At 49.2% G+C, this 449,126-nt stretch overlaps 2 protein-coding genes and 1 pseudogene across 5 annotated transcripts in view; 2 read left to right on the top strand and 1 right to left on the bottom strand.

Moving 5' to 3' along the window:
• Positions 1-27,127: 27,127 nt before the first annotated feature.
• On the top strand, positions 27,128-282,286 carry LOC142467264 (carbonic anhydrase 9-like). Of its 2 annotated transcripts, XM_075572765.1 has the most exons (9): positions 27,129-27,304; positions 29,053-29,145; positions 43,340-43,406; positions 130,272-130,429; positions 137,533-137,674; positions 204,205-204,267; positions 232,330-232,365; positions 268,800-268,893; positions 279,222-282,286. In XM_075572765.1, exons 1-9 carry the CDS (start codon positions 27,185-27,187, stop codon positions 279,283-279,285), a joined length of 837 nt encoding a protein of 278 aa, XP_075428880.1. In that variant the 5' UTR covers positions 27,129-27,184; the 3' UTR covers positions 279,286-282,286. The 2 variants fall into 2 exon arrangements, with proteins under 2 accessions (XP_075428962.1, XP_075428880.1); XM_075572847.1 differs by lacking the exon at positions 204,205-204,267 and having other exon boundaries at positions 27,128-27,304.
• Positions 44,263-115,955, top strand: LOC142467986 (cytochrome P450 2D10 pseudogene; annotated as a pseudogene).
• A 127,190-nt stretch (positions 282,287-409,476) lies between the features above and the next one.
• LOC142466984 (tropomyosin-like) overlaps positions 409,477-449,126 on the bottom strand; it is a 40,730-nt gene continuing 1,080 nt past the window's right edge. The window contains exons 3-6 of one of the 3 annotated variants that reach the window (XM_075572645.1): positions 447,962-448,037; positions 447,096-447,158; positions 445,134-445,203; positions 409,477-411,348 (exon numbers count right to left, since the gene is read on the bottom strand). In XM_075572645.1, the coding sequence (XP_075428760.1) occupies positions 411,266-411,348; positions 445,134-445,203; positions 447,096-447,158; positions 447,962-448,037 (292 nt within the window). In that variant the 3' untranslated portion in view covers positions 409,477-411,265. Of the gene's footprint in view, positions 411,349-443,048; positions 444,209-445,133; positions 445,204-447,095; positions 447,159-447,961; positions 448,038-449,124 lie in introns of those variants that run through there. The other 2 variants (XM_075572658.1, XM_075572637.1) reach the window with 2 other exon arrangements.

The raw sequence follows: 449,126 nt of genomic DNA, 5'->3' as shown, positions 1-449,126 counted from the left end.
CAAGGGACAGGGGGTGGGTTGGATTATAGAGGACACACAGGTGACAGGGGTCACACAGGTGGCAGGGGACACAGGGCACACAGGGGACAGGGGGCACACAGGGGACACACAGGGGACACACAGGGACAGGGGAAAAAAAAGGTGGCAGGTGACACAGAAGTGGCAGGTGACACACAGGTGGCAGGGGGGCGCACAGGTGACAGGGGGTGCACAGGTGGCAGTGGGTGCACAGGTGGCAGGGACACAGGTGACACGGGGACACAGGTGACAGGGGACACAGGTGACAGGGACTTACAGGTGGCAGGGGCACACAAGTGGCAGGGGCACACAGGTGGCAGGGGGCACACAGGTGGCAGGGGACACAGGTGACAGGGGACACAGGTGACAGGGGACTTACAGGTGATAGAGGGTGCACAGGTGGCAGGGGGCGCACAGGTGACAGGGGGTGCACAGGTGGCAGGGGCGCACACAGGTGACAGGGGACACAGGTGACAGGGACACAGGTGACAGGGGACACAGGTGACAGGGGACACAGGTGACAGGGGACTCTACAGGTGGCAGGGGGCACACAGGTGGCAGGGGGCACACAGGTGGCAGGGGACACAGGTGACAGGGGACACAGGTGACAGGGGACTTACAGGTGACAGAGGGTGCACAGGTGGCAGGGGGCGCACAGGTGACAGGGGTGCACAGGTGGCAGGGGGCGCACAGGTGGCAGGGGACACACAGGTGAAATGGGACACAGGTGACAGGGGACACAGGTGACAGGGGACATACAGGTGACAGGGGACATACAGGTGACAGGGGACTTACAGGTGGCTGGGGGCACATAGGTGGCTGGGGGCACACAGGTGACAGGGGACACAGGTGACAGGGACACAGGTGACAGGGGACTTACAGGTGGCTGGGGCACACAGGTGGCAGGAGACACACAAGGGGCACACAGGTGGCAGGGGACACACAGGGTGCACACAGGTGACACAGGTGGCAGGGGACACACATGGGGCCACACAGGTGGCAGGGGACACACAGGTGACACAGGTGGCAGGGGACACACAGGTGACACACAGGTGGCAGGGGGCACACAGGTGGCAGGGGGAACACAGATGGCAGGGGACACACAGGTGGCAGGGGACACACAGGTGACAGGGGCACACAGGTGGCAGGGGGAACACAGGTGGCAAGGGACACACAGGTGACAGGGGGCACACAGGTGGCAGGGGGCACACACAGGTGTCAGGGGCACACAGGTGACAGGGGGCACACATGTGGCAGGGGACATACAGGTGGCAGGGGACATACAGGTGGCAGGGGGCACACAGGTGGCAGGGGGCACACAGGTGGCAGGGGGCACACAGGTGGCACACAGGTGACATGGGGCACACAGGTGACAGTCAGGTGGCAGGGGGGACACAGGAGACAGGAGTTGGGTTGGAGTATAGGGGACACACATGTGACAAGGGGTGGGTTGGAGTATAGGGGACACACAGATGACAGGGTGTTGGTTAGAGTATAGGGGACACACATGTGACAGGACTTGGGTTGGAGTATAGGGGACACATGTAACAGGGGGTGGGTTGGAGTATAGGGGACACATGTGACAGGGGTGGGTTGGAGTATAGGGGACACGCAGGTGACAGGAGTTGGGTTCGAGTATAGGAGGGACATGTGACAGGGGGTGGGTTGGAGTATAGGGGACACACATGTGACAGGGGGTGGGTTGGAGTATAGGGGACACGCAGGTGACAGGGGGTGGGTTGGAGTATAGGGGACACAGGTGACAGGAGTTGGGTTGGAGTATAGGTGACACACAGGTGAGAGGAGTTGGGTTGGAGTATAGGGGGCAAATGTGACAGGGGGTGGGTTGGAGTATAGGGGACACATGTGACGGGGTGGGTTGGAGTATAGGGGACACGCAGGTGACAGGAGTTGGGTTGGAGTATAGGGGACACAGATGTGACTGGAGTTGGGTTGGAGTATAGGGGACACACAGGTGACTGAGGATAGGTTGGAGTATAGGGGACACGGAGGTGACAGGGGGTGGGTTGGAGTATAGGGGACACACATGTGACAGGAGTTGGGTTGGAGTATAGGGGACACGCAGGTGACAGGGGGTGGGTTGGAGTATAGGGGACACACAGGTGACAGGAGTTGGGTTGGAGTATAGGGTACACATAGGTGACAGGAGTTGGGTTGGAGTATAGGGGACACATGTGACAGGGTGGGTTGGAGTATAGGAGACACATGTGACAGAGGGTGGGTTGGAGTATAGGGGACACACATGTGACAGGAGGTAGGTTGGAGTATAGGGGACACACATGTGACGGGGTGGGTTGGAAAATAAGGGACACACAGGTGACAGGAGTTGGGTTGGGGTATAGGGGACACAGAGGTGACAGGAGTTTGGTTGGAGTATAGGGGACACACATGACAGGGGGTGGGTTGGAATATAGGGGACACGCAGGTGACAAGGGGTGGGTTGGCGTATAGGGGACACACAGGTGACAGGGGGTGGGTTGGAGTATAGGGGACACACAGGTGACAGGAGTTGGGTTGGAGTATAGGGGACACGCAGGTGACAGGACTTGGGTTGGAGTATAGGGGACATGCAGGTGACAGGAGTTGGGTTGGAGTATTGGGGACACAGGTGACAGGAGTTGGGTTGGAGTATAGGGACACACATGTGACAGTGGGTGGGTTGGAGTACAGGGGACACACAGGTGACAGGCGTTGGGTTGGAGTATAGGGGACACGCAGGTGACAGGAGTTGGGTTGGAGTATAGGGGACACACAGGTGACAGGGGGTGGGTTGGAGTATAGGGGACACACATGTGACAGGAGTTGGGTTGGAGTATAGGGGACACACATGTGACAGGAGTTGGGTTGGAGTATAGGGGACACACATGTGACAGGAGTTGGGTTGGAGTATAGGGGGGGACACATGTGACAGGAGTTGGGTTGGAGTATAGGGGACACACGTGACAGGGGGTGGGTTGGAGTATAGGGGACTGTAAGAGAACATGTGCAGAGGTATGCAATGGAGACTGTTTTAAGGTGAAATTAAAATAAGGCTTTATTGCACCTGTTGCTTTAAACACAGCAAACATGTAAATCAGCAAACAAAATCTGTTCCACGTTGGAATATATTTACACTTGTAGTCCAGCGATTCACCAGCCCAAATCATAGAGACATTTGTATATATATAGATAGACATAGATAATCAATCTTATTAGAAAAGTCTTATCTGTCTCGTAGTTGTAGGGGGGAAGGCTTCTCTCTTTCCTGGGTTTCTGCCTTTTCCTCAGGTTATTTCAGCATTCAGGTGTAGAAGGCTTGTGAGCTCCAGACATCTGTGATCCCTCTGTCAGTCTCATCTGTGAGACTCAGGAACCTCTGCTCTGTCTGCTTCCTTGGTCAGCCCAGTTGTGGACTAAGGAATCTCTCCTTCCTGTCTCGGGAGGAGCTTTATCTCTCACAAACCTCCAATCAGCCAGGTGCTGGTTAATTAACCAGCACACTGCTGGATTAGAGGCAAGTTTTCTGAACAGGGATAAGTCCCCTGTTACATACCTCCCCTGGCAAGGGATTGCCACGGCCAAAGCCCATCCTTCCACTCTCATTTGAGAGAACTAAAACAAAGCAGCCAATGCAGACCAGACTTACTACAATCTAGGTTCCTACGACTTGGTGCCCCAGCCTGTGCCAAACCAATTGCTTCCATAGTCAACTCTATCCTGTCTGCAGGCCATATCCCTAAGACCTGGAAAACTGCCAGGGTTGTCCCAATCTTCAAAAGTGGGGACAAAAACACTGTCTCAAAGTACAGGCCAATCTCCCTTCTCCCAATTCTATCCAAAGTCATGGAAAAATGTGTCCACTCCCAATTAAGCAATTACTATACCAAGACAAATTTCCCTAGCCAATTCCAATCTGGCTTTCGTCCCAAACTCTCCACCGTAACTAACCTGCTAAAAGTTTTCAATGAGACCCAGTGTGGGATGGAACGGGGACAACTCACTGGTGCAGTATTCCTAGATTTTGCAAAGGCTTTTGACACAGTTGATCATGCTATCCTGCGTAACAAACTCCAGAGCTCTGGAATAGGGAAGCATGCTTTAAACTGGTTTCAGTCCTACCTATCAGGAAGATCCCAACATGTGTCCATCTCAGGCTCTAACTCCAACCCCCTGGATATCACCTGTGGTGTCCCGCAAGGCTCTGTTCTGGGGCCCCTACTCTTCTCAGTGTTCATTAATGATCTTCCCACAGCTTGTCAGGAAGCCTCAATACACATGTATGCAGATGACACAATCCTGTATGCACACAGCCATAGCCTCTCTGACCTTCAACACATACTTCAGTCTGACTTTTTGAGACTTGAAAACTGGATTTCCCAAAACAAACTGTTTTTAAACACTGACAAGACTGTAACAATGGTATTTGGGACCAAGACTAAATTTGTAAAGCTTCCAGTGACTGAGCTCCTGATTAGAACCAACGCTAACACCACCCTAACTCCTGTTACTAGTTTTAAATACTTGGGCTTATGGTTTGACTCCCACTTAACATTCGGAATGCACATTGATACCCTGACAACCAAGACCTATGCCAAACTAGGGGTACTTTACAGGAACAAATCCTCCCTAAGTCTCCTTGTCAGAAAGCGTATTGCACAACAGATGCTAATGCCAATTATTGACTATGGAGACATAGTATATGGCTCGGCACCTCAAACCCACCTTAGCAAACTTGACACCCTCTACAATTCAATTTGTCATTTTGTTCTCCAATGCAACTACAACACACATCACTGCGAAATGCTCAAAGAACTAGATTGGTCATCACTAGAGTCTAGGCGCAAAGTTCATCTTTCCTGTCTTGCCTTTAAATTCTTCATGGGCAAGCTACCCAGCTACCTGAACAAGCTCCTCACCCCTACCACATGCAGCACCTATCACCTGAGATCAGACTCCAAAAGACTGTTCATGGTCCCAAGGCTCAACAAAGTATCCGGCCGCTCCTCCTTCTCCTACCGTGCACCCCAAAACTGGAACAACCTACCAGAGACTCTCACATCCACCACCAGTTTAAGTTCTTTCAAATCTAAGGCTGTCTCACACTTTAATCTGGTCTGTAACTGTTTCATACGCTCATAATATATATTATCTCTAACTGTGTGTAACGGGTATTCCCTGTGAATACAGACGCTACTACCCGTGCTGTGTAACGTGTGTGTGTGTGTGTGTGTGTGTGTGTGACGGGTATTCCCTGTGAATACAGACGCTACTACCCTTGCTGTGTAACGTGTGTGTGTGTGTGTGTGACGGGTATTCCCTGTGAATACAGACGCTACTACCCGTGCTGTGTAACGTGTGTGTGTGTGTGTGTGTGTGTGTGTGTGTGTGACGGGTATTCCCTGTGAATACAGACGCTACTACCCGTGCTGTGTAACGTGTGTGTGTGTGTGACGGGTATTCCCTGTGAATACAGACGCTACTACCCGTGCTGTGTTACCTGTGTGGCTCTCAACACACACAGTGTCCCGGTCCTGTCTCAGTAACACACACACAGTGTCCCGGTCCTGTCTCAGTAACACACACAGTGTCCCGGTCCTGTCTCAGTAACACACACACAGTGTCCCAGTCCTGTCTCAGTAACACACACAGTGTCCCGGTCCTGTCTCAGTAACACACACACAGTGTCCCGGTCCTGTCTCAGTAACACACACACAGTGTCCCGGTCCTGTCTCAGTAACACACACACAGTGTCCCGGTCCTGTCTCAGTAACACACACAGTGTCCCGGTCCTGTCTCAGTAACACACACACAGTGTCCCAGTCCTGTCTCAGTAACACACACAGTGTCCCGGTCCTGTCTCAGTAACACACACAGTGTCCCAGTCCTGTCTCAGTAACACACACACAGTGTCCCGGTCCTGTCTCAGTAACACACACACAGTGTCCCGGTCCTGTCTCAGTAACACACACACAGTGTCCCGGTCCTGTCTCAGTAACACACACACAGTGTCCCGGTCCTGTCTCAGTAACACACACACAGTGTCCCGGTCCTGTCTCAGTAACACACACAGTGTCCCGGTCCTGTCTCAGTAACACACACAGTGTCCCAGTCCTGTCTCAGTAACACACACAGTGTCCCGGTCCTGTCTCAGTAACACACACACAGTGTCCCGGTCCTGTCTCAGTAACACACACAGTGTCCCAGTCCTGTCTCAGTAACACACACAGTGTCCCGGTCCTGTCTCAGTAACACACACAGTGTCCCAGTCCTGTCTCAGTAACACACACAGTGTCCCGGTCCTGTCTCAGTAACACACACACAGTGTCCCAGTCCTGTCTCAGTAACACACACACAGTGTCCCAGTCCTGTCTCAGTAACACACACAGTGTCCCGGTCCTGTCTCAGTAACACACACAGTGTCCCGGTCCTGTCTCAGTAACACACACACAGTGTCCCGGTCCTGTCTCAGTAACACACACACAGTGTCCCGGTCCTGTCTCAGTAACACACACAGTGTCCCAGTTCTGTCTCAGTAACACACACACAGTGTCCCGGTCCTGTCTCAGTAACACACACACAGTGTCCCGGTCCTGTCTCAGTAACACACACACAGTGTCCCGGTCCTGTCTCAGTAACACACAAACAGTGTCCCGGTCCTGTCTCAGTAACAAACACAGTGTCCCGGTCCTGTCTCAGTAATACACACACAGTGTCCCGGTCCTGTCTCAGTAACACACACAGTGTCCCGGTCCTGTCTCAGTAACACACACAGTGTCCCGGTCCTGTCTCAGTAACACACACAGTGTCCCAGTCCTGTCTCAGTAACACACACTGTGTCCCGGTCCTGTCTCAGTAACACACACAGTGTCCCAGTCCTGTCTCAGTAACACACACAGTGTCCCGGTCCTGTCTCAGTAACACACACAGTGTCCCAGTCCTGTCTCAGTAACACACACAGTGTCCCGGTCCTGTCTCAGTAACACACACACAGTGTCCCAGTCCTGTCTCAGTAACACACACACAGTGTCCCAGTCCTGTCTCAGTAACACACACAGTGTCCCGGTCCTGTCTCAGTAACACACACAGTGTCCCGGTCCTGTCTCAGTAACACACACAGTGTCCCAGTCCTGTCTCAGTAACACACACAGTGTCCCGGTCCTGTCTCAGTAACACACACAGTGTCCCAGTCCTGTCTCAGTAACACACACAGTGTCCCGGTCCTGTCTCAGTAACACACACACAGTGTCCCAGTCCTGTCTCAGTAACACACACACAGTGTCCCAGTCCTGTCTCAGTAACACACACAGTGTCCCGGTCCTGTCTCAGTAACACACACAGTGTCCCGGTCCTGTCTCAGTAACACACAGTGTCCCAGTCCTGTCTCAGTAACACACACAGTGTCCCGGTCCTGTCTCAGTAACACACACACAGTGTCCCGGTCCTGTCTCAGTAACACACACACAGTGTCCCGGTCCTGTCTCAGTAACACACACAGTGTCCCAGTTCTGTCTCAGTAACACACACACAGTGTCCCGGTCCTGTCTCAGTAACACACACACAGTGTCCCGGTCCTGTCTCAGTAACACACACACAGTGTCCCGGTCCTGTCTCAGTAACACACACACAGTGTCCCGGTCCTGTCTCAGTAACAAACACAGTGTCCCGGTCCTGTCTCAGTAACACACAAACAGTGTCCCGGTCCTGTCTCAGTAACACACACAGTGTCCCGGTCCTGTCTCAGTAACACACACAGTGTCCCGGTCCTGTCTCAGTAACACACACAGTGTCCCAGTCCTGTCTCAGTAACACACACTGTGTCCCGGTCCTGTCTCAGTAACACACACAGTGTCCCGGTCCTGTCTCAGTAACACATACACAGTGTCCCGGTCCTGTCTCAGTAACACACACACAGTGTCCCAGTCCTGTCTCAGTAACACACACAGTGTCCCAGTCCTGTCACAGTAACATACACACAGTGTCCCGGTCCTGTCTCAGTAACACACACAGTGTCCCAGTCCTGTCTCAGTAACACACACAGTGTCCCGGTCCTGTCTCAGTAACACACACACAGTGTCCCAGTCCTGTCTCAGTAACACACACACAGTGTCCCGGTCCTGTCTCAGTAACACACACAGTGTCCCGGTCCTGTCTCAGTAACACACACACAGTGTCCCGGTCCTGTCTCAGTAACACACACACAATGTCCCGGTCCTGTCTCAGTAACACACACAGTGTCCCAGTCCTGTCTCAGTAACACACACAGTGTCCCGGTCCTGTCTCAGTAACACACACAGTGTCCCAGTCCTGTCTCATTAACACACACACAGTGTCCCGGTCCTGTCTCAGTAACACACACACAGTGTCCCGGTCCTGTCTCAGTAACACACACACAGTGTCCCGGTCCTGTCTCAGTAACACACACAGTGTCCCGGTCCTGTCTCAGTAACACACACAGTGTCCCGGTCCTGTCTCAGTAACACACACAGTGTCCCGGTCCTGTCTCAGTAACACACACAGTGTCCCGGTCCTGTCTCAGTAACACACACACAGTGTCCCAGTCCTGTCTCAGTAACACACACACAGTGTCCCAGTCCTGTCTCAGTAACACACACAGTGTCCCGGTCCTGTCTCAGTAACACACACACAGTGTCCCAGTCCTGTCTCAGTAACACACACACAGTGTCCCAGTCCTGTCTCAGTAACACACACAGTGTCCCGGTCCTGTCTCAGTAACACACACAGTGTCCCTGTCCTGTCTCAGTAACACACACAGTGTCCCAGTCCTGTCTCAGTAACACACACAGTGTCCCGGTCCTGTCTCAGTAACACACACACAGTGTCCCAGTCCTGTCTCAGTAACACACACACAGTGTCCCAGTCCTGTCTCAGTAACACACACAGTGTCCCGGTCCTGTCTCAGTAACACACACACAGTGTCCCAGTCCTGTCTCAGTAACACACACACAGTGTCCCAGTCCTGTCTCAGTAACACACACAGTGTCCCGGTCCTGTCTCAGTAACACACACAGTGTCCCTGTCCTGTCTCAGTAACACACACAGTGTCCCAGTCCTGTCTCAGTAACACACACAGTGTCCCGGTCCTGTCTCAGTAACACACACACAGTGTCCCGGTCCTGTCTCAGTAACACACACACAGTGTCCCGGTCCTGTCTCAGTAACACACACAGTGTCCCAGTTCTGTCTCAGTAACACACACACAGTGTCCCGGTCCTGTCTCAGTAACACACACACAGTGTCCCGGTCCTGTCTCAGTAACACACACACAGTGTCCCGGTCCTGTCTCAGTAACACACACACAGTGTCCCGGTCCTGTCTCAGTAACAAACACAGTGTCCCGGTCCTGTCTCAGTAACACACACACAGTGTCCCGGTCCTGTCTCAGTAACACACACAGTGTCCCGGTCCTGTCTCAGTAACACACACAGTGTCCCGGTCCTGTCTCAGTAACACACACAGTGTCCCAGTCCTGTCTCAGTAACACACACTGTGTCCCGGTCCTGTCTCAGTAACACACACAGTGTCCCGGTCCTGTCTCAGTAACACATACACAGTGTCCCGGTCCTGTCTCAGTAACACACACACAGTGTCCCAGTCCTGTCTCAGTAACACACACAGTGTCCCAGTCCTGTCACAGTAACATACACACAGTGTCCCGGTCCTGTCTCAGTAACACACACAGTATCCCGGTCCTGTCTCAGTAACACACACACAATGTCCCGGTCCTGTCTCAGTAACACACACAGTGTCCCAGTCCTGTCTCAGTAACACACACAGTGTCCCGGTCCTGTCTCAGTAACACACACAGTGTCCCAGTCCAGTCTCATTAACACACACACAGTGTCCCGGTCCTGTCTCAGTAACACACACACAGTGTCCCGGTCCTGTCTCAGTAACACACACACAGTGTCCCGGTCCTGTCTCAGTAACACACACACAGTGTCCCGGTCCTGTCTCAGTAACACACACAGTGTCCCGGTCCTGTCTCTGTAACACACACAGTGTCCCGGTCCTGTCTCAGTAACACACACAGTGTCCCGGTCCTGTCTCAGTAACACACACAGTGTCCCAGTCCTGACTCAGTAACACACACACAGTGTCCCGGTCCTGTCTCAGTAACACACACAGTGTCCCAGTCCTGTCTCAGTAACACACACACAGTGTCCCGGTCCTGTCTCACTAACACACACACAGTGTCCCGGTCCTGTCTCAGTAACACACACACAGTGTCCCGGTCCTGTCTCAGTAACACACACACAGTGTCCCGGTCCTGTCTCAGTAACACACACACAGTGTCCCGGTCCTGTCTCAGTAACACACACACAGTGTCCCGGTCCTGTCTCAGTAACACACACACAGTGTCCCAGTCCTGTCTCAGTAACACACACACAGTGTCCCAGTCCTGTCTCAGTAACACACACAGTGTCCCGGTCCTGTCTCAGTAACACACACAGTGTCCCAGTCCTGTCTCAGTAACACACACAGTGTCCCAGTCCTGTCTCAGTAACACACACAGTGTCCCGGTCCTGTCTCAGTAACACACACAGTGTCCCAGTCCTGTCTCAGTAACACACACAGTGTCCCGGTCCTGTCTCAGTAACACACACAGTGTCCCGGTCCTGTCTCAGTAACACACACAGTGTCCCGGTCCTGTCTCAGTAACACACACACAGTGTCCCGGTCCTGTCTCAGTAACACACACACAGTGTCCCGGTCCTGTCTCAGTAACACACACACAGTGTCCCAGTCCTGTCTCAGTAACACACACACAGTGTCCCGGTCCTGTCTCAGTAACACACACACAGTGTCCCGGTCCTGTCTCAGTAACACACACACAGTGTCCCGGTCCTGTCTCAGTAACACACACAGTGTCCCGGTCCTGTCTCTGTAACACACACAGTGTCCCGGTCCTGTCTCAGTAACACACACAGTGTCCCGGTCCTGTCTCAGTAACACACACAGTGTCCCAGTCCTGACTCAGTAACACACACACAGTGTCCCGGTCCTGTCTCAGTAACACACACAGTGTCCCAGTCCTGTCTCAGTAACACACACACAGTGTCCCGGTCCTGTCTCAGTAACACACACACAGTGTCCCGGTCCTGTCTCAGTAACACACACACAGTGTCCCGGTCCTGTCTCAGTAACACACACACAGTGTCCCGGTCCTGTCTCAGTAACACACACACAGTGTCCCGGTCCTGTCTCAGTAACACACACACAGTGTCCCGGTCCTGTCTCAGTAACACACACACAGTGTCCCAGTCCTGTCTCAGTAACACACACACAGTGTCCCAGTCCTGTCTCAGTAACACACACAGTGTCCCGGTCCTGTCTCAGTAACACACACAGTGTCCCAGTCCTGTCTCAGTAACACACACAGTGTCCCAGTCCTGTCTCAGTAACACACACAGTGTCCCGGTCCTGTCTCAGTAACACACACAGTGTCCCGGTCCTGTCTCAGTAACACACACAGTGTCCCGGTCCTGTCTCAGTAACACACACAGTGTCCCGGTCCTGTCTCAGTAACACACACAGTGTCCCGGTCCTGTCTCAGTAACACACACACAGTGTCCCGGTCCTGTCTCAGTAACACACACACAGTGTCCCGGTCCTGTCTCAGTAACACACACACAGTGTCCCAGTCCTGTCTCAGTAACACACACACAGTGTCCCGGTCCTGTCTCAGTAACACACACACAGTGTCCCGGTCCTGTCTCAGTAACACACACACAGTGTCCCAGTCCTGTCTCAGTAACACACACACAGTGTCCCAGTCCTGTCTCAGTAACACACACAGTGTCCCGGTCCTGTCTCAGTAACACACACAGTGTCCCAGTCCTGTCTCAGTAACACACACAGTGTCCCAGTCCTGTCTCAGTAACACACACAGTGTCCCGGTCCTGTCTCAGTAACACACACAGTGTCCCGGTCCTGTCTCAGTAACACACACAGTGTCCCGGTCCTGTCTCAGTAACACACACACAGTGTCCCGGTCCTGTCTCAGTAACACACACACAGTGTCCCGGTCCTGTCTCAGTAACACACACACAGTGTCCCGGTCCTGTCTCAGTAACACACACAGTGTCCCAGTCCTGTCTCAGTAACACACACAGTGTCCCGGTCCTGTCTCAGTAACACACACACAGTGTCCCGGTCCTGTCTCAGTAACACACACAGTGTCCCAGTCCTGTCTCAGTAACACACACAGTGTCCCGGTCCTGTCTCAGTAACACACACAGTGTCCCGGTCCTGTCTCAGTAACACACACAGTGTCCCGGTCCTGTCTCAGTAACACACACAGTGTCCCGGTCCTGTCTCAGTAACACACACACAGTGTCCCGGTCCTGTCTCAGTAACACACACAGTGTCCCGGTCCTGTCTCAGTAACACACACACAGTGTCCCGGTCCTGTCTCAGTAACACACACAGTGTCCCAGTCCTGTCTCAGTAACACACACAGTGTCCCGGTCCTGTCTCAGTAACACACACACAGTGTCCCGGTCCTGTCTCAGTAACACACACAGTGTCCCGGTCCTGTCTCAGTAACACACACACAGTGTCCCGGTCCTGTCTCAGTAACACACACAGTGTCCCAGTCCTGTCTCAGTAACACACACAGTGTCCCGGTCCTGTCTCAGTAACACACACAGTGTCCCAGTCCTGTCTCAGTAACACACACAGTGTCCCAGTCCTGTCTCAGTAACACACACAGTGTCCCGGTCCTGTCTCAGTAACACACACAGTGTCCGGTCCTGTCTCAGTAACACACACAGTGTCCCGGTCCTGTCTCAGTAACACACACACAGTGTCCCGGTCCTGTCTCAGTAACACACACACAGTGTCCCGGTCCTGTCTCAGTAACACACACACAGTGTCCCGGTCCTGTCTCAGTAACACACACAGTGTCCCAGTCCTGTCTCAGTAACACACACAGTGTCCCTGTCCTGTCTCAGTAACACACACAGTGTCCCAGTCCTGTCTCAGTAACACACACAGTGTCCCGGTCCTGTCTCAGTAACACACACACAGTGTCCCGGTCCTGTCTCAGTAACACACACACAGTGTCCCGGTCCTGTCTCAGTAACACACACAGTGTCCCAGTTCTGTCTCAGTAACACACACACAGTGTCCCGGTCCTGTCTCAGTAACACACACACAGTGTCCCGGTCCTGTCTCAGTAACACACACACAGTGTCCCGGTCCTGTCTCAGTAACACACACACAGTGTCCCGGTCCTGTCTCAGTAACAAACACAGTGTCCCGGTCCTGTCTCAGTAACACACACAGTGTCCCGGTCCTGTCTCAGTAACACACACAGTGTCCCGGTCCTGTCTCAGTAACACACACAGTGTCCCGGTCCTGTCTCAGTAACACACACAGTGTCCCGGTCCTGTCTCAGTAACACACACTGTGTCCCGGTCCTGTCTCAGTAACACACACAGTGTCCCGGTCCTGTCTCAGTAACACATACACAGTGTCCCGGTCCTGTCTCAGTAACACACACACAGTGTCCCAGTCCTGTCTCAGTAACACACACAGTGTCCCAGTCCTGTCACAGTAACATACACACAGTGTCCCGGTCCTGTCTCAGTAACACACACAGTATCCCGGTCCTGTCTCAGTAACACACACACAATGTCCCGGTCCTGTCTCAGTAACACACACAGTGTCCCAGTCCTGTCTCAGTAACACACACAGTGTCCCGGTCCTGTCTCAGTAACACACACAGTGTCCCAGTCCTGTCTCATTAACACACACACAGTGTCCCGGTCCTGTCTCAGTAACACACACACAGTGTCCCGGTCCTGTCTCAGTAACACACACACAGTGTCCCGGTCCTGTCTCAGTAACACACACAGTGTCCCGGTCCTGTCTCAGTAACACACACAGTGTCCCGGTCCTGTCTCTGTAACACACACAGTGTCCCGGTCCTGTCTCAGTAACACACACAGTGTCCCGGTCCTGTCTCAGTAACACACACAGTGTCCAGGTCCTGTCTCAGTAACACACACAGTGTCCCGGTCCTGTCTCAGTAACACACACAGTGTCCCGGTCCTGTCTCAGTAACACACACAGTGTCCCAGTCCTGACTCAGTAACACACACACAGTGTCCCGGTCCTGTCTCAGTAACACACACAGTGTCCCAGTCCTGTCTCAGTAACACACACACAGTGTCCCAGTCCTGTCTCAGTAACACACACACAGTGTCCCGGTCCTGTCTCAGTAACACACACACAGTGTCCCGGTCCTGTCTCAGTAACACACACACAGTGTCCCGGTCCTGTCTCAGTAACACACACACAGTGTCCCGGTCCTGTCTCAGTAACACACACACAGTGTCCCGGTCCTGTCTCAGTAACACACACACAGTGTCCCGGTCCTGTCTCAGTAACACACACACAGTGTCCCAGTCCTGTCTCAGTAACACACACACAGTGTCCCAGTCCTGTCTCAGTAACACACAGTGTCCCGGTCCTGTCTCAGTAACACACACAGTGTCCCAGTCCTGTCTCAGTAACACACACAGTGTCCCAGTCCTGTCTCAGTAACACACACAGTGTCCCGGTCCTGTCTCAGTAACACACACAGTGTCCCAGTCCTGTCTCAGTAACACACACAGTGTCCCGGTCCTGTCTCAGTAACACACACAGTGTCCCGGTCCTGTCTCAGTAACACACACAGTGTCCCGGTCCTGTCTCAGTAACACACACTCAGTGTCCCGGTCCTGTCTCAGTAACACACACACAGTGTCCCGGTCCTGTCTCAGTAACACACACACAGTGTCCCAGTCCTGTCTCAGTAACACACACACAGTGTCCCGGTCCTGTCTCAGTAACACACACACAGTGTCCCGGTCCTGTCTCAGTAACACACACACAGTGTCCCAGTCCTGTCTCAGTAACACACACACAGTGTCCCAGTCCTGTCTCAGTAACACACACAGTGTCCCGGTCCTGTCTCAGTAACACACACAGTGTCCCAGTCCTGTCTCAGTAACACACACAGTGTCCCAGTCCTGTCTCAGTAACACACACAGTGTCCCGGTCCTGTCTCAGTAACACACACAGTGTCCCAGTCCTGTCTCAGTAACACACACAGTGTCCCGGTCCTGTCTCAGTAACACACACAGTGTCCCGGTCCTGTCTCAGTAACACACACAGTGTCCCGGTCCTGTCTCAGTAACACACACAAAGTGTCCCGGTCCTGTCTCAGTAACACACACACAGTGTCCCGGTCCTGTCTCAGTAACACACACAGTGTCCCAGTCCTGTCTCAGTAACACACACAGTGTCCCGGTCCTGTCTCAGTAACACACACAGTGTCCCAGTCCTGTCTCAGTAACACACACAGTGTCCCGGTCCTGTCTCAGTAACACACACAGTGTCCCGGTCCTGTCTCAGTAACACACACACAGTGTCCCGGTCCTGTCTCAGTAACACACACACAGTGTCCCGGTCCTGTCTCAGTAACACACACACAGTGTCCCGGTCCTGTCTCAGTAACACACACACAGTGTCCCGGTCCTGTCTCAGTAACACACACAGTGTCCCAGTCCTGTCTCAGTAACACACACAGTGTCCCGGTCCTGTCTCAGTAACACACACAGTGTCCCGGTCCTGTCTCAGTAACACACACAGTGTCCCGGTCCTGTCTCAGTAACACACACAGTGTCCCGGTCCTGTCTCAGTAACACACACACAGTGTCCCGGTCCTGTCTCAGTAACACACACACAGTGTCCCAGTCCTGTCTCAGTAACACACACACAGTGTCCCGGTCCTGTCTCAGTAACACACACACAGTGTCCCGGTCCTGTCTCAGTAACACACACACAGTGTCCCAGTCCTGTCTCAGTAACACACACACAGTGTCCCAGTCCTGTCTCAGTAACACACACAGTGTCCCGGTCCTGTCTCAGTAACACACACAGTGTCCCAGTCCTGTCTCAGTAACACACACAGTGTCCCAGTCCTGTCTCAGTAACACACACAGTGTCCCGGTCCTGTCTCAGTAACACACACAGTGTCCCAGTCCTGTCTCAGTAACACACACAGTGTCCCGGTCCTGTCTCAGTAACACACACAGTGTCCCGGTCCTGTCTCAGTAACACACACAGTGTCCCGGTCCTGTCTCAGTAACACACACACAGTGTCCCGGTCCTGTCTCAGTAACACACACACAGTGTCCCGGTCCTGTCTCAGTAACACACACAGTGTCCCAGTCCTGTCTCAGTAACACACACAGTGTCCCGGTCCTGTCTCAGTAACACACACAGTGTCCCAGTCCTGTCTCAGTAACACACACAGTGTCCCGGTCCTGTCTCAGTAACACACACAGTGTCCCGGTCCTGTCTCAGTAACACACACACAGTGTCCCGGTCCTGTCTCAGTAACACACACACAGTGTCCCGGTCCTGTCTCAGTAACACACACACAGTGTCCCGGTCCTGTCTCAGTAACACACACACAGTGTCCCGGTCCTGTCTCAGTAACACACACAGTGTCCCAGTCCTGTCTCAGTAACACACACAGTGTCCCGGTCCTGTCTCAGTAACACACACAGTGTCCCGGTCCTGTCTCAGTAACACACACAGTGTCCCGGTCCTGTCTCAGTAACACACACAGTGTCCCGGTCCTGTCTCAGTAACACACACACAGTGTCCCGGTCCTGTCTCAGTAACACACACAGTGTCCCGGTCCTGTCTCAGTAACACACACACAGTGTCCCGGTCCTGTCTCAGTAACACACACAGTGTCCCAGTCCTGTCTCAGTAACACACACAGTGTCCCGGTCCTGTCTCAGTAACACACACACAGTGTCCCGGTCCTGTCTCAGTAACACACACAGTGTCCCGGTCCTGTCTCAGTAACACACACACAGTGTCCCGGTCCTGTCTCAGTAACACACACAGTGTCCCAGTCCTGTCTCAGTAACACACACAGTTTCCCGGTCCTGTCTCAGTAACACACACAGTGTCCCAGTCCTGTCTCAGTAACACACACAGTGTCCCAGTCCTGTCTCAGTAACACACACAGTGTCCCGGTCCTGTCTCAGTAACACACACAGTGTCCCGGTCCTGTCTCAGTAACACACACAGTGTCCCGGTCCTGTCTCAGTAACACACACACAGTGTCCCGGTCCTGTCTCAGTAACACACACAGTGTCCCGGTCCTGTCTCAGTAACACACACACAGTGTCCCGGTCCTGTCTCAGTAACACACACAGTGTCCCAGTCCTGTCTCAGTAACACACACAGTGTCCCGGTCCTGTCTCAGTAACACACACAGTGTTCCGGTCCTGTCTCAGTAACACACACAGTGTCCCGGTCCTGTCTCAGTAACACACACACAGTGTCCCGGTCCTGTCTCAGTAACACACACACAGTGTCCCGGTCCTGTCTCAGTAACACACACAGTGTCCCAGTCCTGTCTCAGTAACACACACAGTGTCCCGGTCCTGTCTCAGTAACACACACAGTGTCCCAGTCCTGTCTCAGTAACACACACAGTGTCCCGGTCCTGTCTCAGTAACACACACAGTGTCCCGGTCCTGTCTCAGTAACACACACACAGTGTCCCGGTCCTGTCTCAGTAACACACACACAGTGTCCCGGTCCTGTCTCAGTAACACATACACAGTGTCCCGGTCCTGTCTCAGTAACACACACAGTGTCCCAGTCCTGTCTCAGTAACACACACAGTGTCCCGGTCCTGTCTCAGTAACACACACAGTGTCCCGGTCCTGTCTCAGTAACACACACAGTGTCCCGGTCCTGTCTCAGTAACACACACACAGTGTCCCAGTCCTGTCTCAGTAACACACACAGTGTCCCAGTCCTGTCACAGTAACATACACACAGTGTCCCGGTCCTGTCTCAGTAACACACACAGTATCCCGGTCCTGTCTCAGTAACACACACACAATGTCCCGGTCCTGTCTCAGTAACACACACAGTGTCCCAGTCCTGTCTCAGTAACACACACAGTGTCCCGGTCCTGTCTCAGTAACACACACAGTGTCTCAGTCCTGTCTCATTAACACACACACAGTGTCCCGGTCCTGTCTCAGTAACACACACACAGTGTCCCGGTCCTGTCTCAGTAACACACACACAGTGTCCCGGTCCTGTCTCAGTAACACACACAGTGTCCCGGTCCTGTCTCAGTAACACACACAGTGTCCCGGTCCTGTCTCAGTAACACACACACAGTGTCCCGGTCCTGTCTCAGTAACACACACACAGTGTCCCGGTCCTGTCTCAGTAACACATACACAGTGTCCCGGTCCTGTCTCAGTAACACACACAGTGTCCCAGTCCTGTCTCAGTAACACACACAGTGTCCCGGTCCTGTCTCAGTAACACACACAGTGTCCCGGTCCTGTCTCAGTAACACACACAGTGTCCCGGTCCTGTCTCAGTAACACACACACAGTGTCCCAGTCCTGTCTCAGTAACACACACAGTGTCCCAGTCCTGTCACAGTAACATACACACAGTGTCCCGGTCCTGTCTCAGTAACACACACAGTATCCCGGTCCTGTCTCAGTAACACACACACAATGTCCCGGTCCTGTCTCAGTAACACACACAGTGTCCCGGTCCTGTCTCAGTAACACACACAGTGTCCCGGTCCTGTCTCAGTAACACACACAGTGTCCCAGTCCTGTCTCAGTAACACACACAGTGTCCCGGTCCTGTCTCAGTAACACACACAGTGTCCCGGTCCTGTCTCAGTAACACACACAGTGTCCCGGTCCTGTCTCAGTAACACACACACAGTGTCCCGGTCCTGTCTCAGTAACACACACAGTGTCCCGGTCCTGTCTCAGTAACACACACAGTGTCCCGGTCCTGTCTCAGTAACACACACAGTGTCCCAGTCCTCTCTCAGTAACACACACACAGTGTCCCAGTCCTGTCTCAGTAACACACACAGTGTCCCGGTCCTGTCTCAGTAACACACACAGTGTCCCGGTCCTGTCTCAGTAACACATACACAGTGTCCCGGTCCTGTCTCAGTAACACACACACAGTGTCCCAGTCCTGTCTCAGTAACACACACAGTGTCCCAGTCCTGTCACAGTAACATACACACAGTGTCCCGGTCCTGTCTCAGTAACACACACAGTATCCCGGTCCTGTCTCAGTAACACACACACAATGTCCCGGTCCTGTCTCAGTAACACACACAGTGTCCCAGTCCTGTCTCAGTAACACACACAGTGTCCCGGTCCTGTCTCAGTAACACACACAGTGTCCCAGTCCTGTCTCATTAACACACACACAGTGTCCCGGTCCTGTCTCAGTAACACACACACAGTGTCCCGGTCCTGTCTCAGTAACACACACACAGTGTCCCGGTCCTGTCTCAGTAACACACACAGTGTCCCGGTCCTGTCTCAGTAACACACACAGTGTCCCGGTCCTGTCTCTGTAACACACACAGTGTCCCGGTCCTGTCTCAGTAACACACACAGTGTCCCGGTCCTGTCTCAGTAACACACACAGTGTCCAGGTCCTGTCTCAGTAACACACACAGTGTCCCGGTCCTGTCTCAGTAACACACACAGTGTCCCGGTCCTGTCTCAGTAACACACACAGTGTCCCAGTCCTGACTCAGTAACACACACACAGTGTCCCGGTCCTGTCTCAGTAACACACACAGTGTCCCAGTCCTGTCTCAGTAACACACACACAGTGTCCCGGTCCTGTCTCAGTAACACACACACAGTGTCCCGGTCCTGTCTCAGTAACACACACACAGTGTCCCGGTCCTGTCTCAGTAACACACACACAGTGTCCCGGTCCTGTCTCAGTAACACACACACAGTGTCCCGGTCCTGTCTCAGTAACACACACACAGTGTCCCGGTCCTGTCTCAGTAACACACACACAGTGTCCCAGTCCTGTCTCAGTAACACACACACAGTGTCCCAGTCCTGTCTCAGTAACACACACAGTGTCCCGGTCCTGTCTCAGTAACACACACAGTGTCCCAGTCCTGTCTCAGTAACACACACAGTGTCCCAGTCCTGTCTCAGTAACACACACAGTGTCCCGGTCCTGTCTCAGTAACACACACAGTGTCCCAGTCCTGTCTCAGTAACACACACCCAGTGTCCCAGTCCTGTCTCAGTAACACACACAGTGTCCCGGTCCTGTCTCAGTAACACACACAGTGTCCCAGTCCTGTCTCAGTAACACACACAGTGTCCCAGTCCTGTCTCAGTAACACACACAGTGTCCCGGTCCTGTCTCAGTAACACACACAGTGTCCCAGTCCTGTCTCAGTAACACACACAGTGTCCCGGTCCTGTCTCAGTAACACACACAGTGTCCCAGTCCTGTCTCAGTAACACATACAGTGTCCCGGTCCTGTCTCAGTAACACACACAGTGTCCCGGTCCTGTCTCAGTAACACACACACAGTGTCCCGGTCCTGTCTCAGTAACACACACACAGTGTCCCGGTCCTGTCTCAGTAACACACACACAGTGTCCCGGTCCTGTCTCAGTAACACACACACAGTGTCCCGGTCCTGTCTCAGTAACACACACAGTGTCCCAGTCCTGTCTCAGTAACACACACAGTGTCCCGGTCCTGTCTCAGTAACACACACAGTGTCCCGGTCCTGTCTCAGTAACACACACAGTGTCCCGGTCCTGTCTCAGTAACACACACACAGTGTCCCGGTCCTGTCTCAGTAACACACACACAGTGTCCCGGTCCTGTCTCAGTAACACACACAGTGTCCCAGTCCTGTCTCAGTAACACACACAGTGTCCCGGTCCTGTCTCAGTAACACACACAGTGTCCCGGTCCTGTCTCAGTAACACACACAGTGTCCCGGTCCTGTCTCAGTAACACACACAGTGTCCCGGTCCTGTCTCAGTAACACACACACAGTGTCCCGGTCCTGTCTCAGTAACACACACAGTGTCCCGGTCCTGTCTCAGTAACACACACACAGTGTCCCGGTCCTGTCTCAGTAACACACACAGTGTCCCAGTCCTGTCTCAGTAACACACACAGTGTCCCGGTCCTGTCTCAGTAACACACACACAGTGTCCCGGTCCTGTCTCAGTAACACACACACAGTGTCCCGGTCCTGTCTCAGTAACACACACAGTGTCCCAGTCCTGTCTCAGTAACACACACAGTGTCCCGGTCCTGTCTCAGTAACACACACAGTGTCCCAGTCCTGTCTCAGTAACACACACAGTGTCCCAGTCCTGTCTCAGTAACACACACAGTGTCCCGGTCCTGTCTCAGTAACACACACAGTGTCCCGGTCCTGTCTCAGTAACACACACAGTGTCCCGGTCCTGTCTCAGTAACACACACACAGTGTCCCGGTCCTGTCTCAGTAACACACACACAGTGTCCCGGTCCTGTCTCAGTAACACACACACAGTGTCCCGGTCCTGTCTCAGTAACACACACAGTGTCCCAGTCCTGTCTCAGTAACACACACAGTGTCCCGGTCCTGTCTCAGTAACACACACAGTGTTCCGGTCCTGTCTCAGTAACACACACAGTGTCCCGGTCCTGTCTCAGTAACACACACACAGTGTCCCGGTCCTGTCTCAGTAAAACACACACAGTGTCCCGGTCCTGTCTCAGTAACACACACAGTGTCCCAGTCCTGTCTCAGTAACACACACAGTGTCCCGGTCCTGTCTCAGTAACACACACAGTGTCCCAGTCCTGTCTCAGTAACACACACAGTGTCCCGGTCCTGTCTCAGTAACACACACAGTGTCCCGGTCCTGTCTCAGTAACACACACACAGTGTCCCGGTCCTGTCTCAGTAACACACACACAGTGTCCCGGTCCTGTCTCAGTAACACATACACAGTGTCCCGGTCCTGTCTCAGTAACACACACAGTGTCCCAGTCCTGTCTCAGTAACACACACAGTGTCCCGGTCCTGTCTCAGTAACACACACAGTGTCCCGGTCCTGTCTCAGTAACACACACACAGTGTCCCAGTCCTGTCTCAGTAACACACACAGTGTCCCAGTCCTGTCACAGTAACATACACACAGTGTCCCGGTCCTGTCTCAGTAACACACACAGTATCCCGGTCCTGTCTCAGTAACACACACACAATGTCCCGGTCCTGTCTCAGTAACACACACAGTGTCCCAGTCCTGTCTCAGTAACACACACAGTGTCCCGGTCCTGTCTCAGTAACACACACAGTGTCTCAGTCCTGTCTCATTAACACACACACAGTGTCCCGGTCCTGTCTCAGTAACACACACACAGTGTCCCGGTCCTGTCTCAGTAACACACACACAGTGTCCCGGTCCTGTCTCAGTAACACACACAGTGTCCCGGTCCTGTCTCAGTAACACACACAGTGTCCCGGTCCTGTCTCAGTAACACACACAGTGTCCCGGTCCTGTCTCAGTAACACACACAGTGTCCCAGTCCTGTCTCAGTAACACACACAGTGTCCCGGTCCTGTCTCAGTAACACACACAGTGTCCCGGTCCTGTCTCAGTAACACACACACAGTGTCCCGGTCCTGTCTCAGTAACACACACACAGTGTCCCGGTCCTGTCTCAGTAACACACACAGTGTCCCGGTCCTGTCTCAGTAACACACACAGTGTCCCGGTCCTGTCTCAGTAACACACACAGTGTCCCGGTCCTGTCTCAGTAACACACACACAGTGTCCCGGTCCTGTCTCAGTAACACACACAGTGTCCCAGTCCTGTCTCAGTAACACACACAGTGTCCCGGTCCTGTCTCAGTAACACACACAGTGTCCCAGTCCTGTCTCAGTAACACACACAGTGTCCCGGTCCTGTCTCAGTAACACACACAGTGTCCCGGTCCTGTCTCAGTAACACACACACAGTGTCCCGGTCCTGTCTCAGTAACACACACACAGTGTCCCGGTCCTGTCTCAGTAACACACACACAGTGTCCCGGTCCTGTCTCAGTAACACACACAGTGTCCCAGTTCTGTCTCAGTAACACACACACAGTGTCCCGGTCCTGTCTCAGTAACACACACACAGTATCCCGGTCCTGTCTCAGTAACACACACACAGTGTCCCGGTCCTGTCTCAGTAACACACACACAGTGTACCGGTCCTGTCTCAGTAACACACACACAGTGTCCCGGTCCTGTCTCAGTAACACACACACAGTGTCCCGGTCCTGTCTCAGTAACACACACACAGTGTCCCAGTCCTGTCTCAGTAACACACACACAGTGTCCCAGTCCTGTCTCAGTAACACACACAGTGTCCCGGTCCTGTCTCAGTAACACACACAGTGTCCCAGTCCTGTCTCAGTAACACACACAGTGTCCCAGTCCTGTCTCAGTAACACACACAGTGTCCCGGTCCTGTCTCAGTAACACACACAGTGTCCCAGTCCTGTCTCAGTAACACACACAGTGTCCCGGTCCTGTCTCAGTAACACACACAGTGTCCCGGTCCTGTCTCAGTAACACACACAGTGTCCCGGTCCTGTCTCAGTAACACACACACAGTGTCCCGGTCCTGTCTCAGTAACACACACACAGTGTCCCGGTCCTGTCTCAGTAACACACACACAGTGTCCCGGTCCTGTCTCAGTAACACACACACAGTGTCCCGGTCCTGTCTCAGTAACACACACACAGTGTCCCGGTCCTGTCTCAGTAACACACACACAGTGTCCCAGTCCTGTCTCAGTAACACAGACACAGTGTCCCAGTCCTGTCTCAGTAACACACACAGTGTCCCGGTCCTGTCTCAGTAACACACACAGTGTCCCAGTCCTGTCTCAGTAACACACACAGTGTCCCAGTCCTGTCTCAGTAACACACACAGTGTCCCGGTCCTGTCTCAGTAACACACACAGTGTCCCGGTCCTGTCTCAGTAACACACACAGTGTCCCGGTCCTGTCTCAGTAACACACACAGTGTCCCGGTCCTGTCTCAGTAACACACACAGTGTCCCGGTCCTGTCTCAGTAACACACACACAGTGTCCCGGTCCTGTCTCAGTAACACACACACAGTGTCCCGGTCCTTTCTCAGTAACACACACAGTGTCCCAGTCCTGTCTCAGTAACACACACAGTGTCCCGGTCCTGTCTCAGTAACACACACAGTGTCCCAGTCCTGTCTCAGTAACACACACAGTGTCCCGGTTCTGTCTCAGTAACACACACAGTGTCCCGGTCCTGTCTCAGTAACACACACACAGTGTCCCGGTCCTGTCTCAGTAACACACACACAGTGTCCCGGTCCTGTCTCAGTAACACACACACAGTGTCCCGGTCCTGTCTCAGTAACACACACACAGTGTCCCGGTCCTGTCTCAGTAACACACACAGTGTCCCAGTCCTGTCTCAGTAACACACACAGTGTCCCGGTCCTGTCTCAGTAACACACACAGTGTCCCGGTCCTGTCTCAGTAACACACACAGTGTCCCGGTCCTGTCTCAGTAACACACACAGTGTCCCGGTCCTGTCTCAGTAACACACACACAGTGTCCCGGTCCTGTCTCAGTAACACACACAGTGTCCCGGTCCTGTCTCAGTAACACACACAGTGTCCCGGTCCTGTCTCAGTAACACACACAGTGTCCCAGTCCTGTCTCAGTAACACACACAGTGTCCCGGTCCTGTCTCAGTAACACACACAGTGTCCCGGTCCTGTCTCAGTAACACACACACAGTGTCCCGGTCCTGTCTCAGTAACACACACAGTGTCCCGGTCCTGTCTCAGTAACACACACAGTGTCCCGGTCCTGTCTCAGTAACACACACAGTGTCCCGGTCCTGTCTCAGTAACACACACACAGTGTCCCGGTCCTGTCTCAGTAACACACACACAGTGTCCCGGTCCTGTCTCAGTAACACACACACAGTGTCCCGGTCCTGTCTCAGTAACACACACAGTGTCCCAGTCCTGTCTCAGTAACACACACAGTGTCCCGGTCCTGTCTCAGTAACACACACAGTGTCCCAGTCCTGTCTCAGTAACACACACAGTGTCCCAGTCCTGTCTCAGTAACACACACAGTGTCCCGGTCCTGTCTCAGTAACACACACAGTGTCCCGGTCCTGTCTCAGTAACACACACAGTGTCCCGGTCCTGTCTCAGTAACACACACAGTGTCCCGGTCCTGTCTCAGTAACACACACACAGTGTCCCGGTCCTGTCTCAGTAACACACACACAGTGTCCCGGTCCTGTCTCAGTAACACACACAGTGTCCCAGTCCTGTCTCAGTAACACACACAGTGTCCCGGTCCTGTCTCAGTAACACACACAGTGTCCCGGTCCTGTCTCAGTAACACACACAGTGTCCCGGTCCTGTCTCAGTAACACACACACAGTGTCCCGGTCCTGTCTCAGTAACACACACACAGTGTCCCGGTCCTGTCTCAGTAACACACACACAGTGTCCCGGTCCTGTCTCAGTAACACACACAGTGTCCCGGTCCTGTCTCAGTAACACACATAGTGTCCCGGTCCTGTCTCAGGTGACCCAGTGTCCCGGTCCTGTCTCAGTAACACACACAGTGTCCCGGTTCTGTCTCAGGTGACCCATTGTCCCGGTCCTGTCTCAGTAACACACACACAGTGTCCCAGTCCTGTCTCAGTAACACACACAGTGTCCCGGTCCTGTCTCAGTAACACACACAGTGTCCCGGTCCTGTCTCAGTAACACACACACAGTGTCCCGGTCCTGTCTCAGTAACACACACACAGTGTCCCGGTCCTGTCTCAGTAACACACACACAGTGTCCCGGTCCTGTCTCAGTAACACACACAGTGTCCCAGTCCTGTCTCAGTAACACACACAGTGTCCCGGTCCTGTCTCAGTAACACACACAGTGTCCCAGTCCTGTCTCAGTAACACACACAGTGTCCCAGTCCTGTCTCAGTAACACACACAGTGTCCCGGTCCTGTCTCAGTAACACACACAGTGTCCCGGTCCTGTCTCAGTAACACACACAGTGTCCCGGTCCTGTCTCAGTAACACACACAGTGTCCCGGTCCTGTCTCAGTAACACACACACAGTGTCCCGGTCCTGTCTCAGTAACACACACACAGTGTCCCGGTCCTGTCTCAGTAACACACACAGTGTCCCAGTCCTGTCTCAGTAACACACACAGTGTCCCGGTCCTGTCTCAGTAACACACACAGTGTCCCGGTCCTGTCTCAGTAACACACACAGTGTCCCGGTCCTGTCTCAGTAACACACACACAGTGTCCCGGTCCTGTCTCAGTAACACACACACAGTGTCCCGGTCCTGTCTCAGTAACACACACAGTGTCCCGGTCCTGTCTCAGTAACACACACAGTGTCCCGGTCCTGTCTCAGTAACACACACAGTGTCCCGGTCCTGTCTCAGTAACACACACAGTGTCCCGGTCCTGTCTCAGTAACACACACAGTGTCCCGGTCCTGTCTCAGTAACACACACACAGTGTCCCAGTCCTGTCTCAGTAACACACACAGTGTCCCAGTCCTGTCTCAGTAACACACACAGTGTCCCGGTCCTGTCTCAGTAACACACACAGTGTCCCGGTTCTGTCTCAGGTGACCCATTGTCCCGGTCCTGTCTCAGTAACACACACAGTGTCCCGGTTCTGTCTCAGGTGACCCAGTGTCCCAGTCCTGTCTCAGTAACACACACAGTGTCCCAGTCCTGTCTCAGTAACACACACAGTGTCCCGGTCCTGTCTCAGTAACACACACACAGTGTCCCGGTCCTGTCTCAGTAACACACACAGTGTCCCGGTCCTGTCTCAGTAACACATACACAGTGTCCCGGTCTTGTCTCAGGTGATCCAGTGTCCCGGTCCTGTCTCAGTAACACACACACAGTGTCCCGGTCCTGTCTCAGTAACACACACAGTGTCCCGGTTCTGTCTCAGGTGACCCATTGTCCCGGTCCTGTCTCAGTAACACACACAGTGTCCTGGTCCTGTCTCAGTAACACACACAGTGTCCCGGTCCTGTCTCAGTAACACACACACAGTGTCCCGGTCCTGTCTCAGTAACACACACACAGTGTCCCAGTCCTGTCTCAGTAACACACACAGTGTCCCGGTTCTGTCTCAGGTGACCCAGTGTCCCGGTCCTGTCTCCCTGCAGTGGTCCTGGATCTCCCAGGCAGTATGATGATAGTGGGGGGTCTCTCTCAGGATTACAGAGCCGCACAACTGCACTTTCACTGGGGATCCTCGTCCAGCCCCGGCTCAGAGCACACGGTGAATGCACAGAGATTTCCAGGCGAGGTGAGTGTGCGGAAGCTGTGTGTGAGCAGTGACAGTGTGACTGTTTTCCTGTGTGTCACAGTGTGACTGTTTCCCTGTGTGTCACTGTGTCACAGTGTGACTGTTTCCCTGTGTGTCACAGTGTGATTGTATCCCTGTGTGTCACTGTGTCACAGTGTGACTGTATCCTTGTGTGACTGTTTCCCTGTGTATCACAGTGTGATTGTGTCACTGTGTCACAGTGTGACTGTATCCTTGTGTGTCACAGTGTGACTGTTTCCCTGTGTGTCACAGTGAGATTGTATCCCTGTGTGTCACTGTGTCACAGTGTGATTGTATCCTTGTGTGTCACAGTGTGATTGTATCCCTGTGTGTCACTGTGTCACAGTGTGACTGTATCCTTGTGTGTCACTGTGTCACAGTGTGACTGTATCCCTGTGTGTCAGTGTGATTGTATCCCTATGTGTCACTGTGTCACAGTGTGATTGTATCCCTGTGTGTCATTGTGTCACAGTGTGACTGTATCCCTGTGTGTCACTGTGTCACAGTGTGACTCTTTCCCTGTGTGTCACTGTGTCAGTGTGACTGTATCCATGTGTGTCACTGTGTCACAGTGTGACTGTGTCCCTGTGTGTCACTGTATCACAGTGTGACTGTATCCCTGTGTGTCACAGTGTGACTGTATCCCTGTGTGTCACAGTGTGACTGTGTCACTGTGTCACAGTGTGACTGTTTCCCTGTGTGTCACTGTGTCACAGTGTGACTGTATCCGTGTGTCACTGTGTCACAGTGTGACTGTATCCCTGTGTGTCACTGTGTCACAGTGTGACTGTATCCCTGTGTGTCACTGTGTCACAGTGTGACTATATCCCTGTGTGTCACTGTGTCAGTGTGACTGTATCCCTGTGTGTCACTGTGTCAGTGTGATTGTATCCCTGTGTCACTGTGTGCCTATTTCTCTGCGTGTCACTGTGTCAGTGTGACTGTATCCCTGTGTGTCACTATGTAACAGTGTGACTGTTTCCCTGTGTCACAGTTTGACAGTTTCCCTGTGTGTCACAGTGTGACTGTATCCCTGTGTGTCACTGTGTCACAGGTCTCTTCTTAACTTATACAGAGCTTCCCAAGCCTTACAAGTCTTGTCTTCACATGTACAGAGTTTCCCAACCCTCACATGTCTCGTCTTCATGTGTACAGTGCTTTCCTAACCTCACAGGTCTCTTCTTCACACGTACAGAGCTTTCCAAACCTCACAGGTCTCTTCTTCACATGTACAGAGCTTCCCAAACCTCACATGTCTCTTCTTCACATGTACAGAGCTTTCCTAACCTCACAGGTCTCTTCTTCACATGTACAGAGCTTCCCGAACCTCACAGGTCTCTTCATCACATGTACAGAGCTTTCCTAACCTCACAGGTCTCTTCTTCACATGTACAGAGCTTTCTGAACCTCACAGGTCTCTTCTTCACATGTACAGAGCTTTCCTAACCTCACAGGTCTCTTCTTCACATGTACAGAGCTTTCCTAACCTCACAGGTCTCTTCTTCACATGTACAGAGCTTTCCGAACCTCACAGGTCTCTTCTTCACATGTACAGAGCTTTCCTAACCTCACAGGTCTCTTCTTCACATGTACAGAGCTTTCCTAACCTCACAGGTCTCTCCTATATGGTACACAGGCTAGTGATATGTCTACCTGACATGTCCCTGTAACTGTATGGTACTATGTGTTTATGACAGTAATACTGTTTATTCCCCTTCCCCCCTCAGATTCATGTGGTGCATTACTCCATGGAGTATGAAAGTATTAATGATGCCAAAAATCAACCCGGTGGCCTGGCTGTACTGGCTGCATTTATCCAGGTTGGTTTACTCATGGTCTAGTGGGTTTCTTGGACAGTGCCAGGGTTGGTTCTCCATCCTGTCAGCATACATAGTGTCTGGGTTGGTTCTCCCTCCTGTCAGCATACATAGTGTCTGGGTTGGTTCTCCCTCCTGTCAGCATACGTAGTGTATGGGTTGGTTCTCCATCCTATCAGCATACGTAGTGTCTGGGTTGGTTCTCCCTCCTGTCAGCATACGTAGTGTCTGGGTTGGTTCTCCATCCTGTCAGCATAAGTAGTGTCAGGGTTGGTTCTCCATCCTGTCAGCATACGTAGTGTCTGGGTTGGTTCTCCCTCCTGTCAGCATACGTAGTGTCTGGGTTGGTTCTCCATCCTGTCAGCATACGTAGTGTCAGGGTTGGTTCTCCCTCCTGTCAGCATACGTAGTGTCTGGGTTGGTTCTCCATCCTGTCAGCATACGTAGTGTCTGGGTTGGTTCTCCATCCTGTCAGCATACATAGTGTCTGGGTTGGTTCTCCATCCTGTCAGCATACGTAGTGTCTGGGTTGGTTCTCCCTCCTGTCAGCATACGTAGTGTCTGGGTTGGTTCTTCCTCCTGTCAGCATACGTAGTGTCTGGGCTGGTTCTCCCTCCTGTCAGCATACGTAGTGTCTGGGCTGGTTCTCCCTCCTGTCAGCATACGTAGTGTCTGGGTTGGTTCTCCATCCTGTCAGCATACGTAGTGTCTGGATTGGTTCTCCCTCCTGTCAGCATCCGTAGTGTCTGGGTTGGTACTTCCTCCTGTCAGCATACGTAGTGTCTGGGCTGGTTCTCCGTCCTGTCAGCATACGTAGTATCTGGGCTGGTTCTCCCTCCTGTCAGCATACGTAGTGTCTGGGTTGGTTCTCCATCCTGTCAGCATATGTAGTGCCTGGGTTGGTTCTCCATCCTGTCAGCATATGTAGTGTCTGGGTTGGTTCTTCCTCCTGTCAGCATACGTAGTGTCTGGGCTGGTTCTCCCTCCTGTCAGCATACGTAGTGTCTGGGTTGGTTCTCCCTCCTGTCAGCATACGTAGTGTCTGGGTTGGTTCTCCATCCTGTCAGCATACGTAGTGTCTGGGTTGGTTCTCCATCCTGTCAGCATACGTAGTGTCTGGGTTGGTTCTTCCTCCTGTCAGCATACGTAGTGTCTGAGCTGGTTCTCCCTCCTGTCAGCATACGTAGTGTCTGGGTTGGTTCTCCCTCCTGTCAGCATACGTAGTGTCTGGGTTGGTTCTCCATCCTGTCAGCATACGTAGTGTCTGGGTTGGTTCTCCATCCTGTTAGCATACGTAGTGTCTGGGTTGGTACTCTATCCTGTCAGCATACGTAGTGTATGGGTTGGTTCTCCATCCTGTCAGCATACGTAGTGTCTGGGTTGGTTCTCCATCCTGTCAGCATATGTAGTGTCTGGGTTGGTTCTCCATCCTGTCAGCATATGTAGTGTCTGGGTTGGTTCTCTATCCTGTCAGCATACGTAGTGTCTGGGTTGGTTCTCCCTCCTGTCAGCATACGTAGTGTATGGGTTGGTTCTCCCTCCTGTCAGCATACGTAGTGTCTGGGTTGGTTCTCCATCCTGTCAGCATACGTAGTGTCTCCATCCTGTCAGCATATGTAGTGTCTGGGCTGGTTCTCCATCCTGTCAGCATACGTAGTGTCTGGGTTGGTTCTCCATCCTGTCAGCATATGTAGTGTCTGGGCTGGTTCTCCCTCCTGTCAGCATACGTAGTGTCTGGGTTGGTTCTCCATCCTGTCAGCATACGTAGTGTCTGGGTTGGTTCTCTATCCTGTCAACATACGTAGTGTCTGGGTTGGTTCTCCCTCCTGTCAGCATACGTAGTGTCTGGGTTGGTTCTCCATCCTGTCAGCATACGTAGTGTCTGGGTTGGTTCTCCATCCTGTCAAAATACGTAGTGTATGGGTTGGTTCTCCATCCTGTCAGCATACGTAGTGTCTGAGTTGGTTCTCCATCCTGTCAGCATACGTAGTGTCTGGGTTGGTTCTCCATCCTGTCAGCATACGTAGTGTCTGGGTTGGTTCTCCATCCTGTCAGCATACGTCCAGTAGTGGCTGGGTCGGTTCTCCATCCTGTCAGCATACGTAGTGTCTGGGTTGGTTCTCCATCCTGTCAACATACGTAGTGTCTTGGTTGGTTCTTCCTCCTGTCAGCATACGTAGTGTCTGGGCTGGTTCTCCCTCCTGTCAGCATACGTAGTGTCTGGGTTGGTTCTCCATCCTGTCAGCATACGTAGTGTCTGGGTTGGTTCTCCATCCTGTCAGCATACGTAGTGTTTGGGTTGGTTCTCCATCCTGTCAGCATACGTAGTGTCTGGGTTGGTTCTCTATCCTGTCAGCATACGTAGTGTCTGGGTTGGTTCTCCATCCTGTCAGCATACGTAGTGTCTGGGTTGGTTCTCCATCCTGTCAGCATACGTAGTGTCTGGGTTGGTTCTCCATCCTGTCAGCATACGTAGTGTCTGGGTTGGTTCTCCATCCTGTCAGCATACGTAGTGTCTGGGTTGGTTCTCCATCCTGTCAGCATACGTAGTGTCTGGGTTGGTTCTCCCTCCTGTCAGCATACATAGTGTCTGGGTTGGTTCTCCCTCCTGTCAGCATACATAGTGTCTGGGTTGGTTCTCCCTCCTGTCAGCATACGTAGTGTATGGGTTGGTTCTCCATCCTATCAGCATACGTAGTGTCTGGGTTGGTTCTCCCTCCTGTCAGCATACATAGTGTCTGGGTTGGTTCTCCATCCTGTCAGCATACGTAGTGTCTGGGTTGGTTCTCCATCCTGTCAGCATAAGTAGTGTCAGGGTTGGTTCTCCATCCTGTCAGCATACGTAGTGTCTGGGTTGGTTCTCCCTCCTGTCAGCATACGTAGTGTCTGGGTTGGTTCTCCATCCTGTCAGCATACGTAGTGTCAGGGTTGGTTCTCCCTCCTGTCAGCATACGTAGTGTCTGGGTTGGTTCTCCATCCTGTCAGCATACGTAGTGTCTGGGTTGGTTCTCCATCCTGTCAGCATACGTAGTGTCTGGGTTGGTTTTCCATCCTGTCAGCATACGTAGTGTCTGGGTTGGTTCTCCCTCCTGTCAGCATACGTAGTGTCTGGGTTGGTTCTTCCTCCTGTCAGCATACGTAGTGTCTGGGCTGGTTCTCCCTCCTGTCAGCATACGTAGTGTCTGGGCTGGTTCTCCCTCCTGTCAGCATACGTAGTGTCTGGGTTGGTTCTCCATCCTGTCAGCATACGTAGTGTCTGGATTGGTTCTCCCTCCTGTCAGCATCCGTAGTGTCTGGGTTGGTTCTTCCTCCTGTCAGCATACGTAGTGTCTGGGCTGGTTCTCCGTCCTGTGAGCATACGTAGTATCTGGGCTGGTTCTCCCTCCTGTCAGCATACGTAGTGTCTGGGTTGGTTCTCCATCCTGTCAGCATACGTAGTGCCTGGGTTGGTTCTCCATCCTGTCAGCATATGTAGTGTCTGGGTTGGTTCTTCCTCCTGTCAGCATACGTAGTGTCTGGGTTGGTTCTCCATCCTGTCAGCATACGTAGTGTCTGGGTTGGTTCTCCATCCTGTCAGCATACGTAGTGTCTGGGTTGGTTCTTCCTCCTGTCAGCATACGTAGTGTCTGGGCTGGTTCTCCCTCCTGTCAGCATACGTAGTGTCTGGGTTGGTTCTCCCTCCTGTCAGCATACGTAGTGTCTGGGTTGGTTCTCCATCCTGTCAGCATACGTAGTGTCTGGGTTGGTTCTCCATCCTGTTAGCCTACGTAGTGTCTGGGTTGGTTCTCTATCCTGTCAGCATACGTAGTGTATGGGTTGGTTCTCCATCCTGTCAGCATACGTAGTGTCTGGGTTGGTTCTCCATCCTGTCAGCATATGTAGTGTCTGGGTTGGTTCTCCATCCTGTCAGCATATGTAGTGTCTGGGTTGGTTCTCTATCCTGTCAGCATACGTAGTGTCTGGGTTGGTTCTCCCTCCTGTCAGCATACGTAGTGTATGGGTTGGTTCTCCATCCTGTCAGCATACGTAGTGTCTGGGTTGGTTCTCCATCCTGTCAGAATACGTAGTGTATGGGTTGGTTCTCCATCCTGTCAGCATACGTAGTGTCTGGGTTGGTTCTCCATCCTGTCAGCATACGTAGTGTCTGGGTTGGTTCTCCCTCCTGTCAGCATACGTAGTGTCTGGGTTGGTTCTCCATCCTGTCAGCATACGTAGTGTCTCCATCCTGTCAGCATATGTAGTGTCTGGGCTGGTTCTCCATCCTGTCAGCATACGTAGTGTCTGGGTTGGTTCTCCATCCTGTCAGCATATGTAGTGTCTGGGCTGGTTCTCCATCCTATCAGCATACGTAGTGTCTGGGTCGGTTCTCCATCCTGTCAGCATACGTAGTGTCTGGGTTGGTTCTCCATCCTGTCAGCATACGTAGTGTCTGGGTTGGTTCTCCCTCCTGTCAGCATACGTAGTGTCTGGGTTGGTTCTCCATCCTGTCAGCATACGTAGTGTCTGGGCTGGTTCTCCCTCCTGTCAGCATACGTAGTGTCTGGGTCGGTTCTCCCTCCTGTCAGCATACGTAGTGTCTGGGTTGGTTCTCCATCCTGTCAGCATACGTAGTGTCTGGGTTGGTTCTCCATCCTGTCAGCATACGTCCAGTAGTGGCTGGGTCGGTTCTCCATCCTGTCAGCATACGTAGTGTCTGGGTTGGTTCTCCATCCTGTCAACATACGTAGTGTCTGGGTTGGTTCTTCCTCCTGTCAGCATACGTAGTGTCTGGGCTGGTTCTCCCTCCTGTCAGCATACGTAGTGTCTGGGTTGGTTCTCCCTCCTGTCAGCATACGTAGTGTCTGGGTTGGTTCTCCATCCTGTCAGCATACGTAGTGTCTGGGTTGGTTCGCCATCCTGTTAGCATACGTAGTATCTGGGTTGGTTCTCCCTCCTGTCAGCATACGTTGTGTCTGGGTTGGTTCTCCATCCTGTCAGCATACGTAGTGTCTGGGTTGGTTCTCCATCCTGTCAGCATACGTAGTGTCTGGGTTGGTTCTCCATCCTGTCAGCATACGTAGTGTCTGGGTTGGTTCTCTATCCTGTCAGCATACGTAGTGTCTGGGTTGGTTCTCCATCCTGTCAGCATACGTAGTGTCTGGGTTGGTTCTCCATCCTGTCAGCATACGTAGTGTCTGGGTTGGTTCTCCATCCTGTCAGCATACGTAGTGTCTGGGTTGGTTCTCCATCCTGTCAGCATACGTAGTGTCTGGGTTGGTTCTCCATCCTGTCAGCATACGTAGTGTCTGGGTTGGTTCTCCATCCTGTCAGCATACGTAGTGTCTGGGCTGGTTCTCCCTCCTGTCAGCATACGTAGTGTCTGGGTTGGTTCTCCATCCTGTCAGCATACGTAGTGTCTGGATTGGTTCTCCCTCCTGTCAGCATCCGTAGTGTCTGGGTTGGTTCTTCCTCCTGTCAGCATACGTAGTGTCTGGGCTGGTTCTCCGTCCTGTGAGCATACGTAGTATCTGGGCTGGTTCTCCCTCCTGTCAGCATACGTAGTGTCTGGGTTGGTTCTCCATCCTGTCAGCATACGTAGTGCCTGGGTTGGTTCTCCATCCTGTCAGCATATGTAGTGTCTGGGTTGGTTCTTCCTCCTGTCAGCATACGTAGTGTCTGGGTTGGTTCTCCATCCTGTCAGCATACGTAGTGTCTGGGTTGGTTCTCCATCCTGTCAGCATACGTAGTGTCTGGGTTGGTTCTTCCTCCTGTCAGCATACGTAGTGTCTGGGCTGGTTCTCCCTCCTGTCAGCATACGTAGTGTCTGGGTTGGTTCTCCCTCCTGTCAGCATACGTAGTGTCTGGGTTGGTTCTCCATCCTGTCAGCATACGTAGTGTCTGGGTTGGTTCTCCATCCTGTCAGCATACGTAGTGTCTGGGTTGGTTCTCCCTCCTGTCAGCATACGTAGTGTCTGGGTTGGTTCTCCATCCTGTCAGCATACGTAGTGTCTGGGCTGGTTCTCCATCCTGTCAGCATACGTAGTGTTTGGGTTGGTTCTCCATCCTGTCAGCATACGTAGTGTCTGGGTTGGTTCTCTATCCTGTCAGCATACGTAGTGTCTGGGTTGGTTCTCCATCCTGTCAGCATACGTAGTGTCTGGGTTGGTTCTCCATCCTGTCAGCATACGTAGTGTCTGGGTTGGTTCTCCATCCTGTCAGCATACGTAGTGTCTGGGTTGGTTCTCCATCCTGTCAGCATACGTAGTGTCTGGGTTGGTTCTCCATCCTGTCAGCATACGTAGTGTCTGGGTTGGTTCTCCCTCCTGTCAGCATACATAGTGTCTGGGTTGGTTCTCCCTCCTGTCAGCATACATAGTGTCTGGGTTGGTTCTCCCTCCTGTCAGCATACGTAGTGTATGGGTTGGTTCTCCATCCTATCAGCATACGTAGTGTCTGGGTTGGTTCTCCCTCCTGTCAGCATACATAGTGTCTGGGTTGGTTCTCCATCCTGTCAGCATACGTAGTGTCTGGGTTGGTTCTCCATCCTGTCAGCATAAGTAGTGTCAGGGTTGGTTCTCCATCCTGTCAGCATACGTAGTGTCTGGGTTGGTTCTCCCTCCTGTCAGCATACGTAGTGTCTGGGTTGGTTCTCCATCCTGTCAGCATACGTAGTGTCAGGGTTGGTTCTCCCTCCTGTCAGCATACGTAGTGTCTGGGTTGGTTCTCCATCCTGTCAGCATACGTAGTGTCTGGGTTGGTTCTCCATCCTGTCAGCATACATAGTGTCTGGGTTGGTTCTCCATCCTGTCAGCATACGTAGTGTCTGGGTTGGTTCTTCCTCCTGTCAGCATACGTAGTGTCTGGGCTGGTTCTCCCTCCTGTCAGCATACGTAGTGTCTGGGCTGGTTCTCCCTCCTGTCAGCATACGTAGTGTCTGGGTTGGTTCTCCATCCTGTCAGCATACGTAGTGTCTGGATTGGTTCTCCCTCCTGTCAGCATCCGTAGTGTCTGGGTTGGTTCTTCCTCCTGTCAGCATACGTAGTGTCTGGGCTAGTTCTCCGTCCTGTGAGCATACGTAGTATCTGGGCTGGTTCTCCCTCCTGTCAGCATTCGTAGTGTCTGGGTTGGTTCTCCATCCTGTCAGCATACGTAGTGCCTGGGTTGGTTCTCCATCCTGTCAGCATATGTAGTGTCTGGGTTGGTTCTTCCTCCTGTCAGCATACGTAGTGTCTGGGTTGGTTCTCCATCCTGTCAGCATACGTAGTGTCTGGGTTGGTTCTCCATCCTGTCAGCATACGTAGTGTCTGGGTTGGTTCTTCCTCCTGTCAGCATACGTAGTGTCTGGGCTGGTTCTCCCTCCTGTCAGCATACGTAGTGTCTGGGTTGGTTCTCCCTCCTGTCAGCATACGTAGTGTCTGGGTTGGTTCTCCATCCTGTCAGCATACGTAGTGTCTGGGTTGGTTCTCCATCCTGTTAGCCTACGTAGTGTCTGGGTTGGTTCTCTATCCTGTCAGCATACGTAGTGTATGGGTTGGTTCTCCATCCTGTCAGCATACGTAGTGTCTGGGTTGGTTCTCCATCCTGTCAGCATATGTAATGTCTGGGTTGGTTCTCCATCCTGTCAGCATATGTAGTGTCTGGGTTGGTTCTCTATCCTGTCAGCATACGTAGTGTCTGGGTTGGTTCTCCCTCCTGTCAGCATACGTAGTGTATGGGTTGGTTCTCCATCCTGTCAGCATACGTAGTGTCTGGGTTGGTTCTCCATCCTGTCAGAATACGTAGTGTATGGGTTGGTTCTCCATCCTGTCAGCATACGTAGTGTCTGGGTTGGTTCTCCATCCTGTCAGCATACGTAGTGTCTGGGTTGGTTCTCCCTCCTGTCAGCATACGTAGTGTCTGGGTTGGTTCTCCATCCTGTCAGCATACGTAGTGTCTCCATCCTGTCAGCATATGTAGTGTCTGGGCTGGTTCTCCATCCTGTCAGCATACATAGTGTCTGGGTTGGTTCTCCATCCTGTCAGCATATGTAGTGTCTGGGCTGGTTCTCCATCCTATCAGCATACGTAGTGTCTGGGTCGGTTCTCCATCCTGTCAGCATACGTAGTGTCTGGGTTGGTTCTCCATCCTGTCAGCATACGTAGTGTCTGGGTTGGTTCTCCCTCCTGTCAGCATACGTAGTGTCTGGGTTGGTTCTCCATCCTGTCAGCATACGTAGTGTCTGGGCTGGTTCTCCCTCCTGTCAGCATACGTAGTGTCTGGGTCGGTTCTCCCTCCTGTCAGCATACGTAGTGTCTGGGTTGGTTCTCCATCCTGTCAGCATACGTAGTGTCTGGGTTGGTTCTCCATCCTGTCAGCATACGTCCAGTAGTGGCTGGGTCGGTTCTCCATCCTGTCAGCATACGTAGTGTCTGGGTTGGTTCTCCATCCTGTCAACATACGTAGTGTCTGGGTTGGTTCTCCCTCCTGTCAGCATACGTAGTGTCTGGGTTGGTTCTCCATCCTGTCAGCATACGTAGTGTCTGGGTTGGTTCGCCATCCTGTTAGCATACGTAGTATCTGGGTTGGTTCTCCCTCCTGTCAGCATACGTTGTGTCTGGGTTGGTTCTCCATCCTGTCAGCATACGTAGTGTCTGGGTTGGTTCTCCATCCTGTCAGCATACGTAGTGTCTGGGTTGGTTCTCCATCCTGTCAGCATACGTAGTGTCTGGGTTGGTTCTCTATCCTATCAGCATACGTAGTGTCTGGGTTGGTTCTCCATCCTGTCAGCATACGTAGTGTCTGGGTTGGTTCTCCATCCTGTCAGCATACGTAGTGTCTGGGTTGGTTCTCCATCCTGTCAGCATACGTAGTGTCTGGGTTGGTTCTCCATCCTGTCAGCATACGTAGTGTCTGGGTTGGTTCTCCATCCTGTCAGCATACGTAGTGTCTGGGTTGGTTCTCCATCCTGTCAGCATATGTAGTGTCTCAATCCTGTCAGCATACGTAGTGGCTGGGTCGGTTCTCCATCCTTTCAGCCTACGTAGTGTCTGGGTCGGTTCTCCATCCTGTCAGCATACGTAGAGTCTGGGTCGGTTCTCCATCCTGTCAGCATACGTAGAGTCTGGGTCGGTTCTCCATCCTGTCAGCATCCGTAGTGTCTGGGTTGGTTCTTCCTCCTTTCAGCATACGTAGTGTCTGGGCTGGTTCTCCGTCCTGTCAGCATACGTAGTGTCTGGGCTGGTTCTCCCTCCTGTCAGCATACGTAGTGTCTGGGTTGGTTCTCCATCCTGTCAGCATACGTAGTGTCTGGGTTGGTTCTCCATCCTGTCAGCATACGTAGTGTCTGGGTTGGTTCTCCATCCTGTCAGCATACGTAGTGTCTGGGTTGGTTCTCCATCCTGTCAACTTACGTAGTGTCTGGGTTGGTTCTCCATCCTGTCAGCATACGTAGTGTCTGGGTTGGTTCTCCCTCCTGTCAGCATACATAGTGTCTGGGTTGGTTCTCCCTCCTGTCAGCATACATAGTGTCTGGGTTGGTTCTCCCTCCTGTCAGCATACGTAGTGTATGGGTTGGTTCTCCATCCTATCAGCATACGTAGTGTCTGGGTTGGTTCTCCCTCCTGTCAGCATACATAGTGTCTGGGTTGGTTCTCCATCCTGTCAGCATACGTAGTGTCTGGGTTGGTTCTCCATCCTGTCAGCATAAGTAGTGTCAGGGTTGGTTCTCCATCCTGTCAGCATACGTAGTGTCTGGGTTGGTTCTCCCTCCTGTCAGCATACGTAGTGTCTGGGTTGGTTCTCCATCCTGTCAGCATACGTAGTGTCAGGGTTGGTTCTCCCTCCTGTCAGCATACGTAGTGTCTGGGTTGGTTCTCCATCCTGTCAGCATACGTAGTGTCTGGGTTGGTTCTCCATCCTGTCAGCATACATAGTGTCTGGGTTGGTTCTCCATCCTGTCAGCATACGTAGTGTCTGGGTTGGTTCTTCCTCCTGTCAGCATACGTAGTGTCTGGGCTGGTTCTCCCTCCTGTCAGCATACGTAGTGTCTGGGCTGGTTCTCCCTCCTGTCAGCATACGTAGTGTCTGGGTTGGTTCTCCATCCTGTCAGCATACGTAGTGTCTGGATTGGTTCTCCCTCCTGTCAGCATCCGTAGTGTCTGGGTTGGTTCTTCCTCCTGTCAGCATACGTAGTGTCTGGGCTGGTTCTCCGTCCTGTGAGCATACGTAGTATCTGGGCTGGTTCTCCCTCCTGTCAGCATACGTAGTGTCTGGGTTGGTTCTCCATCCTGTCAGCATACGTAGTGCCTGGGTTGGTTCTCCATCCTGTCAGCATATGTAGTGTCTGGGTTGGTTCTTCCTCCTGTCAGCATACGTAGTGTCTGGGTTGGTTCTCCATCCTGTCAGCATACGTAGTGTCTGGGTTGGTTCTCCATCCTGTCAGCATACGTAGTGTCTGGGTTGGTTCTTCCTCCTGTCAGCATACGTAGTGCCTGGGCTGGTTCTCCCTCCTGTCAGCATACGTAGTGTCTGGGTTGGTTCTCCCTCCTGTCAGCATACGTAGTGTCTGGGTTGGTTCTCCATCCTGTCAGCATACGTAGTGTCTGGGTTGGTTCTCCATCCTGTTAGCCTACGTAGTGTCTGGGTTGGTTCTCTATCCTGTCAGCATACGTAGTGTATGGGTTGGTTCTCCATCCTGTCAGCATACGTAGTGTCTGGGTTGGTTCTCCATCCTGTCAGCATATGTAGTGTCTGGGTTGGTTCTCCATCCTGTCAGCATATGTAGTGACTGGGTTGGTTCTCTATCCTGTCAGCATACGTAGTGTCTGGGTTGGTTCTCCCTCCTGTCAGCATACGTAGTGTATGGGTTGGTTCTCCATCCTGTCAGCATACGTAGTGTCTGGGTTGGTTCTCCATCCTGTCAGAATACGTAGTGTATGGGTTGGTTCTCCATCCTGTCAGCATACGTAGTGTCTGGGTTGGTTCTCCATCCTGTCAGCATACGTAGTGTCTGGGTTGGTTCTCCCTCCTGTCAGCATACGTAGTGTCTGGGTTGGTTCTCCATCCTGTCAGCATACGTAGTGTCTCCATCCTGTCAGCATATGTAGTGTCTGGGCTGGTTCTCCATCCTGTCAGCATACGTAGTGTCTGGGTTGGTTCTCCATCCTGTCAGCATATGTAGTGTCTGGGCTGGTTCTCCATCCTATCAGCATACGTAGTGTCTGGGTCGGTTCTCCATCCTGTCAGCATACGTAGTGTCTGGGTTGGTTCTCCATCCTGTCAGCATACGTAGTGTCTGGGTTGGTTCTCCCTCCTGTCAGCATACGTAGTGTCTGGGTTGGTTCTCCATCCTGTCAGCATACGTAGTGTCTGGGCTGGTTCTCCCTCCTGTCAGCATACGTAGTGTCTGGGTCGGTTCTCCCTCCTGTCAGCATACGTAGTGTCTGGGTTGGTTCTCCATCCTGTCAGCATACGTAGTGTCTGGGTTGGTTCTCCATCCTGTCAGCATACGTCCAGTAGTGGCTGGGTCGGTTCTCCATCCTGTCAGCATACGTAGTGTCTGGGTTGGTTCTCCATCCTGTCAACATACGTAGTGTCTGGGTTGGTTCTTCCTCCTGTCAGCATACGTAGTGTCTGGGCTGGTTCTCCCTCCTGTCAGCATACGTAGTGTCTGGGTTGGTTCTCCCTCCTGTCAGCATACGTAGTGTCTGGGTTGGTTCTCCATCCTGTCAGCATACGTAGTGTCTGGGTTGGTTCGCCATCCTGTTAGCATACGTAGTATCTGGGTTGGTTCTCCCTCCTGTCAGCATACGTTGTGTCTGGGTTGGTTCTCCATCCTGTCAGCATACGTAGTGTCTGGGTTGGTTCTCCATCCTGTCAGCATACGTAGTGTCTGGGTTGGTTCTCCATCCTGTCAGCATACGTAGTGTCTGGGTTGGTTCTCTATCCTGTCAGCATACGTAGTGTCTGGGTTGGTTCTCCATCCTGTCAGCATACGTAGTGTCTGGGTTGGTTCTCCATCCTGTCAGCATACGTAGTGTCTGGGTTGGTTCTCCATCCTGTCAGCATACGTAGTGTCTGGGTTGGTTCTCCATCCTGTCAGCATACGTAGTGTCTGGGTTGGTTCTCCATCCTGTCAGCATACGTAGTGTCTGGGTTGGTTCTCCATCCTGTCAGCATATGTAGTGTCTCAATCCTGTCAGCATACGTAGTGGCTGGGTCGGTTCTCCATCCTTTCAGCCTACGTAGTGTCTGGGTCGGTTCTCCATCCTGTCAGCATACGTAGAGTCTGGGTCGGTTCTCCATCCTGTCAGCATACGTAGAGTCTGGGTCGGTTCTCCATCCTGTCAGCATCCGTAGTGTCTGGGTTGGTTCTTCCTCCTTTCAGCATACGTAGTGTCTGGGCTGGTTCTCCGTCCTGTCAGCATACGTAGTGTCTGGGCTGGTTCTCCCTCCTGTCAGCATACGTAGTGTCTGGGTTGGTTCTCCATCCTGTCAGCATACGTAGAGCCTGGGTTGGTTCTCCATCCTGTCAGCATATGTAGTGTCTGGGTTGGTTCTTCCTCCTGTCAGCATACGTAGTGTCTGGGCTGGTTCTCCCTCCTGTCAGCATACGTAGTGTCTGGGTTGGTTCTCCATCCTGTCAGCATACGTAGTGTCTGGGTTGGTTCTCCATCCTGTCAGCATACGTAGTGTCTGGGTTGGTTCTTCCTCCTGTCAGCATACGTAGTGTCTGGGCTGGTTCTCCCTCCTGTCAGCATACGTAGTGTCTGGGTTGGTTCTCCCTCCTGTCAGCATACGTAGTGTCTGGGTTGGTTCTCCATCCTGTCAGCATACGTAGTGTCTGGGTTGGTTCTCCATCCTGTTAGCATACGTAGTGTCTGGGTTGGTTCTCCCTCCTGTCAGCATACGTAGTGTATGGGTTGGTTCTCCATCCTGTCAGCATACGTAGTGTCTGGGTTGGTTCTCCATCCTGTCAGCATATGTAGTGTCTGGGTTGGTTCTCCATCCTGTCAGCATATGTAGTGTCTGGGTTGGTTCTCTATCCTGTCAGCATACGTAGTGTCTGGGTTGGTTCTCCCTCCTGTCAGCATACGTAGTGTCTGGGTTGGTTCTCCATCCTGTCAGCATACGTAGTGTCTGGGTTGGTTCTCCATCCTGTCAGCATACGTAGTGTCTCCATCCTGTCAGCATACGTAGTGGCTGGGTCGGTTCTCCATCCTGTCAGCCTACGTAGTGTCTGGGTCGGTTCTCCATCCTGTCAGCATACGTAGAGTCTGGGTCGGTTCTCCATCCTGTCAGCATACGTAGAGTCTGGGTCGGTTCTCCATCCTGTCAGCCTACGTAGTGTCTGGGTCGGTTCTCCATCCTGTCAGCATACGTAGTGTCTGGGTTGGTTCTCCATCCTGTCAGCATACGTAGTGTCTGGGTTGGTTCTCCATCCTGTCAGCATACGTAGTGTCTGGGTTGGTTCTCCATCCTGTCAGCATACGTAGTGTCTGGGTTGGTTCTCCATCCTGTCAGCATACGTAGTGTCTGGGTTTGTTCTCCATCCTGTCAGCATACGTAGTGTCTGGGTTGGTTCTCCATCCTGTCAGCATACGTAGTGTCTCCATCCTGTCAGCATACGTAGTGGCTGGGTCGGTTCTCCATCCTGTCAGCCTACGTAGTGTCTGGGTCGGTTCTCCATCCTGTCAGCATACGTAGTGGCTGGGTCGGTTCTCCATCCTGTCAGCATACGTAGTGTCTGGGTTGGTTCTCCATCCTGTCAGCATACGTAGTGTCTGGGTTGGTTCTCCATCCTGTCAGCATACGTAGTGTCTGGGTTGGTTCTCCATCCTGTCAGCATACGTAGTGTCTGGGTCGGTTCTCCATCCTGTCAGCCTACGTAGTGTCTGGGTCGGTTCTCCATCCTGTCAGCATACGTAGAGTCTGGGTCGGTTCTCCATCCTGTCAGCATACGTACAGTAGTGTCTGGGTTGGTTCTGTGTGATGTGTCATTAGTGTCTAGGTTAAGTATGTGTGAGAGACCTCTCCTCTTTGCATGGTGTTGATGAGAAGTATATCTCTATATACATAGAAGTATACATTACCGCATAGCAGCAAAAAGGGAGACAGCACTCAGGTGAATGAAAATAAATGTATTAAATACAGCACATAACGTTGGAGTTTCGATCCCACAGGGGGATCTTCCTCAGGGTGGTGCTATACATAGTATATACATGTAAGTCTCTTGTTACAGGAGGGTCCAGAGCTTAACCCCACGTATGAACAGCTTCTGTCCCACCTGAGAGAGGTGGAGGAGGAAGGTGAGTGTCGGGTCTGACATGACGATGGCTCACCTATCCAAGGCCTTGCAATGGCTGACTCCTCACCGGTCCCCGCTAGTGACCCTAACCCTCACCTATCCAAGGCCTTGCAATGGCTGACTCCTCACCGGTCCCCGCTAGTGACCCTAACCCACACCTATACAAGGCCTTGCAATGGCTGGCTCCTCACCGGTCCCCGCTAGTGACCCTAACCCTCACCTATCCAAGGCCTTGCAATGACTGACTCCTCACCGGTCCCCGCTAGTGACCCTAACCCTCACCTATCCAAGGCCTTGCAATGGCTGACTCCTCACCGGTCCCCGCTAGTGACCCTAACCCTCACCTATCCAAGGCCTTGCAATGGCTGGCTCCTCACCGGTCCCCGCTAGTGACCCTAACCCTCACCTATCCAAGGCCTTGCAATGGCTGACTCCTCACCGGTCCCCGCTAGTGACCCTAACCCTCACCTATCCAAGGCCTTGCAATGGCTGGCTCCTCACCGGTCCCCGCTAGTGACCCTAATCCTTACCTATCCAAGGCCTTGCAATGGCTGGCTCCTCACCGGTCCCCGCTAGTGACCCTAACCCTCACCTATCCAAGGCCTTGCAATGGCTGGCTCCTCACCGGTCCCCGCTAGTGACCCTAACCCTCACCTATCCAAGGCCTTGCAATGGCTGACTCCTCACCGGTCCCAGCTAGTGACCCTAACCCTCACCTTTCCAAGGCCTTGCAATGGCTGACTCCTCACCGGTCCCCGCTAGTGACCCTAACCCTCACCTATCCAAGGCCTTGCAATGGCTGACTCCTCACCGGTCCCCGCTAGTGACCCTAACCCTCACCTATCCAAGGCCTTGCAATGGCTGACTCCTCGATGGTCCCCGCTAGTGACCCTAACCCTCACCTATCCAAGGCCTTGCAATGGCTGACTCCTCACCGGTCCCCGCTAGTGACCCTAACCCTCACCTATCCAAGGCCTTGCAATGGCTGACTCCTCACCGGTCCCCGCTAGTGACCCTAACCCTCACCTTTCCAAGGCCTTGCAATGGCTGACTCTTCACCGGTCCCCGCTAGTGACCCTAACCCTCACCTATCCAAGGCCTTGCAATGGCTGACTCTTCACCGGTCCCCGCTAGTGACCCTAACCCTCACCTATCCAAGGCCTTTCAATGGCTGGCTCTTCACCGGTCCCCGCTAGTGACCCTAACCCTCACCTATCCAAGGCCTTGCAATGGCTGACTCCTCACCGGTCCCCGCTAGTGACCCTAACCCTCACCTATCCAAGGCCTTGCAATGGCTGGCTCCTCACCGTTCCCCGCTAGTGACCCTAACCCTCACCTATCCAAGGCCTTGCAATGGCTGACTCCTCACCGGTCCCCGCTAGTGACCCTAACCCTCACCTATCCAAGGCCTTGCAATGGCTGACTCCTCACCGGTCCCAGCTAGTTTATGCCTAACTGCTGGCCTAATTCCGACAACACATGATTGACAACCGCCTGACCCAGGTCAAGATGGGACTTACCCCTCACCTGATCCAAGATAAACCATGACTGGCCTAACAATGACCTTAATGATCCATATTAACATAACCACAGGCCGAGACCAACTATTAACCCAAATTCCAATTACGACAGACCTGAGATTATATATAGACGTCAGTATACAGGCTGGGTTGGGTAGTGATCGATGGACATGTGCAACATTTTCGCCGACGTTTAAGTTCCCCGTGAAATCAGCGTATGTTTGCAAGTGCGAATCTTCGCAGGCGCCTCTGCTGTTTTTGTATTTTTTTTTAAATTTGTGCAAACTTTAGTTATTGAGAGAACTTTTGAAACAAAATAAAGTTTGCAGAAACAAACAAACAAATGTTTCCTCTTTGCCCTTCATGGCAGTTCGGAGCCCTCCCCAGGCTGGCTGGTATCCCATGTTATCCCCTCCTGTACATGCGGCCCACCCTCCTCCTCCTTGCTGAGTGGACTGACCTGTAGGGTGTGAGCTTAATCCCGCGCGCTCGGCTCCATATCCGTACAGTACGAGGCGAGCAGTGATCTCTTCTGTAATTAGCTTGGCAGCCGGGGGAGCGGCAACATTAGAAAGTGCGGAATTCCCCAATACCTCAACCAATCGTCCGGTCCCGTTTCATGCGGGAAAATATCATGGCCGCTGGGGAAGCAGATGCCACACAGTGGGCGTACATACACCGCACTGTACCTGGCACATGAGCGCTGTAAGTGAGGCGCATACTATACCGACACCAGCACTGTAAGTGAGGCGCATACTATACCGACACCAGCACTGTAAGTGAGGTGCATACTATACCGACACCAGCGCTGTAAGTGAGGCGCATACTATACCGACACCAGCACTGTAAGTGAGGTGCATACTATACCGACACCAGCGCTGTAAGTGAGGCGCATACTATACTGACACCAGAACTGTAAGTGAGGCGCATACTATACCGACACCAGCGCTGTAAGTGAGGCGCATACTATACTGACACCAGCACTGTAAGTGAGGCGCATACTATACCGACACCAGCGCTGTAAGTGAGGCGCATACTATACCGACACCAGCACTGTAAGTAAGGCGCATACTATACTGACACCAGCACTGTAAGTGAGGCGCATACTATACCGTCACCAGCACTGTAAGTGAGGCACATACTATACCGACACCAGCGCTGTAAGTGAGGCACGTACTATACTGACACCAGCACTGTAAGTGAGGCGCATACTATACTGACACCAGCACTGTAAGTGAGGCGCATACTATACCGACACCAGCACTGTAAGTGAGGCACATACTATACCGACACCAGCGCTGTAAGTGAGGCGCATACTATACTGACACCAGCACTGTAAGTGAGGCACATACTATACTGACACCAGCACTGTAAGTGAGGCACATACTATACTGACACCAGCACTGTAAGTGAGGCACATACTATACCGACACCAGCGCTGTAAGTGAGGCGCATACTATACCGACACCAGCGCTGTAAGTGAGGCGCATACTATACTGACACCAGCACTGTAAGTGAGGCACATACTATACTGACACCAGCGCTGTAAGTGAGGCACATACTATACCGACACCAGCGCTGTAAGTGAGGCGCATACTATACTGACACCAGCACTGTAAGTGAGGCACATACTATACCGACACCAGCGCTGTAAGTGAGGCACATACTATACTGACACCAGCACTGTAAGTGAGGCACATACTATACTGACACCAGCGCTGTAAGTGAGGCGCATACTATACTGACACCAGCACTGTAAGTGAGGCGCATACTATACCGACACCAGCGCTGTAAGTGAGGCGCATACTATACCGACACCAGCGCTGTAAGTGAGGCGCATACTATACTGACACCAGCACTGTAAGTGAGGCACATACTATACTGACACCAGCACTGTAAGTGAGGCACATACTATACTGACACCAGCACTGTAAGTGAGGCACATACTATACTGACACCAGCACTGTAAGTGAGGCACATACTATACCGACACCAGCACTGTAAGTGAGGCACATACTATACCGACACCAGCGCTGTAAGTGAGGCGCATACTATACTGACACCAGCACTGTAAGTGAGGCGCATACTATACCGACACCAGCGCTGTAAGTGAGGCACATACTATACCGACACCAGCGCTGTAAGTGAGGCACATACTATACCGACACCAGCGCTGTAAGTGAGGCGCATACTATACCGACACCAGCGCTGTAAGTGAGGCGCATACTATACCGACACCAGCGCTGTAAGTGAGGCACATACTATACTGACACCAGCGCTGTAAGTGAGGCGCATACTATACCGAAACCAGCGCTGTAAGTGAGGCACATACTATACCGAGACCAGCGCTGTAAGTGAGGCACATACTATACTGACACCAGCGCTGTAAGTGAGGCGCATACTATACTGACACCAGCGCTGTAAGTGAGACACATACTATACCGACACCAGCGCTGTAAGTGAGGCGCATACTATACCGACACCAGCGCTGTAAGTGAGGCGCATACTATACCGAGACCAGCGCTGTAAGTGAGGCGCATACTATACCGACACCAGCGCTGTAAGTGAGGCGCATACTATACCGAGACCAGCGCCGTAAGTGAGGCGCATACTATACTGACACCAGCACCGTAAGTGAGGCGCATACTATACCGACACCAGCGCTGTAAGTGAGGCACATACTATACCGACACCAGCGCTGTAAGTGAGGCACATACAATACTGACACCAGCACTGTAAGTGAGGCACATACTATACTGACACCAGCGCCGTAAGTGAGGCACATACTATACTGACACCAGCGCCGTAAGTGAGGCACATACTATACTGACACCAGCACTGTAAGTGAGGCACATACTATACCGACACCAGCGCCGTAAGTGAGGCACATACTATACCGACACCAGCGCCGTAAGTGAGGCACATACTATACCGACACCAGCACTGTAAGTGAGGCACATACTATACCGACACCAGCGCCGTAAGTGAGGCACATACTATACTGACACCAGCACTGTAAGTGAGGTGCATACTATACTGACACCAGCGCTGTAAGTGAGGCACATACTATACTGACACCAGCGCTGTAAGTGAGGCACATACTATACTGACACCAGCGCTGTAAGTGAGGCGCATACTATACTGACACCAGCGCTGTAAGTGAGGCACATACTATACTGACACCAGCGCTGTAAGTGAGGCGCATACTATACTGACACCAGCGCTGTAAGTGAGGCGCATACTATACTGACACCAGCACTGTAAGTGAGGCACATACTATACTGACACCAGCACTGTAAGTGAGGCACATACTATACTGACACCAGCGCTGTAAGTGAGGCACATACTATACTGACACCAGCGCTGTAAGTGAGGCGCATACTATACCGACACCAGCGCTGTAAGTGAGGCACATACTATACTGACACCAGCACTGTAAGTGAGGCGCATACTATACTGACACCAGCACTGTAAGTGAGGCACATACTATACTGACACCAGCGCCGTAAGTGAGGCACATACTATACTGACACTAGCGCTGTAAGTGAGGCGCATACTATACTGACACCAGCGCTGTAAGTGAGGCACATACTATACCGACACCAGCGCTGTAAGTGAGGCGCATACTATACTGTCACCAGCGCTGTAAGTGAGGCACATACTATACCGACACCAGCACTGTAAGTGAGGCACATACTATACCGACACCAGCACTGTAAGTGAGGCACATACTATACCGACACCAGCGCTGTAAGTGAGGCGCATACTATACCGACACCAGCGCCGTAAGTGAGGCACATACTATACCGACACCAGCGCTGTAAGTGAGGCACATACTATACTGACACCAGCGCTGTAAGTGAGGCGCATACTATACTGACACCAGCGCTGTAAGTGAGGCGCATACTATACTGACACCAGCGCTGTAAGTGAGGCACATACTATACTGACACCAGCACTGTAAGTGAGGCGCATACTATACTGACACCAGCGCTGTAAGTGAGGCACATACTATACTGACACCAGCACTGTAAGTGAGGCACATACTATACTGACACCAGCGCCGTAAGTGAGGCGCATACTATACTGACACCAGCGCTGTAAGTGAGGCACATACTATACTGACACCAGCACTGTAAGTGAGGCACATACTATACTGACACCAGCACTGTAAGTGAGGCACATACTATACTGACACCAGCGCCGTAAGTGAGGCGCATACTATACCGACACCAGCACCGTAAGTGAGGCGCATACTATACTGACACCAGCACTGTAAGTGAGGCACATACTATACCGACACCAGCGCCGTAAGTGAGGCGCATACTATACTGACACCAGCACTGTAAGTGAGGCGCATACTATTCTGACACCAGCGCCGTAAGTGAGGCACATACTATACCGACACCAGCGCCGTAAGTGAGGCACATACTATACCGACACCAGCGCTGTAAGTGAGGCACATACTATACTGACACCAGCACTGTAAGTGAGGCACATACTATACTGACACCAGCGCCGTAAGTGAGGCGCATACTATACTGACACCAGCGCTGTAAGTGAGGCGCATACTATACCGACACCAGCGCTGTAAGTGAGGCACATACTATACTGACACCAGCACTGTAAGTGAGGCACATACTATACTGACACCAGCGACGTAAGTGAGGCGCATACTATACTGACACCAGCGCTGTAAGTGAGGCGCATACTATACTGACACCAGCGCTGTAAGTGAGGCACATACTATACCGACACCAGCACTGTAAGTGAGGCACATACTATACTGACACCAGCACTGTAAGTGAGGCGCATACTATACTGACACCAGCGCTGTAAGTGAGGCGCATACTATACTGACACCAGCGCTGTAAGTGAGGCACATACTATACTGACACCAGCACTGTAAGTGAGGCACATACTATACTGACACCAGCACTGTAAGTGAGGCGCATACTATACTGACACCAGCGCTGTAAGTGAGGCACATACTATACTGACACCAGCGCTGTAAGTGAGGCGCATACTATACTGACACCAGCACTGTAAGTGAGGCACATACTATACTGACACCAGCGCCGTAAGTGAGGCGCATACTATACCGACACCAGCACCGTAAGTGAGGCGCATACTATACCGACACCAGCACTGTAAGTGAGGCGCATACTATACTGACACCAGCACTGTAAGTGAGGCGCATACTATACTGACACCAGCACTGTAAGTGAGGCACATACTATACTGACACCAGCACTGTAAGTGAGGCACATACTATACTGACACCAGCACTGTAAGTGAGGCGCATACTATACTGACACCAGCGCCGTAAGTGAGGCACATACTATACTGACACCAGCGCCGTAAGTGAGGCACATACTATACTGACACCAGCACTGTAAGTGAGGCACATACTATACTGACACCAGCGCTGTAAGTGAGGCGCATACTATACTGACACAAGCGCCGTAAGTGAGGCGCATACTATACTGACACCAGCGCTGTAAGTGAGGCACATACTATACTGACACCAGCGCTGTAAGTGAGGCACATACTATACCGACACCAGCGCTGTAAGTGAGGCGCATACTATACTGACACCAGCACTGTAAGTGAGGCACATACTATACTGACACCAGCGCTGTAAGTGAGGCACATACTATACCGACACCAGCGCCGTAAGTGAGGCACATACTATACTGACACCAGCGCTGTAAGTGAGGCACATACTATACTGACACCAGCGCTGTAAGTGAGGCGCATACTATACCGACACCAGCGCTGTAAGTGAGGCACATACTATACTGACACCAGCGCCGTAAGTGAGGCGCATACTATACTGACACCAGCGCTGTAAGTGAGGCACATACTATACTGACACCAGCGCTGTAAGTGAGGCGCATACTATACCGACACCAGCGCTGTAAGTGAGGCGCATACTATACTGACACCAGCGCTGTAAGTGAGGCACATACTATACTGACACCAGCACTGTAAGTGAGGCACATACTATACTGACACCAGCGCTGTAAGTGAGGCGCATACTATACTGACACCAGCACTGTAAGTGAGGCACATACTATACTGACACCAGCGCCGTAAGTGAGGCACATACTATACTGACACCAGCGCCGTAAGTGAGGCACATACTATACTGACACCAGCACTGTAAGTGAGGCACATACTATACTGACACCAGCGCCGTAAGTGAGGCACATACTATACTGACACCAGCGCTGTAAGTGAGGCACATACTATACTGACACCAGCGCTGTAAGTGAGGCACATACTATACTGACACCAGCGCCGTAAGTGAGGCGCATACTATACTGACACCAGCACTGTAAGTGAGGCGCATACTATACCGACACCAGCGCTGTAAGTGAGGCACATACTATACCGACACCAGCGCTGTAAGTGAGGCGCATACTATACTGACACCAGCACTGTAAGTGAGGCGCATACTATACTGACACCAGCACTGTAAGTGAGGCACATACTATACTGACACCAGCGCCGTAAGTGAGGCACATACTATACTGACACCAGCGCTGTAAGTGAGGCACATACTATACTGACACCAGCACTGTAAGTGAGGCGCATACTATACTGACACCAGCGCTGTAAGTGAGGCGCATACTATACTGACACAAGCGCCGTAAGTGAGGCGCATACTATACTGACACCAGCGCTGTAAGTGAGGCACATACTATACTGACACCAGCGCTGTAAGTGAGGCACATACTATACCGACACCAGCGCTGTAAGTGAGGCGCATACTATACTGACACCAGCACTGTAAGTGAGGCACATACTATACTGACACCAGCGCTGTAAGTGAGGCACATACTATACCGACACCAGCGCCGTAAGTGAGGCACATACTATACTGACACCAGCGCTGTAAGTGAGGCACATACTATACTGACACCAGCGCTGTAAGTGAGGCACATACTATACTGACACCAGCGCTGTAAGTGAGGCACATACTATACTGACACCAGCGCCGTAAGTGAGGCGCATACTATACTGACACCAGCGCTGTAAGTGAGGCGCATACTATACTGACACCAGCACTGTAAGTGAGGCGCATACTATACCGACACCAGCGCCGTAAGTGAGGCACATACTATACTGACACCAGCGCTGTAAGTGAGGCGCATACTATACCGACACCAGCGCTGTAAGTGAGGCACATACTATACTGACACCAGCGCTGTATGTGAGGCGCATACTATACTGACACCAGCGCTGTAAGTGAGGCGCATACTATACTGACACCAGCGCTGTAAGTGAGGCGCATACTATACTGACACCAGCACTGTAAGTGAGGCACATACTATACTGACACCAGCACTGTAAGTGAGGCGCATACTATACTGACACCAGCGCTGTAAGTGAGGCGCATACTATACTGACACCAGCACTGTAAGTGAGGCGCATACTATACTGACACCAGCGCTGTAAGTGAGGCGCATACTATACTGACACCAGCGCTGTAAGTGAGGCGCATACTATACTGACACCAGCGCTGTAAGTGAGGCACATACTATACTGACACCAGCACCGTAAGTGAGGCACATACTATACTGACACCAGCACCGTAAGTGAGGCGCATACTATACTGACACCAGCGCTGTAAGTGAGGCACATACTATACTGACACCAGCACCGTAAGTGAGGCACATACTATACTGACACCAGCGCTGTAAGTGAGGCACATACTATACTGACGCCAGCGCTGTAAGTGAGGCGCATACTATACTGACACCAGCGCTGTAAGTGAGGCGCATACTATACTGACACCAGCGCTGTAAGTGAGGCGCATACTATACTGACACCAGCAATGTAAGTGAGGCACATACTATACTGACACCAGTGCTGTAAGTGAGGCACATACTATACTGACACCAGCGCTGTAAGTGAGGCACATATTATACTGACACCAGCACCGTAAGTGAGGCACATACTATATTGACACCAGCACCGTAAGTGAGGCACATACTATACTGACACCAGCGCTGTAAGTGAGGCGCATACTATACTGACACCAGCGCTGTAAGTGAGGCGCATACTATACTGACACCAGCACCGTAAGTGAGGCACATACTATACCGACACCAGCGCTGTAAGTGAGGCGCATACTATACTGACACCAGCGCTGTAAGTGAGGCACATACTATACTGACACCAGCACCGTAAGTGAGGCACATACTATACTGACACCAGCGCTGTAAGTGAGGCGCATACTATACTGACACCAGCGCTGTAAGTGAGGCGCATACTATACTGACACCAGCAATGTAAGTGAGGCGCATACTATACCGACACCAGCGCTGTAAGTGAGGCGCATACTATACTGACACCAGCACCGTAAGTGAGGCACATACTATACCGACACCAGCGCTGTAAGTGAGGCACATACTATACTGACACCAGCGCTGTAAGTGAGGCGCATACTATACCGACACCAGCGCTGTAAGTGAGGCGCATACTATACTGACACCAGCACTGTAAGTGAGGCGCATACTATACTGACACCAGCACCGTAAGTGAGGCACATACTATACCGACACCAGCACTGTAAGTGAGGCACATACAATACCGACACCAGCGCTGTAAGTGAGGCGCATACTATACTGACACCAGCGCTGTAAGTGAGGCGCATACTATACTGACACCAGCACTGTAAGTGAGGCACATACTATACCGACACCAGCGCCGTAAGTGAGGCACATACTATACCGACACCAGCGCTGTAAGTGAGGTGCATACTATACCGACACCAGCACTGTAAGTGAGGCACATACTATACCGACACCAGCGCCGTAAGTGAGGCACATACTATACCGACACCAGCGCTGTAAGTGAGGTGCATACTATACTGACACCAGCGCTGTAAGTGAGGCGCATACTATACCGACACCAGCGCTGTAAGTGAGGCTCATACTATACCGACACCAGCGCTGTAAGTGAGGTGCATACTATACCGACACCAGCACCGTAAGTGAGGCACATACTATACCGACACCAGCGCTGTAAGTGAGGCACATACTATACCGACACCAGCACCGTAAGTGAGGCACATACTATACCGACACCAGCACTGTAAGTGAGGCGCATACTATACTGACACCAGCACTGTAAGTGAGGCACATACTATACTGACACCAGCACCGTATGTGAGGCGCATACTATACCGACACCAGCGCCGTAAGTGAGGCGCATACTATACTGACACCAGCGCTGTAAGTGAGGCACATACTTTACTGACACCAGCGCTATAAGTGAGGCGCATACTATACTGACACCAGCGCTGTAAGTGAGGCGCATACTATACTGACACCAGCACTGTAAGTGAGGCGCATACTATACTGACACCAGCGCTGTAAGTGAGGCGCATACTATACTGACACCAGCGCTGTAAGTGAGGCGCATACTATACCGACACCAGCGCTGTAAGTGAGGCACATACTATACTGACACCAGCACTGTAAGTGAGGCACATACTATACTGACACCAGCACTGTAAGTGAGGTGCATACTATACTGACACCAGCACTGTAAGTGAGGCACATACTATACCGACACCAGCGCTGTAAGTGAGGCGCATACTATACTGACACCAGCACTGTAAGTGAGGCACATACTATACTGACACCAGCGCTGTAAGTGAGGCGCATACTATACTGACACCAGCGCTGTAAGTGAGGCACATACTATACCGACACCAGCACTGTAAGTGAGGCGCATACTATACCGACACCAGCGCTGTAAGTGAGGCGCATACTATACCGACACCAGCGCTGTAAGTGAGGCGCATACTATACTGACACCAGCGCTGTAAGTGAGGCGCATACTATACCGACACCAGCACTGTAAGTGAGGCACATACTATACCGACACCAGCACTGTAAGTGAGGCGCATACTATACTGACACCAGCACTGTAAGTGAGGCACATACTATACCGACACCAGCACTGTAAGTGAGGCACATACTATACCGACACCAGCACTGTAAGTGAGGCGCATACTATACCGACACCAGCACTGTAAGTGAGGCACATACTATACCGACACCAGCACTGTAAGTGAGGCACATACTATACCGACACCAGCATTGTAAGTGAGGCGCATACTATACCGACACCAGCGCTGTAAGTGAGGCGCATACTATACCGACACCAGCGCTGTAAGTGAGGCGCATACTATACCGACACCAGCGCTGTAAGTGAGGGACATACTATACTGACACCAGCGCTGTAAGTGAGGCGCATACTATACTGACACCAGTGCTGTAAGTGAGGCGCATACTATACTGACACCAGCGCTGTAAGTGAGGCGCATAATATACCGACACCAGCGCTGTAAGTGAGGCGCATACTATACTGACACCAGCACCGTAAGTGAGATGCATACTATACCGACACCAGTGCTGTAAGTGAGGCACATACTATACCGACACCAGCGCCGTAAGTGAGGCGCATACTATACTGACACCAGCACTGTAAGTGAGGCGCATACTATACTGACACCAGCACTCTAAGTGAGGCACATACTATACTGACACCAGCACTGTAAGTGAGGCGCATACTATACCGACACCAGCACCGTAAGTGAGGCACATACTATACTGACACCAGCGCTGTAAGTGAGGCGCATACTATACTGACACCAGCGCAGTAAGTGAGGCGCATACTATACTGACACCAGCTCTGTAAGTGAGGCGCATACTATACTGACACCAGCGCTGTAAGTGAGGCACATACTATACTGACACCAGCACTGTAAGTGAGGCGCATACTATACTGACACCAGCGCTGTAAGTGAGGCGCATACTATACTGACACCAGCGCTGTAAGTGAGGCGCATACTATACTGACACCAGCGCTGTAAGTGAGGCGCATACTATACTGACACCAGCGCTGTAAGTGAGGCACATACTATACTGACACCAGCACTGTAAGTGAGGTGCATACTATACTGACACCAGCACTGTAAGTGAGGCGCATACTATACTGACACCAGCGCTGTAAGTGAGGCGCATACTATATTGACACCAGCACCGTAAGTGAGGCGCATACAATACTGACACCAGCGCTGTAAGTGAGGCACATACTATACCGACACCAGCGCTGTAAGTGAGGTGCATACTATACTGACACCAGCGCTGTAAGTGAGGCGCATACTATACTGACACCAGCGCTGTAAGTGAGGTGCATACTATACCGACACCAGCGCCGTAAGTGAGGCGCATACTATACTGACACCAGCACTGTAAGTGAGGCGCATACTATACTGACACCAGCGCTGTAAGTGAGGCACATACTATACCGACACCAGCACTGTAAGTGAGGCACATACTATACTGACACCAGCACTGTAAGTGAGGCACATACTATACCGACACCAGCACTGTAAGTGAGGCACATACTATACCGACACCAGCGCTGTAAGTGAGGCGCATACTATACTGACACCAGCGCTGTAAGTGAGGCACATACTATACCGACACCAACGCCTTAAGTGAGGCACATACTATACCGACACCAGCACTGTAAGTGAGGCGCATACTATACTGACACCAGCGCTGTAAGTGAGGCGCATACTATACTGACACCAGCACTGTAAGTGAGGCGCATACTATACTGACACCAGCGCTGTAAGTGAGGCACATACTATACTGACACCAGCACTGTAAGTGAGGTGCATACTATACTGACACCAGCGCTGTAAGTGAGGTGCATACTATACTGACACCAGCACTGTAAGTGAGGCACATACTATACCGACACCAGCACTGTAAGTGAGGCACATACTATACCGACACCAGCGCTGTAAGTGAGGCGCATACTATACTGACACCAGCGCTGTAAGTGAGGCACATACTATACCGACACCAGCGCCTTAAGTGAGGCACATACTATACCGACACCAGCGCTGTAAGTGAGGCACATACTATACTGACACCAGCACTGTAAGTGAGGCGCATACTATACTGACACCAGCGCTGTAAGTGAGGCGCATACTATACTGACACCAGCGCTGTAAGTGAGGCGCATACTATACTGACACCAGCGCTGTAAGTGAGGCACATACTATACTGACACCAGCACTGTAAGTGAGGTGCATACTATACTGACACCAGCGCTGTTAGTGAGGTGCATACTATACTGACACCAGCACTGTAAGTGAGGCACATACTATACCGACACCAGCACTCTAAGTGAGGCACATACTATACCGACACCAGCGCTGTAAGTGAGGCGCATACTATACTGACACCAGCGCTGTAAGTGAGGCACATACTATACCGACACCAGCGCCTTAAGTGAGGCACATACTATACCGACACCAGCGCTGTAAGTGAGGCACATACTATACTGACACCAGCACTGTAAGTGAGGCGCATACTATACTGACACCAGCGCTGTAAGTGAGGCGCATACAATACTGACACCAGCGCTGTAAGTGAGGCACATACTATACTGACACCAGCGCTGTAAGTGAGGCGCATACTATACCGACACCAGCACTGTAAGTGAGGCACATACTATACTGACACCAGCGCTGTAAGTGAGGCGCATACTATACTGACACCAGCGCTGTAAGTGAGGCGCATACTATACTGACACCAGCGCTGTAAGTGAGGCGCATACTATACTGACACCAGCGCTGTAAGTGAGGCGCATACTATACTGACACCAGCGCTGTAAGTGAGGCGCATACTATACTGACACCAGCACTGTAAGTGAGGTGCATACTATACTGACACCAGCGCTGTAAGTGAGGCGCATACTATACTGACACCAGCGCTGTAAGTGAGGCGCATACTATACTGACACCAGCACTGTAAGTGAGGTGCATACTATACTGACACCAGCGCTGTAAGTGAGGCGCATACTATACTGACACCAGCGCTGTAAGTGAGGCGCATACTATACTGACACCAGCACTGTAAGTAAGGCGCATACTATACTGACACCAGCGCTGTAAGTGAGGCGCATACTATACTGACACCAGCACTGTAAGTGAGGCGCATACTATACTGACACCAGCGCTGTAAGTGAGGCGCATACTATACTGACACCAGCACTGTAAGTGAGGCGCATACTATACTGACACCAGCGCTGTAAGTGAGGCGCATACTATATTGACACCAGCACCGTAAGTGAGGCGCATACAATACTGACACCAGCGCTGTAAGTGAGGCACATACTATACCGACACCAGCGCTGTAAGTGAGGTGCATACTATACTGACACCAGCGCTGTAAGTGAGGCGCATACTATACTGACACCAGCGCTGTAAGTGAGGTGCATACTATACCGACACCAGCGCCGTAAGTGAGGCGCATACTATACTGACACCAGCACTGTAAGTGAGGCGCATACTATACTGACACCAGCGCTGTACTGTAAGTGAGGCACATACTATACCGACACCAGCACTGTAAGTGAGGCACATACTATACTGACACCAGCACTGTAAGTGAGGCACATACTATACCGACACCAGCACTGTAAGTGAGGCACATACTATACCGACACCAGCGCTGTAAGTGAGGCGCATACTATACTGACACCAGCGCTGTAAGTGAGGCACATACTATACCGACACCAACGCCTTAAGTGAGGCACATACTATACCGACACCAGCACTGTAAGTGAGGCGCATACTATACTGACACCAGCGCTGTAAGTGAGGCGCATACTATACTGACACCAGCACTGTAAGTGAGGCGCATACTATACTGACACCAGCGCTGTAAGTGAGGCACATACTATACTGACACCAGCACTGTAAGTGAGGTGCATACTATACTGACACCAGCGCTGTAAGTGAGGTGCATACTATACTGACACCAGCACTGTAAGTGAGGCACATACTATACCGACACCAGCACTGTAAGTGAGGCACATACTATACCGACACCAGCGCTGTAAGTGAGGCGCATACTATACTGACACCAGCGCTGTAAGTGAGGCACATACTATACCGACACCAGCGCCTTAAGTGAGGCACATACTATACCGACACCAGCGCTGTAAGTGAGGCACATACTATACTGACACCAGCACTGTAAGTGAGGCGCATACTATACTGACACCAGCGCTGTAAGTGAGGCGCATACTATACTGACACCAGCGCTGTAAGTGAGGCGCATACTATACTGACACCAGCGCTGTAAGTGAGGCACATACTATACTGACACCAGCACTGTAAGTGAGGTGCATACTATACTGACACCAGCGCTGTTAGTGAGGTGCATACTATACTGACACCAGCACTGTAAGTGAGGCACATACTATACCGACACCAGCACTCTAAGTGAGGCACATACTATACCGACACCAGCGCTGTAAGTGAGGCGCATACTATACTGACACCAGCGCTGTAAGTGAGGCACATACTATACCGACACCAGCGCCTTAAGTGAGGCACATACTATACCGACACCAGCGCTGTAAGTGAGGCACATACTATACTGACACCAGCACTGTAAGTGAGGCGCATACTATACTGACACCAGCGCTGTAAGTGAGGCGCATACAATACTGACACCAGCGCTGTAAGTGAGGCACATACTATACTGACACCAGCGCTGTAAGTGAGGCGCATACTATACCGACACCAGCACTGTAAGTGAGGCACATACTATACTGACACCAGCGCTGTAAGTGAGGCGCATACTATACTGACACCAGCGCTGTAAGTGAGGCGCATACTATACTGACACCAGCGCTGTAAGTGAGGCGCATACTATACTGACACCAGCGCTGTAAGTGAGGCGCATACTATACTGACACCAGCGCTGTAAGTGAGGCGCATACTATACTGACACCAGCACTGTAAGTGAGGTGCATACTATACTGACACCAGCACTGTAAGTGAGGCGCATACTATACTGACACCAGCGCTGTAAGTGAGGCGCATACTATACTGACACCAGCACTGTAAGTGAGGTGCATACTATACTGACACCAGCGCTGTAAGTGAGGCGCATACTATACTGACACCAGCGCTGTAAGTGAGGCACATACTAAACTGACACCAGCACTGTAAGTGAGGCGCATACTATACTGACACCAGCACTGTAAGTGAGGCGCATACTATACTGACACCAGCACTGTAAGTGAGGTGCATACTATACTGACACCAGCGCTGTAAGTGAGGCGCATACTATACTGACACCAGCGCTGTAAGTGAGGCGCATACTATACTGACACCAGCACTGTAAGTAAGGCGCATACTATACTGACACCAGCGCTGTAAGTGAGGCGCATACTATACTGACACCAGCACTGTAAGTGAGGCGCATACTATACTGACACCAGCGCTGTAAGTGAGGCGCATACTATACTGACACCAGCGCTGTAAGTGAGGCGCATACTATACTGACACCAGCACTGTAAGTGAGGCACATACTATACTGACACCAGCACCGTAAGTGAGGCGCATACTATACCGACACCAGCGCTGTAAGTGAGGCGCATACTATACCGACACCAGCGCCGTAAGTGAGGCGCATACTATACTGACACCAGCGCTGTAAGTGAGGCGCATACTATACTGACACCAGCACTGTAAGTGAGGTGCATACTATACCGACACCAGCGCTGTAAGTGAGGCGCTTACTATACTGACACCAGCGCTGTAAGTGAGGCGCATACTATACTGACACCAGCACTGTAAGTGAGGCACATACTATACCGACACCAGCGCCTTAAGTGAGGCACATACTATACCGACACCAGCGCTGTAAGTGAGGCACATACTATACTGACACCAGCACTGTAAGTGAGGCGCATACTATACTGACACCAGCGCTGTAAGTGAGGCGCATACTATACTGACACCAGCGCTGTAAGTGAGGCACATACTATACTGACACCAGCGCTGTAAGTGAGGCGCATACTATACCGACACCAGCACTGTAAGTGAGGCACATACTATACTGACACAAGCGCTGTAAGTGAGGCGCATACTATACTGACACCAGCGCTGTAAGTGAGGCGCATACTATACTGACACCAGCGCTGTAAGTGAGGCGCATACTATACTGACACCAGCACTGTAAGTGAGGCGCATACTATACTGACACCAGCACTGTAAGTGAGGCGCATACTATACTGACACCAGCGCTGTAAGTGAGGCGCATACTATACTGACACCAGCACTGTAAGTAAGGCGCATACTATACTGACACCAGCGCTGTAAGTGAGGCGCATACTATACTGACACCAGCACTGTAAGTGAGGCGCATACTATACTGACACCAGCGCTGTAAGTGAGGCGCATACTATACTGACACCAGCGCTGTAAGTGAGGCGCATACTATACTGACACCAGCACTGTAAGTGAGGCGCATACTATACTGACACCAGCGCTGAAAGTGAGGCACATACTATACTGACACCAGCACTGTAAGTGAGGTGCATACTATACTGACACCAGCGCTGTAAGTGAGGTGCATACTATACTGACACCAGCACTGTAAGTGAGGCACATACTATACCGACACCAGCACTGTAAGTGAGGCACATACTATACCGACACCAGCGCTGTAAGTGAGGCGCATACTATACTGACACCAGCGCTGTAAGTGAGGCACATACTATACCGACACCAGCGCCTTAAGTGAGGCACATACTATACCGACACCAGCGCTGTAAGTGAGGCACACACTATACTGACACCAGCACTGTAAGTGAGGCGCATACTATACTGACACCAGCGCTGTAAGTGAGGCGCATACTATACTGACACCAGCGCTGTAAGTGAGGCGCATACTATACTGACACCAGCGCTGTAAGTGAGGCACATACTATACTGACACCAGCACTGTAAGTGAGGTGCATACTATACTGACACCAGCACTGTAAGTGAGGCGCATACTATACTGACACCAGCGCTGTAAGTGAGGCGCATACTATATTGACACCAGCACCGTAAGTGAGGCGCATACTATACTGACACCAGCGCTGTAAGTGAGGCACATACTATACCGACACCAGCGCTGTAAGTGAGGTGCATACTATACTGACACCAGCGCTGTAAGTGAGGCGCATACTATACTGACACCAGCACTGTAAGTGAGGCGCATACTATACTGACATCAGCACTGTAAGTGAGGCGCATACTATACTGACACCAGCACTGTAAGTGAGGCGCATACTATACTGACACCAGCGCTGTAAGTGAGGCGCATACTATACTGACACCAGCACTGTAAGTAAGGCGCATACTATACTGACACCAGCGCTGTAAGTGAGGCGCATACTATACTGACACCAGCACTGTAAGTGAGGCGCATACTATACTGACACCAGCACTGTAAGTGAGGCACATACTATACCGACACCAGCGCTGTAAGTGAGGCGCATACTATACTGACACCAGCGCTGTAAGTGAGGCACATACTATACCGACACCAGCGCCTTAAGTGAGGCACATACTATACCGACACCAGCGCTGTAAGTGAGGCACATACTATACCGACACCAGCACTGTAAGTGAGGCACATACTATACTGACACCAGCACTGTAAGTGAGGCACATACTATACTGACACCAGCGCTGTAAGTGAGGCGCATACTATACTGACACCAGCACTGTAAGTGAGGCGCATACTATACTGACACCAGCACTGTAAGTGAGGCGCATACTATACTGACACCAGCACTGTAAGTGAGGCGCATACTATACTGACACCAGCACTGTAAGTGAGGCGCATACTATACTGACACCAGCACTGTAAGTGAGGCGCATACTATACTGACACCAGCGCTGTAAGTGAGGCACATACTATACCGACACCAGCACTGTAAGTGAGGCGCATACTATACTGACACCAGCACTGTAAGTGAGGCGCATACTATACTGACACCAGCGCTGTAAGTGAGGCGCATACTATACTGACACCAGCACTGTAAGTGAGGCGCATACTATACTGACAACAGCACTGTAAGTGAGGCGCATACTATACTGACACCAGCGCTGTAAGTGAGGCGCATACTATACTGACACCAGCACCGTAAGTGAGGCGCATACTATACTGACACCAGCGCCGTAAGTGAGGCGCATACTATACTGACACCAGCGCTGTAAGTAAGGTGCATACTATACTGACACCAGCACTGTAAGTGAGGCACATACTATACTGACACCAGCACTGTAAGTGAGGCACATACTATACTGACACCAGCGCTGTAAGTGAGGTGCATACTATACTGACACCAGCGCTGTAAGTGAGGCGCATACTATACTGACACCAGCGCTGTAAGTGAGGCACATACTATACTGACACCAGCACTGTAAGTGAGGCACATACTATACTGACACCAGCGCTGTAAGTGAGGCGCATACTATACTGACACCAGCACTGTAAGTGAGGCACATACTATACTGACACCAGCGCTGTAAGTGAGGCGCATACTATACTGACACCAGCGCTGTAAGTGAGGCACATACTATACCGACACCAGCGCCTTAAGTGAGGCACATACTATACTGACACCAGCGCTGTAAGTGAGGCGCATACTATACCGACACCAGCGCTGTAAGTGAGGCGCATACTATACTGACACCAGCGCTGTAAGTGAGGCGCATACTATACTGACACCAGCGCTGTAAGTGAGGCACATACTATACCGACACCAGCGCTGTAAGTGAGGCGCATACTATACTGACACCAGCACTGTAAGTGAGGCGCATACTATACTGACACCAGCGCCGTAAGTGAGGCGCATACTATACTGACCCCAGCACTGTAAGTGAGGCACATACTATACTGACACCAGCGCTGTAAGTGAGGCGCATACTATACTGACACCAGCGCTGTAAGTGAGGCGCATACTATACTGACACCAGCACTGTAAAGGAGGCGCATACTATACTGACACCAGCGCTGTAAGTGAGGCACATACTATACTGACACCAGCACTGTAAGTGAGGCGCATACTATACTGACACCAGCGCTGTAAGTGAGGCGCATACTATACTGACACCAGCGCTGTAAGTGAGGCGCATACTATACTGACACCAGCGCTGTAAGTGAGGTGCATACTATACCGACACCAGCGCTGTAAGTGAGGCACATACTATACCGACACCAGCGCTGTAAGTGAGGCGCATACTATACTGACACCAGCGCTGTAAGTGAGGCGCATACTATACTGACACCAGCGCTGTAAGTGAGGCACATACTATACTGACACCAGCACTGTAAGTGAGGCGCATACTATACCGACACCAGCGCTGTAAGTGAGGCGCATACTATACTGACACCAGCACTGTAAGTGAGGCACATACTATACTGACACGAGCACTGTAAGTGAGGCGCATACTATACTGACACCAGCACAGTAAGTGAGGCACATACTATACCGACACCAGCACTGTAAGTGAGGCACATACTATACTGACACGAGCACTGTAAGTGAGGCGCATACTATACCGACACCAGCACTGTAAGTGAGGCACATACTATACTGACACCAGCGCTGTAAGTGAGGCGCATACTATACTGACACCAGCGCTGTAAGTGAGGTGCATACTATACTGACACCAGCGCCGTAAGTGAGGCGCATACTATACTGACACGAGCACTGTAAGTGAGGCGCATACTATACTGACACCAGCACAGTAAGTGAGGCACATACTATACTGACACCAGCGCTGTAAGTGAGGCACATACTATACTGACACGAGCACTGTAAGTGAGGCGCATACTATACCGACACCAGCACTGTAAGTGAGGCACATACTATACTGACACCAGCGCTGTAAGTGAGGCGCATACTATACTGACACCAGCGCTGTAAGTGAGGTGCATACTATACTGACACCAGCGCCGTAAGTGAGGCGCATACTATACTGACATCAGCGCTGTAAGTGAGGCGCATACTATACTGACACCAGCGCTGTAAGTGAGGCGCATACTATACTGACACCAGCACTGTAAGTGAAGCGCATACTATACTGACACCAGCACTGTAAGTGAGGCGCATTCTATACTGACACCAGCGCCGTAAGTGAGGCGCATACTATACTGACATCAGCGCTGTAAGTGAGGCGCATACTATACTGACACCAGCGCTGTAAGTGAGGCGCATACTATACTGACACCAGCACTGTAAGTGAAGCGCATACTATACTGACACCAGCGCTGTAAGTGAGGCACATACTATACTGACACCAGCACTGTAAGTGAGGCGCATACTATACTGACACCAGCGCCGTAAGTGAGGCGCATACTATACTGACACCAGCGCTGTAAGTGAGGCGCATACTATACTGACACCAGCACTGTAAGGGAGGCGCATACTATACCGACACCAGCACTGTAAGTGAGGCACATACTATACTGACACCAGCACTGTAAGTGAGGCACATACTATACTGACACCAGCACTGTAAGTGAGGCGCATTCTATACCGACACCAGCACTGTAAGTGAGGCACATACTATTCTGACACCAGCGCTGTAAGTGAGGCGCATACTATACTGACACCAGCGCTGTAAGTGAGGTGCATACTATACTGACACCAGCACTGTAAGTGAGGCACATACTATACCGACACCAGCGCTGTAAGTGAGGCGCATACTATACTGACACCAGCGCTGTAAGTGAGGCGCATACTATACTGACACCAGCGCTGTAAGTGAGGCACATACTATACTGACACCAGCACTGTAAGTGAGGCGCATACTATACCGACACCAGCGCTGTAAGTGAGGCGCATACTATACTGACACCAGCACTGTAAGTGAGGCACAAACTATACTGACACGAGCACTGTAAGTGAGGCGCATACTATACTGACACCAGCACAGTAAGTGAGGCACATACTATACTGACACCAGCACTGTAAGTGAGGCACATACTATACCGACACCAGCACTGTAAGTGAGGCGCATTCTATACTGACACCAGCGCTGTAAGTGAGGCGCATACTATACTGACACCAGCGCTGTAAGTGAGGCACATACTATACTGACACCAGCGCCGTAAGTGAGGCGCATACTATACTGACACCAGCACTGTAAGTGAGGCGCATACTATACCGACACCAGCGCTGTAAGTGAGGTGCATACTATACCGACACCAGCACTGTAAGTGAGGCACATACTATACTGACACCAGCGCTGTAAGTGAGGCACATACTATACCGACACCAGCGCTGTAAGTGAGGCACATACTATACTGACACCAGCACTGTAAGTGAGGCGCATACTATACTGACACCAGCACTGTAAGTGAGACACATACTATACTGACACCAGCACTGTAAGTGAGGCACATACTATACTGACACCAGCGCTGTAAGTGAGGCACATACTATACCGACACCAGCGCTGTAAGTGAGGCACATACTATACTGACACCAGCACTGTAAGTGAGGCGCATACTATACTGACACCAGCACTGTAAGTGAGACACATACTATACTGACACCAGCACTGTAAGTGAGGCACATACTATACCGACACCAGCGCCTTAAGTGAGGTTCATACTATACTGACACCAGCGCTGTAAGTGAGGCGCATACTATACCGACACCAGTGCTGTAAGTGAGGCGCATACTATACCGACACCAGCACTGTAAGTGAGGCGCATACTATACCGACACCAGCGCCTTAAGTGAGGTTCATACTATACTGACACCAGCACTGTAAGTGAGGCACATACTATACCGACACCAGCGCCTTAAGTGAGGTTCATACTATACTGACACCAGCGCTGTAAGTGAGGCGCATACTATACCGACACCAGTGCTGTAAGTGAGGTTCATACTATACTGACACCAGCGCTGTAAGTGAGGCGCATACTATACCGACACCAGTGCTGTAAGTGAGGCGCATACTATACCGACACCAGCACTGTAAGTGAGGCACATACTATACCGACACCAGCGCCTTAAGTGAGGCACATACTATACCGACACCAGTGCTGTAAGTGAGGCACATACTATACCGACACCAGCACTGTAAGTGAGGCACATACTATACCGACACCAGCGCCTTAAGTGAGGCACATACTATACCGACACCAGCGCTGTAAGTGAGGCACATACTATACCGACACCAGTGCTGTAAGTGAGGCACATACTATACTGACACCAGCGCTGTAAGTGAGGCGCATACTATACCGACACCAGTGCTGTAAGTGAGGCACATACTATACTGACACCAGCGCTGTAAGTGAGGCACATACTATACCGACACCAGCACTGTAAGTGAGGTGCATACTATACTGACACCAGCGCCGTAAGTGAGGCACATACTATACCGACACCAGCACTGTAAGTGAGGCGCATACTATACTGACACCAGCACTGTAAGTGAGGCGCATACTATACTGACACCAGCACTGTAAGTGAGGCACATACTATACCGACACCAGCGCTGTAAGTGAGGCGCATACTATACTGACACCAGCACTGTAAGTGAGGCACATACTATACCGACACCAGCACTGTAAGTGAGGTGCATACTATACTGACACCAGCGCCGTAAGTGAGGCACATACTATACTGACACCAGCACTGTAAGTGAGGCACATACTATACTGACACCAGCACTGTAAGTGAGGCGCATACTATACTGACACCAGCACTGTAAGTGAGGCACATACTATACTGACACCAGCACTGTAAGTGAGGTGCATACTATACTGACACCAGCGCAGTAAGTGAGGCACATACTATACCGACACCAGCGCCTTAAGTGAGGCACATACTATACCGACACCAGCGCTGTAAGTGAGGCGCATACTATACTGACACCAGCACTGTAAGTGAGGCACATACTATACCGACACCAGCACTGTAAGTGAGGCACATACTATACCGACACCAGCACTGTAAGTGAGGCGCATACTATACCGACACCAGCGCCTTAAGTGAGGCGCATACTATACCGACACCAGCGCTGTAAGTGAGGCGCATACTATACTGACACCAGCGCCGTAAGTGAGGTGCATACTATACCGACACCAGTGCTGTAAGTGAGGTTCATACTATACTGACACCAGCGCTGTAAGTGAGGCGCATACTATACCGACACCAGTGCTGTAAGTGAGGCGCATACTATACCGACACCAGCACTGTAAGTGAGGCACATACTATACCGACACCAGCGCCTTAAGTGAGGCACATACTATACCGACACCAGTGCTGTAAGTGAGGCACATACTATACCGACACCAGCACTGTAAGTGAGGCACATACTATACCGACACCAGCGCCTTAAGTGAGGCACATACTATACCGACACCAGCGCTGTAAGTGAGGCACATACTATACCGACACCAGTGCTGTAAGTGAGGCACATACTATACTGACACCAGCGCTGTAAGTGAGGCGCATACTATACCGACACCAGTGCTGTAAGTGAGGCACATACTATACTGACACCAGCGCTGTAAGTGAGGCACATACTATACCGACACCAGCACTGTAAGTGAGGTGCATACTATACTGACACCAGCGCCGTAAGTGAGGCACATACTATACCGACACCAGCACTGTAAGTGAGGCGCATACTATACTGACACCAGCACTGTAAGTGAGGCGCATACTATACTGACACCAGCACTGTAAGTGAGGCACATACTATACCGACACCAGCGCTGTAAGTGAGGCGCATACTATACTGACACCAGCACTGTAAGTGAGGCACATACTATACCGACACCAGCACTGTAAGTGAGGTGCATACTATACTGACACCAGCGCCGTAAGTGAGGCACATACTATACTGACACCAGCACTGTAAGTGAGGCACATACTATACTGACACCAGCACTGTAAGTGAGGCGCATACTATACTGACACCAGCACTGTAAGTGAGGCACATACTATACTGACACCAGCACTGTAAGTGAGGTGCATACTATACTGACACCAGCGCAGTAAGTGAGGCACATACTATACCGACACCAGCGCCTTAAGTGAGGCACATACTATACCGACACCAGCGCTGTAAGTGAGGCGCATACTATACTGACACCAGCACTGTAAGTGAGGCACATACTATACCGACACCAGCACTGTAAGTGAGGCACATACTATACCGACACCAGCACTGTAAGTGAGGCGCATACTATACCGACACCAGCGCCTTAAGTGAGGCGCATACTATACCGACACCAGCGCTGTAAGTGAGGCGCATACTATACTGACACCAGCGCCGTAAGTGAGGTGCATACTATACTGACACCAGCGCTGTAAGTGAGGCGCATACTATACCGACACCAGCACTGTAAGTGAGGCGCATACTATACTGACACCAGCACTATAAGTGAGGCACATACTATACTGACACCAGCGCTGTAAGTGAGGCGCATACTATACTGACACCAGCGCCGTAAGTGAGGCGCATACTATACTGACACCAGCGCTGTAAGTGAGGCGCATACTATACTGACACCAGCACTGTAAGTGAGGCACATACTATACTGACACCAGCACTGTAAGTGAGGCACATACTATACCGACACCAGCACTGTAAGTGAGGCACATACTATACTGACACCAGCGCTGTAAGTGAGGCACATACTATACTGACACCAGCGCTGTAAGTGAGGCACATACTATACTGACACCAGCGCTGTAAGTGAGGCACATACTATACTGACACCAGCACCGTAAGTGAGGCACATACTATACTGACACCAGCACTGTAAGTGAGGCACATACTATACCGACACCAGCGCCGTAAGTGAGGTGCATACTATACTGACACAAGCGCTGTAAGTGAGGCGCATACTATACTGACACCAGCGCTGTAAGTGAGGCGCATACTATACTGACACCAGCACTGTAAGTGAGGCGCATACTATACCGACACCAGCGCTGTAAGTGAGGCACATACTATACTGACACCAGCGCTGTAAGTGAGGCGCATACTATACTGACACCAGCACTGTAAGTGAGGCACATACTATACTGACACCAGCACTGTAAGTGAGGCACATACTATACCGACACCAGCGCTGTAAGTGAGGCGCATACTATACTGACACCAGCGCCGTAAGTGAGGCACATACTATACCGACACCAGCACTGTAAGTGAGGCGCATACTATACTGACACCAGCGCTGTAAGTGAGGCACATACTATACTGACACAAGCGCTGTAAGTGAGGCGCATACTATACTGACACCAGCGCCGTAAGTGAGGTGCATACTATACTGACACAAGCGCTGTAAGTGAGGCGCATACTATACTGACACCAGCGCTGTAAGTGAGGCGCATACTATACTGACACCAGCACAGTAAGTGAGGCACATACTATACCGACACCAGCACTGTAAGTGAGGCACATACTATACCGACACCAGCGCCGTAAGTGAGGTGCATACTATACTGACACAAGCGCTGTAAGTGAGGCGCATACTATACTGACACCAGCGCTGTAAGTGAGGCGCATACTATACTGACACCAGCACAGTAAGTGAGGCACATACTATACTGACACCAGCACTGTAAGTGAGGCGCATACTATACCGACACCAGCGCTGTAAGTGAGGCGCATACTATACTGACACCAGCACTGTAAGTGAGTCACATACTATACTGACACGAGCACTGTAAGTGAGGCGCATACTATACTGACACCAGCACAGTAAGTGAGGCACATACTATACTGACACCAGCACTGTAAGTGAGGCACATACTATACCGACACCAGCACTGTAAGTGAGGCGCATTCTATACTGACACCAGCGCTGTAAGTGAGGCACATACTATACTGACACCAGCACTGTAAGTGAGGCGCATACTATACTGACACCAGCGCCGTAAGTGAGGCGCATACTATACTGACACCAGCACTGTAAGTGAGGCGCATACTATACCGACACCAGCGCTGTAAGTGAGGTGCATACTATACCGACACCAGCACTGTAAGTGAGGCACATACTATACTGACACCAGCGCTGTAAGTGAGGCACATACTATACTGACACCAGCACTGTAAGTGAGGCACATACTATACCGACACCAGCACTGTAAGTGAGGCACATACTATACCGACACCAGCGCTGTAAGTGAGGCACATACTATACTGACACCAGCACTGTAAGTGAGGCGCATACTATACTGACACCAGCGCCGTAAGTGAGGCGCATACTATACTGACACCAGCACTGTAAGTGAGGCGCATACTATACCGACACCAGCGCTGTAAGTGAGGTGCATACTATACCGACACCAGCACTGTAAGTGAGGCACATACTATACTGACACCAGCGCTGTAAGTGAGGCACATACTATACTGACACCAGCACTGTAAGTGAGGCGCATACTATACCGACACCAGCGCTGTAAGTGAGGTGCATACTATACCGACACCAGCACTGTAAGTGAGGCGCATACTATACTGACACCAGCACTGTAAGTGAGACACATACTATACTGACACCAGCACTGTAAGTGAGGCACATACTATACCGACACCAGCGCCTTAAGTGAGGCACATACTATACTGACACCAGCGCTGTAAGTGAGGCACATACTATACCGACACCAGCGCTGTAAGTGAGGCACATACTATACTGACACCAGCACTGTAAGTGAGGCGCATACTATACTGACACCAGCACTGTAAGTGAGACACATACTATACTGACACCAGCACTGTAAGTGAGGCACATACTATACCGACACCAGCGCCTTAAGTGAGGTTCATACTATACTGACACCAGCGCTGTAAGTGAGGCGCATACTATACCGACACCAGTGCTGTAAGTGAGGCGCATACTATACCGACACCAGCACTGTAAGTGAGGCGCATACTATACTGACACCAGCGCTGTAAGTGAGGCGCATACTATACTGACACCAGCACTGTAAGTGAGGCGCATACTATACCGACACCAGCGCCTTAAGTGAGGTTCATACTATACTGACACCAGCACTGTAAGTGAGGCACATACTATACCGACACCAGCGCCTTAAGTGAGGTTCATACTATACTGACACCAGCGCTGTAAGTGAGGCGCATACTATACCGACACCAGTGCTGTAAGTGAGGTTCATACTATACTGACACCAGCGCTGTAAGTGAGGCGCATACTATACCGACACCAGTGCTGTAAGTGAGGCGCATACTATACCGACACCAGCACTGTAAGTGAGGCACATACTATACCGACACCAGCGCCTTAAGTGAGGCACATACTATACCGACACCAGTGCTGTAAGTGAGGCACATACTATACCGACACCAGCACTGTAAGTGAGGCGCATACTATACTGACACCAGCACTGTAAGTGAGGCACATACTATACCGACACCAGCGCCTTAAGTGAGGCACATACTATACCGACACCAGCGCTGTAAGTGAGGCACATACTATACCGACACCAGTGCTGTAAGTGAGGCGCATACTATACTGACACCAGCACTGTAAGTGAGGCACATACTATACCGACACCAGCGCCTTAAGTGAGGCACATACTATACCGACACCAGCGCTGTAAGTGAGGCACATACTATACCGACACCAGTGCTGTAAGTGAGGCGCATACTATACTGACACCAGCGCCGTAAGTGAGGTGCATACTATACTGACACCAGCGCCGTAAGTGAGGCACATACTATACCGACACCAGCACTGTAAGTGAGGCACATACTATACTGACACCAGCACTGTAAGTGAGGCGCATACTATACTGACACCAGCGCTGTAAGTGAGGCGCATACTATACTGACACCAGCGCTGTAAGTGAGGCGCATACTATACTGACACCAGCACTGTAAGTGAGGCACATACTATACTGACACCAGCACTGTAAGTGAGGTGCATACTATACTGACACCAGCACTGTAAGTGAGGCACATACTATACCGACACCAGCACTGTAAGTGAGGTGCATACTATACTGACACCAGCGCCGTAAGTGAGGCACATACTATACTGACACAAGCGCTGTAAGTGAGGCACATACTATACTGACACCAGCACTGTAAGTGAGGCGCATACTATACTGACACCAGCACTGTAAGTGAGGCACATACTATACTGACACCAGCACTGTAAGTGAGGTGCATACTATACTGACACCAGCGCAGTAAGTGAGGCACATACTATACCGACACGAGCGCTGTAAGTGAGGCGCATACAATTCTGACACCAGCGCCGTAAGTGAGGCACATACTATACTGACACCAGCGCTGTAAGTGAGGTGCATACTATACTGACACCAGCGCCTTAAGTGAGGCACATACTATACCGACACCAGCGCTGTAAGTGAGGCGCATACAATTCTGACACCAGCGCCGTAAGTGAGGCACATACTATACTGACACCAGCGCTGTAAGTGAGGTGCATACTATACTGACACCAGCGCAGTAAGTGAGGCACATACTATACCGACACCAGCGCTGTAAGTGAGGCGCATACTATACTGACACCAGCACTGTAAGTGAGGCGCATACTATACTGACACCAGCGCCTTAAGTGAGGCACATACTATACCGACACCAGCGCTGTAAGTGAGGCACATACTATACCGACACCAGCGCCGTAAGTGAGGCGCATACTATACTGACACCAGCACTGTAAGTGAGGCACATACTATACTGACACCAGCGCCGTAAGTGAGGTGCATACTATACTGACACCAGCGCTGTAAGTGAGGCGCATACTATACTGACACCAGCACTGTAAGGGAGGCACATACTATACCGACACCAGCGCTGTAAGTGAGGCGCATACTATACTGACACCAGCGCCGTAAGTGAGGTGCATACTATACTGACACCAGCGCTGTAAGTGAGGCGCATACTATACCGACACCAGCACTGTAAGTGAGGCGCATACTATACCGACACCAGCGCTGTAAGTGAGGCGCATACTATACCGACACCAGCACTGTAAGTGAGGCGCATACTATACTGACACCAGCGCTGTAAGTGAGGCGCATACTATACTGACACCAGCGCCGTAAGTGAGGTGCATACTATACTGACACCAGCGCTGTAAGTGAGGCGCATACTATACTGACACCAGCGCCGTAAGTGAGGTGCATACTATACTGACACCAGCACTGTAAGTGAGGCACATACTATACCGACACCAGCGCTGTAAGTGAGGCGCATACTATACTGACACCAGCACTGTAAGTGAGGCGCATACTATACTGACACCAGCACTGTAAGTGAGGCGCATACTATACCGACACCAGCGCTGTAAGTGAGGCGCATACTATACTGACACCAGCACTGTAAGTGAGGCGCATACTATACTGACACCAGCACTGTAAGTGAGGCACATACTATACTGACACCAGCACTGTAAGTGAGGCACATACTATACTGACACCAGCGCTGTAAGTGAGGCGCATACTATACTGACACCAGCACTGTAAGTGAGGCACATACTATACTGACACCAGCACTGTAAGTGAGGCACATACTATACCGACACCAGCACTGTAAGTGAGGCGCATACTATACTGACACCAGCACTGTAAGTGAGGCGCATACTATACTGACACCAGCGCTGTAAGTGAGGCGCATACTATACCGACACCAGCACTGTAAGTGAGGCGCATACTATACCGACACCAGCGCCGTAAGTGAGGTGCATACTATACTGACACAAGCGCTGTAAGTGAGGCGCATACTATACTGACACCAGCGCTGTAAGTGAGGCGCATACTATACTGACACCAGCGCTGTAAGTGAGGCGCATACTATACTGACACCAGCACTGTAAGTAAGGCGCATACTATACTGAAACCAGCGCTGTAAGTGAGGCGCATACTATACTGACACCAGCACTGTAAGTGAGGCGCATACTATACTGACACCAGCGCTGTAAGTGAGGCGCATACTATACTGACACCAGCACTGTAAGTGAGGCGCATACTATACTGACACCAGCGCTGTAAGTGAGGCGCATACTATATTGACACCAGCACCGTAAGTGAGGCGCATACAATACTGACACCAGCGCTGTAAGTGAGGCACATACTATACCGACACCAGCGCTGTAAGTGAGGTGCATACTATACTGACACCAGCGCTGTAAGTGAGGCGCATACTATACTGACACCAGCGCTGTAAGTGAGGTGCATACTATACCGACACCAGCGCCGTAAGTGAGGCGCATACTATACTGACACCAGCACTGTAAGTGAGGCGCATACTATACTGACACCAGCGCTGTAAGTGAGGCACATACTATACCGACACCAGCACTGTAAGTGAGGCACATACTATACTGACACCAGCACTGTAAGTGAGGCACATACTATACCGACACCAGCACTGTAAGTGAGGCACATACTATACCGACACCAGCGCTGTAAGTGAGGCGCATACTATACTGACACCAGCGCTGTAAGTGAGGCACATACTATACCGACACCAACGCCTTAAGTGAGGCACATACTATACCGACACCAGCACTGTAAGTGAGGCGCATACTATACTGACACCAGCACTGTAAGTGAGGCGCATACTATACTGACACCAGCACTGTAAGTGAGGCGCATACTATACTGACACCAGCGCTGTAAGTGAGGCACATACTATACTGACACCAGCACTGTAAGTGAGGTGCATACTATACTGACACCAGCGCTGTAAGTGAGGTGCATACTATACTGACACCAGCACTGTAAGTGAGGCACATACTATACCGACACCAGCACTGTAAGTGAGGCACATACTATACCGACACCAGCGCTGTAAGTGAGGCGCATACTATACTGACACCAGCGCTGTAAGTGAGGCACATACTATACCGACACCAGCGCCTTAAGTGAGGCACATACTATACCGACACCAGCGCTGTAAGTGAGGCACATACTATACTGACACCAGCACTGTAAGTGAGGCGCATACTATACTGACACCAGCGCTGTAAGTGAGGCGCATACTATACTGACACCAGCGCTGTAAGTGAGGCGCATACTATACTGACACCAGCGCTGTAAGTGAGACACATACTATACTGACACCAGCACTGTAAGTGAGGTGCATACTATACTGACACCAGCGCTGTTAGTGAGGTGCATACTATACTGACACCAGCACTGTAAGTGAGGCACATACTATACCGACACCAGCACTCTAAGTGAGGCACATACTATACCGACACCAGCGCTGTAAGTGAGGCGCATACTATACTGACACCAGCGCTGTAAGTGAGGCACATACTATACCGACACCAGCGCCTTAAGTGAGGCACATACTATACCGACACCAGCGCTGTAAGTGAGGCACATACTATACTGACACCAGCACTGTAAGTGAGGCGCATACTATACTGACACCAGCGCTGTAAGTGAGGCGCATACAATACTGACACCAGCGCTGTAAGTGAGGCACATACTATACTGACACCAGCGCTGTAAGTGAGGCGCATACTATACCGACACCAGCACTGTAAGTGAGGCACATACTATACTGACACCAGCGCTGTAAGTGAGGCGCATACTATACTGACACCAGCGCTGTAAGTGAGGCGCATACTATACTGACACCAGCGCTGTAAGTGAGGCGCATACTATACTGACACCAGCGCTGTAAGTGAGGCGCATACTATACTGACACCAGCGCTGTAAGTGAGGCGCATACTATACTGACACCAGCACTGTAAGTGAGGCACATACTATACCGACACCAGCACTGTAAGTGAGGTGCATACTATACTGACACCAGCGCTGTAAGTGAGGCGCATACTATACTGACACCAGCACTGTAAGTGAGGCGCATACTATACTGACACCAGCACTGTAAGTGAGGTGCATACTATACTGACACCAGCGCTGTAAGTGAGGCGCATACTATACTGACACCAGCACTGTAAGTGAGGTGCATACTATACTGACACCAGCGCTGTAAGTGAGGCGCATACTATACTGACACCAGCGCTGTAAGTGAGGCACATACTAAACTGACACCAGCACTGTAAGTGAGGCGCATACTATACTGACACCAGCGCTGTAAGTGAGGCGCATACTATACTGACACCAGCACTGTAAGTGAGGTGCATACTATACTGACACCAGCGCTGTAAGTGAGGCGCATACTATACTGACACCAGCGCTGTAAGTGAGGCGCATACTATACTGACACCAGCACTGTAAGTAAGGCGCATACTATACTGACACCAGCGCTGTAAGTGAGGCGCATACTATACTGACACCAGCACTGTAAGTGAGGCGCATACTATACTGACACCAGCGCTGTAAGTGAGGCGCATACTATACTGACACCAGCGCTGTAAGTGAGGCGCATACTATACTGACACCAGCACTGTAAGTGAGGCACATACTATACTGACACCAGCACCGTAAGTGAGGCGCATACTATACCGACACCAGCGCTGTAAGTGAGGCGCATACTATACCGACACCAGCGCCGTAAGTGAGGCGCATACTATACTGACACCAGCGCTGTAAGTGAGGCGCATACTATACTGACACCAGCACTGTAAGTGAGGTGCATACTATACCGACACCAGCGCTGTAAGTGAGGCGCTTACTATACTGACACCAGCGCTGTAAGTGAGGCGCATACTATACTGACACCAGCACTGTAAGTGAGGCACATACTATACCGACACCAGCGCCTTAAGTGAGGCACATACTATACCGACACCAGCGCTGTAAGTGAGGCACATACTATACTGACACCAGCACTGTAAGTGAGGCGCATACTATACTGACACCAGCGCTGTAAGTGAGGCGCATACTATACTGACACCAGCGCTGTAAGTGAGGCACATACTATACTGACACCAGCGCTGTAAGTGAGGCGCATACTATACCGACACCAGCACTGTAAGTGAGGCACATACTATACTGACACAAGCGCTGTAAGTGAGGCGCATACTATACTGACACCAGCGCTGTAAGTGAGGCGCATACTATACTGACACCAGCGCTGTAAGTGAGGCGCATACTATACTGACACCAGCACTGTAAGTGAGGCGCATACTATACTGACACCAGCACTGTAAGTGAGGCGCATACTATACTGACACCAGCGCTGTAAGTGAGGCGCATACTATACTGACACCAGCACTGTAATTAAGGCGCATACTATACTGACACCAGCGCTGTAAGTGAGGCGCATACTATACTGACACCAGCACTGTAAGTGAGGCGCATACTATACTGACACCAGCGCTGTAAGTGAGGCGCATACTATACTGACACCAGCGCTGTAAGTGAGGCGCATACTATACTGACACCAGCACTGTAAGTGAGGTGCATACTATACCGACACCAGCGCTGTAAGTGAGGCGCATACTATACTGACACCAGCGCTGTAAGTGAGGCGCATACTATACTGACACCAGCACTGTAAGTGAGGCGCATACTATACTGACACCAGCGCTGAAAGTGAGGCACATACTATACTGACACCAGCACTGTAAGTGAGGTGCATACTATACTGACACCAGCGCTGTAAGTGAGGTGCATACTATACTGACACCAGCACTGTAAGTGAGGCACATACTATACCGACACCAGCACTGTAAGTGAGGCGCATACTATACCGACACCAGCGCTGTAAGTGAGGCGCATACTATACCGACACCAGCGCTGTAAGTGAGGCGCATACTATACCGACACCAGCGCCGTAAGTGAGGCGCATACTATACTGACACCAGCGCTGTAAGTGAGGCGCATACTATACTGACACCAGCACTGTAAGTGAGGTGCATACTATACCGACACCAGCGCTGTAAGTGAGGCGCTTACTATACTGACACCAGCGCTGTAAGTGAGGCGCATACTATACTGACACCAGCACTGTAAGTGAGGCACATACTATACCGACACCAGCGCCTTAAGTGAGGCACATAATATACCGACACCAGCGTTGTAAGTGAGGCACATACTATACTGACACCAGCACTGTAAGTGAGGCGCATACTATACTGACACCAGCGCTGTAAGTGAGGCGCATACTATACTGACACCAGCGCTGTAAGTGAGGCACATACTATACTGACACCAGCGCTGTAAGTGAGGCGCATACTATACCGACACCAGCACTGTAAGTGAGGCACATACTATACTGACACAAGCGCTGTAAGTGAGGCGCATACTATACTGACACCAGCGCTGTAAGTGAGGCGCATACTATACTGACACCAGCGCTGTAAGTGAGGCGCATACTATACTGACACCAGCACTGTAAGTGAGGCGCATACTATACTGACACCAGCACTGTAAGTGAGGCGCATACTATACTGACACCAGCGCTGTAAGTGAGGCGCATACTATACTGACACCAGCACTGTAAGTAAGGCGCATACTATACTGACACCAGCGCTGTAAGTGAGGCGCATACTATACTGACACCAGCACTGTAAGTGAGGCGCATACTATACTGACACCAGCGCTGTAAGTGAGGCGCATACTATACTGACACCAGCGCTGTAAGTGAGGCGCATACTATACTGACACCAGCACTGTAAGTGAGGTGCATACTATACCGACACCAGCGCTGTAAGTGAGGCGCATACTATACTGACACCAGCGCTGTAAGTGAGGCGCATACTATACTGACACCAGCACTGTAAGTGAGGCGCATACTATACTGACACCAGCGCTGAAAGTGAGGCACATACTATACTGACACCAGCACTGTAAGTGAGGTGCATACTATACTGACACCAGCGCTGTAAGTGAGGTGCATACTATACTGACACCAGCACTGTAAGTGAGGCACATACTATACCGACACCAGCACTGTAAGTGAGGCACATACTATACCGACACCAGCGCTGTAAGTGAGGCGCATACTATACTGACACCAGCGCTGTAAGTGAGGCACATACTATACCGACACCAGCGCCTTAAGTGAGGCACATACTATACCGACACCAGCGCTGTAAGTGAGGCACATACTATACTGACACCAGCACTGTAAGTGAGGCGCATACTATACTGACACCAGCGCTGTAAGTGAGGCGCATACTATACTGACACCAGCGCTGTAAGTGAGGCGCATACTATACTGACACCAGCGCTGTAAGTGAGGCACATACTATACTGACACCAGCACTGTAAGTCAGGAGCATACTATACTGACACCAGCACTGTAAGTGAGGCGCATACTATACTGACACCAGCGCTGTAAGTGAGGCGCATACTATATTGACACCAGCACCGTAAGTGAGGCGCATACTATACTGACACCAGCGCTGTAAGTGAGGCACATACTATACCGACACCAGCGCTGTAAGTGAGGTGCATACTATACTGACACCAGCGCTGTAAGTGAGGCGCATACTATACTGACACCAGCACTGTAAGTGAGGCGCATACTATACTGACACCAGCACTGTAAGTGAGGCGCATACTATACTGACACCAGCACTGTAAGTGAGGCGCATACTATACTGACACCAGCGCTGTAAGTGAGGCGCATACTATACTGACACCAGCACTGTAAGTGAGGCGCATACTATACTGACACCAGCACTGTAAGTGAGGCGCATACTATACTGACACCAGCACTGTAAGTGAGGCGCATACTATACTGACACCAGCACTGTAAGTGAGGCGCATACTATACTGACACCAGCACTGTAAGTGAGGCGCATACTATACTGACACCAGCGCTGTAAGTGAGGCACATACTATACCGACACCAGCACTGTAAGTGAGGCGCATACTATACTGACACCAGCACTGTAAGTGAGGCGCATACTATACTGACACCAGCGCTGTAAGTGAGGCGCATACTATACTGACACCAGCACTGTAAGTGAGGCGCATACTATACTGACACCAGCACTGTAAGTGAGGCGCATACTATACTGACACCAGCGCTGTAAGTGAGGCGCATACTATACTGACACCAGCACCGTAAGTGAGGCGCATACTATACTGACACCAGCGCCGTAAGTGAGGCGCATACTATACTGACACCAGCGCTGTAAGTAAGGTGCATACTATACTGACACCAGCACTGTAAGTGAGGCACATACTATACTGACACCAGCGCTGTAAGTGAGGCGCATACTATACTGACACCAGCGCTGTAAGTGAGGCACATACTATACTGACACCAGCACTGTAAGTGAGGCACATACTATACTGACACCAGCGCTGTAAGTGAGGCGCATACTATACTGACACCAGCACTGTAAGTGAGGCACATACTATACTGACACCAGCGCTGTAAGTGAGGCGCATACTATACTGACACCAGCGCTGTAAGTGAGGCACATACTATACCGACACCAGCGCCTTAAGTGAGGCACATACTATACTGACACCAGCGCTGTAAGTGAGGCGCATACTATACCGACACCAGCGCTGTAAGTGAGGCACATACTATACTGACACCAGCGCTGTAAGTGAGGCGCATACTATACTGACACCAGCGCTGTAAGTGAGGCACATACTATACCGACACCAGCGCTGTAAGTGAGGCGCATACTATACTGACACCAGCGCCGTAAGTGAGGCGCATACTATACTGACCCCAGCACTGTAAGTGAGGCACATACTATACTGACACCAGCGCTGTAAGTGAGGCGCATACTATACTGACACCAGCGCTGTAAGTGAGGCGCATACTATACTGACACCAGCACTGTAAAGGAGGCGCATACTATACTGACACCAGCGCTGTAAGTGAGGCACATACTATACTGACACCAGCACTGTAAGTGAGGCGCATACTATACTGACACCAGCGCTGTAAGTGAGGCGCATACTATACTGACACCAGCGCTGTAAGTGAGGCGCATACTATACTGACACCAGCGCTGTAAGTGAGGTGCATACTATACCGACACCAGCGCTGTAAGTGAGGCACATACTATACCGACACCAGCGCTGTAAGTGAGGCGCATACTATACTGACACCAGCGCTGTAAGTGAGGCGCATACTATACTGACACCAGCGCTGTAAGTGAGGCACATACTATACTGACACCAGCACTGTAAGTGAGGCGCATACTATACCGACACCAGCGCTTTAAGTGAGGCGCATACTATACTGACACCAGCACTGTAAGTGAGGCACATACTATACTGACACGAGCACTGTAAGTGAGGCGCATACTATACTGACACCAGCACAGTAAGTGAGGCACATACTATACTGACACGAGCACTGTAAGTGAGGCGCATACTATACCGACACCAGCACTGTAAGTGAGGCACATACTATACTGACACCAGCGCTGTAAGTGAGGCGCATACTATACTGACACCAGCGCTGTAAGTGAGGTGCATACTATACTGACACCAGCGCCGTAAGTGAGGCGCATACTATACTGACACCAGCGCTGTAAGTGAGGCACATACTATACTGACACCAGCACTGTCAGTGAGGCGCATACTATACTGACACCAGCACTGTAAGTGAGGCACATACTATACTGACACCAGCACTGTAAGTGAGGCACATACTATACCGACACCAGCACTGTAAGTGAGGCACATACTATACCGACACCAGCGCTGTAAGTGAGGCACATACTATACCGACACCAGCGCTGTAAGTGAGGCGCATACTATACCGACACCAGCGCTGTAAGTGAGGCGCATACTATACTGACACCAGCGCTGTAAGTTAGGCGCATACTATACCGACACCAGCACTGTAAGTGAAGCGCATACTATACCGACACCAGCGCTTTAAGTGAGGCGCATACTATACTGACACCAGCACTGTAAGTGAGGCACATACTATACTGACACGAGCACTGTAAGTGAGGCGCATACTATACTGACACCAGCACAGTAAGTGAGGCACATACTATACTGACACGAGCACTGTAAGTGAGGCGCATACTATACCGACACCAGCACTGTAAGTGAGGCACATACTATACTGACACCAGCGCTGTAAGTGAGGCGCATACTATACTGACACCAGCGCTGTAAGTGAGGTGCATACTATACTGACACCAGCGCCGTAAGTGAGGCGCATACTATACTGACACCAGCGCTGTAAGTGAGGCACATACTATACTGACACCAGCACTGTCAGTGAGGCGCATACTATACTGACACCAGCACTGTAAGTGAGGCACATACTATACTGACACCAGCACTGTAAGTGAGGCACATACTATACCGACACCAGCACTGTAAGTGAGGCACATACTATACCGACACCAGCGCTGTAAGTGAGGCACATACTATACCGACACCAGCGCTGTAAGTGAGGCGCATACTATACCGACACCAGCGCTGTAAGTGAGGCGCATACTATACTGACACCAGCGCTGTAAGTTAGGCGCATACTATACCGACACCAGCACTGTAAGTGAAGCGCATACTATACCGACACCAGCGCTGTAAGTGAGGCGCATTCTATACTGACACCAGCGCTGTAAGTGAGGCACATACTATACTGACACCAGCACTGTAAGTGAGGCGCATACTATACCGACACCAGCGCTGTAAGTGAGGCGCATACTATACTGACACCAGCACTGTAAGTGAGGCGCATACTATACCGACACCAGCGCTGTAAGTGAGGTGCATACTATACTGACCCCAGCACTGTAAGTGAGGCACATACTATACTGACACCAGCGCTGTAAGTGAGGCGCATACTATACTGACACCAGCGCTGTAAGTGAGGCGCATACTATACTGACACCAGCACTGTAAGGGAGGCGCATACTATACCGACACCAGCACTGTAAGTGAGGCACATACTATACTGACACCAGCACTGTAAGTGAGGCACATACTATACTGACACCAGCACTGTAAGTGAGGCGCATACTATACTGACACCAGCGCTGTAAGTGAGGCGCATACTATACTGACACCAGCGCTGTAAGTGAGGTGCATACTATACTGACACCAGCACTGTAAGTGAGGCACATACTATACCGACACCAGCGCTGTAAGTGAGGCGCATACTATACTGACACCAGCGCTGTAAGTGAGGCGCATACTATACTGACACCAGCGCTGTAAGTGAGGCACATACTATACTGACACCAGCACTGTAAGTGAGGCGCATACTATACCGACACCAGCGCTGTAAGTGAGGCGCATACTATACCGACACCAGCACTGTAAGTGAGGCACAAACTATACTGACACGAGCACTGTAAGTGAGGCGCATACTATACTGACACCAGCACAGTAAGTGAGGCACATACTATACCGACACCAGCACTGTAAGTGAGGCGCATTCTATACCGACACCAGCGCTGTAAGTGAGGCACATACTATACTGACACCAGCACTGTAAGTGAGGCGCATACTATACTGACACCAGCGCCGTAAGTGAGGCGCATACTATACTGACACCAGCACTGTAAGTGAGGCGCATACTATACCGACACCAGCGCTGTAAGTGAGGTGCATACTATACCGACACCAGCACTGTAAGTGAGGCACATACTATACTGACACCAGCGCTGTAAGTGAGGCACATACTATACTGACACCAGCACTGTAAGTGAGGCGCATACTATACCGACACCAGCGCTGTAAGTGAGGTGCATTCTATACCGACACCAGCACTGTAAGTGAGGCACATACTATACTGACACCAGCAGTGTAAGTGAGGCACATACTATACTGACACCAGCACTGTAAGTGAGGCGCATACTATACCGACACCAGCACTGTAAGTGAGGCACATACTATACTGACACCAGCACTGTAAGTGAGGCGCATACTATACTGACACCAGCACTGTAAGTGAGACACATACTATACTGACACCAGCACTGTAAGTGAGGCACATACTATACCGACACCAGCGCCTTAAGTGAGGCACATACTATACCGACACCAGCGCTGTAAGTGAGGCACATACTATACTGACACCAGCACTGTAAGTGAGGCGCATACTATACTGACACCAGCACTGTAAGTGAGACACATACTATACTGACACCAGCACTGTAAGTGAGGCACATACTATACTGACACCAGCACTGTAAGTGAGGCGCATACTATACCGACACCAGCACTGTAAGTGAGGCACATACTATACTGACACCAGCACTGTAAGTGAGGCGCATACTATACTGACACCAGCACTGTAAGTGAGACACATACTATACTGACACCAGCACTGTAAGTGAGGCACATACTATACCGACACCAGCGCCTTAAGTGAGGCACATACTATACCGACACCAGCGCTGTAAGTGAGGCACATACTATACTGACACCAGCACTGTAAGTGAGGCACATACTATACCGACACCAGCGCCTTAAGTGAGGTTCATACTATACTGACACCAGCGCTGTAAGTGAGGCACATACTATACTGACACCAGCACTGTAAGTGAGGCGCATACTATACCGACACCAGCGCTGTAAGTGAGGTGCATACTATACCGACACCAGCACTGTAAGTGAGGCACATACTATACTGACACCAGCACTGTAAGTGAGGCACATACTATACTGACACCAGCACTGTAAGTGAGGCGCATACTATACCGACACCAGCACTGTAAGTGAGGCACATACTATACTGACACCAGCACTGTAAGTGAGGCGCATACTATACTGACACCAGCACTGTAAGTGAGACACATACTATACTGACACCAGCACTGTAAGTGAGGCACATACTATACCGACACCAGCGCCTTAAGTGAGGCACATACTATACCGACACCAGCGCTGTAAGTGAGGCACATACTATACTGACACCAGCACTGTAAGTGAGGCGCATACTATACTGACACCAGCACTGTAAGTGAGACACATACTATACTGACACCAGCACTGTAAGTGAGGCACATACTATACTGACACCAGCACTGTAAGTGAGGCGCATACTATACCGACACCAGCGCTGTAAGTGAGGCGCATACTATACTGACACCAGCACTGTAAGTGAGGCGCATACTATACTGACACCAGCACTGTAAGTGAGACACATACTATACTGACACCAGCACTGTAAGTGAGGCACATACTATACCGACACCAGCACTGTAAGTGAGACACATACTATACTGACACCAGCACTGTAAGTGAGGCGCATACTATACTGACACCAGCACTGTAAGTGAGACACATACTATACTGACACCAGCACTGTAAGTGAGACACATACTATACTGACACCAGCACTGTAAGTGAGGCACATACTATACCGACACCAGCGCCTTAAGTGAGGCACATACTATACCGACACCAGCGCTGTAAGTGAGGCACATACTATACTGACACCAGCACTGTAAGTGAGGCACATACTATACCGACACCAGCGCCTTAAGTGAGGTTCATACTATACTGACACCAGCGCTGTAAGTGAGGCGCATACTATACCGACACCAGTGCTGTAAGTGAGGCGCATACTATACCGACACCAGCACTGTAAGTGAGGCGCATACTATACCGACACCAGCGCCTTAAGTGAGGTTCATACTATACTGACACCAGCACTGTAAGTGAGGCACATACTATACCGACACCAGCGCCTTAAGTGAGGTTCATACTATACTGACACCAGCGCTGTAAGTGAGGCGCATACTATACCGACACCAGTGCTGTAAGTGAGGTTCATACTATACTGACACCAGCGCTGTAAGTGAGGCGCATACTATACCGACACCAGTGCTGTAAGTGAGGCGCATACTATACCGACACCAGCACTGTAAGTGAGGCACATACTATACCGACACCAGCGCCTTAAGTGAGGCACATACTATACCGACACCAGTGCTGTAAGTGAGGCACATACTATACTGACACCAGCGCTGTAAGTGAGGCACATACTATACTGACACCAGCGCCGTAAGTGAGGCACATACTATACCGACACCAGCACTGTAAGTGAGGCGCATACTATACTGACACCAGCACTGTAAGTGAGGCACATACTATACCGACACCAGCGCTGTAAGTGAGGCGCATACTATACTGACACCAGCACTGTAAGTGAGGCACATACTATACCGACACCAGCACTGTAAGTGAGGTGCATACTATACTGACACCAGCGCCGTAAGTGAGGCACATACTATACTGACACCAGCACTGTAAGTGAGGCACATACTATACTGACACCAGCACTGTAAGTGAGGCACATACTATACCGACACCAGCACTGTAAGTGAGGTGCATACTATACTGACACCAGCGCCGTAAGTGAGGCACATACTATACTGACACCAGCACTGTAAGTGAGGCACATACTATACTGACACCAGCACTGTAAGTGAGGCACATACTATACTGACACCAGCACTGTAAGTGAGGTGCATACTATACTGACACCAGCGCAGTAAGTGAGGCACATACTATACCGACACCAGCGCCTTAAGTGAGGCACATACTATACCGACACCAGCGCTGTAAGTGAGGCGCATACTATACTGACACCAGCGCCGTAAGTGAGGCACATACTATACTGACACCAGCACCGTAAGTGAGGCACATACTATACCGACACCAGCACTGTAAGGGAGGCACATACTATACCGACACCAGCGCCTTAAGTGAGGCACATACTATACCGACACCAGCGCTGTAAGTGAGGCGCATACAATACTGACACCAGCACTGTAAGTGAGGCACATACTATACCGACACCAGCGCCGTAAGTGAGGCGCATACTATACCGACACCAGCACTGTAAGTGAGGCACATACTATACTGACACCAGCACTGTAAGTGAGGCACATACTATACCGACACCAGCACTGTAAGTGAGGCGCATACTATACCGACACCAGCGCTGTAAGTGAGGTTCATACTATACTGACACCAGCGCTGTAAGTGAGGCACATACTATACCGACACCAGCACTGTAAGTGAGGCGCATACTATACCGACACCAGCGCTGTAAGTGAGGCGCATACTATACTGACACCAGCGCCGTAAGTGAGGTGCATACTATACTGACACCAGCGCTGTAAGTGAGGCGCATACTATACCGACACCAGCACTGTAAGTGAGGCGCATACTATACTGACACCAGCACTGTAAGTGAGGCACATACTATACCGACACCAGCGCTGTAAGTGAGGCGCATACTATACTGACACCAGCGCTGTAAGTGAGGCGCATACTATACTGACACCAGCGCCGTAAGTGAGGCGCATACTATACTGACACCAGCGCTGTAAGTGAGGCGCATACTATACTGACACCAGCGCTGTAAGTGAGGCACATACTATACTGACACCAGCACTGTAAGTGAGGCACATACTATACCGACACCAGCGCCGTAAGTGAGGTGCATACTATACTGACACCAGCGCTGTAAGTGAGGCGCATACTATACTGACACCAGCGCTGTAAGTGAGGCACATACTATACTGACACCAGCACTGTAAGTGAGGCACATACTATCCTGACACCAGCGCTGTAAGTGAGGTGCATACTATACTGACACAAGCGCTGTAAGTGAGGCGCATACTATACTGACACCAGCACTGTAAGTGAGGCACATACTATACTGACACCAGCGCTGTAAGTGAGGCACATACTATACTGACACCAGCACTGTAAGTGAGGCGCATACTATACCGACACCAGCGCCGTAAGTGAGGCGCATACTATACTGACACAAGCGCTGTAAGTGAGGCGCATACTATACTGACACCAGCGCTGTAAGTGAGGCGCATACTATACTGACACCAGCACTGTAAGTGAGGCGCATACTATACCGACACCAGCGCTGTAAGTGAGGCACATACTATACTGACACCAGCGCTGTAAGTGAGGCGCATACTATACTGACACCAGCACTGTAAGTGAGGCACATACTATACTGACACCAGCACTGTAAGTGAGGCACATACTATACCGACACCAGCACTGTAAGTGAGGCGCATACTATACTGACACCAGCACTGTAAGTGAGGCGCATACTATACTGACACCAGCGCTGTAAGTGAGGCGCATACTATACCGACACCAGCACTGTAAGTGAGGCGCATACTATACCGACACCAGCGCCGTAAGTGAGGTGCATACTATACTGACACAAGCGCTGTAAGTGAGGCGCATACTATACTGACACCAGCGCTGTAAGTGAGGCGCATACTATACTGACACCAGCGCTGTAAGTGAGGCGCATACTATACCGACACCAGCGCTGTAAGTGAGGCACATACTATACTGACACCAGCGCTGTAAGTGAGGCGCATACTATACTGACACCAGCACAGTAAGTGAGGCACATACTATACTGACACCAGCACTGTAAGTGAGGCGCATACTATACCGACACCAGCGCTGTAAGTGAGGCGCATACTATACTGACACCAGCACTGTAAGTGAGGCACATACTATACTGACACGAGCACTGTAAGTGAGGCGCATACTATACTGACACCAGCACAGTAAGTGAGGCACATACTATACTGACACCAGCACTGTAAGTGAGGCACATACTATACCGACACCAGCACTGTAAGTGAGGCGCATTCTATACTGACACCAGCGCTGTAAGTGAGGCACATACTATACTGACACCAGCACTGTAAGTGAGGCGCATACTATACTGACACCAGCGCCGTAAGTGAGGCGCATACTATACTGACACCAGCACTGTAAGTGAGGCGCATACTATACCGACACCAGCGCTGTAAGTGAGGTGCATACTATACCGACACCAGCACTGTAAGTGAGGCACATACTATACTGACACCAGCGCTGTAAGTGAGGCACATACTATACTGACACCAGCACTGTAAGTGAGGCGCATACTATACCGACACCAGCGCTGTAAGTGAGGTGCATACTATACCGACACCAGCACTGTAAGTGAGGCACATACTATACTGACACCAGCACTGTAAGTGAGGCACATACTATACTGACACCAGCACTGTAAGTGAGGCGCATACTATACCGACACCAGCACTGTAAGTGAGGCACATACTATACTGACACCAGCACTGTAAGTGAGGCGCATACTATACTGACACCAGCACTGTAAGTGAGACACATACTATACTGACACCAGCACTGTAAGTGAGGCACATACTATACCGACACCAGCGCCTTAAGTGAGGCACATACTATACCGACACCAGCGCTGTAAGTGAGGCACATACTATACTGACACCAGCACTGTAAGTGAGGCGCATACTATACTGACACCAGCACTGTAAGTGAGACACATACTATACTGACACCAGCACTGTAAGTGAGGCACATACTATACCGACACCAGCGCCTTAAGTGAGGCACATACTATACCGACACCAGCGCCTTAAGTGAGGCACATACTATACCGACACCAGTGCTGTAAGTGAGGCACATACTATACCGACACCAGCACTGTAAGTGAGGCGCATACTATACCGACACCAGCGCCGTAAGTGAGGTGCATACTATACTGACACAAGCGCTGTAAGTGAGGCGCATACTATACTGACACCAGCGCTGTAAGTGAGGCGCATACTATACTGACACCAGCACAGTAAGTGAGGCACATACTATACTGACACCAGCACTGTAAGTGAGGCGCATACTATACCGACACCAGCGCTGTAAGTGAGGCGCATACTATACTGACACCAGCACTGTAAGTGAGGCACATACTATACTGACACGAGCACTGTAAGTGAGGCGCATACTATACTGACACCAGCACAGTAAGTGAGGCACATACTATACTGACACCAGCACTGTAAGTGAGGCACATACTATACCGACACCAGCACTGTAAGTGAGGCGCATTCTATACTGACACCAGCGCTGTAAGTGAGGCACATACTATACTGACACCAGCACTGTTAGTGAGGCGCATACTATACTGACACCAGCGCCGTAAGTGAGGCGCATACTATACTGACACCAGCACTGTAAGTGAGGCGCATACTATACCGACACCAGCACTGTAAGTGAGGCGCATACTATACCGACACCAGCGCTGTAAGTGAGGTGCATACTATACCGACACCAGCACTGTAAGTGAGGCACATACTATACCGACACCAGCACTGTAAGTGAGGCACATACTATACTGACACCAGCACTGTAAGTGAGGCGCATACTATACCGACACCAGCACTGTAAGTGAGGCACATACTATACTGACACCAGCACTGTAAGTGAGGTGCATACTATACCGACACCAGCGCTGTAAGTGAGGTGCATACTATACCGACACCAGCACTGTAAGTGAGGCACATACTATACTGACACCAGCACTGTAAGTGAGGCACATACTATACTGACACCAGCACTGTAAGTGAGGCGCATACTATACCGACACCAGCACTGTAAGTGAGGCACATACTATACTGACACCAGCACTGTAAGTGAGGCGCATACTATACTGACACCAGCACTGTAAGTGAGACACATACTATACTGACACCAGCACTGTAAGTGAGGCACATACTATACCGACACCAGCGCCTTAAGTGAGGCACATACTATACCGACACCAGCGCTGTAAGTGAGGCACATACTATACTGACACCAGCACTGTAAGTGAGGCGCATACTATACTGACACCAGCACTGTAAGTGAGACACATACTATACTGACACCAGCACTGTAAGTGAGGCACATACTATACCGACACCAGCGCCTTAAGTGAGGCACATACTATACCGACACCAGTGCTGTAAGTGAGGCACATACTATACCGACACCAGCACTGTAAGTGAGGCGCATACTATACTGACACCAGCACTGTAAGTGAGGCACATACTATACCGACACCAGCGCCTTAAGTGAGGCACATACTATACCGACACCAGCGCTGTAAGTGAGGCACATACTATACCGACACCAGTGCTGTAAGTGAGGCGCATACTATACTGACACCAGCACTGTAAGTGAGGCACATACTATACCGACACCAGCGCCTTAAGTGAGGCACATACTATACCGACACCAGCGCTGTAAGTGAGGCACATACTATACCGACACCAGTGCTGTAAGTGAGGCGCATACTATACTGACACCAGCGCCGTAAGTGAGGTGCATACTATACTGACACCAGCGCCGTAAGTGAGGCACATACTATACCGACACCAGCACTGTAAGTGAGGCACATACTATACTGACACCAGCACTGTAAGTGAGGCGCATACTATACTGACACCAGCGCTGTAAGTGAGGCGCATACTATACTGACACCAGCGCTGTAAGTGAGGCGCATACTATACTGACACCAGCACTGTAAGTGAGGCACATACTATACTGACACCAGCACTGTAAGTGAGGTGCATACTATACCGACACCAGCACTGTAAGTGAGGTGCATACTATACTGACACCAGCGCCGTAAGTGAGGCACATACTATACTGACACAAGCGCTGTAAGTGAGGCACATACTATACTGACACCAGCACTGTAAGTGAGGCGCATACTATACTGACACCAGCACTGTAAGTGAGGCACATACTATACTGACACCAGCACCGTAAGTGAGGCACATACTATACCGACACCAGCGCCTTAAGTGAGGCACATACTATACCGACACCAGCGCTGTAAGTGAGGCGCATACTATACTGACACCAGCGCCGTAAGTGAGGCACATACTATACTGACACCAGCACCGTAAGTGAGGCACATACTATACCGACACCAGCACTGTAAGGGAGGCACATACTATACCGACACCAGCGCCTTAAGTGAGGCACATACTATACCGACACCAGCGCTGTAAGTGAGGCGCATACTATACTGACACCAGCACTGTAAGTGAGGCACATACTATACCGACACCAGCACTGTAAGTGAGGCACATACTATACCGACACCAGCACTGTAAGTGAGGCGCATACTATACTGACACCAGCGCTGTAAGTGAGGCGCATACTATACTGACACCAGCGCCGTAAGTGAGGTGCATACTATACTGACACCAGCGCTGTAAGTGAGGCGCATACTATACCGACACCAGCACTGTAAGTGAGGCGCATACTATACTGACACCAGCACTGTAAGTGAGGTGCATACTATACTGACACCAGCGCTGTAAGTGAGGCACATACTATACTGACACCAGCACTGTAAGTGAGGCACATACTATACCGACACCAGCGCTGTAAGTGAGGCGCATACTATACCGACACCAGCACTGTAAGTGAGGCGCATACTATACTGACACCAGCGCTGTAAGTGAGGCGCATACTATACTGACACCAGCGCCGTAAGTGAGGTGCATACTATACTGACACCAGCGCTGTAAGTGAGGCGCATACTATACTGACACCAGCGCCGTAAGTGAGGTGCATACTATACTGACACCAGCACTGTAAGTGAGGCACATACTATACCGACACCAGCACTGTAAGTGAGGCGCATACTATACTGACACCAGCACTGTAAGTGAGGCGCATACTATACTGACACCAGCGCTGTAAGTGAGGCGCATACTATACTGACACTAGCACCGTAAGTGAGGTGCATACTATACTGACACCAGCGCTGTAAGTGAGGCGCATACTATACTGACACCAGCACTGTAAGTGAGGCACATACTATACTGACACCAGCACTGTAAGTGAGGCACATACTATACTGACACCAGCGCTGTAAGTGAGGCACATACTATACTGACACCAGCACTGTAAGTGAGGCACATACTATACTGACACCAGCACTGTAAGTGAGGCACATACTATACTGACACCAGCACTGTAAGTGAGGCACATACTATACTGACACCAGCGCTGTAAGTGAGGCGCATACTATACTGACACCAGCACTGTAAGTGAGGCACATACTATACTGACACCAGCACTGTAAGTGAGGCACATACTATACCGACACCAGCACTGTAAGTGAGGCGCATACTATACTGACACCAGCACTGTAAGTGAGGCGCATACTATACTGACACCAGCGCTGTAAGTGAGGCGCATACTATACCGACACCAGCACTGTAAGTGAGGCGCATACTATACCGACACCAGTGCCGTAAGTGAGGTGCATACTATACTGACACAAGCGCTGTAAGTGAGGCGCATACTATACTGACACCAGCGCTGTAAGTGAGGCGCATACTATACTGACACCAGCACTGTAAGTGAGGCACATACTATACCGACACCAGCACCGTAAGTGAGGCGCATACTATACTGACACCAGCGCTGTAAGTGATGCGCATACTATACTGACACCAGCACTGTAAGTGAGGCGCATACTATACTGACACCAGCGCTGTAAGTGAGGCGCATACTATACTGACACCAGCACTGTAAGTGAGGCGCATACTATACTGACACCAGCGCTGTAAGTGAGGCGCATACTATACTGACACCAGCACTGTAAGTGAGGCACATACTATACCGACACCAGCACCGTAAGTGAGGCGCATACTATACTGACACCAGCGCTGTAAGTGAGGCGCATACTATACTGACACCAGCGCTGTAAGTGAGGCGCATACTATACTGACACCAGCACTGTAAGTGAGGCGCATACTATACTGACACCAGCGCTGTAAGTGAGGCGCATACTATACTGACACCAGCACTGTAAGTGAGGCGCATACTATACTGACACCAGCACCGTAAGTGAGGCGCATACTATACTGACACCAGCGCTGTAAGTGAGGCGCATACTATACTGACACCAGCGCTGTAAGTGAGGCGCATACTATACTGACACCAGCGCTGTAAGTGAGGCACATACTATACTGACACCAGCACTGTAAGTGAGGCGCATACTATACTGACACCAGCGCTGTAAGTGAGGCGCATACTATACTGACACCAGCGCTGTAAGTGAGGCGCATACTATACTGACACCAGCACCGTAAGTGAGGCGCATACTATACTGACACCAGCGCTGTAAGTGAGGTGCATACTATACCGACACCAGCACTGTAAGTGAGGTGCATACTATACTGACACCAGCACTGTAAGTGAGGCGCATACTATACTGACACCAGCACCGTAAGTGAGGCGCATACTATACCGACACCAGCGCCGTAAGTGAGGTGCATACTATACTGACACCAGCGCTGTAAGTGAGGCGCATACTATACTGACACCAGCGCTGTAAGTGAGGCGCATACTATACTGACACAAGCGCCGTAAGTGAGGCGCATACTATACTGACACCAGCGCTGTAAGTGAAGCGCATACTATACCGACACCTGCGCCGTAAGTGAGGCACATACTATACTGACACCAGCGCTGTAAGTGAGGCACATACTATACTGACACCAGCACTGTAAGTGAGGCGCATACTATACTGACACCAGCACTGTAAGTGAGGCGCATACTATACTGACACCAGCACTGTAAGTGAGGCACATACTATACTGACACCAGCACTGTAAGTGAGGCACATACTATACTGACACCAGCGCTGTAAGTGAGGCGCATACTATACCGACACCAGCACTGTAAGTGAGGCGCATACTATACCGACACCAGCGCTGTAAGTGAGGCGCATACTATACTGACACCAGCGCTGTAAGTGAGGCGCATACTATACCGACACCAGCGCTGTAAGTGAGGCGCATACTATACCGACACCAGCACTGTAAGTGAGGCGCATACTATACCGACACCAGCACTGTAAGTGAGGCGCATACTATACTGACACCAGCACTGTAAGTGAGGCGCATACTATACTGACACCAGCACTGTAAGTGAGGCGCATACTATACTGACACCAGCGCTGTAAGTGAGGCACATACTATACTGACATCAGCACTGTAAGTGAGGCGCATACTATACTGACACCAGCGCTGTAAGTGAGGCACATACTATACTGACACCAGCACTGTAAGTGAGGCGCATACTATACTGACACCAGCGCTGTAAGTGAGGCGCATACTATACTGACACTAGCGCTGTAAGTGAGGCGCATACTATACTGACACCAGCGCTGTAAGTGAGGCGCATACTATACTGACACCAGCGCTGTAAGTGAGGCACATACTATACTGACACCAGCACTGTAAGTGAGGCGCATACTATACCGACACCAGCACTGTAAGTGAGGCGCATACTATACTGACACCAGCACTGTAAGTGAGGCGCATACTATACTGACACGAGCACTGTAAGTGAGGCACATACTATACTGACACCAGCGCTGTAAGTGAGGTGCATACTATACTGACACCAGCACTGTAAGTGAGGCGCATACTATACTGACACCAGCGCTGTAAGTGAGGCACATACTATACTGACACCAGCACTGTAAGTGAGGCGCATACTATACTGACACCAGCGCTGTAAGTGAGGCACATACTATACTGACACCAGCACTGTAAGTGAGGCGCATACTATACTGACACCAGCGCTGTAAGTGAGGCGCATACTATACTGACACTAGCGCTGTAAGTGAGGCGCATACTATACTGACACCAGCGCTGTAAGTGAGGCGCATACTATACTGACACCAGCGCTGTAAGTGAGGCGCATACTATACTGACACCAGCGCTGTAAGTGAGGCGCGTACTATACTGACACCAGCGCCGTAAGTGAGGCGCATACTATACTGACACCAGCACTGTAAGTGAGGCGCATACTATACTGACACCAGCACTGTAAGTGAGGCGCATACTATACTGACACCAGCGCTGTAAGTGAGGCACATACTATACCGACACCAGCTCCGTAAGTTAGGCGCATACTATACTGACACCAGCGCTGTAAGTGAGGCGCATACTATACTGACACCAGCACTGTAAGTGAGGCACATACTATACTGACACCAGCACTGTAAGTGAGGCGCATACTATACTGACACCAGCGCTGTAAGTGAGGCGCATACTATACCGACACCAGCGCTGTAAGTGAGGCGCATACTATACCGACACCAGCACTGTAAGTGAGGTGCATACTATACTGACACCAGCACTGTAAGTGAGGCACATACTATACTGACACCAGCACTGTAAGTGAGGCACATACTATACTGACACCAGCGCTGTAAGTGAGGCGCATACTATACTGACACCAGCACTGTAAGTGAGGCGCATACTATACCGACACCAGCACTGTAAGTGAGGCGCATACTATACTGACACCAGCGCTGTAAGTGAGGCGCATACTATACTGACACCAGCACTGTAAGTGAGGCGCATACTATACCGACACCAGCGCTGTAAGTGAGGCACATACTATACCGACACCAGCGCTGTAAGTGAGGCACATACTATACCGACACCAGCGCCGTAAGTGAGGCGCATACTATACTGACACCAGCGCTGTAAGTGAGGCGCATACTATACTGACACCAGCTCCGTAAGTTAGGCGCATACTATACCGACACCAGCACTGTAAGTGAGGCGCATACTATACTGACACCAGCGCTGTAAGTGAGGCACATACTATACTGACACCAGCACTGTAAGTGAGGCGCATACTATACTGACACCAGCACTGTAAGTGAGGCGCATACTATACCGACACCAGCACCGTAAGTTAGGCGCATATTATACTGACACCAGCGCCGTAAGTTAGGCGCATACTATACTGACACCAGCGCTGTAAGTGAGGCACATACTATACTGACACCAGCGCTGTAAGTGAGGCGCATACTATACTGACACCAGCGCCGTAAGTGAGGCGCATACTATACCGACACCAGCGCTGTAAGTGAGGCACATACTATACTGACACCAGCACTGTAAGTGAGGCACATACTATACTGACACCAGCACTGTAAGTGAGGCGCATACTATACTGACACCAGCACTGTAAGTGAGGCGCATACTATACTGACACCAGCACTGTAAGTGAGGCGCATACTATACTGACACCAGCGCTGTAAGTGAGGTGCATACTATACTGACACCAGCACTGAAAGTGAGGCGCATACTATACTGACACCAGCACTGTAAGTGAGGCACATACTATACTGACACCAGCACTGTAAGTGAGGCGCATACTATACTGACACCAGCACTGTAAGTGAGGTGCATACTATACTGACACCAGCACTGAAAGTGAGGTGCATACTATACTGACACCAGCACTGAAAGTGAGGCACATACTATACTGACACCAGCACTGTAAGTGAGGCGCATACTATACTGACACCAGCACTGTAAGTGAGGCGCATACTATACTGACACCAGCGCTGTAAGTGAGGCACATACTATACCGACACCAGCGCTGTAAGTGAGGCGCATACTATACTGACACCAGCGCCGTAAGTGAGGCGCATACTATACTGACACCAGCGCTGTAAGTGAGGTGCATACTATACCGACACCAGCGCTGTAAGTGAGGCACATACTATACTGACACCAGCACTGTAAGTGAGGCGCATACTATACTGACACCAGCACAGTAAGTGAGGCGCATACTATACCGACACCAGCGCTGTAAGTGAGGCGCATACTATACTGACACCAGCGCTGTAAGTGAGGTGCATACTATACTGACACCAGCACTGTAAGTGAGGCGCATACTATACCGACACCAGCGCTGTAAGTGAGGCACATACTATACCGACACCAGCGCTGTAAGTGAGGTGCATACTATACTGACACCAGCGCTGTAAGTGAGGCACATACTATACTGACACCAGCACTGTAAGTGAGGCGCATACTATACTGACACCAGCGCTGTAAGTGAGGCACATACTATACCGACACCAGCGCTGTAAGTGAGGCGCATACTATACCGACACCAGCGCCGTAAGTGAGGCGCATACTATACTGACACCAGCGCTGTAAGTGAGGTGCATACTATACTGACACCAGCGCTGTAAGTGAGGCACATACTATACTGACACCAGCACTGTAAGTGAGGTGCATACTATACTGACACCAGCACTGTAAGTGAGGCGCATACTATACCGACACCAGCGCTGTAAGTGAGGCACATACTATACCGACACCAGCGCTGTAAGTGAGGCGCATACTATACTGACACCAGCACTGTAAGTGAGGCGCATACTATACTGACACCAGCACAGTAAGTGAGGCGCATACTATACCGACACCAGCGCTGTAAGTGAGGCGCATACTATACTGACACCAGCGCTGTAAGTGAGGTGCATACTATACTGACACCAGCACTGTAAGTGAGGCGCATACTATACCGACACCAGCGCTGTAAGTGAGGCACATACTATACCGACACCAGCGCTGTAAGTGAGGCACATACTATACTGACACCAGCGCTGTAAGTGAGGCGCATACTATACTGACACCAGCGCTGTAAGTGAGGCGCTTACTATACTGACCACAGCACTGTAAGTGAGGCACATACTATACTGACACCAGCACTGTAAGTGAGGCGCATACTATACCGACACCAGCACTGTAAGTGAGGCGCATACTATACTGACACCAGCGCTGTAAGTGAGGCACATACTATATTGACACCAGCACTGTAAGTGAGGCACATACTATACTGACACCAGCACTGTAAGTGAGGCACATACTATACTGACACCAGCACTGTAAGTGAGGCGCATACTATACTGACACCAGCGCCGTAAGTGAGGCACATACTATACTGACACCAGCGCTGTAAGTGAGGCGCATACTATACTGACACCAGCGCTGTAAGTGAGGCACATACTATACTGACACCAGCGCTGTAAGTGAGGCGCATACTATACTGACACCAGCACTGTAAGTGAGGCGCATACTATACTGACACCAGCGCTGTAAGTGAGGCGCATACTATACTGACACCAGCGCTGTAAGTGAGGCACATACTATACCGACACCAGCGCTGTAAGTGAGGTGCATACTATACTGACACCAGCACTGTAAGTGAGGCGCATACTATACCGACACCAGCACCGTAAGTGAGGCACATACTATACTGACACCAGCGCTGTAAGTGAGGCGCATACTATACTGACACCAGCGCTGTAAGTGAGGCACATACTATACCGACACCAGCGCTGTAAGTGAGGTGCATACTATACTGACACCAGCACTGTAAGTGAGGCGCATACTATACCGACACCAGCACCGTAAGTGAGGCACATACTATACTGACACCAGCGCTGTAAGTGAGGCGCATACTATACTGACACCAGCGCTGTAAGTGAGGCGCATATTATACTGACACCAGCGCCGTAAGTTAGGCGCATACTATACTGACACCAGCGCTGTAAGTGAGGCGCATACTATACTGACACCAGCGCTGTAAGTTAGGCGCATATTATACTGACACCAGCACCGTAAGTTAGGCGCATATTATACTGACACCAGCGCTGTAAGTGAGGCGCATACTATACTGACACCAGCGCTGTAAGTGAGGCGCATACTATACTGACACCAGCGCCGTAAGTTAGGCGCATATTATACTGACACCAGCGCCGTAAGTTAGGCGCATACTATACTGACACCAGCTCCGTAAGTTAGGCGCATACTATACTGACACCAGCGCTGTAAGTGAGGCGCATACTATACTGACACCAGCGCTGTAAGTGAGGCACATACTATACTGACACCAGCACTGTAAGTGAGGCGCATACTATACCGACACCAGCTCCGTAAGTTAGGCGCATACTATACTGACACCAGCGCCGTAAGTGAGGCGCATACTATACTGACACCAGCACTGTAAGTGAGGCGCATACTATACCGACACCAGCACTGTAAGTGAGGCACATACTATACTGACACCAGCACTGTAAGTGAGGTGCATACTATACTGACACCAGCGCTGTAAGTGAGGCGCATACTATACTGACACCAGCGCTGTAAGTGAGGCGCATACTATACTGACACCAGCGCTGTAAGTGAGGCACATACTATACTGACACCAGCACTGTAAGTGAGGCGCATACTATACCGACACCAGCACTGTAAGTGAGGCGCATACTATACTGACACCAGCGCTGTAAGTGAGGCACATACTATACTGACACCAGCACTGTAAGTGAGGCACATACTATACCGACACCAGCACTGTAAGTGAGGCACATACTATACTGACACCAGCGCCGTAAGTGAGGCACATACTATACTGACACCAGCACCGTAAGTGAGGCACATACTATACCGACACCAGCGCTGTAAGTGAGGCACATACTATACCGACACCAGCGCTGTAAGTGAGGCACATACTATACCGACACCAGCGCTGTAAGTGAGGCACATACTATACTGTCACCAGCGCTGTAAGTGAGGCACATACTATACTGACACCAGCGCTGTAAGTGAGGCGCATACTATACCGACACCAGCGCTGTAAGTGAGGCGCATACTATACTGACACCAGCGCTGTAAGTGAGGCGCATACTATACTGACACCAGCAATGTAAGTGAGGCGCATACTATACTGACACCAGCACTGTAAGTGAGGTGCATACTATACTGACACCAGCGCTGTAAGTGAGGCACATACTATACTGACACCAGCACTGTAAGTGAGGCACATACTATACCGACACCAGCACTGTAAGTGAGGCACATACTATACTGACACCAGCGCCGTAAGTGAGGCACATACTATACTGACACCAGCACCGTAAGTGAGGCACATACTATACCGACACCAGCACTGTAAGTGAGGCACATACTATACCGACACCAGCGCTGTAAGTGAGGCACATACTATACTGTCACCAGCGCTGTAAGTGAGGCACATACTATACTGACACCAGCGCTGTAAGTGAGGCGCATACTATACCGACACCAGCGCTGTAAGTGAGGCGCATACTATACTGACACCAGCGCTGTAAGTGAGGCGCATACTATACTGACACCAGCAATGTAAGTGAGGCGCATACTATACTGACACCAGCACTGTAAGTGAGGCGCATACTATACTGACACCAGCGCTGTAAGTGAGGCACATACTATACCGACACCAGCGCTGTAAGTGAGGCACATACTATACCGACACCAGCGCTGTAAGTGAGGCGCATACTATACTGACACCAGCGCTGTAAGTGAGGCGCATACTATACTGACACCAGCGCTGTAAGTGAGGCGCATACTATACCGACACCAGCACTGTAAGTGAGGCACATACTATACCGACACCAGCACTGTAAGTGAGGCGCATACTATACCGACACCAGCGCCTTAAGTGAGGCACATACTATACTGACACCAGCACTGTAAGTGAGGCACATACTATACCGACACCAGCGCTGTAAGTGAGGCGCATACTATACTGACACCAGCGCCGTAAGTGAGGTGCATACTATACTGACACCAGCGCTGTAAGTGAGGCGCATACTATACTGACACCAGCACTGTAAGTGAGGCACATACTATACTGACACCAGCACTGTAAGTGAGGCACATACTATACTGACACCAGCGCTGTAAGTGAGGCGCATACTATACTGACACCAGCGCTGTAAGTGAGGCGCATACTATACTGACACCAGCACTGTAAGTGAGGCGCATACTATACTGACACCAGCACTGTAAGTGAGGCACATACTATACTGACACCAGCACTGTAAGTGAGGCACATACTATACTGACACCAGCACTGTAAGTGAGGCACATACTATACCGACACCAGCACTGTAAGTGAGGCGCATAGTATACTGACACCAGCACTGTAAGTGAGGCGCATACTATACTGACACCAGCGCTGTAAGTGAGGCGCATACTATACCGACACCAGCACTGTAAGTGAGGCGCATACTATACCGACACCAGCGCCGTAAGTGAGGTGCATACTATACTGACACAAGCGCTGTAAGTGAGGCGCATACTATACTGACACCAGCGCTGTAAGTGAGGCGCATACTATACTGACACCAGCACTGTAAGTGAGGCACATACTATACCGACACCAGCACCGTAAGTGAGGCGCATACTATACTGACACCAGCGCTGTAAGTGAGGCGCATACTATACTGACACCAGCACTGTAAGTGAGGCGCATACTATACTGACACCAGCGCTGTAAGTGAGGCGCATACTATACTGACACCAGCACTGTAAGTGAGGCGCATACTATACTGACACCAGCGCTGTAAGTGAGGCGCATACTATACTGACACCAGCACTGTAAGTGAGGCACATACTATACCAACACCAGCACCGTAAGTGAGGCGCATACTATACTGACACCAGCGCTGTAAGTGAGGCGCATACTATACTGACACCAGCACTGTAAGTGAGGCGCATACTATACTGACACCAGCGCTGTAAGTGAGGCGCATACTATACTGACACCAGCACTGTAAGTGAGGCGCATACTATACTGACACCAGCGCTGTAAGTGAGGCGCATACTATACCGACACCAGCGCTGTAAGTGAGGCGCATACTATACTGACACCAGCGCTGTAAGTGAGGCGCATACTATACTGACACCAGCGCTGTAAGTGAGGCGCATACTATACCGACACCAGCGCTGTAAGTGAGGCGCATACTATACTGACACCAGCGCTGTAAGTGAGGCGCATACTATACTGACACCAGCGCTGTAAGTGAGGCGCATACTATACTGACACCAGCACCGTAAGTGAGGCGCATACTATACTGACACCAGCACCGTAAGTGAGGCGCATACTATACCGACACCAGCGCCGTAAGTGAGGTGCATACTATACTGACACCAGCGCTGTAAGTGAGGCGCATACTATACTGACACCAGCACCGTAAGTGAGGCGCATACTATACCGACACCAGCGCCGTAAGTGAGGTGCATACTATACTGACACCAGCGCTGTAAGTGAGGCGCATACTATACTGACACCAGCGCTGTAAGTGAGGCGCATACTATACTGACACAAGCGCCGTAAGTGAGGCGCATACTATACTGACACCAGCGCTGTAAGTGAAGCGCATACTATACCGACACCTGCGCCGTAAGTGAGGCACATACTATACTGACACCAGCGCTGTAAGTGAGGCACCTACTATACTGACACCAGCACTGTAAGTGAGGCGCATACTATACTGACACCAGCACTGTAAGTGAGGCACATACTATACTGACACCAGCACTGTAAGTGAGGCACATACTATACTGACACCAGCACTGTAAGTGAGGCACATACTATACTGACACCAGCGCTGTAAGTGAGGCGCATACTATACCGACACCAGCACTGTAAGTGAGGCGCATACTATACCGACACCAGCGCTGTAAGTGAGGCGCATACTATACTGACACCAGCGCTGTAAGTGAGGCGCATACTATACCGACACCAGCGCTGTAAGTGAGGCGCATACTATACCGACACCAGCACTGTAAGTGAGGCGCATACTATACTGACACCAGCGCTGTAAGTGAGGCGCATACTATACCTACACCAGCGCTGTAAGTGAGGCGCATACTATACCGACACCAGCACTGTAAGTGAGGCACATACTATACTGACACCAGCACTGTAAGTGAGGCACATACTATACCGACACCAGCACTGTAAGTGAGGCACATACTATACTGACACCAGCACTGTAAGTGAGGCGCATACTATACCGACACCAGCACTGTAAGTGAGGCGCATACTATACTGACACCAGCACTGTAAGTGAGGCGCATACTATACTGACACCAGCACTGTAAGTGAGGCGCATACTATACTGACACCAGCGCCGTAAGTTAGGCGCATACTATACTGACACCAGCTCCGTAAGTTAGGCGCATACTATACTGACACCAGCGCTGTAAGTGAGGCGCATACTATACTGACACCAGCGCTGTAAGTGAGGCACATACTATACTGACACCAGCACTGTAAGTGAGGCGCATACTATACCGACACCAGCTCCGTAAGTTAGGCGCATACTATACTGACACCAGCGCCGTAAGTGAGGCGCATACTATACTGACACCAGCACTGTAAGTGAGGCGCATACTATACCGACACCAGCACTGTAAGTGAGGCACATACTATACTGACACCAGCACTGTAAGTGAGGTGCATACTATACTGACACCAGCGCTGTAAGTGAGGCGCATACTATACTGACACCAGCGCTGTAAGTGAGGCGCATACTATACTGACACCAGCGCTGTAAGTGAGGCACATACTATACTGACACCAGCACTGTAAGTGAGGCGCATACTATACCGACACCAGCACTGTAAGTGAGGCGCATACTATACTGACACCAGCGCTGTAAGTGAGGCACATACTATACTGACACCAGCAATGTAAGTGAGGCACATACTATACCGACACCAGCACTGTAAGTGAGGCACATACTATACTGACACCAGCGCCGTAAGTGAGGCACATACTATACTGACACCAGCACCGTAAGTGAGGCACATACTATACCGACACCAGCGCTGTAAGTGAGGCACATACTATACCGACACCAGCGCTGTAAGTGAGGCACATACTATACCGACACCAGCGCTGTAAGTGAGGCACATACTATACTGTCACCAGCGCTGTAAGTGAGGCACATACTATACTGACACCAGCGCTGTAAGTGAGGCGCATACTATACCGACACCAGCGCTGTAAGTGAGGCGCATACTATACTGACACCAGCGCTGTAAGTGAGGCGCATACTATACTGACACCAGCAATGTAAGTGAGGCGCATACTATACTGACACCAGCACTGTAAGTGAGGCGCATACTATACTGACACCAGCGCTGTAAGTGAGGCACATACTATACTGACACCAGCACTGTAAGTGAGGCACATACTATACCGACACCAGCACTGTAAGTGAGGCACATACTATACTGACACCAGCGCCGTAAGTGAGGCACATACTATACTGACACCAGCACCGTAAGTGAGGCACATACTATACCGACACCAGCACTGTAAGTGAGGCACATACTATACCGACACCAGCGCTGTAAGTGAGGCACATACTATACTGTCACCAGCGCTGTAAGTGAGGCACATACTATACTGACACCAGCGCTGTAAGTGAGGCGCATACTATACCGACACCAGCGCTGTAAGTGAGGCGCATACTATACTGACACCAGCGCTGTAAGTGAGGCGCATACTATACTGACACCAGCAATGTAAGTGAGGCGCATACTATACTGACACCAGCACTGTAAGTGAGGCGCATACTATACTGACACCAGCGCTGTAAGTGAGGCACATACTATACCGACACCAGCGCTGTAAGTGAGGCACATACTATACCGACACCAGCGCTGTAAGTGAGGCGCATACTATACTGACACCAGCGCTGTAAGTGAGGCGCATACTATACTGACACCAGCGCTGTAAGTGAGGCGCATACTATACCGACACCAGCACTGTAAGTGAGGCACATACTATACCGACACCAGCACTGTAAGTGAGGCGCATACTATACCGACACCAGCGCCTTAAGTGAGGCACATACTATACTGACACCAGCACTGTAAGTGAGGCACATACTATACCGACACCAGCGCTGTAAGTGAGGCGCATACTATACTGACACCAGCGCCGTAAGTGAGGTGCATACTATACTGACACCAGCGCTGTAAGTGAGGCGCATACTATACTGACACCAGCACTGTAAGTGAGGCACATACTATACTGACACCAGCACTGTAAGTGAGGCACATACTATACTGACACCAGCGCTGTAAGTGAGGCGCATACTATACTGACACCAGCGCTGTAAGTGAGGCGCATACTATACTGACACCAGCACTGTAAGTGAGGCGCATACTATACTGACACCAGCACTGTAAGTGAGGCACATACTATACTGACACCAGCACTGTAAGTGAGGCACATACTATACTGACACCAGCACTGTAAGTGAGGCACATACTATACCGACACCAGCACTGTAAGTGAGGCGCATAGTATACTGACACCAGCACTGTAAGTGAGGCGCATACTATACTGACACCAGCGCTGTAAGTGAGGCGCATACTATACCGACACCAGCACTGTAAGTGAGGCGCATACTATACCGACACCAGCGCCGTAAGTGAGGTGCATACTATACTGACACAAGCGCTGTAAGTGAGGCGCATACTATACTGACACCAGCGCTGTAAGTGAGGCGCATACTATACTGACACCAGCACTGTAAGTGAGGCACATACTATACCGACACCAGCACCGTAAGTGAGGCGCATACTATACTGACACCAGCGCTGTAAGTGAGGCGCATACTATACTGACACCAGCACTGTAAGTGAGGCGCATACTATACTGACACCAGCGCTGTAAGTGAGGCGCATACTATACTGACACCAGCACTGTAAGTGAGGCGCATACTATACTGACACCAGCGCTGTAAGTGAGGCGCATACTATACTGACACCAGCACTGTAAGTGAGGCACATACTATACCAACACCAGCACCGTAAGTGAGGCGCATACTATACTGACACCAGCGCTGTAAGTGAGGCGCATACTATACTGACACCAGCACTGTAAGTGAGGCGCATACTATACTGACACCAGCGCTGTAAGTGAGGCGCATACTATACTGACACCAGCACTGTAAGTGAGGCGCATACTATACTGACACCAGCGCTGTAAGTGAGGCGCATACTATACCGACACCAGCGCTGTAAGTGAGGCGCATACTATACTGACACCAGCGCTGTAAGTGAGGCGCATACTATACTGACACCAGCGCTGTAAGTGAGGCGCATACTATACCGACACCAGCGCTGTAAGTGAGGCGCATACTATACTGACACCAGCGCTGTAAGTGAGGCGCATACTATACTGACACCAGCGCTGTAAGTGAGGCGCATACTATACTGACACCAGCACCGTAAGTGAGGCGCATACTATACTGACACCAGCACTGTAAGTGAGGCGCATACTATACTGACACCAGCGCTGTAAGTGAGGCGCATACTATACTGACACCAGCACCGTAAGTGAGGCGCATACTATACCGACACCAGCGCCGTAAGTGAGGTGCATACTATACTGACACCAGCGCTGTAAGTGAGGCGCATACTATACTGACACCAGCGCTGTAAGTGAGGCGCATACTATACTGACACAAGCGCCGTAAGTGAGGCGCATACTATACTGACACCAGCGCTGTAAGTGAAGCGCATACTATACCGACACCTGCGCCGTAAGTGAGGCACATACTATACTGACACCAGCGCTGTAAGTGAGGCACCTACTATACTGACACCAGCACTGTAAGTGAGGCGCATACTATACTGACACCAGCACTGTAAGTGAGGCACATACTATACTGACACCAGCACTGTAAGTGAGGCACATACTATACTGACACCAGCACTGTAAGTGAGGCACATACTATACTGACACCAGCGCTGTAAGTGAGGCGCATATTATACCGACACCAGCACTGTAAGTGAGGCGCATACTATACCGACACCAGCGCTGTAAGTGAGGCGCATACTATACTGACACCAGCGCTGTAAGTGAGGCGCATACTATACCGACACCAGCGCTGTAAGTGAGGCGCATACTATACCGACACCAGCACTGTAAGTGAGGCGCATACTATACTGACACCAGCGCTGTAAGTGAGGCGCATACTATACCTACACCAGCGCTGTAAGTGAGGCGCATACTATACCGACACCAGCACTGTAAGTGAGGCACATACTATACTGACACCAGCACTGTAAGTGAGGCACATACTATACCGACACCAGCACTGTAAGTGAGGCACATACTATACTGACACCAGCACTGTAAGTGAGGCGCATACTATACCGACACCAGCACTGTAAGTGAGGCGCATACTATACTGACACCAGCACTGTAAGTGAGGCGCATACTATACTGACACCAGCACTGTAAGTGAGGCGCATACTATACTGACACCAGCGCTGTAAGTGAGGCACATACTATACTGACACCAGCACTGTAAGTGAGGCGCATACTATACTGACACCAGCGCTGTAAGTGAGGCACATACTATACTGACACCAGCACTGTAAGTGAGGCGCATACTATACTGACACCAGCGCTGTAAGTGAGGCGCATACTATACTGACACTAGCGCTGTAAGTGAGGCGCATACTATACTGACACCAGCGCTGTAAGTGAGGCGCATACTATACTGACACCAGCGCTGTAAGTGAGGCGCATACTATACTGACACCAGCGCTGTAAGTGAGGCGCGATCTATACTGACACCAGCGCCGTAAGTGAGGCGCATACTATACTGACACCAGCACTGTAAGTGAGGCGCATACTATACTGACACCAGCACTGTAAGTGAGGCGCATACTATACTGACACCAGCGATGTAAGTGAGGCACATACTATACCGACACCAGCTCCGTAAGTATAGCGCATACTATACTGACACCAGCACTGTAAGTGAGGCGCATACTATACTGACACCAGCACTGTAAGTGAGGCGCATACTATACTGACACCAGCACTGTAAGTGAGGCGCATACTATACTGACACCAGCACTGTAAGTGAGGCGCATACTATACTGACACCAGCACTGTAAGTGAGGCACATACTATACTGACACCAGCACTGTAAGTGAGGCGCATACTATACTGACACCAGCACTGTAAGTGAGGCACATACTATACTGACACCAGCACTGTAAGTGAGGCACATACTATACCGACACCAGCGCCGTAAGTGAGGCGCATACTATACTGACACCAGCACTGTAAGTGAGGCGCATACTATACTGACACCAGCGCTGTAAGTGAGGCGCATACTATACTGACACCAGCACTGTAAGTGAGGCGCATACTATACCGACACCAGCTCCGTAAGTTAGGCGCATACTATACTGACACCAGCGCCGTAAGTGAGGCGCATACTATACCGACACCAGCGCTGTAAGTGAGGCACATACTATACCGACACCAGCGCTGTAAGTGAGGCACATACTATACCGACACCAGCGCTGTAAGTGAGGCACATACTATACTGACACCAGCACTGTAAGTGAGGCACATACTATACTGACACCAGCGCTGTAAGTGAGGCACATACTATACCGACACCAGCACTGTAAGTGAGGCGCATACTATACTGACACCAGCACCGTAAGTGAGGCACATACTATACTGTCACCAGCGCTGTAAGTGAGGCACATACTATACTGACACCAGCGCTGTAAGTGAGGCGCATACTATACTGACACCAGCGCTGTAAGTGAGGCACATACTATACTGTCACCAGCGCTGTAAGTGAGGCACATACTATACTGACACCAGCGCTGTAAGTGAGGCGCATACTATACCGACAGCAGCTCCGTAAGTGAGGCGCATACTATACTGACACCAGCGCTGTAAGTGAGGCGCATACTATACTGACACCAGCACCGTAAGTGAGGCGCATACTATACCGACACCAGCGCCGTAAGTAAGGCGCATACTATACTGACACCAGCGCTGTAAGTGAGGCGCATACTATACTGACACCAGCGCCGTAAGTAAGGCGCATACTATACCGACACCAGCGCCGTAAGTGAGGCACATACTATACCGACACCAGCACTGTAAGTGAGGCACATACTATACTGACACCAGCACTGTAAGTGAGGCGCATACTATACTGACACCAGCGCTGTAAGTGAGGCGCATACTATACCGACACCAGCACTGTAAGTGAGGCGCATACTATACTGACACCAGCACTGTAAGTGAGGCGCATACTATACTGACACCAGCACTGTAAGTGAGGCGCATACTATACTGACACCAGCGCTGTAAGTGAGGCACATACTATACTGACACCAGCACTGTAAGTGAGGCGCATACTATACTGACACCAGCGCTGTAAGTGAGGCACATACTATACTGACACCAGCACTGTAAGTGAGGCGCATACTATACTGACACCAGCGCTGTAAGTGAGGCACATACTATACCGACACCAGCGCTGTAAGTGAGGCGCATACTATACTGACACTAGCGCTGTAAGTGAGGCGCATACTATACTGACACCAGCGCCGTAAGTGAGGCGCATACTATACTGACACCAGCGCCGTAAGTGAGGCACATACTATACCGACACCAGCACTGTAAGTGAGGCACATACTATACTGACACCAGCACTGTAAGTGAGGCGCATACTATACCGACACCAGCACTGTAAGTGAGGCGCATACTATACTGACACCAGCACTGTAAGTGAGGCGCATACTATACTGACACCAGCACTGTAAGTGAGGCGCATACTATACTGACACCAGCGCTGTAAGTGAGGCACATACTATACTGACACCAGCACTGTAAGTGAGGCGCATACTATACTGACACCAGCGCTGTAAGTGAGGCACATACTATACTGACACCAGCACTGTAAGTGAGGCGCATACTATACTGACACCAGCGCTGTAAGTGAGGCGCATACTATACTGACACTAGCGCTGTAAGTGAGGCGCATACTATACTGACACCAGCGCCGTAAGTAAGGCGCATACTATACCGACACCAGCACTGTAAGTGAGGCACATACTATACCGACACCAGCACTGTAAGTGAGGCACATACTATACTGACACCAGCACTGTAAGTGAGGCGCATACTATACCGACACCAGCACTGTAAGTGAGGCGCATACTATACTGACACCAGCACTGTAAGTGAGGCGCATACTATACTGACACCAGCACTGTAAGTGAGGCGCATACTATACTGACACCAGCGCTGTAAGTGAGGCACATACTATACTGACACCAGCACTGTAAGTGAGGCGCATACTATACTGACACCAGCGCTGTAAGTGAGGCACATACTATACTGACACCAGCACTGTAAGTGAGGCGCATACTATACTGACACCAGCGCTGTAAGTGAGGCGCATACTATACTGACACCAGCGCTGTAAGTGAGGCGCATACTATACTGACACCAGCGCTGTAAGTGAGGCGCATACTATACTGACACCAGCGCTGTAAGTGAGGCGCGTACTATACTGACACCAGCGCCGTAAGTGAGGCGCATACTATACTGACACCAGCACTGTAAGTGAGGCGCATACTATACTGACACCAGCACTGTAAGTGAGGCGCATACTATACTGACACCAGCGCTGTAAGTGAGGCACATACTATACCGACACCAGCTCCGTAAGTTAGGCGCATACTATACTGACACCAGCACTGTAAGTGAGGCGCATACTATACTGACACCAGCACTGTAAGTGAGGCGCATACTATACTGACACCAGCACTGTAAGTGAGGCACATACTATACTGACACCAGCACTGTAAGTGAGGCGCATACTATACTGACACCAGCACTGTAAGTGAGGCACATACTATACTGACACCAGCACTGTAAGTGAGGCACATACTATACCGACACCAGCGCCGTAAGTGAGGCGCATACTATACTGACACCAGCACTGTAAGTGAGGCGCATACTATACCGACACCAGCTCCGTAAGTTAGGCGCATACTATACTGACACCAGCGCCGTAAGTGAGGCGCATACTATACCGACACCAGCGCTGTAAGTGAGGCACATACTATACCGACACCAGCGCTGTAAGTGAGGCACATACTATACCGACACCAGCGCTGTAAGTGAGGCACATACTATACTGACACCAGCACTGTAAGTGAGGCACATACTATACTGACACCAGCGCTGTAAGTGAGGCACATACTATACCGACACCAGCGCTGTAAGTAAGGCGCATACTATACCGACACCAGCGCCGTAAGTGAGGCACATACTATACCGACACCAGCACTGTAAGTGAGGCACATACTATACTGACACCAGCACTGTAAGTGAGGCGCATACTATACTGACACCAGCGCTGTAAGTGAGGCACATACTATACTGACACCAGCACTGTAAGTGAGGCGCATACTATACTGACACCAGCGCTGTAAGTGAGGCACATACTATACTGACACCAGCACTGTAAGTGAGGCGCATACTATACTGACACCAGCGCTGTAAGTGAGGCGCATACTATACTGACACTAGCGCTGTAAGTGAGGCGCATACTATACTGACACCAGCGCCGTAAGTGAGGCGCATACTATACTGACACCAGCGCCGTAAGTGAGGCACATACTATACCGACACCAGCACTGTAAGTGAGGCACATACTATACTGACACCAGCACTGTAAGTGAGGCGCATACTATACCGACACCAGCACTGTAAGTGAGGCGCATACTATACTGACACCAGCACTGTAAGTGAGGCGCATACTATACTGACACCAGCACTGTAAGTGAGGCGCATACTATACTGACACCAGCGCTGTAAGTGAGGCACATACTATACTGACACCAGCACTGTAAGTGAGGCGCATACTATACTGACACCAGCGCTGTAAGTGAGGCACATACTATACTGACACCAGCACTGTAAGTGAGGCGCATACTATACTGACACCAGCGCTGTAAGTGAGGCGCATACTATACTGACACTAGCGCTGTAAGTGAGGCGCATACTATACTGACACCAGCGCCGTAAGTAAGGCGCATACTATACCGACACCAGCACTGTAAGTGAGGCACATACTATACCGACACCAGCACTGTAAGTGAGGCACATACTATACTGACACCAGCACTGTAAGTGAGGCGCATACTATACCGACACCAGCACTGTAAGTGAGGCGCATACTATACTGACACCAGCACTGTAAGTGAGGCGCATACTATACTGACACCAGCACTGTAAGTGAGGCGCATACTATACTGACACCAGCGCTGTAAGTGAGGCACATACTATACTGACACCAGCACTGTAAGTGAGGCGCATACTATACTGACACCAGCGCTGTAAGTGAGGCACATACTATACTGACACCAGCACTGTAAGTGAGGCGCATACTATACTGACACCAGCGCTGTAAGTGAGGCGCATACTATACTGACACCAGCGCTGTAAGTGAGGCGCATACTATACTGACACCAGCGCTGTAAGTGAGGCGCATACTATACTGACACCAGCGCTGTAAGTGAGGCGCGTACTATACTGACACCAGCGCCGTAAGTGAGGCGCATACTATACTGACACCAGCACTGTAAGTGAGGCGCATACTATACTGACACCAGCACTGTAAGTGAGGCGCATACTATACTGACACCAGCGCTGTAAGTGAGGCACATACTATACCGACACCAGCTCCGTAAGTTAGGCGCATACTATACTGACACCAGCACTGTAAGTGAGGCGCATACTATACTGACACCAGCACTGTAAGTGAGGCGCATACTATACTGACACCAGCACTGTAAGTGAGGCACATACTATACTGACACCAGCACTGTAAGTGAGGCGCATACTATACTGACACCAGCACTGTAAGTGAGGCACATACTATACTGACACCAGCACTGTAAGTGAGGCACATACTATACCGACACCAGCGCCGTAAGTGAGGCGCATACTATACTGACACCAGCACTGTAAGTGAGGCGCATACTATACTGACACCAGCACTGTAAGTGAGGCGCATACTATACCGACACCAGCTCCGTAAGTTAGGCGCATACTATACTGACACCAGCGCCGTAAGTGAGGCGCATACTATACCGACACCAGCGCTGTAAGTGAGGCACATACTATACCGACACCAGCGCTGTAAGTGAGGCACATACTATACCGACACCAGCGCTGTAAGTGAGGCACATACTATACTGACACCAGCACTGTAAGTGAGGCACATACTATACTGACACCAGCGCTGTAAGTGAGGCACATACTATACCGACACCAGCACTGTAAGTGAGGCGCATACTATACTGACACCAGCACCGTAAGTGAGGCACATACTATACTGTCACCAGCGCTGTAAGTGAGGCACATACTATACTGACACCAGCGCTGTAAGTGAGGCGCATACTATACTGACACCAGCGCTGTAAGTGAGGCACATACTATACTGTCACCAGCGCTGTAAGTGAGGCACATACTATACCGATACCAGCGCTGTAAGTGAGGCGCATACTATACCGACAGCAGCTCCGTAAGTGAGGCGCATACTATACTGACACCAGCGCTGTAAGTGAGGCGCATACTATACCGACACCAGCGCTGTAAGTGAGGCGCATACTATACCGACAGCAGCTCCGTAAGTGAGGCGCATACTATACTGACACCAGCGCTGTAAGTGAGGCGCATACTATACTGACACCAGCACCGTAAGTGAGGCGCATACTATACCGACACCAGCGCCGTAAGTAAGGCGCATACTATACTGACACCAGCGCTGTAAGTGAGGCGCATACTATACTGACACCAGCGCCGTAAGTAAGGCGCATACTATACCGACACCAGCGCCGTAAGTGAGGTGCATACTATACCGACACCAGCTCCGTAGGTGAGGCACATACTATACCGACACCAGCGCCGTAAGTGGTGCCCTAAATGTGGTGCCCTTTGTGGAGCTCATGCTGCAGGCCGACCTCCAAAGTCTCCATGCCTCCTTTAAATAGACAACCAAACAGTACGGGATGTGTTCAGCCTTCAGTTCTTCTGGCAAAATATGGTGGCGTTGAACGGCTTTGAGGTCATCAAGGAAATTCTGATGACCCAGTCTGAGGATATAGTGGACTGGCCCAGTGTCCCTCTCTTTGATGCTATTGGGCTCACTGGGAATTCAGAAGGTGTCGTGATGGTACATTATGGCAGAGCCTGGAAGGAGCAGAGAAGATTCTCCCCGTCTACACTGGGAATGGGAAAGAAATAGCTGGAGGAGAAAGTGGTCAAGGAAGCCGGGAATCTGTGCTCTGCTCTCCAGTCTGAGCAAGGTCATCCCCTTGACCCGCATTTGATTGCAAATAACGCTGTCTGGCAACCGGTTTGAATATGACGAAGACAAGTTCCACAGACTGCTGCCTCGTTTTGAAGAGGCCTTGAAATCGGAGTCTGGGTTTTTCACACAGGTCGTCAATGCCGTCCCTTTGTTATGTCGGGCGGCCTCAGGTGCTTTTTAAGCCTCAGATGGGTATGCTGGAGTAACTACAAGAGATTATCTCGGAGCATCAGAGAACCCGGGATCTGAACGGCATGAGGAATTCATAGACGCCTTCTGCAGGAGAGGGAGAAGGTCCGAGAAGACAAAGACAGCGGCTTTAATAAGAAGAATCTTCTCTACGCTCCAGTTGATTTGTTTACAGCTGGCACAGAAATTACAACCACAACACTAATATGGGCTCTGCGGTTTATGCTGCTGTATCCAGATGTCCAGAGTAAAGTCCAAGAGGAAATTGACCGAGTGATTGAAAGAGACAGGAAACCTACACTGTGAGACATGCTGAAACGCCCTATTCCAATGAGGTGACCAATGAAACTCAGTGCTACGGGATATTGTACCACTGGCCTTCCCACTTATGTTAACGCATTGTGTAAGCTCCTCTATTTCAATGTGAAACTCGCCAACCCTTTCTCCCCAACTCTGTCTGTGCATGAAATGTCTGTGAATTCACTGTATAACCTGCTCACTTAATGTGACCTTGTATTGTTATAACTCTGACTGTATAACCTGCTCACTTAATGTGACCTTGTATTGTTATAACTCTGACTGTATAACCTGCTCACTTAATGTGACCTTGTAATGTTATAACTCTGACTGTATAACCCTGCTCACTTAATGTAACCTTGTAATGTTATAACTCTGACTGTATAACCTGCTCACTTAATGTAACCTTGTATTGTTATAACTCTGACTGTATAACCCTGCTCACTTAATGTGACCTTGTAATGTTATAACTCTGACTGTATAACCCTGCTCACTTAATGTAACCTTGTAATGTTATAACTCTGACTGTATAACCTGCTCACTTAATGTAACCTTGTATTGTTATAACTCTGACTGTATAACCCTGCTCACTTAATGTGACCTTGTAATGTTATAACTCTGACTGTATAACCTGCTCACTTAATGTAACCTTGTATTGTTATAACTCTGACTGTATAACCTGCTCACTTAATGTAACCTTGTATGGTTATAACTCTGACTGTATAACCTGCTCACTTAATGTGACCTTGTATTGTTATAACTCTGACTGTATAACCTGCTCACTTAATGTAACCGTGTATTGTTATAACTCTGACTGTATAACCCTGCTCACTTAATGTGACCTTGTAATGTTATAACTCTGACTGTATAACCTGCTCACTTAATGTAACCTTGTATTGTTATAACTCTAACTGTATAACCTGCTCACTTAATGTGACCTTGTATTGTTATAACTCTGACTGTATAACCTGCTCACTTAATGTGACCTTGTATTGTTATAACTCTGACTGTATAACCTGCTCACTTAATGTAACCGTGTATTGTTATAACTCTGACTGTATAACCCTGCTCACTTAATGTAACCTTGTAGTGTTATAACTCTCACTGTATAACCTGCTCACTTAATGTAACCTTGTATTGTTATAACTCTGACTGTATAACCCTGCTCACTTAATGTAACCTTGTATTGTTATAACTCTGACTGCATAATCCTGCTCACTTAATGTAACCTTGTATTGTTATAACTCTGACTGTATAACCCTGCTCACTTAATGTGACCTTGTATTGTTATAACTCTGACTGTATAACCCTGCTCACTTAATGTAACCTTGTATTGTTATAACTCTGACTGTATAACCCTGCTCACTTAATGTGACCTTGTATTGTTATAACTCTCACTGTATAACCTGCTCACTTAATGTAGCCTTGTATTGTTATAACGCTGACTGTATAACCCTGCTCACTTAATGTAACCTTGTATTGTTATAACTCTCACTGTATAACCTGCTCACTTAATGTAACCGTGTATTGTTATAACTCTCACTGTATAACCTGCTCACTTAATGTGACCTTGTATTGTTATAACTCTCACTGTATAACCTGCTCACTTAATGTAACCTTGTATTGTTATAACTCTGACTGTATAACCTGCTCACTTAATGTAACCTTGTATTGTTATAACTCTGACTGTATAACCTGCTCACTTAATGTAACCGTGTATTGTTATAACTCTGACTGTATAACCCTGCTCACTTAATGTGACCTTGTATTGTTATAACTCTGACTGTATAACCTGCTCACTTAATGTAACCTTGTATTGTTATAACTCTCACTGTATAACCTGCTCACTTAATGTAACCGTGTATTGTTATAACTCTGACTGTATAACCTGCTCACTTAATGTAACCTTGTATTGTTATAACTCTGACTGTATAACCTGCTCACTTAATGTAACCTTGTATTGTTATAACTCTGACTGTATAACCTGCTCACTTAATGTAACCGTGTATTGTTATAACTCTGACTGTATAACCTGCTCACTTAATGTAACCTTGTATTGTTATAACTCTGACTGCATAACCTGCTCACTTAATGTGACCTTGTATTGTTATAACTCTGACTGTATAACCTGCTCACTTAATGTAACCTTGTATTGTTATAACTCTCACTGTATAACCTGCTCACTTAATGTAACCGTGTATTGTTATAACTCTGACTGCATAACCCTGCTCACTTAATGTAACCTTGTATTGTTATAACTCTGACTGTATAACCCTGCTCACTTAATGTAACCTTGTATTGTTATAACTCTGACTGTATAACCTGCTCACTTAATGTAACCTTGTATTGTTATAACTCTGACTGTATAACCCTGCTCACTTAATGTGACCTTGTAGTGTTATAACTCTGACTGTATAACCTGCTCACTTAATGTAACCTTGTATTGTTATAACTCTCACTGTATAACCCTGCTCACTTAATGTGACCTTGTATTGTTATAACTCTGACTGCATAACCCTGCTCACTTAATATAACCTTGTATTGTTATAACTCTGACTGTATAACCTGCTCACTTAATGTAACCTTGTATTGTTATAACTCTGACTGTATAACCCTGCTCACTTAATGTAACCGTGTATTGTTATAACTCTGACTGCATAACCCTGCTCACTTAATGTGACCTTGTATTGTTATAACTCTGACTGTATAACCCTGCTCACTTAATGTGACCGTGTATTGTTATAACTCTGACTGTATAACCCTGCTCACTTAATGTGACCTTGTATTGTTATAACTCTGACTGCATAACCCTGCTCACTTAATGTAACCTTGTATTGTTATAACTCTGACTGTATAACCCTGCTCACTTAATGTGACCTTGTATTGTTATAACTCTGACTGCATAACCCTGCTCACTTAATGTAACCTTGTATTGTTATAACTCTCACTGTATAACCTGCTCACTTAATGTAACCTTGTATTGTTATAACTCTGACTGTATAACCCTGCTCACTTAATGTAACCTTGTATTGTTATAACTCTGACTGTATAACCTGCTCACTTAATGTAACCGTGTATTGTTATAACTCTGACTGCATAACCCTGCTCACTTAATGTGACCTTGTATTGTTATAACTCTGACTGTATAACCTGCTCACTTAATGTGACCTTGTATTGTTATAACTCTGACTGTATAACCTGCTCACTTAATGTAACCTTGTATTGTTATAACTCTGACTGTATAACCTGCTCACTTAATGTGACCTTGTATTGTTATAACTCTGACTGTATAACCTGCTCACTTAATGTAACCTTGTATTGTTATAACTCTGACTGTATAACCTGCTCACTTAATGTAACCGTGTATTGTTATAACTCTGACTGTATAACCTGCTCACTTAATGTGACCGTGTATTGTTATAACTCTGACTGTATAACCCTGCTCACTTAATGTGACCTTGTATTGTTATAACTCTGACTGCATAACCCTGCTCACTTAATGTAACCTTGTATTGTTATAACTCTGACTGTATAACCCTGCTCACTTAATGTAACCGTGTATTGTTATAACTCTGACTGTATAACCTGCTCACTTAATGTAACCTTGTATTGTTATAACTCTGACTGTATAACCCTGCTCACTTAATGTAACCTTGTATTGTTATAACTCTGACTGTATAACCTGCTCACTTAATGTAACCGTGTATTGTTATAACTCTGACTGCATAACCCTGCTCACTTAATGTGACCTTGTATTGTTATAACTCTGACTGCATAACCCTGCTCACTTAATGTAACCTTGTAGTGTTATAACTCTCACTGTATAACCTGCTCACTTAATGTAACCTTGTATTGTTATAACTCTGACTGTATAACCCTGCTCACTTAATGTAACCATGTATTGTTATAACTCTGACTGCATAACCCTGCTCACTTAATGTAACCTTGTATTGTTATAACTCTGACTGTATAACCTGCTCACTTAATGTAACCTTGTATTGTTATAACTCTGACTGTATAACCTGCTCACTTAATGTAACCTTGTATTGTTATAACTCTCACTGTATAACCTGCTCACTTAATGTAACCTTGTATTGTTATAACTCTGACTGTATAACCCTGCTCACTTAATGTAACCGTGTATTGTTATAACTCTGACTGTATAACCTGCTCACTTAATGTAACCTTGTATTGTTATAACTCTGACTGTATAACCTGCTCACTTAATGTAACCTTGTATTGTTATAACTCTGACTGTATAACCTGCTCACTTAATGTAACCGTGTATTGTTATAACTCTGACTGTATAACCCTGCTCACTTAATGTAACCTTGTATTGTTATAACTCTCACTGTATAACCCTGCTCACTTAATGTAACCTTGTATTGTTATAACTCTGACTGTATAACCCTGCTCACTTAATGTAACCTTGTATTGTTATAACTCTGACTGTATAACCTGCTCACTTAATGTAACCGTGTATTGTTATAACTCTGACTGTATAACCTGCTCACTTAATGTGACCTTGTATTGTTATAACTCTGACTGTATAACCTGCTCACTTAATGTAACCGTGTATTGTTATAACTCTGACTGTATAACCCTGCTCACTTAATGTGACCTTGTAATGTTATAACTCTGACTGTATAACCTGCTCACTTAATGTGACCTTGTATTGTTATAACTCTGACTGCATAACCTGCTCACTTAATGTAACCTTGTATTGTTATAACTCTGACTGTATAACCCTGCTCACTTAATGTAACCTTGTATTGTTATGACTCTGACTGTATAACCCTGCTCACTTAATGTAACCTTGTATTGTTATAACTCTGACTGTATAACCTGCTCACTTAATGTAACCTTGTATTGTTATAACTCTGACTGTATAACCCTGCTCACTTAATGTAACCTTGTATTGTTATAACTCTGACTGCATAACCCTGCTCACTTAATGTAACCGTGTATTGTTATAACTCTGACTGCATAACCCTGCTCACTTAATGTAACCGTGTATTGTTATAACTCTGACTGCATAACCCTGCTCACTTAATGTAACCGTGTATTGTTATAACTCTGACTGTATAACCTGCTCACTTAATGTAACCTTGTATTGTTATAACTCTCACTGTATAACCTGCTCACTTAATGTAACCGTGTATTGTTATAACTCTGACTGTATAACCCTGCTCACTTAATGTAACCGTGTATTGTTATAACTCTGACTGTATAACCTGCTCACTTAATGTGACCGTGTATTGTTATAACTCTGACTGTATAACCTGCTCACTTAATGTGACCTTGTATTGTTATAACTCTGACTGTATAACCTGCTCAGTTAATGTAACCTTGTATTGTTATAACTCTGACTGTATAACCTGCTCACTTAATGTAACCTTGTATTGTTATAACTCTGACTGTATAACCCTGCTCACTTAATGTAACCTTGTATTGTTATAACTCTGACTGTATAACCCTGCTCACTTAATGTAACCTTGTATTGTTATAACTCTGACTGTATAACCTGCTCACTTAATGTAACCGTGTATTGTTATAACTCTGACTGTATAACCCTGCTCACTTAATGTAACCTTGTATTGTTATAACTCTGACTGTATAACCCTGCTCACTTAATGTAACCGTGTATTGTTCTAACTCTGACTGTATAACCTGCTCACTTAATGTAACCTTGTATTGTTATAACTCTGACTGTATAACCTGCTCACTTAATGTAACCATGTATTGTTATAACTATCACTGTATAACCCTGCTCACTTAATGTGACCTTGTAGTTTTATAACTCTCACTGTATAACCCTGCTCACTTAATGTAACCTTGTATTGTTATAACTCTGACTGTATAACCTGCTCACTTAATGTAGCCTTGTATTGTTATAACTCTGACTGTATAACCTGCTCACTTAATGTAACCTTGTATTGTTATAACTCTGACTGCATAACCCTGCTCACTTAATGTAACCTTGTATTGTTATAACTCTGACTGTATAACCTGCTCACTTAATGTAACCGTGTATTGTTCTAACTCTGACTGTATAACCCTGCTCACTTAATGTAACCTTGTATTGTTATAACTCTGACTGTATAACCTGCTCACTTAATGTAACCGTGTATTTTATAACTCTGACTGTATAACCTGCTCACTTAATGTAACCTTGTATTGTTATAACTCTGACTGTATAACCTGCTCACTTAATGTAGCCTTGTATTGTTATAACTCTGACTGTATAACCTGCTCACTTAATGTAACCTTGTATTGTTATAACTCTGACTGTATAACCTGCTCACTTAATGTAACCTTGTATTGTTATAACTCTGACTGTATAACCTGCTCACTTAATGTAACCTTGTATTGTTATAACTCTGACTGTATAACCTGCTCACTTAATGTAACCTTGTATTGTTATAACTCTGACTGTATAACCTGCTCACTTAATGTAACCTTGTATTGTTATAACTCTGACTGTATAACCTGCTCACTTAATGTAACCGTGTATTGTTATAACTATCACTGTATAACCCTGCTCACTTAATGTAACCGTGTATTGTTATAACTCTGACTGTATAACCCTGCTCACTTAATGTAACCTTGTAGTGTTATAACTCTCACTGTATAACCCTGCTCACTTAATGTAACCGTGTATTGTTATAACTCTGACTGTATAACCTGCTCACTTAATGTAACCGTGTATTGTTATAACTATCACTGTATAACCCTGCTCACTTAATGTAACCGTGTATTGTTATAACTCTGACTGTATAACCCTGCTCACTTAATGTAACCTTGTAGTGTTATAACTCTCACTGTATAACCCTGCTCACTTAATGTAACCTTGTATTGTTATAACTCTCACTGTATAACCCTGCTCACTTAATGTGACCTTGTATTGTTATAACTCTGACTGTATAACCCTGCTCACTTAATGTAACCGTGTATTGTTATAACTCTGACTGTATAACCTGCTCACTTAATGTAACCTTGTATTGTTATAACTCTGACTGTATAACCTGCTCACTTAATGTAACCTTGTAGTGTTATAACTCTCACTGTATAACCCTGCTCACTTAATATAACCGTGTATTGTTATAACTCTGACTGTATAACCTGCTCACTTAATGTGACCTTGTATTGTTATAACTCTGACTGCATAACCCTGCTCACTTAATGTAACCTTGTATTGTTATAACTCTGACTGCATAACCCTGCTCACTTAATGTAACCGTGTATTGTTATAACTCTGACTGCATAACCCTGCTCACTTAATGTAACCTTGTATTGTTATAACTCTCACTGTATAACCCTGCTCACTTAATATAACCGTGTATTGTTATAACTATCACTGTATAACCTGCTCACTTAATGTGACCTTGTATTGTTATAACTCTGACTGTATAACCTGCTCACTTAATGTGACCTTGTATTGTTATAACTCTGACTGTATAACCTGCTCACTTAATGTAACCGTGTATTGTTATAACTCTGACTGTATAACCCTGCTCACTTAATGTAACCTTGTATTGTTATAACTCTCACTGTATAACCTGCTCACTTAATGTGACCTTGTATTGTTATAACTCTGACTGTATAACCTGCTCACTTAATGTAACCGTGTATTGTTATAACTCTGACTGTATAACCCTGCTCACTTAATGTAACCTTGTATTGTTATAACTCTCACTGTATAACCTGCTCACTTAATGTAACCGTGTATTGTTATAACTCTCACTGTATAACCTGCTCACTTAATGTAAATGTGTATTGTTATAACTCTGACTGTATAACCTGCTCACTTAATGTAACCTTGTATTGTTATAACTCTGACTGTATAACCTGCTCACTTAATGTAACCTTGTATTGTTATAACTCTGACTGTATAACCCTGCTCACTTAATGTAACCTTGTATTGTTATAACTCTGACTGCATAACCCTGCTCACTTAATGTAACCTTGTATTGTTATAACTCTGACTGCATAACCCTGCTCACTTAATGTAACCTTGTATTGTTATAACTCTGACTGTATAACCCTGCTCACTTAATGTAACTGTGTATTGTTATAACTCTGACTGTATAACCTGCTCACTTAATGTAGCCTTGTATTGTTCTAACTCTGACTGTATAACCTGCTCAGTTAATGTAACCTTGTATTGTTATAACTCTGACTGTATAACCTGCTCACTTAATGTAACCTTGTATTGTTATAACTCTGACTGTATAACCCTGCTCACTTAATGTAACCTTGTATTGTTATAACTCTGACTGTATAACCCTGCTCACTTAATGTAACCTTGTATTGTTATAACTCTGACTGTATAACCTGCTCACTTAATGTAACCGTGTATTGTTATAACTCTGACTGTATAACCCTGCTCACTTAATGTAACCTTGTATTGTTATAACTCTGACTGTATAACCCTGCTCACTTAATGTAACCGTGTATTGTTCTAACTCTGACTGTATAACCTGCTCACTTAATGTAACCTTGTATTGTTATAACTCTGACTGTATAACCTGCTCACTTAATGTAACCATGTATTGTTATAACTATCACTGTATAACCCTGCTCACTTAATGTGACCTTGTAGTTTTATAACTCTCACTGTATAACCCTGCTCACTTAATGTAACCTTGTATTGTTATAACTCTGACTGTATAACCTGCTCACTTAATGTAGCCTTGTATTGTTATAACTCTGACTGTATAACCTGCTCACTTAATGTAACCTTGTATTGTTATAACTCTGACTGCATAACCCTGCTCACTTAATGTAACCTTGTATTGTTATAACTCTGACTGTATAACCTGCTCACTTAATGTAACCGTGTATTGTTCTAACTCTGACTGTATAACCCTGCTCACTTAATGTAACCTTGTATTGTTATAACTCTGACTGTATAACCTGCTCACTTAATGTAACCGTGTATTTTATAACTCTGACTGTATAACCTGCTCACTTAATGTAACCTTGTATTGTTATAACTCTGACTGTATAACCTGCTCACTTAATGTAGCCTTGTATTGTTATAACTCTGACTGTATAACCTGCTCACTTAATGTAACCTTGTATTGTTATAACTCTGACTGTATAACCTGCTCACTTAATGTAACCTTGTATTGTTATAACTCTGACTGTATAACCTGCTCACTTAATGTAACCTTGTATTGTTATAACTCTGACTGTATAACCTGCTCACTTAATGTAACCTTGTATTGTTATAACTCTGACTGTATAACCTGCTCACTTAATGTAACCTTGTATTGTTATAACTCTGACTGTATAACCTGCTCACTTAATGTAACCGTGTATTGTTATAACTATCACTGTATAACCCTGCTCACTTAATGTAACCGTGTATTGTTATAACTCTGACTGTATAACCCTGCTCACTTAATGTAACCTTGTAGTGTTATAACTCTCACTGTATAACCCTGCTCACTTAATGTAACCGTGTATTGTTATAACTCTGACTGTATAACCTGCTCACTTAATGTAACCGTGTATTGTTATAACTATCACTGTATAACCCTGCTCACTTAATGTAACCGTGTATTGTTATAACTCTGACTGTATAACCCTGCTCACTTAATGTAACCTTGTAGTGTTATAACTCTCACTGTATAACCCTGCTCACTTAATGTAACCTTGTATTGTTATAACTCTCACTGTATAACCCTGCTCACTTAATGTGACCTTGTATTGTTATAACTCTGACTGTATAACCCTGCTCACTTAATGTAACCGTGTATTGTTATAACTCTGACTGTATAACCTGCTCACTTAATGTAACCTTGTATTGTTATAACTCTGACTGTATAACCTGCTCACTTAATGTAACCTTGTAGTGTTATAACTCTCACTGTATAACCCTGCTCACTTAATATAACCGTGTATTGTTATAACTCTGACTGTATAACCTGCTCACTTAATGTGACCTTGTATTGTTATAACTCTGACTGCATAACCCTGCTCACTTAATGTAACCTTGTATTGTTATAACTCTGACTGCATAACCCTGCTCACTTAATGTAACCGTGTATTGTTATAACTCTGACTGCATAACCCTGCTCACTTAATGTAACCTTGTATTGTTATAACTCTCACTGTATAACCCTGCTCACTTAATATAACCGTGTATTGTTATAACTATCACTGTATAACCTGCTCACTTAATGTGACCTTGTATTGTTATAACTCTGACTGTATAACCTGCTCACTTAATGTGACCTTGTATTGTTATAACTCTGACTGTATAACCTGCTCACTTAATGTAACCGTGTATTGTTATAACTCTGACTGTATAACCCTGCTCACTTAATGTAACCTTGTATTGTTATAACTCTCACTGTATAACCTGCTCACTTAATGTGACCTTGTATTGTTATAACTCTGACTGTATAACCTGCTCACTTAATGTAACCGTGTATTGTTATAACTCTGACTGTATAACCCTGCTCACTTAATGTAACCTTGTATTGTTATAACTCTCACTGTATAACCTGCTCACTTAATGTAACCGTGTATTGTTATAACTCTCACTGTATAACCTGCTCACTTAATGTAAATGTGTATTGTTATAACTCTGACTGTATAACCTGCTCACTTAATGTAACCTTGTATTGTTATAACTCTGACTGTATAACCTGCTCACTTAATGTAACCTTGTATTGTTATAACTCTGACTGTATAACCCTGCTCACTTAATGTAACCTTGTATTGTTATAACTCTGACTGCATAACCCTGCTCACTTAATGTAACCTTGTATTGTTATAACTCTGACTGCATAACCCTGCTCACTTAATGTAACCTTGTATTGTTATAACTCTGACTGTATAACCCTGCTCACTTAATGTAACCGTGTATTGTTATAACTCTGACTGTATAACCTGCTCACTTAATGTAGCCTTGTATTGTTCTAACTCTGACTGTATAACCTGCTCACTTAATGTAACCTTGTATTGTTATAACTCTCACTGTATAACCCTGCTCACTTAATGTGACCTTGTATTGTTATAACTCTCACTGTATAACCTGCTCACTTAATGTAACCGTGTATTGTTATAACTCTGACTGTATAACCTGCTCACTTAATGTGACCTTGTATTGTTATAACTCTGACTGTATAACCCTGCTCACTTAATGTAACCGTGTATTGTTATAACTCTGACTGTATAACCTGCTCACTTAATGTAACCTTGTATTGTTATAACTCTGACTGTTTTTTAGCTCTCTCATGGGCATGATTTATTGAATAAACCTTTTTTTTTTTTCAAACCTTCACCTGCCTCCAGTTCTCTTTGCTGCAGTGCTCCTTGTTTTTGTCTTCACATCTACCTTGGACATCTACGACGGGATGCACGCCAGGATGAACACAGTAACAGCTGTCCGTGGGTACCTATGATTCTCTCCGGCTGTTGGTTTAATGCCTATGGAAGATCACGGAGCTGACCTAGAGTAGCTGGCTGTTTATTTGACTCCAAGAGTTTCCCCTTCATTGTGAGACACTTCTTGGCTTCTATTCCAGCGCTTCAATTATTTGGTCATTTATACAGCCTATGTTTATATTACATCCTATGAACTATTATTACAAAAGGATTTAGAAGATGTACATTTGTTATTTTGTTATTTTGATCAGTTCCTGTTGCACCGCAGGGGGATTCATTTCTCCGTTATATACATGCTGAAACACACGCTGTATTTTTGTTGTTTAAGCCGGCTGATAAAAGCCGTTTTTTCATTTCCCCTTCAAAACAGCTCCTGTGCTAAACCCCCTGCACACAACTCCTACAGTTCCCTGCAATCCCTAGAAGAGAGAGGGGATATATGAAGTGGAGAAAAGCAACGAATCGCCCTGACTGCTTCTATAATACAATAGCCAGGCGACCATATGGTTTTCTAATGGCGCCCTCCATTCCCTGTATCTCACTTGGATTGGGCCTCGTAGAGAGTTAATACATAAACATTATATACAAGAACGTGCATCTGCAGCGGATAAAGAGCTCTGTGGCTCCGTTCATGGTCCGTAGATCCTTTCCCAGAAGATGGATTGATTGTATGGGTTACCCTTGTGAAGGCTAAAGTTTCTCTGGAGATAGATTAGATACATTTATCAGCAACATTTCAGGTGGGAAGAGTCACTCCCTTCCAAAAGATGGAAGATAAAGAAAATGGATTTCTACATTTCCAGCTGCCCAATCGTTTAGAGAGGCTAAGGCATACATGCCTGGTAAACCTTACGGGAGGCAGTCGAGCAGTAGACTCACCTCTCCATTTTTGTTCATTGCCCAAGGAAATTCTAGAGGCCATCTAGATTCCAGACCCAATGAAGAATTGAGGACCCTATACTCAAACCAAATAGTAGTTAAAGGGAGCGTATACAACTCTATCGAGGATTGGGCCCACACTACTTTAGATGCATGGGTGTTGGAAGTAATCATGAAGGGGTATGCCATATAATTTTCCATCATTACCTAAGTACCTAAAAGCACAGAAGGGATGAAGAAAATTGCCCCAAGGTCCCTGATTACTGCACTCTGCACCAACCATTGTTACCAATCTCACGTAAGGGGGGTGGGGGGGGGTACAAGGGCTACATAAGGAACAGACATTTGGAGAATGTGTCACGATTAATAAGAATATCAGAAAGAATAAAGAGTTCCCTATAATAGTGGGAAAAAACAGGCAATTTAAACAAAGGATGTTTAGTAGAAGACCATGAATGGATAATCTTGACAACAGAGCGCATGTCAACCAAGAATAGTGTCAGGATGTCTGGGATCAAAGGAGGCAGGGAAACAACGAGAAACGTTTTAGAATTAAAGCTGTAAATCTAGCGGAAGTTCCAGTCACAGATCTGAAGAAGGGCAATAAGAATCCATCATTCAAAGAGTGGGACTGCCGTTACCTACAGAAATAACCCAGGTGGGACCAGGGGTTCCCAATCAATGAGAGAAGCTCCAAGGTTAAGCAAACCGGGCAGAGAAATACGTGCTCCAAATATCAGCCCTTCATATCCCAGGGGAGATACATGTGAAGGCTTCCTCAGCAGAAACAACGTCCACCCAGGGGAATGGGCATTAAACAGCTTCTAACAGTTGGCAACAGTTCGGGGTGCATGGAGATTGAGAGGAATGTAGCAGTCGATAAGGGTACCCCAGAGAAGTAGTAGCCACTTGTTAAGCGCCAAGAAATACTCTACATCACAAATCTACTACAGAATCTGGAATAAGTCTATTGCAATAAGAAAATCTGTCCTGCGCTCTGGCAGTTAGTTCCAGCACCCTGGGGTGTCAGTGAGTGTAACGTAGAGTGGAGCTGGAGAGTGCACACGGACCAGAAAAAGGTCAGAGGCGGGAAGGAAAGCCTTACCCATGTACAGTAGGCTCACAGACCTTGGTCCTGCTCTCCTCTGAGCTCCGGTTCTAGGCGTGCAACCTTCTGAGAATAGTACTTAGGAGGGAAAGGATCCGGCGTCACCGCCTGTCACAGCCTGTCACAGCCTGTCACAAACTTCAGGGCACTTCCGGGTTGTAGCAAAAACTTTATTGGCACCTAACGAACACACGGCTACACCACAATCTCCCCCTCAACGCGTTTCACGCTAGGATCAGCGCTTCGTCTATTGCAAGCCTGAATAAATAAAATAAGGTCAAGTATCGATTGCGAATATCCTTGCATTCCTCCAACCAGGCGTAGGCGTGAGTACCCTGAAAATACAGGCATTGTAAAAACCTCTAACTAATAATGATTCGGTTCACACCTTCCCAACATGTAACAACATGGATGTACAAGCTTCAACCGAAGCACAATTTGGTTGCAAGGTTTTGAAGTCTGTATTTAAATAAAAATATTAAAAATGTATATATGTATAATTTCCTTCTGTATATATCGCATAAGCTCATCGTTTGTTGGGTGAGCTTTACCCTTCGCTGGGAATTACTGTGGTATTTCCCATTCGTGTCTGACTGCCGTGGTGGCAAAGAGGAAAATGGAAGAATAATCCTTCCCAATAATTTCTTTCCACAATCCTTCCATGGAAGTCCGATTCCAGCCCCTCCCCACGTGGGGCTTGTCTATTGGTGCTGGGAATTTGGTGTGTCATGTCAGCTTGGGGAAACCCAGGGAAAAGGAGGAGAGACCTTATATACAGGAGGATCTAGAATGTTTTACCTGTCCAGCTCAGCCGGGAGAGGGCATTAACCCATTCATCTCACCACCATGGAGGGCTCGAGGAAGAATGATTCTTCTGTTGTGTCTGCTAGAGTAAGCGACGTGGAGGATTACCATGTTGTGCGTAGATTTGTTAGTAGAAACTGGATAGAGGAACGTTTGCAGAAGGTTGACAGGTTCAGAATATTCGCAGGCCAAACGTCAACAGTTTCCCATCTCTAGTGATATATAAATATGCACCTCTGTATGTTTCTGTTTCAGGAAAGAGCATAGAGATTCCTGGATTTGATATCCACGGGTTATTACCGCAGCGGCTGGACAGATATTATCGTTATAACGGATCCCTAACCACCCCGCCCTGCTACCAGAGCGTCAACTGGACTCTGTTCAACCAGACTGTCAGCTTGTCACAGGAACAGGTGGGTGACACTGTCAGCTTGTCACAGGAACAGGTGGGTGACACTGTCAGCTTGTCACAGGAACAGGTGGGTGACACTGTCAGCTTGTCACAGGAACAGGTGGGTGACACTGTCAGCTTGTCACAGGAACAGGTGGGTGACACTGTCAGCTTGTCACAGGAACAGGTGGGTGACACTGTCAGCTTGTCACAGGAACAGGTGGGTGACACTGTCAGCCAGGTGGGTGACACTGTCAGCTTGTCACAGGAGCAGGTGAGTGACACTGTCAGCTTGTCACAGGAACAGGTGGGTGACACTGTCAGCTTGTCACAGGAACAGGTGGGTGACACTGTCAGCTTGTCACAGGAACATGTGAGTGACACTTCAGCTTGTCACAGGAACAGGTGGGTGACACTGTCAGCTTGTCACAGGAGCAGGTGAGTGACACTGTCAGCTTGTCACAGGAACAGGTGGGTGACACTGTCAGCTTGTCACAGGAACAGGTGGGTGACACTGTCAGCTTGTCACAGGAACAGGTGGGTGACACTGTCAGCTTGTCACAGGAACAGGTGGGTGACCCTGTCAGCTTGTCACAGGAACAAGAGAGTGACACTGTCAGCTTGTCACAGGAACAGGTGAGTGACACTGTCAATTTGTCACAGGAACAGGTGAGTGACACTGTCAGCTTGTCACAGGAACAGGTGAGTGACACTGTCAGCTTGTCACAGGAACAGGAGAGAGAGAGAGGGGACAGCAAAAGAGAGAGAGGGATGGGGACAGAAAAAGAGGAAGGGGGATTATGTCTCTGTCTCTCTCCTGCCCTGGAGTACACTGTCCTGTCTCTCTCTCTCTCTCTCTCTTTCCCCCTCTCCCCCCTGTGCTGGATTGCACCGTCCTGTCTCTCTCTAGCTCACTCCTGTCTCTCTTCTCTCTCTTCTCTCTCTCTCTCTTCTCCTCTCTCTCTCTCTTCTCCTCTCTCTCTCTCTCTCTCTCTCTCTCTCTCTCTCTCTCTCTCTCTCTCTCACTCTCTCCTCAGTTGGCTGTGCTGGAGTACACTGTCCTGTCTCTCTAGCTCACTCCTGTCTCTCTCTCCTTAGTTGGCTGTGCTGGAGAACACTGTCCTGTCTCTCTCTCTCTCAGTTGGCCGTGCTGGAGAATACTGTCCTGTCTCTCTAGCTCACTCCTGTGTCTCTCTCTTCTTAGTTGGCTGTGCTGGAGAACACTGTCCTGTCTCTAGCTCACTCCTGTCTCTCTCTCCTTAGTTGGCTGTGCTGGAGAACACTGTCCTGTCTCTCTAGCTCACTCCTGTGTCTCTCTCTCCTTAGTGGGCTGTGCTGGAGAACACTTTCCTGTCTCTCTAGCTCACTCCTGTGTCTCTCTCTCCTTAGTTGGCTGTGCTGGAGAACACTGTCCTGTCTCTCTAGCTCACTCCTGTCTCTCGCTCCTTAGTTGGCTGTGCTGGAGAACACTGTCCTGTATCTCTAGCTCACTCCTGTCTCTCTCTCCTTAGTTGGCTGTGCTGGAGAACACTGTCCTGTCTCTAGCTCACTCCTCTGTCTCTCCTTAGTTGGCTGTGCTGGAGAACACTGTCCTGTCTCTCTAGCTCACTCCTGTGTCTCTCTCTCCTCAGTTGGCTGTGCTGGAGAACACTGTCCTGTCTCTCTAGCTCACTCCTGTCTCTCTCTCTCCTTAGTTGGCTGTGCTGGAGAACACTGTCCTGTCTCTCTAGCTCACTCCTGTCTCTCTCTCCTTAGTTGGCTGTGCTGGAGAACACTGTCCTGTCTCTAGCTCACTCCTCTGTCTCTCCTTAGTTGGCTGTGCTGGAGAACACTGTCCTGTATCTCTAGCTCACTCCTGTCTCTCTCTCCTTAGTTGGCTGTGCTGGAGAACACTGTCCTGTCTCTAGCTCACTCCTCTGTCTCTCCTTAGTTGGCTGTGCTGGAGAACACTGTCCTGTCTCTCTAGCTCACTCCTGTGTCTCTCTCTCCTCAGTTGGCTGTGCTGGAGAACACTGTCCTGTCTCTCTAGCTCACTCCTGTCTCTCTCTCTCCTTAGTTGGCTGTGCTGGAGAACACTGTCCTGTCTCTCTAGCTCACTCCTGTGTCTCTCTCTCCTTAGTTGGCTGTGCTGGAGAACACTGTCCTGTCTCCCTAGATCACTCCTGTCTCTCTCTCCTTAGTTGGCTGTGCTGGAGAACACTGTCCTGTCTCTCTAGCTCACTCCTGTGTCTCTCTCTCCTTAGTTGGCTGTGCTGGAGAACACTGTCCTGTCTCTCTAGCTCACTCCTGTGTCTCTCTCTCCTTAGTTGGCTGTGCTGGAGAACACTGTCCTGTCTCTCTAGCTCACTCCTGTGTCTCTCCCTCTCTCTCAGTTGGCTGTGCTGGAGAACACTGTCTTGTCTCCCTAGCTCACTCCTGTCTCTCTCTCCTTAGTTGGCTGTGCTGGAGAACACTGTCATGTCTCTCTCTCCCTCTCTCTCTCCTTAGTTGGCTGTGCTGGAGAACACTGTCCTGTCTCTCTAGCTCACTCCTGTGTCTCTCACTCCTTAGTTGGCTGTGCTGGAGAACACTGTCCTGTATCTCTAGCTCACTCCTGTGTCTCTCTCCTTAGTTGGCTGTGCTGGAGAACACTGTCCTGTCTCTCTCTCCCGCTCTCTCTCCTTAGTTGGCTGTGCTGGAGAACACTGTCCTGTCTCTCTAGCTCAATCCTGTGTCTCTCTCTCCTTGGTTGGCTGTGCTGGAGAACACTGTCCTGTCTCTCTCTCTCTCCTTAGTTGGCTGTGCTGGAGAACACTGTCCTGTCTCTCTAGCTCACTCCTGTGTCTCTCTCCTTAGTTGGCTGTGCTGAAGAACACTGTCCTGTATCTCTAGCTCACTCCTGTGTCTCTCACTCCTTAGTTGGCTGTGCTGGAGAACACTGTCCTGTCTCTCTAGCTCACTCCTATGTCTCTCTCTCCTTAGTTGGCTGTGCTGGAGAACACTGTCCTGTCTCTCTCTCTCAGTTGGCTGTGCTGGAGAACACTGTCCTGTCTCTCTAGCTCACTCATGTGTCTCTCTCTCCTTGGTTGGCTGTGCTGGAGAACACTGTCCTGTATCTCTAGCTCACTCCTGTGTCTCTCTCTCCTTAGTTGGCTGTGCTGGAGAACACTGTCCTGTCTCTAGCTCACTCCTGTCTCTCTCTCCTTAGTTGGCTGTGCTGGAGAACACTGTCCTGTATCTCTAGCTCACTCCTGTGTCTCTCTCTCCTTAGTTGGCTGTGCTGGAGAACACTGTCCTGTATCTCTAGCTCACTCCTGTCTCTCTCTCCTTAGTTGGCTGTGCTGGAGAACACTGTCCTGTCTCTCTAGCTCACTCATGTCTCTCTCTCTCTCTCTCTCAGTTAGCTGTGCTGGAGAACACTGTCCTGTCTCTCTAGCTCACTCCTGTCTCTCTATCCTTAGTTGGCTGTGCTGGAGAACACTGTCCTGTATCTCTAGCTCACTCCTGTGTCTCTCTCTCCTTAGTTGGCTGTGCTGGAGAACATTGTCCTGTCTCTCTAGCTCACTCCTGTCTCTCTCTCCTTAGTTGGCTGTGCTGGAGAACACTGTCCTGTCTCTCTAGCTCACTCCTGTCTCTCTCTCCTTAGTTGGCTGTGCTGGAGAACACTGTCCTGTCTCTAGCTCACTCCTGTCTCTCTCTCCTTAGTTGGCTGTGCTGGAGAACACTGTCCTGTCTCTAGCTCACTCCTGTCTCTCTCTCCTTAGTTGGCTGTGCTGGAGAACACTGTCCTGTCTCTCTAGCTCACTCCTGTGTCTCTCTCTCCTTAGTTGGCTGTGTTGGAGAACACTGTCCTGTCTCTCTAGCTCACTCCTGTCTCTCTCTCCTTAGTTGGCTGTGCTGGAGAACACTGTCCTGTCTCTCTCTCTCTCTCAGTTGGCTGTGCTGGAGAACACTGTCCTGTCTCTCTAGCTCACTCCTGTCTCTCTCTCCTTAGTTGGCTGTGCTGGAGAACACTGTCCTGTCTCTCTAGCTCACTCCTGTCTCTCTCTCCTTAGTTGGCTGTGCTGGAGAACACTGTCCTGTCTCTAGCTCACTCCTGTCTCTCTCTCTCCTTAGTTGGCTGTGCTGGAGAACACTGTCCTGTCTCTCTAGCTCACTCCTGTGTCTCTCTCTCCTTAGTTGGCTGTGCTGGAGAACACTGTCCTGTCTCTCTAGCTCACTCCTGTGTCTCTCCCTCTCTCTCAGTTGGCTGTGCTGGAGAACACTGTCTTGTCTCCCTAGCTCACTCCTGTCTCTCTCTCCTTAGTTGGCTGTGCTGGAGAACACTGTCATGTCTCTCTCTCCCTCTCTCTCTCCTTAGTTGGCTGTGCTGGAGAACACTGTCCTGTCTCTCTAGCTCACTCCTGTGTCTCTCACTCCTTAGTTGGCTGTGCTGGAGAACACTGTCCTGTATCTCTAGCTCACTCCTGTGTCTCTCTCCTTAGTTGGCTGTGCTGGAGAACACTGTCCTGTCTCTCTCTCCCGCTCTCTCTCCTTAGTTGGCTGTGCTGGAGAACACTGTCCTGTCTCTCTAGCTCAATCCTGTGTCTCTCTCTCCTTGGTTGGCTGTGCTGGAGAACACTGTCCTGTCTCTCTCTCTCTCCTTAGTTGGCTGTGCTGGAGAACACTGTCCTGTCTCTCTAGCTCACTCCTGTGTCTCTCTCCTTAGTTGGCTGTGCTGAAGAACACTGTCCTGTATCTCTAGCTCACTCCTGTGTCTCTCACTCCTTAGTTGGCTGTGCTGGAGAACACTGTCCTGTCTCTCTAGCTCACTCCTATGTCTCTCTCTCCTTAGTTGGCTGTGCTGGAGAACACTGTCCTGTCTCTCTCTCTCAGTTGGCTGTGCTGGAGAACACTGTCCTGTCTCTCTAGCTCACTCATGTGTCTCTCTCTCCTTGGTTGGCTGTGCTGGAGAACACTGTCCTGTATCTCTAGCTCACTCCTGTGTCTCTCTCTCCTTAGTTGGCTGTGCTGGAGAACACTGTCCTGTCTCTAGCTCACTCCTGTCTCTCTCTCCTTAGTTGGCTGTGCTGGAGAACACTGTCCTGTATCTCTAGCTCACTCCTGTGTCTCTCTCTCCTTAGTTGGCTGTGCTGGAGAACACTGTCCTGTATCTCTAGCTCACTCCTGTCTCTCTCTCCTTAGTTGGCTGTGCTGGAGAACACTGTCCTGTCTCTCTAGCTCACTCATGTCTCTCTCTCTCTCTCTCTCAGTTAGCTGTGCTGGAGAACACTGTCCTGTCTCTCTAGCTCACTCCTGTCTCTCTATCCTTAGTTGGCTGTGCTGGAGAACACTGTCCTGTATCTCTAGCTCACTCCTGTGTCTCTCTCTCCTTAGTTGGCTGTGCTGGAGAACATTGTCCTGTCTCTCTAGCTCACTCCTGTCTCTCTCTCCTTAGTTGGCTGTGCTGGAGAACACTGTCCTGTCTCTCTAGCTCACTCCTGTCTCTCTCTCCTTAGTTGGCTGTGCTGGAGAACACTGTCCTGTCTCTAGCTCACTCCTGTCTCTCTCTCCTTAGTTGGCTGTGCTGGAGAACACTGTCCTGTCTCTAGCTCACTCCTGTCTCTCTCTCCTTAGTTGGCTGTGCTGGAGAACACTGTCCTGTCTCTCTAGCTCACTCCTGTGTCTCTCTCTCCTTAGTTGGCTGTGTTGGAGAACACTGTCCTGTCTCTCTAGCTCACTCCTGTCTCTCTCTCCTTAGTTGGCTGTGCTGGAGAACACTGTCCTGTCTCTCTCTCTCTCTCAGTTGGCTGTGCTGGAGAACACTGTCCTGTCTCTCTAGCTCACTCCTGTCTCTCTCTCCTTAGTTGGCTGTGCTGGAGAACACTGTCCTGTCTCTCTAGCTCACTCCTGTCTCTCTCTCCTTAGTTGGCTGTGCTGGAGAACACTGTCCTGTCTCTAGCTCACTCCTGTCTCTCTCTCTCCTTAGTTGGCTGTGCTGGAGAACACTGTCCTGTCTCTAGCTCACTCCTGTCTCTCTCTCCTTAGTTGGCTGTGTTGGAGAACACTGTCCTGTCTCTCTAGCTCACTCCTGTCTCTCTCTCCTTAGTTGGCTGTGCTGGAGAACACTGTCCTGTATCTCTAGCTCACTCCTGTGTCTCTCTCTCCTTAGTTGGCTGTGCTAGAGAACACTGTCCTGTATCTCTAGCTCACTCCTGTGTCTCTCTCTCTCTCAGTTAGCTGTGCTGGAGAACACTGTCCTGTCTCTCTAGCTCACTCCTGTCTCTCTCTCCTTAGTTGGCTGTGCTGGAGAACACTGTCCTGTATCTCTAGCTCACTCCTGTGTCTCTCTCTCCTTAGTTGGCTGTGCTGGAGAACATTGTCCTGTCTCTCTAGCTCACTCCTGTCTCTCTCTCCTTAGTTGGCTGTGCTGGAGAACACTGTCCTGTCTCTCTAGCTCACTCCTGTCTCTCTCTCCTTAGTTGGCTGTGCTGGAGAACACTGTCCTGTCTCTAGCTCACTCCTGTCTCTCTCTCCTTAGTTGGCTGTGCTGGAGAACACTGTCCTGTCTCTAGCTCACTCCTGTCTCTCTCTCCTTAGTTGGCTGTGCTGGAGAACACTGTCCTGTCTCTCTAGCTCACTCCTGTGTCTCTCTCTCCTTAGTTGGCTGTGCTGGAGAACACTGTCATGTCTCTCTAGCTCACTCCTGTGTCTCTCTCTCCTTAGTTGGCTGTGCTGGAGAACACTGTCCTTTCTCTCTAGCTCACTCCTGTGTCTCTCTCTCCTTAGTTGGCTGTGCTGGAGAACACTGTCCTGTCTCTCTAGCTCACTCCTGTGTCTCTCTCTCCTCAGTTGGCTGTGCTGGAGAACACTGTCCTGTCTCTCTAGCTCACTCCTGTGTGTCTCTCTCCTTAGTTGGCTGTGCTGGAGAACACTGTCCTGTATCTCTAGCTCACTCCTGTGTCTCTCTCTCCTTAGTTGGCTGTGCTGGAGAACACTGTCCTGTCTCTCTAGCTCACTCCTGTCTCTCTCTCCTTAGTTGGCTGTGCTGGAGAACACTGTCCTGTCTCTCTAGCTCACTCCTGTTTCTCTCTCTCTCCTTAGTTGGCTGTGCTGGAGAACACTGTCCTGTATCTCTAGCTCACTCCTGTGTCTCTCTCTCCTTAGCTGGCTGTGCTGGAGAACACTGTCCATTCTGAACATGATCACATTCTGCAACTGAACTTCCGGGAGCCGCAGAGACTGAATGGGCGTCATGTCCTTACCAGCTTCAAATCCCCCATTGGGGGCAGGAGAGGCCCAGGGGCAGGTATTGTGACCCACCCAGTGATGCCTGAGACCCTCAGACACTCAGATCTCTAAACTGACCTGGAGGCAGAGTGCTTGGCTTCTTAACCCCTTCTCTGTTAGAGCGACCATTGACCTCTGTCAGAGTGACCCGTGAACTTCTCTGTCAGAATGACCAGTGACCTTCTCTGTCAGAGTGACCAGTGACCTTCTCTGTCTGTGTGACCTGTGACCTTCTCTGTCAGAGTGACCAGTGACCTTCTCTGTGAGAGTGACCAGTGACCTTCTCTGTCAGAGTGACCAGTGACCTTCTCTGTCAGAGTGACCAGTGACCTTCTCTGTCAGAGTGACCAGTGACCTTCTCTGTCAGAGTGACCAGTGACCTTCTCTGTCAGAGTGACCAGTGACCTTCCCTGTCAGTGACCAGTGGCCTTCCCTGTTAGAGTGACTAGTGACCTGCTTTGTCAGAGTGACCAGTAACCTTCTTTGTCAGAGTGACCAGTGACCCTGATTCACATATAATATAGATATGACGGTTTGGGGCAAAACACTTTGGCCCAGATGTACAAAGTGGTTGTAATGTATAAGAAACCTTCCACATATGGAAGATGCCTTACAGCCTATTCAGCTGGACCAGAAGGTGTCCTATGGAATAGCAGCAATTAGTGAATATCGCTCTTTATCTGCACTGCCTCCTGGTACCTGAGCTTTTATCTGATTGGTATTCAAGTCTGTGCGGTTTGAAATCAAAACCCTTAATAGAAATCAAACTATGAAACAATACATTTTTGCAAATTGATTCAAGTAAAAAAATGGAAATGGCACCCAATGTCAGTGACATAGGGAAGGGACAGGAAATGGCGCCCAATGTCAGTAACATGGGGAAGGGATGGGAAATGGCGCCCAATGTCAGTAACATGGGGAAGGGACGGAAAATGGCGCCCAATGTCAGTAACATGGGGAAGGGACGGGAAATGGCGCCCAATGTCAGTAACATGGGGAAGGGACGGGAAATGGCGCCCAATGTCAGTAACATGGGGAAGGGATGGGAAATGGTGCCCAATGTCAGTAACATGGGGAAGGGACGGGAAATGGCGCCCAATGTCAGTAACATGGGGAAGGGACGGGAAATGGTGCCCAATGTCAGTAACATGGGGAAGGGACGGAAAATGGCGCCCAATGTCAGTAACATGGGGAAGGGACGGGAAATGGCGCCCAATGTCAGTAACATGGGGAAGGGACGGGAAATGGCGCCCAATGTCAGTAACATGGGGAAGGGACGGGAAATGGTGCCCAATGTCAGTAACATGGGGAAGTGACGGGAAATGGCACCCAATGTCAGTAACATGGGGAAGGGACAGCAAATGGTGCCCAATGTCAGTAACATGGGGAAGGGACAGAAAATGGTGCCCAATGTCAGTAACATGGGGAAGGGACGGGAAATGGCACCCAATGTCAGTAACATTGGGAAGGGATGGGAAATGGCGCCCAATGTCAGTAACATGGGGAAGGGACGGGAAATGGCGCCCAATGTCACTAACATGGGGAAGGGATGGGAAATGGTGCCCAATGTCAGTAACATGGGGAAGGGACGGGAAATGGCGCCCAATGTCAGTAACATGGGGAAGGGACGGGAAATGGTGCCCAATGTCAGTAACATGGGGAAGGGACGGGAAATGGTGCCCAATGTCAGTAACATGGGGAAGTGACGGGAAATGGCACCCAATGTCAGTAACATGGGGAAGGGACAGCAAATGGTGCCCAATGTCAGTAACATGGGGAAGGGACAGAAAATGGTGCCCAATGTCAGTAACATGGGGAAGGGACGGGAAATGGCACCCAATGTCAGTAACATTGGGAAGGGATGGGAAATGGCGCCCAATGTCAGTAACATGGGGAAGGGACGGGAAATGGCGCCCAATGTCACTAACATGGGGAAGGGATGGGAAATGGTGCCCAATGTCAGTAACATGGGGAAGGGACGGGAAATGGCGCCCAATGTCAGTAACATGGGGAAGGGACGGGAAATGGTGCCCAATGTCAGTAACATGGGGAAGGGACGGGAAATGGTGCCCAATGTCAGTAACATGGGGAAGTGACGGGAAATGGCACCCAATGTCAGTAACATGGGGAAGGGACAGCAAATGGTGCCCAATGTCAGTAACATGGGGAAGGGACAGAAAATGGTGCCCAATGTCAGTAACATGGGGAAGGGACGGGAAATGGCACCCAATGTCAGTAACATTGGGAAGGGATGGGAAATGGTGCCCAATGTCAGTAACATGGGGAAGGGATGGGAAATGGTGCCCAATGTCAGTAACATGGGGAAGAGACAGGAAATGGCACCCAATGTCAGTAACATGGGGAAGGGACGGGAAATGGCGCCCAATGTCAGTAACATGGGGAAGAGACAGGAAATGGCGCCCAATGTCAGTAACATGGGGAAGGGACGGGAAATGGCACCCAATGTCAGTAACATGGGGAAGGGATGGGAAATGGTGCCCAATGTCAGTAACATGGGGAAGGGACGGGAAATGGCACCCAATGTCAGTAACATGGGGAAGGGACGGGAAATGGCGCCCAATGTCAGTAACATGGGGAAGGGACAGGAAATGGTGCCCAATGTCAGTAACATGGGGAAGGGATGGGAAATGGCGCCCAATGTCAGTAACATGGGGCAGGGACGGGAAATGGTGCCCAATGTCAGTAACATGGGGAAGGGATGGGAAATGGTGCCCAATGTCAGTAACATGGGGAAGGGATGGGAAATGGTGCCCAATGTCAGTAACATGGGGAAGGGACGGGAAATGGCACCCAATGTCAGTAACATGGGGAAGGGACGGGAAATGGCGCCCAATGTCAGTAACATGGGGAAGGGACAGGAAATGGCGCCCAATGTCAGTAACATGGGGAAGGGACGGGAAATGGCGCCCAATGTCAGTAACATGGGGAAGGGATGGGAAATGGTGCCCAATGTCAGTAACATGGGGAAGGGACGGGAAATGGCACCCAATGTCAGTAACATGGGGAAGGGACGGGAAATGGCGCCCAATGTCAGTAACATGGGGAAGGGACAGGAAATGGCGCCCAATGTCAGTAACATGGGGAAGGGACAGCAAATGGTGCCCAATGTCAGTAACATTGGGAAGGGACAGGAAATGGCGCCCAATGTCAGTAACATGGGGAAGGGACAGGAAATGGCGCCCAATGTCAGTAACATGGGGAAGGGAAAGGAAATGGAGCCCAATGTCAGTAACATGGGGAAGGGACAGGAAATGGTGCCCAATGTCAGTAACATTGGGAAGGGACAGGAAATGGCGCCAAATGTCAGTAACATGGGGAAGGGACGGGAAATGGCACCCAATGTCAGTAACATGGGGAAGGGACAGGAAATGGTGCCCAATGTCAGTAACATGGGGAAGGGACAGGAAATGGTGCCCAATGTCAGTAACATTGGGAAGGGACAGGAAATGGCGCCAAATGTCAGTAACATGGGGAAGGGACGGGAAATGGCACCCAATGTCAGTAACATGGGGAAGGGACGGGAAATGGCGCCCAATGTCAGTAACATGGGGAAGGTATGGGAAATGGCGCCCAATGTCAGTAACATGGGGAAGGGACGGGAAATGGTGCCCAATGTCAGTAAGATGGGGAAGGGATGGGAAATGGCGCCCAATGTCAGTAACATGGGGAAGGGACGGGAAATGGCGCCCAATGTCAGTAACATGGGGAAGGGATGGGATATGGCGCCCAATGTCAGTAACATGGGGAAGGGACGGGAAATGGCACCCAATGTCAGTAACATGGGGAAGGGACGGGAAATGGCGCCCAATGTCAGTAACATGGGGAAGGGACAGGAAATGGCGCCCAATGTCAGTAACATGGGGAAGGTATGGGAAATGGCGCCCAATGTCAGTAACATGGGGAAGGGACGGGAAATGGTGCCCAATGTCAGTAAGATGGGGAAGGGATGGGAAATGGCACCCAATGTCAGTAACATGGGGAAGGGACGGGAAATGGCGCCCAATGTCAGTAACATGGGGAAGGGACAGGAAATGGCGCCCAATGTCAGTAACATGGGGAAGGGACAGCAAATGGTGCCCAATGTCAGTAACATTGGGAAGGGACAGGAAATGGCGCCCAATGTCAGTAACATGGGGAAGGGACAGGAAATGGCACCCAATGTCAGTAACATGGGGAAGGGAAAGGAAATGGAGCCCAATGTCAGTAACATGGGGAAGGGACAGGAAATGGTGCCCAATGTCAGTAACATTGGGAAGGGACAGGAAATGGCGCCAAATGTCAGTAACATGGGGAAGGGACGGGAAATGGCACCCAATGTCAGTAACATGGGGAAGGGACGGGAAATGGCGCCCAATGTCAGTAACATGGGGAAGGTATGGGAAATGGCGCCCAATGTCAGTAACATGGGGAAGGGACGGGAAATGGCGCCCAATGTCAGTAACATGGGGAAGGGATGGGATATGGCGCCCAATGTCAGTAACATTACTAAGTGTTTCAGTAATGCCTATGATATCATACTGCTCCCTTTCAGCTATTAATTCAAGCTCCCCCATTTTATCTGTCAGGCTTCTTGCATTAGCAAGCATGCATTTAAGTTTTTTTTCAGCCTGTACTATTATCTTATCTGCTCCTTCCTTTCTGCTCCCACTTGGTTTAGTCTTTAGAAGTTTTCTAGTATTATCTCTATTTACTATGGGTGTCTCACTGCTTGTCAAACTTGCACTTGCCCCCATTCTACCTCCATACCACCTTGTATCCTCATCTATTCCATTTAGTTCATTATCTGTTTCATTCCCCTCCCCCCTCCATCCTAGTTTAAAATCTCCTCCAACCTTTTTAGCATTCTCCCCCCTAGCACAGAAGATCCCTCATCATTGAGGTGAAATCCGTCCCTAGAATATAGATGGCACCTCTCAGAAAAGGAGTCCCAGGGCTCTAAAAACCCAAACCCCTCCTTCCTGCACCACTTTCATGGGGAAGGGATGGGAAATGGTGCCCAATGTCAGTAACATGGGGAAGGATGGGAAATGGTGCCCAATGTCAGTAACATGGGGAAGGATGGGAAATGGCGCCCAATGTCAGTAACATTGAGAAGAGACGGGAAATGGCGCCCAATGTCAGTAACATTGAGAAGAGACGGGAAATGGCATCCAATATCAGAAACATGAGGAAGGGAAAGAAAATGGCAATTGACACCTTTTTATCAGGATAATTCATTGAGCAAAACAAGGTATTGAAGTTTATTCATATAAATTCGCTTACACACAGTGAATCACAAAATACAGAGAGAAAGACACACTTACTGGGAGTCTGGGGTTGAAAAGTAGACTTTCCTAGGTACAGGGAATTCTAAATAAGAGTTTTACTCTGACCGGGACTTAGCCTGGAATCTCTTGGTTCCCAAATTAGCGTGAAGTTCCACACGCCCCCGCTCCCTTCTCTTCTGAGAACTTGGACTTTCTGGACCTCGAATTACTCCAAATCTCATGGAACTCAAATCGGCCTCAAATCCCGGCGTCTGCTATGTTTGATATTGAGAACTTGGCCGCAGAAATCGGGACTTTGTCGCTGGCGGGCAGGCTTTCCTGGCTGGAAATGGAAGCCGGTTGCTCTGCTATTCGCGCAAGAGAAACTTTGAAAAGCCCGCGCTCTTACTACTTTGAACTCCGATGTCCAGCAGACTTACAGGCGCCTATACGTTGGCTCAGGAAGCCTGTTTGGACATCGGTTCCAAATGTAAAATCCCATTACATTACATTTAATAAAGTATATTTTAATACACTAAGGTACATGTTTAATATACTTCTGAGTCTCTGGGTACAGGACACAGAACAAGAAAGATAAAGGGGGTGGGTGCGCCAAATGATTAAATCCTGAAACACTTGACTAACTCTTGTAAAAATAATTAAAAAACCTTGCAGTGAATAAATGTCAAATAAAATATACAAATGATTATAAAGTGACATGAACCATTCTGGAGCATATAGGGTCTTGCTAAAAGTGTAAAAACAAATAAAGTATGTAAAAAAAACAAAAAACAAAATAATTGCAGCTTCCAATACAAGGGACCCCAGTCCCTATGAGACAGCTATGATAGCTGCTTACTAGTGAATCAGATCATATGGACATTAATTACTATTGACATTATTCTAACGTTTGTTGTTCATTTTTTATCATTATTTTGTGTTATAAATTCATTATAAAGTTGTCATTCTACCACTACACCTTTCACTGCGCTTCCCTATTTTTTTTTCATTTTTTTGAACAAGAAAGATGTTTGTACTTTTATTCCTAGCTGGCTTATTCCCCATACACTATCTTTTGGTCTCAGTCTGGACTCTGATCCCACCTCAACCTTATATATCGCTTTGGCACCCACAAACCCTACACTGGTTCTGGGTCACCTGTGCACTAGCTGAGGGAACCCCCCTTAACCTAGGGATTCCCTCAGCTACAGGGATACTTGTCCATCTCTGTACTGAGATTCCTTACTGAGATTCCATACTGAGATTCCTTACTGAGATTCCTTACTGAGATTCCATACTGAGATTCCTTACTGAGATTCCTTACTGAGATTCCATACTGAGATTCCTTACTGAGATTCCTTACTGAGATTCCATACTGAGATTCCATACTGAGATTCCATACTGAGATTCCTTACTGAGATTCCTTACTGAGATTCCTTACTGAGATTCCTTACTGAGATTCCATACTGAGATTCCTTACTGAGATTCCTTACTGAGATTCCATACTGAGATTCCTTACTGAGATTCCATACTGAGATTCCATACTGAGATTCCTTACTGAGATTCCTTACTGAGATTCCTTACTGAGATTCCTTACTGAGATTCCATACTGAGATTCCATACTGAGATTCCATAATGAGATTCCATACTGAGATTCCATACTGAGATTCCATACTGAGATTCCTTACTTAGATTCCATACTGAGATTCCATACTGAGATTCCATACTGAGATTCCATACTGAGATTCCATACTGAGATTCCTTACTGAGATTCCTTACTGAGATTCCATACTGAGATTCCTTACTGAGATTCCTTACTGAGATTCCATACTGAGATTCCTTACTGAGATTCCTTACTGAGATTCCATACTGAGATTCCTTACTGAGATTCCTTACTGAGATTCCATACTGAGATTCCATACTGAGATTCCATACTGAGATTCCTTACTGAGATTCCTTACTGAGATTCCATACTGAGATTCCTTACTGAGATTCCTTACTGAGATTCCATACTGAGATTCCATACTGAGATTCCATACTGAGATTCCATACTGAGATTCCTTACTGAGATTCCTTACTGAGATTCCTTACTGAGATTCCTTACTGAGATTCCATACTGAGATTCCTTACTGAGATTCCATACTGAGATTCCATACTGAGATTCCTTACTGAGATTCCTTACTGAGATTCCATACTGAGATTCCTTACTGAGATTCCTTACTGAGATTCCTTACTGAGATTCCATACTGAGATTCCTTACTGAGATTCCATACTGAGATTCCATACTGAGATTCCATACTGAGATTCCATACTGAGATTCCATACTGAGATTCCTTACTGAGATTCCTTACTGAGATTCCTTACTGAGATTCCATACTGAGATTCCTTACTGAGATTCCTTACTGAGATTCCTTACTGAGATTCCATACGGAGATTCCATACTGAGATTCCTTACTGAGATTCCTTACTGAGATTCCATACTGAGATTCCATACTGAGATTCCATACTGAGATTCCTTACTGAGATTCCATACTGAGATTCCATACTGAGATTCCATACTGAGATTCCATACTGAGATTCCATACTGAGATTCCTTACTGAGATTCCTTACTGAGATTCCATACTGAGATTCCATACTGAGATTCCATACTGAGATTCCTTACTGAGATTCCTTACTGAGATTCCTTACTGAGATTCCATACTGAGATTCCATACTGAGATTCCATACTGAGATTCCATACTGAGATTCCATACTGAGATTCCATACTGAGATTCCATACTGAGATTCCATACTGAGATTCCTTACTGAGATTCCTTACTTAGATTCCATACTGAGATTCCATACTGAGATTCCATACTGAGATTCCATACTGAGATTCCATACTGAGATTCCTTACTGAGATTCCTTACTGAGATTCCATACTGAGATTCCTTACTGAGATTCCTTACTGAGATTCCTTACTGAGATTCCATACTGAGATTCCTTACTGAGATTCCGTACTGAGATTCCATACTGAGATTCCATACTGAGATTCCATACTGAGATTCCATACTGAGATTCCATACTGAGATTCCTTACTGAGATTCCATACTGAGATTCCTTACTGAGATTCCTTACTGAGATTCCATACTGAGATTCCATACTGAGATTCCTTACTGAGATTCCTTACTGAGATTCCATACTGAGATTCCATACTGAGATTCCTTACTGAGATTCCATACTGAGATTCCATACTGAGATTCCTTACTGAGATTCCTTACTGAGATTCCATACTGAGATTCCATACTGAGATTCCTTAATGATATTCCATACTGAGATTCCATACGGAGATTCCATACCTAGATTCCATACGGAGATTCCTTACGGAGATTCCTTACGGAGATTCCATACGGAGATCCCTTACGGAGATTCCTTACTGAGATTCCATACTGAGATTCCATACTGAGATTCCATACTGAGATTCCTTACTGAGATTCCATACTGAGATTCCATACTGAGATTCCTTACTGAGATTCCTTACTGAGATTCCTTACTGAGATTCCATACTGAAATTCCATACTGAGATTCCATACTGAGATTCCTTACTGAGATTCCATACTGAGATTCCTTACGGAGATTCCATACTGAGATTCCATACTGAGATTCCATACTGAGATTCCATACTGAGATTCCATACTGAGATTCCATACTGAGATTCCTTACTGAGATTCCATACTGAGATTCCATACTGAGATTCCTTACTGAGATTCCTTACTGAGATTCCTTACTGAGATTCCTTACTGAGATTCCATACTGAGATTCCTTACTGAGATTCCATACTGAGATTCCATACTGAGATTCCTTACTGAGATTCCTTACTGAGATTCCATACTGAGATTCCTTACTGAGATTCCTTACTGAGATTCCTTACTGAGATTCCATACTGAGATTCCTTACTGAGATTCCTTACTGAGATTCCATACTGAGATTCCATACTGAGATTCCATACTGAGATTCCATACTGAGATTCCATACTGAGATTCCATACTGAGATTCCTTACTGAGATTCCTTACTGAGATTCCTTACTGAGATTCCATACTGAGATTCCTTACTGAGATTCCTTACTGAGATTCCTTACTGAGATTCCATACGGAGATTCCATACTGAGATTCCTTACTGAGATTCCTTACTGAGATTCCATACTGAGATTCCATACTGAGATTCCTTACTGAGATTCCATACTGAGATTCCATACTGAGATTCCATACTGAGATTCCATACTGAGATTCCATACTGAGATTCCTTACTGAGATTCCTTACTGAGATTCCATACTGAGATTCCATACTGAGATTCCATACTGAGATTCCTTACTGAGATTCCTTACTGAGATTCCTTACTGAGATTCCATACTGAGATTCCATACTGAGATTCCATACTGAGATTCCATACTGAGATTCCATACTGAGATTCCATACTGAGATTCCATACTGAGATTCCTTACTGAGATTCCTTACTTAGATTCCATACTGAGATTCCATACTGAAATTCCATACTGATATTCCATACTGAGATTCCATACTGAGATTCCATACTGAGATTCCTTACTGAGATTCCATACTGAGATTCCTTACTGAGATTCCTTACTGAGATTCCTTACTGAGATTCCATACTGAGATTCCTTACTGAGATTCCGTACTGAGATTCCATACTGAGATTCCATACTGAGATTCCATACTGAGATTCCATACTGAGATTCCTTACTGAGATTCCATACTGAGATTCCTTACTGAGATTCCTTACTGAGATTCCTTACTGAGATTCCATACTGAGATTCCATACTGAGATTCCTTACTGAGATTCCTTACTGAGATTCCATACTGAGATTCCATACTGAGATTCCTTACTGAGATTCCATACTGAGATTCCATACTGAGATTCCTTACTGAGATTCCTTACTGAGATTCCATACTGAGATTCCATACTGAGATTCCTTAATGATATTCCATACTGAGATTCCATACGGAGATTCCATACCTAGATTCCATACGGAGATTCCTTACGGAGATTCCTTACGGAGATTCCATACGGAGATCCCTTACGGAGATTCCTTACTGAGATTCCATACTGAGATTCCATACTGAGATTCCATACTGAGATTCCTTACTGAGATTCCATACTGAGATTCCATACTGAGATTCCTTACTGAGATTCCTTACTGAGATTCCTTACTGAGATTCCATACTGAAATTCAATACTGAGATTCCATACTGAGATTCCTTACTGAGATTCCATACTGAGATTCCTTACGGAGATTCCATACTGAGATTCCATACTGAGATTCCATACTGAGATTCCATACTGAGATTCCATACTGAGATTCCATACTGAGATTCCTTACTGAGATTCCATACTGAGATTCCATACTGAGATTCCTTACTGAGATTCCATACTGAGATTCCTTACTGAGATTCCATACTGAGATTCCATACTGAGATTCCATACTGAGATTCCTTACTGAGATTCCATAATGAGATTCCATACTGAGATTCCTTACTGAGATTCCATACTGAGATTCCATACTGAGATTCCATACTGAGATTCCTTACAGGGATTCCATACTGAGATTCCATACTGAGATTCCTTACTGAGATTCCATACTGAGATTCCATACTGAGATTCCTTACTGAGATTCCTTACTGAGATTCCTTACTGAGACTCCTTACTGAGATTCCATACTGAGATTCCATACTGAGATTCCTTACTGAGATTCATTACTGAGATTCCATACTGAGATTCCATACTGAGATTCCTTACTGAGATTCCATACTGAGATTCCTTACTGAGATTCCATACTGAGATTCCATACTGAGATTCCTTACTGAGATTCCATACTGAGATTCCATACTGATATTCCATACTGAGATTCCATACGGAGATTCCATACCTAGATTCCATACGGAGATTCCTTACGGAGATTCCTTACGGAGATTCCATACGGAGATCCCTTACGGAGATTCCTTACTGAGATTCCATACTGAGATTCCATACTGAGATTCCATACTGAGATTCCTTACTGAGATTCCATACTGAGATTCCATACTGAGATTCCTTACTGAGATTCCTTACTGAGATTCCTTACTGAGATTCCTTACTGAGATTCCATACTGAAATTCAATACTGAGATTCCATACTGAGATTCCTTACTGAGATTCCATACTGAGATTCCTTACGGAGATTCCATACTGAGATTCCATACTGAGATTCCATACTGAGATTCCATACTGAGATTCCATACTGAGATTCCATACTGAGATTCCTTACTGAGATTCCATACTGAGATTCCATACTGAGATTCCATACTGAGATTCCTTACTGAGATTCCATACTGATATTCCTTACTGAGATTCCATACTGAGATTCCATACTGAGATTCCATACTGAGATTCCTTACTGAGATTCCATAATGAGATTCCATACTGAGATTCCTTACTGAGATTCCATACTGAGATTCCATACTGAGATTCCATACTGAGATTCCATACTGAGATTCCTTACTGAGATTCCATACTGAGATTCCATACTGAGATTCCATACTGAGATTCCTTACTGAGATTCCTTACTGAGATTCCTTACTGAGATTCCATACTGAGATTCCATACTGAGATTCCATACTGAGATTCCATACTGAGATTCCATACTGAGATTCCATACTGAGATTCCATACTGAGATTCCTTACTGAGATTCCTTACTTAGATTCCATACTGAGATTCCATACTGAGATTCCATACTGAGATTCCATACTGAGATTCCATACTGAGATTCCTTACTGAGATTCCTTACTGAGATTCCATACTGAGATTCCTTACTGAGATTCCTTACTGAGATTCCTTACTGAGATTCCATACTGAGATTCCTTACTGAGATTCCGTACTGAGATTCCATACTGAGATTCCATACTGAGATTCCATACTGAGATTCCATACTGAGATTCCATACTGAGATTCCTTACTGAGATTCCATACTGAGATTCCTTACTGAGATTCCTTACTGAGATTCCATACTGAGATTCCATACTGAGATTCCTTACTGAGATTCCTTACTGAGATTCCATACTGAGATTCCATACTGAGATTCCTTACTGAGATTCCATACTGAGATTCCATACTGAGATTCCTTACTGAGATTCCTTACTGAGATTCCATACTGAGATTCCATACTGAGATTCCTTAATGATATTCCATACTGAGATTCCATACGGAGATTCCATACCTAGATTCCATACGGAGATTCCTTACGGAGATTCCTTACGGAGATTCCATACGGAGATCCCTTACGGAGATTCCTTACTGAGATTCCATACTGAGATTCCATACTGAGATTCCATACTGAGATTCCTTACTGAGATTCCATACTGAGATTCCATACTGAGATTCCTTACTGAGATTCCTTACTGAGATTCCTTACTGAGATTCCATACTGAAATTCCATACTGAGATTCCATACTGAGATTCCTTACTGAGATTCCATACTGAGATTCCTTACGGAGATTCCATACTGAGATTCCATACTGAGATTCCATACTGAGATTCCATACTGAGATTCCATACTGAGATTCCATACTGAGATTCCTTACTGAGATTCCATACTGAGATTCCATACTGAGATTCCTTACTGAGATTCCTTACTGAGATTCCTTACTGAGATTCCTTACTGAGATTCCATACTGAGATTCCTTACTGAGATTCCATACTGAGATTCCATACTGAGATTCCTTACTGAGATTCCTTACTGAGATTCCATACTGAGATTCCTTACTGAGATTCCTTACTGAGATTCCTTACTGAGATTCCATACTGAGATTCCTTACTGAGATTCCTTACTGAGATTCCATACTGAGATTCCATACTGAGATTCCATACTGAGATTCCATACTGAGATTCCATACTGAGATTCCTTACTGAGATTCCTTACTGAGATTCCTTACTGAGATTCCATACTGAGATTCCTTACTGAGATTCCTTACTGAGATTCCTTACTGAGATTCCATACGGAGATTCCATACTGAGATTCCTTACTGAGATTCCTTACTGAGATTCCATACTGAGATTCCATACTGAGATTCCTTACTGAGATTCCATACTGAGATTCCATACTGAGATTCCATACTGAGATTCCATACTGAGATTCCATACTGAGATTCCTTACTGAGATTCCTTACTGAGATTCCATACTGAGATTCCATACTGAGATTCCATACTGAGATTCCTTACTGAGATTCCTTACTGAGATTCCTTACTGAGATTCCATACTGAGATTCCATACTGAGATTCCATACTGAGATTCCATACTGAGATTCCATACTGAGATTCCATACTGAGATTCCATACTGAGATTCCTTACTGAGATTCCTTACTTAGATTCCATACTGAGATTCCATACTGAAATTCCATACTGATATTCCATACTGAGATTCCATACTGAGATTCCATACTGAGATTCCTTACTGAGATTCCATACTGAGATTCCTTACTGAGATTCCTTACTGAGATTCCTTACTGAGATTCCATACTGAGATTCCTTACTGAGATTCCGTACTGAGATTCCATACTGAGATTCCATACTGAGATTCCATACTGAGATTCCATACTGAGATTCCTTACTGAGATTCCATACTGAGATTCCTTACTGAGATTCCTTACTGAGATTCCTTACTGAGATTCCATACTGAGATTCCATACTGAGATTCCTTACTGAGATTCCTTACTGAGATTCCATACTGAGATTCCATACTGAGATTCCTTACTGAGATTCCATACTGAGATTCCATACTGAGATTCCTTACTGAGATTCCTTACTGAGATTCCATACTGAGATTCCATACTGAGATTCCTTACTGAGATTCCTTACTGAGATTCCATACTGAGATTCCATACTGAGATTCCTTAATGATATTCCATACTGAGATTCCATACGGAGATTCCATACCTAGATTCCATACGGAGATTCCTTACGGAGATTCCTTACGGAGATTCCATACGGAGATTCCTTACGGAGATTCCTTACGGAGATTCCATACTGAGATTCCTTACTGAGATTCCTTACTGAGATTCCATACTGAGATTCCATACTGAGATTCCTTAATGATATTCCATACTGAGATTCCATACGGAGATTCCATACCTAGATTCCATACGGAGATTCCTTACGGAGATTCCTTACGGAGATTCCATACGGAGATCCCTTACGGAGATTCCTTACTGAGATTCCATACTGAGATTCCTTACTGAGATTCCATACTGAGATTCCTTACTGAGATTCCTTACTGAGATTCCATACTGAGATTCCTTACTGAGATTCCTTACTGAGATTCCATACTGAGATTCCATACTGAGATTCCATACTGAGATTCCTTACTGAGATTCCTTACTGAGATTCCATACTGAGATTCCTTACTGAGATTCCTTACTGAGATTCCATACTGAGATTCCATACTGAGATTCCATACTGAGATTCCATACTGAGATTCCTTACTGAGATTCCTTACTGAGATTCCTTACTGAGATTCCTTACTGAGATTCCATACTGAGATTCCTTACTGAGATTCCATACTGAGATTCCATACTGAGATTCCTTACTGAGATTCCTTACTGAGATTCCATACTGAGATTCCTTACTGAGATTCCTTACTGAGATTCCTTACTGAGATTCCATACTGAGATTCCTTACTGAGATTCCATACTGAGATTCCATACTGAGATTCCATACTGAGATTCCATACTGAGATTCCATACTGAGATTCCTTACTGAGATTCCTTACTGAGATTCCTTACTGAGATTCCATACTGAGATTCCTTACTGAGATTCCTTACTGAGATTCCTTACTGAGATTCCATACGGAGATTCCATACTGAGATTCCTTACTGAGATTCCTTACTGAGATTCCATACTGAGATTCCATACTGAGATTCCATACTGAGATTCCTTACTGAGATTCCATACTGAGATTCCATACTGAGATTCCATACTGAGATTCCATACTGAGATTCCATACTGAGATTCCTTACTGAGATTCCTTACTGAGATTCCATACTGAGATTCCATACTGAGATTCCATACTGAGATTCCTTACTGAGATTCCTTACTGAGATTCCTTACTGAGATTCCATACTGAGATTCCATACTGAGATTCCATACTGAGATTCCATACTGAGATTCCATACTGAGATTCCATACTGAGATTCCATACTGAGATTCCATACTGAGATTCCATACTGAGATTCCTTACTGAGATTCCTTACTTAGATTACATACTGAGATTCCATACTGAGATTCCATACTGAGATTCCATACTGAGATTCCATACTGAGATTCCTTTCTGAGATTCCTTACTGAGATTCCATACTGAGATTCCTTACTGAGATTCCTTACTGAGATTCCTTACTGAGATTCCATACTGAGATTCCTTACTGAGATTCCGTACTGAGATTCCATACTGAGATTCCATACTGAGATTCCATACTGAGATTCCATACTGAGATTCCATACTGAGATTCCTTACTGAGATTCCATACTGAGATTCCTTACTGAGATTCCTTACTGAGATTCCATACTGAGATTCCATACTGAGATTCCTTACTGAGATTCCTTACTGAGATTCCATACTGAGATTCCATACTGAGATTCCTTACTGAGATTCCATACTGAGATTCCATACTGAGATTCCTTACTGAGATTCCTTACTGAGATTCCATACTGAGATTCCATACTGAGATTCCTTAATGATATTCCATACTGAGATTCCATACGGAGATTCCATACCTAGATTCCATACGGAGATTCCTTACGGAGATTCCTTACGGAGATTCCATACGGAGATCCCTTACGGAGATTCCTTACTGAGATTCCATACTGAGATTCCATACTGAGATTCCATACTGAGATTCCTTACTGAGATTCCATACTGAGATTCCATACTGAGATTCCTTACTGAGATTCCTTACTGAGATTCCTTACTGAGATTCCATACTGAAATTCCATACTGAGATTCCATACTGAGATTCCTTACTGAGATTCCATACTGAGATTCCTTACGGAGATTCCATACTGAGATTCCATACTGAGATTCCATACTGAGATTCCATACTGAGATTCCATACTGAGATTCCATACTGAGATTCCTTACTGAGATTCCATACTGAGATTCCATACTGAGATTCCTTACTGAGATTCCTTACTGAGATTCCTTACTGAGATTCCTTACTGAGATTCCATACTGAGATTCCTTACTGAGATTCCATACTGAGATTCCATACTGAGATTCCTTACTGAGATTCCTTACTGAGATTCCATACTGAGATTCCTTACTGAGATTCCTTACTGAGATTCCTTACTGAGATTCCATACTGAGATTCCTTACTGAGATTCCTTACTGAGATTCCATACTGAGATTCCATACTGAGATTCCATACTGAGATTCCATACTGAGATTCCATACTGAGATTCCTTACTGAGATTCCTTACTGAGATTCCTTACTGAGATTCCATACTGAGATTCCTTACTGAGATTCCTTACTGAGATTCCTTACTGAGATTCCATACGGAGATTCCATACTGAGATTCCTTACTGAGATTCCTTACTGAGATTCCATACTGAGATTCCATACTGAGATTCCTTACTGAGATTCCATACTGAGATTCCATACTGAGATTCCATACTGAGATTCCATACTGAGATTCCATACTGAGATTCCATACAGAGATTCCTTACTGAGATTCCTTACTGAGATTCCTTACTGAGATTCCATACTGAGATTCCTTACTGAGATTCCTTACTGAGATTCCTTACTGAGATTCCTTACTGAGATTCCATACTGAGATTCCTTACTGAGATTCCGTACTGAGATTCCATACTGAGATTCCATACTGAGATTCCATACTGAGATTCCATACTGAGATTCCTTACTGAGATTCCATACTGAGATTCCTTACTGAGATTCCTTACTGAGATTCCTTACTGAGATTCCATACTGAGATTCCATACTGAGATTCCTTACTGAGATTCCTTACTGAGATTCCATACTGAGATTCCATACTGAGATTCCTTACTGAGATTCCATACTGAGATTCCATACTGAGATTCCTTACTGAGATTCCTTACTGAGATTCCATACTGAGATTCCATACTGAGATTCCATACTGAGATTCCTTAATGATATTCCATACTGAGATTCCATACGGAGATTCCATACCTAGATTCCATACGGAGATTCCTTACGGAGATTCCTTACGGAGATTCCATACGGAGATCCCTTACGGAGATTCCTTACTGAGATTCCATACTGAGATTCCATACTGAGATTCCATACTGAGATTCCTTACTGAGATTCCATACTGAGATTCCATACTGAGATTCCTTACTGAGATTCCTTACTGAGATTCCTTACTGAGATTCCATACTGAAATTCAATACTGAGATTCCATACTGAGATTCCTTACTGAGATTCCATACTGAGATTCCTTACGGAGATTCCATACTGAGATTCCATACTGAGATTCCATACTGAGATTCCATACTGAGATTCCATACTGAGATTCCATACTGAGATTCCTTACTGAGATTCCATACTGAGATTCCATACTGAGATTCCTTACTGAGATTCCATACTGAGATTCCTTACTGAGATTCCATACTGAGATTCCATACTGAGATTCCATACTGAGATTCCTTACTGAGATTCCATAATGAGATTCCATACTGAGATTCCTTACTGAGATTCCATACTGAGATTCCATACTGAGATTCCATACTGAGATTCCTTACAGGGATTCCATACTGAGATTCCATACTGAGATTCCTTACTGAGATTCCATACTGAGATTCCATACTGAGATTCCTTACTGAGATTCCTTACTGAGATTCCTTACTGAGACTCCTTACTGAGATTCCATACTGAGATTCCATACTGAGATTCCTTACTGAGATTCATTACTGAGATTCCATACTGAGATTCCATACTGAGATTCCTTACTGAGATTCCATACTGAGATTCCTTACTGAGATTCCATACTGAGATTCCATACTGAGATTCCTTACTGAGATTCCATACTGAGATTCCATACTGATATTCCATACTGAGATTCCATACGGAGATTCCATACCTAGATTCCATACGGAGATTCCTTACGGAGATTCCTTACTGAGATTCCATACTGAGATTCCATACTGAGATTCCTTACTGAGATTCCTTACTGAGATTCCTTACTGAGATTCCTTACTGAGATTCCATACTGAAATTCAATACTGAGATTCCATACTGAGATTCCTTACTGAGATTCCATACTGAGATTCCTTACGGAGATTCCATACTGAGATTCCATACTGAGATTCCATACTGAGATTCCATACTGAGATTCCATACTGAGATTCCATACTGAGATTCCTTACTGAGATTCCTTACTGAGATTCCTTACTGAGATTCCATACTGAGATTCCTTACTGAGATTCCTTACTGAGATTCCTTACTGAGATTCCATACGGAGATTCCATACTGAGATTCCTTACTGAGATTCCTTACTGAGATTCCATACTGAGATTCCATACTGAGATTCCTTACTGAGATTCCATACTGAGATTCCATACTGAGATTCCATACTGAGATTCCATACTGAGATTCCATACTGAGATTCCTTACTGAGATTCCTTACTGAGATTCCATACTGAGATTCCATACTGAGATTCCATACTGAGATTCCTTACTGAGATTCCTTACTGAGATTCCATACTGAGATTCCATACTGAGATTCCATACTGAGATTCCATACTGAGATTCCATACTGAGATTCCATACTGAGATTCCATACTGAGATTCCTTACTGAGATTCCTTACTTAGATTCCATACTGAGATTCCATACTGAAATTCCATACTGATATTCCATACTGAGATTCCATACTGAGATTCCATACTGAGATTCCTTACTGAGATTCCATACTGAGATTCCTTACTGAGATTCCTTACTGAGATTCCTTACTGAGATTCCATACTGAGATTCCTTACTGAGATTCCGTACTGAGATTCCATACTGAGATTCCATACTGAGATTCCATACTGAGATTCCATACTGAGATTCCTTACTGAGATTCCATACTGAGATTCCTTACTGAGATTCCTTACTGAGATTCCTTACTGAGATTCCATACTGAGATTCCATACTGAGATTCCTTACTGAGATTCCTTACTGAGATTCCATACTGAGATTCCATACTGAGATTCCTTACTGAGATTCCATACTGAGATTCCATACTGAGATTCCATACTGAGATTCCTTACTGAGATTCCTTACTGAGATTCCTTACTGAGATTCCATACTGAGATTCCTTACTGAGATTCCTTACTGAGATTCCTTACTGAGATTCCATACGGAGATTCCATACTGAGATTCCTTACTGAGATTCCTTACTGAGATTCCATACTGAGATTCCATACTGAGATTCCTTACTGAGATTCCATACTGAGATTCCATACTGAGATTCCATACTGAGATTCCATACTGAGATTCCATACTGAGATTCCTTACTGAGATTCCTTACTGAGATTCCATACTGAGATTCCATACTGAGATTCCATACTGAGATTCCTTACTGAGATTCCTTACTGAGATTCCTTACTGAGATTCCATACTGAGATTCCATACTGAGATTCCATACTGAGATTCCATACTGAGATTCCATACTGAGATTCCATACTGAGATTCCTTACTGAGATTCCTTACTTAGATTCCATACTGAGATTCCATACTGAAATTCCATACTGATATTCCATACTGAGATTCCATACTGAGATTCCATACTGAGATTCCTTACTGAGATTCCATACTGAGATTCCTTACTGAGATTCCTTACTGAGATTCCTTACTGAGATTCCATACTGAGATTCCTTACTGAGATTCCGTACTGAGATTCCATACTGAGATTCCATACTGAGATTCCATACTGAGATTCCATACTGAGATTCCTTACTGAGATTCCATACTGAGATTCCTTACTGAGATTCCTTACTGAGATTCCTTACTGAGATTCCATACTGAGATTCCATACTGAGATTCCTTACTGAGATTCCTTACTGAGATTCCATACTGAGATTCCATACTGAGATTCCTTACTGAGATTCCATACTGAGATTCCATACTGAGATTCCTTACTGAGATTCCTTACTGAGATTCCATACTGAGATTCCATACTGAGATTCCTTAATGATATTCCATACTGAGATTCCATACGGAGATTCCATACCTAGATTCCATACGGAGATTCCTTACGGAGATTCCTTACGGAGATTCCATACGGAGATCCCTTACGGAGATTCCTTACTGAGATTCCATACTGAGATTCCATACTGAGATTCCATACTGAGATTCCTTACTGAGATTCCATACTGAGATTCCATACTGAGATTCCTTACTGAGATTCCTTACTGAGATTCCTTACTGAGATTCCATACTGAAATTCAATACTGAGATTCCATACTGAGATTCCTTACTGAGATTCCATACTGAGATTCCTTACGGAGATTCCATACTGAGATTCCATACTGAGATTCCATACTGAGATTCCATACTGAGATTCCATACTGAGATTCCATACTGAGATTCCTTACTGAGATTCCATACTGAGATTCCATACTGAGATTCCTTACTGAGATTCCATACTGAGATTCCTTACTGAGATTCCATACTGAGATTCCATACTGAGATTCCATACTGAGATTCCTTACTGAGATTCCATAATGAGATTCCATACTGAGATTCCTTACTGAGATTCCATACTGAGATTCCATACTGAGATTCCATACTGAGATTCCTTACAGGGATTCCATACTGAGATTCCATACTGAGATTCCTTACTGAGATTCCATACTGAGATTCCATACTGAGATTCCTTACTGAGATTCCTTACTGAGATTCCTTACTGAGACTCCTTACTGAGATTCCATACTGAGATTCCATACTGAGATTCCTTACTGAGATTCATTACTGAGATTCCATACTGAGATTCCATACTGAGATTCCTTACTGAGATTCCATACTGAGATTCCTTACTGAGATTCCATACTGAGATTCCATACTGAGATTCCTTACTGAGATTCCATACTGAGATTCCATACTGATATTCCATACTGAGATTCCATACGGAGATTCCATACCTAGATTCCATACGGTGATTCCTTACGGAGATTCCTTACGGAGATTCCATACGGAGATCCCTTACGGAGATTCCTTACTGAGATTCCATACTGAGATTCCATACTGAGATTCCATACTGAGATTCCATACTGAGATTCCTTACTGAGATTCCATACTGAGATTCCATACTGAGATTCCTTACTGAGATTCCATACTGAGATTCCTTACTGAGATTCCATACTGAGATTCCATACTGAGATTCCATACTGAGATTCCTTACTGAGATTCCATAATGAGATTCCATACTGAGATTCCTTACTGAGATTCCATACTGAGATTCCATACTGAGATTCCTTACTGAGATTCCATACTGAAATTCAATACTGAGATTCCATACTGAGATTCCTTACTGAGATTCCATACTGAGATTCCTTACGGAGATTCCATACTGAGATTCCATACTGAGATTCCATACTGAGATTCCATACTGAGATTCCATACTGAGATTCCTTACTGAGATTCCATACTGAGATTCCATACTGAGATTCCATACTGAGATTCCTTACTGAGATTCCATACTGATATTCCTTACTGAGATTCCATACTGAGATTCCATACTGAGATTCCATACTGAGATTCCTTACTGAGATTCCATAATGAGATTCCATACTGAGATTCCTTACTGAGATTCCATACTGAGATTCCATACTGAGATTCCATACTGAGATTCCATACTGAGATTCCTTACTGAGATTCCATACTGAGATTCCATACTGAGATTCCATACTGAGATTCCTTACTGAGATTCCTTACTGAGATTCCTTACTGAGATTCCATACTGAGATTCCATACTGAGATTCCATACTGAGATTCCATACTGAGATTCCATACTGAGATTCCATACTGAGATTCCATACTGAGATTCCATACTGAGATTCCTTACTGAGATTCCTTACTTAGATTCCATACTGAGATTCCATACTGAGATTCCATACTGAGATTCCATACTGAGATTCCATACTGAGATTCCTTACTGAGATTCCTTACTGAGATTCCATACTGAGATTCCTTACTGAGATTCCTTACTGAGATTCCTTACTGAGATTCCATACTGAGATTCCTTACTGAGATTCCGTACTGAGATTCCATACTGAGATTCCATACTGAGATTCCATACTGAGATTCCATACTGAGATTCCATACTGAGATTCCATACTGAGATTCCATACTGAGATTCCATACTGAGATTCCATACTGAGATTCCTTACTGAGATTCCATACTGAGATTCCTTACTGAGATTCCTTACTGAGATTCCATACTGAGATTCCATACTGAGATTCCTTACTGAGATTCCTTACGGAGATTCCTTACTGAGATTCCATACTGAGATTCCATACTGAGATTCCATACTGAGATTCCTTACTGAGATTCCATACTGAGATTCCATACTGAGATTCCTTACTGAGATTCCTTACTGAGATTCCTTACTGAGATTCCATACTGAAATTCAATACTGAGATTCCATACTGAGATTCCTTACTGAGATTCCATACTGAGATTCCTTACGGAGATTCCATACTGAGATTCCATACTGAGATTCCATACTGAGATTCCATACTGAGATTCCATACTGAGATTCCATACTGAGATTCCTTACTGAGATTCCATACTGAGATTCCATACTGAGATTCCTTACTGAGATTCCATACTGAGATTCCTTACTGAGATTCCATACTGAGATTCCATACTGAGATTCCATACTGAGATTCCTTACTGAGATTCCATAATGAGATTCCATACTGAGATTCCTTACTGAGATTCCATACTGAGATTCCATACTGAGATTCCATACTGAGATTCCTTACAGGGATTCCATACTGAGATTCCATACTGAGATTCCTTACTGAGATTCCATACTGAGATTCCATACTGAGATTCCTTACTGAGATTCCTTACTGAGATTCCTTACTGAGACTCCTTACTGAGATTCCATACTGAGATTCCATACTGAGATTCCTTACTGAGATTCATTACTGAGATTCCATACTGAGATTCCATACTGAGATTCCTTACTGAGATTCCATACTGAGATTCCTTACTGAGATTCCATACTGAGATTCCATACTGAGATTCCTTACTGAGATTCCATACTGAGATTCCATACTGATATTCCATACTGAGATTCCATACGGAGATTCCATACCTAGATTCCATACGGAGATTCCTTACGGAGATTCCTTACGGAGATTCCATACGGAGATCCCTTACGGAGATTCCTTACTGAGATTCCATACTGAGATTCCATACTGAGATTCCATACTGAGATTCCTTACTGAGATTCCATACTGAGATTCCATACTGAGATTCCTTACTGAGATTCCATACTGAGATTCCTTACTGAGATTCCTTACTGAGATTCCTTACTGAGATTCCATACGGAGATTCCATACTGAGATTCCTTACTGAGATTCCTTACTGAGATTCCATACTGAGATTCCATACTGAGATTCCTTACTGAGATTCCATACTGAGATTCCATACTGAGATTCCATACTGAGATTCCATACTGAGATTCCATACTGAGATTCCTTACTGAGATTCCTTACTGAGATTCCATACTGAGATTCCATACTGAGATTCCATACTGAGATTCCTTACTGAGATTCCTTACTGAGATTCCTTACTGAGATTCCATACTGAGATTCCATACTGAGATTCCATACTGAGATTCCATACTGAGATTCCATACTGAGATTCCATACTGAGATTCCATACTGAGATTCCTTACTGAGATTCCTTACTTAGATTCCATACTGAGATTCCATACTGAAATTCCATACTGATATTCCATACTGAGATTCCATACTGAGATTCCATACTGAGATTCCTTACTGAGATTCCATACTGAGATTCCTTACTGAGATTCCTTACTGAGATTCCTTACTGAGATTCCATACTGAGATTCCTTACTGAGATTCCGTACTGAGATTCCATACTGAGATTCCATACTGAGATTCCATACTGAGATTCCATACTGAGATTCCTTACTGAGATTCCATACTGAGATTCCTTACTGAGATTCCTTACTGAGATTCCTTACTGAGATTCCATACTGAGATTCCATACTGAGATTCCTTACTGAGATTCCTTACTGAGATTCCATACTGAGATTCCATACTGAGATTCCTTACTGAGATTCCATACTGAGATTCCATACTGAGATTCCTTACTGAGATTCCTTACTGAGATTCCATACTGAGATTCCATACTGAGATTCCTTACTGAGATTCCTTACTGAGATTCCATACTGAGATTCCATACTGAGATTCCTTAATGATATTCCATACTGAGATTCCATACGGAGATTCCATACCTAGATTCCATACGGAGATTCCTTACGGAGATTCCTTACGGAGATTCCATACGGAGATTCCTTACGGAGATTCCTTACGGAGATTCCATACTGAGATTCCATACTGAGATTCCTTACTGAGATTCCTTACTGAGATTCCATACTGAGATTCCATACTGAGATTCCTTAATGATATTCCATACTGAGATTCCATACGGAGATTCCATACCTAGATTCCATACGGAGATTCCTTACGGAGATTCCTTACGGAGATTCCATACGGAGATCCCTTACGGAGATTCCTTACTGAGATTCCATACTGAGATTCCTTACTGAGATTCCATACTGAGATTCCTTACTGAGATTCCTTACTGAGATTCCATACTGAGATTCCTTACTGAGATTCCTTACTGAGATTCCATACTGAGATTCCATACTGAGATTCCATACTGAGATTCCTTACTGAGATTCCTTACTGAGATTCCATACTGAGATTCCTTACTGAGATTCCTTACTGAGATTCCATACTGAGATTCCATACTGAGATTCCATACTGAGATTCCATACTGAGATTCCTTACTGAGATTCCTTACTGAGATTCCTTACTGAGATTCCTTACTGAGATTCCATACTGAGATTCCTTACTGAGATTCCATACTGAGATTCCATACTGAGATTCCTTACTGAGATTCCTTACTGAGATTCCATACTGAGATTCCTTACTGAGATTCCTTACTGAGATTCCTTACTGAGATTCCATACTGAGATTCCTTACTGAGATTCCATACTGAGATTCCATACTGAGATTCCATACTGAGATTCCATACTGAGATTCCATACTGAGATTCCTTACTGAGATTCCTTACTGAGATTCCTTACTGAGATTCCATACTGAGATTCCTTACTGAGATTCCTTACTGAGATTCCTTACTGAGATTCCATACGGAGATTCCATACTGAGATTCCTTACTGAGATTCCTTACTGAGATTCCATACTGAGATTCCATACTGAGATTCCATACTGAGATTCCTTACTGAGATTCCATACTGAGATTCCATACTGAGATTCCATACTGAGATTCCATACTGAGATTCCATACTGAGATTCCTTACTGAGATTCCTTACTGAGATTCCATACTGAGATTCCATACTGAGATTCCATACTGAGATTCCTTACTGAGATTCCTTACTGAGATTCCTTACTGAGATTCCATACTGAGATTCCATACTGAGATTCCATACTGAGATTCCATACTGAGATTCCATACTGAGATTCCATACTGAGATTCCATACTGAGATTCCATACTGAGATTCCTTACTGAGATTCCTTACTTAGATTACATACTGAGATTCCATACTGAGATTCCATACTGAGATTCCATACTGAGATTCCATACTGAGATTCCTTTCTGAGATTCCTTACTGAGATTCCATACTGAGATTCCTTACTGAGATTCCTTACTGAGATTCCTTACTGAGATTCCATACTGAGATTCCTTACTGAGATTCCGTACTGAGATTCCATACTGAGATTCCATACTGAGATTCCATACTGAGATTCCATACTGAGATTCCATACTGAGATTCCTTACTGAGATTCCATACTGAGATTCCTTACTGAGATTCCTTACTGAGATTCCATACTGAGATTCCATACTGAGATTCCTTACTGAGATTCCTTACTGAGATTCCATACTGAGATTCCATACTGAGATTCCTTACTGAGATTCCATACTGAGATTCCATACTGAGATTCCTTACTGAGATTCCTTACTGAGATTCCATACTGAGATTCCATACTGAGATTCCTTAATGATATTCCATACTGAGATTCCATACGGAGATTCCATACCTAGATTCCATACGGAGATTCCTTACGGAGATTCCTTACGGAGATTCCATACGGAGATCCCTTACGGAGATTCCTTACTGAGATTCCATACTGAGATTCCATACTGAGATTCCATACTGAGATTCCTTACTGAGATTCCATACTGAGATTCCATACTGAGATTCCTTACTGAGATTCCTTACTGAGATTCCTTACTGAGATTCCATACTGAAATTCCATACTGAGATTCCATACTGAGATTCCTTACTGAGATTCCATACTGAGATTCCTTACGGAGATTCCATACTGAGATTCCATACTGAGATTCCATACTGAGATTCCATACTGAGATTCCATACTGAGATTCCATACTGAGATTCCTTACTGAGATTCCATACTGAGATTCCATACTGAGATTCCTTACTGAGATTCCTTACTGAGATTCCTTACTGAGATTCCTTACTGAGATTCCATACTGAGATTCCTTACTGAGATTCCATACTGAGATTCCATACTGAGATTCCTTACTGAGATTCCTTACTGAGATTCCATACTGAGATTCCTTACTGAGATTCCTTACTGAGATTCCTTACTGAGATTCCATACTGAGATTCCTTACTGAGATTCCTTACTGAGATTCCATACTGAGATTCCATACTGAGATTCCATACTGAGATTCCATACTGAGATTCCATACTGAGATTCCTTACTGAGATTCCTTACTGAGATTCCTTACTGAGATTCCATACTGAGATTCCTTACTGAGATTCCTTACTGAGATTCCTTACTGAGATTCCATACGGAGATTCCATACTGAGATTCCTTACTGAGATTCCTTACTGAGATTCCATACTGAGATTCCATACTGAGATTCCTTACTGAGATTCCATACTGAGATTCCATACTGAGATTCCATACTGAGATTCCATACTGAGATTCCATACTGAGATTCCTTACTGAGATTCCTTACTGAGATTCCATACTGAGATTCCATACTGAGATTCCATACTGAGATTCCTTACTGAGATTCCTTACTGAGATTCCTTACTGAGATTCCATACTGAGATTCCATACTGAGATTCCATACTGAGATTCCATACTGAGATTCCATACTGAGATTCCATACTGAGATTCCATACTGAGATTCCTTACTGAGATTCCTTACTTAGATTCCATACTGAGATTCCATACTGAAATTCCATACTGATATTCCATACTGAGATTCCATACTGAGATTCCATACTGAGATTCCTTACTGAGATTCCATACTGAGATTCCTTACTGAGATTCCTTACTGAGATTCCTTACTGAGATTCCATACTGAGATTCCTTACTGAGATTCCGTACTGAGATTCCATACTGAGATTCCATACTGAGATTCCATACTGAGATTCCATACTGAGATTCCTTACTGAGATTCCATACTGAGATTCCTTACTGAGATTCCTTACTGAGATTCCTTACTGAGATTCCATACTGAGATTCCATACTGAGATTCCTTACTGAGATTCCTTACTGAGATTCCATACTGAGATTCCATACTGAGATTCCTTACTGAGATTCCATACTGAGATTCCATACTGAGATTCCTTACTGAGATTCCTTACTGAGATTCCATACTGAGATTCCATACTGAGATTCCTTAATGATATTCCATACTGAGATTCCATACGGAGATTCCATACCTAGATTCCATACGGAGATTCCTTACGGAGATTCCTTACGGAGATTCCATACGGAGATCCCTTACGGAGATTCCTTACTGAGATTCCATACTGAGATTCCATACTGAGATTCCATACTGAGATTCCTTACTGAGATTCCATACTGAGATTCCATACTGAGATTCCTTACTGAGATTCCTTACTGAGATTCCTTACTGAGATTCCATACTGAAATTCAATACTGAGATTCCATACTGAGATTCCTTACTGAGATTCCATACTGAGATTCCTTACGGAGATTCCATACTGAGATTCCATACTGAGATTCCATACTGAGATTCCATACTGAGATTCCATACTGAGATTCCATACTGAGATTCCTTACTGAGATTCCATACTGAGATTCCATACTGAGATTCCTTACTGAGATTCCATACTGAGATTCCTTACTGAGATTCCATACTGAGATTCCATACTGAGATTCCATACTGAGATTCCTTACTGAGATTCCATAATGAGATTCCATACTGAGATTCCTTACTGAGATTCCATACTGAGATTCCATACTGAGATTCCATACTGAGATTCCTTACAGGGATTCCATACTGAGATTCCATACTGAGATTCCTTACTGAGATTCCATACTGAGATTCCATACTGAGATTCCTTACTGAGATTCCTTACTGAGATTCCTTACTGAGACTCCTTACTGAGATTCCATCCTGAGATTCCATACTGAGATTCCTTACTGAGATTCATTACTGAGATTCCATACTGAGATTCCATACTGAGATTCCTTACTGAGATTCCATACTGAGATTCCTTACTGAGATTCCATACTGAGATTCCATACTGAGATTCCTTACTGAGATTCCATACTGAGATTCCATACTGATATTCCATACTGAGATTCCATACGGAGATTCCATACCTAGATTCCATACGGAGATTCCTTACGGAGATTCCTTACTGAGATTCCATACTGAGATTCCATACTGAGATTCCTTACTGAGATTCCTTACTGAGATTCCTTACTGAGATTCCTTACTGAGATTCCATACTGAAATTCAATACTGAGATTCCATACTGAGATTCCTTACTGAGATTCCATACTGAGATTCCTTACGGAGATTCCATACTGAGATTCCATACTGAGATTCCATACTGAGATTCCATACTGAGATTCCATACTGAGATTCCATACTGAGATTCCTTACTGAGATTCCTTACTGAGATTCCTTACTGAGATTCCATACTGAGATTCCTTACTGAGATTCCTTACTGAGATTCCTTACTGAGATTCCATACGGAGATTCCATACTGAGATTCCTTACTGAGATTCCTTACTGAGATTCCATACTGAGATTCCATACTGAGATTCCTTACTGAGATTCCATACTGAGATTCCATACTGAGATTCCATACTGAGATTCCATACTGAGATTCCATACTGAGATTCCTTACTGAGATTCCTTACTGAGATTCCATACTGAGATTCCATACTGAGATTCCATACTGAGATTCCTTACTGAGATTCCTTACTGAGATTCCTTACTGAGATTCCATACTGAGATTCCATACTGAGATTCCATACTGAGATTCCATACTGAGATTCCATACTGAGATTCCATACTGAGATTCCATACTGAGATTCCTTACTGAGATTCCTTACTTAGATTCCATACTGAGATTCCATACTGAAATTCCATACTGATATTCCATACTGAGATTCCATACTGAGATTCCATACTGAGATTCCTTACTGAGATTCCATACTGAGATTCCTTACTGAGATTCCTTACTGAGATTCCTTACTGAGATTCCATACTGAGATTCCTTACTGAGATTCCGTACTGAGATTCCATACTGAGATTCCATACTGAGATTCCATACTGAGATTCCATACTGAGATTCCTTACTGAGATTCCATACTGAGATTCCTTACTGAGATTCCTTACTGAGATTCCTTACTGAGATTCCATACTGAGATTCCATACTGAGATTCCTTACTGAGATTCCTTACTGAGATTCCATACTGAGATTCCATACTGAGATTCCTTACTGAGATTCCATACTGAGATTCCATACTGAGATTCCATACTGAGATTCCTTACTGAGATTCCTTACTGAGATTCCTTACTGAGATTCCATACTGAGATTCCTTACTGAGATTCCTTACTGAGATTCCTTACTGAGATTCCATACGGAGATTCCATACTGAGATTCCTTACTGAGATTCCTTACTGAGATTCCATACTGAGATTCCATACTGAGATTCCTTACTGAGATTCCATACTGAGATTCCATACTGAGATTCCATACTGAGATTCCATACTGAGATTCCATACTGAGATTCCTTACTGAGATTCCTTACTGAGATTCCATACTGAGATTCCATACTGAGATTCCATACTGAGATTCCTTACTGAGATTCCTTACTGAGATTCCTTACTGAGATTCCATACTGAGATTCCATACTGAGATTCCATACTGAGATTCCATACTGAGATTCCATACTGAGATTCCATACTGAGATTCCATACTGAGATTCCTTACTGAGATTCCTTACTTAGATTCCATACTGAGATTCCATACTGAAATTCCATACTGATATTCCATACTGAGATTCCATACTGAGATTCCATACTGAGATTCCTTACTGAGATTCCATACTGAGATTCCTTACTGAGATTCCTTACTGAGATTCCTTACTGAGATTCCATACTGAGATTCCTTACTGAGATTCCGTACTGAGATTCCATACTGAGATTCCATACTGAGATTCCATACTGAGATTCCATACTGAGATTCCTTACTGAGATTCCATACTGAGATTCCTTACTGAGATTCCTTACTGAGATTCCTTACTGAGATTCCATACTGAGATTCCATACTGAGATTCCTTACTGAGATTCCTTACTGAGATTCCATACTGAGATTCCATACTGAGATTCCTTACTGAGATTCCATACTGAGATTCCATACTGAGATTCCTTACTGAGATTCCTTACTGAGATTCCATACTGAGATTCCATACTGAGATTCCTTAATGATATTCCATACTGAGATTCCATACGGAGATTCCATACCTAGATTCCATACGGAGATTCCTTACGGAGATTCCTTACGGAGATTCCATACGGAGATCCCTTACGGAGATTCCTTACTGAGATTCCATACTGAGATTCCATACTGAGATTCCATACTGAGATTCCTTACTGAGATTCCATACTGAGATTCCATACTGAGATTCCTTACTGAGATTCCTTACTGAGATTCCTTACTGAGATTCCATACTGAAATTCAATACTGAGATTCCATACTGAGATTCCTTACTGAGATTCCATACTGAGATTCCTTACGGAGATTCCATACTGAGATTCCATACTGAGATTCCATACTGAGATTCCATACTGAGATTCCATACTGAGATTCCATACTGAGATTCCTTACTGAGATTCCATACTGAGATTCCATACTGAGATTCCTTACTGAGATTCCATACTGAGATTCCTTACTGAGATTCCATACTGAGATTCCATACTGAGATTCCATACTGAGATTCCTTACTGAGATTCCATAATGAGATTCCATACTGAGATTCCTTACTGAGATTCCATACTGAGATTCCATACTGAGATTCCATACTGAGATTCCTTACAGGGATTCCATACTGAGATTCCATACTGAGATTCCTTACTGAGATTCCATACTGAGATTCCATACTGAGATTCCTTACTGAGATTCCTTACTGAGATTCCTTACTGAGACTCCTTACTGAGATTCCATACTGAGATTCCATACTGAGATTCCTTACTGAGATTCATTACTGAGATTCCATACTGAGATTCCATACTGAGATTCCTTACTGAGATTCCATACTGAGATTCCTTACTGAGATTCCATACTGAGATTCCATACTGAGATTCCTTACTGAGATTCCATACTGAGATTCCATACTGATATTCCATACTGAGATTCCATACGGAGATTCCATACCTAGATTCCATACGGAGATTCCTTACGGAGATTCCTTACGGAGATTCCATACGGAGATCCCTTACGGAGATTCCTTACTGAGATTCCATACTGAGATTCCATACTGAGATTCCATACTGAGATTCCTTACTGAGATTCCATACTGAGATTCCATACTGAGATTCCTTACTGAGATTCCTTACTGAGATTCCTTACTGAGATTCCTTACTGAGATTCCATACTGAAATTCAATACTGAGATTCCATACTGAGATTCCTTACTGAGATTCCATACTGAGATTCCTTACGGAGATTCCATACTGAGATTCCATACTGAGATTCCATACTGAGATTCCATACTGAGATTCCATACTGAGATTCCATACTGAGATTCCTTACTGAGATTCCATACTGAGATTCCATACTGAGATTCCATACTGAGATTCCTTACTGAGATTCCATACTGATATTCCTTACTGAGATTCCATACTGAGATTCCATACTGAGATTCCATACTGAGATTCCTTACTGAGATTCCATAATGAGATTCCATACTGAGATTCCTTACTGAGATTCCATACTGAGATTCCATACTGAGATTCCATACTGAGATTCCATACTGAGATTCCTTACTGAGATTCCATACTGAGATTCCATACTGAGATTCCATACTGAGATTCCTTACTGAGATTCCTTACTGAGATTCCTTACTGAGATTCCATACTGAGATTCCATACTGAGATTCCATACTGAGATTCCATACTGAGATTCCATACTGAGATTCCATACTGAGATTCCATACTGAGATTCCATACTGAGATTCCTTACTGAGATTCCTTACTTAGATTCCATACTGAGATTCCATACTGAGATTCCATACTGAGATTCCATACTGAGATTCCATACTGAGATTCCTTACTGAGATTCCTTACTGAGATTCCATACTGAGATTCCTTACTGAGATTCCTTACTGAGATTCCTTACTGAGATTCCATACTGAGATTCCTTACTGAGATTCCGTACTGAGATTCCATACTGAGATTCCATACTGAGATTCCATACTGAGATTCCATACTGAGATTCCATACTGAGATTCCTTACTGAGATTCCATACTGAGATTCCTTACTGAGATTCCTTACTGAGATTCCATACTGAGATTCCATACTGAGATTCCTTACTGAGATTCCTTACTGAGATTCCATACTGAGATTCCATACTGAGATTCCTTACTGAGATTCCATACTGAGATTCCATACTGAGATTCCTTACTGAGATTCCTTACTGAGATTCCATACTGAGATTCCATACTGAGATTCCTTAATGATATTCCATACTGAGATTCCATACGGAGATTCCATACCTAGATTCCATACGGAGATTCCTTACGGAGATTCCTTACGGAGATTCCATACGGAGATCCCTTACGGAGATTCCTTACTGAGATTCCATACTGAGATTCCATACTGAGATTCCATACTGAGATTCCTTACTGAGATTCCATACTGAGATTCCATACTGAGATTCCTTAATGATATTCCATACTGAGATTCCATACGGAGATTCCATACCTAGATTCCATACGGAGATTCCTTACGGAGATTCCTTACGGAGATTCCATACGGAGATCCCTTACGGAGATTCCTTACTGAGATTCCATACTGAGATTCCATACTGAGATTCCTTACTGAGATTCCATACTGAGATTCCATACTGAGATTCCATACTGAGATTCCATACTGAGATTCCTTACTGAGATTCCATACTGAGATTCCATACTGAGATTCCATACTGAGATTCCTTACTGAGATTCCTTACTGAGATTCCTTACTGAGATTCCATACTGAGATTCCATACTGAGATTCCATACTGAGATTCCATACTGAGATTCCATACTGAGATTCCATACTGAGATTCCATACTGAGATTCCATACTGAGATTCCTTACTGAGATTCCTTACTTAGATTCCATACTGAGATTCCATACTGAGATTCCATACTGAGATTCCATACTGAGATTCCATACTGAGATTCCTTACTGAGATTCCTTACTGAGATTCCATACTGAGATTCCTTACTGAGATTCCTTACTGAGATTCCTTACTGAGATTCCATACTGAGATTCCTTACTGAGATTCCGTACTGAGATTCCATACTGAGATTCCATACTGAGATTCCATACTGAGATTCCATACTGAGATTCCATACTGAGATTCCTTACTGAGATTCCATACTGAGATTCCTTACTGAGATTCCTTACTGAGATTCCATACTGAGATTCCATACTGAGATTCCTTACTGAGATTCCTTACTGAGATTCCATACTGAGATTCCATACTGAGATTCCTTACTGAGATTCCATACTGAGATTCCATACTGAGATTCCTTACTGAGATTCCTTACTGAGATTCCATACTGAGATTCCATACTGAGATTCCTTAATGATATTCCATACTGAGATTCCATACGGAGATTCCATACCTAGATTCCATACGGAGATTCCTTACGGAGATTCCTTACGGAGATTCCATACGGAGATCCCTTACGGAGATTCCTTACTGAGATTCCATACTGAGATTCCATACTGAGATTCCATACTGAGATTCCTTACTGAGATTCCATACTGAGATTCCATACTGAGATTCCTTACTGAGATTCCTTACTGAGATTCCTTACTGAGATTCCATACTGAAATTCCATACTGAGATTCCATACTGAGATTCCTTACTGAGATTCCATACTGAGATTCCATACTGAGATTCCATACTGAGATTCCATACTGAGATTCCATACTGAGATTCCTTACTGAGATTCCATACTGAGATTCCATACTGAGATTCCTTACTGAGATTCCATACTGAGATTCCTTACTGAGATTCCATACTGAGATTCCATACTGAGATTCCATACTGAGATTCCTTACTGAGATTCCATAATGAGATTCCATACTGAGATTCCTTACTGAGATTCCATACTGAGATTCCATACTGAGATTCCATACTGAGATTCCTTACAGGGATTCCATACTGAGATTCCATACTGAGATTCCTTACTGAGATTCCATACTGAGATTCCATACTGAGATTCCTTACTGAGATTCCTTACTGAGATTCCTTACTGAGACTCCTTACTGAGATTCCATACTGAGATTCCATACTGAGATTCCTTACTGAGATTCATTACTGAGATTCCATACTGAGATTCCATACTGAGATTCCTTACTGAGATTCCATACTGAGATTCCTTACTGAGATTCCATACTGAGATTCCATACTGAGATTCCTTACTGAGATTCCATACTGAGATTCCATACTGATATTCCATACTGAGATTCCATACGGAGATTCCATACCTAGATTCCATACGGAGATTCCTTACGGAGATTCCTTACTGAGATTCCATACTGAGATTCCATACTGAGATTCCTTACTGAGATTCCTTACTGAGATTCCTTACTGAGATTCCTTACTGAGATTCCATACTGAAATTCAATACTGAGATTCCATACTGAGATTCCTTACTGAGATTCCATACTGAGATTCCTTACGGAGATTCCATACTGAGATTCCATACTGAGATTCCATACTGAGATTCCATACTGAGATTCCATACTGAGATTCCATACTGAGATTCCTTACTGAGATTCCTTACTGAGATTCCTTACTGAGATTCCATACTGAGATTCCTTACTGAGATTCCTTACTGAGATTCCTTACTGAGATTCCATACGGAGATTCCATACTGAGATTCCTTACTGAGATTCCTTACTGAGATTCCATACTGAGATTCCATACTGAGATTCCTTACTGAGATTCCATACTGAGATTCCATACTGAGATTCCATACTGAGATTCCATACTGAGATTCCATACTGAGATTCCTTACTGAGATTCCTTACTGAGATTCCATACTGAGATTCCATACTGAGATTCCATACTGAGATTCCTTACTGAGATTCCTTACTGAGATTCCATACTGAGATTCCATACTGAGATTCCATACTGAGATTCCATACTGAGATTCCATACTGAGATTCCATACTGAGATTCCATACTGAGATTCCTTACTGAGATTCCTTACTTAGATTCCATACTGAGATTCCATACTGAAATTCCATACTGATATTCCATACTGAGATTCCATACTGAGATTCCATACTGAGATTCCTTACTGAGATTCCATACTGAGATTCCTTACTGAGATTCCTTACTGAGATTCCTTACTGAGATTCCATACTGAGATTCCTTACTGAGATTCCGTACTGAGATTCCATACTGAGATTCCATACTGAGATTCCATACTGAGATTCCATACTGAGATTCCTTACTGAGATTCCATACTGAGATTCCTTACTGAGATTCCTTACTGAGATTCCTTACTGAGATTCCATACTGAGATTCCATACTGAGATTCCTTACTGAGATTCCTTACTGAGATTCCATACTGAGATTCCATACTGAGATTCCTTACTGAGATTCCATACTGAGATTCCATACTGAGATTCCATACTGAGATTCCTTACTGAGATTCCTTACTGAGATTCCTTACTGAGATTCCATACTGAGATTCCTTACTGAGATTCCTTACTGAGATTCCTTACTGAGATTCCATACGGAGATTCCATACTGAGATTCCTTACTGAGATTCCTTACTGAGATTCCATACTGAGATTCCATACTGAGATTCCTTACTGAGATTCCATACTGAGATTCCATACTGAGATTCCATACTGAGATTCCATACTGAGATTCCATACTGAGATTCCTTACTGAGATTCCTTACTGAGATTCCATACTGAGATTCCATACTGAGATTCCATACTGAGATTCCTTACTGAGATTCCTTACTGAGATTCCTTACTGAGATTCCATACTGAGATTCCATACTGAGATTCCATACTGAGATTCCATACTGAGATTCCATACTGAGATTCCATACTGAGATTCCATACTGAGATTCCTTACTGAGATTCCTTACTTAGATTCCATACTGAGATTCCATACTGAAATTCCATACTGATATTCCATACTGAGATTCCATACTGAGATTCCATACTGAGATTCCTTACTGAGATTCCATACTGAGATTCCTTACTGAGATTCCTTACTGAGATTCCTTACTGAGATTCCATACTGAGATTCCTTACTGAGATTCCGTACTGAGATTCCATACTGAGATTCCATACTGAGATTCCATACTGAGATTCCATACTGAGATTCCATACTGAGATTCCATACTGAGATTCCTTACTGAGATTCCTTACTGAGATTCCTTACTGAGATTCCATACTGAGATTCCATACTGAGATTCCTTACTGAGATTCCTTACTGAGATTCCATACTGAGATTCCATACTGAGATTCCTTACTGAGATTCCATACTGAGATTCCATACTGAGATTCCTTACTGAGATTCCTTACTGAGATTCCATACTGAGATTCCATACTGAGATTCCTTAATGATATTCCATACTGAGATTCCATACGGAGATTCCATACCTAGATTCCATACGGAGATTCCTTACGGAGATTCCTTACGGAGATTCCATACGGAGATCCCTTACGGAGATTCCTTACTGAGATTCCATACTGAGATTCCATACTGAGATTCCATACTGAGATTCCTTACTGAGATTCCATACTGAGATTCCATACTGAGATTCCTTACTGAGATTCCTTACTGAGATTCCTTACTGAGATTCCTTACTGAGATTCAATACTGAGATTCCATACTGAGATTCCTTACTGAGATTCCATACTGAGATTCCTTACGGAGATTCCATACTGAGATTCCATACTGAGATTCCATACTGAGATTCCATACTGAGATTCCATACTGAGATTCCATACTGAGATTCCTTACTGAGATTCCATACTGAGATTCCATACTGAGATTCCTTACTGAGATTCCATACTGAGATTCCTTACTGAGATTCCATACTGAGATTCCATACTGAGATTCCATACTGAGATTCCTTACTGAGATTCCATAATGAGATTCCATACTGAGATTCCTTACTGAGATTCCATACTGAGATTCCATACTGAGATTCCATACTGAGATTCCTTACAGGGATTCCATACTGAGATTCCATACTGAGATTCCTTACTGAGATTCCATACTGAGATTCCATACTGAGATTCCTTACTGAGATTCCTTACTGAGATTCCTTACTGAGACTCCTTACTGAGATTCCATACTGAGATTCCATACTGAGATTCCTTACTGAGATTCATTACTGAGATTCCATACTGAGATTCCATACTGAGATTCCTTACTGAGATTCCATACTGAGATTCCTTACTGAGATTCCATACTGAGATTCCATACTGAGATTCCTTACTGAGATTCCATACTGAGATTCCATACTGATATTCCATACTGAGATTCCATACGGAGATTCCATACCTAGATTCCATACGGAGATTCCTTACGGAGATTCCTTACGGAGATTCCATACGGAGATCCCTTACGGAGATTCCTTACTGAGATTCCATACTGAGATTCCATACTGAGATTCCATACTGAGATTCCTTACTGAGATTCCATACTGAGATTCCATACTGAGATTCCTTACTGAGATTCCTTACTGAGATTCCTTACTGAGATTCCTTACTGAGATTCCATACTGAAATTCAATACTGAGATTCCATACTGAGATTCCTTACTGAGATTCCATACTGAGATTCCTTACGGAGATTCCATACTGAGATTCCATACTGAGATTCCATACTGAGATTCCATACTGAGATTCCATACTGAGATTCCATACTGAGATTCCTTACTGAGATTCCATACTGAGATTCCATACTGAGATTCCATACTGAGATTCCTTACTGAGATTCCATACTGATATTCCTTACTGAGATTCCATACTGAGATTCCATACTGAGATTCCATACTGAGATTCCTTACTGAGATTCCATAATGAGATTCCATACTGAGATTCCTTACTGAGATTCCATACTGAGATTCCATACTGAGATTCCATACTGAGATTCCATACTGAGATTCCTTACTGAGATTCCATACTGAGATTCCATACTGAGATTCCATACTGAGATTCCTTACTGAGATTCCTTACTGAGATTCCTTACTGAGATTCCATACTGAGATTCCATACTGAGATTCCATACTGAGATTCCATACTGAGATTCCATACTGAGATTCCATACTGAGATTCCATACTGAGATTCCATACTGAGATTCCTTACTGAGATTCCTTACTTAGATTCCATACTGAGATTCCATACTGAGATTCCATACTGAGATTCCATACTGAGATTCCATACTGAGATTCCTTACTGAGATTCCTTACTGAGATTCCATACTGAGATTCCTTACTGAGATTCCTTACTGAGATTCCTTACTGAGATTCCATACTGAGATTCCTTACTGAGATTCCGTACTGAGATTCCATACTGAGATTCCATACTGAGATTCCATACTGAGATTCCATACTGAGATTCCATACTGAGATTCCTTACTGAGATTCCATACTGAGATTCCTTACTGAGATTCCTTACTGAGATTCCATACTGAGATTCCATACTGAGATTCCTTACTGAGATTCCTTACTGAGATTCCATACTGAGATTCCATACTGAGATTCCTTACTGAGATTCCATACTGAGATTCCATACTGAGATTCCTTACTGAGATTCCTTACTGAGATTCCATACTGAGATTCCATACTGAGATTCCTTAATGATATTCCATACTGAGATTCCATACGGAGATTCCATACCTAGATTCCATACGGAGATTCCTTACGGAGATTCCTTACGGAGATTCCATACGGAGATCCCTTACGGAGATTCCTTACTGAGATTCCATACTGAGATTCCATACTGAGATTCCATACTGAGATTCCTTACTGAGATTCCATACTGAGATTCCATACTGAGATTCCTTACTGAGATTCCTTACTGAGATTCCTTACTGAGATTCCATACTGAAATTCCATACTGAGATTCCATACTGAGATTCCTTACTGAGATTCCATACTGAGATTCCTTACGGAGATTCCATACTGAGATTCCATACTGAGATTCCATACTGAGATTCCATACTGAGATTCCATACTGAGATTCCATACTGAGATTCCTTACTGAGATTCCATACTGAGATTCCATACTGAGATTCCTTACTGAGATTCCTTACTGAGATTCCTTACTGAGATTCCTTACTGAGATTCCATACTGAGATTCCTTACTGAGATTCCATACTGAGATTCCATACTGAGATTCCTTACTGAGATTCCTTACTGAGATTCCATACTGAGATTCCTTACTGAGATTCCTTACTGAGATTCCTTACTGAGATTCCATACTGAGATTCCTTACTGAGATTCCTTACTGAGATTCCATACTGAGATTCCATACTGAGATTCCATACTGAGATTCCATACTGAGATTCCATACTGAGATTCCTTACTGAGATTCCTTACTGAGATTCCTTACTGAGATTCCATACTGAGATTCCTTACTGAGATTCCTTACTGAGATTCCTTACTGAGATTCCATACGGAGATTCCATACTGAGATTCCTTACTGAGATTCCTTACTGAGATTCCATACTGAGATTCCATACTGAGATTCCTTACTGAGATTCCATACTGAGATTCCATACTGAGATTCCATACTGAGATTCCATACTGAGATTCCATACTGAGATTCCTTACTGAGATTCCTTACTGAGATTCCATACTGAGATTCCATACTGAGATTCCATACTGAGATTCCTTACTGAGATTCCTTACTGAGATTCCTTACTGAGATTCCATACTGAGATTCCATACTGAGATTCCATACTGAGATTCCATACTGAGATTCCATACTGAGATGCCATACTGAGATTCCATACTGAGATTCCTTACTGAGATTCCTTACTTAGATTCCATACTGAGATTCCATACTGAAATTCCATACTGATATTCCATACTGAGATTCCATACTGAGATTCCATACTGAGATTCCTTACTGAGATTCCATACTGAGATTCCTTACTGAGATTCCTTACTGAGATTCCATACTGAGATTCCTTACTGAGATTCCGTACTGAGATTCCATACTGAGATTCCATACTGAGATTCCATACTGAGATTCCATACTGAGATTCCTTACTGAGATTCCATACTGAGATTCCTTACTGAGATTCCTTACTGAGATTCCTTACTGAGATTCCATACTGAGATTCCATACTGAGATTCCTTACTGAGATTCCTTACTGAGATTCCATACTGAGATTCCATACTGAGATTCCTTACTGAGATTCCATACTGAGATTCCATACTGAGATTCCTTACTGAGATTCCTTACTGAGATTCCATACTGAGATTCCATACTGAGATTCCTTAATGATATTCCATACTGAGATTCCATACGGAGATTCCATACCTAGATTCCATACGGAGATTCCTTACGGAGATTCCTTACGGAGATTCCATACGGAGATCCCTTACGGAGATTCCTTACTGAGATTCCATACTGAGATTCCATACTGAGATTCCATACTGAGATTCCTTACTGAGATTCCATACTGAGATTCCATACTGAGATTCCTTACTGAGATTCCTTACTGAGATTCCTTACTGAGATTCCATACTGAAATTCCATACTGAGATTCCATACTGAGATTCCTTACTGAGATTCCATACTGAGATTCCTTACGGAGATTCCATACTGAGATTCCATACTGAGATTCCATACTGAGATTCCATACTGAGATTCCATACTGAGATTCCATACTGAGATTCCTTACTGAGATTCCATACTGAGATTCCATACTGAGATTCCTTACTGAGATTCCTTACTGAGATTCCTTACTGAGATTCCTTACTGAGATTCCATACTGAGATTCCTTACTGAGATTCCATACTGAGATTCCATACTGAGATTCCTTACTGAGATTCCTTACTGAGATTCCATACTGAGATTCCTTACTGAGATTCCTTACTGAGATTCCTTACTGAGATTCCATACTGAGATTCCTTACTGAGATTCCTTACTGAGATTCCATACTGAGATTCCATACTGAGATTCCATACTGAGATTCCATACTGAGATTCCATACTGAGATTCCTTACTGAGATTCCTTACTGAGATTCCTTACTGAGATTCCATACTGAGATTCCTTACTGAGATTCCTTACTGAGATTCCTTACTGAGATTCCATACGGAGATTCCATACTGAGATTCCTTACTGAGATTCCTTACTGAGATTCCATACTGAGATTCCATACTGAGATTCCTTACTGAGATTCCATACTGAGATTCCATACTGAGATTCCATACTGAGATTCCATACTGAGATTCCATACTGAGATTCCTTACTGAGATTCCTTACTGAGATTCCATACTGAGATTCCATACTGAGATTCCATACTGAGATTCCTTACTGAGATTCCTTACTGAGATTCCTTACTGAGATTCCATACTGAGATTCCATACTGAGATTCCATACTGAGATTCCATACTGAGATTCCATACTGAGATGCCATACTGAGATTCCATACTGAGATTCCTTACTGAGATTCCTTACTTAGATTCCATACTGAGATTCCATACTGAAATTCCATACTGATATTCCATACTGAGATTCCATACTGAGATTCCATACTGAGATTCCTTACTGAGATTCCATACTGAGATTCCTTACTGAGATTCCTTACTGAGATTCCATACTGAGATTCCTTACTGAGATTCCGTACTGAGATTCCATACTGAGATTCCATACTGAGATTCCATACTGAGATTCCATACTGAGATTCCTTACTGAGATTCCATACTGAGATTCCTTACTGAGATTCCTTACTGAGATTCCTTACTGAGATTCCATACTGAGATTCCATACTGAGATTCCTTACTGAGATTCCTTACTGAGATTCCATACTGAGATTCCATACTGAGATTCCTTACTGAGATTCCATACTGAGATTCCATACTGAGATTCCTTACTGAGATTCCTTACTGAGATTCCATACTGAGATTCCATACTGAGATTCCTTAATGATATTCCATACTGAGATTCCATACGGAGATTCCATACCTAGATTCCATACGGAGATTCCTTACGGAGATTCCTTACGGAGATTCCATACGGAGATCCCTTACGGAGATTCCTTACTGAGATTCCATACTGAGATTCCATACTGAGATTCCATACTGAGATTCCTTACTGAGATTCCATACTGAGATTCCATACTGAGATTCCTTACTGAGATTCCTTACTGAGATTCCTTACTGAGATTCCATACTGAAATTCAATACTGAGATTCCATACTGAGATTCCTTACTGAGATTCCATACTGAGATTCCTTACGGAGATTCCATACTGAGATTCCATACTGAGATTCCATACTGAGATTCCATACTGAGATTCCATACTGAGATTCCATACTGAGATTCCTTACTGAGATTCCATACTGAGATTCCATACTGAGATTCCTTACTGAGATTCCATACTGAGATTCCTTACTGAGATTCCATACTGAGATTCCATACTGAGATTCCATACTGAGATTCCTTACTGAGATTCCATAATGAGATTCCATACTGAGATTCCTTACTGAGATTCCATACTGAGATTCCATACTGAGATTCCATACTGAGATTCCTTACAGGGATTCCATACTGAGATTCCATACTGAGATTCCTTACTGAGATTCCATACTGAGATTCCATACTGAGATTCCTTACTGAGATTCCTTACTGAGATTCCTTACTGAGACTCCTTACTGAGATTCCATACTGAGATTCCATACTGAGATTCCTTACTGAGATTCATTACTGAGATTCCATACTGAGATTCCATACTGAGATTCCTTACTGAGATTCCATACTGAGATTCCTTACTGAGATTCCATACTGAGATTCCATACTGAGATTCCTTACTGAGATTCCATACTGAGATTCCATACTGATATTCCATACTGAGATTCCATACGGAGATTCCATACCTAGATTCCATACGGAGATTCCTTACGGAGATTCCTTACGGAGATTCCATACGGAGATCCCTTACGGAGATTCCTTACTGAGATTCCATACTGAGATTCCATACTGAGATTCCATACTGAGATTCCTTACTGAGATTCCATACTGAGATTCCATACTGAGATTCCTTACTGAGATTCCTTACTGAGATTCCTTACTGAGATTCCTTACTGAGATTCCATACTGAAATTCAATACTGAGATTCCATACTGAGATTCCTTACTGAGATTCCATACTGAGATTCCTTACGGAGATTCCATACTGAGATTCCATACTGAGATTCCATACTGAGATTCCATACTGAGATTCCATACTGAGATTCCATACTGAGATTCCTTACTGAGATTCCATACTGATATTCCTTACTGAGATTCCATACTGAGATTCCATACTGAGATTCCATACTGAGATTCCTTACTGAGATTCCATAATGAGATTCCATACTGAGATTCCTTACTGAGATTCCATACTGAGATTCCATACTGAGATTCCATACTGAGATTCCATACTGAGATTCCTTACTGAGATTCCATACTGAGATTCCATACTGAGATTCCTTACTGAGATTCCATACTGAGATTCCATACTGAGATTCCTTACTGAGATACCAAACTGAGATTCCTTACTGAGATTCCTTACTGAGATTCCTTACTGAGACTCCTTACTGAGATTCCATACTGAGATTCCTTACTGAGATTCCTTACTGAGATTCATTACTGAGATTCCATACTGAGATTCCATACTGAGATTCCTTACTGAGATTCCATACTGAGATTCCTTACTGAGATTCCATACTGAGATTCCATACTGAGATTCCATACTGAGATTCCATACTGAGATTCCATACTGAGATTCCATACTGAGATTCCATACTGAGATTCCTTACTGAGATTCCTTACTGAGATTCCTTACTGAGATTCCATACTGAGATTCCTTACTGAGATTCCTTACTGAGATTCCTTACTGAGATTCCATACTGAGATTCCTTACTGGGATTCCATACTGGGATTCCATACTGAGATTCCATACTGAGATTCCTTACTGAGATTCCATACTGAGATTCCATACTGAGATTCCATACTGAGATTCCATACTGAGATTCCATACTGAGATTCCTTACTGAGATTCCTTACTGAGATTCCTTACTGAGATTCCATACTGAGATTCCTTACTGAGATTCCATACTGAGATTCCATACTGAGATTCCATACTGAGATTCCATACTGAGATTCCATACTGAGATTCCTTACTGAGATTCCTTACTTAGATTCCATACTGAGATTCCATACTGAGATTCCTTACTGAGATTCCTTACTGAGATTCCTTACTGAGATTCCTTACTGAGATTCCATACTGAGATTCCTTACTGAGATTCCGTTCTGAGATTCCATACTGAGATTCCTTACTGAGATTCCATACTGAGATTCCATACTGAGATTCCATACTGAGATTCCTTACTGAGATTCCTTACTGAGATTCCATACTGAGATTCCATACTGAGATTCCTTACTGAGATTCCATACTGAGATTCCATACTGAGATTCCTTACTGAGATTCCATACTGAGATTACATACTGAGATTCCATACTGAGATTCCATACTGAGATTCCTTAATGATATTCCATACTGAGATTCCATACGGAGATTCCATACCTAGATTCCATACGGAGATTCCATACGGAGATCCCTTACGGAGATTCCTTACTGAGATTCCATACTGAGATTCCATACTGAGATTCCATACTGAGATTCCTTACTGAGATTCCATACTGAGATTCCATACTGAGATTCCTTACTGAGATTCCTTACTGAGATTCCATACTGAGATTCCATACTGAAATTCAATACTGAGATTCCATACTGAGATTCCTTACTGAGATTCCATACTGAGATTCCTTACGGAGATTCCATACTGAGATTCCATACTGAGATTCCATACTGAGATTCCATACTGAGATTCCATACTGAGATTCCATACTGAGATTCCATACTGAGATTCCATACTGGGATTCCTTACTGAGATTCCATACTGAGATTCCTTACTGAGATTCCATACTGAGATTCCATACTGAGATTCCATACTGAGATTCCTTACTGAGATTCCATAATGAGATTCCATACTGAGATTCCTTACTGAGATTCCATACTGAGATTCCATACTGAGATTCCATACTGAGATTCCATACTGAGATTCCTTACTGAGATTCCATACTGAGATTCCATACTGAGATTCCTTACTGAGATTCCATACTGAGATTCCATACTGAGATTCCTTACTGAGATTCCATACTGAGATTCCTTACTGAGATTCCTTACTGAGATTCCTTACTGAGACTCCTTACTGAGATTCCTTACTGAGATTCCTTACTGAGATTCCATACTGAGATTCCATACTGAGATTCCTTACTGAGATTCCATACTGAGATTCCTTACTGAGATTCCATACTGAGATTCCATACTGAGATTCCTTACTGAGATTCCATACTGAGATTCCATACTGAGATTCCATACTGAGATTCCATACTGAGATTCCATACTGAGATTCCATACTGAGATTCCATACTGAGATTCCTTACTGAGATTCCTTACTGAGATTCCTTACTGAGATTCCATACTGAGATTCCTTACTGAGATTCCTTACTGAGATTCCTTACTGAGATTCCATACTGAGATTCCTTACTGGGATTCCATACTGGGATTCCATACTGAGATTCCATACTGAGATTCCTTACTGAGATTCCATACTGAGATTCCATACTGAGATTCCATACTGAGATTCCATACTGAGATTCCATACTGAGATTCCTTACTGAGATTCCTTACTGAGATTCCTTACTGAGATTCCATACTGAGATTCCTTACTGAGATTCCTTACTGAGATTCCTTACTGAGATTCCATACTGAGATTCCTTACTGAGATTCCGTACTGAGATTCCATACTGAGATTCCATACTGAGATTCCATACTGAGATTCCTTACTGAGATTCCATACTGAGATTCCTTACTGAGATTCCTTACTGAGATTCCATACTGAGATTCCATACTGAGATTCCTTACTGAGATTCCTTACTGAGATTCCATACTGAGATTCCATACTGAGATTCCTTACTGAGATTCCATACTGAGATTCCATACTGAGATTCCTTACTGAGATTCCTTACTGAGATTCCATACTGAGATTCCATACTGAGATTCCTTAATGATATTCCATACTGAGATTCCATACGGAGATTCCATACCTAGATTCCATACGGAGATTCCTTACGGAGATTCCTTACGGAGATTCCTTACGAAGATTCCATACGGAGATTCCTTACGGAGATCCCTTACGGAGATTCCTTACTGAGATTCCATACTGAGATTCCATACTGAGATTCCATACTGAGATTCCATACTGAGATTCCATACTGAGATTCCTTACTGAGATTCCTTACTGAGATTCCTTACTGAGATTCCTTACTGAGATTCCATACTGAAATTCAATACTGAGATTCCATACTGAGATTCCTTACTGAGATTCCATACTGAGATTCCTTACGGAGATTCCATACTGAGATTCCATACTGAGATTCCATACTGAGATTCCATACTGAGATTCCATACTGAGATTCCATACTGGGATTCCTTACTGAGATTCCATACTGAGATTCCTTACTGAGATTCCATACTGAGATTCCATACTGAGATTCCTTACTGAGATTCCATACTGAGATTCCTTACTGAGATTCCTTACTGAGATTCCATACTGAGATTCCATACTGAGATTCCTTACTGAGATTCCATACTGAGATTCCATACTGAGATTCCTTACTGAGATTCCATACTGAGATTCCATACTGAGATTCCATACTGAGATTCCATACTGAGATTCCATACTGAGATTCCATACTGAGATTCCATACTGAGATTCCATACTGAGATTCCATACTGAGATTCCTTAATGAGATTCCATACTGATATTCCATACTGAGATTCCATACTGAGATTCCATACTGAGATTCCATACTGAGATTCCATACTGAGATTCCATACTGAGATTCCTTACTGAGATTCCTTACTGAGATTCCTTACTGAGATTCCATACTGAGATTCCTTACTGAGACTCCTTACTGAGATTCCTTACTGAGATTCCATACTGAGATTCCATACTGAGATTCCATACTGAGATTCCATACTGAGATTCCATACTGAGATTCCTTACTGAGATTCCTTACTGAGATTCCTTACTGAGATTCCATACTGAGAATCCATACTGAGATTCCATACTGAGATTCCATACTGAGATTCCTTACTGAGATTCCTTACTGAGATTCCATACTGAGATTCCATACTGAGATTCCATACTGAGATTCCATACTGAGATTCCATACTGAGATTCCATACTGAGATTCCATACTGAGATTCCATACTGAGATTCCATACTGAGATTCCATACTGAGATTCCTTACTGAGATTCCTTACTTAGATTCCATACTGAGATTCCATACTGAGATTCCATACTGAGATTCCATACTGAGATTCCATACTGAGATTCCATACTGAGATTCCTTACTGAGATTCCTTACTGAGATTCCTTACTGAGATTCCTTACTGAGATTCCTTACTGAGATTCCATACTGAGATTCCGTACTGAGATTCCGTACTGAGATTCCGTACTGAGATTCCGTACTGAGATTCCGTACTGAGATTCCATACTGAGATTCCATACTGAGATTCCATACTGAGATTCCATACTGAGATTCCTTACTGAGATTCCATACTGAGATTCCTTACTGAGATTCCTTACTGAGATTCCTTACTGAGATTCCATACTGAGATTCCATACTGAGATTCCTTACTGAGATTCCTTACTGAGATTCCATACTGAGATTCCATACTGAGATTCCATACTGAGATTCCATACTGAGATTCCTTACTGAGATTCCTTACTGAGATTCCATACTGAGATTCCATACTGAGATTCCTTAATGATATTCCATACTGAGATTCCATACGGAGATTCCATACCTAGATTCCATACGGAGATTCCTTACGGAGATTCCTTACGGAGATTCCTTACGGAGATTCCATACGGAGATTCCTTACGGAGATCCCTTACGGAGATTCCTTACTGAGATTCCATACTGAGATTCCATACTGAGATTCCATACTGAGATTCCATACTGAGATTCCTTACTGAGATTCCATACTGAGATTCCATACTGAGATTCCTTACTGAGATTCCTTACTGAGATTCCTTACTGAGATTCCATACTGAAATTCAATACTGAGATTCCATACTGAGATTCCATACTGAGATTCCATACTGAGATTCCTTACGGAGATTCCATACTGAGATTCCATACTGAGATTCCATACTGAGATTCCATACTGAGATTCCATACTGAGATTCCATACTGGGATTCCTTACTGAGATTCCATACTGAGATTCCTTACTGAGATTCCATACTGAGATTCCATACTGAGATTCCTTACTGAGATTCCATACTGAGATTCCTTACTGAGATTCCTTACTGAGATTCCATACTAAGATTCCATACTGAGATTCCTTACTGAGATTCCATACTGAGATTCCATACTGAGATTCCTTACTGAGATTCCATACTGAGATTCCATACTGAGATTCCATACTGAGATTCCATACTGAGATTCCATACTGAGATTCCATACTGAGATTCCTTAATGAGATTCCATACTGATATTCCATACTGAGATTCCATACTGAGATTCCATACTGAGATTCCATACTGAGATTCCATACTGAGATTCCATACTGAGATTCCATACTGAGATTCCTTACTGAGATTCCTTACTGAGATTCCATACTGAGATTCCTTACTGAGACTCCTTACTGAGATTCCTTACTGAGACTCCTTACTGAGATTCCTTACTGAGATTCCATACTGAGATTCCTTACTGAGATTCCATACTGAGATTCCATACTGAGATTCCATACTGAGATTCCATACTGAGATTCCATACTGAGATTCCTTACTGAGATTCCTTACTGAGATTCCATACTGAGATTCCTTACTGAGATTCCTTACTGAGATTCCTTACTGAGATTCCTTACTGAGATTCCATACTGAGATTCCTTACTGAGATTCCATACTGAGATTCCATACTGAGATTCCATACTGAGATTCCTTACTGAGATTCCTTACTGAGATTCCATACTGAGATTCCATACTGAGATTCCTTACTGAGATTCCATACTGAGATTCCTTACTGAGATTCCATACTGAGATTCCATACTGAGATTCCATACTGAGATTCCTTACTGAAATTCCATACTGAGATTCCTTACTGAGATTCCATACTGAGATTCCATACTGAGATTCCATACTGAGATTCCATACTGAGATTCCATACTGAGATTCCTTACTCAGATTCCTTACTGAGATTCCTTACTGAGATTCCATACTGAGATTCCTTACTGAGATTCCTTACTGAGATTCCTTACTGAGATTCCATACTGAGATTCCTTACTGGGATTCCATACTGAGATTCCATACTGAGATTCCTTACTGAGATTCCTTACTGAGATTCCATACTGAGATTCCTTACTGAGATTCCTTACTGAGATTCCTTACTGAGATTCCTTACTGAGATTCCTTACTGAGATTCCATACTGAGATTCCATACTGAGATTCCTTACTGAGATTCCATACTGAGATTCCTTACTGAGATTCCTTACTGAGATTCCTTACTGAGATTCCATACTGAGATTCCTTACTGAGATTCCATACTGAGATTCCATACTGAGATTCCATACTGAGATTCCATACTGAGATTCCTTACTGAGATTCCATACTGAGATTCCTTACTGAGATTCCTTACTGAGATTCCATACTAAGATTCCATACTGAGATTCCTTACTGAGATTCCATACTGAGATTCCATACTGAGATTCCTTACTGAGACTCCATACTGAGATTCCATACTGAGATTCCATACTGAGATTCCATACTGAGATTCCATACTGAGATTCCATACTGAGATTCCTTAATGAGATTCCATACTGATATTCCATACTGAGATTCCATACTGAGATTCCATACTGAGATTCCATACTGAGATTCCATACTGAGATTCCATACTGAGATTCCATACTGAGATTCCTTACTGAGATTCCTTACTGAGATTCCATACTGAGATTCCTTACTGAGACTCCTTACTGAGATTCCTTACTGAGACTCCTTACTGAGATTCCTTACTGAGATTCCATACTGAGATTCCTTACTGAGATTCCATACTGAGATTCCATACTGAGATTCCATACTGAGATTCCATACTGAGATTCCATACTGAGATTCCTTACTGAGATTCCTTACTGAGATTCCATACTGAGATTCCATACTGAGATTCCTTACTGAGATTCCTTACTGAGATTCCTTACTGAGATTCCTTACTGAGATTCCATACTGAGATTCCTTACTGAGATTCCATACTGAGATTCCATACTGAGATTCCATACTGAGATTCCTTACTGAGATTCCTTACTGAGATTCCATACTGAGATTCCATACTGAGATTCCTTACTGAGATTCCATACTGAGATTCCTTACTGAGATTCCATACTGAGATTCCATACTGAGATTCCATACTGAGATTCCTTACTGAAATTCCATACTGAGATTCCTTACTGAGATTCCATACTGAGATTCCTTACTGAGATTCCATACTGAGATTCCATACTGAGATTCCATACTGAGATTCCATACTGAGATTCCTTACTCAGATTCCTTACTGAGATTCCTTACTGAGATTCCATACTGAGATTCCTTACTGAGATTCCTTACTGAGATTCCTTACTGAGATTCCATACTGAGATTCCTTACTGGGATTCCATACTGAGATTCCATACTGAGATTCCTTACTGAGATTCCTTACTGAGATTCCATACTGAGATTCCTTACTGAGATTCCTTACTGAGATTCCTTACTGAGATTCCTTACTGAGATTCCTTACTGAGATTCCATACTGAGATTCCATACTGAGATTCCTTACTGAGATTCCATACTGAGATTCCTTACTGAGATTCCTTACTGAGATTCCATACTGAGATTCCTTACTGAGATTCCATACTGAGATTCCATACTGAGATTCCATACTGAGATTCCATACTGAGATTCCATACTGAGATTCCTTACTGAGATTCCATACTGAGATTCCTTACTGAGATTCCTTACTGAGATTCCATACTGAGATTCCATACTGAGATTCCTTACTGAGATTCCTTACTGAGATTCCATACTGAGATTCCATACTGAGATTCCATACTGAGATTCCATACTGAGATTCCTTACTGAGATTCCTTACTGAGATTCCATACTGAGATTCCATACTGAGATTCCATACTGAGATTCCTTACTGAGATTCCATACTGAGATTCCATACTGAGATTCCATACTGAGATTCCATACTGAGATTCCATACTGAGATTCCTTACTGAGATTCCTTACTTAGATTCCATACTGAGATTCCATACTGAGATTCCATACTGAGATTCCATACTGAGATTCCATACTGAGATTCCTTACTGAGATTCCTTACTGAGATTCCTTACTGAGATTCCATACTGAGATTCCTTACTGAGATTCCTTACTGAGATTCCATACTGAGATTCCTTACTGAGATTCCGTACTGAGATTCCGTACTGAGATTCCTTACTGAGATTCCTTACTGAGATTCCTTACTGAGATTCCATACTGAGATTCCATACTGAGATTCCATACTGAGATTCCTTACTGAGATTCCATACTGAGATTCCATACTGAGATTCCTTACTGAGATTCCATACTGAGATTCCATACTGAGATTCCTTACTGAGATTCCTTACTGAGATTCCATACTGAGATTCCTTAATGATATTCCATACTGAGATTCCATACTGAGATTCCATACTGAGATTCCTTACTGAGATTCCATACTGAGATTCCATACTGAGATTCCTTACTGAGATTCCTTACTGAGATTCCATACTGAGATTCCTTAATGATATTCCATACTGAGATTCCATACTGAGATTCCATACGGAGATTCCATACCTAGATTCCATACTGAGATTCCTTACGGAGATTCCTTACGGAGATTCCATACGGAGATTCCTTACGGAGATTCCATACGGAGATTCCTTACGGAGATCCCTTACGGAGATTCCTTACTGAGATTCCATACTGAGATTCCATACTGAGATTCCATACTGAGATTCCATACTGAGATTCCTTACGGAGATTCCATACTGAGATTCCATACTGAGATTCCATACTGAGATTCCATACTGAGATTCCTTACTGAGATTCCATACTGAGATTCCTTACTGAGATTCCTTACTGAGATTCCATACTGAGATTCCATACTGAGATTCCTTACTGAGATTCCATACTGAGATTCCATACTGAGATTCCTTACTGAGATTCCATACTGAGATTCCTTACTGAGATTCCTTACTGAGATTCCATACTGAGATTCCATACTGAGATTCCTTACTGAGATTCCTTACTGAGATTCCATACTGAGATTCCATACTGAGATTCCTTACTGAGATTCCTTACTGAGATTCCATACTGAGATTCCATACTGAGATTCCTTACTGAGATTCCATACTGAGATTCCATACTGAGATTCCTTACTGAGATTCCATACTGAGATTCCATACTGAGATTCCTTACTGAGATTCCTTACTGAGATTCCATACTGAGATTCCATACTGAGATTCCTTACTGAGATTCCATACTGAGATTCCTTACTGAGATTCCATACTGAGATTCCATACTGAGATTCCTTACTGAGATTCCATACTGAGATTCCTTACTGAGATTCCATACTGAGATTCCATACTGAGATTCCTTACTGAGATTCCATACTGAGATTCCTTACTGAGATTCCTTACTGAGATTCCATACTGAGATTCCATACTGAGATTCCATACTGAGATTCCTTACTGAGATTCCATACTGAGATTCCATACTGAGATTCCATACTGAGATTCCATACTGAGATTCCATACTGAGATTCCTTACTGAGATTCCTTACTGAGATTCCATACTGAGATGCCATACTGAGATTCCATACTGAGATTCCTTACTGAGATTCCTTACTGAGATTCCTTACTGAGATTCCATACTGAGATTCCATACTGAGATTCCATACTGAGATTCCATACTGAGATTCCATACTGAGATTCCATACTGAGATTCCATACTGAGATTCCTTACTGAGATTCCTTACTGAGATTCCTTACTGAGATTCCATACTGAGATTCCATACTGAGATTCCATACTGAGATTCCATACTGAGATTCCTTACTGAGATTCCTTACTGAGATTCCATACTGAGATTCCTTACTGAGATTCCTTACTGAGATTCCTTATTGAGATTCCGTACTGAGATTCCTTACTGAGATTCCGTACTGAGATTCCGTACTGAGATTCCGTACTGAGATTCCATACTGAGATTCCATACTGAGATTCCATACTGAGATTCCATACTGAGATTCCTTACTGAGATTCCATACTGAGATTCCTTACTGAGATTCCTTACTGAGATTCCTTACTGAGATTCCATACTGAGATTCCATACTGAGATTCCTTACTGAGATTCCATACTGAGATTCCATACTGAGATTCCTTACTGAGATTCCATACTGAGATTCCATACTGAGATTCCTTACTGAGATTCCATACTGAGATTCCATACTGAGATTCCTTAATGATATTCCATACTGAGATTCCATACGGAGATTCCATACTGAGATTCCATACTGAGATTCCATACTGAGATTCCTTACTGAGATTCCTTACTGAGATTCCTTACTGAGATTCCATACTGAGATTCCATACTGAGATTCCATACTGAGATTCCATACTGAGATTCCATACTGAGATTCCTTACTGAGATTCCATAATGAGATTCCATACTGAGATTCCTTACTGAGATTCCATACTGAGATTCCATACTGAGATTCCATACTGAGATTCCTTACTGAGATTCCATACTGAGATTCCATACTGAGATTCCTTACTGAGATTCCATACTGAGATTCCATACTGAGATTCCTTACTGAGATTCCATACTGAGATTCCATACTGAGATTCCTTACTGAGATTCCATACTGAGATTCCTTACTGAGATTCCATACTGAGATTCCATACTGAGATTCCTTACTGAGATTCCATACTGAGATTCCATACTGAGATTCCATACTGAGATTCCTTACTGAGATTCCATACTGAGATTCCTTACTGAGATTCCTTACTGAGACTCCTTACTGAGATTCCATACTGAGATTCCTTACTGAGATTCCTTACTGAGATTCCATACTGAGATTCCATACTGAGATTCCTTACTGAGATTCCATACTGAGATTCCTTACTGAGATTCCATACTGAGATTCCATACTGAGATTCCTTACTGAGATTCCATACTGAGATTCCATACTGAGATTCCATACTGAGATTCCATACTGAGATTCCATACTGAGATTCCATACTGAGATTCCATACTGAGATTCCTTACTGAGATTCCTTACTGAGATTCCTTACTGAGATTCCATACTGAGATTCCTTACTGAGATTCCTTACTGAGATTCCTTACTGAGATTCCATACTGAGATTCCTTACTGGGATTCCATACTGGGATTCCATACTGAGATTCCATACTGAGATTCCTTACTGAGATTCCATACTGAGATTCCATACTGAGATTCCATACTGAGATTCCATACTGAGATTCCTTACTGAGATTCCTTACTGAGATTCCTTACTGAGATTCCATACTGAGATTCCTTACTGAGATTCCATACTGAGATTCCATACTGAGATTCCATACTGAGATTCCATACTGAGATTCCATACTGAGATTCCTTACTGAGATTCCTTACTTAGATTCCATACTGAGATTCCATACTGAGATTCCTTACTGAGATTCCTTACTGAGATTCCATACTGAGATTCCTTACTGAGATTCCTTACTGAGATTCCATACTGAGATTCCTTACTGAGATTCCGTACTGAGATTCCATACTGAGATTCCATACTGAGATTCCATACTGAGATTCCATACTGAGATTCCTTACTGAGATTCCATACTGAGATTCCTTACTGAGATTCCTTACTGAGATTCCTTACTGAGATTCCATACTGAGATTCCATACTGAGATTCCTTACTGAGATTCCTTACTGAGATTCCTTACTGAGATTCCATACTGAGATTCCATACTGAGATTCCTTACTGAGATTCCATACTGAGATTCCATACTGAGATTCCTTACTGAGATTCCTTACTGAGATTCCATACTGAGATTCCATACTGAGATTCCATACTGAGATTCCTTAATGATATTCCATACTGAGATTCCATACGGAGATTCCATACCTAGATTCCATACGGAGATTCCTTACGGAGATTCCTTACGGAGATTCCATACGGAGATCCCTTACGGAGATTCCTTACTGAGATTCCATACTGAGATTCCATACTGAGATTCCATACTGAGATTCCTTACTGAGATTCCATACTGAGATTCCATACTGAGATTCCTTACTGAGATTCCTTACTGAGATTCCATACTGAGATTCCATACTGAAATTCAATACTGAGATTCCATACTGAGATTCCTTACTGAGATTCCATACTGAGATTCCTTACGGAGATTCCATACTGAGATTCCATACTGAGATTCCATACTGAGATTCCATACTGAGATTCCATACTGAGATTCCATACTGAGATTCCATACTGAGATTCAATACTGGGATTCCTTACTGAGATTCCATACTGAGATTCCTTACTGAGATTCCATACTGAGATTCCATACTGAGATTCCTTACTGAGATTCCATACTGAGATTCCTTACTGAGATTCCATACTGAGATTCCATACTGAGATTCCATACTGAGATTCCTTACTGAGATTCCATAATGAGATTCCATACTGAGATTCCATACTGAGATTCCATACTGAGATTCCATACTGAGATTCCATACTGAGATTCCTTACTGAGATTCCATACTGAGATTCCATACTGAGATTCCTTACTGAGATTCCATACTGAGATTCCATACTGAGATTCCTTACTGAGATTCCATACTGAGATTCCTTACTGAGATTCCTTACTGAGATTCCTTACTGAGACTCCTTACTGAGATTCCATACTGAGATTCCTTACTGAGATTCCTTACTGAGATTCCATACTGAGATTCCATACTGAGATTCCTTACTGAGATTCCATACTGAGATTCCTTACTGAGATACCATACTGAGATTCCATACTGAGATTCCTTACTGAGATTCCATACTGAGATTCCATACTGAGATTCCATACTGAGATTCCATACTGAGATTCCATACTGAGATTCCATACTGAGATTCCATACTGAGATTCCTTACTGAGATTCCTTACTGAGATTCCTTACTGAGATTCCATACTGAGATTCCTTACTGAGATTCCTTACTGAGATTCCTTACTGAGATTCCATACTGAGATTCCTTACTGGGATTCCATACTGGGATTCCATACTGAGATTCCATACTGAGATTCCTTACTGAGATTCCATACTGAGATTCCATACTGAGATTCCATACTGAGATTCCATACTGAGATTCCATACTGAGATTCCTTACTGAGATTCCTTACTGAGATTCCTTACTGAGATTCCATACTGAGATTCCTTACTGAGATTCCTTACTGAGATTCCGTACTGAGATTCCATACTGAGATTCCTTACTGAGATTCCGTACTGAGATTCCTTACGGAGATTCCATACTGAGATTCCATACTGAGATTCCATACTGAGATTCCATACTGAGATTCCATACTGAGATTCCATACTGAGATTCCATACTGAGATTCAATACTGGGATTCCTTACTGAGATTCCATACTGAGATTCCTTACTGAGATTCCATACTGAGATTCCATACTGAGATTCCTTACTGAGATTCCATACTGAGATTCCTTACTGAGATTCCATACTGAGATTCCATACTGAGATTCCATACTGAGATTCCTTACTGAGATTCCATAATGAGATTCCATACTGAGATTCCATACTGAGATTCCATACTGAGATTCCATACTGAGATTCCATACTGAGATTCCTTACTGAGATTCCATACTGAGATTCCATACTGAGATTCCTTACTGAGATTCCATACTGAGATTCCATACTGAGATTCCTTACTGAGATTCCATACTGAGATTCCTTACTGAGATTCCTTACTGAGATTCCTTACTGAGACTCCTTACTGAGATTCCATACTGAGATTCCTTACTGAGATTCCTTACTGAGATTCCATACTGAGATTCCATACTGAGATTCCTTACTGAGATTCCATACTGAGATTCCTTACTGAGATTCCATACTGAGATTCCATACTGAGATTCCTTACTGAGATTCCATACTGAGATTCCATACTGAGATTCCATACTGAGATTCCATACTGAGATTCCATACTGAGATTCCATACTGAGATTCCATACTGAGATTCCTTACTGAGATTCCTTACTGAGATTCCTTACTGAGATTCCATACTGAGATTCCTTACTGAGATTCCTTACTGAGATTCCTTACTGAGATTCCATACTGAGATTCCTTACTGGGATTCCATACTGGGATTCCATACTGAGATTCCATACTGAGATTCCTTACTGAGATTCCATACTGAGATTCCATACTGAGATTCCATACTGAGATTCCATACTGAGATTCCATACTGAGATTCCTTACTGAGATTCCTTACTGAGATTCCTTACTGAGATTCCATACTGAGATTCCTTACTGAGATTCCTTACTGAGATTCCTTACTGAGATTCCATACTGAGATTCCTTACTGAGATTCCGTACTGAGATTCCATACTGAGATTCCATACTGAGATTCCATACTGAGATTCCATACTGAGATTCCTTACTGAGATTCCATACTGAGATTCCTTACTGAGATTCCTTACTGAGATTCCATACTGAGATTCCATACTGAGATTCCTTACTGAGATTCCTTACTGAGATTCCATACTGAGATTCCATACTGAGATTCCTTACTGAGATTCCATACTGAGATTCCATACTGAGATTCCTTACTGAGATTCCTTACTGAGATTCCTTACTGAGATTCCATACTGAGATTCCATACTGAGATTCCTTAATGATATTCCATACTGAGATTCCATACGGAGATTCCATACCTAGATTCCATACGGAGATTCCTTACGGAGATTCCTTACGGAGATTCCTTACGGAGATTCCATACGGAGATTCCTTACGGAGATCCCTTACGGAGATTCCTTACTGAGATTCCATACTGAGATTCCATACTGAGATTCCATACTGAGATTCCATACTGAGATTCCATACTGAGATTCCTTACTGAGATTCCTTACTGAGATTCCTTACTGAGATTCCTTACTGAGATTCCATACTGAAATTCAATACTGAGATTCCATACTGAGATTCCTTACTGAGATTCCATACTGAGATTCCTTACGGAGATTCCATACTGAGATTCCATACTGAGATTCCATACTGAGATTCCATACTGAGATTCCATACTGAGATTCCATACTGGGATTCCTTACTGAGATTCCATACTGAGATTCCTTACTGAGATTCCATACTGAGATTCCATACTGAGATTCCTTACTGAGATTCCATACTGAGATTCCTTACTGAGATTCCTTACTGAGATTCCATACTGAGATTCCATACTGAGATTCCTTACTGAGATTCCATACTGAGATTCCATACTGAGATTCCTTACTGAGATTCCATACTGAGATTCCATACTGAGATTCCATACTGAGATTCCATACTGAGATTCCATACTGAGATTCCATACTGAGATTCCATACTGAGATTCCATACTGAGATTCCTTAATGAGATTCCATACTGATATTCCATACTGAGATTCCATACTGAGATTCCATACTGAGATTCCATACTGAGATTCCATACTGAGATTCCATACTGAGATTCCTTACTGAGATTCCTTACTGAGATTCCTTACTGAGATTCCATACTGAGATTCCTTACTGAGACTCCTTACTGAGATTCCTTACTGAGACTCCTTACTGAGATTCCTTACTGAGATTCCATACTGAGATTCCATACTGAGATTCCATACTGAGATTCCATACTGAGATTCCATACTGAGATTCCATACTGAGATTCCTTACTGAGATTCCTTACTGAGATTACTTACTGAGATTCCATACTGAGAATCCATACTGAGATTCCATACTGAGATTCCATACTGAGATTCCTTACTGAGATTCCTTACTGAGATTCCATACTGAGATTCCATACTGAGATTCCATACTGAGATTCCTTACTGAGATTCCATACTGAGATTCCATACTGAGATTCCATACTGAGATTCCATACTGAGATTCCATACTGAGATTCCATACTGAGATTCCTTACTGAGATTCCTTACTTAGATTCCATACTGAGATTCCATACTGAGATTCCATACTGAGATTCCATACTGAGATTCCATACTGAGATTCCATACTGAGATTCCTTACTGAGATTCCTTACTGAGATTCCTTACTGAGATTCCTTACTGAGATTCCTTACTGAGATTCCTTACTGAGATTCCATACTGAGATTCCTTACTGAGATTCCGTACTGAGATTCCGTACTGAGATTCCGTACTGAGATTCCATACTGAGATTCCATACTGAGATTCCATACTGAGATTCCATACTGAGATTCCTTACTGAGATTCCATACTGAGATTCCTTACTGAGATTCCTTACTGAGATTCCATACTGAGATTCCATACTGAGATTCCTTACTGAGATTCCTTACTGAGATTCCATACTGAGATTCCATACTGAGATTCCATACTGAGATTCCATACTGAGATTCCATACTGAGATTCCATACTGAGATTCCTTACTGAGATTCCTTACTGAGATTCCATACTGAGATTCCATACTGAGATTCCTTAATGATATTCCATACTGAGATTCCATACGGAGATTCCATACCTAGATTCCATACGGAGATTCCTTACGGAGATTCCTTACGGAGATTCCTTACGGAGATTCCATACGGAGATTCCTTACGGAGATCCCTTACGGAGATTCCTTACTGAGATTCCATACTGAGATTCCATACTGAGATTCCATACTGAGATTCCATACTGAGATTCCTTACTGAGATTCCATACTGAGATTCCATACTGAGATTCCTTACTGAGATTCCTTACTGAGATTCCTTACTGAGATTCCATACTGAAATTCAATACTGAGATTCCATACTGAGATTCCATACTGAGATTCCATACTGAGATTCCTTACGGAGATTCCATACTGAGATTCCATACTGAGATTCCATACTGAGATTCCATACTGAGATTCCATACTGAGATTCCATACTGGGATTCCTTACTGAGATTAAATACTGAGATTCCTTACTGAGATTCCATACTGAGATTCCATACTGAGATTCCTTACTGAGATTCCATACTGAGATTCCTTACTGAGATTCCTTACTGAGATTCCATACTGAGAATCCATACTGAGATTCCATACTGAGATTCCATACTGAGATTCCTTACTGAGATTCCATACTGAGATTCCATACTGAGATTCCATACTGAGATTCCATACTGAGATTCCATACTGAGATTCCATACTGAGATTCCTTAATGAGATTCCATACTGATATTCCATACTGAGATTCCATACTGAGATTCCATACTGAGATTCCATACTGAGATTCCATACTGAGATTCCATACTGAGATTCCATACTGAGATTCCTTACTGAGATTCCTTACTGAGATTCCATACTGAGATTCCTTACTGAGACTCCTTACTGAGATTCCTTACTGAGACTCCTTACTGAGATTCCTTACTGAGATTCCATACTGAGATTCCTTACTGAGATTCCATACTGAGATTCCATACTGAGATTCCATACTGAGATTCCATACTGAGATTCCTTACTGAGATTCCTTACTGAGATTCCATACTGAGATTCCATACTGAGATTCCTTACTGAGATTCCTTACTGAGATTCCTTACTGAGATTCCTTACTGAGATTCCATACTGAGATTCCTTACTGAGATTCCATACTGAGATTCCATACTGAGATTCCATACTGAGATTCCTTACTGAGATTCCTTACTGAGATTCCATACTGAGATTCCATACTGAGATTCCATACTGAGATTCCATACTGAGATTCCATACTGAGATTCCATACTGAGATTCCATACTGAGATTCCTTACTGAGATTCCTTACTTAGATTCCATACTGAGATTCCATACTGAGATTCCATACTGAGATTCCATACTGAGATTCCATACTGAGATTCCATACTGAGATTCCTTACTGAGATTCCTTACTGAGATTCCTTACTGAGATTCCTTACTGAGATTCCATACTGAGATTCCTTACTGAGATTCCATACTGAGATTCCTTACTGAGATTCCGTACTGAGATTCCGTACTGAGATTCCATACTGAGATTCCTTACTGAGATTCCATACTGAGATTCCTTACTGAGATTCCTTACTGAGATTCCTTACTGAGATTCCATACTGAGATTCCATACTGAGATTCCATACTGAGATTCCTTACTGAGATTCCATACTGAGATTCCATACTGAGATTCCATACTGAGATTCCTTACTGAGATTCCATACTGAGATTCCATACTGAGATTCCTTACTGAGATTCCTTACTGAGATTCCATACTGAGATTCCTTAATGATATTCCATACTGAGATTCCATACTGAGATTCCATACTGAGATTCCATACTGAGATTCCATACTGAGATTCCATACTGAGATTCCATACTGAGATTCCATACTGAGATTCCTTACTGAGATTCCTTACTTAGATTCCATACTGAGATTCCATACTGAGATTCCATACTGAGATTCCATACTGAGATTCCATACTGAGATTCCTTACTGAGATTCCTTACTGAGATTCCTTACTGAGATTCCTTACTGAGATTCCATACTGAGATTCCTTACTGAGATTCCATACTGAGATTCCTTACTGAGATTCCGTACTGAGATTCCGTACTGAGATTCCATACTGAGATTCCTTACTGAGATTCCATACTGAGATTCCTTACTGAGATTCCTTACTGAGATTCCTTACTGAGATTCCATACTGAGATTCCATACTGAGATTCCATACTGAGATTCCTTACTGAGATTCCATACTGAGATTCCATACTGAGATTCCATACTGAGATTCCTTACTGAGATTCCATACTGAGATTCCATACTGAGATTCCTTACTGAGATTCCTTACTGAGATTCCATACTGAGATTCCTTAATGATATTCCATACTGAGATTCCATACTGAGATTCCATACTGAGATTCCTTACTGAGATTCCATACTGAGATTCCATACTGAGATTCCTTACTGAGATTCCTTACTGAGATTCCATACTGAGATTCCTTAATGATATTCCATACTGAGATTCCATACTGAGATTCCATACGGAGATTCCATACCTAGATTCCATACTGAGATTCCTTACGGAGATTCCTTACGGAGATTCCATACGGAGATTCCTTACGGAGATTCCATACGGAGATTCCTTACGGAGATCCCTTACGGAGATTCCTTACTGAGATTCCATACTGAGATTCCATACTGAGATTCCATACTGAGATTCCATACTGAGATTCCTTACTGAGATTCCATACTGAGATTCCATACTGAGATTCCTTACTGAGATTCCTTACTGAGATTCCTTTCTGAGATTCCATACTGAAATTCAATACTGAGATTCCTTACTGAGATTCCATACTGAGATTCCTTACGGAGATTCCATACTGAGATTCCATACTGAGATTCCATACTGAGATTCCATACTGAGATTCCATACTGAGATTCCATACTGGGATTCCTTACTGAGATTCCATACTGAGATTCCTTACTGAGATTCCATACTGAGATTCCATACTGAGATTCCTTACTGAGATTCCATACTGAGATTCCTTACTGAGATTCCTTACTGAGATTCCATACTGAGATTCCATACTGAGATTCCTTACTGAGATTCCATACTGAGATTCCATACTGAGATTCCATACTGAGATTCCATACTGAGATTCCATACTGAGATTCCATACTGAGATTCCATACTGAGATTCCATACTGAGATTCCATACTGAGATTCCATACTGAGATTCCATACTGAGATTCCATACTGAGATTCCATACTGAGATTCCTTACTGAGATTCCATACTGAGATTCCTTACTGAGATTCCATACTGAGATTCCATACTGAGATTCCTTACTGAGATTCCATACTGAGATTCCTTACTGAGATTCCATACTGAGATTCCTTACTGAGATTCCATACTGAGATTCCATACTGAGATTCCATACTGAGATTCCATACTGAGATTCCTTACTGAGATTCCTTACTGAGATTCCTTACTGAGATTCCATACTGAGATTCCTTACTGAGATTCCTTACTGAGATTCCTTACTGAGATTCCATACTGAGATTCCATACTGAGATTCCTTACTGAGATTCCTTACTGAGATTCCATACTGAGATTCCTTAATGATATTCCATACTGAGATTCCTTACTGAGATTCCTTACTGAGATTCCTTACTGAGATTCCATACTGAGATTCCATACTGAGATTCCTTACTGAGATTCCTTACTGAGATTCCATACTGAGATTCCTTAATGATATTCCATACTGAGATTCCATACGGAGATTCCATACCTAGATTCCATACGGAGATTCCTTACGGAGATTCCTTACGGAGATTCCATACGGAGATTCCTTACGGAGATTCCATACTGAGATTCCATACTGAGATTCCATACTGAGATTCCATACTGAGATTCCTTACTGAGATTCCATACTGAGATTCCTTACTGAGATTCCTTACTGAGATTCCATACTGAGATTCCATACTGAGATTCCTTACTGAGATTCCTTACTGAGATTCCATACTGAGATTCCATACTGAGATTCCTTACTGAGATTCCATACTGAGATTCCTTACTGAGATTCCTTACTGAGATTCCATACTGAGATTCCATACTGAGATTCCTTACTGAGATTCCTTACTGAGATTCCATACTGAGATTCCATACTGAGATTCCTTACTGAGATTCCTTACTGAGATTCCATACTGAGATTCCATACTGAGATTCCATACTGAGATTCCATACTGAGATTCCATACTGAGATTCCTTACTGAGATTCCATACTGAGATTCCATACTGAGATTCCTTACTGAGATTCCTTACTGAGATTCCATACTGAGATTCCATACTGAGATTCCTTACTGAGATTCCATACTGAGATTCCTTACTGAGATTCCTTACTGAGATTCCTTACTGAGACTCCTTACTGAGATTCCTTACTGAGATTCCTTACTGAGATTCCATACTGAGATTCCATACTGAGATTCCTTACTGAGATTCCATACTGAGATTCCTTACTGAGATTCCATACTGAGATTCCATACTGAGATTCCTTACTGAGATTCCTTACTGAGATTCCTTACTGAGATTCCATACTGAGATTCCATACTGAGATTCCATACTGAGATTCCTTACTGAGATTCCTTACTGAGATTCCTTACTGAGATTCCATACTGAGATTCCATACTGAGATTCCTTTGGTGTTTGCATCCCCTGAAGCAGCACAGACTTTCCTGAATGATGAATGATTTAGATAGAGAAGGGTTTTTGTGCTTGTATATAAATGTCACAAATGAAAGATGTCTGCCCCCTGACTCCTGTCACAGGTGTGTCATGTCTTCACATACAAATATCAAATGCCTATTTCCTGCGACCATATAAACAGCTCAATTCTCTCCCCCTTGGGACTGAGAGTGAGCTTCTCTCCCCCTCAGGACTGACCGTGAGATCCTTGTCTGCGCTGTGAGGCCTCTCGTTAGTTGGGAGTGTGTACTTTCTCTGCCCCACATCTCCGCACTCTCTGTGCTTCACTCCACTCATGGGGACTGTCTCTGCCTTGCTATGAGTATTTGCATCCTCTCCCACATCTCCCCAGCACTCCACTCTTGGGCGCTATGTCTCTCTCTTGATGTCTCTTACTTACCCCTCTCCCACATCTCCCCACCACTCCACTCTTGGGCGCTATGTCTCTCTCTTGATGTCTCTTACTTACCCCTCTCCCACATCTCCCCACCACTACACTCTTGGGCGCTATGTCTCTCTCTTGATGTCTCTCGCTTACCCCTCTCCCACACATCTCCCCACCACTCCACTCTTGGTTGCTATGTCTCTTTTGAGATCTCTCACATGCCCCTCTCCCACACAGCTCCAGACCCTGCTGTAGTGTCTCCTGCTCCTGGTGACTCCACCTCTCATCGTTCAGGTCAAGGTAAGGATGGTCCTGAGCCGATCACTTTATGACACTGTAACAGGAGACCAGGTCTCTTAACACATTTATTACCGGGATCATACGATTGAGCAAAGCAAAGAGGTAAATTAAACTGTAATTTATTCCACGAAAAGACATACAACAGGGCCCCGCTTCTCGACGCCCCACTTTTCGGCGATCCGCTTATACGGCGGCACCAAGAAGGGGGCCGCCATCTTTGATTCTGGGTCGCGCATGCGCAGAACGGGCAGTTGCGCCTGTCACGCATGCGCACACCGTTGTCTGCGCACGCATACTGTAGTCTGCGCGCGCAGACCATAGGCCGCACAGGCGCAGAACGGCTAAAACGCCGTTCTGTGCATGCAAAATCACTGAAAATCGCCGGATCCGCTTTCCGACGATTTTCATTTTACGGAGGGCCCCTGCAACGGAACGCGCCGTATACCCGGGGCCCTGCTGTACACACAATTTTCCACAATTACAGTCAAAATACACTTACTGGGACGGGGTCAAACAAAATAATTTGTTTCCAGAACGAAAGTACTCGCGAAAGCCCTGGTCCGTTCTCAAATCTGCCGCTGCTGTAATCGCACTTGGAATCTTGATGAAACTTATGCATCTTATGTGAATCTGATTCCCGATGGGCTGCAGGAATTCTTATAAGGTTAAAAACCCTATATCTAACCAGTGCAGCCAATCTCTCCGTGGGAATAACTTCTCCCACCTATCCCGGAGTTGCCAATACTTCAAACACCTGGCAGAGGGGGCTTCTCATTCTGCTAAGGACATACACGAACCTAGCACCTTTGCTTCTTAGCATATGAGACCCAGCCCCTCTACCTGGCGACAGTAAGTCTGGGCTGGCCCCCATTTGCCAAATTGCCCGGACTTTACACTAAGATGGGGTTACTCGAGGGACCCCTCCCAACCTATAACACCTTAGGAGCTTTGAGGTTTCAACTCCGGACCCCAACAGACATTATGGCAGCAAGCCAGCGGGATGCCTTAGAAGTCCGGAGCTGCGCATCCTCAGCTCATTCACAGTGAGTCACTACACACATTTCTAAGGTGTCTAAATGAAAGACACATTCAGGCTATCATGTATAATACGCCAATATAGGGGGACTTTCATTCATCAATTTTTATGAAACATCATAAAAATGGAGTTATGGTCGTTTGATATGTTTCTCCCTGAACTATGCGCACGGCCAGTTTCAGAGCGCTAGGAGCTTCCTAGCAGAAGTTCGCAAACAGCCGCTTTTATTCTTTAAGCGCTGGACTTAGAAACATTTCCTCACTTTATCTTTTTTTTTTTTTTTGTAACTTAAATTTTATTAGTTTATAATTTTATAATATTATACAATACAATACATTACAAAGTACATTATATAGGAAGAAAAAACCAGGGGAGCGTAGATACCTTTAAAAAGAAAAAAAGACAAACATAGTGCAACCTGTAGCAAAATATGTTATAAGGAGCTCCCAGCTGGGCACCACATACTAAGGCCAATGCCTAATGGGATATATCAGCAGGAACAATTCGGAGGAGATAATCTTTAGAAAAGAGAAGCACACATGCAGTATCCAATAAAATACAGTTTGTCCAAAAATGATAAAAGTGGAGGCTTACAGAATCCCAATGGGAAAACAGCATTGACGGTGGTGATCTCAAGACCACATCACAGCGTCTCTGTGTCAGCAAACCGCCACGGTACACTTCAGCCTGGAGCCGTCTCGTCACTTCCGGTCTTGGGGCCGTCACGTCACTTCCGGTTGCGCCGCCGGTAGGAAAACAGCTACGGATACCCAGGCACTCTCTCCTTCTTGATTAATAGGTGACCTATTAATCAAGAAGGAGAGAGTGCCTGGGTATCCGTAGCTGTTTTCCTACCGGCGGCGCAACCGGAAGTGACGTGACGGCCCCAAGACCGGAAGTGACGAGACGGCTCCAGGCTGAAGTGTACCGTGGCGGTTTGCTGACACAGAGACGCTGTGATGTGGTCTTGAGATCACCACCGTCAATGCTGTTTTCCCATTGGGATTCTGTAAGCCTCCACTTTTATCATTTTTGGACAAACTGTATTTTATTGGATACTGCATGTGTGCTTCTCTTTTCTAAAGATTATCTCCTCCGAATTGTTCCTGCTGATATATCCCATTAGGCATTGGCCTTAGTATGTGGTGCCCAGCTGGGAGCTCCTTATAACATATTTTGCTACAGGTTGCACTATGTTTGTCTTTTTTTCTTTTTAAAGGTATCTACGCTCCCCTGGTTTTTTCTTCCTATGTTTCGTGTGGACCTTGAAACAGTCCGTCTAAGGGTTTGAGTGTTTTTACTTTTATTTTTACTTTGTATTTTGTGTTTACCTTCACATTTATATACATAGTTTTTCCATTAAGTGTTTATATATTATTCACTGTGTTTAGGTATTGAGCGCCATCTTGTGTGTTCTAAAGTACATTATATCATGGTGATTCTCAGTGTATCTGGAAGTATAATGTTACTAATATCAATGGAATAGAACTTTAATCTGTGGTCAGACTGGTGGGCCTAAAGGGGTATCGAGACACGGCTCGCTTTCCGGGGTCCATATTATGGTGTCAAACCCCCCTTCTAATCGGGGGGGACCAGGTGTAAAAGCTCAGTCACCGAATAATTAACCGCCCTGCCGAATAGTCGGCTGACACACGACTCATCCAGACGACGTATACATAAACAGGTAGACAACTACATGGGTAGACAAACAAACGTGAAGACCGACAAACAATCAACCATACGGACGGACAAACATTGATCCAAGAGGAAGAGGGGGGGAGGGGGGGAAGAGGGGGTTGGGATGGATGCTAGTGATCGTGAGTGTGTCTCAGAGTTGTTACGCTGCCTCTCTAGGTATGTTACCTGTTTGAGATGTAATCATCTTATGCCGAGCATGGGTGTAGCACACCTCTCCCAAGGAGAACGGACTTGGAAACTATCATAGCCAGATTGATGCCCTTTCTAACCCCGGGATGTCTGTCTGTGCCAACCAAGGCGTCCAGACTTTTAGATAATTGTCGCCAGTGTCGTTAACCAGACTCGTTAACTTTTCCATCTGGCAGATAAACCAAATACGATTCCGAATTTTTGGGATGGTTGGTATGTCTGAGCTTTTCCATAGTGCTGCGATCTCACACCGCGTTGCGAGTGCAAAGTGAGCAATAAGTTTATTATGAGCTTTAGAGAGACCCGCTAGTGGTCTGTTCAAGAGAAACAGCCACGGATCTGGGGGAATAGTGAGATCAAACAGTCTCTGTATCCAAAGTCTAATTGTCTCCCAGAATGAGGAGATCCGCGGGCAAGACCACAGCATATGTAGCAGGTCTGCTGATCCTCCACATTGGCGCGGGCACAGCGGGGAGGATCCCGGCACGAACCTTGATAATTTTAGTGGGGTAAGGTACCATCGCATCAGGACCTTATATGCGTTTTCCTTGAGGGAGGTACATATGGAGCACTTTGCTGTGGCTAGAAAAATAGCACTCCAGTCCTCATCTTCCAGACATTCTCCGATGTCTGTTTCCCAACGCGATCTAAATGAGGGTATCTCATGGGCTTGTTTGCTAGAACTGATCACTTCGCTGTATAGCTGCGAGGTAAGTCCCTTTGTGTCGGTCTCTGCCAGACAGAGCTTTTCGAAGGATGTCAATTGTGGGTACGGGACAATTTTGTTATAAAACGCCCTGATCTGGAGGTATCTAAAGAATTCTGAGTGGGGGATCTCTTTTTCTAATCTGATGTGGTCAAACGTCTTAACTTTTCTGTCATGGCCTTCCAGATCTTTAATCCGATTATAACCTTTCTTTTTCCAAATTGAGATATTACCGACCGATAGGCCCGGCACGAACTCGGAATTGTTCCACAGGGGTGACATCATAGAGCGTGTCGTTGTGAGGGAATGTTTAAATTTTGTGGCCTCCTAGATTGACAGTGAGTTGGTCATTGAGGATAGCGGCATATTGGCGCCTTTTCGCACCATTTTGGGGAGCCAGATTAGATTACGTAATTCTATAGGTTCACAGGCTGCGCTCTCTAATTCGACCCATCTCTTAGATCCCGGGTCAGACTGCCATTGCACAATTTGGCTCAACTGTGCCGCTTTGTAATATGATAACAGGCAGGGTACCGCTAGACCCCCAGCCAAGACCGGCCTTTTCATATTAATTTTGCTGACTCTTGGTTTTTTACCTCCCCATATAAACTTGGAGATGTCGGATTGAAGTGAGTGCAGATCCTTCAATCTGAGTGGCACTGAGAGAGTTTGGAAGAGATATAAAATACGGGGGAGTAAGTTCATTTTAACACTATGGATTCTTCCTATCCAGGAGATCCTTTTAGATGTCCACTTTTGTAGGTCTGATTTTAGGGTCCGGATTAGGTTGGGGTAATTTGCGTCGTATATTTCTTTGACGTTTCTGGTGATGTGGACACCCAGATATTTTATAGATTTGTGTTGCCAGTGAAATTTAAAGTTTAGTTTTAATAGTTTTTCTATATGGCTGGGGAGATTGACATTGAGAGCTTCAGATTTGGATTGATTGATTTTGAAGCCGGAAATTTTAGAAAACCTGTTTAGCAGGTCAAATAAGTTCGGTAGTGAGGTGAGGGGTTTCGAGATCATCAAGAGGATGTCATCTGCGTACAGGGCCGCTTTATGGGTTTGGGAGTATGCATTTAACCCTGAGATGTCAGGGTTTCCTCTGATTTGCGCCGCCAGGGGTTCGATACAGAGGGCGAATAGGAGGGGAGATAATGGGCAACCCTGTCTCGTACCACTCTTAATTTGGAAGTGCCGAGAGGGGTAGCCTTGGTGTACAACTCTGGCGGTGGGGTTAGAGTACAGCGATAGAATCGCATCACTCACCCGATCTCCAAAGCCAAATGCCGCAAGCGTCTCCTTTAGATAGGGCCAGTCTATCCTATCGAAAGCCTTTTCAGCGTCCAGACTTAACAACATACTTTGAGCAGTGTCAATAGTGGCCAAATCTATCAGATCTATAAATCGACGGGTATTATCTGCGGCTTGTCGGCCCTTGATAAATCCGACCTGATCTGGATGTATGAGTCTGGGTAGGATAAGACATATTCTATTGGCCAATAATTTTGCATATAGCTTGATATCCGTATTGATTAGTGATATGGGCCTGTAACTTTTGCAGTCTAGTGGGTCTTTCCCTGGTTTCGGGATGATTGATATAGACGCCTGTAACATCTCCTTGGGGATGGGGGCTCCCGCTAAAATAGCGTTGAATACTTGGAGCAACCTTGGGGCAAGTAATTTGATAAATTTCTTGTAGTATAACCCTGAGAAGCCGTCCGGCCCCGGTGCCTTTGAAGGTTTAAGTTCCGTAATGGCCTGTGTCAACTCCTCGTGTGTGAAGTCGGCATTTAGGGAGGCTCTGTCTGATTCTGTCAATCTCACCAGGTTGGAGCTAGCCAGGAAATCTCTTAGCTTACTGCTCGTGCTAGGATTATGTGCCACTTTCTCACCATTATAGAGTGTCTCATAGAAGGAGCCGAATTCATCTACTATTTTCTGTGGGTTTGAAGTAGGGGTACCAGATTTTAAGCGTAAAGCTTGGATGTTGTATTTAATTTGCCTGTCTTTCAGCATGCGGGCCAGCATCGTATCCGGCCTGTTTGCTTTTTCGTAAAATTTCCTCTTTGACCAACTCAATGAATTATCAGCCCTGGAGGTCAGTATCATGTTTAATTCAATTTTAGTGTCTTTTACCTCTTGTAGGGTTTGCGGGTCTAGTTTCTTTTTATGTTTGGCGGAGAGAGTTTGTAATTTAGTTTGGAGTGTGACAATTTTTGCTTCTCTCTCTTTTTTTCGTCTAGCTGTGATGTTTATGAGGGTACCTCGGAGAGTCGCTTTATGCGCCTCCCAGAGGACCAGATGTGAGGAGACAGAGCCGGCATTTACCTTGAAAAACTGGTCTATCTCATTACCCACAGTATCACAGATCTCTGGAATTTTTAGAATGGATTCATTTAGCTTCCAGTTCGTTCCTGGTCTACCCGTTTGAATATTGTTGCACCGGAGCTCTATGGGTGCGTGGTCAGACCATGAAATATCATGGATCTCCGCTTGGGTGACCTTGGGGACCAGGTGACAGGACACTGCGAAGTAATCAATCCTACTGTATGAGCAATGTGGGTGCGAGAAGAATGTGTAATTCCTATCTGCTGGGTGTAGCTCTCTCCAAATGTCTATTAGTTGGTTACATTTGAGACCTCTTCGTAGGGATATACCTGCTCCTTTATTGTGTAGGGTAGCTCCACCTGATCTGTCCATGTGAGGTTGTAGGACCATATTAAAATCTCCTGCTAAGACCACGCTTCCCTGCGCAACCGAGTTTAGGATTCTAAAGAATTTCTCGAAGAAGATTGCACTCTTTTCGCAGGGGGCATATATACAGGCGATTGTGATCTTCTGTCCCCTAATAGTTCCTACTATTATAATAAATCTGCCATCGTTATCCCGTTTGGTTATCAGGCCTTCGTAAGGGATATTATTATGGAATAGGATGGCAACTCCACGCTTTTTGACTTCAGCAGAGGCCGAAAAAACCTGGGTGAAGTCTTTATCAAGATATTTGGGGGTATTGGTTTTGCTGAAATGTGTCTCCTGTAGGAGCAGCACATCTGCATGTTTTCTTTTATAATCTGTGAAGGCTAGTTTGCGTTTAGTGGGGTTGTTAAAGCCCTGCACATTGTGAGATATAAAAGTCAACGCCATTTATTGCTGTGTGTGACTACGCGCATCATTATGTTGCTTGACTTACCCGTGGCTTCCATGTGTAGGGCCGGACGATCACTGTCTTCAGGACGCTTACTCGTAGATAGGTATTTGAGGGAAGGGTAGGGAGGGAGTGGGGGGCAACGGGGAGGGAGGGGGAGGGGAGGGGGGGACTGGGAGTAGCACATGAGGGTCAACAACAAGGGGGTTGGGTTCACGACACATAACAACAGATACTGTAATGTACAAAAAACAAATAGGAACATGAAGACAAGAGCCCACTCCGGGAGCCCCCGGGAGTGGCCCTTGCGCCCAAGGGATGGATCCTTTGGCCCAGACTGACGACGGGATCTTCCCTGCCTGCTGGGTCCTGGCTTCCCTGGGACTTGTTTGCGACCCCTATTCTGTAGGGATCGTAGCGGAGGACACATACACGCCGATCAGGGAACTGTCCTGCCGGCGCATCTCCTTTAAACAGACAACAGTTAAATAACAGTATAACTTATAACTTTAGCAATAAAAAACTCTCATTTACATAACATCTACCTAATGAGTGTCTCCCTAAACTCCACCTCTCCCTGCTCCTCCTGTTTTTGCCCTCTGTGTGGGTATAGGTTGTAAGGAGCACCGTGCCCCCCCAAAGGGTTCCTATTGTGCGGTCCTCGTAGCACCAATCCCGACCACTCTTGTTGGTGAGGAGTTCAGAGGACCAGTTACCTAATTTTCATTATCCTCTTGTATGTGAATGTCTACTCTCTGTATGGTAGGGTGCCGGACTCCCCTCCTTTAAGTGCCTCTGTGTTTTAATGTGTGGGTGGTGAACGTTTAATGTACTGGTGATCTGCATGTGTTGTAACCAAAAAGCGGCATCCAAGAAGGCGGAGGGGCCACTGGCGCACATGACGCTGACGTTAGTCGACTACATGCAGACCTATCTCCCAATGGTGTTCCATGTTCCCATGTGGGGTCAAGCAGGAGGCAGCCACCGATTCCCCAACCCTCGGGTGACCCCGGCATGCATTTGCATCCCCCCTCCCCCGCCCATCAGCCCACTCCGTCAGCCCTCTAAGGTCAAGGCCCCGTTCCCTCCCTCAGCGCTCCTGCATTGCTGACAGGCGAGGCGCCGACATATACCGACCGCGATATGCGGTCTGCAGGGAACGGGAGACGGAGCGGGGGGTGGTCGGGATCGGGAGGTCTGAACGGCAGGGAGGCGCGGCCTGAGCGGAGGGACCCGCTACTTTCCCCCTCCTCCACCTTTCACGGGCTTGGGCTGGGGTTGCTGATCACAAGCAACACACATATTCAGTCACACACGCAGGCATTCTCACACACACACACAGGTTCTCTCACACACCCACAGGCACTCTCACACACATACACACAGGTTCTCTCATACACACACATATGCTCTCTCACACACACACACACACACACACACACATACAGGCTCTCTCACATACCCACAGGCACTCTCATACATACACAGACACAGGCACTCTCACACATATACACACAGGCTCCCTCACATACCCACAGGCACTCTTGCATATATACAGGTACTCTCATACACACACATAACCACACACACATAGGTAGGCAGGCACTTATATACATACACATGCACACACACAGACAGAGGCAGGCATTCACACAGGCATCTAGACATCCAGACACATATACAGATGGGCATCTCTGTTACTCACCCCCCCCACCCCCCACACACTCCTCCCCGCTTCCCCCCCTCCCCCCACACACTCCTCCCCGCTTCCCCCCCTCCCCATGGCCCCCAGCCACATCGCGCGACGTGCTGGAGCCAGGGTACACAATTCTCCTGCGTCCCCCAGTGGCCGACGCGTCACCGCATGCAATCAGCTGCGCAGTCGAAGGGGATCGGGACCGGCCTGGAAGGGTTCCCCTGCTGCGGGTCCCATCTCATTCTGCTCCCATCGTCGGGTGCGCCGCCTGGTGTGTCCGGCTGCTAGATCTCGCCGGTTCAGGGACATATTTGGGTCTCGGGGGGGAGGAGGGGGGAGTCCAGGTGCTGGTGAGACTCCGTTGGTTCCGTCTAGGGCTTCGGCCACGTCATCGCCCGGTGCCGTCGCCGCTGTGTCCCTCTGCGCATGCGTCCCGCCTCAAGTCTCGCGGGAGCCAGTGACGTCATCGAGGCATCCCGCGAAGAGCAGGGCTGCTCCCGCTCGCTTCGGGGAAGGAGCAGGAGAAGATGGCTGCCCCTCAAAAAATGTGAGTAGACCTGCGGGGGCTGAAAGTTTTCTTTATCTCCATGGGGGGGTCGATGGGGGTTCCCGGACAAGCACCCCTTGGCTAGGGCCTTCCAGAGGATCCTGCTGGGGAGTTTGGGGGAGAATTTAGATGTTTATTGGGGTTGATTAGCAGAATCTATGTGGAGCTCGGCGGTTCCTCCACAACTCTAGCTGCGGATCGTAGGCTCCCAGCTGCGCGCCATGAGGTTGAGGGGGCGCCATCTTCAGCAGCTACCAGGTGAGGGGGGCTTTGCGGGGGGCCAAGGACCTTACGGAGGAATCCCTCTCCATCCTCCACATGTTTCAGTGTGTGTGCAACACCGTTTTTCACAACCAGAACTGCACATGGGAACAGCCATCTGTAGCGCACTTCTTTGTCCCGGAGCACTCTAGTTATGGGGGTCAATGCCTTTCTTTTTGCCAGGGTAGCTGGGGACAAATCTTGATATACTTGGAATTTGATGTGTTCAAACTCCACTGTTTTCATCTCTCTGGCGATTCTGCATGTTTGTTCTTTTATCCGATAGCAGTGGAACCGCATAACGATGTCTCTGGGGGGGTCCCCCTGCTGGGATCTTCCTCTGAGTGCCCTATGGCATCTGTCTAGCATTAAGTCCCTTTCTGTCAGGTCTGGGAACAGATGCTCCAACCACTTAGCGGCGAAGTCTTCCGGATCTGTGACCGATTCTGGCACCCCGCGCAGGCGGATATTGCAGCGACGGTCGCGATTCTCCCCGTCTTCGATCTTTTCCTCCAGGGATCTGATTTGATCTTTAAGGGTGGACATTTGTGTTTGTGTCTGGGATATGGCGCTGGTGTTCTCTTCTGCCCTAGACTCCAGGGTATCAGTACGCTCCCCCAGGGCATCCACATCTTTCCTTAGTGCCCAGAGCTCTGTCTTGAAGAACTTTTTCATGTTGGAGCAAAACTCCTTCATGTCTTTCTTCCGCACCACTGCCATATCATCCTGCTCCTCTGCAGAACTGTCCATATCAGGGTCTGCTGCTGGATGCTGCTCAGGGGAATCATGAGTCCCGGCCTTAGCTGTACCTTTACTTTTAAAAAATGTAGATACTGGCTGTGTTTTTCTACGCACCGTTTTGGTAGAAGCCATCTCTGTAGGTTGATGTATGTTGCGCTTAGCTTTTATTAAGGAGACGATAGCGTTTTAACTGTTATTTTATGCTATTATGCCCCGGGGGGAATGGAGCTCTCACTCTAAGCTGCCATTCACCATCGGGGGGGTGTGTCCTCCTCCTCACTTTATCTTACAGGTAAAACATGCTACACTATCACTTAGAAAATAATTCCCTCTCGCCACCTTATACCTGGTGGGAGACACTCCAAACCCCTACACTGGGTTCTGGGGGTTTGGGCACATACCGGGGGACCCTGAAATGTGATTTCCCCCTGCCCGATCTTACTGTTCTGGTCTGTGCTGAAGCAGAGAGATTTGGCGGTGAGCCGCTAACTGCTTCCTAGGTGTGACGACTCTGGAGATTCCTTCCCCTCCTTGTCCCTCTCTCCCATCTCCTGTCACCCCCTCTACTCCTTCCCACTCCTCTACCTTGCCTTATACCTCTCTCCCATTGCCTCAGCGCGTACCCCGCAGGTCTCGCTTACCCACGTGGTCCCTGAGCCCCTGCTATGATGCTCCCCTCTCCCTCTCTCCCGCGGTGCCCGCATTACCCTCTCCTGCTGTACCCTCTACTTCCTTACCCTCTTCCAGTGTGGCATCTGCCGCGTGGCGCTCCGCGCGCCTGGTTGTGCGTCCGGTGCGTGCCCCCTCTCAGTCCAGGGAGGGCGCGCGCATGCGCTCCTCCTCTGGGCGCGTGGTGCGGCTGCGTCCTCCTCTCACTCCCTGCTGGCCGTTTCCCTGGTGCAGCCGGTGCGTGCGTCTCCTCCGCCCACGGAGGACGCACGCGCACCCCTCTCCTCTGGGCTCGGTTTCCCTGCTGCTTACTCCCCTCACTCCTTGCGGGCCGTCTCTGTGCTGCAGCCTGTGCGCGCGCATTCTCTCCTTACAGAGGGCGAGCGCACACGCTCCTCTTATCCTGGCTGTCATGTCTCCGCCTCCCAAACCCTGCAGGCCATTCCCCTGTCTGTCCCTTCTGTCTCCTCCTCTTCTCTTCCGGACCTATCCCTATTGTCTCCCACTTCTCTCTCTACTCCTCCCCTCTTTCCTATTGGTGTTCCCTCCTTTATTACCCCTGTCTGTCCACTGGTCTGTCCACTCCCTCTGCTTGGTTTAAAGGGCCCGATCACGTGATCGCGGCCTGTAAACCAAGCAGAGCAGAGGGATACCGGCACCCCCTAAAGGGGCCTGTATCTCGGGGAGCAGGGGGTCCCCAGACCTGAAACCAACGCGGTTCTGCTCCGGAGACCCTCTGCACATGTACAGTATAAATAAAACACATATATAAATAAACACTCGTTCTTTACCTTAGCGGCTATGCGCTATGGTAAAGAAGCAGCATTTCTGTATTTTAATAATATTGTACAGTGAGCAGGGGGTTCCCTGAGCCAGAAATTAATGCTCAGGGACCCCCCCCTGCTCCTGCTCAATATTATTAAAAATACAGAAATGCTGCTTCATTACCATAGTGGATAGCTGCTAAGGCAATGAAGGGGTTAACCCACCGTGCCCGCTTTATTGTGGGTAGTGGGGATGGGTGAGGGGGATATTTGACCTTTGGTGTGAGTTTAGGACTTGCGGGGGGGTTGCGGGTGCACTTAACCCCTTCACGACCGTAGCAGTTAATACCGCTACGGTCATGAAGGGGTTAAGCCCTCCCGCTACCCCCCGCAAGCCCTAAACAAGCACCGTTGGGGCTAATACCCCATTCACCCACCCCCGCTACCCACAATAAAAAAAAACTCACACACAGCAGCCGCCAAAAAATAAATAAATAAATCTAAATAAATAAATAAATGACAATAAATACATTTGAAATACATTTTTATTGATAGTGTAGATGTGCAGGGGGTCTCCGGAGCTGAACCGCGTTGGTTTCAGGTCTGGGGACCCCCTGCTCCCCGAGATACAGCCCCCTTTATGAGGTGCCGGTATCCCTCTGCTTGGTTTAAAGGGCCCAATCACGTGATCGCGGCCTGTAAACCAAGCAGAGCAGAGGGATACCGGCACCCCTTAAAGGGGCCTGTATCTCGGGGAGCAGGGGGTCCCCAGACCTGAAACCAACACGGTTCTGCTCTGGAGACCCTCTGCACATGTACAGTATAAATAAAACACATATATAAATAAACACTCGTTCTTTACCTTAGCGGCTATGCGCTATGGTAAAGAAGCAGCATTTCTGTATTTTAATAATATTGTACAGTGAGCAGGGGGTTCCCTGAGCCAGAAATTAATGCTCAGGGACCCCCCTGCTCCTGCTCAATATTATTAAAAATACAGAAATGCTGCTTCATTACCATAGCGGATAGCCGCTAAGGCAATGAAGGGGTTAACCCACCGTGCCCGCTTTATTGTGGGTAGCGGGGATGGGTGAGGGGGGTATTTGGCCCTTGGTGTGAGTTTAGGACTTGCGGGGGGGTTGCGGGTGCACTTAACCCCTTCACGACCGTAGCAGTTAATACCGCTATGGTCATGAAGGGGTTAAGCCCTCCCGCTACCCCCCCGCAAGCCCTAAACAAGCACCATTGGGGCTAATACCCCATTCACCCACCCCCACTACCCACATTAAAAAAAAACTCACATACAGCAGCCGCCAAAAAATAAATAAATAAATCTAAATAAATAAATGACAATAAATACATTTGAAATACATTTTTATTGATAGTGTAGATGTGCAGAGGGTCTCCGGAGCTGAACCGCGTTGGTTTCAGGTTTGGGGACACCCTGCTCCCCGAGATACAGCCCCCTTTATGAGGTGCCGGTATCCCTCTGCTTGGTTTAAAGGGCCCGATCACGTGATCGCGGCCTGTAAACCAAGCAGAGCAGAGGGATACCGGCACCTCATAAAGGGGGCTGTATCTCGGGGAGAAGGGGGTCCCCAGACCTGAAACCAACGCGGTTCAGCTCCGGAGACCCCCTGCACATCTACACTATCAATAAAAATGTATTTAAAATAATTTTTAATGTGCTGATGTTTGCGCAGAGAGAGAGCAGCGGATCTCTCTCTGCTGCAAACACATCTCGCCCCCACCGCCCATACAGTAGTATCATTTATGTATGTGCATATACAGTACTGTATGTGTACAGTACTGTATTTTAGGGGTTATAGGGTAGTTGTTATACAGTATATATATATACAGTATATATACTGCATTACAATTCATTATAGGGAACGGCTTCAAAGAGAACAGCTCGCAAGCGCCACCATGTGTTTTTACACGGCATTGCATTATTGCAGCCAGCCGGAATAAAATGCTTAAATCCCTGCCGGGAAAATAACGCAATGCACTCTGGCAGAAAACGATCAGAAACCTGAATACACCCGGGTATACCCGAATTCGCTGGACTAGCCGAGCGAGAATAAAGTGTGTCGCCACTGTATTAGGAACTTTCATCATAGTCTACTTAGAGGATATCCTCATTTTTTCTAAAAATCTGGAGGAACACATTCAACATACCAAACATGTGCTTTCCAGGCTTCTTTCTAATCGCCAAGATGGAGAAATGCCTGTTCCACCAGACTTCTACTGCCTTCCTGGGCTATATCATATCCAGCCAAGGTTTTTCCATGGACCCAGAGAAGCTGAAGGCGGTCCTCGACTGGCCGCTCCCTAATTCACGCAAGACTGTGCAGCGTTTTCTTGGCTTTGCCAATTGTTACAGGAAGTTCATCAAAAAAAATTCTTCTATTGCTCTTGCCATCACCGACTTGACCAAGAAGGGCGCCGACGTCTCATCCTGGTCACCCGAGGCCATCTCCGCCTTTGAGATTCTCAAGAAGGCGTTTGTCTCTGCCCCCATCCTTCGTCATCCGGATACCTCACTCCCATTTATCTTGGAGGTCGATGCCTCGGACGTAGGAGCTGGCGCAGTTCTTTCCCAGAGGACCTCTCCTCAAGAGAAACTTCATCCTTGTGGTTTTTTTTCACGGAAGTTCTCAGCGGCCGAGAAGAATTATGATGTCGGTAACCGTGAACTTTTGGCCATAAAACTGGCTCTCCAGGAATTTTTTTGGAAGGTTCCAAAGAACCTATTGCTATTCTCACCGACCACAAAAATTTGTTATATATTGAGGGGGCTCGTCGCCTGGGTTCCCGCCAAGCCCGTTGGTCACACTTCTTTTCCCGCATCAACTACACCATCTCCTATATTCCGGGTACCAAGAATGTTAAAGCAGATGCTCTCTCTCGTCAGTTCGCCACTGAGGCCAGAGCCAAGGAAGTTTCGGAGCCTATTCTCCCTGTCAAATGCATAATTTCTTCTAACAACTTCGATGTGTTGGATGAGATCACCAAGGCTCAAGCCCATACTCCCAGCAGGTTCAGGGTACCAGAAGGACGTCTATACGCAGCTCCACGCTTTCGCCATAAAGTGTTACTTTGGGGTCATTCCTCTAGAGCTGTTGGGCATCCAGGCTTTAAAATGACGCCAGATCTCATTAAACGGACTTTTTGGTGGCCTAAAATGAATCAAGACATTCTCAAATTTACCACCGCCTGTCCTGTATGGACATTCTGGATCATGGATCATTCTGTGGCCTCGGTGTGCATTCTGTATAGATAAACATGTGGATCATTCTGTGGCCTCGGTGTGCATTCTGTATAGATAAACATGTGGATCATTCTGTGGCCTCGGTGTGCATTCTGTATAGATAAACATGTGGATCATTCTGTGGCCTCGGTATGCATTCTATATAGATAAACATGTGGATCATTCTGTGGCCTCGGTATGCATTCTGTATAGATAAACATGTGGATCATTCTGTGGCCTTGGTATGCATTCTGTATAGATAAACATGTGGATCATTCTGTGGCCTCGGTATGCATTCTGTATAGATAAACATGTGGATCATTCTGTGGCCTCGGTATGCATTCTGTATAGATAAGCACGTGGATCATTCTGTGGCCTCGGTGTGCATTCTGTATAGATAAACATGTGGAGTCTTTCTGTGGCCTCGGTGTGCATTCTGTATAAATAAGCACGTGGAGTCTTTCTGTGGCCTCGGTGTGCATTCTGTATAGATAAACATGTGGATCATTCTGTGGCCTCGGTGTGCATTCTGTATAGATAAACACGTGGAGTCTTTCTGTGGCCTCGGTATGCATTCTGTATAGATAAGCATGTGGATCATTCTGTGGTCTCGGTGTGCATTCTGTATAAATAAGCACGTGGAGTCTTTCTGTGGCCTCGGTATGCATTCTGTATAGATAAACATGTGGATCATTCTGTGGCCTCGGTATGCATTCTGTATAGATAAGCACGTGGAGTCTTTCTGTGGCCTCGGTATCTATTCTGTATAGATAAACATGTGGATCATTCTGTGGCCTCGGTATGCATTCTGTATAGATAAACATGTGGATCATTCTGTGGCCTCGGTATCTATTCTGTATAGATAAGCATGTGGATCATTCTGTGGCCTCGGTGTGCATTCTGTATAGATAAACATGTGGATCATTCTGTGGCCTCGGTGTGCATTCTGTATAGATAAGCACGTGTATCATTCTGTGGCCTCGGTGTGCATTCTGTATAGATAAACATGTGGATCATTCTGTGGCCTCGGTATCTAATCTGTATAGATAAGCATGTGGATCATTCTGTGGCCTCGGTGTGCATTCTGTATAGATAAACATGTGGATCATTCTGTGGCCTCGGTATGCATTCTGTTTAGATAAGAACGTGGATCATTCTGTGGCCTCGGTGTGCATTCTGTATAGATAAACATGTGGATCATTCTGTGGCCTCGGTGTGCATTCTGTATAGATAAACATGTGGCTCATTCTGTGGCCTCGGTATGCATTCTGTATAGATAAACATGTGGATCATTCTGTGGCCTCGGTATGCATTCTGTATAGATAAGCACGTGGATCATTCTGTGGCCTCGGTGTGCATTCTGTATAGATAAACATGTGGATCATTCTGTGGCCTCGGTATCTATTCTGTATAGATAAACATGTGGATCATTCTGTGGCCTCGGTATCTATTCTGTATAGATAAACATGTGGAGTCTTTCTGTGGCCTCGGTATCTATTCTGTATAGATAAACATGTGGATCATTCTGTGGCCTCGGTATCTATTCTGTATAGATAAGCACGTGGATCATTCTGTGGCCTCAGTATCTATTCTGTATAGATAAACATGTGGAACATTCTGTGGCCTCGGTGTGCATTCTGTATAGATAAACATGTGGATCATTCTGTGGCCTCGGTGTGCATTCTGTATAGATAAACATGTGGATCATTCTGTGGCCTCGGTGTGCATTCTGTATAGATAAGCACGTGGATCATTCTGTGGCCTCGGTATGCATTCTGTATAGATAAGCACGTGGAGTCTTTCTGTGGCCTCGGTGTGCATTCTGTATAGATAAACATGTGGAGTCATTCTGTGGCCTCGGTGTGCATTCTGTATAGATAAGCACGTGGATCATTCTGTGGCCTCGGTGTGCATTCTGTATAGATAAACATGTGGATCATTCTGTGGCCTCGGTATGCATTCTGTATAGATAAACATGTGGATCATTCTGTGGCCTCGGTATGCATTCTGTATAGATAAGCACGTGGATCATTCTGTGGCCTCGGTGTGCATTCTGTATAGATAAACATGTGGATCATTCTGTGGCCTCGGTACCTATTCTGTATAGATAAGCACGTGGATCATTCTGTGGCCTCGGTATCTATTCTGTATAGATAAACATGTGGATCATTCTGTGGCCTCGGTATTTATTCTGTATAGATAAACATGTGGATTATTCTGTGGCCTCGGTATCTATTCTGTATAGATAAACATGTGGATCATTCTGTGGCCTCGGTGTGCATTCTGTATAGATAAGCACGTGGATCATTCTGTGGCCTCGGTGTGCATTCTGTATAGATAAGCACGTGGACCATTCTGTGGCCTCGGTATGAATTCTGTATAGATAAACATGTGGATCATTCTGTGGCCTCGGTATCTATTCTGTATAGATAAACATGTGGATCATTCTGTGGCCTCGGTATGCATTCTGTATAGATAAGCACGTGGATCATTCTGTGGCCTCGGTATCTATTCTGTATAGATAAACATGTGGAGTCATTCTGTGGCCTCGGTATGCATTCTGTATAGATAAACATGTGGATCATTCTGTGGCCTCGGTATCTATTCTGTATAGATAAACATGTGGATCATTCTGTGGCCTCGGTGTGCATTCTGTATAAATAAACATGTGGATCATTCTGTGGCCTCGGTGTGCATTCTGTATAGATAAACACGTGGATCATTCTGTGGCCTCGGTGTGCATTCTGTATAGATAAACACGTGGATCATTCTGTGGCCTCGGTATGCATTCTGTATAGATACACATGTGGATCATTCTGTGGCCTCGGTATCTATTCTGTATAGATAAACATGTGGATCATTCTGTTGCCTCGGTGTGCATTCTGTATAGATAAACATGTGGATCATTCTGTGGCCTCGGTATGCATTCTGTATAGATAAACATGTGGATCATTCTGTGGCCTCGGTGTGCATTCTGTATAGATAAACATGTGGATCATTCTGTGGCCTCGGTGTGCATTCTGTATAGATAAACATGTGGATCATTCTGTGACCTCGGTGTGCATTCTGTATAGATAAACACGTGGATCATTCTGTGGCCTCGGTGTGCATTCTGTATAGATAAACACGTGGATCATTCTGTGGCCTCGGTATCTATTCTGTATAGATAAACACGTGGAGTCTTTCTGTGGCCTCGGTGTGCATTCTGTATAGATAAACATGTGGATCATTCTGTGGCCTCGGTGTGCATTCTGTATAGATAAACACGTGGATCATTCTGTGGCCTCGGTATCTATTCTGTATAGATAAACATGTGGATCATTCTGTGGCCTCGGTATGCATTCTGTATAGATAAACTTGTGGATCATTCTGTGGCTTCGGTATGCATTCTGTATAGATACACATGTGGATCATTCTGTGGCCTCGGTGTGCATTCTGTATAGATAAGCACGTGGAGTCTTTCTGTGGCCTCGGTATGCATTCTGTATAGATAAACATGTGGATCATTCTGTGGCCTCGGTGTGCATTCTGTATAGATAAACATGTGGATCATTCTGTGGCCTCGGTGTGCATTCTGTATAGATAAACACGTGGATCATTCTGTGGCCTCGGTGTGCATTCTGTATAGATAAACTTGTGGATCATTCTGTGGCCTCGGTGTGCATTCTGTATAGATAAGCACGTGGAGTCTTTCTGTGGCCTCGGTATGCATTCTGTATAGATAAACATGTGGATCATTCTGTGGCCTCGGTGTGCATTCTGTATAGATAAACATGTGGATCATTCTGTGGCCTCGGTATCTATTCTGTATAGATAAACACGTGGAGTCTTTCTGTGGCCTCGGTGTGCATTCTGTATAGATAAACATGTGGATCATTCTGTGGCCTCGGTATGCATTCTGTATAGATAAACATGTGGATCATTCTGTGGCCTCGGTATGCATTCTGTATAGATAAACATGTGGATCATTCTGTGGCCTCGGTATGCATTCTGTATAGATAAACATGTGGATCATTCTGTGGCCTCGGTATGCATTCTGTATAGATAAACATGTGGATCATTCTGTGGCCTCGGTGTGCATTCTGTATAGATAAGCACGTGGATCATTCTGTGGCCTCGGTGTGCATTCTGTATAGATAAGCACGTGGATCATTCTGTGGCCTCGGTATGCATTCTGTATAGATAAACATGTGGACCATTCTGTGGCCTCGGTATCTATTCTGTATAGATAAACATGTGGATCATTCTGTGGCCTCGGTGTGCATTCTGTATAGATAAACATGTGGATCATTCTGTGGCCTCGGTATGCATTCTGTATAGATAAACATGTGGATCATTCTGTGGCCTCGGTATGCATTCTGTATAGATAAACATGTGGATCATTCTGTGGCCTCGGTATCTATTCTGTATAGATAAACATGTGGATCATTCTGTGGCCTCGGTATGCATTCTGTATAGATAAACATGTGGATCATTCTGTGGCCTCGGTGTGCATTCTGTATAGATAAGCACGTGGAGTCATTCTGTGGCCTCGGTGTGCATTCTGTATAGATATACACGTGGATCATTCTGTGGCCTCGGTATCTATTCTGTATAGATAAACACGTGGAGTCTTTCTGTGGCCTCGTGTGCATTCTGTATAGATAAACATGTGGATCATTCTGTGGCCTCGGTATGCATTCTGTATAGATAAACATGTGGATCTTTCTGTGGCCTCAGTATGCATTCTGTATAGATAAACACGTGGATCATTCTCTGGCCTCTGTGTGCATTCTGTATAGATAAGCACGTGGATCATTCTGTGGCCTCGGTGTGCATTCTGTATAGATAAGCACATGGATCATTCTGTGGCCTCGGTATGCATTCTGTATAGATAAACATGTGGACCATTCTGTGGCCTCGGTATCTATTCTGTATAGATAAACATGTGGATCATTCTGTGGCCTCGGTATGCCTTCTGTATAGATAAACATGTGGATCATTCTGTGGCCTCGGTATGCATTCTGTATAGATAAACAGGTGGATCATTCTGTGGCCTCGGTATGCATTCTGTATAGATAAACATGTGGATCATTCTGTGGCCTCGGTATCTATTCTGTATAGATAAACATGTGGATCATTCTGTGGCCTCGGTATGCATTCTGTATAGATAAACATGTGGATCATTCTGTGGCCTCGGTGTGCATTCTATATAGATAAGCACGTGGAGTCATTCTGTGGCCTCGGTGTGCATTCTGTATAGATAAACACGTGGATCATTCTGTGGCCTCGGTATCTATTCTGTATAGATAAACACGTGGAGTCTTTCTGTGGCCTCGGTGTGCATTCTGTATAGATAAACATGTGGATCATTCTGTGGCCTCGTGTGCATTCTGTATAGATAAACATGTGGATCATTCTGTGGCCTCGGTATGCATTCTGTATAGATAAACATGTGGATCATTCTGTGGCCTCTGTATCTATTCTGTATAGATAAACATGTGGATCATTCTCTGGCCTCGGTATGCATTCTGTATAGATAAACATGTGGATCATTCTGTGGCCTCTGTATCTATTCTGTATAGATAAACATGTGGATCATTCTGTGGCCTCGGTATGCATTCTGTATAGATAAACATGTGGATCATTCTGTGGCCTCGGTGTGCATTCTGTATAGATAAACACGTGGATCATTCTGTGGCCTCGGTATCTATTCTGTATAGATAAACACGTGGATCATTCTGTGACCTCAGTATCTATTCTGTATAGATAAGCACGTGGAGTCTTTCTGTGGCCTCGGTATGCATTCTGTATAGATAAACATGTGGATCATTCTGTGGCCTCGGTGTGCATTCTGTATAGATAAACATGTGGATCATTCTGTGGCCTCGGTATCTATTCTGTATAGATAAACATGTGGATCATTCTGTGGCCTCGGTATCTATTCTGTATAGATAAACATGTGGATCATTCTGTGGCCTCGGTGTGCATTCTGTATAGATAAACATGTGGATTATTCTGTGGCCTCGGTATGCATTCTGTATAGATAAACATGTGGAGTCTTTCTGTGGCCTCGGTGTGCATTCTGTATAAATAAACATGTGGAGTCTTTCTGTGGCCTTGGTGTGCATTCTGTATAAATAAGCACGTGGAGTCTTTCTGTGGCCTCGGTGTGCATTCTGTATAGATAAACATGTGGATCATTCTGTGGCCTCGGTGTGCATTCTGTATAGATAAACATGTGGATCATTCTGTGGCCTCGGTATGCATTCTGTATAGATAAGCACGTGGATCATTCTGTGGCCTCGGTATGCATTCTGTATAGATAAAAACGTGGATCATTCTGTGGCCTCGGTATGCATTCTGTATAGATAAGCACGTGGATCATTCTGTGGCCTCGGTATGCATTCTGTATAGATAAACACGTGGATCATTCTGTGGCCTCGGTGTGCATTCTGTATAGATAAACATGTGGATCATTCTGTGGCCTCGGTATCTATTCTGTATAGATAAGCACGTGGAGTCTTTCTGTGGCCTCGGTGTGCATTCTGTATAGATAAACACGTGGATCATTCTGTGGCCTCGGTATTCATTCTGTATAGATAAGCATGTGGAGTCTTTCTGTGGCCTTGGTGTGCATTCTGTATAGATAAGCACGTGGATCATTCTGTGGCCTCGGTGTGCATTCTGTATAGATAAACATGTGGATCATTCTGTGGCCTCGGTGTGCATTCTGTATAGATAAACATGTGGATCATTCTGTGGCCTCGGTATGCATTCTGTATAGATAAACATGTGGAGTCTTTCTGTGGCCTCGGTGTGCATTCTGTATAAATAAGCACGTGGAGTCTTTCTGTGGCCTCGGTGTGCATTCTGTATAGATAAACATGTGGATCATTCTGTGGCCTCGGTGTGCATTCTGTATAGATAAACATGTGGATCATTCTGTGGCCTCGGTGTGCATTCTGTATAGATAAACATGTGGATCATTCTGTGGCCTCGGTATGCATTCTGTATAGATAAGCACGTGGATCATTCTGTGGCCTCGGTATGCATTCTGTATAGATAAAAACGTGGATCATTCTGTGGCCTCGGTATGCATTCTGTATAGATAAGCACGTGGATCATTCTGTGGCCTCGGTATGCATTCTGTATAGATAAACACGTGGATCATTCTGTGGCCTCGGTGTGCATTCTGTATAGATAAACATGTGGATCATTCTGTGGCCTCGGTATCTATTCTGTATAGATAAACATGTGGATCATTCTGTGGCCTCGGTATGCATTCTGTATAGATAAACATGTGGATCATTCTGTGGCCTCGGTATGCATTCTGTATAGATAAACATGTGGATCATTCTGTGGCCTCGGTATGCATTCTGTATAGATAAACATGTGGATCATTCTGTGGCCTCGGTGTGCATTCTGTATAGATAAACATGTGGATCATTCTGTGGCCTCGGTGTGCAATCTGTATAGATAAGCATGTGGATCATTCTGTGGCCTCGGTGTGCATTCTGTATAGATAAACATGTGGATCATTCTGTGGCCTCGGTATGCATTCTGTATAGATAAACATGTGGATCATTCTGTGGCCTTGGTATGCATTCTGTATAGATAAACATGTGGATCATTCTGTGGCCTCGGTATGCATTCTGTATAGATAAACATGTGGATCATTCTGTGGCCTCGGTGTGCATTCTGTATAGATAAGCACGTGGATCATTCTGTGGCCTCGGTATCTATTCTGTATAGATAAACACGTGGATCATTCTGTGGCCTCGGTATCTATTCTGTATAGATAAACATGTGGAGTCATTCTGTGGCCTCGGTGTGCATTCTGTATAGATAAACACGTGGATCATTCTGTGGCCTCGGTATCTATTCTGTATAGATAAGCATGTGGAGTCTTTCTGTGGCCTCGGTGTGCATTCTGTATAGATAAGCACGTGGATCATTCTGTGGCCTCGTTGTGCATTCTGTATAGATAAACATGTGGATCATTCTGTGGCCTCGGTGTGCATTCTGTATAGATAAACATGTGGATCATTCTGTGGCCTCGGTATGCATTCTGTATAGATAAACATGTGGAGTCATTCTGTGGCCTCGGTGTGCATTCTGTATAGATAAACATGTGGATCATTCTGTGGCCTCGTTATCCTCTCTGTGTATCCTCTCTACCCACACAACACACAGAGAAGCCCTCTCTACCCACACAACACACAGAGAAGCTCTCTCTACCCACACAACACACAGAGAAGCCCTCTCTACCCACACAACACACAGAGAAGCCCTCTCTACCCACACAACACACAGAGAAGCCCTCTCTACCCACACAACACACAGAGAAGCCCTCTCTACCCACACAACACACAGAGAAGCCCTCTCTACCCACACAACACACAGAGAAGCCCTCTCTACCCACACAACACACAGAGAAGCCCTCTCTACCCACACAACACACAGAGAAGCCCTCTCTACCCACACAACACATAGAGAAGCCCTCTCTACCCACACAACACACAGAGAAGCCCTCTCTACCCACACAACACACAGAGAAGCCCTCTCTACCCACACAACACATAGAGAAGCCCTCTCTACCCACACAACACACAGAGAAGCCCTCTCTACCCACACAACACACAGAGAAGCCCTCTCTACCCACACAACACACAGAGAAGCCCTCTCTACCCACACAACACACAGAGAAGCCCTCTCTACCCACACAACACACAGAGAACCCCTCTCTATCCACACAACACACAGAGAAGCCCTCTCTACCCACACAACACACAGAGAAGCCCTCTCTACCTACACAACACACAGAGAAGCCCTCTCTACCCACACAACACACAGAGAAGCCCTCTCTACCCACACAACACACAGAGAAGCCCTCTCTACCCACACAACACACAGAGAAGCCCTCTCTACCCACACAACACACAGAGAAGCCCTCTCTACCCACACAACACACAGAGAAGCCCTCTCTATCCACACAACACACAGAGAAGCCCTCTCTACCCACACAACACACAGAGAAGCCCTCTCTACCCACACAACACACAGAGAAGCCCTCTCTACCCACACAACACACAGAGAAGCCCTCTCTACCTACACAACACACAGAGAAGCCCTCTCTACCCACACAACACACAGAGAAGCCCTCTCTACCCATACAACACACAGAGAAGCCCTCTCTACCCACACAACACACAGAGAAGCCCTCTCTACCCACACAACACACAGAGAAGCCCTGTTTACCCACACAACACACAGAGAAGCCCCCCTGTCTACCCACACAACACACAGAGAACCCCTCTCTACCCACACAACACACAGAGAACCCCTCTCTACCCACACAGCACACAGAGAACCCCTCTCTACCCACACAACACACAGAGAACCCCTCTCTACCCACACAACAACACCCACAGGAACCTTTCATTTCTGTAACTCCCACAATAAAGTTAAGAAAAGATAAAAGGACGTGTTGTGCTTCCAAAGGGGGATGAGTTCAGCTATCTGGCCATTCTTATATCTACAGTAGCATATACCCTGTGGCTACAGAATATATAAATATATGCACCTTTATACAGTATATCAGGTTAATAAAATGTTATCCAAAATATGTCTAAGTCCCTCTTGTGTTTTTTGTTTTATTGAAACTATCTGCACGTTCCTTCCCAGAGCTCTACGTGCTCCCTAACAGACATCAGCATAAAAGTTGTTTCAAAAAACGCTTGGACACAATCTCCCGGCTCCTTATACTTTCGCTGGAGCCGGACATAGAAAATATTTCCCTCCTCGCCACGTGAAACTCATGCCCTAATAATCCCTGCTCGCTGACATGCCTGGAAAGGTAAAAAAACAAACATTCTTTATTAACGCAAAGTACAGTTTATACATAGAGCATTACTGGGCACAAGAGCTAACACTCCTGAACCCCCATATACGGATCAGGGGTAACCATTCATGGGTTTGACCTTTATTGAGAGCCTGGTTACCCCCTTTCCGTCACATTAACCCCCTGCCGTGGGATACTTGTAACCAGCCCCTTAGTAAGTACAGTGAAGTAAAAGCATTAGGCCACACTATTGCCACTTTCTTTGTAGCTGTAACTTAATATAGCATTGTTACGGTATGGGTAGCTGGCATCACAAAACTGGGATGAAGCCCAGCTAGCTACCCCTAAATCCATGTAACTTGGCCACCTGTGTAAGGCTTATAGCAACTAAATGTATTTAGTATTTGGGGGAGAACAGGGAATGTATAATGCACTATATATGTGAGAATATATTCCAGAAATCCCCAAGTCTAGTTGATCAAATAATATGAGGTAAAGTGTTTATGTTCTGTGTGATGTGATTTGGGAGTCAGCCCTGTAAAGTGTTAATTGGATTATGTGTACATTTGTATTGAGGGAACTCTGATTTCATTAGCAGAGGTTCCTGCAGATAAGTGTATTGAGACAATGTTTAGGAGCGTGGAGGTGTTACAGACATTTTGGTGAGTGAGAAATAGTGAACAATCAGGGATGGGTTCTTAGCACGCCCTCTGGCTGTTGTGGCACCAACGTAATCCATGCTCATTGTCCAGCAGCCCCCTCCCATGCAACGGAGAGCCACAGAGGGCTATATAAGGGATGCTGCTGATCAGACAATCAGATCTACCTTCAGAGGGCATCTGAGACACTCTGGGAAGGAGTGTGGAGAATCCCTCAGAGGACTACCAGAGGGAGCATAAATATCAGGATCACCCCCAAAAAAGAAAGGAACAGATATAGTGTACTATTGTCATACAATCTTGGAAGGAATGGGGTCTTGGCTCTTTCGAAGTGCCTACTTCGTGTGGTCAAAGGAAATGTGCAGAGAAAATAGTATCCGGGTGTCTGGATCAGGATGTATTGTTAGTAGTGGATCTCTGGGAAAAAGGAGAAACCGATTGCGCAGACCAATATAAAATGTATCTTTAAAATATATGTTGTTCATCTATGTACTCAAATTGTGTACATATACAATGGACACATAAATGGTGTTGGGCGCCTGAGGTCGACTCGCGCCGTGGATGTGGTATTTCGTGCCGCTTCCCCATCTCAGAATTCTCTCCCCACAGTTCTGTAGCTGGTTGATCCTCCGTTTTGGCAGGTCACGTCACTTCCGGACGGGTCTACGTCACATCCGGTCTTTAGGATCAGGGAGAGGAAGACAGTCTCGGATCGGCAAATCCTCCTGGCACAGCCTCAGCAGGAGATACATATCAGGGGCTCTGCTGTGTGATCAGCCCTCTGATATCCTGGATGAGAAGCGGACAGGACAAGCCTTCTTGAACCAGGCCCCTGCACCTAGCGAGGCTAGAGTCTCCTCCCCAGGCCCCTGCACCTAGCGAGGCTAGATTCTCCTCCCCAGGCCCCTGCACCTAGCGAGGCTAGAGTCTGCTCCCCAGGCCCCTGCACCCAGCGAGGCTAGAGTCTCCTCCCCAGGCCCCTGCACCCAGCGAGGCGAGGCGAGAGTCTCCTCCCCAGGCCCCTGCACCTAGCGAGGCGAGAGTCTCCTCCCCAGGCCCCTGCACCCAGCGAGGCGAGGCGAGAGTCTCCTCCCCAGGCCCCTGCACCTAGCGAGGCGAGAGTCTGCTCCACAGGCTCCTGCACCTAGCGAGGCTAGAGTCTCCTCCCCAGGCCCCTGCACCTAGCGAGGCTAGTATCTAGTCCCCAGGCCCCTGCACCCAGCGAGGCTAGAGTCTGCTCCCCAGGCCCCTGCACCTAGCGAGGCTAGAGTCTGCTCCCCAGGCCCCTGCACCTAGTGAGGCTAGAGACTCCTCCCCAGGCCCCTGCACCTAGCGAGGCTAGAGTCTGCTCCCCAGGCCCCTGCACCCAGCGAGGCTAGAGTCTGCTCCCCAGGCCCCTGCACCTAGCGAGGCTAGAGACTCCTCCCCAGGCCCCTGCACCTAGCGAGGCTAGAGTCTGCTCCCCAGGCCCCTGCACCCAGCGAGGCTAGAGTCTGCTCCCCAGGCCCCTGCACCTAGCGAGGCTAGAGACTCCTCCCCAGGCCTCTGCACCTAGCAAGGCTAGAGTCTGCTCCCCAGGCCCCTGCACCCAGCGAGGCGAGAGTCTCCTCCCCAGGCCCCTGCACCTAGCGAGGCTAGAGTCTCCTCCCCAGGCCCCTGCACCCAGCGAGGCTAGAGTCTCCTCCCCAGGCCCCTGCACCCAGCGAGGCTAGAGTCTGCTCCCCAGGCCCCTGCACCCAGCGAGGCTAGAGTCTGCTCCCCAGGCCCCTGCACCTAGCGAGGCTAGAGACTCCTCCCCAGGCCCCTGCACCTAGAGAGGCTAGAGACTCCTCCCCAGGCCCCTGCACCTAGCGAGGCTAGAGACTCCTCCCCAGGCCCCTGCACCTAGCGAGGCTAGAGACTCCTCCCCAGGCCCCTGCACCTAGCGAGGCTAGAGTCTGCTCCCCAGGCCCCTGCACCGAGCGAGGCTAGAGTCTCCTCCCCAGGCCCCCAGTTGTTATTGTATCTTGTTTGTACATCTTTGTTTTGTCTGCTGGCTGCCAGAATAAACCCCATTTTATTCCACACCCTTGTCCTGCCTGGTGCTGGTGATCCCGGTGGTTTCGGTGTAAAAGTGCTGGTCTCACGTGACAAGCACCTACACAATAAGGTCACAAGAACTATTTTCACCACCTTGAATAATCTGCGACTCTATTACCCGCTGCGTCAGCATTGTCTTATTAATTCTCACATCTGTCAGTGGTTCTCTTATTGTGCAGAACTCTGTAACATATATAGTCTCAATTGTCTCGATACACCCTCAGCTAGGCAATTTCTCTAGTCTTGTGTTGTGATGATTTTGTCTTTTTGTACACTTTATTTTAAACTTGGATCTTATTAAAAATTATTTTTAATTGTAATTCATATACCCACCTTATGGTATCCGAGTGCTTTCCAAGCTGGGTTCTTTTTCTTTGGTAGATTGTTAATATCCACCCTTCCTGTCCTGTTATAAGACTGGTGTGCCAGAGCAATTTGTACATATGGACCGTTCTATTGAAGCGGTATCGGTACATGTGACCGCACCCAGTGTTTCATTCTGTGTAGCCGTGGGTGGCTTATGGTGCTGGTAAGGTGTGTAGTCTTCTCACCCAGAGACACATCTAGTTGTAATCCAACTTCCTTGAAGACCTCTCTACACAAAAAGGGGGAATAGCACATCTGTGTTCTTCCCAGTGTTATTTGTGGCCCATATGGGTACTGTAGTGTGTGTGTGTGTGTGTGTGTGTGTGTGTGTGTGTGTGTGTGTGTGTGTGTGTGTGTGTGTGTGTGTGTGTGTGTGTTACATGAAGAGAAGCGGCACAGGATAGTAATGATTATATGTCTGTTTCAGGTGCAGAAGGAAGTGGAGCGCATGCACTCAGTACAGGTACAGTCCAATCTCCCTGACACAGGCTCCTCGCTGTGGGAAATGAGCAGCCGAGTCTATTCCATTTCTACGAGGATTCCTGGAGTAGTTGGGATGGTTTTTTTATCGATTCTCTGCACCTCCCAGTTTTAAACACTTTTTAAACTTGTTTTCACTTACTTTGACCAGCCTTCAGAACTACTACATTCTGTGTTTTCACTGCCCGTACTGTAGAGACCTATTTATTTTGTTTGGGTAGCAACTATAAACTGGGAGCAGGTTACGCACAAACTTACTGGACAAAATTAGGTGAATCCTTTTTGGAGAAGGATTCGGAGCTGGCTTAGAAATAGTGCCCAGTGTCAGGCAGTAGCAGCAAAGACTACCATGATATTACCATGTGTAACGGTATTTCTGGCCCGGCCTGACCCACCCAATCTCACATTGGCCCCTGTGGTCTAACCGGCCCCCATTACAGTGTGGTAGTGTCTGGTGGTGCACCTGTTGGCAACAGGACTCCTGAGTCTCCCGCATGATGGTGTGTGGGGAGGACCCGTCCAGACAGGCAGCTGAGGTAGTGTGCTGAGTCTCACCTAGTTCCAGTGCAGCGCCTCCACCTCATCAGGGTCCCTGCGTCCGCAAGGGGATGATCCTGTTGAGGAACTCCTCCGTGGTGCTCCTCTCTGTACACTCATTCCACACATGTACACGAGAGGGTTTCTGAATGAACACATCTTTATTGAGTGATGTGGGCTAGCTGCCCCTCGCAGTTGAGATCTAGCCTCTCATGATTATTCACTCTGCTTCCCTTCAAAGGTGATACTCTCCTTAATAGGGATTCCCTATCCCCGCAGGGATCACTGCCCTGTGCCAGGTCCCTGGACACAGTCTCCTCTGGAGTTACTATAACATAACTAACACTCTGGCAGAACTTGAACTCCTCTCAGACTACTCCTCTAGCACTCCTGCTAGACTTGGAACTCCTTCCTCCACTAACTAGCACTAGAACTAACTTTTAGACACAGTGCTGTGCCTTATGTAACTTCTGAGGCTGACACACCTCTGACATCACTAACCATGGAGTCAGAGCATGTGACCACTCCCATCCATACACAGGGCACCCCACCAGGGTGTGAGGGCAAACCTCCATAATTACTGCTGGCATGCCCACACTTACCAGGCCTTACTGCCAACAGGAGAGATGACTGTAGGCATTTTACATGACCGCTACACATGTGTAAAACAGAGCATATATGAAAAGGATAAGAGGATAATATTACCCCTGTATAAATCCATAGTATGACTACATCTCAAATATGGAGTACCACAAAAATATTATAGAACTGGAAAAAGTGTAGAGGGATGCGAGGTCTGACTTATGTGCAAAGACTCACAGCAGGAGAGCGGGGGACAAGTACAATGGAGAAGGAAGACAGAAAGACCAGCATAGAGTAGTATTGCAAGGACAGGGGGTATACTGCACCGACACACTTTATTCGAGCAAATACCCGGTATGTACCTGGCAGATACCTGGAATGCGCCGCTCCTCACCTCTGACAAGCCCCGTTGCGTTTGCCTTCCCAGCCTGGGTTCATGCCTGGCTGACGGGCGGCTGATCTGTTAAATGATAATGATTAGGATTTAATAGGCTGCAATGCTTCGCGTGTCTACCAGATGGCATAAATTCATGAATTGTAATGCAGTATATATATATATATACTGTGCAGTATTGCAGCCAGCGGGAATAAAATGCTTCAATCCCTGCCTGAAATACCTCAATGCACTCGGGCAGAAAACAGTCACAAACCTCAATACACCCGGGTATACCCGAATTCGTGGGACTAGCCGAGCTCGAATAAAGTGTGTCGCCAGTGTATGCAGATTTAAATCTCAATTCAATACTCACAAACCAGCAGTAATAATGGGCATCTCCAAAACTGTGGAGAGTGCAGGTATCTGACTCATTCCAGTGACCCAGAAGAGAAAAACAATGATGGTGCACAATGTACTTTGAAAGATATTTATACCCAAAAATTGCCCCTCCAAAATCAAGGCTTACATTTAGGCAGTAAATACAGTAAATACAGGCATTGTATGGAATTCAATATAAACTGGGAAATAAAGTGCGCTATAAAACCTTTAAACTAAATGCATAACTGGGCTATTCTCACGGCATGGGTGTGAATGTTAGTGATAGGTGTGTAAGGCTGCGGCCCCGGTGCCTGCACGCGCGCCTGCCGGGCTGGTGGCGCGTGCAGCGAGTTCCCCGGTCTGCAGAGAGCTGCAGGGGAAAAGACAGGGGGGCGTGACAGGGCGCGGCCATGACGTCACCCGGCAGGTTCTCCCTCATTGGCTGATCCGCCGGGGGCATGGCTTAGCCCTACTTCGCTAGAGCTGATTACAATTTAAACGTCTGCCTGAAAAACTCGCTGCGCCGCGGCCGCCCCTCGCAGCGGCCCCGCCCCTCGCAGCGGCCCCGCCCCCTCGCAGCGGCCCCGCCCCTCGCAGCGTCCCCAGCCCCTCGCAGCGGCCCCGCCCCTCGCAGCGGCCCCGCCCCTCGCAGCGGCCCCGCCCCTCGCAGCGGCCCCGCCCCTTTGAGGGGCCGCTTTGGTCCCCGCAGCGCAAGCCTAAGACTGTGTAACAGTGTAAATATAAATGCATATATAAGTCTACAAGTGACATGCGCCGTGTGATAATAATATGCTGAGGAGTTGCACTTGGAGCACTGTCTGTTTATAATCGTGGGCAAGCGAGACCCAGTAATGGGACATAATATGTGAGAAATGGAGAACTTGCATGGATATGTCCTGCTACATCCAACGTCACAGTATAGTGCTATATACTGGAGGCAAAATCCAGGCGATGAAATCAAGTATGCCCTTAGATGCTGCGCCACAGGAGGGGCCTGCCCATTATTACTGCGGGTTTGTGAGTATTGAATTTGGAGCTTGAAACCTGAAACCTATATACAGTATAAACAGAAACACATATATATATATATATACTCACCTTTCCTTGCTGTAATACTCTATGCTGGCCTTTTCTGTCTTCCTTCTCCATGGCACATGTCCCCGCTCTCCTGCTGTGTGAACACAAGTCGTTTGTGGATATTGCGAGACATATCCGGCTCCAGCGTCTGAGTGGAAGAGTATAGGTCTTGATTTATTGGTATATTCACAATCCTTAAATTATTATTGTATCACATTCACCTATTTGTGTTATAATATTAACACACTTATTTGCACTATTCAGTTTTATCAAACAAGAATGTCACTTGTGCACTCCAGTATATTACAAAGAACTGGGTTTGTCAGTTATGGCTTCTCACCACCGTTTGAGTGCCGCCTCTGCTTTTTTTGCACAGTCTATGTGCAAAGACTATCCAGATTGGAATTGGGTACATTAGAAATAAGGTGTCTGAGAGGAGACAGATATAAGATAAGTGTCAATGTGTGCTTGGAATTTCAGGATTATTTTGAGAGGGGTGAGAATCACTCACATAATGAATACAGGGACACCTCCTGAGATTGTAGGAAGAAGATTCATCAGCAACAAAGTAGTCTTTACAGTAAGGGCAGTCACAATGTGGGATTGACTATGATGGCAGATAAAATAGATAATGCATGTTTAAGAACAAAATAGATTTGTTCTTGGTAAGTAAAGGTATACAAGAATAAACTGCATGCACTACACCCAGACCCGACGTTCCCATCCCCGGGGGGGACATGCATCACACCCAGACCCGACGTTTCCATCCCCGGGGGGGACATGCATCACACCCAGACCCGACGTTCCCATCCCCGGGGGGGACATGCATCACACCCAGACCCGACGTTCCAATCCCCAGGGGAACATGCATCACACCCAGACCCGACGTTCCCATCCCCGGGGGGAGATGCACCACACCCAGACCCGACGTTTCCATCCACGGGGGGACATGCATCACACCCAGACCCAACGTTCCCATCCCCGGGGGGACATGCATCACACCCAGACCCGACATTCCCATCCCCGGGGGGACATGCATCACACCCAGACCCGACGTTCCCATCCCCGGGAGTCACATGCATCACACCCAGACCTGACGTTTCCATCCCCGGGGGAGATGCATCACACCCAGACCGACGTTTCCATCCCCGGGGGGACATGCATCACACCCAGACCCGACGTTCCCATCCCCGGGGGGGACATGCATCACACCCAGACCCGACGTTCCAATCCCCAGGGGAACATGCATCACACCCAGACCCGACGTTCCCATCCCCGGGGGGAGATGCACCACACCCAGACCCGACGTTTCCATCCACGGGGGGACATGCATCACACCCAGACCCAACGTTCCCATCCCCGGGGGGACATGCATCACACCCAGACCCGACATTCCCATCCCCGGGGGGACATGCATCACACCCAGACCCGACGTTCCCATCCCCGGGAGTCACATGCATCACACCCAGACCTGACGTTTCCATCCCCGGGGGAGATGCATCACACCCAGACCGACGTTTCCATCCCCGGGGGGACATGCATCACACCCAGACCCGACGTTTCCATCCACGGGGGGAGATGCATCACACCCAGACCCGACGTTCCCATCCCCGGGGGGACATACATCACACCCAGACCCGACGTTTCCATCCCTGGGGGGACATGCATCACACCCAGACCCGACGTTCCCATCCCCGGGGGGACATGCATCACACCCAGACCCGACGTTTCCATCCACGGGGGGAGATGCATCACACCCAGACCGACGTTCCAATCCCTAGGGGAACATGCATCACACCCAGACCCGACGTTTCAATCCACGGGGGGACATGCATCACACCCAGACCCGACTTTTCAATCCACGGGGGGACATGCATCACACCCAGACCCGACGTTTCCATCCACGGGGGAACATGCATCACACCCAGACCCAACGTTCCCATCACCGGAGGGGAGATGCACCAAACCCAGACCCGACGTTTCCATCACCGGGGGGGAGATGCACCACACCCAGACCCGACTTTTCCATCCACAGGGGCACATGCATCACACCCAGACCCGACGTTCCCATCCCCGGGGGGACATGCACCACACCCAGACCCTACGTTCCCATCCACGGGGGGACATGCACCACACCCATACCCGATGTTGCCATCCCTGGGGGGACATGCACCACACCCAGACCGACGTTCCAATCCCCAGGGGACATGCATCACACCCTGACCCGACGTTCCCACCCCCGGGGGGACATGCATTGCTCCCAGACCTGACGTTCCCATTACCGGAGGGGAGATGCACCACACCCAGACCGACGTTCCAATCCCCAGGGGAACATGCATCACACCCAGACCCGACGTTCCCATCTCCGGGAGGAGATGCACCACACCCAGACCCGACGTTTCCATCCACGGGGGGACATGCATCACACCCAGACCCAACGTTCCCATCCCCGGGGGGACATGCATCACACCCAGACCCGACATTACCATCCCCGGGGGGAGATGCACCACACCCAGACCCGACATTCCCATCCCGGGGGGACATGCATCACACCCAGACCCGACGTTCCCATCCCCGGGAGGACATGCATCACACCCAGACCCGACGTTTCCATCCCCGGGGGAGATGCATCACACCCAGACCGACGTTTCCATCCCCGGGGGGACATGCATCACACCCAGACCTGACGTTTCCATCCACGGGGGGACATGCATCACACCCAGACCCGACGTTTCCATCCACGGGGGAGATGCATCACACCCAGACCGACGTTCCAATCCCAAGGGGAACATGCATCACACCCAGACCCAACGTTCCCATCACCGGAGGGGAGATGCACCAAACCCAGACCCGACGTTTCCATCAACGGGGGGGAGATGCACCACACCCAGACCCGACGTTTCCATCCACAGGGGGACATGCATCACACCCAGACCCGACGTTCCCATCCCCGGGGGGACATGCACCACACCCAGACCCTACGTTCCCATCCACGGGGGGACATGCACCACACCCATACCCGATGTTGCCATCCCTGGGGGGACATGCATCACACCCAGACCCGACAATTCCATTCCCAGGGGGACATGCACCACACCCAGACCCGACGTTTCCATCCCCGGGGGGACATGCATCACACCCAGACCCGACGTTCCCATCCCCGGGGGGACATGCATCACACCCAGACCCGACGTTTCCAACCCCAGGAGGACATGCATCACACCCAGACCCGACGTTCCCATCCCCGGGGGGACATGCATCACACCCAGACCCGACGTTCCCATCCCCGGGGGGACATGCATCACACCCAGACCCAACGTTCCCATCACCGGGGGGACTTGCATCACACCCATACCCGACGTTCCCATCCGCGGGGGGACGTGCATCACATCCAGACCCGAAGTTTCTATCACCGGGGGGAGATGCACCACACCCAGACCCGACGTTCCCATCCCCGGGGGGACATGCATCACACCCAGACACGATGTTCCCATCCCCGGGGGAACATACATCACACGCAGACCCGACATTCCCATCCCCGGGGGGACATGCATCACACCCAGACCCGACGTTCCCATTACCGGAGGGGAGATGCATCACACCCAGACCCGACGTTCCCATCCCAGGGGGGACATGCATCACACCCAGACCCGAAGTTTCCATCCCCGGGGGGACATGCATCACACCCAGACCCGACGTTCCCATCCCCGGGGGAACATACATCACACCCAGACCCGACGTTTCCATCCCCGGGGGAACATACATCACACGCAGACCCGACATTCCCATCCCCGGGGGGACATGCATCACACCCAGACCCGACGTTCCCATCCCCGGGGGGGACATGCATCACACTCAGACCCGACGTTCCCATCCCAGGGGGGACATGCATCACACCCAGACCCGAAGTTTCCATCCCCGGGGGGACATGCATCACACCCAGACCCGACGTACCCATCACCGTGGGGGACATGCATCACACCCAGACCCGACGTTTCCATCCCCGGGGGGGACATGCACCACACCCAGACCCGACGTTCCCATCCCCGGAGGGGAGATGCACCACACCCAGACCCGAAGTTCCCATCCCCGGGGGGACATGCATCACAACCAGACCCGACGTTCCCATCCCCGGGGGGACATGCACCACACCCAGACCGACGTTCCAATCCCCGGGGGGACATGCACCACACGCAGACCCGACGTTCCCATCCCCGGGGGACATGCATCACACCCAGACCCGACGTTCCCATCCCCGGGGGGACATGCATCACACCCAGACCCGACGTTCCCATCCCCGGAGGGATATGCACCACACCCAGACCTGACGTTCCCATCCCCGGGGGGACATGCACCACACCCAGACCCTACGTTTCCATCCCCAGGGGGACATGCATCACACCCAGACCCGACGTTCCCACCCCCGGGGGGAGATGCATCACACCCAGACGCGACATTCCCATCCCCGGGGGGAGATGCATCACACCCAACGTTCCCATCCCCTGGGGGACATGCATCACACCCAGACCCGACGTTCCCATCCCCGGGGGGACATGCATCCCACCCAGACCCGACGTTCCCATCCCCGGGGGGACATGCATCACACCCAGACCCAACGTTTCCATCCCCAGGGGGACATGCATCACACCCAGACCCGACGTTCCCATCCCCGGGGGGACATGCATCACACCCAGACCCGACGTTTCCATCCCCAGGGGGACATGCATCACACCCAGACCCGACGTTCCCATCACCGGGGGGAGATGCACCACACCCAGACCCAACGTTCCCATCCCCGGGGGGACATGCATCAAACCCAGACCCGACGTTTCCATCCCCGGGGGGACATGCATCACACCCAGACCCGACGTTCCCATTACCGGAGGGGAGATGCACCACACCCAGACCGACGTTCCAATCCCCAGGGGACATGCATCACACCCAGACCCGACGTTCCCACCCCCGGGGGGACATGCATCGCTCCCAGACCTGACGTTCCCATTACCGGAGGGGAGATGCACCACACCCAGACCCCACGTTCCCATCCCCGGGGGGACATGCATCACACCCAGACCCGACGTTTCCATCCCCGGGGGGACATGCATCACACCCAGACCCGACGTTCCCATTACCGGAGGGGAGATGCACCACACACAGACCGACGTTCCAATCCCCAGGGGAACATGCATCACACCCAGACCCGACGTTCCCATCCCCGGGGGGAGATGCACCACACCCAGACCCGACGTTTCCATCCACGGGGGGACATGCATCACACCCAGACCCGACGTTCCCATCCCCGGGGGGACATGCATCACACCCAGACCCGACATTACCATCCCCGGGGGGAGATGCACCACACCCAAACCCGACATTCCCATCCCCGGGGGGACATGCATCACACCCAGACCCGACGTTCCCATCCCCGGGAGGACATGCATCACACCCAGACCCGACGTTTCCATCCCCGGGGGAGATGCATCACACCCAGACCGACGTTTCCATCCCCGGGGGGACATGCATCACACCCAGACCCGACGTTTCCATCCACGGGGGGAGATGCATCACACCCAGACCCGACGTTCCAATCCCCGGGGGGACATGCATCACACCCAGACCCGACGTTTCCATCCACGGGGGGACATGCATCACACCCAGACCCGACGTTTCCATCCACGGGGGGAGATGCATCACACCCAGACCGACGTTCCAATCCCAAGGGGAACATGCATCACACCCAGACCCAACGTTCCCATCACCGGAGGGGAGATGCACCAAACCCAGACCCGACGTTTCCATCACCGGGGGGGAGATGCACCACACCCAGACCCGACGTTTCCATCCACAGGGGGACATGAATCACACCCAGACCCGACGTTCCCATCCCCGGGGGGACATGCACCACACCCAGACCCTACGTTCCCATCCACGGGGAGACATGCACCACACCCATACCCGATGTTGCCATCCCTGGGGGGACATGCATCACACCCAGACCCGACAATTCCATTCCCAGGGGGACATGCACCACACCCAGACCCGACGTTTCCATCCCCGGGGGGACATGCATCACACCCAGACCCGACGTTCCCATCCCTGGGGGGACATGCATCACACCCAGACCCGACGTTTCCAACCCCAGGGGGACATGCATCACACCCAGACCCGACGTTCCCATCCCCGGGGGGACATGCATCACACCCAGACCCGACGTTCCCATCCCCGGGGGGACATGCATCACACCCAGACCCAACGTTCCCATCACCGGGGGGACTTGCATCACACCAAGACCCGACGTTCCCATCCCCGGGGGGACATGCATCACACCCAGACCCTACAATTCCATCCCGGGGGGACATGCACCACACTCAGACCCGACGTTCCCATCTCCGGGGGGACATGCACCACACCCAGACCCGAAGTTTCCATCACCGGTGGGAGATGCACCACACCTAGAACCGACGTTCCCATCCCCAGGGGGACATGCATCACACCCAGACACGATGTTTCCATCCCCGGGGGGACATACATCACACGCAGACCCGACATTCCCATCCCCGGGGGGACATGCATCACACCCAGACCCGACGTTCCCATCCCCGGGGGGACATGCATCACACTCAGACCCGACGTTCCCATCCCAGGGGGGACATGCATCACACCCAGACCCGAAGTTTCCATCCCCGGGGGGACATGCATCACACCCAGACCCGACGTTCCCATCCCCGGGGGGACATGCACCACACCCAGACCCGACGTTCCCATCCCCGGAGGGGAGATGCACCACACCCAGACCCGAAGTTCCCATCCCCGGGGGGACATGCATCACACCCAGACCCGACGTTCCCATCCCCGGGGGGACATGCACCACACCCAGACCGACGTTCCAATCCCCGGGGGGACATGCACCACACCCAGACCCGACGTTCCCATCCCCGGGGGACATGCACCACACCCAGACCCGACGTTCCCATCCCCGGGGGGACATGCATCACACCCAGACGCGACGTTCCCACCCCCGGGGGGACATGCATCACACCCAGACCCGACGTTCCCATCCCTGGGGGGGAGATGCACCACACCCAGACCCGACGTTCCCATCCCCGGGGGGACATGCACCAGACCCAGACCCGACATTCCCATCCCCGGGGGGAGATGCACCACACCCCGACCCGACGTTCCCATCCCCGGGGGGACATGCATCACACCCAGACGCGACGTTCCCACCCCCGGGGGGACATGCATCACACCCAGACCCGACGTTCCCATCCCCGGGGGGGAGATGCACCACACCCAGACCCGACGTTCCCATCCCCGGGGGGACATGCATCACACCCAGACCCGACAATTCCATCCCCGGGGGGAGATGCACCACACCAATACCCGACGTTCCCATCCCCGGGGGACATGCACCACACCCAGACCCGACGTTCCCATCCCCGGGGGGACATACATCACACCCAGACCCGACGTTTCCATCCCCGGGGGGACATGCACCACACCCATACCCGACGTTCCCATCCCCGGGGGACATACACCACAACAAGACCCGACGTTCCCTTACCCGGGGGGAAATGCATCATACCCAGACCTAACGTTCCCATCCCCGGGGAGAGATGCATCACACCCAGACCTAACGTTCCCATCCCCGGGGGGAGATGCATCACACCCAGACCCGACGTTCCCATCCCCGGGGGGACATGCACCACACCCAGACCCGACGTTCCCATCACAGGGGGAACATGCCTCACAAACAGACCCGACGTTCCCATCCCCGGAGGGACATGCATCACACCCAGACCCGACGTTCCCATCCCCGGGGGGACATGCACCACACCCAGACCCGACGTTCCCATCACCGGGGGAACATGCCTCACAACCAGACCCGACGTTCCCATCCCCGGGGGGACATGCACCACACCCTGACCCGACGTTCCCATCCCCAGGGGGACATGCATCCCACCCAGACCCGACGTTCCCATCCCCGGGGGACATGCACCACACCCAGACCCGACGTTCCCATCCCCGGGGGGACATGCATCACACCCAGACGCGATGTTCCCACCCCCGGGGGGACATGCATCACACCCAGACCCGACGTTCCCATCCCCGGGGGGAGATGCACCACACCCAGACCCGACGTTTCCATCACCGGGGGGACATGCACCACACCAATACCCGACGTTCCCATCCCCGGGGGACATGCACCACACCCAGACCCGACGTTCCCATCCCCGGGGGGACATACATCACACCCAGACCCGACGTTTCCATCCCCGGGGGGACATGCACCACACCCATACCCGACGTTCCCATCCCCGGGGGACATACACCACAACAAGACCCGACGTTCCCTTACCCGGGGGGAAATGCATCATACCCAGACCTAACGTTCCCATCCCCGGGGGGACATGCATCACACCCAGACCCGACGTTCCCATCACCGGGGGAACATGCCTCACAAACAGACCCGACGTTCCCATCCCCGGAGGGACATGCATCACACCCAGACCCGACGTTCCCATCCCCGGGGGGACATGCACCACACCCAGACCCGACGTTCCCATCCCCGGGGGGACATGCATCACACCCAGACCCGACGTTCCCATCCCCAGGGGGACATGCATCACACCCAGACCCGACGTTCCCATCCCCGGGGGGACATGCATCACACCCAGACCCAACGTTCCCATCCCCGGAGGGACATGCATCACACCCAGACCCGACGTTCCCATCCCCGGAGGGACATGCACCACACCCAGACCTGACGTTCCCATCCCCGGGGGGACATGCACCACACCCAGACCCGACGTTTCCATCCCCAGGGGGACATGTATCACACCCAGACCCGACGTTCCCACCCCCGGGGGGACATGCATCACACCCAGACCCGACGTTCCCATCCCCGGGGGGACATGCATCACACCCAGACCCAACGTTCCCATCCCCGGGGGGACATGCATCACACCCAGACCCGACGTTCCCATCCCCGGGGGGACATGCATCACACCCAGACCCGACGTTCCCATCCCCGGGGGGAGATGCATCACACCCAACGTGCCCATCCCCGGGGGCACATGCATCACACCCAGACCCGACGTTCCCATCCCCGGGAGGACATGCACCACACCCAGACCCGACGTTCCCATCCCCGGGGGGACATACATCACACCCAGACCCGACGTTCCCATCCCCGGGGGGAGATGCATCACACCCAACGTTCCCATCCCCGGTGGGACATGCACCACACCCAGACCCGACGTTCCCATCCCCAGGGGGACATGCATCACACCCAGACCCAACGTTCCCATCCCCGGGGGGACATGCATCACACCCAGACCCGACGTTCCCATCCCCGGGGGGACATGCATCACACCCAGACCCGACGTTCCCATCCCCGGGGGGAGATGCATCACACCCAACGTGCCCATCCCCGGGGGGACATGCATCACACCCAGACCCGACGTTTCCATCCCCGGGGGGACATGCATCACACCCAGACCCGACGTTCCCATTACCGGAGGGGAGATGCACCACACCCAGACCGACGTTCCAATCCCCAGGGGACATGCATCACACCCAGACCCGACGTTCCCACCCCCGGGGGGACATGCATCGCTCCAAGACCTGACGTTCCCATTACCGGAGGGGAGATGCATCACACCCAGACCCGACGTTCCCATCCCCGGGGGGACATGCACCACACCCAGACCCGACGTTCCCATCCCCGGGGGGACATGCATCACACCCAGACCCGACGTTCCCATCCCCAGGGGGACATGCATCACACCCAGACCCGACGTTCCCATCCCCGGGGGGACATGCATCACACCCAGACCCAACGTTCCCATCCCCGGAGGGACATGCATCACACCCAGACCCGACGTTCCCATCCCCGGAGGGACATGCACCACACCCAGACCTGACGTTCCCATCCCCGGGGGGACATGCACCACACCCAGACCCGACGTTTCCATCCCCAGGGGGACATGTATCACACCCAGACCCGACGTTCCCACCCCCGGGGGGACATGCATCACACCCAGACCCGACGTTCCCATCCCCGGGGGGACATGCATCACACCCAGACCCAACGTTCCCATCCCCGGGGGGACATGCATCACACCCAGACCCGACGTTCCCATCCCCGGGGGGACATGCATCACACCCAGACCCGACGTTCCCATCCCCGGGGGGAGATGCATCACACCCAACGTGCCCATCCCCGGGGGCACATGCATCACACCCAGACCCGACGTTCCCATCCCCGGGAGGACATGCACCACACCCAGACCCGACGTTCCCATCCCCGGGGGGACATACATCACACCCAGACCCGACGTTCCCATCCCCGGGGGGAGATGCATCACACCCAACGTTCCCATCCCCGGTGGGACATGCACCACACCCAGACCCGACGTTCCCATCCCCAGGGGGACATGCATCACACCCAGACCCAACGTTCCCATCCCCGGGGGGACATGCATCACACCCAGACCCGACGTTCCCATCCCCGGGGGGACATGCATCACACCCAGACCCGACGTTCCCATCCCCGGGGGGAGATGCATCACACCCAACGTGCCCATCCCCGGGGGGACATGCATCACACCCAGACCCGACGTTTCCATCCCCGGGGGGACATGCATCACACCCAGACCCGACGTTCCCATTACCGGAGGGGAGATGCACCACACCCAGACCGACGTTCCAATCCCCAGGGGACATGCATCACACCCAGACCCGACGTTCCCACCCCCGGGGGGACATGCATCGCTCCCAGACCTGACGTTCCCATTACCGGAGGGGAGATGCACCACACCCAGACCCCACGTTCCCATCCCCGGGGGGACATGCATCACACCCAGACCCGACGTTTCCATCCCCGGGGGGACATGCATCACACCCAGACCCGACGTTCCCATTACCGGAGGGGAGATGCACCACACACAGACCGACGTTCCAATCCCCAGGGGAACATGCATCACACCCAGACCCGACGTTCCCATCCCCGGGGGGAGATGCACCACACCCAGACCCGACGTTTCCATCCACGGGGGGACATGCATCACACCCAGACCCGACGTTCCCATCCCCGGGGGGACATGCATCACACCCAGACCCGACATTACCATCCCCGGGGGGAGATGCACCACACCCAAACCCGACATTCCCATCCCCGGGGGGACATGCATCACACCCAGACCCGACGTTCCCATCCCCGGGAGGACATGCATCACACCCAGACCCGACGTTTCCATCCCCGGGGGAGATGCATCACACCCAGACCGACGTTTCCATCCCCGGGGGGACATGCATCACACCCAGACCCGACGTTTCCATCCACGGGGGGAGATGCATCACACCCAGACCCGACGTTCCAATCCCCGGGGGGACATGCATCACACCCAGACCCGACGTTTCCATCCACGGGGGGACATGCATCACACCCAGACCCGACGTTTCCATCCACGGGGGGAGATGCATCACACCCAGACCGACGTTCCAATCCCAAGGGGAACATGCATCACACCCAGACCCAACGTTCCCATCACCGGAGGGGAGATGCACCAAACCCAGACCCGACGTTTCCATCACCGGGGGGGAGATGCACCACACCCAGACCCGACGTTTCCATCCACAGGGGGACATGAATCACACCCAGACCCGACGTTCCCATCCCCGGGGGGACATGCACCACACCCAGACCCTACGTTCCCATCCACGGGGAGACATGCACCACACCCATACCCGATGTTGCCATCCCTGGGGGGACATGCATCACACCCAGACCCGACAATTCCATTCCCAGGGGGACATGCACCACACCCAGACCCGACGTTTCCATCCCCGGGGGGACATGCATCACACCCAGACCCGACGTTCCCATCCCTGGGGGGACATGCATCACACCCAGACCCGACGTTTCCAACCCCAGGGGGACATGCATCACACCCAGACCCGACGTTCCCATCCCCGGGGGGACATGCATCACACCCAGACCCGACGTTCCCATCCCCGGGGGGACATGCATCACACCCAGACCCAACGTTCCCATCACCGGGGGGACTTGCATCACACCAAGACCCGACGTTCCCATCCCCGGGGGGACATGCATCACACCCAGACCCTACAATTCCATCCCGGGGGGACATGCACCACACTCAGACCCGACGTTCCCATCTCCGGGGGGACATGCACCACACCCAGACCCGAAGTTTCCATCACCGGTGGGAGATGCACCACACCTAGAACCGACGTTCCCATCCCCAGGGGGACATGCATCACACCCAGACACGATGTTTCCATCCCCGGGGGGACATACATCACACGCAGACCCGACATTCCCATCCCCGGGGGGACATGCATCACACCCAGACCCGACGTTCCCATCCCCGGGGGGACATGCATCACACTCAGACCCGACGTTCCCATCCCAGGGGGGACATGCATCACACCCAGACCCGAAGTTTCCATCCCCGGGGGGACATGCATCACACCCAGACCCGACGTTCCCATCACCGTGGGGGACATGCATCACACCCAGACCCGACGTTTCCATCCCCGGGGGGGACATGCACCACACCCAGACCCGACGTTCCCATCCCCGGAGGGGAGATGCACCACACCCAGACCCGAAGTTCCCATCCCCGGGGGGACATGCATCACACCCAGACCCGACGTTCCCATCCCCGGGGGGACATGCACCACACCCAGACCGACGTTCCAATCCCCGGGGGGACATGCACCACACCCAGACCCGACGTTCCCATCCCCGGGGGACATGCACCACACCCAGACCCGACGTTCCCATCCCCGGGGGGACATGCATCACACCCAGACGCGACGTTCCCACCCCCGGGGGGACATGCATCACACCCAGACCCGACGTTCCCATCCCCGGGGGGGAGATGCACCACACCCAGACCCGACGTTCCCATCCCCGGGGGGACATGCACCAGACCCAGACCCGACATTCCCATCCCCGGGGGGAGATGCACCACACCCCGACCCGACGTTCCCATCCCCGGGGGGACATGCATCACACCCAGACGCGACGTTCCCACCCCCGGGGGGACATGCATCACACCCAGACCCGATGTTCCCATCCCCGGGGGGGAGATGCACCACACCCAGACCCGACGTTCCCATCCCCGGGGGGACATGCATCACACCCAGACCCGACAATTCCATCCCCGGGGGGAGATGCACCACACCAATACCCGACGTTCCCATCCCCGGGGGACATGCACCACACCCAGACCCGACGTTCCCATCCCCGGGGGGACATACATCACACCCAGACCCGACGTTTCCATCCCCGGGGGGACATGCACCACACCCATACCCGACGTTCCCATCCCCGGGGGACATACACCACAACAAGACCCGACGTTCCCTTACCCGGGGGGAAATGCATCATACCCAGACCTAACGTTCCCATCCCCGGGGAGAGATGCATCACACCCAGACCTAACGTTCCCATCCCCGGGGGGAGATGCATCACACCCAGACCCGACGTTCCCATCCCCGGGGGGACATGCACCACACCCAGACCCGACGTTCCCATCACCGGGGGAACATGCCTCACAAACAGACCCGACGTTCCCATCCCCGGAGGGACATGCATCACACCCAGACCCGACGTTCCCATCCCCGGGGGGACATGCACCACACCCAGACCCGACGTTCCCATCACCGGGGGAACATGCCTCACAACCAGACCCGACGTTCCCATCCCCGGGGGGACATGCACCACACCCTGACCCGACGTTCCCATCCCCAGGGGGACATGCATCCCACCCAGACCCGACGTTCCCATCCCCGGGGGACATGCACCACACCCAGACCCGACGTTCCCATCCCCGGGGGGACATGCATCACACCCAGACGCGATGTTCCCACCCCCGGGGGGACATGCATCACACCCAGACCCGACGTTCCCATCCCCGGGGGGAGATGCACCACACCCAGACCCGACGTTTCCATCACCGGGGGGACATGCACCACACCAATACCCGACGTTCCCATCCCCGGGGGACATGCACCACACCCAGACCCGACGTTCCCATCCCCGGGGGGACATACATCACACCCAGACCCGACGTTTCCATCCCCGGGGGGACATGCACCACACCCATACCCGACGTTCCCATCCCCGGGGGACATACACCACAACAAGACCCGACGTTCCCTTACCCGGGGGGAAATGCATCATACCCAGACCTAACGTTCCCATCCCCGGGGAGAGATGCATCACACCCAGACCTAACGTTCCCATCCCCGGGGGGACATGCATCACACCCAGACCCGACGTTCCCATCACCGGGGGAACATGCCTCACAAACAGACCCGACGTTCCCATCCCCGGAGGGACATGCATCACACCCAGACCCGACGTTCCCATCCCCGGGGGGACATGCACCACACCCAGACCCGACGTTCCCATCACCGGGGGAACATGCCTCACAACCAGACCCGACGTTCCCATCCCCGGGGGGACATGCACCACACCCTGACCCGACGTTCCCATCCCCGGGGGGACATGCATCCCACCCAGACCCGACGTTCCCATCCCCAGGGGGACATGCATCACACCCAGACCCGACGTTCCCATCCCCGGAGGGACATGCACCACACCCAGACCCGACGTTCCCATCCCCGGGGGGACATGCATCACACCCAGACCCGACGTTCCCATCCCCAGGGGGACATGCATCACACCCAGACCCGACGTTCCCATCCCCGGGGGGACATGCATCACACCCAGACCCAACGTTCCCATCCCCGGAGGGACATGCATCACACCCAGACCCGACGTTCCCATCCCCGGAGGGACATGCACCACACCCAGACCTGACGTTCCCATCCCCGGGGGGACATGCACCACACCCAGACCCGACGTTTCCATCCCCAGGGGGACATGTATCACACCCAGACCCGACGTTCCACCCCCGGGGGGACATGCATCACACCCAGACCCGACGTTCCCATCCCCGGGGGGACATGCATCACACCCAGACCCAACGTTCCCATCCCCGGGGGGACATGCATCACACCCAGACCCGACGTTCCCATCCCCGGGGGGACATGCATCACACCCAGACCCGACGTTCCCATCCCCGGGGGGAGATGCATCACACCCAACGTGCCCATCCCCGGGGGCACATGCATCACACCCAGACCCGACGTTCCCATCCCCGGGGGGACATGCACCACACCCAGACCCGACGTTCCCATCCCCGGGGGGACATACATCACACCCAGACCCGACGTTCCCATCCCCGGGGGGAGATGCATCACACCCAACGTTCCCATCCCCGGTGGGACATGCACCACACCCAGACCCGACGTTCCCATCCCCAGGGGGACATGCATCACACCCAGACCCAACGTTCCCATCCCCGGGGGGACATGCATCACACCCAGACCCGACGTTCCCATCCCCGGGGGGACATGCATCACACCCAGACCCGACGTTCCCATCCCCGGGGGGAGATGCATCACACCCAACGTGCCCATCCCCGGGGGGACATGCATCACACCCAGACCCGACGTTCCCATCCCCGGGGGGACATGCACCACACCCAGACCCGACGTTCCCATCCCCGGGGGGACATACATCACACCCAGACCCGATGTTCCCATCCCCGGGGGGAGATGCATCACACCCAACGTTCCCATCCCCGGTGGGACATGCACCACACCCAGACCCGACGTTCCCATCCCCAGGGGGACATGCATCACACCCAGACCCGACGTTCCCATCCCCGGGGGGACATGCATCACACCCAGACCCGACATTCCCATCCCCGGAGGGACATGCACCACACCCAGACCTGACGTTCCCATCCCCGGGGGGACATGCACCACACCCAGACCCGACGTTCCCATCCCCGGGGGGACATGCATCACACCCAGACCCGACGTTCCCATCCTCGGGGGGAGATGCATCACACCCAACGTTCCCATCCCTGGTGGGACATGCACCACACCCAGACCCGACGTTCCCATCCCCAGGGGGACATGCATCACACCCAGACCCGACGTTCCTATCCCCGGGGGGACATGCATCACACCCAGACCCGACGTTCCCATCCCCGGAGGGACATGCACCACACCCAGACCTGACGTTCCCATCCCCGGGGTGACATGCACCACACCCAGACCCGACGTTTCCATCCCCAGGGGGACATGCATCACACCCAGACCCGACGTTCCCACCCCCGGGGGGACATGCATTACACCCAGACCCGACGTTCCCATCCCCGGGGGGACATGCATCACACCCAGACCCAACGTTCCCATCCCCGGGGGGAGATGCATCACACCCAACGTTCCCATCCCCGGTGGGACATGCATCACACCCAGACCCGACGTTCCCATCCCCGGGGGGACATGCATCACACCCAGACCCGACGTTCCCATCCCCGGGGGGACATGCATCACACCCAGACCCGACGTTCCCATCCCCGGGGGGACATGCATCACACCCAGACCCGACGTTCCCATCCCCGGGGGGACATGCATCACACCAGACCCAACGTTCCCATCCCTGGGGGGACATGCATCACACCCAGACCCGACGTTCCCATCCCCGGGGGGACATGCATCACACCCAGACCCGACGTTCCCATCCCCGGGGGGAGATGCATCACACCCAGACCCGACGTTCCCACCCCCGGTGGGACATGCATCACACCCAGACCCGACGTTCCCATCCCCGGTGGGACATGCATCACACCCAGACCCGACGTTCCCATCCCCGGGGGGACATGCACCACACCCATACCCGACGTTCCCATCCCTGGGGGGAGATGCATCACACCCATACCCGACGTTCCCATTCCCGGGGGGACATGCATCACACCCAGACCCGATGTTCCCATCCCCGGAGGGACATGCACCACACCCAGACCTGACGTACCCATCCCCGGGGGGACATGCCCCACACCCAGACCCGACGTTTCCATCCCCAGGGGGACATGCATCACACCCAGACCCGACGTTCCCACCCCCGGGGGGACATGCATCACACCCAGACCCGACGTTCCCATCCCCGGGGCGACATGCATCACACCCAGACCCAACGTTCCCATCCCCGGGGGGACATGCATCACACCCAGACCCGACGTTCCCATCCCCGGGGGGACATGCATCACACCCAGACCCGACGTTCCCATCCCCGGGGGGAGATGCATCACACCCAACGTTCCCATCCCCGGTGGGACATGTATCACACCCAGACCCGACGTTCCCATCCCCGGGGGGACATGCATCACACCCAGACCCGACGTTCCCATCCCCGGGGGGACATGCACCACACCCAGACCCGACGTTCCCATCCCCAGGGGGACATGCATCACACCCAGACCCGACGTTCCCATCCCCGGGGGGACATGCACCACACCCAGACCCGACGTTCCCATCCCCAGGGGGACATGCATCACACCCAGACCCGACGTTCCCATCCCCGGGGGGAGATGCATCAAACCCAACGTTCCCATCCCCGGGGGCACATGCATCACACCCAGACCCGACGTTCCCATCCCCGGGGGGACATGCATCACACCCAGACCCGACGTTCCCATCCCCGGGGGGACATGCATCACACCCAGACCCGACGTTCCCATCCCCGGGGGGAGATGCATCACACCCAACGTTCCCATCCCCGGTGGGACATGCACCACACCCAGACCCGACGTTCCCATCCCCAGGGGGACATGCATCACACCCAGACCCGACGTTCCCATCCCCGGGGGGACATGCATCACACCCAGACCCGACATTCCCATCCCCGGAGGGACATGCACCACACCCAGACCTGACGTTCGCATCCCCGGGGGGACATGCACCACACCCAGACCCGACGTTCCCATCCCCGGGGGGACATGCATCACACCCAGACCCGACGTTCCCATCCACGGGGGGAGATGCATCACACCCAACATTCCCATCCCTGGTGGGACATGCACCACACCCAGACCCGACGTTCCCATCCCCGGGGGGACATGCATCACACCCAGACCCGACGTTCCCATCCCCGGAGGGACATGCACCACACCCAGACCTGACGTTCCCATCCCCAGGGTGACATGCATCACACCCAGACCCAACGTTCCCATCCCCGGGGGGAGATGCATCACACCCAACGTTCCCATCCCCGGTGGGACATGCATCACACCCAGACCCGACGTTCCCATCCCCGGGGGGACATGCATCACACCCAGACCCGACGTTCCCATCCCCGGGGGGACATGCATCACACCCAGACCCGACGTTCCCATCCCCGGGGGGACATGCATCACACCCAGACCCAACGTTCCCATCCCTGGGGGGACATGCATCACACCCAGACCCAACGTTCCCATCCCCGGGGGGAGATGCATCACACCCAACGTTCCCATTACCGGAGGGGAGATGCACCACACCCAGACCGACGTTCCAATCCCCAGGGGACATGCATCACACCCAGACCCGACGTTCCCATCCACGGGGGGAGATGCATCACACCCAACATTCCCATCCCTGGTGGGACATGCACCACACCCAGACCCGACGTTCCCATCCCCAGGGGGACATGCATCACACCCAGACCCGACGTTCCCATCCCCGGGGGGACATGCATCACACCCAGACCCGACGTTCCCATCCCCGGAGGGACATGCACCACACCCAGACCTGACGTTCCCATCCCCAGGGTGACATGCATCACACCCAGACCCAACGTTCCCATCCCCGGGGGGAGATGCATCACACCCAACGTTCCCATCCCCGGTGGGACATGCATCACACCCAGACCCGACGTTCCCATCCCCGGGGGGACATGCATCACACCCAGACCCGACGTTCCCATCCCCGGGGGGACATGCATCACACCCAGACCCGACGTTCCCATCCCCGGAGGGACATGCACCACACCCAGACCTGACGTTCCCATCCCCAGGGTGACATGCATCACACCCAGACCCAACGTTCCCATCCCCGGGGGGAGATGCATCACACCCAACGTTCCCATTACCGGAGGGGAGATGCACCACACCCAGACCGACGTTCCAATCCCCAGGGGACATGCATCACACCCAGACCCGATGTTCCCACCCCCGGGGGGACATGCATCGCTCCCAGACCTGACGTTCCCATTACCGGAGGGGAGATGCACCACACCCAGACCCCACGTTCCCATCCCCGGGGGGACATGCATCACACCCAGACCCGACGTTTCCATCCCCGGGGGGACATGCATCACACCCAGACCCGACGTTCCCATTACCGGAGGGGAGATGCACCACACACAGACCGACGTTCCAATCCCCAGGGGAACATGCATCACACCCAGACCCGACGTTCCCATCCCCGGGGGGAGATGCACCACACCCAGACCCGACGTTTCCATCCACGGGGGGACATGCATCACACCCAGACCCGACGTTCCCATCCCCGGGGGGACATGCATCACACCCAGACCCGACATTACCATCCCCGGGGGGAGATGCACCACACCCAAACCCGACATTCCCATCCCCGGGGGGACATGCATCACACCCAGACCCGACGTTCCCATCCCCGGGAGGACATGCATCACACCCAGACCCGACGTTTCCATCCCCGGGAGAGATGCATCACACCCAGACCGACGTTTCCATCCCCGGGGGGACATGCATCACACCCAGACCCGACGTTTCCATCCACGGGGGGAGATGCATCACACCCAGACCCGACGTTCCAATCCCCGGGGGGACATGCATCACACCCAGACCCGACGTTTCCATCCACGGGGGGACATGCATCACACCCAGACCCGACGTTTCCATCCACGGGGGGAGATGCATCACACCCAGACCGACGTTCCAATCCCAAGGGGAACATGCATCACACCCAGACCCAACGTTCCCATCACCGGAGGGGAGATGCACCAAACCCAGACCCGACGTTTCCATCACCGGGGGGGAGATGCACCACACCCAGACCCGACGTTTCCATCCACAGGGGGACATGAATCACACCCAGACCCGACGTTCCCATCCCCGGGGGGACATGCACCACACCCAGACCCTACGTTCCCATCCACGGGGGGACATGCACCACACCCATACCCGATGTTGCCATCCCTGGGGGGACATGCATCACACCCAGACCCGACAATTCCATTCCCAGGGGGACATGCACCACACCCAGACCCGACGTTTCCATCCCCGGGGGGACATGCATCACACCCAGACCCGACGTTCCCATCCCTGGGGGGACATGCATCACACCCAGACCCGACGTTTCCAACCCCAGGGGGACATGCATCACACCCAGACCCGACGTTCCCATCCCCGGGGGGACATGCATCACACCCAGACCCGACGTTCCCATCCCCGGGGGGACATGCATCACACCCAGACCCAACGTTCCCATCACCGGGGGGACTTGCATCACACCAAGACCCGACGTTCCCATCCCCGGGGGGACATGCATCACACCCAGACCCTACAATTCCATCCCGGGGGGACATGCACCACACTCAGACCCGACGTTCCCATCTCCGGGGGGACATGCACCACACCCAGACCCGAAGTTTCCATCACCGGTGGGAGATGCACTACACCTAGAACCGACGTTCCCATCCCCAGGGGGACATGCATCACACCCAGACACGATGTTTCCATCCCCGGGGGGACATACATCACACGCAGACCCGACATTCCCATCCCCGGGGGGACATGCATCACACCCAGACCCGACGTTCCCATCCCCGGGGGGACATGCATCACACTCAGACCCGACGTTCCCATCCCAGGGGGGACATGCATCACACCCAGACCCGAAGTTTCCATCCCCGGGGGGACATGCATCACACCCAGACCCGACGTTCCCATCACCGTGGGGGACATGCATCACACCCAGACCCGACGTTTCCATCCCCGGGGGGGACATGCACCACACCCAGACCCGACGTTCCCATCCCCGGAGGGGAGATGCACCACACCCAGACCCGAAGTTCCCATCCCCGGGGGGACATGCATCACACCCAGACCCGACGTTCCCATCCCCGGGGGGACATGCACCACACCCAGACCGACGTTCCAATCCCCGGGGGGACATGCACCACACCCAGACCCGACGTTCCCATCCCCGGGGGACATGCACCACACCCAGACCCGACGTTCCCATCCCCGGGGGGACATGCATCACACCCAGACGCGACGTTCCCACCCCCGGGGGGACATGCATCACACCCAGACCCGACGTTCCCATCCCCGGGGGGGAGATGCACCACACCCAGACCCGACGTTCCCATCCCCGGGGGGACATGCACCAGACCCAGACCCGACATTCCCATCCCCGGGGGGAGATGCACCACACCCCGACCCGACGTTCCCATCCCCGGGGGGGACATGCATCCCACCCAGACCCGACGTTTCCATCCCCGGGGGGACATGCATCACACCCAGACCCGACGTTCCCATCCCCGGGGGGGAGATGCACCACACCCAGACCCGACGTTCCCATCCCCGGGGGGACATGCATCACACCCAGACCCGACAATTCCATCCCCGGGGGGAGATGCACCACACCAATACCCGACGTTCCCATCCCCGGGGGACATGCACCACACCCAGACCCGACGTTCCCATCCCCGGGGGGACATACATCACACCCAGACCCGACGTTTCCATCCCCGGGGGGACATGCACCACACCCATACCCGACGTTCCCATCCCCGGGGGACATACACCACAACAAGACCCGACGTTCCCTTACCCGGGGGGAAATGCATCATACCCAGACCTAACGTTCCCATCCCCGGGGAGAGATGCATCACACCCAGACCTAACGTTCCCATCCCCGGGGGGAGATGCATCACACCCAGACCCGACGTTCCCATCCCCGGGGGGACATGCACCACACCCAGACCCGACGTTCCCATCACCGGGGGAACATGCCTCACAAACAGACCCGACGTTCCCATCCCCGGAGGGACATGCATCACACCCAGACCCGACGTTCCCATCCCCGGGGGGACATGCACCACACCCAGACCCGACGTTCACATCACCGGGGGAACATGCCTCACAACCAGACCCGACGTTCCCATCCCCGGGGGGACATGCACCACACCCTGACCCGACGTTCCCATCCCCAGGGGGACATGCATCCCACCCAGACCCGACGTTCCCATCCCCGGGGGACATGCACCACACCCAGACCCGACGTTCCCATCCCCGGGGGGACATGCATCACACCCAGACGCGATGTTCCCACCCCCGGGGGGACATGCATCACACCCAGACCCGACGTTCCCATCCCCGGGGGGAGATGCACCACACCCAGACCCGACGTTTCCATCACCGGGGGGACATGCACCACACCAATACCCGACGTTCCCATCCCCGGGGGACATGCACCACACCCAGACCCGACGTTCCCATCCCCGGGGGGACATACATCACACCCAGACCCGACGTTTCCATCCCCGGGGGGACATGCACCACACCCATACCCGACGTTCCCATCCCCGGGGGACATACACCACAACAAGACCCGACGTTCCCTTACCCGGGGGGAAATGCATCATACCCAGACCTAACGTTCCCATCCCCGGGGAGAGATGCATCACACCCAGACCTAACGTTCCCATCCCCGGGGGGACATGCATCACACCCAGACCCGACGTTCCCATCACCGGGGGAACATGCCTCACAAACAGACCCGACGTTCCCATCCCCGGAGGGACATGCATCACACCCAGACCCGACGTTCCCATCCCCGGGGGGACATGCACCACACCCAGACCCGACGTTCCCATCACCGGGGGAACATGCCTCACAACCAGACCCGACGTTCCCATCCCCGGGGGGACATGCACCACACCCTGACCCGACGTTCCCATCCCCGGGGGGACATGCATCCCACCCAGACCCGACGTTCCCATCCCCAGGGGGACATGCATCACACCCAGACCCGACGTTCCCATCCCCGGAGGGACATGCACCACACCCAGACCCGACGTTCCCATCCCCGGGGGGACATGCATCACACCCAGACCCGACGTTCCCATCCCCAGGGGGACATGCATCACACCCAGACCCGACGTTCCCATCCCCGGGGGGACATGCATCACACCCAGACCCAACGTTCCCATCCCCGGAGGGACATGCATCACACCCAGACCCGACGTTCCCATCCCCGGAGGGACATGCACCACACCCAGACCTGACGTTCCCATCCCCGGGGGGACATGCACCACACCCAGACCCGACGTTTCCATCCCCAGGGGGACATGTATCACACCCAGACCCGACGTTCCCACCCCCGGGGGGACATGCATCACACCCAGACCCGACGTTCCCATCCCCGGGGGGACATGCATCACACCCAGACCCAACGTTCCCATCCCCGGGGGGACATGCATCACACCCAGACCCGACGTTCCCATCCCCGGGGGGACATGCATCACACCCAGACCCGACGTTCCCATCCCCGGGGGGAGATGCATCACACCCAACGTGCCCATCCCCGGGGGCACATGCATCACACCCAGACCCGACGTTCCCATCCCCGGGGGGACATGCACCACACCCAGACCCGACGTTCCCATCCCCGGGGGGACATACATCACACCCAGACCCGACGTTCCCATCCCCGGGGGGAGATGCATCACACCCAACGTTCCCATCCCCGGTGGGACATGCACCACACCCAGACCCGACGTTCCCATCCCCAGGGGGACATGCATCACACCCAGACCCAACGTTCCCATCCCCGGGGGGACATGCATCACACCCAGACCCGACGTTCCCATCCCCGGGGGGACATGCATCACACCCAGACCCGACGTTCCCATCCCCGGGGGGAGATGCATCACACCCAACGTGCCCATCCCCGGGGGGACATGCATCACACCCAGACCCGACGTTCCCATCCCCGGGGGGACATGCACCACACCCAGACCCGACGTTCCCATCCCCGGGGGGACATACATCACACCCAGACCCGACGTTCCCATCCCCGGGGGGAGATGCATCACACCCAACGTTCCCATCCCCGGTGGGACATGCACCACACCCAGACCCGACGTTCCCATCCCCAGGGGGACATGCATCACACCCAGACCCGACGTTCCCATCCCCGGGGGGACATGCATCACACCCAGACCCGACATTCCCATCCCCGGAGGGACATGCACCACACCCAGACCTGACGTTCCCATCCCCGGGGGGACATGCACCACACCCAGACCCGACGTTCCCATCCCCGGGGGGACATGCATCACACCCAGACCCGACGTTCCCATCCTCGGGGGGAGATGCATCACACCCAACGTTCCCATCCCTGGTGGGACATGCACCACACCCAGACCCGACGTTCCCATCCCCAGGGGGACATGCATCACACCCAGACCCGACGTTCCTATCCCCGGGGGGACATGCATCACACCCAGACCCGACGTTCCCATCCCCGGAGGGACATGCACCACACCCAGACCTGACGTTCCCATCCCCGGGGTGACATGCACCACACCCAGACCCGACGTTTCCATCCCCAGGGGGACATGCATCACACCCAGACCCGACGTTCCCACCCCCGGGGGGACATGCATTACACCCAGACCCGACGTTCCCATCCCCGGGGGGACATGCATCACACCCAGACCCAACGTTCCCATCCCCGGGGGGAGATGCATCACACCCAACGTTCCCATCCCCGGTGGGACATGCATCACACCCAGACCCGACGTTCCCATCCCCGGGGGGACATGCATCACACCCAGACCCGACGTTCCCATCCCCGGGGGGACATGCATCACAACCAGACCCGACGTTCCCATCCCCGGGGGGACATGCATCACACCCAGACCCGACGTTCCCATCCCCGGGGGGACATGCATCACACCAGACCCAACGTTCCCATCCCTGGGGGGACATGCATCACACCCAGACCCGACGTTCCCATCCCCGGGGGGACATGCATCACACCCAGACCCGACGTTCCCATCCCCGGGGGGAGATGCATCACACCCAGACCCGACGTTCCCACCCCCGGTGGGACATGCATCACACCCAGACCCGACGTTCCCATCCCCGGTGGGACATGCATCACACCCAGACCCGACGTTCCCATCCCCGGGGAGACATGCATCACACCCAGACCCGACGTTCCCATCCCCGGGGGGACATGCACCACACCCATACCCGACGTTCCCATCCCTGGGGGGAGATGCATCACACCCATACCCGACGTTCCCATTCCCGGGGGGACATGCATCACACCCAGACCCGATGTTCCCATCCCCGGAGGGACATGCACCACACCCAGACCTGACGTACCCATCCCCGGTGGGACATGCCCCACACCCAGACCCGACGTTTCCATCCCCAGGGGGACATGCATCACACCCAGACCCGACGTTCCCACCCCCGGGGGGACATGCATCACACCCAGACCCGACGTTCCCATCCCCGGGGCGACATGCATCACACCCAGACCCAACGTTCCCATCCCCGGGGGGACATGCATCACACCCAGACCCGACGTTCCCATCCCCGGGGGGACATGCATCACACCCAGACCCGACGTTCCCATCCCCGGGGGGAGATGCATCACACCCAACGTTCCCATCCCCGGTGGGACATGTATCACACCCAGACCCGACGTTCCCATCCCCGGGGGGACATGCATCACACCCAGACCCGACGTTCCCATCCCCGGGGGGACATGCACCACACCCAGACCCGACGTTCCCATCCCCAGGGGGACATGCATCACACCCAGACCCGACGTTCCCATCCCCGGGGGGACATGCACCACACCCAGACCCGACGTTCCCATCCCCAGGGGGACATGCATCACACCCAGACCCGACGTTCCCATCCCCGGGGGGAGATGCATCAAACCCAACGTTCCCATCCCCGGGGGCACATGCATCACACCCAGACCCGACGTTCCCATCCCCGGGGGGACATGCATCACACCCAGACCCGACGTTCCCATCCCCGGGGGGACATGCATCACACCCAGACCCGACGTTCCCATCCCCGGGGGGAGATGCATCACACCCAACGTTCCCATCCCCGGTGGGACATGCACCACACCCAGACCCGACGTTCCCATCCCCAGGGGGACATGCATCACACCCAGACCCGACGTTCCCATCCCCGGGGGGACATGCATCACACCCAGACCCGACATTCCCATCCCCGGAGGGACATGCACCACACCCAGACCTGACGTTCCCATCCCCGGGGGGACATGCACCACACCCAGACCCGACGTTCCCATCCCCGGGGGGACATGCATCACACCCAGACCCGACGTTCCCATCCATGGGGGGAGATGCATCACACCCAACATTCCCATCCCTGGTGGGACATGCACCACACCCAGACCCGACGTTCCCATCCCCAGGGGGACATGCATCACACCCAGACCCGACGTTCCCATCCCCGGGGGGACATGCATCACACCCAGACCCGACGTTCCCATCCCCGGAGGGACATGCACCACACCCAGACCTGACGTTCCCATCCCCAGGGTGACATGCATCACACCCAGACCCAACGTTCCCATCCCCGGGGGGAGATGCATCACACCCAACGTTCCCATCCCCGGTGGGACATGCATCACACCCAGACCCGACGTTCCCATCCCCGGGGGGACATGCATCACACCCAGACCCGACGTTCCCATCCCCGGGGGGACATGCATCACACCCAGACCCGACATTCCCATCCCCGGAGGGACATGCACCACACCCAGACCTGACGTTCCCATCCCCGGGGGGACATGCACCACACCCAGACCCGACGTTCCCATCCCCGGGGGGACATGCATCACACCCAGACCCGACGTTCCCATCCACGGTGGGAGATGCATCACACCCAACATTCCCATCCCTGGTGGGACATGCACCACACCCAGACCCGACGTTCCCATCCCCAGGGGGACATGCATCACACCCAGACCCGACGTTCCCATCCCCGGGGGGACATGCATCACACCCAGACCCGACGTTCCCATCCCCGGAGGGACATGCACCACACCCAGACCTGACGTTCCCATCCCCAGGGTGACATGCATCACACCCAGACCCAACGTTCCCATCCCCGGGGGGAGATGCATCACACCCAACGTTCCCATCCCCGGTGGGACATGCATCACACCCAGACCCGACGTTCCCATCCCCGGGGGGACATGCATCACACCCAGACCCGACGTTCCCATCCCCGGGGGGACATGCATCACACCCAGACCCGACGTTCCCATCCCCGGGGGGACATGCATCACACCCAGACCCAACGTTCCCATCCCTGGGGGGACATGCATCACACCCAGACCCGACGTTTCCATCCACGGGGGGAGATGCATCACACCCAGACCCGACGTTCCCATCCCCGGGGGGACATGCATCACACCTAGACCCGACGTTCTCATCCCCGGGGGGAGATGCATCACACCCAGACCCGACGTTCCCATCCCCGGTGGGACATGCATCACACCCAGACCCGACGTTCCCATCCCCGGTGGGTCATGCATCACACCCAGACCCGACGTTCCCATCCCCGGGGGGACATGCATCACACCCAGACCCGACGTTCCCATCCCCGGGGGGACATGCACCACACCCATACCCGACGTTCCCATCCCTGGGGGGAGATGCATCACACCCATACCCGACATTCCCATTCCCGGGGGGACATGCATCACACCCAGACCCGATGTTCCCATCCCCGGAGGGACATGCACCACACCCAGACCCGACGTTTCCATCCCTAGGGGGACATGCATCACACCCAGACCCGACGTTCCCACCCCCGGGGGGACATGCATCACACCCAGACCCGACGTTCCCATCCCCGGGGGGACATGCATCACACCCAGACCCAACGTTCCCATCCCCGGGGGGACATGCATCACACCCAGACCCGACGTTCCCATCCCCGGGGCGACATGCATCACACCCAGACCCAACGTTCCCATCCCCGGGGGGACATGCATCACACCCAGACCCGACGTTCCCATCCCCGGGGGGACATGCATCACACCCAGACCCGACGTTCCCATCCCCGGGGGGAGATGCATCACACCCAACGTTCCCATCCCCGGTGGGACATGTATCACACCCAGACCCGACGTTCCCATCCCCGGGGGGACATGCATCACACCCAGACCCGACGTTCCCATCCCCGGGGGGACATGCACCACACCCAGACCCGACGTTCCCATCCCCAGGGGGACATGCATCACACCCAGACCCGACGTTCCCATCCCCGGGGGGACATGCACCACACCCAGACCCGACGTTCCCATCCCCAGGGGGACATGCATCACACCCAGACCCGACGTTCCCATCCCCGGGGGGAGATGCATCAAACCCAACGTTCCCATCCCCGGGGGCACATGCATCACACCCAGACCCGACGTTCCCATCCCCGGGGGGACATGCATCACACCCAGACCCGACGTTCCCATCCCCGGGGGGACATGCATCACACCCAGACCCGACGTTCCCATCCCCGGGGGGAGATGCATCACACCCAACGTTCCCATCCCCGGTGGGACATGCACCACACCCAGACCCGACGTTCCCATCCCCAGGGGGACATGCATCACACCCAGACCCGACGTTCCCATCCCCGGGGGGACATGCATCACACCCAGACCCGACATTCCCATCCCCGGAGGGACATGCACCACACCCAGACCTGACGTTCCCATCCCCGGGGGGACATGCACCACACCCAGACCCGACGTTCCCATCCCCGGGGGGACATGCATCACACCCAGACCCGACGTTCCCATCCACGGGGGGAGATGCATCACACCCAACATTCCCATCCCTGGTGGGACATGCACCACACCCAGACCCGACGTTCCCATCCCCAGGGGGACATGCATCACACCCAGACCCGACGTTCCCATCCCCGGGGGGACATGCATCACACCCAGACCCGACGTTCCCATCCCCGGAGGGACATGCACCACACCCAGACCTGACGTTCCCATCCCCAGGGTGACATGCATCACACCCAGACCCAACGTTCCCATCCCCGGGGGGAGATGCATCACACCCAACGTTCCCATCCCCGGTGGGACATGCATCACACCCAGACCCGACGTTCCCATCCCCGGGGGGACATGCATCACACCCAGACCCGACGTTCCCATCCCCGGGGGGACATGCATCACACCCAGACCCGACGTTCCCATCCCCGGGGGGACATGCATCACACCCAGACCCAACGTTCCCATCCCTGGGGGGACATGCATCACACCCAGACCCGACGTTTCCATCCACGGGGGGAGATGCATCACACCCAGACCCGACGTTCCCATCCCCGGGGGGACATGCATCACACCTAGACCCGACGTTCTCATCCCCGGGGGGAGATGCATCACACCCAGACCCGACGTTCCCACCCCCGGTGGGACATGCATCACACCCAGACCCGACGTTCCCATCCCCGGTGGGACATGCATCACACCCAGACCCGACGTTCCCATCCCCGGGGGGACATGCATCACACCCAGACCCGACGTTCCCATCCCCGGGGGGACATGCACCACACCCATACCCGACGTTCCCATCCCTGGGGGGAGATGCATCACACCCATACCCGACATTCCCATTCCCGGGGGGACATGCATCACACCCAGACCCGATGTTCCCATCCCCGGAGGGACATGCACCACACCCAGACCCGACGTTTCCATCCCCAGGGGGACATGCATCACACCCAGACCCGACGTTCCCACCCCCGGGGGGACATGCATCACACCCAGACCCGACGTTCCCATCCCCGGGGGGACATGCATCACACCCAGACCCAACGTTCCCATCCCCGGGGGGACATGCATCACACCCAGACCCGACGTTCCCATCCCCGGGGGGACATGCATCACACCCAGACCCGACGTTCCCATCCCCGGGGGGAGATGCATCACACCCAACGTTCCCATCCCCGGTGGGACATGCATCACACCCAGACCCGACGTTCCCATCCCCGGGGGGACATGCATCACACCCAGACCCAACGTTCCCATCCCCGGGGGGACATGCATCACACCCAGACCCGACGTTCCCATACCCGGGGGGACATGCATCACACCCAGACCCGACGTTCCCATCCCCGGGGGGAGATGCATCACACCCAACGTTCCCATCCCCGGTGGGACATGTATCACACCCAGACCCGACGTTCCCATCCCCGGGGGGACATGCATCACACCCAGACCCAACGTTCCCATCCCCGGGGGGACATGCATCACACCCAGACCCGACGTTCCCACCCCCGGGGGGACATGCATCACACCCAGACCCAACGTTCCCATCCCCGTGGGGACATGCATCACACCCAGACACGACGTTCCCATCCCCGGGGGGAGATGCATCACACCCAACGTTCCCATCCCCGGTGGGACATGCATCACACCCAGACCCGACGTTCCCATCCCCGGGGGGACATGCATCACACCCAGACCCGACGTTCCCATCCCCGGGGGGACATGCATCACACCCAGACCCGACGTTCCCATCCCCGGGGGGACATGCATCACACCCAGACCAGACGTTCCCATCCCCGGGGGGACATGCATCACACCCAGACCCGACGTTCCCATCCCCGGGGGGACATGCATCACACCCAGACCCGACGTTCCCATCCCCGGGGGGAGATGCATCACACCCAACGTTCCCATCCCCGGGGGGACATGCATCACACCCAGACCCGACGTTCCCATCCCCGGGGGGACATGCACCACACCCATACCCGACGTTCCCATCCCTGGGGGGAGATGCATCACACCCATACCCGACGTTCCTATCCCCGGGGGGACATGCACCACACCCAGACCCGAAACTTTGGGTCTGGGTATTAGACATGCTCTAATAAAGTATTATCTTTATTGAGCTACCAATTTTTATGTTTTCTATGGTGCTGGTAATAATTTATTTTGAGAATGTTAAGTAAACGGCATGATGTTTTTCTGCAGAGCGCGGAGCTGCCCTTGCGGCTTAGTCACTCAGGGAGTGCGATTCTCTTGTGTATTTATATTTATAAATAAAATGGCTGGGAACTAACGTTAGCTGTTCAGGTTCTCTGCAAAGGTGCGTCCAGGCCATTCATATCGTCTGTTCTCACTGTGTAATAATAACGTAATAATAATAATAACAACGTTATTTCATATAGCGCTTTCCTCCCAATGAGCCTCAAAGCGCGTCACAACCACCGTATTACGCGCGGGACGCAGCACATAGGAATGTTATACAGACAGTTCCTGACCAGATGAGCTTACAATCTATGTTTTTGGTGCCTGAGGCACAGAGAGATAAAGTGACTTTTTCAAGGAGCCAACACTGGGGCATTATCCTGGTTCCCCTGAATCAAACCCAGTTTCATCGCTTGCAGAGTCCGTGTATTCACGGTTTCTGGTCCACACAAGATGAAGGAGACGCCGAACTTTCAAGACTTTTTTTGATCATTTGTTTTATTCACTTAGGCAGATATATACTGTATGAGGGTATATACTGTATGAGGGTACATACTGTGAGGGTATGTACTGTATGAGGGTATATACTGTGAGGGTATATACTGTATGAGGGTACATACTGTATGAGGGTATATACTGTATGATGGTATATACTGTATGAGGGTATATACTGTGAGGGTACATACTGTATGAGGGTACATACTGTATGAGGGTATATACTGTATGAGGGTATATACTGTATGAGGGTATATACTGTATGAGGGTACATACTGTATGAGGGTATATACTGTATGATGGTATATACTGTATGAGGGTATATACTGTATGAGGGTACATACTGTATGAGGGTATATACTGTATGAGGGTATATACTGTGAGGGTACATACTGTATGAGGGTATATACTGTATGAGGGTATATACTGTATGATGGTATATACTGTGAGGGTACATATAGTGTGAAGGTACATACTGTATGAGGGTATATACTGTATGATGGTATATACTGTATGAGGGTATATACTGTGAGGGTATATACTGTATGAGGGTATATACTGTATGAGGGTATATACTGTATGAGGATATATACTGTGTGAAAGTATATACTGTATGAGGGTATATACTGTATGAGGGTATATACTGTATGAGGGTACATACTGTATGAGGATATATACTGTATGAGGGTATATACTGTGTGAAAGTATATACTGTATGAGGGTATATACTGTTTGAGGGTATATACTGTATGAGGGTACATACTGTGAGGGTACATACTGTATGAGGGTATATACTGTATGAGGGTACATACTGTATGAGGGTACATACTGTATGAGGGTATATACTGTGTGAAAGTATATACTGTATGAGGGTACATACTGTATGAGGGTATATACTGTGAGGGTACATACTGTATGAGGGTACATACTGTATGAGGGTATATACTGTATGAGGGTATATACTGTATGAGGGTACATACTGTATGAGGGTATATACTGTATGAGGGTACATACTGTATGAGGGTACATACTATATGAGGGTACATACTGTATGAGGGTATATACTGTATGAGGGTATATACTGTATGAGGGTATATACTGTATGAGGGTGGACACCCCACACCCGGTCCCTCCTCCCATATCTTATATAAAGGTCCCATGGGAGGAACAAAACATTGTTACAATATAGTGATATAATCCATTCATAAGAAATGTTATCTCTAGGTAGGTATGTATGTATGTATGTATGTATGTACGTATGTACAGTATGTATGTATGTACAGTATGTATGTACAGTATGTATGTGTGTATGTACTTATGTTCAGTATGTATGTACAGTATGTATGTACGTATGTACAGTATGTATGTACGTATGTACAGTATGTATGTACAGTATGTATGTACAGTATGTATGTACAGACTGTATGTATGTACAGTATGTACAGTATGTATGTATGTACAGTATGTATGTACAGTATGTACAGTATGTACAGTATGTATGTATGTACAGTATGTATGTATGTACAGTATGTATGTATGTACAATATGTATATATGTACAGTATGTATGTATGTATGTACAGTATGTATGTACAGTATGTATGTACAGTATGTATGCACGTATGTACAGTATGTACAGTATGTATGTATGTACAGTATGTATGTAGAGTATGTATGTATGTACAGTATGTATGTATGTATGTATGTATGTATGTACAGTATGTTTGTACAGTGTGTTTGTACAGTATGTATCTATGTACAGTATGTATGTATGTATGTATGTATGTATGTATGTACAGTATGTTTGTACAGTATGTTTGTACATTATGTATGTATGTACATTATGTATGTACAGTATGTATGTGTGTATGTACTTATGTACAGTATGTATGTACGTATTCACAGTATGTATGTACGTATGTACAGTATGTTTGTACAGTATGCATGTATATAAATGCATAGCACATATCTATGTCCCTTGTGTCTCTCTGGTACTAGGTGACATGCTGGCAGTAATCTTTGGCGTGCTCTTTGGGGTAACAGCAGTGGCTTTCTTGGTGTATGTGAGGAAAACCCGAAGCCGGAACCAGAGGTGAGGATGAGACTGACCCCCAGCACCCCCAGCACCCCCAGCACCCCCAGCACCCCCAGCACCCCCAGTGTATGGGGGAAGTTAACACTCTGCACATCTAATTAATATCTTCTCCCGCAAGGGGAAGCAGTTACACGGAATAGTGAGTAGGACCCAGAAGCAGTTACACAGAATACTGAGTAGGACCCAGAAGCAGTTACACAGAATAGTGAGTAGGACACAGAAGCAGTTACACAGAATATTGAGTAGGACCCAGAAGCAGTTACACAGAATAGTGAGTAGGACCCAGAAGCAGTTACACAGAATAGTGAGTAGGACCCAGAAGCAGTTACACAGAATAGTGAGAAGGACCCAGAAGCAGTTACACAGAATAGTGAGTAGGAACCAGAAGCAGTTACACAGAATAATGAGTAGGACCCAGAAGCAGTTACATGGAATAGTGAGTAGGACCCAGAAGCAGTTACACAGAATAGTGAGTAGGACCCCGAAGCAGTTACACGGAATAGTGAGTAGGAACCAGAAGCAGTTACACAGAATAGTGAGTAGGACCCAGAAGCAGTTACACAGAATAGTGAGTAGGACCCAGAAGCAGTTACACAGAATAGTGAGTAGGACCCAGAAGCAGTTACGCAGAATAGTGAGTAGGACCCAGAAGCAGTTACACAGAATAGTGAGTAGGACCCAGAAGCAGTTACACAGAATAGTGAGTAGGACCCAGAAGCAGTTACACGGAATAGTGAGTAGGACCCAGAAGCAGTTACACTGAATAGTGAGTAGGACCCAGAAGCAGTAACACAGAATAGTGAGTAGGACCCAGAAGCAGTTACACAGAATAGTGAGTAGGACCCGGAAGCAGTTACACAGAATAGTGAGTAGGACCCAGAAGCAGTTACACAGAATAGTGAGTAGGACCCAGAAGCAGTTACACAGAATAGTGAGTAGGACCCAGAAGCAGTTACACAGAATAGTGAGTAGGACCCAGAAGCAGTTACACAGAATAGTGAGTAGGAACCAGAAGCAGTTACACAGAATAGTGAGTAGGAACCAGAAGCAGTTACACGGAATACTGAGTAGGACCCAGAAGCAGTTACACAGAATAGTGAGTAGGACCCAGAAGCAGTTACACTGAATAGTGAGTAGGACCCAGAAGCAGTAACACAGAATAGTGAGTAGGACCCAGAAGCAGTTACACAGAATAGTGAGTAGGACCCAGAAGCAGTTACACGGAATAGTGAGTAGGACCCAGAAGCAGTTACACTGAATAGTGAGTAGGACCCAGAAGCAGTAACACAGAATAGTGAGTAGGACCCAGAAGCAGTTACACAGAATAGTGAGTAGGACCCGGAAGCAGTTACACAGAATAGTGAGTAGGAACCAGAAGCAGTTACACAGAATAGTGAGTAGGAACCAGAAGCAGTTACACGGAATAGTGAGTAGGAACCAGAAGCAGTTACACGGAATAGTGAGTAGGACCCAGAAGCAGTTACACAGAATAGTGAGTAGGAACCAGAAGCAGTTACACAGAATAGTGAGTAGGAACCAGAAGCAGTTACACGGAATAGTGAGTAGGACCCAGAAGCAGTTACACGGAATAGTGAGTAGGAACCAGAAGCAGTTACACAGAATAGTGAGTAGGTACCAGAAGCAGTTACACAGAATAGTGAGTAGGTACCAGAAGCAGTTACACAGAATAGTGAGTAGGACCCAGAAGCAGTAACACAGAATAGTGAGTAGGACCCAGAAGCAGTTACACAGAATAGTGAGTAGGAACCAGAAGCAGTTACACGGAATACTGAGTAGGACCCAGAAGCAGTTACACAGAATAGTGAGTAGGACCCAGAAGCAGTTACACTGAATAGTGAGTAGGACCCAGAAGCAGTAACACAGAATAGTGAGTAGGACCCAGAAGCAGTTACACAGAATAGTGAGTAGGACCCAGAAGCAGTTACACGGAATAGTGAGTAGGACCCAGAAGCAGTTACACTGAATAGTGAGTAGGACCCAGAAGCAGTAACACAGAATAGTGAGTAGGACCCAGAAGCAGTTACACAGAATAGTGAGTAGGACCCGGAAGCAGTTACACAGAATAGTGAGTAGGAACCAGAAGCAGTTACACAGAATAGTGAGTAGGAACCAGAAGCAGTTACACGGAATAGTGAGTAGGAACCAGAAGCAGTTACACGGAATAGTGAGTAGGACCCAGAAGCAGTTACACAGAATAGTGAGTAGGAACCAGAAGCAGTTACACGGAATAGTGAGTAGGAACCAGAAGCAGTTACACGGAATAGTGAGTAGGACCCATAAGCAGTTACACGGAATAGTGAGTAGGAACCAGAAGCAGTTACACAGAATAGTGAGTAGGTACCAGAAGCAGTTACACAGAATAGTGAGTAGGACCCAGAAGCAGTTACACAGAATAGTGAGTAGGACCCAGAAGCAGTTACACAGAATAGTGAGTAGGACCCGGAAGCAGTTACACAGAATAGTGAGTAGGACCCAGAAGCAGTTACACAGAATAGTGAGTAGGACCCAGAAGCAGTTACACAGAATAGTGAGTAGAACCCAGAAGCAGTTACACAGAATAGTGAGTAGGACCCAGAAGCAGTTACACAGAATAGTGAGTAGGACCCAGAAGCAGTTACACAGAATAGTGAGTAGAACCCAGAAGCAGTTACACAGAATAGTGAGTAGGACCCAGAAGCAGTTACACAGAATAGTGAGTAGGAACTAGAAGCAGTTACACAGAATAGTGAGTAGGACCCAGAAGCAGTTACACGGAATAGTGAGTAGGACCCAGAAGCAGTTACACAGAATACTGAGTAGGACCCAGAAGCAGTTACACGGAATAGTGAGTGTAGAGGGAGAGGGGGGTTGGCCCGGTATTAAAGGGGTTGCAACCCATATGGCCACCCCCTGACCTCACCAGGGAGGCAAGGGGTTAACTGGACTGCGGTCCAGTAATGTGGCTTACACCTTGTCATGTCAGGAAAATGTATGTTCCCCTGTTCCCATGTTTCATTATAATCCTGTATTTTAATGTTTTAAAGTGCATTTCTGTATTTCCAGTTCTGGAGGTCACAGAGAGTTGATATTTGGCCAATGTGTGGAGTCACTGTAGGCATTAAGAACTGGCAAATTTAGACCCACTGAGCCCACCAGAATGGAACTTATTAATATGTGTAGATATTAAAGTGTATATGTATGGTATTTTGGATCTGCTCTGAAAATGCAGACCCCATCTGCTATGCTAATAGGTCATGAAGGGCAGCTGGCTGATTGAGCCTAAGCACTGTGATTAAAAGTTAACTGCCCTGATTGTTTACACTAAGTACTAATCAACAGACCAAGTACTAATCAACAGACTCTGCCACTCTAATTGTTTCCTGAGGGTGGAGAATCTCAAACTGGAGTGGTTTGTATGTGTTATGTCTACACCTACAAACAATGCAGATACTTCATTCGGTAGACTGGTCGTCGCCCCTGATTTAATTATGGGGCTACCCATAGAGTCCCAGTACACATGGGCTAATTAACTGGGGGGCATGGGTTAATCTGTGTCTCCACATTAGGGATTGGAAACAGATAAGTGTTCACCAAAAGTCTGTATTCAATGTTAAGAATAGGGTTACACAGGTATATAAACTGTGTCAACCCTACAGTTTTTAGTTGGTTCTTCTGATTCCACCTGGAATGTCACCGGATTGCTGGAGAATTGCTAGCTGATACTTCTCCATTCCCCAACCCTAAGTAAGTGTTACCTTCTTGTCTGTTAATTGTACTATATTGCTGTGTTCACCTTTTTCAAGGAATAAATAATATTTTATTATATCTAAGCCTCGTTAAGTTCAACCCAGATATTTGGTGTTCATTATATCTTGTCATAAGTTACCGTGACAAGCTCTATAATTAACTGGTGGCAGCGGTGGGATTGAACTGAACCTATATTACAATGTTCTTGCGGGACTCTGTCATATAGTGGGAACTCGAGAGTAATTGCGAGTTCCTGGGACTAAAGATATTGAACACACAGTAGTGCAACAGTTAACACAAGTTGTAACACCACCTCACTGCTGCGACCATGAACCATGAGCGAGGCTGAAGGCTCATCCAACATGAGGACCCGAGCTCAGCTAAAAGACAAGTGCCGTGAATATGGACTGCCCTATGAGAACCAGGAGGTCGCAGAAATGGTTGACACAATCGGTGACTATGAAGCCCGGCTTGCAGAGCCTCAGGATACGGCTCAGCTTGCCCTTATACAACCACCCGGAGATCAGGGAAGGAACCCTGTGCCGGGGTGGTGGAATGTCAGGGAGGGAACGAGTGCACCTCCCGGGAGCAGTGCAACAGGAGGGGTACTGGTTGCTGCGGCTACCAGTCCGTTCACCCCTGAAATGTTGGCACTGATTACTGCGTGGGGAGACAGAGGGACACCGGAGGAGCGGCTGCAGTTTATCACTATGGCAGTGAACAGACCCGCTTATTGCCCCCCCTGTCCAACCCAACAATGATGAACTCAAGCTGGACCAGCACAGTCTCACCAAGTTCGTGGAAGGTACTGATCAGATCGACAGTTTTCTAAAGAACTTTGAGACACATTGTCGGCGGTACAAAGTGCTTCCCCAGCATAAGTTTGCACGTTTGGACCCCTTACTGTCCGGCTTGGCTAAGCAGACGATGATGGCGCTTCCAGATGAGTATGCTGATGACTATGAACACCTGAAAGAACTGTTATTGTTTGAGTACGGTTTTACCGCTGAAGCCTACCGGGGTAAATTCCGGCTGGAAAAGAGGCAGCCCCAGGAGTCCTATGATACCTACGTGACTCGCATGGCTTTGTACGGGATACGCTGGGTGGAGGGCTATGAGGCACGGACTTACCAACGCCTGCTGGACCTCATCTTTCAGGAGCAGCTCATGCAGCAGTGCCCGCCGGCGGTGAGGGCTTGGGTGTACGACAAGAAGCCCAAGACTTACCAGGAGGCGGCGAGGCTTTCAGATGACTATGTGGCCAGCCGAGCCCTGATGACCGCCAAAGCAGTAGCCAAGGCGGCGGTGGAGGCGGCACCGGCCAGAAAGTCTGCCAATACCCCCCAATGGACTCAGAGGCCGCCTGCGGGCAGCAGTCCACCGAAGGCGGAGGAGCTCCGGCACGAGCGCCGGTGCTACAACTGCAACTGCCCTGGTCACATCAGACCAGATTGCCCGGAACCCCTGCATTCCGGCGGACCCCATCAGGGGCAACGCACCCCAGCTGCGAAGCCGGTAGCCCGCGTGCGGGTGGCTTCCACCAAAGACTCCGGACCGGTCATGGAACCAACTCCCAGCGAGACGTCCCATGCAACGCCTGTCCCGGTTTCATCGGTGCCTACTGCCAGGAGCGGAGGACATCTCAGCGCGGAACTGCAGCAGACGGACTGCCGGGGCAGACATCTCACCCCGGTCACAGTCAGTGACCGGCAAGCAGTCTGCTTGATGGATTTAGGAGCTGCAGTGACCCTGGTCTGACCTGATATGGTCCGGCCAGAGGAATTGCTCCCCGGCCCTGGGATACAGATCACTGTAGCTGACGGAGACCCACGTTTCCTGTAAGTGGCCAGAATCTTTTTGGATTGGGGGAGGGCCAGGGTGTGTGGGAGGTGGGGTTTTTCCCGGTTTGGATGCTGAAATTCTTCTTGGCAACGATCTGGGACCGATGACCTGCACCTACGACCGAGTGCCCAAACCCGCTGCAGTGGCGGCGGTTACCCAGAGCCAGACAGCGGCAATGGCGGCAGCGCCAGTCCCCCAGCCTTTGGGACCAACGTTAGCAAAGGGCACAGAGGAGCCCGGGGAGGTAAGCCAGGATCAGTTGCAACCACAGACTGACTTATTGTTTCCCCTCACCCTTCCCCATTCTCCAGACAATGACATGACTGGGGGGTGGCCAGAATTAGGAGCCCAGTTTAGGGAGGCAGTGAAGACAGACCCTACCCTGGCCGGCGTGAGACTTCGGGCGTCCGAATCTCAGGCAGGGGAAGGCACTGAGCACTGCCTATGGCATAAGGGACTCCTGTATAGAGAAGAAGGGAACCCAGGGATAGAGGAGGGGGTGACCGGTAAGCGACAGCTAGTAGTGCCCCAGGGGTACCGACAGAAATTGTTACGGGTAGCTCACTCTATTCCGTTAGCGGGACATCAGGGGGTCAACAGAACGCAAGACCGGTTATTACAGCGTTGCTACTGGCCGGGGGCAACTCGAGATGTGGGCACTTTCTGCCGCTCTTGTGATGCCTGCCAGCGAGTGGGTAAGGCGGGCGACCGTGTGAAGGCACCCCAGAAACCCCTACCGATAATAGGGGAACCCTTCCAGAAAGTAGCGATGGATCTTGTAGGACCCCTTATGATTCCAAGCAGGTCAGGGAAGCGCTACATCCTCACGGTGGTGGATTTTGCCACCCGGTACCCTGAGGCGGTAGCACTTGGCACCATAGATGCCAAGACAGTGGCAGCAGCTTTGCTGAACATTTTTTCTATGGTAGGTTTCCCTAGTGAGATCCTAACCGATCAGGGGTCGCAGTTCATGAGTGAACTGTTACATTGTCTCTGGGATGCATGCGGTGTACAGCACCGGCACACTACCCCTTACCATCCCCAGACAAACGGATTATATGAGAGGTTTAACGGTACCCTGAAGCAGATGCTTCGGACCTTTATAGAGGCAGAGGGGAAAGACTGGGAGATTCACCTGCAGCACTTGTTGTTTGCCTACCGAGAGGTACCGCAAGAATCTACAGGCTTCTCCCCCTTCGAGCTACTATATGGCCGCAGGGTACGTGGACCTCTGGACCTCTTCCGTGAGGGATGGGAAGGGGAGGCTACTGCTACTGATGCTTCAGTGATCCAGTATGTAGTAGATCTCCGAGACCGGTTAGAGATGCTCATGGGGGTGGCCCAGGACCACCTCAGGGCCGCTCAGACCAAGCACAAGCAATGGTATGACCGGAACGCCCGTAGCAGGGAATTCATCCCAGGACAGCAGGTGCTTGTTCTCAAACTTACTCGGGAGAACAAGTTGATGGCTGCCTGGTCGGGACCGTACCCGGTTATCCGAAAGGTGAATGAGTACAACTACGTTGTACAGGTAGAGCCTGAGAGGCATAAGACATATCACGTAATATGCTGAAAGAATACAGAGCACCGAGTATGGGAGCAATAATGGCCATTTGTAGCCCACTGCTGGAGGATCCGGCGAGCAATGCTCTGCCTGATCTCCTAGGGGAGGCTAGGCAGGGAAACACTGTGGAGCAGGTGGAGATAGGGGCACAGTTGAGTGCTAGGCAGAAGAGAGGAGCCAGGAAAATGCTAGCTAAGTTAGCGCCCTCTTCACTGACATGCCAGGGACCACACATCTCACAAAACACCCAGTGCACACATGGGATCTGCAGTCTCTGCATAAGCACGCTTATAGAGTGTCAGCAGAGGTCAAGACCAGTATGGAAAGGGAGATAGAGGAGATGCTGACCCTAGGGGTAATTACTCCGTCCCAGAGCCCTTGGGCAAGTCCGGTAGTTCTAGTCCCTAAGAAGGACAAGACCACCCGGTTTTGTGTGGACTACCGCTTGCTCAACGCTGGGACGGTGTCAGATGCCTACCCCATGCCCCGCATGGATGAGTTACTGGATGAACTCGCGGGGGCAAGGTATCTGACCACTATGGATTTGAGCAAAGGCTATTTGCAAATCCCACTGACCCTGGAGGCTAGGGAGAAGTCAGCATTCATCACTCCAAGTGGCCTCTATGAGTTTTTGGTGATGCCATTTGGGATGAAGAATGCCCCAGCTACCTTCCAATGCCTGGTCAATAGGTTACTGGAAGGGATGCAGAGCTATGCCAGGGCTTACTTAGATGACATTGCTGTCTTTAGTAATTCCTGGGACTCCCACTTAGGACATGTAGCTGCGGTGCTGGATAGGATCAGGGAGGCTGGGCTTACCTTGAAACCCACTAAATGTATGGTAGGGATGGCAGAGGTCCTGTACTTAGGGCACAGGGTGGGTGGAGGGCACCTCAAACCAGAGCCAGCTAAGGTAGAAGCCATAGTTCAGTGGCCTGTTCCAAAAACCAAGAAACAGGTCATGGCATTTTTGGGCACCACAGGGTACTATAGGAAGTTTGTCCCACAGTACAGCGCCGTGGCCAAACCCCTGACTGATTTGACTAAGAAGCAACTGCCTGTGCTTATCACCTGGACTCCTGCCTGTGAAACTGCTTTCCAGGCACTGAAAACTGCGCTTGCTGGGGCCCCCATACTGGCTGCCCCGGACTATACCAAACATTTCCTTATACAGACTGATGCCTCGGACTATGGCATTTGGGCTGTGTTGAGCCAAGTGGGGGATGACGGTAGAGAGCACCCTGTGGTGTACCTCAGCCGAAAACTACTCCCCAGAGAAGTGGCCTATGCCACCATTGAGAAAGAGTGCTTGGCCATTGTGTGGGCACTCAAAAAACTCCAACCCTACGTGTATGGAAGGGCTTTCACGGTCCTCACAGACCACAACCCCCTGAGTTGGCTGCAGAGGACATCAGGGGAGAATGCCAAGTTGCTAAGGTGGAGCTTGGCCTTGCAAGAGTTTGAATTTACCATTCAGCACAAAAAGGGTAGTGAAAACAGCAATGCTGATTGACTTTCACGTCAGGACTATCCCTCTGAGACTGAGTTCATTAATGGTGCCAGCAGTGCCCCACTCCCCATTAGGGCCAGTGGGACACAGGTCAACCATTAAGAAGGGGAGGTGTAGAGGTAGAGGGGGGTTGGCCCAGTATTAAAGGGGTTGCACCCCATATTGCCACCCCCTGGCCTCACCAGGGAGGCAAGGGATTAACTGGACTGCGGTCGAGGAATGTGGCTTACACCCTGTCATGTCAGGAAAATGTATGTTCCCCTGTTCCCATGTTTCATTATAATCCTGTATTTTAATGTTTTAAAGTGCATTTCTGTATCTCCAGTTCTGAAGGCCGCAGAGAGTTGATATTTGGACAATGTGTGGAGTCACTATAGGCATTAAGAACTGGCAAATTTAGACCCACTGAGCCCACCAGAATGGAACTTATTAATATGTGTAGATATTAAAGTGTATATGTATGGTATTTTTGATCTGCTCTGAAAATGCAGACCCCATCTGCTATGCTAATAGGTCATGAAGGGCAGCCGGCTGATTGAGCCTAAGCACTGTGATCAAAAGTTAAATGCCCTGATTGTTTACACTAAGTACTAATCAACAGACCAAGTACTAATCAACAGACTCTGCCACTCTAATTGTTACCTGAGGGTGGAGAATCATCAAACTGGAGTGGTTTGTAAGTGTTATGTCTACACCTACAAACAATGCAGATACTTCATTCGGTAGACTGGTCGTCGCCCCTGATTTAATTATGGGGCTACCCATAGAGTCCCAGTACACATGGGCTAATTAACTGGGGGGCATGGGTTAATCTGTGTCTCCATGTTAGGGATTGGATACAGATAATTGTTCACCAATAGTCTGAATTCAATGTTAAGAATAGGGTTACACAGGTATATAAACTGTGTCAACCCTACAGTTTTTAGTTGGTTCTTCTGATTCCACCTGGAATGTCACTGGATTGATGGAGAATTGCTAGCTGATACTTCTCCATTACCAAACCCTAAGTAAGTGTTACCTTCTTGTCTGTTAATTGTACTATTTTGCTGTGTTCACCTTTTTCAAGGAATAAATTATATTTTATTATATCTAAGCCTCGTTCAGTTCAACCCAGATATTTGGTATTCATTATATCTTGTCATAAGCTACCGTGACAGTGAGTAGGACCCAAAAGCAGTTACACGGAATAGTGAGTAGGACCCAGAAGCAGTTACACAGAATACTGAGTAGGACCCAGAAGCAGTTACACAGAATAGTGAGTAGGACACAGAAGCAGTTACACAGAATATTGAGTAGGACCCAGAAGCAGTTACACAGAATAGTGAGTAGGACCCAGAAGCAGTTACACAGAATAGTGAGTAGGACCCAGAAGCAGTTACACAGAATAGTGAGAAGGACCCAGAAGCAGTTACACAGAATAGTGAGTAGGAACCAGAAGCAGTTACACAGAATAATGAGTAGGACCCAGAAGCAGTTACATGGAATAGTGAGTAGGACCCAGAAGCAGTTACACAGAATAGTGAGTAGGACCCCGAAGCAGTTACACGGAATAGTGAGTAGGACCCAGAAGCAGTTACACGGAATAGTGAGTAGGACCCAGAAGCAGTTACACGGAATAGTGAGTAGGACGGAGTTCTCACTTTGTTTTTTTCTTTTCTCCAGGTTGGGATCAGAAAATAAATCCGTTATTTACAAAGCCGCAACAACTGATGAAAACCTCGCTTAAAGCAGCCGTCTGTGTGCGTGATGGCGCACAATTTTTACTATGTATCTGTGTGTGTCTGTGTGTGTGGGGGCGCAGTGTCACTGTGCGTGTGTGTGCACAGTGTCACTATGTGTCTGGGTGTGTGTGCGGGGGCAGTGTCACTATGTGTCTGTGTGTGTGTGTCTGCGTGTGTGTCTGCGTGTGTGTCTGCGTGTGCGTGTGCGTGTGCGTGCGTGTGTGTGTGTGTGTGTGTGTGTGTGTGTGTGTGTGTGTGTGTGTGTGTGTGTGTGCAGGGGAACAATGTCACTACGTGTGTGTGCCAGGGTGCAGGGTCACTGTGTGTGTGTCAGAGGGTGCAGTGTCACTATGTGTGTGTGGGTGCGGGTGTATAGTGTCACTGGGTGTGTGTGTGGGGGGTGCAGTGTCGCTGTGTGTGCATGGGCGCAGTGTCACTACGTGTGTCTGTGTGTGCGGGGCACAGTGTCGGTGTGTGTGCACGGGCGCAGTGTCACTACGTGTGTGTGCGGGGCGCAGTGTCACTACGTATGTGTGTGCCAGGGTGCAGTGTCACTTTGTGTGTCTGCGTGAGGGGGTGCAGTGTCACTACATGTTTGTGTGTGCGAGGGCGCAATGTCACTGTGTGTGCGTGCGGGGTGCAGTGTCACTACGTGTGTGTGCGGGGTTTTAGTGTCACTGTGTGTCTGTGTGCGGGGGGGTAGTGTCACTGTCTGTGTGTTTGTGGGGGCGCAGTGTCACTGTCACTGTGCCTGTGTGTGTGCACACAGTGTCACTACGTGTGTGTGCGGGGGCACAGTGTCACTGTGTGTGTTAGGGTGCAGTGTCACTGTGTGCGTGCGCGGGGGGCGCAGTGTCTGTCTGTGTGTGTCTGTCACTGTCTGTCTGTGTGTGTGCAGGGGCGCAGTGTCACTATGTGTGTGCGTGTGCGCGAGGGGGCACAGTGTCACTATATGTGTGTGCGTGTGCGCGAGGGGGCACAGTGTCACTATATGTGTGTGCGTGTGCGCGAGGGGGCACAGTGTCACTATGTGTGTGCGTGCGTGCGAGGAGGCGCAGTGCCACTATGTGTGTGCGCGCGCTGGGCGCAGTGTCACTGTCTGTGTGGCGGCAGTGTCACTATATGTCTGTGTGTGACGATGCAGTGTCTCTACTGTGACGGGAGGGGTAACCAGGTATCTAATAAAGGTTTAGCCTCTGGTTACCCCTGAACCCGTAGGGTCCCTGGTTCCTCCGTAAGCAGGGATCAGGGAGGATACATGTGGGGAGATAAAATGACCCTGTTTTGCCCTATTTCATGTTCCCTGTACCCCAGACTCGTGAAGCCTTCTGTGTGTGACTTTTAGGTGGGATATCTGGGTAAGACTGCAATTCTTTTAGTAGCAGGAGTCCGAAACAGGAGCTATACGGTATTACCTTACTTCTTCCCGGCGAGCAGGCATGATTTGCCGGTACGTGAGTAGAATTACACCGGGGCTGCCCAGTGTCCCCCAGACTCCTGCTTTTCGAGCCCTGATATCCCAGTCCTATATCCAGCACAGCCATGAGGCCCCCCCCCCCAAGGTCCCCAGGTATTAAAATGTGTTTCAATGTTTTATACATTTATTATAAGGCTCTATGTAGCTTTCCCGGGCGATCAGTTGCGGTGCCAGCAAGTCTACATAGGGTCAATAGTACAAAAGGGAGAGGCTGACCAGAGGTGTGAAACCACTTGGTGAGCGATATAAGGTGAATGGCCAGGTCCGGACTACAAAGGGACATCCTTCTGTCAGTGCCAGACCTGGTGGAGCCGGCCCAGCAGGAGGCAATGAATTAGCCAGAGAGGATATAGTCTTCTCCTCTTGGCTAAAATCATATTTCCCGCTCACCCGGCTTTCGAGCCTCTGTGGCACTGTGACCCCTGATGTCAGCCGGGGGTCAAGCCCCTCTTTCTATTGGCTGGCAGGGAGGGATACCCCTTCTCTGATTGGCTGCTCCTTCCCCCATCCGATCTGGGGATAGCCCAGAGTAGTGTATATAAAGTGCTGACCAGGAGAGGGGGTAGCTCAACCAATCGGGAGTCGATGAGCTACGGCGGGAATTTCAAAGTTGCTCTGTTTTGAAGCCTGAAAAGTTTGCCTCGCAGAGACTAAGTCCCATCTTTCACGGCTGTCACGGGAGACCAGGTTTATCAACACCTTTTTATACCGGGATCATTGATTGAGCAAAGCAAAAAGGTAAAATAAATTGTAATGTATGTCAAGGAAAGACAATGTAACACAATTTACAGGGTTAACACACTTACTGGGAACGGGGTTAACTAATAAATCTATCCTCTACTGTAAATGAAATTCGCAAAAATAACTTCTGTAGGAGCATTTTTCCTTGACTGGGATGCACTCACAAAAGTCCTGGAACTGATTTCGGCGCAATGCCAGACGTGACCGCTACGTTCTCAAAAGCGGGACTTAGAAACTTTTCTCAGTTCAAAATCCTTGAAGCCGGCTCGCATCTATTCTGTACAGGGCATCTTTGAATTTCCTGCTGATGGTTTGGCGCTTGGAATCTGCGCTCCTGATTGGCTGCAAGCCCTCTTAATGGTTTCAGGCTCTCATTCACCAACCTCTACAGCCTACCAGAGTGTGGGAATTTCCCTGCCAGCCAATCACCGATTTGCCGGTATTGTAAAGCCGGGTGGGCACCTTTTTTCAGTCTGTAAAGGGGCATGCGCCAACCTGGCACCTCTGCCTCTTTGCATACTGAGCCCACCTGCGGCCCAGGCTCCAGAGTCTTGGTTCTGGTAAATGGTGGCCGGATAGCCCTGTGTTAGCCCGGGATGTGGGGACTCAAGCAGAACTGCAGTACCCCTCCTGTTCTAACACCTTGGCATCCCTGAGGCTTTCAGGTACGGACTCCACACCAAGCTTGGTAGTCATCTGGTCTTCTCGGATTCCATGACTTGGAAATCCCACAGTTCATTTTCAAATTATCAGTATATATACCTATTAAATATAATCATTTAATAAAATATATTGTGTCCTGTCTTCTGTGCTAAAAGATGTAAGTTCCTATTCTGGTGTCAGGGATAGAGTGAGAGTGTAATTCACCTACAGTCACGAGCCTCATTCGTGGCACACTTTAGAAAAAGAAACTTTTAAAACTTTTACACACTTTAATCAGGCTCAGCTTTATCCCTTAGCTGGAGCATTCCCTGAACCCCTAGACCCAGTTCAGGGTACCTAGGTCTGTATCTGGGTCCCTCTCCTAAACTGGGGAACCCCTGTTACACTAGGTATTCCATGTATAGATGCAGGTATCGTTTAACCCCTTCATACCCATTTACCTTGTCTGGAAGATGCTGCAGCAGGGATCCTGGCAGTGAGTCGTAATAACGCTTCCAGAGTCAGAGTTTGGCGGAGTAATGTGCTTGGCTGTATCTGAGAATCTCACTCAATTCCCGGATACAACTCTTGGGGTATCCCATAACTGCGGAACCCCAATACATAGACAATTCTATAAAGACTTTCTCGGTCAAACCCACTGTCACGGGAGACTAGGTCTCTTAACACATTTATACCGGGATCATATGATTGAGCAAAGCAAGAAGGTAAAATAAATTGTAATTTATTCCACAAAAAGACATACACATAATGTTTCACAATTTACAGTCAAAATACACTTACTGGGAAGGGGTCAAACAAAATGTTGAAAAACAAAGTCTTTAGGACCAATTTCCCAGGATCGGGAGTTACTCACAAACAGCTAGGAGCTGTCCTCGGTCAGCGGTGCAAGTTGCTGCCGCTGTGCACTCCAACAGAGCTGCTTCCTTCGTTCTGCCACCACGGTAATGGCACTTGGAAACCTGGTATCTTACGAAGCTTGATGAATCTTAAGAATATTTTATGAATCTTGGATGAATCTGATTCCCGATGGGCTGCAGGAATTCTTATAAGGTTCAGAACCCTATACCTAACAAGTGCAGCCAATCTCTCCGTGGGAAAAAGTTTTCCCAACTATCCCGGAGTTGCCAATACTTCAAACACCTGGCAGAGGGGGCTTCTCATTCTGCTAAGGGCATGCGCGAATGTAGCACCTTTGCTTCTTAGCATATGAGACCCAGCCCCTCTACCTGGCGACAGTAAGTCTGGGCTGGCCCCCATTTGCCAAACTGCCCGGACTTTACACTAGGATGGGGGTGTCAAGGGAGACCAGGCTAAATACACCTTTATACCGGGATCATATCATTGAGCAAAGCCAATAAGTAAAATAATTTGTAATTTATTCCATAGAAACATGCAAACACACATTGAATTACAATAGACAGAAAAAGATACACTTACTGGGGTCTGGGGTTTACAAACTGATTTCCCTGGTTGAAATAAAGTCTTTAAAACAGTCCAGTGCTGAAGTGGGGACTTAGAAAACATTCCGGTTTAAAAGGTCCTGCAGCCTTCCTCCTTGCAATCTCAGCAAGGCGTCTCTGGATCAAGTCCGACCCGTTCTTGCCCTTATAGCAAATTGCACTTCTGCAATCACTTGGCAGCACATGGAACCACATAGAAACACATGGAACACCCAAGTAAGAACAACAGCAGAGAGAGTTCTGGGAGGGCGACGAGCTGTCTTATACACTTTGGGACAGGCAGTCCAACAGCTTGGCGTGGGAATTTCATCCCTGGCCACTTACACACTTTGCCAGGTTTGTGAAAGCCGGCACCACTGAGCATGTGCACAAAATGCCATCTTGGTCACTCACTATTCAAAAACCCCACCGACTCAATGCCACTAAGTCTGGGCTAGGTTACATGAACCATTTGAGCTGAGGATGTCGGTGCTCCATTTAGCCCTCCTTGCTAACAAAGGGTTCACACCTCTAGCATCTCTGAGGCTTTCAAGTCCTGGTTTTCTCCCAGATGCATAGGCACTGAGCCTGTTAGCCATGACTTCGAAATCCCACAGTTCATTTACAGGTTGCCAGTATATACAGCTGCAGCGGCCGTTATTTGAAAACTTCACGCGCTGTATACATTGGAATACCCATGTCATGGTGCGTGATGTTTTCCAACCGTACCGCCTTAGACGCGTGTTGACTCGGGTTTCTATTGGGTGCAGAAAATTGCATTTTAGCGCAGACTGCAATACCATCGAGAAACTCAAGTGGGCAATTGCAAGTTACGAGTTCATACTGTAATGTTACGAGTTCATACTGTATAGTGTACATGGGAAAGAAGTCCTTTCTGAGGCTCCTAAGCCATACACAGAATAAAAATATGATGACACATATACAGGATAATAAAAGGCAAAGAAGTAATACAAAAATACATTGTCGCTTCTTCTTCCGAATGTTAAATATTTTTTCCGCTCATGCGTGTACAGTATGTCTAAATGGAACCTTGTTGAAACGCATATGCGTGTCATCACATTTCTCTATATATTATTTATTATTTATTAATCAATACTTTTGCTACGCTTGCGCTTCTTTTCATACTGTTTTTATTTTCTGTGCATGCGTGTACTGTACATATGTCTCATTGGAACCTTGTTGAAACGCATATGCGTGTCATCACATTTAGGCGCATGCGTGTATGTCTCATTGGAAAAACTTGTTGAAACACATATGTGGCTTTGTCGAGAATAACTTCTCATTTCAAGTCTGAAAAGAAAAAAGAAGAAGCCTTTTTTTTGTTTCTCGACATGGGCTTGCATAACAATTTTTGCTATTCTTAGAATCAATCACTAGCTTTTTAATTCTACACTAGTCATGTATACTGTACTATATGAGGTGGGTGGCATACTGTAATTTTTATATTTGGGGGTATGGGGTTCAAAACATTATGATGACCTGTTCAAAAGATTTCTTTGAACTAATAATCCTGCATATAGCCCTCCCTCCCCCTCCCCCTCACACACACAAAAGGCTAAAGTATTTCTACTGCTTATTGACACCTCCCCCAAAGTCATTCATTTGTAATTTGAGGCTTTGTGGCTTAGTGTAATCTTCCAGAGCCCAGGTTCAAACAAAAAAAGGTGAATTAGTTAAAGAGATAATAGTAGTTATCCAAAGATAGTAGCGGAGCACAGCTGAAGGATGGGGTCAACACCAGCAATGAATAGGTTAAAAATCTTCTTTATTGAGACATGGTGCAGAACGGGGGGAGACAGCAACAACTCTAAGGGCTGCATAGCCTGAAACGCGTTAGAGTTGTTGCTGTCTCCCCCCGTTCTGCACCATGTCTCAATAAAGAAGATTTTTAACCTATTCATTGCTGGTGTTGACCCCATCCTTCAGCTGTGCTCCGCTACTATCTTTGGATAACTACTATTTTGCACACCCACTCTGCGTGATGCACGCACACATGGACTAAGGATCTAAGAAGAGTTTTGTATCTCCCCATTCATGGATCTAGGGGAAGTTGCTGACCAGTAACAGTGCCGCAGGTAAGAGTTCTTTTAGTCTTTTGAGGTGCTTTTTAAGCATTATATACCCTCATTATAAGACAAAATACTTTATCATGTTACTTCCTGCTTTATGATGCACTGGGTCCAATACTCTCAATTACCATTTTAGACCTTGTCCGCAGTTTTGCTATATATTCAAGCATCAATTGCCTTTGTATCCCTTTTGCTGTAGCACTGTTTTTGGGAACCTTTCCCTAATCTTCCATAGTTAAAGAGATATACTATAAACAGTGTAAAACAATGAGAAACGGTTACCGTACTTACTCCGGTGGCGTCTTAACCCAGTTGATACCGCTGGCAAGAATATGGGCTATAGACGCGGTGTGTTTCGAGTCATTGTCCTGGAAGAAACGGTGACCAGATGGGAAATCACGTGTAATGTATGCGACTATCTCGGGCACTATTTGCTCTTGGAAAAATACTTCTTGGGGCTTTGGCAAGAATAACTTCTCATTAAATGTGAATTTCAAGTCTGAAAGAAAAACCGTCCCATTTTTTTTTTGTTTCTCGACATGGGCTTGCGTAACAATTTTAGCTATTCTTAGAATCAATCACTAGCTTTTTAATTCTACACTTGTCATGTATACTGTACTTTATGAGGTGGGTGGCATACTTTAATTTTTATTTGGGGGTGTGGGGTTCAAAACATTATGATGACCTGTTCAAAAGATTTCTTTAAACTAATAATCCTGCACACAGCCCTCTTCCCGCCCTCCCCCGCACAAACACACAAAAGGCTAAAGTATTTCTTTGTACAATTTTATTTGTACAGGATAATCATGGAAAAATGAATAATACAAAAATATAGTAGGTCACCTCATATTCTGAATTATGAACCTATGATAATAATTTGAGAATCCAAGAAAACGCTGAACTACTTTAAGGGTAATTGGTTGTGGCCAATCCAGGATTGCTTTGACCTTGGCAGGATCCATGGTGAGGCCGGTATCGGAAATGATGTACAGGTGCTCCGACGAGTATTCTAAAACTTGCCTTAAACTTGCCTTGGAAAATCTGGGGCTATCACCAACAAGAGCCAGGTGCATGCTGGGCACATGCTGCAACATTTCAGTGACATTTCTGCAGAAAGACTAATGGGGCAGAACTGACCGACCTGCGCGCGTCACGGAGGTCAGAGGGCCTAGCCTGAGGCGTGCTTCTCTCCCACGCCGGCCCTACCTATCCTTAGAGCGGATGGGGGCAGAACCGATCGCATGCCGACCAGCGCGCATCACAGAGGTCAGGCTGCGTAGCCTGAGACGCGCGTCACTCCCACACTTGTCCTGTCTATCATTAGAGCGGGGGCGGAGCTTGGAACGTGTGTCAGTAGGGAGGCTGGACGAGCGCATCCGTTGTGCGTCAGTGCGGGGGGCGGAGTCAGAACCCGCGGACGGAGAGTCAGGCCGCGCAAGATCTGCGCGCGCGTAACCGAACCACGAGGTAGCACATCCTGAGTGTCAGTCACGGAGGGGTTATTGAGCTGAGGAGACGGTCTGCGACCACCAAGATGGCGAATCCTCACAATGCCATACCAATTTGATGGGATTCAAGTCTGGGGATCTTGAATTGGAGGGGGAAAAATAGGTGAATTAGTTAAAGAGATATACTATAAACAGTGTAAAACAATGAGAAACGGTTACCGTACTTACTCCGGTGGCGTCTTAACCCAGTTGATACCGCTGGCAAGAATATGGGCTATAGACGCGGTGTGTTTCGAGTCATTGTCCTGGAAGAAACGGTGACCAGATGGGAAATCACGTGTAATGTATGCGACTATCTCGGGCACTATTTGCTCTTGGAAAAATACATTATTCATGATTCCTGGAACAAGAAAAGAAAAATGTAACATTAGGTTACCAAATACTGTACACTTGTACAGTGCATAAGGCCATAGCATGTGTATTTGTGCATTATTTATTATTATTATTATTTGTGCAACTCACTGGTGCAGTATTCCTAGATTTTGCAAAGGCTTTTGACACAGTTGATCATGCTATCCTGCTTAACAAACTCCAGAGCTCTGGAATAGGGAAGCATGCTTTAAACTGGTTTCAGTCCTACCTATCAGGAAGATCCCAACATGTGTCCATCTCAGGCTCTAACTCCAACCCCCTGGATATCACCTGTGGTGTCCCGCAAGGCTCTGTTCTGGGGCCCCTACTCTTCTCAGTGTTCATTAATGATCTTCCCACAGCTTGTAAGGGAGCCTCAATACACATGTAATCTGTGTGTTTGGAGTGGTGCTCAAAAAGTGCTGGGACTGTATTTAAAGGAAGGGAGCATGAACTGGGTAATCCACAAATAAATGATTAGTACTGAGCCTTAGGAGGGCATAAGGTACCCTGAAGGTTGGGGTGGGTTGCCCAAAGACAGCCCCCCCCTTCCTCATTGGGTTAGCCCCAGGTATAGTACTCACTGTAGTTTTCTTCTTCTTTCCTGCTCTTTCATAACTGCTGTGCGCTGCACACCTTGGCTTTCAATACACATGTATGCAAATGACACAATCCTGTATGCACACAGCCAAAGCCTCTCTGACCTTCAACACATACTTTAGTCTGACTTTTTGAGACTCAAAAACTGGATTTCCCAAAACAAACTGTTTTTAAACACTGACAAGACTGTAACAATGGTATTTGGGACCAAGACTAAATTTTGAAAGCTTCCAGCGACTGAGCTCCAGATTAGAACCAACACTAACACCACCCTTACTCCTGTTACTAGTTTTAAATACCTGGGCATGTGGTTGGACTCCCACTTAACATTCGGGATGCACATTGATACCCTGACAACCAAGACCTATGCCAAACTAGGGGTACTCTACAGGAACAAATCCTCCCTAAGTCTCCTGGTCAGAAAGCGTATCGCACAGCAGATGCTAATGCCAATTATTGACTATGGAGACATAGTATATGGCTCGGCACCTCAAACCCACCTTAGTAAACTTGACACCCTCTACAATTCAATTTGTCGTTTTGTTCTCCAATGCAACTACAACACACATCACTGCGAAATGCTCAAAGAACTAGATTGGTCATCACTAGAGTCTAGGCGCAAAGTTCACCTTTCCTGTCTCACCCTCAAATACTTTCTGGGCAAGCTACCCAGCTACCTGAACAAGCTCCTCACCCCTACCACATGCAGCACCTATCACCTGAAATCAGACGCCAAAAGACTGTTCATGGTCCCAAGGCTCAACAAAGTATCCGGCCGTTCCTCCTTCTCTTACCGTGCACCCCAAAACTGGAACAACCTACCAGAGACTCTCACATCCACCACCAGTTTAAGTTCTTTCAAATCTAAGACTGTCTCACATTTTAATCTGGTCTGTAACTGTTTCATTCGCCCATAATATATATTTTCTTTAACTGTGCATGCAATGTCTTGTATATAATGTATACCCTGCTCATTATGTAACTGTATTTGTAACCATGTATTATTTGTCCTAACTCTGTGCCCAGAACATACTTGAAAACTCTCAATGTATTACTTCCTGGTAAAATATTTTATAAATAAATAAATGGAGAGAAGCGGCAGCGTCGTCGAAGAGGGATGGAGAAAGTGACCTCTGGATTTCCTTTTAGCCTTGTGAGAGAACAGTATTTTTGTCTCCGTAGTTTTACCCACAGAGTGCATCCCCTTGTAGGTATATTTCAGCCGTGGCAGCCTGTCGCTCTATCACCTGGCGTTTGGCAGAAGGAGATGGCTTTTGGCTCCTTGTGGAAGCGGACCAACACTCCTGGAAAACTGGTTGTCGAGCCTAGCCCAGTAAAGAGGGCGTCGTTCAGGGAGACTCCCTGGAGCTGAGCGCTAGGGCTGAACACTTCCCGGATTTGATCGGGTTCCTGAGGGTGGTAGGCCCCAGATGATTGGAGGTACCGGCATTCTTCACCTTCCTTCATTAGAGGTGCTGGCTTTGCGTGGCCGGTAAGGAGTCTCTTCTGGATGAAGGCCATAAAGTTGCTTTTGGTCTCCGGCTCCCTTTGTGGGTTGCGGCGGAGCGAAGTGAGCCTAGAGATGGCAAGTTCTCTATTTTTCGGGAGGCGTCCTTTTGGTGAATGGACTGGTAGCGGAGTCACCCAACTGCCTAGTCCGTCTTTAGAGAGCTCCTTGACTGTTAACCTCAGGAATTCTCTATCTTCCCTCAATGGTGTTTGTTTGTCGTCGTCCCTTGTTGTCTGGAACGCTGTGCACCGTAGGTCATCGGTGCATTTCTCTTGCACGAGAACATCTCCACGTAGTTTGGTGAAACGCCTTTATGTCTCTTTGTTGACTGCCATCGGGAGGTTATTGTCTCCCTGGACGTAACGAAGAACAGTCTCTTTTGCCCTAGTAAATCCCTTTATGAAATGTCTCTGTGGCTGTCTTTTTTTAGATTTGTGAGAGGACAGTCTTTTTGACACTGTGGCTTCACCTGTAGGGCGCAATCTTTGTTGGCTATGCCAGCCGTGGCATCTGGATGCTTTGTCGCTTGATACTCTGTGGAGAGGAACAACTGTACGTCTTAGTCGTGCCATTGCTCGCGAGAGGACCGTTTGATTGTTTATTGCCTTTTGGATGATCCCTTTGTCGGTCACCTTTGGGAGGTTACTTTCTTCCTTCGGTGGAATCGACTCATCATCCTTAGCTGTTTGGACTGCTGAGCATCCTAGGCCATTGTCACATCCCCCCGATGTGAGGATGTTTTTGTTGATCTCAGAGGTATGACCTTGTCTTTTCTCTTCACTTGGCCCTTCGGTCACTTGGAGATGGCCAAGACCTGGTTCAGAGAGAGATGTGTGTCCACATTCTGTTACCACCATTCTGCGGGCGGCAACATAGTCTTGTCCGTGCTCTTTGTCGGTGTACGCATTACCCACTATCACCCATCCTAGGTCAAGTCTTTGGGCGTATGGCGCGTTGTGGGGTCCGTTGTGCTGTTTACGGACTTTATGTACCCTCATGATGTACCTGCCGAGCAGCAGCAAGATCTTGGCGCCTTGCTCTACCGGCCGGATATGGTTGGCTATTCCTTTGAGGTGGGGGTAATGGAGTGCCACGTCTGGTGTGGGAATCTCGTCCCTGTTTGTGGCCATGTGGTTGCACTCGATGAGTGTGGGAAGGGGCATGTTCACTTTGCCGTCTATTGAGCATATGGTGTAGCCATTCACTCTTCTCCCTGTGGTCTCCATTCGCCCTGCGCACGTTCTGAGAGTGTAAGGAGAAGCACCGTCTTGTATGTTAAACATGTCGAAGAACTCTGACCTGACCAGCGATCGGTTGCTCTGGTCGTCGAGGATTGCGTACATCCGAATAGCCTTCTCATGTTGTCCCTGGGGGTGTACTGCGACAAGGCATATTTTGGAGCAGGACATTTTGTCACCTTCTTTTCCGCAAACCTCAGTGCGCTGAGATGTGACGGATGTTGACTCTCCTTCTTGTTTCTCCCCGCCATGCTCTGCTACGGAGGATGGGTTGTTGAGTTGGTGGAGTGTCAGCGCCTCTGGGTGTAACGATGTCACGTGCTTGTCACTTTCGCACACTGTGCATTTGATCTCTTCTTTACAGTCTCTGGCTAGGTGAGTCGTGGAACCGCAGCACCTGAAGCAAACTCTAAACTCTACAAGTAACCTATTGCGTTCCTCTAGGGACTTCATCCTGAACCCAAAGCACTTGTTAAGTGGGTGTGGCTTCTTGTGTATGGGACATTCCCTGTTTGGGTCCCTCGGTTTCTCGTCTCCGGCGACCGACTGATCGGGAGTAGTTTGTGTCGTGGGAGGCACGTCCGTCCTGTGGACCGAGATGGGTGTTTGAGTGTTACCGTATCTCGCCACTGGTCTCTCATTCCTTAGGCTGCTTGCACTGTGTGTGGTTTGCACACCTAAGAAGAAGCTGGGGTCGTTCCTTGTCCTGGCTGCTTCGCGAATGAAGCTCAAGAAAGCTGAGAATGGGGGGTAGACGATTTGCTTCTCCCTTTTGTATTTGGAGCCTTGTGAAATCCATTTTTCTTGGAGGTTGTAGGGTAGCTTCTCCAGGATGGGTCTCACTCCACGAGCTGAGTCTAGGATGTTGAGACCTATTAAGGAATGGTCTTTCCTTGCGAACTCCAGTTCTTGCAGCAGGTCCCCGAGCTCTCGTAACTTCGAGTAGTCTTTAGTTGTGATCTTGGGGAAGCTGTCGATTCTTTTGAAGAGCGAATCCTCGACTGCTTCGGGGCTGCCGTAGGACTCTTCTAGCCTTTCCCACACTAGGTCAAGACCTACTTGGGGTTGGTGCGCGTTTGCCGCCCAAAGTCTCTTCGCGTGCTCCCTGGATTCGTTCCCCAGGAACTTGAATAGCAGGTTGAGCTCTTCCCTTGCTGAGAAGTCCAAGCTGTGGATTGCGTCTTTGAACGTGAACTTCCACGTCCGGTAGTTCTCAGGGCGGTCGTCGAAGCTGATGAGTCCTGCTTGCACCATGTCACGCCGGATCATGTACTTGGCTATGTCTGTCAGGCCTGAGGCATCGGCGTGTTTGTCCCGTTCTGAGGTAGTTGCTGGGAGGGTCCGTGTGGTCACCTCTTCCTTGGCGTGGACGCTTGATGGCTGCTGGTCGGTGCAAGGGGCTGTGTTTTCCCGTGTGGGTGCACCTGGATTGCGAGCCCGTTGTAGTGCATCCGTGTGCGATCTGGCGTGTGGATCACTGTTGCGGCTGTGGCTATCCCAGGCAGCATGCACCATTGACGGAGCGGCGTCTTCTCCTCGTGGACCTAGCAAGTCTTCGGTGTGTGTGAAGTCGCTCCCGTCGTGTTGAGATGGTGCGCTGGTGTTTACACTGAAGAGGCTCCTTACGTAGTCTTCAGTGTGTTGGGCTGGATCCTCTGAGGTGATCCGTCTGTACGGTTGCTCCCCGCCGTCCTGTCTCGCGGCTGCTTCTAGGACTTCGGCTTGGGCTATGGCACAGCAGCTTCTCTTTCTTGATTTAGGGCCTCTAGGTTAATGTCCACCTCTGTCTTTTTCCGTGCAGCGGTGGCAATGGCTGCAGCGGCGGTGGCAGCAGCTGTCTGCTCCTCCTCTTCTATGCGGGCCCTTTCTAGTTTCATGGCTGCCTCTTTCTGAGCGTATGCGGCCCTGGCACATGCGGCCTCTGCGGTGGCTCGCGCCTTGGTGGCGTTTGCGCTTGCGCTAGACACGTGAGATTGCGCTGATCTTGCTGACCTTGATGAGTGTCTGGATGTGCTTGAGCGCTGTGACGCGGTCTCCAGAATTGCCAGCGGTGGCGACATTGAGTATCCCAAGTGTGGTAGTGTTCCAGGCCAACTCTAATTTAGCGCGGTGCACTTCAATGTCATTCTCATATTTTTCTCGGGCCTTTTGCGTCAGTGTGACTGTCCGTTTGGGCCTTGCGCCTGCCTGCGCCTGTTGCAGTTGCGCAGCGGTCTCTGTGTCTGAGTGATCGCTCTCCTGCATGATGTCTGGTGAGGCTCTGAGTTCTACCATGAGGTGTGTGTAGGCCTTTAACCAGTGCGTGTGGCGTGCGGTCTTTTACCTGTGTCAGCGATGGGCGTCTGTCTCAGATGATGCGGAGCGGTGTCCTGCAGCATGCAGCGTAGGGGTGGCTGTGCTCACAGGTGTCCGGTGGCTCTGACCCGTGTCCTGGCGAGTGTCCGGTAGCGTGGCCCTAGATGGCGCTAGCCGTGGGGACGTGCGCAGGGGTAGGTGAGATGGTGGCTCCTCACTATGGGGCTGTGCAGAGTGTGAACTCAGACAGAGAAAGGCAATTAGGTTTGTGTACGAAGCACTGTCAGTCTGCAAAGCTGCTACCTTGTGTGCAGGGTTGATGCTGGCTGAAGCTTGCTGCCCTGTCTGAAAGGCTGCTTGTGCAGTGTAAGCTGCTTGCTTATCTGTAAGGCTGCAGGCTGTGTGCAGTTTGCTGTATAAAGCTTGCTGCCCTGTCTGGCAGAGACTATTCCATATAGCATAAAGTCTTTGAGTAGTAGCTGCTGTGTGATTCCCTAACACAGGTCTTTGTTTTACTGTGCTGTGCTGTTTAAACTGCTGCTTGTTTTGCAGAAAGCTGTAGCAGTTTGCTGTATAGCTGTGTAGAGCTGCACTTTTGTAGCATGAAGGCTGTGAGTGATAGCTTCTGCGTAGACCTCTAGTACACGGTCTCTCTCTTACTTTCCTAAAGCTAGGGTCACGTGTTGAGGTATGAATAGCTTCAGTTAGCTTTAACTCATGTCTTCCCTCTTCCAAAGCATGACAAGTCCTTTATGTCTTTCTTAACTTTATTGCAGGAGTAGAAAACACAGGAACTTGTAGGTGTAGTGTAGGCAGAGAGGGCTTCTCTATGTGGGATGCTTCTATGAGGTTAGACTATGGTAAGAGAGAAAGGCCTTACCAGGGGTGGATGCAGACAGGTCTGTACTCACTGTGATCTAGGGTGGAAAAGGAAGTGAGGAGCAATGTGGGTAAAGGGAATATGCTACACGCAAAGGAAACCCGCACAGCTACACTGGCGACACACTTTATTCGAGCTTGGCTAGTCCCACGAATTCGGGTATACCCGGGTGTATTGAGGTTTGTGACTGTTTTCTGCCCGAGTGCATTGAGGTATTTTCCAAGCAGGGATTGAAGCATTTTATTCCCGCTGGCTGCAATACTGCACAGTATATATATATATACTGCATTATAATTCATGAATTTATGCCGTCTGGTATACACGCGAAGCATTGCAGCCTATTAAATCCTAATCATTATCATTTAACAGATCAGCCGCCCGTCAGCCAGGCATGAACCCAGGCTGGGAAGGCAAACGCAACGGGGCTTGTCAGAGGTGAGGAGCGGCGCATTCCAGGTATCTGCCAGGTACATACTGGGTATTTGCTCGGATAAAGTGTGTCGGTGCAGTAGTGTTAGACCACTGCGTGCCCTGAGGAAGCGTTCACTACGTGAAACGCGCGCGTCGGCAATCAAACTCCTGCACATGCGGGAAGCTCATTTATTTCAAATGTAGCAGCTCACTGATACTTATCAGCGCTAGTACACTCTAGCTTCCCGCACTTGTGCATCTGAATTTGGGATCGCGCTTTACCACTCCATCGCGGGATCCTTCAGCCTGAGGGGTTTATGAGCAAATCATCTCTTAGACAGGCAAGTCCTCGAGCACATCAACGCTGATATAACCAAGATCAGCGCTGATGTAGGGGACTGTGCGACCATCAGTTAGACCGGTTTTCCTTCACTTGGTGATAGATACAGACCAGCTGTTCATTGAGGAGGGGGGGTGGTGCGTCTATGGGTTTTACTGTTCAACCCTATTAACCACCTTTACACCCCTGCTCATCCATAAGCTGAGTAATTTGGCAATCCTGCATGCATTTAACCCTTTACATGCTGAGCAGTACCACAGGGGGTTACAGCTAAGATTATCACAATTCACTGATTAGCGTGAACCCTCCTGTGCCACTGCAGACACTGGTGAGGCTGCCTCCATGCTACCAACTACCCTGTGTGCACAATACTCCACCACGCTCACTCAAGGGAAAATTGTCTATATGTACTAAGTGTCTGCATTTGGCTCTTATTATAGCGTTTACTGGGCAGCAACAGCAGATAATATTGACATCCCTTATTGACATTATTATTTTAGGTGTACCTTGGTTAATAACACCTGTATAACACCACTGTCTTCACTGCTATCTACAGATGATTCTACCACACATATTATCTGCAGGTTAGGTGTATGGATGAAGTGAAGATCATCGGGAAGCGCAAAGTCATGTAAAACAGAAACACATTTCCTGATGGTGCAGTATTGTGATGTTGATAAATAAAAATTTAAAGTGCGGTGTGCTAAGTACTCACAAGTGTATGGTGAGTGTTGTTCCCATAAAGGTATCTTTCAGGGACAGCCTGTCTACCCGTGGTAGAGGTGGGTCAGTGTATCTAGGTGGATACTGAGGACCTTAGGTAAAAAATGAGGAAACAGACATAGTGCAGACTGTACGAAATATCTATTAAAATGGTAAGTGGATGTACAATACACTCACAATGTATAAAAGAATAACAAGCGTTTAGATCACATATTGGATCTCTGTGCAAAGCAGCTGTACCAGTCCCCCCTTCGCCTCGGCGTGCGTTTCACTGATGCGTCTCACCCAAACCGGAAACCGGAAGTGACGTCATCTGCGCTTGGCTCTCTGGGGAACTTCGATCCTTTAGTGGTCTTCTCTCATCAGGGTTCACTCTACACGTTTCTCCGTATAGCGGTTTCATCAGGAGTGTAATCTGACATGTTCTAAGAGACTATTTATAGGCTGTGCTAGAGTCCCATTGGCTTACATTAAGTATGGTAATCAAATAGCATAGCAGCAACAGACTTGTAGTTAACAGCAATTAAGACTCACATCGCACATATATGAGTCTTCCAAAATGACATAAAAATTACATAAAATTACATAAAAATTAAGTACATATGTTTTAATAAAAACTAAATGGCAAACATCTAAAAATACATAGATTAAAATATAAAACTTAAATATGAATCGCCTCATTACAGCTAAGATAAGCAATTAACCTCTTAATGGACTGAGCTAAATGCAAGTATTTGCTAATGATAGTAAAGTTTAGCATCTAGTGGGAAAGAAGAGAGACATGTTAGAGTCAAAGAAATGGTTTTATATCGAACTCTAGATTTAAGCCTTGTGGATGAATCGTTTTTAGCTCGAACATCCAAAAGGACTCCCTTTTAATTAAATTTAAATCTCTATTGCCCCCTCTCCAGTGGGGCAACACTTGTTCAATAGCTTTAAATGTAAAGCTAGCAGGATTAGAGTTATGTTTTAATAAAAAATGGTTTGACACGCTGTGGGTTGTGATTTTACGTTTTATGTTACCCAAATGCTCTAATATGCGCGTTCTAAGCGGACGTGTGGTTTTGCCAATATACTGTAAACCGCATTCACATTCTGCGAGGTAAATAACAAAACTTGTTCTACAGTTCAAATGCTGCTTAATAGTATAAGATTTTTGTGTTGTGTTTGATTTGAAATTGTGTGAAATTTTAGAACTGTGTTGGCAGGCAGTGCACATTCTGCAGTCATAAAATCCTAAAGGTGGATCTAACCACGTGTGTTTTTTTGTGGGTATATTTCTTAAGGCACTAGGTGACAGATAGTTTTTAATATTTGGTGCTTTCTTATATACCATTTTTACTTTGTCAGCCAGATGTTTCCCCAAAACTGGGTCATTTTTAAGTATCGGCCAATGGGTGTTGAGGATTTTATTAATTTTGCTGGCATCCTTATTATACTGCGTGACAAAGGGCACTTTTATGGTGCCATCATCAATAGATGTTTTGGGGGCAGGTATTAGCATGGATTCTCTAGGGGTACCCTTCGCTCTAGCTAATGCTCGGTCTACCACATTTTTATTGTAATTTCTCTCACTAAACCTTCTGTATAAAACTGTGGATTGCTCCTCAAATATATGGTTATCAGTGCAGTTGCGCTTAAGTCTACGATACTGCCCGTACGGTATGTTTTCTATCCATTTATTGAGATGGCAGCTGGACTGGAGGATGTAGTTATTTGCATCCACCTCCTTAAAATAATTTTTTGTTTTAATAGTGCCATCTTTCACATATATGCAGAGGTCTAGGAAGTTAATAGTGATTGCACTGACCGTAGATGTGAACTTCAGATTGAACTCGTTTACATCTAAATACAGGAGAAACAAATTCAAATCTGTCACAGTACCCTTCCATATAAAGATGATGTCATCTATATATCTCCGCCATGTGACCAAATTTGCGTCCAGCCCCATCCAAGACCATATGTACTGATCTTCCCACATGGCCATCAACAGGTTGGCGTAGCTGGGCGCAAATTTGGTCCCCATGGCGGTCCCACAGAGTTGCAAGTAAAAGTTGTTATCGAACCAAAAGAAGTTTTTGCTTAGGATAAACCTAATGCAATCTACCAGAAAATCAATTTGTTCACTCGGATAAATCCCTTCCTTTTCCAAAAAATGTCTAACGGCTCTACAACCATCACTATGTTTAAAGATGTGTACAGGGCCGTGACATCTGTTATTACTAAAATGAAATTCTCTTGCCATTTAATGTCCCTTAGCATCAGAATGACATCATTTGTGTCTTTTAGATGGGATTGCTGTTTTTTGACCATTCCTTGTAGATAGCTATCCACAAACTCAGATAAGTTGGCCGTTATGGACCCAATGCCAGAAATTATAGGCCGCCCCGGGGGATGTGTGAGATTCTTACACGGGTAGACATGGGAACAACACTCACCATACACTTGTGAGTACTTAGCACACCACACTTTAAAATTTTATTTATCAACATCACAATACTGCACCATCAGGAAATGTGTTTCTGTTTTACATGACTTTGCGCTTCCCGATGATCTTCACTTCTTCCACGTCCACGGGATCGAGAGAACGACCCCCCCCTGGGTTAAGCGGCATTCACATGTTTGTATTAGTATCACCTTAATTATATGCACTTGTTTATATAGGAATATAATTTTAGAGCGCCACATTGATATATATATTTCCAATTAGGTGTATGGATGACCTTATTTAATGCTCCAGCTTTGCCATACTATTCTGTATCCCACTACCAAGTGTGTCCATGAGTCTGCACCTATGATCAACGGTGTGGGCTATACAGGCTCTCACCATAGACCTGGCTCTGACAGTACTGATGAATGGATTTAGTCACCAGTGCATATCTTCATTAGGGACAGACATCACATTGGTCTAACTTAGCTCGCATTATGTCATGTTATATTATATTACAGTATCACTGTTTTTATCCACAGTGTGTCAATTAAGTGCGTACCGTACGCCTGATACACTTATATGGAGAGTGTCTTTGAGTGGGCTCTCACAGGCTCCTCCTTCCTATATTACTAGGCAGCTACTATCAGTAGCGTTTGATCCCCAATATTCATTAGGGACATTACCATATCTACCCACCTAATCGCAGGCGGGTTATCAAGGATACAGTCACGTGCTGTTTAATACAATGTAATTACGTTTTAACACCCTATTTTTTATTCATGGTTATAAATGTAACGGGTGCTCCCTATGAATACCGCCGCTACTACTTGCTGTGCAACCTGTGTGGCTCTCAGGAGCCTAAGCCTCCGCTTGGGGAACCTGGGGTACATACATATCATATATCTCTAGGTGCAACGCCTCCCCCTGGGAGGGATCCCAACTGAGTGGGAGGAGGCCCTCACAGGAAACAACCACACAACACTACCGAATATAAAACAGGACTGGCTTTACTGCATGGAAACACACATATCACGTAACATCATAACATCATAACAGCATAACAGCATAACCTCATCATGCGCCACGGCTGGCGCTAACCACTCTGGGTGTCACGGCGGACACTAACCACACTTAGGCGTCACGGCGGACGCTACCACCTTTAGGCGTCACGGCGGACGCTACCACCTCTAGGCGTCACGGCGGACGCTATCACCTCTAGGCGTCACGGCGGACGCTATCACCTCTAGGCGTCACGGCGGACGCTATCACCTCTAGGCGTCACGGCGGACGCTAACCACCCACAATGTGACCCCACCCTGTGTCCAGTAACCCCCACCCAAATGTCTCGTGCTCCCGAAGTCAAATATCACTGTGCATGTGTATGTGTGACTGCGCAGCCACTATGTTGGGTGATAGGCCAGGTTACCTGCCCGGGCTCCAGCCACGGGTACCGCGATATAAATCCGCACGATCCGACGTGGTCCTCCACACCGCGTGGGTTGAATGTCCAGCGCGAACAATGTCACTCCTTGTCGCAGGGTCTTTGGTGGTGTCCTGAGCCCAGAACCCACCTCACAGGGCCGCACGGCTTCAACACTGTGTCCCTGTCTATTCAACCAATAAATGGGGCAGTCCCTATCTAGGGCCTGTCCCTAAGCTCCACAAGCTACTAGATGACTCAGGACCTAACTTGGACCTTGGGGGCTGCTGGCCTAATGCAGAGGGTCACTGACCCCTGCATCCACCTCTTACCCCTATCTGGTCCGGATCCTGACTGCCTGCGTGGCTGCAAAACCCTGCGAATTGTAGCAATCTCTCCCCAGGCAAATCCCTCAGCCCTATTGGTTCCCTGGCGTCAGGTGTCTCTGCCCCTATGCACCCTGGGGGCTGGCATGCTCAGCTCGCGCATGCGCGAACTATCTGGTCCTCCCGCGCTGGGTTGGGGCACTGCGCATGCGCAACAGCCCTAACATGGCGGCGCCCTGCTTCCCGAGCCGCCGGGCCGGTAGCAACGCGATCGCGGCCTTAGCGACGGCCCGATCGCGTCCCCGGCAACCGGCCTGCTCGCCGCTCGCGTCCCTAGCTACCAGGGATCGCTCCTTCGCGCGCGCGGCCCCCCCCTCACTCCCTCGCACACAGCGTCTGCCGAAAGGGAGGAGGGGGTCAGCCATGACAGGGGGGAACCTGGCTACATAAATAAAGTATATTTTTAAATTTTACAATATTACATTTCTTGTGACTGAGTGCTGAAAGACTGGGTCCTTTTTCTTTCACATGATATAAAGGGTAAAGGGAATAGCCTTGGGACAGACTATCTTGAACAAACAGGAGGGGGGGGCAGACTAGCCCATTCTGGTGAGGATCTCAGAGGCTGCAGTAGCAGCTCACTGATTTCATGCCCAGAGGCAAGAAATGCAACATTGTTGCATGTCACACAGGCACAGTGTGTGTGTGCAAGCTCCATGCAGCTGGGAATAAGATCTGACAGGCAGAAGCTGCAAAGGAGAGGGGGGGGTGAATCAGAAATGTTGTTCTTGTTCCATGACAAGTACTATACTTTGTTACACGTCCATATTTCCATCTCAATTTGCGTCTCCCCTGCCTGATGCTGGTCTCAGAAGCTGTGAGTTTTCTCAAGAGCGTGTTTGACCTTTGTGGCACACCTCTCATCATTATCTTCACTTATTTGATCCACCAGAAGCGTTGTCGCCCTACAGTGTAAGGGAAAACAGAACAATTTGTTACAGTAGGCCCCAAATATTGTCTCCAATAAATTTAATACTGACTAACCTCAAAACTACAGCATTTATTCCCCCTTATAACCTCTTAGATTGTAAGCTCTTCGGGGCAGGAATTTCCTTTCCTATTGTCTGATTTTGCTGCCCTTATTGTATTATTATAATTCCCTGTACTGTATTCTTTGTGAAGCGCTGAGTACACTTTTGGCGCTATATAAATAAAGACATACAATACAATATGCAAAGCAGTGGGTGTGTAACTGAGATATTTCCATAAGCAGTATGCAAAGCAGACTAAGCCTAGAAAAAGGTGAAGACCATGCCACCTCATACGGTACTGTACTATACTTGTACAGTATACAGTCGACATTACAAGTGATTTTAAGAATGTAAAAATTGATAAAATATTAAAAACAGGCATACAGTTGTAGCAGGGTTCCCCTGGTGCCCCCTTACCTCCACTATGTTGCGGGGACCCCTGCGGTATGTCAGGAAGCTGCGGGGGCGATCGAGTCGCCGGCGGCTCCCGGCAACCTCAGTTACAGGGCGCCGCCATGTTTTTCAGGACCGCGCATGCGTGGAGTGTTGCGCGTGCGCAGAAGGTGTCCGGCGACCATTACCCTTAGCAAGGGATTCCCTAAGGTTGCGTCTGCGCAGAGAAGAGCAGCGGCGGGCATTACGAGATCGCGCATGTGCAGTGCAAATCACACACGCGGCCTCAATGATAAAGAGGGCCATTGAGGACTACAGCCCCCAGAATGCTTAGAGGCAGGTAGGCCACCAGGGAGTCAAAAGGGCTGCAGGACTCCCTGGAAAGGAAAGATTCATTGTTGTGCACTATAGCAGAAAGTCAGTTGGTGCTGGGATAAGGTAGGGGGAGGTAGTGTGTGTAGGGAGCAAGTGCTCCTACACTAGGCCAGGTTACCCCCTAGGCCCCAGCTAGCTAGGCCCAACTAACCTTTCAGTTTGTGCTGCTGTAGGGAAGGCCCCTTAGGTAGGGACCCTGTCCTTAGCAGAGTGTAAGATTAGTGACACAGCTGCTATGCTGCAAGACCCTGATAAGTGTGGTCTAGGATCAGACTACCTCACTGCAGATAGAGACTATCTGTGTGGTGAGATCGCTCAGAAGGAGACTATCCACCAGGAGGAGGACGTCATCGCTGAGTCTTTGGCATTGGACGTAGACCGATCTCCTGGCTGATTGTTCTGCTGTACCCGGGTGCAGGAGCACCGGGCAGATACCAACCAAATCATCAAGTGCACCACCTATACACTTCATCTTAGTAGGCAATGCTGTTCCACACTTGGGTGTGGTTACGGGTCTAATGGTGACTTTTGGGAAATAAGGTGTGGGGTACAAAGCCCTGCGAGGTGACCGGGTAGTTGTGCCATTAGTATTATAAAGTGACACCTCTCTGATGTGATCGTTATATTATTATGCATATTCAGTAAACTGTTATATATATACTCCGGTGTATTGGTTACTGTGTGTCCTGTGTCAGGGTCATTCTACACTTAGAATCCTACACAGGTGGAGGCGCTGTGTTTATATGAGTATCGTTCCAGAGAATTGTGACGGGGAGGAAAGGGTTAATACCTGATTTGCCATGCATTACTGTTGTTGCCCTGTCCCTGCCATTTTTATTCCCCATGTGCAGGCCATTCCCTGTCTGCGAGGGTAAAAGACAAGATGCATTGCTTGCCATACCCTCTAACCAACACATGATAGAAGATCTTAAATGTAAGGCAGGAGGTATTTTTTTGTAAGTCTAAGCAGGAATTACTTGGACATCCAGCTGTGATATGGGTGAATGAGCTTCAGTTTTTTTATGACCAAGCCTGAAAGGGCTGTAATTATTTTTATGATGGAGCCTCAAAAGGCTCCCACAGATTTAGAGTCCCCCTGTTTATAAGAGTGTCAATTATGACAAGACCCAGAGGCCCATAATGTATACAATACTGGCATACTGATGCACAGCAGATGTCAGGCTAGTGACACCTTTAAGACAGAGACCAGACCCAGGGCCCCCAAGAAATGGGTGTAGTCCAGGTATGCTAAGTGGCATGGGCGTCAACCTGACCCATGCACCCTGCCCACCGGACAGCCCTTTTGACCGGTCTTATGAACTGTGGGTCACTTGACTATTCATGGTTTTTTTTGTTCTCACGAGGGGATTGGATCCACATGTTAAAGATCGCTTTGGCCAGTCTATAACTGTGGCTCCCCAGGTATTCCCAGTGTGATTCCTGAATTTTAATCCATGATGTAAAGATGCAAGACTTTGTTCCAGTACAGCAGCAACCAGTCCAGGAGTGAAGGGGTTAACAACCACATAACCACAGGACTTTTAAAACCAAGGCTGCATTTCTTGCACTGGCAAGCAAAGGACCATTTCTTTCGTTCCAAGGACAATTTATTTCGTTTCCTGATCCCAGTGAGTGTGGTTTTAAGTGTATTCTGCAGATGTCGTGTGTTTGTCTATTAAGGAAATAAATCACAATTTATTTTGCAACTTGTTCTGTTCAATCAAGTACCCAGAAAAATAAATGTGTTGATAAAAGTTGATGTCATCGTGACAAGCTTTTAAAAAACTGGTGTCAGCGGTGGGATACTGATTGAACCTATATTGCAGGTTCCTGCGGGCTCTGTAATATAGTGAGGACCTTGTAGCTTGCGAGCTCCTCAGACAAGTAGCAACTGACACACACTTCTAAAGAGCACGAGAGACTTCACTGTTTACTTCACCCATACTCCGAAGGCACCATGAGCGATCGCTCAGGAACGTTCAGGTCATGGGCCAGAGAGAAAGTCGTGGAGAGATGTGTGGGGTATGGCTTACCGACAGATGGGCGGTCGAAGGCACAACTGGAGGAGGATTTGAAGCATCACGAGGACCACAGGGTCCTACCAGAGAGGCAAGTCCCCTTAGCTGCTGTGTTGGCTGATGCTATTCAGCCCGGAGTGCAGGAGGTCCCTCCAGCTCTGGGGCTGCGAGGACATGAGGAGAGTACTAGTGACCCCCCGGTCGTGGGTGGCTTGGCAGCAGGGGTTGCGGATGAGGTAGCAGCTGCGGCTGCCGAGCCTGCCGTCCCTGGGCTCACTGCACTTCTGGCTACATGGGGAACGGGTGTTAGCACTGCGGAGCGGGTACAGCGGGGAAGTGCTCGGAAGAACCCACAACTCCTACCTTGCAAATGGGGAACAAGGTCTTTCCCGGGCGGATCATCACAGCTTCAGCAAGTTCATGGATGGCACAGATGACCTCGATGCGTTCCTGAATGACTTCGAGACGCAGTGTTCCCAGTTCCGAATTCCAAGAAGGGACTGGGTGGTCAGATTGCAACCACTGTTATCAGCCAAACGGACTGTGATGGGTATTCCACGCGTGGATGCCGATGACTACGGTCATGTGAAAAGCAAGCTGCTAACCCAGTATGCCCTGACTCCAGAAACTTACAGGGGCAAGTTCCGGACAGGGGTAGTACTCCCTGGAGAGTCATACAGCACCTATGCCAGTAGGATGGCTTTGCACGGGACTCAGTGGGTGGAGGGGAATGGGGTTACAACATTCCATACCCTGCTGGACTTATTCTTTCAAGAGCAGCTGCTCCAGCAGCTTCCCACAGATGTGAGGGGATGGGTCTATGACCATAAACCTCAGACCTATGAGGATGCAGCGAGAATGGCAGATGAGTATGTGGCCAGCCAAGTTGCAATGAAGGACCCTGTAGCACCCAAAGGAGCGGGCCGTGCGGCCCAGGGCGCTAAGACTACCCCTCCGTGGACACACCAGCCTGCGGCAGCAAACAGCGCACCCAAGGCTGCAGAGTTCAAGCATGAGAGGAGGTGTTACACTTGCAACAAGGTCGGGCATCTCAGGCCAGACTGTCAGGACCGGGACCGGTCCAAGGGACCCCATCAGGGGCAACGCTAACCAGCTGCCAGACCGGTTGCCCGTGTGCGACTGGCACACAAAGAGGAGCCAAGTACTGCCGTGGAACCAGCCCACAGAGGGATGCCCAGCGGAGAGACTGCACTTGCCACCTCAGGACCAGCAGCTGAGAGCGGGGGACATCAGGTTGCTCCAGTCGGGATGCAGCCCAATGATGTCCGGCAGAAGCATCTGCGGAAGGTGACCATCGGAGACCGGCAGGCGGGCGGCTTGCTAGACTCCGGTGCCACCGTGACTCTGGTTCGCCCTGATATGGTGCGGCCAGAGGATTTGCTCCCGGGCACCGGGATGCAAGTGACCATGCCAGACGGAGGACCGCGGTCACACCAGGTTGCCCGGGTCTTTTTGGACTGTGGTGCCGGACGTGGCATGAGGGAGGTGGAGGTTTTGCCTGGGTTAGATGCTGAGGTCTTGCTGGGTAACGACCTAGGACACGTTACCTGTGTTTTTACCACTGAGCTGGCACTTGTTGCAGCGATCACCAGGAGCCAGTCAGCAAGGATCGCAGCAGAACCAGCCCCTGTCCCCCTGCATTTGGGACCTACAGTTCCAGTAGTCTCTGCAGAGACCAGACAGGTAAGCCAGACTCAGTCACTTTCTGAAATTGACTTACTGTTCCCTGTACCTGTTCCCTGTCCCCCTGACTCAGATGTGACCGGGGGGTGGCCAGAGTTAGGTGCCCAGTTTAGGGATGTGGTGCAATCTGATCCCAGCTTGGAGGGCATGAGACTGCGGGCGTCCGAGTCTAAGCCAAGCAAGGGGTCTGATTACTTCTTGTGGCACCGCGGGCTCCTATACAGAGAGCAAGGGACTACCGCGTTAGATGAGGTATGGACGTGGAAGAGACAGCTAGTGGTACCCCGGGAATATAGGCAGCAGTTGTTGCGGGTAGCCCACTTCATTCCACTAGCGGGGCATCAGGGGGTCGCTCGGACGCGAGCCCGGCTGTTGCAGCGTTACTATTGGCCGAGGGCCTCCAGTGAGGCGGCAGAGTTCTGCTGATCCTGTGACGCCTGCCAGCGAGTAGGTAAAGCGGGTGACCATGTGAAGGCACCCCTGAACCCGTTACCGGTAATAGGGGAACCCTTTCAGCAGGTAGCTATGGACCTCGTGGGACCCCTCATGGTTCCCAGTTGGTCAGGAAAGCGCTACATTCTCACGGTGGTGGATTTTGCCACCCGGTACCCTGAGGCGGTAGCGCTTGCCAGTATTGATGCTAGGGCAGTAGCTAAAGCTCTGTTAGCCATTTTTTCTAGGGTAGTTTCCCTAGTGAGATCCTATCCGATCAGGGGTCGCAGTTCATGAGTGAATTGCTCCAGTGTCTCTGGGAGGCGTGCGGGGTGAAGCACCAGCGCACAACCCCTTACCACCCCCAAACCAACGGACTATGTGAGAGGTTTAATGGTACCCTGAAGCAGATGCTGCGAGCTTTTATAGAGGCAGAGGGAAAAGACTGGGAGATTCACTTGCTGCATTTGCTGTTTGCGTACCGAGATGTACCGCAAGAATCCACAGGCTACTCTTCCTTTGAGCTGCTATATGGTCACAGGGTACAGGGACCTCTGGACCTATTCCGTGAGGGATGGGAAGGGGAAGCTACCAATACTGATGCGTCTGTGCTTCAGTATGTGATAGATCTCAGAGACCGGTTAGAGATACTCATGGGGTTGGCACAGGACAACCTTAGGGCTGCTCAGACCAAGCAGAAGACTTGGTATGATCAGAATGCCCGTAGCAGAGAATTGATCCCAGGACAGCAGGTACTTGTTCTCAAACCCATTCGGGAGAACAAATTAATGGCTGCCTGGTCGGGACCGTATCCGGTACTGCGAAAGATGAACGAGTGCAACTATGTTGTACAGGTAGATGCTGAGTGTCACGGTAGCTTATGACAGGCTGTAATTTACACCAAAACTATATATAAATATATATATACCTGGGTTTGAACTGGGACGAGACTTAGATATGATAAAATATAATTTATTCCTTGATAAAGGTGAACACAACAGATTATACAAATAACAGCAAAATATAGACACTTACTTAAAGATTAGGACAGAAGGCCATCAGGATACAGACTGGGCCACTTCTCCCATATTTCAGTTGACATCACAGCAATACATGCAGGACACATGCATGAAGACATTTGCATGAAGAACAATGGGTAAAAGGTGGTTCTGACTTATATATAATTTTAACCCCTTCTTTCCCAGATACAGCGCCGTGCCGTCTAGCAAAAGTCCCTTTGAAGCTTTTGAAGCTCATTTTGGACTTCCAGCTTGGGGTAGCCCCCCCCCCCCCCCATCAATAAACCCTTTGAAGCAGGGAGGACATTTGTCATGTTCACTCCTGCAGGAAACCTTGGTGTGTAAGTGTGAATTACCACGTTTACAAAGACATCCTCTTCCCTTGGTCCCTTCCCTGCTCATTATCATAACAGGGGGGTTGCCGTTTTTCAGAACTCAACCAAAATTTCATATTTACTGCAAATCACCTCATAACTTGAGTTAAGTATTACATACAGGCAGGTGAGACATATTAATACATTCCATCACACCTGACGCTCGCAGGGAGACCAAACATTACAGCTTAATATGAAAATTAATAGAGATATTAATATCTGGCATTTAGTAGCGGTTACATACAGTATACAGTGTTTAGACTCAAAAGGATGGGCTAACCCCACGAATACACATATGTAATTCTTAGCATGTTCAGCCAAGGACCTCTCATAATATTCTTATATTTAATAAGTTTACTCATTTTGATTTCCTGCTGCAGGTTCCTTTTGCTGTAAGGTGTGAGTTATAAGGCTCACCCCCACTCTAGCTTCCTGGGTCCCGCATAGCAATTAGGTAATTACTCTTTGATCAGGATTATTAACTTCCATTGTAAGTGTGAAGGACCAACACTCAGTTTCTTGGTTCCTGCCTCCCGCATAAACAATTAGGGCAGTTACCTTTTGCTGCTTCCTGGGTCTCGCATAGCAATACCCCTTTGAAGCAGGGCTATTAACTTCCAGCAAGATGTCCTATGTAGCATCCAGCTGGCCCATTCACACCTGCCTTTTGATATGCACTTCCAGAGAGGAAACTTGCATATCAAAAGTGAATAGACTCATATGAGTCACAGCGTTTGGTTCTGGACATTTTAAAAACTGCAAAAAGTCACTTTATCAAAAATATATGTCCCTCTTATGACAAAGTTATATTTTTAATATGTGGGTACTTGGGGGGGTTCCCCTGAGGCTGCACCCCAAGACTCAGGGGGCTGGCTTACTCCGTTCCCAAATTACCAGTTTTCAGGTAACTGTTTATTCAGCACTGCATATAAGATTAACCCCTTAAGTCCCAGTGGGTGGGTTATGCAGACACTGATCCAGCAACAATACATTTACACAGGAGAATAAGCATTTTCATATTATAACAAGGGTTAAATCACCTTTCTGGACCTCAGCCCAGTTAACTCCTTGTCTCCCTGGCGAGGTTAGAGGGGGCCAATTGGGGGGGTAACCCCGTTAATCCGGGGCCAAACCCTCATGATCGTCACACCTCCCCCTGGCCCTGGGATACCACTGGCGCTCTTGGAGCACTCAATACGTCCTGAGGGGTTGACCTGGCAAAATTTTCCTCCGGCAATGACCAGTACATTGTCCTGCAAAGCCGGGCATTCTCCTTTGCCTCCCTCTGCCCCCCACCCAGTGCCTTGTGAACCAAGTCCATGGTGAAAGGGGCTCCTGTGCAGACCATGCTGCACATTGCCCAGAAACTGGCATATCTCTGCACCAACAGGAGACCAGCTATCCAGCACAGACCGTCGCTTTCCTGTCAACCAAGTCTGGGACAGGGTTATGTCACTATTCTGTAGGGACCCTACCTGCCCTGTCTCTGTGCCCACCCGTAGCTGCTCCGCTATACTCCTGACTCTCCTCCCTGGCTGCCTATCTACCCACAGCCCTCCCTTTGGGTACCCTGGGGAATCTGTCAGGGGGGTCACTCCTGGCCCGTCAGAGCAAGGGACTTTCTGCCTACCTAGCCCATCCCTCGCTTCTGCCAGATGCCTGACACCCCACTGACTTCCTATCTTCCCCTGCTTCCCAGGATCTCTCTGCCTAGCCTCCCCTAGGCCCAGCACCTCAGCCCCTGCTGATGACTCCTGCTGCTTACCTCCCTGCAGCCCACCTGCACTCCTCTCCTCCCTGGGCAATCCTAACCCAGACCCTGGAACTACCTGAGTGCACCTACCTCCCTGACCTTGTCTCCCCCTTACCAGGGATGAGCTCAGGGGCACCTCTCCAGATGCAACCGCCTTAGCGCTTGGCTGGCAGGCATCCCTGGGGTGGCACAAGCCTGCCACTGCCCCGGATACCCCCAGCCCATAGCCAGGCTGCAACAGGGGGCTGCTGATCTGAGACACCCCCTGAGGCTCTGCCAGGGTAACGGCAAACTCTAGCTGCAATACCTGCTGCTTTCCCTCCCTAGCTACCACTAGCCCTCCTTCTCTCACTGAGATCTGCTGCTGGCTACCTACCTGCAGCCTCCCCTCACTCCGCTTCTCCCTAGGTAATCCTAACCTGGATACTAGGGACACCTGAGTGAGGCCATCTCCCTGACACTGCCTCCCCATTACCGGAGATGAGCTCAGGGTTGCTGGTGCAGATGCACCCACCTTAGCTCCTGGCTGGCAGGTAATCTGGGGGTGGTCTAACTGTGCCACAACCCCTGGTACCTCCAGCCCATACCAAGGCTGCAACAGTGTGGCTCTTAACTGAGAGTCCCCTGGCTGCTCCGCCCAGGTAATGGGGAAGCCTGGCTGCCCTACAAGCTGCCCTTCCTTCACCTCCCCTGGTACCCCTATCCCACCGCTGACACCAGTTAATTACAAGCTTGTCACGGTAGCTTATGACAGGCTGTAATTTACACCAAAACTATATATAAATATATATATACCTGGGTTTGAACTGGGACGAGACTTAGATATGATAAAATATAATTTATTCCTTGATAAAGGTGAACACAACAGATTATACAAATGACAGCAAAATATAGACACTTACTTAAAGATTAGGACAGAAGGCCATCAGGATACAGACTGGGCCACTTCTCCCATATTTCAGTTGACATCACAGCAATACATGCAGGACACATGCATGAAGACATTTGCATGAAGAACAATGGGTAAAAGGTGGTTCTGACTTATATATAATTTTAACCCCTTCTTTCCCAGATACAGCGCTGTGCCGTCTAGCAAAAGTCCCTTTGAAGCTTTTGAAGCTTATTTTGGACTTCCAGCTTGGGGTAGCCCCCCATCAATAAACCCTTTGAAGCAGGGAGGACATTTGTCATGTTCACTCCTGCAGGAAACCTTGGTGTGTAAGTGTGAGTTACCACGTTTACAAAGACATCCTCTTCCCTTGGTCCCTTCCCTGCTCATTATCATAACAGGGGGGTTGCAGTTTTTCAGAACTCAACCAAAATTTCATATTTACTGCAAATCACCTCGTACTGCTGCGGCCAAGTTTATTCGAGCATTTGCCCGTTCTTGGCCGCAGCAGTAGCCTGGCGCGCGCCCGAGGGTGACGGGCGCGCGCCGAAGCAGCGGAAGAGCGCCCTCCGATCGGGGCGCTCTCCCTACCGCTGCCGGGTCCGCCGGGTCCCCCGGAACCCCCTGCCGCCGTCCCGCGATCGCGGGACACCAGGGCTCCCTCGGGGAGACCTGGACGCGCGTGCAGGGGGCGCAGGCTCCCGAAGACGCGTGACCGCGCGTCTATGACGCGCGGCACGCCGAGGGGCGGCCACTAGCAAGCCGGGAAATCTCCCGGCTTGCGGTACCGGCCACACTTTAATAAAGTGTGTCGGTAGTGTAACTTGAGTTCAGAATTACATACAGGCAGGTGAGACATATTAATACATTCCGTCACACCTGACGCTCGCAGGGAGACCAAACATTACAGCGTAATATGAAAATTAATAGAGATATTAATATCTGGCATTTAGTAGCGGTTACATATACAGTGTTTAGACTCAAAAGGATGGGCTAACCCCACGAATACACATATATAATTCTTAGCATATTCAGCCAAGGACCTCTCATAATATTCTTATATTTAATAAGGTTACTCATTTTGATTTCCTGCTGCAGGTTCCTTTTGCTGTAAGGTGTGAGTTATAAGGCTCACCCCCACTCTAGCTTCCTGGGTCCCGCATAGCAATTAGGTAATTACTCTTTGATCAGGATTATTAACTTCCATTGTAAGTGTGAAGGACCAACACTCAGTTTCTTGGTTCCTGCCTCCCGCATAAACAATTAGGGCAGTTACCTTTTGCTGCTTCCTGGGTCTCGCATAGCAATACCCCTTTGAAGCAGGGCTATTAACTTCCAGCAAGATGTCCTATGTAGCATCCAGCTGGCCCATTCACACCTGCCTTTTGATATGCACTTCCAGAGAGGAAACTTGCATATCAAAAGTGAATAGACTCATATGAGTCACAGCGTTTGGTTCTGGACATTTTAAAAACTGCAAAAAGTCACTTTATCAAAAATATATGTCCCTCTTATGACAAAGTTATATTTTTAATATGTGGGTACTTGGGGGGGTTCCCCTGAGGCTGCACCCCAAGACTCAGGGGGCTGGCTTATTCTGTTCCCAAATTACCAGTTTTCAGGTAACTGTTTATTCAGCACTGCATATAAGATTAACCCCTTAAGTCCCAGTGGGTGGGTTATGCAGACACTGATCCAGCAACAATACATTTACACAGGAGAATAAGCATTTTCATATTATAACAAGGGTTAAATCGCCTTTCTGGACCTCGGCCTAGTTAACCCCTTGTCTCCCTGGCGAGGTTAGAGGGGGCCAATTGGGGGGGGTAACCCCGTTAATCTCGGGCCAAACCCTCATGATCGTCACACTGAGACAGGGAGAAATAAGACTTATCACATCAACATGCTGAAGGAGTACATAGCACCGAGTGTGGCGTCGGTGCTGGCCATTTGCAGCCCACCGATGGAGGACCCGGCGAGCAATGCTCTGCCTGATCTCCTGGGGGAGGCTACGCAGGAAGGCACCATAGAGCAGGTGGAGATAAGGGCTCAGCTGAGTTTCAGGCAGAGAGTAGAAGCCAGGGCTATGCTAGAGCAGTATAGGGCTCTGTTCTCAGACAAGCCAGGGAAGACACACATTGCAGATCACCAAGTGCTTCCAGGGGATCTGAGACCTCTGCATAAGCACGCTTATAGAGTGTCAGCAGAGGTGAAGGGCAGTATAGAGAGGGAGGTAGAAGAGATGCTGGCCCTAGGGGTAATTGTAACGTCCCAGAGCCCTTGGGCTTGTCCGGTAGTCCTGGTGCCTAAGAAGGACGGAACCACCTGGTTCTGGGTGGACTACCGGCAGCTCAATGCGGGCACGGTGTCAGATGCCTACCCCATGCCCCGCATGGATGAGTTGTTAGATGAACTCACGGGGACAAGGTATCTGACGACTATGGATCTCAGTAAAGGGTACTGGCAGATCCCTTTGACCCAGGAGGCTAGAGAGAAGACTGCATTTATTACCCCAAGTGGCCTCTAGGAATTTCTAGTGATGCCATTTGGGATGAAAAATGCACCGGCTACCTTTCAACGCCTGGTCAATCGCTTGCTGGAGGGTATGCAAGGGTTTGCAAGGGCATACCTGGACGACATTGCTGTCTTTAGTAATTCGTGGGACTCACACTTAGTGCATGTAGCTGCGGTGCTAGCCAGGATTAGGGAAGCGGGACTCACGTTGAAACCCACCAAGTGCTTAGTAGGGATGGCAGAGGTATTGTACCTAGGGCACAGCACTCTGTGGCGGGCATCTTAAGCCAGAACCAGCTAAGGTGGAAGCTATAGTGCAGTGGCCCGTTCCCAAAACCAAGAAGCAAGTCATGGCTTTCCTAGGCACAGCAGGCTACTACAGAAAGTTTGTCCCTCAGTATAGTGCCATTGCCAAACCCCTGACTGACTTGACCCAGAAGCGACAGTCTGTGCAGGTAGTCTGGTCTCCTGCCTGTGAGGTCTCGTTTCAGGCATTAAAGACTGCACTAGCCAGCGCTCCTATACTTGCTGCTCCAGACTATGCAAAAAAGTTCCTGGTGCAGACTGATGCCTTAGACTTTGGCATTGGTGCTGTACTCAGCCAAGTGGGGGAGGAGGGCGATGAGCACCCGGTAGTATATCTAAGCCGCAAACTGCTGCCCCGAGAGGTGGCATATGCCACCATTGAGAAGGAGTGTCTGGCCATAGTGTGGGCTCTAAAGAAGTTACAGCCTTATTTGTATGGCAGACATTTCACTGTAATAACTGACCACAATCCTTTGAGTTGGTTACAGAGGGTGTCAGGGGAAAATGCTAAACTTTTGTGCTGGAGTCTTGCCTTACAGGAGTGGAACTTCACCATCCAGCACAAGAAGGGAAATGAGCATGGTAATGCTGATGGCCTTTCCCGCCAGGACAGCCCTCAGGACTTACTAACTTCAAGAGCTGGCAGGTCAGCCCAGCCACCGGACAGGGTGGTCAGGGCAGTCCCTGCGTCTTGAGTGGGGGAGGTATGACGGGGAGGAAAGGGTTAATACCTGATTTGCTATGCATTACTGTTGTTGCCCTTTCCCCGCCATTTTTATTCCCCATGTGCAGGCCATTCCCTGTCTGCGAGGGTAAAAGACAAGATGCATTGCTTGCTATACCCTCTAACCAACACATGATAGCAGATCTTAAATGTAAGGCAGGAGGTATTATTTGTAAGTCTAAGCAGGAATTACTTGGACCTCCAGCTGTGATATGGGTGAATGAGCTTCGGTATTTTTATGACCAAACCTGAAAGGGCTGTAATTATTTTTAGATGGAGCCTCAAAAGGCTCCCACAGATTTAGAGTCCCCCTGTTTATAAGAGTGTCAATTATGAAAAGACCCAGAGGCCCATAATGTATACAATACTGGCATACTGATGCACAGCAGATGTCAGGCTAGTGACACCTTTAAGACAGAGACCAGACCCAGGGCCCCCAAGAAATGGGTGTAGTCCAGGTATGCTAAGTGGCATGGGCGTCAACCTGACCCATGCACCCTGCCCACCGGACAGCCCTTTTGACCGGTCTTATGAACTGTGGGTCACTTGGCTATTCGTGGGTTTTTTTGTTCCCACGAGGGGATTGGATCCACATGTTAAAGATAGCTTTGGCCAGTCTATAACTGTGGCTCCCCAGGTATTCCCAGTGTGATTCCTGAATTTTAATCCATGATGTAAAGATGCAAGACTTTGTTCCAGTACAGCAGCAACCAGTCCAGGAGTGAAGGGGTTAACAACCACATAACCACAGGACTTTTAAAACCAAGGCTGCATTTCTTGCACTGGCAAGAAAAGGACCATTTATTTCGTTCCAAGGACAATTTATTTTGTTTCCTGATCCCAGTGAGTGTGGTTTTAAGTGTATTCTGCAGATGTCGTGTGTTTGTCTATTAAGGAAATAAATCACAATTTATTTTGCAACTTGTTCTGTTCAATCAAGTACCCAGAAATATAAATGTGTTGATAAACGTTGATGTCATCGTGACAAGCTTACACCCCAGGCTTTCACTGGTGGAGGTTCAGGCCTCCTGTGAGCCTGACAGGTAACGCACCATACACCTGGAAATACATGTAGATTCCCCTCACATGTACCCTATCTGCGATTGGGGGGGCTGCGATTTTGGGGGCAAACTGTGTTACACAGTACAAGACGTTATTAGAGTAATATAGGACAGTTTTTTTCTCTCAAATAATTGCTAGGAAAAAGGTACTGTAAAAAACACTAATGCGTTTTACCAGTAATAGTGTAATTACAGTACATACTGTACAGTAAAGAAAACAAAAATACTTACTCAATAGTGACTGTGGGGGTCCGCTTTACCCCTTTGGCATTATCATGGGCATGATAACTGACAGTGCTTGTTGTTAAAACGAGGCCCGAAGAAACTAACCAGCGTTGGATCTGTGAAAGTCGGTGTCCTTTTTGGTACATATCCTGTATTCTCATGCTGAGATCCTTTGAAATCTTTTTCATCGGCATCGCTGCACCCAACCACGACACTGCTCTCCTGGTACCCCCCACCTCACCTGCTCCTGCACCCATCCACGCAGATGTCAACAGCACTCCTCACACCAGATCCAGCTCATTCGCCCACATGCTGAATGGTTTAAGTTGTGTTGAAATTCCTGACAACTCTGCGGTGCAGAAGATTGATCTTCTTTTGGAGACCATGTTGAATATGGATAGGCGTATGGAGAAGATGGAGAGGAACATCGCGGGGGTCTATTCTTTGCTTGGAGTTCCTGCCCCTGTATGTTCGACGCAGGAGGGTGGCCTGGATGTGTCTTTCACGCTTCCATCACCAAGCGCACCATGGGCCCCCCCACACTCACCCCCTCCGTCTGCAGAATGCTTTTACCTATATGCCCTTGATGAGGATGATATGACAACCCCGGTAAGGCCACGCCAGGAGATGACAACCCCAGTAAGGCCATGACAGGAGGAAAGTATCCTCCCAGACCACCTACCCTCGCCCGCTGCCAGAAGCACACCCGCTCCCAAGATTGTAACACTCCAAGACATCATCTTGAGCGAACTGCCCCAGCAAGTCAGGGAGAAATACAAGATCGGAAGTGCTGGTCTAGCCCAGAAATATGCTCTGTCCATCTTTAAACACAACGTCAGTTTTGAGATGTACAGGGGGTGGACCCACAATGTAAATTATGAAGGGAATAAAAGCAAGAAGGGTCTGCTGGCAAATGTAAGGAAAACAATTGTGGAGGAAGTGCAGCGTTATTTTACTGTTAGTGATCATGTTATGAGAACCGTGAGAGACACCATGAATGGCCTTTTGAGGCATGTAAGGGCTCGCCCCTGGAAGGACAGACCGTTTGGGAACGACTTTGCTGTTTGATTGCACTGTGCTGTAGTTCAAAAGTTATAGGAATACTCCAAAAAAAAAAGAAAAAAAAGTTGATTGCTTTAAATTGTTTCATTGTTTAATGTTTTACTTGGTATAATAATAATGCTTGGTACTGTATAATCATTTATTTCTGTTTTGCATGTGCATGTCTGGAGCTGGGCAAAGATAAAATGCAGGAAATCCCCCCCCCTCCTCCCACCAATACTGGCAGGTAAGACACAAGGCTCCATATATATATACAGTAGTTACTGTATACAGTATAGAGTTCCAGTATATACTGTACAGTATACTGTAGTTATACAGTGATACTGTACAGTATATATTTTCTGTGTGTATACTGTAGCAACCGTCAGTAATTTACACAACCCCCCACCCCTCTCTCAATGACAAAAGAACTACAGCCATTATGAAGAAGATAGAGTCAAGATTGTAAATGTGGAAGAAGAGGCGACCTACTGTATTTTTGTATTATTAATTTTTCCATGATTATCCTGTATAATAAAATTGTTCCTTCTTTAAATTCATGAGAATTCATGAGAATCATTGAAACACCCCCACCCCCAAACAAAAATTCACATACACGCATGCGCCTAAGTGTGATGGCACGTATATGCGTTTCAACAAGGTTCCAACAAGGTTCCAATGAGACATACACGCATACGCCTAAATGTGATGACTAATAAGCCTAGCTAAAGTTGAAAGTATTGAATAATAATAAATATAGAATAAAAGATCTACATTTTTATTTTTGGGGTTTCTTAGAATTTAATTAAACATGCAAGTGTATTGTAATTATACTGCAAATGCAACGTCAAACAGTAGTGATGATTACAGTACAATGTAAAAAAAGTATTGAATATGAAAACAGCAATATACTGTATAAGGTTTACTATAAAGCTCACAATTATTCTATCCTAATCAATAAAAATTGCACTATCACTACATTTTTGCCTACTTGGATTTTTAAATCAGAATCACAATGCGCAAGCAACGTTTAAAAAAAGCGATATTAGAGGTCCATCTTTTCTTTCCATCCATCCCTTCTTTTGCCTTTTTCCGCTTGATGTCAAAGTTTTTTTTCTGGGGAAAAAAAGTGATGCTATTATTTCCGGTATTGCACATGTTCAAGCAATATCCTACAGTACATGTGTGTCTGTACGATTAGAACAAACTTCTGATAGGCCCTGGCTCTTGAGGCCCGCCCTGTCCCAAGCTGACCACCAATTGTATTTACAATCATATTACAGGACTACATTTTCAATAATTGTGCAAGAATTGAATTGAAGTAAATGAAATAACCTTGCGCAAAGCGATTGATTAGAGGTGAACGGACCGATCTGCAGCTTACTGTAATTAATCACTTGTCTGTGTGCATAATGCACATACGGTACAGTACAGTATTGTTTAAAAAAAAATAAAAAATACATTTAAATACGGCAGCTTGAACTGCAGCTTTAAATTTAATACTGTACTGTATCGTGTAATACAGTATACTGCAGTACATTATATTTACCTTCATTATAGACTTTGCCAAACGGGTGGTGATGAGCCACTGTCACTCCTGTAGTCTTCAGTAGTTGACAGGTGACAGCGGGCCTGCTACACCTGTAGTTGACAGCTGATGAAGCTGGAAATCTTTTTGGTACATGCAAGCTTGCTCATACCTGTACGTGAAATCAGGCTCAGGCTGGCAATTTTGTAGGTTTTCTGGCGCGGACAGGTAGCATGGATTACTGTTTACCAGGTTTTCACTGACGGCTGGACCGTTATTGTAAACCGGTGCTGGTACTGGCGGTGTTGCCGGTGCTGTTACATTGCTGGATTGGGATTGACGAATTTTATATGGATTAAACCCGACCTTTCTTCTTTTGAAATTGCCATAATCAAACATACTGTAAAAATCAGGGACAACACCCCAATACCCGCTTGTATCTCCGGCAGGAGGAGCAATGCAAAAAATACACTGATCGCTACTTAAGGTTTTTCTTATCGAACGCTTCCAACCATGAACGTATTTCGGCTACAGTCGCCATGTTATCTGCTGTAGCATTAATTGCAGAACATATTAAAAATGCATAACTACAGTCAGGTTTTTTATATGTCTGCGGTGTGCACATTATGTCCAGTCAGCAATTGTGCAGGGATACTGTAGGAATATAGACAAAAAGCACATAGCTTTGAGTTTTATAAGTTTTCATTATGAAGCGCCTAAATTTGATAACGTCTTCAAGGTCAAATCACAATGGACCACTATGGTAGACTTGGTTTTTACATTATCTGGTTTTAGGGTTTCTCACTATTAGCACCGGACAGACACTTCTTTGGGGTACACGACTTCTGCCTTGGGCCCTCTGGATATTCGGTCATCTGCGGGACAAATTATCCATTTTATCTAGGCTGCAGGGCATCAAGGACCCCCTTTTCTCTGCGGGATCTGCAGACGTGTCTGTTCCTTACACGGTAATTGAAGACCCTTTTTTCTTCTTTTTTCGCCTTTTTGCTTTGGTCGACTCCGTCCTATCAGCGTTAGGGTTAGGGTCACACTCACTATCACTCCCTCCCCTATCCCTTTGACCATCACTGCCTCCTCTCTCCCTCTCACCATCACTCACTCCTCTCACCATCACTCCCTCCTCTCTCCCTTTCACCATCACTCACTCCTCTCTCTCTCTCACCATCACTCCCTCCTCTCTCCCTCTCACCATCACTCACTCCTCTCTCCCTCTCACCATCAATCCCTCCTCTCTCCCTCTCACCATCACCCCCTCCTCTCTCCCTCTCAACATCACTCCCTCCTCTCTCCCTCTCATCCCCTCCTCTCTCCATCTCACCATCCCTCCCTCCTCTCTCCAACTCACCATCACTCCCTCCTCTCTCCCTCTTACCATCACTCCCTCCTATTTCCCTTTCACCATCACCCCCTCCACTCTCCCTCTCCCTCTCACCCCCTCCTCTCTCCCTCTCACCAACACTTCCTCCTCTCTCCCTATCACCATCACTCCCTCCTCTCTCCCTCTCACCATCACTCCCTCCTCTCTCCCTCTCATCCCCTCCTCTCTCCCTCTCACCATCCCTCCCTCCTCACGCGCTGTCCTCCCTTTTGTGTCACACACAGAATTGGAATATGTTTTATACAAAGTGTAGACACACAAGAGAAATGCTGCACACCTCAAAATATGAACAAAAAATGGATACAGTTACCGGTGCTCCAGTGCTTGTACGAAAGCCTGTAATCAGTCCTGGTTAGATTATAGAAGGAACACAGGGCACAATGGATTTAGAATATCCATACTCATTTATTGAGCCAACACAATGTTTCGATCTTAATGGTCTTTATCAAGTGACATAATGGCACGACACCCTTCCTGCTGCCTCCTCTCCACGACATCCTTCTGTAATGCCTGAATGCCCGCAGACCTGGCCAGTCCCCAATACTGAGGTGGGTAAGGGTATAACACGCACACACAGCAGTGAGGGCGTGCCCGGAGTGTGGTATGATGCGTAGCCGGGCCTGGTGAGAAAGGGTTAGCCTGATACTTGCTGTGTCCGGGGTGCCAGAAGTCCGAGGGTTGAGATCCGAGAGCCGTAGGTCAGGGGCAGGAGAGAGCAGCATAGTGAGGTCCAAAGCAGAGTCCAGGAAGTAACGAAATACATAAAGTCAACGAAAGCCAAGATCAAATCCATAGGTATCCAACAGGGGCAGGAACTGGAACTAGAGCTGTAATACAGAAGAGAGCCAGGAATAGACGACCGAACAACCGAAGCCACAGAACAACTATGCAGAGCGAGGAAAGAGAGAGCAGATTGGGGTTATATATGTGGCAGGACCAATGGTAGCAATAGGTGGAGCGGAGGCCTGTATGAGCAAGCCCAGGGATAGGTTCAGGTGCGCAGAGTGGGAGTCAGCCAGGTGAGTGGTGGAGATTGCCTGTAGCTGATGGGAGGCAGAGCCAGCGGTGCAGGAAGACGGCAAAGAGGATCGGGTGCGCGTGCGCCCTGTAAGGTTCCGTGCGCACGCCCCGGCCGCATGTGGGAGGATGCGGCGTGCGCCGCAGAGGAGCGGGATGGCGTCTGACCAGAGGAGGTAAGGAGCCGACGGGAAGGGGGTCTGGGACGAGCAGCCGCACTGGGGGCCGGGGTGACGGGGACCCGCTGAGAGGCACGTGTCCCCTGATCCCTTACACCCTTCCTGCTGCCTCCTCTCCACGACACCCTTCCTGCTGCCTCCTCTCCACAACATCCTTCCTGCTGCCTCCTCTCCATGACATCCTTCCTGCTGCCTCCTCTCCACGACACCCTTCCTGCTGCCTCCTCTCCACGACACCCTTCCTGCTGCCTCCTCTCCACAACACCCTTCCTGCTGCCTCCTCTCCACGACACCCTTCCTGCTGCCTTCTCTCCACGACACCCTTCCTGCTGCCTCCTCTCCACGACACCCTTCCTGCTGCCTCCTCTCCACGACACCCTTCCTGATGCCTCCTCTCTACGACACCCTTCTTGCTGCCTCCTCTCCACGACACCATTCCTGCTGCCTCCTCTCCACAACACCCTTCCTGCTGCCTCCTCTCCACGACACCCTTCCTGCTGCCTCCTCTCCACGACACTTTTCCTGCTGCCTCCTCTCCACGACACCCTTCCTGCTGCCTCCTCTCCACGACACCCTTCCTGCTGCCTCCTCTCCACGACACCCTTCCTGCTGCCTCCTCTCCACGACATCCTTCCTGCTGCCTCCTCTCCACGACACCCTTCCTGCTGCCTCCTCTCCACGACATCCTTCCTGCTGCCTCCTCTCCACGACACCCTTCCTGCTGCCTCCTCTCCACGACACCCTTCCTGATGCCTCCTCTCCACGACACCTTTCCTTCCGCCTCCTCTCCACGACACCCATCCTGCTGCCTCCTCTCCACGACATCCTTCCTGCTGCCTCCTCTCCACGACATCCTTCCTGCTGCCTCTTCTCCACGACACCCTTCCTGCTGCCTACTCTCCACGACACCCTTCCTGCTGCCTCCTCTCCACGACACCCTTCCTGCTGCCTCCTCTCCACAACATCCTTCCTGCTGCCTCCTCTCCACGACACCCTTCCTGCTGCCTCCTCTCCACGACACCCTTCCTGCTGCCTCCTCTCCACGACACCCTTCCTGCTGCCTCTTCTCCACGACACCCTTCCTGCTGCCTCTTCTCCACGACACCCTTCCTGCTGCCTCCTCTTCACGACACCCTTCCTGCTGCCTCCTCTCCACGACACCCTTCCTGCTGCCTCCTCTCCACGACACCCTTCCTGCTGCCTACTCTCCACGACACCCTTCCTGCTGCCTCCTCTCCACGACACCCTTCCTGCTGCCTCCTCTCCACAACATCCTTCCTGCTGCCTCCTCTCCATGACATCCTTCCTGCTGCCTCCTCTCCACGACATCCTTCCTGCTGCCTCCTCTCCACGACACCCTTCCTGCTGCCTCCTCTCCACGACACCCTTCCTGCTGCCTCCTCTCCACGACACCCTTCCTGCTGCCTTCTCTCCACGACACCCTTCCTGCTGCCTCCTCTCCAAGACACCCTTCCTGCTGCCTTCTCTCCACGACACCCTTCCTGCTGCCTCCTCTCCACGACACCCTTCCTGCTGCCTCCTCTCCACGACACCCTTCCTGCTGCCTCCTCTCCATGACACCCTTCCTGCTGCCTCCTCTCCACGACACCCTTCCTGCTGCCTCTTCTCCACGACACCCTTCCTGCTGCCTCCTCTCCACGACACCCTTCCTGCTGCCTCCTCTCCACAACATCCTTCCTGCTGCCTCCTCTCCATGACATCCTTCCTGCTGCCTCCTCTCCACGACATCCTTCCTGCTGCCTCCTCTCCACGACACCCTTCCTGCTGCCTCCTCTCCACGACACACTTCCTGCTGCCTCCTCTCCAAGACACCCTTCCTGCTGCCTTCTCTCCACGACACCCTTCCTGCTGCCTCCTCTCCACGACACCCTTCCTGCTGCCTCTTCTCCACGACACCCTTCCTGCTGCCTCCTGTCCACGACACCCTTCCTGCTGCCTCCTCTCCATGACATCCTTCCTGATGCCTCCTCTCCACGACACCCTTCCTGCTGCCTCCTCTCCACGACTGCTGCCTCCTCTCCACGACACCCTTCCTGATGCCTCCTCTCCACGACACCTTTCCTTCCGCCTCCTCTCCACGACACCCTTCCTGCTGCCTCCTCTCCACGACATCCTTCCTGCTGCCTCCTCTCCACGACATCCTTCCTGCTGCCTCTTCTCCACGACACCCTTCCTGCTGCCTACTCTCCACGACACCCTTCCTGCTGCCTCCTCTCCACGACACCCTTCCTGCTGCCTCCTCTCCACGACACCCTTCCTGCTGCCTCTTCTCCACGACACCCTTCCTGCTGCCTCCTCTCCACGACACCCTTCCTGCTGCCTCCTCTCCACGACACCCTTCCTGCTGCCTCCTCTCCACGACACCCTTCCTGCTGCCTCCTCTCCACGACACCCTTCCTGCTGCCTCCTCTCCATGACATCCTTCCTGCTGCCTCCTCTCCACGACACCCTTCCTGCTGCCTCCACTCCATGACACCCTTCCTTCTGCCTCCTCTCCACAACACCCTTCCTTCTGCCTCCTCTCCATGACACCCTTCCTGCTGCCTCCTCTCCACGACATCCTTCCTGCTGCCTCTTCTCCACGACACCCTTCCTGCTTCCTCCTCTCCATGACACCCTTCCTGCTGCCTCTTCTCCACGACACCCTTCCTGCTGCTTCCTCTCCACGACACCCTTCCTGCAGCCTCCTCTCCACGACACCCTTCCTGCTGCCTCCTCTCCACGACATCCTTCCTGCTGCCTCTTCTCCACGACACCCTTCCTGCTGCCTCCTCTCCACGACACCCTTCCTGCTGCCTCCTTTCCACGACACCCTTCCTGCTGCCTCCTCTCCACGACACCCTTCCTGCTGCCTCCTCTCCACGACATCCTTCCTGCTGCCTCCTCTCCACGACACCCTTCCTGCTTCCTCCTCTCCACGACATCCTTCCTGCTGCCTCCTCTCCACGACATACTTCCTGCTGCCTCCTCTCCACAACACCCTTCCTGCTGCCTCCTCTCCACGACACCATTCCTGCTGCCTCCTCTCCATGACACCCTTCCTGCTGCCTCCTCTCCACGACATCCTTCCTGCTGCCTCCTCTCCACGACACCCTTCCTGCTGCCTCCTCTCCACGACACCCTTCCTGCTGCCTCCTCTCCACGACACCCTTCCTGCTGCCTCCTCTCCACGACACCCTTCCTGCTTCCTCCTCTCCACGACACCCTTCCTGCTGCCTCTTCTCCACGACACCCTTCCTGCTGCCTCCTCTCCACGACACCCTTCCTGCTGCCTACTCTCCACGACACCCTTCCTGCTGCCTCCTCTCCACGACATCCTTCCTGCTGCCTCTTCTCCACGACACCCTTCCTGCTGCCTCCTCTCCACGACACCCTTCCTGCTGCCTCCTCTCCACGACATCCTTCCTGCTGCCTCCTCTCCACGACACCCTTCCTGCTGCCTCCTCTCCATGACACCCTTCCTGCTGCTTCCTCTCCACGACACCCTTCCTGCTTCCTCCTCTCCACGACACCCTTCCTGCTGCCTCCTCTCAACGACACCCTTCCTGCTGCCTCCTCTCCACGACATCCTTCCTGCTGCCTCTTCTCCACGACACCCTTCCTGCTGCCTCCTCTCCACGACACCCTTCCTGCTGCCTCCTCTCCACGACACCCTTCCTGCTGCCTCCTCTCCACGACACCCTTCCTGCTGCCTCTTCTCCACGACACCCTTCCTGCTGCCTCCTCTTCACGACACCCTTCCTGCTGCCTCCTCTCCACGACACCCTTCCTGCTGCCTCCTCTCCACGACACCCTTCCTGCTGCCTACTCTCCACGACACCCTTCCTGCTGCCTCCTCTCCACGACACCCTTCCTGCTGCCTCCTCTCCACAACATCCTTCCTGCTGCCTCCTCTCCATCACATCTTTCCTGCTGCCTCCTCTCCACGACATCCATCCTGCTGCCTCCTCTCCACGACACCCTTCCTGCTGCCTCCTCTCCACGACACCCTTCCTGCTGCCTCCTCTCCACGACACCCTTCCTGCTGCCTTCTCTCCACGACACCCTTCCTGCTGCCTCCTCTCCAAGACACCCTTCCTGCTGCCTTCTCTCCACGACACCTTTCCTGCTGCCTCCTCTCCACGACACCCTTCCTGCTGCCTCCTCTCCACGACACCCTTCCTGCTGCCTCCTCTCCATGACACCCTTCCTGCTGCCTCCTCTCCACGACACCCTTCCTGCTGCCTCTTCTCCACGACACCCTTCCTGCTGCCTCCTCTCCACGACACCCTTCCTGCTGCCTCCTCTCCACAACATCCTTCCTGCTGCCTCCTCTCCATGACATCCTTCCTGCTGCCTCCTCTCCACGACATCCTTCCTGCTGCCTCCTCTCCACGACACCCTTCCTGCTGCCTCCTCTCCACGACACACTTCCTGCTGCCTCCTCTCCAAGACACCCTTCCTGCTGCCTTCTCTCCACGACTCCCTTCCTGCTGCCTCCTCTCCACGACACCCTTCCTGCTGCCTCTTCTCCACGACACCCTTCCTGCTGCCTCCTGTCCACGACACCCTTCCTGCTGCCTCCTCTCCATGACATCCTTCCTGATGCCTCCTCTCCACGACACCCTTCCTGCTGCCTCCTCTCCACGACTGCTGCCTCCTCTCCACGACACCCTTCCTGATGCCTCCTCTCCACGACACCTTTCCTTCCGCCTCCTCTCCACGACACCCTTCCTGCTGCCTCCTCTCCACGACATCCTTCCTGCTGCCTCCTCTCCACGACATCCTTCCTGCTGCCTCCTCTCCACGACACCCTTCCTGCTGCCTCCTCTCCACGACACCCTTCCTGCTGCCTCCTCTCCACGACACCCTTCCTGCTGCCTCCTCTCCACGACACCCTTCCTGCTGCCTCCTCTCCATGACATCCTTCCTGCTGCCTCCTCTCCACGACACCCTTCCTGCTGCCTCCACTCCATGACACCCTTCCTTCTGCCTCCTCTCCACAACACCCTTCCTTCTGCCTCCTCTCCATGACACCCTTCCTGCTGCCTCCTCTCCACGACATCCTTCCTGCTGCCTCTTCTACACGACACCCTTCCTGCTTCCTCCTCTCCATGACACCCTTCCTGCTGCCTCTTCTCCACGACACCCTTCCTGCTGCCTCCTCTCCACGACACCCTTCCTGCAGCCTCCTCTCCACGACACCCTTCCTGCTGCCTCCTCTCCACGACATCCTTCCTGCTGCCTCTTCTCCACGACACCCTTCCTGCTGCCTCCTCTCCACGACACCCTTCCTGCTGCCTCCTTTCCACGACACCCTTCCTGCTGCCTCCTCTCCACGACACCCTTCCTGCTGCCTCCTCTCCACGACATCCTTCCTGCTGCCTCCTCTCCACGACACCCTTCCTGCTTCCTCCTCTCCACGACATCCTTCCTGCTGCCTCCTCTCCACGACATCCTTCCTGCTGCCTCCTCTCCACAACACACTTCCTGCTGCCTCCTCTCCACGACACCATTCCTGCTGCCTCCTCTCCATGACACCCTTCCTGCTGCCTCCTCTCCACGACATCCTTCCTGCTGCCTCCTCTCCACGACACCCTTCCTGCTGCCTCCTCTCCACGACACCCTTCCTGCTGCCTCCTCTCCACGACACCCTTCCTGCTGCCTCCTCTCCACGACACCCTTCCTGCTTCCTCCTCTCCACGACACCCTTCCTGCTGCCTCTTCTCCACGACACCCTTCCTGCTGCCTCCTCTCCACGACACCCTTCCTGCTGCCTCCTTTCCACGACACCCTTCCTGCTGCCTCCTCTCCACGACACCCTTCCTGCTGCCTCCTCTCCACGACATCCTTCCTGCTGCCTCCTCTCCACGAGACCCTTCCTGCTGCCTCCTCTCCACGACATCCTTCCTGCTGCCTCCTCTCCACGACACCCTTCCTGCTGCCTCCTCTCCATGACACCCTTCCTGCTGCTTCCTCTCCACGACACCCTTCCTGCTTCCTCCTCTCCACGACACCCTTCCTGCTGCCTCCTCTCAACGACACCCTTCCTGCTGCCTCCTCTCCACGACATCCTTCCTGCTGCCTCTTCTCCACGACACCCTTCCTGCTGCCTCCTCTCCACGACACCCTTCCTGCTGCCTCCTCTCCACGACACCCTTCCTGCTGCCTCCTCTCCACGACACCCTTCCTGCTGCCTCCTCTCCACGACACCCTTCCTGATTCCTCCTCTCTACGACACCCTTCCTGCTGCCTCCTCTCCACGACACCCTTCCTGCTGCCTCCTCTCCACGACACCCTTCCTGCTGCCTCCTCTCCACGACACCCTTCCTGATGCCTTCTCTCCACGACACCTTTCCTTCCGCCTCCTTTCCACGACACCCTTCCTGCTGCCTCCTCTCCACGACATCCTTCCTGCTGCCTCCTCTCCACGACATCCTTCCTGCTGCCTCTTCTCCACGACACCCTTCCTGCTGCCTCCTCTCCACGACACCCTTCCTGCTGCCTCCTCTCCACAACATCCTTCCTGCTGCCTCCTCTCCAAGACATCCTTCCTGCTGCCTCCTCTCCACGACACCCTTCCTGCTGCCTCCTCTCCACGACACCCTTCCTGCTGCCTCCTCTCCACGACACCCTTCCTGCTGCCTCCTCTCCAAGACACCCTTCCTGCTGCCTTCTCTCCACGACACCCTTCCTGCTGCCTCCTCTCCACGACACCCTTCCTGCTGCCTCCTCTCCACGACACCCTTCCTGCTGCCTCCTCTCCACGACACCCTTCCTGCTACCTCCTCTCCACGACACCCTTCCTGCTGCCTCCTCTCCACGACACCCTTCCTGCTGCCTCTTCTCCACGACACCCTTCCTGCTGCCTCCTCTCCACGACACCCTTCCTGCTGCTTCCTCTCCACGAGACCCTTCCTGCTGCCTCCTCTCCACGACACCCTTCCTGCTGCCTCCTCTCCACGACTGCTGCCTCCTCTCCACGACACCCTTCCTGATGCCTCCTCTCCACGACACCTTTCCTTCCGCCTCCTCTCCACGACACCCTTCCTGCTGCCTCCTCTCCACGACATCCTTCCTGCTGCCTCCTCTCCACGACATCCTTCCTGCTGCCTCTTCTCCACGACACCCTTCCTGCTGCCTACTCTCCACGACACCCTTCCTGCTGCCTCCTCTCCACGACACCCTTCCTGCTGCCTCCTCTCCACGACACCCTTCCTGCTGCCTCTTCTCCACGACACCCTTCCTGCTGCCTCCTCTCCACGACACCCTTCCTGCTGCCTCCTCTCCACGACACCCTTCCTGCTGCCTCCTCTCCACGACACCCTTCCTGCTGCCTCCTCTCCACGACACCCTTCCTGCTGCCTCCTCTCCATGACATCCTTCCTGCTGCCTCCTCTCCACGACACCCTTCCTGCTGCCTCCACTCCATGACACCCTTCCTTCTGCCTCCTCTCCACAACACCCTTCCTTCTGCCTCCTCTCCACGACACCCTTCCTGCTGCCTCCTCTCCACGACATCCTTCCTGCTGCCTCTTCTACACGACACCCTTCCTGCTTCCTCCTCTCCATGACACCCTTCCTGCTGCCTCTTCTCCACGACACCCTTCCTGCTGCCTCCTCTCCACGACACCCTTCCTGCAGCCTCCTCTCCACGACACCCTTCCTGCTGCCTCCTCTCCACGACATCCTTCCTGCTGCCTCTTCTCCACGACACCCTTCCTGCTGCCTCCTCTCCACGACACCCTTCCTGCTGCCTCCTTTCCACGACACCCTTCCTGCTGCCTCCTCTCCACGACACCCTTCCTGCTGCCTCCTCTCCACGACATCCTTCCTGCTGCCTCCTCTCCACGACACCCTTCCTGCTTCCTCCTCTCCACGACATCCTTCCTGCTGCCTCCTCTCCACGACATCCTTCCTGCTGCCTCCTCTCCACAACACCCTTCCTGCTGCCTCCTCTCCACGACACCATTCCTGCTGCCTCCTCTCCACGACACCCTTCCTGCTGCCTCCTCTCCACGACATCCTTCCTGCTGCCTCCTCTCCACGACACCCTTCCTGCTGCCTCCTCTCCACGACACCCTTCCTGCTGCCTCCTCTCCACGACACCCTTCCTGCTGCCTCCTCTCCACGACACCCTTCCTGCTTCCTCCTCTCCACGACACCCTTCCTGCTGCCTCTTCTCCACGACACCCTTCCTGCTGCCTCCTCACCACGACACCCTTCCTGCTGCCTCCTTTCCACGACACCCTTCCTGCTGCCTCCTCTCCACGACACCCTTCCTGCTGCCTCCTCTCCACGACATCCTTCCTGCTGCCTCCTCTCCACGAGACCCTTCCTGCTGCCTCCTCTCCACGACATCCTTCCTGCTGCCTCCTCTCCACGACACCCTTCCTGCTGCCTCCTCTCCATGACACCCTTCCTGCTGCTTCCTCTCCACGACACCCTTCCTGCTTCCTCCTCTCCACGACACCCTTCCTGCTGCCTCCTCTCAACGACACCCTTCCTGCTGCCTCCTCTCCACGACATCCTTCCTGCTGCCTCTTCTCCACGACACCCTTCCTGCTGCCTCCTCTCCACGACACCCTTCCTGCTGCCTCCTCTCCACGACACCCTTCCTGCTGCCTCCTCTCCACGACACCCTTCCTGCTGCCTCCTCTCCACGACACCCTTCCTGATTCCTCCTCTCTACGACACCCTTCCTGCTGCCTCCTCTCCACGACACCCTTCCTGCTGCCTCCTCTCCACGACACCCTTCCTGCTGCCTCCTCTCCGCGACACCCTTCCTACTGCCTCCTCTCCGCGACACCCTTCCTGCTGCCTCTTCTCCACGACACCCTTCCTGCTGCCTCCTCTCCACGACACCCTTCCTGCTGCCTACTCTCCACGACACCCTTCCTGCTGCCTCCTCTCCACGACACCCTTCCTGCTGCCTCTTCTCCACGACACCCTTCCTGCTGCCTCCTCTCCACGACACCCTTCCTGCTGCCTCCTCTCCACGACACCCTTCCTGCTGCCTCCTCTCCACGACACCCTTCCTGCTGCCTCCTCTCCACGACACCCTTCCTGCTGCCTCCTCTCCATGACATCCTTCCTGCTGCCTCCTCTCCACGACACCCTTCCTGCTGCCTCCACTCCATGACACCCTTCCTTCTGCCTCCTCTCCACAACACCCTTCCTTCTGCCTCCTCTCCACGACACCCTTCCTGCTGCCTCCTCTCCACGACATCCTTCCTGCTGCCTCTTCTACACGACACCCTTCCTGCTTCCTCCTCTCCATGACACCCTTCCTGCTGCCTCTTCTCCACGACACCCTTCCTGCTGCCTCCTCTCCACGACACCCTTCCTGCAGCCTCCTCTCCACGACACCCTTCCTGCTGCCTCCTCTCCACGACATCCTTCCTGCTGCCTCTTCTCCACGACACCCTTCCTGCTGCCTCCTCTCCACGACACCCTTCCTGCTGCCTCCTTTCCACGACACCCTTCCTGCTGCCTCCTCTCCACGACACCCTTCCTGCTGCCTCCTCTCCACGACATCCTTCCTGCTGCCTCCTCTCCACGACACCCTTCCTGCTTCCTCCTCTCCACGACATCCTTCCTGCTGCCTCCTCTCCACGACATCCTTCCTGCTGCCTCCTCTCCACAACACCCTTCCTGCTGCCTCCTCTCCACGACACCATTCCTGCTGCCTCCTCTCCACGACACCCTTCCTGCTGCCTCCTCTCCACGACATCCTTCCTGCTGCCTCCTCTCCACGACACCCTTCCTGCTGCCTCCTCTCCACGACACCCTTCCTGCTGCCTCCTCTCCACGACACCCTTCCTGCTGCCTCCTCTCCACGACACCCTTCCTGCTTCCTCCTCTCCACGACACCCTTCCTGCTGCCTCTTCTCCACGACACCCTTCCTGCTGCCTCCTCACCACGACACCCTTCCTGCTGCCTCCTTTCCACGACACCCTTCCTGCTGCCTCCTCTCCACGACACCCTTCCTGCTGCCTCCTCTCCACGACATCCTTCCTGCTGCCTCCTCTCCACGAGACCCTTCCTGCTGCCTCCTCTCCACGACATCCTTCCTGCTGCCTCCTCTCCACGACACCCTTCCTGCTGCCTCCTCTCCATGACACCCTTCCTGCTGCTTCCTCTCCACGACACCCTTCCTGCTTCCTCCTCTCCACGACACCCTTCCTGCTGCCTCCTCTCAACGACACCCTTCCTGCTGCCTCCTCTCCACGACATCCTTCCTGCTGCCTCTTCTCCACGACACCCTTCCTGCTGCCTCCTCTCCACGACACCCTTCCTGCTGCCTCCTCTCCACGACACCCTTCCTGCTGCCTCCTCTCCACGACACCCTTCCTGCTGCCTCCTCTCCACGACACCCTTCCTGATTCCTCCTCTCTACGACACCCTTCCTGCTGCCTCCTCTCCACGACACCCTTCCTGCTGCCTCCTCTCCACGACACCCTTCCTGCTGCCTCCTCTCCGCGACACCCTTCCTACTGCCTCCTCTCCGCGACACCCTTCCTGCTGCCTCTTCTCCACGACACCCTTCCTGCTGCCTCCTCTCCACGACACCCTTCCTGCTGCCTACTCTCCACGACACCCTTCCTGCTGCCTCCTCTCCACGACATCCTTCCTGCTGCCTCTTCTCCACGACACCCTTCCTGCTGCCTCCTCTCCACGACACCCTTCCTGCTGCCTCCTCTCCACGACATCCTTCCTGCTGCCTCCTCTCCACGACATCCTTCCTGCTGCCTCCTCTCCACGACACCCTTCCTGCTGCCTCCTCTCCACGACATCCTTCCTGCTGCCTCCTCTCCACGACATCCTTCCTGCTGCCTCCTCTCCACGACACCCTTCCTGCTGCCTCCTCTCCACGACATCCTTCCTGCTGCCTCCTCTCCACGACATCCTTCCTGCTGCCTCCTCTCCACGACACCCTTCCTGCTGCCTCCTCTCCACGACACCCTTCCTGCTGCCTCCTCTCCACGACACCCTTCCTGCTGCCTCCTCTCCACGACACCCTTCCTGATTCCTCCTCTCTACGACACCCTTCCTGCTGCCTCCTCTCCACGACACCCTTCCTGCTGCCTCCTCTACACAACACCCTTCCTGCTGCCTCCTCTCCGCGACACCCTTCCTGCTGCCTCCTCTCCGCGACACCCTTCCTGCTGCCTCCTCTCCATGACATCCTTCCTGCTGCCTCCTCTCCATGACATCCTTCCTGCTGCCTCCTCTCCACGACACCCTTTCTGCTGCCTCCTCTCCACGACACCCTTCCTGCTGCCTCCTCTCCACGACATCCTTCCTGCTGCCTCCTCTCCACGACACCCTTCCTGCTGCCTCCTCTCCACGACATCCTTCCTGCTGCCTCCTCTCCACGACATCCTTCCTGCTGCCTCCTCTCCACGACACCCTTCCTGCTGCCTCCTCTCCACGACACCCTTTCTGCTGCCTCCTCTCCACGACACCCTTCCTGCTGCCTCCTCTCCACGACACCCTTTCTGCTGCCTCCTCTCCACGACACCCTTCCTGCTGCCTCCTCTCCATGACACCCTTCCTGCTGCCTCCTCTCCACGACATCCTTCCTGCTGCCTCCTCTCCACGACACCCTTCCTGCTGCTTCCTCTCCACGACACCCTTCCTGCTGCCTCCTCTCCACGACACCCTTCCTGCTGCCTCCTCTCCACGACACCCTTCCTGATGCCTCCTCTCCACGACACCCTTCCTGCTGCCTCCTCTCCACGACACCCTTCCTGCTGCCTCCTCTCCACGACACCCTTCCTGATGCCTCGTCTCCACGACACCCTTCCTGCTGCCTCCTCTCCACGACACCCTTCCTGATGCCTTCTCTCCACGACACCTTTCCTTCCGCCTCCTTTCCACGACACCCTTCCTGCTGCCTCCTCTCCACGACATCCTTCCTGCTGCCTCCTCTCCACGACATCCTTCCTGCTGCCTCTTCTCCACGACACCCTTCCTGCTGCCTCCTCTCCACGACACCCTTCCTGCTGCCTCCTCTCCACGACACCCTTCCTGCTGCCTCCTCTCCAAGACACCCTTCCTGCTGCCTTCTCTCCACGACACCCTTCCTGCTGCCTCCTCTCCACGACACCCTTCCTGCTGCCTCCTCTCCACGACACCCTTCCTGCTACCTCCTCTCCACGACACCCTTCCTGCTGCCTCCTCTCCACGACATCCTTCCTGCTGCCTCCTGTCCACGACACCCTTCCTGCTGCCTCCTCTCTACGACACCCTTCCTGCTGCCTCCTCTCCACAACACCCTTCCTGCTGCCTCCTCTCCACGACATCCTTCCTGCTGCCTCCTCTCCACGACACCCTTCCTGCTGCCTCCTCTCCACGACACCATTCCTGCTGCCTCCTGTCCACGACACCCTTCCTGCTGCCTCCACTCCACGACACCCTTCCTTCTGCCTCCTCTCCACAACACCCTTCCTTCTGCCTCCTCTCCACGACACCCTTCCTGCTGCCTCCTCTCCACGACATCCTTCCTGCTGCCTCTTCTCCACGACACCCTTCCTGCTTCCTCCTCTCCATGACACCCTTCCTGCTGCCTCTTCTCCACGACACCCTTCCTGCTGCCTCCTCTCCACGACACCTTTCCTGCTGCCTCCTCTCCACGACACCCTTCCTGCTGCCTCCTCTCCATGACATCCTTCCTGCTGCCTCTTCTCCACGACACCCTTCCTGCTGCCTCCTCTCCACGACACCCTTCCTGCTGCCTCCTTTCCACGACACCCTTCCTGCTGCCTCCTCTCCACGACACCCTTCCTGCTGCCTCCTCTCCACGACATCCTTCCTGCTGCCTCCTCTCCACGACACCCTTCCTGCTGCCTCCTCTCCACGACATCCTTCCTGCTGCCTCCTCTCCACGACACCCTTTCTGCTGCCTCCTCTCCACGACATCCTTCCTGCTGCCTCCTGTCCACGACACCCTTCCTGCTGCCTCCTCTCTACGACACCCTTCCTGCTGCCTCCTCTCCACGACACCCTTCCTGCTGCCTCCTCTCCACGACATCCTTCCTGCTGCCTCCTCTCCACGACACCCTTCCTGCTGCCTCCTCTCCACGACACCATTCCTGCTGCCTCCTCTCCATGACACCCTTCCTGCTGCCTCCTCTCCACGACATCCTTCCTGCTGCCTCCTCTCCACGACACCCTTCCTGCTGCCTCCTCTCCACGACACCCTTCCTGCTGCCTCCTCTCCACGACACCCTTCCTGCTGCCTCCTCTCCACGACACCCTTCCTGCTGCCTCCTCTCCACGACATCCTTCCTGCTGCCTCCTCCTTCCCACGACACCCTTCCTGCTGCCTCCTCTCCACGACATCCTTCCTGCTGCCTCCTCCTTCCCACGACACCCTTCCTGCTGCCTCCTCTCCACGACACCCTTCCTGCTGCCTCCTCTCCACGACACCCTTCCTGCTGCCTCCTCTCCACGACATCCTTCCTGCTGCCTCCTCTCCACGACACCCTTCCTGCTGCCTCCTCTCCACGACACCCTTCCTGCTGCCTCCTCTCCACGACATCCTTCCTGCTGCCTCCTCTCCACGACACCCTTCCTGCTGCCTCCTCTCCACGACACCCTTCCTGCTGCCTCCTCTCCACGACACCCTTCCTGCTGCCTCCTCTCCAAGACACCCTTCCTGCTGCCTCCTCTCTATGACACCCTGCCTGCTGCCTCTTGCAGTCCCTGTGACTCTGGGTATCTGTGACAGTGAGGGGGTAACCAGGCCATCAATAAAGGTATTATGCCCGGCTGGTTACCTCTGAGCCATATTTTGGGGTTTAGAGTGTCAGCTCTTGGACCCATTGGTTGTACATGACATGTATGAGATTGTGCGACAATAAAGAATTTATATTTGTTTTGCCTTTCCAGGGGTGCCAGCAAGCAGAGATGGGCGGGCAATGAGTTTCAGGGGGGATTTTGCAGAGAACGTCTTATCAGATTGTGCCTAGATAGTCGGGGTCAAGAGTTGCTGGGCGCCCCAATAATGTACCCGGGAATTAGGACAGGCAGCCCGGATACATGGAGGCGCAAGGCTCCGGTCAAAATCCTGCTCTGGAAACGCTTTAGCGACTCACCGCTAGGACTCCCTGCTTCAGCACAGAACAGAAAGGTAAGTGGGGCATTGGGGTGTCAAGTATCCCCATAACGGTACCGGGGTACCCCCAGTAACAGAGGGATCCCCAGTTCAATGCCCGGTTACCCAGAACCAGTATAGAGGTTCTTGGGGTACTCCAACCATATATGAGGTTGCGAGGGTTTTTAAGAAACCTAAGTCCGGTTTTCAGTGTATAGAGAAAACAGCCGTGAGAATGAACCTGCGCGGACGGGGCAGCGCGGGGAGGTGAGACAGGACGGGCAGCGCGGGGAGGTGAGACAGGACGGGCAGCGCGGGGAGGTGAGACAGGACGGGCAGCGCGGGGAGGTGAGACAGGACGGGCAGCGCGGGGAGGTGAGACAGGACGGGCAGCGCGGGGAGGTGAGACAGGACGGGCAGCGCGGGGAGGTGAGACAGGACGGGCAGCGCGGGGAGGTGAGACAGGACGGGGCAGCGCGGGGAGGTGAGACAGGACGGGCAGCGCGGGGAGGTGAGACAGGACGGGCAGCACGTATGATACTGGATCCCAGCCGTGAGAATGAAGCTGCGCGGTTTCTCATTCTACCCAAAGGACTTAGAAAAACTATGTGAAAAGTATATTTCATTACATGGTGTTTTTTTTTTCTCCATTCATTTTTCTCCAAAAAGGCATTACAATACAATACATTGTATGACCCGCATTATCTTTCTTAACTGCCCCAGCCGCACCGACGGACATACAAACATATAAGACACTATTGGGGGTAAGGGAAACAAGGGGGGGGGGGCAGAGGAAGAGGGTCGCTGAATTTTTCCAACTGTTTCTGTGATGAGCGCGGCGTTTTGCTTCCTTCCATTTAATGGATGCCCAGAGGCGCCTTCTGCCTCTGTGACTAAGCCCGTCTTTGTGTGCACTTCCCTTATTCTCCCCCCCGGGTAGCCCCTACCTGTCCTGTCCATCTCTGCCTCTGTGACTAAGCCCGTCTTTGTGTGCACTTCCCTTATTCTTCCCCCCGGGTAGCCCCTACCTGTCCTGTCCATCTCTGCCTCTGTGACTAAGCCCGTCTTTGTGTGCACTTCCCTTATTCTTCCCCCCAGGTAGCCCCTACCTGTCCTGTCCATCTCTGCCTCTGTGACTAAGCCCGTCTTTGTGCGCACTTCCCTTATTCTCCCCCCCGGGTAGCCCCTACCTGTCCTGTCCATCTCTGCCTCTGTGACTAAGCCCGTCTTTATGTGCACTTCCCTTATTCTTCCCCCCGGGTAGCCCCTACCTGTCCTGTCCATCTCTGCCTCTGTGACTAAGCCCGTCTTTGTGTGCACTTCCCTTATTCTCCCCCCCCCCGGGTAGCCCCTACCTGTCCTGTCCATCTCTGCCTCTGTGACTAAGCCCGTCTTTGTGTGCACTTCCCTTATTCTCCCCCCCCCCCCCCCCGGGTAGCCCCTACCTGTCCTGTCCATCTCTGCCTCTGTGACTAAGCCCGTCTTTGTGTGCACTTCCCTTATTCTCCCCCCCGGGTAGCCCCTACCTGTCCTGTCCATCTCTGCCTCTGTGACTAAGCCCGTCTTTATTTGCACTTCCCTTATTCTCCCCCCCGGGTAGCCCCTACCTGTCCTGTCCATCTCTGCCTCTGTGACTAAGCCCGTCTTTGTGTGCACTTCCCTTATTCTCCCCCCCAGGTAGCCCCTACCTGTCCTGTCCATCTCTGCCTCTGTGACTAAGCCCGTCTTTGTGCGCACTTCCCTTATTCTCCCCCCCGGGTAGCCCCTACCTGTCCTGTCCATCTCTGCCTCTGTGACTAAGCCCGTCTTTGTGTGCACTTCCCTTATTCTCCCCCCCCCCGGGTAGCCCCTACCTGTCCTGTCCATCTCTGCCTCTGTGACTAAGCCCGTCTTTGTGTGCACTTCCCTTATTCTCCCCCCCGGGTCGCCCCTACCTGTCCTGTCCATCTCTGCCTCTGTGACTAAGCCCGTCTTTATGTGCACTTCCCTTATTCTCCCCCCCGGGTAGCCACTACCTGTCCTCTCCATCTCTGCCTCTGTGACTAAGCCCGTCTTTGTGTGCACTTCCCTTATTCTTCCCCCCTGGGTAGCCCCTACCTGTCCTGTCCATCTCTGCCTCTGTGACTAAGCCCGTCTTTGTGTGCACTCCCCTTATTCTTCCCCCCGGGTAGCCCCTACCTGTCCTGTCCATATCTGCCTCTGTGACTAAGCCCGTCTTTGTGTGCACTTCCCTTATTCTTCCCCCCGGGTAGCCCCTACCTGTCCTGTCCATCTCTGCCTCTGTGACTAAGCCCGTCTTTGTGTGCACTTCCCTTATTCTCCCCCCCGGGTAGCTCCTACCTGTCCTGTCCATCTCTGCCTCTGTGACTAAGCCCATCTTTGTGTGCACTTCCCTTATTCTCCCCCCCAGGTAGCCCCTACCTGTCCTGTCCATCTCTGCCTCTGTGACTAAGCCCGTCTTTATGTGCACTTCCCTTATTCTCCCCCCCGGGTAGCCACTACGTGTCCTGTCAATCTCTGCCTCTGTGACTAAGCCCGTCTTTGTGTGCACTTCCCTTATTCTTCCCCGCGGGTAGCCCCTACCTGTCCTGTCCATCTCTGTCTCTTTTTGAATACTGATCATCAGAGAATAACTAATTTCATCTATCATAGCCAGACGGTGGCATTGCTCACGCCTGGGATGTCAGTCTGTGCCAACCAAGGCAGCCAGACCTTTTGGAAATTTGGGCCAGAGTCGTTAACCAAACTCGTCAACTTTTCCATCTGGCAGACGAATCAAATTCTATTCCGAATCTTTTCAATAGATGGAATTGTGTTCTGGTTCCATAATGCTGCGGTCTCGCACCTCATAGCAGTCGCAAAATGCGCAATTAATTTATTCCTTGCTCTGGTTTTCCCTTGCAGTGGTCTGTTTAACAAGAACAACCAGGGGTCTAGCTGAATCTCGAGGCCCAATATCCTCTCCAGCCAATTCCGAATTTGTTCCCAGATTGGGGCCAGTCGGGGACAGGACCACAGCATATGCAACAAGTCCCCCGGCTCTCCGCATTGTCTTGGGCACAAGGGGGAGTAACCGGGTACGAATTTAGATAGTTTAGCTGGGGTGAGGTACCACCTCATTAATACCTTATATGAGTTCTCCATTAATGTCGTACATATGGAGCTTTTAGCCGCTGCCTCAAATATCTTTGTCCAGTCTTCGTCTTCTAACGTCTTGCCTAAGTCTGTTTCCCACTGGGTCATGAAGCTTAGCTTCTGCGTGTGGTCTCTACCAGAACTGATCACTTTTCTGTATAGTCTAGAGGTTAGTCCCTGCGTGTCCGTTTCCCGCATGCAGAGCATTTCAAAATTCGTCAGGGGAGGACGTATTGTGTGTTTGGTGAAATATGCCCGGATCTGGAGGTATCTAAAGAATTCGGTGTTAGGAATGTCTTTATCTGATGGTGCTTCTACCCTCCAGATCCTTCAGCCTCTTAATCCCTCCCTGGTTCCACATTTTAAATTCCCTCTCCTCTAGCCCAGGAGCAAAATCTGGATTACCATACTGTGGGGTCATCAGGGTATGCCTCGAAGTCAAAGAACATCTAGATTTGGTGAACTCCCAATCTGCGAGTGAATTGAGCATTGAGGACAGCGGTTTATTTAATACTTTTAACCTAGATTTAGAATACCAAATTAGGTTGCGAATCTCTAAAGGGGTGCATAGTTCGCTCTCTAGTGCAACCCATCTTCGCATTTCCGGGTCTCTATGCCATTGAACAATTTGGCTTAATTGGACCGCTCTATAATATGATAGCAAGCAAGTTACCGCTAGCCCGCCACTTTCCCTGGGTCTTTGCAAGATTGTTGCTTTGATTCGTGCTTTTTAATTTTATTTCATGGTGTTTTAATTGTACATATGCTTGTTCACAGTATTATGAGTATTACCAGGTCCATGGTTCCGAGAGACCATGTGGCTACCAAGCTTGGTGCCACCAAGTCTGCTCAGTTCCAGGACATGAAAGCCTCAGAGGTTGCCAGGTGTGAAAGCCATTTGGGTAGCACAGTTAGCCTCAAGTACTCACATACTGGGATGAATGGGAGTCATCGGACCAGCATATGCCCAGTCCAGACTTTTAGGAGCCTAACTCCGCGGTGGCTTCTGACTGACAAGTGGCAGAGGTGCCAGGTTGGCGCATGCCCTTGTCAGAATCCGAGCTTGCCCGGCTTGGATAGACTGGCAACGCTCTGATTGGCTGGTAGGATTTTTCCCACGCTCGGATTGGCTGGAGTATGAACTCTGAAATACCATAAGAATCCCTCAGCCAATCCAGTCACGAGATTCTAAACACCAAGACAGCAGAGGCAAATTTGAAATCACCAAAAGAAGCTCTTGGAGAAATAGCAGCGACCGGCTTCAGAAATCTCAGGTTAAAATATTTTCTAAGTCCCGACTTTTGCGGCCAAGTTCTGAGAATTGACCGTAGTGGTTGCGTCTGGGGATGGAAGCCGATTTTACTTCCAGGACGTTTAGGACTTACTTGCGGTCAAGTTATTTCAAGGCTCCGGAGCTCGTACAGCGGTGGCGTGTGGAGCTTCATGCCGATTTAAGTTCCAGGACATTTCGGGACAAGTCCCGGTCAACCTAAGGACTTTGTTTTACTTCATATTTCACCTAGGAAAGTCTAGGTTTGTAGCCCAGACCCCAAGTAAGTGTGTTTTTCTTCTGTATTTTGTAACCCACTGTGTGTACGTCTGTTTCTATGGAATAAATGACAATTTATTTTACTAACTTGTTTTGCTCAGTGAATTATCCCGGTATAAAGGTTTAAATAACTGGTCCCCCGTGACAACGACATACTTCCTGCTGCCACCTCTCCACGACACCCTTCCTGCTGCCTCCTCTCCATGACACCCTTCCTGCTGCCTCCTCTCCATGACACCCTTCCTGCTGCTTCCTCTCCACGACACCCTTCCTGCTGCTTCCTCTCGACGACATCCTTCCTGCTGACTCCTCTCCACGACACCCTTCCTGCTGCCTCCTCTCCACGACACCCTTCCTGCTGCCTCCTCTCCACGATACCCTTCCTGCTGCCTCCTCTCCACGACACCCTTCCTGCTGCCTCCTCTCCATGACACCCTTCCTGCTGCTTCCTCTCCACTACACCCTTCCTGCTGCTTCCTCTCCACGACATCCTTCCTGCTGCCTCCTCTCCATGACACCCTTCCTGCTGCTTCCTCTCCACGACATCCTTCCTGCTGCCTCCTCTCCACGACACCCTTCCTGCTGCCTCCTCTCCACGACACCCTTCCTGCTGCCTCCTCTGCACAACACCCTTCCAGCTGCCTCCTCTCCACGACACCCTTCCTGCTGCCTCCTCTCCACGACACCCTTCCTGCTGCCTCCTCTCCACGACACCCTTCCTGTTGCTTCCTCTCCACGACATCCTTCCTGCTGCCTCCTCTCCATGACATCCTTCCTGCTGCCTCCTCTCCACGACACCCTTCCTGCTGCCTCCTCTCCACAACATCCTTCCTGCTGCCTCCTCTCCACGACATCCTTCCTGCTGACTCCTCTCCACGACACCCTTCCTGCTGCCTCCTCTCCACGACACCCTTCCTGCTGCCTCCTCTCTACGATACCCTTCCTGCTGCCTCCTCTCCACGACACCCTTCCTGCTGCCTCCTCTCCACGACATCCTTCCTGCTGCCTCCTCTCCACGACACCCTTCCTGCTGCCTCCTCTCCACGACACCCTTCCTGCTGCCTCCTCTCCACGACACCCTTCCTACTGCCTCCTCTCCACGACACCCTTCCTGCTGCCTACTCTCCATGACACCCTTCCTGCTGCCTCCTCTCCACGACACCCTTCCTGCTGCTTCCTCTCCACGACATCCTTCCTGCTGCCTCCTCTCCACGACATCCTTCCTGCTGCCTCCTCTCCACGACATCCTTCCTGCTGCCTCCTCTCGATGACATCCTTCCTGCTGCCTCCTCTCCACGACATCCTTCCTGCTGCCTCCTCTCCATGACATCCTTCCTGCTGCCTCCTCTCCACGACACCCTTCCTGCTGCATCCTCTCCACGACATCCTTCCTGCTGCCTCCTTTCCACGACACCCTTCCTGCTGCCTCCTCTCCACGACATCCTTCCTGCTGCCTCCTCTCCACGACATCCTTCCTGCTGCCTCCTCTCCACGACACTCTTCCTGCTGCCTCCTCTCCACGACATCCTTCCTGCTGCCTCCTCTCCACGACACCCTTCCTGCTGGCTCCTCTCCACGACACCCTTCCTGCTGCCTCCTCTCCACGACATCCTTCCTGCTGCCTACTCTCCACGACACCCTTCCTGCTGCCTCCTGTCCACGACACCCTTCCTGCTGCCTCCTCTCCACGACATCCTTCCTGCTGCCTCCTCTCCATGACACCCTTCCTGCTGACTCCTCTCCACGACACCCTTCCTGCTGCCTCCTCTCTATGACACCCTTCCTGCTGCCTCCTCTCCACGATACCCTTCCTGCTGCCTCCTCTCCACGATACCCTTCCTGCTGCCTCCTCTCCACGACACCCTTCCTGCTGCCTCATCTCCATGACACCCTTCCTGCTGCCTACTCTCCATGACATCCTTCCTGCTGCCTCCTCTCCACGACATCCTTCCTGCTGCCTCCTCTCCACGACACCCTTCCTGCTGCCTCCTCTTTGACACCCTTCCTGCTGCCTCCTCTCTATGACACCCTTCCTGCTGCCTCCTCTCCACGACACCCTTCCTGCTGCCTCCTGTCCACGACACCCTTCCTGCTGCCTCCTCTCCACGACATCCTTCCTGCTGCCTCCTCTCCACGACATCCTTCCTGCTGCCTCCTCTCCACGACACCCTTCCTGCTGCCTCCTCTCCACGACACCCTTCCTTCTGCCTCCTCTCCACGACACCCTTCCTGCTGCCTCCTCTCTACGACATCCTTCCTACTGCCTCCTCTCCACGACATTCTTCCTGCTGCCTCCTCTCCACGATACCCTTCCTGCTGCCTCCTCTCCACGATACCCTTCCTGCTGCCTCCTCTCCACGACACCCTTCCTGCTGCCTCCTCTCCACGACACCCTTCCTGCTGCCTCCTCTCCACGACATCCTTCCTGCTGCCTCCTCTCCACGACATCCTTCCTGCTGCCTCCTCTCCACGACATCCCTCCTGCTGCCTCCTCTCCACGACATCCTTCCTGCTGCCTCCTCTCCACGACACCCTTCCTGCTGCCTCCTCTCCACGACACCCTTCCTGCTGCCTCCTCTCCACGACATCCTTCCTTCTGCCTCCTCTCAACGACATCCTTCCAGCTACCTCCTCTCCACGACACCCTTCCTGCTGCCTCCTCTCCATGACATCCTTCCTGCTGCCTCCTCTCCACGACACCCTTCCTGCTGCCTCCTCTCCATGACATCCTTCCTGCTGCCTCCTCTCCACGACACCCTTCCTGCTGCCTCCTCTCCACGACACCCTTCCTGCTGCCTCCTCACCACGACATCCTTCCTGCTGCCTCCTCTCCACTACATCCTTCCTGCTGCCTCCTCTCCACGACATCCTTCCTGCTGCCTCCTCTCCACGACACCCTTCCTGCTGCCTCCTGTCCACGACACCCTTCCTGCTGCCTCCTCTCCACGACATCCTTCCTGCTGCCTCCTCTCCACGACATCCTTCCTGCTGCCTCCTCTCCACGACACCCTTCCTGCTGCCTCCTCTCCACGACACCCTTCCTTCTGCCTCCTCTCCACGACACCCTTCCTGCTGCCTCCTCTCTATGACATCCTTCCTACTGCCTCCTCTCCACGACATTCTTCCTGCTGCCTCCTCTCCACGATACCCTTCCTGCTGCCTCCTCTCCACGATACCCTTCCTGCTGCCTCCTCTCCACGACACCCTTCCTGCTGCCTCCTCTCCACGACACCCTTCCTGCTGCCTCCTCTCCACGACATCCTTCCTGCTGCCTCCTCTCCACGACACCCTTCCTGCTGCCTCCTCTCCACGACACCCTTCCTGCTGCCTCCTCTCCACGACATCCTTCCTGCTGCCTCCTCTCCACGACATCCTTCCTGCTGCCTCCTCTCCACGACATCCTTCCTGCTGCCTCCTCTCCACGACACCCTTCCTGCTGCCTCCTCTCCACGACACCCTTCCTGCTGCCTCCTCTCCACGACATCCTTCCTGCTGCCTCCTCTCCACGACATCCTTCCTGCTGCCTCCTCTCCAAGACATCCTTCCTGCTGCCTCCTCTCCATGACATCCTTCCTGCTGCCTCCTCTCCACGACACCCTTCCTGCTGCCTCCTCTCCATGACATCCTTCCTGCTGCCTCCTCTCCACGACATCCCTCCTGCTGCCTCCTCTCCACGACATCCTTCCTGCTGCCTCCTCTCCACGACACCCTTCCTGCTGCCTCCTCTCCACGACACCCTTCCTGCTGCCTCCTCTCCACGACATCCTTCCTTCTGCCTCCTCTCCACGACATCCTTCCAGCTACCTCCTCTCCACGACACCCTTCCTGCTGCCTCCTCTCCATGACATCCTTCCTGCTGCCTCCTCTCCACGACACCCTTCCTGCTGCCTCCTCTCCATGACATCCTTCCTGCTGCCTCCTCTCCACGACACCCTTCCTGCTGCCTCCTCTCCACGACACCCTTCCTGCTGCCTCCTCTCCACGACATCCTTCCTGCTGCCTCCTCTCCACTACATCCTTCCTGCTGCCTCCTCTCCACGACATCCTTCCTGCTGCCTCCTCTCCACGACACCCTTCCTGCTGCCTCCTGTCCACGACACCCTTCCTGCTGCCTCCTCTCCACGACATCCTTCCTGCTGCCTCCTCTCCACGACATCCTTCCTGCTGCCTCCTCTCCACGACACCCTTCCTGCTGCCTCCTCTCCACGACACCCTTCCTTCTGTCTCCTCTCCACGACACCCTTCCTGCTGCCTCCTCTCTACGACATCCTTCCTACTGCCTCCTCTCCACGACATTCTTCCTGCTGCCTCCTCTCCACGATACCCTTCCTGCTGCCTCCTCTCCACGATACCCTTCCTGCTGCCTCCTCTCCACGACACCCTTCCTGCTGCCTCCTCTCCACGACACCCTTCCTGCTGCCTCCTCTCCACGACATCCTTCCTGCTGCCTCCTCTCCACGACACCCTTCCTGCTGCCTCCTCTCCACGACACCCTTCCTGCTGCCTCCTCTCCACGACATCCTTCCTGCTGCCTCCTCTCCACGACATCCTTCCTGCTGCCTCCTCTCCACGACATCCTTCCTGCTGCCTCCTCTCCACGACACCCTTCCTGCTGCCTCCTCTCCACGACACCCTTCCTGCTGCCTCCTCTCCACGACATCCTTCCTGCTGCCTCCTCTCCACGACATCCTTCCTGCTGCCTCCTCTCCACGACATCCTTCCTGCTGCCTCCTCTCCATGACATCCTTCCTGCTGCCTCCTCTCCACGACACCCTTCCTGCTGCCTCCTCTCCATGACATCCTTCCTGCTGCCTCCTCTCCATGACACCCTTCCTGCTGCCTCCTCTCCACGACATCCTTCCTGCTGCCTCCTCAACACGACACCCTTCCTGCTGCCTCCTCTCCACGACACCCTTCCTGCTGCCTCCTCTCCACGACATCCTTCCTGCTGCCTCCTCTCCACGACATCCTTCCTGCTGCCTCCTCTCCACGACATCCTTCCTGCTGCCTCCTCTCCATGACATCCTTCCTGCTGCCTCCTCTCCACGACACCCTTCCTGCTGCCTCCTCTCCATGACATCCTTCCTGCTGCCTCCTCTCCACGACACCCTTCCTGCTGCCTACTCTCCACGACACCCTTCCTGCTGCCTCCTCTCCACGACATCCTTCCTGCTGCCTCCTCTCCACGACACTCTTCCTGCTGCCTCCTCTCCACGACACCCTTCCTGCTGCCTCCTCTCCACGACACCCTTCCTGCTGCCTCCTCTCCACGACATCCTTCCTGCTGCCTCCTCTCCACGACACCCTTCCTGCTGCCTCCTCTCCACGACACCCTTCCTGCTGCCTCCTCTCCACGACATCCTTCCTGCTGCCTCCTCTCCACGACACTCTTCCTGCTGCCTCCTCTCCACGACACCCTTCCTGCTGCCTCCTCTCCACGACACCCTTCCTGCTGCCTCCTCTCCACGACATCCTTCCTGCTGCCTCCTCTCCACGACACCCTTCCTGCTGCCTCCTATCCATGACACCCTTCCTGCTGCCTCCTCTCCACGACACCCTTCCTGCTGCCTCCTCTCCATGACACCCTTCCTGCTGCCTCCTCTCCACGACACCCTTCCTGCTGCCTCCTCTCCACGACACCCTTCCTGCTGCCTCCTCTCCACGACACCCTTCCTGCTGCCTCCTCTCCACGACACCCTTCCTGCTGCCTCCTCTCCACGACACCCTTCCTGCTGCCTCCTCTCCACGACACCCTTCCTGCTGCCTCCTCTCCATGACATCTTCCTGCTGCCTCCTCTCCACGACACTCTTCCTGCTGCCTCCTCTCCATGACACCCTTCCTGCTGCCTCCTCTCCACGACATCCTTCCTGCTGCCTCCTCTCCACGACACCCTTCCTGCTGCCTCCTCTCCACGACACCCTTCCTGCTGCCTCCTCTCCACGACACCCTTCCTGCTGCCTCCTCTCCACGACACCCTTCCTGCTGCCTCCTCTCCATGACATCCTTCCTGCTGCCTCCTCTCCACGACACTCTTCCTTCTGCCTCCTCTCTACGACACCCTTCCTGCTGCCTACTCTCCACGACACTCTTCCTGCTGCCTCCTCTCCATGACACCCTTCCTGCTGCCTCCTCTCTACGACACCCTTCCTGCTGCCTACTCTCCACGACACTCTTCCTGCTGCCTCCTCTCCACGACACTCTTCCTGCTGCCTCCTCTCCATGACACCCTTCCTGCTGCCTCCTCTCTACGACACCCTTCCTGCTGCCTACTCTCCACGACACTCTTCCTGCTGCCTCCTCTCCACGACACCCTTCCTGTTGCTTCCTCTCCACGACATCCTTCCTGCTGCCTCCTCTCCATGACATCCTTCCTGCTGCCTCCTCTCCACAACATCCTTCCTGCTGCCTCCTCTCCACGACATCCTTCCTGCTGACTCCTCTCCACGACACCCTTCCTGCTGCCTCCTCTCCATGACATCCTTCCTGCTGCCTCCTCTCCACGACACCCTTCCTGCTGCCTCCTCTCCACGACACCCTTCCTGCTGCCTCCTCACCACGACATCCTTCCTGCTGCCTCCTCTCCACGACATCCTTCCTGCTGCCTCCTCTCCACGACATCCTTCCTGCTGCCTCCTCTCCACGACACCCTTCCTGCTGCCTCCTGTCCACGACACCCTTCCTGCTGCCTCCTCTCCACGACATCCTTCCTGCTGCCTCCTCTCCACGACATCCTTCCTGCTGCCTCCTCTCCACGACACCCTTCCTGCTGCCTCCTCTCCACGACACCCTTCCTTCTGCCTCCTCTCCACGACACCCTTCCTGCTGCCTCCTCTCTATGACATCCTTCCTACTGCCTCCTCTCCACGACATTCTTCCTGCTGCCTCCTCTCCACGATACCCTTCCTGCTGCCTCCTCTCCACGATACCCTTCCTGCTGCCTCCTCTCCACGACACCCTTCCTGCTGCCTCCTCTCCACGACACCCTTCCTGCTGCCTCCTCTCCACGACATCCTTCCTGCTGCCTCCTCTCCACGACACCCTTCCTGCTGCCTCCTCTCCACGACACCCTTCCTGCTGCCTCCTCTCCACGACATCCTTCCTGCTGCCTCCTCTCCACGACATCCTTCCTGCTGCCTCCTCTCCACGACATCCTTCCTGCTGCCTCCTCTCCACGACACCCTTCCTGCTGCCTCCTCTCCACGACACCCTTCCTGCTGCCTCCTCTCCACGACATCCTTCCTGCTGCCTCCTCTCCACGACATCCTTCCTGCTGCCTCCTCTCCAAGACATCCTTCCTGCTGCCTCCTCTCCATGACATCCTTCCTGCTGCCTCCTCTCCACGACACCCTTCCTGCTGCCTCCTCTCCATGACATCCTTCCTGCTGCCTCCTCTCCACGACATCCCTCCTGCTGCCTCCTCTCCACGACATCCTTCCTGCTGCCTCCTCTCCACGACACCCTTCCTGCTGCCTCCTCTCCACGACACCCTTCCTGCTGCCTCCTCTCCACGACATCCTTCCTTCTGCCTCCTCTCCACGACATCCTTCCAGCTACCTCCTCTCCACGACACCCTTCCTGCTGCCTCCTCTCCATGACATCCTTCCTGCTGCCTCCTCTCCACGACACCCTTCCTGCTGCCTCCTCTCCATGACATCCTTCCTGCTGCCTCCTCTCCACGACACCCTTCCTGCTGCCTCCTCTCCACGACACCCTTCCTGCTGCCTCCTCTCCACGACATCCTTCCTGCTGCCTCCTCTCCACTACATCCTTCCTGCTGCCTCCTCTCCACGACATCCTTCCTGCTGCCTCCTCTCCACGACACCCTTCCTGCTGCCTCCTGTCCACGACACCCTTCCTGCTGCCTCCTCTCCACGACATCCTTCCTGCTGCCTCCTCTCCACGACATCCTTCCTGCTGCCTCCTCTCCACGACACCCTTCCTGCTGCCTCCTCTCCACGACACCCTTCCTTCTGTCTCCTCTCCACGACACCCTTCCTGCTGCCTCCTCTCTACGACATCCTTCCTACTGCCTCCTCTCCACGACATTCTTCCTGCTGCCTCCTCTCCACGATACCCTTCCTGCTGCCTCCTCTCCACGATACCCTTCCTGCTGCCTCCTCTCCACGACACCCTTCCTGCTGCCTCCTCTCCACGACACCCTTCCTGCTGCCTCCTCTCCACGACATCCTTCCTGCTGCCTCCTCTCCACGACACCCTTCCTGCTGCCTCCTCTCCACGACACCCTTCCTGCTGCCTCCTCTCCACGACATCCTTCCTGCTGCCTCCTCTCCACGACATCCTTCCTGCTGCCTCCTCTCCACGACATCCTTCCTGCTGCCTCCTCTCCACGACACCCTTCCTGCTGCCTCCTCTCCACGACACCCTTCCTGCTGCCTCCTCTCCACGACATCCTTCCTGCTGCCTCCTCTCCACGACATCCTTCCTGCTGCCTCCTCTCCACGACATCCTTCCTGCTGCCTCCTCTCCATGACATCCTTCCTGCTGCCTCCTCTCCACGACACCCTTCCTGCTGCCTCCTCTCCATGACATCCTTCCTGCTGCCTCCTCTCCATGACACCCTTCCTGCTGCCTCCTCTCCACGACATCCTTCCTGCTGCCTCCTCAACACGACACCCTTCCTGCTGCCTCCTCTCCACGACACCCTTCCTGCTGCCTCCTCTCCACGACATCCTTCCTGCTGCCTCCTCTCCACGACATCCTTCCTGCTGCCTCCTCTCCACGACATCCTTCCTGCTGCCTCCTCTCCATGACATCCTTCCTGCTGCCTCCTCTCCACGACACCCTTCCTGCTGCCTCCTCTCCATGACATCCTTCCTGCTGCCTCCTCTCCACGACACCCTTCCTGCTGCCTACTCTCCACGACACCCTTCCTGCTGCCTCCTCTCCACGACATCCTTCCTGCTGCCTCCTCTCCACGACACTCTTCCTGCTGCCTCCTCTCCACGACACCCTTCCTGCTGCCTCCTCTCCACGACACCCTTCCTGCTGCCTCCTCTCCACGACATCCTTCCTGCTGCCTCCTCTCCACGACACCCTTCCTGCTGCCTCCTCTCCACGACACCCTTCCTGCTGCCTCCTCTCCACGACATCCTTCCTGCTGCCTCCTCTCCACGACACTCTTCCTGCTGCCTCCTCTCCACGACACCCTTCCTGCTGCCTCCTCTCCACGACACCCTTCCTGCTGCCTCCTCTCCACGACATCCTTCCTGCTGCCTCCTCTCCACGACACCCTTCCTGCTGCCTCCTATCCATGACACCCTTCCTGCTGCCTCCTCTCCACGACACCCTTCCTGCTGCCTCCTCTCCATGACACCCTTCCTGCTGCCTCCTCTCCACGACACCCTTCCTGCTGCCTCCTCTCCACGACACCCTTCCTGCTGCCTCCTCTCCACGACACCCTTCCTGCTGCCTCCTCTCCACGACACCCTTCCTGCTGCCTCCTCTCCACGACACCCTTCCTGCTGCCTCCTCTCCACGACACCCTTCCTGCTGCCTCCTCTCCATGACATCTTCCTGCTGCCTCCTCTCCACGACACTCTTCCTGCTGCCTCCTCTCCATGACACCCTTCCTGCTGCCTCCTCTCCACGACATCCTTCCTGCTGCCTCCTCTCCACGACACCCTTCCTGCTGCCTCCTCTCCACGACACCCTTCCTGCTGCCTCCTCTCCACGACATCCTTCCTGCTGCCTCCTCTCCACGACACCCTTCCTGCTGCCTCCTCTCCACGACACCCTTCCTGCTGCCTCCTCTCCACGACATCCTTCCTGCTGCCTCCTCTCCACGACATCCTTCCTGCTGCCTCCTCTCCACGACATCCTTCCTGCTGCCTCCTCTCCACGACACCCTTCCTGCTGCCTCCTCTCCACGACACCCTTCCTGCTGCCTCCTCTCCACGACATCCTTCCTGCTGCCTCCTCTCCACGACATCCTTCCTGCTGCCTCCTCTCCAAGACATCCTTCCTGCTGCCTCCTCTCCATGACATCCTTCCTGCTGCCTCCTCTCCACGACACCCTTCCTGCTGCCTCCTCTCCATGACATCCTTCCTGCTGCCTCCTCTCCACGACATCCCTCCTGCTGCCTCCTCTCCACGACATCCTTCCTGCTGCCTCCTCTCCACGACACCCTTCCTGCTGCCTCCTCTCCACGACACCCTTCCTGCTGCCTCCTCTCCACGACATCCTTCCTTCTGCCTCCTCTCCACGACATCCTTCCAGCTACCTCCTCTCCACGACACCCTTCCTGCTGCCTCCTCTCCATGACATCCTTCCTGCTGCCTCCTCTCCACGACACCCTTCCTGCTGCCTCCTCTCCATGACATCCTTCCTGCTGCCTCCTCTCCACGACACCCTTCCTGCTGCCTCCTCTCCATGACATCCTTCCTGCTGCCTCCTCTCCACGACACCCTTCCTGCTGCCTACTCTCCACGACACCCTTCCTGCTGCCTCCTCTCCACGACATCCTTCCTGCTGCCTCCTCTCCACGACACTCTTCCTGCTGCCTCCTCTCCACGACACCCTTCCTGCTGCCTCCTCTCCACGACACCCTTCCTGCTGCCTCCTCTCCACGACATCCTTCCTGCTGCCTCCTCTCCACGACACCCTTCCTGCTGCCTCCTCTCCACGACACCCTTCCTGCTGCCTCCTCTCCACGACATCCTTCCTGCTGCCTCCTCTCCACGACACTCTTCCTGCTGCCTCCTCTCCACGACACCCTTCCTGCTGCCTCCTCTCCACGACACCCTTCCTGCTGCCTCCTCTCCACGACATCCTTCCTGCTGCCTCCTCTCCACGACACCCTTCCTGCTGCCTCCTATCCATGACACCCTTCCTGCTGCCTCCTCTCCACGACACCCTTCCTGCTGCCTCCTCTCCATGACACCCTTCCTGCTGCCTCCTCTCCACGACATCCTTCCTGCTGCCTCCTCTCCACGACACCCTTCCTGCTGCCTCCTCTCCACGACACCCTTCCTGCTGCCTCCTCTCCACGACACCCTTCCTGCTGCCTCCTCTCCACGACACCCTTCCTGCTGCCTCCTCTCCACGACACCCTTCCTGCTGCCTCCTCTCCATGACATCTTCCTGCTGCCTCCTCTCCACGACACTCTTCCTGCTGCCTCCTCTCCATGACACCCTTCCTGCTGCCTCCTCTCCACGACATCCTTCCTGCTGCCTCCTCTCCACGACACCCTTCCTGCTGCCTCCTCTCCACGACACCCTTCCTGCTGCCTCCTCTCCACGACACCCTTCCTGCTGCCTCCTCTCCACGACACCCTTCCTGCTGCCTCCTCTCCATGACATCCTTCCTGCTGCCTCCTCTCCACGACACTCTTCCTTCTGCCTCCTCTCTACGACACCCTTCCTGCTGCCTACTCTCCACGACACTCTTCCTGCTGCCTCCTCTCCATGACACCCTTCCTGCTGCCTCCTCTCTACGACACCCTTCCTGCTGCCTACTCTCCACGACACTCTTCCTGCTGCCTCCTCTCCACGACACTCTTCCTGCTGCCTCCTCTCCATGACACCCTTCCTGCTGCCTCCTCTCTACGACACCCTTCCTGCTGCCTACTCTCCACGACACTCTTCCTGCTGCCTCCTCTCCACGACACCCTTCCTGTTGCTTCCTCTCCACGACATCCTTCCTGCTGCCTCCTCTCCATGACATCCTTCCTGCTGCCTCCTCTCCACAACATCCTTCCTGCTGCCTCCTCTCCACGACATCCTTCCTGCTGACTCCTCTCCACGACACCCTTCCTGCTGCCTCCTCTCCACGACACCCTTCCTGCTGCCTCCTCTCTACGATACCCTTCCTGCTGCCTCCTCTCCACGACACCCTTCCTGCTGCCTCCTCTCCACGACATCCTTCCTGCTGCCTCCTCTCCACGACACCCTTCCTGCTGCCTCCTCTCCACGACACCCTTCCTGCTGCCTCCTCTCCACGACACCCTTCCTACTGCCTCCTCTCCACGACACCCTTCCTGCTGCCTACTCTCCATGACACCCTTCCTGCTGCCTCCTCTCCACGACACCCTTCCTGCTGCTTCCTCTCCACGACATCCTTCCTGCTGCCTCCTCTCCACGACATCCTTCCTGCTGCCTCCTCTCCACGACATCCTTCCTGCTGCCTCCTCTCGATGACATCCTTCCTGCTGCCTCCTCTCCACGACATCCTTCCTGCTGCCTCCTCTCCATGACATCCTTCCTGCTGCCTCCTCTCCACGACACCCTTCCTGCTGCATCCTCTCCACGACACCCTTCCTGCTGCATCCTCTCCACGACATCCTTCCTGCTGCCTCCTTTCCACGACACCCTTCCTGCTGCCTCCTCTCCATGACACCCTTCCTGCTGCCTCCTCTCTACGACACCCTTCCTGCTGCCTACTCTCCACGACACTCTTCCTGCTGCCTCCTCTCCACGACACCCTTCCTGTTGCTTCCTCTCCACGACATCCTTCCTGCTGCCTCCTCTCCATGACATCCTTCCTGCTGCCTCCTCTCCACAACATCCTTCCTGCTGCCTCCTCTCCACGACATCCTTCCTGCTGACTCCTCTCCACGACACCCTTCCTGCTGCCTCCTCTCCACGACACCCTTCCTGCTGCCTCCTCTCTACGATACCCTTCCTGCTGCCTCCTCTCCACGACACCCTTCCTGCTGCCTCCTCTCCACGACATCCTTCCTGCTGCCTCCTCTCCACGACACCCTTCCTGCTGCCTCCTCTCCACGACACCCTTCCTGCTGCCTCCTCTCCACGACACCCTTCCTACTGCCTCCTCTCCACGACACCCTTCCTGCTGCCTACTCTCCATGACACCCTTCCTGCTGCCTCCTCTCCACGACACCCTTCCTGCTGCTTCCTCTCCACGACATCCTTCCTGCTGCCTCCTCTCCACGACATCCTTCCTGCTGCCTCCTCTCCACGACATCCTTCCTGCTGCCTCCTCTCGATGACATCCTTCCTGCTGCCTCCTCTCCACGACATCCTTCCTGCTGCCTCCTCTCCATGACATCCTTCCTGCTGCCTCCTCTCCACGACACCCTTCCTGCTGCATCCTCTCCACGACACCCTTCCTGCTGCATCCTCTCCACGACATCCTTCCTGCTGCCTCCTTTCCACGACACCCTTCCTGCTGCCTCCTCTCCACGACATCCTTCCTGCTGCCTCCTCTCCACGACATCCTTCCTGCTGCCTCCTCTCCACGACACCCTTCTTGCTGCCTCCTCTCCACGACATCCTTCCTGCTGCCTCCTCTCCACGACACCCTTCCTGCTGACTCCTCTCCACGACACCCTTCCTGCTGCCTCCTCTCCACGACATCCTTCCTGCTGCCTACTCTCCACGACATCCTTCCTGCTGCCTCCTCTCCACGACATCCTTCCTGCTGCCTCCTCTCCATGACACCCTTCCTGCTGACTCCTCTCCACGACACCCTTCCTGCTGCCTCCTCTCTACGACACCCTTCCTGCTGCCTCCTCTCTGACACCCTTCCTGCTGCCTCCTCTCTATGACACCCTTCCTGCTGCCTCCTCTCCACGACACCCTTCCTGCTGCCTCCTGTCCACGACACCCTTCCTGCTGCCTCCTCTCCACGACATCCTTCCTGCTGCCTCCTCTCCACGACATCCTTCCTGCTGCCTCCTCTCCACGACACCCTTCCTGCTGCCTCCTCTCCACGACACCCTTCCTGCTGCCTCCTCTCCACGACATCCTTCCTGCTGCCTCCTCTCCATGACACCCTTCCTGCTGCCTCCTCTCCATGACACCCTTCCTGCTGACTCCTCTCCATGACACCCTTCCTGCTGACTCCTCTCCATGACACCCTTCCTGCTGCCTCCTCTCTACGACACCCTTCCTGCTGCCTCCTCTCCACGACACCCTTCCTGCTGCCTCCTCTCCACGACATCCTTCCTGCTGCCTCCTCTCCACGACATCCTTCCTGCTGCCTCCTCTCCACGACACCCTTCCTGCTGCCTCCTCTCCACGACACCCTTCCTGCTGCCTCCTCTCCACGACATCCTTCCTGCTGCCTCCTCTCCACGACATCCTTCCTGCTGCCTCCTCTCCACGACATCCTTCCTGCTGCCTCCTCTCCACGATACCCTTCCTGCTGCCTCCTCTCCACGACACCCTTCCTGCTGCCTCATCTCCATGACACCCTTCCTGCTGCCTACTCTCCATGACATCCTTCCTGCTGCCTCCTCTCCACGACATCCTTCCTGCTGCCTCCTCTCCACGACACCCTTCCTGCTGCCTCCTCTCTGACACCCTTCCTGCTGCCTCCTCTCTATGACACCCTTCCTGCTGCCTCCTCTCCACGACACCCTTCCTGCTGCCTCCTGTCCACGACACCCTTCCTGCTGCCTCCTCTCCACGACATCCTTCCTGCTGCCTCCTCTCCACGACATCCTTCCTGCTGCCTCCTCTCCACGACACCCTTCCTGCTGCCTCCTCTCCACGACACCCTTCCTGCTGCCTCCTCTCCACGACATCCTTCCTGCTGCCTCCTCTCCACGACATCCTTCCTGCTGCCTCCTCTCCACGACATCCTTCCTGCTGCCTCCTCTCCACGACATCCTTCCTGCTGCCTCCTCTCCATGACACCCTTCCTGCTGCCTCCTCTCCACGCCACCCTTCCTGCTGCCTCCTCTCCATGACATCCTTCCTGCTGCCTCCTCTCCACGACATCCTTCCTGCTGCCTCCTCTCCACGACATCCTTCCTGCTGCCTCCTCTCCACGATACCCTTCCTGCTGCCTCCTCTCCACGACACCCTTCCTGCTGCCTCCTCTCCACGACATCCTTCCTGCTGCCTCCTCTCCACGACACCCTTCCTGCTGCCTCCTCTCTGACACCCTTCCTGCTGCCTCCTCTCTATGACACCCTTCCTGCTGCCTCCTCTCTACGACACCCTTCCTGCTGCCTCCTCTCCACGACACCCTTCCTGCTGCCTCCTCTCCACGACATCCTTCCTGCTGCCTCCTCTCCACGACATCCTTCCTGCTGCCTCCTCTCCATGACACCCTTCCTGCTGCCTCCTCTCCACGACACCCTTCCTGCTGCCTCCTCTCCATGACATCCTTCCTGCTGCCTCCTCTCCACGACATCCTTCCTGCTGCCTCCTCTCCACGACATCCTTCCTGCTGCCTCCTCTCCACGATACCCTTCCTGCTGCCTCCTCTCCACGACACCCTTCCTGCTGCCTCCTCTCCACGACATCCTTCCTGCTGCCTCCTCTCCACGACACCCTTCCTGCTGCCTCCTCTCTGACACCCTTCCTGCTGCCTCCTCTCTATGACACCCTTCCTGCTGCCTCCTCTCCACGACACCCTTCCTGCTGCCTCCTGTCCACGACACCCTTCCTGCTGCCTCCTCTCCACGACATCCTTCCTGCTGCCTCCTCTCCACGACATCCTTCCTGCTGCCTCCTCTCCACGACACCCTTCCTGCTGCCTCCTCTCCACGACACCCTTCCTGCTGCCTCCTCTCCACGACACCCTTCCTGCTGCCTCCTCTCCACGACATCCTTCCTGCTGCCTCCTCTCCATGACACCCTTCCTGCTGCCTCCTCTCCATGACACCCTTCCTGCTGACTCCTCTCCATGACACCCTTCCTGCTGCCTCCTCTCTACGACACCCTTCCTGCTGCCTCCTCTCCACGACACCCTTCCTGCTGCCTCCTCTCCACGACATCCTTCCTGCTGCCTCCTCTCCACGACATCCTTCCTGCTGCCTCCTCTCCACGACACCCTTCCTGCTGCCTCCTCTCCACGACACCCTTCCTGCTGCCTCCTCTCCACGACATCCTTCCTGCTGCCTACTCTCCACGACATCCTTCCTGCTGCCTCCTCTCCACGATACCCTTCCTGCTGCCTCCTCTCCACGACACCCTTCCTGCTGCCTCATCTCCATGACACCCTTCCTGCTGCCTACTCTCCATGACATCCTTCCTGCTGCCTCCTCTCCACGACATCCTTCCTGCTGCCTCCTCTCCACGACACCCTTCCTGCTGCCTCCTCTCTGACACCCTTCCTGCTGCCTCCTCTCTATGACACCCTTCCTGCTGCCTCCTCTCCACGACACCCTTCCTGCTGCCTCCTGTCCACGACACCCTTCCTGCTGCCTCCTCTCCACGACATCCTTCCTGCTGCCTCCTCTCCACGACATCCTTCCTGCTGCCTCCTCTCCACGACACCCTTCCTGCTGCCTCCTCTCCACGACACCCTTCCTGCTGCCTCCTCTCCACGACATCCTTCCTGCTGCCTCCTCTCCACGACATCCTTCCTGCTGCCTCCTCTCCACGACATCCTTCCTGCTGCCTCCTCTCCATGACATCCTTCCTGCTGCCTTTTCTCCACGACACCCTTCCTGCTGCCTCCTCTCCATGACATCCTTCCTGCTGCCTCCTCTCCACGACACCCTTCCTGCTGCCTCCTCTCCACGACACCCTTCCTGCTGCCTCCTCTCCATGACACCCTTCCTGCTGCCTCCTCTCCACGACATCCTTCCTGCTGCCTCCTCTCCACGACATCCTTCCTGCTGCCTCCTCTCCACGACATTCTTCCTGCTGCCTCCTCTCCACGACATCCTTCCTGCTGCCTCCTCTCCATGACACCCTTCCTGCTGCCTCCTCTCCACGACATCCTTCCTGCTGCCTCCTCTCCACGACACCCTTCCTGCTGCCTCCTCTCCACGACACCCTTCCTGCTTTCCCTTCTCCCATTTTCGGTTTACCAGGGAGAGATAGTTCTTTCTTCTTTCATTGTACCTTCACTCAATACTAGTTGTTATATGAATTATTGAGCTGTCTATATAGACACAGCCCTCTCCTCCCTGTAATACATCGGGGGCTCTGAGCTCAGCGTCATCTCCCATCAGAGTTCAAAGCCCTACACTGGCTGTGACTGCCCTTGTAATGTAGAACCAGGTAACAGTACTAGTGATGTCCTTAATGACAACAGTAAGTGAGGGCGCTAGGTGAGAGCATGGGGCCCATTTAAATTATTATCCATGTGCTGCTCCTGTTTATAAACAGATGCAGGAGACTAAGCTGTTAATCCCACATCAGACACTAGAGGGCAACCTTCAACCACAGAACACACAGGGAGTTTCCAAGCAATCCCGTGGCTGTCCCTAATCATTGCCGCTCACCCCACACACACAACGTTCTGTTAAACAGGTACGGCCGGACTTCTAGGACCACAAAACACCACGTACCTTCAAAAGAGGTGCAGTGGGAGGGTGTCGGCAAGCTCTGCTACAAACAGCGTTGAGTCCTGTTGACTTGAATGAGATAATTTTTGTGATTATCAACAACACAACGTAATGAATTCGGGGTCTGTATTTGTCCCGGGAGACCAGGAACTTTTAACACCCTTTATATATCAGCGGGATCATTAGGCAGAACAAGATAGCAAGAACAGATTACGTTTATTTTGGTAAACCCCACGTACAACAGGAAGAATTACACAAGAAACAGTTACAAACGCACTTACTGGGGATCTGGGGGGAACGTTTCGGCTTTCCGTGGTGCAGGGTGCCCGCGTGGATGAGCTTACCCTGACTGGGGTGTACCCCCGGTTCTCCTGGTCCTCTTTTCGGCTTCAATTCCTAGCCGCGACCGCTCCATTCGATTTTGAGAACTTGGGCGCAAAAGGCGGGACTTGGTCTCTGCGAGGCAAACGAAGCCGGTCGCTCTATTATTTTGAACAGAGCAACTTTGAAAAGCCCGCCGAGCTTCATCGACTCACCTCATTGGTTGGCTTGGATGGACTTTCTCCCTCTCTTGGTCAGCACCTTACATACACTCCGCTGGGCTATCCCCAGAACGGAGGGGGAAGGAGCAGCCAATCGAAGAATGGGATTTCCTCCACATCAGCCAATAGAAAGAGGAGCTCGCCCCCGGCTGACGTCAGAGGAGTAGGCGTGCCCAGCAGGCTCGAAAAGCCGGGTGCGCGGGAAATATGATTTTAGCCAAAAGGAGAGCAGACTCTATGGCAGCATCCTTCCTGGCTAACTCATTGCCACCTGTGGGGCTGGCTCCACCAAGTCTGGAAACTACAAAAGGTGTCCCTGCAGGGTGCCCTCTGTAGTCTGGACCTGGCCATTCGCCCTTCCCTCACCCACCAAACGTTTTCAAACCTCTGGACATCCTCTCCCCTTTGAACTACGGACCCTATGTAGACTTGCTGGCACCTTAACTGGATGCCCTGGCAAGCTACATAGGGCCTTATAAGAAATGTATCAAATATATAAAACATACTTTAGTACATGGGGAACATTGAGGATACTCATGACTGTAAGGGACATAGGACGCAGATATCTCGAAAACCAGGAGTCTGGGGGACACGGGGCAGCCCCGGTGTAATTCTACTCGCGTACCGGCAAATCATGCCTGCTCGCCGGTAGAATTAAGGAAATACCGGCAGCTCCGGTCCCCAAACACCTGCAAACCAAAGAATGGCATTCTTACCCAAATATCCCGCCTAAATCTCACACGCAGCAAGTTCCATGAGTCTGGGGTAAAGGGAACACGGTATCGGGGCGGCCATTACACACGGTATCGGGGCGGCCATTACACACGGTATCGGGGTGGCCATTACACACGGTATCGGGGCGGCCATTACACACGGTATCGGGGCGGCCATTACACATGATATCGGGGTGGCCATTACACACGGTATCGGGGCGGCCATTACACACGGTATCGGGGCGGCCATTACACACGGTATCGGGGCGGCCATTACACACGGTATCGGGGCGGCCATTACACACGTATCGGGGCGGCCATTACACACGGTATCGGGGCGGCTATTACACACGGTATCGGGGCGGCCGTTAAACACGGTATCGGGGCGGCCATTACACACGGTATCGGGGCGGCCATTACACACGGTATCGGGGCGGCCATTACACACGGTATCGGAGCGGACATTACACATAGTATCGGGGCGGCCATTACACACGGTATCGGGGCGGCCATTACACACGGTATCGGGGCGGCCGTTAAACACGGTATCGGGGCGGCCATTACACACGGTATCGGGGCGGCCATTACACACGGTATCGGGGCGGCCATTACACACGGTATCGGGGCGGCCATTACACACGGTATCGGGGCGGCCATTACACACGGTATCGGGGCGGCCGTTACACACGGTATCGGGGCGGCCGTTACACACGGTATCGGAGCGGCCATTACACACGGTATCGGGGCGGACGTTACACACGGTATCGGGGCGGCCATTACACACGGTATCGGGGCGGCCGTTACACACGGTATCGGGGCGGCCATTACACACGGTATCAGGGCGGCCATTACACATGGTATCGGGGCGGCCATTGCACACGGTATCGGGGCGGCCATTACACACGGTATCGGGGCAGCCGTTACACACGGTATCGGAGCGGCCATTACACACGGTATCGGGGCGGCCGTTACACACGGTATCGGAGCGGCCATTACACACGGTATCGGGGCGGCCATTACACACGGTATCGGGGCGGCCATTACACACGGTATCGGGGCGGCCATTACACACGGTATCGGGGCGGCCATTACACACGGTATCGGGGCGGCCATTACACACGGTATCGGGGCGGCCATTACACACGGTATCGGGGCGGCCATTACACACGGTATCGGGGCGGCCATTACACACGTATCGGGGCAGCCATTACACACAGTATCGGGGCGGCCATTACACGCGGTATCGGGGCGGCCATTACACACGTATCGGGGCAGCCGTTACACACGGTATCGGAGCGGCCATTACACACGGTATCGGGGCGGCCGTTACACACAGTATCGGGGCAGCCATTACACACGGTATCGGGGCAGCCATTACACACGGTATCGGGGCAGCCATTACACACGGTATCGGGGCGGCCATTACACACGGTATCGGGGCGGCCATTACACGCGGTATCGGGGCGGCCATTACACACGGTATCGGGGCGGCCATTACACACGGTATCGGGGCGGCCATTACACACGGTATCGGGGCGGCCATTACACACGGTATCGGGGCGGCCGTTACACACGGTATCGGGGCGGCCATTACACACGGTATCGGGGCGGCCATTACACACGGTATCTGGGCGGCCGTTTACACGGTATCGGGGCGGCCGTTACACACGGTATCGGGGCGGCCATTACACACGGTATCGGGGCAGCCATTACACACGGTATCGGGGCGGCCATTACACACGATATCGGGGCAGCCATTACACACGGTATCGGGGCGGCCATTGCACACGGTATCGGAGCGGCCATTACACGCGGTATCGGGGCGGCCATTACACACGATATCGGGGCAGCCATTACACACGGTATCGGGGCGGCCATTACACGCGGTATTGGGGCGGCCATTACACATGGTATCGAGGCGGCCATTACACACGGTATCGGGGCGGCCATTACACACGGTATCGGGGCGGCCGTTACACACGGTATCGGGGCGGCCATTACACACGGTATCGGGGCGGCCATTACACACGGTATCGGGGCGGCCATTACACACGGTATCGGGGCGGCCATTACACACGTATCGGGGCGGCCATTACACGCGGTATCGGAGCGGCCATTACACGCGGTATCGGGGCGGCCATTACACACGATATCGGGGCAGCCAGCTGGGCCTCACATTTATTATTAGGCTGGCTATCAGTACCATCACAATAATGTTTTATATTTAAGGGCAAATGAGCTATTATCCATATCTGGAGAATAGTAATGTTGCCCATTATTGTGCTGTAAGTGTTGAGGGGGGTTGTTGGGGGTAGAGGAGGTGGGTAGTAGGGTTATTGTGTTTTTTAATGTTTGTTGGGGGTAGAGGGATTGAGTGAAGGGGGTGGTTGCCGCAAGGCTGGGTGGTTAGGCCTCTTGGTGGTTTGCGGGAGTGGTTGACCCCTTCATTACTATAGCGGTTCCTACCGCTAATGTAGTGAAGGGGTTAACTCCTCCCGCAACCTTCCCGGCCTAATCACCAACCCTGGGGAAAATACTCCCTTCACACCCCCCCCCCCTTCCTTATCCCCAACAAGCCAGGTGCTCAGGTGCAGGGAGATGCAGCTCTCTCTCTCTCTCTCTGTGCAGGGAGATCGCCTGTAAGAGCTGTGCAGGGAGATGCAGCTCTCTCTGTGCAGGGAGAGTGCCTGTAAGAGGTGTGCAGGGAGATGCAGCTTCTCTCTGTGCAGGGAGATCGCCTGTGAGAGCTGTGCAGGGAGATGCAGCTCTCTCTGTGCAGGGAGAGTGCCTGTAAGAGGTGTGCAGGGAGATGCAGCTTCTCTCTGTGCAGGGAGTTCGCCTGTGAGAGCTGTGCAGGGAGATGCAGTTCTCTCTGTGCAGGGAGATCGCCTGTAAGAGTTGTGCAGGGAGATGCAGCTCTCTGTGCCGGGAGATCGCCTGTAAGAGCTGTGCAGGGAGATGCAGCTCTCTGTGCAGGGAGATCGCCTGTAAGAGCTGTGCAGGGAGATGCAGCTTTCTGTGCAGGGAGATCGCCTGTAAGAGCTGTGCAGGGAGATGCAGCTCTCTATGTGCAGGGAGAACGCCTGTAAGAGCTGTGCAGGGAGATGCAGCTCTCTCTGTGCAGGGAGAACGCCTGTAAGAGCTGTGCAGGGAGATGCAGCTTCTCTCTGTGCAGGGAGATCGCCTGTGAGAGCTGTGCAGGGAGATGCAGCTCTCTCTCTGTGCAGGGAGATGCAGCTCTTTCTGTGCAGGGAGATGAAGATCTCTCTGTGCAGGGAGATCGCCTGTAAGAGCTGTGCAGGGAGATGCAGCTCTCTCTGTGCAGGGAGATCGCCTGTAAGAGACGTGCAGGGAGATGCAGCTCTCTCTCTCTGTGCAGGGAGATCGCCTGTAAGAGCTGTGCAGGGAGGTGCAGCTCTCTGTGCAGGGAGATCGCCTGTAAGAGCTGTGCAGGGAGATGCAGCTCTCTCTGTGCATGGAGAACGCCTGTAAGAGCTGTGCAGGGAGATGCAGCTCTCTCTGTGCAGTGAGAACACCTGTAAGAGCTGTGCAGGGAGATGCAGCTCTCTCTGTGCAGGGAGATCGCCTGTGAGAGCTGTGCAGGGAGATGCAGCTTCTCTCTGTGCATGGAGATCGCCTGTGAGAGCTGTGCAGGGAGATGCAGCTCTCTCTCTGTGCAGGGAGATGCAGCTCTTTCTGTGCAGGGAGATGAAGCTCTCTCTGTGCAGGGAGATCGCCTGTAAGAGCTGTGCAGGGAGATGCAGCTCTCTCTGTGCAGGGAGATCGCCTGTAAGAGATGTGCAGGGAGATTGCAACTCTCTCTGTGCAGGGAGATCGCCTGTAAGAGCTGTGCAGGGAGATGCAGCTCTCTCTGTGCAGGGAGATGCAGCTCTCTCTGTGCAGGGAGATCACCTGTAAGAGCTGTGCAGGGAGATGCAGCTCTCTCTGTGCAGGGAGATCGCCTGTAAGAGATGTGCAGGGAGATTGCAACTCTCTCTGTGCAGGGAGATCACCTGTAAGAGCTGTGCAGGGAGATGCAGCTCTCTCTGTGCAGGGAGATAGCCTGTAAGAGGTGTGCAGGGAGATGCAGCTCTCTCTGTGCAGGGAGATCGCCTGTAAGAGCTGTGCTGGGAGATGCAGCTCTCTCTGTGCAGGGAGATCACCTGTAAGAGCTGTGCAGGGAGATGCAGCTCCCTCTGTGCAGGGAGATCGCCTGTAAGAGCTGTGCAGGGAGACGCAGCTCTCTCTGTGCAGGGAGATCGCCTGTAAGAGATGTGCAGGGAGATTGCAACTCTCTCTGTGCAGGGAGATCGCCTGTAAGAGTTGTGCAGGGAGATGCAGCTCTCTCTGTGCAGGGAGATGCAGCTCTCTCTGTGCAGGGAGATGCAGCTCTCTCTCTGTGCAGGGAGATCGCCTGTAAGAGCTGTGCAGGGAGACGCAGCGTCTCTCTGTGCAGGGAGTTCGCTGTAAGAGCTGTGCAGGGAGATGCAGCTCTCTCTGTGCAGGGAGATCACCTGTAAGAGGTGTGCAGGGAGATGCAGCTCTCTGTGCAGGGAGAGCGCCTGTAAGGGCTGCGCAGGGAGATGCAGCTCTCTCTGTGCAGGGAGAGTGCCTGTAAGAGGTGTGCAGGGAGCTGCAGCTCTCTCTGTGCAGGGAGATCGCCTGTAAGAGCTGTGCAGGGAGGTGCAGCTCTCTGTGCAGGGAGAGCGCCTGTAAGAGCTGTGCAGGGAGATGCAGCTCTCTCTGTGCAGGGAGATCGCCTGTAAGAGCTGTGCAGGGAGATGCAGCTCTCTCTGTGCAGGGAGATCACCTGTAAGAGCTGTGCAGGGAGATGCAGCTCTCTCTCTCTCTCTGTGCAGGGAGATCGCCAGTATGTGCTGTGCAGAGAGATGCAGGTCTCTCTCTCTCTGTGCAGGGAGATCGCCTGTAAGAGATGTGCAGGGAGATTGCAACTCTCTCTGTGCAGGGAGATCGCCTGTAAGAGTTGTGCAGGGAGATCCAGCTTCTCTCTGTGCAGGGAGATTGCCTGTAAGAGCTGTGCAGGGAGATGCAGCTCTCTCTGTGCAGGGAGATGCAGCTCTCTCTGTGCAGGGAGATGCAGCTCTCTCTCTGTGCAGGGAGATCGCCTGTAAGAGCTGTGCAGGGAGACGCAGCGTCTCTCTGTGCAGGGAGTTCGCTGTAAGAGCTGTGCAGGGAGATGCAGCTCTCTCTGTGCAGGGAGATGGCCTGTAAGAGCTGTGCAGGGAGAGGCGGCTCTCTGTGCAGGGAGATCTCCTGTAAGAGCTGTGCAGGGAGATGCGGCTCTCTCTGTGCAGGGAGAGCGCCTGTAAGAGCTGTGCAGGGAGATGCAGCTCTCTCTGTGCAGGGAGATCGCCTGTAAGAGCTGTGCAGGGAGAGGCAGCTCTCTCTGTGCAGGGAGAACGCCTGTGAGAGCTGTGCAGGGAGAGGCGGCTCTCTCTGTGCAGGGAGATCGCCTGTGAGAGCTGTGCAGGGAGATGCAGCTCTCTCTGTGCAGGGAGATCACCTGTAAGAGCTGTGCAGGGAGATGCAGCTCTCTGTGCAGGGAGAGCGCCTGTAAGGGCTGCGCAGGGAGATGCAGCTCTCTCTATGCAGGGAGATCGCCTGTAAGAGCTGTGCAGGGAGATGCAGCTCTCTCTGTGCAGGGAGATCGCCTGTAAGAGCTGTGCAGGGAGATGCAGCTCTCTCTGTGCAGGGAGATCGCCTGTAAGAGCTGTGCAGGGAGATGCAGCTCTCTGTGCAGGGAGATCGCCTGTAAGAGCTGTGCAGGGAGAGGCAGCTCTCTCTGTGCAGGGAGAACGCCTGTGAGAGCTGTGCAGGGAGAGGCGGCTCTCTCTGTGCAGGGAGATCGCCTGTGAGAGCTGTGCAGGGAGATGCAGCTCTCTCTGTGCAGGGAGAGCGCCTGTAAGAGGTGTGCAGGGAGATGCAGCTCTCTCTGTGCAGGGAGATCGCCTGTAAGAGCTGTGCAGGGAGATGCAGCTCTCTCTGTGCAGGGAGATTGCCTGTAAGAGGTGTGCCGGGAGATGCAGCTCTCTCTGTGCAGGGAGAGCGCCTGTAAGAGGTGTGCAGGGAGATGCAGCTCTCTCTGTGCAGGGAGAGCGCCTGTAAGAGCTGTGCAGGGAGATGCAGCTCTCTCTGTGCAGGGAGATCGCCTGTAAGAGCTGTGCAGGGAGACGCAGCTCTCTCTGTGCAGGGAGATCGCCTGTAAGAGGTGTGCAGGGAGATGCAGCTCTCTGTGCAGGGAGATCGCCTGTAAGAGCTGTGCAGGGAGATGCAGCTCTCTCTGTGCAGGGAGATCGCCTGTAAGAGCTGTGCAGGGAGATGCAGCTCTCTCTGTGCAGGGAGATCGCCTGTAAGAGCTGCGTCTATACTTACTAAGACGGAGCGGAACGGAGGGCGGCACCCACGCTGCGCGATCACATGTATTGTCCTCTTTGAGACTGTCTATAGATGGCGCCAGAGCGCACATCAGACAGAGCTCACAACGGCGCGGAATTGAAGAAGACAGAGCCCAGTGATTTATTGTGCGACGCCATGATCACATGACCTGTCTTCTCCAATCAAAGTAAAGTTACATTTTCAAAGTGACGCCATTTTTCTTTTTTGGATGCCGGTGGTAAGCACACACAACACAAACACACAACACAACACACACACACACAACACAAACACACAACACAAACACACAACACAAAACACACACACAACACAACACAAACACACAACACAACACAACACACACACACACACACATAACACAACACAACACACACACACACACACACACACAACACAACACACAACACAAACACACAACACAACACACACAACACAAACACACAACACACGCAAAAAATGAAAGTTAGTTACTTTCCAGACCGGGGGGAAATACCACAAGTCTTCAGATGCCGCTGGATCGGGATGTGAGGTACAGTAGTGGAAGTGAGGTTTGCGCCGGAATGTCATAGCCACGCCTATTGACACGCCCCCAAAATGGTGCCCGCTGCATACCCTGCAAAGCCATGAAAACGCTCAGGCTTTAGCAAGAGTATCGCAGCGTGGCCTCCCCTTCGTTCCGCGCCGTCTGTGTGAGTATAGACGTAGCCTAAGAGCTGTGCCGGGAGATGCAGCTCTCTCTGTGCCGCACTCTCTGTGCCGCTCTCTCTGTGCCTCACTCTCTGTGCTGCTCTCTCTGTGCCGCACTCTCTGTGCCGCTCTCTCTGTGCCGCACTCTCTGTGCCGCTCTCTCTGCGCCGAGCTCTCTGTGCCACGCTCTTGTGCAGCTCTCTCTGTGCCGCGCTCTCTGTGCCACGTTTTCTGTGCAGCGCTCTCTGTGCATCGCTCTCTGTGCCACTTTCTCAGTGCCACTCTCTCTGGGCAGCACTCTCTGTGCAGCGCTCTCTGTGCGTCTCGCTCTCTGTGCGTCTCGCTCTCTGTGCGTCTCGCTCTCTGTGCGGCGCTCTCTGTGCGGCGCTCTCTGTGCAGCGCTCTCTCAGTGCCACACTCTGTGAGTCTCTCTCTGTGGAGCACTCTCTGTGCAGCGCTCTCTCAGTGTCACATTCTCTGTGCGTCTCTCTCTGTGCAGCGCTTTCTCAGTGCCACACTCTCTGTGCGTCTCTCTCTGTGCAGCGCTCTCTCAGTGCCACACTCTCTGTGCGTCTCTCTCTCTGTGCAGCGCTCTCTGTGCCGCTCTTACAGACTGCGGGCAGATCGCACGGGGGAGAACTTTGAGAGAGGCTGAGATCTCATCGCTGCGGTCCCGAGCGGTTTTGGCATTTTCCTGCCTCACGGGTTGTGACTGTGGAAATGCTGGGGAAACAAGGACAGGCTTTTGATGATCATGATGTCCCTTAGGGTGTCAGCGCCTCCAGCTTCAGTGGGCTCCAGGATGTCCAGAGTAAGCCCCCACCAAAGCAAAGTTCTTTCCCCCCTTGTCCAATGGACTGAACACTCAGGCAGGGGTATACAAGCAAAGGGGGTTGTTGTGTTGCAGTCACTGCAGATGGTCTTACACAGCAGGTGCATAATTGTCAGAGGATCCTAGGGCTCTGGGTGGTGCTGGCTCTCTGTAAATTGAGGTCTCTTGATCTTTCCTGGCCAGCCAGCCCATGGGGTACTGACAGGCCTGTACCTCTCCCAGCCGGTAGGAGACCGACCACACACCTCCACTCCCGAGGAGGGTTGGACGAGAACTCCTACTAATCTGGCACTTCCTCCCTGAGCTCCAAAAGGGGAGAACTCAAGGTCTGTACCCTGATAGGCTGTACACAGACCCTGAGTCACCACCACTTCCGTCACTCAGAGCGTAGCATGAGGGGGGTCAAATGCCCACAGGGTGGCCTGTCGCAGCCTGTAGCTACAAAGGACTTACGTGACAGGAGGCAGAGAGGCAATCTGGAGCAGCCATGTTACACCGTGATTGTCACGGTAGCTTGTGACAGGTTGTAATTTACACCAAAACTATATATAAATATATATATATACCTGGGTTTGAACTGGGACGAGACTTAAGATATAATAAAGTGATTTTATTCCTTGATAAAGGTGAACACACAATAATGTACAAATAACAGGCCAAATATAGACACTTACTTAAAATGGAAAGGATGAAGCAGTCATATCTGGACTGGCAGTTCATACAGCAATCTTCATAGTCATCAAGACACCAAAGACATGAAAGACCTCTGGCAGGAAGACAGTGCATAGCGTTTCTCTCAGCAATCAAGATGGTATAGAACAGACTGAACACTTGAAGAAGTTGCAAAACATGAACAAGATGAAGAACAATGGATAAGGGCTTGACCACAGATTATATACCTTTTGTGGCCCTATCCATAACCTTAAGTACAGGGGATTGGTTTTCAATTACCTCCAGCCACTCACTAACGTGGGAAAGCATTCTGACCCATGCCCCCCTGCTAGTTGGCATATGCGCAGTAGAACTCTGGGGTCTCATTTCTGAAGCCCCACATTTGCATCAGGAATGCCAACCAGTCTATCCATTTGGAGTTCTGGCAGGAAAACCTTTGTTGAAAGGTGTGAAGTGGGACACTTAAAGACTGCTCTGGCTTGAGCCTCCTCCGCCCTTAGGTAAACAGGGGGGGTGACAAGATCCTTTGAACAATACTTACGTCCTAGACATTTGGGCGTCTCCTAGGGCCATCTGCTACCTTATGGCCAAAAGAATTTCCTCTGGAACTTATCCATACCTTAAAATACAATATAAAGCATAAAACATAAACGTATTAAAATATCCGGTTCTGTTGGGTCTAGCAGGTCCAACCTTCCCAGTTCGCATTGCCAGAACTGGGACACCATATGATCCAAAAAGCGACTTGCTGCGACCTATGGAGCCGGAGTTACACAAATGCACATTAAATCATTTTAATACAAAAATCTCCACTGAAAAAGAAATCTCAGCTTTTCACTAAATCCCCATTGAAAACAACGGGGTCCGCCGCCATGGGTTTCAATGGAGCAACTCCGCCGTTTTAGTCAATGGGGTTCCCTACCATAGACTTTCAATGGGGAACCGCCGCCATTGAAGTCTATGAGAAAATCCACAAATCTTTACAGTCGTCCATACTCCGTCTGGTTGGTCTGAGGGGGCTGTAAATGGGCATGCATTAAAGCCGGAACCTTGGCTACATGTCACCCAAATCCCATCCCTCTGGGCATTCCAGAACCGGAGATATGGACTTACACATTTCAACATTTTACACTTAGTCATTTTTTTCACCATGCGGTTTTTCTCCCATTGGAATCAATGGTAAAAGCCCCGAACTTTCAAGGGGGTCCATACTCCGTCGGGTTGGTCCAAGAGGGTCAAGGATGGTTCTGCAGTGATGCCGGAGCAGTGACTACAGATACCCCAAACCTTGATCCTCTGGTCCCTTCGGAACCAGAGATATGGATTCCTAAAATTCAGCATTTCACACTTAGTCATTTTTCTGAGCCGTTTCTGCCGCCGCCGGCAAAGCCTATGGCGCGAACCGCTCTATCTGGTTCGACCCTTATCGGGTGTCCAGGATTCGGGGACCCAGTTGTGGTCGAGTGGGGGGAAGCCTAGGAACTAGGGGCAAAAAGAATTTTATTTCTAGGGCCCCCAGAACAGTTTATTCCCACGCTAATTGACGTTGAACTTGACTCAAGTGATTTTAACTCTTTTAAAGGACATTGTATCCGCTTTGCGGTTAAGCGGTTTGGAAGGCAGCCAACTCATTCCTGAAAAGCTCTTTCGAGGGTTTCTCCATTGAAGTCAATGAGCCCATAGACTTTTAATGGGAAAACGCCGCTCTCCCTCTCGGACGCCATCTGCTGGTCTTCTCAGGAACCGGACTTCACAGCACATTCTGCCATTGGAATGCATTGAGCCCTAATGGCGGCCAATGGGGACCTGCAAAATGGTGCCTGAAAAGGCGGGAAAACTACACAAAGAGCCATAATCATTAAAGAACTATTAACCCTTGTGCTCCTGGATGGATTCTAGTGTGTGTGTGATGCAGACACTGATTAACACAGACATTACAATGGAACAGGGGAACAGGGGAGAATACATTTACAGGTAATAACAAGGGTTAAATCACATTTCTGGACCTCAGTCCAGTTAACCCCTTGTCTCCCTGGTGCGGTCAGGGGTGGCCAAATGGGGTGCAACCCCTTTAATACCGGGCCACCCCCTTTCTCCCTCTACAGTGATAACACAAATAACAAACCATTCGGTGGAAACATGCCACACCATTCGAGATGGCAGAAAAGTTATCGAAGTTACAAAATTGGCCCCAGTGACAATTATTATGCCGGTGTAGTTCTGCCTGGTGCCTGTTCCAGCTGCTGTGCTCCCTGGTGCTCTGCATGTGTGCATTGTGGTGGGTTGTTTTGGGGACATTAGTCTTTATTGTTGAGCCAGTGGTTGGGGTTGAGTCTGTCTTTGTTCTTGCTGTGTCATATAGTTACATAGTAGATGAGGTTGATAAAAGACTTCCGTCCATCAAGTTCAAACTATGCTAAATTTAGACAACAGATACTTTATCCTATATCTATACTTATTGATCCAGAGGAAGGCAAACGAAAAAAACCCCAGAGTCATATCATCTCATAAGGAGGGAAATAAATTCCTTCCTGACTACAAGAATTGGCAATCGGATTACTTCCTGGATCAACATCCTTCCCATGTATACTTATTTGGTATATGATACGCCGGTGCTGCCCGCAGACCAGACCCGTCCCTTATACTGAGGTGAGGGACGTATATGAGCACGCACCCGCAGCAAAAGGAGCGTGTCCGGAGTGTGGTGTTTTAGGCGTTGCCAGGCCAGGTGGTGTTAGCTTTAGCAATACTTGCTGGTACCAGTAAAGAAGTGCCGTCGTCGTTGCCGTTAGCCAAGGTCAGGGATTGGAGAATTCCGGAAGGTCGATGTCCAAGCAGGGATCGAGAGCCAGAGATTGACGTCCGCCAAGCCAAGTCGTAACCTGAGTGAATAAAGAGAGAAAGTGCCAGCGTAGTGATCCACAAGTGGAGACTATATCGAGCGATTTGGGAATGGTAGGACAAGCATAATATAGTGAGGCTGGCGAATGGGAAGATGGGGCAGACCTCCAGGAGTGCATGGAGCTGTCCAGGATAGGTCCCCTTGATTGGCAGGCAGGTGAGATAGTTTGGTCTGGGGAAATAGCCTTTTCGTCAGTTGGGGGCGTGGTTTCACTGCTAGAGCAGTGAATAAATTATCTTCACCTGGCGCGCGCTGTTCACATGCGCGCCCGGGACAAATGGCAGCCGCATGAGGGAAAAGCGGCTGCGGAGCAGAGGCGGACCGCCGGAGCCGGCGGGGAACCCCCAGGGCAGCGTACGGTGACCGGCGTCGGCGATGGGGACGCACCACGGCAGTAGCAGGTAAAGAAGGTGAGGAGGGGTCGCGCTGTGAGCGCCGCGATCCCCGAATCCTCACAGTACCCCCCCCCCCTCAGGGTCAGCCTCAGGACAATCCTCAAAAGGTTTAGACGGAAACTTATTTCGGAAACGTTTGAGAAGTCCGGGTGCGTGAATGTCTTTAAGAGGTACCCACGACCTTTCTTCGGGTCCAAAACCCTTCCAATGGACCAAGAAGTGGACCTTACCTCTCGAAAGATGAGAATCTAGTAAAGCTTGGACCTCGTACTCTTCATTGCCATGTATGATCACTGGGTCTGGTTTAAGAGTGTGGTCCGGAAAGAGGGCACTGGAGATGAACGGCTTGAGAAGCGAAGTGTGAAAGACATTCGGGATTCTCATGCTTTGAGGTAATTGAAGTCGGAAGGACACCGGGTTTACCTGCTCAATGATAGGAAAAGGACCCAGAAACCTAGGTGCCAATTTGGGGGAAGGGGTTTTGAGATGGATATTCTTGGTAGATAGCCAAACCTACAAACCGTCCCCGGGTTTGTAGTTGGGTGCAGGTCGGCAATGACAATCAGCCTGGGTTTAAGACGTCAGAGAGGCCTTTTGAAGTGCCGATTGATTTCTAGACCAAGAGTCCTGTAGGAGGGAGATGTGTTCGTCCACGGCTGGTACTTCAGAGGAGATATTAGAAATAGGTAGGCGAGCCGGGTGGAATCCGAAATTGATAAAGAAAGGCGTCTCACGAGTGGACTTGTTCCTGGAGGAATTAAAGGCATACTCAGCCCAGGAAAGTAATTCCGCCCAGTCATCCTGGAAGTCAGAGACAAAGCACCTTAAATACTTCTCGAGAGATTGATTAACCCTCTCGGTCTGTCCATTAGATTGGGGGTGATATCCCGAAGAAAAGGAGGAAGCAATGCCCATTCTTCTGGTGAAGATCCTCCAGAATTTGGAAACAAATTGAGAGCAACGATCCGACACGATGGATGTGGGTTTGCCATGGATCCAAAATATTTCTTTGGAGAAGATATCGGCTAGGGCGGGTGAGGAGGGTAATCCTTTGAGAGGAATAAAATGTGCCATCTTGGAAAACCGATCCACCACTACTAGAATGGTGTTCATGCCATTAGACCTCGGCAATTCAACAATAAAGTCCATGGATATGTGTGACCAGGGGCGCTCCGGAATGAGTAAAGGTAAAAGAAGACCACGGGGTTTCTGACGAGGAATTTTATTGCGTGCACATACCGGACAGGCCCGTGTAAATTCAAGAATGGATTTGGCCATATTGGGCCACCAGAAGGTGCGACGGATGAGAAAAGTGTAAATAAAAAACACAGTCTGAGGTTATTTTGAAACAGAATAACACGTGAAGTTATTCAAGTCAAGTGCACAACGGAGACAGCTTCAAAACAAAAGCTCTCCAAACAATAAACATGGTATGCCCTATATTTATACCCTAAATACTAAAAAGTGTCCTCCCTCAATGGGGGCTTGTGCGTCACTAATATTACCTCATTTTGTAATACATAACAATTTTGGATAACTGCCTGTCAGCTAGAAACCATTATGGGGTTAAATGGGATGTGCCTATTCTGCCACCTGGCATATTGTATGAGAACCAGTTTCTCTGTAGCTTATCTCACGGTTTCTCACAACCTTTGTCCTGTTTACACTTTCAATTTGAGGCTGATTGGATGAGGAAGGATCAATAAATTCAGCTAAGAGCGATAACATTCCTTCCTGCTTCACACATTTGTTTATACAGAAATGAAACACAGAAATTAAGACTCACAGAGACAAGACAAGATGGCGGATTGAAATATTCACACAAAATGGCTTCATCCTAAATGCTGTTATGTTGTTATGCCAGACCCCCTAATATCTCAACTTTTTCAGTCCCTCCTCTGATTCTTTCAAACATTGTTTTTTTGAGAATTTTTGGTATTTTTTGAGAAATTTTGTCAAGAGAGAGGGGATTTGGCCTGGGATTAAAGGGGTTACACCCCATTTGGCCACCCTCTACTCTCACCTGGGAAGCAAGGTGTTAACTGGACTGGGGTCCAGTAATGTGGTTTTGCCTTGCTTCAGCCATCCAACTGTTTATTCCCCTGTAAAAATGTATTGTTTCTGTTCCAGTGACTGCACCACACAAACACTGGGATCCATCCGGGAGGGCAAGGGTTAATAGTTGAATAGTGATTCTAGCCCTTTGTTTAAGTTACCCTCAAAGATGCCTGCCTACTAAGGAATGCGACCAAATGTTTAGGAAGCTGGAGTGGTTTGTGAGTGTTAAAACTCACACTTACAAACCATAGTATCCTGCCCAACACCCCTGATTTAGGAGTGGGGCTACAGAATGAGTGACCTTATTAAATATAAGAATATTATGAGATGTCCTCGGCTGAACGTGCTAAAAGCTACATATGTGTATTCGTGGGACTGATTCGCATAAGGATTACAGACACCTGATGTTTAGCCGGTCCTAAGAGACAGATATTAATATCTCTCTTAATTTTAGTATTACACGGTAATATTTAGTCTCTCTGGGAGCGTCATGCGTGACAGAATGTATTAATATGGCTCACGTGCCAGTAAGTACTCCTAAACTGAAGTTAAGAAGTTATTTACAGTGTATATGGGAATTTTGGATCTGCTCTGAAAAATGCAGACTCCAACTGCTATGTAAAATAAGGCAGGCAGGGCATCCTGCAAGAATTAGCATAGGCCAGTGATCAAAAGGTAACTGCCCTAATTGTTTATACTGGGGGCAGGAATCAAGGAACTGAGTGTTTTTAAGTGTGATGCTTCACACTTACAATGGAAGCCAAAATCTGCTTCAAAGAGATTTTTTCTAGCCAACTCGGCATCTAGGATTAAGAGATGGGTTTGAAATGGTATTTAAACCAGAGTCAACCCTTACTCAAATGTCTTCATGTGTCTTCATGTGTCTTCATGATCTTCATGTATTGCTGTGATGTCTTCATCTGAAACTGAATTATGGAAGAAATGGCCCATCCTGTATCCTGATGGCTTTTCTTGTCCTAACCGTTAAGTAAGTGTCCATATTTTGTCTGTTATTTGTATATCTCGTGTGTTCACCTTTTTCAAGGAATAAATTATATTTGATCATATCTAAGTCTCGTCCAGTTCAACCCAGTTATATCTTTGGTGGTATATTATTCATAGCCTGTCACAAAGCTCCCGTCACACTCATGCTGTACCTTGCCACTCTAATCTTGGATGAAAACACAACATTGTTCTTTAATTAGGGCACATACACCTCCTTTTGATATCTAAAATGTAATCTAAAGCCATTCTATTTTGTATAATTATAATTAATTATTAATTAATTAATAATTAATTAATTAATTATAATTATAATGTATTAAGCCTGTCATATAGTAACCCACCTCCTACATTTAGAACTAAACTAACCCAAAATTGTTCTTTCCATAAACTACTTTTCAGCCCTGAAATATTTGGTGTTTTTCTCTTGTTTCTGGTTGTTGGAGGCACTTGAACCATAAATGATTGGTGTTTCTAGTGTGTAAAAATGGATACAAAAAATGCAAAAAAATTATTTTAGGCAAGTGACCTTTCTTCTGCTAGCTAAAGAAAAATTGCATCTATCTCTACCATCATATATTTTGAGAATTAGCACAACATTCTATTACTGAGAATTGAGGGGGTTGGTATCTGTGGAAGTGAAATGCATGATCATCACTCTTGCACTCATCATATACATCATTCACTCAGAAAAACAGAACAAAAAATGTCTGCGATGGTCAAAAATGGCTGACTTGTGATCCTTTCCTTGTGGCTGACACATGCCCCTGGGTGACCCCCTCCTCTCGGTGGGGGTGCAACACACTTCTGGATCAAAGTTTTGCTGCACATGACACATACATAGTGAGTGATGAGTACTGCCAAAACACATACAAGAGCATTCACAAGCTTCACTTCCAGGGAACCAATGAAGTTTGTGATGTTTGTGGGTGAGATGCTTTGTGTAGTGTTACCTTGACCATGGTGATAGATATCTGCGATGTATAAGGAACACAGACAAATGAGTATTGTTGACAAAGCTCCGCAGAGCATCATCATGACAATCTTGTCATCTCTCTGTGGGTTATACCTTCGCAGACCCAATGGTGCATACATCTTAAAATTCTAACTTATACACACTATAAAAGAATAAAAATATTGAGTCTTTGAAAAAATGAAATGTTCTGAGTCTTTGAAAAAATGAAATGTTCCTGATAAGATAAGGCCTCTGCCTGGTATCTTATTTTCCTCGTTGGTTAACGGTCAAAGTTTATGTCTCGTCAAAACGTTAACTTGATGCGGCTGTGCTTTAGATGACTTTGGTCTTTGGTGGAGCTGGAATGAGTTTTATGTGAGCCACGTGGATCCAGGAATCTCTGACACTTTAATTGTGGAATTGGTGGTTAGTATGGGCCTTTTCATCTGGGATGAAGAGCATGCTTGCGTAGGAAATATTTAACTATTAACCCCTTCTCGAGTAGGTGCACTTTCAACTTTGTCTAGAGAGACTCAAAAAATGTATTAGTGGCATACAATACTTATTAATTGGTTTATTACCAATAGATGGTCCTTAATTTGTTCCTTTGAACTACTGATAGTCATAAGTCATCCCATAAGTGTCTCATATGGAGATAATTTATACCTAGGAATACATTCTTATATCAATGTGTTTACTACTGTCTTAACATCTGCATATAGACAGAGGTATCTCCTATTAATGCTCCTCATATTTAAAACTAAGCCGCTAATGTGGACTTGACTGTACTACAATCTAAATTCCTAAGACTTTGGGCCTCAGTCATTGTCAAACCAATTGCTTCCATAATCAACTCTATCCTTTCTGCAGGCCATATCCCTAAGACCTGGAAAACTACCAGAGCTGTCCCAATCTTCAAAAGTGGGGACAAAAACACTGTCTCAAACTACAGACCAATATCTCTCTTCTCCCCATACACACTTGCTCTCATTGATGCCTCACTGTCATTTCCTCCGATGCAAATGGTATCAACCTTTTCATAAAATACTAACTAACCGGAGGCGCATGCGCGAAGGAACAGAGTATGGTAGCATAAAATACTAGCTCCGTCCCGCGCGATCACAAAATAAAGATTAACACTACCTAAAAAATAAATTCGGGGTTTCAAACTTCTAACCGGAGCACTATCAACATACCAGGATGGCGCCAAAGAAATCGGGAGGGCAAAAAAAACAAAAGCTGGCAGATGTCAGGACATATTTCGGTGGAGCAGCAGAAAGTGCCCCGGCCAGAGAAATGGCCGACACAGACACTGAAATGGAAGGAGATGATGAGGATATAAATAGTCAATCCCAACTCCCAGTCAGACGCTGTGACTTCGAGCGATTATATAGGGATCTGAAAAAACTGCTTCAAGCTGACATTAAAGAGCTCAAACGTGAACATACAAAACTGGGGACGCGCACAGACGACCTAGAAACTAAGGTGGATCTTACAATTAAAGCAGGGAGAAAAACGGATAAAAAAATGGCTGACTTACAAGTACAGATAGACGACCTTAAAGAAAGACAAGAAGACGCGGAAAACCGCGATCGGAGGAATAACATTAGGATCCGCGGAGTTTCAGAAGAGATCGGAGACTGCGAGGCCTTTACTGAAAGATGGCTGGAGTCCATCATGCCGGACAGCCCAAAAGAAAAACTTCTAATGGACCGCTGCCACCGGGCCCTACGATCACGTCCGACACAGAACGAGCAGCCGAGAGATATAATTCTCAGACTATTAGATTATTACTATTCCACCCGAGAAGCAATACTACGGTTAACAAGAGGAATGCCAGTAGTGGAGTTTGAGGCCAATAAATTACAAATCTTTCAAGATCTGTCTCCCCTTACCTTAGCGAGGCGTCGCACCCTGTTCCCGGTAACCAAAGTGCTCCGGGATTCAAACATACGTTATCGCTGGCTGTTTCCGTTCGGACTCCAAGTCACACAAAACGGAAAATCCCTTATGCTGAAAACTATCGGAGAGGGCCCAGGATTTTTGAAAGCACTTGGCCTACACAGCCCCCCGATGGGAGCGGCAGAGGAAGAAACGGCCCTGGAACCGGAATGGTCCGGCGGACCATCCACTCCAAAACCAAAGCGCACAAAATGATGCCAGTAATAAAACATAATTGTTTGTTATCTAAAACATGTTGTTCTGAGTTTTCTCAAGTTTATCGTTAAAAAAAAACCACGTTGTGCCAAGGTGGGAACTGCCAGGAAAGAGTACTACACCCACACAGAGATCGCAGCCCCATGCGGAATACCTGCAACAAATCCCTGGAAAAGAAACTAAGTCTTCTCGCTATGTCCGCCCAAGAAAGAGCTAAGTTCTAGTGAAAGATCTTCAGAGACTCACTTTTTGGCGTCCGCCATGCGGGCAGAAGAAGATGGCTGGCATGCTGCAGCTTCTTGCACCCCACCGTGAAGCGCAAGGCGAGGAAATGGCCGGAACGCGGGAGCAGCGAATAGCACATCCTACTCGAACTCTCCAAAGATCCAAAATGGCCGCCACCGGAAACCGGAAGCGGATGTCTCCAAACAGAGGAAGTAACACCCACGCCATCTTGGAGGTGGCAGAGTTGCCCAGCACGACCACAAGCCGCGAAAGCCCCTGCAGGCAGAAGAAGACACCTCAGAGTCACTGACTCATATCCATGACGCGAGTCAAAGTCCGGATAAGTCCCGAGCAGAGACACTGAACACGGCGCAGAGGCAGGGGGACACGGGCGCTATACTAATAACGCTACAGGGGAGAGCGGAAGGAGAGGGCCCCCAATAGGTAGCAGATAGTCTCTTCAGGGATGCCGCCCGCAGCATTGCCCATAAGAGAGATATAGAGAGCAGGACACTAAGGGAGAGTTAGAGAAACAAATATGAGAAAAGTAAAAAGAACACTCAGGGGTTGCAAAATATGCCAGAGGAGAGAAAAAGGCACAACACGAGTTACAGTTCTAGGTTAAGCTCCAAAAACACATACGACCCTATATATTAATTCAGGTCTACGAGCAAGTAAATGTTACAGTTACTTACAGTTACACAGGAGTTAAAGTTCTTGTCTAGATAGACCTTCAGATGGTAGTTAGCAAAAGAGCGCGGGCCGGAGGGTATGAGGGAGCTCTATACCCCGAGGTAGGCATGTGCCTTAGACAGGATTTGGGATGGAGGGTCTCCCAGTATCTTGTCAAAGTCCTATGGGGAGGGAATGAGGGCAGGGGCCCTAAGGGAATGGGGCCACACTCCCCGAAGGCGCTGGACTCTATATCAGGACTGGGGAGTCTTGATGGGGAGCCCATACTGTTTGGATGTGTTCATTTAAACAGTGTTTTTTTTGTTATGTTATGTCTGTACCTACCCTCTCGTGTCTTACCCTCCTCCCCCCCCCACCTCCCATCCCAGCGACTGAGGTCATCAATGAAGCGGAAGACAAAGCCCTACCAGACCGGAAAAGGAGGAGGACTTTGCAGAAGGATCCCAACCAGAGGTTGACAGCCACCGTAAAGCAGCCATCAGACACCGATCCAAATGGGTAGAGAGATATGTTGCCTTTCCCATAATGTAAAGGGACTGAATCATCCAGCTAAACGTAAGTTAGCCTTTAAAGATTATAAGAGATACAGTGCTGACATTCTCTTCCTTCAAGAGACCCACTTCTCCAAAAAAAGCTACCCCAAATATATAGATAAGGAGTATCCCACAATATATCTAGCCTCCGCCTCAATGAAAAAGAGAGGGGTGGCCATTGTATTCCACAAGAACCTACTGTTCGAGCTAGAAAAGAAAATTATAGATCCTGAGGGCAGATACATTATACTAATAGGTACCATCCAAGGTCAAGCTATCACATTAGTCTCGCTATACGCCCCGTGCGAACAAGCAACAGAGTTTTTCGCTCTTTTTTTCAGGCGCTTACAGAGGGAAGCAAAGGGCCAAATCATATTAGCAGGAGACCTGAACAGAGCGTTAAACCCTAAACTAGATAGATGTACGGCCCCTAACCAGTCCAATAAACGAGACATACTAACAATCTCCCACGGACTTCGGGACTGTCAGCTAGTAGACATATGGAGGGAACAACATCCACGGACCAAGGACTTTACTTTTTACTCCCACCCCCATGACCGATATAGCCGGATAGATTACTTCCTTGTATCCAACAGACTGGTCCCAATGGTCTCCCACACGGGCATACACGACATTTCGTGGTCAGACCATGCACCTATAGAGCTGCGGTGCGAACTACAGCTGCGAGATAGACCGAGAGCGTACTGGAGAATAAATGAACTACTGCTAAAAATACCTAAATTTGATTTCGAAATTGCAGACAAAATCAGAGAATACTTTGAAGAGAACGAGGGAAGTGTATCCTCACCTGCCACTTTGTGGGAGGCCCATAAGGCTACCCTCCGCGGTTCTCTCATGTGCCTAGCTGCTAGACGCAAGAGAGAACAAGAGAGTCAGATTAAGGAACTGAAGGGGAAATTGACCTCCCTGACAGCAATACATAAAACCTCAAAAAACGAGGCAATCTTGACCCAAATCCAAGATACCAAAAAGCAACTAAATCTAAAACTGACATCTCACGCTGAAAAAGAAATGAGCTGGACGAAATGCTGATTCTTCGAGAAAGCGAACAAGCCAGACACACTTCTAGCGACTAAACTTCGAAATAAACAACCAAATTACCAAATACAATCAATTCGCACGCAGGGAGGGGAACTTACCTCCAACCCTACGCGAATCGTAGAGGAATTTAAGCACTACTACGAGTCGCTGTACGATGGGGGTAAGGTTATCCACAACCAAAAAACAAATAAAAATCTCCGAGAATTCCTGAAAGAGGCAAATTTGCCCAAATTGAGTAGAGCGGAAAGAGAGGCACTACAGGTAGACTTCTCTTTACAAGAGTTGACAGATGTCGTAAAGTCTCTTAAGCCAGCCAAGGCGCCAGGTCCAGATGGTTACTCCAACCTCTATTACAAAAAATACATAAAACTTCTAGCCCCATACCTATTGAAACTCTTTAATTCGGTACTGCAGGGAGCTTCCTTCCCGGTGCAGATGCTCCAGGCGTCCATTTCACTGATCTACAAAGCTGGAAAGGACCCGGCAGACTGTAAGAGCTACCGGCCCATCTCTTTAATCAATACAGACATTAAAATTTTCTCAAAACTCATAGCTAATAGAGTGGGTATCGTCCTTCCCAAGCTGATTCATCCAGATCAGGTGGGGTTCATTAGTGGTCGACAGGCGGCAGACAACACCAGACAAATAATTGACGTTATTGATCTGGCCCAAAAGCAAAATATTCCTTCGATGGTGCTCAGTCTGGACGCTGAAAAAGCGTTTGATCGGATTGATTGGCCGTACCTGAAAGAGACGCTGGGGGCGTTTGGCTTCGGAGGAAGCTTATTGGAGGCCATTATGGCACTGTACGAGGGGCCGGCAGCTAGGGTGAGGCATCAGGGCTTCCCTTCAGAGCTTTTTCAGATTCAAAGTGGCACGAGGCAGGGTTGCCCGTTGTCCCCCTTGCTGTTCGCCCTATGTATAGAACCCTTGGCGGCACATATTAGGAACAGCCCGGATGTCAAGGGCATAACTTTTAAAGAGCAATCACATAAGGTTGCCCTGTACGCAGATGATGTGATCCTGACATTATCACAGCCTCTTACCTCTCTACCCAATGTGTTCTCAATCCTAGGGAGATTCAATCAAATTTCGGGTTTCAAAATTAATCAGGCCAAATCAGAAGCTCTCAATCTAAATCTGCCTAAACCAACCGAAAAACTAATTGGACTCAATTTCAATTTTAAATGGCAGCCCTCTACGATCAAATATTTAGGGGTTAACCTCACCAAAGATTATAAAACCTTATACAAGGCAAATTACCCACAGTTATTTAGGACACTAAAGGAGGACCTACGGAGATGGGCAGAGTATAGCATCTCGTGGATAGGCAGGATACAAAGCGTAAAAGTGAATCTTCTCCCACGAGTGCTGTATCTCTTTCAGACCCTCCCGATTCCCCTGCCAAGAGAAGAGATCCTCTCTTTACAGTCCGCGATAACAAAATTCATTTGGAATAAAAAAAAAACCAGAATTAGACAAGATATCTTGAGGAGGCCAACCTCAAGAGGGGGGCTGGGCGTGCCGTGCTTGTTTGCTTACTACGAAGCAGCTCAATTAACGTAGATTCTGCAGTGGCACACAGACCCAACCCTTAGGAGATGGGTGGCACTGGAGAGGGAGTGCTGCGCCCCGGTAGATCTGAAGAACCTGATATGGCTACCTAAGAGTAGTCATGTACGGATGTCTACACCACTGCAGGCCATGAAAAATTCCCTGAAAGTATGGGGGGCCACTAAATTCAGATGTTCTCTTACATCACAGCGGTCATTGATGACCCCCATATGGGGCAACCCAGATTTCGCTCCTGGCCTAGACAGCGCTCAGTTCACAAAGTGGATCCAAGCAGGCTATCTCCGATTCTATGATCTCGGCAGCAAGGGTGTAATTAAATCCTTCGCTCATGTAAAAGAGGAAAAAAACATTCCGAATACTGAATTATTTAGATACTTACAGGTCAGGGCCTTCTATACCAAGACCCCAATTCGGCCACGGAGAACAAATTTTGAGCAGTTGTGTGCCAGACAAACGGACACACGGGGACTAACCTCTCGAATGTACAGGGAAGTGATTTGTCCGGAGACGGCTGACACACCTAGACTTAATTATATGAGGCAATGGGAAGCTGACTTAGGGGACACACTAGAAGACGACGACTGGGATAGGATCCTACAGGCAGCAGCGAAGAGCTCTATCTGTACCACGCTAAAGGAGAACGCCTATAAGGTCCTCATGCGTTGGTACCACACCCCAACAAAACTCTCGAAATTTGTCAGTGGCTACTCCCCGCTCTGCCCCAAACAGTGCGGAGAGAGAGCAGACTTGCTACACATGCTGTGGTCGTGCGCAAAAGTGGCCCCGATTTGGGAAAAAGTACAGATGTGGCTACAGCGGCTACTGGAGATCGAGGTCCCCTTGGACCCGTGGCTGTTCCTGTTAGGCCGGCGGGTTAAGGGGTTCTCGAACGCAACACACAGACTAGTGGCGCATTTTGCCACTGCCACCAGATGCGAGATCGCAGCACTGTGGAAGCAACCACAAATTCCAATTATACCCAAAATCAGAAATCGAATTTGGTTCGTCTGCCGGATGGAACAGTTGACAAGCCTGGTCAACGACACCGGCACAAATTTTCTAAAAGTTTGGTCACCTTGGCTGACACAGACAGACATCCCGGGGGTTGATCTTACCAACATTTTGCAATGATTTTTAGCAAAGGCGTTCTCCGGTGGCGAAATGGATCCTTGACATTAGGTACTGGGGTAAGCGACGTCAAAAGGGAGAATTCACTACAGGATATTACGAACTAATAAAGGCAAGTAGGCATATAGCCACGTAAAGAGCTGCGGTCCCGGCCCTAACTAGGAAAGCCTAAATTAGCATAGTCCACAAACCGCCAGTGTCGCTCACCACCCCCCCACTCCCTTCCTCCCCCCCTCCCCTATCCCTGGTTCCTTTGTTCGTCCGGTATGTCATGTCATGTTTTCTATGTTGATTGGAGGAGAAGTATGGAAACAAGGTGACGCATTGTAAGCCAATGGTTTGTGTTAACATGTCTGTATTGCCTCACCTAATAAAATGAAAGTTATAAAAAAAAAAAAATACTAACTAACCTTAAAACTTGCCCCACAAATTAAACATCCCAATAGCCTGCACTCGTGGCTATTATTCCACACACAGTCCCTCCTACCACACCCATTGTGGCCAAGCACTGCCATCTACAGCACTTATTCCCTCACCTGCTATCTCTGTAAATTTCCCTTAAACCTTATTTGTAAGCTCTTAAAGGCAGGGATTTCCTTTCCTATTGTCTGATTTTGCTGCACTTCTATTATAATCCCCTCTACTATATTCTTTGTGAAGTGCTGAGTACATTTTTGATGCTATATATAAATAAAGTCATACACTACAATACTATCCGAAGTCATGGAAAAAATGTGTTTACTCCCAATTAAACAATTACTATACTAAGACAAATGCCCCTAGCCAATTCCAGTCAGGCCTCCACCCCAAACACTCCATTGTAACTATTCTGCTAAAAATGTGAAATGCCTTGCATATAATGTATACCCTGCTCACTTATGTAACTGTATTTGCAACCATGTATCACCTGTCCTTTAACTCTATAACCAGGACACACCCAAAAACGAGAGGTGACTCCCAATGCACCACTTCCTGGCAAACATTCTACAAATAAATAATAAATTAGCAACTAGGATGTTGTTTGCTTAATCAGCAGAATTAGAATGATATATTATACAGTGATTTTAACAGTAACTACTGCTTATAATAAAATAGGACACCTATGGAAAAAATAAATGGTTAAAAGTTATAAAATACATCACATATTCAGATAATAGTCAAATGCTTTTATATAGGACTTCATACTAAATTTCTTGTAATATAATCTCTTTGCACAGTGCCAAACACACTGACAGCGTTATTGTTTTAAAGACACTCAGAGAAAAATTTCAGAGCTTGTTTATCTTGGGCAATTTGCCAACCCGGGCGTTTCGCCAAAAAGACCTTGAGAGTGCCGAGCAGATAACAAAACAGCTTCTCCGTCTTCTAAATATTAATTACTGGATTGAAACTTCAGCTCAAAGTTAAAAATGGAGCTCTCTCCACAGCAATAAAAATGAAAAAATGTATGGCCTCTCTAAAAATAAAAATATGGCCTCTTAAAAATAAACATATGGCCTCTCAAAAATAAAAATATGGCCTCTTAAAAATAAAAATGTGGCCTCTTAAAAATAAAAATATGTCAATTATACAACTGCACATACCATATATAATTTAAACAATACGTGTGAGCTTAAAATATTTCCAACATATCCTAATCCTATAGAAATGCAATTGATGTGTTTTTACTGGTTTACACACAATACAGAAACCACAATACAGACACACAAAGAACATATACACAAACTTCTCTCCTACACAGCGAATCAACTTCTCATAAATAACCTGCTTTTAAAACAATTTTTTTTTTTTTTATGCTCCGGAGCTTTTGTGTTAACTTATCGTATCTTTTGCACATTCCTTTGGAGAAAAAGGGGGGATTGGCGCGGTCTGTGCTGCTGTTATTCTGATTCTCTTTCTAGTTGCCATTAGAACAGAAGGAAAAATAATATTTTCTGGTTTAAAAGATCTATTCGTGTGGCCAGTACGAACAAACCTTTTAAATTCCATTCTTTTCTGTTCTCTTCTCTCTCTTAGGGCTGCTCTGCAATTACTGGCAACATGTCCTACCTTTTTACACTTATAACATTTTCTGTCCCTTCCAAACACTTTCTGTCCCTTCCAAACACTTTCTGTCCCTTCCAAACAATATACACACAGTCTCTAATTGTATCCCAATTTCTGCATATAAATCTTTCATAAAAATAACCCTCAATATCTACTTCCTCAACACCATCGTATGCCTTGATTATCTATCGGCAAATTCACTTGCTATTTCTTTCCTAGTCACTTTCTATTTCACTTGTTATTATATTAACTTCTGTCCTGGCAATGGTACAAATAAATGCAGTGGGACCCTTCTGTCCCTCAACAGAATTCTTTTGACCCATATTAACGTAAGGTATGTTTCCCTGTGGGATTCAAAAACACACAAGATGACGCTCCCTGAGCTTCTCAATCCCACAGAAAAAGACCCCTCTTTCATTTAAACATCTGCGCAATTAGTTGATAATAGTTTAAACAGTGCTATTCACTGGCCAACAAAATATATTTATATTGTCTCTTTTTGTTCTCTGTATCCATTATTTATTATCTTTGTCTGCAGACACACAATCCTTTGAGAATTTTTGGTTTCCCATTATTCCCCTGTGACAGAAATCAAATTTAATTGACCTGTACAATACTTCTTCGGCTACAGAAATTAAATTTAATTGACCTGTACAATACTTCTTTGGCTACAATAATCAATGTTAATTGACAATGTACAATACTTCGGCTACAGCAATCAACTGTTAATTGACCTGTACAATTTAGCGTTACAATAATCAGTGCAAGCTGATTACGTACAACTCTTTTGGCATGTTATTGTTCTGAATAGTGTAAATATGCAAATAAGGACCTGTCACGAGACTGTTCCCCAATCACATTTTATCACCATAACTATACCAACTTGAATCACTTCAGCGGGTCCAACCCAGTCCTGATAAACGTTGTACTTTTATAACATGGATACAGATAAGACTTTCTAACCAGATATCCGTGAACTCACTTGGTATGTTAATGACAAAACAGAGCAATGTACAATCAGGGACCCGTCCTGCTCAGACAACAAAAATACTTATCACAACCCCGGACGGTCTGAAAACAATCCCTTTAAGCATACAAACACTCACCTTCATCACCAAAACACCAAAAGTTTTAACGGGACTCTTACCTTAGCCCCTAACAACTCTTAACAACTATTACACTTTAAAATGAATACAGGAACAGAGAATAATAAATTCACGTGAAACTGCTAGGGATTCGTACTCGTCACATCAGATAAGACACCGTTCAAAAATCAGCTCCAAGCATCACTCAAAACAATTTAATCAGGCTGTTTGTCTAAATAATGCAGGTAGCCTTACCTTGATTCATATGAGCGCTCAGGTTTCAGTGATGGAGGAGTGATTCATCCGGGTGCTCGATTCCGATGATATTGAGTCCCTATTTCGGAATGCGCCATCTGAGAAAAGCGTAAATAAAAAACACAGTCTGAGGTTATTTTGAAAAAGAATAACACATGAATTTATTCAAGTCAAGTGCACAACGGAGACAGCTTCAAAACAAAAGCTCTCCAAACAATAAACATGGTATGCCCTATATTTATACCCTAAATACTAAAAAGTGTCCTCCCTCAATGGGGGCTTGTGCGTCACTAATATTACCTCATTTTGTAATACATAACAATTTTGGATAACTGCCTGTCAGCTAAAAACCATTATGGGGTTAAATGGGATCTGCCTATTCTGCCACCTGGCATATTGTATGAGAACCAGTTTCTCTGTAGCTTATCTCACGGGTTCTCACAACCTTTGTCCTGTTTACACTTTCAATTTGAGGCTGATTGGATGAGGAAGGATCAATAAATTCAGCTAAGAGCGATTACATTCCTTCTCTGCTTCACACATTTGTTTATACAGAAATGAAACACAGAAATTAAGACTCACAGAGACAAGACAAGATGGTGGATTGAAATATTCACACAAAATGGCTTCATCCTAAATGCTGTTATGTTGTTATGCCAGACCCCCTAATATCTCAACTTTGTCAGGGTGATATCCCAATGAAAAGGAGGAAGCAATGCCCATTTTTCTGGTGAAGATCCTCCAGAATTTGGAAACAAATTGAGAGCCACGATCCGACACGATGGATGTGGGTATGCCATGGATCCGAAATATTTCTTTGGAGAAGATATCGGCTAGGGCGGGTGAGGAGGGTAATCCTTTGAGAGGAATAAAATGTGCCATCTTGGAAAACCGATCCACCACTACTAGAATGGTGTTCATGCCATTAGACCTCGGCAATTCAACAATAAAGTCCATGGATATGTGTGACCAGGGGCGCTTCGGAATGAGTAAAGGTAAAAGAAGACCACAGGGTTTCTGACGAGGAATTTTATTGCGTGCACATACCGGACAGGCCCGTGTAAATTCAAGAATGGATTTGGCCATATTGGGCCACCAGAAGGTGCGACGGATGAGATCCAAAGTTTTCTTGAATCCAGGATGTCCTGCCGAGCGGGAAGCATGTCCCCAATCGAGTATCTCAGTAATTAACTTGGGCTCTACGTACAAGGTGTCCTTCGGAACCTCAAGACCAGTCGGAAGGTGTTTTTGAGACTTGATGATCTTTTCAAGATTCTTGAACGCAGCGACTGCGAGGATTCTTTGTTTAGGAAGGATGGGCTCTGTGGTTTTTTCCGGTCTCTCTTCAGAAGAGTATTGTCTAGAGAGGGCATCTGCCTTGATGTTTTTGGTGCCGGGAATGTATGACAGAATAAAAAAAATTTCCTCAGAGAAAGGGGAAAAACAGATGTCTCTTCAGAAAGGTGAAGCTGGTTGATACAGTCTCCTAGGCTCGCTGGACAGATGGTTGCTGAGCCTGCTGGGACTGTCTGGGCTGTTAACCCCAGGAAGAAGCAAGGAGCGAGTGAGACGCTGTGAAGCTGCTTGCACCTGTCCTCCAGTTACATCTGCGGTTCTCTCCCCCACCTGATTTTACTTGGGAAAATGTGAGTTCATTATACTTGTGATGATATTGCATTATATCCAGATCGAATAGTATGCACTATTGTGGTCTCTTTTATTTTCTATTTCCATATCATACCTACCTATTGAGGGTTACCCTGGTATTCTGACTAAAGGGCTCCAGTCAGAGAGAGAAGGATCTCTGACATGCGATATTACACGGCGATTTTTGTGAGTTCTATTCTTAAAGATTCTTAAGAACATTAGCAGTGATTACAGTCTGCACTATATATGTTTTATTTCTTCCACATATAACACGATTTTTCTTCTGCGCTCCTCCTCATCTCCAAACAAAAGAATAAAATTAAACCTGGAGAAAAATAACGACCAGCAAGCTTGGCGAGGACCTAAGCGGCGGGCATTCTCGATGTACAACAGATTTTTGTGGTCCGTGAGAATCGAGACTGGCTCTTTTGACCCCTCCAGAAGATGCCTCCATTCTTGAAGAGCCAATTTGACAGCCAAAAGTTCCCTATTGCCCACATCGTAGTTTCTTTCCGCTGGAGAAAACTTCTTAGAGAAGAAGCCGAAGTTTGTTCTGGGGAGAAAATCTCTGAGATAGAACCGCGCCAGCCCCACAGTCCGAAGCGTCAACCTCTAGGGTGAATGAAAAATGAATGTTCGGATGTCGGAGGATGGGAGCAGAGACGAAAGCTTGCTTCAATGCTTTGAAAGCCGTGACTGCCTCGGGAGACCAAGACGAAGGATCTGCACCTTTTTGGGTCAGTGCGGTGATAGGAGCGATGATGGTGGAAAAATTGAGAATATATTTCCGGTAATAGTTAGAGAACCCTAAAAATCGCTGAATAGATTTGAGGGAATCGGGTTGCGGCCAATCCAGTACGGCTTTAAGTTTCTCTGGGTCCGTGGCCAAACCCCTGTTGGAGATAATGTACCCAAGAAAGGAAGTGGTAGACTGGTGAAAAAGGCATTTCTCCAATTTGGCAAACAACCGGTTCTCTCAGAGGCGAGAGAGCACAAACTTCGTATGGATGATATGGTCCTGTAGGTTCTTTGAAAAAATAAGGTTGTCATCCAGATAGACGATTACAAAGCAATTAAGGACATCCCGAAAGATATCATTGATAAAGTCCTGAAAAAACGCCGGTGCATTACATAAACCGAAGGGCATCACGAGATATTCGTAGTGCCCGCTACAGGTGTTGAAGGCAGTTTTCCATTCGTCGTCCTCCTGGATGCGGATAAGATTATATGCCCCACGAAGGTCAAGTTTGATAAAGAGGTTGGCCCCTTGAAGTCTATCGAAGAGTTCGGAGATGAGTGGGAGTGGATAACGATTCTTCACCGTAATGTGGTTCAGGCCCCGGTAATCAATACGCGGTCTGAGAGTTCCATCCTTCTTCTTAACGAAGAAGAATCCAGACCCCGCGGGAGAGTTGGAATGACGTATAAAGCCCCACTTCAAGTTCTCGCAAATATATTCATCCATGGCTTCCGTCTCGGACAATGAGAGGGGGTAGGATTTAGATTTGGGCAAGGTGTATCCAGGTACCAGGTCAATCGGACAGTCGTAAGAACGATGAGGGGGTAGGAGCTCAGATTGCGTTTTGCTAAAAACATCCAAAAATTCTGCGTAAGGGGAGGGTAATTCCCTCTTAGGATTGGATTTGTTAGCTAGTAAATGAGGTGGACGTTCTGTAGACAAAGAAGATTCCTCTGACCTTGACCTCCAGACAATGGGATTAGGAGTAACCCAATCGATGTGCGGATTGTGCTTCTGCAACCAGGGCAGGCCAAGCATGGCCGGTGTACCCGGGGCATGAATCACGTCAAAGCCCAGGATTTCCTTGTGGAAGTGAGAAGAAAGGGTGATGGGACCGGTCTCCAAGGAGATATATGCCGGAGTGAGTGGCCGTTTTTCAATTCCGACCAAGGCAATGGGGGACCTCTTCTTAGAGAGTGGGATCTGATTCTGTTCAGAGAAGGTCTGGTCCATGAAGTTCCCTCCTGCGCCGGAATCGATAAATGCTGCTGTGGAGGTGCGGAAGGTAGGACCAGAAAGGGAGACGGGAATGGTCAGTTTTTTTGGAAGTTCCCTCCTGGATAGGGGACAAGAAGATTTAGCACCCAGAGAGAGCCCCTTCGTACTCACTGGGTTTGATGGTTTCCCGGAGACGGTGGACAGTCACGGGTCAGATGCTCAGAAGATCCGCAATGGTAACACGACTCTACGGTTGGGCGCAATTGTCGTAAGGGTACCCGAGGATACTGGACTCCGAGTTGCATCGGCTCCAGAGCTTCCAGAGCGGGCAGCGGGGAGAAGGTGGGTCCCGAGGTAGTAGAGAACCTGGAAAAAGGAGCACGAAAATGCGTAGACCGGGGTTGCTGGCACTGAGCGCGGCGTAACTGAAGTCGCTGATCCATACGAATGGCTTGGGAGATAAGGTCATCCAGAAGTCCTGGCCTGGGTTGAGAAGCAAGTTCGTCCTTCACCAAGTCCGATAAGCCTCTGCAGATGACAGAGACTAAAGCCTCCTGATCCTATCGCGCCTCAGCTGCTCTGGTCCTGAACTCCAAGGCGTATTGGGCCACAGGCCGACGTCCCTTTGAAAGCTGTAGCAGGGAGTCAGAAGCAGTCTCTTGGCGTGCGGGGGTATCGAAGACCTGTCGAAAATCTCGTCTAAAGGCTGCGTAATCACGTGTAATATCGGGACGCAGTTCGGGGAGGCCCATGCCAGTGCATTACCTGTGAGTAGGCTGTAAACGTAAGCCACCTTTTTACGACCAGTAGAATACTGTTGCGAGCATCTCGAACTGGATCTCGCATTGATTGAGAAAACCACGACAGGCGTGCGGATCCCCCGCGTAGGGCTTCGGAGTCGGAATCTTCGGACCTGGGGACGAAGTGGATACCGGACCTGACTGCGCCGGCGGTGCAGCCACAGGTGGTGCCTGAAGAGAAAGGTTCTGTACCTGTTGGGTGAGGAGAGCCACTTGATCCGTTAAGGCCTTGATTTGTTGGTACATGGCCATCATCATAGAGGCCATGTCAGTCTGGTCTGCGTCTTGTGGGCTCGACATAATGTTACGCCGGTGCTGTCCGCAGACCAGACCCGTCACTTATACTGAGGTGAGGGACGTATATGAGCACGCACCCGCAGCAAAAGGAGCGTGTCTGGATTGTGGTGTTTTAGGCGTGGCCAGGTGGTGTTAGCTTTAGCAATACCTGCCGGTACCGGTAAAGAAGTGCCGTCGTCGTTGCCGTTAGCCATGGTCAGGGATTGGAGAATTCCGCAAGGTCGATGTCCAAGCAGGGATCGAGAGCCAGAGATTGACGTCCGCCAAGCCAAGTCGTAACCTGAGTGAATAAAGAGAGAAAGTGCCAGCGTAGTGATCCACAAGTGGAGACTATATCGAGCGATGTGGGAATGGTAGGACAGGCATAATATAGTGAGGCTGGCGAATGGGAAGAGGGGGCAGACCTCCAGGAGTGCATGGAGCTGTCCAGGATAGGTCCCCTTGATTGGCAGGCAGGTGAGATAGTTTGATCTGGGGAAATAGCCTTTTCGTCATTGGGGGCGTGGTTTCACTGCTAGAGCAGTGAATAAATTATCTTCAACCGGCGCGCGCTATTCACGCGCACGCCCTGGAACAAATGGCAGCCGCATGAGGAGAGGCGGCCGCGGAGCAGAGGCGGACCGCCGGAGGCGGCGGGGAACCCCCAGGGCAGCGTGAGGTGACCGGCGTCGGTGAGGGGGATGCACCACGGCAGTACATAGTTACATAGTTACATAGTAGATGAGGTTGAAGAAAGACGTACGTCCATCAAGTTCAACCTATGCTAAATTTAGACAACAGATACTTTATCCTATATCTATACTTACTTATTGATCCAGAGGAAAGCAAATAAAAAACCCCATTAAGGGGATAAATTATTACCTTCCTGACTCCAAGAATTGGCAATCGGATTAATCCCTGGATCATCATCCTTCCCATGTATACCTTGTGACGGTAACTTTGTGACAGGCTATTAATAATGAACACCAAAAATATACCTGGGTTGAACTAAAGGAGGCTTAGATATGATAAAATATAATTTATTCCTTGAAAAAGGTGAACACACGAGATTATACAAATAACAGACAAAATATGCACTTACTTAAAGTTGGAATTATGAAATAATCACGAATCTTGATTAGCAGTTCATACAGCAATCTTGAATATCACAGAAGACACGAAAGACACGAAAGACAATAGCCATAGGCTGAGCCTGGTTCTTATACCATTATTTCCCATTGAACACAACCTAAACCCAGGACCTCTCATAAATCAGTGATGAGGTTGACAGTTTCCCCAGAGTAAAACTCCTCCCACCCAAGGACGTTTAAAAACTGCTTTTCTAATCTAAATATCTTCATAACTTCAGTTCAGTAGTACTTACTGGCACGTGAGCTATATTAATACATTCCGGCACGCATGACGCTCCCAATAAGACTAAATATTACCATGTAATATTAAAATTAAGAGAGATATTAATATCTGTCTCTTAGTACCTGCTAGACATCATGTGTCTGTAATCCTTATGTGCGAATCAGTCCCACGAATACACATATGTAGCTTTTAGCATGTTCAGCCGAGGACATCTCATAATATTCTTATATTTAATAAGGTCACTCATTCTGATATCTCCTTGGGTTACCACAACCCTGGCCCCCATAACCCCTGGTCAATAAATCCTTTGAAGCAGGGACTCGTGTGTAGAGAACATTTGTCACAGGTGCTAGATTTCACACCCAATGCTCCAGACATGGGCCTAGCTGTCTCTACCAGCAATATACCCTTGGTCTGCCAATTAGGTATTAACATACTGTACACTACACCCCCTCTGTACTTTTCACACCCAACTTCAATCAAGCCTTTTGAAGCCCAGATATTTCTGAAAAGACACCACACATATTTGTATTTTCCAAAACTGTAGCTCATTAACCCCTTAAGCCCCAGTGTGTGTGTGGTGCAGACACTGGCACAGAAACAATACATTTATACAGGGGAATAAACAGTTGGATGGGTGAAGCAAGGCAAAAACACATTACTGGACCCCACTCCAGTTAACCCCTTGATTCCCAGGTGAGAGTAGATGGTGGCCAAATGGGGTGTAACCCCTTTAATCCCGGGCCAAATCGTCTCTCTCATGACATACCTATTTGGTATATCCCTGTATACCTTCCCCATCTAAAAAGATGTCCAACCTTTTTTTGAACAAATCTATTGTATCTGCCATCACAGTCTCCATCCCCTTTATTCATTTGGTGGCTCTTCTCTGCACTCTCTCTAGTTCCATAATGTCTTTTCTTAGGATTGGCACCCAAAATTGAACTCCATATTCAAGGTGTGGTCTTACTAATGCTTTGTAAAGGGGCATAATTATGTTTACTTCCCTTCCATCCATTGCCCGTTGAATGCAAGATAAGATCTTGTTTGCCTTTGCAGCTACTGCATGACATTGGGCACTATTGCTAAGCCTGCTGTCTACAAGTACTCCTAAATCCCATCAAGGATTCCCCCAATGTATCCCCATTTAATGTGTAAGTCGCCTTTTTATTCTTGTATCCCAAATGCATAACCTTACATTTATCTGTATTAAACCTCATCTGCCATTTACCTGCCCACGTTTCCAGTCTCTCCAAGTCCTTCTGAAGAGAAATTACATCCTGCTCTGATTCTATTACCTTACACAATTTAGTATCATCAGCAAAGATGGAGACTTTGCTCTCCATGTCAACCTCAAGGTCATTAATAAACAAGTTAAAAAGCAGGGGTCCCAGTACCGATCCCTGAGGTACTCCACTAACGACTTTAGCCCAACCTGAAAAAGTTCCATTTATGACAACCCTCTGTTGTCTGTCCTTTAACCAGTTTTCAATCCAGGTGCATATATTATTACTGAGTCCAATTTTCTTTATTTTGTACACCAACCTCTTGTGTGAAACCGTATCAAAAGCCTTTGCAAAATCTAAGTAGACCACATCAACTGCATTACCCTGGTCTAAATTCCTACTTACCTCCTCAAAGAAACAAATAAGGTTAGTTTGGCATGATCTATCCTTCATAAATCCATGCTGACTATTACTAATAATTTTGATTTCCATTAGATATTCCTGAATATTATCCCGTATTAAACCTTCAAGTAGTTTCCCCACTATTGAAGTCAGGCTTACAGGTCTGTAATTCCCCGGTTGTGATCTAGCTCCCTTTTTAAATATAGGCACCACATCTGCTTTACGCCAATCTTGTGGTACTGAGCCTGTGGAAATGGAGTCCATGAATATTTAATATAATGGTTTGGCTATTACTGAGCTAAACTCCTTGAGTTAATGACTCATGTCTTTGTTCTTGCTGTGTCTATGTCTGAGCTGAGGGTTTGCTCTGTGCTGTGCTGTGTTACTGACTCCTGTCTTTGTTCTTGCTGTGCCTATGTCTGAGTTGGGGGTTTGCTCTGTGCTGTGCGTTACTGACTCCTGTCTTTGTTCTTGCTGTGTCTGAGCTGGGGGTTTGCTCTGTGCTGTGCGTTACTGACTCCTGTCTTTGTTCTTGCTTGTCTATGCCTGAGCTGGGGGTTTGCTCTGTGCTGTGTGTTACTGACTCCTGTCTTTGTTCTTGCTGTGTCTACGTCTGAGCTGGGGGTTTGCTCTGTGCTGTGCGTTACTGACTCCTGTCTTTGTTCTTGCTGTGTCTATGTCAGAGCTGGGGGTTTGCTCTGTGCTGTGCGTTACTGACTCCTGTCTTTGTTCTTGCTGTGTCTGAGCTGGGGGTTTGCTCGGTGCTGTGCGTTACTGACTCCTGTCTTTGTTCTTGCTGTGTCTGAGCTGGGGGTTTGCTCTGTGCTGTGCGTTACTGACTCCTGTCTTTGTTCTTGCTGTGTCTATGCCTGAGCTGGGGGTTTGCTCTGTGCTGTGCTGCGTTACTGACTCCTGTCTTTGTTCTTGCTGTGTCTACGTCTGAGCTGGGGGTTTGCTCTGTGCTGTGTGTTACTGACTCCTGTCTTTGTTGTTGCTGTGTCTATGTCTGAGCTGGGGGTTTGCTCTGTGCTGTGTGTTACTGACTCCTTTCTTTGTTCTTGCTGTGCCTGAGCTGGGGGTTTGCTCTGTGCTGTGCGTTACTGACTCCTGTCTTTGTTGTTGCTGTGTCTATGTCTGAGCTGGGGGTTTGCTCTGTGCTGTGTGTTACTGACTCCTGTCTTTGTTCTTGCTGTGTCTGAGCTGGGGGTTTGCTCTGTGCTGTGCGTTACTGACTCCTGTCTTTGTTCTTGCTGTGTCTGTCTGAGCTGGGGGTTTGCTCTGTGCTGTGTGTTACCGACTCCTCTCTTTGTTCTTGCAGTGTCTGTCTGAGCTGGGGGTTTGCTCTGTGCTGTGCGTTACTGACTCCTGTCTTTGTTCTTGCTGTGTCTGAGCTGGGGGTTTGCTCTGTGCTGTGTGTTACTGACTCCTGTCTTTGTTCTTGCTGTGTCTGAGCTGGGGGTTTGCTCTGTGCTGTGCGTTACTGACTCCTGTCTTTGTTCTTGCTGTGTCTGTGCCTGAGCTGGGGGTTTGCTCTGTGCTGTGCGTTACTCACTCCTTTCTTTGTTCTTGCTGTGTCTGAGCTGGGGGTTTGCTCTGTGCTGTGCGTTACTGATTCCTGTCTTTGTTCTTGCTATGTCTGAGCTGGGGGTTTGCTCTGTGCTGTGTGTTACTGACTCCTGTCTTTGTTCTTGCTGTGTCTGAGCTGGGGGTTTGCTCTGTGCTGTGCGTTACTGACTCCTGTCTTTGTTCTTGCTGTGTCTGAGCTGGGGGTTTGCTCTGTGCTGTGCGTTACTGACTCCTGTCTTTGTTCTTGCTGTGTCTGAGCTGGGGGTTTGCTCTGTGCTGTGCGTTACTGACTCCTTTCTTTGTTCTTGCTGTGTCTGAGCTGGGGGTTTGCTCTGTGCTGTGCGTTACTGACTCCTGTCTTTGTTCTTGCTGTGTCTGAGCTGGGGGTTTGCTCTGTGCTGTGCGTTACTGACTCCTGTCTTTGTTCTTGCTGTGTCTGAGCTGGGGGTTTGCTCTGTGCTGTGCGTTACTGACTCCTTTCTTTGTTCTTGCTGTGTCTGAGCTGGGGGTTTGCTCTGTGCTGTGCGTTACTGATTCCTGTCTTTGTTCTTGCTGTGTCTGAGCTGGGGGTTTGCTCTGTGCTGTGCGTTACTGACTCCTGTCTTTGTTCTTGCTATGTCTGAGCTGGGGGTTTGCTCTGTGCTGTGCGTTACTGACTCCTGTCTTTGATCTTGCTGTGACTGTCTGAGCTGGGGGTTTGCTCTGTGCTGTGCGTTACTGACTCCTGTCTTTGTTCTTGCTGTGTCTGAGCTGGGGGTTTGCTCTGTGCTGTGCGTTACTGACTCCTGTCTTTGTTCTTGCTGTGGCTATGCCTGAGCTGGGGGTTTGCTCTGTGCTGTGCGTTACTAACTCCTTTCTTTGTTCTTGCTGTGTCTGAGCTGGGGGTTTGCTCTGTGCTGTGCGTTACTGATTCCTGTCTTTGATCTTGCTGTGACTGTCTGAGCTGGGGGTTTGCTCTGTGCTGTGCGTTACTGACTCCTGTCTTTGTTCTTGCTGTGTCTGAGCTGGGGGTTTGCTCTGTGCTGTGTGTTACTGACTCCTGTCTTTGTTGTTGCTGTGTCTATGTCTGAGCTGGGGGTTTGCTCTGTGCTGTGTGTTACTGACTCCTTTCTTTGTTCTTGCTGTGCCTGAGCTGGGGGTTTGCTCTGTGCTGTGCGTTACTGACTCCTGTCTTTGTTGTTGCTGTGTCTATGTCTGAGCTGGGGGTTTGCTCTGTGCTGTGTGTTACTGACTCCTGTCTTTGTTCTTGCTGTGTCTGAGCTGGGGGTTTGCTCTGTGCTGTGCGTTACTGACTCCTGTCTTTGTTCTTGCTGTGTCTGTCTGAGCTGGGGGTTTGCTCTGTGCTGTGTGTTACCGACTCCTCTCTTTGTTCTTGCAGTGTCTGTCTGAGCTGGGGGTTTGCTCTGTGCTGTGCGTTACTGACTCCTGTCTTTGTTCTTGCTGTGTCTGAGCTGGGGGTTTGCTCTGTGCTGTGTGTTACTGACTCCTGTCTTTGTTCTTGCTGTGTCTGAGCTGGGGGTTTGCTCTGTGCTGTGCGTTACTGACTCCTGTCTTTGTTCTTGCTGTGTCTGTGCCTGAGCTGGGGGTTTGCTCTGTGCTGTGCGTTACTCACTCCTTTCTTTGTTCTTGCTGTGTCTGAGCTGGGGGTTTGCTCTGTGCTGTGCGTTACTGATTCCTGTCTTTGTTCTTGCTATGTCTGAGCTGGGGGTTTGCTCTGTGCTGTGTGTTACTGACTCCTGTCTTTGTTCTTGCTATGTCTGAGCTGGGGGTTTGCTCTGTGCTGTGTGTTACTGACTCCTGTCTTTGTTCTTGCTGTGTCTGAGCTGGGGGTTTGCTCTGTGCTGTGCGTTACTGACTCCTGTCTTTGTTCTTGCTGTGTCTGAGCTGGGGGTTTGCTCTGTGCTGTGCGTTACTGACTCCTGTCTTTGTTCTTGCTGTGTCTGAGCTGGGGGTTTGCTCTGTGCTGTGCGTTACTGACTCCTTTCTTTGTTCTTGCTGTGTCTGAGCTGGGGGTTTGCTCTGTGCTGTGCGTTACTGACTCCTGTCTTTGTTCTTGCTGTGTCTGAGCTGGGGGTTTGCTCTGTGCTGTGCGTTACTGACTCCTGTCTTTGTTCTTGCTGTGTCTGAGCTGGGGGTTTGCTCTGTGCTGTGCGTTACTGACTCCTTTCTTTGTTCTTGCTGTGTCTGAGCTGGGGGTTTGCTCTGTGCTGTGCGTTACTGATTCCTGTCTTTGTTCTTGCTGTGTCTGAGCTGGGGGTTTGCTCTGTGCTGTGCGTTACTGACTCCTGTCTTTGTTCTTGCTATGTCTGAGCTGGGGGTTTGCTCTGTGCTGTGCGTTACTGACTCCTGTCTTTGATCTTGCTGTGACTGTCTGAGCTGGGGGTTTGCTCTGTGCTGTGCGTTACTGACTCCTGTCTTTGTTCTTGCTGTGTCTGAGCTGGGGGTTTGCTCTGTGCTGTGCGTTACTGACTCCTGTCTTTGTTCTTGCTGTGGCTATGCCTGAGCTGGGGGTTTGCTCTGTGCTGTGCGTTACTAACTCCTTTCTTTGTTCTTGCTGTGTCTGAGCTGGGGGTTTGCTCTGTGCTGTGCGTTACTGATTCCTGTCTTTGTTCTTGCTATGTCTGAGCTGGGGGTTTGCTCTGTGCTGTGCGTTACTGACTCCTTTCTTTGTTCTTGCTGTGTCTGAGCTGGGGGTTTGCTCTGTGCTGTGCGTTACTGACTCCTGTCTTTGTTCTTGCTGTGTCTGAGCTGGGGGTTTGCTCTGTGCTGTGCGTTACTGACTCCTGTCTTTGTTCTTGCTGTGTCTGAGCTGGGGGTTTGCTCTGTGCTGTGCGTTACTGACTCCTTTCTTTGTTCTTGCTGTGTCTGAGCTGGGGGTTTGCTCTGTGCTGTGCGTTACTGATTCCTGTCTTTGTTCTTGCTATGTCTGAGCTGGGGGTTTGCTCTGTGCTGTGTGTTACTGACTCCTGTCTTTGTTCTTGCTGTGTCTGAGCTGGGGGTTTGCTCTGTGCTGTGCGTTACCGACTCCTGTCTTTGTTCTTGCTGTGCCTATGTCTGAGCTGGGGGTTTGCTCTGTGCTGTGCGTTACTGACTCCTGTCTTTGTTCTTGCTGTGTCTGAGCTGGGGGTTTGCTCTGTGCTGTGCGTTACTGACTCCTGTCTTTGTTCTTGCTGTGTCTGAGCTGGGGGTTTGCTCTGTGTTGTGCGTTACTGACTCCTGTCTTTGTTCTTGCTGTGCCTATGTCTGAGCTGGGGGTTTGCTCTGTGCTGTGCGTTACTGACTCCTGTCTTTGTTCTTGCTGTGTCTGTGTCTGAGCTGGGGGTTTGCTCTGTGCTGTGCGTTACTGACTCCTGTCTTTGTTCTTGCTGTGTCTGTGTCTGAGCTGGGGGTTTGCTCTGTGCTGTGCGTTACTGACTCCTGTGTTTGTTCTTGCTGTGTCTATGTCTGAGCTGGGGGTTTGCTCTGTGCTGTGCGTTACTGACTCCTGTCTCTGTTCTTGCTGTGTCTGAGCTGGGGGTTTGCTCTGTGCTGTGCGTTACTGACTCCTGTCTTTGTTCTTGCTGTGTCTGAGCTGGGGGTTTGCTCTGTGCTGTGCGTTACTGACTCCTGTCTTTGTTCTTGCTGTGCCTGAGCTGGGGGTTTGCTCTGTGCTGTGCGTTACTGACTCCTGTCTTTGTTCTTGCAGTGCCTGAGCTGGGGGTTTGCTCTGTGCTGTGCGTTACTGACTCCTGTCTTTGTTCTTGCTGTGTCTGAGCTGGGGGTTTGCTCTGTGCTGTGTGTTAATGACTCCTGTCTTTGTTCTTGCTGTGTCTGAGCTGGGGGTTTGCTCTGTGCTGTGCGTTACTGACTCCTGTCTTTGTTCTTGCTGTGTCTATGTCTGAGCTGGAGGTTTGCTCTGTGCTGTGCGTTACTGACTCCTGTCTTTGTTCTTGCTGTGTCTGAGCTGGGGGTTTGCTCTGTGCTGTGCGTTACTGACTCCTGTCTTTGTTCTTGCTGTGTCTGAGCTGGGGGTTTGCTCTGTGCTGTGCGTTACTGACTCCTGTCTTTGTTCTTGCTGTATCTATGTCTGAGCTGGGGGTTTGCTCTGTGCTGTGTGTTACTGACTCCTGTCTTTGTTCTTGCTGTGTCTGAGCTGGGGGTTTGCTCTGTGCTGTGCGTTACTGACTCCTGTCTTTGTTCTTGCTGTGTCTGAGCTGGGGGTTTGCTCTGTGCTGTGCGTTACTGACTCCTGTCTTTGTTCTTGCTGTGTCTATGTCTGAGCTGGGGGTTTGCTCTGTGCTGTGTGTTACTGACTGCTGTCTTTGTTCTTGCTGTGTCTGAGCTGGGGGTTTGCTCTGTGCTGTGCGTTACTGACTCCTGTCTTTGTTCTTGCTGTGTCTGAGCTGGGGGTTTGCTCTGTGCTGTGCGTTACTGACTCCTGTCTTTGTTCTTGCTGTGTCTGTCTGAGCTGGGGGTTTGCTCTGTGCTGTGCGTTACTGACTCCTGTCTTTGTTCTTGCTGTGCCTGAGCTGGGGGTTTGCTCTTTGCTGTGCGTTACTGACTCCTGCCTTTGTTCTTGCTGTGCCTGAGCTGGGGGTTTGCTCTGTGCTGTGCGTTACTGACTCCTGTCTTTGTTCTTGCTGTGTCTGTCTGAGCTGGGGGTTTGCTCTGTGCTGTGCGTTACTGACTCCTGTCTTTGTTCTTGCTGTGCCTGAGCTGGGGGTTTGCTCTTTGCTGTGCGTTACTGACTCCTGCCTTTGTTCTTGCTGTGCCTGAGCTGGGGGTTTGCTCTGTGCTGTGCGTTACTGACTCCTGTCTTTGTTCTTGCTGTGTCTGTCTGAGCTGGGGGTTTGCTCTGTGCTGTGCGTTACTGACTCCTGTCTTTGTTCTTGCTGTGTCTGGGCTGGGGGTTTGCTCTGTGCTGTGCGTTACTGACTCCTGTCTTTGTTCTTGCTGTGTCTGAGCTGGGGGTTTGCTCTGTGCTGTGCGTTACTGACTCCTGTCTTTGTTCTTGCTGTGTCTGAGCTGGGGGCTTGCTCTGTGCTGTGCTGTGTTACTGACTCCTGTCTTTGTTCTTGCTGTGTCTGAGCTGGAGGTTTGCTCTGTGCTGTGCGTTACTGACTCCTGTCTTTGTTCTTGCTGTGTCTGAGCTGGGGGTTTGCTCTGTGCTGTGCGTTACTGACTCCTGTCTTTGTTCTTGCTGTGTCTGTGCCTAAGCTGGGGGTTTGCTCTGTGCTGTGCGTTACTGACTCCTGTCTTTGTTCTTGCTGTGCCTGAGCTGGGGGTTTGCTCTGTGCTGTGCGTTACTGACTCCTGTCTTTGTTCTTGCTGTGCCTGAGCTGGGGGTTTGCTCTGTGCTGTGCGTTACTGACTCCTGTCTTTGTTCTTGCTGTGCCTGAGCTGGGGGTTTGCTCTGTGCTGTGCGTTACTGACTCCTGTCTTTGTTCTTGCTGTGTCTGAGCTGGGGGTTTGCTCTGTGCTGTGTGTTACTGACTCCTGTCTTTGTTCTTGCTGTGTCTATGTCTGAGCTGGGGGTTTGCTCTGTGCTGTGTGTTACTGACTCCTGTCTTTGTTCTTGCTGTGCCTGAGCTGGGGGTTTGCTCTGTGCTGTGCGTTACTGACTCCTGTCTTTGTTCTTGCTGTGACTGAGCTGGGGGTTTGCTCTGTGCTGTGTGTTACTGACTCCTGTCTTTGTTCTTGCTGTGCCTGAGCTGGGGGTTTGCTCTGTGCTGTGTGTTACTGACTCCTGTCTTTGTTCTTGCTGTGACTGAGCTGGGGGTTTGCTCTGTGCTGTGTGTTACTGACTCCTGTCTTTGTTCTTGCTGTGTCTGAGCTGGGGGTTTGCTCTGTGCTGTGCGTTACTGACTCCTGTCTTTGTTTTTGCTGTGTCTATGTCTGAGCTGGGGGTTTGCTCTGTGCTGTGTGTTACTGACTCCTGTCTTTGTTTTTGCTGTGTCTGAGCTGGGGGTTTGCTCTGTGCTGTGCGTTACTGACTCCTGTCTTTGTTCTTGCTGTATCTATGTCTGAGCTGGGGGTTTGCTCTGTGCTGTGTGTTACTGACTCCTGTCTTTGTTCTTGCTGTGTCTGAGCTGGGGGTTTGCTCTGTGCTGTGCGTTACTGACTCCTGTCTTTGTTCTTGCTGTGTCTGAGCTGGGGGTTTGCTCTGTGCTGTGCGTTACTGACTCCTGTCTTTGTTCTTGCTGTGTCTGAGCTGGGGGTTTGCTCTGTGCTGTGCGTTACTAACTCCTGTCTTTGTTCTTGCTATGGCTGAGCTGGGGGTTTGCTCTGTGCTGTGTGTTACTGACTCCTGTCTTTGTTCTTGCTGTGCCTGAGCTGGGGGTTTGCTCTGTGCTGTGTGTTACTGACTCCTGTCTTTGTTCTTGCTGTGTCTGAGCTGGGGGTTTGCTCTGTGCTGTGCGTTACTGACTCCTGTCTTTGTTCTTGCTGTGTCTGAGCTGGGGGTTTGCTCTGTGCTGTGCGTTACTGACACCTGTCTTTGTTCTTGCTGTGTCTGAGCTGGGGGTTTGCTCTGTGCTGTGCGTTACTAACTCCTGTCTTTGTTCTTGCTATGGCTGAGCTGGGGGTTTGCTCTGTGCTGTGCGTTACTGACTCCTGTCTTTGTTCTTGCTGTGTCTGAGCTGGGGGTTTGCTCTGTGCTGTGCGTTATTGACTCCTGTCTTTGTTTTTGCTGTATCTATGTCTGAGCTGGGGGTTTGCTCTGTGCTGTGCGTTACTGACTCCTGTCTTTGTTCTTGCTGTGCCTGAGCTGGGGGTTTGCTCTGTGCTGTGCGTTACTGACTCCTGTCTTTGTTTTTGCTGTATCTATGTCTGAGCTGGGGGTTTGCTCTGTGCTGTGTGTTACTGACTCCTGTCTTTGTTCTTGCTGTGCCTGAGCTGGGGGTTTGCTCTGTGCTGTGCGTTACTGACTCCTGTCTTTGTTCTTGCTGTGCCTGAGCTGGGGGTTTGCTCTGTGCTGTGTGTTACTGACTCCTGTCTTTGTTCTTGCTGTGTCTGAGCTGGGGGTTTGCTCTGTGCTGTGCGTTACTGACTCCTGTCTTTGTTCTTGCTGTGTCTGAGCTGGGGGTTTGCTCTGTGCTGTGCGTTACTGACTCCTGTCTTTGTTCTTGCTGTGTCTGAGCTGGGGGTTTGTTCTGTGCTGTGCGTTACTGACTCCTGTCTTTGTTCTTGCTGTGTCTGAGCTGGGGGTTTGCTCTGTGCTGTGCGTTACTGACTCCTGTCTTTGTTCTTGCTGTGTCTGAGCTGGGGGTTTGCTCTGTGCTGTGCGTTACTGACTCCTGTCTTTGTTCTTGCTGTGTCTGAGCTGGGGGTTTGCTCTGTGCTGTGCGTTACTGACTCCTGTCTTTGTTCTTGCTGTGTCTGAGCTGGGGGTTTGCTCTGTGCTGTGCGTTACTGACTCCTGTCTTTGTTCTTGCTGTGTCTGAGCTGGGGGTTTGCTCTGTGCTGTGCGTTACTAACTCCTGTCTTTGTTCTTGCTATGGCTGTGCTGGGGGTTTGCTCTGTGCTGTGTGTTACTGATTACTGTCTTTGTTCTTGCTGTGTCTGTGCCTGAGCTGGGGGTTTGCTCTGTGCTGTGCGTTACTGACTCCTGTCTTTGTTCTTGCTGTGCCTGAGCTGGGGGTTTGCTCTGTGCTGTGCTGTGTGTTACTGACTCCTGTCTTTGTTCTTGCTGTGTCTGTCTGAGCTGGGGGTTTGCTCTGTGCTGTGCGTTACTGACTCCTGTCTTTGTTCTTGCTGTGTCTGAGCTGGGGGTTTGCTCTGTGCTGTGCGTTACTGACTCCTGTCTTTGTTATTGCTGTGTCTGAGCTGGGGGTTTGCTCTGTGCTGTGCGTTACTGACTCCTGTCTTTGTTCTTGCTGTGTCTGAGCTGGGGGTTTGCTCTGTGCTGTGTGTTACTGACTCCTGTCTTTGTTCTTGCTGTGTCTGAGCTGGGGGTTTGCTCAGTGCTGTGCGTTACTGACTCCTGTCTTTGTTCTTGCTGTGTCTGAGCTGGGGGTTTGCTCTGTGCTGTGCGTTACTGACTCCTGTCTTTGTTCTTGCTGTGTCTGAGCTGTGGGTTTGCTCTGTGCTGTGCGTTACTGACTCCTGTCTTTGTTCTTGCTGTGTCTATGCCTGAGCTGGGGGTTTGCTCTGTGCTGTGTGTTACTGACTCCTGTCTTTGTTCTTGCTGTGTCTGAGCTGGGGGTTTGCTCTGTGCTGTGCGTTACTAACTCCTGTCTTTGTTCTTGCTGTGTCTGAGCTGGGGGTTTGCTCTGTGCTGTGCGTTACTAACTCCTGTCTTTGTTCTTGCTATGGCTGAGCTGGGACTTTGCTCTGTGCTGTGTGTTACTGACTTCTGTCTTTGTTCTTGCTGTGTCTATGTCTGAGCTGGGGGTTTGCTCTGTGCTGTGCGTTACTGACTCCTGTCTTTGTTCTTGCTGTGTCTGAGCTGGGGGTTTGCTCTGTGCTGTGCGTTACTGACTCCTGTCTTTGTTCTTGCTGTGTCTGTGCCTGAGCTGGGGGTTTGCTCTGTGCTGTGCTGTGTGTTACTGACTCCTGTCTTTGTTCTTGCTGTGTCTATGTCTGAGCTGGGGGTTTGCTCTGTGCTGTGTATTACTGACTCCTGTCTTTGTTCTTGCTGTGTCTGAGCTGGGGGTTTGCTCTGTGCTGTGTGTTACTGACTCCTGTCTTTGTTCTTGCTGTGCCTGAGCTGGGGGTTTGCTCTGTGCTGTGTGTTACTGACTCCTGTCTTTGTTCATGCTGTGTCTGTGCCTGAGCTGGGGGTTTGCTCTGTGCTGTGCTGTGTGTTACTGACTCCTGTCTTTGTTCTTGCTGTGTCTGAGCTGGGGGTTTGCTCTGTGCTGTGCGTTACTGACTCCTGTCTTTGTTCTTGCTATGTCTGTCTGAGCTGGGGGTTTGCTCTGTGCTGTGCGTTACTGACTCCTGTCTTTGTTCTTGCTGTGTCTGTCTGAGCTGGGGGTTTGCTCTGTGCTGTGTGTTACTGACTCCTGTCTTTGTTCTTGCTGTGTCTGAGCTGGGGGTTTGCTCTGTGCTGTGCGTTACTAACTCCTGTCTTTGTTCTTGCTGTGTCTGAGCTGGGGGTTTGCTCTGTGCTGTGCGTTACTAACTCCTGTCTTTGTTCTTGCTATGGCTGAGCTGGGACTTTGCTCTGTGCTGTGTGTTACTGACTCCTGTCTTTGTTCTTGCTGTGTCTATGTCCGAGCTGGGGGTTTGCTCTGTGCTGTGCGTTACTGACTCCTGTCTTTGTTCTTGCTGTGTCTGAGCTGGGGGTTTGCTCTGTGCTGTGCGTTACTGACTCCTGTCTTTGTTCTTGCTGTGTCTGTGCCTGAGCTGGGGGTTTGCTCTGTGCTGTGCTGTGTGTTACTGACTCCTGTCTTTGTTCTTGCTGTGTCTATGTCTGAGCTGGGGGTTTGCTCTGTGCTGTGTATTACTGACTCCTGTCTTTGTTCTTGCTGTGTCTGAGCTGGGGGTTTGCTCTGTGCTGTGCGTTACTGACTCCTGTCTTTGTTCTTGCTGTGCCTGAGCTGGGGGTTTGCTCTGTGCTGTGTGTTACTGACTCCTGTCTTTGTTCTTGCTGTGTCTGTGCCTGAGCTGGGGGTTTGCTCTGTGCTGTGCTGTGTGTTACTGACTCCTGTCTTTGTTCTTGCTGTGTCTGAGCTGGGGGTTTGCTCTGTGCTGTGCGTTACTGACTCCTGTCTTTGTTCTTGCTATGTCTGTCTGAGCTGGGGGTTTGCTCTGTGCTGTGCGTTACTGACTACTGTCTTTGTTCTTGCTGTGTCTGTCTGAGCTGGGGGTTTGCTCTGTGCTGTGCGTTACTGACTCCTGTCTTTGTTCTTGCTGTGTCTGTCTGAGCTGGGGGTTTGCTCTGTGCTGTGCGTTTCTGACTCCTGTCTTTGTTCTTGCTGTGTCTGAGCTGGGGGTTTGCTCTGTGCTGTGCGTTACTGACTCCTGTCTTTGTTCTTGCTGTGTCTGAGCTGGGGGTTTGCTCTGTGCTGTGCGTTACTGATTCCTGTCTTTATTCTTGCTGTGTCTGAGCTGGGGGTTTGCTCTGTGCTGTGCGTTACTGACTCCTGTCTTTGTTCTTGCTGTGTCTGAGCTGAGGGTTTGCTCTGTGCTGTGCGTTACTGACTCCTGTCTTTGTTCTTGCTATGTCTGAGCTGGGGGTTTGCTCTGTGCTGTGCGTTACTGACTCCTGTCTTTGTTATTGCTGTGTCTGTCTGAGCTGGGGGTTTGCTCTGTGCTGTGTGTTACTGACTCCTGTCTTTGTTCTTGCTATGTCTGAGCTGGGGGTTTGCTCTGTGCTGTGCGTTACTGACTCCTGTCTTTGTTCTTGCTGTGTCTGTCTGAGCTGGGGGTTTGCTCTGTGCTGTGCGTTACTGACTCCTGTCTTTGTTCTTGCTGTGTCTGTCTGAGCTGGAGGTTTGCTCTGTGCTGTGCGTTACTGACTCCTGTCTTTGTTCTTGCTGTGTCTGAGCTGGGGGTTTGCTCTGTGCTGTGTGTTAATGACTCCTGTCTTTGTTCTTGCTGTGTCTGAGCTGGGGGTTTGCTCTGTGCTGTGCGTTACTGACTCCTGTCTTTGTTCTTGCTGTGTCTGAGCTGGGGGTTTGCTCTGTGCTGTGTGTTAATGACTCCTGTCTTTGTTCTTGCTGTGTCTGAGCTGGGGGTTTGCTCTGTGCTGTGCGTTACTGACTCCTGTCTTTGTTCTTGCTGTGTCTATGTCTGAGCTGGAGGTTTGCTCTGTGCTGTGCGTTACTGACTCCTGTCTTTGTTCTTGCTGTGTCTGAGCTGGGGGTTTGCTCTGTGCTGTGCGTTACTGACTCCTGTCTTTGTTCTTGCTGTATCTATGTCTGAGCTGGGGGTTTGCTCTGTGCTGTGTGTTACTGACTCCTGTCTTTGTTCTTGCTGTGTCTGAGCTGGGGGTTTGCTCTGTGCTGTGCGTTACTGACTCCTTTTCTTTGTTCTTGCTGTGTCTGAGCTGGGGGTTTGCTCTGTGCTGTGCGTTACTGACTCCTGTCTTTGTTCTTGCTGTGTCTATGTCTGAGCTGGTGGTTTGCTCTGTGCTGTGTGTTACTGACTGCTGTCTTTGTTCTTGCTGTGTCTGAGCTGGGGGTTTGCTCTGTGCTGTGCGTTACTGACTCCTGTCTTTGTTCTTGCTGTGTCTGAGCTGGGGGTTTGCTCTGTGCTGTGCGTTACTGACTCCTGTCTTTGTTCTTGCTGTGTCTATGTCTGAGCTGAGGGTTTGCTCTGTGCTGTGTTACTGACTCCTGTCTTTGTTCTTGCTGTGTCTATGTCTGAGCTGGGGGTTTGCTCTGTGCTGTGCGTTACTGACTCCTGTCTTTGTTCTTGCTGTGCCTGAGCTTGGGGTTTGCTCTGTGCTGTGCGTTACTGACTCCTGTCTTTGTTCTTGCTGTGCCTGAGCTGGGGGTTTGCTCTGTGCTGTGTTACTGACTCCTGTCTTTGTTCTTGCTGTGTCTGAGCTGGGGGTTTGCTCTGTGCTGTGCGTTTCTGACTCCTGTCTTTGTTCTTGCTGTGTCTGAGCTGGGGGTTTGCTCTGTGCTGTGCGTTACTGACTCCTGTCTTTGTTCTTGCTGTGTCTGAGCTGGGGGTTTGCTCTGTGCTGTGCGTTACTGACTCCTGTCTTTGTTCTTGCTGTGCCTGAGCTGGGGGTTTGCTCTGTGCTGTGCGTTACTGACTCCTGTCTTTGTTCTTGCTGTGTCTGAGCTGGGGGTTTGCTCTGTGCTGTGTGTTACTGACTCCTGTCTTTGTTCTTGCTGTGTCTGAGCTGGGGGTTTGCTCTGTGCTGTGCGTTACTGACTCCTGTCTTTGTTCTTGCTGTCTTTGTTCTTGCTGTGTCTGAGCTGGGGGTTTGCTCTGTGCTGTGCGTTACTGACTCCTGTCTTTGTTCTTGCTGTGTTTGAGCTGGGGGTTTGCTCTGTGCTGTGTGTTACTGACTCCTGTCTTTGTTCTTGCTGTGCCTGAGCTGGGGGTTTGCTCTGTGCTGTGCGTTACTGACTCCTGTCTTTGTTCTTGCTGTGCCTATGTCTGAGTTGGGGATTTGCTCTGTGCTGTGCGTTACTGACTCCTGTCTTTGTTCTTGCTGTGTCTGAGCTGGGGGTTTGCTCTGTGCTGTGCGTTACTGACTCCTGTCTTTGTTCTTGCTGTGCCTGAGCTGGGGGTTTTCTCTGTGCTGTGCGTTACTGACTCCTGTCTTTGTTCTTGCTGTGTCTATGCCTGAGCTGGGGGTTTGCTCTGTGCTGTGTGTTACTGACTCCTGTCTTTGTTCTTGCTGTGTCTACGTCTGAGCTGGGGGTTTGCTCTGTGCTGTGCGTTACTGACTCCTGTCTTTGTTCTTGCTGTGTCTATGTCTGAGCTGGGGGTTTGCTCTGTGCTGTGTGGTACTGACTCCTGTCTTTGTTCTTGCTGTGCCTGAGCTGGGGGTTTGCTCGGTGCTGTGCGTTACTGACTCCTGTCTTTGTTCTTGCTGTGTCTATGTCTGAGCTGGGGGTTTGCTCTGTGCTGTGCGTTACTGACTCCTGTCTTTGTTCTTGCTGTGCCTGAGCTGGGGGTTTGCTCTGTGCTGTGCTGCGTTACTGACTCCTGGGCTGGTTGTCACTCTCTTGGGAAGTTTCTCTCTGCATTTACCCCTCTCTCTCTCTACTCTCACTCACCAACTCGTTCCCTGCCTCTCTCCCCTCCCCCTCTCTATCTTCCTCCCCCACTCTTTCTCACGGCTCTATGAATTTCTCAGTCAGTAAAATGTTTGTAACAGAAACATTCCCATTTTTGGACAAATAGATAACCCCCCCTTCCCCTGTCTCTCCCCCCCCCCCTCCCAGTCACGTGGAGGGGGTGTGAGCTGTTGGCAGTGGTTAGGAAATGCCCCGAAGTTGGGGTGGGACCATACATGGAGATAGGAATAATCTCATTGTATCCAGCACAATCCCTCACACACACTGGGAAAGGAGACGGATTTATTTATTTATAAAATGTGTTACCAGGAAGTAATACATTGAGAGTTACGTCTCGTTTTCATGTATGTCCTGGGCACAGAGTAAGACAAATAATACATGGTTACAAATACAGTTACATAAATGAGCAGGGTATACATTATATACAGAGACATTGCGTGCACAGTTAAAGAAAATATATATTATGAGCGTATGTAACAGTTACAGACCAGATTAAAATGTGAGACAGATTTAGTTATGAAAGAACTTAGACTGGTGGTGGATATGAGAGTCTCTGGTAGGTTGTTCCAGTTTTGGGGTGCACGGTAAGAGAAGGAGGAGCAGCCGGATACTTTGTTGAGCCTTGGGACCATGAACAGTCTTTTGGAGTCAGATCTCAGGTGATAGGTACTGCATGTGGTAGGGGTGAGGAGCTTGTTCAGGTAGCTGGGTAGCTTGCCCAGAAAGTATTTAAAGGCAAGACAGGAAAGGTGAACTTTGCTCCTAGACTCAAGTGATGGACAATCTAGTTCTCTGAGCATTTCGCAGTGATGTGTGTTGTAGTTGCATTGGAGAACAAAACGACATGACCAAGGAGGCGCGAGCTTCCCCCCCCCCTCTCCTATGAACCCTCTACATAAAGACATACAAATAACAAGAGGACACATATATGGAGGTAAAAGGCCGCGGCTTATTTATTAACACAAATGGGGATAGCGTACCACCTGTCCGTGCCAGAATGCTCAGAGCTGTGCAACGCAAAGGGGGCACCCGGAAGTACGTCCCGGTGACCTGCCCCCTCGCTTCAAAACCCCCTGATAACCAGCCCCGAGCCACTTCTGGGGGACAAGCACCTACCCCCCCCCCAACTGCCGCCGCGACAAAGCAATTGGTCCACTGACCCCTCCATCATAATCTTTTCTTTCTTGTCTTGAATATATACTCTTATTTATCTGCAAAATAAAGAAATGTTAACACGGAAACAAAAATGTTTTTTTTTTTTTTTAAACTTAAGTCAAAAGGGATGGGTGGGTGGGAAACAGTTGAAACGCCAAGGAACAAGTGACAGTTGCTTGTTCCTTGGCTCTATTTGAAAAACTAACTGCCCCAACTGCCTTCTCCGATCGCGCACGCGACCAACAGCCTAGCTGGGGGGGGGGGGCGCACCCCCCAGTCAATAGCTGTAGCCACCCATGCGGGCTAGGCCAGCTCTATATTGAGTTGTAGAGGGTGTCAAGTTTGCTAAGGTGGGTTTGAGGAGCCGAGCCATATACTATGTCTCCATAGTCAATAATTGGCATTAGCATCTGCCCCCTGTACCCTTATTTTGCGTAGTGGAGCACGGGTATCACAGAGTTTTAAGAACTCGGATTGGAAATAGTCGAGTGCAGAATCAGGGTCGGGAATTAAATCGATTCTGTGCCATGGGCAGTTGGTAAGGTCATCCAGAAACTGTTGTGGGTTAAAGTGTCTAAATGTTCTAGTGAGGAGAACTTTAGGGCTTGATTGGGGCGGTTTAATTTTCCTTACACAGTACACTATTGCATGGTCACTGAAAATGTCAGGAAGGATGCCAGAGGATTGGATTCTGCTGGGGTTTGAGGAGAGAATCCAGTCTAGCAAGGAATGGTTATGCGACTTCAGGTTTATCTGTGTGGGTTGGGAAATGAGTGTTGATAGGTTAAGTGACTTGAGTTGTATCTGGATTTTGTGGTTTTTAGGGTCGAGCCAATTGAAGTTGAAATCCCCAAGAACTAGCAGCTCACTTTTCTCATGCTGAGTCCCCGCTGGCGCTGAGCGCGCTCGTGTTTGGAGAACGCACCAAGCATGAGCACCAGGTGTCCTCTGATATACGCAAGCGTGCGCGGGGGAGAAGGGGGGGGGCGGCATTGCGGTCCCGCTGAGCGCGCGGGGAAGTCATATTTTTTTGTTTTGGTAAGTGCCAACCACGGGTGTGTGTGCCCACGCACGAGCACACGCGCGCCGCATGAGCAGGAACTTACATATTTATATATATATGTAAGTTAACACGGTAAGCGCCGCCCGCTCAACGCTAGCGGGGACGCAGGCTAAATCAGAGAGGAAATGGAGCCAAGAAATTGGGTGATATCAGCCAGGGATTGTAGAGGGGCTTTAGGGGGGCGGTAGATGCCAGCGAGCAAGATGGGCTTAGAAAAGGGGAGGCAGATTCTGCCAACTAGAATTTCAAAAGAGGGTGGGCTTGGTGGGCAATTTAACAGTGTAAATTGTAAGGTGTCTGCAATATAAAATAACACCCCTCCTCCTCTCTTTGACCTGTCTCTCCTAAAAATGGAGTATCCCTGAATGGCGATATGTGCATCGGGGGTTTTAGGGGATAGCCATGTTTCTGTAAGAACGATGGCTTTGGGTTTATGCATAAGGCCGCGCGTATAGTGACCGGACGGGCGACGCGATGGGATGTGTGATGTCACCCGTTGCCACTAGCGAAAGTTATATTTCGCTTTGCGGCCGTGTCACAGGCGTACTGACATTTGATTGGTTCAGGGGCTGTCACATGAGGCGACTGCCCTTGAAAAATCAAATATTGCCAGCTACCAAAGTTCACGACGCGCCGTCGCTGTCGCCGTCGCGTTTACTATAAGCGCACGCAGCGGCGGCATTGTATTGGTTTTTGGGCGGCGGTGCATCACAGTCGCCCATCGCTTGCACAATACGCACGGCCTAAGGCACCATGCTCTTAGTTCGTCTAGTTTGGGCAGCAGGCTCCGGATATTTATGTGGGCGACAGATAGCCCTTTGTGGAATTTAAAGGTGGAATTCTCAGGGGTATGGGACAGAGCTGGAATGGGAGGACCTGGGTTAGGTTCAACATCACCTGCTAGAGAGAGTAACAGTATGAGTAGGAATTTGGTTAGTTGTTTGCAAGTTGTAAATTTGTGGTGTTTTCCATTAGAGTGAGCAGTGGTTGGTGTGCTGGTTTTTAGAGTTCTCCACCAACATTCAGTAGATAGTGCAAGGCTTTTCAATAGTCCAGGGTGTATGGTGATGTTGGGTGTGGGCCAGGATGGAGGAGTTTGTAGTGGATAGAAAGTAACATTTCCATGAGGCCACGAGAAAGAACAAAGTTGAGATACATAGCAGGTTCATTATCACAGAGGTAGGTAATGCTGCAAGGAGCTGTTGTGAGCCAAGTGTGTGGGTGTGCAGACTAAACCGCAGGAGTGCGCCTTTTCCTTGTCAAATGTTTTGCTGCAGTGAAATACTGTATGGTGTAAATGGGTGGGGGGGGGGTTAAAATGTGCAAGGCTAACAAGCATGGGATCATAGTGTGGTAAGGGTAGCTCACCGTTTGTTGTCTTGTGTAGGGTAGATTGCAGTATATCCAGTCCCCAGTCACCTCTAGTCAAACTATAGTCTAACTATATATTCTCACTTAAAAGGATCACTTTAAATGCCTCACTAAAATGCCAATGCAGGTTCTGCAAATGCACATCTCTGTGCAGAGTCTTTCCCTTGTACTACAGGGAGACAGTGTGACAGGGTGACACAGTGTGACAGGGTGACACAGTGTGACAGGGTGGCAAGCATTCTGTGATCCGCAGAGACCCATAGGCTGACAGTGTATAATGAACAGTCAAGAAACACAATCATTAGATAAAATTATTTATTAGTGAGATGCTATGAAAAATTAACTCTGGTGGACACATGATGCGAGATTCTAATATTGGTACCAACAAGTAACTCCTTTCCTATGTACCGTCCCATCTCGTTGCACGCAGCTCCCCCGCACCACGGCACCGGGCTGCAGGTGGTTAGTAGCTGTGGTGCCTGGGGCAGAGCCAGTGCTCAGCAGTCACTAGTTCTTGGGGTACGGTGTTACATGGTGTTTGGGATACCATCCCATCTCGTTGCACGCAGCTCCCCCGCACCACGGCACCGGGCTGCAGGTGGTTAGTAGCTGTGGTGCCTGGGGCAGAGCCAGTGCTCAGCAGTCACTAGTTCTTGGGGTACGGTGTTACATGGTGTTTGGGATACTGTCCCGTCTCGTTGCACGCAGCTCCCACGCACCACGGCACCGGGCTGCAGGTGGTTAGTAGCTGTGGTGCCTGGGGCAGAGCCAGTGCTCAGCAGTAACTAGTTCTTGGGGTACGGTGTTACATGGTGTTTGGGATACTGTTCTTTAATTGCCTACACATGGTTATTTAGAATCAGGAAGTCACGGGTCTGCAGAGTTTATAGGGTGCATATAGCGTAGGTTTTGGCACTTCCTATTGGCTGAATTGGAGGTAAGGGGTTCTTTGGTGGGTCAAGGTATTTCTGATATTCAGGTGCGATCATTACCCAGTGATGGAAATCATTTCTCTAGAGATGGTTGAGATCCACAGTCGGGAACAGAGTAAGAATGACAACAGGTTAAGGAGGGAGGGGGATAACATGCTTGTTGAGAGGTCTTCTTCCCATAACAGGTGCTGGGATCAGCAGTGGAAAAAACATGGAGCTCTGCGAAAATCAAAGAGAACTGGGGGCAGGATCAGAGGTGAAAAAGTAAAAAGATTTTATTGACACAAAATGCCCACTGGGAAGCTGAAATAGCTCTCTGACGCGTTTCTCGTGGACACTGGCGCTGTATCAAAGAGCTTGGACCTGATTTGACGGGACACACGCAGGGATGAATCCTATCACTTCAATAAACAGAAGTGGTCTGTGAGTAGAGCGGTTATGTCCTTATCTTGGCTTACTGCCGCCTATGGAAGTTGCTTTAAGTGTTTAATATTCGGATCTAGAGTCGCTGGTTCCTATATGATGCCATATGCGGCCCTAGCATACTGCGCGGCTTCAGTTGGTTTCTATCCCTGTATACTAAACATTTGGTCTCGAAATACATTTCCACATACGGACTTCATCCTGATTTTCACTTAAGGAATGCTATATACAGTATCATGTTCCTGAATATGACCTGACTAAAGGATTTCCTGCACTGCCACATGGAGATTCATTTCTCTTAAATATATACTGATTTTGGTGGTACAGTGGATTGTGGGAAATCTTGTCTCTGCTGTTACTGGGTTTAAACACACTGGTGTCAACTCATCTTGGGATCAGGTGTTACCTACAGGTTCATTGGTCAGGAGGGGGTATTCTGGACATGGCGAGAAGGTACTAAACAAACAATGGAGTAAGAATTTATTGTGGCCATTGAGGAGTAACTGGATGAAATCAGCACATTTTCGGGTAAAGGGTCAGTGATAGGAAGTGTTGGTGACTGGGCTACTGGGTCAGGTTGAGGTCACTGGGTAAGAAGTAAGGGGGCATAGTTTGGTCATTTGCTCAGAGACAAAAAGTGATGAAGGTATAGAGTGGTCAGTGGACACGATAGGAAGTGTTGGGGAGAGGGTGTGATAACTGGAAGGGGTTGGCAACTTAGGTGTTGGATTGTCACAGGTTGTTCAGCTCAAGCAGAGTCTGGTCCAGAGTCTGGTGAATTCCAACGTTCTCCTCTTTGGCAACAGACAGGTTCTCTGGAGACACAAAGCAGCAGTGTGAGCACGAGAGACTTATCTTATACCTCTCCCCGATAGTATCATACCCTCCCAATATACCAGCGCCCTTATACCTCTCCCAGTACTATCTTATACCCTCCCAATATATCAGCGCTCTTATACCTCTCCCCGATAGTATCATACCCTCCCAATATATCAGCGCCCTTATACCTCTCCCCGATAGTATCATACCCTCCCAATATATCAGCGCTCTTATACCTCTCCCCGATAGTATCATACCCTCCCAATATATCAGCGCTCTTATACCTCTCCCCGATAGTATCATACCCTCCCAATATATCAGCGCCCTTATACCTCTCCCCGATAATATCATACCCTCCCAATATACCAGCGCCCTTATACCTCTCCCCGATAGTATCATACCCTCCCAATATATCAGCACTCTTACACCTCTCCCCGATAGTATCATACACTCCTAATATATCAGCGCTCTTACACCTCTCCCCGATAGTATCATACCCTCCCAATATACCAGCGCTCTTATACCTCTCCCCGATAGTATCATACCCTCCCAATATATCAGCGCTCTTATACCTCTCCCCGATAATATCAAACCCTCCCAATATATCAGCGCTCTTATACCTCTCCCCGATAGTATCATACCCTCCCAATATACCAGCGCTCTTATACCTCTCCCCGATAGTATCATACCCTCCCAATATATCAGCGCTCTTATACCTCTCCCCGATAGTATCAAACCCTCCCAATATATCAGCACTCTTATACATCTCCCCGATAGTATCATACACTCCCAATATATCAGCGCTCTTATACCTCTCCCCGATAGTACCATACCCTCCCAATATACCAGCGCTCTTATACCTCTCCCCGATAGTATCATACCCTCCCAATATATCAGCGCTCTTATACCTCTCCCCGATAGTATCATACCCTCCCAATATATCAGCGCCCTTATACCTCTCCCCGATAGTATCATACACTCCCAATATACCAGCGCTCTTATACCTCTCCCCGATAGTATCATACCCTCCCAATATACCAGCGCTCTTATACCTCTCCCCGATAATATCATACACTCCCAATATATCAGCGCCCTTATACCTCTCCCCGATAGTATCATACCCTCCCAATATACCAGCGCTCTTATACCTCTCCCCGATAGTATCATACACTCCCAATATACCAGCGCTCTTATACCTCTCCCCGATAGTATCATACCCTCCCAATATATCAGCGCTCTCATACCTCTCCCCGATAGTATCAAACCCTCCCAATATATCAGCGCTCTTATACCTCTCCCCGATAATATCATACACTCCCAATATATCAGCGCCCTTATACCTCTCCCCGATAGTATCATACCCTCCCAATATATCAGCGCTCTCATACCTCTCCCCGATAGTATCAAACCCTCCCAATATATCAGCGCTCTTATACCTCTCCCCGATAATATCAAACCCTCCCAATATACCAGCGCCCTTATACCTCTCCCCGATAGTATCATACACTCCCAATATATCAGCGCTCTTATACCTCTCCCCGATAGTATCATACCCTCCCAATATACCAGCGCTCTTATACCTCTCCCCGATAGTATCATACCCTCCCAATATACCAGCACTCTTATACCTCTCCCCGATAGTATCATACCCTCCCAATATACCAGCGCTCTTATACCTCTCCCCGATAATATCATACACTCCCAATATATCAGCGCCCTTATACCTCTCCCCGATAATATCATACACTCCCAATATATCAGCGCTCTTATACCTCTCCCCGATAGTATCATACCCTCCCAATATACCAGCGCTCTTATACCTCTCCCCGATAGTATCATACCCTCCCAATATACCAGCGCCCTTATACCTCTCCCCGATAGTATCAAACCCTCCCAATATATCAGCGCTCTTATACCTCTCCCCGATAATATCAAACCCTCCCAATATATCAGCGCTCTTATACCTCTCCCCGATAATATCATACCCTCCCAATATATCAGCGCTCTTATACCTCTCCCCGATAGTATCATACCCTCCCAATATACCAGCGCTCTTATACCTCTCCCCGATAGTATCATACCCTCCCAATATATCAGCGCCCTTATACCTCTCCCCGATAATATCATACCCTCCCAATATATCAGCGCTCTTATACCTCTCCCCGATAATATCAAACCCTCCCAATATATCAGCGCTCTTATACCTCTCCCCGATAATATCAAACCCTCCCAATATATCAGCGCTCTTATACCTCTCCCCGATAATATCAAACCCTCCCAATATATCAGCGCTCTTATACCTCTCCCCGATAGTATCATACCCTCCCAATATATCAGCGCTCTTATACCTCTCCCCGATAGTATCATACCCTCCCAATATATCAGCGCTCTTATACCTCTCCCCGATAGTATCATACACTCCCAATATACCAGCGCTCTTATACCTCTCCCCGATAGTATCATACCCTCCCAATATACCAGCGCCCTTATACCTCTCCCCGATAGTATCAAACCCTCCCAATATATCAGCGCTCTTATACCTCTCCCCGATAATATCATACACTCCCAATATATCAGCGCCCTTATACCTCTCCCCGATAGTATCATACCCTCCCAATATATCAGCGCCCTTATACCTCTCCCCGATAGTATCAAACCCTCCCAATATATCAGCGCTCTTATACCTCTCCCCGATAATATCATACCCTCCCAATATATCAGCACTCTTATACCTCTCCCCGATAGTATCAAACCCTCCCAATATATCAGCGCTCTTATACCTCTCCCCGATAATATCAAACCCTCCCAATATACCAGCGCTCTTATACCTCTCCCCGATAATATCATACACTCCCAATATATCAGCGCCCTTATACCTCTCCCCGATAGTATCATACAATCCCAATATATCAGCGCTCTTATACCTCTCCCCGATAATATCATACACTCCCAATATATCAGCGCCCTTATACCTCTCCCCGATAGTATCATACAATCCCAATATATCAGCGCTCTTATACCTCTCCCCGATAATATCATACACTCCCAATATATCAGCGCCCTTATACCTCTCCCCGATAGTATCATACCCTCCCAATATACCAGCGCTCTTATACCTCTCCCCGATAATATCAAACCCTCCCAATATACCAGCGCTCTTATACCTCTCCCCGATAGTATCATACACTCCCAATATACCAGCGCTCTTATACCTCTCCCCGATAGTATCATACCCTCCCAATATATCAGCACTCTTATACCCCTCCCCGATAGTATCATACCCTCCCAATATATCAGCGCTCTTATACCTCTCCCCGATAGTATCATACCCTCCCAATATATCAGCGCCCTTATACCTCTCCCCGATAGTATCATAACCTCCCAATATACCAGCGCTCTTATACCTCTCCCCGATAGTATCATACACTCCCAATATACCAGCGCTCTTATACCTCTCCCCGATAGTATCATACCCTCCCAATATATCAGCGCTCTTATACCTCTCCCCGATAGTATCATACCCTCCCAATATACCAGCGCTCTTATACCTCTCCCCGATAGTATCATACCCTCCCAATATATCAGCGCCCTTATACCTCTCCCCGATAGTATCATACACTCCCAATATATCAGCGCTCTTATACCTCTCCCCGATAGTATCATACCCTCCCAATATATCAGCGCTCTTATACCTCTCCCCGATAGTATCATACCCTCCCAATATATCAGCGCTCTTATACCTCTCCCCGATAGTATCATACCCTCCCAATATATCAGCGCTCTTATACCTCTCCCCGATAGTATCATACCCTCCCAATATATCAGCGCTCTTATACCCCTCCCCGATAGTATCATACCCTCCCAATATATCAGCGCTCTTATACCTCTCCCCGATAGTATCATACCCTCCCAATATATCAGCGCTCTTATACCTCTCCCCGATAGTATCATACCCTCCCAATATATCAGCGCTCTTATACCTCTCCCCGATAGTATCATACCCTCCCAATATACCAGCGCTCTTACACCTCTCCCCGATAGTATCATACCCTCCCAATATATCAGCGCTCTTATACCTCTCCCCGATAGTATCATACCCTCCCAATATATCAGCGCTCTTATACCTCTCCCCGATAGTATCATACCCTCCCAATATATCAGCGCTCTTATACCTCTCCCCGATAGTATCATACCCTCCCAATATACCAGCGCTCTTATACCTCTCCCCGATAGTATCATACACTCCCAATATACCAGCGCTCTTATACCTCTCCCCGATAGTATCATACCCTCCCAATATACCAGCGCTCTTATACCTCTCCCCGATAGTATCATACCCTCCCAATATATCAGCGCTCTTATACCTCTCCCCGATAGTATCAAACCCTCCCAATATATCAGCGCTCTTATACCCCTCCCCGATAATATCATACCCTCCCAATATACCAGCGCTCTTATACCCCTCCCCGATAGTATCAAACCCTCCCAATATACCAGCGCCCTTATACCTCTCCCCGATAGTATCATACCCTCCCAATATACCAGCGCCCTTATACCTCTCCCCGATAGTATCATACCCTCCCAATATACCAGCGCCCTTATACCTCTCCCCGATAGTATCAAACCCTCCCAATATATCAGCGCCCTTATACCTCTCCCCGATAGTATCATACCCTCCCAATATATCAGCGCTCTTATACCTCTCCCCGATAATATCATACCCTCCCAATATACCAGCGCCCTTATACCTCTCCCCGATAGTATCAAACCCTCCCAATATACCAGCGCCCTTATACCTCTCCCCGATAGTATCATACCCTCCCAATATATCAGCGCTCTTATACCTCTCCCCGATAATATCATACCCTCCCAATATACCAGCGCTCTTATACCTCTCCCCGATAGTATCATACCCTCCCAATATACCAGCGCTCTTATACCTCTCCCCGATAGTATCATACCCTCCCAATATATCAGCGCTCTTATACCTCTCCCCGATAGTATCATACCCTCCCAATATATCAGCGCTCTTATACCTCTCCCCGATAGTATCATACACTCCCAATATATCAGCGCTCTTATACCTCTCCCCGATAGTATCATACCCTCCCAATATATCAGCGCTCTTATACCTCTCCCCGATAATATCAAACCCTCCCAATATATCAGCGCTCTTATACCTCTCCCCGATAGTATCATACACTCCTAATATATCAGCGCTCTTATACCTCTCCCCGATAGTATCATACACTCCCAATATATCAGCGCCCTTATACCTCTCCCCGATAGTATCATACCCTCCCAATATATCAGCGCCCTTATACCTCTCCCCGATAGTATCATAACCTCCCAATATACCAGCGCTCTTATACCTCTCCCCGATAGTATCATACACTCCCAATATACCAGCGCTCTTATACCTCTCCCCGATAGTATCATACCCTCCCAATATATCAGCGCTCTTATACCTCTCCCCGATAGTATCATACCCTCCCAATATACCAGCGCTCTTATACCTCTCCCCGATAGTATCATACCCTCCCAATATATCAGCGCCCTTATACCTCTCCCCGATAGTATCATACACTCCCAATATATCAGCGCTCTTATACCTCTCCCCGATAGTATCATACCCTCCCAATATATCAGCGCTCTTATACCTCTCCCCGATAGTATCATACCCTCCCAATATATCAGCGCTCTTATACCTCTCCCCGATAGTATCATACCCTCCCAATATATCAGCGCTCTTATACCTCTCCCCGATAGTATCATACCCTCCCAATATATCAGCGCTCTTATACCCCTCCCCGATAGTATCATACCCTCCCAATATATCAGCGCTCTTATACCTCTCCCCGATAGTATCATACCCTCCCAATATATCAGCGCTCTTATACCTCTCCCCGATAGTATCATACCCTCCCAATATATCAGCGCTCTTATACCTCTCCCCGATAGTATCATACCCTCCCAATATACCAGCGCTCTTACACCTCTCCCCGATAGTATCATACCCTCCCAATATATCAGCGCTCTTATACCTCTCCCCGATAGTATCATACCCTCCCAATATATCAGCGCTCTTATACCTCTCCCCGATAGTATCATACCCTCCCAATATATCAGCGCTCTTATACCTCTCCCCGATAGTATCATACCCTCCCAATATACCAGCGCTCTTACACCTCTCCCCGATAGTATCATACCCTCCCAATATATCAGCGCTCTTATACCTCTCCCCGATAGTATCATACCCTCCCAATATACCAGCGCCCTTATACCCCTCCCCGATAGTATCAAACCCTCCCAATATATCAGCGCTCTTATACCTCTCCCCGATAGTATCATACACTCCCAATATACCAGCGCTCTTATACCTCTCCCCGATAGTATCATACCCTCCCAATATATCAGCGCTCTTATACCTCTCCCCGATAGTATCATACCCTCCCAATATATCAGCGCTCTTATACCTCTCCCCGATAGTATCATACCCTCCCAATATACCAGCGCCCTTATACCCCTCCCCGATAGTATCATACCCTCCCAATATATCAGCGCTCTTATACCTCTCCCCGATAGTATCATACCCTCCCAATATACCAGCGCTCTTATACCTCTCCCCGATAGTATCATACACTCCCAATATACCAGCGCTCTTATACCTCTCCCCGATAGTATCATACCCTCCCAATATACCAGCGCTCTTATACCTCTCCCCGATAGTATCATACCCTCCCAATATACCAGCGCTCTTATACCTCTCCCCGATAGTATCAAACCCTCCCAATATATCAGCGCTCTTATACCCCTCCCCGATAATATCATACCCTCCCAATATACCAGCGCTCTTATACCCCTCCCCGATAGTATCAAACCCTCCCAATATACCAGCGCCCTTATACCTCTCCCCGATAGTATCATACCCTCCCAATATACCAGCGCCCTTATACCTCTCCCCGATAGTATCATACCCTCCCAATATACCAGCGCCCTTATACCTCTCCCCGATAGTATCAAACCCTCCCAATATATCAGCGCCCTTATACCTCTCCCCGATAGTATCATACCCTCCCAATATATCAGCGCTCTTATACCTCTCCCCGATAATATCATACCCTCCCAATATACCAGCGCCCTTATACCTCTCCCCGATAGTATCAAACCCTCCCAATATACCAGCGCCCTTATACCTCTCCCCGATAGTATCATACCCTCCCAATATATCAGCGCTCTTATACCTCTCCCCGATAATATCATACCCTCCCAATATACCAGCGCTCTTATACCTCTCCCCGATAGTATCATACCCTCCCAATATACCAGCGCTCTTATACCTCTCCCCGATAGTATCATACCCTCCCAATATATCAGCGCTCTTATACCTCTCCCCGATAGTATCATACCCTCCCAATATATCAGCGCTCTTATACCTCTCCCCGATAGTATCATACACTCCCAATATATCAGCGCTCTTATACCTCTCCCCGATAGTATCATACCCTCCCAATATATCAGCGCTCTTATACCTCTCCCCGATAATATCAAACCCTCCCAATATATCAGCGCTCTTATACCTCTCCCCGATAGTATCATACACTCCTAATATATCAGCGCTCTTATACCTCTCCCCGATAGTATCATACACTCCCAATATATCAGCGCCCTTATACCTCTCCCCGATAGTATCATACACTCCCAATATATCAGCGCTCTTATACCTCTCCCCGATAGTATCAAACACTCCCAATATATCAGCGCCCTTATACCTCTCCCCGATAGTATCATACCCTCCCAATATACCAGCGCTCTTATACCTCTCCCCGATAGTATCATACCCTCCCAATATATCAGCGCTCTTATACCTCTCCCCGATAGTATCAAACCCTCCCAATATATCAGCGCTCTTACACCTCTCCCCGATAGTATCATACCCTCCCAATATACCAGCGCTCTTATACCTCTCCCCGATAGTATCATACCCTCCCAATATATCAGCGCTCTTATACCTCTCCCCGATAGTATCAAACCCTCCCAATATATCAGCGCCCTTATACCTCTCCCCGATAGTATCATACCCTCCCAATATACCAGCGCTCTTATACCTCTCCCCGATAGTATCATACCCTCCCAATATATCAGCGCTCTTATACCTCTCCCCGATAGTATCATACCCTCCCAATATATCAGCGCTCTTATACCTCTCCCCGATAGTATCATACCCTCCCAATATATCAGCGCTCTTATACCTCTCCCCGATAGTATCATACACTCCCAATATACCAGCGCTCTTATACCTCTCCCCGATAGTATCATACCATCCCAATATACCAGCGCTCTTATACCTCTCCCCGATAGTATCATACCCTCCCAATATATCAGCGCCCTTATACCTCTCCCCGATAGTATCATACACTCCCAATATACCAGCGCTCTTATACCCCTCCCCGATAGTATCATACCCTCCCAATATATCAGCGCTCTTATACCTCTCCCCGATAGTATCAAACCCTCCCAATATATCAGCACTCTTACACCTCTCCCCGATAATATCAAACCCTCCCAATATACCAGCGCTCTTATACCTCTCCCCGATAGTATCATACCCTCCCAATATATCAGCGCTCTTACACCTCTCCCCGATAGTATCATACCCTCCCAATATATCAGCGCTCTTATACCTCTCCCCGATAGTATCATACACTCCCAATATATCAGCGCCCTTATACCTCTCCCCGATAGTATCATACCCTCCCAATATATCAGCGCCCTTATACCTCTCCCCGATAGTATCATGCCCTCCCAATATATCAGCGCCCTTATACCTCTCCCCGATAGTATCATACCCTCCCAATATATCAGCGCTCTTATACCTCTCCCCGATAGTATCAAACCCTCCCAATATACCAGCGCTCTTATACCTCTCCCCGATAGTATCATACCCTCCCAATATACCAGCGCCCTTATACCTCTCCCCGATAGTATCATACACTCCCAATATACCAGCGCTCTTATACCTCTCCCCGATAGTATCATACCCTCCCAATATATCAGCGCTCTTATACCTCTCCCCGATAGTACCATACCCTCCCAATATATCAGCGCTCTTACACCTCTCCCCGATAGTATCATACCCTCCCAATATACCAGCGCTCTTATACCTCTCCCCGATAGTATCATACCCTCCCAATATATCAGCGCTCTTATACCTCTCCCCGATAGTATCATACACTCCCAATATACCAGCGCTCTTATACCTCTCCCCGATAATATCATACACTCCCAATATACCAGCACTCTTATACCTCTCCCCGATAGTATCAAACCCTCCCAATATACCAGCGCTCTTATACCTCTCCCCGATAGTATCATACCCTCCCAATATATCAGCGCTCTTATACCTCTCCCCGATAGTATCATACCCTCCCAATATACCAGCGCTCTTATACCTCTCCCCGATAGTATCATACCCTCCCAATATACCAGCGCTCTTATACCTCTCCCCGATAGTATCATACCCTCCCAATATATCAGCGCTCTTATACCTCTCCCCGATAGTATCATACCCTCCCAATATATCAGCGCTCTTATACCTCTCCCCGATAGTATCATACCCTCCCAATATATCAGCGCTCTTATACCTCTCCCCGATAGTATCAAACCCTCCCAATATATCAGCGCCCTTATACCTCTCCCCGATAGTATCATACACTCCCAATATACCAGCGCCCTTATACCTCTCCCCGATAGTATCATACCCTCCCAATATATCAGCACTCTTACACCTCTCCCCGATAGTATCATACCCTCCCAATATACCAGCGCTCTTATACCTCTCCCCGATAGTATCATACCCTCCCAATATACCAGCGCTCTTATACCTCTCCCCGATAGTATCATACCCTCCCAATATATCAGCGCCCTTATACCTCTCCCCGATAGTATCATACCCTCCCAATATACCAGCGCCCTTATACCCCTCCCCGATAGTATCATACCCTCCCAATATACCAGCGCTCTTATACCTCTCCCCGATAGTATCATACCCTCCCAATATATCAGCGCTCTTATACCTCTCCCCGATAGTATCATACCCTCCCAATATACCAGCGCTCTTATACCTCTCCCCGATAGTATCATACCCTCCCAATATATCAGCGCTCTTACACCTCTCCCCGATAGTATCATACACTCCCAATATATCAGCGCTCTTATACCTCTCCCCGATAGTATCATACACTCCCAATATATCAGCGCCCTTATACCTCTCCCCGATAGTATCATACCCTCCCAATATATCAGCGCTCTTATACCCCTCCCCGATAGTATCATACACTCCCAATATACCAGCGCTCTTATACCTCTCCCCGATAGTATCATACCCTCCCAATATATCAGCGCTCTTATACCTCTCCCCGATAGTATCATACCCTCCCAATATATCAGCGCTCTTATACCTCTCCCCGATAGTATCATACCCTCCCAATATACCAGCGCTCTTATACCTCTCCCCGATAGTATCATACCCTCCCAATATATCAGCGCCCTTATACCTCTCCCCGATAGTATCATACCCTCCCAATATATCAGCGCTCTTATACCTCTCCCCGATAGTATCATACCCTCCCAATATACCAGCGCCCTTATACCTCTCCCCGATAGTATCAAACCCTCCCAATATACCAGCGCCCTTATACCTCTCCCCGATAGTATCATACCCTCCCAATATACCAGCGCCCTTATACCTCTCCCCGATAGTATCATACCCTCCCAATATACCAGCGCCGTTATACCTCTGCCCGATAGTATCATACCCTCCCAATATACCAGCGCTCTTATACCTCTCCCCGATAGTATCATACCCTCCCAATATACCAGCGCTCTTATACCTCTCCCCGATAGTATCATACCCTCCCAATATACCAGCGCCCTTATACCTCTCCCCGATAGTATCATACCCTCCCAATATATCAGCGCTCTTATACCTCTCCCCGATAGTATCATACCCTCCCAATATACCAGCGCCCTTATACCTCTCCCCGATAGTATCATACCCTCCCAATATACCAGCGCCCTTATACCTCTCCCCGATAGTATCATACCCTCCCAATATACCAGCGCTCTTATACCTCTCCCCGATAGTATCATACCCTCCCAATATATCAGCGCTCTTATACCTCTCCCCGATAGTATCATACCCTCCCAATATACCAGCGCTCTTATACCTCTCCCCGATAGTATCATATCCTCCCAATATACCAGCGCCCTTATACCTCTCCCCGATAGTATCATACCCTCCCAATATACCAGCGCTCTTATACCTCTCCCCGATAGTATCATACCCTCCCAATATATCAGCGCTCTTATACCTCTCCCCGATAGTATCATACCCTCCCAATATACCAGCGCCCTTATACCTCTGCCCGATAGTATCATACCCTCCCAATATACCAGCGCTCTTATACCTCTCCCCGATAGTATCATACCATCCCAATATACCAGCGCCCTTATACCTCTCCCCGATAGTATCATACCCTCCCAATATACCAGCGCTCTTATACCTCTCCCCGATAGTATCATACCCTCCCAATATATCAGCGCTCTTATACCTCTCCCCGATAGTATCATACCATCCCAATATACCAGCGCTCTTATACCTCTCCCCGATAGTATCAAACCCTCCCAATATACCAGCGCCCTTATACCTCTCCCCGATAGTATCAAACCCTCCCAATATACCAGCGCCCTTATACCTCTCCCCGATAGTATCATACCCTCCCAATATACCAGCGCCCTTATACCTCTCCCCGATAGTATCATACCCTCCCAATATACCAGCGCTCTTATACCTCTCCCCGATAGTATCATACCCTCCCAATATATCAGCGCTCTTATACCTCTCCCCGATAGTATCATACCATCCCAATATACCAGCGCTCTTATACCTCTCCCCGATAGTATCAAACCCTCCCAATATACCAGCGCCCTTATACCTCTCCCCGATAGTATCATACCCTCCCAATATACCAGCGCCCTTATACCTCTCCCCGATAGTATCATACCCTCCCAATATACCAGCGCCGTTATACCTCTGCCCGATAGTATCATACCCTCCCAATATACCAGCGCTCTTATACCTCTCCCCGATAGTATCATACCCTCCCAATATACCAGCGCTCTTATACCTCTCCCCGATAGTATCATACCCTCCCAATATACCAGCGCCCTTATACCTCTCCCCGATAGTATCATACCCTCCCAATATATCAGCGCTCTTATACCTCTCCCCGATAGTATCATACCCTCCCAATATACCAGCGCCCTTATACCTCTCCCCGATAGTATCATACCCTCCCAATATACCAGCGCCCTTATACCTCTCCCCGATAGTATCATACCCTCCCAATATACCAGCGCTCTTATACCTCTCCCCGATAGTATCATACCCTCCCAATATATCAGCGCTCTTATACCTCTCCCCGATAGTATCATACCCTGCCAATATACCAGCGCTCTTATACCTCTCCCCGATAGTATCATATCCTCCCAATATACCAGCGCCCTTATACCTCTCCCCGATAGTATCATACCCTCCCAATATACCAGCGCTCTTATACCTCTCCCCGATAGTATCATACCCTCCCAATATATCAGCGCTCTTATACCTCTCCCCGATAGTATCATACCCTCCCAATATACCAGCGCCCTTATACCTCTGCCCGATAGTATCATACCCTCCCAATATACCAGCGCTCTTATACCTCTCCCCGATAGTATCATACCATCCCAATATACCAGCGCCCTTATACCTCTCCCCGATAGTATCATACCCTCCCAATATACCAGCGCTCTTATACCTCTCCCCGATAGTATCATACCCTCCCAATATATCAGCGCTCTTATACCTCTCCCCGATAGTATCAAACCCTCCCAATATATCAGCGCCCTTATACCTCTCCCCGATAGTATCATACACTCCCAATATACCAGCGCCCTTATACCTCTCCCCGATAGTATCATACCCTCCCAATATATCAGCACTCTTACACCTCTCCCCGATAGTATCATACCCTCCCAATATACCAGCGCTCTTATACCTCTCCCCGATAGTATCATACCCTCCCAATATACCAGCGCTCTTATACCTCTCCCCGATAGTATCATACCCTCCCAATATATCAGCGCCCTTATACCTCTCCCCGATAGTATCATACCCTCCCAATATACCAGCGCCCTTATACCCCTCCCCGATAGTATCATACCCTCCCAATATACCAGCGCTCTTATACCTCTCCCCGATAGTATCATACCCTCCCAATATATCAGCGCTCTTATACCTCTCCCCGATAGTATCATACCCTCCCAATATACCAGCGCTCTTATACCTCTCCCCGATAGTATCATACCCTCCCAATATATCAGCGCTCTTACACCTCTCCCCGATAGTATCATACACTCCCAATATATCAGCGCTCTTATACCTCTCCCCGATAGTATCATACCCTCCCAATATATCAGCGCTCTTATACCTCTCCCCGATAGTATCATACCCTCCCAATATACCAGCGCCCTTATACCTCTCCCCGATAGTATCAAACCCTCCCAATATACCAGCGCCCTTATACCTCTCCCCGATAGTATCATACCCTCCCAATATACCAGCGCCCTTATACCTCTCCCCGATAGTATCATACCCTCCCAATATACCAGCGCCGTTATACCTCTGCCCGATAGTATCATACCCTCCCAATATACCAGCGCTCTTATACCTCTCCCCGATAGTATCATACCCTCCCAATATACCAGCGCTCTTATACCTCTCCCCGATAGTATCATACCCTCCCAATATACCAGCGCCCTTATACCTCTCCCCGATAGTATCATACCCTCCCAATATATCAGCGCTCTTATACCTCTCCCCGATAGTATCATACCCTCCCAATATACCAGCGCCCTTATACCTCTCCCCGATAGTATCATACCCTCCCAATATACCAGCGCCCTTATACCTCTCCCCGATAGTATCATACCCTCCCAATATACCAGCGCTCTTATACCTCTCCCCGATAGTATCATACCCTCCCAATATATCAGCGCTCTTATACCTCTCCCCGATAGTATCATACCCTCCCAATATACCAGCGCTCTTATACCTCTCCCCGATAGTATCATATCCTCCCAATATACCAGCGCCCTTATACCTCTCCCCGATAGTATCATACCCTCCCAATATACCAGCGCTCTTATACCTCTCCCCGATAGTATCATACCCTCCCAATATATCAGCGCTCTTATACCTCTCCCCGATAGTATCATACCCTCCCAATATACCAGCGCCCTTATACCTCTGCCCGATAGTATCATACCCTCCCAATATACCAGCGCTCTTATACCTCTCCCCGATAGTATCATACCATCCCAATATACCAGCGCCCTTATACCTCTCCCCGATAGTATCATACCCTCCCAATATACCAGCGCTCTTATACCTCTCCCCGATAGTATCATACCCTCCCAATATATCAGCGCTCTTATACCTCTCCCCGATAGTATCATACCATCCCAATATACCAGCGCTCTTATACCTCTCCCCGATAGTATCAAACCCTCCCAATATATCAGCACTCTTATACCTCTCCCCGATAGTATCATACCCTCCCAATATACCAGCGCTCTTATACCTCTCCCCGATAGTACCATACCCTCCCAATATATCAGCGCTCTTATACCTCTCCCCGATAGTATCATACCCTCCCAATATACCAGCGCCCTTATACCTCTCCCCGATAGTATCATACCCTCCCAATATATCAGCACTCTTATACCTCTCCCCGATAGTATCATACCCTCCCAATATACCAGCGCTCTTATACCTCTCCCCGATAGTATCATACACTCCCAATATACCAGCGCTCTTATACCTCTCCCCGATAATATCATACACTCCCAATATATCAGCGCCCTTATACCTCTCCCCGATAGTATCATACCCTCCCAATATATCAGCACTCTTATACCCCTCCCCGATAGTATCAAACCCTCCCAATATACCAGCGCTCTTACACCTCTCCCCGATAGTATCAAACCCTCCCAATATATCAGCACTCTTATACCTCTCCCCGATAATATCATACACTCCCAATATATCAGCGCCCTTATACCTCTCCCCGATAGTATCATACACTCCCAATATACCAGCGCTCTTATACCCCTCCCCGATAGTATCATACCCTCCCAATATATCAGCACTCTTATACCTCTCCCCGATAGTATCATACCCTCCCAATATACCAGCGCTCTTATACCTCTCCCCGATAGTATCATACCCTCCCAATATACCAGCGCTCTTATACCTCTCCCCGATAGTATCATACACTCCCAATATACCAGCGCTCTTATACCTCTCCCCGATAGTATCATACCCTCCCAATATATCAGCGCTCTTATACCTCTCCCCGATAGTATCATACCCTCCCAATATATCAGCGCTCTTATACCTCTCCCCGATAATATCATACCCTCCCAATATACCAGCGCCCTTATACCTCTCCCCGATAATATCATACCCTCCCAATATACCAGCGCCCTTATACCTCTCCCCGATAGTATCATACCCTCCCAATATATCAGCGCTCTTATACCTCTCCCCGATAATATCATACACTCCCAATATATCAGCGCTCTTATACCTCTCCCCGATAGTATCATACCCTCCCAATATATCAGCGCTCTTATACCTCTCCCCGATAGTATCAAACCCTCCCAATATATCAGCACTCTTATACCTCTCCCCGATAGTATCAAACCCTCCCAATATATCAGCGCTCTTATACCTCTCCCCGATAGTATCATACACTCCCAATATATCAGCACTCTTATACCTCTCCCCGATAGTATCATACCCTCCCAATATATCAGCGCTCTTATACCTCTCCCCGATAGTATCATACCCTCCCAATATACCAGCGCTCTTATACCTCTCCCCGATAGTATCATACCCTCCCAATATACCAGCGCCCTTATACCTCTCCCCGATAGTATCATACCCTCCCAATATATCAGCGCTCTTATACCTCTCCCCGATAGTATCATACCCTCCCAATATATCAGCGCTCTTATACCTCTCCCCGATAGTATCATACCCTCCCAATATACCAGCGCTCTTATACCTCTCCCCGATAGTATCATACCCTCCCAATATACCAGCGCTCTTATACCTCTCCCCGATAGTATCAAACCCTCCCAATATACCAGCGCTCTTATACCTCTCCCCGATAGTATCATACCCTCCCAATATACCAGCGCTCTTATACCTCTCCCCGATAGTATCATACCCTCCCAATATATCAGCGCTCTTATACCTCTCCCCGATAGTATCATACCCTCCCAATATATCAGCGCTCTTATACCTCTCCCCGATAGTATCATACCCTCCCAATATACCAGCGCTCTTATACCTCTCCCCGATAGTATCATACACTCCCAATATATCAGCACTCTTACACCTCTCCCCGATAGTATCATACACTCCCAATATATCAGCGCTCTTATACCTCTCCCCGATAGTATCATACCCTCCCAATATACCAGCGCTCTTATACCTCTCCCCGATAGTATCATACCCTCCCAATATACCAGCGCTCTTATACCTCTCCCCGATAGTATCATACACTCCCAATATACCAGCGCCCTTATACCTCTCCCCGATAGTATCATACACTCCCAATATACCAGCGCTCTTATACCTCTCCCCGATAGTATCATACCCTCCCAATATATCAGCGCTCTTATACCTCTCCCCGATAGTATCATACCCTCCCAATATACCAGCGCTCTTATACCTCTCCCCGATAGTATCATACCCTCCCAATATACCAGCGCTCTTATACCTCTCCCCGATAGTATCATACCCTCCCAATATATCAGCGCCCTTATACCTCTCCCCGATAGTATCAAACCCTCCCAATATATCAGCGCTCTTATACCTCTCCCCGATAGTATCATACCCTCCCAATATACCAGCGCTCTTATACCTCTCCCCGATAGTATCATACCCTCCCAATATATCAGCGCTCTTACACCTCTCCCCGATAGTATCATACCCTCCCAATATACCAGCGCTCTTATCTCCCAATTCTTACACAAAGTGACAGACAGGAAGTGCTTCAACATTACAAGCAGTGAGCGCTCTTATTCCTGGTCACTTCCAGGGACCTTGTAATCTCAGTGAGAGTGACTTAAAGCGCCACACGATGCATTAGGAAAGTGAGAACAAACAGAGCCAGAAAGGAGATGTCATTAATACATTTGAGCTGTGTTATAGTGAATATAAAGCGCTAACTCTACTAGTGTCCACTATCAATATACAGTGATTATTCTTAAATCAATTGATGCAGGAATATGACAAATGCGTGTACACACGTGTATAATATTAAAGTGTATAAAAAATGATATAAAGACCCCCTGCTCGACCCAGCTGGTTAGGGACTGGCTCCACTGGTCCCTCAGGTTGTACAAGTCCGTGCGTGATCCAGGGGGAGCATGGGAGAAAAGAATATAAAAAAACACAATATAAGTGCAGACAGTTGGTACTGGGTGAATTAAAGTGATTTTTGTCTTGGCTCATGAGTGTTGCCTACTCACAAGATTTAAATAGGACACGGGCAGTTTAGACACAATGGTCTCAGTGGACTGGATCTGTGGATTCTGAGTATGATGCGATCTTCACTCTCAGCCAGACAGCATATGTGTGGAGGGAAAGAGAGTATACATAGTGCAGACCAGTATGGTAAAAAGGTATAACTTTATAGAACTTTAAAAATGAACACTTACAATAAAAACATTAATTTCAGGCATGTATCACACTGATTGTGAGTGGAAGGAGGTGGACTGCAGATCTTAGGGCTCACCCGCCACCTTTGCTGCGTAGGCACTGCGAGGGAAACTGCTCCGCTGGAGGGTCCTTCTCAGTCCCTTCCCGGGTACTCGGATGCTGGAGGCTCCAATCTCCCTGGTGTGTGTCTGCTGCGGTATCCCCACTTCAGAAGTACGCCATCTGATGGTACTCGAGTGACGCCACGCACTCTTTGGCGAAACGCGTAGAGTGGTACCCGCCTTCTGGGAGAGAGGAGTAGGACAGAGATCGGGAGCCCACCACCGGAAGTGACGCAGCGGGACTACACGGGAAGTGACGTATCCGAGTCACTCGAGTCTCATCAGACGGCGTACTTCTGAAGTGGGGATACCGCAGCAGACACACACCAGGGAGATTGGAGCCTCCAGCATCCGAGTACCCGGGAAGGGACTGAGAAGGACCCTCCAGCGGAGCAGTTTCCCTCGCAGTGCCTGCGCAGCAAAGGTGGCGGGTGAGCCCTAAGATCTGCAGTCCACCTCCTTCCACTCACAATCAGTGTGATACATGCCTGAAATTAATGTTTTTATTGTAAGTGTTCATTTTTAAAGTTCTATAAAGTTATACCTTTTTACCATACTGGTCTGCACTATGTATACTCTCTTTCCCTCCACACATATGCTGTCTGGCTGAGAGTGAAGATCGCATCATACTCAGAATCCACAGATCCAGTCCACTGAGACCATTGTGTCTAAACTGCCCGTGTCCTATTTAAATCTTGTGAGTAGGCAACACTCATGAGCCAAGACAAAAATCACTTTAATTCACCCAGTACCAACTGTCTGCACTTATATTGTGTTTTTTTATATTCTTTTCTCCCATGCTCCCCCTGGATCACGCACGGATTAATACATTTGAGACATCTGAGAATTATCCGAGATGACAGATCAGAGGCTGAGACTGGTCAACAGATCAGAGGCTGCAACTGAAGATATAAATGAGAGAGACTTAGACCTGGCATGGACAACATGGACAACAGACTGAACGCCAAGACCGGAGACCAAAAACCAAAAGTCACACGGTGAGAAAAGTGACCCATTATAGATCACATAATGATACCAAAGAGCAAAGACCAACCTAAAACAAGAAAAAGATGCTGGAGACGAGTCTTAGAGACTAACCTTACAGCACAGACTTACACCAGAGACTAACCTTACAGCGCAGGATTACACCAGAGACTAACTTTACAGCACAGGATTACACCAGAGACTAACCTTACAGCACAGAATTACACCAGAGACTAACCTTACAGCACAGACTTACACCAGAGACTAACCTTACAGCACAGTATTACACCAGAGACTAACCTTACAGCACAGAATTACACCAGAGACTAACCTTACAGCGCAGGATTACACCAGAGACTAACCTTACAGCGCAGGATTATACCAGAGACTAACCTTACAGCGCAGAATTACACCAGAGACTAACCTTACAGCGCAGGATTATACCAGAGACTAACCTTACAGCGCAGGATTACACCAGAGACTAACCTTACAGCGCAGGATTACACCAGAGACTAACCTTACAGCACAGAATTACACCAGAGACTAACCTTACAGCGCAGGATTACACCAGAGACTAACTTTACAGCACAGAATTACACCAGAGACTAACCTTACAGCACAGAATTACACCAGAGACTAACCTTACAGCGCAGGATTACACCAGAGACTAACCTTACAGCGCAGAATTACACCAGAGACTAACCTTACAGCACAGAATTACACCAGAGACTAACCTTACAGCACAGAATTACACCAGAGACTAACCTTACAGCACAGACTTACACCAGAGACTAACCTTACAGCACAGTATTACACCAGAGACTAACCTTACAGCGCAGGATTACACCAGAGACTAACCTTACAGCGCAGATTTACACCAGAGACTAACCTTACAGCGCAGAATTACTCCAGAGACTAACCTTACAGCGCAGATTTACACCAGAGACTAACCTTACAGCACAGTATTACACCAGAGACTAACCTTACAGCGCAGGATTACACCAGAGACTAACCTACAGCGCAGGATTACACCAGAGACTAACCTTACAGCGCAGGATTACACCAGAGACTAACCTTACAGCGCAGACTTACACCAGAGACTAACCTTACAGCGCAGAATTACTCCAGAGACTAACCTTACAGCACAGGATTACACCAGAGACTAACCTTACAGCGCAGACTTACACCAGAGACTAACCTTACAGCACAGAATTACACCAGAGACTAACCTTACAGCACAGGATTATACCAGAGACTAACCTTACAGCACAGGATTATACCAGAGACTAACCTTACAGCACAGGATTATACCAGAGACTAACCTTACAGCGCAGGATTACACCAGAGACTAACCTTACAGCGCAGGATTACACCAGAGACTAACCTTACAGCACAGAATTACACCAGAGACTAACCTTACAGCGCAGGATTACACCAGAGACTAACCTTACAGCGCAGAATTACACCAGAGACTAACCTTACAGCGCAGACTTACACCAGAGACTAACCTTACAGCACAGAATTACACCAGAGACTAACCTTACAGCACAGGATTACACCAGAGACTAACCTTACAGCACAGGATTACACCAGAGACTAATTTTACAGCACAGGATTACACCAGAGACTAACCTTACAGCGCAGACTTACACCAGAGACTAACCTTACAGCGCAGACTTACACCAGAGACTAACCTTACAGCACAGAATTACACCAGAGACTAACCTTACAGCACAGGATTACACCAGAGACTAACCTTACAGCACAGGATTACACCAGAGACTAACCTTACAGCACAGGATTACACCAGAGACTAACCTTACAGCACAGTATTACACCAGAGACTAACCTTACAGCACAGGATTAAACCAGAGACTAACTTTACAGCACAGGATTACACCAGAGACTAACCTTACAGCGCAGACTTACACCAGAGACTAACCTTACAGCACAGGATTACACCAGAGACTAACTTTACAGCACAGGATTACACCAGAGACTAACCTTACAGCGCAGACTTACACCAGAGACTAACCTTACAGCGCAGAATTACACCAGAGACTAACCTTACAGCGCAGACTTACACCAGAGACTAACCTTACAGCACAGAATTACACCAGAGACTAACCTTACAGCACAGGATTACACCAGAGACTAACTTTACAGCACAGGATTACACCAGAGACTAACCTTACAGCGCAGACTTACACCAGAGACTAACCTTACAGCGCAGGATTACACCAGAGACTAACCTTACAGCGCAGATTTACACCAGAGACTAACTTTACAGCATAGGATTACACCAGAGACTAACCTTACAGCGCAGACTTACACCAGAGACTAACCTTACAGCATAGGATTAAACCAGAGACTAACCTTACAGCACAGAATTACACCAGAGACTAACTTTACAGCGCAGACTTACACCAGAGACTAACCTTAAAGCGCAGAATTACACCAGAGACTAACCTTACAGCGCAGGATTAAACCAGAGACTAACCTTACAGCGCAGACTTACACCAGAGACTAACCTTACAGCACAGAATTACACCAGAGACTAACCTTACAGCGCAGGATTACACCAGAGACTAACCTTACAGCGCAGACTTACACCAGAGACTAACCTTACAGCGCAGGATTACACCAGAGACTAACCTTACAGCACAGAATTACACCAGAGACTAACCTTACAGCGCAGGATTACACCAGAGACTAACCTTACAGCGCAGAATTACACCAGAGACTAACCTTACAGCACAGAATTACACCAGAGACTAACCTTACAGCACAGAATTACACCAGAGACTAACCTTACAGCACAGAATTACACCAGAGACTAACCTTACAGCACAGGATTACACCAGAGACTAACCTTACAGCACAGGATTACACCAGAGACTAACCTTACAGCACAGAATTACACCAGAGACTAACCTTACAGCACAGAATTACACCAGAGACTAACCTTACAGCACAGATTTACACCAGAGACTAACCTTACAGCGCAGACTTACACCAGAGACTAACCTTACAGCACAGAATTACACCAGAGACTAACCTTACAGCACAGGATTACACCAGAGACTAACCTTACAGCGCAGGATTACACCAGAGACTAACCTTACAGCACAGAATTATACCAGAGACTAACCTTACAGCGCAGGATTACACCAGAGACTAACTTTACAGCGCAGGATTACACCAGAGACTAACCTTACAGCACAGAATTACACCAGAGACTAACCTTACAGCACAGGATTACACCAGAGACTAACCTTACAGCACAGGATTACACCAGAGACTAACCTTACAGCACAGGATTACACCAGAGACTAACTTTACAGCACAGGATTACACCAGAGACTAACCTTACAGCGCAGACTTACACCAGAGACTAACCTTACAGCGCAGAATTACACCAGAGACTAACCTTACAGCGCAGACTTACACCAGAGACTAACCTTACAGCACAGAATTACACCAGAGACTAACCTTACAGCACAGGATTACACCAGAGACTAACCTTACAGCACAGGATTACACCAGAGACTAACCTTACAGCGCAGACTTACACCAGAGACTAACCTTACAGCGCAGGATTACACCAGAGACTAACCTTACAGCGCAGATTTACACCAGAGACTAACCTTACAGCATAGGATTACACCAGAGACTAACCTTACAGCGCAGACTTACACCAGAGACTAACCTTACAGCATAGGATTAAACCAGAGACTAACCTTACAGCACAGAATTACACCAGAGACTAACTTTACAGCGCAGACTTACACCAGAGACTAACCTTAAAGCGCAGAATTACACCAGAGACTAACCTTACAGCGCAGGATTAAACCAGAGACTAACCTTACAGCGCAGACTTACACCAGAGACTAACCTTACAGCACAGAATTACACCAGAGACTAACCTTACAGCGCAGGATTACACCAGAGACTAACCTTACAGCGCAGACTTACACCAGAGACTAACCTTACAGCGCAGGATTACACCAGAGACTAACCTTACAGCACAGAATTACACCAGAGACTAACCTTACAGCGCAGGATTACACCAGAGACTAACCTTACAGCGCAGAATTACACCAGAGACTAACCTTACAGCGCAGGATTACACCAGAGACTAACCTTACAGCACAGAATTACACCAGAGACTAACCTTACAGCACAGAATTACACCAGAGACTAACCTTACAGCACAGATTTACACCAGAGACTAACCTTACAGCACAGGATTACACCAGAGACTAACCTTACAGCACAGAATTACACCAGAGACTAACCTTACAGCACAGAATTACACCAGAGACTAACCTTACAGCACAGGATTACACCAGAGACTAACCTTACAGCGCAGGATTACACCAGAGACTAACCTTACAGCACAGAATTATACCAGAGACTAACCTTACAGCGCAGGATTACACCAGAGACTAACTTTACAGCGCAGGATTACACCAGAGACTAACCTTACAGCGCAGGATTACACCAGAGACTAACTTTACAGCGCAGGATTACACCAGAGACTAACTTTACAGCGCAGAATTACACCAGAGACTAACCTTACAGCACAGGATTACACCAGAGACTAACCTTACAGCACAGAATTACACCAGAGACTAACCTTACAGCACAGGATTACACCAGAGACTAACCTTACAGCACAGAATTACACCAGAGACTAACCTTACAGCGCAGTATTACACCAGAGACTAACCTTACAGCACAGACATACACCAGAGACTAACCTTACAGCGCAGAATTACACCAGAGACTAACCTTACAGCACAGACATACACCAGAGACTAACCTTACAGCACAGAATTACACCAGAGACTAACCTTACAGCACAGGATTACACCAGAGACTAACCTTACAGCACAGGATTAAACCAGAGACTAATCTTACAGCACAGGATTAAACCAGAGACTAATCTTACAGCACAGAATTACACCAGAGACTAACTTTACAGCACAGAATTACACCAGAGACTAACTTTACAGCACAGAATTACACCAGAGACTAACTTTACAGCACAGGATTAAACCAGAGACTAACTTTACAGCACAGGATTACACCAGAGACTAACCTTACAGCACAGGATTAAACCAGAGACTAATCTTACAGCACAGGATTAAACCAGAGACTAATCTTACAGCACAGAATTACACCAGAGACTAACCTTACAGCACAGAATTACACCAGAGACTAACCTTACAGCACAGAATTACACCAGAGACTAACTTTACAGCACAGAATTACACCAGAGACTAACTTTACAGCACAGGATTAAACCAGAGACTAACCTTACAGCACAGGATTACACCAGAGACTAACCTTACAGCACAGGATTAAACCAGAGACTAATCTTACAGCACAGGATTAAACCAGAGACTAATCTTACAGCACAGAATTACACCAGAGACTAACTTTACAGCACAGGATTACACCAGAGACTAACCTTACAGCGCAGATTTACACCAGAGACTAACCTTACAGCGCAGACTTACACCAGAGACTAATCTTACAGCGCAGATTTACACCAGAGACTAACCTTACAGCACAGGATTACACCAGAGACTAACCTTACAGCACAGGATTAAACCAGAGACTAATCTTACAGCACAGGATTAAACCAGAGACTAATCTTACAGCACAGAATTACACCAGAGACTAACTTTACAGCACAGAATTACACCAGAGACTAACTTTACAGCACAGGATTACACCAGAGACTAACCTTACAGCACAGGATTACACCAGAGACTAACCTTACAGCGCAGGATTACACCAGAGACTAACCTTACAGCACAGAATTACACCAGAGACTAACCTTACAGCGCAGGATTACACCAGAGACTAACCTTACAGCACAGAATTACACCAGAGACTAACCTTACAGCGCAGGATTACACCAGAGACTAACCTTACAGCACAGGATTACACCAGAGACTAACCTTACAGCACAGGATTAAACCAGAGACTAACCTTACAGCACAGATTTACACCAGAGACTAACCTTACAGCACAGAATTACACCAGAGACTAACCTTACAGCACAGGATTACACCAGAGACTAACCTTACAGCACAGATTTACACCAGAGACTAACCTTACAGCGCAGAATTACACCAGAGACTAACCTTACAGCGCAGGATTAAACCAGAGACTAACCTTACAGCACAGATTTACACCAGAGACTAACCTTACAGCACAGAATTACACCAGAGACTAACCTTACAGCACAGGATTACACCAGAGACTAACCTTACAGCACAGAATTACACCAGAGACTAACCTTACAGCACAGAATTACACCAGAGACTAACCTTACAGCACAGGATTACACCAGAGACTAACCTTACAGCACAGAATTACACCAGAGACTAACCTTACAGCGCAGGATTAAACCAGAGACTAACCTTACAGCACAGAATTACACCAGAGACTAACCTTACAGCGCAGGATTACACCAGAGACTAACCTTACAGCACAGAATTACACCAGAGACTAACCTTACAGCACAGGATTAAACCAGAGACTAATCTTACAGCGCAGGATTACACCAGAGACTAACCTTACAGCACAGAATTACACCAGAGACTAACCTTACAGCGCAGATTTACACCAGAGACTAACCTTACAGCACAGATTTACACCAGAGACTAACCTTACAGCACAGGATTACACCAGAGACTAACCTTACAGCACAGAATTACACCAGAGACTAACATTACAGCACAGAATTACACCAGAGACTAACCTTACAGCACAGAATTACACCAGAGACTAACCTTACAGCACAGACTTACACCAGAGACTAACCTTACAGCGCAGGATTATACCAGAGACTAACCTTACAGCACAGGATTACACCAGAGACTAACCTTACAGCACAGGATTAAACCAGAGACTAATCTTACAGCGCAGGATTACACCAGAGACTAACCTTACAGCACAGAATTACACCAGAGACTAACCTTACAGCACAGGATTAAACCAGAGACTAATCTTACAGCACAGAATTACACCAGAGACTAACCTTACAGCACAGATTTACACCAGAGACTAACCTTACAGCACAGATTTACACCAGAGACTAACCTTACAGCACAGAATTACACCAGAGACTAACCTTACAGCACAGAATTACACCAGAGACTAACCTTACAGCACAGACTTACACCAGAGACTAACCTTACAGCACAGACTTACACCAGAGACTAACCTTACAGCGCAGGATTACACCAGAGACTAACCTTACAGCACAGAATTACACCAGAGACTAACCTTACAGCGCAGGATTACACCAGAGACTAACCTTACAGCACAGAATTACACCAGAGACTAACCTTACAGCACAGAATTACACCAGAGACTAACCTTACAGCGCAGGATTACACCAGAGACTAACCTTACAGCACAAGATTAAACCAGAGACTAATGTTACAGCACAGAATTACACCAGAGACTAACCTTACAGCACAGAATTACACCAGAGACTAACCTTACAGCACAGACTTACACCAGAGACTAACCTTACAGCACAGAATTACACCAGAGACTAACCTTACAGCGCAGGATTACACCAGAGACTAACCTTACAGCACAGAATTACACCAGAGACTAACCTTACAGCACAGAATTACACCAGAGACTAACCTTACAGCGCAGAATTACACCAGAGACTAACCTTACAGCACAGATTTACACCAGAGACTAACCTTACAGCACAGGATTAAACCAGAGACTAATCTTACAGCACAGAATTACACCAGAGACTAACATTACAGCACAGACTTACACCAGAGACTAACCTTACAGCGCAGGATTACACCAGAGACTAACCTTACAGCACAGGATTACACCAGAGACTAACCTTACAGCACAGAATTACACCAGAGACTAACCTTACAGCACAGGATTACACCAGAGACTAACCTTACAGCACAGAATTACACCAGAGACTAACCTTACAGCACAGAATTACACCAGAGACTAACCTTACAGCGCAGACTTACACCAGAGACTAACCTTACAGCGCAGGATTAAACCAGAGACTAACCTTACAGCACAGGATTAAACCAGAGACTAATCTTACAGCACAGAATTACACCAGAGACTAACCTTACAGCACAGGATTACACCAGAGACTAACCTTACAGCACAGTATTACACCAGAGACTAACCTTAGAGCGCAGAATTACACCAGAGACTAACCTTACAGCGCAGATTTACACCAGAGACTAACCTTACAGCACAGATTTACACCAGAGACTAACCTTACAGCACAGATTTACACCAGAGACTAACCTTACAGCACAGGATTACACCAGAGACTAACCTTACAGCACAGGATTAAACCAGAGACTAATCTTACAGCACAGAATTACACCAGAGACTAACCTTACAGCACAGGATTACACCAGAGACTAACCTTACAGCACAGTATTACACCAGAGACTAACCTTACAGCGCAGAATTACACCAGAGACTAACCTTACAGCGCAGATTTACACCAGAGACTAACCTTACAGCACAGATTTACACCAGAGACTAACCTTACAGCACAGATTTACACCAGAGACTAACCTTACAGCACAGGATTACACCAGAGACTAACCTTACAGCACAGGATTAAACCAGAGACTAATCTTACAGCACAGAATTACACCAGAGACTAACCTTACAGCACAGAATTACACCAGAGACTAACCTTACAGCACAGAATTACACCAGAGACTAACCTTACAGCACAGACTTACACCAGAGACTAACCTTACAGCACAGATTTACACCAGAGACTAACCTTACAGCACAGAATTACACCAGAGACTAACATTACAGCACAGGATTACACCAGAGACTAACCTTACAGCATAGGATTAAACCAGAGACTAACCTTACAGCGCAGGATTACACCAGAAACTAACTTTACAGCACAGAATTACACCAGAGACTAACCTTACAGCACAGAATTACACCAGAGACTAACCTTACAGCACAGGATTAAACCAGAGACTAACTTTACAGCACAGAATTACACCAGAGACTAACCTTACAGCACAGAATTACACCAGAGACTAACCTTACAGCACAGAATTACACCAGAGACTAACCTTACAGCACAGAATTACACCAGAGACTAACCTTACAGCACAGATTTACACCAGAGACTAACCTTACAGCACAGAATTACACCAGAGACTAACCTTACAGCGCAGGATTACACCAGAGACTAACCTTACAGCACAGAATTACACCAGAGACTAACCTTACAGCACAGGATTACACCAGAGACTAACCTTACAGCACAGAATTACACCAGAGACTAACCTTACAGCGCAGAATTACACCAGAGACTAACCTTACAGCGCAGAATTACACCAGAGACTAACCTTACAGCACAGAATTACACCAGAGACTAACCTTACAGCGCAGGATTACACCAGAGACTAACCTTACAGCGCAGGATTATACCAGAGACTAACCTTACAGCACAGAATTACACCAGAGACTAACCTTACAGCACAGGATTACACCAGAGACTAACCTTACAGCACAGAATTACACCAGAGACTAACCTTACAGCACAGAATTACACCAGAGACTAACCTTACAGTGCAGAATTACACCAGAGACTAACCTTACAGCACAGGATTACACCAGAGACTAACTTTACAGCACAGAATTACACCAGAGACTAACCTTACAGCGCAGGATTACACCAGAGACTAACCTTACAGCGCAGGATTACACCAGAGACTAACCTTACAGCGCAGAATTACACCAGAGACTAACCTTACAGCGCAGGATTACACCAGAGACTAACCTTACAGCGCAGGATTACACCAGAGACTAACCTTACAGCACAGAATTACACCAGAGACTAACCTTACAGCGCAGACTTACACCAGAGACTAACCTTACAGCGCAGGATTACACCAGAGACTAACCTTACAGCACAGTATTACACCAGAGACTAACCTTACAGCACAGAATTACACCAGAGACTAACCTTACAGCACAGAATTACACCAGAGACTAACCTTACAGCACAGAATTACACCAGAGACTAACCTTACAGCGCAGGATTACACCAGAGACTAACCTTACAGCACAGGATTACACCAGAGACTAACCTTACAGCGCAGGATTACACCAGAGACTAACCTTACAGTGCAGAATTACACCAGAGACTAACCTTACAGCACAGGATTATACCAGAGACTAACCTTACAGCGCAGATTTACACCAGAGACTAACCTTACAGCACAGGATTACACCAGAGACTAACCTTACAGCACAGAATTACACCAGAGACTAACCTTACAGCGCAGAATTACATCAGAGACTAACCTTACAGCGCAGGATTACACCAGAGACTAACCTTACAGCGCAGGATTACACCAGAGACTAACCTTACAGCGCAGATTTACACCAGAGACTAACCTTACAGCGCAGGATTACACCAGAGACTAACCTTACAGCGCAGAATTACACCAGAGACTAACCTTACAGCACAGAATTACACCAGAGACTAACCTTACAGCGCAGGATTACACCAGAGACTAACCTTACAGCACAGAATTACACCAGAGACTAACCTTACAGCGCAGGATTACACCAGAGACTAACCTTACAGCGCAGAATTACACCAGAGACTAACCTTACAGCGCAGGATTACACCAGAGACTAACCTTACAGCACAGGATTACACCAGAGACTAACCTTACAGCACAGAATTACACCAGAGACTAACCTTACAGCACAGGATTACACCAGAGACTAACCTTACAGCGCAGATTTACACCAGAGACTAACCTTACAGCGCAGGATTACACCAGAGACTAACCTTACAGCGCAGGATTACACCAGAGACTAACCTTACAGCACAGAATTACACCAGAGACTAACCTTACAGCACAGAATTACACCAGAGACTAACCTTACAGCACAGAATTACACCAGAGACTAACCTTACAGCACAGATTTACACCAGAGACTAACCTTACAGCACAGAATTACATCAGAGACTAACCTTACAGTGCAGAATTACACCAGAGACTAACCTTACAGCACAGGATTACACCAGAGACTAACCTTACAGCACAGAATTACACCAGAGACTAACCTTACAGCACAGAATTACACCAGAGACTAACCTTACAGCGCAGAATTACACCAGAGACTAACCTTACAGCACAGAATTACATCAGAGACTAACCTTACAGTGCAGAATTACACCAGAGACTAACCTTACAGCACAGAATTACACCAGAGACTAACCTTACAGCACAGGATTACACCAGAGACTAACCTTACAGCACAGAATTACACCAGAGACTAACCTTACAGCGCAGAATTACACCAGAGACTAACCTTACAGCACAGGATTACACCAGAGACTAACCTTACAGCGCAAGATTACACCAGAGACTAACCTTACAGTGCAGGATTACACCAGAGACTAACCTTACAGCACAGAATAAAACCAGAGACTAACCTTACAGCACAGAATTAAACCAGAGACTAACCTTACAGCGCAGGATTACACCAGAGACTAACCTTACAATAGACAACTAAATCAGTGACCCCCCTCTGATTTATTTCTGACAGCACATAATTAAACCAGATTAACTTTGCAGCACTAACATTACAGCATAGAACTAAACTAATTCCTGACTTTAGACCAAAGAAAGAAATTGGAGGCATATCTCAGACCAGAGTCTCAATTTGAGATACTAGAGATTAACATCAGACCAGGCAATAATACCAACAGGCCTGAGGCTCCAGATACCAGTATAAGAAAGAAATTATAAAAGATTAACCTAAAATGACAGTCTACTCTCAGGACAGGAGACAACCTTTAGGGTCCAACTTTAGCCTATAAACGAGCAAGCCAAATAAACCAGGGTCCATCCAGAGCAGAATATATTCCTAGACCAAGGATTAAACTCAGACGAGAGAAACTGGAGGCAGCGCTTAAACTAAACTAGGAATCAACACAAGAGACTAGCCTGAATAATGCCAAATATCCACTTCAGACCTGAGACTGGCTTTAGAATTAAATCAAGACCCAATCTCGTACAATAAACCCAAACCAGAGACGAGACTAAACAAAGGTCAGAAAATAATACCAGAGAAACCATGTACAATACCAGAAACCAAACTAAAAGTCTAACAAAAGAGAACCAGTATATAGAACCTGAGACCAGCAAGTAAAGACAAGCCCAGGACCATCAGAAACCAGAGACTGGAGCTTTGAGAGGGCAGAGAGGGCAGCGGGGTCAGTGATACTGCTGGTCTGGTTCCGGTTGTATTAGAATGATGTGTAGTTATAATATGATAACATTCATTTATCATAGGTTGAACTTGATGGACGTATGTCTTTTTTTCAACCTATATTTACTATGTAAATATGTCACTTTGTAACTACTATGTAACTATGTAACACTAGTTGGAGATACGTGTTGGTTTTAGAGTAATAAGACTGGCTTGGGTTTTATTTTTTGGTACTAGAGTAATACGTTTAGTTTGTGTTTTGGTTCTTGAATAACAAGTTTGCTTTGCAATTTGTGTTGATTTTGTTGGTATGATATTGGTTTGTGTTGTATGTTGAATACACCTTCTGTGTTAGATGTGGAATGTGTGTTGTTCAATTATTTCATCTGTGTTATTGGTGAAATGTAAGGACAGTGTGGTAGTCTAGAGCAAGAAGAGAGCAGTAGCAAGGAGAAAAAAAACAAGAAGCTTGGAGGAGGAGGATAAATACTTTATTAAATTAGTAGCATAGAGAAAAAACAGAGAGACCCATGAGAGAGTTCCGAGAATAAGAGAGAGGTGGGAGAAGGTCTCTAAGCCACCCTCAGACTGCTGGGCTTCCTTCAAACATCTCTAACCCAACACTAAAGACCAGGATGGTTCCATGCATGTCATATCCCCACCGGACCACACTGAACAATCAGAAAGCAATGCTACCCCACCATCTCTCCACTACATAGCCCCACCATGAGTGAGAGAGAAGGGGGAAATACTGGAGGTGTGTCCAGAATATAGGGGGGGGGGACAGTGAACACAGTGAGAGGGAGTTAAAGGAAGAGAAGGGCATAGGAGAGACAAATAAGGATAAGTACAATTACTTCTGAGACAGGAAGAGAGGTATTAACAGGCAGGAGGATAGAGTATTAAGTGAGAAGAACGTAGACATGCCGTGAGAGGCAGAGACATGTCGAAACTGGAACAAAAAAACACTGTGAAAGTCAGAAGAGCGTGCAATGATAAGCAAGAGAGCAACAGAGACATACAATGACAGTCACACAGACATGCAGGGGAAGGAGAGAGTCAGGTCATTATGGGGGAATGATGAAGAGACAGAGAGGAAAGTGACGTGTTTTGATAGGCAGAGAGACTCTCAGAATAGAAACATGCATTGAATGGAGAAGACAGAGGTCCAAAGAAATATTCAGCAACTGGCAACGGAGATATGTCTTGTGTTTGGGAGCAGAGACATGCTGTGATGGAGAGATGTCTTGTGTTTGGGAGCAGAGACATGCTGTGATGGAGAGAGGTCTTGTGTTTGGGAGCAGAGACATGCTGTGATGAAGAGAGGTCTTGTGTTTGGGAGCAGAGACATGCTGTGATGGAGAGAGGTCTTGTGTTTGGGAGCAGAGACATGCTGTGATGGAGAGAGGTCTTGTGCTTGGGAGCAGAGAGACAGGTCATGGGAGAGGAGATAGGCAATGACTTGGTAAATAGACCGGCCATGGCAGGTGAAGATGTGCTCAATAACGGTCAGCAAAGAGACAGCTTGTGCAGGAGAAGTGACAGTCAAGACTCAGAGAGAGGTGATGTCATTGAGAGCATTGTCCAGCTCCTCACTGATGGATTTATACTTCACCTTCTGAGCATATACCTCATCTAGAGACAGCAGAACCATGAGAGACACGTGGAGGGGGGATACAGAGAGACAGCAGGGGTAGAGAGTGGGAAGTACAGAAGCAGAGAGCAAGGGACGAGAGTGACAGAAGAATAGACAAAGACAATTACAGAGAGACAGGCAGATAGAAAGGCAGACATACAGTAGGGACATACAGATACGGGGACAGAAAGACAGTTACATAGGGACAGAAAGAATCACACACACAGAGACAGGCACAGAGAGACAGGCACAGAGAGACAGCCACAGAGACAGGCACAGAGAGACAGTTACATAGGGACAGACAGAATCACACGTACAGAGAGACAGGCACAGAGAGACAGGCACAGAGAGACAGGCACAAATACATACGTAACAGTGGGAAGGAAAGAGATGGAAAATAATTGAGAAAAACATGATAAGTAAAAGCATAAACTGGAAATAAATAACAGAGGTGGAATGTGAACGATGAGGAGGAACATTGGAGGAGAGGTGTGAGAGCGGCATGTATAAGAGTGCAAAGTATAAAATAGCTACTGTGAGGGGGTAGTGTGAGAGGGCTGTCTGAGCGGGTCACATGGAGGGAGGGGGAAGGCTGAGTGTGGGGAAAGGTTGAGTGAGGGGGAAGGTGAGGGAGGGGAAGGCTGAGGGATGGGAGGCTAAGGGAGGGGGGAGGCTGAGAGAGGGGGGAAGCTGAGGGAGGGGGGAAGCTGAGGGAGGGGGGAGGCTGTGGGAGGGGGGGGTTGAGGGAGGGGGGAAGTTGAGGGAGGGGAAGGCTGAGGGATGGGAGGCTAAGGGAGGGGGGAGGCTGAGAGAGGGGGGAAGCTGAGGAAGGGGGAAGGCTGAGTGAGGGGGGAGGTGAGGGAGGGGGAGGCTGAGGAAGGGGGAGGCTGAGGGAGGGGAGAAGCTGAGAAAAGAGTCTCTTACCTTCCAGATCATCAATAGTCTTCTCCAGCTTGGCCACTGATCTCTCTGAAAACTCAACACGAGTCTCAGCCTGAGAAATAACCCCAAAATCACAGTGTGAGGTTGACCCCAAAATTATGGCCAGAGCACAAAAAATTATAGCCTGCAGATGACCCCAAAGGCGTAACCATAGAACCCTCAAAATCACAGTATGAGGGTGACCCTAATACAGTGAATGTGACCCCCAAAAGAATACATCTGGAAACTAGCAGCTCCAAAAGCACAGAACCCCCTCCCTAAATCAAATAAGATTACCTGTAACACCATCAATAGCCCCTGCCACCTCTGTGAGCTGTGCTTTACATCCCCTGACCCCTCTGTAACCTGGACTTAACCCCTCCTTGACCCTAACCCTGACCCCTCCCAGCCCTTCTCCGACCTCCCTGACCTTTTCTCCGCTCCCTCTCTGACCTTTTCTCCGTCCCTCCCCGACCTCCCTGACCTTTTCTCCGCACCTTCCTTGACCTCTTCTCCGCTCCCTCCCTGACCTTTTCGCCGCTCCTTCCCCGACCTTTTCTCCGTCCCTCCCCGACCTCCCTGACCTTTTCTACGACCCATCCCCGACCTCCCTGACCTTTTCTCTTCTCCCTCCCTGACCTTTTCTCTGTCCCTCCCCGACCTCCCCGACCTTTTCTCTGACCCCTCCCCGACCTTTTCTCCATCCCTCCTCGACCTCCCTGACCTTTTCTCCGTCCCTCCCTGACCTCCCTGACCTTTTCTCTGCTCCCTCCCCGACCTTTTCTCTGATCCCTCCCTGACCTTTTCTCCGTCCCTCCTCGACCTCCCTGACCTTTTCTACGACCCGTCCCCGACCTCCCTGACCTTTTCTCTTCTCCCTCCCCAACCTCCCTGACCTTTTCTCTGACCCCTCCCCGACCTCCCTGACCTTTTCTCCGTCCCTCCTCGACCTCCCTGACCTTTTCTACGACCCGTCCCCGACCTCCCTGACCTTTTCTCTTCTCCCTCCCCGACCTTTTCTCCGCTCCCTCCCCGACCTCCCTGACCTTTTCTCCGTCCCTCCCCGACCTCCCTGACCTTTTCTCTGCTCCCTCCCGACCTCCCTGACCTTTTCTACAACCTGTCCTCGACCTCCCTGACCTTTTCTCCATCCCTCCCTGACCTTTTCTACGTCCCTCCCCGACCTCCCTGACCTTTTCTCCGTCCCTCCCCGACCTCCCTGACCTTTTCTCCGTCCCTCCCCGACCCCCCTGACCTTTTCTCCATCCCTCCCCAACCTCCCTGACCATTTCTCCGCTCCCTCCCGACCTCCCTGACCTTTTCTCCGTCCCTCCCTGACCTTTTTCTGTTCCTTCTCGACCTCGCTGACCTTTTCTCCGTCCCTCCCCGACCTCCCTGACCTTTTCTCCGCTCCTTCTTGACCTCCCTGACCTTTTTTCTTCACCCACCCTGACCTCCGACCTTTTCTACGATCCGTCCCCGACCTCCCTGACCTTTTTTCTTCACCCACCCTGACCTAACTTTTCTCCGTTCCCTCCCGACCTTTTCTCCGCTCCCTCCCCGACCTTTTCTCCGCTCCCTCCCCGACACCTCCCTGACCGTTTCTCCGACACCTCCCCGACCTCCCTGACCTTTTCTCCGTTCCCTCCCGACCTTTTCTCCGCTCCCTCCGACACCTCCCTGACCTTTTCTCCGACACCTCCCCGACCTCCCTGACCTTTTCTCCGTCCCTCCCCAACCTCCCTGACCTTTCCTCCGTCTCTCCCCGACCTCCCCGACCTTTCCTCCTCCCTCCCCTCCCTCCCCGACCTTTCCTCCTCCCTCCCCGACCTTTGCTCCTCCGTCCCCGACCTCCCTGACCTTTCCTCCGTCCCTCCCCGACCTCCCCGACCTTTCCTCCTCCCTCCCTGACCTTTTCTCCGCTCCCTCCCAGAGTCCTTTGGGACTTCCTCTGACGTCTCTTACCTCTTTCAGTCTGTCACCGAGAAGTTTAATTTCTTCCTCGTATTTGTCTTCCTTGGAGGAGTACTGAAAAATGAGACAGCCAGACATCAAAGAGAGAGACAGACATCAGACCAGAGAGTCAGCCAGGGGACAGAGAGTCAGCCAGGGGACAGAGAGTCAGCCAGGGGACAGAGAGACAGCCAGGGGACAGAGAGACAGCCAGAGATGAGAGAGACTGCCAGAGATCAGAGAGCGCTAGATGAGGACAAACATTAATAGAGATAGAAAACATCCAACGCGTAAGGACAAAGTCAGCGAGACAGCCAAGGGGCCCTGGAACCAGTATTAGGGTGTCAGCACCTCATATATTATCATTGTGGGGTGTATGTTATAGACAGGATGGGGGTATATCTCAGTATTAGGGTGTCAGTACCTCATATATTATCAGTGTGGGGTGTATGTTATAGACCGGATGGGGGGCACTGATATTAGGGTGTTAGCACCTCATATATTATCATTGTGGGGTGTATGTTATAGACAGGATGGGGGTATATCTCAGTATTAGGGTGTCAGCACCTCATATATTATCATTGTGGGGTGTATGTTATAGACAGGATGGGGGTATATCTCAGTATTAGGGTGTTAGCACCTCATATTATCAGTATAGGGTGTATGTTATAGACAGGATGGGAGTATATCTCAGTATTAGGGTGTCAGCACCTCATATATTATCAGTGTAGGGTGTATGTTATAGACAGGATAGGGGTATATCTCAGTATTAGGGTGTTAGCACCTCATATTATCAGTGTGGGGGTGTATGTTATAGACAGGATAGGGGGGCCCTCTCAGTATTAGGGGATGGAGGGGGGGGGTAAGACACTTGATACCTTATCAGCCTGCGCCTCAATGGACTTTAGGTTATTGGTGACATTCTTCAGTTCTTCCTCCAAATCCCCACATTTACTGTCACCAGATCACAGGAGAGAGAGAGAGGGAGAGGGGGAGAAGGGGAGAGGGGGAGAGGGGGAGAAGGGGAGGGAGAGGGAGAGGGGGGGGGGAGATAGGGGCAGAGAGAGGAAGAGAGATTTAAGAGGAACAAAGTAAAACAGAGCAGATACCAGCATCACCTCTCAGCCAGGGAGAAGGGAACAGGGAGAAGCAGAGAGATCGTGACCTTTCCTATCCCGGAGATACCCCGGCCGGGAGCCTCTGCCAGATACCCCGGCCGGGAGCCTCTGCTGTGACCTTTCCTATCCCGGAGATACCCCGGCCGGGAGCCTCTGCCAGATACCCCGGCCGGGAGCCTCTGCCAGATACCCCGGCCGGGAGCCTCTGCTGTGACCTTTCCTATCCTGAAGATACCCCGGCCGGGAGCCTCTGCCAGATACCCCGGCCGGGAGCCTCTGCCAGATACCCCGGCCGGGAGCCGTTGCCAGATACCCCGGCCGGGAGCCTCTGCCAGATACCCCGGCCGGGAGCCTCTGCCAGATACCCCCGCCGGGAGCCTCTGCCAGATACCCCCGCCGGGAGCCTCTGCCAGATACCCCCGCCGGGAGCCTCTGCCAGACACCCCCGCCGGGAGCCTCTGCCAGATGCGCAATATGTACCTGAGCAGCCAAACACAGAGAGCCCGGATCCAACCAATCTCCTCTATAAAGAGATCTACTGGGACAAGCTTTGCTGTCATCAATGACTGCTGGCAGAAGTATTATTTCCTGTAGGGTATATGGGGACGTACCCTATAGAAGTATCCTGTATATTCATTATTACGGTCCCTTGTTATTTGAAGGAATGTGATCTGTGGGGTGTTTCTGGTTCTTTATTATTATATCTATAGGGTCACTGTATGGATTATCCAGTATGTCTGGTTATAATTAGGTTCCTCCACCTCGTGAGAAGTCAGCGCAGGACGTGAGAGCAGAGTGTGAGAAGACAGGTAGAGCGGTGCAGTAAGGGTGGGGGGCAGTCTATGACTGCCACAGGAAGTGACATCAGAGGAGAGACAGGAAGTGGTGATGAGAGATGGGAGAGGTTTATTCCCCTCTGGTACCT

Source organism: Ascaphus truei, chromosome 1 (genome assembly GCF_040206685.1).
Source record: "Ascaphus truei isolate aAscTru1 chromosome 1, aAscTru1.hap1, whole genome shotgun sequence".
NCBI lineage: Eukaryota > Metazoa > Chordata > Amphibia > Anura > Ascaphidae > Ascaphus > Ascaphus truei.
This window is presented reverse-complemented; position numbering and strand designations above follow the sequence as displayed.

Coding starts and splice junctions, on each gene's coding strand:
- LOC142467264 (XM_075572765.1), top strand. CDS start 27,185: ATGATGATAGTGGGGGGTCTCTCTCAGGATTACAGAGCCGCACAACTG. Junction 130,430..137,532: donor TCAGCTTGTCACAGGAACAG/GTGGGTGACACT, acceptor CTCTCTCCTTAG/CTGGCTGTGCTGGAGAACAC. Junction 232,366..268,799: donor AGCGCATGCACTCAGTACAG/GTACAGTCCAAT, acceptor CTCTGGTACTAG/GTGACATGCTGGCAGTAATC.